The sequence below is a fragment of the Cyprinus carpio genome, chromosome B17 (genome assembly GCF_018340385.1).
Source record: "Cyprinus carpio isolate SPL01 chromosome B17, ASM1834038v1, whole genome shotgun sequence".
NCBI lineage: Eukaryota > Metazoa > Chordata > Actinopteri > Cypriniformes > Cyprinidae > Cyprinus > Cyprinus carpio.
The window spans coordinates 18,505,339-19,075,884 of record NC_056613.1 but is presented as its reverse complement, the minus strand read 5'-3'; the positions used below and the strand labels follow the sequence as shown (position 1 = coordinate 19,075,884).

Sequence of the window (570,546 nt, the reverse complement as noted above, 5' to 3'; positions counted from 1 at the left end):
TTAAGAAAGAAACCATTTTTATCTATCTGTAATTGATTGTGGTGTTTTATTGTCATAATGTGGCATAATGTGATACATTTACAAGTGAAAAATTGATTCAGTTCACACAAACTACTACTAAATGACTTGTGAACAAATTAAACCGATCTGAGCTGTGTTTTCTACAAAGCAATGGGTGGCAATGGTTTCTATTATCTAATTATTTTTATGATGCTTTTGGGAAAGCAAGCTTGGTTTCTCAATGGCCTGAATAATTTGTAAAGTTGAAAGCTCCGGTTCCTATTCAATGTAACTGAACAGTAATCAGCAACCAGTATATTTAAAAAAAGTAAAGGTCTGTGTCCCATGAAATAATGTTTTTTTTAAACAAATCCTTAAAAACCACTAGTACACTAGTCTGTATTAAGAATTACAGTAATGTTTGCTATAAAATATACATTGCCAATCAAAAGTATCGAATAATCAAGCTTTTTGTAAAAGACGTCTCTTATGCTCAACAATTTGACTAAAATAAAGTAATATTGTAATAAAAAAAAAAATGTTTCTACTTAAATATATTTAATTTATGTATGTGATGGCAAAGCTGAATTTTCAGCATCCATTACTTCAGTGTCACATGATCCTTCAGAAATCATTCTAATATGCACATTTGCTTCTCAAGAAACATTATGTATTATTTTCAATGTTGAACACACTTGTGCTGTTTGATATTTTTGTAAAATGTTAATATGATGAGTGATGAAGAGAAATACAAGATGAGAAAACAGCTGTTGAATATGTGGCGTGTTAATGGTCTCATCTGAAGAGCTCAGAGCTTTGACCATGTCTAACTCAATAAGGCGAAGAGACATCTTACCCTCTTTGAGGAGGTCAGTGATGTCAGCCTGGTACTTATTTCCCACTCTGATCTCTCCTTTATCAGCCAGCAAAGTCTTCTGCTGAGGGTCGTATACCAGAGAGTAGAAAAAGGCATCCTGCAAAACCAAGAGACACTTGATTAAGGCCAAAAACATTGCACTGCATTTATGTACACATTAATGCTAAGCTTAATTTTGTGCATCGTTGCATCAAAGACAAGAACATACACAAAGTACAGCACTCCTGTAATGCTGTGAACAAGCTTGTGCATAAAGTATGTTCCTGGCCTTTAATATAAACACAGACAAATGTACCGGCGAAGGCCAGTTTTTGAGATTTTAAAGGACCGGCTTGACTCTTTGTAGAGTCTCCAGTCTCCTCATTACTAAATATGAGGAGGAACATACTGGGTCAACACACTGAATTATTCATTTGGACTGGGACTCAAACTAGCTCTCATACATGCACACGCACACACGTCAGATAAACATTTCCCTCTTGTAGACATACTGAATGGAGACACAGAGAGCAAAAAGCAAATTCATGCAAACGAAAGCATTTGCACATGCGTAGAAACACCTCGGCATGCTGTGACACTCACCTCTCTGTCTAAATAGGACTTCAGGGCTTCTGTTTCATTCAGAAGTGTAACGCAGCATTTCCCCCTAAAAAAAACAACAACATAACATACAGTTTTAGTGGTGGGCTGAATCACATACGCCATTAAACAGATCTGAGTTGCTTCACAGTACTGACAGAATTTTGGCTGTGGTTAAGAAATGACCGTATTATAGTAAAGTGATCCAACTTACAGTCTGTCATTTGTTATTTCATTACATTTAAAAACGTAAAAGTTTTAGAATGTTAAAACTTGTTTCATGGACTCTCATTCAATATTTGAAGCCAAAAGTATCAGAAACAGACCATTCTTCCTAGCTGGTTGTAGTTAAATAGGTGTATTCATTCACAGCAGCTTGTTTAACTGTAACCAACAGTAAGTAATGATTATTTTGATTCTTTTTTTTTTTTTTAAGTTTTAAAGTATTTGAAATGTTTTAAATAACAGTGAAATATCATAGACAATGTTTTGTCTTCAATCAAAACAATGGTGTTTTCGTTTTTAAAAGTACACCTCTCAAAGGTCATAATATGTATAAAGTTTGAAAAAGTATTAAAAAAAAAAACTGGTCCCCATGATATTAATATATAAGAACCAATGCTTAGAATTTCTTAGAAGTCAATCATTTAAAATTTTATTTGTACTTTATTTGATTAAGTTTGCATGAATTAGTACAAAACAGACCTAGAAAACATCCAACCAACAAAGTAACACAGGACATTAAAGCTGGCATATATATGAAAATTGTACATCCTGGCCTCTTTCCAATATTTAAATTGTGGCAAAATGGCCAAAAATACCATTCTAAAAATGTTACACTACAAAAATAACTTTCTTATTCAATATATCTAAATATCCTTAAAACAAGATCAATTTACATCATCAGTAAAATGACAGAAGCTGTTAAGTCTTGTTCTAAGGGAAAGCAAAGACAATTTAGTTAAGTTTATAAATAAAACTTGTTTTTCCTTTTGAATTATTTTTTTTTTCTAACAGCCAGACCTAATATTGTCTGGTATTTATGTCAGTGTATATTGTTTTAAGTATAATTAGATATTTTCCTCAAAAACAAAACAAAATGCTGAATAAGAAATGTTTTTTGGCAGTGTACCCAAAGCCCTCACATGAGATTTGAGTAAATCCTGAACTTGAACTTATTTATTAATTCTGTTGTTGTGCTTAATGCCAGTAACATTTTAATAATATTTAAGGACTATTAGCTCTATTTTGAAATAAAGAGGCTTCCAAACATAATCCTTGTATGTGTTTTTGGGTCACTGCAAATGAGTGAAACAGAAGGAAAATTCGAATCACTTGATGAATCGCTTCAACCCGAGAGAGTCGATGCTGGCCGCCCACCTTCCATCACCAAACAACAGTGAAGAACCTGTTCATCCAGAAAGGTCAAGCTCACTCCACCCTTGAGTCCAACTTTCTCCACAAACTCAAAAGAAGATTTACATGAGTCAGACGTGACCTGGCCAGCACCTCGGGTTTGTAAGTAGGACACGAGCGGATGTGGTGGTTTAAAGGGCAGCTTTATGCTGAATGGCCGCTTTTTTGAGAACATCGATTTCATAGCAACTTCCAAAATAAAAGTGGGCATGATCCTCATTAAATGGTTCTATTCACATGTATAGATGACTTGACGAAAAATACAAGCCCTTGAGCAAAAACGAGATCGACTCAAACTTCAATTGCTCTCCGCTGAATTCGTAGCGATGAGAGAGCGGTGTGAATGAATGAGAGGTTGATACTCTCCTGTGCTGGGGATTCCATTAGGCCAGAACATGAAAGAGACTGAAGGGAGCCGGTATGTGCGTGAGATGTGTGACTCACGCAGACGCTAATGAGAGCGAGGCCAGTCGGCTGCTAGAGAGAACACCTCAGAATGAAGCGTATACTCAATATCGACAAAGCTTTTTGTAGGTTACCTGATGTGTGTCGCGGGCAGAGACTCCAGCTGTCTGGAGAGGAAGAGCTCTCTGTGTCTCAGCTGATGCTTCTGTTTCTCTGGGAGATCCACCATTTCGGGGTTCTCCATCTCCTCTTCCATTTCTCCTAAAAGTCAAAGGGAAAAGATAAACAACCTTCATTTGTCCACCCTTATTAATATTACATATGTGATGCTGCATGCTAATGCTAATTGCCAAAATGGTTTTTAGGCAAGGCAAGGCAAGGCAAGTTTATTTATATAGCACATTTCGTACACAATGGTAATTCAAAGTGCTTTACATAAAAGAAGGTTAAAATAATCATGAAGAAAAAATAAGAACAAAAATAAAACAAGCAATTTTAAAAACATAAAACAGAGCAATTTTAAAACATTGGAAATGATTTAAAAATTGACGTATTTAAAATGAATTTAAAACAGTTAAAAATAGAAAATGATTTTACATAGAATATAGTGAATATGTAAAAATACAGTGCAATCAATTCGGACATCGCACATTGCTCATTCAACAAATGCACAGCTAAACAGATGAGTTTTGAGTCTAGATTTAAATGTGACTAATGTTTTAGCACATCTGATCTCTTCTGGAAGCTGATTCCAGCTGCGGGCGGCATAGTAACTAAAGGCGGACTCCCCTTGTTTTGTGTGAACCCTTGGTATTTCTAACTGACTCGATCCTAATGATCTGAGTGGTCTGTTAGGTTTATATTCAGTGAACATATCTGCAATATATTTTGGTCCTAGGTCATTGAGTGATTTATAAACGAGTAAAAAGTACTTTAAAATCAATCCTAAATGTAACTGGAAGCCAGTGTAAGGACCTGAGGACTGGTGTGATATGCTCAGATTTTCTGGTTCTAGTCAGAATCCTGGCAGCAGCGTTCTGGATGAGCTGCAGCTGTCTAATGGTCTTTTTGGGAAGGCCGGTGAGGAGACCATTACAATAGTCCACCCTGCTGGTGATAAAGGCATGAACAAGTTTCTCTAAGTCTTGACTGGAAACAAAACATCTAATTCTTGCAATGTTTTTTAGATGATAGTATGCTGATTTAGTTACTGCTTTGACATGACTACTGAAACTAAGGTCTGTCTCCAGAATCACACCAAGATTCCTGACTTGATTTTTAGTTGTTTGTCCCCTTGAGTCAAGGTATGCATTCACCTTGAAAACTTCAACTTTGTTTCCAAATGCAATTACTTCAGTTATTTCCTTGTTTAACTGAAGAAAGTTCTGGCACATCCAACTATTAATTTCATCAATACATTGGCAGAGGGAGTCAATGGGGCTGTAGTCATTTGGCGATAAGGCTAGGTAAATCTGGGTATCATCAGCATAGCTGTGATAGGCAATTTGGTTCTTTCTCATTATCTGACTTAGTGGGAGCATATACAGGTTAAACAAGAGCGGTGCCAGAATTGAGCCTTGTGGGACTCCGCATGTCATGGACGTCCACTTAGACTTATGCTCTCCTAGACTCACATAATAACCTCTCCCTTCTAAGTATGACCTGAACCATTTGAGTACCATCCCAGAAAGCCCGACCCAGTTTTCCAGTCTCTCTAGTAGTATGTTATGATCGACAGTGTCAAACGCAGCACTGAGATCTAGCAATACCAGCACTGATATTTTGCCAGAGTCAGAATTTAAGCGAATATCATTTATTATCTTAATGAGCGCTGTCTCTGTGCTGTGATGCAGTCGAAAACCAGATTGAAAATTGTTCCAGGTATCCATTTGAGTTTAAGTATTTGTTCAGCTGATTAAAAACTACCTTTTCTATAATTTTGCCTATAAAAGGAAGATTAGATATTGGTCTATAATTGCTCAGAATGGTGTTATCAAGATTGCTCTTTTTCAGGAGGGGCTTTACAACTGCAGTTTTCAGGGAGTTTGGAAATGTCCCAGAAAGAAGTGAGGCGTTCACCACTTCTAAGAGATCTGCTTCTAAACAGTTAAGCACACTTTTGAAAAAAGATGTGGGAAGTGTGTCAAGATCGCAGGTTGACGATTTTAGGTGCTGCACTATTTCTTCCAAAATTTTTGCTATCAATTGCTTCAAAAATAGACATAGTATCTTTTTGATATTGCGTCCAGATCTGTCTGACCTCTGCATTACTTGAGGATGTGCTAATTGCCTTCCTGATATTAATGATCTTCTCAGAAAAGAAGGAAGCAAACTCATTGCATTTGGTAACTGAGAGCATTTTAGTACTAAAATAGTAAGCGTCTTTTATATTGGCCATTTATTGGTTATTGGCCATAACATGAAAATAATAAATGGTATTGAAGCCAGAGTTCTCTTGACTCCATTCTACTGGAACATTATTCAAACACGAGTTTTGAGCAGTGTAAAGTAGCACTTCTTGTTTGTTGGTTCTCCGATCACAAATGCAGACATGGTTTTATGTTTACGTGAATTATGTCCCCACTGGATGCAACAAATGGCCCGTTTGTAATGGGTTTTATTGTTTTTGTCTCGTCGGTGTTCTGACCGGGACATGCATCACAGTATGTTAAAGGGCGTAACATTTACGTCACACGCTTCAGGCATTTGGCCAATCACAACACACCGGATAGCTGGCCAATCAGAGCACACCTCGCTTTTCAGACAGATGTGCTCTGTTAAAATCGACACGTTTCAGAAAGGCGTGGCATAGAGGAGAAAAAACGTACAGTATATGGAAAATAATGTGTTTTTTGAGCCTTAAACCACATAAACCCATTTCATTACACCAAATACACAAAATAATGTTCTTTTTAGCAACATCATATGACCCTTTTAATATGATTTTAAATATATTCTGATTATTTAATTTCATATGTCTGGCTTCACAGGGTTATACCTACATCTTTTCCACAAGCACTACAAGACCCAAATCAGGAAATCACACCATCTTCACAGGACTGAAAAGTTCAAAGTGAGGTGCGGATAAGTTTGTGATGGCCATTCATCCAACCTAAAACAACAACTTCAAACAGAGACTAAATCAAACACTGTGTGCAAATGTGAAAATGACTGGAAACAACCAAAAGAGAGCATGATGACACATACGCCTTTTCTTAATTGGGTTTACGCAAACCCATTATCACCCTTCTCTTAAAAAGATTACTGGGGATGTAGAGGAAGAAGATGTCTCTCTTGACAAACCCCACATATATGTGCTGTATGGAGGCAGAGTGCGGCGGAGAATGATAAGTGGGAGAGAGTCGGGAGGGAGGGAGAGAAACCAGCGAGCGTGCTCCAATTCATTTGGAGTTTCATTAGCGAAAGAGAGAGAGACAGATGGAGAAACATGAAGATGGAAGGAAAGGCAGCAGAACAAAAAGAATCAAGGGATTTTCGAATGGAAAAAAAGAAAGACAATTGTGTGAAATCAATAAGTATTCCCTCCTCTTCCTCACCCGCTACTACATTCAGCACACATGTATGTCATTGCTTTCTACCTGTCACAAGCTATCCGGTTTTATCTCGCTATGAAGAAATCTGAAACTACGGTGGTCACTTTACAAGAGCTGCACATCAGTAACCGTTCTATTACAGCTGTGCGTGGAGTATCGACAACCCCTGCTGATAGATGAGGTAGAGATGGAGAGTGAATGGGATAAGATAACGTGAAAAATAGAGAACAAGCGAGAGAGGACTAGCCCTGTGGCTAAGAGCAGCCTGCCGCATTCTTGAGAGCCATCGAGAAGAGAGGAGCTGAACTCCATAAACTCCGCTTGTAGTTCTGAGAAAGAGAGAGAAAAAAGCCAATCATCTGGCCCTGCACCCTGCCTATACTCAACAAATTACCTCTCCATTTCACTGTCTTAACCAATTATCAATTATTGATGAATGAATCGCCTTACCAGGTGGAAGGGAAGAAAAGAAGAGGAGGTCGAGCTGAGAATCCATTTTTACTCACAAAGCTTATATTTTCAAAAGGCGTTTGGTTCAGTTAACGGTAACCGAATGTCTGCATTCAGCTGTTGATCGTAAAACTATGGAAGCTTAAATAAGACTAAATTTGTTGGGTTTGAAGTAGAGCTTAAAGAGCACTAAAAAACAGATTTACAAACTTTCTGTACAAAATGGTAATGCTTGTCCATGCAAAACTAGGGTGTTGTGGGTGGTTCTTGACGGTTGCTTTCTGGTCCAAGTCGAAGGAGTCCACCCTCATAGGTCTAAGATATTCTGGTCTCTAGATATGATTCTCTGTAAATCGATGAGATTTTTTTAATGGATTTATTATGTGCCAGATAATTTTTTTTTTTTTTAATTTTTGTATATCCAAAAAGTAATAGCACATCTCTCTTAAAATAAAGGTTTTTAAAAGGCTCTTCACAACGATGCCACAGAAGAACCATTTTTGGTTCTACAAAGAACCATTCAGCCAAAGGTTCTTTAAAGAACCATCTCTTTCTTACCTTTTTATAATCTGATGAACCTTTTGTGAAACAGAACAGTTCTGCAGATGTTAAAGGTTCTTTAGGAACCACTTAAACCAAAAATGTTTTTTCTATGGCATCATGAACAAACCAAACGATTCATACCCATAGCACAAACCGTGTGGGCAGGGAAAAAAACAAGCACAACAAAAACTGAGGTAGGGTTGGGAATATAGATATCCTGTTCTGCTTCATTTATAAAAATAATACTGGATTTTCTGGACACTGGATTCTGTTAATTGTTCTTCAACATTTGGATTCTTGCGCTAATGTAGACAGAACGCTGTACTAAACCACTCTGACAGTGTTTTCTGCACCACTACTCAGCGGTGGCACTGCAGCACTAAATCTACCACCATAGCAAAATAAATTTTAACAAGCGATGTGAAGATGCAGTCTGAAGTGAATCTGATGAAAGATGAAATGGAGGAAATTCTATTTTAAAGTTAAAGTTATCGCTGCTGGGGGCACAGAAACACAAAAATAAGTGAAAACTACTCTAAAAATATATATATTTTGGGTCAACAAAAAAAATTAATGCAACAGTTTGGATCAATCTTTTTGAGTTCACAACCTCTTGTTAAATTATGTTCAACCAAAAAACTACACCGAGTTAGAGAAACTTAATTTGTAGGATAAACACAAAATAAGTAGATTATCCAAAAGGTTGTTACTAATTTATAACATAACTGAGTTGTGGCTCTGGAAGCAATTAATCTTTTCTATTTGGATTGAAATGAGCAGTTAGCATAGCACATGGTCAATGTAACTTATTTAGTATGTAAATTTAATGAACAAGTAAAATGTTAGTTGTCACTGGCATTAGCGGTCATTGCTCATATGGTCAATGTAGTGAATACTCTCATGAAGCCACCCACAACCTAACCAAAAGTAGTTAAATATAACCGCTTAGAACATAAAATGCCTTTCCCTTTACTAAAAACACATAAGTAATATCTAATGTCAACATTTATTCTCACTATACGGTCCTATAAAAAGCATGTGAGAACTAGAAATTCACTGCCAAAGTTGTCAAAACCAAAACAAAACAGTTACTGCAACTTAGAAAGCAAAAATGTGAAGTTTCTTTTAAGTTCAACATTTCTTCCACAAGTGTATTTTATACAATGTATTGAGCTAATGTATTACATTAATGATCAACATTATTATGTCAACAGAGCATATCAAAATAATGTTCGTAATGTTTAATTAAACTAATATATTTGAACTTTTAACTTTATCCAGCATGAATACGTGTTCTCTGCGTGACAGTCAGTTCATGTGAATTGAATGCTTTAAACTTTAAACTCATGATTTCAAATTATGCCGCGCTTTATGCATTTGCCCACTGTCATATTCATGGCATGTAAAATTAATGTTACCCTGGCTTTATTTGAAAAATATGATTCCCAGTGCACACAAACTTCCCAGAATACTGAGTGCTTTGTTGGTTATAGTGTTTACTTCCTTTTAATTATATGTTTTATTAAATATTTATTTATTTGTGAAAAATACTTTGTCATCTAATGTATAAGTAAGTTTATTTTACACATTTATTTTTTAATATCGGTATCGGCTGTCAGAAAACCAATATCGGTCGACCACTTGGCTGTCAGAAAACCAATTTCTTTCGAAAACTATTATGTAGTGTGGAATCGATAGTTTTTTTCATTGCATCCTTAAAAAGTTTAAGCCCGTACAGAACTGTGTCATATCTGGAGGTCCAGAGGCTATTTTCATTCAACCCTCACATGCACACACACTAAATACAATAGGTACAGCCTCCATAACCACATTTTAAAGCAGGGGTGTCAAAGTCAATTCCTGGAGAACCCTACAGAGTTTAGATGCAGAACCCTACAGAGTTTAGATGCAACCCTAATTAAACACACCTGATCCAACTAATCATGTCCTTCAGGCTTATTTGAAAACTACATGGTATGTGTTGAAGCAGGGTTGGAACTAAACTCTGCAGGGCTCCAGCCCTCCAGGAATCGAGTTTGACACCCCTGCTCTAAAGCCTCCATCCAAAAAGCTGTGGACACATATACACACATATTCGCTTTGTATGTCACATAAACCCATACCACGTGCATTTCTGTTGATAAGGACATGAGAGGATACGAAGATGAATTCTGATGCCTTTTTCCGACTGCTGTTTGTTTATTTTGCCCTTCCAATTCAGAAAGAAATGTAAAACAAACAAACACAGCTCAATCTGACAGCCATGACTCAAAGCTGTTGCGCTCGGCACCGAGAGGTCAAGCAAAGAGCTCAAACAAGTGGAGCGGCTGAGGCCGACGAGTGAGGTGATTCCAGTCAGTAGTTCACAGCAGGGCCAGGTCTCTCTCTCTGCACACATGGCGCCTCGCTGCCTCATGCTCTCAGGGCCCAGCGAGGTGGAGCCAGCATCACAGAGAGCAAAATATTTCATCTGTGAGTCACAGCACCCGCAAGCTGCTGACTCCTTCAACGCTCAAGTCAAGTTTACACACCACAAGCTCTGCTGAGTTACATCAAGGGTCAGAGAGCACTAGAAAGTAGACTTATACTATTTTGGGAGAAAGTCAGAGTTATAGAGTTACAGAGTTACCCATGCAGAACTCAAAAAATAAATAAGAAATAAATAAGAAATAAGAAAATAAAATTAATTAAATGACAATAGAAAAGAAAAATAAAGAAAAAAGAAAATGCATTTTAATAAAAGAAAAATAAATAAAAAATAGAGAACAAATACAAATAAAATGAGAACTAAAATGAGAATTTTAGAATAAACTATTTGCCAAAAAATAAATAGATAAAAGAGAAATAAATTAATAAATGCATGGATAAAAGAAAGAAAAAAGGATGAATGAATGAATGAATGAATGAATGAATGAATGAATGAATGAATGAATGAATGAATGAATGAATGAATGAATGAATGAATGAATGAATGAATGAATGAATGAATGAATGAATGAATGAAAGAAAGAAAGAAAGAAAGAAAGAAAGAAAGAAAGAAAGAAAGAAAGAAAGAGAACAGAAGTAAAGAAAAATATCAGAAAAATAACTAGAAAAACTAGAAAAATAACTAGAAAAAGAGAACAAATAAATTACCAAAACATAAATACATACATAAGGGGAAAAAAAAATCAATGCATGAAGGTAGGAAGGAAGGAAGGAAGGATGAAAAAGTAAAAGAAAAGAATAAAGAGAATACATTACAAAAAAAATCATAAAAAATAAGGAAAGAAAAAGAATTAAAGAAAAGAATAATGAACAAATGTAATGAATGAACGAATGAGAAAAATTTAAATTGGTAAAAGAAAGAAAAAAGAACTTAAAAGAAAAGAGAATAATAATTTATTAAAGAAAAAAAAAAGAAATTAAAAAAATGAATGCATAAAATAATTAATTGAATTTCACCAGAGGGAAATAATACCAATTTTAATTTGGGTTTTACTATTCCTTTAATACACATAATTAGGCATTTGAACAAAACCCTAACCCTAAATATGTGCAACAGCAAAAGTGATGCTTGCAAGCAGCACTGATAATGCACAATGGGCCGACGCATGAAGGCACACGAGACCAGCTCCATCCGACACTGAACTCGTGTCCTCCCTCTTCTCATTGGTTAGGCTTCTCCCTCATCCTCCCTCCACTTGGTGACTTTTCTTTTTCCTTCCACTCTTCACTCATTCTTCATCTCCCTTTCCCATTTCCAAAGGCAGAGACAGGATGTAGCCCACACCCATGTGGTGAACAACCATTCCTGCCATGCATTTCTCACATATTGCAAATGTCTGAAGGTCCACGGAGAGGCTGCTGGCATTGAGGAGAGGTCCATAATACACACACACATAGAGGGAGTTCCTCTTGACTGCATCTGTGTGGTCCACATGAACAAATAGGCTTCACGGTCCCAGAATCAGACTTGTGTGTTGCGGACCAAAGCCGAAATCTCTTTTATATGCATAAGCACCGTGTCTTACCCCCCAACTAACAAACCTCTCAGATATCTGTAAATCTGTACAGCAGCCATTTTGGAGGAAGGTACTGCTCACAGCAGGAACAGATTCTCTTTTAAAAGACTCACAACTACAGTTCATTCAAGAGAGGAGGGTGCTTTAAGGGCTGTCACTCATCTGAACATGACATAATGGACAACACAAATATCTTTTTGCCTGAACCTCTAACAAGATTTAAAGGATTAATTCACTCCGGAATGGAAATTCTCTATCATTTACTCACCATAATGTCTTTCCAAACCCACTTCCTTCCATGGAACAAAAATGGAGGTATTCTGAAGAAGATCTATGCTGCTCTTTTCCATATAAAGAAAGTGTAGAGCTACCAAAAAGCGTTACACCAGGTTTGATTCCAATGACAAACAAAGAACAACATACAAGTGTAGAACGATATAAAGGTGAGCAAATGACAATTTAAATTTTTAGGTTCATTATTTCACGAAAGGGATAGTTCACCCAAAAATGAAAAACCTTTAAGACCTTTGTTCCATCTTCGGAACACAAATTAAGATATTTCTGATGAAACAGAAATAGAAATAGAGCTTTCTGACCCTGCATAAACAGCAACGAAATTGAAACATTCAAGTCCCAGAAAGGTAGTAAGGACATTGTTAAAATAGTCCATGTGATATGAGTGGTTCAACCGTAACGTTATGAAGCTACGAAAATAATTTTTATGCGCAAAGAAAACAAAAACAATGATTTTATTCAACGGTTCCTTCTCTTCCGTGTCAGTCGTAGAACCCAGATGTGCTGCGCCTTGTTTACAAGCAGAAGAAAAAGCATGCTGTACATAAAACAATCTTTGTAAACATGTCTGAAGATTTAGACCGAGAGGATGATTTGCAATGTTTTTGGCCAGCCTTCATTATTTGAGCCAGAATATACAGAAGATGAACTAAGAGAGATGGACATTCTACGTCAGAACGCCGGCTCCTGTGTTAACGGCATCACATGCATGTGTCACAGTACTCTTGTAAATGTGCATCAAACACTGACACAGAAGAAATTGTTGAATAAAGTTATTAATGCTTTCTTTGCGCACAAAAAGCATTTTCGTAGCTTCATAAAAATGAGGTTAAACCACTGATGTCACATGGACTATTTTAACAATGTCTTTACTGCTTTTCTGGGCCGTGACCGTGTCAGTTGCATTGCTGGAGGGTCAGAAAGATTTCGGATTTCATCAAAAATATCTTCATTTGTGTTCCATAGATGAAAGAAGGTCTTACAGGTTTGGAATGCCATGAGGGTGAGTTAACTAATGACAGAATTGTCATTTTTGGATGAACTATCCCTTTCAAACAAAGACACAGAGCCAAAAACAAAGGCATTAAAGGAAAAAAAAATCACTTTTATTAGTTCACTAGCTAGGACAACACCACAAACAAGCTATGAAACTGTTAGTTGAACAGGGAGTTGGGGAAGAGTAGAAAGAGGATAAAGGGGTCAAGAGAATGGGATGATTGTCAGGTTGATCAGGGCATCTAGAATTGATGGCTCAGAGAGACTCAGGGTGGGGGTACCATCTCTAGCAAATATTTAGGCCAGACAATTAGGACCCCTGATACAACCTGATAGAAAGATAATGTGGGATAAGGTTGGCTAAATGGATGAGAAAGGGAGGGAAGGGTGGGTTCGAGAGAATGAGACTAGCAGTATGGTATGAGGTGGCCCAATATATATGGAGGTTTCAGGAAGTCAGGTGATTGTTTGGGGCGTGGCCCTGCTCCTGAACATCTGTTAACCAATTAACTCCAGGCAGATCACAGAAAGCAGTATCTGCCGATACCGATCACCGATACCGATCTTTTTAAAGCCTTCTTTTTATCATTTATAACTATTTAAATGTCTAAAAATCCTGATTGTTAAGTATCACTTTATTCAGGGCCTGAATTTCATTTTGAAAATGGGGGAAATTCCCCTCTTAGGTGACTCTTGTGAGAGGGGAAGCAGCACGCATTGTGCTTTCACACAGGAGTCCGCTACTGATCCGTGGCTGTTTACCACAAACATAACATTTATCCATTATTTTGATTTCAAATCCAAACATTGTCACTAAAAATGCTTTTTCAGCATTGCAATTCTTTTTTTACACCATAAAGTGATACAATCTTTCACAGAAATGTTTAAACACAATAAATATAAGCAACACATTATTAAATACCTTTTACTTTTGCATTTACTTCTAGATTTATATATTAAGTTGCTCAAGCAAGTGGCAAAACATTTAAAAGTTCCCTTACGTTATCACAAACTTACCATTGACAGAAACAGTCAGCTCTACTGCCTTTCCTTTTGCATTGAAATCTTTTTTACAAGCAATCCTGCGGTTCATAGAGAACTTTGTTTTCCTACCTCCATGAGTGCCATCTATTATTGCCTTGTTTATCTATAAGTGCTCTTTCCCCTTAAATCTAGCCAAAAAGCTGTATGTGTTGACTGAAACACAGTAGACTTTAATTATATGCATTTATCGTGTATTTACTACATTTTCGTGTCAATCCATGTTCACATTTACTGCAAACAATGTGCTGTTACTTTAATTCAGCGCTTGCAGCACAGCAATAGACTTGGTGCGGAAACGATCACTGCACTGTAATACTTATAATACTACTATAATACTTTTTTGTATACATTTTAAGGCCAAACAGAAAAACTTATCGGCCGATGCAGATATTTTAAAAATGTCAAATATCGGCATTGGCGATATATCGGTCGACCACTACTGAGGACACTGGGGTTAAGTTTCATTTTCAAAGGTAATGTCCTGATTCTGAAAGAGGGATCAATACCAAGACTTTGTGCGTGAACATTAGCTCAAGAAAAAGTAAGCGCATTTTGTTTTCCAAAGCCTTTCTGAAAGAGATTCTTGGCACTCTGTAAGGCTAATGTTGCTAAAGCTACCATTGTCTCTGCCTGCTACCAGAATGATTGTAAATAGGAATTTGGTATTAAAAACTTGTAAATGAAAGCAATGTACAGATGACCGCATGAGAGTTTTTGAAATTTCAACGCGTGAGATTGTTTTGTTTTTGCCAGTATGCCGGAGCATGAACCCTTGAAGCTGTAAAGAGGGCCAACAGCACCAGCTCAATTGCATTTAAAGGGACAAACATAAAAGCGCATTTTGGCTCATATACAAAATGTGATCTGTGGAGTATTTTGAGCTAAAACTTCACATGCAAAATATGGTGGTGTATGTTCATAATCCCACATCTTGTAAAAAGGGGCATAATAGGTCACCTTTTAAGTTGTTCAACACAATGAATCTGAAATGTGAAAGTGATAAATGTGGTTAAAAATTATGACTATAAAGAGACTCGCTAGATTGAATCAAAGAAATGTGCACCATCAGCATATTAGTGGTGTTCTGATAATGAGCAAATGTAGAGAAGCAAACTTGAATGTCATTAAAATCAGCCTGCTATCAAAACAACTTAACACATAACCACATCCATACACACACAGGCTTCCCAAATTGTGCAGGATAATTTGCCTATAAAGACTTAAAATTAAGACAATATAAAGACTATTTTGTATGGTCACCTGGTTTATGTCATTGTGAAAACATGCTATTAATTAACAATATTTAAATTATTTAAAAAATTACATTCATTTTAAAGTCTTTAAAATAAAAGATAAAACTTTTCCTATTAAGTAAACATCACTGGTCTTATTCATCAGGTCAAATTCTAACCAAAAAAATAAAAACACTATTTTTAATCAAAATGAATTATTCTCATTTAAGCTGACATAAAGGATGTGTAGACGAGAAAAAAAAAAAAAAATTCAACAAATACTATTATAGCCTAATATGTTTTATCCAATAAAATCTAAATGGATCAAATTAAACCCCACCTTTTACTGTCCAATGAATATTTTGTTTCACTCAGAAATATGTACAGGTTATACAAAATTCCAATGTGTGTGAATGGTGATTTATGTTTTTAAAGAAGCAAATGTACGCTCCACTACAAGGTGCCTTAAACTTGAAAAGAGATGCATTCTAGAAAAAATTTTGAAATATAACTAAGATCACTTGAGATATACAGACTTTATCATTGCTCTGTATGATAACAGACACCAGGCGGATGTCTCCGGAAACAAATTTCAGGTTTGGTGAGCTGATTGTGGGTGGCATTGTGGCCTGCAAACAAACTGGAAGACAGCTGCCTAAGAACACAAAGGCTCCAAAAAGCAGCTGCCTAATAAGGTGCTAAAATACCTTGTTTTGTCCAAAATCACATTTGATGTTATGAGGTTTCAATTTCAGTTAGGATGCATCTGTAGAAGGTAGCGGTCTATGTAGGTAGTACACAAGGCACAAACATTTTTCATTTTTTAGTTAATTTTTTCAGTTTAAAAGTTAAATGTTCAAGCTGGCATGATATGAAAATTCATCCTATCTATTTTGTTAATGTACTTTATAGATCTTATTGTGAAGAATTCATCCATGAAAATGACAGATTTCTCTTTGGTGATGTATCCCAGAGTTCTTCCAGTCATTTAATCCACTTAACCCCCAAACCTCCACAATTGACTGCAAACTCACATTCAGTTTTGAAGCTCAGAATCAAACCAACAACCGATAAATCGAACCCACTCTAGGGCTGTCCGATATGGTCATCAGAATATTTTTTCCATATCATACAATATTAATATTTATCACAATATTCATTTCAATGATGGGGAAGAAAATGCTTACCATTTGGATGTTGCAGTAAACATAACTAGATTGTTCACAATTAAACTCCTCAAAGTGAGCTACTTTTTAACCGAGGGCCCCATGAAATCCATTTTCCCCTTACATTCTGTGTTTTCTATTAGGGCTGTGTTATATGAAAAAAAAAAAATTAAATAAATAAACTATCGCGACTTCTTTGATCAATTTTGCGATTTCGATTTTAATCACGATTTTGACACACACAGACATAAATGCATTCAGTATGAATTTGAAACATATTTCCAAAAGAAAACCAATTAGAGCTTTATCAAAAAGTTGTAACATGTCTCTAGAACAGACATAAGTCAAAATAATTACTAAGTAAAGGTGTTAACAAAATGTCTAGACATATGGCAAAAAAATTAAATAAAAAAAATAAATAAATGTTTTAAAATGTTTTTTTTTTTTTTTTTTTTTGCCATGCATTGGTCATAGAGCTCATTGTAGCGGTGCCTCAGGTGTTGAAATATATTTGTTATACATTATACAGGTTCACACATCACAGACAGTGTGTGAACCTGGAGTTAGGCATATGCCCAATCTGTTCTGTTCTCGCGCTCCATTTAGTCGCGCTGCATTCTGATTGGATTGGATAGCATACTGCGGGAGGTTGGGGCTGCAGAAAATCGTGCTATAAAGCGATTTAGAAATCATGCACGCTCAAATTGTGATTTTATGACAATTTCAATTAATCGCAAAGCCCTATTTTCTATTTTATTTTATTTTTTTCATTTTATTTCTGAATTCTGTTACGATTTAATACGATTTTATTTACATTTAGTCATTTAGCAGACGTTTTTATCCAAAGCGACTTACAAATGAGGACAATGGAAGCAATCAAAATCAACAAAAGAGCAATGATATACAAGTGCTATAACAAGTCTCAGTTAGCTTAACATAATACACGTAGCAAGTTTTTTTAATTATATAATAAATGAAAAGAAAACAGAATAGGTAAAGAACAGAATAAGCTAGTGTTAGAGGCCTTTTTTGCTTTGGTTAATTGTATAATTAATAAAAAGAAAACAAATAGATAGAATACAAAAAGTTTAGAAAAGCTAGTGTTAGTTTTTTTTAATACATATTGATAATCAAAAATTGAGTCTAACGAAATTAAAGTAATTTAAATCTTTTAAAATATAAATCAAATAAAAATAAATAATTTACAACAAAACATTGCTTTTTTCAAATAAGATGCTGCACAAAAGAACTGTATAAATTAAAACATGGATGAAAAAAATCTTGGTTGTATATTTCTTAGTAACAAAATAATATTATTATTACACTGAGAAGTATACTTTAGTATACAATGTTACAGGGTATATACAGGAATCATGGAGTTAAATTTAATACCTTTTAAGACCTTTTTTAAGACTCTTTTCATACATTTTAAGACCTCATCGCCACTCCAAGTTTTAACCGGTTACATTGGCGACACTTTGATTTGGGTTTAGTCAGAAGATGTATTTGTAACATCAGCTCTTATTACTCTCTGCAAACCATAGATATTTTGTGGAACACTTCTCATGACAAAATCTGACTGATCAGACAGTTTACCTGTGATTATGGAGTGCTTGATTTGATAGTGTCAGTACTGCACCTGATCAAGTCTGAATGATCATGGAAGGTAAAATAATAATCACAACTATTACATCCTTTTAATTGTGCATCCCAAGCCCATGTCAGTATAATAATAATAAAAAAAAAACCACCCCAAAGTAGCGCATTTACCATGTCCCAAATATAAAAATGTCATTTCCATCCCTAAAATACATATTTTACAGTCACTGTTATGCACATTTATCATAAACACAGCTCAAATGCTTCCTACTAGTGTGGCCCCGAACATTTAGCACAGTTTTATTACAGGTAGAATGCAAAATGTTTCAGTGCAAGCATTTCAACCAAATGTAATTAATGCAATCTTTCAAACCTTTAACCCACTGGGGAAAATCAACCCATTGCAACAGTTTAAAAGGCAGCCCAATTTCGTGAAAAAAAAAAAAAAAAAAAAAAAACCCTGCATACAACACGAGTTGCAGAAGTCAGATTGGCTGATCACAGGTCAAAAGTAAGGAGAAATGACTGACAAGATGTTGGAGGATTTGCTCCTCAACAGATAGCGAGTTCATTGACAAATATAGATGTACTCACTTTACACAGTGCGTGCGCGATCGCCAAATCGAAAGTGAACTTGCAGCGCTTATTTCAAAGGGATTTAAATACCCCACAGATTGATAGCGGCGCCCTGATCCTTGAAAATTAAATACAATGTTAGAATGTTTGCGGGAGCAGATTCAAAAATCGCGGGAGCGGATGGGAGTATGCGGTAATGATAGCGCGGGGCTTGTTGATCCCGCTCTCGCTGAATTTCTGACCACGCAGCAGCGCAGTCAGTTAGTGATGACGTCAAATCTTGCGGGAGTCCATAAATAAACTACACAGAACCCCACTATTCGGACAAATATACATAATGAAAAGATGATACAAAATGTAATACTTTGGTAAATGGCATTTAAGACTTTTTAATACTTTTTAAGGGCCTTAATTTTCTCTAAATTGATTTATCAACTTTTAATACTTTTTAAGACCCCGCGGACACCCTGTGTTAATATATTTCTGTCATAACTTTTTTATGTCAAATTGAACATTAATTTTGATCTTTCAGTCTCAGTAAGCTGATAAAAAGTATGATATTACTTAAAAATATTATTATTACTTTTAGGTTTTTATTTTTAGTGTTCTGGAGTTGTATTTTTTTTTTATTATTTTAGGTTAGACAATTTGTTTAATTGAAAGTTTTTAATAAAATGAATTTAAGCGTCACGTGTGTTTGAGTTCATGTTAGGCAACATGCACTGACTGGCTGTCATCACCTTTATTTCTGCTGTGTGATAGGCTGTCACGTTAATCCATATCGAGTAAACTATCCAGAGTTTATCACTGTTATCAACACAAATTTTATTCTGATCTCGATATGATATCTGCCCTATCTCGCCCTACATTTCAGCTCAAAGTCAGCTCAAGGCATTGTGGGTAAAGTAGTCTTTGACAGCTACTCACTTGCATGTTTATCAGCGAGGGCGATTAGCGTTGTAGCGATGTCTCTGCGTCGATAGAAACACACCACTTTGGCCTCCACATTCCCATTTGCCGTCTGCAAAAGGAAACAGAGTTGTCACAGCAACAGCTTCTAGACCAATCAGCTCCTGGGGAAGCCTCAGTATGCAAATTGAGGATCAAATCAAAACCATGACCTAAACACCTCTGCACTTCCTGGGTGATTTGAGAGGGTCTCATGATGGAGAGAAGATGAGGTGGGCAGACAGGGGGTGCAGTGTGATGTTATAGGTTGTTATAGGCTTACAAGTGTGAACACAGCACGAAAAAAGATAGAAAGCTGTAGCTTTGAGATTTCTAAGTCATTTAGATAGGGGTCTTTGCCAAGTGCTCGCTACTAAACTGAAGCTTGTCACACTTTGCATATTTAAAGGGATCGCTCATCCAAAAATGAAAAATTTGTCATTGTTTACTCACACTCATGACATTCCAAACCTGTATGACGTTCTTCCTTGGGACACGAGAGGTGACATTTTAAAAAACATTCTGGCCATTTTTTTTTAATAAAATAAAAGTGAATAAGGACTGAGGCTTGTCAAATGTCAAAAAAGACAAAAAGCACCATAAAAGAATGATAAAAATGAGTGAGTTGAACTAGCAAACTGAATCAGCTGAATTAGGGAACAAATCAATCAGACCAAGGGTTTAGAGTTAGGCCCATGATTTAGTCTGGTTTAAAAGGTCTGGGTTGTCAAAAGAATGTTCCTGCTACTTCTCTCACAAATAAACCAAGAGCAGCTACTTTTATTTATATACAATTACAGTATTTATAAGTAGCTTTTATTTTTACATAATCAGTTTTCAATTTAATTTAAGTTTGAGCAATTTTGAAATGTTTTGTCATTTTTATTTAAAATAATTATATTTAGCTTTTATTTCTTTTTTTTCCAGTATTTAAAATTTTATTTCTGTCAGTAGTCAAAGCAACATTTCCAAGTTTCGTTTACATTTTTAAAAAGTAAATTCAAGTTATATTTAAAATCATCTAATATTTAATTTTATTTCTCCGTTGTTTAAATTCATTTCTCCGTTGTTTAGTTTTAGTTAACGAAAGCACCAGTAATTGCTTCATAGGATTTAGAATATAGCACAAAAGCTGTATGGACCACTTCAATTTTTTTTACTCATTTGGAAGCCTGAAAGCCCCAGTCCTTGTTCTCTTTCATCACATTACAAAGATTTTTCCAATCTCTCGCAATTGCATTGCCATTTGCTCATATCCGCCAGTGTATACACAAAAATAAAAATGCTGTGACTTGGCTACAATCTGGGCTTTTTGTCACAGACTTAAAGCATTAAAGGGTGACCAGCTTCAGACTTGTAGTGTTCGATTGGCTTTTAGCAACACACACACTCATCTGTCACTCACCTTGTTGAGCTCCTCTATTCGCCTGATCAGCAGTGGGTTACTGGAGGAGTTTTCGAAATAAACATAATCTGTGAGGAGAGAAAGAAACAACCGTTAGTGTTCACACACCTACAGTCTGTCAGCGACAGGCAGCATCTCCTGTCACGCTCCCACACCTGCTGAGGCTTACCGGACTGTTTCAGAGACTAAACAAAGCATTCTCCGCCGGGATACATGACAGGAGCGCCGCCGCATTTTGGCAAGCTCCCCAACAACAACACTTAAAAACAAATGCGTTGACACTGTGAAAAGCTATGGTGTTTGTAACTCCACCTCAACGATAACCTTCAGCGGCCACTTTTGCCTGGCACCAAACGACGAGCCAGTATCAGGACTATCAGAGGGAAAACAGGCCATTAAACCCAAACAAGACAGAGTGATGCTCTCTTTTTTCATTAAGATCATTTAAAAATGTTTTTTTAAATAAATTAAGAATACATTTCAAATACACAATTTGAATAAATCTCTTCTATCATAAGCATGTACTTAGCTTTGGAATTAAATTCATTTTGCGTTTCAAAAAGAAAAACAAAGAATGTATTACGCCAAAAGTGTCAGGGTGATACAATCATTCTGATAATGTAATAATGAAAGAAACAAATGAAATTCTTGAAAAGAAAGCTGTACGTATTGTTTGAAAAACACGGTCTACCAAATCAAGGTCATGTGTTGCGACCAACAAGCAGAGAAACATAAAAAACAAAAAAACAAACCAGGAAATTGCCATTCAGACGACCCCTGCAGAACATCATGACTGTGTTTCAAGGTCAAAAAGCCTCTTAAAATGTCAGATAATTTGACTAATGACAAGACAAGGTTTGTTCCAGTTCTTTAACGTCATGTGGTGCAACAATATTTATTAAAGGGGTGGATGATTGCGATTTCACTTTTTTAAATGTTAGTTAGTGTGTAATGTTGCTGTTTGAGCATAAACAATATCTGCAAAGTTGCAGTGCTGGAAGTTCAATGCAAACTGAGAAATTGTCTTAAAATTCTGGCAGTTTAATGCCTACAAAAATGGCTGGTAAGGGACTATAACGAGCTTCATCCCGGGTCCATTACGTCACGAACCCAGATAAACCCCGCCTCCGGGACACGCAACAAGGGGGGCGAGGCCATTTTGTGCTGCTTTAGAGAAGAGGAAGAGAAAACTAGGGGTGCACGTAAAAATCTGTTCATATTGTCTTCTAATGATTCTAATGGATTCACAAGTTTCAAAACCAATGTTCTAAAGCAGCAGTTCTTTAAACTATTCCCCGCGTCACCCTGCTTTGCATATCCCTCTTCCTCTCATTCAGATCGTCAGATTAGCGCCAACAAACTGTTCCATTTATACACATATTTTCACATAGCAATGAGAAGCATTATACATGGACGCGCGTATGGTTGCTGTACTGTATAAAAGCTTTAATCAGAATAAAACCATATATTAAAAGCTAACAGAAGCAGTAGCATTTACAAACAACAGCATATCTAAAAGTATGAGACAACAACAAACAAACGTACCATTAAAATCAGTCAACCACCCCTTTAATCAATCATTTCAGACACACACACAAATATATATGTACACACTTTTAAAAAAAAACATTTCTAAAAACATGGCACATGGGTTTTAAACATGATTAAAAAAAAAAAGTTATCATAGCCCCACTTTTGCCATTGACCCTCCAACCAGTTCTCTCAGTTCCTTGTGTCTTGTGTCAACCCTCCTTTTCCCGATGTATTTGTGTGTGTTTGTCTTTTGTGCATGTGCTGTTGGCCTTGCTCCAGGGTGTGTGGGCTCTGTGCAGGCTTACGACTCTGTGGGACGTCCCCCGCAGGCCTCAGGCTTGGTGGGGTGCCTGGTCTTAACCCTGTGCGCGCCAGGACCTCTGGCAGATTACACCCCGCATACAGCAGACGGCATACACACATACACACACACAGTAATTCCATGGTTTGGTGGCGGGGGGCGGGGGGACAGAACATCAAGTCTGGCAAAAACACGTTTGCAAACTCAGTGTTTGGTAACACAGCCATGTGAGCCTACAGTTCCCATTTCAGAGAGAAGTCTGCTTACTAATACATCAAAATGGATGATTTTTCTGATAATCTAAAGGAAAAAAAAAACAAGTGGGACTAAATGTTTGGGACAGACAGCTGAGAATTATAAACATTGGTTTTGGTTTTGAAATACAGCACTATCCTACAACCCTTTTTTTATTTTTGAATTTTTGCCACTTTGAGAATAAAGAGATGGCATGAGAATGATGGCATGATACATGAGGCAAGTCAAATTGGACTTACAATGCCTATATCCACGACTTAATACATCAGGTCAAGCAAAACTGTTTAGTTACCAATATTTTTCAATATTCATCAGAAGAACGAAATGCATACAGGTTTGGAACAACATGAGGATGAGTAAATGATAACAGACCTGCCATTTTTGGGTGAACTATTCCATTCCCAAAATATAAATGTGATATGCTCCATATGAAAAGAGGTTAAAATACCACATTAAAACTGCAACATAATACGACTTCAAGGTAATATAATCAGTCAATTAAAACAATCTAGTTAGAATATATTTGACGTTTAATGCTGTAACGTTGAGCAGAATTTTCAGACCAATGATATTTCATGCTGGGTGGGCTGCCCAGCTCAATACCACACACAAAGAAACCAAACAATCGACCACTCCACGTAGCCACAGCTGATTAGGGCGAAATGTTGATTTACATGTAACAGATAGCTTTTATCACCTGTCACATTATACCATCAGGCCTAGAGCAGACACAGTGCTGGCCATGAACATGTCCTGCTCAGTCTATGGCTCCCAGGCTATAAAGGGATAGGAAGTGGCTTTGGTACGTTCTCTACACAGTCTCAGTGATCTAATGAGGTCTTAGAAAGTCTGGAAGGCAGTATGTTCTTGTTTGTTGTTTTTTCTTCTACCAAGAAGTGTATATTGGCTGTTCTGCAAACATGTGGTCTGTAGCACCTTGCGGAGACTTTCAGACAGATCTATTTAATGTCACAATACACAGTGAGTCTATTCTAATATACAATAAGTGAACACAAACACAGAAAACTAGAGATTTAAATGTGATATTTTCTATGCTTTTTTCCCCCGATGTTGAATGCATATTTTTCTATAATTTAGATTAGACTTACTAAACTACCATTGAAAGGGTTGAAAGAAACTAATTCTTTTATTCATCAATGTTGAATTGATATAAATTACATTTTTATTTAACAACTACAATCACAGTAGTATATTGAGTGATTTGTTGAACTTCCAACCTTGTAAGCATGTAATAATTATGACAACATAAAGCACAGACAAATAAGCCTGGCATAAACATTAATATACAAATCACACAAACTAAAGTAGATTGCAGAAATATAAAAACAAATCTGTTGCTTTACCACACTACTTTAGGTCATTCAAAGTCACTGTAATAAACATATTTAAACATGTGGACTGCACTTTTTAAACACTGTCTGTTAACGTTAGACCAGTGGTTTTCAAACTTTTTTGGTCGTACCAAATAATTTCACTAAACATTATGAAAAATTAATGTTTTTTTAATTTAAAAAAGCTACAGGGAAAAAACACCTGCATCACTGGAAACATTGAAAAATAGCATACTAACTGTTGTTATTCTCTCTGTTATTTATTTAATTATTGTGGGTTTCATGCTGTCTGCTAAGGCATAGGACACACACAGGCTTTCCTCCTCAACAATGACATTAAACACTGTGTCTAAACAGTACACACTACAACTGTAGCATCTGGTACAGACACAGTGAGTGAAGCCAAGAGCAAGATATGCCTCGTTATATTTTGCATTTAGCTCTTGAATGACCAGCATCTGCCTGGGTCTGTGCAACATCATCTATGGCTTTTCTCTTCCCTTTCACAAGCTGATCCATCTCCCATTCTAAGTCACGTCCTTTGGCTGTTTACTGTTTTATTTATTTTCTTTTTCTGCTGACGGCCCGCGTGCCCCACACTTTGCGAAACCACTGCTTTAGAAAGACTAACTAAATAAATAAGAATATATATTACCTTATTCTATATATTATTTCAAGGTCGAAGTCTTTAGTAATGAAATGCACCGTAACACTATTACTGCTTGAGTAATTTTAATGTGCCCTTTTGAAGTACGTTCATATTATATACGCTTTCAAACATTTCCATGTGTACTGTGCCAGGGTTGCCAGGATATCACAAAAAAATAAAAAATAAAAACACCCAACTGCTACTCAAAACTAGCCCAATCGCATTTCGAGGGGTTTCACCGGTATTCCAGGTGGTAAAATACACGTTTTATGGAGGGGTTCCCCAAACCGCGGACTTGGCAACACTATAGCGTGCCAACTTGATGCTTCCTCTGAAGACTGCTTGGATGTGTTCGACTTGAAGCAGCGCTGATTAGACAGATCGGTGCGTGTCATCAAAGTACTGTGAGAGCTATAAGAGAGCAGACATCTCCTTATGCTTTCTCTCGCCGTACTTTACTGTCATACACTGATCGATCTTCAAGTCCAAGCGAACACACCGCTTTACTCTCACGATTACTACCACTATTTTATTCGACTTTACAGATATAAAGAAATAAAGAAACAAACAAACATATTTGCTTTTTATTTAAGGTAGAGATATCTCAAAAGGAATCATCATATTTTGTGGTATCCGGCAATAGTTTAGTCTTACAAGAGTAAAAATGCATTGTTATTTTTGCAACAGTCATTTGCTGTCTGCAAGATCCAGTGTACAGCTTAATTTGGTGATGTAACTGGGGTGTTGAGATTTCAAGAACTTTGGGACATAAAAAAAAGTGGTCGACGACCACAAAAGTTTGGGAACCCCTGACATTCACAGTCCTGAATCTTCCACTCCATCTGAGATTCATTCAGCCATGTGTGCCTGACTATATCTATCGGTGTGTATGCGTAAGACTAGGACCACACCTCTTTGCTGCTTATTTAATGAGTACAAGTTCTACCAGAGGCCTCACGGTCCGGGGCAAAACCCGACATGGAGTCAGAACCACACACAGAACCTGGAAGAGAAGCTTGCAGAAGACTTGGAGGCATCACCACCGCTGTCTCTCACAGCTTCTGCCAACCCTCCTGCCATCTCTGGCTGCCTGTGCCCACAGCGATTGCTGTGCCCCATCCCCCCACCAATCAGCACGCGACACAGCCTGTGACATCACAGTGCAGTCAAATTTCCTGTGATCCAATCCGTGCATGTTGCCGAGCCTTACTCAGACTGAGGGTGAAAGAAAGACAAGACAGAAAGAGAATGAGAGAGAGAGTTAAGTGCTGGGAGTCTTACCAGGCCAGAGTAAGTTGAGTGAAGAGAGACAGACAAAGAGCGAGAGATACAACAAACAAGCCAAAAAATTCTTTGAATGGATGAACACTCTTAAAAAAAGTAATATATTTTCATTAAAAAAAAAATATTCACATAAACTTGTCGACCTCACTGAATCAAAGAAACCACGCTGGACTTCAGGAAGTGTGGGCAGCCCCGAGTTGGACTCAGAGGAAGAGGTCTCCGTGGCCCAGAGACCCCAGCCTGCACAAGTCCTCGGAGTGCACAGAGGCCATTCAATCCCTGTCTTAGGACAATCAGACCGGGACCCACGAGACATCCGTTACTATGGCAATACCAGTTAATTCAAGCTTATGCACCAAACACATACACAGAGCATTAGTGCAGCTCTTAGGTTATTCTTGCTCTCTGCCTCCGGCTCAGGGATTCGGGTTATACAACACCTTCTCCAACAATACAGAACCACTGCTTGTCTTTCCACCTAGAAAAAAACAGCGGTGGGCCAGGATGCACAGGACACCTAAACCTGCTGGTTTTTAACCATATGATTGGGGTGGGCGATATGGGAAAAAATATCATATCGTGTGATTTTATCATGATTCTTTGTCATGTTGGTTTTTCTATTTTGCAAGTTGTCTGAGCAACTAATTTCCCTATTATAAAGTCAAAGCCTTTCAAGGTAACAAAAATATATATATATAAAAAAATAAAGAGAATGGCAGATATTTAGGCCAAAGTGGGCGATGATAAAAAAAAATCTTTGTCATTATTTTATCTTTGTTATTTAAAAAAAAAAATAAGAACAAAGATACACATTGCAACTACACATAATATACAAACAAAACAAACAGTGCTTTCATTTCAGGTACAATATGTGTATTTAGCAATTAAATGAACAAATATAAAAATAAAACACTATATAGACTGATTCCTAAAGCAACTGTATTAAAGTTCTTCAGTCAAGAATAGTGAGTGATTTTTGTTGTGAGTGATTAACGTTAAAGGAATAGTTCACCCAAAAATAAAAATTCTGTCATCTGTCTGTCAATTCTGTCATAGTGTTTTATTTTTATTCCATCATTTACTCACTCAAAAGTTGTTTTAAACCTGAATGAGTTTCTTTCTTCTGCTAAACAAATGCTATTTTGAGGAACGTGGAAAACCAAAAAGTTGCTGATCCGTAGTATTTTTTTCCTAGTGTCAAATTTGATGTGGACAAGCAACTGTTTGGTTACCCACATTCTTCAAAATATCTTCTTTTGTGTTCAGCACAACAGAAAAAAATTAATACAGGTTTGGGACCCTCAACAGTTTACTTTCATTTTAGATATAACCAGCTGAGTCTATATGGTAAACCTTGTGTGTTTTGACAATACTAGTGCAAAAGATAACTTAGTTCAGAAATCAGGAGAAATCATGTTCATTCTGGTGGCATTTTTGCCCTAAGCCCCTGTTCATTTCTGACTCTCATATGCACTGATCTCTCTGCAATGTAGTCAACAGAAATCCACCATAGTGACAGAGAACTTTAATCCCTGCACTTTTGATTAATTTAATGTGTCCTTGCTAAATGATAGTATTCATTTATTTCCTTATTTATTTCCTATTTAAGTCTTACTAACCCCAAACATTTGAACAGTATATACATTTTACACATATTGCTTTTTATTTATAAATTCTAAGATTAAAGGATTCGTTCACTTTCAGACAGAAAATTCTGATAATTTACTCACCCCCATGTCATTCAAGATGTTCACATCTTTCTTTCTTCAGTGGTAAAGAAATTAAGGTTTTTGAGGAAAACATTCCATGATTTTTCTCCATATAGTGGACTTTAACGGGTTGAAGGTCCAAATTGCAGTCAGTTTCAATGCAGCTTCAAATGGCTCTACATGAACCCAGCCGAGGAATAAGGGTCTTATCTAGCAAAATTTACACTTTATATACATTAACCACAAATGGTCATCTTGCACTAACTCAACATCCCTGACTTCACGCATGACAGTCACATTTTAAAAGTCACGCATGGCACAGGTGGAAGTGACAAATTTCCTTTACAAAAACGGTAAAACAATGATGTCAGACAATTTTGAAATTGGAGGAGAAAATTCAATTGTGTTTTTTTTTTTGTCCTACCCTACCTTTGTACCGAAGTACACAGAGAACTAAACATGCTTGACCTTTCCAACGTTATTGCGTAATACATGAAGTCACAAGTCGCAGAGCTAGCACAAGATGAGCATTTGTCGTTAAAAAGAATATAAAATGTTTTTTTTTTTAATGAAAGACTGTTTCACTAAATAAAACCTCTATTCCTAAGCTGGGATTGCGCAGGGTGCAGTTTGGACCTTCTACCCATTGATCTCCATTGAAGTCCACTAAATGGAGAAAAATCCTGTAAGGTTTTCCACAAAAACCTTAATTTCTTTTTGGGCCCTATAAAGTAGATTTTATGGTCTTGGGTGACATGAGGGTAAGAAAATGATCAAGATTTTTTTTAATTCCGGAAGTGAATCCTTTAAATCATTTCAGCACTGAAGTTGCATGAAAGCAACATCCAGGCTTATGTGTAAAACATGGTGATCGTGTTGTCCAGCATCATTTGAGAATGTTCTAAGAAGCATCTTGTGAGCTACACTGGAAGCTAGGAAAGGACAGACCATATTTGGTCATTCTGGCCTGTTTTCTTGAGCTTCCCACCCCAAAAGAGGTGTTAAGATATTATGTAAAGTAAAAAATAGCCCAACCTTTACAAACATGTAGGCTATACTAGATTTTTGCTAGGATTTTTTTTTTTTTTTTTTTTTTGGACTGGTCTTTCAAGTAACCAAGCAACTTTTTGGAAAATAAATTTTTTTGAACAAATTTTGAGAAATGTTCAAATGTCCCCTGGTTGAGCACTGGCTCCTGGACTCCTGATTTCTGCAGTGATGTTTGTGTTTATACGTCTCTGTGGTTGTTTAGACCAGACCATTCTAAAGGAAAGAGAACAAGGCTTTGTGCATTAAATTGCAGGGTTTGTAATTGTCCCACCTACATATAATGTACACAAAGATCCCGACACAACGTCCACAATGTGAGAAGTATTCAGTAGCAACCCGTTTTCTGTCCACACTGAAAGCAAAAAAGCTGCATGAAGCGACAAAAATTACAGCATATTTGATGAGTAATGCCTACATCAAACGGCATTTACTACCATTCACTGTCATTTAAAAGGGATATTCAGAAATAAAATAGACTACTTGATTTTGATACCTTATTTTATTCATGGTAATTGATTGGATTGTAAAACCTGATCTTCCATTCCACAATGAAGCCATGAATAAGCATCAAATACAACCGGCATCAACTTTTGAGGAGGTTTTTTTTTTTTCCACTGGAACATGCTGAAGGTCAAGTTCACATGTGAGAGCACGTCAAGAATCCCAATGGTTCAGTATAGAGTCTAAAAGCTTATTTACTAAATTCATCATTTTGGCCAATACTGATATCATCTTATTATATTAGCAGAGATTAAATCACTGCATTAACGTTTGGCAGGATTTTAAACTGTACAACTGTAGAATAAAGCAATGCCAAAATAGCTAATTGGTTAACAATAACCAATATCCCAAAAACTGACGACAGCCAAGAAGGACAGTTATTTCAAAAGCAAAGCAATATTGTATTTCTTTGAAACAGCATGACCAGGATTGTGCAGTAGAAAACAAATGGGATCAATTTTGACTGGCAAGATTTGAACCAATTAGATTTCACCACTGGTGAAACATCCCAGTGCAACATGATAAAAATAGACACCTAAAATGTATCATTGGTCATCAGAGTCATTAGGACAGAAATGACGTGGTATTGAGCTTCGCAGGTTCATAAAGTAAGACACAGGTGCAAATGCTGTCAGGGCAAAAAACCATCATGAGCAATAAATGAAAACTCCAGAATTAGTTTGCTAAGAAGGCAGCAACTGCTTGCAGGCATTTTTAGTGCTAATAGATCGAGGGTCAAATCAATTTTGAAAAATCAATACGATTTAAACACTTTAAATAAAGCTACCGCAAAAGTAATGGATGTTTGCTTGTCTTTTGAAAATCATATTTCCCATGTTACAAAAACAGCATTCTTCCATCTTAGAAACACTGCCAAGCTACGAAACAGGTCAAGAAAATATGATCATATTACCCCAATTTTACAACCTATTAAGTTCCGTATCAGTTACAAAATACTATTACTTACTTATAAGGCCCTAAATGGTTTAGCTTCTGAGTACCTAACTAGTCTTCTACCTCGCTACAATCAATCACGCTCCCTAAGGTCACAAAACGCTGGACTTTTGGTAGTACCTAGAATAGCAAGTCCACTAAAGGAGGTAGAGCTTTTTCGCATTTGGCTCCCAAACTCTGGAAAAGCTTTCCTGATAATGTTCGGGTTCAGACACACTCTCTCTGTTTAAATCTAAATTAAAGACACATCTCTTTGGCCAAGCATTCAAATAATGCATCTCAAAATCTTGTACTGTAGTTATATCTGATCAAATGTGCATTATTATTCTTTAGCTTGGGTTCAACAAATATATTTTGCTTGGTTGGAACAGCAGCTACACTAATTATGTCTCTATTTGTTTCTGTTTTGAATCCAGAACACCTGAGAAGAGATGATGCCAACCCCTCAGAGGACCTCAGATGATGCCAACTCTGAAACAACACACAGAACTACCAAATTTTGCTCCAAGTTTGATTGCAACATATAATAATTGGTGTTGCATTGTCTGTTTGATTATGTCTTAAATTGATTTTTCCGCACATTTCTGCCGTATGTACATTAACTGACATCGTCACCACTGATAAGCTGCTACTAAATATACTGTAGAAACGTAATTTTCTGTAAAGCTGCTTTGCACCTATTTGTATCGTGAAAAGCGCTATACAAATAAACTTGAATTTAATTGATTTGCAGAAACTGGTTAGTTAGCTAATCCTCCGAGCATTTTCTCAAAAACAACACCATTCCACTCATCTCATTAAAAAGTCTCTGCCAGCTGAAGAACTATTGAATAAATGATAATGTTGCTGTTTTAACTGTCAATCACACAACTGTACTAGAGAGATAACTGCTCCTAGGGAGGTGCTTCAGGACTCTGCAGTGCTCAGTGCAGCCTGGACTGACGCTTTGCTCGGCAAAGACAACTTGCACTTTCTGTAATGACATCATTACCTGCATTTAAATACTACAGAACTAAAATTCCGGTTGTCCTGTTTTCACTCGGATCACTGAATGAACAGGCCCGGGAAGAACCTGGAAAATTTTTTCTGTATCTTGCGCCATGGCGAAATTCTGTAGAATTGATTATCAATACACATTCACAAATTAACAATTAGCACCAGTTATGAGTAGAACTTTTGGATGATGAGCACATATAATTTTACTAAAATCTTTCAAGCTTTATGGGTCAATGACACATATACGGCCACAATAAAGGAATAGTAAAATGTACCATATCTTATACTCTTTGAAATCATGTTGGTTTCATATATTTGATATATTACACAATTTTTCAAGAAAAGTTTATATAATAATAATTCTAAAAATGTACTAACACCTTGATGAATACATGTGAACAAACAATTTAATAAAAAGAAAAATAATAATAATTTTCAAAGTAAAAAAGTTTTTTTTTTTTTTTTTTTTTTTTTTTTTACAAATATCATCAATTAGAATTTCTTAACAATTAAAATAAAAATTCAGTACCATTTTGGGTAGTCAAATCACATCTTTTTCACACATTTTTCAAGTATTTTGAATGGATTCATAGAAAATGAGCATCATACCACTGACCCTTACTGAAAGTTCTGCAGGCAGATATTGCCGGCCAGTGATTTACAGAAGCTTCTAGATTCAAAGCAACCACATTTTCCCCAGGGTAGATGGGGAACAAATGCATTTTCAAACTACACCTCGTAATAGGCTTCGACTTCAGGAAAATCTGAAATTCACTCGCTTTGTGGCATCATACATCAAGTACTCCCATGACCAACCACAGGCGAACACCCGCATGGATCGGACACATATTAGAGATAGCGAACACCTGGCAAATCTTCCCAAATACCGTATATATCTGCTAACTGTGTCCTGCCCATTGGCTCACGTTTCTCATTCATGTTGCCCCTCTCAAACCTGGCCCATCCCAAGTTCAACGCTACCAAATTGCAATGTGATTCAGCCCATTTCCATAGTCTCTGTGGCTGTTCATGGTGGTCTGTTTTGAATTTTTTTCCCTCTGATTTTCTTGGCACATTTATTCTACGCTGGAGTCTAGGAGAAGCCTCCCTTCTGGGAGAAGAAAAGAGAGCCAGAGAAAAGCCGTTAGCTCAATGAGAGAGAATTCAGGCCGACTACCTTCTCCATCAAGTGTGAGAGAGGACAAAGGAGGAAAAGAACGCTAAGGCTTTGCTCTGCTTCCAAATTCAATACCCCAAAATCCACTCAAAGGAAAACGATGATTGTATTGGAGGTATCAGGAGAATTCTGAACGCTTCAACGCAGGAAGGTGTCTGGGCTGCTTTAACGAGATCCAAATGATAGTCATGGCGCATTTCAGCAATCAGCTATTAGTACGGCTGCGCTAAGTGTAGGGTGCACAGCAGAGGTCTGAACATGGAGGTGTAAAATAGTGCAAAACTGGCTTTGTTCCAATCCGAGGTTGGTCAATGTGCTTCTTTTGGTCCACGCTGGAGCAATGAGAGAAAAAGAGAAATGGAGAGAGCGCGCAGGAGATGTCGATATGTATCAGGTGATGCAGTAGCCAGAGGTATGGAGGCCCTTGGAGACTCTCTGCTGGATGGAGCGCCTGGGGCCATTTTCAGCCTCAGCAGCCAAAGATGTTGCAAACACAGGGAGGAGCATTTAACAGAGTAACAGATATTTACGCAATGATTTTAAAGTCCTGAACGAACATTCACAATCCCGTGATTCATCTCTGTAAAGGATATCCAGCCAGAACAGCGGCCTGTTTAGAATATAGTGCACTGCATACTGAGTAGTACAGGCCCAATACAGTATTATTTTTTTTGTATGCATTATTTAACGCTAACTATTTCAATCCATGGTATGATACACTGTTGTCACATTACCATGTTTAATTATGTCTAAATTAAAACCTGAAAAAGACAATAACATTCTAAAGGGTTAGGCCTAGTTAACCCGGAAAATTAATAATAAATAAATTAATAATCATTTACTCATTCTCATGTTATTCTAAATGAGGTTAGTTCTTGTGTTACAAGCAAAAATGACTGAGCTTTCATGTTTCGAAGAGTCGATGTAATGTGTGTATATGCACTGATAAATGTTTTTATATAAATCTTCAGAAGGATTTGATTAAACTTCTTAATTCATATGGATTACTTTTACAATGTTTTTATGAAACTATTTGACGCATTAAAATTTTGGTTGCATGGACTTTCAATGGATGGACAAAATTTATGAGAATCATCTTCATCTTCCACAAAATTCTTTGTGTGGAGCAACATGAGGATGAGCAGATAATGACAGAATTTTCATTTTAGGGTAAACTCCTTTAAAAGATGGTAAAAATGTTGGTAGATATTACTCAAGTTCATTTGTAACACTACAAATGAAAAGTTAAGTCAAGTGCATCGCATTGCGAGATGGATACTGCATACTGGTATACTGCACTTTCACAAATATAGTAAACATTCCCAATACTCCGTAAAGACAAAACATTTTAAAACTGTATACATTTCATAGGCTACAGGAGAAAAATGTTTAAAAACTTAAATATCTACAGAGAAAATAATCATTTAAGGACACCTGGGCTGCTGAGCAGATCTGTGAAGCAGAATTACTGTTAATTCACTCAAATCGCTCCTGATCAAAGATCAGCTTTTCTTCAGGTTAGACCAAGTTCATCAGCTCCCCTGCGTCAATAGTAAACTTCCGAAGCCAAATACTCTCATTATACCAATAATTACACATTGGACACTGTAAGCACACATTCATTCTCACTAAATCAGCATATCCGGGATCCTAATGGATAATTGATACCAACAGGGAATCAGTTCCTGAGCCAAATGCAATCACTGGAAGGGACAGATAACCCAAAAATGAAACTTCTGGCATCATTTACTCACCCTCGTAATGTTTCAAACCTGTTATGACTTACTTTCTTCTGCAGAACACAAAAGGAGGCAGAAAGACCACTTCAGTCACCATTCATTTTCACTGTATGGAAAAAGCAAGGGAAGTGAATGGTGACTGAGCCTGTCATTCTGCCTAAAATCTCCTTTTGTGTTCCGTGGAAGAAAGAAAGTCATACAGGTTTGAAACATCATGAGGGTGAGTAAATGGCACAACTTTGTTTTGTTTTTTGTTTTTTGGGTGAACTGTTCCTTTAAATAGCCTTGGTACCTTAGCTTCAGCAATAATAGATAATTCAGGTAATTACAGATAATTGTGAACCCCTTTTAAATGTGACCCATATTTATAATAACAGCAGTACATTACTGCATCTTCTTTCTTTATGAAAATAGACCAATTTGCGAATATACAATCTCAATTAAGTTCATTCTCTGCCACAACGCATTCTATATTTTTATTCTTTCATACACTGAAGCTTCTCCATGACCACTGGACTCAATCTACTGGCTTGACCTCTATGCCAAAACTTTCTCCCTCCATCCATTACATCCAATATCTATAAAAAGTAAACTGCAAGACAAAGACTTGACCCCGTACAGTCCTATCCAGTCCAAACAGAGTGTTTCCGAGCCGTCAGGGTGTCTTAACTGAGGCGTGCTGCCCAAACTTCAACTTTAAAAGCTCGAACGCGTCTCTTCTGTGCAGATTTCGGAGTTACCCGCTCGTTACTACGTTAACACAATGACACTCGCACGCGCTACATCATGCTAACGGCAATAATTGTTGCGCCAGTTAGTAGTAAAAACATTCTCGGGGTCCCGAAACGAGATTGTTAATCTTCATCTCGCTGTTCGCTATCACCATCATCATCCTCACTCTCTAGTCCTACAGTACTTTAAAAAATAAAAGAGGAAGGACAGACCTAAAACTGCTAAGCCTTATTGCGAAAAAGCATGAAAAAGAGCGACACACAAAAAAGGGTACGACATTTTTTTTTACCAAGCGTGATCTCTTACCTCCGACCCGGTACATGTTGGCTGCCATGACTGCCCCGGTCCTGCCTGGCGTCTCCAGGTAGGGCTTTCTCTCTCCGCCGCCGCCGCCGCTGAGTGCTGCGCGCTGGAAAATGGTGGATTGATCAATACGACGCGGACCAGTGGAGGGATCTTAAAGAGACAGTGCACATATTTTTCTGCAGCCGCGTTCTACGGGGCGGTGTGAGCGATCGCGTTTAGAACCACCCGCGTGTTTAGGAACACCTTCCCAACAAAGCGGGATCCAGAGACTCGGGCCACGGGGCTGGAGAGAGCGCCGGAGGGAGGGGAAGGGGTCTGCATGGGCAGCATCACTCGCGTTTCCCCGCCTACTTCAAATGACCGAACCATCGCATTGCTGTACTACTTTGGACCCACTAGAGGCGAAATGAAACAAATAAACAACTGTTGCTCTCGGACTGAGTTTGAAACAGAGATATATCCTAAACTATTATAACAGAACAAGGAAAGACATTTGTCTGGATATCTAGAAGAAAATGTGAAAAGTTGCAACTACAATGTTGCGTCACGAGCCCAAAGAGCCTGTGTCTAAGTACTATTCAGGTGCTGAGATTTGTTTTTTTGTTTAGATTATTTTGTTTTTGTGTTTGTGCTATGCTTTGCATTAATTTGCTTTGCTTTTTCAAATGAGTTCTTCCCTCCTCAGTGTACGATTCATGAAATAGAATTTGACCCTGAACCACAACACCATAAGGGTTTATACATCATCTGAAAGAAATCTGAATAAATAAGCTTTCCACGTTTGTGTATGGTTTGATAGGACAATATTTGGCAGATATATTTAAAAATCTGAAACCTGAGGGTGCAAAAAAATTTTAATAGTGAGAAAATTGCCTTTAAAGTTGTCCAAAAGAAGTCATTAGCAATGCATATTACTAATCAAAAATTAAGTTTTGATATATTCACGGTAGGAAATTTACAAAGTAACTCCATGGAACATGATATTTACTTAATATCCAAATCATTTTTGGCATAAAAAAGTAACTGGATGACCAATGCTTAGGTGGAGAAGTGCATATCTGATGGATTCTTTAGTATCCCTTGAGGCCAGAAATGTAGTATGGATTTCATTCATAGGCTTACATCCATGCATACATTTTTAACGGTCACGAAACAATACAGTACCTGTTCAGACAGTGATTTTATACACAGCTATAGGGATTGTGGCATAAATAATGGATTCATTGTTGAGAAAATCAGTTGGTTGCCGATTGGTTTTGAATGCTATTCTCCAGTAGGTCCCTTAACTATTTTGACTAGCGAGACTTCTTTGGTCAACCAGCTAGACTTACACCAAGCCAGGAACACCCAGAATAAACTAGCTTGGATGAGAGTGGAAATTTATGCTGGTCTTCTCATCAGTCTTATTCCACCTGAACAACTCACTTTACAAAGAATATTTATTATCTCACACCGTCATTAGGCTTTTCACTTTAAGCTTAACTGTGAGTTATATTTTATTAATCCTAGGTTGAGGCCACTTTAACCCTGGATAACATTTCATTAACATTTGTAGCAACCACTTTCAATGTGATACATACCTATAGGATTACATTAGCCAAGGCTTGAAGCGACTCTGGGTTCATTTGTTAATAAGTGTGAAAAGCCTAATGGAAAGGTCAAGGTTTTTAAAGACTACCTAAAGATTATACAAAAGCTGTCTTTCAGCCTGAAGTGTCTTCTGGTTCATAATAAAGAAATGTGGTAGTTTCTAAGTCTGTTTAAGTTCTGAGCAAGTAGTCTAAACACTGGTTGACAGTCACTAAGTCCAAATCCTGTTTTATTTATTTGTTCTCTAGCCTTGGAATACGCTCAAAGTTTCGAAAGCCAGTTTATAATTATACTTTCCCTGCATACACAACTACAAAGATTTAGCCTCTTCTAAGTTTGGTCTGAGGGAAATGTGAAACACTGCTTTTGAGAAGTCGTGGGTGGCACATTCCAGCATTTGTACGCATTGAATGAGTCAACATGTGAAAACGTGAGCAATATACACTTAAACCAGCAAGAGACACTAAAATTATGAGACCTCTATAGCACTACTGATGCAGAAAAAAGTATTGTATGAATAATAAACCAGGCTTTAATTAATCTTAAGCAAAATAGCAAAATGTATTCATAATTGGCCTCCATTCATTTTTATCATTCATCATCATTTTTGTAAATTCAGTGTGTGTGTGTGTGTTTAATTAAAAAAAATCAAAGGATTGATATTACATACATTACACATTCTGAAATAAAAAATATACATAAAAAGATAAATATCACTTTGTGCCTAATTGATTAATGCAGTTATGCTTTAAAAAAAGGAACAAATTGTAAAATAATTATTTAATCTAATAATTCAGATAATTATCTAAAAATCAAATAAGATTCCTATTCCTATCTTTCAATTTATTTAACCAAATGTTAATATATTCAGTCAGAAATAAATAGACGACTGTCATTTCAGATATTTAGGATTGGTTTCCGAAGTATCACTGAAATTCATTTTAATTATTGAATTTTTTTAAAACTTTAACACTGAAAACTACATCATTGACATAAATGTTTAGTAATACTAAAAAATGAATCTGTAATTTATTTAAAATGTCATTTGTCCATGTCTGATGTATCAAATAAATACATTTTGCTAACAAAATTTAACCAGATCTCAAATTATTCCGTTCAATTCTCTGTTCAAAAAATATGAACTCAAACTGGTATATATGTGACGTTCAAAAATAGGTCATGAATAAACAGGACCGTCTTTAGGGGACAACCGTGATATATCATATAACCCACTCATCAGGCCCAAAGGAGTGGGACCCATGAATATAAGCAAGTAAATATATACATGATTGTGAATTGATTAGCAACACATATGTGACTATAAATCCTCTCGAATATTTAGACGAGGCCTGACACGTGACAAGATGTTAATAATGTCATTTTGTTGGAGAAGATTTTGGGGAAGGTGAGTAGGATCTCGTGAGCGCTGGTTTTGGCACGGCATGGTAAGGCACCTCATCATGTTTGGTAGTTGTTGTTAGTGAAGGCTGAGTGGAATGCTGTGGTGAGCAGCTGATTTACACCATATGAAAACCTTACAAACTGAGCTCTGCCTCGGGCTGTAATCTGCAATCACGTGACCGGCCTCAGCCAATGGCAGGCTTCAACTTACCCTCAGTGGAGACTCACAACAAAGCAAGTCCGTACTGCTGAATTTGTGTGTGCGCCTACGTGTTTATTCATAAATATGTGTGTTTTTGGGGTCCTGACTTCAAACTGAAGCAATCAAATGAATCTCAGTTTGCTGAAGCTGTTATCATGTGAGGATGTGAAGTTGTAGCCTGTAATGTTAATTTGCTGCAGTCTATCTATACACAGGACTAGAAGCCTCTAACAAGCAGTAGAAGGTTTCGGGATTCTCTCGATCTTCCTCGCTCTCGGCAGGGACCCAGCTGGCCTTCTCCCAGGGCCCTAGCACAGCAGGCAACAGCTAGAGAAACAGAAGAAATCAATTAAGGCGTGTGGCCCGATCAAGCTCCGTCTTTTCTTGTGTTCTTTTTATTACAGAATTAATTGCAGCCAAACACGGTTCACGAATAATATAACCATTGTCCTCACTCCTCGGATGTTACTGTGAACCCGGGTCCATCTGCGCAGAGGGAGGGTCACTGATCAGTTTCGTGCAGTTTGCTGTATATAGACACACGCACTCAAGTACACAGTTGAAATCTCTGCATGGATCAGGTGTAATAGGACTTTCCATCAGAAATGCTGGTGAAAGAAACAGAAAGAGACCCAGAAACAGAAGTACTTGTGCAATGGACACCAAGATTTATTTGTACAGAACATCAAAGCAGACAAACACTTGTGCAAATGAGCAGACATCTGATCGTCTTATAAGTCACACAGCAAATAAAACAGGAAGTGACAATTAAATTATTGTCTATTCGGTTGCAAGCCATTTAAAGCAGAAGTAACATTCTCCGCTAATCTGTATGTGGCTGTACGACTGCTAATTTTTTACTTAATAAATATTAGTTTTGTTGTTCTTTAATCATTTGTTATCTTCATTTTTTTGATAATTCGATTTTCAATTAAATCTTAAAGACTGAATGATGTGTACTGAAATATTTTGTATTGATTAGTGTCTTTTCGAATGATTTTTGACAAACATAAAATCTGAAATAATTTTATTGTATTTTTTAGTAAAAGTAATGGTAACTGGTAGTAATGTTTTTACTGTAAAATAACTGTATTTAGGTAGAATAAACAGACCGTAGGATCATGGTGCATAAATAAAATGCTTATTACTGAAAAGGGCAATGTCAGAATTTAACTTTTGCTAAATTTGCTCATTAAAACTGATTATCATTTGATTGTGAGGGCATATGTTTTTATAATTATGCATTAAAATAAGTTATGCACTAATTAAATGTGCACTCATTTGCATATAAAATATAAAAACACATGATTTTGATTAATTTAAAAACTAATTTGACAGTGAACATATTTAGTGACTGACGGTAAATGTGAAATCTGTAGAGCCAACAAACCCATAGTAAAAAAAAATCATATATATATATATTTTGTATAATATGTTATTTGATTCATAAATTTATATTTTGTTTTATTTTTATTTTTTATGTATTTATTATATTATATTTTATTTTATTTTTTTTTTTTATATTTTTTTTATTTTTTATTATATTATATTATATTTTTTAGATGACATATAAAATGGTATTTATTGTAAAGGCATTTTCCCCAGATATTTCAATATATCTAAGCAATTTCTTTCATGTACAAAGATGCTCACAAAATGAATGATCTCATGTCATATCTGAAAAAAATATCAAAAACAATAAACATAAGCCTCAAATTAAAGAGATCTCACTGTGACTGTCGCCTGATGGCAACAGTATACTTTATATTTTGCATTAGAAAGCATATCTTCAGCTTTCTTATATCACAAAAAGGATCGTTTGCGACTTCTGCGCGTCTGCTGTATGTAGATGCACATTCTGCTGCTGATCAGCAGGGGGCGCGAGGAACCCATCTTTAATCACAGGTCTTTGTCCTCACGTGCTCGCTACAGAACAGTAGAAGTGTACAATGTGAGTCCTCACAACACAGCAGCGCTGACACCGCTGACAGAAGACATGACACTCAATTAATTGGCTCATCTCGCCTCTTTCACAACACATCAGGAGATTAGATTTGGGCCTGATGACAGATATTTTGTCACAGCAACCTGTGACCTCATCTCATGCATTGTGTCTTCTTCCTGTTCTCGGTGTTGTGGCGTGTTAGATTAGACGAGAAAATTGGGTGGTGATGTGATAAGTGTGCACGTGTTTGTGGCTTTCATGTGTGTCTGTGTGTACAATAATAGCGTGCTCTATAGAAACCATGGCCTAGTGCTCTGAAACTGAGTAGACCTGACATTTCTTGATCCTATTTCTCCACTGTTTCTTGCCGAAATCACTTGAAGTCCATATAAGTAGAATTAGATAAAGGCAAACAAAAGAGAGAAAGAAATACTGTATTTTGTTTTAGCTGTATGAATAGCATCATAAAAATAGATAAATGAAATTTGCGCTTTACTTTTTTTCACAAAACACATTTGTCATTGAAATTTTTCAGCAGTCCTGGGAATTCCTTTTTGGTGAAGGAAAAAATCGTCTTCTTATCTGAAAGTCATAAAAATTCCAAACACATTTCCATCACATCTCAAATGATCCCTGATGGAAATATCGGTATCAATATTTTTAGAAATAAACTGAACTTGCTCACTTGCCTTGCTAACATAGCTATTTAATACAATAGAATACAATCGAATCATATTTTCACACTTTTTGCATACTTTAACAAAGTTACAGCTTGATTAGAAATGACTCACAAATGGTATTTACTTTGATTTTCCCGTGTTATCTTCATATATTATATCTCTATATATATTTCAAGCATGTGAAAATGACACCAAAACTGTAGAACTGAATAAATGGAAATCAATTTTCACAAAATAAGGATTAAAATAATTGTATCCTTTGTTTACATTATTATGGTTTTATATAAGCAAATACTTTATATATTTATGATGAATTTTCATATTTTATGATTGAAAGTTGGATCTGGGACGAAGGTAAAATAATAAAATCTACACAGAAAATCTGTACAAGAAATTGATACTTTTATTCAGCAAGGATGCACTACATTTATCAAACATGACAGTAAAGACTTTCCATTTCAAATAAATGCTGTTCTTTTAAACTTTAAGAGAATCCTGAAAATATATATCATGGTTTCCACAAAAATTACCAATAATAAGAAATTGTTTTTGAGCAGAAAATCATCATATTAGAGTGATTTATGAATAAAAATCCCATCCCAGGAATAAATTGTATTTTAAAATATAATAAAATAAAAAAAAAATATTTAAAATTGCAATAACATTTTGAACAAATAAATGCAGCCTTGGTGAGCATAAAATACTTTTATGCACTGCATAAGGTTTCCATTACATTTTTATATAAATACATTTATTATTTACAGTCTTGGCCTACATTTATCATACAAATAAAATCACACATGAAAGCAAAATGCGAATACCATTTCATGTTGACTTTAAGTGCAGCACAGAATGAAGTTAAACCAGCTAAAAGCACAGGCCTTAAGAAGAATCTATACACAAAAAGAGAATGATATAAAGTGAGTGAAAGAAAGGGGGAAAAAAGATACTCTCCTCTAGCCAGAAGCGACAGGATTTTCAAACTCTCAGCTGCTGTGGATTGGCATGAACACCTCTCCATCTGCCCTGCCCTGCTGGAGAATTACACTAAAACCACAAAGCGCCAGGCATCAAGGGTTCGAGGCCCTACAAGAGGCCAGCTGTCCGTGTTTTAGCCTGCTATCTGTTCTACAAGCCATGGACAGTTGGCAAGAGAACAGTGGAGTCATCCGAATGCCAAAAATCATGGGGGGAAAGCAGCAGCTGACCCCAGAGACCGCAAGGCTGGGTCACTAGCTCCACACACATGGATGTGCTGCATTGCTTGCAAAAGTGTAACGTACATAATATTTTTTTTAACAAATGCACATGTCAGTGCATTTCCCCGCTTTGCATGATATACAGCAATATCTGAATAAAAGTAGGGCAGTAAAGGGCTATGAGTGATGCTTTTCCCTGGGCAAGACTGTCAGTTTAACAGGAATAGACCATTTTATGCATCATTTTTATATGGTACATGTGTGAACGCACATGTCGGCGCATATATATATGCATGTACAAATTGTTAATCTTGTCATTTACAATCACTGTGGTTGTGGTTTGTTATATTATGATGTAAATGACAGCCTACTTGTTCACATGACCTTTAAATCAATCACAGCTTCCTTCTTAAAACTGAATTCGTTCCTTGAATTCTGCAAAACCCTTCATTCTGCGCCAGGAAAAATTACAAGCGTGTAGATCGTAACCTTCATTTTTAGCACACAAATTATATTGCAGGGGAAATCACTTGCTTTATTTAGTTCACAAACATTTTACAGTTTGAAAGAAATTTTATATATATCCCAATGTGTACTACCTATGAAAGAGAATGTCCATGTCGAGAGTAAAACAAATAAATAAATAAAATAAAACTAACTTTATACCTCACATATTGCAATGAATAAAGTCTCACAATCATCTTTTTTATAATTTTATTTTTTATTTGGTGTATTTTTAGAGCATGAAACTGGTTTCACACAGAGCAAAAACTGTTGCTAAAACTGGTAATTTTTCCTTTTACAACTCTGTTTATACATTTTTTTCTTTACTGTACTGTGTTATATACTTCAAAGGCAACATTACAGATGTGAACTGCGATGTACTTTTTTGACCCAAACCCAAAGACTGTACACTAAGTGTTTGTCCTGTGCCAGGGAGACAAATGCGCCTCTGGTGGCAGTGTGTTTGAGGAATGGATCTGTTATAACTCTGTTTGGTTTGAATATGTCAAGTTTCAGGATTCTTGTGTGGGCGTTCACATGCTGTTTTGACAAAGTATGTCTCTGGACAGGTTCAGTTTGAATCATTGTGGAAGTGATCTCATACCTATGAGGGGGAAAAAAAAGAAAGAAAAGTTGTATCAACTGTAAAAAGCAATATTATTCTTAATTATCTCTGCAGGAAGCTTTTAGACAAAGTCTGACATGAAAAAAGGAAAAATGAGAACTAGTAGTTGCCAGAATGAGTTTCCCAAGATTATAATTTTGGGCATTTTATTTTGAAAGAATATGTATGGAGAAAACCCGTACAGTTTTCATACAGAGACACAATTTAATGCACTTGATCCAAGTATTTAGACATTTTAACCCTTCAAATTAAGTTAAAAGTCACTGCTAAAAAGAAATAAATAAAACGATAGCACAAGCATACTTTCTTGTTTTACAACAGTGGCCCCAATTTTATTTTATTTTATTTTATTTTAATTATTTTATTTTATTTTATTTTATTTTATTTTATTTTATTTTATTTTATTTTAAATACTTCATATTATGAAAGTGCAATGGTTTACAACAGCCTTTAAGCGCAGCACCAATTAGTGGCAGACCAATCAAAAAAAAAAATTAAAAAATGGTTTATTGTTTTATTTTATTTTATTATTTTATTTAAATTTTTTAAGAAATTTAATAAAAAATTAAATGCATTTAATTAAATAAAATACATTTTTTAAATTATTATTATTGTTGTTTTTTTATTTATTTATATATTTTTTTCCCACTGGGTGTTCCTACTCACTTCAAAAGGTTATTTATATATATACAGTATATATGGGTGTAAAAATAACTGCAGGAATAGGCACAGTACTATACACTGATGTATTGTTTACTATCCAAGATGTACTGCTAACTTAGCAACCCATTTAATGGAGAAATCACTAACCAAGTACTGTAGGTGAATTACAAACAGATGAAGAGGAACTGCCTATTTCCAGTAATATCCATAACACACATTCAAACCAAACCATTATAACCAAAACATCCTCCAAAAATGTCCTTCTTATGTAATCAGCAGATTAACAACTTTCAAGAAAGTACTTCAGATCATCAATATAAGCTTTAAATCCACATGATATTTCCCCTCACTCTTCTTCTGTGACTTCTTGTGATTACATCACCCGCTCAAGTGACAGAAAGCATTCATTTTCCACTTGAACTTAGACAAACAATGATTTGACAAAGACATGAACAATGTGTAAGCAAACCAGCTAAATAAAGTAGCTCTGATTAGATAAAACAAAGATACTCCAGAGAGGAGGAAAGTCCCAGAGGAGGACTGCTGGAAAGCTGAGTGCATCTTCCCATCACTACAGTGTCAGAGAGTGTGCTGTTCACTGTTATCTTAGGCGAAGAATCAAGACAAATACCAAGGGATGATTTTTGACATTCCTCAGCGTCCATTTTCCGAAACTTGAAGTATGACCAAGGACCTCTGCAGCAATGCCATTACCATGTTAAGGTCACTCTGAGTTCTTCTCCAGCTCCTGCTTCTGACCTGCAAATGTCTGATAGTAAAGTTTGCTTGAGTCGCTTAGAGACTAATTAGAGATAATATGGAGTCTGTGCCTTGTCTGCCTTATCGGTCACCACAGACACCTGCTGTTGTTTCCCAGACTGCCGTCTTTAACTGTAGACACCCTTAAGAGGTCTGATACCAACCGCTCTCCTTCAGTCTCTTCAGTTAATAATATCCAGAACCACTTTAATACAATAATAGACCAGTTCTGCTTCAGCACATCTGGATACTCATTCATATTTGCATATGCAATAATAGCTACACGACTGGGTGCACTTATGCGACTGGATTCCTGGCATTACCCTCAGAATATATTTATTTTCTGCTGTTTAAATATCATTCTTTTATTAGCGGTATTTGTGTGGTACCAAATTAAGGAGACTTACACCCTGCTGAACAAAATGATCTTAAACCAGCTTAGGTTGGCCTATTGGATTTTGGCCAATTTGCTGGCTGGTTTTAGTTGAGTTGGAGCACTTTTTTTAGCTTATGTTGCAGAAGAGGAGACCAGCTTAAACCATGTAAGACCAGAAAACAGCTTTTGTAGGTTTAATTGTGATTTTTAGCAGGTTATAAGGATGAAGAATACTTGATGGGCTTTTATCAGAATAGCTGCAATGTAACACCCTAAAACATTGAGAAAGTGTTTAGTATTATTTATAGTTTTTATTAATATTTAGAATAGTTTTCATTTTAAATTTATTTTAGTTTTCATTTTATTTTTTGTGATTTTGTAATGTACTTTTGTCGTTTTTATTAGTTTTGGAAAATGTTTTAATTTATTTCTATTTCAGTTAGTACTTAAACTTATCAAAATTAAACTTATTTCAGTTAGTTGCCAAGATAACATTTAAAAATATTTATAAACATTTTTCTTCAAGGCTAAAATTATGTGATCAAAAAACAGTAAAAACAGTGATACTGTAAAGTATAAATACAATTTAAAATATCTTTTTTATATATATTCTAATGTTTTTTAAATTTAAACTAGGTGATGGCTAAGTGAAAATGGCAAAGTGGCAAAATGAATTTTTAGCTGCCATTAATCCATTTTTCAGTGTCACATGATCCTTTAGAAATCATAATATGCTGCTTTGGTGCTCAAGAAACATTTCTGAATATTATCAATGTTGAAAACAGTTGTGCTGCTTATTATTTTTGTGGAAATGTCTAATTTGTTTTTAATATTTTAATATATTAATATTTAGGATAGTTTTTTAGGATTTCTCGGTTTTTATGATTTTGTAATGTACTTTTGTCATTGTTGTTAGTTTTGGAAAATACTTTAATTTATCATTTCTATTTCAGTACTGAAAATTATTATCAACTTATTTGTTTATATGTTTTTCATGTTATATTTATATTTTATTTTAATTCAGGTTTATTTTGATTAAAAATCAAATGTTTTATTTAACAGCAACCGCATTGCAAGTATTAACAACTGTAGTCTCATGTAGTATAATAATTCTAGGTTTTTTGTATTATTATTTTGAAAGGAAACCATACTAATCTCCTAATAAAGAGTCTAAATACTTCACCACACCTAGATTATGTCTTGAAAATCTGCTGCTATTATTTTTAACAAGCATTTAATAATGCAGATGTTCCCACATGAATCACGACAGCACGTGTGTGAAGAGTCGGGCTGGTTCTGGGTGTGTTTGAAAGGTGGTGTGGATATTTGGGTGGAGTATGAACTGAAGGCTACACACAGGCTTTGGGGAAACGTGCCTCTGAATCCATCCCATGGGAAATGGGTGTGAATGGAAGAATGGGTATTTATGGAGGCAAAGGGCCTTAGGCACCTGTTCACCACTTGTCCCGATGGATTTGCACAGGCTTGAGAGGAAAAGGAATCTGAAATGTATACACACTTTCAAAAATTTGGGGTCAATAATATTTTAAAATATTTTTCACCAAGGCTGCAACTGTGTGATCAAAAATGCAGTAAAAACAGCACTATTGTAAAGTATTAATACAATTTAAAATAATATTTTTATATATTCTAATATGTTTTTAAATTTACATTTATCTAATTGCAAAGCTGAATTTTCAGTAGCTTTAACTCAATTTTTCAGTGTCACATGATCCAATATGCTGATTTGGTCCAGCGATTTTTGTTTGTTTGTTTGGGGGTTTTTTAGATTTATTTTAGTTTTTTAGTTTTTTGTTTCTTTGTTTTTGCCTTCATTAGGACAGGACAGAAATTTTAGACAGGATGCAAAGTGGGAGAGAGAGGGGGTACGGGATCGGTAAAAGGTCCACGAGCCGGGACTCGAACTCGGGACACCCGAAGCGCAACGGCACATGAAGAAACATTTCTGATTACTATCAATGTTGAAAACAGTTGTGCTGCAAATTATTTTTGTGGAAACGTGACATTTATTTCAGGCTTATTTGACAAAATAGAATGTTTAACATTTACTTGAATAAAAATGTATTTGCATTCATTTGAAAAAGAAATTACAAACAGTGTGTAGGAGGAGGCCGGGGCTAGTTGTCACATTATTTACATTAGGGAATAATGTACAATAAGTAAAAAATTATGAAACAAATAAAAATCATGACAACAAAAATGTAAAGCAAACAAAAATATTAAACCATTATCTGGCCAACTAGTAATGAAATTCTTACATTTAAAATACATAAATAAAAATGTGACAAACGCTTTGACAACTAACCCCATTCTCATTTATATCATCAGGTCAATATTTGGACAATTATTCATTTTTAATATTTTAGCTGCTGACCAAAACATATTCAAGTTACAAGTGAATATGGGCTTAAAGTGCACTCTTTAATTTGCTTTCAGCTTTAATTTGAGGGTATTCACATCGAAATTGGAGGAAAGGTTAAGGAATACAAGCTCTTTAATTTGTGTAAGTAATTGGACAATTTAAAATAAGTAATTGGACAACTGACTCAAAAGCTGTTTCATGGACAGGCGTGGACTTTTCCTTCATTATTTCTACATCAATTAAGCAGGTAAAAGTTCTGGAGATGATTCTAAGTGTGCCTTTTGCATTTAGAAGCTGTTGTTATGAACCCACATCATGCATTTGTCACAAAGACAAAACAAATCCATCAGAGAGATAGCAGGAACATTAGGAGTGGCCAGATCAACAGTTTGGTACATTCTGAGAAAAACTCAGCAACATAAAAAGGCCTGGACGTCCACAGAGGACAACAGTGGTGGATGATTGGAGGATCCTCTTCATTTTAAAGAAAAACCCTTTCACAACATCCAGCCAAGAGATGAACACTCTCCAGGAGACGTGTCACTGTCAAAGTCTACAATCAAGAGAAGACTTCACCAGAGCAAATACAGAGGATTCACCACAAGGTGCAAACAAGGCCAGATTAGACTTTGCCAAAAAACATCTAAAAAAGCCAGACCACTTCTGGAAAAGCATTGTTTGGACGGCTGAAATTAAGTTCAACCTGTAACAGAATGACGAGAAGAAAAAATGGAGCAAAGTTAATTGGACGGCGTTTCATAGTACAAGTGGACAATGACCCAATACATAAAGTAAAAAACGACCCAGGAGTTTTTGAAGGTAATTAGTGGAATATTCTGATCTCAACCCGATTGAGCAAGCATTTCACTTGCTGAAGACAAAACTAAAGGCAGAAAGACCCACAAACAAACAACAACTGAAGTCAGCTGCAGCAAAGGCCTAGCAAAGCATCACCAAAGGAGCAAACCCAGTCTCTGGCGATGTCCATGAGGTCCAGACTTAAGACAGTCATTGCCTGCAAAGGATTCTTTGAGAGGTTTTGAGCAAAATTGCTCAAAAAATATCAAAAATTAATACTTTACATGAGTATACGAGTTTTAAAATGCTATAATTGTTGTAATTTCCCACCTTTTAGTAATTTAAAAACATTAAATAACAACAAGCATTAAGGTTTCGTCCTGCCAAGCCAACACAGCAAATCCCTGCGCTGCAGCTGTGCGAATGTGCTAATACAGCAAACTTACTGACGCTGTAACACTGACACACAAATGAACCTGAATAAACTTGATGCTGCAATATTCACATTCCTCTCACTAAAATCAACTATAGACAGAGCGAGAGTCAATATTCACTTAGGTATCAAGAGGCACTTTTTTACAACAGTACTAGTCAGGGTTCTGTGTGACTAGTCGACTAAGCAATTTGGAGATTTATGGGAGACAGCAGGACTTGGTTACGTGTAACTGTCAAAGGAGTGTAAAGTCAGGAAAAGGTGGACATTTGCTCTGCTGACTTATCAGTTTAAGAGAGAGAAATGACGTGGACACATGGTCAAGGCAAAAGCCTGTAAGAGCTGGCAAAGACCTGAGTCTAAAAAAAAGACATGGGTGACAGACATTTTTGGGTGTGTGGAACAGTGATGTAAGGGACAAACTAGTCAAAAACGTAACACTCCCATACAGTGACCTCAACCCCAAACAAAAAGAGAAGTGTTGTGAGCATGACTGGGACTTGCCAACATCTTTCTCCCTCTGATTTCCACTAGTAACGGTCTGGCAAGTGCTGAAGAATCCCTATTCATGAGAAGAGAAAGGAACCTTTGTTGGAAGCCTTTCACATTCCCGCTGGAGGATGGAAAAGGAAGAGCCAGTGGCAGACAGAAGCCCCTGCCCACTTGATGACTGACCGTTAGCCTGACCAATGAGAGAAGCGAAAAGCGCAGCGCTCAAACAGACCTGCGAGAGAGGGCGGGGCTATGCAAATGCAGAGCGGCGCTTTCAGTGGACGCGCTCCCGCTCTCAAGCCATTGGTCCACTTGCGCGCGTGGAAGACAAACCTGACGCTGAGTGAGAGGATCCAGTTTGAGAGACGATGGCTTCAAAGTGCCCTAAATGCGAAAAGACTGTTTATTTTGGTAAGTTTGTGTTTACTTCTCGGTTTAATTCTGAACCTCTATTAAAAATACATTCACCGTTATATTTTGATATGATACATGACTTCCATGATGTATAATCGTGGAAAGGGATGGTTTGTTTACACAGGTGTTTATAAAACGGATTTAAACATCTGAGAGTTTGCGATAGATTTTAAAATAAATTTATCTGCGGATACTCACTCATTTCACCGCTTTCAGAAATTCTCTTTTTTATTTATTTTCTAGTGCACTCACCTCTTTCAAAACTCCCAAAAAATATTTCTTTAACTTGCTCACGAAAAGATGGGGTGCATTCCCGGAACACGGGATTTTTTTTTTTTTTTTTACTTTATTAGACATGTTTATAAATGATTGTGTCACAAATTTAACTCTGTATGAAAAGTAACTAGTTGTAAACGAATCAAATGTTTATATTCCCCCCAAACTGGTCATTTTTGGCCCGTTCCTCTTAGGTCTTGATCTTCTGACTGTATCCAACAATTAAAATCATAAGTCTGATATCAGTCCGTTGTCTCAAAGCTATTTTTAATTATCATCTTATATTTTATTTGTTTTTATTTATTAATATTATAAATGCTGTTTTATATATTAAACTATTTTAAATATATTATCGATTAAATTTATTTATAAATTCTTTAATATATAAGTTCTGTAGATTTAATTTTGACATCTGTGTTTGATGTCAATTAAATTTTTTTGTGTGTAAAATGTGGCAAAATCTCACAAATCATGGTTAAACTATTTTTAGATGTATGTGATGATGCATATAAAATGTAGTCCATGACCATTTAAGAAAGAGAGGGGAAAGCCTTTTTTTGCCCTATTTTGTACTGTATTTATTTCCATATTTCCATAAACTTTGAATGCATACTTTTTACTTTCAGACTGCTGAGTGCAAAGACAGTCAGTTTATATTCAGACAATTTTATTGCCCACTTCTGTAACATAAATAATGAACAGTTGTATCTAAGTCCTGTCTACATCTTAAAATCACCTTTCTCTTCTTTTTTAACATGACCAGATGAGGGGCTATTTTTATAAACACTGAAACGAAAGCTTGAAAGTTGCTCTACTTTGCTTTTAGATGTTTTCTTAAATAATACAGCATGTGGCTATTGGTGTGGATGTTTTGGGAGCTGAAAGATCTTAGTGAATGAAGGACCTCTTCTTTTCATTTATATCCATTTTCAGGCCAACAGCATTGATGTCTGCTCAATATATACCTCTCAATCCATTAAACAGTTGAATAGCCTCTCTGCCACTTGACCTTATCATCCCTGCTCTCATATTTATAAGGTTATTCATCAGTGCATCAGAGCCTTTGTGGTGGAAACTGAGATGATTATTCAGCTCTTATTTATGTTGTATTAATCTGTGTGTCAACCCAACAGCCATAACACATGACCAATAAAGCTGTCAGGTGGTTTTAAATCGAAGTAGTGAGAGAGGTGCTGTTATATAAAGCAAGTGCAGCTCTTTTCATGGCTGTGTGTCTAGTGGGTGGGCAGAAAGTCCTCTAGCTTGACTGTTTTTCAGCTGATTATGCATCAGGATCCAGATTTCACATAGGACCACAAAATTTATTAATTTTTTCATTTAGTTCACAGGCTTAATAATATGCAAAATCATTCATATAACATTAAAAATAGCAATTTTGCTTTAAAACATACAGGTTTTGACGTCTAAATAAGACATGTTGGCTGGTTTTGATGGAGATCGACAAAATGGTTTGCTGCTTTCTTATTTTTTTTTTATTGGACGTTTCTGATTTCTGATGTCACAGACAGTCTTATGGTCCATGATGCCATAGGGCAGGAGAAAGGAAAATTCAAGGTTTCACCCAAGACCTCGGTTATGTCATGAGGGAGTCAGTTGAGATGGATGCGGGTGACTGTGCTTTTATTAGACTCACGTTGAAGCCAAGACGCATTCCATGCAGCTGTGGAAGAGCAGGGGTGCGGTTCTCCTCTTTTGGTCCTCAAAGTGTGTTTCCTCTGAATATGGAAATGTCACCAAGTGGAATATTTGAGGTTGACTGTGAATGCTGCATCTAGATCCACAGTCTAGACATGAAGGAGGAGAAACCAGCAATAAGGCTTTATTAAATAGTAAAATAAATATTCATTAATAATATTGATATTATTGTTTATTATTTCATTGTTATTTTTTTATTTATCTATTAATATTATTTTACATTCCTAGTTTATATTCACCATTAAATGTAACATATTCAATAAAAACAAACTGGTTTGGTTGTAAACCCAGCTGTTCCAGATGGTATTTCCAAATTGAGTTTGTGGGAGTTAGTGCATGTGTTCCTGTAAATTCCTTTCTGACTATATCCTGTTTCAAACCTAAGTGGTAAGCCACTGTATTGAGAGGAAACTTTTCAAACTTTCGGTTGAACCTTTTATTCATTTTATTGAACAGCTGTTAACAGATGCTGTTGCCTTCTTACACAAGAGCAAGTGTAAAAGCTTCATTTCACACATTCAGAGGTTACACATTGAATCAGTACTTTACCATTTTTCATACTTCAATTCAAAATGGGTGGGCTATCAAAATTTGAGAGTCTGTATACTCTGAGAAATATTATTGGCATTGTGTCCACTTTCACGTTTGAACACAACCTTTGGAAGCAATTCATGAATGCCTAAAAACAAAGGCAGCATTGTAAGTAAACAGATTTTAAAAATTGATGTGATAGAAAACCTGTCCCTATTAATGGCAGACAGAGCTCACATGCATCGTATCAAATCTCACTGACGAGAGAGAATCTGGCAAAACAAAGAATCTGCTTCTTTCACTTTCCTTCATCTTTTCTCTTTTTCACTGCTCTCCCTTCAAGGCCTATGCTACTTCTTGAATAGAAGTCAGGAATGCTTTCTTTCTTAGATGCCAGTCACATCGAAATGTGAGAGGGCATGTCTATTATGTCATCCTTTGGTTTCAGATACAGGCAGACAGACCATACCACCCCTCACTTATGCTTTTTTCTCTCTTTGTCCCCATCTCTCACTGTTTCAGATATACTTTTACTGCATATACCCATTAAAACCCTGTGTTTTCCACATGGCTGCCTCTCAAGCTGTTTTATTGTGCAGAATCGGTTATATAATGCCACTTCTTGTATTTTTGTCTACTGTTTAAGGATGTTGCGTAATCCTGGGAGTCAGAATTGGGGGTCGTTTGCCTTGTCTGTCAGGATTCCTGCCAGGCACAAACCTTGACCATAGTTACAGGATGTTTTTTTTTTTTTGAGCTTGTTGCAAGGTTAGCAAGAAAAAAGACCTGAGCCATCATGTAATTACTTGTGTTTTATGGGACTAGCCTTTAAACTGACATTATTCTAATTCGACCTACCCGAAGGCCTAGACATGCATAATTTGTCCTCATAAATTTGCTCTACCTGGAGACGCATCAAGGAAAATTTAATGCTGTGTGCATTTTTTTTCCTCTCTAGAGTGTATCAGAATCTATTTAAATAAAAATTCTGAATTTTAACTGGTTGAATTACACAAAATGTATAGTTTAAAAGTAAACTTACATAAATTATAGATTTATTATATATTTGACACAAATACTAGTTTTATGTTACAGTAATTAACATTTTAAGGCATTACTATAATTAGAATTGGAAAAGAAAATGTGCTTAAATGTCAGGAAATTGTTACAATGCAAAACATCTTACATTACAGCAGCAATTTCTTACTTTTGATTTTGTAATGCAATGTGATCCAGCCTGTTCATAATAGATTTCATGATATTCACCCAACCACTGAAATGTGAGGACCAGTACAGTTTCATATTGGCTGCAAGGAAGCTGATTGAGGCCGAGCTCCACGAGGCAGCATTGATTTGTACTGACAGCCATGGGCACTGCAGTAGCACACAGGCACATGCAGCTCTCATTCAAGCCAGACAACTGAAAATCACGAGGTTGCCTAATTTATATCAAGAGGAAACTGCGAAGAGACAGACATCTTGCCATGCCTTGCATCAGCAGGGCCACATCTGTGCAAGCGAGGGCCCAAACCATACCCAGCCTTTCTGCACTACTGTAAGGAAATTCACAAGCCGCTGCAAATTGGAAAACCAAGCTCGCAATCAGCTGCCTATTTGAGATTTGTTTGGAGAAGGAGCTGCCACTCAGGAGTTGATGGCTATGGGCAGGGTCTGAAAGAAAGGCACTGTTTGCCATCATAGAAGAGTAGGGTCCTTAAACAGAGCTACAGAACATGATTTGAGAACAAAGCATGTGTGCTATTTATAGCTGAAAAAGCTGAGGATCATGGGAACCAACCACAGCAATCATCTCCCTGCTTACTGGAGCCAGGAAGGGCATGTAATGATTTTGTGTACATTTGAGCTACAGTTTACCTCGTTTTATCTCTGTGTGTGATCGTACATGTTTGGCTAAGGCCTGAAGGCCCTCAGGTGCAAGGCTAGCGGGTCAGGCTGTAATCAGTGACTCGAAGCGAAGCACCATGTTGGACCCAGATGGTGTGCATGTTGCTTTTGCAGTTCAAGGGGACACAGTCAGGATAGAGTACAGTATAATAGTAGTGCTCTGAACAGATGGGTCCACATTAATGGCTGCTGAAGTGGAAGCAAATCTGTCCCTGCCTTTCAAATTGATTTCCATGTGTGCAACCACATTGAGTGGACAGATATATAACACATGTCATTTTGCCCATCTTTTGAGTCCTGATCTGTTAGGGACTTGGATGGATGGTTCTTCAAACCATGTACAGAGTTAATCTCAAGCCAGCACAAGTACTTGTTTGTTTATACTTTTTTAGAGTTTTAAGTTTTATAAAAATCCATTATAACACACTTAAAGTCTCTGCTGAGGATGATGAAGTAGGTTTAGAGTGCATTACTGCTGTGGAGCCTGTAGGGTGTTCAGCTGTGTAAATGTTGTTAAGGCCTAGCGCTGTTTATTTGTGATTACATCTCAGGCAGGGTCAGCATATAACAGACCTTCCTTCTCAATTTCTTTTTCTCGTTAGTGCAGGAGTAAGCATCAGATATACCATTTCATGAAAAATGGCCATATTTACTTTCTAAATACACATTCCTGGTCTTATGTATTATGCAAACAAAGGTTGGTCTACACAGTCTTTCATCTTGCATTTCCTCTGAAATTAAACCAAAATTCAGGAAATAATGTTAATCAATAGCCAGACGGCCATTTAGGCGTTGTTTAGGCTACTAGGTGATTTAGCCTTGCCGACAGTTGAAGGGTTGCAAATGTAGTTTCATGTCAACTTTTAGGGCCCGTACATTTGTAGGGCCTCTTTATCCACCTTATTTTTCAACGCTGTTGTAAGGTATTTTCTGTGAATGTGTGAGCCTTCTGATTCATTAGCCATTTTAGGTAAATAACTAAAAATAATTCAATGTACCGTAAACTGTAAAACTATTTGCACTAGAAACCAAAGTTTTTATGATTAAAGTAATAAAATAATATGACCGTAATATCAAGAAGCATAGCAAACTGTTTTTTGTACAGCTAAAATAACTGTTTGGGGTTGACACCAGAAGCCTTGTATATTTAAGTTTAAAATGGCCATGCACACCCTGTTGAAAAATCCAGCATATGCTGCTTAGGTATGTTTTGAAGCATGGCTGCTGGTTTGAGCTGGTCATGAGCTGGTTTAAAATGGTCATGACCAACTAAGGACCAGCTTAAACCAGCTCAAACCAGCAGCCATGCTTTTGAACTTGGATTTCCATGTTGTGCTGTTTTTTTCAGCAAGGCACTCTTACATTAAAAATAAAGTGGATAAATCTTCCACTTTTGAATACAGCCTTTGTACTGACCTTGCTTAAACCCACCTTATTGACCCTTTGCTAAGTCCCATCTTTAAAAAAACGTTATTTACTGAAGCCATAGCCTTATGGGCAGTGCTCCAACATATCACACAATAGCAATTTGGCCACTCTTGTTCAAGTCCCTGCATTCTTTTCCTGTTTCCGTTCCCCTCTGCTCTCCTATCACTTCCTGTGAACTTCCATATCAATAACAAAGGGCAAACTATAACTGTGGCCTAAAACACACACACACACACACACACGAAGCTGTGGGGAGCCCGGGGAGCAGTTGGGGTTTATGTGCCTTACTTTAACTTTTTAACTTTTTTTGAGTTCATTCATTCCCCACCTACATTTCCTGCCAGTATTGAGAACCAAACCCAGGACCTTCAGTTTACAAGTCCGACTTTCTAACCATTATGCCACAACTGCCCCTATAATAGTGACATAATGTAGCCAGAGAGGATAATATTATTACAGTTCATCTTACAGCTTTCTTGCAACAGGGATGTTCCATAAAGCTTGTCTGAATTTGCAATAGAAACCAAGAGAGTGAAGCTTCCCCCTTGGTTACAAGGAAGGGAAGGGTCAATTATACAATGGTATCAAAAATAAAAATCCTCGCTGTCTAAAGAAAAACACTTGAACAAATAGAAATACAGTATCCCCATGTTGCAGAGAGATAGATGCATCTGTTGTGCCTAGACAAACTTAATAAGAATGATTAAACGGAGATTGATGTTGTTGCATCTCTCTCACGGCTTGATTTTTTTTTTTTTTTTTTTTGGCAGAGTAACACTCTTTGAGAGCCTCTTCTATTCTGGAACAACCCCAGGATATTGAGCATGACATGTTTACAGAGATACTAATTTACATGATATCAGGTTGATAAATCTTGCTTGGTAATGTTGACTTCATTAAATCTCATACAACTCTTGTTTGGTTGAGAGAGTTGTTGTGACAGACTTGCTTTCGAAATGAGAGCTGACTGCACAGTGCAGCTCCATTAGCCCACATCCAAACCTGCATCTGTTCTGCTGAGATGGCATAAGCTCATTCGTGTGAAGGCGCTGAGGGTTTCGTTTACTCTCCCTTTGCACGCCAGCCAAAACACATTAAACAAACCACTGTGTTGTTCATGGATCAGTTGACCTGGTGTTTGAGGTGCTATCATCTGATTTAATTGTGGGGTAAACTGAGGGAAAACACAAGATCTAATGGCTGACGGGAGATGTTACCTCTACAGACAGTACCAGCAGGACTAAAGCGATTACCTCTGCAGCTCAAAACAAAGCACTAAGAAGCTTATCAGCGATCAGGTGTACATATTGCACTGTGTGTGCTCTTTAGAGCCGGACATTGGGAGGTGCTGCAACCTCTCGTATAGTCTTACACAGGCGTCCATTACGGCTGTCATGCATCTACGCCTCGCATCCAAGGTAACCTGACTCTTTAATGAAGCCCTCTCTGGTCTCCCGTGTCTTCCCTCGCCAGTCAAATGGATTCCCTTAGGGACAAACAAGATGACAGTGCTGTTAGGATATCGCTATAGTCGCACCGTTTCTATTGGAAAGCAGAAACAAGGCTTGCTTGTTTTGTCTGCGGACAAAGCTTCTTGTAAATATACCACCCAAGACACTGATTTCCTTTGGCCGTAGTAAAAGATTGTGTGTTAGAGTGTGACTGGAGGTCGTCCAGGGGTCTATTCAGCTTGATGAGCGATTAGCGATTTCCCCCGCCCACGCAAAACTACACCAATAACTGAAACGGCTCCCCAGCAACCTCTTGTACAACAACAGAAGCCCTTTTAATGACAACTCTGTTCATCTGCATTTCGTCAACCACCATGTACACACACTTACCGTTGTATAGAAGTCATTGGCATTGGCTTCTTCCCTGCAGTGATACTCTCTCTCTTTATACCCAGTTGGGCCATTGACTGTGAAATCTCACTTATCTTGGATTAGCCTCCTGCTGGAAAACCAGTGATTTATACTGTCTGGATCTCTCCGTCTCTCCAGTGTGAGCCTAGAATTCATTTGGATATGATGCCTTTGTTAGTAATTGGGTTACATTTATAGTACTGTACATAACTATTTCTCTTTTTTTATCTTTAAAGGGCAGGTCTTAAGCTATTTCATGCATTCTGACTTATTTAAACTGCTAAAGATTTGGATTCTCATGCTAAACATGACCAATGTTTAAAAAAAATTAGTTGTTTGTTGGAGTATTTCTGTGCCAAATACACTTCTTCAGGGTTCGTATAAAAGTTTTGGAAAGTTTTTTTTTTTCGAGTATGGTCCTTCATGACGTCATAAAGGTAGGAATTCCTTGTATGGATAATTCCTGATATAAGACGGAGTAAGAGCACGCCCATCAATGTACTTCATTTGGGTTATGACAGTTGTCTACAGTGCTGCACAGGACTTGCTCAAGAAGGATTTGTCATTTTGTTTTTAGACCACAAAATCAACAGTCACCAAAGAAGTGTGTTAACAAATTAAATCAAATTTAGTTCAATAAAGTTTTTGTTCCTGTTTATTTGTCGATGTCACAGCTTGCAGACGATCACTACGCAAATCTCTGCATGCTTGTGTTTCTTTAGCTTTGCCCACGACACACCTCCAAGAGCTTGTTTTCTAAGAGAAGCCTAAAGCTGTGTCTGTCTTTTATAAATCTGCTAAAACTAAAGACTCTTCAGTGATATGAAGAATGCAATACTACTCTATAGGTACTCAAGATTAACATAAGATTGGCAGAAACTGTGTGTATTATGTCCCCTTATCGTTTAATTGGTGTACTTCCATATGAAACTGTGATGCGGGTATTATCAATGTGCTATGCATAAATGATTCCTTAAATCCTGCATCTGGGCTGGGTTCAAGTTCGAGTCCTGGCTCGTGGACCTTTGCCAAATAAAATGCAATAACTTAATAATAAAAAAAATGTATCTGTTTAAGGAGAGTTGTGCACTTTTCTAGGCAAATTAAAGCTGTTTATCTGATGTTAAATAAGTTGTGAAAAAATCCCTCAGATTCAAGGAGGGACCTAAAATTTAGAGACCAGAACCTCAGAGTGGACTCTTTTGACTTGAGCCAGTAAACAACCATTTAGAACACCCCAGTAACCACTTTGCAATGCACTTAAAACTACACCGCCCTGCAATGCCTGGCAACCACTAAAAGCACCCTTGCAGTGTGGCGGCAAGTATTGCACAGACAAGTTTAATTCTCATTTTCTTTAGAAAATGTTAAGATACCAACTGTTTCAACATCTGTCCCAGAGATTATCATACTTTTTAAACATTCATGCCCACACATTTTAAATTGCTGCTACGCCTCCGTGTTTGAGTATACCTGTGTATCTCAGTGGAATAAGAGTCTTTGCTTCACTTTAGCAGTATAAAATCTCCTTCTCTGATGGGTGAAACTGATCTCTTCTGTACTGACCTAGACCCCTTGAGAGATGGACTAAGAGGGCTGCAAAACTGACAGAATGAAAACAATACTGTACTTCTCCAGGGGGGAAAGCTAGGAAGTCGGGGAGAGCAGGAGGAAACGGATCGTTCTCTCTAGCTGATTGTGCCCTGTTTTGATAAGCGAAGGTGTTTCCCCTGAAGTGAGAGAGCTGTCCCAGCAGTCCTGTCTTATGTATTGTCTTAAGAGTGAGATATATAAATGGAAAGAGTAATATTAGGTCTGGGGAAGTCTCCCAGGACCCTCTTGAAGAAACGGGACAGGAGGGGAAATGGAGCAGTGGATCTCTGTACTGTGAATATCGTCACTTAGCTGTTCAGTCCTAATTAGCCCCATCACTGCATTTCCTTGTGTTTCATGTCAACACATCTCAGCTATGGAATGAACCGCTGTGACCCCTCACAATGAGGCCAGTGCTTTTCATTGTTTTTATTTAATATGATGTCACATTGATTATCAGAATGAAAATGCCATGCCCAGACCAGCACACATCCTCAAAACATGAAGCTTGCTAGATCTGAAAATTATGCAAATCCACCATTATTAATAATGCTGTGTGGAGACTCTCCATATCTGTGGTTATGGGCAGGTCCACTATGGGAAGCAACACATTATTATCACAATATGACATTGAATTTGTCTAAAGTAGACCATTGAAAAAACGAGTCCTACTGTGTATAATATGAATGTGTGTAGTATGAATGCAGATATTTGTCATATGCTGTCATTGTTTTGTGACCTACCAGCGACTTTTTTTCACTGTCAATTCTCTTCTTTGCCCTCATGAGATAGTAAATTGTCCATTGGATTCTAACTTCAGAATGTCATCGAAAGTAGTAGGTCACTTGGGACCTTTTTCCTGCTGTTTTATGAATACTGGGAATACTGCTCTTTTCACATACTGTTTTTGCCTATTGTTATTGTTACTCAGAGATTTGAACAAGCATTCAACCCTAATTTTTAACCATTTGTGCTAAGGACATGAATTAAACCTCAAATTGTGAGGTGAAATATCCAGTAGTAATGCCTCAATACCCTAGTGGCCACCCATCAATGCTCTACAATTCTCAAGGACTTGGCAATCACTGACAATACCTTAGTATTGGGGCAGAAGGATTTTTCATGTAAAGACTTACATATTTGTAATGAAAAAGTGTAAAAATCAATCTTTCTCTCTCTCTTTCTCATCTCCCAGCTGAGAAAGTGTCATCACTGGGGAAGGATTGGCACAAGTTCTGTTTGAAGTGTGAGCGCTGCAGTAAGACCCTCACCGCGGGTGGCCACGCTGAGGTGAGTAAGTCAGAGATCACACACTACCTCTCTGCAGTCTAGCTGGGGAAACTCAAACTCCCACAGCTGAGTATTGACTTTGTGACACTGTGCGTTTCCATCAGATGACCAGTGGTCTATTTGAAGAGTCCAGAACCAGGACGGAAGCCTGTCACATGGCATTATGTGTGTGGGGAGCTAGCGTGACATAAACACAATTTAATAGGGTAAAAATTATGCAATCGTGAAAATTCCAAAGCAAAACTGAATGTCTCAAAACCTTCAGGATGTTGCAACAAGCATTTTCCCTCCTTATCTCTTTTGGATAGCTGTGTGTAATCATATCTCATGATGCTCCTCTTCAGTGATTTGTTGAAAGCTAGCTGGCCAGATTTGTACATCCCAAATGTTCCTGTGTGCATGACTGCAAGCCAAATGAAATTCTCCACGACCTTTCCAGCATCCTGTTACATCACACAGTGATGACTGCGTCTAGATCGGAATAGCAGTAGAGGGCAAAGGACAGGGCAGTATTGTTTTAGAGCCAAAGGAATCGTCATCATGTTGCCTTGGGCCTGTATTCCACAAGGGTAAAAGTAGGAAACACATGAGTGTTGCATTTACTCCGTGAAGAGAGTCACACATAGAAGGAATTCTCTCTGTAATCTCTTTGTAAGCATATTAACATCTTCACTGCTCACATCAGCCTAAATCTGGATGTAGGTCAGGTTGCTATGGGGGGATTTCTGTTGGGTCTTACATGGTACAGGAACGAGGATGGGGTAAAATGAAGATGGGTAATACATGTGTGTAAGTTTTTCTTCAAGACCATTGATTGAACAAGAACTCACCTTGTGGATAAGATGATAATCCCTTAGTGTGCTCCTTGGATTCTGGCAGGGTAAGGCGAGAGGGTTTATGGGAATAGCCATGTTAAGTAGAGGCAGAAAGGAGGGAGTTTGGATACAGTTACCAGAATAAGTGAGAGGCTCTGGGAAAAGTGTGGGCTGGTGTGCTGCTCTATATGACCAGTGAGACCTGTAATGGGAGCTGATGGACTGAGCTTTGTATCTGGCTTAGACATCACACCCACAGACTTTTCACCGTCTGTCTGATGCATATCACACAATATGTCAAGAGATTTATCAAAAAACAAGATCTGATTTTGATTGGCAATTTCCAGAAGTCAAGGGTATGCAACTGACAGCGATTTGCCACAAAAAAGTACACAGAAGTAGGTGAGCTGAAGTGACATGAACCTCCGAGACCACTGAAAACTACATGCCAATGCAGAGTGACTGGATGTGGTCACTGAGTGCAGAGAGTTAAGCTTGCGTGATCTGTTGCCCAATACAGTTGGATATTGCAGCTCATTTTGTTTTGGATGCACTGCTTATTCAGTCATCAAATCATGTCTCATAGCATCGCATCTTGTCACTGCATCCTGTTTTCAGTTCGTTTAGAAATATTTGGTCCATGTTGTGTTCATATTTTGGTTTGGAAGTGGACCAAGACCCATCTTTTTAGTGGTCTCGGTCCGTTTGTTTGGCGCTGAGTTCGTTTTAATCAAACCAAACATGACAAGTGAGAACACACCCTTAATCTTTGAGAAACTTTATAGCATAGTAATTAAATTTCCTTGACCACACATTTCAGATTCCTCTTTAGGATCTTGACTACCCTTACCAAAAAGTTGTATACTTCAAGTTCATTTTATTAAGTATACTCAAGTAAAGTTCAAGTATATTATTAAGTATACGATAAGAAATAACATTTTGAACAAAAAGCTGAAAAAAGACTTGGATTCAGAATGATAATCCAAAACATAGATGGAGTCGATCAACACCCCAAAGCTTGACTGTTATTATTACCTCTTCATCGGTCGACATTTTATTCCATAACGTTACAGTTTTGATGCTATTTCATGTCAGATGATCATGTTACATGTGTTAGTATCTGTTGTTTCTTTTTCTTCTTTACTTGTGTTTTTTTTTTTTTTGGAAATTCTGTACAGAAGATGTGTTCTAGTGCCCTCTACAGTATAACAATGAAAACACGGATTCTAGGAGCACAAGTATAGTTCAAATATATTTAGTCTTTTTGTAAGTAAAAGTCAAGTATACTTAAATGTCATTTTAAGTATATTTCTGAAGAGTACATAAAGCCCATTTCTGAGAAGTACATAAAAAGTAAACTAAAAGCATACTTTCAAATTTTTAGTTTAAAAGAAGTATACTAATAGCTCACTTGTATAAACTTCTTTTTCGTAAGAGTATAAAAAGCGGTAAAGTTGACCAGACTTCATGTCAACATCTTGATCTGTGAGACTTTATTTACATTTATACATCTGGCAGACGCTTTTATACAAAGCAACTTGCATTGCATTCAAGATACACATTTACATCTTATCAACTCCTTTTTCCTAAGAATCGAATCCATGACTTTGATGTTGCTAGCACCGTGCTCCACTGTTTGAACTACAGGAAACCTAAGGAGTGTTGATGAAGTCCTCTAATTCCCTGCCTAGTGGTCTAGTTGGGCTAACACTTAAGGATCCTGATTGAATTACACCAGAACCACTACACCTCTGTAGTCAACGAGTGTAGATTTTTTGCCTTTTTTAGAAGTATTGACATCTTACAACATCAAGTTTTCCGGTCATTACAATTGAGGCGGGAAGGTGTCTGCTAGCCTTTGTTGGAATTGTGGGGCTCATTACACAGTTTTTCCCCTCGCATACTTTTGTACTGGCATGAGGCCACTGTTCTCTGCCCCTTCCGTTCCTTTATCCTGTCCCGCGCAGCTGTAACGGTCACACAGCTGCCGCCTGACGGTTCCCATGGCAACCTTTTCCCGCCATGGCCCTGACCAAAGGGCTCTGGGAGCAACTGCCATTGAAATATGTTCCGTCTTCCATGGAGACACATTTAAGGCACACTTTGGGTGTCCTTTTCCATCAACATAGACTGTGTCCTGGAAACTGCTGCGAGTGTTATTAGGGTGTGGACGCCAAGATAACCACCATCTGTGGTATTTAGACATTTAGGATGGTCTACAAGCAGCAGATTAAATTGCAAACTTACACCAGCAAATGCACACTCATTCACTTGTAGAGACTTAATTGATGAAAAATAAGCCTGGAATGACCATGTTTTTTTCTTCTGTTTTACATCCTCACAGCATGATGGGAAACCATACTGCCACAAGCCATGCTATGCTGCCCTCTTTGGGCCAAAAGGTGAGATGAGATGAAACACTTATCATTTCAGATTGAAGTCATGTGACATGGAACGCTTCTAATCTCTGCCCATTTACCATATATACAACACACTGGGTTATGGAATGATTGATATGACTTAAGATATTTTGCACTCTTCTACATATAGCAATAGTAAATAGTTAAGTCACTGTTGTCATGAAATTAAATAGTGCCCTCTGCTGGGCATTAGTAATATTCTTGTTTGAGAAAGAGATCACTGACAAGGTTCAATGTTATTAATGTAGGCATTTTATTAATGTACATGGTTAAAATGTATTGGTATCTGCAGAGATTAACATGAAGTTTGATAGATAAATGTGGTGAAATTATTGCTAGTTCATGAAAGCAAATGCATTAACTAATTTTAATGAATGAACAAATCTAAATAGTCATATCCAACATTTCTTAATATGAATGTTGTATGATAGAGAGATTTTTTCATGAAACCTTTTTTATTATGTAGGTGTGAACATTGGGGGTGCAGGCTCATATGTGTATGAGGCTCCAGCCAACCCCTCCCCACCTGCATCCACCGTGGACTCTGCACCTAGTCCTCAGGAGAAATGGGTCCCGGCATCTTCAAGGCCACCATCTAAAGGTACAAACAGCAGCAACTGACTTCTTCTGATCTGAACAGGCTGAGTGTGCAATTAAGGCCACAATACAAAAGTTGTAGGTTGTGTGCATCTTCCTTTAGGTACAAATCATTGTATTCTAAATGTTTTGCAATAAGACATATGACAAATTGCACAGTGTTTATGTGGATCATGGAGTGCATGCATCTCTCATTTCAGCTGGAAGCATCACCACCTTCTCTGGGGAAGCCAACTTGTGTCCCAGATGCAACAAGAAGGTCTATTTTGGTATGCTTCTCCCTGTCCTAACAACATTTCATGATTGTGGCTTGGATTTTAATGGTAGTGGTAGCATAATGACATGTCCTGTTACTTACTTATGGCAGCTGAGAAGGTGACGTCACTAGGGAAGGACTGGCATCGTCCATGCCTGCGTTGTGAGAGATGTAGTAAGACCCTGGCAGCTGGCAGCCACGCAGAGGTGAGAGGAAAATGAAGTTGCTAATAGTAGAAGCACAAAGATGGCTACTATGATTCTTTCATTAATTCTGTCCATGTAAAAGAAGTTAATCAAGAATAACTGTTACATTAGAAATCCTGAATAAACCGCAGGGCATCTATGGGTCATTAAAAATTTTTAATAGGTAATAAATCAATTTGAAGGAAATTAAGTCTTAAATTATGATTCATGGGTTCCTTTGGGAGTAAGTACAGTTAATCAAAATAAAACTGAAATCTCAGTATGACTTAATGTGAGAATTAATTTGCAAAAAAAGAACATTACCACCATAGAAGCCAAAGAAATAACCTTTTACCATGGCACACTGTATATGTATGAATGCAGTATTTTTTTAGTTGATGTGCAGGTCTTAAAACATGAAAATGTATTAGAAAAATATTCATATGTTTTCAGTTGAAAGTGCTGATACATAAACATTTCTATTTCTAAATGCATGAATTTATCCTAAAATGTGTTTTTGTGTGTTGCAGCACGATGGTCAGCCCTACTGCCATAAACCATGTTATGCTGTCCTCTTCGGCCCAAAAGGTACTGTGAGAGTTTTTAACTCTAGATGGAGCCATTACTTAATTTTCAGAAAATAATCTAACATAATTAGCAGTTCTTCGTTTGCAGTGAAGACACTGAACTTTTCTAGCAATTTTAGATCTTTTATATATTCTTCTGCTTCCTTTAAATCATAATGAATACTGAAAACCTGATATGTCCAAGTTAAATCTGTTATTACCCCAGTCTGATCCACTCTCCTGGATTTCTAGGTGTAAACACTGGTGGCGTCGGCAGCTACATCTATGACAAGGAGCCCAACACGGAGGCCCAGCTTTGATTTTCAATCCTTGGGAAGCCCAACTTCACTATAATAACAGCCACTACCAGTACCTCACACACTTTCACATATGCCCCACCTTTTGCCTTATCACGGATAACCTGTGCCAGCTTGGACCTTTCTGCAGAAAAGTGACGCCACATACTACAATCATGCCTTGAGCTCCAGCTGCACCACTGACAGTCCCTTGGCCTCTTTATTTTGGTCTACCCCAATTCCAACTATCCCCAATAAGAGGAAAATTTAAACTGGTTAGTCATTTCTGATTAGTCCTATGATTCATTTAAAGGTATTTTATTTAATTGTATACAGTATCTTTGTTTGTATTATCATTAAAATGCTGTATTGTAGCTCCTCTACAAAGGAAAAACTAAGATCCCTACTTCCACAATACTGCATGTACAGTAGGATGTTTGTGTAATGTGTGTTCTAGTAGCAGATAAAACAACAGAAGTTCACTGAGGGAGTTTTGTTTTATGAAGAGGAGCCGGGCTGTTTGAAATGCCTGCTCACCTTAGAGGCTCCATGCAGGTGCGTTCGGGAGCACATCATCATAAATCTGAAAAAATATTCCCAACACAGAATTACTTTTTGGCCATATGGCAACATTCTTAAGTTTAAACATTTTTTTAGAGAAGATCTGCAGGATGTATGCAGACAGTAAAGTGAAACGGCCAAGCTCTTATTTTTAAGGGAAGGACAGATCCTGCTCCCAGAGGGCTACTGTCCTGGAGAGTTAAGCTCCAGTTCTAATTAAGTACACCTGAACCAGCTAATCAAGGTCTTCCAGATCACTAGAAACTTCCAGGCTGGTGTGTTGGGACAGGATGGAGCTCAAATCTGCAGGCCCTCCAGGAGCAGGTCTGGATACCCCTTGATTTATGGGGTAGCTAGTTGAAGTCCAAAGGGACAGATGGGAACAGGGGTGTATGTGATTGGTGCTTGGTGACCACGTAGCTGCAGCTAATATTTTTGATGCCAATCTAGTACCGTTACATGATGCATGAAAACGTATTAAGGAAAAGATATGGATAAGCTTTTGTATTGTTTGTGATCCGAATATTTTAAACCAACCCCAGTTTCTAAAAGTGTTGAAACTGAAGTATTATGTTTCCCATTAGTTCTTTAGTTTGTAGTGAATTCGACTACAGTCTTTCTGAATGTGCATTCGTGCACTATGACTGTTGTTGTTGTTCTAATATTTTTTTGCTGTATCAGGCCTTTGTTCTTTGGAGAACTTTCTTATGCTGAGTCTGCACGTCATGTCCTGCTGCTTCTGTATGTTTAATCCCATATTAAAGTTTACATAAAGCTTTTCCCTTGTCTTGGATTTTTATTTAATTGCAGCTGAATATGACTCCTGTACTGAAACATGCTATAACAAGATGGGAACAATAAGGGAGTTAAGGTAAATAGATACAGATTGCCTTGAATGCACTGCCATTGTTACTATTTTCCAGTAATAATTTGATTATGTCATGATCTTCATGTTATGCACTTATCCACAGCAACAGTCCTGAACATTCACTGGAATCATTTTTCTGACAGAGTCTATTTGTGTGCTTTGATCTCAAAACGCTTTTATGTAATAATTTGGTTTTCTCCGTTTTACAATTAAAGGTTGTCTTGGGAATATACTCCTGTGATGTGAGTTCGCAAAGCATTGGAGAAAACATCTCTTGATCTCCAGTTAAGGTTACATTCAGTCAGATTAGGTCTGCTTAGATTTGTCTGTGCTTTGAGCTCTTCACAAGATCAATAGAACAAGTTATTCATTGTTAATAATTCCTTTTTTAATCATACTTTTACCACTCAGTACAAAACAGAATAAAATATGACTAGACTATAGGTGCTAGAGTTCAAACAGCTTGCAAATGGTAGAACATAGCGCTGAGCAAAGATTAATCGTGATTAATCGCATCCAAAATAAAAGTTTTTGTTTACATAATATATGTGTGTGTACTGTGTATATTTATATACATGTATATATTTAAGAAAAATATGTTTATAGATTAAATATATATATATCTGCAATATAAATTATATGAATAAAAATATATACTGTATGTGTGAGTATATATACATTATAAATATACACACGCACATATATTATGCAAAAAAAAAATATATATATATATATATATATATATATATATATATATATATATGCCCAGCACTTACTTGCACACTTGAAATTTATTTTCAAAAACTGTTTGGTTGATTTTTTTTTTTTTGCTATTATTAGAGCTTCATTCATTTTATGTATCAATTTTTTGCTTTGTAAATATTTAAAATAAGTCAAAGTTTGTTCTTTGTGTTTACGGTGCAGTCAAATTAGCAAGATTTTGCAGGTCTATTGTCAATTGTGTAGCAATGTACGTATTCACTTTCTGTTAATAACTGTGTGTCCATTCAAAGTTGCGAATTTAACTTTGCATAATTCATCACATAAAACATTTGCAAATGATGCACCGTTTCCATCCAGCAAGACAAAGAGAACAAAATTGTCACTTCCTGATAAACTGGCGCCAAATATCACTTAAAGGTAATTTGCAGTAGGAGAAGCCACTGTGGGTTTTTTATTGTATATAATAAATTACTTGCACCTCAGAGCATGCAAATGAAACGCAATAAATGTAGCAATGTTTTATTTCGCTTTCAGAGACAGATCCTGGTGTTTGGGAGTGCAGTCGTGTTCAGTTCTGAGAGGTAATCATACTGAACCACTCTGACGACTGACTTTGGCTCAGGTATTTCAGAATGACCAAAACAACATTTCAGATTCTGTGCAGCGAGTTTGTTCCACTGGTTGGTCCAGTTACACTGTCCCTTCGCACAAAATCACACTTTTTTGATGCACATTGAGGAATTTATTCTGTAAATGAGTTTCCATCATACTTTATGGTTTTATGGCATGTTTTCTTATTGGCACAGTTTTAGAATTTATGCACATTTGTCACTTTTTTTATGCAATATCCCAAACTGCACATAAAAATGGGTGGATGGAAGCATAGCTAATGTGGTGAATTTGTGACAAAGTTGTGTGAACCTGTTGTTAAATCGGTCAGATCGAGAGGATTCCTACTGACACCTGAATGGTGATTGGTCAAGATGGCGTTCCAGTGGTTTTGAAATATATATCGGGGTGTCCAAACTTACTCCTGGAGGGGAGTTGTCCTGCAGAGTTTAGATCCATCCCTATTTAAATACACCTGAACTAGCTAATCTAGGTCGTCTAGGCCAAGGCTAGTTCAGTATGTATATGTATATATATATACATACATACATACATATATATATATATATATATATATATATATATATATTTATGTATATTTTTATATGATATTATATTAATATTAAAGAAAAATATACAAAGATTATATATATATATATATATATATATATATATATATATCAACAGCTCTAATGTGAAACACCTGCTGTGTATATAACTGCAGCAGTACATATGTTGCAGTGTTTCAGTATTGGCAGGTATTACCTGTATGAATTGTAGCATATGGTGTATTAAAACATCTTCAGAGAAGCCAGTTTTTCTAAAGTGTCCCCAAACACCCCAAACTATGACCTCACTCTCATACCATAGATCCAAACATTTCCCATCTGACGGGAAGAAGAGCTTTACTGGATTTTTCGTCAGATGCTTACAATAGAGCTAGCTCAAAACAGCTGGAAATGTATCCTGTGATGTGTTTGCAGTGGGACAGGGTGGGCTGTCTGCATTAGTTCAGCCTGACCAATGTGTGATAGGCACGACAGCAAAACTAAGGAGTGTATTTTAATGTTTTAAAATGACTCTCTTTGTAAATACAATTTAGTGCACATTTTCTTTTAAGCATTTTCGGAGACAAAAAGAGTGTGACTGTGCGAGCCCAATGCAAACAGACGAGCCTCTGCAAACAAATCAAAGATGTAGAATAGAAGATTTATGATCCCGTGATAACTCAACATTCGTATTCAACATGTTTATAGCTGTGACTGTCAAACTCGCACTCTTTTAAATCTTCTCACTGAACCCATGGCATGTTTATCTTACACCACCTTCATCATTCAACGCCATAGAATCACCTTTAAAGCTAATGACTTACCCTTCAAAGTGCAACATAATTCACGTAAACGCCTTTTATACAATATCACTGAATGCTGTCATCTAGTTGAAATATTGTAGGCGTGTTAAAATTTTGTTATGAAATACATATTCAAATATCAGGCAGTGACAAAAACGAATAAAAAGAAATTAAATATAATAATGAAAGTTCTGGTAACATTCTCTCAAACATGCATCTAGCCTACTAACAATATGACCATTTAAGTAATGGTTCAGAAAATTTAGTACTAAAAAAAAAAGGTTTAACAATTTGTTTGCAGATGCCACTTAATATTCTACCACTTTGCCAATTTTGTTATCAAATGCAATACAATTCATACATTTTAAGTGTGTCCAGATACTTTTTGGGGCCACTGTATAGAAAAACAGGAAGTGTAATAATTGCACACACATGGTCTCTGAATGAGAGTCAGTTGCTGTGAAGTTTCACCCTGACATCATTGTGAAACATAAATGGAGTAAAGCAGCCAATAGAGTTTTCTGCCTCCACCCTGAGAACAGGTAATGCCGCATTGCATCCATCATGTAAAGGTGGTAAAAACCACCCTAAGGCTGAGGTCCATCACCCACTGTGCTAATCAAAACACTGTTGTGAATTCCTTTAAAAAAAAAATGTACCATCGAAACTTCATTTGTACAATGCAAACGGTTGTCTCTTTCTACTGATTATGTAATACTGTTTAGCACATTCCTGTTTATTTCCTTCATCTTCCAAATTTGGTAATATCCTACTGCTAACTTCTAACTTGACTGGACAGTGGCTCCTGCCCTACACAAGGGAGCAATTTGGTTACTTGGATACACTTCCGGTCCATTCCCAAACGCTTTAAACTCACTCAACTCTATGGCTGGAAACAAACTCAAAAAACAGCCTCTGTGAAGTAAAAAATAAAAACAGCCAATGTGCCAACACAGTCTGGTTAGATAGAGCATGATTTAAACATATCTTTTAAAAGTACTACTCAGTAGAGTTAGAACTAAGTACTTTTAACTGTAGAAAATATAGTGCTGTCTTCAATTAACATTTAAATGAACTTTTGCTTAACTTTAAACCAAGAATGCTGCAGTTTCCTCCTAGTTTTGTGGAAAAAGTATAATTCATCCACCAGATGGCTAATGTCTGCTGCGCTTTTTATTTCTCCAATTGGAAAAATTTGGCTGTTGTCAGGTAGGTTTACATAGTTTATCATCACATTGCCCTGCAATAAATGCCAGACGCATGCATGGGCAGCACTGGGCATAAATGGGTGGAAACAAATTTATTGTATTTTTTTAAAAAGTGGAAAAAATTGCACACAATTCTCCTAATCTTAATATTGTCTTTCATCAAGCTCTGAAGGAGTGTTTGCTTAGTCCTATTTCTGTAACTGGGATTTTTCTATACAGAGAAAAGGCCATAGATTTATCCCCCAGATGACTTTTACCTAAATAAAGGGACAGTGGTATGTGGAGTCTGATTAGGTCACTAAATTACATCTAGGACCAAAATCGGTATCAAAAGTAGCCTACATTACATCATCTCAGGGTTGAGTGAGGTCGTCTCCATTGAATTGAATTATTTAACAGATTCCTGCTAAAGCATTTAGTGGAGTCACAGACTGAGTAGAATGATAAGATATGATTCCTACTATACAAGTTTTTTACTGTAATGCTCTGAAAGGCTTCATTCAGGTTCTTCTCAGAAAGATTTATTAACAATTTAGCTATTTGTAGCAGTAATATACAGAATAAACCTTCCAAGATGTAAAAACTGTCTTCTTGCCAAATTAGAGAAAAACTACAATACTCATAATCCTAAAGAGAAATGGACCAATCAGACAAGGTGCTTTTACCACAGAAACACGAATTGCTGTCAACCTTTGATCACCCACTCCCACAAAGCATTGCACATCAGAGCTGAATTTTATATTTTTATTTTTATTGTATATTTTCAAAGAAAATTTTTTTTATTTATACAGTACTTATAAATGATTAAAGTGAGTAGTTTTAGGCTTAATTATACTTTTATAGAAGTTTTATCATTTTTATACTTAAATGCAAACTAATAAAAATTTATGTAGAAACAATCTTCACTCAGAAATAGTGAAACAAATAACTAAAAATAACACACTGAATTAAACAAAAAGTTTACATAAGTAGAAAGAACATTTTAATAGAAATGTATATTTTTTATTACATTAATAAATATCATTAGTGTTTTTTGGAGGGTTGCACCACATGACATTTACAACTTGAACTGACCTTGACACAAAGTCATGAAGATCTGCACCACATTATTAGGATATTCTTCTTTTAATGGTTTTTATTTTATTTTATTTTTTTCTTCATTATGGTCTCACAAAAGTTTTATCACCTTGACATTTTTAATATCCTCCCAAAAAAATATCAAAATGAGTTTTAGCCTTTATGACAGTCCTGGAGTTTTTAAACCACATACAGCCAAACGGATGTTCCCTATCCTGAATGAAATCATCGTTTGGCTCCTGTAAATCTGCACATTAACTAACTGCATGTGTTTACCCCAGAAAATTAAATTGTTAAATGTCAAGACTAGCGTAGGTTGGATGCAATGCCTGCTTTTAATAAAACATGGCCGGCTCCCTATGAAGTAGCTGAGTTTCATTTAACACTTTACATGACAGAAAAACTCTCCAGCATCTGAACAAACTACTGAAATTCAATAAATATATCATTCACCGACTTTGACTGCAAAATCAATGCAGTGTCAATATCTCTATCCATCACTGTCAAACACTGCAAAGCCTTCAGCACTGACCTGCCTAAACAATCTTTTATTATATCCTACTAAAGAGTCCAAAGTCTCTTTCACTGCTCGATATTTTTCCTTTTCTTTCCTCCTGTAATGATACACAGATGTGCATCCACATAGGCCTGAAAACACTTCATCTTTATAAGTCCAATTTCTTTCTTAATCTGCAAGCGCAGCCTAGATGCCGCATGTGTTACTAGGATTTGAAAGCTTGGCGCATCATGGGAAATTCCCTTCTTTTTGTATTCGTCATTTCAGCCTGTAAGGAAAAACACATTACTGATGTTTAGCGCTGCAAGCCCTGATTTTCATAATGTCAGCTTGATGAAAGAAAACTGAATGCAAGTCAAACAGCCCTGATACCTTAAGAGCCTAGACAGCATTACCTAAACACTGAACCCCTATCTCACGTTTCCGCCGTCACCGTCTCACAATTGTGATCGAGCCGCACAGGTGAGCTGGCAGATGTTTCAGACTGGTGCATATAAAGGGGAGATCTGAGAAGGTAGGGCTCTGCCACAAGAAGGGCTAAAGGCCAGAGGGTTTGCGTGTTTGTGAGTTTGACGCATTGTTCTCTTTGTTCAGGGCTGTGTAAGAGTAACTGAATCACCACTTTGATCCACATCAGCGTCCTGATCATCTTTTCAGGGTTTCAGGATGGCAAAAATGACTAGCTAACTTATCCTTCCAACTGGGGGAGGGTGATATGACCAAAATCTTATATCACGATATGATTCATTCACATGTTGGCATCGATCGCCTCGTGGTTAGTGCGTTGAAATATGGCACAACTGCGCTCACACAGTGACCCGAGTTAGATTCCCGCCTTGATGTTCTTTGCTGATCCTGCTCCCCTCTCTACACCCAATACTTTTCTGTCATCTCTTCACTGTCCTCTCAAAATAAAAAGGCACAAAAGCCCATAAATATAGCTTAAAAAATATATATATCACAAATAGTTCTTTTTGCTTTAATTAAGGTCTTTATGATATAAAGGTTTATGGATACCATAGAAATTTCATAATTCTTGTCAACAGTGTCAGTATCACAAAAAAACAATAGGCCTATTACCCTAAATAAAAAAAACTCAAGCTCATTGAAGACAAGTAAACCGTCAGCGATTAAATCAGAATAAGAAACCAATTATAGGCAATAAGACAAAAAATAAAAACTACAGTAAAACAAATAAGAAATGCTACATTGTATAAAGTAATCAAATGAATAAAAACACTGCATGTTCTTCATTGTGTAAATTAAATATATATTTCTTCTTATTAAAGTTACAAAAGTGATTTAGTCAAGAGCAGTGGGCATTTCGCTCTTTTGTTGTTTTTTGATTATCATGAATGACAGCAGGAATATAAGACTGCTGTCACTTTAAGAGCTGCCCGGATTCAATATACTGTTGTACATGTGTGCTTTCTTTCTCAGCTGTTTGGTTTCACTTAAGTCACTTAATTACTGTGTTTACGAGGATACTTTCAAAGATGGACATTTTGACACATACAGTACAAGTGTGTGAAAGTCTCTCAGACAGCATGTGCATATAGGCCTAATGTAATTAGTACTCTTTTGCTGCTGACTGTGTTTCAATGGCTTAAAATTACTTTTTTTAACGCATGCAAAAGACCATTTTACAAAAAATACCTAAGCAAACAAGCAAATAAATAAACCACGAGTGAGCATGACCTAGGACTCTACTAAAACAGTTCACACTTCACCCGCCCATGTTGAAACCAAAACTACACCCTTGTGCACCGGGGACCTGATTATAGCACTTAAAACCCGTAAAAGGCTCTCTCTACCTCAGTTCACTCATACAAACCCCTTTTCACCAGCTACACTCAGTGAACAAGCAATGTCTTCTTGTAACTTCACAATGAGGCAAAACGTCATTGTCTAATACCTTTGCCTTCTCTGCTCCTCACTGGTGAAATGCCAACATCCGCCCAAACTGATGAGAACATCATATCTTTTAAGAAGCAGCTAACAGACACACCTCTTCCACAAGCACTTAACCAGCCCACACCTTTAAACCAATGCACTTACACATACACACAAAAAAAAGATTTATTCTCTGCATTTCTCCACTTCTTTAGCTTGGTTTGTAAGCTAGTTGTCTAATACACCTGTGATTCTTTGAAGAATTGCTTTTGTTTCCGTTTGTAAGTTGCTTTGGATGAAACTGTCTGCTAAATGTATAAATATAAATGAAATGTACATGTAAAATATTCCCAAGTAGGCTACTCCCTGAGGTACAAATATCCCTAGCTGGGAATTAATGATCTAATTGTATCGGTCTCACACTGAGACGGCCACACTCAGAGATCTGACAGTAATGCTGAACTGTTCTTTGCAGTAAAGCCAAACATAAGACTCCTCCATATGCTGATCTCTTTGTCTTTTCATTACTCAAGCTGGAACTGTTTGAGTATTGTCAAACTTAGGAAGTCAGATTTAAAAAAAACAATGGAAAAACTACATCCACAGAGGATAACAGGTGGAAAAAAGGAAACATGGGAACACACAATAATAATTTTTTGGTTTTGCTTTGTGTGGCATCAAGGCCATCTTCTTCTTCTTCTTCTTTTTTAAGAAATGAAAGGATGTGCTCAGACAATGTTGAAATGCAGGAGAAGGAATTTCCTTGCAATAAACATTAAATAAACATAATTAACTGTATAAAATAAAAAATAAAATAAAAAACTCCAACAAAAGGGTCAAATCGATGTTATTTCCTCACAATTTTAAGGAATGTTACTGCATCCTTTGGGAGGGCAGGAAATCTGTAAATTGGTTGCATGCAAAATATGGGACACCGCTAAATATTACAATTTTTGATGATTTAAATGAATTAATAATTAAAAATAACTTTGCTACAATTAATTTAATGTAAAAAATGTGTCAAAATAATGACGTGGTTGTAAGCTACCCAGACATGTATTGGAAATATCTAAGTTTCTGTAAAACTCAAAAAACGTATTTGTATGAAATAATGCAGTTTCCAGTTGAAATGAACACTAGAGTAGTAAAACTCAGACAATTTATTAATTTTCAAAATAAGTTTTGATAAAACATAGGTAGAGGCACATATTTCCATTGAGCCTGGGTAGTGTAATAAAGTATGAAATAAAGCATGTCACCCCAAGCACACATTTTCAGTGGGCCTGTGTAAGTTTTGATTGTTGGATATAATCAAGGTCGAGAAAGTCAAGACCTCTGGAGCTGGAGTGTTTTTATCACTATATATATATATATATATATATATATATATATATATATGTTTTTATATTAATATCTCTAATGCTTTAAAAGAAGCAATGGGACATCAAAGTGTATCATATTCATGGCATGTGTTGTGCAGAATCAATTATATTTCCTGCATTATGAAATAAAATGTTTTGAAGGAACACAAAGATGCTGACACTTTGATTGGCCTTCACGGCCCAATGAAACTTACTCAACAAAGCCTACATCAACTGAACTTTCTGACACCATCACATAACTTTGCAAGACTAGTAGTAGATGGTTGGACAAGCTAAAGACAAACAACACTGGGTGACATTCTGAAGTGTTGAAAAAAGCACACCAAAGACTATGAAGGCAACTTCATCCTTGTAAAAATAGACAGCTCTATCAGGATTTTTAATTAAAACAATCCAGGTGAAGACAACCAGCATATCGTAACATCCTCCTTTCACTGAAGAAACGAGGAAAAGCTGTTAAACTGATTGTGTGACAGTTCTGGCCCTTTCTCAGGTCTCCCTCAATCTTTCCTTTCTTTTGTCACTGAACTTCCTGTTATTTGTTTGCTTCCACATCCCAACATCTAAACTGGGCTGCATTCCCACCATTAATCCAACCCAGACTCTTTTCCATTCCTGCAGTCTTATAGTTTGATGTTCTTCATCTGTTCCTTTCAGTTACGCAATGAAATGGTCAACACACTGATTTAGACACACTAATAAAGTGACAAACGGGAGTTCATGGACATTTTTCTTTTAAGACATCTATATATTTTTTGTAGAATAACCTCAAAATCATGGGAAGACAATCTATGCCAAACCAGCACTCTTCATCAAGGCCAAAACCAGTAGGTGTACAGCAGCCAAAAAGGCAACACCCAGTTAGTACAACAACATACACCGCTTACCCTACAGTCCCACAGACCGCATCGCAGCACCCAAAAACACCCAAACACTCTTTGTATTCATGTTTATGTCATATGATTTTGATTTTGTGTAAATATATTGCATATGGCTAAATATCAAAAGGTTTTACATTTAAGCAAGTTTAATGACATTATATTTAAGCCGCACTCACAATCGGCAGAATTAAACACTCAGAGCAACACACAGTAGAGTTTTCTTTCTGAATGAATCAGTGTATCATTTGAGTAAATGATTCTATAACTCACTCATATACATGTTTTGTTCCTCAATGAATCGGTTGAATGATTCAAAAAGTCATTCATAACTTACATGTTTGTTCTCTGAATGAATCTGCGTTTTTTTAATGAATACATTTTTAAAAGTCACTTGTCGCCACCTACCGACACAACTATGGAATCAAACACTCTTTGTCATGTTTGTTTCATATGATTTTGATTTTGTGTAAAAAAAATAAATAAATAATAATGATTATAATAATTTGAAATAGCTAGAAAAAGTATTTAATATAAGTATCATTAAGTTTTGGGTGAGTCATACCATTTTACAACCTAAACTGACCTTGTCTTGCCATGGGTAATGTTAAGTAATATTAACTAATATCAGTCTTTAATTCATTTTTTTCTCTCTGTCCAGTTCAGTAGAAGCAATAAATAGGCTGAGGCTACACAAATTTCTTTCTTTTTTTTTTTTTTTTAATTAGTTGATGGCCAGACTGGAATGTCCTGCGATAGATAAAGCAGCTGCTCTGCTATTCTTTGACTTGGCTTAATTTTTCAGTGGTCTGAAAGAGTTCCCACATTAACCCACCAGAGGAACCCTTTAGTCCAACTCTTTCCTTTGGGAAAACATTTCTTTTCTTTTCAGGTCTGGAGAGCGAATCACCATTTGTTTGTGTTGAGCAACGGTTTCCATAGAGACCAAAGGTTCTCAGACATTCAACATTCCAGAATATTTCTTCAAAAAAAAAAATTTTCTTTGATGAAACAGGCATGTTAACTAAAATCCCCCTTAATTCATTTTGGAGAAAGATCAGGCTAATAATAACTAGGGGCCACTAAGAAAAGTGAGGTGTCTTTTAACATAGACTTTAATTTTAAAAGACAAATGGGACCTCAAAATGTTGACCTCAGAAAAGCTCTCCTGATCCGTTAGTACGCTAACATGTGATTAGCGCTTGATTAGCAACAAAAAACAGCAGCCAACAAAGAACCAGATCAGAAGATGCCCAAACATGTGGACCATAAATTGAGCCACACTTGATTGACTCAAGCCAAGCAGCGGGAACGGTGCCCAATCAGGGCTCAGTCAGTCCATTCAGCTCTACAATGAGTCAGAGATGCTGGTTGTAGAAAGTAATCCGCCCTGTGGTAACAGTGTTTTTCACCATGTCAAATGCCAGCTATATTTCAAAAAGTGCCTTTATCACATTTACAATGCTACATGCACAAACCATATTCATGACAAAACATTCGGAAACATCAAGATGTAGTTCAAAGCATTTCATCTACCATTGAAAAGTGCAACTGCATAAATATTTTGCAACTAGCTAAATACCAAAAGAGATACTATCAATACTTTTACTGTAAGCCAGGCACTTTGTTGTTTTATTTGGATATTACATTTTTGCATCCACACTTGCATGCTGATATTCAGATCAACAGCTAAAAGGCAAGTGTTACTGCTTCAATAAACTAAAAGTTAATACTTAGTAACTTACATTTGATTTTTTTACAGTTGCTCCTCCTGGGAAAATAGCTACAAAGCCACAGCAGAATTACGTTTTCTGTCTCAGAGTAACACAGTGGTGTTTCCTTCTTGAATTAATCAGTGTATTTAAGCCAATCGGTTGAGTAAACGATTCTATGACTCACTCATATATGGTTGATTCGAATGATTGAGTGAATGATTCAATAGGTCATTATAAGAAACGTGTTACTTCTCCGAATGAATCCACATTTCTGAATGAATCAATTCATTAAGACAGTCACTTGTCGCCACCTACTGGTATAACTATGTAACGTGTAGAAAAAGTCACTGAAAATGGCAAAAAACGCCAGTTTGTTTTAATAATCATAGACACTTCAGAGGACTTTAACAAAGCATAAGGACAGGGAAATGAGAGATTCACCGAGATTTTAAGAGTCCGAAATCTAATGTGTTTCTCATTCCTGTTCCCTCAGTCCTTTATTTCACGACGTAGATTTACAAGCCGTTTCCACAGTAATGCCATATTTAATGGGCCAGTTTTATAAGAGCAACAGTATTCACAAACAAGCGACCACAGGATCCCCAGCCTAATAATTTAATGATTACTTAACTACTATAATATTACGATCTGTGATACACATGCCACAATCTTTTAGCAGCCTTATCAGCATAAACATTTCCACTAGGCCCTCCAAATACAGACCATTCCATTTTATTTTACAGATGATTTGAACACAAAGAGGCTTTTAGAGAAGAAGAACATCAAACCTTCTCTAACATAATGACTTAAACATTTCCCTTCGCTTGCAGTGGATGCATCACAATGATGGAGCAGCGCCAGATACAGTAGAAGAGCATGATCGCTTCTCCAGGATTCCATCCACAGGACATTTTCCTGCTGTCCGACAGTCTGTGATTCCTAAATTGCACATTTTCCATATAAAACCACTCTCATTCATTCTAGTTTATACTGAGGCTGGCCAGAGTACTGGCTTGAAATAAAAGTTTCACTGTCCTTAACTCAACTGAAATCTGTATTTCTTTAGCTCTCTGACAATTTTCTCACTCTATTACTTACGGGTTTATTGTACAGGTAGGTGTTAAATCCTTAAAAGTTATGGTTTTGGGAATGGATACCGTATAACAGTGGCAGGTTACCCTGGTTACCGTACAGTCGTTTCCTGTCTGTCCTGCTTTCCTCAGCCTGCTACTCCATTATGACATAACCCGTCGTTTCCCAGCCAAACGCTCTCCATTGCAACCACAGTCATTTCCGTGCAGATAAACTGGTTTAATGAAGACTCCAGAGTACACAAATGGAAACTGCCTCCCTGAAATGTTGGAGATCTATTGCAAGTGCATGGTGAAGAAAATCCCCAAGTTCAAAGCTTCACCAAGACACCAATAAACCTGTATTCTTGGTAATTTGTGTTACTGATCCATGCCATGTGTGGCTTGGTGGCCTCATAATTGAAACCGTGTGGATATGTGGTCTGTCCAAATATTATGTCTGATTTTGTACCAATGGATTTATGGTAGTATATATGGCTAAGGAATAAATGTTAAGGCGGTGTCACAGTAGAGTGGATGGTTGTGGTCCTTTTGTGCCTGTAAACCAGCAGTAAATGCACTCTGAGGCTTATCAAACAGCCACTGAAATCCTGTAACGTAACATTTCTGTCTTTAGTAGACAGGGCTTTTCAACCAGTTGCTTGATACTTTAGTGCTCTCTGGCATATGAGAGTAATTTTCTCTGCTGTAGAGTACTACAGCCAAAGTAAAGTCGGTCAGATTACTTTTGATTTACCTAGACTATCAAGTGAGTAAAAACAGAAACTGGAAAAGTGTGCATGGAAACTTGGCACTTTAAGGAGCTGACGGTTTGTCTGATGATTGCACATCGCATTGAAATCTCGACTTTTATCAGCTATCTGACTATTTTCCACTTTCTGCTTGTTTGCAATAGTTGAAATACACAAATAGATGTTTCAAATGATTAATATAATTTTGTAGTCTTATCAAGTTTATTCAGAGTTCAAATTTCAGTCATAGCAAAACATAATAAAGTGATTTCAAAGGAGATTTTAAAGCGATAGTTCACCAAAACATGAAAATTATGTCATTCATTTCTTTCCCTCATGTTGTTCCAAACCCATAAGACCTTAGTTCATCTTCAGAACACAAAATAAGAGATTTTTGATTAAATCTGAGAGCTTTCTGACCCTGCATAGACAGCAAGGGAACTACCGAGTTTAAGGCCCAGAAACATATTAAGGACATTGTTAAAATAGCCCATGTGACATCAGTGGTTCAATCCTAACGTTATAAAGCTACGAGAATACTTTTTGTGTGCAAAGAAAACAAAAATAACGACTTGATTCAACAGTTTCTTCTCTTCTGTGTCAGCTGACAAGTGTTCTTGACAGTACCACAACGCCTGTGACAATATAGTCTAACACAGTACATGTATAGCATAGTGTATAGTCAAGTGTAGATGTGTTTTTTAGCCATTTATTGAAGATAGCTAAAGATTTAATTGAGTTGGGCAGGTCACCCACCACCAGGATGCACTTTTCAATTATATCATAGTAACAGGGTTGACATTTTTAAAACAGCCCCTAGTAACAAATGTACCAAAACAAAACATAACATTACAAAAAAAGAGAAGAATTTGTCTGTGAAGTTCTTTAATGAAATTATCTACTTCCTTAAAAAAGAAAAGACAGGGATGACATCACAATTGCAATTCATAACTGTTTTACATTTTATAGTGAATTGGTAAGAATTGGCTCGGCCTCAACTATGACTTTTTAATAGATTACCAAAGCTAAAATCTAAAAACAAATCATATAAAAAGAAAAACCTTTATTTCCATCTATTTTGTTAGTGCATATCTCTAACCACATCAAGGGGAAGTGAAAAAAATCAGAGTTAAAGACAGGCCAAAAACATCCTTATGATTAAAGATAAAAACATATCTAAATATAAAATAGAATTGTATTTTTGTGATTACTTTTAACAATGTTAACATTTGCATCAGCTATATACTGTTCATACTGTTCAAAGTCATTTTTCACACATAATATGTACATAAGGGACACAAAAGTCACCCGTTCTGTAGGAAGACCCAGTTACATTCACTCAAGCGCTGTGTGGAGCACTAATGCCTAATAACTCGCCTCTCGCCCAGCTGGTGTCTGTCTGCCAGTGATTATATCACACTTCTCAGCTTCATGTGACATGCTCTCTCAACATTTGCCCATTATACTGGAAAAATTCTAGCAACCTTCAGGGGAAAAAAAGCCAATTACACCACAGCGTGAAACACGGGCGTTTAATGCCAAACTGGTGCCAAATCATGAACAGCTCAGTGCCATAAACTTGTAGTGCTAGAAAATAGAAGGATAGGTGAAACTACTGCACAACTATGCACAGCAAAAGCATGCACTTACTCTGATAAGTTAGAGTATGTCTCACAATAACTACATAAGAAGTGAAAGGAAATGTGCAGTTCCTTCCTTTCTATTTTTTTCTATCAAAGGTGTCAGTTTTCTCTTGTTTCAGCATAAATATAATCATAATGGAGCATATGCTTGTCATTTAGTTAACGAATAACAGTCGGCTAAACAAATACACTGCACTGTCCAATTTGATACCAGGTATAAATATTTGTCTGGCAATAAAACAGAAGAGTTTAGCTTGTATTGTGGCTCAGCTGACATGGGATGATACAATTGCCTCGCCAGTGTGACGGTTTGCAACACTGTTAAAATCTTTCAAACACAAGCAAGCTCATCATATCCTGTTTTATTTCTTGTTACCATGGCACAGGAAGTAAACTATAACAAATAACAGCCGGTTGCTAAGGAAACCCCTTTTTTAAACTCTCCCTCTCCTTTTTGAGAAAATTGTTGCATTCTTTCCAGTATTGTGCCACACCAGAAATGAAGATTTCTGATGATCGTTTGAGATTATCGCACTTATGTCTGCATATTTGGAATATTTGTTTTATTCTAATTTAATCTTGCTTTATTTCCACAGTTTCTTAAATAAACACATACTTGAGGGTTGAAACACAAACATGTTACATTACAGAGGAATGCAATTTCACTTACAGTAAACGTGGGCTGACTGTGTGAACCATCTCTCAACTTTTGATACTTTTCCAAGATAAACATTTTTAACCGTATTGACATGTAGCTGATGAAAGTGTCGTACATGAGAAGGTGTTTTAGCTGGTACAGTAAGCCTGTAATGACTAGACAGGTGACGTAAAATGTAGTAACGTGTCCGTGATTCTATTTTTCAACATCAAGCTGCGGTAAACTTTTAAGGTGCGTTGAGTGACAGCATAATCATCATTCAGCTGTCGATCAGAAGGATACAAACTCGCCCACAACAGAGTAACCCTGGCAACATCTCCTCCCACCCAATGCTCAATGTCCTCCAGAGATGACTGACATCATCATTGTTATGTGTGCATGTGATGTAACTATAAGGGGCAATAAAAGGATCGCCCTCAAGGTCTGCAGACTCTGTGTGTGTGTGTGTGTGTGTGTGTGTTACTGTAACATTTTGTCTGTTCTCAGCTCACAAAAAGAAGACTTTGCTTCCCAGCCCTCCCTCTGTCTTCAGCAGTGATGAGTTCAGTCCAACAAACTGTTATTCCACAGACCCTGATTACCTAATCACAGACGTCTGTGTTTGTTTTCGCTACTCACTCCTTCTCCTTTTCACTTCTGTACACCCTGATCTATCACACTGACAATGGGCTCCCACAAATAGCCTACAAAACAATCTGTGATTACGACAAAATTATGATATGCTACTATACTTTTGTAAAGCATAACGACAGGAATCAAGTTATTTTTTAAGAGCGTCATTTTAAAGTAATGATCTGTTGAGCCACTCCAGTTTGCTAACGCCAAATATCTGTTACCAAACAAATTACAGTAGTGCTCCCGTGGAGAGGTATGAATGTTTTGTTCATAGACAGATGCAGTGTTGTGGAGCAACTGAATGAAAGAATAACTCAACAAACGTATCTACAGTTTTCAGTAGGCTGGCTGTAGCTCAGCGCTTTACAAAATAATGTAGCTCTGAGCAAACTGAGTCTATAATTAAGTGCATGTGAACTCAGTTCGTTCTCAAGCAGCTTTGGAAAGTCTGATTCATGTAAGTGAATCAGCTTGTTTGAACAGTTGTTATAGATGTCTATCAGCACACCACCAGGGAAAACTCAGTTATTAGTAAATAAAAAATAGTTAGTAAGTTATAAGAGATGGCAAAATAAATGGATGATTGCTCGCTTAATTTTTGTCCTTCGGATTTTGAACATTTTGATTAATTTCCAAACAAAGAATGGCACACACAACAGTATATGCATCTATTTGTCACGACTGTAATGCAAAGGTTCAAAAGAACATGGGGAGTCTTTTTTCTAAATATTCTCTCTGTTGTAGTGTGTCAGTCACGGTTGTCAGGAAAGCAAGTGAGTAAATGCATAAATATACAGTTTGGCCAATTTATATGTCATTAATATCAAATTTAGTACGGTTACGTTCACATCAGAAGCATACAGTACCGGAGTTCGCATGAACCGTACCCCTAGACAAAGCCTACAGTTCATGGATGCAAACCTGAGTTCAGAAAACAGAGTTCACATTTTCCAAATAACGAACTGAATTCCTATTTCAAATGAAGCCGGGTGTGCACCAAATTTGAGTGTTAGCATGAAATTTTCATGAAGTAGCCTGACTTTTTACCCAGTGTGCCTCACACTTCCTGAAAAGTGAAGCCAAATAATTTGATCGCCCCTTGGTGGCTGGTTGCAGTATAGGTCATAAACCCCACCCTCTCCATGTAAACAAGTGTGATGTAAACCAAAGTTTAAAAAAAATAACAAATAAAAAAATCTAATTACACTTCCCAAAGATGGGTCCCGTCATATTGGGAAGTTCTTAACATGCTTTCAACTGTTCGACTTTCTAGTAAGTTTGCTTTTAGTTATTTGATGCTATAAAATCGCAAGCATAATTGCTTACTTGTGATTGGGTCTGTGGAAGTTTGGGCGGGATTTTGATACTGCGGCTCCAGCTCATGATCACTATTACTGTGCAACATCAGGTTCTAAATGATGACATTGGCGCAAGATGACAGAAACATTTTGGCTTCACTTCTCTACATTAGAAGAAATTGGCGACAAGTCGTCAAACTTTTTTATAGTCTATGCTCTCTAACTGAATGAGTGGGGCCATGAATGCCACCATTGCCACTCAGAATCAAGTATTCCAGAGAGCCACATAAGAATAAATTATTTATAACCCATAGATGTTAAATACCTTTGTTTCGTTATTTGTGTTGGTTTTTACATTTGTATCCTGACAGCACACATAAATCGCGAAGACATCTATTTTATGTGCATGTTTTGATCTGGAGGCTCATCTGCCTCCAAGACTTTTCCTGTAAGATGTTAAAAAGACATTTACAAAATGTCTTTCAAATGTCTATGGTTATGTAAAACTGCTTTTTAAATATGTTTATCAGATGTTTGTACACAACAGATGTTTTCCAGATGAAGAACTCTTGGAGACATACAGTATGTCACTATCTCGGTAGCCCAGAAGAGTATTTTGACCATAGCTGAGCTATTTTAAAATATTAGTTTGTAGCTTGGCACGCTACAGGTTTAAAGCAGTTTCCCAACACTGAAACCAAGAATTATTAAGCCAGGCTTATGTTAGGCAATCTACAAACTTTAAAGGTTTATCCTTTCATGTTGTTTAAAAATAAACAGTTAGAGGAAGTGTGTACTGCGGGTGCTCAGATCAGATAATGTTTTTGGTGCTGGTAAGCAGGCAATGATAATAGAGCTGGAAGAGACGGGCAGGAAAAATTATCTCTCAGCGCGGATTGCTGGATCTACTGTCAACAGAGGGAGGAAATAAAGATCAGTGGAAAATCCTTGATGGTGAACCTCACAGTGTCTACATGGGGAAGAGCCCAGTGAACAGAACTGCAGTTACACTGCTCGAGATGAAACAGCGGGTGGGCTGTTTGCTGGCAGTTGGAGTCTGCTGAGATGAAACTGTGGCCTGGCATGACTGGGTAAACATGGGTGGCACGATAGCGTTAGGAGATTGCTGATGGATCAGCTGTGGGTAGAGCTGTCAAGATAAATCAAACACAGGACAGAGCGAAGGACGCAGCCATTTACAGAGCACATGTGGCACATTAATCCTTCATATTCATCATACATCAAATATATATTTATATTCAGTGTACAAACATATACACTGTACAGCAACACTCTGTGACACATTGTTTTTCATGTGCATGTTTGGAGTTCTATGTTAAATGTACACATCATGTTTTCATCACAATTATTATTTATTAAAAAAATGTATTCATTCATTTAATCATTAAAATGTTGATATACAACAGGGTTAAAGGTGCCTTTGATATAATTTTCCTCTAAACCACTAGATTTGTCCAAAACATCTGCTTTTCAAGATACATGTGCAAATTTGTCTGAACCTTGATGCGATCGCGGGTGCAAAAGTTGATTCTGTGCTTACTTGATCTAATATATATATTTTTTTTTTTAAAGTTGTAGATTGAAATAGCCAATAGATTGTTTTGAACAAGTATTAACTTAGACATTATTAAAAATAAAAACATTATTTTAGCTGAAGTATTTGTGTCAATGTTGTCTTTTGCCCCATGCTGGTGCCCCTTGCCACCTCATACTGTACATTTATAAGATTTTTAAACAAAATAAATGACTTTAATGATTTATTTTCACACAAATTCTGTTGCTCCATTAATGCTCAGTACAAATATTGTTTTGCATATAAGAAAAAATATTATAAAATATTATATTGCATCATATAAGAAAAAATAATCTAAATACAGAAACTGAGAACATATTGATAATAGAACAGGAGAGAAGTCATTTCATGTGTGTATGTGTGTGTCTGTGTGTGTGTGTGTGTGTGTGTGTGTGTGTGTGTGTGTGTGTGTGTGTAAATCAATGATTAAATCTGGACAAAGGTGTCATGTTATTGATTAAAAAATATAATGAATATAATTCATATATTTATTCTTAATTATAATTATTATTAGTTTTTTAGTATTATTAGGGTTTCATTTTCAGCTTGTACTTTATTTTATTAGTATTGATACATGTGTTTATCATTGCTTTCTGTTGCTATGTACACCCTTTTCTGTGTATAAAATTAATAATAAAAAAGTAAAAAAACATGGCACAAATCTCAGCAATAAAATAATAAAAAGTTGCAGCTAGAGAAAAAAAAAATTACCTGGCCATAAAATAACATCAATATCTGTGTGTGTGTACCTAGTATTCTCTATGTTATGATGACCAATTGTCCCCACAAGGATAGTAATACCAGTAAATTTTGACGTTGTGGGGACATTTTTTGGTCCCCATGAGGAAACAAGCTTAGAAATCATACAGAATGAAGTGTTTTGAAAATCTAAAATAGCAGAAAGTTTTCTGGGGATAAGGGTAAGGGGATAAAAAATACAATTTGGACAGTATAAAAACCATTACGTCTATGAATGTCCCCATAAAACAGTGTGTGTGCGTGCGCGTGGATCCACACACATCATTGATGCATTTCACTACACTTGAAAACATGTTGAGCAGTTGCCATGGTACATTTATCAATCCAAGGGTTGGGCTGAGACACACCTATACTCTCTGGAAATGTTTGATCTGTCAGATACTGATGCTGTTTACTAAACGTAAATACACAGAGACATTTACAACATCCGCCCACAAATAGTCACTCAAAGACCTACACAAAGTTCTCTAGGTGTGTGCAATGCGCCAGATTCATATTCATAATTGTGAAAGAGTGAATAGTAAGCCAGCTGGGTTCAGGTACACTGCTCTATGTCTGAAAACAAACTCTCATTTTAAAAACACAAAGCAGTGATGACCAGCGTGTTTGGCATATTACTGTTTGATGATGACATCAGATTCCACCTACATTCCACGTCATGTGGCTCTTTGATCTGTGAATGAGTTTGTACCGAGTACAGGATCATATTTCTATTCCTTTCAAACAAGCAGAACTCAACCTGCGTCCAGTGCAAAAGGTTATTTCCACAAACAATGAGCCTCCAGTGTTTGTAAACCTGTCTGCAAACTAATTAAAAAGCCAGAATACAAAGCGGAAAAACCGCAGAAAATCAGCTTACGTATGATGAAATAAGGCGCGTTCTCGTGTACGCGCTCACCCGCTCTCTCTCTCTTTCTCTCTCTCTCTCTCTCTTCCCATCACCGTGTGCAAACTATTTCCACAGTACTATAAATAAGGCTGCAGAGTGGATGAGCGCAAACCAAAGGCGTGGCTGTGTGCAGGTGGACCGTTGCTGCTCTCCATCTCAACTTTCTTCAAGCAGGACTTTCTCCTCCGAGGAACTAAATCACCGCAAACATGCCTAAATGCCCCAAGTGCGAGAAGGAAGTTTACTTTGGTAAGACTCGTGTGAAATATTTATATTTACATACATGCTACTTTTAATAAATAGCAAAAGAACGAAAAGAAAGTTAAAGTGCACTATTATGCTGTTATACAATTTAATAATATTCGATGTAAATAATGTAAACTGGTTTGAAAAAGCAACAGCACGAGGGAATAACCAGGAAGGTTGCTGTCAACTAATGCATGTGACCGTGTTTCCTGTTAGTACTTGTGCAAAACAGCTTTTACACATAACTTGTGCAGGCAAGCATTTGCAACAAGATAACAAAAAATATGATTAAAAAAAAGCGTTTGCATTAAGTTTTTTTAGACTTAATGGAGAATTGCATTGTTGGGCTTAGAGCAAAGCTTATGTTTGCTTAGAAAAAAACTAAAAAACATATCATACTATAAATGTGTACTTTATTAATAATATTTATAATAATACAGAAACAATAAGAACAGAAATAGCAGATAGTACAGCAGTGACTAATAATGCAAATGATAACGTCAGTGCTTTACATTGTAAAGTAACCTGTTTGCATTGTGTATTCAGCCAAACTATTTAAATATTTTCAGTACCATGAAGGCAACACGACAAGACGTGACTTAAAAGAACTTTACTGTTTGGCTCATATTCAAACAGAGAAACTGGTAAAATATATGTATGGAAAATAAAAACTAATGTGTACATTTCTTAAGTTTCTGAGCAGAGCCTTAATTCATTCATAAGCATCTCCTTTGAGACTTTCTCTTTACTGCAAATCTGGGCTTGGGTTTTGTCCTTTCAGTTAACTGACCATTCGTTCCACCGCTCTTTTTTTTTCTTCGCCGCTAATTTACTGTACTTTCTTTGCCAATATAAACATGCCGGGCAGTTTTTGGCAGGTTTCTATCATCAAGCAGTGGAGTTAGACTCTTTCAGACACTTTGAAACACAAAGTCTGTATAGCACATCATACCTTCTCAGTATGTAAAATTAATAATCAGCAGTTCACTGAAAGTTTATCTATTATTTACAGAACCTATAAGCACATATCCTCTGAATCAACAATAAAGATTCCATCATATGGTCCTCATTCGGCATCTCACATCATGACACATTCTGCTTTTGCAATTATAGTGCTTCTCTAAACCTGTATCTTTTCCATTATGCAAAATTGCCTCACGTGCCTGGTGCTTGTCTTATTTAATGTTCGAATGGAAGTAATCTAACAACCGCAGCCCCTCAGACATGGAAAGAGACAAAAAAAATCCACAATCAAGATATAAGATATAGATTAGATAATCAAAGGCATAATCAAAAGAACAATTTTATGGCTTTGCCATAACCACAAATAGAGAGTGGGTGTACTTATTTGTAATTCCTTTTAAGTTTAAACAGATGTAAAAGTACATTGTGTAATTTCTATCATCATTGGAATGATCTGCAAAAATAATAACCATTTCAAACATGTTTCCAAAGAACTTCTCCTATTGGTCAGTCAAACAGATAGTCCCGCCCCCAAACTTTCACCATTGGTTCAGTATTCAGTGTTGCTCTGTTGAGAGGCTCAAACCAACAAAGCAATGTTTTAAAATAAAATTTTACATAGTAATAATATTAATGTTAACATTTTATATATATATATATATATATATATATATATATATATATATATATATATATATTACTTACTCTTCACAATATTATGGGGAAAAACATGCTATGCAGAATAAATTAGCTTCAGATTACAAATCTATGTTGTATATGTTGTAGACACCCAGTCAAGGACACTTTATATTGATAAAGGCCATTAAGAGAGAGATTAGTGTGTCCTCTGTGTATTTGGCTGAGGGAAACTAAGTAATTACTGTCTTAGGTGTGGCTCAGATGACCAAACTCTTTCTTGGCAGTATTGCATGAGCCCAAACCCATTCTAGTGAATTCCTTTCTGCCTTGTTTGTCCTTTTAAAATGTTCTTTCTCACATGGACCATTGATTCTGCAATCCAACTCTCCCAGCATGTCTGGATCATATGTTCACAGTCTAGTACTAAACAAAAGAGCTTCATGTATCATCCACCGTAGTGTGACATGACTAACTGCCTGAGCTGGGATGAGTATGACTCTTTTTACAGCTGTTGTAAGCAATTATAGCAGCTCACAGTAGTCCATAACAATGGGAATAATGTAGTGTATGTGCTATCCTTCAACACTCTGCTTACTAGATAAAAGATGAAGCATTATTTGGTGTCTGGGGTCTTTGCTAACACCTCATCACATTTTTCAGATTTACGTCACAGATGGGAACTGTTAATCTGCCCTTTGTCCATCCTTTGGTTTCTGCATGCCAAAAAGCTCAAACGAATCTTCTCTCGGAGCCATAAATCTGACATCTTTTAGAGTGGTCATGCTTTCAGAAAATCTTTGGCGTCCATGAGATGTAGACGCTTGCCCAAAACTTCCCTCGTAAAAAGCACCTCCCCTACTGGAGACACCCGAGCACGCATGACTTTGTCTTCCCTTCCCACTTCTTTTACGATGTTCATCGTGAGGGTTGTTTGGAGAAATCTTTCTGCTGAGGGCTGTAGATAAAGACTTCTTTATGGCCATTTTATAAGGGAAGGGAGGGATGAATTCCTTTGGGAGTGTCCTGCATGTAGTGTCCACACCCACCCATGTTCTCGCTGTTATGACTTTATCTGCGTTGAGTGGAGAACACAATGATCTGACAAGATTTGCAGCATGCTGGACTGTGGAGGCAATCTGCCAGACTTAAGATTTCAGCTTAAGCTTTGTTGACATGAAAAGTTCATCATGGCTTTAATTAACTACATAATGGCTGCAAATAAGCTAATTTTCCCATGCATGATTGACTTTGTATTGCTCTGACTCCTTTATAAAAACAACTTAAAGGCTAATGAGTGATCCTGTAGGTTCCAAGTTGTCTATGAGGTTATAAACAGGCCCAGATGGAACTAAACGTTTCTTTTCCGCACTGATTTTTTTCCGCACTGATTCTGATCAGCTAAATGAATTTAAGCATAGTAAAATGCGTTAAATTAGGCTCCTTTTCTCACTACACAAGTTCTTAACCAAATATGTATTATTTGAGAACATTTATTTAAAACGTAAAGAGATTTGAATTTTAAGCTGGTCATTATTGAATCACCCTCATGTTATTCCAAACCTGCATGACTTTCTTTCTTCCTTCAAAATGCAAGAGAAGATATTTTGAAGAACTATTTTTGTCCATACAATGAAAGACAGTGGGGTCCAAAACAGCACTGCACTTTATTTTCTTTTTTATTAAATATAGTGAGGGGAAAAACAGAAAGCACTTTTTTGTGTTCAACTGAAAAAAGTTAGGTTCTGAACAACATGAGGGTAAGTAATTAAAATTAAAAATAATCATTTCAGGTGAACTGTCCCTTTAAATTTTTAATTTATATAGAAAATTGTGGCTAAGAATTGACAAAAATGCATAAAAAATTAATAAATAAATAGGGAATTTTGTGAATAGTGTGTCCTGCAATTCTGCATTAATCAATCCATGTTGGACTATTTATATGTGGTTTTCATATTTATTTGAATTAATGATAATTATCGTTAATGTTTCAGCTGAGAGAGTGTCGTCACTTGGCAAAGACTGGCATAGACCCTGTCTGAAGTGTGAGAAATGCAACAAGACCCTGTCGGCTGGCTCACATGCAGAGGTAAGTCACAGAAATACACACGACCTGCCAACCTCTTACTGGGACAGAGCATAGATTAATTCACCAGGCAGACTTAATGGAGTCCAGTTAACTTTGGCATATTTTTACCATACATAAACACTTCAGGGGGTTAGTCTGTCAGAGTAATATGTCTTGAGGAAGGTCTTGCATAACAGCCCTGTTCAAGTCCATTAATGTACTGCATACTGACTAATGTGTTTCACCCCACAGCATGAAGGGAAGCCCTATTGTAACAACCCATGCTACTCAGCACTCTTCGGACCCAAAGGTAAAGTTTCTCCAATGTGCCAACAGCTCTGTTTTACTGTGCTGTAGGGTTACTGTTCAACTATACCAACACATGGCATAGATTAGTGCTTCACCTCATAAACACATGGACTGACTGCTGTGGGACAGTACTTGACCACAATAAAATGGTTTCTCACTCATCCAGGGAATTTATTAAAATTTCTTAATTATCCAGTGGCACTTAATCTAAATATCTTACTGTCAGTTGTTAAATGATTGAATTTTGCATCAATGCTACATATATTCTGACAGCATCAAGATTTTTGTGTTTTCAGTCAGCATGCTAATCAGTTAGCCTGCTAAGCTAACAGATCCAGCTCAAATAATTATGTCAAAATATTAAATTTCATGCCATATGGTCAAATCGACATGGTAAAACTGTATTTTCTATTTAAAACCAACAATGACTGTCATATATAATTATAAGTAGGCCTAATTATCTTTCTTTTTTCCTCAGGTTTTGGACGTGGCGGCACTGAGAGCCACACATTCAAATAGGTCATTGCACAAGTGAGTTCAACATATAAAAATGATCAGTTTTACCTATACTTACAGTGGATGACATGTAACATGCACTAACTATATTTTTCTTTTCTATTTACAGGTTTACACACTCTATAAGCTTGTTTTAGTGGAGCTTATGTTTTGTTTATTTGCCACTATTTTTAGCCACATATTGTTAAACCAAAGACAAAATGACCAAACCATGCAATGTTTTAGAAAGTACTAATTTGTATAATCTGTTTTTAAAATGTTGTCTGCTATAGCAGCACACAATGATGTTTCATTAGGGGCACTAGTCAAAGACCCTTTTAAAATTAAATTGAACATTTCTTACATTAAATGTATGATTTAAACCTTCCTCTGCTTGTCCTTCACACTTCTTTCTCATATATGTACTAGCTATAAACAGATGTAAACTAAATTTTGTCTTATTTTTTAAATTCTTTTATCCCTTTTACAACATTTTATCCATTTTATCCCTATCAATGCATCTCTCATAGCATCATATTTTTGCATCATGATTTTGTAACCCTTGTTTTCATTTTAAAGTCTTAAGACCCATCCACACATTTATAGCGGATGCTGTTGCTCTAATGTTACTAGTGGACTAAAAATCTGGAAATATCTTTAGAAAATGCAATCACAAATGATATATATAGATGCTAAATCTAAGAAATCATTCTAATTTGACTAGGGATTTGTTTTCTTGTTGCTAAAGGAGAACCATTCTGTTGTTGGGGAGTGTTTTTATATAAACTACAGCAGTGCTAGTGCAATAAATCATTAACCAGATGAACAGTCTATTATGATACAATTTAAACTCACTTGTACTGCCAAAAAATTTCAAAATGTCAAACGAATCTGACAGCTTATTTCTTTTCTTGTGTGTAATAATGAACACTATACAGAGGATATTGCTTTAATATAAACTATAACAGTGCTTAACTGCTTACTGCATCATGTAATCAACAAGAACTATCAATGATTCAAACTCACTGTGACTGCCACCAGTTTAAATTCCATTTGGCATTTTGTATACAAATCATGCAGAATATTAAAATCTCTCCATAAATTCTCTGTCCTATTTTGCCTGCAATCAGGCAGAGGTAACACTTTGTTTTGATAGTCCAGTTTAACAAAGTAGGCTGTCTGCTTAATATCAAATACCTAATTAGAGTTAGTAAACATGCAGTTGCAAGTTATTGGTAGTTTGTTGACATGTAGGTGAAATGTTACTTACAGTTTGTCTAAAGTGGACTGTCGAAATAAAGTGTAACCGAGACGGATGACATGAGCTCCACTGATACAGTCTTTACTCCTATTGGTTGTCACTTCCAAAAGTCACTCTGCATTTGATTAAAGTTAAGCATTTTTCAACTCTGTTGTGTCGCTGGACACGTCCACATCCTGGCTGCATTCAAAATCACATACTTCCCTACTACACAGTGGGCGAAACCAGTATGTGACAAATAAAGTATATCCGAATTCACAGTATTCATAAAAGAGTAGGTAAAAAGTACACAGATGATTTACTACTTCCAGCAAGATTCGGAAGTGTGCATACGATGGACACTTTACTATCTCATAACGGCATGGGAGAGGATTTGTGAATGGCAGTAAAGTGATGCAACTTTTGCTGGCAGGTCACATGACATTGACAACATGGTGAATGTAGTATGTCCACATTACATTCATACTATACAGAACATACTTTTCAGCGGTCACAAAGTAATTACTTATTCAAAATAAGTACCTACTCAAGAGAGTATGTGATTTCGGACACACACCCCGTCTCCAATAAAATGTCACTTGTGTTGCTATTGCTATTGCTATTGGAAACTATTGATTCAAGCTAGTTTATTAAGAATACCCTTATATGGTAACATACCAGAATGAACACATGCTAAATCCCACATACATTTTGAGGTGACTGATATAAAAGGGAGTGTAACTTCCACTCTGTGTCTATTTGACATGAGTGCCTGCCTACACCCCTTTAACTCCTTCTCACCACCCAACACAGAATGGTTGCCGGCGGGTCAGAGGACAGCGGTTACTATCGTAACAGACATAAACAAGACCCAACAGTGACTTGGCCAACGCTCAGCCCAGCTCTGTCTCTAGCATTTGCCCCTGAACAAAGATCCTTTATCATGGTGCGATCTGGAATGAGAGAATGAGACAGACAGAAAGGGTTGTTCCCCGGTTTGCTATTTAAAATATTTTTCAAAGAAAGAAGCATTGAGCACACACATGATGAAATGCGACTATTTTTATAGCAATAAAATTGAGATCACGCAGCTGTACGGCTTCCATCCCCTCACACTTGCAACTTTCTCACACAGAAAGGATTTTTCTGACTGAATCAAGGCTGTTTGTCATTTTCAGATGCCATAATAACAGAACTGAAACTTCTGTGGATCTTGCACGAGGGATGAACCTGAGCAAACATACTCAAATACAGAAACTGCCAAGCAATCTATATTTGCATGGCCTCGTCCTCTTTTGTTAAAGTGGTAAAGGATATCAATTTCTCACTTTCTTTACTCGGCAGAGTTGCATCGCAGTACACTTTCCTTCAATGGTCTTATGACAGGATATTTGTCAAGCTACTACTGACATTAAATGGGCAAGTCATACAATGCTACGGACCAAAGGGGATTATTACATTTGCCCAAGAATAACACAGTAGTTTTATGTGTTTTAAAGAGAGTCAGAGTTACAGAATTCATATAAAGATTGTAGCCAACTACATGGTACAAGTAATGGTACATACCATTTCCAGCACATTCCAGTTTAAAATGACATTTTTACCACTGCACTATTTTCATTTAAGCTTCTCAAATGGACCTTTTCACAAAGTTTTTCTTCCTACAAATGTCTTTTCAGTTACAGTATTTTCCATGTAAGAAAATGAAACCTGCTTAGACAGTATAAAAAGATTTGTAGCACAACTTGAAGCATAAAACTTGCTGCAGAACATAGGCTATTTGTAATAAAGTGAGTTGGTCTGCTCTACACAGATTAATCTAATGGTTTGAGGCACCATGGTTGTGGTATAAAATGAAAATAACAAATAAAAAAGTGGATTTTGGATGGCTCTTATCACATGAAAACATGAAAAATATGTATTTAAGCAACTTAAACTAAACTACTGTAGTATTGCAGTGGTTTTCTTTATTTAATGGCATATACACAAACAGTTTCCCGGGGAATCCGTCCCTACAGCTATAAAATTTAAATCTAAACAGTCGAGATGAATACAGTTTAGAAGACAGATTTTGAAGTACATGAACATTAATTCAGTTTTTTTTTTCCCTTTAGTGTAGCTATAACACTTCCAACGCCATTTAATCTGTTGTCAAAGTTTATTATTTATAGCAATGATGTTAGCACAACTAATTAAAAAGTATAAGATATATGAAGAAAGTAAAAAAAAAAAAAAATATATATATATATATATATATATATATATATATGTAGGGATCATGAGAATGAGGTTATGCAGTTAAATCTGAATCACTGATAGTAATGATTCAAGGCCTGAATTATTACTGTGATTATTTTCATTGTGCAGAACTCCAAGAAGCTGTAACAAATACAACAGCACTTCATTAAACATAGAATGAATTTTCCAAAAAGTTCTCCCAATAAATCTTTCAAGTGCATAAATTTGTCCAGGAAAAGTGCAACAGAGTTCTATTCATAGTAAACAGCCCTGCCAGAATGTGACATGAGGGAGATGCTGTGGTTTGCCATTGAATCTGGTCCTCATCTCTTTTGGCAGTACATAATATTTGTCGAATTAAATTTTCTGTCCCGTTGGTCCCATCTCATTCTGTCCACCCTCACTCACTCACTGGTCTGTCCTCACAAATGGCAAAGTAATGCTGGAAGCAATCTGCTGTGATGAGCTGCACATTTCTCATCATGTTTAATGAGAAAGTCAGTGTGTGCTAATAAGAGTGGAGTGAGAGACAGGAAGAAGGCCGATCGGAGCTCTGCACCTGTGAGGTGTGAGCAGCTGCACATCTGTCTCTGTTATACTGTTGATTAGCGAACAGGGCAGCTTCCTGCTAAATCCCAGAGGCCGGATGTGATAATATCCATGCAGTGCTTGGCTATGTTTGAAATAGGATACCTCTAGAATACAGCACAGTATACACCATACACTGCTTTTTTAAACAAAATCGTAGCCGTGAAACAACTGTGTCATTTATTCAGAGTGCATTTTTACATTGGTCTAAATGAAAATCATGGTTTTCAGTTTAAACTTGTTTTGTTCAGTTTGAACAAAAATACGGTGGCTTTTTTTAGTACATAACAGGTTAGCTACTACATAACACAATTTTAAAGTGGTCTTTATTTATAGTTTGTAAACTAAATTAAACATTGACTAGCAAAATATTTTAGATAGCAGAGAAAGTCAGAACTGCTCCACCGCAGGCCGCCCATTGTTTTTTACACAGGCCGTCTATTAAGAAGGTGATAAAACAAGATGGTATCCGGTGCAAATTACTCTATAATTATGGGTCTACTTGTAAATATATATGGGATTTAACTGTAAGGCTTTGCCTCTGGTTCACTACCTTCTGAGATTTCCCTCCCAAGATGCAATGTGCCTGTTAAGGTAATACTGAGAGGTTACTCTGCGACCACAAAATGTGCACACACACACACACACACACGCACACACACACACACAACTGATTATCACTGTTTTTTTTTTGTTGTTTTGTGTGTGTGTGTGTGTGTGTGTGTGTGTGTGTGTGTGTGTGTGTGTGTGTGTGTGTGTGTGTGTGTGTGTGTGTGTGTGTGTGTGTGTGTCATTGCATACCTTCATTTTAATAACAATAGTGAACATGATATTTTCTGGTCATAGGTGGAAGAATCTCATAAACCTGTCAAAAATAAGACAATTTATTTTATTGACAGTAAACAAAGTTTATTTTTATGTAGGGACACTGAGTTCTTTCGTTTGTTTGTTCTTATATTGTGACATTATAAATCAAAGCATTTCTCCCCCAGTTTGCATTACAGCCATGCAAGAAAAAAGTATTTTTTTTTATACATATTATTATTATTTGAATTATTTATTTATTTTTATCACAGGCATCTTGATACATGTGAAAATGAAGAGTCTTATTATGTCCTTTATATAGAGTTTTTACTTTTGATTGATTTGGAAAGAGAACATTGTTATTATACTGTATTATTTATGCATTGTATTTATGCATTTTAAAGCATTGTGTATTCTTTAATATAGTCTGATTTCTATAATATATATATATATATATATATATATATATATATATATATATATATATATATATATATATTTCAAAAATCAAATAAAAACTTGTAAATCGATCAATCAGTCAATCAATCATAATGGTTTTAAAACAATTTGAATGTTTTTTCTTCTTGATTTTAGCCTGAAATGTGACCTGAACACATTTTTGTGAGGTTCATCCAGTCAAACATCTGTTAAGTGAATCTGTATCAGGTTCTTTATATAACGCTTACATTTCAAATGTGATTCCACAACTTTACAGTAAATCGCAGGGACACTAAATCTTAAACCTGTAGACATCTCTCCTGTATTGCTGCTCCCATCGCCCAGAGGAACATCAGGTCCAGCCGACGGGGCTCATGATTAGCTGGCTTTTCATTGATGAATGAACAAACCTATCACATCTGTTACAAACGGCCTGCTGGAATTTCCTCCGAACACACTTTACTGGAGTTTGCATTGCAGATTGTGCAAACTTAGTCCTTTGTGAGTCCTTCTAGAAGACAAAACAGATCCCCTCTGATCTCTGATTGGTTCCATATGTTGTCTAAGACTGTAAAAAAATACAATCTTCTCTCAACAGATTGTGTTGGCCATTTTATCTCAGCATCTCTTCCAAGTGGGAGGAAAAGGGAGTGAGAATGTGCACAAAACCACCTCGTCTGTTCTTGTCTGACTCTCACAAAATCCCCTGCTGCTTACTTTGAAATACAACAGTGAGTTCTGTACCTACAGCTCTGAATCCACAGCAACAGTCAACACACTTGATCAACAGACCACAGTATGTGGTAGATGTGTGACTGGTGGCTCTGGTCAGTAAATGAGTGGTGTGTAGGTGGCCTTTACATGCTCTCGACAATTCTTCGTCAAGACAAATCGTTTAGTTTTGGAGTCAAAGTTTGTTCTGACATTTGTAGTTTGCATATGCGTGCATAGCTAAATACAACTCTGAAACGCAGGCCTAGCCTTTCATTTGAATGCTTAAAATGACATATTGTTTGTGTTACTCTGAATTGTTTGCCCATATTTAGCTAGATGAATCTTTATTTGTTTATCTGAAAGACTGGACAAAATAACATAATTAGTTTCCATCTGCATGGACGCTAAAAACAGAAACATAACTGCATTGCAAGAGCTCATCATGGCGGATTATTTGGCAGATGTTAGCGCCTCCCCATGGCAGGCAAAAAATAAAAAATAAATGTGGACCGCTGTTTCGTTTTATTTGATTAAATGTATTAGAATATTGATCAAATATTGATTGTATACTTAAATGTAGTCCCCTCCTCTGCTTGTTATATTCATAAATTAGTTAAGCCTTTACAAAAATGAAGTCAAAAAGCAAGAAAATTGTTTCATTTTGTTGTATTATGCAATTTGTAACATCCTCCTTGTGTTTGTTTTATTTTTCTTTTATTAGTTTGTCCGCTTAATTTTATTAAATGTTTTTGTACTTATACATTTTTGATGCGTTGACCCTTGAATGTGAGTTTCTAGTTGTAAATTTACATATGTGCTGTTTTACATATCTTTCATTTAATACAAAAAAATAAAAATAAAAATGTTTGTTTAGACTCAGTTTAGCGCATCATTAAAGTCTGGTTATCATTTGATTTGTAAAACTAGTAAAAATAAAATCACTCTTGCTTAGTTCTGTTCAGAAATTAATTTAATGACCCAACGATTTATATTTTAATATATTTGTAAGATTTCTAACCTGCAGATTTTCATATTATCACTAGCTTTTCTAGTGTAAAAAAATACTTTAGACAACGATGCCACCGTGTGGACATTCCGTGTGCGCCATACAACTACAAGAAAAAAAATCTGATTAAAAATATTAGATTTTATTATTATTATTTTTATTGTTCCTCTAGCCATCATTTGACCAATTAAAACACTCATCCTCCCCAAATACTGTTACAAATATGGTCATGTTTATTGTGTTTTTTCTTATTTATTATTCTAAAACACATGATAAAAACACAACTGAAACACAATAAGTTAAACTGTAGTAAAAAGCACTTCAGAGTTCTTTCCACAGCCATCATTAGTGTACAAGCCCCTATGAAAATAGCATAGAAAGTGTGCATACAGTTTTAGAAGCCTTTTTCATATTTTATATTCCTCTACAGAAGAATTTCCCTTGGCTGAATGACAGAGATGAGAGGTGCACCCTTACGACATTCCCCAAATTAATTTCAATATTCATCTCAACAACGACAACAACAACAACAATGACGAGAATAACAAAAAGCTTGGCTAAATCATTGACAAATGCCCACATCTTCATATTAGAGCAAATAAGTCTTTTCACATATATGAACAAAAAGACATTAAATAGTCTAGGAAGCTTCTTTTTCTCACTTGGCTTTGAGTTTGAAACTGTTCTGAATATTGGTGCATCAACTACACACAACCACGCATGCACACCCATGCAAATAAACCCAAACACACATGCATTCGCACACACTCACTCACTCACACACACACGCTGCATAGAAGACTTCTGTGTTATTAGCAATAATTGGAGCCGTTACTGTTGGCTGTGAATCCCCTGTGTGCCTATCCTATAAAAGAAGACTCCTTGTTGCCATGGAGACAAAGCCAAGTGCTTAAGTGTTTGGCCAGTAGAGAGAAAGAAACCCAAGCTGCTCGCAACTGCCCTTAAACTCACCAACCATTACATCTCACATTTGTTCTTACACTAAACTCTAAGTTGATTATCTAATACTTTTGTTCAAAGATGCTAAAAAATGTGGAGTGGGAGGGAACTCCAAAGTCCTACTATTGCACTTACAGTGTGATATTATAATCATGCTTTCAGCAAATATATGCAATCTTCACTTAAACACAGGTAGCAAATGTCTAAAACTAAAAGTCAAACGAGAAAAAGAACTGCACCCCTTCCCTCCCCCCGAAAAAACATAATAGTATAATAAAACAACAGTACAAAGCTAATAGTAACAGTAATGATAATAACAATAAATGATATATCAAGCACAACCATTATAATCTGCAGAGTATAAAAAAAGAACCTTTGTAAAAGTGATTGTCATGTAAAGATAGAAAGTGTCAAAAACATTGAAGGCATCAGCGAGGTCACCGTTTTAATGAAAGCAAGAGTTCATTCAAAATAAAAAAAAAGCTGGCATCATTTACTCACACTCGTGTCTTTCCAAACCTGTATGACTTTCTATACGATGAACACCAAAAGGAGATGTTAAGTAGAATGTCCAAGCTGATCATTTTCACGAAATGAAAGTGTATAGTAGCAATAGGGCAGCTGTCAAGCTCAAAAGCACCATAAAATGTCCATACAACTCATGCACTGTATAGTCTTTTCATGTCATACGATAAATTTTTGTTTAAAAATTATTCACTAAAACTACCGCCATAGCTCTTATATCCCATGTGTGCATAACCATGTTTAAAGTTGGGACTCTGCAGTGTTATTTAAGCATAATTTATATACTTTTGTATATATTATAATACTATAGAAGTATTGTATTTATGAATGTTTTGAATTACTTCGATTAAAGTGCAATACTTTTGTTACATCGTTTTTGTAATTATTAGTTATATAATGATAAATATATAAATATAAATATATAGCTTAAATGTTTAATTTCTGGTTTAATTTTAGTAATTTTTGTACTTCATCTTAATTTCTTTTCAGTTTTTTTTCCAATTTATGCAATTGTAATGTTTTTTATCCTAATATGTATTTTATTTTAGCTTTTTATTAGGGCTTTCAAATCAATTAATCGCAATTAATCGCATCTAAAAAATACTTGTATGTGTGTGTATTTATATATGCATATAAATATACACCGTACACACACACCCATATATTATGTAAACACAAACTTTTATTACACTTGTGATTAATCGATTTGACAGCCCTACTTTATATCACTTAAAGAAAATAAACTTTTTTTAGTTTTTGTTTTAAATAACAACACTATGTCATGATGAGTCAAGCTTTCATTCTGTTTCTTTGACAAACCTATTGAAAGCCCTTAGACAAGATTTGTGAAAGAACAGCATGAACATTCTGCTAAACGTCTCATTTTGTGTTCTGAAGAAAAAAGAAAAAAAAAGGGCAGTTTGGAATGACATGAGGGTGAGAAAATGATAGAATTTTCCATTCCGGATGAACTTCACCTTTGAGATACTCAAAACAGAAAGCCCAAAATTACAGCACTGGAGATCAAGACCAGGCGTACAAGCACAGCTGTGCAAGCGTTGGCAGTCATGTGGAAGAGAAAGATACCATCGTTCTCATTTCGAAAAAAGGAGGAAAAGACTAAACACACATGCACACTTGTTTCTGTGTCCTTCTACTTCCACAGCACTGAATCCATAATGGTTCGTTTCACGGCTGAACAGTGAGTGAGTTCTTTGCACAGACACTGGATACATGTGCTGCGGTCAGATCAGTGTGTGTAGGATGAGTCCGAAAGTGCATATTATAGACACACACACACACACATTCACACTGAGATGGCATGGCTTACACTCCAAATAGCCCTATATCTGAACATTTAGCCCCTGAATGCTTCTACAGCATCGGTCTCCGTCTTTGTCCGTCTCATGTACACATAACACACATACGCACTCGCACGAACACTCTACGGGAGTAAACCAGTCCCTGAAACTGTTCTTTTGGGATGGGTCTTGTTGGCTGGTAAAATAAAAATAAATAGGTTTTTTCTCGGCCATACGAAAGAGATTGTTAGCTAGTGCCAGTCTTCATCATCTGCATCCTCCTCTTCCTCTGAGGAGTCGTCGCTGCTGGCTCTCCTCGTTCTGCTCTGATCCCCCATCGCTCCGTTCTGCTGGGCGGCCAACAAGGCGGCTGCCGCCCGCTCCTCGGCCTCCCTCTGCCGGAGCGCAGCTGCTTTTTTCTCCGCCTCGGCGTGACTCTTCATGTGGGCACTGCGGCTCTTCACTTTAAAAAAGATCCTAGAGAAAACACAGTGTTCAGATCTTTAGGTCAGTGATTTGAACTCAAGAATCAGATCAGATTTCGTGAACTAGATTAACTGAACCAGACCAGACCAGTGATTCTACCAATTTATTGCAAAGACCCAACTCAAAAGAACGAAGTGTCAGACATGAAGATCATTGAGTCAGTTGAACTCGAGAACCAGATCAGCTGGATTCATGAACAAATCATTTAATCTGAATCAACAGATTCAATGCAAAGATCCAATTTAAAAGAAAGATTCATTCAAGAATCAGACATGCAGATCACTGTTTCCATCCAATGATTCGAATTTAACCGAAATATCGCATAAGTCACATGAGTTTTTTAATGCACAGCACGGTGGAATTTATTCGGTTAATGTGTTTACATCATAGTTTATGCAAATTTTTTCTTACGGATATACAGTTTATCCTACTCAACTGTGCACATGAGTATTTTTATGCGCATTTTTAGAATTTATGCACATCTTGGAGTCAAAGGAATGAGTCTTTCCTGAATCAGACATGCTGATCATCATCAGAGTCAGTAAGCTATACCAAAGAACCGGTTTGTGAATGCATTATACAGACCGGTTTTGGAAAAACTGATTCATTGCAAAAATCCAAGTAAAAGGAATGATTTGTTCACAAATCAGACTTGCAGATCCGGATCCAAGAACCGGATCAGCCTTTTTTGTGAATGATTCACTCAAACTGGTTTTGTAAACTAGATCAACTGATTCATTGCAAAGATCTGACTAAAAAGAATTGCTTTGTTCATAAAATCAGCAAAGCAGATTATACATGAGAACCAAATCAGCCGGATCTGTGCACTGGATCAACCAAAAGAATCATTTGTACATGAATCAAACATGCTACTTTTCTCTTGAGACTGCCAAGGATAGTCATGGGCCGGTCAAAATTTTCAGTGAATAATGACCTAAATTTGGCTTGTCTCTTATGGAAAGCTATAATATGACTTCAATCAGATAACTTGTAATACAGTCACTTTTTTTTTTTTTTTTTGAGGTATAATACATTTGTCTTTGTGTTTAAGAAAAGAAAGTCATACAGGTTTGGAATGATATAAGTCATTTTTGGTGAACTTACACAACTACAAACAAAACATTTGTACATTAAATCTCCATAAACACTGGCTCCATGCAAATACATTGGTATCCTCATATAACATAGTACCATGTAAGTACTATTGAATATGAATATGGTGATAATCCAGATACTGCCACAGTACTTCTTAGTAAAAAATAAAAGAGCATGCGTGTGTATTCAAATCACACAGACGCTGATGTGTACGGATCAGGGAACGTGGCATTCAGCATCTCCATGGACTTGGTTGCCAAGAGACAGTTGATTTTAACAAGCCGACTGTTGCCATGGAAAAAATCTCCAATCAAAATCAGATGTTGCCTTTTTACTGCTTACTACTAGACTGATCCCTGACGCATGTAACACCTCAGAGCTGACAAGTTTTACTGACTCCTCGTAAGACCTCTGGTCTTTTTATGAGCAGCTATATATCAGCTGCGTGAAACGACCACACCGCATGTCGTCTAACTCACCAGTGTTGAGGAAGCTAGTTTATGAAACAGCACCATATATAACAATATATACAATTTATTTTATTTTAAAAAACAGTATGTTTGCACAAAGTGAAAATATCCTAATTTAAATCACTAAAAACTGACTGACAGCAGCATTTAGCCTAAGCACAAGGACTGAATCTCTGAATCAACAGGTTCATTTACTGGAACCACTGAAATGAATCTTTCCAATGCTACATAAAAGTGAAAAATGCCTTTGTAACTGATTATTACCTGAGTCTGCTTGACTGTGAAGCTGAATACACAATACAATGCAACACAGAAACTAAAATATTTTTTCAAGTTACATGCTACCAGTTGGAGAAACTAGCTTGTCACTGCTACACTGTTGTGAAAACACCTGAACTACTGTCACACTATTGAAAAATGTGGTGAAGTTAATAGTGTCGCAACTTTTAGTTGATTACTCCCCAACACTGTAGTTCACACATTGTGAGGTTTAGAGAACTAAACGTAATAGAATACATAAATAAACAAAATAATGATGGTATAAAAATAAGGTAAATTTATAATATAAATGAATACATAAATGTTCATTTAAATACAGAAACAAATACAAGGTAAATGTGAAATAAATAAATAAAATAATGGACAATTTTAAATAAAATAAGGTAACTTTAAATAAATGGTACATTTGAATAAATTAATGAATTAATAAATAAACATGCATTTTAAATTAAGGTAAATCGAAAATAAATAAAAGGTAAACTTAAGTAAATAAAATAAGGTAATTTTACACTATTGTCATTAGTAAATTGCATAAAGTGTGCATCCCAATAAACTGACCTGCCACACTTCTTGCAGGGGAATTCACCCTCTTGGTTCGTTTGTCCCTTTCCTGTATTGCCAGTGCTTTTCCGGCCTGTGGTGTCAGAGCGGGGTTTAGATGTTGGTTGTGGTGGTGGTGGAGGAGGAGGAGGATGATGACCGGCCCCCAACGTGGATGGATCTCTAGTGCTGTCCTCCTGACTTCTTAAGACCAAGATGGCAGCAGCCTAACAGGAAACGGATGATTATTAAAGCAACCACAGCTGAACTGCATGTTACTCAAGCAAGGATGGTCTCTAATATGTGGACAATATTAAGTGCACTATGCATTGGATAAAACATTTAAGCTTGTAATGAGGTATACCACTAGATGGCGCTATAAATACCCTACTGTGCTGAACTACACATGACTAAAGTCTATTGCAGACCTGGTTACTTTATTATTTCACGTAGACCAGAGCGGAGCATGAACATTGGAGAACTGCAGATATCATTTTCTGCAGGCACCATGCGTTTTTGCAACCTCATGCAAATCAAATTTCCCCAAACTCACATTTTCAGTGGCTTGTAGCGATTGTGTCACCCTGCCCGGGCTGTTTTCTTGTTTCCTGTCACATGACCGTTCCCACTTCCTGCTCTCCTCGTCTTCTTTCCGCGATTCGAATTTCTGTGAACTCTAAAGGAGAAGAAATATTCTGATGCTTCACTGGTTTGTAGGCCATTAAACCACCCAGGTACAAGTAGATACAAAGCCACAGGAACTCACTTTATTGTCCACTTCCTCCTCTGTCATGGGTTTAGTCTCTGGTGGCTCTGCTTCTCCGTATATGAGTGTTCCGTTCCTGCCGATCTTCACCTGCTTCTTATACGTGTAGTAGAACTCCACACACTGAGCCACGGTCTTGGAGCTCACTTCAAGTCAAACATCAACACAATTCATCATTACCAGAATTCACTAGAACAGGAACCCATAAGTGGTGGTTGCTAGGGTGATGCTATGCAGTTGCTAAGGTGTTCTGAGCGATTTTCTTTTTGTTTGAAAATTTTCTCACTGGTTGCTAGTGTTCTATTTGTTTGCTAGGATGAAAGGATGATTTATTTTGTAAGCATTTTTGTAAGATGCGTTTATTTTGATTGTTATTTTAAAAATGTTTCACATTTCATGATTTAATCAATTATTAACTTTGATTAAACTTCCCTGCAGTGATTTCCCTGCAGTTGCTTCACAGACCCCAGCTTGGGAAACCTTGATGTACTGTAATAATGCATTACAAGTTGTTTATAACAAAAACTGGAATTTATTTTCTTTCTCTTTGTATTTTTATAGCAATATGGTACAAAATTACCATTATTAAATCATTGAGATAAACTAGTTAGATCAAAAGTATTCCAAAAGTAATCAGAAAGTATGCAAATTATATTACCTAAAATGTGTAATCTAATGGATCATGTCACTAACTGCAATTTTTGTCAGGTAATTTGGAATCAGTAATAGATTTCAATTTGTAAGTAATCCACCCAGCATTTCAGGCTATTGCTAGAATGTTTTAGTGCATTGCTATGAGGCTTCTAGAGTGTTCTATTTTGTGCTCTTGCCAAGACATTTCTAACATATTTTAGTGCATACCATGCATCTGCCAGGGTTTTTCAGTTGGAAGTGTTAAGATGTTGCTAGGATGTTACAGGTGGATGTTAGGCTGATTCTACAATGTTTTAAGTGTTTTAGTGCATTGCTATGTGATTGCTAGGGTGTTGTAGTTTGTTGTTAAAGTGTTGCTACAATGTTAAACTGGGCCAAACTCTTTAAATATGACTTTTTCTCCCATTTTCATGCCACATAATTTGATTTGTGTGGGGGATTTACACTCATTGTGAGGTTTTTGTTCAAACCTGTACGTACCAGTTTCTGGACCATGAAAAAGTCCTTCTTGTAGGTGGTAATGCCTTTGTTGAAGAAACGTCGTTCCCCTGGCGTCCAACTGTCAGAGCCTGTGCGGGACAGACAAGCAGTGCACAGAATCAGATAGAGGCTGCTGTACGTTTAGCCATTTAGCTCTCTTATAGAGCACCCCCACCCGCTAACACAAACATATCCGCACACAAAGAATAGAGAGGGAGCAAACAGCCAGCACACACATGTCCAGACAAACAATGATGCCGCTGTCTTCTCCTAGGATTTAACAACATGCCACAGACACACTCCCCCTCCTCTCCCGCTGTACTCTACCCAGCAACCCACTCGGTCACCCAGCAATCTCTCAGTCAAACCCCTCCCCTCCACTCCTCAGCTGCTTTTGTTTATAACTGAGACACGGAGCGTGGTTTGGAATGCCAGCACAGGGGGAGACAGGCTACCGCATGCTGTACAGATTAACTCACATCACCTCAGCCAATAAAAAAAAAAAAAGGAAAGGGTGCAATGTTGGTGAAGGGGACTTACCAGAGTAGTGGTAGCCAGCCAGAGGGTGCGCTTTGGGAAAGATGGGGTTTTTTAACAACAGAAGGGTGAGGGCTCCCTGAAAAATAATGAAAAAGAAAGTGAAATTAGCATGGCTGAGGAAACAAAACCGGCTGCGGTGTGTGATGTGTTTTGGCCGAAGAGATGTAGTCCCAAGTTAGAGAAACGCACGTCAGGGCATGTTATGCATTAGAGTGGATATGAAGAGATTAATGAGGGCAGGAGAGATGCAATTCTGCAAGACCATCGCTATATCCTGAACAACATGTGTAAAAGGCTTTTGCTGAAGGCGTTTAACCCAGCTGTGCAAGTCGCTGGATAATCCCTCTTGTTCTCTCCGCCTTTCTCCACCATACACTCTCTCAGGGTACGACAAATCGAGGACACCATAGTCTTTTCTGTGTCATCGAGCTTGAATGTGAGTTTTTTTCTTATATATGGCCCTTTTTCAATTTTTAATGATCTGGACAACCAAAGTTCAACATATATTCAACATGTTCGACACAGCATCTGCACTTTATATTGACACCCCAAAAAGTGCCTGGACACTTAAGCCATATTTAAAAAATATATTAATGTCATTGCACTGTATCACTAAATTAAAAAAAAAAAAATACAAAAATCAAATATCATAAAAATAATAAACTGTAGAAAAAAAAAGTATATATATAGATATATATATATATATATATATATATATTTTTTTTTTTTATTTTTTTTATTTTTTTTTTTTTTTTTTTTTTTTTTTTTTTGCCTGAAATAAAGAGTTTTTGGTTAAATGCCTGAAATAAGGTCTGTGGTTAGATATTTTCTCATTTACCTATATCATATGACATAAAATACAAGAAATTTTTTTAAGCTTGTACATGTCCTGGAAAAAAAGGCCATTAAATGATGTTCACTTTCACAATAAAGATTTCTTTACAAGTAAAAAAAAAAACAAAAAAATTGATGTACTTTTAACCACAAATAGTCATCTTGCACTAGTTGTGCGACACGCGTCCATCACTTCACGCATTACGTGATCACTCAGGAAAAGTTACGTGTCGTTAGTTCTTCGTCTGTGTACTCCAGTTCAAAATAGTTGGGTAGGACAAAAAACTCCATCTCATTTTTTCCTCCAACTCCAAAATCGGCCGAAATAATTGTTTTAATTTTTTTTGTAAAGGGCAGTTGTCTTTCTTTGCACGTTCACTTTATAAACATTGGGTCAGTACGTCCCCCACATCACGCGTGAACTTTCCAACGTGACGAAAAATCCTGGAATGTTTTCTTCAGAAACCTTAATTTCTTTTCAACTGAAGAAAGAAATACATGAACATCTTGGATGACATGAGGGTGAGTAAATTATCAGGAAATGTATATTCTGGAAGTGAACTTATCCTTTAATAACATTTGGACTATAGACGTTGCCGGAGACATCACATGTCACGACACTGAGCAGGAAATGCATCTAGTCGGCTTTTACAGACTCGATGCGTTTATACTCATGCTGTTATTTCTCAAAACTCATGAAAGTTATTTCTGGAAAAAAAATGAATCATTGTTATAACTCAAAACACATAACATAACAGATCTCATCCCAGGGCCAATCTGTTTGGGATTTCATTTTGCTGCTTAACCCGTCTGACATAACTATTAATGTGTTAAAATATCTACATCAGGACCATGTTAGCTAGTGGTTAACAATTTACTCATTTGCATAAAACACAAAGCAACAAACAACTTGCAATTACAAAACATAAGATGCAACAAGATAAAACTATTAAAAGCAACAAAGTGAAACCAATTGTCAGTGCATCTCTCTTATCACTGACACTCAATAAACACCACAAACCTCACACAGACTTCACAGAGAGTCGAGCTGACTTTCAGGTTCTGCAGAAGTGCTTCACATGTGATACGAACCACAAAGCAACAAATAGCTTTTTTATTTTGCAGTGTAATTGGCTCAGAAGCACAACGCACATGATTTAGTCATTCTGGACATAAGCCTGTGATTGACAGGTGGTTGCTATGGCGGCGGAGTGACAGCTCAGCAGTAAGCGGCTGGCTGTTGGGTTGTTGCAGCTGCTGGCTCAGCTGAGCGAACGTTAAAAAGAATCATATCAAAACACATGCACCATTTGTGTTTTCATAAAACAGGGGTCATCAATTAGCAGGCCACACTGGTTTCACCTGGATTGCAATCAACTATCATAAATAAATAAAATAGGTCTGCCAACTGATGAAAAAACAGATTCAATTACATGATTTGTGCTTTAGAAAAATGACAATTATCAAGTGAATCAAAATAAATAGTATTTATCTATATTATAGGAAAAAAACTGCATTTTGTTAAGTATTTTATAGGGCCTTAAAAATTTTAAACTTACAATAAATTGCTGTTTAATTGTGCAAGTTTCATGATTTCAATTAATTAGGCATGTTTTTTGATTAATAAAACTTAATTTAACCAAAGAAAATTCATAGGGCCCTAAGCTTTTCATATGACCATTTCATTTACATACACACTTCCCATGTGCGTGTAATGCATTTGCACGCATCAGTCACATCAACACTTTGTGTTTTCAGGCTCTGTAATACATAATTCCACATAATTTCATTTTAAGTCAGAAAGATTATCCCTAAACTGATATTTCCTGTCACAAATGTCACCAGAAATCCTTAAATGACTCAAACTGCTTATACAGATATAATCTACTCGTATGACAAACCCTCCATCTATCGCTCTCAGTGATCAGCAGTTTAAGAAAAGGAGCAGTCGGGCGTAAACAGGTTTGATTGGTACACAATACAGCAGGAAGTGCACTTAAAATATGTCCGTGTGCTACTGCATGACACTCACCATGACGTCACCCTTGCATTCATAAAGGCAGTGCATGGCCAGTTCCTGATTGGTCCCTCCTCCATGCAACGCACTCGAGCACGCCAGGTGCATGAGGTCATCCACTGCAGGGACACACAGAAGGTCCAGGAAAGACACAGATTTAAACATATGGTCATGCAGATTTCATTTAAATAAGGCAAAATTGCAGAACAAATTCCTGCAATTTCCTTTCATTCGATTTAATGAATTAAAAAAAGAGAAGCTAATGTAGTATTGTGTAAGTTGTAAACCTCTTTGCTTTTGCTCAGTGTTGGCCTCCAGGTCAGGCAGTGGTGCCCACACCAGTTCAGCCTTGTGTAGGTCGTGCTGCACTGCCGAGCGCTCTCTCAGCTCCGGGACCTCCGCCTGATACCGCAATCCAATGTTTATCCGACTGCAAGACAGAGTGAACATAAACAGGCTGCTGAAGCAATCCTAACTAAATGAATAGTCCAAAAGCATCAGACCACTAGCGTAAAAGATTTTTTATATTCGGCATTTTTATCATTTTAAATACTTTTTATTATTTAAATTTATTATTATCAGTTTAATTTACTATATTATTAGCTTAAAGTGATTATTCATTTTTTCTTTTGGACTTCCGAAAGTAGATATATTGAAGAATGCTGGTAATCAAACCATTGACTTCCGTAATAGGGAAAGAAATACAATGGAAGTCAATGGGTCCCATCAACTGTTTGATTACCAGCATTCTTCAATATATCTTATGTTAAACATAAGAAACTCATACAAGTTTGGAACGATATGAGGGTGACAAAATGTTAATTTTTTTTGGTGAACAAACCCATAAGACCTTCGGAAAACAAATGAAGATATTTTTGATGAAATCTGATAGTTTCTGACCCTGCATAGACAGCAATGTAACTGACATGTTCAAGGCCCAGAAAGGTGGTAAGGACATTGTTAAAATAGTCCATGTGGCATCAATGGTTCAACCTTAAAATTCATGAAACTATGAGAATACTTTATGTGCACAAAGAAATGTAAAAAAAAAAAACTATGTTTGTTGTGGTACTCTCGTGAATGTGTGTCAAAGACTGACACCAATGAGAATAAATTGTTGCATTAAGTTATATTTTCTTTTTTGCACAAAAAGTATTCTCGTAGCTTCATAAAATTACAGTTGAATCACTGATGTCACATGGACTATTTTAACATTGTACTTACTACCTTTCTGGGCCTTATAGAACATTATAGAACTGTTGCTGTCTATGGAGGGTCAGAAAGCTCTTGGATTTCCTCAAAAACACCTTAATTTGTGTTCTGAAGATGAACGAACGTCTTACGGGTTTGGAACAACATGAGGGTGAGTAATTAATGACAGAATTTTTATTTTTAGGTGAACTATCCCTTTAACAATTTGAGAAAAAGACTAACATGAAGTTTGTGCAAAACCAATAAGCATTATTTGAGAAACATCTCCAAAAGCCTTTGTGGACAGGGGTCACAAGAACTGCTGGCTAAAGAAGAATATTTGTGGTTCAAAGTGTATTGGAAGCTAAACATGAGGCACAACTTAGCACTGCTACTGATGCCTATGTAATGAGAAATTCCACTTCAGGTCAGTCCACAGGTAGTTTGTGTCAATTCTAAAAGGTGTCTGGTTCACTAATCGGAACCATTTAAGGACTATTAAAGTTGTTTCAGACTGCCGTTTCAATTAATTTATTGCTCATTTCATTGTCAGCTCCTTTTTTTGAGAACTCCGGCATTCACAAGAGTCGATTTTGACCATGGGTATTTGCATAGAATTAACACCCCATGTTTCTCAAAGCCAAATGTTCCAGTATCTGACTGCCAAGGTCTGAGGATAAGGCAAGACAGATTGTGTTTTATTATTTTGTTCCAGGATGTGCTTTCGTGGTGCATTGGCCAACTCCAAAATGAAGGGATCTGCAGCCATTTACTGTGTATGTAAGAGAGAAAGAATTTCAACCAAACACTGTTCTGACCATTAGATAAACCAGCTGGTACCAGTCAAAGAAGATATCCCATAATTCCCTCTGTTCAGCCACCATCCCCCACCTACTCTGTTCCTGAAAACATAGCTCTGAAATACCCCATGTATGAACCTAGAAACCCACTGAGATGTAATTTCCCTTAAACACACAACCAGCTCCACTTGTGCATGACATAACAGCTCCCCAACCAGCTCCACTGTTAACATACAAGCTAAAACCATGAATTTTGCATCTGCAGTCTACAGTTTACAACATACAATCAAGTATTAGCAACATAACAGCACTGTAAGGCCTGTTTACACCACATGCATTAGCAGTGTAAACGAAGCAGCAGCATCTTCAACACAGGCTCACATTGTGCTTTCACACTAGGGCTGCACGATATTGGGAAAAAATGACATTGCGATATTTTATTTTTCTGCGATATATATTGCGATATGAAATCTAATCTAATTTTTTTATCTTACAAACAAAAATGGTGTGAGCACACTTACATTCTCATTTTAAATGATTTAAACAGTATTATTTAAATTAGAGTAAATTATTTGTTTGTAACTTTAGGATATGGTTTGAATTGTTAACATATTAACTAACATGAACTTACCATGAACAATACTTTTGTTACTATATTTATTAATCTTTGTTTATCTTAGTGTATAAAAAACACAGCTGTTCATTGTTTGGTAATGTTACTTCACAGTGCATTAACTATGTTAACAAATACTGTACAACTTTTGATTTCAACAATGAAGCCTATAGTTGAAATTATAATTATAACAGCAGTATAACGTTGAAATTAACAATGTTGTAGAAGTGCAGTTTAGTAATAGTGAATGTTAAATAATGTAGTTAAATAGTTTAATAAATAGAACATTATTGTAAAGTGTTGCAGAGTTTTTTTATACACCAATTCAGACGTCTCATGAGTTCAGTGTTGGACAGGTCGGTTGTTTAAACCATTCATTAAATTGAATCGGTTCAAAGGAATCATTAGTTCGCGAATCAGACTTGTACGGCACGCGTTGTGTAATTATCTCGGCAGTTTAGGATATCGCACAAGATTTGACAACACAGAAAACATTTCATCACTGGATAGTTTTTTTTGTTCGACACCATCGTGTCAATTGATTTTGATTAATATGCGCGAGGGAGAGAGAGCAAGACAGCGCTCGTGTTGTTTGAAGACGATGAAGGTGAGCACGCGCGCGCGGCCGGGGCTCTCTCGCTCTCTCTCTCTGCTCGTTCTTATATGCGCCCTGTTAAACTGACAGGACTTAAAAACACATGCAAATGATAAACTTTCACTCTATGATGGTTAAAACTGTGCAATTAATCCGCGAATCACATTCGTCAAGGGCCGGGGAGCAGCTGGCCCGTACAGTTAATGAATAACGGATCAACTACGACAGCCTACATCGCACATCCTGCGATGTGACTATCGTGGATTCGTACATCGCGATATCGATGCTTAAACGACACATCGTGCAGCCCTATTTCACACTGTCAACGTTTATGCGGTGTAAAGCTGCAGCTCTGTACAGAAAATAAAGTGATTTCTGGGCTGCTCCGTTGAGTGTTGTCTAATAAATGTGAGGAAACCGCTATTCTGACAACTGACTTTCAGCCAGCTTAATGAAATCTAGTAAGCTAGTAGCAAAATAAAAAAGGCAAGGTTAACCAAGTAAAGAAAGTGATTGTTTGGCCACAAGCGTAAGCTAATTAAAGAATCTTGTGAAGCGTAATATGTGGGGGTGTCATTTGAATAGTGTATGTACTTACGGCTCAATGCTGACAGGTGTAGCCTCACTCATAGCAGAGAGAACTGGAGGGGTTATATCACTGCTGTCTGGACATATACAAACAAAAAGACTGTACTTAGACGCAAAGTAAACAGGGTTTCTTATTATATGTCCTCCTATTCATGATATGCACATCAATTATGTCTAATTACATGTATCCTGGCTTGTAAGGACATATTTCTTAGGTATACTAAGTCTGTTCCAGACCATAATGAGGCACCTACTTTCAGCACTCTAAGCTGTTACAAACAGTAGGCAGCTCATTCTACTTAATTTTCCTCAATATTTTGGGTAGCAAATTCTAAGGCAGCATAGCATGTCTCCTTTGCTAATCAGGCAGCCCTAGCACGCATTAGGAGGAGCTTAGGAGACAAAACGAACTTAAGACAGTGTACAGATTTTCAGAGAATTTGTCCTTGAAAACTCAATCAAGTTGTTAGCTTAGCAACTTATGCTAACATCAAACTTCATTGGAATCAACTGTTCAACAAGTTAGATGTGGAGCGCTACTTGTGTGATGCACATGAGTTCCTTAAAGTTAGGACACTGTTTTATAAGGTAGCTGGCTAGGCAGCCTACCAGGATTTGGAACATTAGGCTACTTAAATTTAGGTTTTTGCTTGTCATTTTAAGTCACTCTATTCTAAACAATGAATCTAAACCAGAATTCTATTTAAGGTTGTATTTAACTCATTTTATTAATGCACTTTGTAGAGACAGTAAAAGGAACTCACTGGAGCGCAGGAGGCTACGGGTGGCAGATTTTGGAGTGGCAGGTGGGGGCAGCCCCTGATTATTCGCTGCGGCTGCAGCGGTGGCCGACAGGAAGGTGGAAAAGTAAAGACCCGAACCCTCTCGAACTGGGCTGAGGATGGGCGGGGGAGTGTAAGGCGGCATGTTGAGGGGGTTGTCGATCAATCGGACAGGTGAACGTAAGTGGCTCTGGTAAGGTGTGATACTGGAGTAGACTGGTGGGGCAATGAAAGTTCCAAGTTTGGGTGGGGGTATAAAGAGCGGTTCTGGACGAGGCCGTCGTTTGGCTTTGGCCGATTTACCGTCAGCTTCACTTCCGCTCTCTGCTCCACCGTTCTGTAAAAAAAAACTAGATGTTGGCAAGCCAGGTAGTGCAAAAAACCCTCTAAAATACATACACCATATGCAATCTGGACGATCTTGGCGAGTCTTGTCAGATCTCATAAATATGGTAGTGAAATGGGGTGGGGGAAGGTTGGATTAGGGTGCAGAGAATGGCCGGGGGGGGGGGGGGGATGGGGGATCATCAGAAATTTGTGGATTATTGGGAAATTTTAATCTAGGTTTTAACAGAGGGGGATGAAATAGATAAGTAGTCAAAGAGAGAGAGAGAGAGATCATGGGCATACAAAAGTATATTTAAAGGGGACATGAACTGAGAAACCAAAATTCCCTTGATCTTTTGGCATATAAGAGATCACCCTACTATTAAAACATCCTGTATGTTTCAGAACTCAGAACTTTCTCGTTAGTCTAAAAACAGGACCCTATAAAATGTTTTTCTTCATTTTACTGGTAATCTAATGAAGGGATAAAATATCAATTGTATTTATCCTAATCAATTGAAAATTAAATACTTATTTTTTGGCAAACAAAGTGTTGCAGAACAGAGGTTAACTGTTAGAATTAAAAAGAAAACAAATGTGATTATTCCTTTAAAAATAAAGTTTTATTAATAAATATTAGCAGTAGTAGTATTGTTCCTACATGGAGTCTTAAGTCTGTGCAATAGTAATGTATTTCTGTCACAGTTTCTTCAAGTTAAACCAAACTTTTATTTTTATGGGCTGCCGTGAAGAACTTGCAGCTGCTGTGTATGTGATATGACGATAGTCAATTTAAACGTTAAAATGCTAATGAAGTGACTCTCAGAGCAGCTGGAGATCATATTTGTGTGTTCACATCAGCAGTGGCAGAGGCTGAAAACATGTCCCCATGCAGTGCGTCTCCGCCATCCACCATTCATTCATTGCAGAAATCATGGCACCATATAAGTAATGTCAAATGCTTCTGCAGATTTGTAGTATTACTATAGCATTTCACCAGAGCATTGCTAATCACGCATATTGCTTCGTTCTTGTCATCAGTATCTCCGCCATGATAAGCACTGAATGAATGTAACATCGCGTTGTAACATCGCGTTGTAACATCGCGCTAGGTAAATAAGACGGAGACATCTAGTGGAGAAGACTAATGATAAGATTCATGTTAATCAGATCTTGTGTTAAATGTTTGCTGAAATAAATACCAGAAAAGATATTCGTGATTTCTGAGAATCGATATCGATTTGACATCATTATGTACACAGCCCTAATATGTACCAAGTATTTATTTATGTGTTTTAACCTAAATCACAGCAGTGTTCATCTGTGAAGGATGTAGACTGTCAAACATACACAAATGTTAGCCAATCATAGCAGAGGGTGTTTACTTCGGAGTTTACAATCCGCCACGCCTATTCAAATTAGAGGGGTCAAAACAGGACAGATAATGACCTATTTCTTCTAAATGATGTTTTTTGATGTAAAAATCTTGATAACATTATATAATTGGACCTCAGAGAACTAATAAAAGGCAGTTCATGACCCCTTTAATGTTTTGATAAGATTGGCCAGTTTGTGAACTCACCTGGCCCGTGCTCTCAGACAGAGAGTTCCTCAGTGAACGTCGTCGAGTAACAATCACAGAAGTCTTGTAATCGGAGCAGCTCATGTCATGGGTGCTTAAAGGCCGTGAAGGCCAACTAGCTGAGAGGGAGGCTTGCTCGTGATCCGGGGACAAGGATTCAGTCTGCTTCACTGGCACAGAGACTGGAATGACCAATGGCATGAGGCCGTCATCTCTGGGCCGCTTGGCACTCACCTGATCCACATCAGCTGCCCCTCGACCTGGACCTGTTGGGGCAACAGGGGGGCTCCAGGGCCTGTGTGGCTCTTGCTGACAACACACATGATTAACACAGTCAAATGAATGGTTCAACAAAAGTCATAAATCTCAGCAGAGTGCACCCTTCCTCCACTCTGTAGACATAATTGATATGCATGAAAGAAACAAGAGAGTGCTTAAGAGCTGATAAGATATATTAGTACAGGAAATGAGGTTAGCTCAAGACTATTTTCAAAAACATCTCAATGAATCAACTGCGACCTCATTTTTGCTCCAGGAAGAAACATCTTGCCCTGCAGACCAGCAGCAGACTGCATGAGGATGTATAGATATTTGTCACAAGGGCATAACATAATGGCATGCCAGCACAGGACAATACCTCCATATAACCAGACTCTCCTGTGGTTATGTTAATGATTAGAGAACGGGTTCCTTCTATGTTAGGTTTACTGAACTGCATTCACACTTCTCCAGGAACTTAAAAAAAAATAACTATACAAAAGTGTCACTACTAGCAATTTCACAATGCTTACAAATTTCGAAACCTCATTTAACACAAAAAAAAAAAACACAATGATCTTTGAGTCAGAAAAAAAGCATGTTGGGAGGAGCACCAAACCCATGTTTCCCTTATTGTGAGAGCGATTCCTGTTTCTCCTCATTGCTAACTCTAAGCAAAGCATGATGAGAGCAAAGAAAATAAAACTACTGAAACTTCATTGGCATGTTGTGGAAAAAATGCAATTTAATATGCGTCACTACTACCATGTGTCTAACTGGAAGTTGCATGAAAATCTAGAAATCCCTGAGGATGTGTCTTGTCTTATCTGAACTCCAGCCTTGCTGGCACCGCTAAGGTATTCAGCTTAGTACATGAGGCCCTTGCAGCTCACCATTGAGCAAGAGCTTTTTTTCCGTGGAGGTTTAGAGGCATAAAAAGACACCCAAGAGCAAAAAAAAAAAAAACCTCACGGACTTATGTACCTACTCCTTTAGGGGAGCTGGAATCAGCTGACCTGAGATTTGCTTTTTACTGGACCGTTCTCTCTGTTCTGTATGTTATCTAGCCCACAGATCAACAGTATATATGTACACACACCCTTGCTTTGTTATCATCCATTGGACGTCTTAAGGGAGTGCTGCTGTCCTTTTCTAAGGAAGTTTATATAACAAGGAAAAGCAGAGTGAACTAAATAGCTTGGCCCAGAAACACTTAGATCCCCTCGTTAAATTTGACTGCTAATTGCGCTAATTCTCTGTGCGCAGTAATAGGATGAACAAACCAAGCAATTAACACTAGTCCATATAAGCAACATCTACTGCAAGAGGATGAAATCTCTTAACAATCTCCCATTCTAAAAAAAGAAGTGACTCAGTAACACTGCAAAATCAAAATTAGTTATACACAGAGCTGTGCTTTTGGGCTTCGACAAAAGAAAATGCAGCTCTTTATGTACATCAATGTTTAGGCATCCTCAAGAGAGCCAGTGGGCTGAGGGTGGGGTGCACATGCTGGTATTTCTTTGAGGAGTCCATCAGGGAATAGTGGTATGGAAAAGCCCTTTTTTGGCTCGAGAGATCATGTGACAATGGCGACACTTAGTGCCTGTACTAACTTTACCCTATAAACTGAGAAACCTGCAGAACCTGTATGCATTTGAAACAAGTAGTGCATCCTCACTGCACAGCTTTAAGCAGATAATGACGTCAACTACCCTTGGGTAATTTGTCATCCTTAAGTCACAGTCCAACTTTTCATCATAACAATGGATAGGCAAAACCACAACATATTTTAATTTCTCCAACATGTTTGACTGAAAAACTGTCAGTTATCTTACCTTGATACTACGTGAGGGAAGAGATTCCCTTTCCGAAGCCTTCTGAGCCAAGGTTTCCAGGTTGACCTCTTGCGACACCCTCCTCTTACGTCGTGTGCTCTGGATTACACCTGTTGGAGCGGCCCGGATGTCTTGCACCGCACTTGTCTCAGAAGCACCATTCTGAGAGCCTTGAGTGTGGAGATCAGTCGGTATGACAAATGGGTTATCCGAGGCAGGGCCCCCACCCTCTTTTGAAAGTCGACGTGATCTCCGGGGCCCAGGCTGTTGGGTCTCGATGGATTGCTGGGGAACAGTTGAGGGAGGCTGAGGAACAGAGTCTTGAGTCTGTGTTGATGAGGGATCAGTTGTCTCTTGGGACTGTCCTGGTAATGAGGGCTGATGCTGATCAAGTGACGAAGCATGTGGCTGCTGGCCATCGGAGTAATTTTCCAATACATGCTGGTTCTGAAGAGGCTGCTCAGATTTTTGTTGCTGCTGAACCAAGTCTTGTTGCGGTTGAATCTGTTGCATATGTTGTTGTGGCGGTTGCAGTTTCTGAGTATGTTTTAACTGCTGTGCTTGTTGCTGCAACTGTGATTGTGATATCTGTTGTGGCTGTTTTTGACGCTGAAGTACCTGCTGCTGCTGCTGCACCTGCTGCTGCTGCTGCACCTGTTGTCGTATCTGCTGTTCCAGATGATGCCGCTGTTGAAACATTATTTGCCGCTGCAGTTTTTGCTGTTGCTCCTGTTGTTGTAGTTGCTGCTGTAGTTGGGAATTCGTCTGTGTACTGTAATTCAAATTCGGCAAGGTCCGATTGCCCTGAACTACTTGATAGTATCCCGCTACCAAGTTCTGCTTGGGCTGTCCGAAAGCTAACTGAAAGGGTTGCAGCACAGAATTCCCAGGGTTGGACTGTCCGTGCTGCTGCGGATTTAACATTCCAGGCTTTTGTGTTTGCTGAAAGGCCTGCTGCTGTTCCCAGTCCATGCCCCGGCCAGGTTTGGTTGTATCCCTAAAGGTCTCTCCACTTATGTTAGCCACTTGTTTTTCAGTTGCCCTAACAGTCGATGGCTCAGGTTGCTGCTGCTGTTGCTGTACTGACATGCCCTCATGCATCTGCTTTGCAAAAGCAGCCTGAGCCCCCACGTAAGGGCCAAAGTTCTGGGACCAAGCAGTCATACCCTGTGACCAATTGTTTGGTCGCTGTTGGGGCTGCAAAGGTGGGTCTTGGTGGGACCACTTCATGGGCATCATCTGTTGGTAGTGCCCACGGCTTTGATCACTCTTCTCTGGGCTGAAAATGACAGAATTGAGGTACGTATGTGGTGCTTCTGCATTCAAGCTTTCCACACCTCCACTGTCATTATGGCCTGGCCCTGAGGGAGGGACCCCAATGCCATAGTAGGGCTCTGTATGCTGAGAGGCCTCTTTCATCGCTACACCCTGGTCGCTAAAGAAAGTGATGCGCTTGCCCGTTCTTTTTGCGTTTGGTTTCTGTTGAGGTGGCAAACTCATGACTTTCATGAATTCTGGGGAGTGGTGGAGTGGGAGGTTAAGGAGACCAAGAGTTCAAATTCCCAAACCACACAAAGTTTTTATGAAGCGTCTTAAGAGTATCACACTTGACAAAGAACCCTTGATTAGTTTAATGACAGTTAATGGTCATCCAAACCTACTCAGCATGGTAGGAATGCAGGCAAGCTTTAAAAGAAAAAACTGCAGCATCTCCTGTTCAGAAATAGAAGTTTCAGTACGATGTAGCTCAAACATGTCCATTTGCTTTTTTCTTCACGGCCAACTATTCCGCTCCCGGGATGTCAAGCTGGGTTGAGAAGTCTTTAGGTTAACTTGTTGCTCATTCATTGAAGACAACCTAAGAAGAAATTGGTGACAAATATTATGGTTAGCCTTCAGAGTCAGTTGAAGTGGGGCTTAGTGGGGGTTCATTGAACCCATTGCCGTTTCAGCAATTTCATGAATAGAACCCTAGAGAAAAGAATTTGAAAGGGAAAGGTGGATTGTTAAGGGTTGGGGAAGCTGTGACATTAGCAGTTTAGTGCACATAATAAAACAATGTTGAACAATCTGCAGGTAATTTGTTCGGTATGCACAGAAAGTAAAAGACTAATCTTAGCAACCAACAAACCAAGATGACACACATGTGAGAATGCTACGTGTGAGTAGGGGGAAAATGTTCACGCTACCGCAAATAATGTTTATAAATTGTTAGCAGAGAGGGCAACAGGGAAAGTGAGTAAGATGAGGAGAGATGTACAGTTGCACACACAATCCCACAGAGAGTGTGAAAATGTACAAGCCTAGTTTCACAATGAGATTGTTTGAAGGTAATTCCCCTCATAGCTCGCATCAGCATCCAAATATTACCATCAAAATCAAAAGTCTTTCACTTATCAGCTATACCCTCCTCTCATAAATCATGGAGGGCTTGTATTTTGTTATGAGCATGTGCATATATAGCAATTAAATTAATAATGAATAATCTTAGATGTCTGCATTTCTCAAAACGGTTAACTCATGAGAGCACATTTATTAAAAGAAATATAAATCTTCCTGCAAGCAAATCATAAACTACACAAATAAGGTCAAAGCACTCTACCTGATGATTTAACATATTTCTTTTGTGATCTATATTCAATAATGGTTTATCGTCCTTTAATTATTTAACATACATTAGTGTTTCTGCTTTTACTAACACTGATTACCTGTGCTAAAATCACAGTACTGCACATCTCACATGGCTTTTTGCTTTATTACACCGACCAATACAAATGTTCTCTACGCTTAGTATAAAATAGCACTTAAATCTAAACTTTGTGCACCTGAATCCTTCAAATGAAGGTGTTTCTTATTACTTATAGCATATATAGCATATATGGAAATATATAGAACTTTAAGTTGGTTAATGTATATATATATATATATATATATATATATATATATATATATATAGATAGATAGATAGATAGATAGATAGATAGATAGAACTTTACGTTGGTTAATATATATTTCCATATATAATCATGCTTTACATATACACACACACACACACATATATATATATATATATATATATATGTGTGTGTGTGTGTGTGTGTGTGTGTGTGTGTGTGTGTGTGTGTGTGTGTGTGTATATATATATATATATATATATATATATATATATATATATATATATATATATATATACATATATATATACACACATATATCCATACACACATATACAAATTATATATATATATATATATATAAACTAAATAACTGAGCATTCTACATGTTTCAAAATTAACATTCATTCAATTTCATTACATTTGGCCAACTCACATCAACATACGGTAAAGTGTATACATGCCGCGTACTCAAAGCAGCCATTAAAGCTGCAGTATATTCAGGGTTGTCGCAACCCCTAACTGCTCGGAGATGTAAACAACAATTGCATCAACCAAACCAGCGTCCACTAAAAGTGTGAGGACCATACTGCAGGTCAAGTTTACCTAAGACATTTCGATGCATTAATTTTTTATTCGAGTATTCCAGCGCATGGCGTTCTGCTGAAACACAAATGTCATTACATTGGCAAAACAACATAAGACACAGCGACGCACGGTTATACAAGCCAAGGTTTTAACAGTTGACAAGAAAACGGGTTTAATAAGCTTTTAACGTCAAGTACGGTTACCTAATCGTACCTAGGTCTTAATTTAAACCACAAACGAATGCAGAAGAGACTCGAGTGCTGAGGCAAGAGCGAGAATTCCCCTCAGAGCGAGAGCTCGTGGCTCAAGACCTAGTCAGCTGCCTCACTAGACAGCCTTTTAGGGGGCGTAGACACGGAACAGGGTCTCTAGTTTATCTACTTTTAAAGGCATAGCTCACCCAGGAATTAAAATGCATTAATCGTTTACTCACTCTTATGCTGTTCCAAGCCTGTATGACTATTATTGTTCCGTGGAAAAGGAGATGTTATGCACAATGCCATTCACTTTCGTTTTGTGGAAAAAGACGCACGATAACTGAATAGTGACTGAGATTGACTAACATCTTGTTTTGTGTGCCATTAAAAAAAAAAAAAAGACTGTACGGGTTTGTAACAACATGCGTGTGAATAAATGACAGAGCTCTCATTTTGTGCTACTATCCCTTTAACTTCAACGCGCTGTTTTATTGACGCGACGCAGGTCGGCCGCGTTGCGTTCGAGCGATCGAAAAGCGCATTCAAGCCCCTCAAAAAGCTGTCTGGGAAAACAGCTCAATATATTTTGAAACACAGACAGAGTGTTTGAATACTGGGTGCCCTCCCTGGACCCCCCTTCCTAGAGAAGCCAGCTCAGCGCTATTTACCAGAAGTCCTTTGTTGCAGAAAAGGGATTATCCAGTCACTAATTCCGTGTCACACTGCAGTCTGCAACACAGTGAGACAACAATACACCCTATGAAGCATGCTTGAGCAGCAAAATAATAAACGTGCTTTATGACAAGCCACCCCCCCTCTTCCTAGTTGTCAACTCTGGTGAATGTAATTTGTGCGCAAGTTAGTTCATGCTTTCAGTATGGAGTAAGAGCCACACGTTGCGCACGCTCGAATTCGACTAATATTCTGCTGTAACTTAATAATGATATCCGCTACATGATTTCGATTTGCCAAACAGTCCTAAACATTTAATATCAGGCGTTTAAAAAGCATCCTTACCGTGCTTGTTGTTTTCTACGTTTGTTTTCAGGTCGACCTAAGAACAACTGCAGTGTCCAATGCAACAGTAGAGAAATGACTGCATGCTTATCCACGATTGAGTCATGCAATGCTGACCTCACTCCAGTAATATTCAAGTCAAGAGGTAGATCCTTGTGCAAACGAAACCACTGTGAAATGGAAATGGAGGGCTTCTCTGACAAAATGGCGTGGCGTTTTTCAAAACAATTGCACGCGATTTCGTTATTATTGCACGCGCATGCGAATCAAAGCGCCCAAAACAGTGTAGTTCACTCGTACATGAAGTATGGAACAACACATTCTCTTTCAGCTGAAGTCTTGTGATCCCCTACTGTCCCTCTGGCCACACCCACTTCCGCTACCATATAAGGCCTTTCCCCTTCCATGCGGGGCGCTGTAAATTACTGCAAATGCACAGGCCATGCGGGAAATTCCGTCACTGGGACACGTTCTTAAAAGCATGGCCTGTACCAAACATCCCCACCCATACCTGGATCGAGTGAATGAATTACAATATGTGTGGTCAGTGAACAAAAAGACGAGGCATGTGGCTCAAACTAGTAGAAAACTAGCAAATCAGAGATAGTTTTTATATGATGTTAATCATAACAACAACAACAACAACAAAGCTCAACTGTGTTGTTGTTTGGATTGGGAACCAGGGAGTGTTGTAACACTAACAGCTGAACCAATAAGAAATGAGCTACAGAGGTGAAATCACTATGACCACCACCCTCCTGATTTGACAATATAAATAATGTTAAAATACACAGGATATAGGACAAGTCATGTTCATTTTAATGAGTGATCATTATCGTCTGAATCAGCGGCTGAATTTGACATACAACATCTGCATAAGCTTTTCATCTACATGTTTAAGAACTAGAAATATTATGTCTGAGCAAGTGGGAGGGGTTGTAACACTATCCGGATTGTCCCATTTTGCACAATGTATAGGCCTACATTTGAGAGTGACTAACACAAACTTGCTGCAAGCAAGTTCAGACATAGTTTTTTAGATTTTTTAATAATGTAATGGTTCTAACATTATTAACGCTGCTGCGTGAGTGTTTCTACTACAAAGAGTGCAAAGGCAAATCTGACATCTTTGTCTCTCAGGCTCAGCTCCAGAATCAAATTACTGAGGGTGCTTCTTAAATTAGTGAGGGTGCCAATATTATAAATATATATATATGATTCATGTTGCTCTGGTGATTTGAGCGGTGAGTGGATTCAAACTTAAACACCTTTGATTGGCTGCTGTGTTCAAGAAATACCATTATTACATCTTTAACTGAGGGTGCTATTAACACCCTGTAGAACCGGGCATGTTTTCTGATCTGACCATCATCATCAATCTCCTGATATTTTTTCCTCTTTTGCAAAGTCATAGAAATGCAATCATGGATTTTTCTTTTCTGCTATTGAAACAAATGTGAATGAAAAATTATTTGTTCTAGTTTCTATTTACCACTACAAATGTTTACCCAACTACGGTAACTTCCACTTCTTAAAAAAAATGTGTAAAGGCTTCACTGGTTTGTTTCCAGTTTTACCAGTGGTTTTGAAATCGAATTTGAAATAAAATATTTAAAATGAACAGAAATTGAAGTGATTATGGTGTACAGCTCGATTACCTCAAAATTAAAAACATGCATAACACTTAAAAAGTCCTGGCCACTATAGGCTCACTAGTGAGGTGGGTTGTAGTTCAGAGACAAATTGTGCATAACTACTTTAACATGTAGCAGACAAATAAAAGAATATTATTTCACAATCTAAGAGACTTTGCTGAAAGAAAAAAAAAAGAGTGTTACAACAGTTAACACTACCCACTCGGAATGTAACGTTACACTAGAAAGTCTCTCTCACTCTCAGTCCATTCTCACTGATAGGATTGTTATCAATATTACAAGGGAACATTGTGAGCATGATTATGAAAAGGTGCGCAGTGTCTGTCTTAACTGCTGTAAGACAGACTCCCTTTTTAACAGTATTTGAGAAACTTCTGAACTCTGTGTAACACTAATCACGCCTAGAACTGGGAGCATTTGTGCATGCGTGCAGAGGCTCAGCAGCACGGACATGATCGAGCATGTGCTGTCGTGAATAAGAGACACCCATAGGCCTCATCGTGTCAGTGTTCCTGTACTCTCTGCTGTGTGTGCCTTAAAATAAAGTGCAAAGCCAACAGACATGCGGCCAGCCATTCACAGGGTATGGCATGTGCCGAGTGTACCAGCCTTCAGTAAACAACCTGATACCTCGACTGCTATTCGGGTGTGTAAAATATAATTCTCAGACATTACTGTGAGTAGGTGCATATTGCAGGCAGCCTTTTGGCATTCTTAATCACAGAATGCAGATGGGCGCGTAAATGCATGCCTGTTTAATAGTTACAATGCACGCATGATTCCCAACCAGAAATCAAACTGGAAGTACATAACCAATTTTGAGATGTAAAACCCCCTGCACTCGATGTGATGGCTTAGGGGAGATGCTGACACAAGTTTATATGACACAGTTGTTGCAACACCACCAAATGTTGCACAACAGTAACATGATCCATCATCATAATGCAGGTACAGAACTGACATAGGCGCTACTAACACGGTCACTGATTTAAAGGGAACGCTTGCATTTGATAACGAGAGAAGAAATCGTTAGACATTTGTTGCAACACAACTGTTCCTCTAATAAGCACTTTCTGTTGCTCACGTGTAGCTGCAGCGCTTGCTGCGTTCCTGCAAAAATGTGTTTACATGAAACAGTTCGCCACTGCAACACTGACAAAAGCGCATCTTATTGTTTCTGTCAAAAGTACGGAACCACCCAAACGAATTCATTCTCCAGAAGAACAAGGTCTTCTTTCGACGTCCTGCAGAAACTCATCATAAATGTATGTTTTACGAGTGGACTCATACTGGATCTAGTTGGAAAGGAGTTATTGCGCATTACATTACCTCTAAAACATCTGCGACGTAGCTCCAGCGATCCAGATCTTTTTCGCGTTGCTTTCAAGAAAAAAAGGGTGAAAAAAACTTTAAGCCCTTGCCTGTAGCGTCACTTCCTCGTTCGTGACAAGAGCGCCACCCGCTGCAAATTGCACAGAGATATCATTTTTCTCTCGCACCTTTAATACAGGAGACACCTTTAGTGAATTTTGTGGCAAATATATACAACTCCTCATCCTAATGTCATGTGTGCTAAAAGGCAGTTAACGTTACTATAAAAAGATATTTCTTAAACGATACGATATGAAATCACATGGTAAAGATTTGCACTAGTGTCCGAAGTAAACAGACACACTATGTCCGAATCATTCTTGTGAATCGTTTCTGAATCAGTCGAACCTTGTCACAGAACCTTCTGGATGATTCGTTTACGAATCGAACTGAATCAGTCCGAGAGGTTCTCGATCTCGAGTCAACAACTTCGACTCATTTCAATAAAACTAGCAAAAACGCTTCAATAAAACGATTAAAATGAATTCTACCATTGTTTAAACTAAATTCTAGTTATATTAAAGCAATAAGCCCCAAGAAGCCATGGTTTACAGTGACTTTATAACAGCTAACGGCGTTGTTAGGCACGACTCGAAGCGGAAACCCCTTAGCTGTTATAAATTCACTGTAAACCACGGCTTCACGGGGCTTACTGCTTTTATAAAACGGTTATTCCATATACGTAGTAAGGTTTCACAGAATAAAACAGAGCAAATAAAGTGTAATGATATAAATCAAAACAGTATTCTTCCACTAAACAATATAGTTCCTCAGAAACAGGTTGCGGTTCCAACAAAATGGTTGCCAAGCAACACACAAAAGTAAACAAAGGTGTATGTTTGTAGATTAATTTACAACAGTTTCGAACATGGCTCAACCAATCAGAATCAAGGACCAAAACAGCCCCTTTATTATTAGATTTTAAATGACTTTATAACTAATTTGGAACTAACGTGGAATTACAGTGAGTCTGCTTTTTATTGTTATGATGTTTTTAAATGTTAATGTGTATTTAGTACTAAAAAGATCCGGTTCTTCGAAATGAACTGTCCAAAGGAACCGATTCGCGAGTCGCAACACATGCGACCAGACATTTAAAGCTCATGCAGCCAATCAGACGAGCTCCTGCGAGTCATGTGATTATTTCAGGAAGAAATGCAGTCGCTGCAAGCAACATTTTGAGAGTTGCATTATAACTAACTTCAAGTTTTCTTTTATAAAAACATTAAGTAGTAAAAGAAGGGAAAATGTTAAATGTAAAAAGAGTTGTGTTGCGCTCTCGACCAGGTAAGCAATGTTGACATTTGCTAGTTTACAAATCATTAACATCTATACATGTATGTAGTCCAATAATCGTGTTTTTCCCCTATATATGATTAGGCAAAGATGGTCTTCCGGTTCCAGAGAATTTCCGTGTAGAAGAGATTATGAAATCACCCGAGCTGAAGGAAGGACAAGTGTTAGTCCGCACACTCTTCCTCTCAGTTGACCCTTACATGGTAAGATGACCTTACTTGTGATTGAGGTTTCATAAAGGAAATATAGTGTAGTTTCCTTCATGAAATCTCAACCTGTAATCAACTTATTCAGTCATGCATGAAACAATATTAACACCAAACTCAATGCAGCGCTGTCGCATGAACGATGATACTGGAGCTGACTACCTGTTGCCATGGAGATTAGGGGAGGTTGTGGATGGAGGTGGAGTTGGTGTAGTGGAGGCCAGCAAGAATCAGGCATTATCTGCGGGCATTACTGTCACCTCATTCAGCTGGCCTTGGCAGACCTACAATGTGATGGATGGCAGCCTTTTGCAAGAGGTATAGCGCTCATTTTGGGAAGGTTGATTCATATTCTTCAGGTTTATGGATGTGTGCTGTACTCGTTCTTGCAGGTTGACCCAGAGATGGTCGATGGTCACCTGTCACATGTTCTAGGGGCGGTGGGCATGCCTGGCCTCACTGCTCTTTTAGGTGTGAGAGAGAAGGGTCATGTGACTCCAGGAAGCCACCAGACGATGGTCATCAGTGGAGCAGCTGGAGCTTGTGGGTCGATTGCTGGACAGGTAATATGCAAGTGGAAATATGAAATCGGTCTATTCTCAATGGAATGATTTAGATTTGTCAACGTTTTACATGCATTTGTAAAGGGTTATTATAAATCAACTTTTAATATTCAGGCTTGCTATGGCAGATTTTTCATTTGATGCTCATTTTTTGTTTGGACTGTTAATTTATTGAAAAAAAAAAAGGTAAAAGTCATAGTTAATGGTTTGTTAATAGCATTTTTTGTTTATTATATTTGTGAAACAGTTGGCAGTTCAATTAAAGAAAAAAATTTTTTTTTTACATTAACTTGGATACACCTCTTCTATGATGAGGTTTTTTTTTTTTTTTTTTTTTTAATTTTGAGTGACATAAAGTCAGAATTATAATGGTAATAAAACTGATTCAATAATAAAGAACAGAGAGCTCATATAAATTCTTAAATATGAACTTAATTTAGTATAATCATTTATTATTTCTTAGAAAAAGCAATGACACAGTTTTGCAAACATATTTTGTATAGCAAATAAAAGTCATTTGGTGCTATCAACATGAAAAATAAAAAAAAAACTTAAAAAGGAAATTATATCATAGACAGGACTCCTGCATGACTGTATGTCAAGGTTAATAATCAATCAGATCATTTAAAATCAGACATCTTATGATAAGACCAATTAAAAAATGGTGTCTGGTGTGACTCCCAGAAACTTAATAAGATTTTTTTGTCTAAAATATATATAATATATACAATAAAAGATAAATAATAATACATATCATAATAAAAAAAAACAAATGTTTACATTGAAAAAAGAAACTTTAGTTATTTATTGCTTCATATTTTGAAATAATTAGGAATGACTAAAAGGATAAATGTGTCTAAAATAATCTGTACATAATTTGGTATTATACTGAGTACTTAAAGTAACATTATTTGCTTACTGTCTAAGGATGTACAGTATGCCATGCGTGATTTTAATTTTGTTTAAATCGGCAGACTGGATGGCTGTGAGAGAGTCGTGGGGATTTGCGGCTCTGAGCAGAAATGCCAGGCTTTGGTAACAGAGCTGGGTTTTACAGCAGGGATAAACTACAAAAAAGGAGATATCAGCTCAGCGCTGAGAGAGCACTGCCCCGCAGGCATTGATATATACTTTGACAACGTAGGGGGTCCCATCAGCGATGCTGTTATATCACAGGTACAGTATGTCCTGCCCTCAGTTTTTATGTCAGTTTCTGTGGGTCATCTGTGTTCACGTGCAACACTCTCCCTGTGCAGATGAATCCCGGTGGTCATGTGATCTTGTGCGGCCAAATATCACAGTACAATAAGGATGTGCCTTACCCACCTCCTCTTAGTGAGGATACCCAAAAAGCTCTGTGTCACAAAAACATCACAAGGTACATGAAAATAGCTAGTAAAACCTACTTTGTTGATGTATACACTGTATCATATTACCAACTTGGAGCAATACAATATGTTCACAGGGAGAGATTTGTTGTATTGAACTACATAGAGAAGCATGCAGAAGGTCTTGTGCAGCTCAGCCGCTGGGTAAAGACGGGCCAGATAAAGGTAAATCTACCACACCTGTTTCCTCACATGAAAGACGACATAAACCTTTTGTACATTTTATTTCTCTTCTTAATTTTACAGGTGTTGGAAACTGTTGTAAATGGTATAGAAAACATGGGAGGTGAGAGTTTATTATTTGTTATTATATTTTCATGTATTGAAGTGTACTTTGCATGCATATTGTATGAACTGTCTATGTTTATTTTAATGGATGTTATGCACTATGAATATTTCAGAGGCGTTCTGCTCCATGATGACTGGAGGCAATATCGGTAAACAAGTTGTCAAAATTACAGACTGAGTCAAACATCTGCATCTGGAGGCCTTGTGGAGGGGGTGCAGTCATTATAAATCTGGGCTGGTAACCGAAAGGTTTCTAAAAAGGACTCTCAGAAAGACATTTGAGGTTTCTCCAGTGGGACTGTCCCTTTAAGTGTGCTGTAAGTCATTTGAATAAAGGCATCAGCTAAGTTGACCTAATATGTTTAAAATAAAATTAAAGGGATTAGTTCACCCCCCCATTTTTTTTTTTTTTTTTTTTTTTTTGTGGTCATTGTTATGTCACCCTCATGTCGTTCCAAACCTGTATATGTTTCTTTCTTATGTTGAACATAAAAGAAAATATTTTGAAGAATGCTGGTAATCAAACAGTTGATGGTCCCCATTGACTTCCATAGTATTTCTTTCCCAACTCTGGAAGTCAATGGGGACCAACAGCTGTTTGGTTCTTCAACATTATTCAAAATATCTTCTTTTGTGTTCAACATATGAAAGAAACTGATACAGGTTTGGAACAACACAAGGGTAAATGATGACAAAATTGTTATTTTTGTGTGAACTAGTCCTACAGTTTAAATTAAAATAAATGTGATAATGTTTGCCTTGCTCTAAGTGTCAATTTTAAAATAAATTTAGTGTCAGTTTTTGGTAATATATAGATAGTTTCAAGCACTGTTTGAGGTTTAACACTGAAGATGCACATATATAGTTTGTTAACAAGTACTGGGGAAGTTCCTTATGTTCACCATGCAGCATTTATTTGATTTAAAAAAAAACATTTAAAATAACTGATCCCATTTTTATAAATATTTTAAAATGTATTTTTTTCCTGTGATGGCCAATCTTATTTTTCAGCAGTCATTACTCCAGTGTCAAAGGAAAAAAGGAAACAACAAAATATGTCACAATATGAAACCCCTTTACTTTGTTGTACATAAATACAGCCAGATAAATCAATTCCAATGCAATTTGATTCAGAGTTGCAGAAACATGACAGATATAAATTGAGGTAATTTCATGTGGGCAAACAACATTGTCAACATTGTAAAACAGAATAAAGAATCTATTTTTGGCCGTATTTTGTGGTGAAGCCAATTGTTAAAAGAGAATTCTGATTAAACTCCAAGTAAATATGTATTCATTGTTCACTGAAAAGAAACTATTTTGTGGCTTCCACAAAACAAATGTGAACGGCACTTTCCGACATGAGTGGAACTACAAAAGCCACGTGACCCAAAGAATGCCCATAAAACAGTGCAGAACAACTGGAAGGAATATACATTACAATATCAATGTGGATGAATACAATAACATAATTAAAAAAAGAAATACAGTACTTAAACCCAAATCACATATAAGCAGATATTTCATCATCAAACATTCAAAGTCCTATTGGTTCACCACAAATCTAGATTAACATACCGAGTAAATGTGGAATCTTCTAAAAAGGTTCGTTCTCACTATTATGCGCCTTAAAATGGCAACAAAACTCTTTTTTTAAAATAACATTCAGGGCAGTGAAAGACAAACTAGAGCAGCCTATTGTTCAAGTCTTTACTTTCCTGAGAGTCAACAGGAATGTCAGTGAATCCACCAGAAACTCTTGTCACAGCTCTTTCTGTCATCTGTCAAGTGGATTATGAGGGCAAAAAAGACAGACCTCAATGGCAACACAGAGTTGCTTTTCAAACTAACTGATGGGCATTGTGTTTGTGTGGCCTGCAACTGTGAAAAACCAACTATAAAAGAGCTGCTTCAAAACATTTCTCTAATAAACATGCAATAGAATGCACATTTGACTATTTCCATGTGTTCAGTGTCTTCTTTTATGTGTTACATTGGGATGTTCCCTTCAGCAGTCCAAAATGTCTGGCTTTAATCTTCAGCATGTGTTGAAGTGGCCATTATTAAGTGTATTAACTATGACTGTGCAACAAAAATGTTCTACATTCATTCCCATCTATACTAATATAGTGGTTTCATCCTTTGAAATATGTATTTGAATATGTATAATCAGTTAATTTTTGTTCAAAATTAAGTTTTTACACTGTAAGACAGTGGATAAAACTGTGTTCCACACCAAAACCTATTACACGGCTCTTCAAAATACTTAAAGGGTTAGTTCATCATCCTTATGTCATTCCAAAGCCATTCGTTCATCTTTGAAACACAAATAAAGATGTTTTAATTATTACTGAAAGATTTCTGTCCTTTCCTGCTTCGAAAAGTTTGGTTTGTTCTCATGCATCAAGAAAGTATGGTTGAGCTTCTCTTAAAGCATCTTCATTTGTGTTTTGATCAGTGATGAACGAAAGTCCTACAGATGTGGAATTGAGTAACTGATGTAATTTTTGGGTGAACTATCCCTTTAATTCCGACATATTCTTGTCAATGTTGGCCTTCTATGTCAACTATTTTTGTACAATGACTTCTAAACTATACAGTTGAATATTGTCCAATGCAATTTCTTGTCCTTTTATCATGATGCAGTTTGCAATAAAATAAAAAGATTGTTTTGTTAAGTAGCGGTGTAATAAGTGGGATAATGTACAGTCATCTAGTCATTATGGAGTCCTGATCGTCTAATCCAGGGGTGTCAAATTCAGTTCCTGGAGTGCCTCTGTCCTGCAGTGTTTAGGTCCAACCCTAATTTAACACACCTGAACCAAAGTAATGAGGGTCTTCAAACTCACTACAAACTTCCAGGCAAGTGTGTTGGAGCGAAATAGGGCTGTCACGATTCCTTGATTCAATTCGAGTACTCGGTTTTAAAAAAATCCTCTATTGTATTTTGCCCTTGTCGAGTAACCGGCAAAGTGACGCATTACACGGACCGTTATTAGACCATTTACCAAGGCTGCATGATATATAAAACCCATTTAAAAATCATAATAAAGCATAATGCTACTGTGCATTCACAAACGATATGATTCAATTAAATATATCCACTTTATTTACATGTGTGTAGGTTACATAAGTGCATGTCAGAGTGATTCAGTTTGCAGTAAATGCTGCTCCACACAAACTGTCATCATTTACATGCGTGGAGCATCTTAAACTGAGTTTGGGTTTATTATAACGTGTGCACCAGATTCAGATGGATCAGAATCAGATTTGTAAGGTAAATCATTTATAAACTTACGCAAACACTGGAGAATTCATCTTTCTCAATATGCTAACTGTCAATCACAATTTCAAAATAAAAGTTTAAACCCTTGCTCTGAGATTTGATGTACACATATTCAAAAAATTGTTGTAGCATTTCTGTCATAAAGAAATGGCCTAAAATTAAAGATTAAGTGGACTCTTGAATTAAATGTTGTGAGTGGTGCCCTCTGCAGGCATTTGTAACAATGCTTAATGTACGTTAGTTCGTTTGTAATACTTTATGCAATTTAACAGTTTTATTCAAGAAAACCATATGATTATTTGCTTTTGATACTTTGTTTGAACTAATTATTATTGCCTCATTGCTATTATACAGTAGTCAACATTTGAAGTGGATCAGAAAAGTTCAAAGTTGTCCTAAGACAAGAATGCATTTTGGTTTTAGGTTATAGGACAACTTTGATGAAAGGTTTTGATCCACTTCAAATGTTGACTAGTGTATATAAATTTGAAGTAATTTTAAAGGCTATTGTTCGCTTAGGTCTATTTTTTACTACAAAAAAATTAATTACATTAACCCGATTACTCGATTAATCGTCAAAATAATCGACCGATTACTTGATTACCAAAATAATCGTTAGTGACAGCCCTAGAGCGAAACTGATATTGGCCCTCCAAGAGATGGATTGGACACCCCCGATCTAATCTGATTGGCTGAGCAGCATTCCATACACAGTTTAACACACATCTGTGTGTTGCTTGGTGACATGCAAATCTTGATACTTTGGCTTCTTTTGGAACTACTTTCATTGATGGATAAAATAATTTATAGCCAATAATGACTGGCTTCATCCCTCAAATTATCCTTCACGTATTATACCTTGTCTACAGGTGTAATAAATGATATCATTCCCTCTTTACAGTGTAGTTTATATGCATTAAAACAATACGAGTATCCATATTGACTGATCGGTGGCAGTTTCATGCAGAAACAGAAAGAATATCAGGCAGTCTTATTCCTTTCTTGATTGCTCCTCACAAATAAAAACAAACATAATTGGACGAGTACTGTACATAATGCGCAGTTTATCAAATGAATAGGTATGCTTACCCACACACATCTGGACTTCAACACTGCTTAGGTTCACAAAAGCGGGAACTGGCTAGAAAAAACTACTAACGTGTCTTAGTGTCAAAGGAGGATCAGAACCAGGTTTGAAATAGCTCTGTCATCCATGTGTGATGCCATCATCGCTCCATATTAACTAAAGACTATTTTCTCTATCCTAATGTGTAATGGCAATGATTGGCAATCCGGTGACCGTGAAGACAGCGGTGAATGGAGGGAAGAGCTTGGCACAAAACATGATGCAGGTCAAGGCCTCTTTTCAACTGTCACCGTCATGATAGTCGGTTGGTCTTGCTGCCACCGGAGAAGTTAGGAGGTGTTCCCCACCATGCCCTGTACACCAACAGCAGACCCATGAGCAGGGCCCAGGTACGTACGGGAGAGAGGAAGAATGCCAGCAGCCCGTAGGTCTCCAGCAGGAAGTAGCAAGAATAGGCCTGCCAGATCATGAGGACCAGCATGCCTATGTGCATGGCCAGAGTCCTCCAGTGGCTGCCCGGCCGATAGAAATGCGAGCGGAAGCTGGTGCCGCGACACCTGTGGTGAAGACTCCAGCAGAGGTAATAAGTGAGAGGCATATTGAAGAAGAGCACCTGTGGATGACAGATGGCATAATACAACTCGGCTGTTACGATCAGTATGATCTGCACCTACTGTAGATCTTGAATTACCTGTATGACTCCCACGACATAGGTAAGACTGCCTTCAAGGAAATGGCCATCCACAAACACGCCAAAAGCAAAGCAGGCTCCAATGTGTCCATCAATGACTTCCCCAATAAACCATGGACCTGAAAAACCAGAAGATAAAATGCACTGTTCTTTCTTCACAGTAATTGCAAGGACATGTTGTGACTGAGTTCATCCTGACACATCTTCACTGCACGCTTGAGCAAACCAAGCAGGGCTACACAATGTGTTCAGAATTTCCCTTGATATTGTAATCATGATTATTCATTTCAGATTGTAACCTTGTGAGTATCACAACAAAAGTGACACCTTAAAAATTCTGTTTCTGTCAGTGTCAACATTTACAGACTTTAAATGACTTTCTTTATTTTGTGGAACACAAAGATTTTTGAAGAAAAACACCTTTATGTTTTTTTTTTGTCCATACAATGAAAGTCAATGGGACCCAATGAAAGTCTTTTTTTTTATTTTTTATTTAATCTATTTTTGTGTTCCACAGAACAATTAGTTATAATAAATATAAGTTTAGAATGTGACAACATGAGGATGAGTAAATTTTCAGCTAAATTTTCATTTGGGTGAACGATCTTTTGTGAATGACCCATACAGAGTTGAATGTAAATTCAGACTAGGCCTGGGCTGTCAGGATTCCTCGATTCAATTCAAGTAATCAATTTAAAAAAATTCCTTGACTGCATTTTGCTCCCGTCTTGACTAACCGGCAAAATACCGGAAGTGGTGCATTCCCCGGAGGTGAATCCATAAAATGAATTATTAGACCATTTTCCAAGACTTAAACCCATTTAAAAATCATAATAAAGCATAATGTTATTGTGAATTAACAAACACTGCGATTTAATTAAATATATGTGATGCAGGTTTAATATATGTGCTTTAATTATTTACACGTGTGTACTGTAGGTCACGCCCGTGCGTCTCGGAGCGGCTACGTTTGCAGTAAATGCTGCTCCACACAAACTGTTATCATTTACATGTGGGGAGCGTCTCAAACGCCATACTGCATATTGTTTTGAGTTTGGGTTTATTATAACGTTCATCTGGGAATGCAGTGTGTGCCATTTCCTCAGATTTATAAGGGAAATCATTTATAAACCTATGCAAACACAGGAGAATACATCACTATCTTTCTCAGTATCAATCTCTAAATGTCAATTGCGATTGCAAAATAAAGCATTTCTGCCTTAAAGAAATGGACAAATATTAAAGATTAAGTGGACACTTGAATGAAATATTGCTTAGTCAACATTAAACAAGGTTTAGATCACGCAGTAAAATGTAAAAACAATCGTCAGGCCGTTGGTGCCCTCTGTAGTCATTTTTTATATATTTTTTTAATCATAATCATTTAATCATAATCATTTAATCATAATAATTTAATCATTTTTTTTTAATATTATTAATTTTAATTATAAATTTATAATTTTTAGAATGCGTAATGTACGTTAGCTCTTTTGTTTATAATACATTATGTATTTTCACACTTTTGTTCAATAAAACCATATGATTACTAGCTTTTGATAATTTATTTGAACTAAATATTACGGTCTCATTGCTATTATATATGTATTTTAATTTTTTTTAAAAGCTTTTATTAACGTAGGTCTATTTTGATTACTACAAAAAAAAAATTACTCAATTAAACGTCAGAATAATTGACCGATTACTCAATTACCAAAATAATCATTATGTTCCATCAATTTGTGAAACTGCTCAAGTGGTGTCAGGGGGTGACTTACCTAATGCTGTACACAGGTTGAACAGCAGCAGAGAATAGAAGAACGTGTTGCTTTTACTGACAAGATGCAGAGATGTCCACGCCTGAGAAGACAATCCTGATGGATTATAAGAGTATATAGTGTTAAGTGTCAATTATGCTCATGAAGACCATTTATGTTCAGTTATAATGACAGGACAACAGAAATACCTCTTGTAGAAGATACAGGCATAAATCTGAAGAGCACAAGCCCAGCAAGGTTTAGGAAAACTATGCCCACAAAGGCAATCCGTGCCTGTGGGAAAACACACACAGTCATTGAGATGCATATAATATTCATTAACAGTAATCTATTAACTATAAACTTTTGATGTACTTTTATGATAAATGTGTTTTACAGTTGAATTCTTATCCCAGACACAGATTTCAATCTTATAAAAATCCACTATAATATATTAATAATGCTATGTTTAAAGATAAGATAATTTAAAGGGATAATTCACCCAAAAATTAAAATTTAGTCATTAATTAATCACAAAAATACCTTAATTTGTGTTCCGAAGATGAACAAAGGTATTACGGGTTTGGAACAACATGAGGGTTAGTAATTAATGACAGAATTTTCATTTTATCCCTTTATTTTACCCCCTATCTCTAGCAAAAGAGTGAAGTAAACAGCCATTTCAATATTTATTGTGAGATAAATTTTTCACCACCACACGATGACTTGGTTTCATTTTTGTACCAGTATGTAGTGGTCTGTGAGGAGGATGAAGGACTGCATGAAGCCGAAGCTGGGAGCGAGGCCTCCCTCCAGTGTGAATGGCTGCTCTCGCACTTTTGAGCGACCTGCAGAGTCCTGGGACCGGGAGCCAGAGAACAAGTGAGAAAAGCTGAACCATTTTCTTAAAGTAACAATACAACCATTTCTATATATTTAAATAAACAATTGCTATGCAGTTGCTAAGGTTTTCTGAGTGGTTGACATGGCATGTTGTTGTCCTGTGTTTTCTGGTTGGTTGCTGAAATCCATCTCTATAATATTCTGGTCTCCAGATATTACTCTTATAAAGTCTACAGGAGCAGGCAGAATTTGTTTGTCCAACGGTTTAGCAAAGCGACAGCACACCTCTTCTAAATAAGCTACATTTAAAGGGATAATCCACCCCAAAATGAAAATAATCATTTTTTACTTACCCCCCATGTCGTTCCAAACCCGTAAAAACATTCATTTTGGATGAAAACCGGGAGGCTTGAGACTGTCCCATAGACTGCCAAATAAATAACAGTGTCAAGGTCCATAAAAGGTATGAAAGTAGTCATCAGAATACTCCATCTGCCATCAGACGCGCAATCTGGGTTATATGAAGCGACGGGAACACTTTTTGTAAGTGAAGAACACAAAAATAACGACTTTATTCAACAATTCCTTTGTCAGCGGTCTCCTCTGTGTCTCTCCATATCACCGTATGCTGCGTATGCTCTTCTGTATTATCCACGGCACAAGGATGCGCTGTTTTATCTAATCAAAGCTAAATACACGTAGAAACAGCGCATCCTTGTGGCACGGATGACACAGAAGAGCATACACAGCATTCGGTGATATGGAGAGACACAGAGGAGACCGTTGACAAAGGAATTATTGAATAAAGCCGTTATTTTTGTTTTCTTCGCTTACAAAAAGTGTTCCCGTCTGATGGAAGATGGAGTATTCTGACGACGACTTTCACACCTTTTATGGACCTTGACACTGTTATTTACTTGGCAGTCTATGGGACAGTCAAAGGCCTCCTGGTTTTCATCCAAAATATGTTCTGAAGATGAACAGAGCTTTTACGGGTTTGGAACGACATGAGGGTAAGTGAATAATGACAATATTTCATTTTGGGGTGGAGTATCCCTTTAATACTAGAAATAGGGGTTTGTTCAAATCATTACCTACCTTCACTTTTACTCTGATCGTGTGCAGTCCAGTAGTGTATAGTGTTGGGTTCCATTGCAGCACGTATAAAGGACCCCCTGCCCTAAACGCTTTTCCCAGTGAAACTCCATCCACACTGACATGCACAGCTGTGATTGGAGATTCAGAGAAAGCCAGCAGCCTATAGAACCAAGACACGGCACACTGAGCAATTAGTGCAACCTCAAACTATGACATTCTTCGTAGGACAGAACAAGACAAGCATGCAGAGAGTAAACATAAACGTGAGGTTTGGATGAGAGACGATAATGTTACATAAGTCTGAGCGCTTGAAGTTTCAAGAGGACACACACAGAGACACCTGATGTGCGTGGAACTGCGGATACGACCCAGAGGCTCCACTCCTGGGTGCAGGTACTGGGCGTCTTTGGGATTGGTGATGAGCACAGCTGGCCAGTCCTCAAACGTCACGTCAGTGAAACTAAGCAGGTCATGGTCGAAAGCCAATATCCTGTACCTGAACCAAGGGAGAACTTTGTGTCACTTCATCTTTATAAGAGCTAAGGCACAACGCTATGTCTTCCTCATATATCAGCTGTTGTTCTTGTATTTGCTAACACAGTCAGCTATATTTACATCATGCAGCATTCCCTTGAGTGTGGGCCTCGTTCTTTGTGAACTTACCTGCGGTTGTCCATCCAGTCTCCTAGCTCTAACTCCAGCGTGCCTCCTTGATGTCGACTGTGCAGTACCGGCATGAAGCCTCCTAGTGTATGTAGGTGCCCACACAAATACGCCACGGCTGTACTGTAAAAAACAATAGATAAAATGTGAGATTCAGCAGAATGTGATGAATATTATAAGACGCAATCTAATGCCGCTTGTTAGCTCTTTAGCATTATTCCCTACAAGTGTTTAACAGCACTGAATATGACATTATTATTACAGCATTTCAGACCTGAATTCATGCTAGACAATCATGTTCTAGGGTTTAGATGTAGGACAGATGGCCAAATAGACATCGGATTTAGAATGACATTTGAAAAGTGGCCCAAATAGAGTTGCAGCCTCAGATGGCGCAGTCACAGGCCATCCAAAGGTCACTTACTGATTCTGATTCATATTGCACACAAAAACCTTTTCCTAATTTGCAACATAGAGGGAGTTTTTTTTTTAATCACAAAGAAACTAGTGGCTACAAGGTTTAAATAAACACTGAAAAGTTTAACAGGTTAATAAAATGAAATATTAGTAAAAGTTAGTAACAAATATATACATACATACATACACACACACACACACACACATATATACACATATATATACATAAATATTTTAAAAATGTTCTGTGATGTAAAAGCTGAATTTTCAGCATAATTTCTCCAGTCTTCAGTGTCACATGATCATTCAGAAATCATTGTAATATGCTGATTTGACACTCAAAAACATTTAAAACATTTCTTATTAAAAAACGGAAAACTGAAAAACTGATATATTCTATGAGATTTTTCAAAGAACAGCATTTTTTTGAGGTAGCAATCTTTTGAAACAATTTAAAAGTCTTTACAGTCACTGTTGATCAATTTAATGCATCCTTCATTAATGTATTAATTTCTTCTTCAAAAAAATAAAACTTTTGAACAGTGGTGTAATTAATATAATGAAATATTTTTACTTCCAGCATCAAGTCTCTACAAAAATATTGTAATGAAAACACAAGAAAAACAAAAAATAGACTTTGTTATATATAGACCATATATAGACATATAGACATATGTATTTTGATTGTCAAATCAGCATATTACAATGATTTCTGAATGATCATGTGACACTGAAGACTGGAGAAATTATGCTGAAAATTCAGCTTTTACATCACAGAACATTTTTAAAATATATTAGTATAACAGTTAAAAATCTTATCGACCCCAAACTTTTTAACAGTAGTCTTTTTTAAATACATTTTTAATACATAATTTATATTATCGCATTATAATTTTTATATGGACTAAACCTTACAAACTCTAAATACATTTTAAGTTGTTTTCTAATGTTTTCAGTATAGTCATATATAGAAATTTTTCACTGTTATTTAGTTATTTTTTTTTCATGCTGGTCCTTTATTGTAATGTAATCTAATTTCAGATAAAACAACCCTGAACAGAACAGTTGTTGGTCACTTTATATGCTGGTCACATGCTCTCTTCCTGTCTAAGTGGGCCATTATTGGCGGTCAGTGGGGAAAAATTTCAGATTGGTTGACAGTGTCACTGCAAGATTTTTCCAAACCTCATGAGCTCTCGGATCCCAGGGAAGGGGGAGATGACAGTAGATGTGGTATAATGTCCAAACCAGATGGACTTGTTACTGCTCAGACTCTCCTCTCTAAAGGTCGCCAACATGTCCATCTGAGTCTAGGGGGAACATCACATTTCAGCCAAAGGGAAAAGTTGTCATCACATTTACATAAGCAAAGCTAAAATAATCTCTAATACCTGATTGATAATTCCAAAGAAGTTATAGGGCCGTTTGGGTCCAGGGGTCAGAGTCGCATCCGCACAAATGAAAGAGTAGTTCCCAAAAGGAGTTCTGTGTATGTAGTGGAAGGATCCAACTTTCTGATTGGCAGAGTATTTCCTAAGTATTCAGGAATGGAGAAAAATAAGAAAAAAAATTCTTCACAATCAGACCATTAAATGCGCATTAAAAATGTTTTTTTTTAAATGTCGACTTTAATATCGGAACCTTCTTGTAACTTTATAGTCATTATGTTCTGCATTTGTAATATTTGTACAGACCTGTAATAATTGTTCACGCTCTCCAGTGAAATAATATTAAAGGCATCTGAGGAGACAAGAAGAAAATATAAGGCAAGATTTCCTGGAAATGGAAGAAGAGTGGGGAAAAAATAACTGATAATGGAGCTCTTATTACAGGTCTGGCAGCTTTCGTAATGTAACACCAGTTACAGGACCTGTGGGGAAATGGGATAATGGGAATAGAGGAAAAATGATATGCGAGCTATGTGAGCTCATTAGAGATGTTCATTAGCCACCACCAAAGTCGATGCATCCTTCACAGCAGGGCTCCAGACTAACTATTTTTACTAGGAGCACTGTAGCCCCTGACTGAAAATTTTTAAGAGCACAAGCAGAAAATTTAGGGGTACACCTTTAAATCAGTCTGAAACACAATAGATCACATATTTTCCACATTTTAACTGTACTGTACTTCATACACAAAAAAAGGTGAAAATTCTGACAAAATCTGATTTCTTGATGATTTGATATTTTATAATAGTTTATAATTGACTTTATCATTTCAGAATATAAAGGAAAAAGTAGAAATTAATGACTAATAAGCCAATAAGTGCCCATCTGCTGCCATCTACAGGTTATAATGGTGATTTGATGTATTTTTAAATTTTACATTAGTGTTTGTTCACTAGGGCTGCATGATATATTGAAATTATCAGAATATCAGACATTTAAATATCGTGATATGCATATCGCAACGGCGTGCGATATCTCAATCATTTTAATAATAGGCTACTTAAATCAAAACATTGCAAAAGGACAAAGTTACAGTTCGACGCATATATCAGAGAATTGCTTGACGTTAAAAAGAGTTCAGTGCAATAAGTTGCAGAAAACAACTCTGCGCCATCTCTTGCTGTCTGACTCACACCTGAAGCGCGCGCACAAGTCGCATCTGCCACAACGCTTCTTCAGTTCTTCAGTTCGCACACAAACACACGCACACACAGACGTGTTTCAGACAGCGCGCGAACACAGAGTTGATTCGTCTTTCGCATCTCCTCCTTGTGTTTAAGCAGACACATGTACACAGAATTGTCAACAATTCTCAACGATCAGTCAGTTATGTTTTAAATGAATGTAAACAGCTGTGAAAGAAATCGGATGTGTATCATTATACTGGATCCGTGCAGTCGGATTTAAAGGGACAGCAGCATATAAATACGTGCAGCTGAATATGTCACTAATGTTAATCAAACAACAAAACAGCTATAACAAAGATTAATCTAAATTTAATTCATACAGTAAACACAATGCAGTGTTATTTTACACTTAATTATTAAAATTTCTATACCTGAATACTACTGTTTATTTTATTTATGCTTGTAAATTGTGTATTTGTTCTCCCCCCACCCTTTTTCTGTCTTTTTTTTACTGACTGTTCACTTGCCTTTGCTCATGTTTGAACTTTCTCAGATTATAGTTTTTGCTGTGGTATATGAAGTACTTAAAGTGTATGGAAAGCAAAGTCACAATGATATAAAATTAGTGTCATTCATTTTTTTGCTCTTATGTTCACATTGATGTTAAAATTACATTTTCTGATTTGTGACATTGCTTTTTATGTAACACAGCTGCTGCACAGAGAGATTTATGTATATTTAATCTGTTCATAGTAAATCTCATTGGTCCAAATCCTTCTCCATTTAACTGTATATTAATCGTCAAATGTGTTTTGATTGGCTGTGATTCTGTTGCGCTACAATGCATTTTGTTTTAACGTGGATTTATCATTGGAAACTTAATGTGTCACAGCCCCGGCTCATATTTATTAGTGGTGTCCGTTGCTATGGCGCAAAGAGCGCGTCGTTCATAATCACTAAATGTTAAAAAAGCTGTCTTCAGAATCGGAATTCAGAATCTTATTTCATCACGATCTCACAAAGATTCGTTATTATCATTAAAGTTCTCTACGCTGCACAACAAATCTCTTATTTACATTACATCAACACTTTGTAATAATGAGACAGGGGCGTAGCCATCTTTCCAGAAGTGAGGGGGACAGAAATGTGTATATATATATATATATATATATATAACATTACAATATAACATATCTGTGTAATAGGGATGTAACGGTATGAAAATTTCTTATCACGATTATGGTGACCAACATTATCACGGTTATCAGTATTATATCACGGTATTGTTAAAATGTGCTGGAGATGTTTAAAAGTACAGACACATAAATCACTTAATCAAGTTTAATATTTAAAAATCAACAAATAAAATGACTTTTTGTTTGCATAATCAATAACATGTCTCTCTTGACTGACAACAGTTTAATGTTTAGATATCTAATGTAAATGTTCAAATAAAGCTTTGAAAAAGTTTAATAAAAAGGTTAACCTCACATTTCAGCCTTTTAATAAAGAAAATATATATAAGTCAAAATGATAATTGCTTAATAAATGATTATATGTATTTTATCTGCTTCATAAATAATCCTAGATAACTTAACTGAATTGTTTAAATGTGTAGGATCCACATAAACTAGTTTTTCATCAACTGGTCAAAATTCACAGCAGGGCATGCAAATTCGGTCCGTTTTAGGCCAGACAGAAGCTGCATAAATCCACTCTCTGACAGCAGGTAGCGCTTATGGAAAAGCTGAATTACAGCTGTTTCCCATAACCTCCGTGGACAAAACAGCATTGCTATTAAAAACACTTCCTTCAGGTCAGGGGTTCTCCATTCCAGTCCTCGTGCCCCCCAGCTCTGCATATTTTGCATGTCTCTCTTTGTTAACACACCGGATTCAGATAATCAGCTCGTTAGAAGTGAGCTCCGTGCATGAACTGTTTCCCATTGACATGGTCTCTACACAGTGTTCACTGCTCCCTACTCCCTGAGCAGGGGAAATCTGTTGAAGTTTACCTCACTTCGGAACATTCATTCATGGATTTGCGCTGCGCAACGTCTTCACACACGGACATTTAAATTCACGTCCGGCACACTTCAATGCACTTTGAATGGAACATATACAGTGCATTTTCTTCAAACTGGAATCATGGCGGAATATCCTGTGATGTCCACTTCACAGGGCACTCACGTTCGAATAGAACAGGGGTAGGTAACGTCGGTCCTGGAGTGCCGATGTCCTACTGCATCCGAAAACTGAAAAATGCTGCCTTCTAAGGACGCATTCCAAGGTATGAAGGCATCAAGGCACGTCCGAATTCAATGTTAGCTTCAGTTGCTGTCTCCTGAGATGCCTTCATCTGGCCGATTTTTGAAGGCAGCATAGATGTATCCTTCGCTGCCTTTGATATCCCACAATCCTGTGCGTTACATTCCGTGACAGTTAAGCCAAAAAATAAAGATGGCGTCTGAAAGTTGCGCTCGGTGGTCAGTTTGTGTGTAAATGTTGTAGCTAAACCCTGCAGGACATCGGCACTCCAGGACCGACGTTGCCTACCCCTGGAACAGAACAAATGTCTGAAGCCATAAGAGAAACATACAAAATGTGCAGAGCAGGGGGCCGCGAGGACTGGAATTGAGAACTGCTGGTTTAGGTAAGCTATTACATGGAGGAAAGATGAAAACAAAATGCCATCGAATCATTTCAAGACAGTCAGAACCTTCAGAGGTACAGTCATATAATTAATTCATTCATATATTCATTTGAATAATTCCCTTAGCACTCCTTTAAAACCTCCTAACTTTTCCACCCTGCTTTGACTCAAAACGAAACTACTCTGCGCACGTGAGACTGTTACTGAAAACTGTGCTTTATGCTGGACAGTATTTATTTATCACGAGTTGTTCAAATCACAGTAATCTAATATGGCTTTAATGATAATTAAAAGATGAAATGGTAATACTAACCATGAGGAATTTTATCATGATTTATCGTCAAACTGGTAATCGTTACATCCCTAATCTGTAATCTATATAACCCTCCACTCAACTGTTTTTGAACAGTAAGATTTTGAATGTTTTTTTTTTTTTTAAAGAAGTCTCTTCTGCTTATCAAGCCTGCATTTATTTGATCCAAAGTACAGCAAAAGCAGTAATGTTGTGAAATATTTTTACTATTTAAAATACTTTTAATATTTTAAAATGTAATTGATTGCTGTGATCAAAGTTGAATTTGCAGCATCATTCCTCCAGTCTTCAGTCACATGATCCTTCAGAAATCATTCTAATATGCTGATTTGCAGCTCAAGAAACCTTTTTTTAAATTATTATTATCAATATTTAAAACAGTTTAGTACATTTTTTTCAGGATTGTTTGATGAATAGAAAGATCCAAAAGATCAGCATTTATGTGAAATTAAAAGCTTTTGTAAGATTGTACACTATACCATTCAAAAGCTTAGAGTTAGTATAATTTTTATTTTTTGGAAAGGAAATTATAGAAATTAATACTTTTTATTTAGCAAGGATGCTTTAAATTGATCAAAAGTGATGATAAATGCTGTTCTTCTAAACTTTCTATTCATCAAAGAAACCTGAAAGAATCTACTCAGCTGTTTTCAACATAATAATAGTAATAATAATAATAATAATAATAATTGTTTTTTGAGCAGCAAATCAGAATATCAGAATTATTTCTTAAGGATTGTGTGACTGGAGTAATGATGTTAAAAATATAGCTTTGAAATCACAATAAATTATATTTTAAAATATATTCACATAGAAAACAGTTATTTTAAATAGCCTAGTAAAAATATTTCAGTTTTGCTGTACTTTGGATCAAATAAATGCAGGCTTGGTGAACAAAATAGACTTCTTTAAAAAACATTAACAAGCTTACTGTTCAAAAACTTTTGACTGGTAGTGTATAGGCAACTTTAATTTTTCTCTGATTTCTAGCTTTTAATTGGCTTAGAAATCTATAACTGTTGGACAAAAATAATGATTTGTTTATATACTACAAACACTTTTTTTTATCACATAATAAGGCAGGATAGTTTCTATACTGTAATAAATGCTATGTCAATTAGCATTGCACATATACTTTATTTATCACCTGCTGGAGATGACTTGAAAAACACAAATAAACCATATACTGTCGCAATCGTATGTTTAATGTCTTCATATTTCCAAAAGTTTTCATACAGCGATAGCTGGACGCTTTTGTCCATATTAGGAATTTCCTCGTATGACTTTCTGCACAAGAGCTACCTCCGGCTTTGAGTATGAATGAAACACACACTGCAGGAGTGTTGAGCGCTCCGTGATGTTATTCTCGCCATAACCATAACACACTGGATAACTTTGCCATAACTGCTTTAACTGAGGGTGCTTTTTAATTTGTTTGAGGGTGCTTAGCACCCGTAGAACCGGGCCTGACGTGTCACACCCAGCTGGTTGTAAAAAGAGGCTTAAAGGGATATATGTCAGTAGAGCTATGGTGAAATATAATTCTTACAGTATAATAACTTAAATTTCAGTCTATTTTTCACACAAAGCTATCAAATGGCCTCTGAAGACTTGGAATGTAGTGCATGTGTACGTTTATGGCACATATTTCAAGGTTTACAATCTGAATCAGCAAACAATTGTATGGAAAATAGCAGCATGAACAATTATCTAAATATCTCCTTTCGTGTTTGACAGACAAAAACATCATAGGTTTGGATGGAGTATAAATGAAAAAAAATGATTAATAATGGTTAATAAATTAATAATGGTTGCCACTGTAACTAAATGAACTTAAGTTGAAGTACTAAAATGACTAAAAAGATTAAATAATTTAAAGCTAAATAGAAATATAAAAAATGAATTATACTTGAGCTTAAATTAATTTAACAATAAAATGGAAACAGCTTATTCAAAATATGTATAAATACTATAACAGTATATATATAATACTAAAATAACACTGCAGAAATATCATTTTCGGGTAAACTATCGCTTTAAATCAAGATACGAAACTGGAGGAGTAATGATAAACAGCCTTGTGATTGCAAAGTTGTTATTAACCCACTAAAGTTTGTTCTGTGTCACAACAAGCCGGCAATATCCTGTTTAATAGAGCTAGGCTTCATTTCAAGTCATTAGTGTGACATAAGAGTGTCCAGCTGTCTTCACTCAATTTCCTTTAATTGTTTTACCGCCAACAATTATTTGTCCCTGACCAACGGTGACGTGCAAAGAGGAAGCTTATTTCTGGTCTTTATTTAGCTCTCCCACCCAAACCTTCAGACGCTTTCATAATGATTTCTGGATGCAACAGACATTAGAAAACAAAGATAAAGTGTATCATTTTTGTCATGTTAAAATATTTTTCTCCTATCCCACTTTAATATGCAACTATAAGTGAGCTCCGTTCATAAAGTGTATTAACACTTCATTTGAGCTTGACACAGCAATATTGGCTCAACCAATGGTGTGATTTTGGGGCGGGACTATCTGTTTCACTGACCTATGGCAGACAAGTGATCAACAATTTTATTTAAACTATTTTACGTTTTCGCGAATTGGTGGCTAATTCGTATGAATTCATACAAACTCATTTGTAAATTTTTGTACAATCTGCTTCTGCCCCAGTTTAAGTTTAAAGGTGGATTTTCATGCTTGCTTTTTTCTAAAAATCGTAAACTTTCATATTCTTCACATCATACAAATTCATAAAAAAAACAAATCACTACCTCTTTTATAGTTATGTTTTACCGCAAATTCAGGTTGGAGTGTTTGGGTAAACCTGTTTGACAACAATCAATATTTTCAAAACTCCAGGCCTTGAAAGTCACCATCTTAAATAATAATAATAATAATAATAATCACCATGGTTTCCTCGAATGTCAATCCATTTAGTTCGTTCCAGCACTCGTGATCTTTTAAGGACGTTGTGGTAGGCCTGCCACTCCACTTCATGCTGAAGAGAGCCCATTTTACTCTCAGTCTTCGCATCTGTTAAGTCCCCTGTTCAATAAAGTCAAAATGTGGGTTTATGTTGCATGCATGTATAAAATCTAATTTGACTTTGTATACAGTAAGTAATGCATGGCAGCTCACCTGTGGCCAGCACGAGGTCAGGTTTAATCACATCAATAGTGTCCCTACAGAACTTTTCGAAGTCTGGAATGCGCCTGGGATCGTGGAAACGACTGATATGGATGTCGGAAACCTGCACAGAGGAATCGGCATGTTTATAAATCAGCAAATAATGAGGTTTCACACATGCACGTTTGTAGTTAACAGAGAGTGTTAGAAATCTCACCCATAAAACTCGCCTGTTTATAGAACAAGTGTCCCTGGCATACAGTACTAGAGCAGGCATGTCTTAGGTGCGAGTCAGCTGAAGGTTTCATGTTTTATCATCCAAACTATGACAATGGGGCTTTATGCACACTGTACATACATATCTGATGTGAAAAGCTTTTTGTGTCCAGGATGTCGTACTGTACATAGTGTAGATAGAAAATACCAAATGGTCTCTATATATGTTAATAAAACTGTAATTTTAGTGTGCACAAACATTTATAAGCAGATCAATTAAAGAATGATGCTATATCATACATGTATCATTTTTATGACAAATAATTGGTGTGATAGTTAAAACATTTTTTTTTTTTTATGTTTTACAATGTTTTAAATCATAGTTTCTTGTACAGTATAGTGTTCGAAAGGGTTAAGCACACACACATTAATTATTATAAAAATAACTATTCCATGTGTCTTTACAGGTCAAATCGGACTCATATTTGAAGAACCAATTATTAGCTTTACCCTTTGGCCTTTTCACATGTTAGTCAGCTTTACAAAGGGTGTTTTATTTTTTATTTTTTTATTAAGTAACAAGTATTTGCCTCAAAAATAATTCAAACCCTCACACATGCTTTTTTTAATATAACAGTACAATTTTGCAAAAGGACTGGGAGGTTTATGTATGTGTGAAATATGCATGAACTAAAATTGTAGCTCTAAAATTCCCAGCAATCATTAACTAACAGCGGAATAATACATTTATTCTAAAATAAATTACATATTATAAACCATTATAAAATGCCAAAGTTGTGTCCCAGCATTATTTAAATTGTATTACTCAAATTGTGTTATTCTATCACAGATAGAAATACTGAATGTATAATAATATATGATATATTTTTTGGATCCTATTAAAAAAAAAAATCCATTAGTGGAAAGACCTCTTGTAGGTCTACCCAATATTTTGTATTAAGTATTAATATTAATATTTATCAATGAAATCAGTACACTGTCAGTGTACTACATGCTTTATTACAATAGACTAATCACTGGAAGTATGTGACGTGTCCTCAAGAAGAAAAAAAAGGTCATTTCAATTTTTGTAACACATATACACCGTATTACATTGATTTAATGTCTCGTCGTGACCATAAACAATTTATTGAGGGTTCATGGTTATATACACAATACAGCTGAACTATACAATGTCACATTAAAGGTTAGAATATTCCAGCCGTCTTTACTGCGCGACGAATAAATTATTATGGCAGAACGCAAAATAAAAGCCGTCCCCAATCAATCACATGCTCAGCCCACTGACAGACTAATGACAGTGACACGGTTTTATGTCCTCTCACACACCGCAGCTAAAGCTCTGCTCACCTGCACAAACCAGAACACACCGTCCGGCCGCCCGCCGGGGTACGGAGGGCCAGCCTCTCCGGACTGATGCACGCTGCGCTTCGGGTGCCAGGCGCTGTCATAGCTGTCAAACAGCCAGGAAGTGAAGCAGGCGAGCAGCAGCCCAACAATTATGAGCAGAGCCGCGAACAGCCGGAGCATCCTGCCGATATCACGCTGCCTTCACCGGGATCTCGTCAAGCGCTTCTCGTCTTCATGCTGGAGGACACTAATGAGGGATTCAGCTTCAGCGGACGCCAGACACAGCTGCAATGGACGAGCAAATCAGCGCGCTGTAATCGCCAACATCATCTATTAGAAACTTCCGGGTGGCAGGATCCTGTCCTTAGACATGAAACTGACGGAAGGGAAAGAAGGCCGAAGGGGGCGGAGCTATGCTCTTCGTCTTGACACGGATGTAATTTTTTTTTTTTTTCATTTACAATATTACAAATATTAGAAACAATTAGTGCTGTCAAAAAGTTAATCGCAATTAATCGCATCCAAAATAAAAGTTTTTGTTTACATGATATATGTGTGTGTGTGTGTGTGTGTGTACTGTGTATATTTATTATTTATCTATAAATACACACCGATACACACACATGCATGTATATATTTCAGAAAAAATGTGTTTGTATGTTAAATATGTTAATATATATAATATAAATTATATTAATATAAATATATACATGTAAATATTTTTGATATTAAGATAGTGTGTGTATTTATATATAGGCTACATAAATAGAGTATACACGCATTATGTAAACAAAAACTTTTATTTTGGATGTGATTAATCACGATTAATCATTTTCTTAAATACATAAAATGAATATTAATACATTAGATGTTAATAAATTAATAATGAAATTATTTAAACTATTTTAATGCTAGAACATTTTGAGGTTCTAACCAGGTTCGTTTGTAAATAATAATAATCTAAATTACTAAAAGAACTAAATTACAGGTGCAATTTAATTTCTTTCATAAATCAGTTTGCGCTTTTCTCTTGCCATTTGAACGTAAGCTAAATAGACAACTGGCACTTTTCTGATACACGCCATTGAAGGATGTAGGTAATAAAAAGATATTGTAATATTGTAATGATATTGTATACATGAAATAATGTTGTAGCTAAAACCATTTTTGTAATGTACAATTTCCTTAATAAAATCAATAATGTTGTTAACAAAAAACTGTAAAATACCATTTAAACTAAAACTAAAATGAAAAAATAAAAAGTATTTTAAAATATTAAGAAATACTATACTAGTATATAAATGATACGTAAATAAGACTGGTCCATAAATGTATTTATTTCAAATATCAGTGCGATAAGTGGAATAATGTAGTCAGCTGGTGATTGTCACAAAATAAACAAGTTGATTTCTTCATTTAATTAGCAAATTACACCGGATCAGGTGTACATTTCATTTATTTATTTGTTACTGAGCCAGCGAGCGCCCCCTGCTGGAGACCCTGATTTCTCTTTATAAGAAAAAGCTCATATCAATAACATTGACCTTTCCACTCAATTTAGTTTGATTGCACTCCAGCAGGTCTGTACAAAAGACAAGGACATATTATGCTACATTAATGATCTAAATGAAATGTCCTTATACCGTTTTCTGCTGTCCTATTCAAGTTACTATAAAGATGCTTTACAGCTATAGTTCATTTCAATTTAAACATGCATCCTGTTTTTAATCATTTTAATCAAGTTTGTCATTATAAAATGTAATGTATGTTTCATAGACATTTTTAGTACAGTAGCTAGTTAACAGATTATCACCCTGTTTGAAATTACCTAAACTGTCCCATCTGTAAAAACCACAGGGGATCAATAAAAACACCATAATCACAGAAGACTTGAGCATTTCATTTAATTCACCGAATAAATGAAATATGAACGTAGGCCATGTTCTATGTCCAGAGAGACAGATTTAGCAACAAAACTCACTGAAATTAAAAGTTATTTTACAGACAAGTGCTTTTGTACTATATCCTAGAAAGCATGAGGAAGAGCATTAGGTTTTGATTTTGACATCTGGGCTGTACTGGAATGCACCTGATGTCTCTGCCTGTACAGTCTGTACACAATCATTAGAAAACAATTTCACCTAAAGAGTTCATTAATATACAAAAACAACTCATAAACGAATTCATTTGATTCAGTAAATGGCTAACGCTTGGCCAAAGTCTACCTGAATATTAGTCATGCACATGGCATCTTACGGGAAAATTGATTTTTCATATTGTAATGTATTATGTCCATTTTAGGGAACAAAAAGGGCCCTTCACATTCTGTATTCTCGCTTTAAGTGCACAATCGCGATTGCTTGTTTTTCATGTAAATCTCTGAAACTTCAAAGAAGTAGTAATGGCACATGACGGCTAAAGTCACTTGTGAAATTTCTTGCTCGGATCCTTGGCGTGATCGAGCAGCAGCTGACAAGGCGTAAACTGGTTCCCAAAGACCTCCTCAAACTTTCTCATCTTCTCCACAAGTTTGTCTGCACCAAAGCTGTCCACAAACCTGAAGGGTCCTGCAATTAGATAATTAACATCATGTTGGGACTGAATGCACATTATCCATTACGATTTCTTGTACAGTTTAAGGATAAGTTCAAATCAAAGTAAATCTAGACTTTGGACTCTCACCTCCAAGGCAAGGTGGAAAGCCGAGACCGAACACGGCCCCAATGTCACCCTCCACTGGATTGGCAAGGATTCCCTCTTGCAAACACAGAACAGCCTCATTCACAAAACGGGACACCAACCTGTACTGGATATCAGAGTCTGAAGATCTGGGTGGAGAGACAGAAAGCCACAGTGATGACAAAAAATGTCCTTCTTGGATGAAAAATGCTGAATTACCCTACTACAGAACAATAACACTGCATCTGTCCTGATAAAATGTTACTTTATGAACTGAAACTAAAGAGTCTGAACAACTTACATAGCAGCGTTTGGGGTCAGCTTGTATGATTCCAAAATCTCCAGAGCTTCTGTGTTCACATCCCTGCGTTTAAGTCCAGGCTGGTAGATGTAGCAGCCCTTACCTGATTTACGGCCTAATTGCGAATTGAGAAGAAATATTTATGACAAATTATACCAAACATGTTAAGGTCACTAAAGGCCACTAAAGATTAAGCCTTAAAGGGATAGTTCACCCAAAAATGAAAACTGTCATTAATTACATGTGACATCAGTTGTTCAACCGTAACTTTACAAAGCTACGAGAACACTTTTTGTGTGCAAAGAAAATAAAAATAACAATTTTTATTCAACGATTCATCTCCGTAGCACCATTTTGGAGAGCATCCACTAAACGCAAACTGCGTATGCTGTTCTGTGTCAGCCACAACACACGGATGTGCTGTTTTCATTCAAATCAAAGCGTAATTTATTTATTTATTTTTTATATTTATTATTCGCTTTAATTTGAATGAAAATTGTGTATCCATGTGGTGCCGCTGACACAGAAGAGCGTACGCAATTTGCGTCAAAGACTATAGAATACCCAAGACATGTCACTCGTATAGTTTTGAATGGGGAAAAATGCAACGCTCAAAATATGGCCGCGCAATCGCAGGAAGCCCCGCCTTCTAAATGAAGGAGCCAATCGGTAATCGGTAAAGTCAGCGAATCTCTGCAGCTGCCGTTAGAAGCGTCCGGTTGATATGGAAAAAGTGTTATTTATGTGAAGTGCGCTCAGGACTGTGCATGCGCACTGGCAGATCTAGCCTGAAAAATAAGCTTTTTATAACGTTATTTGAGCAAAATTAACAACATTTATGACACAGTTGTTATCAGATTTCTTTGGTGATTTCAAATCTGGAATTAAATTGCAAGTCTAGTGAACAGTTTTGTAGAATTTGATGTTTCTCCGTTCAAAGAGATAGGAGTTGTACTTGGATGCCCAAGAGGTGTTTCAAAGATGGCCACTGAGTGGCATGACTTAACGTAACGCGGAGAAGATAAATTGTTGAATAAATCTTCTTTGCGCACAAAAAGTATTCTCGTAGCTTCGTAAAGTTATGGTTGAATCGCTGATGGCAGATGGACTATTTTGACGATGTCTCTCATACTTTTCTGGACCTTGACAGTGTAAGTTACTTGGCAGTCAATGGGACAGTCACAAGCCTCCCGGTTTTCATCCAAAATATCTTAAATTGTGTTCCGAAGACGAACAAAGCTTTTATAGGTTTGGAACGACATGGGGGTAAGAGATTAATGACAAAATTTTCTATTTGGGGTGGATTAACCCTTTAAGCTAAAGAACGTACCTTTAAATCCCTTGTCCACCATGCTCTTCAAAAACTCGATATTTCCCCCTCCAAATCTGGAGCCGAAGGCCTTGCCGAGGTCTTCAGCCACATGAGCTGCCACATCAATGCCCACCTCATCAGCCAGGGTTGCAGCCCCAACAGGGAAGCCAAAGCCTGTGGTCAGGGAATCCAGCTTCTTGGGGTCGACACCTTCCTGTATGTAGAAAATACAAAGATCTGCATATTAGGCATGTTACAATCAAGAGTGTCATCATTATGTATAACATTTTTACAGCAGAAGGAAATACACAAACCTGCAATACACGCACTGCCTCAGCCAACATGGGAGCTAAACATCTGGTGGTGTAGAAACCTGGTCCGTCCTGAAGACAAATATTGCAATTTGTTATTCAAAAACATTGGATAACAGACCATAAAATACACATTTTGAAAATCTATGTCTCACCCCAACGACGATAATGACTTTGCCTTGCTTCAGGCCGACCGCCACCGCTGAGGCTGTTGTGTCCTTGGAGGTTTTATCAGTGGTGATGATCTCCAGTAGCTGCATCTTATCGACTGGAGAAAAGTAGTGCATTCCAATCACCTGAAACAAAACAGTAACATGTTCCAGATCGTCTCTAAACGTCACATGATGGTCAAGAACTCAAGTTTCTTACCTTTTCAGGTCGCTTGCTGACAGCTGCAATATCTTTGATTGGTAAAGCAGATGTGTTGGTAGCAAATATACAGTGTGGAGGAATCACCTGGAATGAGAAAATATGGTATCGTCAAAGCTTTAGTATTTAGGAGAATTTGAAATCGCTGTCTTGTTAGATATTAACTTACTGCTTCAACTTCTTTTAGGACTTTGTGTTTGATGCTCAGGTCCTCAAAAACAGCTTCAATGACCATGTCAGCTTTATTAAAGCCATTGTAGTCAAGCTGTCCAGTTAGGTTGGAGAGAAAACTGTCCCTTTCAAATGTTGTTATACTCTTCTTTTTAGTCTTGTCATTTAGCCTGAAAATAAATGAAAATTAACGCAATTAAATACATCTAATTAAAAATATCAAATAAAACATGAAAACAGAATAAAATAAATAAAATGAAACATTTAATTTTATTAAGAATTAAGACGTGGAGTATCGTAGTCGTCTGTTTGCACGTATAGCATGACAAATAATTAACTGCACTTGAAGCTTTCTGTAAATTAAAAATTAAACATCCAAAACTGTTTATGGCATAATAACGAAGACAAACTATATGTTTATATGTGAAATTCTGGAGGGGACATCGGATGGTGTCGCGTGGGGATGTAATGATGTGTGCCATTAATGGTTTTATGTACTATAACATGTAAAACAGGAACATGAAAGGAATATTCTAAAAGCAACTCATGCAAACACCTTAATTATAATATGTCTTATTTCGAATATGGTAAATAATTAGATTACCGATGTCCGTGTAAACACAGTCAATGTCCTTACTACCTTTCTGGGCCTTGAATGTTTCAGTTACATTGCTGTCTATGGTGGGGCAGAAAGTTCTCAGATTTCATCAAAAATATCTTAATTTGAGTTCTGAAGATGAATGAAGGTCTTACGGGTTTGGAACGACATGAGGGTAATTTATTCAGCAATTACATAATTTATTCAGGTGTTATATTGATTTATTAATGAAAGCTTTATAGACTTGCTGTTCTCCACGACTGAGTCCCTCCAGTGTAGTGTCCTTAAGAATGGTGTGAATGCCTTTATCTACAGACACTTGAGCAATGCCAGCACCCATCAGTCCTGCTCCCAAAACAGCAAGTGCTCTACAAACAGAAAATCAAGAAAAATTCATTACTATTTTACAAGCAATAAAGATAAATCATTAAAGCCGCAGTCTGTAAGTTTTGCCTCTTTGTCGCCATCTCTGTTTGAAACCTGCAATTGCAGTTATTCGCAGAATTATTTTCTTTATGTGGGTTGTGTGTCGGCACGGCTCCAGCACGGATCCTGTTCTTCGGAATCACAGATTCTAGCCTACATCTTGGAATATATGACCCAAATAAGAATTTTCACTGGATATTGTCATCTACTAGCCTGTCCTACAAGCCAGGACTACTACTTTATGCTTACAGACGTGACGTAATGACGCAGCGCCATGCTCGAAATTTCCCACGAAAACCTACCAGTATCACTCCAATTAGAAAACATTATTATAAGCTTACTGTTGTGAATTGGGCTAAAGTAAGGAGATAGTTTTAAACACTGGCTGGTTATGTACCTACTCAAAAATTGATTTTGGATCATTTTTAACCAAAAACAGTTACAGACTGCGGCTTTAAGTAGCTGCATTATAAATTAAGTCATGCAGCAACTGTCAATCTACCTTATAAATTTACACATGATAATAGAGTAAGAATATACATACTTTACTTCCTTTTCAGGGGTTCCAAATCGATTCTTCTTGCATGTGACCTGACCGTGGTAAAGGCCAATAAGTGCTTTAGACTCAGGGGTCATGGCTAACTTGCCAAAATTCTGAAATGGAGATAAAGAGGGCATATTAAATGTTAATACTATACATTGTCTTTCATTTTAACCACAGCCTGCATTAACCCAAAATTATCATTAAATGAGACCTGACAGATAATTCAGCACGCTTTCAGTTGCAAAGTTCAAAATCCTCCTGAAAAATACACCTGGTCAGAAATGCGAGTGAGGTTTTAAGGGGAAAAAAGCAAGAGATGTGTACTCAAGTGCAATAATTCATGAGATATTGTTCATTAAATGAAGTGTCGCAAGATTGGGGTTTACTGTAGGGTAAATAGTTTAAACACTTTCACAGCACCTGTGACTCAGCCAGGTAACCTGCAGTCGGGCCCTGCTCTAGACCAGCCTTCACACACTGAAACAGAAAACAAGCAGAACATACATTTCTATTTCTACCATAATTTATGATAACACATCACCACTGAGCACAGAATAACAAATATCATACTTCAATTATTTTCAGTGGGGCAGGGTACAGTCCCTTGGTCTGTTTCATGACTTTCTTCTGAACTGTATTGTAGATCTGCTGTCTCACAAACGGGTAACTCATGACGTAGTCTTGAATTTCTGCAAAGAAATAATTAGATATATGAATTTCAGGGATAAAGCAAAATTATGGTGTATAAAGGCAATAGTCTTATAGGGTTACTCCACCCCAAAATAAACATTTTGTCATTAATCACTTATCCCCATGTCATTCCAAACCCGCTAAAGCTCCGTTCACCTTCAGAACACAATTTAAGATATTTTGGATGAAAACTGGGAGACCTGTGACTGTCCTATAGACTGCCAAATAAAATAACAGTGTCAAGGTCCATAAAAGGTATGAAAGTCGTTGTCAGAATACTCCATCTGCCATCAGACGTGCAATCTGTGTGCATACGCAGCATGCAGTGATATGAAGTGACACAGAGGAGACCGCTGACAAAGGAATTGTTGAATAAAGTCATTATTTTTGTTTTCTTCGATTACAAAAAGTGTTCCTGTCGCTTCATATAACCCAGATTGAGCGTCTGATGACAGATGGAGTATTCTGACAACAACTTTCATACCTTTTATGGACCTTGACACTGTAATTTATTTGGCAGTCTATGGGACAGTCTCAAGCCTCCTGGTTTTCATCCAAAATATCTTAAATTGTGTACCGAAAACGAACAGAGCTTTTACAGGTTTGGAACGACATGGGGGTAAGCGATTAATGACAACATTTTCATTTCAGAGTATCCCTTTAATCTTGCAAATGATTAACAGTTTTAATCTCAACTACGTAAACGCCTAATTAAATTGTAGTTTTGAAATTATTTTAGACATATAATTGACATTTAGTTTGACTATTGCAAACACTTACTCTGCATCAAGCCCTTTTCTTTGGTAAGTGGGATTTGCTTCTTAGCAAGTCCTCTGGCAGCCTCCACAGCTACTTCCTCCAAGTATTCAATGGTCCTCTCCTCTGGACTCTTCAATCCAGGTCCTGTTTGGTTTTTTTTTTTTTTTTTTTTTTTTATAAATTAATACTTTCATTCAGCAAGGATGTAATAAATAAATCAAAAGTTACAGGAAAGACTTTAATGCTTACACAAAAACATGTATGTCAAATAAATACTGTTCTTTTTGATCCTTCTATTTATAAAAAAAAAAATACAAAATTATATATATATATATATATATATATATATATATATATATATATATATATGTAAACATCAATATTTATCTTAATATATTAATATATAGCACTAAATAAGCATATTAGAATGATTTCTGAATGATCATGTGACACTGAAGAAAAAAATTAACTTTATTCAAACAGAAAAAGGTTCATTTAAATTATAATAATATTTCACAATATTACTGTTTAACATACACAACTGCATTGTTAATTACTATAATTACATTTTACATACACATATACAGAAATGGTTTTACCAAGAGTATCCACCAGCTGGTGAACCAGTCCCATTTTCTTGGCTTTATCTGGACGGATGCTCCTTCCTGTTAGCACCACATCAAAGGCACTGGGAAGACCAAGCTGTATAAAACAAATGTGCAAAAACAATCAGACTCGAGTTGTGAAGAATCAATCAAGAGAATCATTACTAAATGTGATGATGGCATATTACTGACCATTTTGGGCAGTCTCTGTGTTCCTCCAGCTCCAGGCAGAAGGCCGAGCATGACCTCAGGGCAGCCCAGAACCGTCTTCTTACTCTTGGTGGCTATTCTGTACTGACAGGCAATGGCAAACTACAAAGACAAAATACATAATATCAACACCGTATTTTTCCTGTAGAAGTAAATGCTAACTCAATTTTAGTGCTGAATTTAGGTTGTTTGCTTCTCAGTTATCTAATGTATTGTTTGTAAAACTAATAATCATCAATACATGATAAAACAATCTATAGAAAATTTCTAAAAATTAGGTCCAACTTCCATGTGGAAGAAGAAAATGACTACAAATACACACAAATCCAATAATACCTCAAATCCTCCACCAAGGCATGATCCATTAATGGCAGCGACGATAGGCTTAGGAGACTTCTCAATCTTCTCAAACATCTTCTGGCCCTCTTGAGAAAGCAAAGTGACCTCCTCTGCAGTTGTACAGGCCTGAATCATGCTAAATACATGGTACAGTTAAAAAAAACAAAACAGGCAAGATATCAGCATTTTTTGTCATATTTATTAAGAAAAGTGAGCTTATAAACATATTATGAATCCTGATACTAACTTAAGGTCTGCCCCTGCAATGAAGCTGCCGGGTTTGGATGAGATGAGAACAACGCTCTGGACTGCACTGTTTCCCCAAACCTCATCCATAACTTCTGTCATCTCCCTTTGCATTTGAACAGACAGCGTGTTGACCTAGACCCCACAAAAACACATAGTGACAGATTATAATATCATCTGAATGCATAAATGCATGGTTTTGAGGAGATAATTATTACCCGTGCACTGGGGTCATTCATACGGATCACAGCGACATCTCCCTTGATCTCATAGTTCACATGCGTACGAGCTGAGGAAACATCCAAAAGACATGATAATGAAAAAACAATGAATACATGAAATAACTGAGATTATAAAAAACACAAAATAAATGTTAAGTGTATACATATACATACACACACACACACACAAGTGTTCTGTTTGTTTGATCATTTCTGAGCAAAAATGACATCATACATTTTCATCATGATTGAAAGAAAAAATCTAATTTAGTGTAACTATAACCTGCATACAAAAAAATCTTGTCATGCATATTAAAGAACAAGAATTATTAAATGACACTGAAATACTCACAGTGCAGCCCTAAAATACTAATTAACTGTCAACTTAAATATTTATCAATCTTTACCACAATCCTTCAAACCACTAGGTATTTGTATTATATGTAAGTTCATATAATTTTATTACTGTGTTTAATTGAGTATGATTAAGTTTTTTGATTTATTTACTTTTATTAACTTTATATCTTACATTTTTAAACTTTATTTGAAACATTAAAGAGGTCAGATTAAGAATGTTTTGATGTGCTTTCTGTGTATATATGTATGATGCATGTATGATCTCATCTTTTATCCATATGTATGTATATATTATATTCACTTTCATTTTATTTTTTTATTTTTTTTTTTATATTGTATGATTTTATTTTTCATATAATAAGAGAAAGGTCCGTCTGGTGACACCTTTATTGGATGAAAAAAAAAAAGTTAATAGTGATGAATATGCGCAGGGAAAAATCACGGAAGGGTCTCAGAAGTCATAATACCAAATATAAACACCTCTAAGCAGTGAGGGTCAAGCCAGGAGAAGGTGAAAGTCAGTGATGATAAATAACACAGAAGAATGCAGACCGTCCTGTAGAGGACATTACTCCAGCAGTACAGTCACAGATGAACTTTAACCTAGTTTCCCTTTCACCTACACTACAATCACAATGATAATGTCATGCACTTCCCAATGATTATAATAACATTATGAACTGCTTGCAAAGTGTCTCTGTAAACAATTCTGACTTATTAGTCATAATTTAACAATGATTTTAATATTATGTATTAGAAACCAAGTAGCAGGTCTCTTCAAAACAACCCCGATTACACTAGTTTTCAATGGCAGAGGGAACGACTCCATATTAAACAAGTTATATACATGTATATGGATATTTATACATTTATATTTATTCGTTTTGTCATGCATTAACAGATAATGGCCAGTATTAGCAATATGAATGGAAACTGCACGCCAGTGCGCTAACTAAACTGTTAATAAAATAAAAACGGCATTTATAAACGCTAGCCTTTCGTCGCGCACACCGTTATTACAATGCAAACTGCACGAGCGCGAAACTTATACAGACACAAAACATTCATCACTAGACCTTGAGTTCATTAGCAGCTGAGCTAAGCTACTACAGTGGAGTGTGACTGAGAGACTTGACTCTTCGAAGTGGTTTATTTATGCAAGTGTCAAAGCGAAATACGATAGCGATGTAAAGAAATGTAAGACAAGATTGTGGGTGTGTGAAGTACCTGGAAACATGGTAAGGTTATATCTTCTGGTTGTGAGTCTGGAGAGGGAACCGAGGGCTCGTACGCCGGCCATGTTTGGAGGTCAATGTGTGTAATGACAGACAGCAGGCGGAAGACTGGAGGAGGAAACGCATTTGACTACAGACCTGCTGATCACTCTATACTTGTTATATATATATATATATATATATATATATATATATATATATATATATTTATATATATATATATATATATATATATATATATATATATATGTTGTGTATATGTTGTGTGTTTGTGTTGTGTTGTTTTTTCACTTAAATCTATATATATATATATATATATATAGCATTATATATATATATATATATATAGTGACATTTTAAGTAGTTCTTTTCACTGCTGGATAATATTAAAATTAATAAAATGAATATAAGAATGTATATGTTTGTGTACTGTGTATATTTATTATGTATATATAAATACATACACATGCAGTAAATATTTTGAAAATATTAACATGTATATACATTTATATATTTATATTCTTATATTTTATATTATATATAAATATATTTAATATATAAACATAACATATTTTTCTTAAATGTATACATGCATGTGTTTGTAATTATATATACATAATAAATATACACAGCATACACTCATATATTATGTAAACAAAAATTTTTATTTTGGATGTGATTAATCATGATTAATCATTTGACAGCACTCTATATATATATATATATATATATATATATATATATATATATATATATATATATATACACACACACACACACATACAATTTTCAAGGGTTAGGGAAATGGAGGTGTGGGTGGATATACTATATAATTTAAATTAAGTTAGGTTATACTAATTCAATTAGCTTCTCAAATCATATGGATAAAGCAAAACAGGGACATTTATAACTAATACATTTGAAATTCATTTGCATTTCACTTTAAACTTTTTACTCAATAAGTTATGCTGAAAATATAATATTGCATCACTTTAGGAAAAAATAAATCTGCAACAGAGGGACCCCCAGTTTATATATCTACATTCATATGACTTTGTGCATTTATGATCATTTAATGCATAGTTTCATTGAGACATTAGTTTTAATTAGTATTTTGAATGAATTTTCTGTTAAATATTTATGTTTTAATTTCTAATTTTATTTTTATTTCAGTTTTATTTTAGTTAGGTACATCAACAAAATGACAAGAAAAATCTTGACTTGGCAACTAGCTGTAATAAAATCATTTTAATTTTTGTTATATTTTATTTCAGATAACTTTTATTTATTTCAAGTTTTTTTTTTTTTAATGGATGTAGTTTGCTTTAGTCAACTAATTACCCTGATAACTAATAATATCCCCGCAATTACTTGAAAGCCTGCAATGTAATGTTCATCCACAAGATGGCAAACACGCAATAACATTATCTCTGTTAGACACAGTGCGTGGGTGGGCCATTAGTAATTACACTAACTTTATAATTTACTCCACCTATTGTTAGTACAGTCTGTATTTATTTCCCGCACTCGTCTTTATTGTGTCTTTGCTATATTTCTTATGTTGTAACTAATGCTTCTTAAAGTTATAGTTCACCCCAAATTAAAACTCATAATAATCTCCCCAACGACATCCTTTCTTCTGCAGTACACAAAAAAAGATTTTTAGTAAATATTTTGGCAATGTAGGTCTATACAATGCAAGTTATTAGTGACTAAAATTTGTAGTTTCAATGTTTCATGTAAAAGCACCATAAAATAATCCATATAAATCAGTTTTGGGTGAGATCACTTATTTATGTAGGCCTATTTAGGAATGAAGTCTTTGGTGATCGTGATTGCAAGGGATTACAACATTGCCAATAAATCAAAATTATCAAAATATTACTAATACTTGGGAACGATATTGTTGTGAGCTGTTAATGTGATAGTAATTTGCGCTTTTGCATTAATACCAACTAAGCCCCACTCACACCATGGACAATCACTACAAAGATAACTATAACTATATTAGCACTAACACAAGACAATATTCTGTTTATTATAAGCATGTGCTGCAGTTGTGTCCTCCTCAAGCTCTTTAAAGCAGGATGGATTATGATTGGCTGTCAACATTTGTATCCTTCATTTTGAAAGACATTTTAATAATAATATCGTTCCACTGTGCTGTGGTGTGGATTCAGCTATTGTTTTAGATTTACAAAGATTTCTTTATTGCTATTATTACGGTTAATGACCTTGCTGTGAATGAGCCTTTAGTAAGTAAAAGGAAAGTGAAATGACTAAAAAGTATGAATAAATCATGTAGCTGGTATGTCATGTGTTTACCGGAAAGTAATATCAATAATGAAGCACTATTGTACTAATCAGGCAAAAGGTTGTGTTCTTTATATTTTGTTCTTGCATGTTACAGTGGTCTCATTGTAAGGCTTGTACTTTCACAATGAGTTCCATCTAAACTCGGGACCATTCTCACATGATAAACTCGGTCATCCCCAGCCCCTTCCCCATACTCTCAGTTCAACAGTCAACAGGTTCAAGTGAACCTTTCCACATTTAACCTGCTTAAGAAGCAAAAAAATCTCCTTAGAGATTTACAGCAATGCAAACAGCACACTGATTGCTGCATAACTGTCAATAGCTGTCAATCAATTATTAATTGTTACAGTAGTAGACACACATCGGGTCTCTTATCCTAGAGGATTCATTTGAAGACTATGCAATGACTGAATAAGAACAATTCTCCATTGTTCTGAAACAGGGCCCTATACACTGCTTTACTGATTGCATCACACTGCCCTCATTAAGTGCTCCCCACCCTTATCCCAATACTGTTGTTTCATAACAAACATCCCCTGATCCTCCACATGGCCATGCAAGAGTAGAAATCTATTTAAAGAATTCAACTTATAGTCACTCAAGACTTATCTCAGTATTCATGTGCTTTCATATGAGTGCAGTTGGTTCCAAGGTCCATTAAAGACATGATCTGTTTGTACAGCTGTGCAAGGAGCAAGCTGTCTTTCTGTGTGAGAGGACACCACTTACTGCTGCATCTCATGTTTAAATCAGCTGGATGGCTCATACACCAAATAATAGAATATTAGGTTCCTTTTGCAGCGTGACTAAAAAGACGTGTTCTATAATAATCATGTATATTTTAAATAATAAACTGTAGCATATCTTAAAGGAATAGTTTGCCCAAACATAAAAAACTGAAAAATGACCAACCTTAGGTTATTAAAGGTTTTTTTTTTTTTTTTTTTATCAAAAAAAGATTTTTGGAGTGTGTAGTTTTACATCACTTGCTCACTAATGGATTAGTTGCAGAGAATGGGTGCCGTCAGAATGATAGAAAAACATCACAAAAATCCACACAACTCTAGTCCATAAATTAACATTTTGTGACATTAAAAGCTGTATGTTTGTAAGAAACAAATCCATCATTAAGGTGTTTAAATTGAAAAATCTTTGACCAAAATACCAGTTGATTATCCATAATACTTCCTCCGGTGAACATCCATCAATCCCCAGTTGTGTTCTCACATCAAAATGTACTGCATATTTGTTCAGAACTGTTTAGAACAGTTTGCTCTTGTAAACAGTACTTGATCTGTGCATATTTCTCTCCTGACATAGACGAGATGACTTTTTCACTGGAGAAAGCAGTGTGTTGGATAATTCAGCAGCTATTTTAACTCTCATTCTGACGGCACCCATTCATTTTTTAATATCATTCAAATTTGAATTTTTAGGCTTACTATCCCTTTAAAAAGAGAATCGAAGCAGAAAAATGAGAAATGCTTTTTTTTTTTTTAATAACTGTAATAAATGTTTTCAATAAATAAACATTATATATTTGAATATTATTTAATATATTTGAAATAAACCACAAAAATATTGAATTAAAAAATGCTTACAATGCCAAAATTTGATAAAATATTGTAGAATTTTTTTCTCATTGTTGGACATGTATGCCTGCATCTGTTTGCAAAAGTGTATGATAGTTTCATTAAAAAGAAAAAACCTAATACAACATGAATTTGCACATTCTTGAATCATAACTATATGCATCAATGTCTTTATTTTTAATATGTAAAGTGACCTTTAATATCTATATATATAGCGATCAATAAGAAACAACATACAAAATATGGATAAATTTGCATTCAGTTTTTATATAACAGGTTTACATATTGAACACAGCATTAAATCTAATGTTGTTGGGTTTAACAAACCCAACTCTCTCAAACATACTTCTGCAATAAGCAGATTCGAAAGAGTCATTTGTACTATACGTATAGTGACCTATAATTACCTATCTATCTAGATATCAATAAGAACCAATAAACATAATATGAATAAAGTTGTTTTCATTTTTTTATATATCAGGATTATATACAGAACACAGCATGAACTGATGAATGTTGTTGGGTTTAACAAACCCAGCTCTCTAAAAGACATACTTCTGCAATAAGCAGATTTGAAGTAGTCCAGACAATTGCCCTAATTTTTCCTGCAACAATCAGCTATGAGCAACTGGACATGTGCAACTCATGCAATATAATGTCCTTCTTGACCTAAACCGTTGATTCCATCTCCGTATGTACAGTATCCTCCACTTCTTTCCGATCAGCCCATCCTACAGTGTGCCTGCAGGACTCTTCTTCACTCTTAGTCAACTCCGACTCTGGCTTAGCCCTCTTAGTCGGATTACAACATAGCTTGGGTTTGCATTGACTTCGACAGGAAAGCTCACACTGAGAGTCACCAGATCCTTCAGAAATGGGAGAAAATTCTGGCTGAACGGTAGTAGCATGGATGCCTTCATCGTGGAAGATGTCTTTAATGCGTTTGGCAATGTCCATGTAAGAAGCTGGATCCGTGCATTTGATGTGAGCGGTTGCAATAATGCGAGACCCAGCCAGCTGCCAGATATGCAGGTCATGAACGGCCTTAACTCCATCCAAGCTCCTTAGCTTCCCATTCAGCTTGTGCATATCGATCTGTTTGGGGACTGTTTGTAGGAGAATCAGAGCCGACTCCTTTAGGAGAGGGAATGTTGTGTAGAGCAAAATACACACCATTATTAGACATAAAGTTGGGTCCAGGTAAAGCACCCAGCATGGTCCGGCCACAGACACAGTTCTGGGCATCCTGTCGGGTGTTTTGGATATGCTCAGGACTGTGGTATTAACATGTTGGTGTTCAGTCAAGTGGCTGCTACGGCAGGGGTTGAAACAGACTGTGTCGCTGTGGCATGGTGTCCACACAAAAGTGAAGATCAAAGCGTTGACTACCACAATGACAGAGCCTAACGCATCACCGAGCACGTGCAGGAACACCCCACGCATGTTCATCTGGGAGGCCGACTCAGAACTGTGATCCAAGTCCTCCAACGAGCCCTTAGCAGTGATTTTGATGTTTAGGCTGTCTGGAAAAGTCAGCAAAACGAGCAGAAAAATAAAGATGAAGAAAACATTGTTTTTAATTATACATGTTTTTCAATAGGTTGTTTTATGGCCAAGCTATTTCTTCAAACTTCTTCCAGGGTTTTAACACTTTTTGAAAAAAAAAAAATAAATCTTATTTTTTAAAAAATACTAATATTATAGAATTTTTGCACTAAAAGAGGTAATAAGCAGAAGAAATATTCATCACAGAAAACTGAGTTGACTGTTAAGACACCGTTCCACACTTTCTGAATTTCCATGTTTTTGACTGGATACCAATTTCTAGCTGAAGAAATGCTAACTGCAAAATAACATACTATGTACTCATGTCATGTACATACTATGTACTTATTATAGTAATTACAATACCTAGATACTAACCCCAAACCTAACCCTATTCCATGTAGTTACCTTGTATTACAGTACTTTCTTAAGTAAGTACACTGCAAGTACATGTACTGTAAAATACAGTGCAAAACGTATGCTGACTACAGACATTTCCATGATCGTTTTACGATTTTATTAATTCTGATGACTATTCCAGGCTTGGAAATCACACTTTTGAAATTCCCTTATATTCCATGACTTTTAAGACAGGGGTTTCTGAATTTCCATGTTATTCTCATTACTTTTCTGTTCGTGCGAAAACCAGAAATACCAATTTCTAGAAGAAATACAAACAACAAAAAATAGTTGACTATAGAAATTAAGAATTTTTTTTTTTTTTTAAGTTTTTTTGACATTCCCTGATATTCCAACGGTTTCCAGGACTGTGGGAACAGGACTTTTTTTAAAATATGATTTTAAGAATTTCCATTTTTTTTATTCCAAAGGTGTAAAAATAACAATTTTTAAAATCCCTAATATTTCCAGGTGTTCAAAGAATGTGACAATCTTGAATTTATATGCAAGTGTTAGATTATAAATAACATAATAATCAAAAAACAAACATTTAATATAATATTGTTTACAAATGAATAAAATTGTAATTGAAATCAAATACCTGATTTTAGTTCAGAAGTTTGGTCTCCTTGAGAACTGTTGCTGTTTATCATGAGATTGTATGCTTCTTCGTGTGCCTTCGGTTTTTCATACTCTCTGCGATTCGTCTTGTGAAGATGAGAGTGTCCAGTCTGAGAGTGACCCCCATGAGAGTGTCCGTGCCCACCAACCCCCGCGTGTCCGTGGAACAGGAAAAGACCAAGTACATTCACCAGGAGCCCAGCAACGCCGACCCAAATGACCACGCGCGGATTCTCGATCTCGTGAGGCAGCGTGTAGCGCTCCACGGCTTCTAACACAATAGTGAAGCAGAGGGCCGTCAAGAACACGGCGTTCACTAACGCTCCCATCACTTCTGCGCGGATCCATCCATACGTGTTTTTACTTGTGGCACGAGCTGTCTCCGCAAAACTCACCGCGATTAAAGCCACTACCAAAGCTATTACATCCGACATCATGTGAAAAGAGTCTGACAACATCGCGAGAGACGCAGTTATCCTGCTTACCACAACTTCAACAATGAAAAACACAAGCGTTAAAGACAGCATACACAGCAAACGCACCCGATTCTGTCCCAAACACATTTTTGTCTTTAACGGCAAAAAATAACTAATTAGATTATTTTAGTATTTATAATAATTTACATTTCGTGACAAAAACGGTTTAAGGTGTCTATGGCATTAACAGTATATTAATGTTGAAAATAAACGCATAAACGCTGTTGCTATTGGTAACTCACGATTTGACAGTTGCGCGACGCACTAGAAGATTCAGCACAGCGAAACATTCATTCATACTTCTAGACAGAAACACCGGCCGCTATAGACTGATGATGGAATAAAAGACGCTCATGAATCTCCAGCACAAGTTAAACGAAACTTGAGACTTTGCACCCGGTAAAGTTCTCCACACGGTCTGAGCGGGGACGCGCAGTCCCATTGGCCGACAATGACTGAACGCTGGAGTCACGTGGTCAGTGGACCGTTCAAACAATGTACATCATAGCAATCAGTGCAAATGGATGGAAATTACTCCAGGTGTGCACAGATTAGTTACATTGGTAATAAAGAAAGATTATCATTAGCCATAAACTTAATGACTGTAATTCTGAGTCACATTAGTATGATTACCAAGCCTGAAAGTTCAGTATTGTGCAGTAATATTACATTTACATTTACATTTAGTCATTTAGCAGACGCTTTTATCCAAAGCGACTTACAAATGAGGACAATGGAAGCAATCAAAAACAACAAAAGAGCAATGATATATAAGTGTTATAACAAGTCTCAGTTAGATTAAACACAGTCTACGTCGCAAGGGCTTTTAAATAATATAATAAAAAAAATAAAAACAGATGTAATAGAAAAAGAATAGAGCAAGCTAGTGATAGAGGTCTTTTTTATAATTGTATAATAAATGAAAATAAAAATAGATAGGATACAAAAAGATTAGAAAGGTAGTTAAATTTTTTTTTTTTTTAATAGAATTAGAATAGTGAGGGAAAAAGTTAGAGGGTCAAATAAAGATGGAAGAGATGTGTTTTAAGCCGATTCTTGAAGATGGCTAAGGACTCAGCTGCTCTAATATTAATCATGTTCTGTTCGAAATTACTATTTTTAATTTTTGGACCCAAAATTCTGAGAGACCCAAATGCAGATAGATAGATAGACAGACAGACAGACAGACCAGACAGACAGACAGACAGACAGACAGACAGACAGACAGACAGACCAGACAGACCGACAGACAGACCAGACAGACCAGACAGACAGACAGGACAGACAGACAGACAGACAGACAGACAGACAGACAGACAGACAGACAGACAGACAGACAGACAGACAGACAGACCAGACAGACAGACAGACCAGACCAGACAGACAGACAGACCAGACAGACAGACAGACAGACCAGACAGACAGACAGACAGACAGACAGACAGACAGACAGACAGACAGACAGACAGACCAGACAGACAGACCAGACAGACAGACAGACAGACAGACAGACAGACAGACAGACCAGACAGACAGACCAGACAGACAGACAGACAGACAGACAGATAGATAGATAGATAGATAGATAGATAGATAGATAGATAGATAGAATACAATGATGATGAAACAAGAATGATCATAAAGCATTGTTGTGACTGTATAATTTGCAGCCCCATATGTGTAATTAAATTATATATATATATGTTAATATTCCACCTCTTTTATATTCAGGACATGTGAAAATGTAATAGGTCAAATAGGGATATTAACATTAGGGTATCTCACCATTATAACATTATTATAATAATTTACAGATGGGGATGCAGTCACAAAAATCCCATATGATAGTATATATGTATGTTTCTTATCTATACATAGGCCTATATTATAGCATATACTATCAAATAATATATCAAATAGGCTAATATAGAACAACGTTACATTTCATTTAGCTATGAAAATGCTTGTTTCATCATCATTATGATTGTGTGTGCGTGCGTGTGTGTGTGTGTGTGTGTGTATGTATATATATATATATATATATATATATATATATATATATATATATATATATACTGTATATTATTATGTATACACACACACACACACACACACACACATACACATACATACATAATAAGCATATGTGTGTCTGTGAGGAACATGGTAAAATAATCAAAAAGAAAAACAATTAGTGACTATTTTATTTATATTTACCTGCCCAACTCAACCCGAGCAGCTGTCCTTCTTCAAGAATCGGCTAAAAACACACCTCTATCTTTATTTGACCCTCTAACTCTTGCACTCTCTATTCTAATTCTATTCATAAAAATGCCTTAAATCTTTTAGACTTGCACTCTATTTATTTACTAACAGCTTGTTTTCTTTAAAAAAGAAAAGAAAAAAGAAACTAACACTAGCTTCTATAATCTTTTTATATTCTACCTATTTGTTTTCTTTTTTATTTATTATACAGTTAACAAAAGAAACAAGGCTCTAACACTAGCTTGCTCTATTCTTTTCCTATATCTTTCTATTTTTTTCTTTTCATTTATTATATGATTTTAAAAACCTAGCTATGTGTACTGCATTAAACTAACTGAGACTTAATAGCACTTGCATATCATTGCTCTTTTGGTGATTTTTATTGTTTCCATTGTCCTCATTTGTAAGTCGCTTTGGATAAAAGCGTCTGCTAAATGACTACATGTATATATATTTGCTGTTGTTTTTTTCATTTAAACACATATATATACATACATATATATACACACACACACACATACATACACATATATATATATATATATATATATATATATATATATATATATATATATATATATATATATATATATATATATATATATATATATATATAGTAGTCTTTTAACATTTATTATCACCATCGTTATCGTTATATTTTTATGGTAACGTTTCCCCCTGCAAATTTAAGTGTATTAATTTATATAAACTAAATAAATTTTTGAGCTATTAAAGGATTTTGACTTCTCTCAAACCCTTAACAAACATGAAGGTTAAGTCACATAAGCCACTCCAATTTTTGACCATAATGAACTCTTTTAGCCATATATAATTTTTGTACTCTATTACTTATAATAACTTAATCACCGATAATCTCATCATTGAATGATTATAACCTGCATACCGAATGCGTCAGCACCTCACGCAGAGAGAAAACATGCTAGTCCACCTATCAGCAGCGCGCCCCGTCTATTGTCTGCGAGGATCAGGGCGTGTGCTGCCGGTGGAGCAAGAGATGCGCGGGGCTCGGTGCATGAAGCGGAGTATAACGATGGCGTTGGACCAAGATGCTCTGCACTCCTGTTTTCATAGGATGGACATACATTTACTGCATTCAAATGCGTATGTGTAGGCTGCTTGTGAATGTGCGTATTTCATTTAATCCTTCCTCGATAACAGCAGAATATTAAAGACGTAGCCTACAGGCTTTTTCATAGAAATGATGAAGCGAAATAGCCTACTGCGCCCGCGATCCATGTCGATTGGCAAGAAAGCAGAGGCGGTGAAGGTGGTGGTGCGTTGCCGCCCTTTAAACAAGAAGGAAGAGGCAACGAATCAAGAAAGAATTGTTGAAGTAGATGTCAGATTGGGACAGGTGAGCGTGCGTAAGCCCAAATCATCCGGAAGCTTCTTAAAATCATTCACGTTTGATGCCGTCTATGACGTGGGTTCGAAACAAAACGAGCTGTATGACTATGCATGCAAACCTCTTATTGACTCTGTTATGCACGGGTTCAACGGAACTATATTTGCTTATGGGCAAACTGGCACTGGCAAAACATATACAATGGAAGGTGTGCCCACAGACCCCGAGAGGAGGGGAGTCATCCCAAATTCATTTCAGCACATTTTCACTCACATATCCAGGTCTCAGAACCAACAGTATCTCGTGAGAGTGTCTTACATTGAAATATATCAAGAAGAGATACGAGACCTTCTCTGCAAGGACAACAATAAAAAACTGGAGCTCAAGGAAGATCCTGAGTTGGGTGTTTATGTCAAAGATCTCTCATCTGTGGTGACTAAGAACATAAAGGAGATTGAGCATGTCATGAACTTGGGGAACCAATCAAGATCTGTCGGATTTACCAAAATGAACGAGCGTAGCTCAAGATCTCATGCAATTTTTGTCATAACTATTGAATGCAGCGAAATGGGAATTGATGGTGAAGACCACATTCGTGTTGGAAAGTTAAACATGGTGGATCTGGCCGGGAGTGAGCGGCAAAGCAAAACAGGCGCGCAGGGACAGAGGTTTAAAGAGGCTGCGAAAATAAACTTGTCGCTTTCAGCTCTTGGAAATGTTATCTCAGCTTTGGTGGATGGGAAGAGTACCCACGTACCCTACCGGGATTCCAAACTCACCCGGCTGTTACAGGACTCCCTCGGAGGTAACTCAAAAACCGTTATGGTGGCCACCGTTGGACCAGCTTCGTGCCACTACGATGAGACGCTCACCACACTGAGGTATGCCAACAGAGCAAAGAACATCAGGAACAAGCCAAAGATCAACGAGGACCCCAAAGACGCCCTGCTCCGTGAGTTCCAAGAGGAAATAGCCCGGCTGAAGGCGCAGCTCGAGGAACGAGGGATGCTGGCGAAAGAAAGGAGGAGACGGAGGAGAAACAGTATGAGGATGAAGAGGAGCATGAGCAGCGGAGAGGTGGAAACTCCAAGGGATGGAGAGGTGGGGGTCGTCGAGACCGTTCAGGAGGAGAGTGTGGAGGACTATTGGTGGAAGCAGCAGATGGCCAATACCTCTGCCAATTACAAGCCTGATATTAGCAGGAAACTTGGCACCGTAGACGAGAAAGCTAAGACTGTGGTAGAGTTGCTGAAGGAGCAACAATCTATGGAAATTTTGATTGAAAAATACAAGGTTAGTTCTTTCCACACAGTTTTTTCTTCATGCAGATTATACACTAAACCACATCATATACTTTGTGCCATGTTTTTTTATAGGCTATGGAAAGTAAGCTTCTGGTTGGAGGGAAAAACATCATTGACCACACCAATGAACAGCAGAGAACACTGGAACTGAAGAGACAAGAGATTGCTGAGCAGGTGACCGTAGTACAAAAGTAGCCATATACATAGTAATTATAATACACAGCAACATAAAAACACTTGAAGAATCAGAATCTCATATGTGTGTGTGATAAATCCTTCTAGGAAAGAATGGAACGAGAGATGCAGCAGCTAATGTTTGAACAGGATGAAGAGACAATTGAACTGAAAGAGACGTTCACCACTCTACAGCAAGAGGTGGAATTTAAGACCAAGAAACTTAAAAAGGTACATAAGGTCGCTGACACACACACACACACACACACACACACACACACACACACACACACACACACACACACACACACACACACACTGCTCACTGTTTTGAAGCAGAATGAAATGTAAGTCTAGCACATTACGTGTAAGGAATACTCAATTCTGATTATCTTTGAAATATTTTTTTATATAAACGTGGTTCTCAACCAGGGGGCCGGGACCAACTAGGGAGTCTCCGAAAACGTCCAAGTCATTCTTTGATATATTGTCAAAGGAGGGCCTTGAGTCAAAAAGGTTGAGAGCAAAACTGTATAATTGATATCTCCAGCTACTTTTGATTTAAATCGATTTTATGGCCAGATTTTTTATTTATTTGGCATGTTTTCATAAATCTTATAATGTACAATAGGCACAATAAGCAAGGTCTTGATACCTGGTTTATTTTGTGATAATATCTGGCTCATTGTACATTATCCTTGTCAAAACTGGTTCATGGTTTACTGTAGGTACTGTATCATGGATCTTCATCAGGCATGGCATATTTAGACTGATATTTAGACCTTTAGACTGCCTGCTTAAAGAGATACTCCACCCCAAAATGAAAATTTTGTCATTATTCATTTACCCTCATGTCGTTCCAAACCCGTAAAAGCTTAGTTCGTCTTTGGAACACAATTTAAGATATTTTGGATGAAAACCGGGAGGCTTGTGACTGTCCCATAGACTGCCAAATAAATAACACTGTCAAGGTCCAGAAAAGTATGAAAAGCATCGTCAATCTGCCATCAGAGGTTCAACCGTAACGTTATGAAGCAACGAGAATACTTTTTGTACGCAAATAAAACAAACTTTATTCATATCGACTTATAGATATATATTTATAAACTTTATTCATCAATTTGTCTCCTCTGTGTCTCTCCAAATCAGCGAAGCGCCATTTTTGGAGAATATGAGCTGGTGAGCCCCGCCAAAAGGATAAGTTTTCTACGTGTATTTACGCTTTGATTGGAAAGAAAACAGTGCATCCTTGTGTCACGGAAGACACAGAAGAGCATAAGCTGCCTGCGTTCAGCTCATATTCTCCAAAATGGTGCTACAGTTATGTGGAAAGACACAGAGGAGACGAATTATTGAATAAAGTTGTTATTTTTGTATTATTTGCACACAAAAAGTATTCTTGTCGCTTCATAACGTTACGGTTGAACCACTGATGGCAGATGGACTATTCTGATGATGTCTTTCATACTATTCTGGACCTTGACAGTGATAATTACTTGACAGTCTATGGAACAGTCACAAGCCTCCCGGTTTTCATCCAAAATATCTTAAATTGTGTTCCAAAGACGAACAAAGCTTTTACGGGTTTGGAACAACATGGGGGTAAGTGATTAACGACAAAAGTTTTATTTTGGGGTGGAGTATCCCTTTAAATAGTTTAGCTTGTGTTTTTTTAATCAATTCAATTAATTTTAATCATCAAAATCAACCATTCAAGCAATTTTCAATCATGGTTTTAAGGTCACTGTTCTTTAATGTGTAGTTTTTTTATTCACTTCTTTAAATTATGTTCGTAATATGAGTATTTGATGCTCATAGGAAGCACAACTTACTAACCCTGTTTAATACAGCAGACATTAGCTATGTTAAGTGCTTATATTTTAGTCTTATTTTCACCCCAGTCAACACTGCATTGGTTGTTCATCTCAGTTTTACAGTAAGCTGCAGCTGGTGAGGTCTGAGATTGGAGATATCATCAATGAACATGTCACAATGAGGCAGGAACTGGAGCAGACAATGAATGAGCTGACAAGAGAGATGAAATTCAAGTATGTCCCACCTGTCCTCACAGTTTTATTCTGAAATAAGCTATACAAAGACAAAACTCCTGTACATGCTGTGATGGTTTTAGTTTTTTCACTTGTCCCTTTGTATTTTTTATTTTTTTTTACCAGAAACCTGATTATTGAGAACTTCATTCCTCCAGAGGAAAAGAATAAGATCATAAATCGTCTCCACTTCGACAGCGAGGAAGACCAGTGGAAAGTCTTACCTCTTCTGCCTTCCGAAAAGTATGTAAAATAATCTTTCTTCCTTTACATTACAGTAAAAAAAAGGATGATGTTCTTATCTGATGATATTGTATCTTCTCTAATTTTCCAGTAACTCCCCTCTTGTCCGACGAAGGCCAACTTCTGTAGTGGGACACAAGAGACCAATTAGTCAATATGCTCAAGCTGCTGTGTCAACCGGGTCTCCTTCTAGATACAGGGTTGGTATTGTACAGAGATAAAGTCATTTTGAAAAATTTCAGTCATTATGGAATAAAACAAATGACTGTTTTAAGGTAATAATAACATTTTAGTGAATTTAGCAACAAAAAAATACATTACCATTATCAAAAGTCTGAGGTTGGTAAGATTTTTTAAGGTTTTTGTTTAAATCTTATGCTCACCAAGGCTGCATTTTCAGTTGCAATCAAAATTATTCAACCCCCAGAGACTTATGAATGTTTTTATTTACAAATGCCATATTTTATTTTACTGGATTTTTTAAAGTGATAATGTCAGTATATAATGTAATATTTTTGATTTTATAGGACTTTTTTTTTTGGTAATACAGCTGTGTCATAATTATTCAACCCCTATTCAACATTGCTGTCACTTATTTATTTATTTTAAATCACTTATTTGTTAAGTCACTCATTTGTTATTTCAGCATCATTACTCCAGTCTTTAGTGTCACATGATTCTTCAAAAATCATTCTAATATGCTGATTTGGTGCTCAAGAAAAAATTCTTCTTATTATTATTATGTCAAGGCAATTAATGTTTGTGGAAGCCATGATAAAAATTTTTCAGGAGTCTTTGATGAATAGAAATTTCAAAATAACAGCATTTATTTGAAACACAAATCCTTTGTAACATTTGAGAAATGTGCTGAATAAAATTATGAATTTCTTATTAAATAGTAAATAATAATAATAATTAAAAATACTTGACCCCAATATTTTGAACTGTAGTGTATAATCTTGTAAAATCTTTTGTTGTCCCAGTCTGAGAACATTATGCTTCTGGAGCTGGACATTTCTCCACCCACCATGGTGCCCCTGGACCTTCAGAGGTCAGATATAAGGACCCAAGACTTGATACGTGACTTTGGCCATTATAGAAAGCGGACGACTGCATCCCGGGTCATGAAAGCCAGATCGTGGTGAGTACCCTGCACATCATCTATTATTCAGCTCCTCCCCAGAAAGCTGAAATGAATTGTCTGCATTTAAACCTCGTTCTTTTCTTCCTCCTCAAGGTACCAAGGTCCAAGTCAGTCTGCTTCTTCATCAGCCAGCTCTATGGCCCCTGGGCCCCAATGCCCAGCCTCAATGGGGGCTTGTGCAGCAGCCTACCAACCATGAGCCTGTACAGTGTGTTACGCCTGCAAGCATAGAAAGCACTTAATTATTCTTTGCACTGTTTTCATGAGCTTTAAACGATGCCATTTGTTTTTTTCATCATCTTGATTTTTTAGCATCAAGGCTTAGCCATTTTAAGCACAACTGTCTCCTGTATACTTGAAAATGCTAGTGTATCCTGTTTAAGCTTGTGATGTCATTCTTGAACAGCAATGTGAACAATAAATGGATCATAAACAAACAATCTCTCAATGTTTACCACATAACAAGAAATACAATCCTGAACTGTACAAATGTGAATATCAAACCATGACTTCATACAAACAGCATCTGCATTGAAGATCATGTACAAGATTAAAGAAAAAGCACAGAGGGAGTTTGAATAAGGAAGCCAGTATACTGTAGATCATATGACTCTTGGTTACATACCATTGTAGGCCACTTTAGCTTTAGTACTCTGGGAGGTTTATCACAAGCTCGGATTAGGCCAAGGGGCAACTTTTAACCATACACTTATATATTGTTTGGACGCTTAAGGTCAACACAAAATCATAATTGTCCTTATTTACTTCCTTGATGAATGTTCTTCTTTATTGATATCCTCAATCAGTTAATAACTTTATTTAATTGATGACACTTAGGCTGCTTAGGCTACTGGGTAATATTAACCCTCTGGAGTCTAAGGGTATTTTTGGGGCCTGGAGAAGTTTTGTCATGCCCTGACATTTGTGCTTTTTTCAGTTTCTTATAAATACCTAAATGGCTAAAGTCTAATCTCACTGTAATCAGCACAAACTGGGCTATAATAATATGTGAGCAGCATGTATGTACATGATTGTGTTTTTTGAGAAAAAAAAATGTTATGCGTGGTTAGTGAAAAACTAAAAATGTTAAATCACTTGAATAAGGCAATAAAACACATACAGACAATTGGTTCCCGGGACTTTTGAGAACTGGAGCTTGTAGCCTAGAATTTTTTTTTTCTAAATGATGTGAAAATCATCTTGTTTACTCACTTACAGAAAACAATATATTGATTTAAATTTTCTAAGACACTTTTTGTTGATAAAAGTCATATGCGAGTAGGCGTCAACTATCATGAATTCACACCTGACAAGACAAAGGCCTGCATAATGAGCTGCATAATGAGCCATTTAGTCAGCTGTGTCACTGAGAGGGATGAGTTACAAGAAAGAATGTGAGGACAAAATAAATGTATATAATTTTATGTTTGTAGTTTATTTAGAATATATTTAATTATCCCACAACATAATTTAAGTAAACAGGTTTTAGCAATCATATATATTCATCTGATACAGTATGTAACTTTTCACAATCAAAAGAATTCCTGGTGGATAAAATAAAGTCCCTTTATTTTGCTCACTGAATATCCTGTGGATACCCTTCATGCAGAAACATGTCACATTCCAAACAGCAATTTATGGAGACATTAACAACAGCTGTATGGAATTTTATGTATTTTGTGACTTGGAGCCCCCTATACTCATTTTATTAGTGATTGATTGATTGATTGAGCTTAAGGAACACAATTTGGAACATTCTGTAACAACTTTATTGCATTTACATTTAGTCATTTTGCAGACGCTTTTATCCAAAGCGACTTACAATTGGGGGCCACATAAAGCGATTCTTCTTAAAGAGGCAAACAGACACAGGAAGTGCTTGTAATACCAAGTTTTAGACATTGTTCAAATAAGTACAAGCTAGAAAGAGAAGGAATAATTAAAGAGAAAGATGAAGTCAAGTAGCTTCGGAAGAGATGAAAATTGTCAGGGATTCTGCATTCCGGATAGGGTTGGGAAGATCATTCCACCAGCCAGGAATGGTGAACGAGAATGTTCTGGAAAGTGATTTTGTGCCTCTCTGCGATGGTACCATGAGGCGTCACTCACGAGCGGCTCTCAGACTTCTGGAGAGGATGTAGATTCATAGTAGTGAGTGGAAGTAGGTGGGTGCTGAGCCTGTGGCTGTTCTATATGCAAGCATCAATGTCTTGATATTGATTCAAGCAGCAACCAGTAGCCAGTGCAAGGAGATAAAGAGAGGTGTAACATGGGCTCTTTTGGGCTCATTGAAAACCAGTCGTGCCGCTGCATTCTGAATCATTTGTAGAGGTTTGATTGTGCTTGATGGAAGTCCAGCCAGAAGAGCATTGCAGTCCAGCCTAGAAATGACAAGGGCCTGAACAAGAAGTTGTGTAGCATGCTCCGTAAGAAAGGGCCTGATCTTTCTGATGTTGTGCAATAAAAACCAGCAAGATCTAGCAGTCTTTGCAATGTGGTCTTTGAAGGTCAGCTGGTCATCAAAGATTACACCAAGATTTCTGACCGAAGTTGATGGGGTAATTGTAGAAGTACCTAGCTGGATGGAGAAATTATGCTGTAGAGTTGGATTGGCAGGGAAGACTCAGTCTTTGCCAGGTTGAGCAGTAGGTGATATTCTTTCATCCATGCCGAGATGTCCGCCAGGCAGCCTGAGATCTGTGCAGCTACCGTTGGGTCATCCGGTTGAAATAAGAGATAGAGCTGTGTGTCAGCCCAGCAGTGCTAGGAGAAACCATGTGCCTGTATGATGGGACCCAGTAATGTCGTGTATGTGAAGAAGAGGAGGGGTCTTAGAACTGATCCCTGAGGGACCCTAGTGACCAGTAAATGTGCTTTGGATACTTCCCCTCCCCGACCCACCCTGAAAGACCTACCAGTGAGATAGGATTCAAACCAGCGAAGTGGAATCCCTGTGATGCCCAGTGATGAGAGGGCAGACAGGAGGATCTGGTGATTGACAGTGTCAAAAGCAGCAGATAGATCTAGCAGAATAAGAACTGATTATTTGGAATCAGCTTTTGCAATCTGCAGGTCTCCGTGACTGACAGTAGCGCAGTCTGAGTTAATGGCCACTTCTGAAACCTGACTGGTTAGCGTCCAGTTTGTTGTTCTGTGAGAGAAACAATGATAACTGGTTGAAAACAACTCTTTTGAGGGTTTTGGCTATGAATGGAAGGAGAGAGACAGGTCTGCGGCTATCTGTGAGTGAAGTGTTTAATGTAGGTTTTTTGAGCAGTGGGGTTTCACGAGCTTGCTTGAATGCAGTGGGGAAGGTACCCGTGAGGAGAGATGTGTTGATGATGTGTGTGAGTGCTGGTAAGAGTGTAGGAGAGATTGCTTGGAGGGGATTGGGTCTAGAGGGCATGTTGTAGGGTGCATTATGTTCAAAATTTGAGTTTACTCAATTAATTTGTGTTAAAACTACATGAATCATTGACATAACTGGGCAGTGGATCTGTAGTTCCCAGTATGCTTTGCAAGGAGAGTAAATTTAGGATTAAGCATTTTTATTTATTTTTTAATAAAGTAAAAGCCATGTTAGTGTTTAATGTTTAGTTATGTTGAACATTTAGAGTAGTTTCTGTAATGTTTTTGAATTTTGTTAGTTGTCCATTATGCTGAAGAGTCTTGCATGATCTTAGGCTGTGGGCAGAAAATGTGATTTGAATTAAATTAATTAAATATTTTAAAAAATAATAATAATAATAATAAAATAAAAAATTATGTTTCTCCCACATAAGAAAAATTTTGTTTGATAAAAGAAGATTAATTTAAACACACTAGAGTAAATTAATTAGACTAAGCCACCTAAATCAAATTGTGTTTATTTTTGTTTGAGTGTAGGCTACAGCTCAGTAAGAGGAATTCACTGTAGTAAATATATCACTGTCATAATTACAGTGGATAGCTGTAGCCTATAAAATGTTGTAACTGTATTAAATAATTTTAAAATTATGTGGTGTTAACATGGCACCGGTCATGAGGGGGCGTCCTGCATTATGTAGAATATTTTTTAAAGACTAATATGAATATTCTTATGAGTCTTCAGATCTCCCAATATGTTTTATGACATAAATGCTAAACAACAGTGCTATTAATTTCATGTATAAATTGTTTTACCTTGCAAATAAGCACTTTTGAATGCTTGAGTGCATATTTCCCCTAGTAAGTGTGACTATACAGTTAATGTTGTTTTACAAGAATTCAGAACTCCAGAAACTAGTTTTGTGAAATGTTTACTTGAAACGTCTGCTTGCATTTTTCTATTAAAATATGCCACTTGGTTTGTATTGTTATTTAGTGCAATGGCATAAATCCATTGAAAAGTAAATATATAGCTTATATCCTTTTTATATATTATCCATCTATTGAGCACTGTAATCTAACTTGTGAAAATAAAGCTCTTGTTTTAAGTCCACGATTATAAATAGCATCTGTTACATGCATCGCTTATCATTTGCCTGGAATAAACACTTTAGATTGATACTATGAGTAAGCGTGTGTATCTGGTTTAGAGTTTGAAACGTTTATACAATGAAAACAATGGACAGAGACAGACGAGCCTTAGGTAGGTGGTTTCCCCTGAACTGTCATCGTACAGTAAGATGACGTTTCCCAGTGGGTCACATGATTAGTCTCTTACAGTAAAAACCCAATATGGCAGAGATGGCAGGTCTTGCACGGTAACTAAAGCAACATCAACACTTTCTACAGCACTCAGGTCGATTTTGCGCGACCGACCGCAGACATGAGGGAAAGACAGAAGAAGAAAAAGGGGAGGACATGGGCAGAGGCCGCCAAAACGGTAAAACCAGAGACTTCTTGAGCGTTTGTTTAGCTTGTTTTCGCCTTGTGCTCCCACTTGTACAACTGTGTTTATGAGTTCATGACCCGCTGGTGTAGGCGACGTATTGCGTGTGCATTTCGGGGCCTGTTCTCGGTCGGTGTTGTTAAAGTGCATTTAGATCCATACACTGCCTAACCGTGACATAATGCATGCATGAAACGGTTTTCTTCATAATTACGTACCATTTGGGAACTTTTGATCCGGGTGGTGATTGCATGAAGCGTCTGTAGCATGACGTTGGTGTCAGTTGCTAGCTCGCGCAAGGCAGCTTAGCGCGCTTATACAGACTAGTGACACTTCGCTGGTTAGCCAGTTAGCTTAGCACAACTAAACCCGCATAAACAACCCAGTACTGCCATTAACCTCTCGAGGACACAACAATATTACTGTAATTTTGAATTCGTCTGTGTTTTCTGCAGTAAAAGACCATAATCATTGCTCGCTCGAGTATGTTGTGTCGGTAACGTTAGACACCGAGAGCTTGCCAGACGCAGCTTGTTTACTTTTGTGCGCCCATGTTTTTGTAGGATATCTTAAATTAGCGCCATATGCGGCATACGAAGTTGATAGACTGTAACTGAACAGTGTATGTCTTCAAACTAACAAGTCCCACGTTTATTTACAGCTTCCGATTATGCACCTGTTTTGCGAAGTCCGACTTGTGAACCAATCTTCAGTCGGATCTTTTAATGAATCGGTTTACCAAGAATCTGACTTTTTAATATCCGTTTATTTACGAATTCTTCTGAATCAGACATTTTTTGGACGTGTTTAACTCTGAAAGTGATTAGCTCACCCACACATGCGTCTATTCGTAATTAAAGAACGTTTAAAGTAGGCTACGTTATAACAGATTTGCAGTATGTTGAACTTGGAAGATTACAATAAATGAGCTATTTTAATAAAACTTAAAGTCGAAATTGATCCATATCTGTTTTATAAATTCATTTTATATGTCTTATTGTGAACAGTTTATACGTGCATATGTTAAATTTGGACTTTGTGCAATCAAAATGTAATAATAACTCACTGTTCTTTATTTTTATTAATCAATTAACAAATAAATATACAATATAACAGCGTACCAACCAACAGTAGATTAAAAAACAACAACAACTCGATCTAGAAACAACCTTCTTCTCTTTGGTGACGTATGCAGGACGTCACGTGTCCAATCATTTACACAGCATTGTTTTCAACTAAAAATGGAAAAACATTTATGAACCGTTTTGGCTGTTCATTTACACAACAATGGCAGTTTGGGGGCTTCAAAAATCAAACAGATTTCAACTGCAGGTTTTTAAAAAGGATACTCTTATCATCTCAGTCTAAACTACAAAAATGCAAATTTATAAAAACGGTAACGTCATTCGCATGTGTATTGTGTGTTCAGGTTACAGGTATGTGTGTGTGCAGGTGTGTAGTGTTTTTTTACAATGTGCCATCGCCAACTGCTGGTCTGGCATACATAATATAGCATTTAGTTTCGCGGATCCATGTTGTCCATGTTGTCACCTGTACACAAAACATTTAAAAAGCACAAAGGAAATCTTTTCTGTTATTAGTATGTGGTGTAAGTCTCCACTTGGTTTTTCTATTTCAGTAATCCATTGCACTCAGATATATAAATCACAATACAGAACAACAGAGCCGTTGCTACTTCCTTTTCATCTTGACTTCAGTTGAAAAAAAAAAAAAAAAAGCATGAGCCTACAAAGGTTTTACAACATAAAGAACCTCTGAAACTGTTTTGTTTTTAGCAATTTTTTAAGGAACTGTTCGTAAGAACTCATTTGAGGGTATGAGTCAGATCTTCCATTATTAGTAAAAAATAAAGCACACAGACTAATAGCTGTCACTGGTGGGCATTTTTCCATTTCAAACTGATCTATGTACTATACAAAAGAGGCTTATGGGGAAAATACAGACGTGTAGGTGTACCATGGTAGCGTTTTGCCTTAATATCTGCTATTTCTTACGTATTATAATACACTTTACTATAATAAAACTCAATACAATGGCCACAAAAGATAAATGGAATCTTTCAATGGAACCCTAAAATGCATGTGTGTCTTTGCATTAAATAACACATATCAAACCCTATTAAAAAGCATTAATAAAATAATAATAATAAAAAAAAAAAACTTGTGTGAACTTGGAACTGGGTTCATACATCTACCTGCTATGCAAAAAAAGGTCTCAGAAATGAAAAGTTGTTTCTGAGAAACATTTAATTGCAGATGGTGAAATTCATAGATTTGTAAGAGTGACTGAAGAGTCCAATTATTGCTAACTATAACTAAAACCATAAAAAAAAATCATCATTTGAAATCAAATAAAACATTAAAAAAGTTAAACTTATTTTATTTAAACTGGTTGCCAAGCCAATATTTCTTATTTTTCATTTAATTTAAATTGAGGTACTAAAATAAAAAAAAAAAACTTAAATGACAAAACACAACAAAATGACTGAAACTGTATCTAATATTAAATTGAAAACAAAAAATAAAATAAAATCTATAGTAGTACATCAATAGTAATAAAATATCACAGGTTTACAGATACATTGTGATGCCTTTGAATGTGCCTTGTGTCTAAGAATCTGTAAGCAAATGCATGGATGAATAAATGTACTTTCCTGACCAAAGTTAAGGATGACTGAAATGTATTCAGGACGTGAGATCACATCATCAGTGTGACACAGCAGGGGTGAAGCAGCTCTTGGGCCTCCATCCAGCAGCTGACTTCATGTGTGGCTAAAAGCCACAGATCACTTGGAATGTCTGGAGTCCGTTTGCGTCTCCCAAACTCTCGAAGCACAACCACTTTTGAATGTAACTCTCTCATCCAAACTTACATGTTTCTCTGACCCATTCAGAAGTAGGTCAGTTTCAGAGAGGGTTGTCTGCTTCGGTGAGGTCAACTAATGATAGAATTCGAAGTCATTACTGTTTAACCAAACCTCCTTTTTTAACTGACCATCAGATGGAATTCATTCTTTCTGCGGCTGAGTCACTGCTGAATTGTTCACTTGTTTCCGTAATACTGTTCACAGGTGCTTGAGAAGTACCCCAACACACCGATGAGTCATAAAGAGATCCTGCAAGTGATTCAGAGAGAAAGGCTGAAGGAGATAAGGTGAGGTCATTTTTTCTTTTTATTAAAATAGCAATTTCTTTATCACACACACTTTACTACAGATTGTGCAGGTTGCCCCTGAACTGTACCACATCATATGTATTTTCGGTTTTATTTATTGTATTTTTTTTGTGGCCACATATCTAATTTAACTCTTTTACATCTTTTACATATCTCTTTTTTTGTTTTTATTTAATTTCTCTGTTGTCTTCCAGAAGGTAAGATTATACAGTAGTACATCCTCTCCTCCAACTAACGTAAATCCATTAGCCAAGCCCTATGCATGTTATTAACATGTCCCCAGTTGACACAGCATGCAGAGGGACTCCCAAGAGGACCTAATGACCGTGGCTTTGACCATAGTGCTTGTCCTCCGAAATGGCTAGTGGCTTGTTGTGCTTCTGCCAGATTTGCTCTGTTGAAGATGCTACATAATAGCTATACTAAATAAATGTAACCTCCTTAAAAAGCCTGTTTTATTATCACTGCGATTATTTTTTGAAATACTGTAGATTAAAACTAATCAGAAGTTTTCTTGAGAAGACAAATAGTACAAAATAAAATTTAGAAAATTTAAGTCACTTTTGTTCCTTGAAATAAAGTTGACATGAAATAAGATGAAAAACTGAAAATGAAAAATTGTTGTATAAAAACAACGAACTGAAATAAGTTCAAGCACTAAATCACTAACTGCAAGTAAATAAAAACTAAAACTGAACAGTCTAAACTAAATCAAAACTGAATATAAATAAAAACATATTTAACCTAAATAGTAAAAACAAAACTAGAAATATAAAAATAATAGCTAGTTAAAATATATATATATATATTTTAAATATTATTAAAACAACTATAATAGTATATAAATAATAATAATAATAAAAAGAGCTTCCTTTTACATACAAACTACAGTTTACTTAAGTTATTTATTTATTTTTGGCTTTAAATTTACTTTATATTTTCTTTGAAAGATTGTATTAAAGTACTGAATTTTAATGTCTGTGTATATTATGTGCCTTGACAATTTCTCCTCAGTCGGTAGCAAAGGATGTATATTAAAATATTATATAGAAATGTTTGTAGTATAGTATAATTCACGTGCATTTTGTTTATTTTGCATTGTGTTGCACAGTTAGAAATGGAAGACAAATTGCAAATAACACTTTTAATATGTTTATGCCAAGAAAAAAAGCCTTTTTGTCATTTTTTTTTAGCCATATTCAGTCATTCAGACATAATGTTGCATGTTTTCAGTATTTTTAAATAAAATAATTTTACTTTATATAAATTTATTTTGACACACAAATATCTGGAATACAACCACTGAACCGTGATCTTTGTTGCAGCTTTTCAGTTGTGTGAAGACAGTGATTGATTGAATCAGCTGTTTTGTTTTTTATTCCAGTGGAACGTCACCTCTTGCCTGTCTCAATGCCATGCTCCATACAAACTCACGTGGAGAGGAAGGGATCTTCTACAAGGTCCCCGGAAAAATGGGAGTCTATACACTGAAGGTAAACATACTTAACCATAACCAGAATCTCACAGCAACTCTCACAAAATAAATGTTTCTTACATGAACAGAATTCCTGTAGCTCAGCATGGTGTTAGATTCGATTGCAGAGAGATGAATTACACAGAGTGCAGCAGTTGGGTTCTGGAAGTACAGTAAAAACTCCATAAAACTCAATTTTCCCCTTAAGGAAAGTGATTTTTAACAGTAAATTGTAAACCTTTAAAGACAGAGCTGTTATGAGCTCCAAGGTTATTACTCTGTATGCTTTTGTTTAAGCCATCTATTCATATTATTTCAACTTGTGTTTAAAATAATCATGTTTAACGGCATAATTTGTTGTAAAAAAAAAAAAAAAAAAAAAAACTACATTACCCATAATGCCGTGCACAAAATTCATCCAATCAGAGTCACAGTGAGCAAATTATGCCAAAAAAAGATATGCATAAAAAAAAGTTACATTTGTGTATTAAATATATTTATATATAATATAAATTATATAAATATATACATATAAATACATATATTTTCAAAATATATACTGTACGAGTGTGTATTTATATATACATAATAAATATACACAGTATACCACACGTAAACAAAAACTTTTATTTTGGATATGATTAATTGCGATTAATCGTTTGACAGCACTAATATATATACATGAATATATGAATATATATATATAATCAAAACATAAAATATATTGTTTTCACCATTGTTTTTAATTTGATTGTCATTTTTTATATTTCTTGGGATTGTAGTTTTTTCCTTCACTAAAGATGTTAGGTACACAATTTTTTCTTTTTTTGGACTTTCAAATACTTTTTGGCTTCAAATAAAAGTTTGTAGTGCCGTGGTTCACCTCATAGCTGGTTTGCTTGTTTTATGGCTTATAATTTTTTAACAGAGCATTTTTAAAAATCCTAACTGGAAAAATGAGTGGAAAAAATGCTTCCAGAACCAATGGTGCTGAAAAAGTGAACACACATTAATAAACTATATACTGCTGCTAACATGTCTTCCTTGAATGAAAAGTAAATATAAATGTGGGGTTTCTATTGCTTTGATTTGTTCATACAGTTCTGCTGACTGATATGAATATTTACCATACCACTGTTATAATCAATGCTTGTTGTTCCCATAACAGGCCCCAATTCTCCCAATCATCTATTAAATGTATTAATTAACATGAACTGTTTGATCAGATTCAAATGAGCTGTTTTAATGGAAATTAGGGTTGTGCATGTGATGTGTATGGTTTGTGTTTGTATGTGAGCAGAAAGACATTGGAGACGTGGTGAAGGAACTGTCAGAAGATGCTTCAGAGGACAGCAGTGATAACATGTCTGATACCCGATGCACAGAAAATACCAGCACCACTACCTACAGCAAAGATGGACGCAGAGGAAGGTGGAAGAGGAGAGGTACCACATTTTATGAATTATGTATTGTATAGCCATAATTAGAGCTGGAGTGTGCAATGTTTTCATCCCTAGTGTCACCAAATAGAACTGAATTCATAATAATGTTCAAACAGGTTTCCTGAACACTCCACCTGAGCAATGAAATCACCAAAGTGCTACTGGGAGGAATTAACATACAGACAGCTTGTGTCTGTATATTAAACTGGGTTTTAACATTTAACAGATCATCTCTTACTTAAACGCATTATACTCTACCATTCAAATGTTTGGGGTTGGTAAGTTTTGAAATTATATTATTGATTTTTTTTTTTTGTATAATACACGATTATATAGATATTTTATAAGCAGTGGTGTGTTGTTAGTTAAATAACTCGCTTTTGCTCACCAAGGCTGCATTTTTTTTTTTTTTTGTGCAAATATACAGTAAAAAGGTAATGTTGTGAACATTTAACAATCTAAATGAATAGTTTTCTATTTTAATATGCTTTCAAATGTAACTTTTTTTTTTTTTTTTTTTTGTGATGGCAAATCTTTTCTCCAGTCTCTCATCTGTTGTGGGACGGAGTATGCAGATTACATTCTGAACCATAAATGTGTAACTCATACGCTGATATGTATAAATGTCATCACATTGAAGTTTAGGTTTGCCCAGTTCAAGTCAAAATATTCTTTGAATGCAAAACACCCTTTGAACAGGAAATTCAACTCTTTTTTTTTTTGATACCACTTCCTCATATATATGAGAAAGTAGTACGACGCTAACTGAACAAATGTAGGTTTTACCTCAATTCTTCTTGTAGAAACGAACTATTTGAGAATAATGCACTCTAACAGAGTGAATTCATGCAGAACCAAGTACTGTAAGTAAGACTTTCATCTAAATAAAGCCGTGGATTAAGAAAATGAAGATTACTGTGAGACCAAACCAGGAAATAATTATTGCTTTAGCAGCATGTTGTTTATGAAAGTTAGTTTTATTAAGTGTTTGTCTTTTTAAAAACACCCATCCTTTAAAAATGTGCTTGGCTGACTGTAGAGTTATATTACAGTGAAACACATTGTGTTTTCATTTTTACGGCTTAGGTTCTGATCTCAGTACATGGTTGTTTTTAGTTGTGTTGCCACTACATATTACATTCGCTAAATATATAAATATCTTGCAGACTCAAACATTTGTTGTGAATTCTGCAGATTTAAATATGTCAAAAAGGAAAGTTAAAAAAGCTTATTTATAAATTTATGATTATCACGGAACAACATAAAAGCAACATAATTTCCAAGTGCAATTTAAAAACTTTTTTTAATAATAAAAACACACTAAGAAAAAAATATATTTGAATGCTTTTTTTTAAATATTTTTAAAAATTTCAGAATATAGACTAATTATGCATATGCCGGTTCAATTGTGTGCGAGTATAACTGTGTTTGTGGTATTGATGTGCAAACATGCAACTAATGTATTGCTTTCCTATCATTCTCAGTGCCAGCAAAACTGCAATCTCAGCCATCCTCCCCACAGTCTCGCTGTTCATCTCCGTCAGTCTCCAACAGCAAACTCATATCCCCATCACAGAAACACAGCAAGAAGGCCCTCAAACAGGTACTGCCACCTACACTTATTATTTCTGCTTATTTATTAGGTTATAAATAATAAATACTGAATAACTTATTTAATATACCATGGTAGATATATCCATGTGGTATCAGTAATGCTTCAAGGTATAGTTCACCCAAAAATGAAAATTCTGTCATTAATTACTCAACCTCGTGTCGTTCCAAACCTGCAAGACCTTCGTTCATCTTCGGAACACAAATTAAGGAACTACCACGTTCATGGCCCAGAAAGATAGTAAAGGTAGTGCGTCGTGATCAAACGGCAACCTCACGCTCTCTCTCGTGAAGCTAATAAGACTCTCCATGTTAAAAAGCCCAACTTTACAGCAGAAAAAAAACCTGTTTACAGCCTGGTTCAAAAAATTATTTTGGTCTATATAGCTAATTTTGCCCTTCATGACAACTGTGAGGGGGGTGAATTTTTTTAGAACTCATCCGTTTAAATTATATTAAGCCTTAAAGTTCTGCATAATTAAGGGCGTGGCCACTTGAGTGACAGGTGGATTGCAGCTGCTGACACTGCCGTCGCTAGGTGGGCATGGTTTCAGCATCCAGCTCCCGCCTTTTTGCCCATTTTCGATGATCCAGGAGTGACACGCGGTGACGCGCAGCCAATATGGCGATGGCCCACTCTGCCCACTTTAAACTTCAAAAACGCTCTTCAGGAATCTACGGGTGACAACACGGACACTACGTCCATGTTTTTATACAGTCTATGGTTGTGATACTGTTGTGAATGTGTGTTGAAGAAAAAAATGTTGAATAAAGTCAATTTGTTTTGTTTTTTATTTGCGTACAAAAAGTATTTATTCTTGTAGCTTCATAAAATTCAGGTTTTCACATGGACTATTTTAACGATGTCCTTACCACCTTTCTGAGCTTTGAAATGTGTCTCAGTGTAGTTGCTATTTATGGAGGCTCAGAATGCTCTCAGATTTCATCAAAAATATCTTAATTTGTGTTTAATTTTTTGGTGAACCGTCCCTTGAAGCATTACTGATACCACATGGATATATCTACCATTACAATCTTTATTGAATTACACAGTTCTGCTGTTGCACAATATACACTGTCATACCGCCCTGACCTGCTGTGATATTAACCACTGTTTAAACCTTAAGCAATTGAGACCCCCGTGCTCTCTGTTTGCAACACAGCAGTAACCTATGTTACGTAAGCTGTGGGTTTATAGACATTCTCGTTTTTTGTCATATTTCATTCATAGGCACTGAAACAGCAGCAGCAGAGGAATCAACGGCGGCAATGTGGAATCTCCAACGCCTCCAGCCCACGACTGCTCCTCAAGACTGTCAAAGACATGACTCACGACTCCTCCAAATCCTGTACATACATGCAACATACATACTCCTTCAAATACTGTACATACATACAGTATGTCAGTTTGAATCAAATTAAAGCCTGCTCTTTAGTTGTGTCCAATGTAATTTTTGACTGCTCATATAAATGCAAAATACATATTAAACAGAATGTCTCTGTTTGCTCTAGCTTGGGAGCTGAAACAGACAGAGCGCTGCCCTGCCAGTCCACAGAACTCTACCTCCAGCTCGTCCTCCTCCATCAAAGCAGATGTGTGCCACACGACCGGGGCCCGGAAGGTGTCTCAGCGCACCGGTAGGCTCAGTGCCAGTGAGTATCTTCACAGATCACTGTAATTCGTGTCAGCACATGAGATGCCGTAACTGATCCACCAGCCTTGGATTTTCAGGACAACTGAGGCGTACCAAGTGTGAGATAGATGTCGAGACACCAGATTCCATCCTTGTCAACACCAACCTGCGAGCGCTCATCAACAAGCACACGTTCTCAATGCTGCCTACAGAGTGTCAACAGAAGCTTCTTAAGATGCTGCCAGAGGTTGACCAGCAGGTAGTGAAACACAAAAGGACCCTGCGGTGTTGAACATACCATATGATTTTGTGGATCATGAATCTCTGATTGTTATTGATAATTCTTTGCAGGCTAGTATGGATGGTGCACTGAAGGTGACCAGCTCTGCCTTGAACAATGAGTTCTTCACATCAGCAGCACAATCTTGGAAGGAGAGGTTGTCAGAGGGTCAGTTGTTGTCCTCAATGATTTAAAAGTAGCATTGCTGGCATTGCTCTTGAACAGCATTGGTTATTAAAATTTAGGTGAAAATATCAGTGTTGATGCAACATAACACAGAAGCAAATATACTGAAAAAGTATATAAAATAGACTGTATGTGGAGGTGTACTTGTCACCCAGTTTATTCTGCAATCGAAAGTGTCCAATAATACAGGGGCTACAGAAATAAAATTATCTCAGTGTAGACACCATGAGGAGGCAGTGTCCTGTAGAAAAATACTGATTTTTCTAAGCTTCCAATATTGCAAGAGTCATTTGAATTTACCTAATCTTAAAAAAAAATTCCAGAGGAACTATACATTTTTATATATATATATATATATATATATATATATATATATATATATATATATATATATATATATATATATATATATATATATATATATATATATAAGTAAGGTAAACATTTTGCAGCGGAAAAAAGTTCCTTAGTTGTGCTATAAATAAATTTATCTTCAATATTTGTGTGACATATGCAAGGCTGTATTCTCAGGTGAGTTCACACCAGAGCTGAGACTGAGAATGCGGCAAGAAATCGAGAAGGAAAAGAAAGTGGAGCTTTGGAAGGAGCATTTCTTTGAGAGCTACTATGGTGAACAGTAAGTCAGCCACCAAGCCTCATGGAAATACTGAAAAAGAAAATCAGAGAGTATGGTCTAGTTCAGGGGTGTCCTATTCTGGAGGGCCATTTTCTCTTTCTTTTTTTTTTGCAGAGTTTAGCTCCAACACATCTAAGTTTCTAGTGATCCTGAAGACATTGATTAGCTGGTTTAGGTTTGCTTAATTAGGGCTAAACTGTGACATAATGTGGCCCTCCAGGAGCAGGATTGCATCCCCTGAAGCCTGAAAATTGATGGAAAATTGGTTGGTGGTTCACTAGATTATTGTATCATAGGTGATGTTTTGTTTTTGAGGTCCTTTTTTCTAATATTCTGTCTCTTCTTGCTTGTAATTTCAGATCTGGACTGAGTATAGAGGAATCCAGAGAGCTGACAGAGGATAGGAGTGTTCCTGAACCAGCTAAAAGCACAGTCCTATCAGAAAAGCCAGATACTGTCAAAGAGTCTCAGAGGGTAAACCCCGTGACAGAGGTCATCCACATGGAGTTGAGATCCAGAGATGTGAAATCAACTGTAACACATGTCTCAACTGAAGAGCCGGTCAAACCTCCTGCTCCAGAGCAATTACATTTATCCTTAGACACGAGAAAGGATGCACAGGAAGAACTGATTCCGGAGTCCTCTGTTCAAAAAGGAGTGGAGCCCAAACCTGACAGTGAAAAAGCACTGGAAAATGAGATCACATGTAAGTCCCCAGCATCTCCTTTGGAAGCAGTGGTCACCTGTTTGAAAGGAAACGAGACACACACCCCTAAAGATGAAAGTCCCGTTGGTGAGGCTGGACAAACCGTAATGGAAAGGAATAAGGCTGGATCTCCAGTAACTGCTGCCACATCTGAGCCTCTAAAAAGAAAAGTCTCTGATGAACAGGATACAGAGCTCAGAACAGAGAAGAAGCCCCGTGTCACTTCATCAGAAGCGTCATCCACAGTGACAGCTAAAGAAAAAGTACAACAAAGAGTACCTCCTCTCAAAGTAAGTTTTAGGATTCTTTCATTTGAACAATACCCTAGCCTTAAATGGATAGTTCACACAAAAATCGAAATTCTGTTGTTTCAAACCTGTAAGACTTTTGTTCATCTTCAGAACACAAATTAAGGTATTAATTAGGAGAGCAACTACCAGGTTTAAGGCTCAGAAATTTATTAAGGACATTGTTAAAATAGTCCATGTGACATCAGTGGTTCAACCCTAATTTTATGAACGCACGAGAATACTTTTTGTGGGCAAAGAATGCAAAAATAACGACTTATTCAATAATTTCTTGTCTTCCGTGTCAGTCTTCACTGCGCATTCATAAGAGTACCACGACAAGTGTGTGGTGCTGCTGACACAGGAGCCAGTGTTCTGACGTAGAACGTCACATGGACTTTTTAAACATTGTCCTTACTACCTTTCTGGGCCTTGAACATGTCAGTAGCGTTGCTGTCTATGCAGGGTCAAAAAGCTCTCGGATTTCATCAGAAAAATCTTAATTTGTGTTCTGAAGATGAATGAAGGTCTTATGGGTTTGGGACGATATGAGGTTGAGTAATTAATGACAGAACTTTCATTTTTGAATGAACTATCGCTTTAAGTATTAAACAGTGTTCCACACCCAGTCTACGCCAGATGAGAGTAATGCGATTCATCAGAACCCATTAGAATCATTTGTGCTATTTCCGACATGAATGATAATCGGATTTGGAATGGTTGCTTTGATGTTTCCAATGTAGACACCTTTAACCTGTTGGCAATGGTCAAACCCAGTGTAGACATGATGTTGCGTGTCGTTTGTACTACAGTACCTATATGATTGATGTATGTGTGGCTGTTATATTGTGTGAGTTGTTGAGGAGAGGATTTGCTATCGCTTTTCTAAGCAATCAGACTTGTATACAACCAGAACACTCTAGCAATCACCTAGGCATGTTAAAAACACTCAGAATCCTTTAGCAACCACATAGCAATGCCCAGGCAACCACTCAAAGCACCCTAATATTGTAGTACACCATTGCCATAGAAGAACCTTTTTGTCTAAATGGTTCCATAAAGAACCTTTAACATCTGAAGAAACTTTCTGTTTCACAAAGTGTTCTTTGTGGGGAAAGAAGGTTCTTCAGATTATAAAAAGGTAAGAAAGAGATGGGTCTTTAAAGAAACTTTGACTGAATGGTTCTTTGTGGAACCAGACATGGTTATTCTATGTGAAGAACCTTTTAAGCACCTTTATTTTTAAGAGTGTAGGGAATTTTTCTGTACAAAGAACTGTAGAAAATCAAAAAGTTGTTTTTTTGCTGCACTATATTCATTTTTTGACATTAAATACTACGCTCAGTGGAATTTTCACTCTCATAGAAACTCTCAAACTCTTTCTTTGCAGATCCCAGTGTCAAGAATTGCCTCTGCCCCTGCATCTACTGAGCAGGTATCTCCAAGGACTCCGGTTCCCGTTCCGTTGACACCCCCTAGCATTCGACCCGGTCGCACCGGTGCTCGCACTCTAGCTGACATCAAGGCAAAAGCCCAGTTAGCACGTGCACAGCGTGCTGCAGCAGCAGCAGCCGGGTTGTCTTCCTCAGTGGGAACTGGCTCAGTCGGAGGTACCTCAACACCCTCTCCAGCTCGGTCCATGTTAGAAGATTTTTCACCAGCAAGCAGCAGAAGTCAATCTGTGTCGCCTATAAAGCTAAACTCTGGATCTCCAGCTCCTGAAGGCACAGTGACTCTCTCACAAACCTCTCCTTCCTCAGGTTCCACTGGACATCCAAGCCAGTCCTTCAGTGCAAGCCAGGGTTTTTTAAAAGATAATCGCTCTTCGATGGGGTTGCAAACCACTGGGTGTATGTTGAACCCAACGAGCAAGGATCAGCATAACCTCCTCAGTCCTGCGGGGTCTCTAGCACCTTCATGTCATTCAGGAAACGTGACTGTCTCGAACACAGTTGCACAAAACCAGAGACCACAGCAAACACCTTTTTCAGGAGCATCAGTCACCAAGCCTAGCTCTTCAATCCCAGCAAATAATCCTCTGGTCACCCAGCTTCTTCAAGGTAAAGAGGTTCCCTTAGAAAAGATCCTGCCAAAGCCACTAGCCAAGATGGAGGTTCAATCTGTGGCCATTTCTTCCAGAGATAAAGGGAATCTTGGAACCACCACTGCTGGGTTGAAAAAAGATAGCTCAAAAAACCAAGAAGATGCCAACAAACTTGAGAACCAAATTCCTTTTGGCATGCAAGTCAGAAGTGTGGACAAGTTGGTAAAAGTTGATACTCAGGACCAGATGCTCCATCCACTAGGGCACAAATGTGAGCAGAAGAACACCAGCTCCAACTCCCAATTCCAGTCCTGTCTGTTAGGTCACCTTGAGGATAACTATGACCAGAATATCCATCTAGGCATCTTTGGACGGAAAAGGGTATCCAAGCCAGCCATGACAGGACACTACCTCCTCAACGTGTCCACATATGGTAGGGGATCCGAGAGCAGCAAACGGCCCCACCTAAGTAGTAATACAGGCTCTGCCCTCCCTAACCTGAAGAAGGAGAAAATTGAAGCAGAGGAGAGTGTGAAAGAGAAGACGGATACACTTACCCTTCACCCGAATTTCCCAAGGGTCAAAGTGGAACAGCAGGGATGTGTCATAAATAAACCAGATGATGGTTTGCCCCCCCAATCCTGCTCTGATATAAAGTCTGAATCTCCATCCCTGAGTTGTTTGTCCAGCAAAGACGAAGGCAGCATTTCTATTAGAACCAAAGAAACATGCTCAAGAGCGCAGCTTGATATGTGCAGCAGTATACAGGGTAAAACGGAGCCATATCAGTTAGGGGACTATCACCAGCGCACGTTCTTGTCTCAGAAAGCCCATAATGGACCTCAGTATGGTGGCACTATCAGCATGTCTGTCCCTCACGCACTGAACCACAGCATGGCTGACACTCCAACTTCTCCCACTGTGTCCTGCAGCGGTGATGGTGAAACGGCTGCTGGAGGTATGATGTCTTTTTCCGTCACCGTCACTGCCATACCTGCCGGTCACCTACTGGATCAGAACAGTCAGGGTGAGACCTCACCTGAGCAAGCCTTCATAGAAACCTCTGGGATAGAGGACGTTCAATCAAAGTGCTACTGCCGGCTGAAGGCCATGATTATGTGCAAGGGATGTGGCGCATTCTGTCATGATGACTGCATTGGTCCATCCAAACTATGTGTCTCGTGTTTGGTGGTACGATAATGGTCAAGAGGATAAACTGCAACTTGTTCATTCAAAAAGAAGCAATCACTGCAGTGAGGGTAACAGAAATGTTACGACAGTACAGCAGTGTTCATGTATCCATTGTCATTTGAGAGGCAAGCAGTTGTGTTGTATGGGGGGAATTCACTAAGAATGAACTGCGCCCGCTAATAGTGCTGTTTATTTGCACGTACCTTCTGCTTTGTTTTAGCAGATGATATATACAGGAGTTATATGCAAATCAGGTAACATGACCAGCAAGTCAGTTCTGAGTACTTAGTTGTGGCGAATGCAGCAGACTACCTTTATCTGGCATGCTTTACTGGGCCTGTTCGGTTTGGCTGCACTAATGCAATCCAGACTTTGAGTCGGCTCTTTAAAATGCCGAAAGTGCTCGACTACACTGTATGTCTGGATATGTACCCATTCTTTTCTCAATCATTTGCGTTTCAGCCCTTTATGCGCCTGGTTAAACTGGATTGTGGATGCTAATGAAGACGCCGTAGGCTTTTGCGCGCAACTGTTTAGTGAATTCGCCCCTTTGTTTTTCTTTACAGCACAAACAAATAACACGCTAAAAGATGAGGTATGAAATGCCGAGTAATACTTCCTCTCATTCATTGAGCACCTTGTTTTAGACTCAAGACTCAATATTGAATAGTGGCAATATTTAAGCCTTGTTCTATTTCTGTTCTATTTTTTTAATATAATCTTAGAAATCGAAATGAATATACTACTATTTTTGTAGATGTTAAAAATCATGATTCCCCTCCTCCACCCTTCAAATTTCGGATCTTGTACGCATAATTCACACTAGTTTGCTGGATTAGAAACCGATAACATCAACATTTAGTCTTTGCATTTCCTGTAAAGCTATTTGTTGGTTAGTTTAAGCCTTTGTGACACAAGCAAAGAACCACACAACTGAAATACCAGTTACTGCAGAATTACTGTGAATATGTAAACCTAATACATTAACCTGCCTTGTTACTAGGTTTATATGGTACTGTTCAAAGTTATTTACGGGAAAGAAGGGAGTTTTGTCAAATATGTTAACAGGCTAGCACTTCTCTTAGATCATGGGTTTTAAATAAGAGAAGAATGTAAGAACAGGTTTATACTGATAATGGCAATAATTTGTATATTTACAATATTTATTAAATCAAGAGCATTAGTCCCTTACATCTCATTTTCTTCAGAAAAAAATGGATTTATTAGGGTTGCCCTTTTTTATGTTCAGAAAATGTCTTTGCTCTAAAAAAAAGATGATTTGTAAGAATTAAAGCACTTCTTAAACAATCTAATGTACCCTCTCAGGAGCAAAACCAGGTCTTAATCATTTCAATAGCCCGTGTCGAATCATTTAAGTTCTTTATGACACACCAGCGACATTGCCTCTAATTGGAATACTCTCTGTAACCTTTGTTTTTGGGGATAGGAAAATAATGCAGAGTATCAACAGCAAAACTATTATGAGCAATGAAGTTAAACACTCAGAAGGGAGATTTAAAGAAGATTTTTTGTTGTTGTTTTGTTTAGTATTGTAAATACTGACTTTCTTTTAGATGTACAAAAATTTCTACAAAGCATCTTGCCTAAACATATCCGATTGTCTCTGAGAACTAAAGGTTTTTAATTGTGAAATACTGTCCAGCACATCATCATTTTAATCATGTTTCAACATTAAATGTCGTGGCTCAGTTTCTGTCCTGCTAAACGGATACATTTTGATACCAATAGTTCTATGTATGTTAGAAAAAAACATGTTGCGTCTTTGAATTAGGCTTTTTTTTTAATCATCTGCCTTCCAGGCAATAGAAATGTAAAATAATTTTAGATAGGATTTGCTTGGTAATATACCAAAGTCGATTTATGGGGACTAGATAATCAGATTTTGTTTGTAATGTCTTGTCTAGTTAAGCAAAGTAATATATTTTAAGTAATATATTTTAATAAAAAGAAATCTATTTACAAAATGTTTAAGAAACAGGGTATTTACTATATCTTTATATTGGCTGTCTCATTTTGGTATACCTGTGTCTAAGGTGTACATAAACTTTTTACACAATTTTTATCGTACCAGGGCCCTTGTTGATGTTTTTGTGTGGCTAGTTTTGCCTGCGATGAATTGATGTGTCCTCACAGTGGATTTTTAATTGACTAATAATATCTGTGTGAAACTTGCAGCTCACTTTATTGATTACTGAAAGTCTAGCTTTTTACAGAAAAAAAAAATCCATCAGGTTATAGTGTTTGTGTTGTATGAATAAAATTATCTAGCGTGGTGGTTGGGTCGTGCTGAATGTCTTTGAGTGTGAGGTTGTTTCTATGTAACTGGCTTTCATTGACTTTTATCAAACTGTTGCTTTCATTTACATATATATACAGTACATATACATATGCAGCATTTAAACATACAAGAGACTCATAGAATATAACTGTGATACCTCCATTGTACTTTATATCAGGCCTTCGATCTGATTTGAATAAAAACAAAAACAAATGATGCTTGGGTTAACTTCCAGTTCTTGAAAATGTTTTAATTTGTCAGAGCTAAACAGCAGCGTTTGACTGTTGTTGGTTATTTACTGCTTTCATTTCCTTTGATAGAGCTGCAACGCATGACTTACCACTGCCTCTATCGCCAACCTTATACGCCTGTGACATTTTACAAAACACTTGGATTTTTAATTAACGAGGCAATGTTCCCCCTGCGGAACCCTGAAATGTTACGAGCTGTTGCTATTCCAGAACTTTAGAGTGGCTTCCACAGTGTGTGTTATTTTATGTTTTAAAAGTCAATTTTTTTAATGTAAAATAAAGGTGAATGTAATATAGTCATTGTAATCTGCACTTGTAAGCAAAGTGTATTTTATCAAGAAACAATATGAATAAAATACAGTAAAACGATTGCATTGATGCATTATTTTTTAATTTCTTGTTTTTAGTTATTTAAACATTAAGGAACAATACCAATGATGTATCGCTTTTACTACATATTAAAATCTCAAGAGCACAAATGTTCACTTAAAAGTTTTTATTTGTAACCAATTCATTTAATTCCAATGTGATTCAACAGATTTTTTCAATGCAAATTTGTTAAATTTTGACCGAGATATTTAAGTGGGTAAGACAAACAAACAAAACTATTTTTTCCCCTATTTAGAAAGTAGCTCTCTAAACTGAGACCTTAAAATAATGAGAAATTATAAAGCCAGGAAATCAGGCTATTTGATTTGTTTTATCAGTAGGCAATAATTTAGTTTTACCCCTACAGTGTAGGTATATTTAGCCTAACGTTTAAAAATCTATTTCTGGCTTTTGCTTTGTTTCTCTGCTGTAGTGTGTATTATTAATTAGTATATCTCAGACTATATGGACTTAATAGTTTTACTTATGCAAGCCTGTAGCCTTGTTCTGCTAATGCTGACATGCAAAATAAAAATAAACATCTTTATGTGTCTTTGACATATATAATAAGCATATACATACGCAGTGTAGTCACTCAGCATATTTGAGCAAGCATATTGCACTGCATTACATAAAACAAACAAACAGTCGGCTAATAGCTTAGTAATAATCGTGCACACGAAGAGCAATAGTGCTGCTCAGTGATGGGAAAGGCAGGAGTGCTCTGCTGTCCTCTGCTGTTGGCTGGTGCTCAGAGAAGCGCTCGTGCTGCAGTTCCTACAAGACCCACTCAAACGGAACGGTAACCACGGCACAAACAGGACGATGGGGGAGCGCAGCGCTAACAAACTGCGGATTATTGGCTCGGTATTTGTCAGCCTATATTAAAAACAAGTGAAACGAAAGAGAGGGGTGATGAAGGTGACGATGAAGATGACACGCCAGGAATCGAGCGCGAGACCGCTGATCGCTCTCATCAGATGCTGATGATGGTCGCGCGACCTGCGTGATTTCATCCCGCTGGTAAGATCATACACTAATGATGCTTTCACATTCAGATGCACATACAAACACACGCAACCAAACGTGTCCTCAGAATATCGGACCCAGCTGTATTTGTGCACCGTATAGCATCTTATTAATTTAACACGCCAGGTACACAGGGAGTTAAATAAAGATAACATGGCCGTATTCATTAAGCGTAGACGCTGTCATTTTCATTACGCGAGTGTTTGTACAGTGTGTATTTCCGTTGGTTAGTGACAAACCCTCACGTTGCGCGAGTCTTTATAAAGGTGCGGTGTGTTACTTCTACCTTTGTGGGCCTTAAATTCGCTTAGTAGTAGCCCTGCAACGTGTGATTAGATTATCAAATCGAACGGAACGATCTGAAGCCAGAAGTCATAACGTCAGCAGTGTCTTTAACGGTCAGGAATGACATAATGCTCTCTAGTGGTGTTCCGCTGATGAACGAACCGGTGCTTTTGAGTGAATCTTTTAAGTGAACGAATCTTGTTCACTTCCATGCACTGACTCGAATGTTTTGGTTCACTGAAGTGTCTCCCGCTGCCTTTCTGTCTTTAGGATCTAGTAGTAGCCTAAGACCAGGTCATTACTAAACAAATATAGGAATAGCCCTGAAAAACCTGCAGTTGTTACCTATCTATCTGATTTAACCCATTAAATGTAGGCTTAGTTTTGTTTGCATAAGTGTTGGTTCAGTGTGAAATAGGCCTAATAAAACCAGTCAAGTTAAATGTGCAACAGTTGGGTTACGGACGTAAAACTCATTACTCATTTTCTCAATTGGGAAATTGATTTGTAATGATAACTTGCAAATCTTTGTGAATGCCGACATTGATATGCATTTGTTGAAGCCATCTGTGCATTTTATTTCAGCTTATTTTTAAAATAAATGTTTAGCAGCGGAAATCATGGTGGAAAAACTACATTACCCAAGATGCTGTATGAAAATTACACCGATTAGAGAATCAAATTGTGCCAAAAGGTCTCTGCAGGGCACGCCCTATCCCATGAAACACCCTGAATTACACAGCAAAAAGAGATGTGTTAAAAATGACACATGTTGTGCAGAATTTTAACACATGTATGTAATCAAAACGGTTTCCCTGTGATTGTAAAATACTTAAAGGGATAGCTCACCCAAAAATGAAAACCACTCACCCTCATGTCGTTCCAAACCTGTAAGACCTTCGTTCATCTTCGGAACACAAATTAAGATATTTTTGATGAAATCCAAGAGCTCTCTGAACCTCCCATAGAGAGCAAGGATCCTCCTAACATGATCAAGACTCAGAAACGTAGCAAGGAGATTGTTACAAAAGTTTTGTCACAAAAGTATTCTCGGAGCTTTCTAAAATTATGGTTAAACCACTGATGTCACATGAATTATTCTAACGAGCTCCTTGCTACGTTTCTGAGCCTTGATCGTGTTAGGAGGATCCTTGCTGTCTACGGAGGGTCAGAGAGCTCTCGGATTTCATCAAAAATATCTTAATTTGTGTTTTGGGGATGAACAAAGGTCTTACGGGTTTGGAACGACATGAGGGTGAGTGATTTTCATTTTTGGGTGAACTATCCCTTTAAATATTTTATGTGTGCTTTGCAATAAGTTTAAATTATATTGTTTATATGGACATAATCATCAACTTTAAACAAATTCATTTTATATTTCACCATTGTTTTTAATTTGATTGTCTTTCGCAATGCTTTATGGGATTGTAGTTCTTTTCTTCACTAATGCCGCTGAGTCTTAAATACTTTTTTGCTTAAAGTAAAAATTTGTATGTTATGATTCACCTTGTAGCTAGTTGGCTTGGTTCATGGCTTATAATGCTTTAATGAAGACTTGTTTTTTAAATCCCTATAATAAAAATGTATAGAAAAAAAAGTGGACAGGCACTAATGCACTCTTTTCCAAATTCAGCTTCTGTTTTGAGTCTGTCACTGAATCAGTCACTTGATTTCAGTAATGCTCTGCAGTTTTGGGAAAATAGATGTGTGTTTTGTCATCTCTGTTTCTCTGTCTTTCTACAAATCTCTTTCTAGATTATATAGGCCTCTGTTCACTACTAAGGTCATGAACAGCTTGTTTATTAAAGGGGTAGTTCACTCAAATATTTGCTGAAAGTTTACTCACCCTCTGGCCATGCAAAGATGTAGATGAGTTTGTTTCTTTATTGGAACATAAAGTGAATGGGTGAGAGTTTAAACAGCTGATAAAAACATCACAATAATCCACAAGTAATCCACACGAAGTCGTCTCACCTGAATCAGCTGAGAAATATGCACAGATCAAGTACTGTTTCCAAGAGCAAACTGTTCTAAACAAATAGGTCAGTGGATTTTGATGTGAGGTGACAGCAGGGGATGGACTTTTTCACTAGAGGAAGCATAATTATGGATTATGCGATGGTTTATGATGGATTTGTATCTTACAAACACGCAGCTTTTCACTTCACAAGATGTTAATTGATGGACTGGAGTCGTGTGGATTGCTTGTGGATTATTCTGGTGTTTTTAACAGCTGTTCATTTTGACGGCACCCATTCACCGCAGAGTAATGCTAAATTTCTCCACATCTGTTCTGACAAGAAAGCAAACTCATCTAAATCTTGGATGGTCTAAGGGTGGGTGCATTTTTATTTTTGGGTGTGCCTTTTCTTAAATGAATCACTCCCACAATTTACTGCCTAACAGTCTACTGGCATAACAATGTAACCTGCAGAAAGGGTTACTGAATCAGTGAATGAATCAGAACAGATCATCTTGACGAAGTGAATCAAAGGATTCAAGTCATTGGGATTTCTAAAAATCCTTTCTTCTAATGGAAGCGGCAAGTAAATATGAGTTGACGGCTGATGTAACATTTTATGGTGAGGATGTAAGAACTACAACTACACAACAGTAATAATAACTCTATACACATTACTATAATATCCAGTATCATGTATATATTTTTACACTCATTACATTCAGAATTTGTTGTCTTCATGTGACTCCTTATCGGCTTGTTTCTCATCTCTCTGGTCTCTGCTCATTACTTTTACTCACAGCCACATGCATGGATCTTCTTTTCCCACAGTCATTATACTCACTGCCTCTATGATGTGTCCTCTTCTGTCACTATTAAGTGGCTCCTTAGCGGCTCTTGTTTCATTAGCTCACAGGATGCAGTTTGTGCAGACACTATTGTCATACATAATCAGCACTTGCACAGAGCAAGAGAACTCACATGCCCTTTTTGTGAACGGAGGATTTATTCCAGGGTTTATTTTTGTATGTTTGTGGGTTGGATCAGGGGGAGGGGTATTTCCCCAGATGTCAACATCAGAATGTTTTTCCTCACATAGGAGCTTCCTGGTTCCTTTGCATCACCTTATCTGAGTCCCAGCCAACCTGACAGGTCAGTAATAGAGTCTTAAGGAGCTTCCTGTGGACTGACGGTATGCACTATGAGTTTGCAAAAGATCGTATATGAGAGTCTTGAAAGTCTTTTGATTGAAGGAATGTGGAATAATATACACAACTAAAAAAAAGCATATAATTTTATTTAATTATAGTCATTATATTATTGTAAATGAAAATGGCTGTCGAAAATAAATTAAAATAGCTGTATTGTAATTGTTTTGTATTTGTATTTCAATTTCTTTACAAAATATTTTAAAATATTTGCTAACATATTCAAATGCTATTTCGTGATTTTTGCTCGTAAAGAGGCCGTGGTTAAGCTGTGGTATTAAATGGACCTTTTTGTGTTGTGTAGAATGATTGAAGAGGGAAGTAAAAGCAGCAAGTCCATGGTGGAGAAGAGACAGCTCTTCATGGAGATGAGTGAGTTGCTTTCAGATTTAACAACACTTTCTGCACAATGCACCACACACATACACAGAGGCCTATATTCACCTTTCACTGCCACAGGGCAATAGACTGGCACAAACTAGTGTCTCTGGTTGGAAGTGTTACGTTACTGATTTTGAGAAAACAGTAAAACTGGGTTGATGATGGTCCAAGTAAAACTGCAGTATAGAATGTCACAGTTGCTTTGTATGTTAAAATTATTTTTGTGCATGTCATAGATTACACATTTTTGAAAGCATAGGTCACTCGAAAATAGTCAGCCTCATGTCGTTCTGTCGACTTTTTTTCCCCCCATTTTTTCTTCTGTGGGACACACTTCTTGGGTTGGTAACAACAGAAAGCTGCTTGATTTGAAAGTGACGTCTATGTGAACTGTGCTTTATATATTGCTACACTATATTTACAATAGACAATGAATCTTTTTTTTTTGCCCATGAAAGTTTGCTAATGAGACTAGACTGTGCCTTTATGGTGGGGGAATTGTTGTCATTTTGCAGCTCGACAACAGGGATCCCTTTTACGAATAAAAGTTCGTTATTGGAATGTATGGTTCTGTCAAAGAACCTTTAATATCTGTGGAAACTTTTCATTGCGTGAAAGGTTCTTTATAGTACGAAAAGGTTCTTTAGATTATTAAAATGTTGTTTACACTAAGAAAAAATGGTTCTTTTAATAACTGTTCACTGAAGGGTTCTTCAGAGCACCCAAAATGATTCTTTTATGGCACTGCTGCAAAAAAAAAAAAAAAAAAAACGTTTTGGAAGCTTAATTTTTATTTGTGTATTCACTTTCTTCATGTGGACAAGAGCAGCAAGTACATTTTTCAACATTTCTTTGTTCCATTTACATAAGAAAGTCATACAGGTTTGGAACAACATGACGGTGAGTAAATAATAGGGGTGGGAGAAAATCATTGCGATGCTGGATTTAAGATATGCACTGTGAGAAACGTGCTTTGCTTGAAATTGTGCGGTTTCACTCACTGGTATTTCAGTTTTTCTGTTCCAAATGCTCTGCAAAGGCATAATTTTTGCCGTTTGGAATGCAATGTAAATTTGATACATGAAACTCTGCACTAGCATGTCAAAAATGCTTTTATAATGCAAAATTTATGTAAACACAATCAATTGTCTTAAAGGGATACTCCACCCCAAAATGAAAATTTGTCATTAATCACTTACCCCCATGTTGTTGTCCCATAGACTGCCAAGTAAATAACAATGTCAAGGTCCATAAAAGGTATGACAGTCTCTCCATATCACTGTATGCTGTGTATGCTCTTTTGTATCATCCTTGTGGCGCGGATGATGGACACAGAGGAGACTGTTGACAAAGGAATTGTTGAATAAAGTCGTTATTTTTGTTTTCTTTACTTACAAAAAGTGTTCCCGTCACTTCATATAACCCAGATTGCACGTCTGATGGCAGATGGACTATTCTGACGACGACTTTCATACCTTTTATGGACCTTGAATAAGGTTCCGTTTTTTAATTTTATTTGATGTTTAAAGTAATATGGGTTTTCATTGAAAAATTTATTAAATTGTTTTTCGAAAACGAATGGAGCTTTTACAGGTTTGGAACGACATGGGGGTAAGTGATTAATGACAAAATTTTTATTTTGGGGTGGAGTATCCCTTTAAGGACAGGACAAAACATCTTATATGTTAAAATAAATCTGTGCATTAGTGTGAATGCAAACTATTAAACGTGCCACTGTTTATGTCATTAGTAATATATAGTTTATATTTCCTTGAATGTTTTGAAGGTATATAATATTTAGTTGATTACAATTCTTGCCATGCAATAATTTTATTTATTATCATTCTGTAGTTATATTAAAAAGTACTAAGTAAAAGTGCACTTAAGAACTGTTTTGGAATCAGATTGGAATCAGATGCCTAAATATTCCCAACCCTAGTAAATAATGGCAAAATTTGAATTTTGGAGCAAACTATAAAATCGTTTAAGGGACTTTGCAATGTAAAAGTAACAAAACTGATGCATGTCTTTTCCACCAGGGGCACAAAACTTTGATGTTATTCGCCTCTCAACGTATAGGACGGCATGTAAGCTACGATTTGTTCAGAAACGATGCAACCGTAAGTCCTGTCTCCATGTCTCCATTTATTTTAAAATAGCATTTTGTGACGTACAAAGTCACTTTGCTTGTATATCATGTAATTTTTACTTGTATATGAAAAACAACAAAATATATCCATTCTGTATTTTTAATGATCTCACTGGTGTGCTTTTCCTGTCGTAGTTCATTTAGTGGACGTGTGGAACATGATCGAAGCTTTCCGTGACAATGGGTTGAGCACGTTAGACCACAACGCGGAGATTAATGTGTCACGTCTGGAGACCATTCTGTCCTCCATCTTCTACCAGCTCAACAAGCGGCTGCCCACCACCCACCAGATAAACGTGGACCAGTCCATAGGATTGCTGCTAAACTTCATGGTGGCCACTTATGACAGGTGTGTTGTTAGTGAGGGTGATTTGTTTTTCTCTCAGGGGGTCCCTTGTGGCAATATGTCCCTGCAAACCTGATTGACTGTGAGTCATATGCATCGTGACAAGAGTGAGTGTTTGGAAGGCATAGGCTCTGTTCCAGAACATAGTGAGTTGCCTACGGAGGCAGCATTATAAGACACTGAAAATATACTAATAAGGTTGAGGCTATAAGGTAGGCAACCTAATTATACTGCACAATTCTAAAAGTGCAGTCACATTTACCAATTCGCAAGCAAAATCCAGTCAGTTCAGTAGATAGCATCTCGATCTGGAATTTCAATTGAGGGTGAAAGATTTCCCAGTGCAGATTTTGAAACAGGTTGACGCTGGTCACATGACTTCAGCGCTCTGACCCACAGAGAAAGCTGCTCGGTTTGTGTCTTCTGTGTGAGCTGTGCCTCATACATGGCTACACTATTGACTAATAGACAATGCATGAAAGATTCAACAAAAAGTTTGCAAATATATATATATATATATATATATATATATATATATATATATATATATATATATATATATATATATATATATATATATGTATATATATATATATAGCTACACTATTGACTAATAGAAAATGCATGTAGGAGTCAACAAAAATTTTAGCAAATATATACCTATATATATGTGTGTGTGTATATATATATATATATATATATGTGTGTGTGTGTGTGTATGTATATATATATATACTGTATATAGCTACACTATTGGCTAATAAACAATGCATGTAAGATTTCACAAAAACTTTGCAAAAAATAAATAAATAAATAAATAAATATATATATGTGTATATATTTATATATATATATAAAAATATACACATTTAGTCATTTAAATTCTGTGACATGTCTCTGTAATATTTGCGTATGAGTCCCTCAGTAGTCCTCAGTGTGAAAAGAAATCATACAGTCATTGTTGGAAAGGGTTCAAATATGCAAATATGCTGGAAAACCAAATATTTTGTGGGACCTGAAAGATTTTTCTGACTGTAAAGTCAATGTCCCCACAACAAAAGGCTGGTGTAAAACCAATAAATCATTCATTAAAGAACGTCATGCATGTTTACTGCAACGTTTACTTCAACAATACAACAAAATTCTATTGCGTAAACTTCACATACTTTTGAAAATCCAGCAGGTGATCTTGATAAGCCATCATTGTCACAGATGGCACAAAGAAATCTCAATTATGGTTTGCTGCACAAATATTTTACTATTTCAAAGAAGATGGTACACATGGACTGAATGAATGAAGTGAATTGGTGAGTCAAATTTGAACTGGTTCATTTACATGAATTGTTCAAACGAACCAGTTCACTAAAATGAATCAGACTTTTCAACACTAAAAAATGAGCTCTAGGACATTTTAGTTTTCAATGCACAATGTGACAAAAAAGGGGATGTAGTTTTTTGTCATGCTACATTTGGGGGATCTTGTGCAACGCCCCTGGCCCTGTAACAGTATCAACATTATGTACAGTACATGTTCAGTTTACACATGCATTTCCAAAAGAGTACACAATTTGGTGTAGTCCAAACATTAAATGGTAATTTACACAATTTTTCTGGCTTGGGATTGCTATGACACAACGTCTTCTGATGATGTGTTGTTTGTGTTTCAGTGAAGGCCATGGGAAACTCACAGTGTTTGCTATGAAGGCAATGCTAGCTACGATGAGTGGCGGTAAAATACTGGACAAATTACGTTGTAAGTATCATGCCTATAATACAGCCATTCAGCAGTTATTTTACAAAGACACAATAGATATCTTCTGACATAAAGTGGAGTTCATATGATGTGTAAGGCTTAACTGTTGTTGATTAGCATTGGATCAATGGAAGTAGACATTTTGCTGTCTTCTTTTTGCTTAATAGTTACAATAGTTCTCTCTGCTAAACTGTAAGTTTTACTCAATTTTAAATACTGTAAGCTTTATAATATGAAATAAGTCTATTTAAGTCTATTTTATATACACAGGCTTTTATTTTAAAATAATATACAAAAAGGGCTTTTATGCCAAAAAGTTTCACTGAGAGTTTGGCTCCCCCTTCTGTACATAATGTGTACTGATCTCAAAATTACATATGTTCTCTGAATACTCAATTTAAAGTTATTAAAGGCATCTCAGAACTAATAATAATAATAATAATAATAATTATAATTATAGTAATGTGTTTTCATCCCACAAGGGTCTTTTAGCTGTATACGTAGACAGCTGTGTTCAGAATGCTTTGCATCGTTTGATGAAAATACACCAATCAAATGTCAATTCATCACATAAGTTTGGAATTATTTTGTGAAATAATAATGCATTTTACCCGGATATGTTACCATTTCATGGATTTTTATTTATTTTTATTTTTTTTGTCATTTATTTTATCGCTCCAAAACAATGAGCATCATTTTATCATTCTTATTTATAATGTTTAATGATATTTATTAGATATCCTAATGCATTATAAATAATATGTAAATTAAGCATTCATTCTTAATTGTTTGTTCTTAAATATTTATCTATGACATCCCAACTGAAAAATAAGTGTACTAAAATTAATACCCTGCAATTGTACTTTTGGTAAACTAAACTAGGTAAAAAAATTAGGTAGGTAAAAATTGGTAGCCTGAATGCACTGTAAGTCGCTTTGGATAAAAGCATCTGCTAAATGCATAAATTTAATTTTAAATTTAATTTAATTTAATTTAATTTAAATTTAAACTGGTATATTTAAGGTCTGCTAAACTGGAACAACTCATTTTGTACTTTAATTGTGTGGAAGTATTGCTGGAGTCCATCTAAAGATATGCTGAAGTACATTTGATTGTGCTAAAGTATTCTTCAGGTACACTTTAAATATCTTGTATTTAAAGACTGATATTATACAGAGATCATACAGTCCCTTATTAATAGTGATATTGATACACATTTCAGGCATAATATTAAGAAATGTGCATTGTGCACAAGTTTAATTATAATTGTTATATCAGTAAGTCTCAAGTGATATGTCAAAATATGTTAACAGATTTAAGAACTATACTTAGTATGAAATAAATGTATTTTTAATATATAACTTTTTTACTAGGTATGACATAATCACTTCTGCCTCTTTCAGATATATTTTCCCAGATAGCAGACTCAAATGGGGTGATGGTCTTTGCTAAATTTGACCAGTTCCTGAGGGAAGTGTTGAAGCTCCCCACGGCGGTGTTCGAGGGGCCGTCATTTGGCTACAACGAGCACTCTGTGAGAACATGCTTTCCTCAGCAGGTGAGTACACTAATCTGCTTCAAATAGCAGCGAGAGTCCCTTTAAAACGATCAGGATCTCATTCAACCTGTCTGGGAGTCTTAGAGGCTTTCACTAAGAGTGTCTTATCTGTGCTTTGCCAGGAAGATCTTGCTGAATACGTTTTTGGATGTGTTGATGGCAGATCCACCCCCGCAGTGTCTCGTATGGCTACCTCTCATGCACCGACTCGCTAATGTAGAGAATGGTATGTGCATTTTTTTATATCTTATTTCCCATCGCCCAATGCGTCTGGACACCTCGCTCACAAAATATGGCTCAGTTAAAACACGGTTTGTGACTGTCTGAGAGCCTTTGTGCTGCTGTCCCGCAGTCTTCCATCCAGTGGAATGTTCTTATTGCCGGAGTGAGAGCATGATGGGTTTCCGCTACCGCTGCCAGCAGTGCCATGGCTACCAGCTTTGTCAGAGCTGCTTCTGGCGTGGTCATGCCAGTGGTCCCCATAGCAACCAGCACCAGATGAAGGAGCACTCCTCGTGGGTATGTAGCGTTAGTTCACCCAAAAATGGAAATTCAGCCTTCATTTACTCACCCTCATTTCATTCCAAACCTGTATTCATTTCTCTCTTCCAAGAAACACAAAAGGAGAATATTCAAGCTGATCTTTAGCTTATAATGAAAGTCGATGGTGATTTAAAATGCCCTAAAATGACAAAAGAAAAAAAAACATAAAGGTACATGATTAGAATGCTTATATATTCATATTCATATACTATATTCAGTGTGTTCAGTGGCTTTGTTAAAAGCAATACACCAAAACTGAAGTCATTAATCGCAATAGATCTCAATTATGCAGTCTTAAGGTTTGACAGAAATTCTTGTCCGAAGAAATTTCTGGATATGCTTTTTAAATATGAAATAATATCATTATTAATTATACATTTTAATCATATTAAATATACTGTTTTAATGTAAAAATATAATAATACTATATATATATATATATATATATATATATATATATACATATATATATATATATATATATACACATACACAGAAAGAAACTGTAATTTTTTGAAATATTATTGCAATTTAAAATAAGAGTTTACTATTTTAATATATTTTAAAATATAATTTATTCCTGTGACACAATGCTGATTTTTCAGCATCATTACGCTAGTCTTCAGTGTCACATGATCCTTCAGAAATTATTCTAATATGCTGAATTTTGCTGATTTATAATCAATGTTGTGCTGCTTAATATTTTTTGAGACCTGTGATAATTATTTTCAGGATTCTTTGATAAATTAAAAGTTAGAAATATATATATATATATATATATATATATATATATATATATATAATATATATATATGATATAATATATATATATATATATATAAATAATTGTGGTACAATATAAACTACTATTTTTTTAAAGAAAATAATAGCTTTATTCAGCAAGCATGTGTTAAATGGATAAAAAGTAATAGTAATGACTTATATTTTTAGAAAATATTTTATTTTGACTAAATGCTGTTCTTTTAAATTTTTTATTCATCAAAACATTAAAGAAAAAAGTATCACAGGTTCCAAAAAAAATATTAAGCAGCACAACAGTTTCAACACTGATAATAAATCAGCATATTAGAATGATTTCTGAAGGATCATGTGACACTGAAGACTGGAGCAATGGCAGATGAAAATTCAGTGCTGCATCACAGAAATAAATTATATTTTAAAGTACATTAAAATAGGAAGCCAATATTAGAAATTGCAATAATATTTTAGAATATTACTGTTTTGTTTTTGTTTTTTTTCTCTTGTATTTTTGATCAAATAAATACAGCCTTAATGAGCATAAGAGACTCCATTAAAAAATCTTACTGATCCCAAACTTTTGAACGGCAAAAGAACAGCATTTATTTGAAAGAAAAATATTTTGTAACACTATAAATAACTTTACTGTTCCTTTTGATCAATTTAATGCATCCTTGCTAAATAAAAGTAATTATTTTTCTCCAAAAAAAAAAAGAAAAGAAAAGAAAAGCAATCATGAGGACCCCAGACTTTTGAACAGTAGTGTACGTGTTCAATAGCAAAATTGTTTGGCCATGAGTGAGGGATGGATGAGCAGCAAGTCTTTTGTTTGCTGTTAAACCCCATTCTTCTCTAATTCAGGATTTCAAGGTGTTCGTGTTTTTCAGCGAGTGAGTTATATTGATTACATTTTTAATACTCAAGTGTTGTTTCAAAGCTCAGTCTCACTGCTGGAAATCACAGCTCGGGAAACGATTTGCACCGCCTCCCAAATCCAATTATAAGAGCCCCCCCCCCTCATTCTTACCACCTCGATAAAGATTTTTTTTCTAACCAGAGAATAAAGATTTTGCTGAATCAAAGAAATTTTTTCATTAACTTTAAATGAAATGTATCACATATATCTCTCCATTAAATTATATAAAATGCTCTAGCTTCACATGGGAAGTATGCCTGCAGTTTTTATGTACAGAATAAATACACATGAATTCCCTTTTTATGAATCAAAACTGCATATATTTGAATTGCATTTGATTTTGTTAGTGAAGTACATGTAAGGTATTGTATTTATTATTTATTTTTAACCTGGCAGGATTTTTTTCACTCCTTTTACAGAAGTCTCCAGCTAAGAAGCTCAGCCATGCCATCAGTAAGTCTCTGGGCTGCATGCCGATCGGAGAGCCGCCTCACCCTGTGTTCCCAGAGGCAGCGGAAAGACCTCAGGACCACGCACACACCACGTAAGAGCTCCTATCCAATCAAATTTCTCTCTGCTATCTCAGCTCTGTACGACATATACATCCCAAACCATTCATTCACTGCATTTCTGAGTAACTTTGAAAAACAGCTCGCATTTGCTACAGCATAAGAATGCAAAGTTGATCCAGACAGCTTTACAGTGTTACTGTTTCTCGATACTGTTTCTTTACATTTATATAACAATCAGGTTGTAATTGTAATCACGTCCTCTTGTCTGAAATTCCACAGTATTTGTTTCTTATTTCTATAGTGAGAGCCAATATTGATCTGCAGATCTGTCATGGGAAAGAAATGTAATTAGGAAATGCCAAGAAGAAAGATATTGTGTGTAGAAATATATGGGTACAGTTTTCTCGTTTACTGAAATATAAATATCGGGGAGCTGAATCAATCTTGCCAGACCTTCGCTCTAAGGAACAGGCCCTGGTCTATAAGTACTTTCATTAACTGACACATGAACTTGGGGATTGATGAAGACCATAAAACTGCTGAACATATGTGCCCTCCTCTGGAGGGAAAGTGTAGCAGATTTACTGTGTTCATTTATTTTGCTGATAAAATACCAGCGTTATTTGACTATGAGCCATATAAAGTATTAACAGCTCGGATAACAATCGCTTGATTTTATAATATCAAGTACAAGAGTTTTTGAACTGTGAGTGAGGAAAATGGACAGCAGTAAAGCATGTAACCTCATGATAATTCATTTTAGTCGTAGTTTTTGTCTTTTAAAGGGGATGTGGTTTTAATTAAGTCAATATTTTGTTATATTTATCAATTTAAGTCAAGTTTATCATTACATATAATTTTAATCAATGAAAATGTGCTAAATACCTATACTAAAATGTATTTGAAATACATGAATTTTGTGCTAAGTATACTACAAATACATTTACATATTTACGTGCTTAATAAAAATACCATGCAATTGTACTTTTGGCATAAACTGGTATTCTTAAATTCTGCGAAATTGAAACAACTAGTATTTTTTACTAGGGTAATCAAAAATTAACAGTACATTTATAATGTATGTTTATAGAAAGAAATAATACTTTTATTCAATTATTTATTAATGATGCTTTAATTTGATCAAAAGTGACAGTAAAGACATTTATAATGTTACAGATTTGTGACCCTGGAGCACAAAACCAGTCGTAAGTCTCTGGGGTATATGTGTAGCAATAGCCAAAAATACATTGTATGGGTCAAAAATATAAATTATATATTTATTTTATGCCAAAAATCGTTAGGATATTAAGATCATGTTCCATGAAGATATTTTGTAAATTTCCTACCATAAATATATTAAAACTTAATTTTTGATTAGTAATATGCATTGCTAAGAACTTATTTCGACAACTTTAAAGGCAATTTTCTCAATATTTTGATTTTTTTTTTTTTTTTTTTTTTTTTTTGCACCCTCAGATTCCATATCTCAGTCAAAATATTGTTCTATCAAACCATACATCAATGGAAAGCTTATTTATTCAACTTACAGATGATGTATAAATCTCAGTTTCAAAAAAATGACCCTTATGACTGGTTTTATGGTCCAGGGTCACATTTGTGATTCAAATAATTGTTCTTCTTTTTAACTTTCTTTTCATCAAAGATTCCTGAAAAAAAAGTATCATGGTTTACACAAAAACATTAAGCAGCACAACTGCTTTCAACATTGATGATAATGAGAAATATGTCTTGAGCAGCAAATCAGCATATCAGGATGATTTCTGAAGGATCATGTGACACTGAAGACTGGAGTAATGAATGCTGACACAGGAATTAATTACTTTTTGAAATATATTAAAGTAGAAAACAGTTATTTTATTTTATTTACAAAACAACAGCAACAAAAAAACTAATAGTATTTTATTTTACATGCTAAAATCATCATTTCATAAATGTAATTCCTGGGCTTCAATATTGTGCATTGATGATCAGCATTAAAATCTGACCTTGAGGAAGACATGTCACCAACATCACAGCAGTCCAAACAAAGTGCATGGTGCTGTTTGTGAAGTGAAAAAACGTGAAGTAAAAAATAAGATTTACCGGTCCCATGATAGATCCCATGCAGGCAGACGGTATCCTGTGGGGACTAAAATAATAGCTAAAGTGCACAGTCATGCTCCAGTGGCATTTCTGAGTTGGCAGAGTATAGCTGCACTAAAACTGATGGATTTTTAAATTTAATGGAGGCCGCTGATAGTACCTGAGGTGCATCCCCTTGAGGATCCCGCTCTGCATCTGTATAGAGATATACAAGCTTTTTAAACCAAATGTTTCTCTCAGACATTCCCTGTGACCCTTTCTATCTAAGCTAAGGATGGTGGATGACTGCCAACAAGACAACTGAACATATTTTTGGACTTTTCTTTATTTTTGAGTCACCTTAATCAATACCAAAATTGATAACTCTTTTTTAATGCACATAACATTCCTGGTCTTATTGAACGAGGTTGCGCATTTAAATGTAATAATTTTTTCTCTGCCTCTGAAATTACTTTACTTTTTAACTGATGTCATGAATACATTTTACTCTTAACCTTTTCCCCCCAGCCGCCAATCACCGGTCTGGTAAAAAATGCATATTTTCACAATCCAATCAATTTCTGGTGGATAAAAATTTAAGTGTAGGGTGTAATTTTGTCGTGTTTCGCTTATTATGCCACATTACAAAAATAAATATGTTAAGAATGCTGCAAAACCTTGTCTATAGGGTCTACTGTAAACATTACAATTGCAATAATTAATTTCTGCTTCATAAACGATAAACTTGGACTTTATACTGACTCCTAGTGGCTTGGATGTAGAATCATGCAAGTTTCTTGATTTCTAGTTGCATTTACTTATTGAGGAAAACTAGTCTAGATTTTATTTTTACATTTTTTTATTTAGCTTTAATATTTTTATTGACAATGCCCTAAAGGGAATGAATTAAGAAATGCAGAAGATTTTAGGCATAGAAAAACTCTATAATGATGTGTTTATAAATTCATCCCCTTTAAGGGACATTTGCACTTACACAAAACTTATGAAGCAGCACTTGTGTAACATTCACTGGCTTCAGTTATAAATTTCAAGACAATTAATGCCAGTTTTTAAGTTGTCTGCTATTATTATTCCTATTATATGCAAAATCTGTCGCATTTAATTTTTTGTGTTGATGGTTTTGTATGAAAAGTTATAGATATTTAGCCTATATATTTTCTGAATATTTTAAAATTAGAAGGTTCTAAGGCTCCACACATTAAATATGTGCTTTTAAATATTGGTTTACGAATACATGCAGATCTTGTACTTCATATTCAACATCTAAACTCCAGTTGCTTTAAAATGTGCATCCTGTTTCATGCAAAATGTGAGCTCCCTTGAGGCATATTTAAGATCAAATATGTATTTAAATGTTTGCTTAGATCTGTTTTAAATTGAATTCTAAATGCAATTTTGCGTGTAAATCAATGATGAAATAATACGTCTTATGAAAGAGTGTTTAAATTTTACCGTCTTATTACCACCTAGAATAGATTCAGACTTAATGATGAAATTGCCTCTGAACTCACTGTGACCGAAGGGCACACTTGCCAGCTTGTGTTCAGCTGCCAGCGTCGTCTATTTTTAGTTCCCAAATACAGATTGCTAAGCAATTAAAACTGCTCTTGAAATATCCCTTTGTACCACTGGAATAGCATCAGCTTCAAATAGTCCTTGTGTGAAAGACTTGTAGAAATGTATTTTCAAATAACGCTTCATATTTAGGGATAAAGAGAGTAAGAGACTTTTGTAATGCTTGCTTTAATTGGCCACGCAACAATTAGAGATATGAAAGTGTTGAATTAGAATAGATGAATATCAGACCTTGATTACAATGCGGAGCACATTTTCACACATTTAAAGACATGAAATGGCATTCGCAACCCATTTAACTTCTGTAATGTGACATATTTCAGAATCAATCAGGATTTAAATGAGAAAATTATGTAAGCGACAAGGAAAATCATTTCAGAGGTTGAGCAAGTTAGCACATTTTGATTAAAGACTACAGACATACATTTTTTCCGCCTGTAATGTGCTCAGATAAATCATTTACAATAAGAGCATTAACATATTAAAAAATGTAAGATAGAGGTTCATTCTGACAGTAAACATGCACTCTGAATACTCGATTTCTCCCCTTCTGTCACATAATGTCCTCTCAACTTATCTAAACGTAGTATGAGGTGCCTGTGGGCCACACGATCTCTTCAGTGCTAAATCAATCTCAAGCCTTCAGTGTTTGCTGTTTACTACGGACTCTAACAAATATTATAGTCTGTTTCATTGAGCGTCTCCCTCAGCTCGGACAGAGATTTATGCATTCTTATGTTGAGTATTGAAGGAAGTGGTTCTGCTGTGATAAATCTCATTGGTCTTGTCATAATCTATTAATAGTTGAACTTGCTAATACATGTATTACTAACCTAGGCTCATTGGAAATACATGCATCTGCCTGCGTTTTTGCAGAAAATGTACCCCCACTAGTTTCTAGTTGAAATGAACAATAGATGCAGTAAAACACCAACAAATTTTATTCCAGTTTTTAAACAGTTCTTTGCAAAATACTGTTATGCCTTCAAAACACTTTTACCATAGTGCAGCATTTATGACCTAAATAATTTTGACATTTGCATCACATAACCAGCTCCATATGTATGGCTTTTCTGATGTAGTAAACATGCTCGGTAGCGCACCTGGTTTATTATTGCATTTGCTATGCAAAGTCACGAGTCTCTAAAAAAAGAGCTCAAAAAAGACTTGAAGCAAGATAAAAGGGCAGGTTTCTTCAGCAAATGCAAGCATTTTTTTACTCATGTTTGCTTATGTTTTTAATGTGGGGTGGTATGTTATTTTCAAATGCAACAGAGCATTAACCTTTTAGCGCTATCAAACTAAACTGCCTTGATGCATGCAGTACAACATCCAACATAATAAAACATTGTCAGATTTACATTCATCTGTTTCAGATAAATCTGAACAGGCTTTTAGCACCACTAACTCAACCGGATTTCATTTTGAAAGTGTTGCAAAATGCGCAAAAAGCAAATTATTAGAATTTTGCAGGGATGTTGCTAGAATCACAGATTTCAAATGAGGTTGCATATTACTATTGGTCACACTTTATGTATTTATTTATGACTCCAAACTCTGCATATTACACTTTGGCATATATCTCATCTTCCCTTCCTCCTACATTTAATTTTTTTATTTAAATTTCTCATGATTTCTATTATTTGATACTGCATTGAAGAGCTATATGTCATCAGTTGCATCAGTTCTGGTTAGGAGCAGAAAATAATACAAATCTGGATCCTCATTATTAGAGCTCTGCCAAGTCATGACCATCTCTTGCTCTTTGGGTATCTGGCAGATCAGCGTAAACATGTCTGACTGCCCGTTACTGCCCCTCACAGTTGGTCAGCATAGTGTTCCTGTTGGCTTTGACCTCAAGGTGACATCCATCAACATGATCCTCCACATCCCACTGTCACAAGCTGCAGGCTGCCTCGTTCTGATTGGTTGTGGCAGAGTCAGAGAAAAGGAAAATCATGTCTGCTCAGCCCCGTGAATCAGACAGAACCAGGAACTCTGTGGACAGCCTTGTTGTTGTTGTTTTAAGTGAGATGAATTTCTATGATGAACTGCTGGAGTGTTGTTTTTTCTGACAGCTGATGGCATATGAAGGCATGCCTTTCAGATCTTCTCCTGTCTGACAGATGGATTTCTTTAGGACATGCTGAACCATAGGCAGGGACAGATGTCTGTGACTAATTTGCAGTGGATATAAATGAAACAAAATGGCGCAAAGCATATAGTTTCTTGAACCACTGACAGAATGTTCGTAGGTTGTATGTGTGGTAAACAGGTCAATGATTGACGCTCACAGACCTATTAAATCATTCAAAAAAACAATTCATGAAAAAAAGACTCAATTACACCTCTTCTATGATGAAAATATTCAGAAAAAAAAGCAGGAAAAAATAAAAATGTAGAAACAATTTTAATTCAGATATGTCACAAACAAATGGAATTAAGCAAAAGTTTTTTTTTTTCAGTAGAAAAACTGAAAAAATATTTTCTTGTAAAACACTCCAATAATCATGTCTGAAATTTGATACTAAATTAAGATATTGAAGAAAATGATCATAATGAGGAAAAAATATTTCTTCTAAAAACTAGTATGGCATAGTCTTTATTTATTCTTTATTTTTATTGAAAATACATAATTCAAAATAAATATTTAAAAAAATACTTTTTAGTTTGGGGGAAGAAATGTTGTTCCTGTATCAACTATAGTGTAAAAATCTAAAAATATTTAATATATCAATATGTACTAAATCTTCTTTGTAGGAATGTACTGTAGAAAGTCAATAAGGTCGATTTGATTTCATGTTTATTTCATTAGAAACTTGTTAACCAAATGTGCATATGCCACTCCTTGTTCTTTTATTTGCTTAATCAGCATGAATTAATGTAAAGTAGCTGAAATAGACAGTGATATATAAACAGCCAAGGTCATATAACACTGATGTTCCACTGCAGATGTGCAGCTTGGGCTCAGAACCAGAGGCATAAACCGTCTGGAAGGCACCACATGTATTGATAACTTTCAGCTGAGACGGGATATTAGATGCTCCATATTTCTCCAGCTCGGGCTCTGTGAAAGTACTCACTTCACTGTAATTAACCAGAGGAGAAGAGCGCCTGTGAACGGCCCTTGATGTAATTCATTTGACCTCGTAAAAAAAGATGTGAGCGTGAATTTTGCCTTCCTCTCTGCTGAGGACAGAACATCAGGATGAATAAATCTACATTCGTAGCACGTCTGACATCTAAGACTTGTCAGTCTCTGGCTTTGAATCTAGAGGAGTTTGCTAATCAAAGTTTAGGAGACGGTTTCATCCTGGTTTGATCTGCTTGACGAATTTGAGTGGTTGGAGATTAGCTAAAATGTATCATTCGAGGTTCAAATTAGAGCTGAAGAATCTGTATCTAGTGACTAAGAGTGATGGGGTGGCACCTGTTAGCAGTGGGTTACATTTTTAGGATCATATTACACCATATGCACATTGATTAGAGATATATCTAATTAGAAAGGCATCAAAGTTTCCCATACTACCTCAACTTATGATTGGTGAGGTTGATTAGTTTAATTTTGTAGATTTGTTTTGTCTTTTTGAAGAAGCTTGCAGAGTGTTTTTAGTGTGCTGACAGTGTTAAAGGTTTTTTCTCCCATCTTTTTGATGCCATGGACCCCCAAAATATGATCGTCTCCCTGGATCCCTACAGTACAAACAGCTGCTTTTGCAACAAATTCACAAACTCCTCAATAAAAATGTCAAGACAGTCACTACCAGCCTTATTCACACATGAAACCCATTATATTTAGTCAACATGCCAGATGACCTTGTCCAGAAAATGTACTACTGTACATGTGCTATTCACACACACACAATGGTTTTCTGTTCTTTATCCACACTGCTTCCATTCACATATCAGCGCCAAAATGCTATATGCCAGGAATGACCTTTAAAGGGGTCATGGACTGCCTTTTTTATTGTTTTGTACTGTTCTCTGAGGTCCACTTACAATGTTATCAAGATTTTTACATAAAAAGACATCATAATTTAGAAGTAATAGTCTATTTTCTGTCCTGTTTTGACCCCCCTCATTTGAATAGGCGTGGCAGATTCTAGACTTGGAAGTAAACGCCCGCTGCATGTGATTGGCTAACAGTTGTGTATGTTTTACAGACTACATCCTTCATAGATGGAGGCTGCAGTGATTTAGTTTAAAAATGCAAAAACATTCAGTACAAATCAAACGATCTGTAATACCAGACAAAGCAATAGTGATCACGTAATAAAAACAGTTACTCACACTCATGTAGTGTGACATCGGATCCAGTATAGTTTTCACAGCATCGTCTTTTAGTATCAGTCTTTCTGAAGAAAATCCGGCGTCGAAATTTGTAAACAAATCCACAGTAAAATGGAGTGAACAAAGGACCAAGTTCTTACTGATGCGGTTTGGATCTTCATTAAAAATAAAGTTAATCCACTCTTTCTTAATGTTAGGATCAGAAGGAAGACAATGCAAAGGCGGGCTTCCACAACTTGGCACTGCATGGTGTCTTCTTGCCTTTCTTTATCGTTTGGTTTCTGCATAGACCTGTGTAATTTACATTATATGCATGAATGGGTGGGCGGAGCTAAACAGGCAGCGATTGCAGGCATTGATCTTCTTCTGCAGAGGTGGTGCTTTTCCACACTATTACATCAGAGTGGCACATTCCATTTCTTCCCACATAATCGCTTTTTTGACACACAGGTTTACAGCTAAACGGCATGGAGTAACTGCATCAGCTTTTTTAAAACTTTGTAATAGGCTTGAAAAACTTATGGAAATGGCTGTATGAAGCATGCATTAGGTGTCTAAACCAGTCTAATTATGCAGAGCTAGTTCAGACAAACTGCCAACTAGTCAATTTTGAAAATATGTAGATTTGCACTTAAAGTATTAGACTATTGTTTTTGTGTAGGCTGCATTGTGTTCGATAATTGTGTTGTAAATGAAGCTCTCTGCTGGAAAAGAGGGAATTGTTTGCTCTGGATTATGACTAATGTGGGCGGCTGGAAACAAAGATTGGAGAATTTTAAATGTTCTTAGGGAAGAATATAGCATCTCTGAAAGTACTGTACGTGCATCAAAACCAAGGAGCCAGGAGGCTGGAAGAGAGAGAGAGAGAGAGAGAGGGAAAAGGAGAGAGTAAGAGTGTGTCTAGATCGTCACCGTGTCACGTGACTGTCAGGTTTCCTTGGAGACAGCAGCAGTGTTGTGCATTGAGATGCTCCTTCAGTTGAGCACAGAGCAGGACAGGCAGCTGGACAGAGCGGTCACCGCTTACGTCTCACCGCTTGACAGACGGCCACTCTTTGCCTTGCGGGAGGTGAGTGAGTAATTGCATAGAACAGAAATGCTTTCCTAATTAACAAATGAGTCTTTTGTGTTTTTAACATGCAGTTATAGAAAATGTCTAGCATTGTTGTTGTGGATTTGCTTGCCATGTGTTGGATCACTTTGCTCGATGCTGGTAACTATTTCCTTCAAGGTCTCAGAAGGATGCCACAGCTCGGCTGCTCGGATTGCAATATGACGGCGTTTCACGAGTCGTGTGACATGATGCTAGCAGCCTCAGGGAACATTAACATTAGGACGTCTCAGTAATGCTAATGCGCCGAACCTCTGAGCGACTGAACCAAGGAACGACATTCTTTGGATGTTTCCTTTAATTTAAAGAGATTGTGTTTTCGATTGCAGTAGACAAACACCTCAGATATGAGCAAGGTTCATGGAAAACCTGGGAATATCAGGGAATTTTAAAATTATGATTTTCAGACTAGGAAGTCACTGAAAAGTTTTGGAAATTTCTGTAGGTAATGTAGCTTTTTCAGGCTGTGCTAAACTCTGATTTTAAAGGAGATTGTAAAAAAAAAATACCTATCCATTAATCATACATTTTTATAAAGTTTTCATAAAATTATGAAAAAATTTGTGAAAATGTATCAAACAAGGTGTAAAAAATAGGGAAAATAAACATGAAAGAATTAGACTAAAACAAATTGGTATAGAAACAGTTTTTACTCAGATATTGATAGCAAAATTTCACAATTAATTACAAAGAAACTAAATATCACATTGAATTAAACACCAACATTTGAAGTAGAAAGAATGAGATAGTATTTTTGTAAAATGTACTTCTGTTTTATTTACAATTTCACAAAAAATTACAGTATAATTTAATGAAATGGAAAGTTTTATTATTTTTAACAGATTATTAAAAAAATCAACTATCCATTAATCATAAATAACTGGAAAAAGTATGAAAAACATTTGTGAAAATGCATCAAACATACGGTTAAAAAAGGAAAAATAAACATGAAAGAACTAAATTTAAAAAATGTGGCATAGAAACCATTTTCACTCTGAGCCTGAGCAAATTTCATAATTAATTACAAAGAAATTTTAAGCAATACATTGAATTAAACATACAATTTTAAAGTAGAAATAATGAAATAGTATTTTCTTGCAAAATGTACTCTAATAATTTGTTTTATGTACAATTTCTCTGAAAAAAAAAAACACATTATAATATAAAGAAGGAACGTTTTTAAGTTGGTGATTTTGTTTGAATTTCTATGATGTGATTTGAACAGCAAAGTGCGAGTTCTAGAAATAAAGAATGAAGGTTAACCCCTAAACCTCACCATCAGTGGGTCTCAAGCAGATTGTAGGAAAATGTACAAATAAGATTTTGTGAATTAATAGGAATTAGCCACCAGTTTGCCAAAGCCAAAAATAGTGAGTCGACAAAAAGCGATTTATAACATCAACATTATGGAATTACCCTTATCACATGAGGGGAAGGGTCCTGTCATGTGTGTTCATGAGGACCAGATGGATCCCGTGGCACTGTTTACTCACACAAATTAACTTCTGCAATGTCACCCCCTCCTATTTCTCCCAGCCTTCTCGGATTTCTGCAGCTTTAATTAGAATTCCTCCAAACCCTTTTGTGGTCTTGTTAACTTAATTAAGTTTGGGCAAATGGCATTAAATTAAAATGTGTGCATCTGGAAGTCGATTATGATGAGGAAGTTTAATGTGCTCTCAAACGGTGTACTTCAAAAATAACATCACTTCTTAGAGCGGTTTGATGTCCCTCGCGCTTGGAAAGCTTAGAGCGTCATCCGTAGGTTTGTGTCTAGGCTTGACTCAAACTCTGTGATTTTGCAGTCAGCTGAGGCCAGTGGCCAACGACATGAACGATACCGTTCTCATTTCCTCCGGGGCGCCCACACCTTCAAAAAGGTAAGCGCTCCACACAGGCTTCTGTCTGCATGCTGATTGTGTGTTTGTGTGTGTGTGTGTGTGTGTGTGTGTTTTAAGCTCCTCCACTTAAGCCTGTTATGTAAAATGGCTTGTTTTGAAATTATGCTGCGTGTGGATGAGTAGAAGATTGTAGCATCTTTCTCTGAGCGGAATATTTTCAATCTTTATTGCATCGCTGCGGAATTAGGTTGATTGTTTGCCTTTCAAAGGCAGATGACTAAAAGCAGTGAATCGAGAAATTGGCCTGCTGTCTCCAAACCCTCTGCGCTTCCCGGGCTGGGCTTGCAGCCCAAGGTGATCCGGAAGATAAACTCTGATGGAATGAAAGCCTTATCTTGTAAATAGAGAGCTGGTCAGGTTGGCTTTTTCTGTTTTGTGCTGTTGACACGTGCCCAGGTTCCCAAGACAAATGCCTTTGCTTGTAGTCACTTGGTCTTTCAAGCATCGTGAAGTTTAGGGCTCAGATTAGCCAAGAATGAAATTCTGTCATCATTTATTCATCCTCATGTCGTTCTAAGTCTCTCAAGACTTGAGACTTTCATTCTTCTATAGAAAACAAAAAGAGATTTGAGGTAGAATGTTCTTGCTGCTCTTTTCCATTGAATAAAAGTCTATTAGGACAGATGATGTAAAGAAGTGATGTAAAAGTAGTCGATTTAACTTGAGAACTATATTTTGCATCTTCCGTTTTGAAATATTTATTTATTTATTTATCCAACCAAAACTGATTGTTTACCAGAATTCTTCAAAAATATCTTCTGCAGAAGAAAGAAAGTACAGTACATATAGTTTGGAATGAGATGAAGGTGAATACATGTGGACAGAATTTTCATTTTTGGTGGAAATGTCCTTTTGAAATTCAGTGACATTCATGATGACTTAATATATGTGACAATTTATGAAGAAAATAATGGTTAGATGTACGTGGTGAAAAAGTACAACAGTTATAAGAGTTTGTTTTACATTCTTGTGGCAAGTTCTCACGCAAAGGTTTTCAGCAGCTGAAAAATGATCATGCCATCACTACAGCAGTGTTTCATAATGTGGCATTTATATTGACTTCAAACTTTTTAGGTTACAGCAGAAGTTTCTGATGAGATTTTTCTTGCACAACCAAAATTGTCTTTAGCATTGGAAGCATCTTAATTTACTGAAGTATTTTTATTATTTACATTCAAGCATTTGGCATATGTTTTTTAAGCTACTTGCATTGCATTAAAGATTTATTATTATGCATTCGGTGGAAATTGAACTTATGACCTGCATTGGCAACTAGCTGGAATGGAAGAAGTTATTTCAGCTAAATGTTTTTTATGGTTTTAATTTTTGGTACCTAATAACCTTACCTTTTATTTTGACTTCTTTTATATTCAAAGCTTCATTAGTGGAATCAGACGCTCTATACTCCCTCATACTGTAATTCGCACCCTGGTTTGATGAATTTCTTTCGAAAAGAGACCTACAGAAACCCACGGTTTATTGCGTAACATTTTGTATTTTATTATACTGGTGAGCTCTGGTACAAACATTTCCATTAGCCGAAAATTCAGTCCCACTCTTTATAAGATCAACCATTCCCTGTTTATTTACTGCCGCTGCCAAAGCAGCCCATTCCTCGTAGGCTTTCTAGTGCCGCATGCCTTCATTTGAACACATATTGGAAAGTAAGCTGCTGCATTTGTTGTCATTGTGTCAGGCCACAGACAGTACTTAATATCGGGTGAATACTAAAACACATCAAGTCTCGGAGCGACGCGTGTCATGACGGCAAATCACTTAAATGCACCAGATGTGGCATGTTTTGCACAGAGAGGGATTGGTTTGTGTGTATTCTGCTCTAAATATAGCCCAGCATCAAGGCAGGACTATAGACGGGTAAACACTTCACCCTTCATGAAGTCCCTCAGCGTAATGATCAGAGTCAGTCTAAAAGGAGCTGACTTTACTCGACTCTTTAACCTCAGGCGATTAAATGAGGTCTGTGGTCGAGGGAGATTGTAGATGTTAGTTTCATCTCCGTTTCCATCAATAATGCACCACTGGTTATGAAATCAAAGACACAGACTGTCAGTCGCTCTGCTTGAACCTTTCACCCAACATCACAGTCTTACGTTAAACACATTGTTTGTATGAGTACGATGTCAAGTGCCGGTTATGCCTACGGCGCCAAGAATATATGCGGAATATACTGCACTTAATTCTGGTCTCGACTCCTGTTTACTGAAGTCTACCAAAATGGAGATGTTAGAGACACAAGAAGTGCTCCTTAGCATTCTTATGTAATTATGCTGGGTTCAACCCGCCACACTTGATTACATTTGTCAGAGTCGTGATGATTTTTAGCAGTCAATACCAATACTGGTGAAATTACGCAGATTACTAAAAGCATTCAGTCGAGAAATTAGCTGCTGTCTGTGAACCCTTGGTGCATCTCAGGCTGGGTTACAGCCCAAGGTGATCCGGTGACCGTTTATTTGCACGTGCCATCTGCATTGTTTTAGCACCTCATTTGCTAAAGGAATTATGCAAATCAGATAAAGCTGCAAGTGCATCAACAAAATCTGTAATGAATGCAATTCCCGATCTTTCAGGCCAGTTATAAATTCTTTATTATATGGAGGATGCAGCAGACTCCTGTGATCTGCTAAAGAACACTTTACTGGGACTCTAGAACTATTTCAGTCCATTAAGCAATGGGTTCAATTAGGTTGTGGGTGATTAGTGATCAAGATAAAATTTTATACTAACACAAGTAAAATTTCATGATTCTAGATACCTGTTTTGTTCCACAGTAAAGACTGATATTATGAAGAACACACTCGTTCATTAAGAACGTTTTATTAGTTTTATCCCAAATTTTTTCACAGATATGAAAATATCCAACTGTCATTAGTAACTCTTTGAAAGAATCAATAGAGTGTGTGAAAAAATGTGTGAAAAATTGTGTGTTATGGTCAGTTGCAATTGTGACTGGTGGGAAAAATTGTATATTGAATCAACATATTTCTTCAGTCATCAAAATTTTTATTTGTTTGTGATAAGTTTTTTTGGTGTGTTTTTGTTTAAATTGTATTGTTACTATTTTGCATCAAAAACTATATATCATAAAATATATAACATATATTATAAAATAGGGTTACACTTTATTTTAAGGTGACCTTGTTACAGTGTAATTATACATTTAAGTACTGAGTTATATTAATTAGCTACATATTACTATATGGTTTTTAATGTTAGGATTGGAGTTTGGCTTAGGGTTACTTGTATGTAATTATGCATAATTACATGTACAAGTACATGTAACGTGTAAAAAGGAAACCTTAAAATAAAGTGTTACCTAAAATGGTTATATTAGTGCTTCCAGTATTATAACATCAATATTGTAACTCATTTGTAACATTTGAAATTTTAATTTAGTGCAATATTCACTGTAACTTTTTCATTGCTACATTTTAGTGTACCCTTCACTAACAACTGCAATTGGATGTATGTGTATAGCTAAATGCACTGTATTATAATTGTTGCCATCAACATATTTACTCATTCTATGGTCATGTGACAATTTGCACTAACACTCAACATATTTAATTGAGAGCCTTTATTTTTCCATATTTGCAGGAAATGCATCAGTCAATAATATTTTTAGTGATTTATAAATTAAAACCTTCTTTACGGTCACTTTTGTGGCTGGTGGGATTAAATGGGTTAACAGCTGATATATATCAAAAGCTTGAAAAGCTTCAGATCTGTAAGATGTTTTAAAATGTTCTTGAAATAATTTTCGCATATTCACCAATGCTGCGTTTGTTTGATCAAAAATACATTAAAAATAGTAATATTGTAAGATATTATCACAACCTAAAAGATCTGCTCTCTATTTGATTATATTCAAAATTTTGATTATATTTATTTATTTTTGTGATGCAAAGCTGAATTTTCAGCATCATTGCTCCAGTCTTCAGTGTCACATGATCCTTCAGAAATCATTCTAATATGCTGATTTGCAGATTTTCTTTATTATTGTGCTGCTTAATATTTTTATGGAAACCTTGATACTTTTTTCAGGATTTTTTTTTTTTTTTTTTTTGATGAATATAAAGTTAAACAGCATTTATTTGCAATAGAAATCATTATCATTATAAATGTCTTTACTGTCACTTTTAATTAATTTAATGTGTCCTTGCTGAATAAAAGAAAAAATGTTACTGACCCCAAACTTTTGGTAGTTATAGACGACAAATCTATCAAATACAGCTGTGGAAAGCAGCTATCTGTCAGTGTGTGCCTGTGGAATTAAGTTTCAGTATTACCACAGTGCAGTAAAAGTTTGTTTTTTTTTTTACATTTTTTTTCTTTTAAATATATTATCTTAATACTGAAGTACCAGAACTTTTGACATTGCTGATGTCTGCCATGTTGTAATCCATGATGATTTTGTTTGGACAGTAATGCAGTGCATTACAGCTTAATGAAGATGACTTTCCAAAATGACATTGCTCAAGCAATTTATAAAACAGACAGCTTTATGTACACTGTTACAAAATCATCATCTTGTTCCACTTCAGTAGTGACACTAGGAAAACAAACCTGGGACGTGATCTGGGTGATGCACAAGTCGGTGTGTGTGTGTGTGTGTGTGTGTGTGTGTGTGTGTGTGTACTTGTTTATGCTACATGCATTGTAAGGACCAAATGTCCCCACAAGGATAGTAAAACCTGAAATTATTGTCATTTAACCGGCATGCGGTTAAAACGTGAAATTTTTGACTGTGATCCCCACAATGGTGATTTATGTTTAAGTGTAACAATGCAAACAGGTTTTCTGTTAGGGGTAGGTTTAGGGTTAGGGGATAAAAATATTTTTTGGTCAGTATAAAAGTAATAGAAGTCTATGGAAAGTCCCCACAATTCACAGAAACAAACATGAAGGTGTGTGTGTGTGTTTGTTTTGTGAAGGAAAATGTAAAAAAAAAATAAAAATAAATACAGCAGCCCTTGATTTCTCTAACTTCTCAAAACATCAGCAACAAGATTCTGTGTGAAACTTTTTGTGCCTTGAGCCTTCATAAGAAGTTTTTCTTTCTCTGTCTAAGTCATTTTGGGTGTGATTGCGTGGCCTTGTAGGAACATCAGAGCTGTAGGCGGGACAATGAGCACGAGCGAGTCTCTCTGCTGACGGTGCACCTCTCCAGCACGCGTTCATTTACCGGGTCTGCCTTCAAGGACAAGTGGCCTTGTGTAGAATTTATCGTCTGCTGGGTCATGGCCAGTCTTGCTGCCAGAACAGAAATATCATTTTCCATTTGCTCCGAATGAGTTTTTAATTTGAAGTTAAGTGAGTATTGACCACCTGTCACTGGATATGAAATCATAGACTCCAGCTCTATCATAGTCTCGCTGTACAGAGAGTGTTGATATGCTCTCCATGTCCTTTATCCACTTTTGGATTGGAAAGGGTCAGAGTGTACTTTTTATTTGACTTTTTTTTTACATGTAGAATGTAAAATGGTAGAATTAGATTTTCATGGCCATTTTTTATCCTCTCTTTGGTTCTTTCAATTTGTTCTTTTGACTTTTATTATTACTATATAATATTAAATATATTAATTAGTTTGTTAATTTTTTTGATAATTTTTATATTTTATGGCTGTTGTTTATAGTTTCAATTCTAGTTACCATATATACTTTTATTTTGGCAATAAAGTTGAGGTGATGTGATCTGTTTTGATAGTATTTTCCCTTTTTTGTTGGACTGTATAGAGGAAGCATGGAAACTATGTGAAACCCATTTTTAATTTTCCATAAGGGGCTGCACATTTGAACGTTTTATTTTTTTACTTGTACTCATTTTGTGGCTGGTGAATCACACACATGGGACTCTATTGCTATGGTCTGTCTATAAAATTTAGATTGTGTTATTGCTTTGTTTTGTTTAGATGCACTTTTATAAGCACAGGAAAATCACAAAATAATAATAATAATAATAATAATAATATATTTCTGTATTAATAATTATGTAATAATTGTAATTTATTGTAATGTTCAATGTTATATCCTTATAATAAAAATAATTAATAATAATATTATTTTGATTTTAGTCATTTTTAATATTTCAAATGCAGTTTTAATAATGATAAATGATCATCATAATCATTATATTATTTATTATTATTTTAATTTTAGTAATTTATTATATAGAATAACATTTACATATTTGAAATAAAATGTACATATTGGGAATAACATTTTAATAATTGCATATTACTGTTATGTTACATGTAATGTTGTGATAATAATAAATCGTAGTAATGAATTTTAGTAATTTTTAGTAAGTTTTAATATAATTGAATATTCTTGTAATGTGAAGTAATAATAGTAAAAATATTTTTAATATATTTTTTATATTTCAAATGCAAATTTAATGAATGAATGTTGTTATAATTTCATAATAAAATAATTTTATATTTATTATTGTTATTATTAGCAGCAGTAGTAGTATTGATGTTATTATTATATTATTTATAGTTATTTTATTTTAATAATGTTTAATACATCAAATACAGTTTAATATAATTGAATATTTTATAATGTTATATGTAATAATAACATTAACAATAATAACAGTATTATTATTGTTATTAAGTAATTATTATTAAGTTTGCAGCTGTATAGTTCCATTTAATGAATTTAAGAAAGGCCCATTTGTTGCTTTGCACTGGTATTTATCTTGAATAAGTGCACATCATTTTAAACACATTTGTCGAAAGTGCTCCTCATTTCTTTGCGTAAAGCTGTTTAATGAGAAAAAAATGACCTGGAGCACCTTTAAGTGTCACTATAAGGGCCTAACAGTCGCTGTCGGGGTGTCATATCAATAAGTGGATTCCAGTGGATCATTCTCAGCGAGACACTGATTATTATAAACAGCATGTCTGTCTGTGAGACTTCTGGCATGAAAACAACCCTCTTAATGAATCACTCCGCTGAGACTGTGAGAGTTCAGGCAGGTCACGGCGGCGGGGCCACAGAGACTGACACAGCAGTCCAGATCTGTGCAACTCATTTATTATTCTATTGTGTTTTCAGACTGATATAATATTTGTGTTACATTTGATTGATGATTGCAGCGTATGCATGTTGATAAATGTGTGTTTTTGTGTGGTGTCTAACTCGCAGAATATACACATCACACATATGTGCACGTGATTCACTCCTAATTGTAGAGCACTTAATGAGGAAGAAAAACATATGCTCCGTCATCTGCTCCAGCCATATGCCAAACCCTATAACATAAGAGCCAGCCACACTAGCAGAGCCTATGCATTCACTGCACACTTCTGCGCTCTCCATCTATTCAGACTCAAGGTACCTGCTCTGAGGATTATAGAATAAATGCTAATACTGATATATTACAAATAATCTTATGTAATTATAAAAAAAATCAATCTATATAAAATTGCTGATATTATATTAGAAATTAAAAACATGATTATAATGAAAAACATGAAAATATGATTATAATATTTTATATAGTTATATTAAATATATTTACTCAAAATTTGATGCAAAAATGTGGAAGAAAATATAATAGTCATATATCTATATAAATAAATAAATAATCTTCTTGACTTTGTCTACAATATAAAATTGCTGTAAGTAAATGAATTTATTTCAAAGAAAATATTTACTCAAAATTCACTTGAACAATTTTGAAATTATATATTATATATTATAACAATATTTACTCAAAAAAAATAAAAATAGAAAAAATATATATATTATATATCTTGAAAAGTAAGTAAGCAATAAAATTGCTGTAATTAAATGAACAATAAAAATATTTATTCAAAATAACAATATTGGAACATATTATAGTATATAATGTTATATTATATTATATTATATTATATTACAAATGTCTGTAAAATCGCAGAAATTAAACATTTACAAAATATTTACTCAAAATTCACTAAAAAAATTGGAATAAAAATATATTAGATGAGATGAGATTAGACTGATAAAATATAATATTATTTTAATATTAAAATGTATATCATAAACTGTAGATTATGAGTAGCTTATAGCTTTGGAAGCCATGATTTCAGAGTAGCTAATTATTATATTATATTATATTATATTATATTATATTATATTATATTATATTATATTATATTATATTATATTATATTATATTATATTATAATAGTATTAAAATAAATGAAATTATGTATGATGGCTGTACTTAAGCTGCTTTGAACTATGAGTATGAGTATAACTATCTTATTTCTTGAGCAGCCATGTTTCAGAGTATCTTCCCCAAACCTGTTTCCTGATGGTCATCTATCATCTCAGATGTTTCATTACTCATGTTGATTTCTGGAATTCACATCTGCCATCATTCGTCTCACGCTCCATCCCTCTCTTTGTCTCTGTTCTTCCTGCTGTATGTATTTCTTCTTATTCTCTCTCTCTGTCTGGACTGTAGCACCCTTGAGAGTCCCAGCAGACTTGATGAAGAGCATCGTCTTATCGCGCGGTATGCTGCTCGTCTGGCAGCAGAGGCCAGCAACTCCACTGTGAGACTAAGTTCACAAACACACTCAAATCACACTCCTATACTTTACAATGGAAAGTAAAAACACCTTGTTGGTGACGTTTTCAGAGGACACTTTTTTACTCTGTGGAATTTATTGAAAATCAACAGCATGTTTAATAATATTCATTTGTGTACATCTGGATTTTATGCTCCGTAACTAGGCAGCATATTTTTTATTGTGTTCATTTATTGGCATCTTTCGAATTAGTTTTGAGCATAATCAGTAATACTAATTATTTTGTCTTTTAGCAATGCCCTCCAGCTGATCTGAGTTTCAACTTTGATGCTAATAAGCAACAGAGGCAGCTCATCGCAGAACTAGAGAATAAAAACAGGTGGGGTTTTAAACAGTTAAAGGTTTCTTGCTTTGCGATGCAACTACATTTCTTCAAGCTAAATGAAAATAAGTCATTATGTATTCATATTTACTGTCCCGTAAAAGAATAATGATAATTGAAATGCTGTAATCATGTAATATATTTACTTATTCAACCGATAAAAACACTAATTATTTAAATTAAATATTTAAATATTATTAAGAGTTAATTATATTATACAGAAATAGCAGTAATAATAATAATAATATTAATAATAATTGTTATACATTCAATTATTCAAACAAAATTTATTTCAATATTATTTACAATTTACACTTATTAATTACAGTTAATTAAATCATATAATTATTATTATTATTATTGTAATATATTTGAATATTCAAACAATAAAATCAGTATTAATTACATTTAACCAAATTTTATAATGATGATGATGATAATAATAATAATATATTTAATTACTTAATCATTAAAAACATTACATATTTAAATTAAATATCAATTATTATCAATTAAATGATTTAACAACTATAGTAATAATGTCTATTATTATTATTATGTATAGTTATAAAGTATATTGTTAATTTAAACATTTAATGTTTTATTAATAATAATAATTATTATTATTATTATTAATATTATTTTTAAAGACTAGAGTGATTAATGAGACTGTGTTACATTACAATTGAGTGCTTTCAATAGGTGCCAGTGAAGTTCATGTTGGTTTCTGTGTTCGGTGCATATAGGGAGATACTGCAGGAAATCCAGCGTCTCCGTCTAGAACATGAACAGGCTTCTCAACCCACTCCAGAGAAAGCCCAGCAGAACCCCACTCTACTGGCAGAGCTACGACTGCTGCGGTACACAGACACATTCACGCACAGCCTTTATACACACATGCACAAAAAACAACAGAATAGATGTAGTATTAATCAGAGTTGTAAAGAGGAAGTGTTCAACGTTAAATTAGCCGTAATTTCAGTTAACCAGAGCGTTTCACACCGTTTGAGGTTGTTAGGAGCATAACAGGTTTTAAATGGACTGGGTGGGATTTCACTCCCTGTAGTCATTGTTCTAGTCATTTAGACGGAGTACCTTTTATAGGCACCAGAGGGCATGTAGGAGCCAAATCAGCTTTCTTAATGATACGTTGGTCTCATTAGATGAGCACATTTCCATTAAGTTCTGTTTTTGCACTCTTTGTTTTAGTTTCATGGAGATTTAGTCACATTATGTGCATTCTGAGCAGTACTGTGTATTTAATGAAAGATTTGAGTGGAAAGGGGTCATATTCTACACTTTTGTCATGATTTTTTAATGTTAATCAAGATTTCATAATTTAGTTTTACATTTTACCATTAGCCGTCATCATTTTAACCCCTAAAAGCTTTGTTTTTGGTACCGTATCTTTAAAAATGGTATATGCAAATATCCTGGTTCTGAAGTCAATTCCATTATAGCATGAGCCATTTTTCCCACTCAGTTTTTATAAATTGTATGAGTGGGTTGTTGAGGTAGCTTTGCATTATGAACATAGTACAAGGAGCTTTTTATTTCAAAAGAGCAAAGAAAATCCTGTTTTCCATCATATGTGCCCTTTGAGTCGCGTATATTTGGCAGTCATTGATTTTTATGATTCATATGTTTATTCATTTATTAATTTTGTTCAGGCACAGAAAAGACGAGTTGGAGAGGCGCATGTCGGCCCTGCAGGAGAGCAGGAGAGAACTGATGGTCCAGCTGGAAGGTCTCATGAGGCTGCTGAAGGTACGAAACTTGTTGGACAACAATTTGGCTTTATTTCCCTCGGCATGTATGAAAACTTCATTTGCTTGCTCACTTTTTGTCTCTCTTTTTTTCTTCACCCTTCTCTTTCCCACCGCTGTCTCTCTGACGTGTCTGCTTTCACTCACTGTCATCTCTCATCTTCTGGCTGACAGGATGAAGAGCAGAAACAGGGAGTAAGTGTTTCTTTAATACAGCTCTGCAATTCTAGAGTAAACATGCGGGGTCACAGCTGCAATAGTTTGAACTAACATATGTATTGTATATGGCAAAACAGCCATTTTCCAAAAAGTGACAGGTAAAAGATTAACGGGTTGCATAACGCTGAAAAATGGAGAGGATCGCTGACAAAAATAAAAACTTCTGTCATTATTTACTCACCTTAACTTTCTTTCTTCTGTGGAACATAAAATGAGATATTATAAAGAATGTTCAGGCTGCTCTTTTCCATGCAATGATAACGAATGGGATTTTTTTCCCACCAAGCTCTGGAAACAAGAAATTAGTTCATGACTCATTTGACTGCCATCATATAACATCTTTAAAAATATGAATAATTTAAGATCATTTTAATTTTGTGCATGATATATGTAGGCTATGTAAAATTGCTGAAATTAAATTGATACAAAATATTTACTCAGAATTCAATACAGATATTTGATTGTATTTGATCTTGTAATGTAATCTTTAGCAAATCTCAAAAAAAGTATATGCAGTTTTAAGTCTATGTACATTATAATACTGTAATGCCTACATTCACTATATTTGCTTTATTTATTTATTTAGACAAAATTGCTTTATTAGTCATTGGCTGTGACTTGAAAATAATGATCTGTATCTTAATGTATTTTAATAGTGGTGCATTCCTACTCTTTTGGTCATTTTTGCATCAGAGCATCAGTCCATTGTGTTCCACAAAAAAGTCATTTAGGCTTGAAATGATGTAATGATAAGTAAATGTTTACAGAATTGCTATGTTTTAAAAATGACTGATAAATGAAATTTGCTTAAAAGAATAAAGCATGAGTTCATCTCATGAGCTTATTGCAGACTGTCTCTCTGGGTGATCTCTGTCACGTCTGCTCCTCATAACGAGGACATGAAGCTCCCATTTCCAGTCAAGTCCCGCTGCTTTGTTCCTGTGACCCAGGGAGGGACCACGAGCCACATGTATCCCTGCCAAATATCAGAGACCTGCTCTCCTTTCATCAGGGCTAAGCACCTCACGTCTAATATGACTGCAGTCTGGCCAGCCATCTGCTGCCTGGCAGTGGGCCACAGGCCCTGGGCCCAGCATCAATCTGTGGGACAGTGCGGCTCTTTTCTACCATCATTTTGCTCCTCTTATAGCACTAGCATGCTGCTCAGTGAGCTCTCAGGCCGAAGATGTATTCACTACAACCTAAAGAAACAGATCAGATATGTATAGGCGTGTCTGCAGTAGTAGCTTTTTATCAGTGTTTTGTGGGGAGCGAGGGACCAATGGAGATTCAGGTTGTTATATATCTAATGTTATTTTTGCATTCTCCTTCCTCATCTTCCTCTTACAGGCTCAGACGGGGAGTTCACCCCACTCATCTCCCAGCCACAGTGCCAGCTGCACCATGCCTATGCCCATCCGCTCCACCTCAGCAGGCTCAACCCCCACACACACGCCACAGGACTGCCTGGCAGGGGTCGGAGATGACGTCCTGGATGCCTTCTCTCAGGGTGAGAAGTGTCAAGCTTTGCATTGACATTATCATCCACATGAGATGTTTAGAAGATGTTTGGAAGATGTTTAGAAGATGTTTAGAAGAAGATTAGAAAGTGTTTGGATGTTTAGTAGATGTTTAGAAGATGAATAAAAGATCGTTAGAACATGTTTTCAAATATGGTTAGAAGATGTATAGAAAATATTTAGAACATGTTTGGAAGATGATTAGAAAATGTTTACAATCTGATTAAAAGATGTTTAGAACATGTTAAGAAGATGTTTGGAAGATGTTTAGAAGATGTTTTTAATATGTTTAGAAGACGTTTGGAAGCTGATTAGAAGATGTTTAGAAAAAGATTAGAAAATGTTTAGAAGATGTTTAGTAGATGTTTAGAAGATGAATAAAAGATCGTTATAACATGTTTTTAAAGATGGTTAGAAGATGTATAGAAAATGTTTAGAACATGTTTGGAAGATGATTAGAAAATGCTTACAATATGATTAAAAGATGTTTAGAACATGTTTAGAAGACATTTGGAAGATGATTAGAAGATGTTTAGAAGAAGATTAGAAAGTGTTTAGAAGATGTTTAGAAGATGATAAGATGATGTTTAGTAGATGTGTAGAACATGTTTTGAATACCATTAGAAGATGTTTAGAACACGCTTAGAAGATGATTGATTATAAGATATTCATAACAAGTTTACAAGAGGATTAGAAGATGTTTGGGGGAATAATGTCCAAACCAATGTTTTCCATAAAAAAGACTGTGGCTTTTAGGACTACAAAATACCATAAATGTACTCTATACAACTGTTATTGACAGTATTCTAAGACAGGGGTGTCAAACTCATTTCCTGGAGGGCCGGAGCTTTGCAGAGTTTTGTTCCAACACTGCTCCAACACTAAACCATGTAGCTTTCAAATAAGCCTGAAGGACTTGATTAGTTGGATCAGGTGTGTTTCAGTTAGGGTTGAATCTAAACTCTGCAGGGCTCCGGCCCTCCAGGAACTGAGTTTGACACCCCGTTCTAAGACATCTAATACCATATGATAGCTCTGAGTGAGGATCAGACTGAAATTTAAGTCGCAAAATTAATTTTGGATTGATATATTATAGCTCTGGATATTGTGATCTGTAAATGCTCCTCTTTCATCCAGGTGTACCAAGAAATCTCCGTAATGATCTTTTAGTGGCTGCAGACTCCATCACAAACACTATGTCATCACTGGTGAAAGAACTTCACTCAGGTACTCTTGTACACTCACTTCTCTCCTCTAAGTACCCACTTCGTGATTTGAGTGGTAATTTTAATGTTTGTAAATTTTGCAGTGGATGACGGTTTGGAGGAAGAAGAGTGTAACATGCGAAATGGAAGAGAGAAGGGTGAGTACCACAGGCTTTTCTTGCCCTTTTACCCTTATTTCTTATTTCTGTTCTCTCAGAATGACAACTCATGTAATAATTAAAACAGTAAAGGCCCAAAGTCCATTTCCCTTTTATTAAGCATCCAAGCTTTTATATATAAGGATGCATGATATTGCATGGTACTGTATGAGTTATTGGCCAAAATTTGAATATATATTTATATAATTTGTTGTCATCTATGCTCATTTAAAGTCTTTTAAAACCAAAATCTTTAAAAACAATAACACACTGTTAATCTTCAGCAAAATGAATATCCATTTTCATACTGTACATTATAATGTGATGCCTAAATTCACTTTTAGCAGTTTATTTTTTTATTATTATTATTTATTTATATAGTAGTATAAGTAGTATAAATCTTAATTTATTGGTTCTTGGACATAGCATGACAATAATGATCAGATTATTGGAAATGTAATATCGGTGCATCCCTAATTATTTCAAGATATTAAACTTCCACAGTTACCAGCCTATAGAATGTAGTCATTAGTTGACCATAGTTTCTCAGTTTGATTGAGGCCTCTTTTCTTTCTTCTAGCTGAGTCAGAGTAAAAGAATATAGAATATTTCATGTAAGTATAAATGAGTACATTGTCTAGTCCTGCCCTTAAAGCCAAAGTTAATTATGCCGTTATGACCCCCTAACCTTAAATTTGTGTTTTGTCCAGTGTCATCGCTGAAGCATTCTGGGAAAAGGCACTCCACCCCTTCATTCTAAGCCCCAGGAAAGAACCAGCAACATCAAAAGCTCTCTGGCATTCGCACATTGACAAATGCATGCTCTTCCCCAACTGGGTTTCACTATGTGAAACAAACTCTTCATCACACCTTGCACAGAGCAAGTTGTACTTATTAGGAAGTATATAAATATATATACATATATATATATATATTATATATATAGATATATATATATATATATTATATATATATATATATATATATATATATATATATATATATATATATATATAAATATAGCTCTATGTCTATCTGTATAAACCCATTGTTACAGTATCATGTTACCCATGAGAATGGCTTGTTTGTGCTTTCTTAAAAAAACCTTTATGACTTTGTGATTACTACTCTCTGAAACGAACGCACTGTGCATCTTCATGACGTCACTCAAATCGATCTATGCTGTAGCTATTTTTCCAGATGTTCCCCACACAGGAAGCTTTTTTGTATAACTCGTGATGATTTTTTTGTGTTTTAATGCATGGAGTGGCTCTACTGGATAGATGGAGAGGGCTTGTATTTGCTCTGCATGTGACATTTATTCCGACCGACTCGAGTGATGCCTGCTCCGTCGCTCCTTGTAGTCTTCTGATCAACAAACTGCTGCTTCTGCATCACATGCATCCCAACCACCATATATCAGGGACGTCTCGTAGAGCTCGCCGTTTGTCTGGGATTTCCGCTACTGTGTTAAGTTAAGCCCGTCGTTGTGGCCGTTGTTTTAGCGCTTAGGTATTGCCTCTTAATTTAGAGTATCGCATATGTATCTCTCTGTATTTTTGGAGCGCTTAAAGGTACTTTAATGGAATACGGATGTATGTTCCGTATATCCATAAACCAGCTTAGCCAGCCATCTTTGAGTGCACACGTCTCTGTAAAAGTTACTTCAAAAGCTTTATTGAGTTCAGTTATTGTGTATACTCGTGTAAAATAAATGAAACCAGTGCTCAGGGACTGTTGAGAGAGGAACGCTTGTGAACAACGCTTGTGAACAAATGGGTGGAATTTACTTTGACACCACAAAGGTCAAATGTCAAAGATTAGCACAGGTCATAAAAACTTTATGGAACTTTATGGAGTGTGGAAAACAGGATCGTTGTATGGAAGCCCATCTCTGCCACATAAGAAAATTTTTTTTTGTAATTCGTAATTTATTACGATTATGTATTATGACATAACAATTTTTAATTATGACAAACAGTCAAAACTATGCCATAAATAGTCAAAATGATGAGATAACAGTCATAATTATGACAAAAAATATAAATTATGAGCTAAATTATAATTATGACAATTCAACATTGAGATAAAAAATCTTGTCATTCAATTATGCCATAAAAGCATGAAAAATAATACAAATAATTCTAACCTGAATAATATAACTGTAACATAAAAAGAGTTGAAAGTTTGAAAAAATTTGAAAGTATGACATAGTAAGTCTTAAATATAAGATAAAAAGACATAATTATGAAATTAAATTCATAACTATGACAAAATTTGAAATTATAAGATAAATTATAATTATGACAAGTCAAAACTGAGATTTAAAATCAAAATTGTCATGAAAGCATAAAAATAATAAAAGCACAAAAAAATTCAAACATAAAAAACATTATGACATAAAAAGTTGAAAGTTTGACTTACAATTTGAAATTGACATACTAAGTCATAAATATAAGATAAAAGTTGAAAGTATGAGATAAAAATCAACGTTATGTGACTTAAACTGACAAAAAGTCTAAATTGTGACATACTGTCATAATTATGAGATAACACGTTACAGTTATGACAGCCAAAATTATAGAAAAATATTAGAAAAAGTCATGACTGACAAAAGTTTGCCTTTTTATCTCAAAATTTCAGCTTTTTAAATGATTTTGAATAATCTCATAATTATGACTTAATTTATCATAATTTCGGTTTTTAATGTTATAATTATGATTCATAAAAGCAGAATTTTTCTTTCTTATGTGACATAAATGGCTTCCATAGTGTGTTAGGAAGAAGACATGTCTGACCTGTGCTTAGCGTCTGAAGCTTTATTGTCGTGAGGAAGAGAGTTTGACTTACTGTACTTGAATCAGAAGGAATTCAGGTTCAATAATTACATTTATCTAATTATTATAAGTATGTAATTGTGTTATACTTGTGATTTGTTCTTTATTAGTTTGGTTTCAAATAAGAAATAATAACCATTTTTTAAAAAACATTTTGTTTATGACTGCTAACATTTGAATGTTAAATTAGATAAATCCACTTAGCAACAGTTTAAAGTGAGTCTTGGTGTAGAATATTAAGATTCTTTGACATTTATGAGGGTCATTAGATGAAATGATTCATTCACGGTTTATTACTTTTCTAAAATGCTTGTAATTCTGCATAAGGAAGTCTTTTAAATGGCTAATATGAACAGTGAGGTCTCACTTACACTGGAAAAAGTGTTGCTTTTGTTATAGTGAGTGCAATCATATATATTTGCGTTTTCAAATCAGATTTTGCATATCATAATGCTTGTTCTGTGTTTCAAAGAAAGGAATATACAATGTAGTTGGGAATTTATTGTTATTGTTTAAGCTTGTATGACAACGTACGAAATACTCTCAGAGGGCAAGTTTGAAAGTTTGATTATGTTCCAGCATTTGCTACAAATATGAATGCAATCTTCTGATGTAGGTGTGTGCCTAGATGTACTGTATAAAGTGCTGTATAAAATAAAATATTCTGCACATGTGCAAGTCAGCCCTTAGATAGGAGTTTTATTATGTGACTTAGTCGGAATGCAGTCATTATTTATCTGTGATCTTTGGAAAAAAATATTGTTCTGCCTTTAAAAGTTGTGCCAAACTGTTTGCCGACCTGTAGTGCGTCCTTTAGGTATTTGTTCTGTGTATTTGTGCGTGTTAAACCACAATTTATTGATTATGAATTTACCGAAGCAGTCCACCGAGAGGGTAACTAATAACGGGGTGCCTTAAATGGTTGAAACACAATACAGTTTAAGCGGAAGGAACCCTGCTTGAAATCAATTGCAAGCATCATTGCGAATTTATATGTTACAGATGGGCCTCCAACGGAGGACCTCCTATGTTATCAAAGTTAGACGAAACAATATTTCAAAAACGAAATCCGCAACATCAGGTTTTCATTTCTTTGGCAACTCGTGATTTTATTGTTTTAAGATTCCAAACTGTCAGCTGAAGCTACAAACACTGTTTTATTATTTCATTTGGTGGTTTTGCTGCTGTATACAATCATTGATTGCAATGGTTTACGTCCATATTTGTGTTTACATCACCCCTATGTCTTTTTGTATACTATTAAAGTGTAAAATATCTGAAAAAACTTCAAAGGACATTGAGTGTTTGTGTGTGTGTGTCCACAGAATAATATATCATAGCGCCATAGGATTGAGTTCAGATCTGTCGTCAAGTGGATCCTGTGATGGCGGGGCCACCCATAAAATTTAAATGTGAATTTAAGCAGCGGCCCTGATTGAGTTACAGATTATTTACCGTTATGCCATGGACAACCCTGAAAATTGTACCTTTCCTAACTCCTTAATCTCATGTCATTCCAAGTCAATATGACTTGCTGTCTTTATAGTGCAGCACAGAAGTCAAATTTAGACAGAATCACTTGTATTGTGTGCAAAAAAGATGCAACTAAAGCAGTTTTTTTGAACCCAATATGAAAACATGACAAACATGAGACAGTTTAAAGGGACGGTTCCACACAAAAATTTAAATTCTGTCATCATTTACTCACTCTCAAGTTGTTCCAAACCTGAATGAGTTTCTTTCTTCTGTTGGACACAAAATATAATATTTTGAAGAATGTTTTAACAAAACAGTTGACAGCAGTCATTGACTTCCATGGCAATGACTACTTTTATCAAATTTTTGTTCAACAAAAGAAAGAAATTAACATAGGTTTGAAATAACTTGGGAGTGAGTAAATGATGACAGAACTTTCATTTTTGGGTGAACTATCCCTTAAACTGTCTCATGTTTGTCATGTTTTCATACTGGGTGAACTACAGGTGCATCTCAATAAATTAGAATGTCGTGGAAAAGTTAATTCATTTCAGTAATTCAACTCAAATTGTGAAACTCGTGTATTAAATAAATTCAATGCACACAGACCGAAGTAGTTTAAGTCTTTGGTTCTTTTAATTGTGATGATTTTGGCTCACATCTCAACAAATTAGAATACTTCATAAGACCAATAAAAAAAACATTTTTAGTGAATTGTTGGCCTTCTGGAAAGTATGTTCATTTACTGTACATGTACTCAATACTTGGTAGGGGCTCCTTTTGCTTTAATTTCTGCCTCAATTCGGCGTGGCATGGAGGTGATCAGTTTGTGGCACTGCTGAGGTGGTATGGAAGCCCAGGTTTCTTTGACAGTGGCCTTCGGCTCATCTGCATTTTTTGGTCTCTTGTTTCTCATTTTCCTCTTGACAATACCCCACAGATTCTCTCTGGGGTTCAGGTCTGGTGAGTTTGCTGGCAGTCAAGCACACCAACACCATGGTCATTTAACCAACTTTTGGTGCTTTTGGCAGTGTGGGCAGGTGCCAAATCCTGCTGGAAAATGAAATCAGCATTTTCAAAAAGCTGGTCAGCAGAAGGAAGCATGAAGTGCGCCAAAATTTCTTGGTAAACGGGTGCAGTGACTTTTGTTTTCAAAAAACACAATGGACCAACACCAGCAGATGACATTGCAAAAATCAAGCCAAAGTCATCACAATTAAAAGAACCAAAGACTTAAAACTACTTCAGTCTGTGTGCATTGAATTTATTTAATACACGAGTTTCACAATTTGAGTTAAATTACTGAAATAAATGAACTTTTCCACAACTTTATAATTTATTGAGATGCATCTGTATATCATCTAGTATGGTTGAGTTCACTCAGGTTTACTAAAAAAAAAATAAACGTCCTGAAATTTCAAGGGACTCTGTTTAATAACAGACCTTATAAATCACTTTTAAGGCAAGTCTATGCACTTAAAACTAATGCCCTGTAGCAGCTACAGTAGTTATGCAAGTACAGCTGCTACATCTATAAAAACATTTTTTTTTTTAAGCTCAAATCAAGCTAAACCATTTTTTTCAGGCATATTCCAGCTAATGTGTAAATGAGATGATATACGGGCCCCCACAATTTATTAATGAATTCCCTAGATTTAATAATTAGTTCCCTCATCTTTAAATTGTGGCCACATTGTACCAATTTGTTCCCCCAATTTATTAATATGTGCTCTTAGTTAAATGGACACAGTTTAACTAAATTAAAATGGGGAGGGGGGGCATAATGTCTTTTATTTATTTATTTTATTCTCACATGTTATTCCAGGGTTCCGAAGTGACGCCTTCAATTCGTCTCTAATAAAACTTTACTGTGTGGACATGTAAAAAACTCCGAACACATTCTGTTGATGTATGAACATACTGTTTATGACAGTAGCCTCCAAAAAGTCAAAGTCGCAATGAATTGGAATTAGTGACATAGACCACAGCTATAAATCCAAGTTTATTTAGTATTGCCGTATTGTAATTATGAGATACCAACTTGAAAAAAAGTGTTCACATCCTCATAGAACTCGTAATTACAACTTGTAAAATGGGAGCTTTCTAAAGACTACGGCTTGTACCACGTGACTGCTGCATCTCACTCGGAACCAGAGAAAAATTGTGGCGCTTACAGTAGTAATATTTAATTAAGCAGTTATTTTGTAATATTTATGTTTTAAAATTTGTGTAATTGCCAATGTAGATGTCTTCATACAAAAGTAATGTGAATATAAATGAAAGACATGCAGCACAAAGTTAGATATCTAGGCTATCCATGCAACAACAAAGACTGTAGAATACCGCAATTTCAGAATTACGGTAATTAATGCAAAGTTCACGCCATATCATAATTAGCGTAATTCCGAGATGACAACACTTGACGTTCACTTGAGAATGTTACAAAAGAAATATTATGAAATAACTGCTTAATTATATTTTACTACTGGAAGTGCCGCCATTTTTCTCTGGTTCCGTGTGAGGTGCAACGGTCAAGTGGTACAAGCCGTAGCTCTCAGAAAACTCCCAGTTCACAAGTTGTAATTACGAGTTCTACAAGGACGTGAACGCTTTTTTCAAGTTGGTATGTCGTATTTACAATAACTAGTATACGGCGTGAACGCAGTGAGTTCTACGAGTACGAGGATGTGAGTGTTTTTTACAAGTTGGAATCTCATAATTACGAATTACTGAACACCTTAACAAATTATTGAAAACAAAAAAAAAAATGGGGGCCGGACTTGATTGGATGTTGACATGTGGGCGTTGCTGTAAAAATTTTAGGCTGATTTGCAGGGGCGTGGTTTAAATAAGCGGACTATATGATTGGGGAAGTCCTGCCTACATCTCCAGAGAAGAGACAGACACTTTCACTGGAAGGTCCAATTCTGACATTTTGATAGAATTGAAAATAAATTAATCAGTAATCAAAACATACAAAGCTAAATCGTTCGCAATAAGATCTACAACATGCATTTAAAAAAACAGATGATGATTTCATGCCGATTTTAAGGAAGACTTGGATCATGAGGGTGTCTCTCTCTGTCAAGCAAACCCTGTCCCCGTAAGCGGCTGTCTCTAGGACCCGCGCGCGGAGCTGCTGTCGGAGCGGCCTCTGCAGTCAGTGAGAGCGGAGCATCTGGAAGAGAGCTGGCCGGCTGGGGAGGTGGTGGAGGACGGGGAGAGCGAAGCAGAAGGAGGATCCGGGAGTCAGCGAAAACAAAAAAGGGGTCAGGCCTGGAACTTGGCGAAGCGGGTAATTAACACTGCGATCCACTTGTCTAGAACCTAAAGCCGCCATCGAAATAAGTCTCCGCCGTGGGGCTGGCCGTTTTTCGGGGCGATACGGAGGGGGGCGGCTCGATGTGCCCAGAGGTTTTTCCTGCTCTTACAGATGTGCGACTTAATACACCGCGATATGCTCTTGAACTTGATGACCGTTGATTTATAGCTCCTCGCGAGCAAAGCTTCAGTCCACTCGAGTCGAGAAACAATGGCTGTGTTTCAAAACCTAACGAGCTGCCTACCTAGACAGCTTTTTGATAATCATTCTGTTCCACAAGAGCTTATGATGCTCAAAAATGCCAAAAGACACGCTGAGGGTGCCCAAAATTGCTGTCTATGTAGGCAGCTCACCTAGGTTTGAAAGGGTCAGGTTTAAGCTGCCTTGGCCTGTTGGAAATGACTGTCAGTTATAAAGGCCGAATAATCCGAGTAGGCGGATGATTAAAAGAGCTTTTATGCAGTTACAGACTATGATAGGCACGTGATCAATTAACACCTTGTGATTGGATACCTGTGACACATCTCACCGGTTATTGAATATTAATGACTCTGGCCATTACCCTTGTATTTATGTACTGTACCAGAGTTTACTAAAATACCATAGTTACAATTATTGTTAGAACTGTGAAATAACAATAAATTAATATGGGATGTCCAGTTTCAAGAGTTTTCCTCCGTTTTAATAAAAATAGCAATATCATGTTACCTTATTTTAGTCACTGTGGGCAGAAACTACTGTATGGTTGCTACTGTGATTTAAAAAAAAAAAAAGAAAAAAAAAATATATATTTATATATATATTGGTTATATATATTGGTTAAAGTTAGGGATAGTTCACCCAGAAATTAAACTCACCCTCTTATCTTTCACAGCTTATCATGCCAGTGGCACTATTTAAAGTCTTCTGAAGCCATATAAGTTTGAAGGAACAGACGATTGTATTTTGAAATCGCATACATAATTAAATTTTATGTGTCTTAATTGTTTACAAGAGGTATAAGGTCCAGTGATGTTTGACATAATATGTCATTTTTTAATAAATATGTTTACATGATTGAGATTTCAGAGTCAACAGTTTAAATTTTGGTTTGGTTCACAAAGAAAGTTACCATAATCTTGGATGTAGCGCACAAATCATTTAGATGACTTTTATGATGCTTCTTGTCATTTTTGGAGCTTTTACAGCCCCTGGTCACCATTTACTTTCATTGTCTGGAAAAGAGCAGCATGGACATTCTGCTAAACCTCTTCTTTTGTTTTCCACTGGAAGAAAGGAAATGGTGTGAGTTTGGAATGACATTACAGTAAGCAAAGAGTATTAATTTTTGGGTGAACTACTCCTTTAATGATAGACTCGCCTAATTTATTGACCTCCAAATCTAATTTCATGGGACTTTGGTGTCCTACTTGTAAAGAAAAAGCACACTGAAGCACACATACATGGGAGTGAAGAATAAAATGTACAGATCCCTTTAAAACTGCTCTGAGGAAGAAAATAGGAAATGCCATAAAGCGAAGAGTTCATATTTCACCCCAGAGAAGGATTTTCATGCAGCAGTTGTAGAATGCGTACATTTTGAGTCAACTCATCAATACCTTATTTTCTGGTGTATTAGACTGAAAAATCACATGTACTGTAATTAAAGTTGAGTTCTCATTCACAATCTGAATGTGACACCTAATATTTGCATACACACCAATGTTTTAATTACTTAACGGACATTAAGAAGTCCAGTTGCTAATATAAGTTTGTCACTTATTTAAAGGCAACTTATTATTATTAACAAATGATTGTATTATTCTAATCTTCTGGATGTGTCTTTTTATTCTCAATGTTGTGTTCGAGTGCTGCTTCTTCTGATTATGGTGTTCCTTTTCACAGGGGATCCTAAAGAAGGAGGGTCATCATTTTTACCCCCTTTTTCGTTCTTTTATTTTTGTTTTGATCTTTTTCGACTTTTGCATTGTGTTCAACAGTCACTCATTTGGCGATGCCGTCCAATACAGTCACCACCGCCGCCGCATTCAAGAGCGCCGACTTCAACTGTGACACGAACGGAAATCAAATGGTAAGAGGTTAATGAGTCCCTGGACATTTTTATGTTCGGTCTATTGTGTACTGCCTGAAATTAGCCTACGCATATAACTTTGTATATGCAGCGACTAGAACTTTATAAATGCTCTTTAGCTTTGAAAATAAAATGGCAATGTGTCTTTTAACTGAAACCTTTGCTATATTTTGCTATATTTATGCATAATACTGATGAAAATGGTCGTTGCAGTGATTTGAAAAGTGGTGGTGACATCTTATAAAGCTTCATGCGACATGGAATCCTTAAATTAATATGAATGATTTTGGCATTTTAATATTAACTAGCAAAAGGGTTTGTTCACGGCATGTTGGAATTACCATAATTATGAGTTTCTGGCTTGTAAAATGTCCTTTACATCCTCGTAGAACTCATAATTACAACTCTGAATTTTCTGAGATCATCCAACCTAAGAGCTGCAACATCATGTAGAAACACTCAAAATGTCTGTTTATTAATACTATGTAATATTCTATTTAATTATAATCCAATGGACAACCAAAACAAATCTCTTTAATTATTATAGTGCAAATAAAGAAACGGGGCAAAGTTACATTTTTTAAAGTTGAGGTGACTTCATTTATTAATGGTTTCGGCTCCTTTGCTGAAGAGGTCACATATAAAAACCCCATGGATTACATTTAAAAGTGTTTGTTTTCCAGAAGAACTCATATTCATTCATTTTCTTGCGTAATGTCTTTTTATGCATTTCCATTTTTCAGATACCTGACATGTTTCATGTCCCAATTAAAGGGATAGCTCACCAAAAAATGACAATTCTGTTATTTACTCACCCTCATGTCGTTCCAAACATGTAGCTATGACTTTATTCTTCTGCGGGACATTAAAAGAAAATATTTTTAAGAACCAAGCAGTTTTGCCGGCTTCCAAAATTTCTCGAAACATCTTCTTTCATGTTCCACGGAATAACATTTTTAGGTGAACTGTCCCTTTAACTCTCCCCTCAAATCCATCACTACAATATTTCATTCAGTATATAATTTTAATTTGACATGATTCATTTCCACGGCAGTGACTTGCGGGGCTATCGAGTGTCAGCGTAGAGAGAACATAATTAGTAAACATGAGTGAATTGTTATCAGAGATAGTGTCTGCTCTGTTTCGTACGAGCGTTTAGTGACGTGGGTGTTGGCTTGTGTGGGAGAGGTTGCCGTTTGCCTGATTTACAGGGGAATTCATTCTTCCCCACCCCTGCACCCATGGACCCGCGCTACGCTCGTAGTCCTGTTGCTTGGCAACAGTTCATGCCTTAAATAACCGGCTGCCGACAGAAATAGAGCAAAGACGTAGACGGTGTTACTGAGTTCACACAAGGCAACGTCGATTTCTGCGCACACCCTTTGTTTTTTGTTTGTTTAAAAACATTTTGTTTGTTTATTTGTATCATAATGAGAACATTGTGTGAGTGTTTATTTAGTCATACAATATGCGGAAAGACCGTCACAGGAAAAAACTCTCCAGAACTCTGATTTTAAATAAATAGATATATTTAAAAAATATAATAGTATATAAATATGCATCATATTTTAAATCTAAATATATTTTAATATATTTACATGGAAAAAAAACTTGATTTGAATTTAATTGTACATTTTTAGGTAACTTGAGATGCTATTTGTACTCTGCTTTACATCAGCGTCATTATGCATTACCAATAAGAAATTTCAGTGGTGTCACGCCATCTTTCGGCCATGCTGGACTTCTCAGTAGTCATGGCAGACGGGGACAGCATCCTTATTAGCATTCTGATTTAGAGCCGGTGGTTTGATTCATCCCAGCCCTGAAGCTGCTGCAGCAGCTACATTAGGATCATCTTTTCTCTCCTGGCCACCCTAGGGTGCTTGGCTGGACGAAGAGTGGCTATTGTTGAGGAGGGAAGACACAGTTGTGTTAAACAAAGAGAAAGTGAATGAGGGGAGAGAATGAACCACTGAATGTCTTTGTAAGTGTGTCAGGAGAGAGCCCAGAGAGTTCGGGATCTCTCCACGGCTGTATCACCCCACACTTAAGCTCGGCTAAAAAGACGATGCCATTCAAACACTGGCTTTTCTCATTAGCTAAATAACCTTGACGTGAAAGATAGAGTGATATTTAAAGTTCTCGCACTTGGTGTCTGTACTGGAATGTTTTAGTGTGTAAAGGTTGAGAATACACATTGTAAAAACTTTAAATTTTCTGTCGTATAATGATGATATGATGATTATTTTGTTGTTGTTGATGATTGATGATTAGTAGATATTATTATATTCTGTTTTTTTTTTTTGAATTAAAAATAAACAACTAATTTTATTGTTAAAATCAGTCATTTTAAGGGAATTGAGACATTACAACATTACAGAGATTTATTAGATTTTGGAATTCGCTAGATTACATTAACCAGTGTTATTAAATTATTAGTGTTTTCAAGGATTACACATAAGTCAGCATTAGATGATGGCAAATGCAATCTAAATGTAAAAACAGAGAAATGAGAAAGCACAAATACGCTACTGTTCAAACGTTTGGGATCAGATTTATATATATAAATGAATAATTTTATTCACCAAGGATGCACAAATTTCTGTTTTAAATAAATGCTACATAGCACTTTTATTGTTATTATTTTTTAATACAATTATATAATTTTATTTTATAATTTTTTATAGCACCAAATCATCTCATTAGAATGAATTCTGAATGATCATGTGACTCTGAAGCCTGGAGTAATGATGTTGAAAATTCAGCTTTGTATCACAGGAAAAAATTAGAAATAGAAAACATATATTTAAATTGTAATAATATTTCATAATAATTATACTTCTACTATATTTTTGATCAAATAAATGCAGCCTTGGTGAGCATAAAAGACTTAAAAGAGCCTAAAAATCATAAATTTGGTTAAGCAATAATGGTTAATTGATGTTCATATTCCTGTCTGTTTAGAATGAGAACTCTAGAACGGACACCGTGATTATTGACGAGATGCCTTCGCTCTGCACTCCTGTCCGCAAGGTTGGACGTCCTGGCCGCAAACGCAAGCAGCTCCCCGTGAGTATCCTAGAGACTGAGCTCTCAACACTCAACCAAACCACAAAACACCCAACTTCCCTTGGGATTCGGTTTATTTTCATTTATCCACCAGGCGCTAGTCTTGGCAGTGGTAGGGAACGGGTAAACAGGCAAACATGTGGTTGCTGGTAATGACATGGGGGCATTTTTTCAAACTGATCAAACTTGAGATTTGCACCCGGTGGACAACCAAACAGACATAGACTTGAAGGAGAGACCTGAGCATTATCTTGACTTGGGCCTAGCAAAATCCTAACAACCCCATAACAAAGAACTAAAAACCACTGGTGACCACCAAGAACACCTCAGCATGGTGTTGACAAGTTTGGTGTGGACAGCAATGTTGGCCACAATCTTACTGTCTGAGACAAATTTCTGGGATCATAAAGGGTTTCTATTGTCGTAGAGTTTTCTACGAATGTACAAACCCTGGCTGTTCAAAATAGACATAGTCCACTAAATTACATCATATTGTTTCACATGTTTTTGTTAATGTTTGTTATTGTTTATACTTAGTTTGGATTATTGTGTATTGTGTGTTTTTCAGTAATACGTTTGTCTTTTTGTGATATGAATAAAGTCTATGTTTGGTTGCACATTATTTTATAGTGTGTGTACGTACAATATACTTACCACTGGCTCTCAGGTACTGTTATATAAGGTAACTGCATGGGTTATGGTTAGGTGTAGTGGTACTGTAGGTTAAGGGTTAGTACCTAGTTATAACCCAGTTATTGAAATCATAAAGTTGATCCCGGCTTTGTCAACACGGAATTGTGGCTTTATGTCTTGGCTACAATTTATCGTACAATCTGGCATACAGTATTGTACACATCACACAGTCAGTCTTGTCTATCCATGAACTTGAGAACTTGAATACAATTTGACACATCCAGTGCTTTTCGTAAAGTGTGCGACCGGCTTTTTCAACGATGAATTGTGGCTACAATTTATCATAAAATTTGGTATGAAACACTACACACACATCATTTGCCTTGTCTATCTCTTTTAGATCACATTGTTTAATCCATCATACATTTAAAAAGTCGTACATTGCATACTTAGCTTCAGTGTTTATGTTCTTGCTTGTTTTGCACCTTCCTGACAAACCACTAAGGGCCGTTAGGTAGGGGGCCAATCGGGAAATGTTATCCCAGGTCATGGGACCCCACTGAAGTGCTCTATAGATTGGCCTACTCACTGGGCCCTAGAGAGAAGTCATAAAACCTTTGTCCTGGGCCCTGTAAATTTTAGGGAGTGATTGTTGGGAGTAAGTGAATTCTTCTCCATGTCCAGTCCCTGGTAAACGTCCCCTATCTCTGGAGCCAATATTCCTGTTTTTTAAAAATAATCTCCGCTCTCTCATAATTAATCCAGAGAGGGCATGTCAGGGCATGTGGATGTTCAGTTGCCCCACATCCTCTCCTGCCTTCCCCTGAGGACCTTTTTGATTATATTATCCTCCTTTCCCATTCCTTCAACAGGTAATTGTGGTCCTGCGAGGAGAGCGATGTCTTACTCTGTGAAATGTAAGCCACGTGAAGACAGATAGAATAATGTTTGAGTCATTCCTCCTTTCCCATTCCTTCAACAGGTAATTGTGGTTAGTGTTTCATAGAGGTGCTGAGGAAGACAACTGCTGATTTGTGGAGGAACTTTGTTAGCTCACTCTATGTTTGATCCTGCCCTCGCTGTACACATGGGGGAAATGGTCCATAAGGAAGGGAATTGTGAAGCCGTCTGAGCGGCTAATTTTGAGACGATTTTTGTTGGTGTGTCACCGCTAAACTACGCTCTAAGTGGCGAGAAGAGAGTTAAACCAATCAGAGCGTCCCTTTGTTGTTTGTGTGCAATTAACTAATTCCTGAGTTTTTAGTTTCTTCTCCTATTTGGGAGCAATGACTGATGCTCAGACATAGGCTGTGTGAGGGTGACAGAGGACGCGCTGTTTAATGGTGTTTGAATGTGCTCTGTTTTCCTTCATGCATAACTTGCATTTTCTACAGGTATATTCTGCAATCTGTTAAATGTTAAAAACCATGGATAATATTTCTAATTTTTGCTGTCAGAAGTGACATAAGCTTCTGCTTTTAGCGATTCTCCGCTAATCTCCACAGACTTCATTTTGCACGGCAATCAGGACAGAGCTCAATGAAATAGCGAGCGCAATTCTCATTACATTCTTGAAATATTTGTAGGTTGGACCATTAACTATACGTAGAATTTTAAAACCTATAAGTAAGTGTATTTGTATGATAGCAACTGTAAAGTGTAATGGGGGTAATCAAATAGCCTTTTTACACCACCTCAATTGGGTCTTTGCTTTAAATTTTTTGTTGTTGTTGTTTTTAGATTGCACTGTTACAGTGTAATGGATTTTAAGTGCACATAATAGCTATATGCCTACATGCTTACATTCACTTTATGTTTAATTAAAATATAAAATACCGAGATATATAGGCTACCGTTATACCGCAGATCAGCCAAAAAAATAAGAGATATGAATTTTTGCTGGTTTTACGCCAGCCCTATACAGAAGTGTACTGGAAGTTTTAATTAAAGTGTGCTGTAGTTTTTTCTCTTTTTTTTTTAATGGCATAAAAACCACTAAAATAGCAAAAAATAACTAAACAGTTAAGGTAAAACAGTAAAAAACAGTAAACTGTAAACACCACCCCCCCCCCCCCCACGCTGATGGTACTCAAAAAATTTTTTCCAGGTTGGCAGGTCATTGTTTAGATCACTGGACTGCAGCCAGCGCCATTGTTTCATGGTTTTCCGGGCATTTCTGTATTCGGTTGGACTTAAGGGCATGCATTTTCCATGCATAACGTGCCATTGTAAAGCTTGGGTGAGGTGGGAAGTTGTTTTGTGGTTGATAGGGTGTTGTTCTTAAAGGGATAATTCATCCAAAAATGGATATTCTGTCATCAATTACTCACCCTCGTGTTGTTCCAAACCTGGACTTCCTGTCTTTTGTGGAACATAAAAGAAGATACTTTGTAAAAAGATCATTGGGGGGTTTTTTGGTGTTGTTTTTTTTTTTTGGACTATATAGTGGAAGTCAATGGGCGCCAAAACTGTTTGCTTACCAATATTCTTAAAAATATCTGCTTTTATGTTCCACAGAAGAAAGGACATAATACAGGTTTGTGTAAATGACAGACTTCTCATTTTTGGGCAAACAATCCCTTTAATGCTTACCAAGGCCCCAGACGGAAATGAAATAAATAAAAAGATTTGTGTGTGCAACAAAAATGTCAAATCTGTTTTCCAGTAGTGACAGTTGAGAAAACATTGTGTGCATCCATATGCGGTTCATTAGACATCATCTCTGTAGAGAGAACAAAGCCATAATGGCAAATTTGTGAAAAAATGACTCTTATGAATCTTTTAAATGAGTCAGTCAAAAAGATTCATAAAACAGCAATTTTTCATATTTGAATTAAATGAACTGGAAACTGAACTGTGATGTATATTTAAAAAAATTTTGTGTATTAAAGATACATATTCATAGCATATTATTGCGGTGTTTAGGTAATAACAGTTTCTTAAAAAAATATGGTTGAATTATATGTGAATGAAACATTGTTTTGGTGATGTATTCAAATCATAGTTTTAATTATATATATATATATATTTTTATTTTTTTTGTGTGATGTGTGTGTATATATATACATATATATATATATATATATATATTATATATATATATATATATATATATATATATATATATATATATATATATATATATATATATATATATATATATATATATATATATATATATTTTATTTATTTATTTATTTATTTATTTTTTTTTTTTTTCAAACAGACAGGAATATTCTTACAAAACACAGTAATATTTATGGCCCAGTATTGGGATTACTAGAATGCAAATGAGAAGAAATGATGTCCTGTTCAGGAAGTAATCTTTCTTTCGCGTCAGATCTTCTCAATGAATCATTTTATCCAGTTCACACAACCGCTCTGAGATTTTCTCACAAATCAGACTGATTTGTTTCTCTACTGACTTTTTTTTCTGGAGCGCTGCTTTCTATCCCAAGAGCCCATCTGAATGATATTTTTTGGTCCCTTGAATGTCTTTGGAATTTCCCCCCATTTTAATGTCCATCAGATAAGTCCATAAATAAGTCCATAAATCACTACAAAATAATATTATACTTCTCCTCAACAAGTCAGAAGATTTAAGTATCGTATCATATCTGTGCGTGAATAGTTGTGTTTAATTCTCAGAATTAATGGTTTGTTCAAATCACTAATAGTAACTATAAGCAGCAGTAATAGTCGCACCAATGGACAGTAATACATTGTACTATATATACTGTTTAAAGAGACTTCAGGGGTTTTAAAAACATTTTTTCTCACAGCACCAACTGACTCTCTTCAGACAAATGGACAACATTCCTCCCATACCACCTCCCCTCTGTAATGTCGAATGAAAAATGAAGCAAACGGAAAGAATAAACACTAAGAATCCAGCATTTGTGGGCGGCACGACGCTGTAACCCTGTTTTTAGTCAAATTTTCCAGAGTCACCCAGAGTCTTGCTACGACAAGTTAGATCATCAAAGGTATGCCATTGAACAACTTGACTGTTTTAAATCTTCTGTCATCATCACGACACAATCCAGCAGCTGTTTGGGAGATTATGTCTTTCCTCTCACAAGAGTAGAGTAACGGTTGTGTTGTGTCAGATCACTGTTCGATCTCTCTTTCATGAGAATGGCTTTGACATCCCAAGGCAGCGAGGCGAAGCGGCAGCTGCTCCTCTAAAGAGAAATGCCACTGTCAGATTGGCGGTTTAGCTCTCTGCGGGCTCCCAGTCTGTTTGTCTCTGCATCGCCAGCCTCTGGTGTCAGTCTGGCTTCCCGTGCACATGTTAAGCCGGTGGTTGGATCCGATGAGCGATGTATATAGAGGTTGTGAATTAATGACTGTGCAGGATGTATAGACATAGTGTAGTCGAGGTGGCTGGATGGCATTTTTATTATTGTATACACTACCATTCAAAAAATTTTGTAAAAGTTTTATTTATTAAGGATGCATTAAATTGATCAGAAGAGACAGTAAAGACACATATAATATAAAAGATTTATATTTCAAACTTCACAGAATAATTTTTAATATTTTTTAAACCTGGTTTATATTTTTGTTTTCATTGATGATATTAAGAAATGTTTCTGAAGGATCATGTAGACTGGAGTAATGTATGCTGAAAATTCAGCTTTTACATCACAGGAATAAAATAGATGTTAAAGGGATACAGTCACAGGCCTCCCGGTTTTCATCCAAAATATCTTAAATTGTGTTCGGAAGACGAACTGAGCTTTTATGGGTTTGGAACGACATGGGGGTAGGTGATTAATGACAAAATTTTCATTTTGGGGTGGAGTATCCCTTTAAAATATATATATATAAAAAACAAACAGTTATTTTAATTGTAAAAAAAAATATATATATATTTTTCCCTTTTGAAATACAAGGAAGAAACAATTAAGAATGTGTTTTTTGTACTATTCCATGCAATTACATTAAATTGGAAATTAGGATTTTAAGCTCAAAAAAGGCACCATGAAAGTGGTCCACATGAATTGTGTGCTTTATTTCAAACATTTTGAACAAGTTTAAATTTAAGTCCTTAAAATGTGGCTCTTCAGTGAGCTTTATCTGTTGTTACCAGATCATTACGTGAAAAAAAATTTGTGAGCAGTTTATTAGTATTGTTGTTAATTACAAATAAAAGAGCAATAAAAATAGTTTTCCATTAATTGAAAATAAAAATGAAAAACAAAGCTGTGACAAGAAGAAAAATATAAGAAAAATACTTAAACTTTAAAAAAACCTTTGAAGTAAAAAACATATAAAAAATAATAAAATGGCCAAAGCACATTATTAAAACTTAAATAAAATAAAAACTTAAATAAAGTAATGAGAACTAATTCAAAATATTAATAAACAGTATATAAATAATACTAAAAAACACTGCAAAACACTGTAAACTGGATAATCTGATTTATAGAAAAAATCTGACCCAAAAGAATATATACATATATATATGTGTATATATATGTATGTATATATATATATATATATATATATATATATATATATATTTACGAATCTGACATAATTTCTTTTCATGAAGGCAGACAAAGCAAATACTTCAGACGACTTCAAAAAAGTGGCACTTTTATGATAATTGTGTAGTTTACATGCTTTAAAGCTCTACTCTCCATGCCCATACTGCAGTAGTGTTAGAAGTAGCTTGTTATTGTGCTATTTTTGTGTATCTTTGTAGACAGATGCATAGAAACATTGTACTCACATTACACTTAATGTGTAGGAAGAGCTTCCGTATCCTTTTTGTTTCAGATTAGATTAGATGGTTCAGAAAGGTAGTTTAGATGTCAACACAAGGACATAGGAAATGGCCTTATACTGAGCAGACGAAAGACTAGACTGCAAATGAAAGATTTGACTTTATGCTGCAAATTGGGTCTTCCTCTTTAATTTGTGCTCTGTGATTCATAACCATTTTGAAGTAAGTAAAGGTATATGGCTGTTATTTTCAGGAAGCCTTCTGGAAATGTAGTTTATATTAAAAGAGGGGGTGTTTTAATGACAGTTTTATTAAAATTCTCATCCTTTACCTTGTTAGAGCAAAATAAGATTTCAGAGTATGTTGCACTGTTTAGCACTGGCACTGAATCTACAGCTTCACAGAAAAACCCAGCACAACCTATGACGACAACAATTAGCTGCATGCAAAACACAAACATACAACACAAACAGAATGAATGAATGATGCTTTTAATGAATCAGTTAAAACACTCACAAGATTTGAATGAGTCATATTAATTACTCTTTACTTAAGACGTCAGGCCGGTTGTTGAATGACATCTGATTATTTGATTTAATTGGTACTTTATATAAAAAAAATTCAATATTACATTATGTATGTACTTAAGGGGAAAATAAATATTTGTTTCTGTATTTATTCGTAAATTTTTCCCTTCTGCTGCATATTTTTCAGTGAGTAAGTGAAGTGTATTTTTATTAAAAATATTGACTTCTGGTTTTTGGGCTCTTTGTTTTTGCATGTCAACATTGGTAGAGTATTGACGCTTATAATCATAAAAAGAGGCTTGTTATGGTAAATTTGGTTTATTGTGTGTTAGAGGGCAAATTTAATTAAAATATTGCATCTATTGTGCTGTCGGCAGTGCTATTGTTTATCAGAGCTTCTGATTAATAATGGGTTATAGATGCATGACCATCCAATCGGATTATGTATTTTTCTGCTGCAGGTGGAGTGTTACAGGCCAGTGGATCAGTTGGTGGGCGTGGCTAAGCAGCACAAAGGGGTGGAGCTCCAGTCATCTTTGCAGTCCCAGAATGGAGATGTTGAGAGGCATGAGAACAAATCGTGCGAAGGTCGCCACCCCACGCTGGACAAGAATGCTGTGGAAAACGGGCTCCCACGCCAATCAGGCTGTCGGGCCGAGTCGGCCTCTGATTCAAGCCTGAGCCCATCCCAGGACTCAGAGAAGTACGAAGAGGAGACACTGCCAACTCTGCCTCGCAAGAAACGAGGGAGACGGAAGCTGGAGCGGCCGACGAAATGTGAGTTATGCTCAACCTTCCTTAGCATCACGTTTCACAGCTGTCTGCTCACTGAGCCACTCGTGGGCCCGAGGCCAAGAACATGTCATCATGATGGTTAAAAAAATGCAGTATTTAGTCACTAAACAAGAGGATTGTAAAATGGTTTGAGAGGCTTTGCTGGTACTATTGACTTGAAGGACAAATCATTATTGTTAAATGAGTACATTAATATGTAAATCAGGGTAATTATGCTCCCAAAAAAAAAAAAAAAATCTAATTTGCAAACAAAGGACACCAGCCTCCCACACCGTGTACAGAGCGATTTGGCAAGATTCTCTCTCCAGCAGCGTTTCATACAGCGATTTTGTTTTCCAAATGTGGGCACCAAGCACCCCTGCCACATATCCATATTTGTTTGGGTTAAGTTTCACTGTGTATACAAATTTAAAGCTTTTTTAATTTAATTTTAATTTATTTAAACATAAGCTAGTACAGAACTTTACTCACCATGGGAACTTTCAGTATTTAAAAAAAAAGTACATAAGCATGCTTTAAAATAAATAAAAAATTAAAGGTTTCAATTATTAATAGTACCGCAAAAGTTAACAAATGCAATTAAATTAATAGATTTTGTGCAGTATTTATTTTTAATAATAATGTCAATTTGACATCATAACTGTTATATTATATTAAATGTAAAATTTAAATTTATATTATATTCTTTAGTATTTCTAAAAATTTAACAATACAGTACCTTCAAACATGATTGAAACCGATCAGAGCGGCATGCTGAACCTAGTAATTACACATGACTTATTATTTTTTTATTAACATAATATACCATTATTTTATATTTCCTTTAACATTGTTTTTATTTAAATAATGTTTTTATTTGAAAATTTTTTTTTTTGAAAGCATATCATTCATGTGTTAACTAGGAAAAGGTTATGAAATGAACTACTAATGTTTGGTATTGCTTTAAAAAAGTGAGTGAGAGTGAGTGAGAAAATCATTTGAATGATTCCTAAAAACAAATCAAGTCATTTGTTTGTGAATTGAACTGTTGCGCTGTATGTTTTGTTTGTGTTCTGCTACAAAAGACAATGCAATAGAAAGCTGTCTTGACTAGTAGTTGTCAGTAAATTATCTCACAGAATGTTTTTTTTTTCATTTCATCACTTATCACAAGCTCACAGCTCAGCTAAAATATATTTATTTTTTGCAGTGGCACTACAGGTTCATCAGTGTTTCTGAGATGCTCCTGAACAGAGCTCCAGTGTGATGCCAATTATCAGACCTCTCTCTCTCTCTCTTTCCATACTGTGGGGTCAGGTGTTGACCTTGATGAGAGCAGTAAGTGAAGGCCGTGTAGACAGTGCCGTGTCTCTCCTGGCAGCCTGCCTTGATTGGGTGCAGTGCACAGAGAGACAGCAGGTCTGTGTTGTGGCCACTCTCTCAGTGGGGGCTGTGCCAGGTGCATGGCACAATGCCCAGGGCACTTACACTCTGATCCTACATCAGTCTCCCTTAACCCAGTTTATGGTGAAAGACGCCAACTTGTAGACCTATGTAAAATGGTATAAGGTCTAGACAGTCCATTTATAATGCTTCGGAAATCCAGTAAAACATCATATACCAAATAGTCAAAGTATGTGCTGTTTGCTAGCACTACTAACAATGCTATTGTCACAGCGTGGGTCAGACAAAGACGAGGAGTGGTGGATCTCAGTGCAGTGGAATGTTTATTTACAAAAATAAGCTAAACATGCATTTAGAAAAAAGCTGACAATAATTAAATTAAAAAAAAGAAGAATTAAATACATAATACAATGAGGAGTACAACAAGGTACAGGTGGGAAGGTAATCAATGATCATGACAACCAGCTAGACACAGTGGTAACATAAAAAACAGGAACTAAACACAAAAACAACAGAACAAAACCATGTCAAAATAAGAGTCCTTTAATTATTTGAAAAAACTGTGATAGCTATAAAGGTGTATTTACACTGACTGATTCACTGGGGACATCATGTAAAAGGATGGTTCGCCCAAAAATTCTGTCATTAATTACTAACCCTCATGTCGCTCCAGACCTGTAAGACCTCTGTTCATCTTCTGAACACAAATTAAGATATTTTTGATGAAAGCCGAGAGCTTTCTGACCCTGCATAGACAGCAATGCAGCTGACACATTCAAGGCCCAGAAAGATAGTAAGGACACTCTTAAAATAGTCCATGTGACATCAGCGGTTCAACTGTTATGTAATGAAGCTACAATTGTTGAATAAAGTCATTATTTTGGTTTTCTTTGTGCACAAAAAGTATTCTTGTAGCTTCATATAATTCAGGTTGAACCACTGATTTAAATTTTGGGGGGAACTATCCCTTTAAAGGCTGTTTTGCCCACACATGTCCCAAATGACACTCTTGATGAGGGCTTGTGGGGTCAGGTACTGTCCCACAGGGTGTCACAGGTGTCATTTTAGGTTGCAGAAGTGTGTTCACAAGCTCCACCTTTGTGGCTGATACCTGTCCTGGATGCAGCCTTTTGTCGGGCTCTCACTAGTGTAAACTTCACAGCAGACAATTATCCAGCAGTCCATGTGGCAAAGTGTAGAAGCTGAGGTGTAATAGTTATTCGTAAAAAATGAATAAGTAAAATATACAAAAAGTGAACAAATAATATGAATTTAATACATTTAATGCAGAATATATATACAGTATATGTATGTATATATGTATGTGTACTATACATATACGCACAATTATATAAATAATACAATTAAAAATATATATTAATATTTATAAAAATGTATTTATATAAAAATAATATATAACATATATAGTTTTTAGTTATGTTGGTTAATAATTATCTTTAAAAATAATAATAATAATAATAATAATATTTATATCCAATTAAAAAATTTAAAATTTCTATTAACAGTTATTTATATTATAGTGAGAGTGAATTTACAGAGAATAAGTGACAGAGACAGTTTATGAGACATATAAGCAAGTTTAATTATAAGCAAAATAACCCAAGTTAATCTGAAATGTATCAGTCAGGAGCCTGTTAAAACAGAATTGTGAAATGTGCATTGACACCAAGCCCTATTGGATGCCTTAATATTATTGGTAGGCTGCATAACTGGCTACAGATTTAACCATAAATGAGATTTATTTGCACTAGTCACTACCACTGTTTGCCAGATTTATTAACCTGGCACTAATGCTAATCAATACTAATCGCTAAAAGCTAATCGCACCTAGAAGCTGTACGTCAATCATTAATTCAATCCCACCAAAGATTTTATTGAACCATGTACTCTGTATAGTGAGACAGAAAGAACCATCTTGCTTTGATTGACAGAGAATGGGCAAATCCGGTAGTACCTGTGTCTTTTTCATTCCTCTATCTAGAGGGCACAGGACGCATTTCATTCCAGTGAAGGGGAAATGAACGCTCTGAACACGCAGGCTGGCATGTGCTCAAACTGGCACGCCGGAGGCTCGATGGGCACAGCGTGCCAACCACGCTCACAAACCCAGTGACCTTGGCAGTCTCAGCGGAATGAACCCCTTCCTCACCGTACAGACAGGGTTGCTTATTCCCGTCGAGCGGCTGAGAAAAGAGGAAGAGACAGAAAGATGTGTTGAGAGAGGATTTGCACTTGCTATAAATGTGAAGAGGACTCGCGGGTCAAGGCCTTTTGTTTTGGTACTTCACTGGCAGGCTTTTGATGGCTCTTGTGAAGAAAACAAGCTCTTAGGTTTTGCCCACGGCCTCTCGACGCTCAAGTGTTGTGATGTGGCTGGGTGATGGAGCTTTGATAGACTTCAAACGGACTTTCCTTAGGCTAGTGGGTTATTAAAATGGGTGCTGTCTACTTCCTTTGGCTTCATGTCAATATAGAGACGTCATGAATATGAAGTGACAGATTGCCTGTAAGCCTGGTCTTAATCCCACAGATCTATTTATATGAAGTTGTCCTGCTCATCATTCATACTTAATGATTATCAAAATCAAGTATTTAGGATTCTTTCATGCATCAATTTATTGTTTCATGCCTTTGTGCTGTATATATCAGAAAAGAGCTCTCAAAATGCATTTTAATAAATAAGTAGTAATTTTAAAGGCATTTTATATATTTTTAATTCTTTTATTTTAATTGTTATGTATTTATTTATTTTATTGCATTTGCAGACTTCATTCAAATTAAAATGTTTATCACACCGATCTCAATATTCATCTCAGGTTTTAATAATTTTTTTTTTTTACTAAAAATTAATAAATGTATTCTATAATTTATTTATTAATTTATTTAGCAGCATGCATATATATATATATATATATATATATATACAGTATATATACAGTATATATATATATATATATATATATATATATATATATATATATATATATATATATATACACAGCGGGTAAAATACGTATTTATAAGTATCACCATTTTTCTCAGTAAATATATTTCTAAAGGTGCTGTTGACATGAAATTTTCTCCAGATGTCGGTAACAACCCATGTAACCATACATACAAATAAAACAAAACAAATAAGTTCAGAAATTAAGTTCTGTGTAATAAAATGGAATGACCCAGGGATGAAGTATTGAACGCATGAAGAAAGGGAGGTGCAAAAAGGCATGGAAAGCAAAGACACAAGCTGAAATCTATCAGTAATTAGAAAGCAATCCTGCCCCTACTCAGTGGAAATTAATATTAGCTGGTTAAGTCCCATCTAATGGCCTATAAACAGGTGTCTCATTACCAACGTGTCACACAAGAAACTTTTAATGATGGGTAAAAGCAAAGACCTAAACCGACCACAACCAGGTGCTCCTCGCAAGCTTTCTGACAGAGCAGTGAAAATAATTAGAGTTGTCTAAGAGCCAAGGACCACGTGAGAGGGCTTCAGAAAGACCTGGAATTATCATGAATGAATGTTTCAAAGAAAACAATAAGTAATGCACTCAACCGCCGTGGCCTGTATGCACGCTCACCATGCAAGACTCTATTGCTGAAGAAAAAGCATGTTGAAGCTTGTTTAAAGTTTGCTTCACAGTGTTTAGACAAGCCTGTGAAATACTGGGAGAATATAGTCTGGTCAGATGAGACCAAAATTCAGTTCTTTGGATGCCATATTACACACCGTGTGTGGAGGTCAAATGGCACTGCACATCACATCACCCCAAAACATCATGGTGTGGCACTGGCAAAATTCATATTGAAGGAAGGATGAATGGAAAAATGAGACATACCGAGAGATTCTTGATAAATATCTGCTGCCATCTACCAGGATGATGAAGATGAAACAAGAGTGGACATTTCAGCAAGACAACAATCCCAAACAAACAGCCAAGGAAACTCTCAATTGGTTTCAGAGAAAGAAAGTAAAGCTGCTGGAATGGCCAGCCAATCACCTGACTTGAATCCAGTAGAAAATCTATGGAAGGAACTACAGATCAGAGTTTATAGAAGAGGCCCACATAAGCTTCAAGATTTGTTTGTGTGCAAGAATGGGCCAAAATCACACCTGAGCAATGCATGCCACTAGTTTCTCCATACAGGAGGTGTCATTATCAACAAAGGCTTTGCAGTGTTGAATCATTTCCATTCCATTTTATTCATTCATTCCATTCTTTTTATTTTATTACACAGAACTTGATTTCTGAACTTTATTTGTTTTGTTTTCTATATGTATGAATTACTTGGGTTTTTACCGACATCTGGTGAAAATTTCATGTCAACAGAACCTTTAAAAATATATTTACTGGATAAAAAAATGGTGACATGTTCAATACTAATTCTACCCGCTATATATATATACTGTAAAATCAAGTTAGAAAATAAATATATAAATATATTTTGGAACAATGAAATAGAACAGGCTATTTTTAACTTGACACACCATCCAAAAACACTTATTTTATTTTATCTTGCTTTATTTTAAACATTTAACTTTTATGCTGAATTGTACTTAAAGTGTTAGTAATGTACATTTATGCATTTGGTAGTAGGGCTGTGTATTAAGTCGCTTTTGAGAATGCTGAGAATGCTTGTTTTGCAGCGGACCATTTTTGCAGCCTACAGTCAGTAGATGCACTGAGGAGGAAGTTGTCATTTTTGAAACATCAATTTTTCATGATACGAATAACTACTGGAATTGCAGTGACAGTTTGGGAACTGACATTTAGCAAACGAACATAAAAAGATGTCTCTTTAAATTCTTATATTTCTAACTTGCAGAGTTCAAGCTAATCTTTTTTTTTGTACCTCTGAGATCTCTGCGCTAGTGCTTGCACTTTGATGTGGGAAAGTTTGTAATGGTGAATGTGACTTTTGATCTGAATATCATGCTAATGTTGGGCTTCAAGCAAAAAGGAAAGGTTTTAGGAAATAAACTATTCTATCAGATGCTCTGTACAGTACTAAAGTAAATTAGCGAATCTGTAGCTGGTTTTTCACTTGAACGGGAATGAATCTTCCAAAGGCTTTTGAGGGGCCACGTTTTATTGATGCGGTAGTGGAATTGTGGGTGTGCTTTTAGAAAGCTTTGTTGAGCTCTCAGTTATATTGTCTTCCTCAACCCCAAGTTAGAAGGGAGTCTCAGTACTCCTGAATCATGAATCATCATGATAGCCCTGCTAATGTTTCAGGTCACTGGTAATCGTAGCCTCTGGCTAACCTCGACCTAACCTGCTGAACCCAGCCAAGACAAAGCTGTTTAGCCATGAACTACATCCTTTTGTATGTGGAGACGTTTTCAAGAATTTCGGGAGGATTCATTGTGGCGCTGTGTAATGTGTGCAAGATGAATGGAGTTAGATGAGTACAGAGAAAGTGTAAGTGTTGGGGAAGTTATTCCAAAATAGTAGTAAGTTACTGATTTTTTTTATACAGCAGATTGCAATGGTATTACTTTACTTTTCAGACTGACTAGTTAGTTAACACATTAACCATTATTAGTCATAGATTGAATCTGCTGCCAATTTGTTTTATATTTTCTTTGTGTTTTTTTGATGAAAATGGGGTACTATTCTTACATCAGTCGATTCAGCCCCTGACTGAACATGTTTCTTAGGGGTGTTCACATTTTTGGATTCAAAAAGAGCTAAATGCAGCACAATGGAATAGAGCAGGCTATTTTTATTTCTTCCTGTACCATTGAAAAAGGTGTGAGACAAAAAAAAAAACGGCCAAAGGCGATGGGGCTTCCCCGCTGCAAAGTCACTGAATGTCAGAGATGTCAAATCCGCTATGATTATGAGTCAAAGTGGTTGTTTCAGTGTTGCTAGTATTCATGATGGCCTGCATTTCTGTGTTCTTATTGGAGCCTGCAGAGAATGGTTTAGTTTGTGTGTAGCGCAGAGGATCATCTTTGATTTCATGCTTTTGGAATTACTGCTATTCTTTGAGGTAATTAATCTTAAAAGCAGTGGTTGACTGATATTGGATCTTCAATGGCTGATTTCGAAACTAATTTCTAGAGCCGGGTCGGCCGATATAATTTTATATGAATGAGCACTTGTTTTATACAATATTATAATATTTGAAAAAAATGTGCATGAACTGATACTTGGTGATTTTTTTCTTCTTTCTTTTAACATTGTGAAACAACACTTACACTAAGGCTATACTGTAGCTAGTCATACAGAAAGTAAAAAAATATATAATCTGTTATGCTAAGTTTGTAACCAAAATAGCTTCAAAATAATATGATTCGCAAAACTCAAACCCAACTTCTTATTAAAAGATATGACACATGAAAAGCACAATTCATAAAAAGACATGGTGTGTTTACAACATTTTTGTATGTATGTGTTGATTGTTGCATTCACACTTTTGTTACCATTTAGATTATTTAAACTGTATCCTGCATTATTTAAACTGTATCCTCGTTATTAAGCCAAACATCTGTTACGCTTTCAATCCAGCCAGTTATAGTACACATAGAACATCTGGCTCTAGATATATCATGTTGGCCAGAAATATTTTTTTAAATGGTAATATTTTGGTGCCACACACAAAGACACATTCATGTTGTGTGTAAGTAAATATTGCCCTGTGGCAATTTTCACAGTTCATATTTAGCAACCCAGCAAGTCTTTTGGTAGTGACTGACTGACATTAATACTCTGTTTCTAAAGTTCTCCAAGACTTTAATTTAGTAACACGAAGCCCTCAAGCTAAAATGGTCTGTCTTCCTGCTGCTTTTGGCTTCTCAGCTCTTTATTTAAAGTCTTTTACAAGTAAAAAAAATTTTTGCAAACAAATGAGAATAGTTTATTTTGGCTTAAAGCTATGTTATGCTTACTCTTCCACATAAAAGCCTTGTGAAATTTTCTGTTGATGCAAAAATATCATTGAGGCCTTACACTGGAGATTGATGAAGACCATTACGACAAATCCGGACTGTCAGAAACATTTCAGGTAATCGCTTGTTCTTGTGGCTGTTTCCCTCTAGACGTGGAGCACAAGGAGGACGAGGGTGGGGACTCTGCAAAGAATGAGGTAAAACTGTCTTCCTGTTGTGCGCCTGTCTGTGATATATATGTGTGCACGTTTGTGTATTTCCGTCTGTGAAAGCTCAACCTTACCGTTAACTGCTCAAGACCTCCGAAGAAAATTCCTAGGAAGATGACATGGAACCTGTTTTTCCAGCCACTTGATTATGAAAGAAATGGTACCCTAATGGTGAAATATCAAATACACTTGGTCCTCTGCTTAAAAACAAGGATCCCTGTTCTCCACCAGCTGTCGGGCCGCTCGAACCCTTTCCGGACTGAGGAGTACCCTTAGTTTGAGAGTCCCCCACTAGCCCATTCGCGAAACGCCCTGAAATCATTCGCAGACAATCCACCTACTTCCTTCATTTAGGATCGCATAGATAGATAAGCACACTAAAACAGAGAGAGAGAAAGACGTTAATTTTATTTTCTTTTCCTTTGTTTTTTTTTTTTTTTTTTTTTGCTTTTGTCCATTTAAACAGGGAGCTCGAGGGAGGCTCCGTGGGGGAGTGGGCTGGGAAGTCAGCCTCCGTCAAAGACCCATGCCCAGAGTAACCTTCCAGGCCGGTGACCCTTATTACATTAGCAAGAGGACCAGGGAGGAGTTGCTGGCAAAGTGGAAGTTGGAGGTGAGTACCACTGCTCACCACTGTCCCAAAGGAAGAGCGATAGGGAGCCTGTCAGCATTTCTATTATAGCAGGAACGTTTGCCAGGACGACGGCATCCCGAATAGACTTTGCGAAAGCCAAGTGTATTTGATTAGTCATTTGATCTCGCATGAAGGTACCATTTATTTCATGAGATGTCTTGCTGGCTTCTTCTCACACTGAAAATCTAGTGGTTTACTCATTATTACCATGCACAGACATGTCTGTTATGAATGCAGTGGCAAATCAGAGGTGTTAAAATCGGTAATGGTAGTTTGTAGCAGTCTGATCCATAGATACTTTGTTTGTTTCTGATTGGTTATTGGCCAATATTAGAGATTTTAAAGTTTATCAGTAATAAATATTGGATATTTAATTGTACAAGCCTATTTACTCTATTTTGCATTAGTTTTTAATGTTTAATTAAATGTTTTAAATATTTATATACAATATATTTGAAATGTTTAGCAGTTATCGGTATCAGTATATCGGTATATATTGGTTGATATATACATCAATTATCGGTATTGTGTATACCTAGTTGTGATTGCCAGAGCATTTTTGTGTGTACAAAAAACAACATGACTGGACACTTGTTGCTCCTGGTTAGGATCAGGGTCATCCCTAGCATGGGACGGGGCCAAGTCCAAGTAGAAGATGCAGGGCCCCCTTAAAGGATGGGGTCTGGTGCAGTTGGCCCAGTTGCACCACCCTAAGAACAGCCACAGTTGGCCTTTGGTCTGTTTAATTGTAAATTATTAATCTATTTCACTAATACTGGAGACATTGCAAATAATCCAAGATCAAGAATGTGACATTTACGAAGAAAATCAAAGGTTATATAATCATTTCATTTTTTTTTTGTCTAATAGTCTGAGTCATGTTGAATTTTTATACACGTTACGTGAATGTGCAGAGCTGAAATTGTTGTGATATGTCTTGACTTGAATGTGAAGTGTGATTTCTGCTCCACTAGTGGCACCTAAAAAGGCTTTCAGAACACTCCTCTCTGTCATTTGCCAAGCATACAGAAAGTCCCACCCAGGGTTGTTTTTAAAGAAAATCCAGTATAATATAATTTATGGAACAGGTTGGTTCACAACAAGAAAGATAACTATACAGTAGTTCACACTAACAGACCGGTAACACTTCAGTATCAATTCTTACTATTCTCACTATCTAATTGCTTATTAGCATGCCTGTTCATAACATATTGGCTGTTTATTAGTACTTATAAAGCACATATTCTGCATGACCATATTCCACATCCCTAATCCCAATACCTAAACTTAACAACTACCTTACTAACTATTAATAAGCAGCAAATTAGTAGTTTATTGAGGCAAAAGCCATAGTTAATGGTTTGTTAATTGCGAGAACTGGACCTTAAAGTAAAGTGTGATCAACAGACGATAACATTCAATGTATTATAATAATGCACTGCAGTTTTGTCATCTGATGGTTAAAATGCTCAAGCTCTTTAAGGTCAGGTGTATTCTGATTATCACGATATGTTTTTATCGTTCAACTGCTGAAAAAAAATCTGAAAGTCATTCCAATGATAATGTTTTTATGTGTTGCTATCGGTACTGTTGGGGAGTGGACTCCACTTTTCTTATAGAATTAGAAAAATTATTATAACTTTATAGTTATAGTTATCGTTATTGTCCCTGGTGTGAATGAGCCTTTACTGATCGGTTTGACAGGGTACAAAAAAGGCTGGGAAACACTGATTTAGATAATTAATTTAGCTCTCTTAAAGGAATAGTACACCCAAAGATAAAAATTCTTTTTCATTTAATCACTTACCCCCATGTCGTTCCAAACCTGTAAAAGCTTCGTTCATCTTTTGAACACAATTTAAGATATTTTGGATGAAAACTGGGAGGCTTTTGACTGTCCCATTGACTGCCAAGTAAATTACACTGTCAAGGTCCAGAAAAGTATGAAAGACATCATCAGAATAGTCCATCTGGCATCAGTGGTTCAACCGTAACATTATGAAGCAACGAGAATACTTTCTGTATGTGATTAAAACAAAAATAACGACTTTATTCAACAATTCGTCTCCTCTGTGTCTCTCCAAATCACCGTAGCGCCGTTTTGGAGAACATCCACTGGACGCAAGCAGCGTACGCTCTTCTATGTCAGCTGGCTGCACGGATGTGCTGTTTTCATTCAAAACAAAGCGTAAATACACATAGAAAATGTATCCTTGTGTTGCAGCAACACAGAATAGCGTAAACAGTTTGTGTTCAGAGGATATGCTCCAAAATGGTGCTACAGTGATGTGGAGAGACACAGAGGAGACATATAGTTGAATAAAGTCGTTATTTTTGTTTTATTCACATACAAAAAGTATTCTCGTTGCTTCATAACGTTACAGTTGAACCTCTGATGGCAGATGGACTATTCTGATGATGTCTTTCATATTTTTCTGGACCTTGACAGTGTAATTTACTTGGCAGTCAATGGGACAGGCACAAGCCTCCCGGTTTTCATCCAAAATATCTTAAATTGTGTTCCGAAGATAAACAAAGCTTTTACGGGTTTGGAACGACATGGGGGTAAGTGATTAATGACAAAATTTTCATTTTGGGGTGGAGTAACCCTTTAACTTCATGTTGTTCCAAACCCTTAAGACCTTAATTAATCTTCGGAACACAAACTGACATATTTTTGAAGAAGTCCGAGAGCTGTTATAGATGTTTTGTACTCTTGTGAACGCATGTCGAAGACTAACTCAGAAGAGAAGAAATTGTTGAATAATGTTAGTTTTGTTTTCTTTACGCACAAAATGTATTCTCATAGCTTCATAAAATTACGGCTGAACCACTGGTGTCACATGGTCTATTTTAACGATCCTAATACCTAATGTCCTTAACGTCCTTAATACTTTTCTTGGCATTAAACGTGGTAGTTCTGTTGCTGTCTATGCAGGGTCAGAAAACTCTCAGATTTCATCGAAAACATCTTAATTTATGTTCCAAAGATGACCGAAGGTCGGGTTTGTAATTAATAACGGTATTTTCATTTTTGGGTGAACTATCCCTTTAACACCCATTGCTATAGTGAATCTCTAATGATCATTGCAGGTACAGGTGCTTGACAGTTTTCCTACTGTGTTGCATGGTGAGAACTGCTCTGTTACATAACGTTCTTTTTCCTCGGTAACCAAAGGGAGCCAACCAATCGACATCAAGCTCCCCCCGCCCCCATATTTTTTTTCTCCAGCCCTTGCCTCACTGTGTTTGAGGATAAGCCATAAAAGTGTCAGAGATCCCAGAAATATGGCCAAATTAGCCGGACACACAGTTGTCTCGTGAGTGGACGTCGTAAAATTCCAGAGAAATGGGCGTTTCGCATTCTTCACGCAGAGAGCAGGAATCCTCCATCGGGAGCCTGGGAATTTTTTTTTTCTCTGAATAGGCACATTGTGGAAGAGTAACATGTCATTTCTCTGTTTGCTCTCCGAAGGTCTGTGCAGTCATGTTTTCTTGAAGCAGCTCCACACCGGACACAACAATGCAGCAGAAAACTCTACTGAAAGGGGCCTTGACATGTTTCCTTCCTCTGGCTACGAGGCCTGAGCCGCATACAGTCAGCAGAGCTTTGTTAGCATTGAAGGGGTGGCCCTAAGGGGGGGAATAAAACCCAGCCTGCTTTCACTTTCTGTGAGGGAAGGGGATCATGTCTCTTTTTTTTTTTAATAAGTGCCCAACGCTACAGTAGATTCCTCTTTCCCACCCCCATCCCGTTCACTTCACTCCTCCCCTCTCTCCTCACTACTCTCTCTGCAGTGGAAATGAACTCCGTACTATGGATATAAGGGTGAAGATGAGGTTTACAGCGAATTTCCAGTGCTGCTTGCAAGACAGCCTCCTGGACAGCTGCCAACATTCTGCAAGTCCTCTCTAGCCAACCAGAATTCCTTTTGGGAACCACCTGACCCTGAATTCCCAGACAAAGAAATGTTCATGCTTTCTGTTTTTTTTTTTTTTTTTTCCTTTTTTTTTTCTTTTTTTTTTTTTTTTTTGAAGGGGTCTCCACTGAGCCAAGAGTGGGGCAAGAAAAAAAGCGACTCACACGTTGGATTTAAAGTGCCGAGTGCAGGCGTGTATGGGTAGGTCGGCTGGCTTGTTTGTTGTTGATAGCGCAGGGGACAGTGTGCATGTCTGAGTAGACTTGCTGGAGGAGGAATATGCTGACTTCAGGTATTTCCAGGAGACTTGTTACGGACCATCTGCCCTGGGTAGCTTAAAGGAAACCCATCTCTTTAAAACCAGAGTGCCGGACCGGGCTTAAAAACATTGCAAGTACAAGACAAAATGCTTTGCTTAAAAGGGTTTTTTTTTCTAGCCTGTATGTTATCACAGGGGGATAGCAGAGAGCTGAATGTATTTCCTGTTTTACTGTCTCTGCAGGATGTTGTGCATAGGGCATATCTTTGGCTTTGTTCACGTTTGAAAGTTTACACTTGGTTTTTAAGTGTGCCACGAGCTGACAGTGTGCTTTTTGTGGTTATGTATACATTAGGGTTGTAGAGACAAAGCATGTTTTAGCTCAAACTAATGCTTTTAGACATTTTAAAAGGAAAGTTTTGCTTTTGAGCTTGAAAACAAAGATAATATGCTTTTTTCAGTCTGTCATATTTGGGTCGGTACCGCAAACACGTAAAACTGGCAGCGGTTGTCGCTTGTGTTTTAACGGAAATGCGGTGTGTGTCTTTTTAAGGATATGCAAATATGAATGAACCGAGTGAACCCGGGAAGCACGTGTGATTAGTGCGCTGCCAGTGCTTGCTCGTACTCTGAGTCAAGGCTGCACAGACTGAAGCAGGCAGACTTTTGCACTTCAGCTTTTGAAGATTCATTCGCAATTTAAGGAAATAACAGATTTTAAACGAAAATAATTTTCAACTAAAGAGAATGTTTTATAAAACTTCACATTGAGGCACTTAGACTAAGACTCATTTAGCATGCCTGATCTCTGCTGCACTAGTAATTACCGAATCTTTAATGGACCCAGTACAATCGCAAACTAAATGCATCCTCTATTCTCTGGACTTGGGAGGCTAAAAAGTGAACAGCCTTTGTTCGGTCTCTCACAAAGACACATCAAAATAAATGCGATTGTCACACAGTGGTGATAGCCATTCATCCCCTGCCTGTTGGAATTTCAGTGTGCACTGCTGTGCTGCCGGCATTTGAATTAAATCACACTGTTTCCTCATATTGTTCAAAAAAGTTTAAGGGAACAGTATTTCTTAAACATTGTTTGTTTGGAAACCATTCATAATGTTTCTATGCACTGCAGACTTACTGTGTGTCGGCTGTGTTCAACAAGTTTGGTTTTTTACAGTTAAAATAAATAAATGAATAGAAATATTTCATTTTATTAAATGAAAAATAATATTAATATTATTATATTAATAACTTTATATTATTGCTATGGTATAATAGTTCACCCAAAAATGTAAATTTGCTGAAAATGTACTCACCCTCAGGCCATCCGAGATGTAGATGAGTTTGTTTCTTCATGGGAACAGATTTGGAGAAATTTAGCATTACATCACTTGCTCACCAATGGAGCCTCTGCGGTAAATGGGTGCCGTCAGAATGAGAGTCCAAACAGCTGATAAAAAAAAAAAACCTTTTCAAAACATGTTAACATCTTATGAAGTGAAAAGCTACATGTTTGTAGTAAACAATTCCATCATAAAGGCTTGTTTTACTCCAAAACATTGCTTCTGGCTAAAACACGAGTCTGTAATCCATAATAATGCATCCTTCAGTGAATTCTTTTTTTTCTTTTTCTGAATCAGGATACAAACATGCACAGAGAAAACAGTTCAAAACAGTTATGTAAACAAATATGTGGGTGGATTTTGATGTGAAAGGACATCAGGGGATGGACTTTTTGACTGGAGGAAGCATTATTGTGGATTATGGACTGCAAATTAAACTTCCATTAGCTGGCCTGAAAGTCTCTTACATTAGCCTCAGGCCGTCCTTATGATCATAAATCATAAAAGTATATTGTTTTTTTTAGTAATGCTGTCTTTTCATTCATATGTCATATGAACAGCAACACATTCAAAGATCTAACATGCAAAATAATAGGCCTACAGGCATCCATGTGCAGTAGCTGATCATGGAATTGAATAGAATCTTCATGGTATATAAAAAATTACAATAAGGTTGGAAAAAATAATTTGCCAGAGGAGCTTTCTTGGAAAAGAGGCTTGGTTGATCATTGTAATGTGGAGAGCAGCTTAAAGCCATGGGAGTTTCCTTTCAGATATAGGTAGAGCTCCTAAAGGCTGTGCTGTCCTATAATACAGCACACCATCTTTAACATAGAGCTTAAAGAACACTCTCACAAGGTTACCCTTCTTACCTTTCAGTATTGGATTTATGCGTACTGTGTATAAGAGCTTTAACTGAAGAGGTTGGTTTATCACTTAGTTCTGTAAGCTTCTGTATTATTCAATGTGGCAATTTTGGCTTAAGTGAAAGTACTGCATTATAGATACCATTACAGTACATCCACATTTTTATTCCCATAGTGGCTTAAAAGTAAGTTTTCTTAGTGCTGATGCTGAGATTTACATCTCATTACTTCAGTGGCTGGAGGATATTATTGTTAGTTAGAAATGTAAGACTAGTACTAGTTTCAGAAATATTTTCTCTAAATACATCTCAGGATCTGTGTTCTTAGTCTTTTAAATTAGCCCTTTATCTTTTGGACAGCCATGTAGCAACTTTCAACTTTTCATGTTTTTTAAAAATCTTTATCTTTATCAATGCATTTAATCAGTAAATATTTATTAAGCATTTATTCAAAGTGATTCCAACATTACAGCTTGCTGTGATTGTTGCTGTTTGTTTTTGTATTTTTTTTCTTAGGACTATTATAAATACACTGGTTATCTGGTTATTTTAAGCTCTCTGTTGTGGGTGACATACTGCTTATATATCTTGTTATTCCTGAGCTGGGCCTTGTGTTTGTGGCTGACAAAGACTGTAAAGTACTGTACTCCTGAAACCCTCCCCCTTTCCTTCCTTCTCGTCTCCCCCTCCCTCAATTTCAAGAACCAGACTCGCTACAGTGAGGCCCCTGAAGAGGGGCATTTACAGCTGGGGGGAATGAAAACACGTCCAGAAGCAAATCTCCACTTATAGCCACAGTGCTTTCCTCTCCTCCCCCAGTTTTTGGGGAGATTTCAGTTTTCTATTGATCTCTTCATTTTTTTATGTAGAAATAACCCTTTCCTTCTTCCTGAGTCGACATTCTTCTCTCCCTGTCACTGTACAATTTGATACACAATAGTTGCCTGCAGTATTGGCTGTCATTATTTATGATCGGTTTTGACAATCTTTTAGTATCTATGAAAGCTTTGACAATTTAAGGGTGGTTTTCAAGCTAGTCAGAAGTTATGTGTGGGTTTTATATCAAAAGCAGGCATTTTTACTCTTCATCAATCACATAGGGTGAGTTCGGCTTGTTGTGTGGAATGTAAATTGTGTACATTTAGAGCGAACAGAGCCGCAAGTATGTGAGTTGAAATCAGTCTTGGATAGCTCAAGATAATATTTTCTTTAGATAAGGGTTTCAGATTTCAATTATATTCTGATTTAATCCAGTTTATATGCTTGGCTTGAAATGATTAGACTAAGATTACATTAATGATAACTCAAGCCACTGGTGTATGGCTGAAAATCTTATATATGGTATAAGTAATTGTACATCATGGTGACAACGGACATTATAATGTAGTTATTTTTTATAGAAATTCAACAAAAAATGCTTTATATATTGAATAACAATGATGTGACGTCTAGTATTAAATGTAGTGATTTAAATACTTTTGAAGTGAAAAGTATTGTATTAATTTGAAAAAATCATAAAGAGTGAATGAAAATAGTGTAAAACTATCTGATATGGTATAAACAGCATATCAGTGTCTCAGTGTTACTACCACTGCATTGTATATAACAGTGGGTCTCAACTTTTGTGACCCCCATTGTCAAAGTCAATATTCAAAGGAGTCTGTGCGCAGGCTGTAATAATTCCTCTTGTAAATCAGCTGAAATGAAGACAAAATACATGCAAATAATTAATAGTACTTAATGATTTTAAACTTTAGAACATTGTTTCTTTAAATGAAACAAAAAAAAAAAAATATTTTACGAAGGAAAAAAATTGGATGCTAATTTTTTTTGTAACTCAGACAAAAAAGCTGTTGCCACTCCGGTTGCTACTACTTTGTTGTGAATATTAGAAACTTTAAAATCTAACGAATATCTAGTTAAGTACAATATGGAGTCCCCCAAGGCTCTGTATTATGTCCTCTGTAGTTTTCCTGGTCCCAGAATGGTTTAGATGTCTTCCTATTTAGCACACTAATAAGCTGATGAGTTAAATCAGGTGTTTTAATTAAGAAAAATAAAACATTCTAGTGGAAACACCAGGAAACTTGGATTTAGCTTTCATTGTTATGTTAAAGATGCAGCTTTATATTTCCTCTATTCCACATACCCCAGTTTTCCAAGTTGAACTAAGGACAATGAAGAGGGGGAACAGTGGACAGCAATTTCCTACTGTTAAATTCTGACAAACAGCTTATATTAATTGAAATATTGCTGCTCAAATGCAGTTTGTGCCTGGATAAATCAATTGTTGTATCATCTTGTACACTTAAGGACCTGAGTGTTACACTTGATTGCAATTTGTCCTTTAAAAAAAACGCATTTCCAGTTTTCTTCAACCTGAGAAATATTGCTAAGTTACGAAACATGCTTTGCTTGTTGGTTTCGAAATGACATGGATAACAAAAAATGCTATTCATATTTAAAATTTAATATTTAGACATTATTCAGCTCCCTTGGAAGTTTATTCAGGCTCAGTTGAGAACTATTGGTATATACCATAACACAACCCAGTACTGCAGAGATAAATACATGCACATATGCACAAAACTGCTTGCATACACTTAAATACTCTTTCCACAGTCAACCGCTGTCAAAGACAAACAGCCTGGCACATATGGCCCGGCTCATCGAAGCAGCCAGTAAAGCTATACAGATATTTATAAACTACAGTGGTGCTTCTTGATTTGTGGCCACATGTTTCTACTCCACACTCATCCTGTCTATTCATGCACACTCATGAGCTCTCTCCCCCTTTGTGGGCTTATATAAATGTATAGCCATCATAATGGAGGGAGTGAGCTAAAGAGAGACATAGGGAGAGCTTTCTGGGGACGGATCCAACCATTTTCTCCGTACACAGACACACACACACACACAGGCGACTCTGCCAGGTTCACGTGTGTGTGAGTGAAATTGGAGATCGAGTTGGACACCAGCAGCAGAGAAAGTACAGCTGTGAAAGAGATTCACGTGCGAGTGAGAGAGAACGAGAGGACGAGAGAGGTGCAGCTGTTAGGGATTTGCTGTGAGCTGCTTAAGTCATGGCTTGGCTCGTGTCCTCTGATTTGACCTAATAGCTTAGAGTCAGGTTGGACAAACTCGCTGAACTCTCTAGCGCGCATCCATCTCAGCCACGGGGGGAGCTCTCATTGTTAAGAAGCGATCGCACACAGCTTTCACCGCAATGAAAAGGGGACTGTTTTCACAGGTTTCTGCCACATATCACACTCAAAGGGGCGGCACTTCTGCTTTATCAAAAGGATGGGGATATTTGTGTTGGCACGTGGGATTAAAATACTATAAACAAACTGAGTAGTCACTATTACTTGAGCACTGAACTGTGCTATTCTCAGGAAAGCCATTGCTGTTCCATGTGCTTTACCTCCTCCTCTTCCTGTCCCGCTGTTCCCTACGTTGCAGGCAGAGAAGAAGGCAAAACTGGTGTCTGTGATGAACACAATGGAGGACCATGGCGAGGTAGAGTCGGAGCCTCAAAAAGACAGCTCCATAGTCACCGTCCCACTACTCTTTCCTCCACCGACGCCGCCAACACAGCAGCAACCGCCACAGCCTCAAGCTCAACCTCAGACCAACCTCAAACCCCAGCCTTCTCCCCAGCAGCAACCTCCACCATTCCAACAGCAACAGCAGCAGCAGCCTACGGACCCAGCCTCTCCAACTGTTGCCACCACCCCAGAACCCGTGTCTATAGGGGACGGAGACAAGACTTCACCCAAGTCCACTGACACAGAGTCAGAGTACGAGGTACGAGTAACTTCCTCATGATCTTGGTTGCTTGGGGTTGATATTTTCGAAATATTTTGTAGACATTCTATAGTTTGGGTGGTTGCTTCTGCAGTTTTGGCTTATTTGGGTAGTTGGATAAGTTTTGGGATGAATGTGGGATATTCCTTTTTCAAATTTGCTTTTGTTATCAAAACAAAATTTTCAACATTTGACACCTTCTTGCTGATAGGATAATTATTCTCAGAGAAATCCCAGGATTATGCAATGTTATCCTGTAAATTCTCTGGCTAACCAGATTTGAAATCTAGGTTTAAACAGTGGGGCCTGTCTTCTGCTGGAGGGTTTGTTTCATATGAAATTTGAAACTTTACTAAAACTAATGTCGTACAGCTCTTTGCCTTAAAGGGTTAGTTCACCCAAAAATGAAAATTCTCTCATTAATTACTCACCCATGTTTCAAACCTGTAAGACCTTCGTTCATCTTCGGAACACAAATTAAGATATTTTTGATGACATCCGAGAGCTTTCTGACCCTGCATAGACAGCAAGGGAACTGACATATTCAAGACCCAAAAAGGTGATAAGGACATCTTTAAAGTCATCCATGTGACATCAGTGGTTCAACCGTAATGTTATGAAATGTGACTTATTAGAGAGCAAGGGAGGTGATATGTTTGTTTTTACCGTAATGTTATGAATAACAACTTTATTCAACAATTTCATCTCTTCCGTGTCAGACTTTGACGCACGTTCATGAGAGTACCTGGTTGCATACATGTTGATTCATATGATTGTTCTACATTCTACAGGATTCTACAATGCGGCTCTTGTGTCAGCAACACCACATGCATGCGTCGTGGTACTCTTGTGAACATGCGTCAGAGATTGACAGGGACAAGAAGAAATTGTTGAGAAAAAGCTGTCGTTTTTGTATTCTCCACACACAAAAAAATGATTCTCGTAGCTTCATAAAATTAAGGGTGAACCACTGATGTCACATGGGCTATTTTAACAATGTCCTTAATACCTTTCAGGGCCTTGAACATGACAGTTCCCTTGCTGTCTATGCAGGGCCAGAAAGCTCTCGGATTTCATCAAAAATATCTTAATTTGTGTTTTGAAGATGAATGAAGGTCTTATGGGTTTGGAACAACATGAGGGTGAGTAATTAATAACAGAATTTAAATTTTAGGGTGAACTATACCTTTAAGGTGTGGTCATTAGTGAAGCTTCCATAAAATTATGTCAGTAGTATAGGGATGAAGCACAGCTCACATAGAAGACACTTTCAAACCAAGTAGCTTGCTGTTGGTCATCTCGGCGAATCTATGTGATTTACTCAAAACCACTGCAAAATTTGTGTAGGAAAACCTTCCATTTATAGCAATCGCCACAGAGTTACCATACAGGCTGAAAGTCAAGACAGTAAAAAGAATTAAAGATAATAAAAAAAAAAAAACACAGGTTGTTTTTTGTATTTATGTAAAGTGATAGAAATCAAAAGTTGATCTGTCCTGTGTTTGTATATTGCAGGATGGCCGAGGTTTCGGCATTGGTGAGCTTGTGTGGGGAAAGTTACGAGGATTCTCCTGGTGGCCCGGCCGAATTGTGTCCTGGTTAATGACTGGACGCAGCCGGGCAGCTGAGGGCACTAGATGGGTCATGTGGTTTGGTGATGGCAAGTTTTCTGTGGTGAGTTTGTATTCACTCTTACAGCACACTGTGTAAAACAAGTTAAATCTTTAATGAATGACTTTAATTTTCAGGAAACAATGCAATTTAAAGGGATAGTTCATTAATGAATGACTTTAATTTTCAGGAAACAATGCAATTTCCTTCATGTACAGTACATACATACAGAGAATATGATTGTTTACTCTCAGTCTCCGTGCATACAGATAACATTAACATTAAAGCCTAAAAAAATAAGTAGATCAAATATAAAATGTAGATACAATTATACAATAAGGGATTTAAAAAAAAATATAAAAGACATATAATAAAAATACAAGTTAAAAAATAAAGTTAAATAAAGCAGCGCAAGGTAAATGACAGATATAGTGCAAATCAATGAAGTGGAACAACAGTGCAGTTAAAAAGATTTTTAGTGGCGAAAAAAATCACTTATTAAAAAATATCTTAAGTCTGATTAAAGTGACAAGTGACAGGTGACCAAGAGCAGTTATTTAACTGACTGATGAGGTAGTTCCATGCCGAATGAGGTTGAGCGGTGAGTGACCAGACCAATGCTGCACAAGTGACTCGTGCATGTCATCATATAATTAGTGTGTGTGTGTGTGTGTGTGGGGGGGGGGGGTTCATAGTTTTCAGTGGTGCCTGGGGAAGAAGAGGGGAGGGGGGGCAGGTTCGGGAGGGAGTTCAGCTTCCTGACAGCCTGGTGGATGAAGCTGTCCTTCAGTCTGCTGGTCCTGGCCTGGAGACTCCGCAGTCTCCTCCCTGATGGTAGCAGGCTGAAGAAGCTGTGTGATGGGTGAGTGGGATCACCTGTGATGCAGAGGGCTTTTGCGGGTGAGACGTGTTCCATAAATGTCCTGGAGGGAGGGTAGAGAGACACCAATGATCTTTCTCAGCTGCTCTCACTATGCGTTGTAGAGTCTTTCGGCAGGACGCGTTGCAGGCGCCATACCACACAGTGATGCAGCTCGTCAGGATGCTCTCGATGGTGCCTCTGTAGAATGTGTACATGATGGGGGGTGGGGCTCTGGCTCTCCTCAGTTTGCGGAGGAAGTAGAGACGCTGCTGTGATTTCTTGGCCAGTGCTGCAGTGTTGTCGGTCCAGGAGAGGTCCTCTGTGATGTGCACACCCAGGAACTTGGTGCTGCTCACTCTCTCCACAGTCGCACCGTTGATGGTCAGAGGAACGTGCTGAGTGTGTGCTCTCCTGAAGTCTACAACAATCTCCTTCGTCTTCTCCACGTTCAGAGAGAGATTGTTGTCACTGCACCACCCGGCCAGGCGGCTCACCTCGCTCCTGTAGTTTGTCTCATCTCTTTTGCTAATGAGACCCACCACAGTCGTGTCATCCGCAAACTTAATGAAGAGGTTGGAGCTGTGTGACGGTGTGCAGTCATGGGTCAGCAGAGTGAAGAGGAGGGGGCTCAGCACACATCCTTGGGGGGCCCCAGTGTTCAGTGTGATGGTGCTGGATGTGTTGCTGCCGACCCGTACTGCCTGAGGTCTTCCAGTCAGAAAGTCCAACAGCCAGTTGCACAGCGAAGTGTTGAGCCCCAGCTCGACCAGTTTGTGAATGAGCTGTTGAGGGATGATTGTGTTGAATGCTGAACTGAAGTCTATGAACAGCATTCTGACATAAGAGTCCTTTTTTTCCAGATGGGTGAGTGCTGAGTGGACGGCAGTGGAGATGGCATCATCGGTCGACCGGTTGGACCGATATGCAAACTGGAATGGGTCCAGGGACGGGGGGGGGAGGGCAGACTTGATGTGGTGCATGACTAGCCGTTCAAAGCACTTCATGAGGATGGGGGTAAGTGCAACAGGACGGTAGTCATTGAAGCAGGATGGAGATGGCTTCTTCGGGACTGGGATGATAGTGGTAGTTTTAAAGCATGTGGGAATAACAGCCTGACTCAGTGAGATGTTAAAAATGTCTGTGAAGACATCAGTGAGTTCTGCTGCACAGTCTTTCAGTACACGCCCAGGGATGTTGTCAGGACCCGGAGCTTTGCGGGCATTGATCCTGCTGAAGGATCTCCTCACACTGTCAGGGGGTCAGAGTCATCACCTGGTCGCCGGGAGGAGGTGGAGTCTTCTGTGCAGTGGTGCTGTTTTTGTTGCTCAAAGCGAGCGAAGAAGGTGTTCAGCTCGTTCAGCAGAGAGATGTTGTTGTCACAGGTCCGTGGTGGGGGCTTGTAGTCCGTAATGGTCTGTATTCCCTGCCACAGGCTCCTAGTGTCTCTGCTGTCGCTGAATTGGTGAGCTATCCTCCTGGAGTGCTGTCTCTTAGCCTCTCTGATGCCGCGGGACAGGTTGGCCCTAGCTGTTCTCAGGCCCACCTCATCTCCAGCTCTGAAGGCAGCATTCCGTGTCTTCAGGAGTCTGTAGACCTCCCCCGTCATCCATGGCTTCTGGTTGGCCCGGACAGTGATAGTTTTTGTGATCGTTACATCATCAATACACTTATTGATGTAGGCAGTAACAGTCTCTGAGTACTCCTGGAGGTCAGTGGTGTTATTGCATGTGGCAGCCTGTTTTAAACATGTCCCAGTCAGTTGTGTTGAAGCAGTCCTGAAGAATCTCTGATGATCCTTCTGGCCACACTTTAATCTGTTTGTAAACTGGTTTGGCGACTTTAATGAGTGGTCTGTATGCAGGCATTAGCATAACAGTGATGTGATCTGAGGCTCCGAGGTGGGGGAGGGGGAGGGCTTTGTAAGCTCCTCTCTGTGTGGTGTAAACAAAGTCCAAAATGTTATTACCTCGTGTTGGAAAGTTGATGTGCTGGTGTATTTTTGGAAACACACTCTTAAGGTCAGCATGGTTGAAAATCCCCAGCTATGATGAGAAAAGCATCCGGGTGTGCTGTCTGCTGCTCACTGATGTGTTGGTACAGTTCATTAAGTGCGTCGTTCCTGTTGCTGGTGATGTTGAATGGGGGAATGTACACTGAAATGAGCAGTATAGCAGTATATTCCCTCGGCAGATAGAACGGCCGGCACTTAATAATCATAAACTCCACCAGGGTTGAGCAGTGTGTTTGCTGATCACAACAGTATCGCGCGGCACCCACGCGTCATTGATGTAAACACAAAGCCCGCCGCCGCGGGTTTTTCCTCGCCGCGACGAGAGCTCTGTCCGCTCGATAGCACGTCAGCTGGTCGAGCTGAATAGCGCCATCTGGAACGCTGTTGCTGAGCCATGTTTCCGTGAAACACAAAAACACAACAGTCTCTTACAGTCCTCTGAGTTGAGCGTAGTAAACGAATGTAGTCCAGTTTATTGTCCAACGAGCGTACGTTAGCCAGTACGATGGTGGGGACAGATGGCTTGTGTGGGTTAGCCGTTAGCCTAGCCCGGATACCTCCGCGCTTCCCCCTCTTCTGCTTCCTCTCACGCCGCTTGTGGCGCCTCCGCTGCGGGCGAGATGCAGTAGTGGGGGTCGATGATGGTGAAGGCCTCCGTAGCAGATCAGAGATCCCGCAGCTGTTCCGCTTGCGCGGAGTTTAACTGTAAAAAAATGCGGTTCTGCCGACATCGAGCAGAAACTCGCGACTGTATTTTGCGCTTACAGACAGGTAGACGTGACGACAACGTGCAAAAACACTGCGACTCACAAGACAAAAAAAACACGAAAACACCGTTCTGTCGGGACAGAGAGAAGCCGCTGCGTGTGGCCGCGCCGCCATCAGCTGCACAGTAGTTCAACCAAACATGAAAATTCTGTCATCATTTACTTACCTTCAGGTTGTTTCAAACCTGTATGAGTTTCCTTCTTCTGTTCAACACAAAGGAAGATATTTTAAAGAATATTGGTATCCAAAAAGTTGCTGGTAGCCATTAAATTCCATAGTAGGAAAAAAATACTTTGGAAGTCAATGGCTACAAGCAGCTGTTTGATAGAAAATGTCTTCTTTTGTATTCAGCAGAAGAAAGAAATTCATACAAGTTTGGAACATCGTAATAACATGACAAAATGTAATTTTTTTTGGCGAACTGTCCTTTAAGCTTTTGTGACAGAATTTGTTGACAGTAAGGGACAAGTCATAATTTTCTCTGGTACTCAACATCATGCTGCCATTGTCATCAATAGAGGTTGTATTGTAACCCGGAAAATCCCTCTAAGTATTTAGTTTAATTTTTTTCCCGGTAGGTCTGTGTTGAGAAACTGTTGCCTTTAAGTTCCTTCCACAACGCCTTTCACCAGCCAACATACAATAAACAACCAATGTACAAGAAAGCCATCTTTGAAGTGCTACAGGTAGGAATTTGTTTGTGGTACAAATCAAGGATTGAACAAATCAGATCTTCTCTAGTTTCTTGTTATATTCCAAGCAAAAATCTCTCTAAAGACAATGTTTGAATGGTGTGCTTTGCAGGTAGCCAGCACTAGAGCAGGCAAAACCTTCCTCACATGCCCAGAGAGTGACGACACTGACACTTCTAAGTCAGTAGACATGCAAAACAAACAGATGATTGAATGGGCCATGACAGGATTTCAACCCACAGGACCTAAAGGTCTAGAGCCGCCTGAAGGTAAGACTGCTGTTGTTTCATATTGATATCTTCTTGCTTGGCTAAGGAAAATGTCAAGCTTGTTGGAAGGCATAGTTCACCCAGAAATTAAATTCTGTCATTTACTCAATTTCATGTGCTGCTACTTTTTTAGTTGAACACAAACAGAGACTTTTGTTTCTTTTTCAGTGGAACGCAAACTTACGTGGTTAGAATGATTTTAATTTGTTAAAGGGTTAGTTCACCCAGAAATGAAAATTCTGTCATTAAAGGGTTACTCCATCCCAAAATGAAAATTGTGTCATTAATCACTTACCCCCATGTCGTTCCAAACCCGCAAAAGCTTCGTAAAAGCTTGACACTGTTATTTATTTGGCAGTCTATGGGACAGTCTCAAGCCTCCCTGTTTTTATCCAAAATATCTTCAGTTGTGTTCCGAAGACGAAGCTTTTACGGGTTTGGAACGACATGGGGGTAAGTGAATAATGACAAAATTTTCATTTTGGGATGGAGTATCCTTTTAATTACTCTTTCATTAATACTCTTTCTTAATACCTCTCTGGGCCTTGAAGGTAGTATTACAGTTGCTAACTATGGAGGGTCAGAAAGCTCTCGGATTTCATAAAAATATCTTAATTTGTGTTCCTGAGATGAACAAAGGGCGTACGGGTTTGGAACAACAAGAGGGTGAGTAATTAAGGACAGAATATGACATTTTTGGGTGAACTATTTCTTTAAGCTCCAAAAATCACAAACAAAAAACAAAAACAAACAAACAAACAAACACAAAAAGCACCATAAAAGTGGTCCATATGATGCATGTGATGTATCCTCATTATACAGATTTGTGTGAGAATCAGAATAAAATTGAAGCATTATAATGTCCCCTATAGTGAGCTGTTAACCTAAAAGCCACTGTGACCGAATCACTGATTCAGGTGAGTTGAACGTTAGAACTGGATCAGTGAATGATTTGTTAATTTTAGTTCAAGTTCTCCTCCATGAACCAAGTGATAGGGTTCACAAACTGAGCTGATTTGTTAACATCTCCACAATCTCCACAATTCTTGTGTCGACAGCTCATTGGAGGGCAAGGTTTCAGTGATTAATGAATTCAATTTCTGTCTGGTTTTCCCACAAAGCCCATGTGGCTCAAGACGATTTGGAATATAGCGAACACGTCATAAGGACCATGTTAATTATCCTTTTCTTTTAATGAACTGTCATTGTATGGAAAAGATATGCATGCAGATTCTTCAAAATTTCGCGTTTCATTTTTTATGTAATTTCTTTCAATTATTTCCATGTTTCTCCATGCTAGTGAGTGCATGCTAACTTTAAGAGAAACTTTCAAATTCAGTTTTTTGTTGTTGTTAACCAGAAATGTGCAAACCGCTGAAATTTCGGATGGACAGTTCCTCGGTTCAGAGATTTTAGAGAATTTTTGTCTTTTAAGATCTCTTGTAAATGCTTACTAGATATTTATCTATTAAGCTTGTACACATGCCAGCCTGCCAGGAATTAAGCTCTGTTACTGGTTAAATCAGAATGATCCTGGCCGCCGGACGTTTACGTAGACACACCACATTATCCATTAACCAATAGCTATACGTACCATTGTGCCTTTTTTAGAGGAGCGTAACCCCTACAAGGAAGGGTATCCAGAGATGTGGGTGGAGCCAGAGGCGGCGGCCTACACGCCCCCACCAGCAAAAAAGCCCCGCAAGAGCACAGCCACAGAGAAACCCAAGGTCAAAGACATCATTGACGAGCGGACTCGAGGTGAGCGGATACTCTCACTGAACCAGGTCAGCGAGTTCAAAGACTTCCTCGCTCGTAAACACACACCCGCACATGCTAAATCTGGATTAGTGCTCTCATCTACTCAGCCGGCAGAGTAAACACAAGAGGTTGTGTCTGGAACTATGACAAGGGTCTCGTCTAATCCTACAAGTTAAAAAAAACTTGTTTTGTATTGAATTGTGGCACATGTTCAAACATACAGTAGCTTTAAAATGGCACTTTCACCTACATGTTTTTCAGTTGTTGTTTTTTTTTATAATACATGCTAAAGATTTCAAAATTACTTCCCATGTTTTAGGGCAGGAAAACATTACAGTAGTAATAAAGAGACGAGCTGTTAAATCAGCAGGGAGCTTTATTAAACACTCAAACAGAGGAAAACTGGAGCAGTCTTGCACCATCTCCTTTGTGGGTTACATGTAGAGCCAAGAGTTTCACTTCACTTGCAACAGTTTTGGCTTTATATTTCACCGTAGTTATAATAACACCTGCTTAATATTTAATAAAAACAATTAAAAAGTGGTGCAATAAAAATCTCATTAAAAATATTTAAATTAGAGTATACATAATATAACATACACTACCATTCAAAAGTTTGTACTGTTCAAAAAGAGTAATATTGTTACGATTTAAATGAGCTGTTTTCTTTTTAAATATATTTAATAATTAATTTATTTCTGTGATTGTAAAGCTGAATTTTCAGAAGCCATTTAGAAATCATTCTAATATGCTCAAGAAACATCAGTTGTGCTGCTTAATGTTTTTGTGGAAACCGTTATAATTTTTTTCCAGGATTCTTTGATAAATAGAAAGAATTTTTTTTTGTAAGATTATAAATGACTTTTAAAAGTATTAATTTCTTTAAAAAATCGAAATCTGTAAATGGTAGTGTATTCTTTTTTTTTCTTTACTACAGCACTGTTGCTGCTTTGGTACAATGTGTATTTTTGTAAAAGGCATTATGCAAATTGAAATTGAAAATTTAGATCAATTTATTTTAATTTAATGTTTCACTATACCACTGCAAAACAAAGAAGCAAATCTAATAACTGCTTTGGTGACACTTTTGAACTAATGTCAACTAGTATGATGAACTAGTATGTCTTTAGATTAACAAATGTCAATGTGGCAACTGGAATAATTGACTCCAAACCTTGCATTAATTTTTAATCCAGCTCAGCACTGAAGATTTTCAATTATTCAGCTGTCCATCATCAATTATTTCTGATATGTAATATATTTAATATGTAGTACCACTACAATTAGCAGCCTTATATCAGGTAATAAAAAATATGGCATGCTCTGCTATGGCAGTGTTTTGACTATTAAATAATTTAATTATCGAGGTGATGTAAATGCAAACCAATGAAATTTCCATTCAACAAGATGTCAAGTTGTATTAGGCCAAATGTGTGAAACACTGGGAGGTTTTCCAGTTTTGAAATGTTTATTTTTCTGTTGTTTTTCAGAGAGGCTTGTATACGAAGTTCGTCAGAAATGTAGAAACATTGAAGGTATGTATTACACATACAGATCGAGATGTGTTTCATAACTGGCTGTCTGTCAGTTTTAGAGCCTCTGCTAAAATCTCTCTCTCACGTTGAACACTTCCAGACATCTGCATCTCCTGTGGCAGCCTTAATGTTTCCCTGGAGCACCCACTCTTCATTGGAGGAATGTGCCAAAGCTGTAAGGTAAAAGCCAGGAAATTCCTACTTCCTTGAGGGCTGCTTTGTTTGCCTGATTGTAATTTTATCATGTACATTCACATTACTTTGCAGATTTTTTTGTCTGTGATTTATAAAACAAATGTTACATACTGTAAGCTGGACATGATCAATTGCATTGCAAAACATTCATTTAAAAAAAGTCAATCAAAAAGATGTTGGCTGTAAGTGACATGATCAATTGCATTGCAAAACATTCATTTAAAAAAAGTCAATCAAAAAGATGTTGGCTGTAAGTTATGCTAAAGTTAGCCTCAGCCTAAAGTTAGCTAGTATAACGAGAGAGTCCCGCTGCATACGTCTTTTTTTTTATGCTCAGCCACTTAGGGTTTGTGGGCCCTATCACAACAACCCTAGAGCCATAGCCGAGGCAGAGGAGATGTTGGTTTTGGGTTTTGGTTATGTTAGAGTTTGAGTATTTATAATTCTAATGTTTATATTTATATATATATTCTACATATCTTGCTGTCAAAGTTAAAAAGTTTTTTGGTGTTAGTTATGTTGCATTAAGTAGGGATGCTAAGTATATTGGAAGAATATCATTAGTGATGCTAAGTATATTGGAAGAATATCAAGTGATATTTTTAATTATTTTTACAATAATTCCATCGCTAACATTAGCACGTTTTATTGTATATTGTATGCTTAAAAACAATAATTGTGGACTTAAATTTTTTATTTATTTTTATTTCTCATATTGTACATTATAATGTTGTGATTACTTAAGCTGCTTTTCCACTGAAATTACCTGGAACAATTTGTCCCAGGAACTTTTTTTTCCCCCAGACCTGTTGCTGTCTGCGTTTCCATCCCGGTCTAATGCACCAAGAAGATTAGGCAAATAGTCTGGTGACGTAGGTCTGCGCGCGTTTCTCAATACCAAGTACGCAAATTTCGGACTTGCATCGTAGGTAGTTCAGACTTCGGAAATTGGGGGACGATGCAAGTCCGGTAATTCTGCAAACAGCTGCGTACTTGATAACGTCAGTCAGCTCACCTTGGCTACTGCAATTTTCCTCACTGTATTTACAAAAAGGCGAAATATCAAACACCACTGCCTCTTTTCGTTTTCATTTTAACATATTAATAGATTAATAGAATAAAGACCAAAGATTACCTGTTAGATTTACCCAAAACAAATTATATCTTATGTTTAACCACTACAGAGACATCAGAGCCAGCAGCAAATGTCAGAAGGACTAGCCGAGTTGAGGCTGCTCTCGTCGGGAAACATGAGCACTGAGCGCCCGGTGATCACATGGGGCTCATGTCTCCGAATAGGGCGAAGCACATTTTTAAATAGGTGCTGTTTTCATAAATAGACCGCAGATTTGAGTTTTAAACAACTACATTTTCACCTGAAATACTTTTTAATCTACATTTCATTACACAGTAATAGTAATATTTTAAAAAAATATGGTGGTTGAAATCACAATGCTGCGGGAACTCAACCAGTCAGCATGTTTAGCGCCCAAGTCCCGCCCCCGAATACCGAAAAGTATTACCTCGCCAGCAGGGACTTTCTGAGGGGCACATTTTTACCTGGAACTTTGTTTATATCCTGGTTCCTGCGGTGGAAACACAATGAGTACTGGCCCAAAGTTCCTTGGAAAAAGTTCCTGCGGTGAAAACGGTTTAATTAAATTGACGTGATGAAACAGTTTATTTGTTTTATTTATTCAGTGAATAGTTTTTAATATCAACCATTTAACGTTCATCATTTTAATACAGGACAGAATTGTTATATTGCTCCATCCATAGCATTTAATTTTGAAATTAATAGTGCTGTCAAACGATTAATCGAGATTAATCGCATCCAAAATAAACGTTTTTGTTTACACAATGTATGTGTGCATATTGTGTATACTTATTATGCATATATAAATACACACACATCAAGCATATATTTTGCAAATATTTACATGTATATATTTATATTCATATAATTTATATCATATAAAAATATATTTAATATATAAACGTAACATATTTTTCTTAAATTTATACATGCATGTGTGTGTATTTATATATACATAATAAATATTACACAATACACATGCATATATCATGTAAAAAAAAAAAAAAACTTTTATTCTGGATGCGATTAATCGCGATTAATCGTTTGATTAAATTAGATTAAAAATTTTAATGGATTGGCATTACCCTGCTTGCTAATATACTGTATATATGTTTAAAAAAATGAAACACAATCAAATATAAATACTAAACTACCACCAAACTTGCTCCTCTATTCTTGAACGGTTTTGTAATGGCAAGTGTTTTTCATTTGTCAACCACATATGCCCAGTATTCCTTGATACGAATGAATTCATATTTGAAGTGTTTGTCCTTTTATAGAACTGCTTCCTAGAATGTGCGTATCAATACGATGATGATGGCTACCAGTCCTATTGTACTATCTGCTGTGGAGGGAGAGAAGTGCTCATGTGCGGAAACAATAACTGTTGCAGGTGAGACAGACTCTTGGCAGTGAGCTATGATATTACTTCCATTTTCTACCTCAATCCTGCATTGATTCCTCCATTATATCTTTGTTCTCCTGCAGGTGTTTCTGTGTGGAGTGTGTGGATCTGTTAGTGGGGCCCGGCGCGGCACAGGCAGCAATTAAAGAAGATCCGTGGAACTGTTATATGTGTGGGCCGAAGGCTCAGTACGGCCTGCTGGAGCGCCGAGCGGATTGGCCTTGCAGACTGCAGCACTTCTTTGCCAACAATCACGACCAGGACTTTGTGAGTAGCAACAAAACCCAACCTTAAAATTATCACTGACCAGTCCTACCTTAGCAACTGTTACTCTCCATCATATTATCAGACAAGCTCTCCGGTTCACTGTGTTAAGCATTAGCCTTGAATCGACATCATTTTAATCACATAATGTGCAACTGAATGATTCTTGAAAGACTAAAAAAGTAATTTTCCAATGTCACACTTGATTGAGTATGAATAATATACATAAGCATTAAAAAGTTTTGGGTTAATAAAATGTATTGTGTGTTTTTAATAGAAGTCTCTTGCGCTCACCAAAGCTGTGTTTACTTAAAAAGACATGAAAAACTGTAATATTGTAAAATGGGATTACATTTTAAAATAACTGTTTTCTATCTTAATGTATGTTGAAATGTGATTTATTCCTCTAAAGGCAAAGCTGGATTTTTAGCATCATTACTCCAGTCATCAGAAATCATTCTAAAATGTTGATTTGGTGTCTAGAAATCTTTTATAACATAATAGATGTCTTCAATGTCACTTTTGATTAATTTAATGCATTATTGCTGAATAGACGTATTAGTTTCCTAAAAACAAAAACAAATGTACAGACCCAAATTTTCGAACCGTACTGTACAATAGATTTTGACAGCTTCATAAGCACTTTAGTCTAAAATACACTGTTGAAATCTTCACTTCCTTCCTGTGGGACATTCTGAAGCCAGTCTGAGTGAACAACAGTCAGAATTATCACGGAGAGTCTGGCAATATCAGGAAATGTTCAATTTCCTGGGAAAGTCATGGAAATATGAAGTAAATATAGATTTTGTCTGTTCATATTCAGCTCTAGAAATGACAGTGGCAATAAATTACTCTTTTTGAGTGCAACTTTAAAAAAAGTTATATCCAGTAATCAGGATTGACTGAAATGGAAAGTAATGGGAAAAAAATCATGAAAATGTGTTGATTAAAAGTTTTGGAATCCATAGGGTTAATTAGAAATCATTTTGGAATCACATTGTGAAACCATTTGAAGCGCCGCGATATGTCTAAAGATTACCAACCCGAATAAACATGTATTTTGTTTTCTTATTTCCATTTCAAAGTCATAAATACTGCATTGTTTGAGCAGCTGTGAGCATTTTAATCAAAACTGGTGTGGTTTACAGTATAAATGTGAATGGTTTGAGAGTTTTATTATGTAATTATATAACTCCTGAAACATTTGCTTTCCAGACCATGTGAAAGAGCAGCTTGGCTAACAGCCATTGTGTTGAAGAGCAGCCAGAGAGTGTTACAGTCACAGTGCTTTGTGCACTGAGTACACATCTTAACATCATAGAGTTTTAGCTTACAAACTCCCCTCTTTAAATGGATTACAGTACAGGTTAGCGAGCGTCTGCTGTTGTTAGCGTTATTGAATACTTAGAAGTTTAACAAAGACCACAGATAAGCAGCCACACTTAATCACAAGAAAATGGTTAATGAAACTGGCCGGTGACAGTGCGTTTATTGTACAGGCGCTCAACAATAACCCCTTGTTACTTGACTGGTTTAACGTAAAGGCCTCTTTGTTAGTTACAGACAGTATGTACAGACAGGTGCTCTTTCATTACCAGAGCACTGTGCTTTAAAGGCCTCTCTCTCTCTGTTCGGCTTGTCTGTCTCTCGTCCACCCTCCTTTTTTACTCCTCCTTTCTTCTCTTTCAGGAACCACCAAGGCTCTACCCTCCGGTTTTGGCGGAGAACAGAAAACCCATTCGTGTCCTGTCACTTTTTGATGGGATCGCAACAGGTTAGTGAAGAATGTCCGCCCTTCCTTTCATCCTCTCAGCAGAAAATAGTGCTGATCACGTTACACTCATCCTGGCTTTTAAAGTGCACTTAGCTTAACTGTTATACTGGCCGCTCGTCGACACTGCTGTAAAATGTGTGATTTTACAGTTTTGACCCTCTAGACGGTCCGTGTTCATCATTAATGCCTGATTATTATGTGACATATGCATATTTGGTGGACAAGTCGATGCTTTATCTGGTCACTAAATACTATGTTACTATGTTAAATACTATGTTAATATGTTATAGTGAAAATTTCACTATAATATCCCTTTAAATCCATCAAGAAACTGGCTGCTAAGTTGCAGTCACATATGAAATCCAGTCGTTTCAATAGGAATGTACACAATCAGGATTTTTTCTTTCTTCAGTCGAAAAGAAATTAAGGTTTTTGAGGAAAACATTCCAGGATTTTTCTGTATATAGTGGGATTCAATGGGCATTAAGGGGTTGAAGGTCCAAAATGCAGTTTCAAAGGTCTCAACATGATCCCAGCCAAGGAATGAAGGTCTTATCTAGCGAAACAATTGGTCATTTTCTAAAAAAAAAATAAAAATGATATACTTTTTAACCACAGATGCTTATCTCGCACTAGCTCTGCTTCTCGCATTTCATAATCACGTTGGAAAGGTCACGCGTGTCGTAGGCTGAAGTACCGACCCAGTGTTTACAAAGAGAACGTGCAAAGAAAGTCAGATGCCCTTTACAAAAAAAGGTAAAAAATAGATGTCGGATGATTTTTTCGCCCTACCCTACCCTTAGTACACAGACGAAGAACTAATGACACATGACTTTTCCAACTCGATTACGTCATGTGTAAAGTTGTAGACGCACATCGCAGAGCTAGTGCAAGTATAAAAAAAAGTATATCAATTTGTATTTCTTTTTAGAAAATGACCAATCATTTTGCTATATAAGACCCTTATTCCTTGGCTAGGATTGTGTAGAGCCCTTTGAAGCTGCATTAAAACTGCAATGTGGACCTTCAACCCACTGTCCACTATATGAAGAAAATCCTGGAATGTTTTCCTTAAAAACTTTAATTTCTTTTCAAATGAAGAAAGAAAGACATGAACATCTTCGATGACATGGAGGTGAGTAAATTCTCAGGAAATCTTGATTCAGGAGTTAACTAATCCTTAGCGAGCTTCTGATTTCAACAGGATTTTTGGGCATCATTGGTGTGTTGGAAACAAGGACATCTATTATAATTGAAGAAAAGTATCTGTTAGCGTTCCCGTTTTTTTTTTTTTTTTTTTGGCTTGCATACGACCACCTCGAAGAATGTGATTTGAAATCCGCCATCGTTGTTAATGGTGCACTGCTCAGTTCTACAGCGGGTTGTTTTGAGCCAAGGCTGTAAATGCCATGTGACCGATCTCTAATACTTGCGTACTTCAATAAAACAGTGCAATAATTATCAAAAATAAAACAAACAACTTGGTTGTAGATTGTTACGGTGTTTGTGATTATGCCAGGGCTGCTGGTTCTGAAGGAGCTGGGTATCCAGGTGGAGCGTTACGTGGCCTCAGAAGTGTGCGAGGACTCCATCACTGTGGGCATCGTTCGGCACCAGGGACGCATCATGTACGTGGGTGATGTGAGAAACGTCACCCGTAAAAACGTGAGTATCCTCCTTCACCTCAGTTTACCGTTGAAGTCTGCATATTTGGTGGCCATCTTGGTAACTTGGCAAGTACAGCTCTTATATAACTGCCCGAAAACTAAAATCTTAATAACTTTTGACCTTTAACAATAACTTTTGAGAGTAGTGGTAATAGGGCTCTTCAGGTTAAAACTGTCAGCCTAACAATTCTCTCATTTGTTTTTCAATGAATGGTATTTTTGGTACCATATACGTAGGTTCCTACTTGATTACGTCCACAATATTTCATATTGATCAATCTTTCTATTGTTGTTTTTTTTCCTTTGTCAAATCTGTTCTTCTGTATCATCCACAGATTCAGGAATGGGGTCCTTTTGATCTTGTCATCGGTGGAAGTCCGTGCAATGACTTGTCCATAGTGAATCCTGCAAGAAAAGGTCTCTACGGTAGGAGTTTATTCAGCTGTGTGTTCTAGCCTTAGTCTTTAGTATTAGTGTTTACACTTTCGAATGCCATTTAAAAGTTTTGGGTCCATAAGGCTACAAAATATTAATAATTCAAAAATTACTCATCAACGAATCCTGAAAAATGGATCGTGGTTTCCACAAAAATATTAAGCATCACAACTGTTTTCAACATTGATAACAATAAGATTAAGAAATGTTTCTTGAGCACCAAACCAGCGTATTAGAATGTGAAACTGAAGTAATGTCTGCTGAAAATTCAGTTTTGCCATTACAGGAATAAATGACATTTTAACCTATATTAAAATAGAAAACAGCTCCTTTAAATTATAATAGTAATACTTTAGGTAATTATATTTTACAGTATTATCAAATAAATGCATCCTTTTTTCAAAATATTACCGCCCCCAAACTTTTGAATGGTAGTGTACTGTATATCTCAATTGTATTTATAACACAGCTCGTATATTTGTACATTTCTACGATAATTGTCATATTGAGTGTTCGTAATGTTTTCCAATCTTGCTTTTTGTCTTTCAGAGGGCACGGGTCGACTCTTCTTCGAGTTTTACCGGCTCTTACATGAGGCCCGACCTAAAGAGGGAGATAACAGGCCGTTCTTCTGGCTCTTTGAGAATGTGGTGGCCATGGGTGTCAGCGACAAGAGGGACATCTCTCGCTTTTTAGAGGTGTTTGAACATGATGATCAAGCTGTGCTGAATTTGTCTTATACTGTCAGTGGGGCTTTAATATAAACCAGTAGGTTTTGCTGCCACCTAGTGGTTAAATGACCTGCTGTGTAGAAACGAATGAACCCGTTATATGCTTGCTAGAGTCAATATTACAAAGGTTTAGGATATATTTTATTATCTATTTATTATCAGTGCTGTCAAACGATTCATCGCGATTAATCGCATCTAAAGTAAAAGTTTTTGTTTACATAATATATATGTGTGTGTGTACTGTGTATATTTATTATGTATATATAAATACACACACAAGCATGTATATATTTAAGAAAAATATGTTTTATTTGTATGTTAAATATATTTATTTATAATATAAATTTATACATACATATTTTCAAAACATATACTGTTATTTATATATACATGATAAATATACACAGTACACACACATATATATTATGTAAACAAAAACTTAATTTTGATTAATCGCGATTAATCGTTTGTCAGCACTAATTTATTTATTTATTTGTTTATATATCGTAGTGCAACCCAGTGATGATCGATGCCAAGGAGGTGTCTGCTGCCCACAGAGCGCGCTACTTTTGGGGTAACCTGCCTGGCATGAACAGGTTAGTTGGACATGGACTCTTCATTCATTTCATTATTTAATCTCTCACTTTATCATTTTACCTTTCTATTTCCTTTTCCTCTCAGACCGCTGACCGCCATGTGCACTGATAAACTGGACCTTCAAGACTGTTTGGAGCATGGCAGGACAGCTAAGGTACTTCTACTAGACCAGCCCCTGACTGATTTCTGGATTAAGCAGTTTAAATCAGTTTCTTTTCGCATATTTTATAGTTTGATAAAGTGCGGACCATCACCACTCGGTCAAATTCCATAAAGCAGGGCAAAGACCAGCACTTCCCTGTCTTCATGAATGACAAAGAGGACATCCTGTGGTGCACTGAGATGGAGAGGTACTGAGAAGAAATGCCTTTAAAATGTTCTAAGCTGTAAGTCCAAATGTAAATGTAAAATGTCACACTGACATTTATTCAACAGAGAGATCTCGAGGGCCCGCTTCAGTGAACAGTGAGTTTTATCTTATATTGATTGAATCATCCGTCATCTACTGGCTCACTGAAACCATATCTTACTCAGCAGAACAGAATATGACTACATATCAATACAATGAGACATGTCTTATGTAATCCATTGATATACATTGATGTAAACATTTATATACACCATGAAATTGCTTGACAAACACAATTTTCTTCCTGTTTTGGTATATTTTAACCTGGCTTGATTTAAAATCCTCTTTGGAGATTCAAACACAAGTGGTCAGTTAAGACAGAAAAGAAAGTCAATGCATTGTTGCTTCATTTAGTTGAACTTAATGTACTAGACTTGTACTAAAATGTATTCACACTTGCTCTTTTCACTTCTTATCAGGGTGTTCGGCTTCCCTGTGCATTACACAGACGTGTCAAACATGAGTCGTCTGGCCAGGCAGAGGCTGCTGGGAAGGTCGTGGAGCGTCCCGGTCATCCGTCACTTGTTTGCACCACTAAAAGAATACTTCGCCTGCATCTGAACTCAAATCCAGTACAGATGAGAAAAATCGAAACCGATGTAATACCAAGAGCATCGAAAGCGAGCTCTCGTATGTTATTTGGAAGTTCGACATCAGAAAAAAAAAAAAAAGAAGGTATTTCATGTTTTGTTTTGGTTTTTTTCTTCTGGTTTGGAATAATTGACTCTTTTTTTTAATTCTATTTAATTTTTTTTTATCATTCATTTGACTTTTTAGCAGTGTTATCCAGTATTTGATTTATGTGTGCAAGCTATACTTGAGACATGGCCTCCTTTTCGGGCACTGAGAGACGATGCAACAAGAAACGAGAAATTCGTTGAGACGGAAATCGCATTTAGTTCGCCCAAACATTTCGCCTCCTGAGTTTTTCGACTGTCGGGTCGCGGATCGATCTAATTCCCGCGGGGCGTGTCTCTTTCCTCTCCTCCAGCGTCTGAGCCTTGGTAAGAGCGGGAAAAAAAAGTTTTCTCTTAGTGTCAGGGGAGCTCTGTCTTAATCAATCCAAAACACCAGATCACAAATACCTCTTTGTTTACAGTTTCTATACACAACTGAAGGTAATAAAGGTACTACTGTAATAGGTGACAATATGGTGCTTCAAGGTGGTGAAAAACATTGCAACTCATGTGGTGCTACTACTCGGAACAAGATCATGGGGTCACGTTTTGTACCATCGCCAGGTTAAACGAACGACTGAAACGTTGAAAAAAACAAACGATGAAAAAAAATGACAGGTCAAGCCAGGTCTGCCACATCTCATTTTATATCTTTTACAGCCTTTTTGTACAATATTCTCTGGTGCTCTTTTCAAAAAAAGACAAAAACACGCCTCAGCCTTTCAGTCTTTGAGGTCTGCTTCCTTCAGTATGCCTGCAATCCGAACGCATGAAACCAGCCACATGGGCGGTGATGTTTTTGTCATCCATACCTTGAAATCAAAGGCTGTGGTGAGCTACTTTTTTTCTAGTGTCACACAGGCCAGAATCATTACTGTACAACTCTTAGCGCGCGTGGCGGCCGCAGGAAGAATGGCGTCGGTCGGTCGGTCGGTCGGTTGTTTTGTCGGCCAGGTGAATCAGCCTTCAACTGCGGCGTCCGCAGGCTATTCTCAGTCAGGTGCAAAACTTTAAAGGTGCGGCTTCACAATGTTCTTCTACCTTTTAATAGCTATTTTTTGTGCTGTGTTACCAACAATATCGAGCACTTTTGTATATGTATACTTCTTTATTTCTTTGATATTTTTTTTTAAATCTTTCTCCTTGATTCTTGTGAATTGTTCTTTTTTTTTTCGGTTATGTTTAATGATGTGAAACTCTTGCCGTTATATAAGGTAATACTTTGTTGTGTACAGTAGGGCTGTGCCAATAGATGTGAACGAATGAGCTAGGATAGAATAAATCCGTCTGTCGTGCCGGTGGTGAAGGGGCCGAATTCGAATAGCACCCCTCTCATGTTTCCATGTGCTACAGAGTCGCTTTATCATATATACAGTATAGTGTCTGCTCACGGTTCTTACCGCTTTATATAATCCCAAAGTGAGTGTGTTTGTTAAGTATCCCTGTAGGAAAAGTAGTCGGATGGGGTTAACTACGTCTGGTCCCTAGCGTAGATCTGAAAACATTATTATGTTTGCCAATGGTGGATGTTGACCATGTCAATAATGTAGTTATCACGCAAGCTATATAGGCTAAATTTGTGAATCTGGTTAGAAACGGGCTCTGATGAAATCCTCGTTAGGCTCTTTTTTAATTTAAGGCATTGCACTGCTTACATACCTTAACATTCGTCACGTTCAAGCAAAGTTGCTTTTATTATTTTCCCAATTTTATCGACGCCCAGATTTGTTTCTTTTTGTACATTTTGTACATAGAAATTGTCTGTTGCTTTTTTTAATGACCTATGAGATGTACAAATATAATTCTTTGCTAATATATATCATAGAATCAAAACAGCACTCAAATCGCAAGAGGGGGGTAATTGACAAAATGGCAACAGGCTAATTGACATAAGCTATAAAGCAGCAGGGTGTCTTTTGTAATTCATATTTATGTGTGTCAAACGGAGGATCAAACTAAAGAATGAGTTCGCTAAGTGATTTTAACAGTCCCATCTTTACTGCACAGCCCTACATACAAAAGTGTGTTTCGATTTGCTTTTTAATTCTTGTTTTAAGTACTAAGAGAGGGATTGTAGGTGTTTCCTAAGGTGCTAAACATTTTATCTAATTGAGAAAAAAATATATTATTTGGAAAATAAATAAACTTGTCTTTTTTCGATTGTTTCTTGTAGTATTGGAGAAGCACTATTATTTTACTCTCCCGTATAAAGATATTAACAAAGGCATTTTAACTTTGTACTTGAAAAAAAATTATTATAAATGATGAAAGATTCTTATATTGTTTTAGAATAGACATTGCTGTAGTTGGTGCTTATCTGTGGGAAATCATGTACTCATAATGGGAAATAAAAAAAATAAAAAAAATGTAATAAATTTTGCTGTTAACATGTACTTGCTTAATATCCAGGCAGAATTGCTTCTAAGTCCTACATTCCATGCCATATATCCAGCCCTCCATCTTCTTTTGTTTAATTTTTTTTTTTTTAGATTTCTTTTCTGTTTTGTTAAATTTCATTTGCTTTATTTGGGTATATATATATATAGATATATATAAATATTTGGCTGTAACAGCCTCTTGTTTGCTCTCCTAACAGGTTCTCTGTATATCTCAGTGACACTGTTGATATTTGTGACCTCTGTTGTGTCATATAATCTTTTTTCAAGTCTTCTCTTCTTTTGCAATCAGCTCATACAGCAAATGTAGCAATCATTCGCCACCTCTCCCCCTTTCTTTCGTTATGTGCCCAGAACGAAGAAAAAAGGCTCCTTATGTACTTGTGCTGGAGAACACTTGAATAAATGTATTGTTTTTTGTGAAAAAGTTGTGTTTTCTTTGCAAGTATTTACCATAAAATGATACGTGATTATTAAGTAAATTATTAATGTATATAATTATTAGTTAAATAACATTTAACTTCTAAAAATGTATTATTTGTATTGAATGTTTCAATATAATATTCTAGAAAGGATGTGTAATATTAATATTTAAAAATTATATATATATATATATATATATATATATATATATATATATATATATATATATATATATATATATATATATACAGGTCCTTCTAAAAAAAATTAGCATATTGTGATAAAAGTTCATTATTTTCCATAATGTAATGATAAAAATTAAACTTTCATATATTTTAGATTCATTGCACACCAACTGAAATATTTCATGTCTTTTATTGTTTTAATACTGATGATTTTGACATACAGCTCATGAAAACCCAAAATTCCTATCTAAAAAAATTAGCATATCATGAAAAGGTTCTCTAAACGAGCTATTAACCTTATCATCTGAATCAACTAATTAACTCTAAACACCTGCAAAAGATTCCTGAGGCTTTTAAAAACTCCCAGCCTGGTTCATTACTCAAAACCGCAATCATGGGTAAGACTGCCGACCTGACTGCTGTCCAGAAAGGCCATCATTGACACCCTCAAGCGAGAGGGTAAGACACAGAAAGAAATTTCTGAACGAATAGGCTGTTCCCAGAGTGCTGTATCAAGGCACCTCAGTGGGAAGTCTGTGGGAAGGAAAAAGTGTGGCAAAAAAACGCTGCACAACGAGAAGAGGTGACCGGACCCTGAGGAAGATTGTGGAGAAGGACCGATTCCAGACCTTGGGGGACCTGCGGAAGCAGTGGACTGAGTCTGGAGTAGAAACATCCAGAGCCACCGTGCACAGGCGTGTGCTTTTGAACCAGAAACAGCGGCAGAAGCGCCTGACCTGGGCTACAGAGAAGCAGCAGTACTGGACTGTTGCTCAGTGGTCCAAAGTACTTTTTTTCGGATGGAAGCAAATTTTGCATTTCATTCGGAAATCAAGGTGCCAGAGTCTGGAGGAAGACTGGGGAGAAGGAAATGCCAAAATGCCTGAAGTCCAGTGTCAAGTACCCAGAGTCAGTGATGGTCTGGGGTGCCATGTCAGCTGCTGGTGTTGGTCCACTGTGTTTTATCAAGGGCAGGGTCAATGCAGCTAGCTATCAGGAGATTTTGGAGCACTTCATGCTTCCATCTGCTGAAAAGCTTTATGGAGATGAAGATTTCGTTTTTCAGCACGACCTGGCACCTGCTCACAGTGCCAAAACCACTGGTAAATGGTTTACTGACCATGGTATTACTATGCTCAATTGGCCTGCCAACTCTCCTGACCTGAACCCCATAGAGAATCTGTGGGATATTGTGAAGAGAAAGTTGAGAGACGCAAAACCCAACACTCTGGATGAGCTTAAGGCCGCTATCGAAGCATCCTGGGCCTCCATAACACCTCAGCAGTGCCACAGGCTGATTGCCTCCATGCCACGCCGCATTGAAGCAGTCATTTCTGCAAAAGGATTCCCGACCAAGTATTGAGTGCATAACTGAACATAATTATTTGAAGGTTGACTTTTTTTTGTATTAAAAACACTTTTCTTTTATTGGTCGGATGAAATATGCTAATTTTCTGAGATAGGAATTTTGGGTTTTCATGAGCTGTATGCCAAAATCATCAGTATTAAAACAATAAAAGACCTGAAATATTTCTTGTTTAATTTTTATCATTACATTATGGAAAATAATGAACTTTTATCACAATATGCTAATTTTTTGAGAAGGACCTGTATATATATATATATATATATATATATATATATATATATATATATATATATATTTAATTATTATATATTTACATACGGGTGTAACTCAAAAAATTTTAATATTGTGAAAAAGTTTTTTTTTCGTAACTTATTTCAAAAAGTGAAAATTTGATACATTCTAGATTAATTACATGTAAAGTTAAACATTTCAAAAGTTTTTTTGTATTAATTTTGATGATTAGAGCTTATACAGCTCATGAAAGTCAAAAATCTAGTATCTCAAAAAATTATAATAATATACATTTGAGCTTCATTAAATGACAGTCCCTACAGTATAAATTCCGGGTCTTTCTTGCTCTTTGAAACCACAATAATAGGAAAGACTGCTGACTTGGCAATAGTCCATAAGATGATCACTGACACCCTCCACAAAGAGGGGAAGTCACAGAAGGTCATTACTGAAAAAGGTGGCTGTTCACAGAGTGCTGTATCAAAGCATATTAAATGCAAAGTTGACTGGAAGGAAGAAAATGGGAAGGAAAAGGTGCACAAGCAACAGGGATGACCACAGCCTTGGGAATACTGCCAAGCAAAGCTGATTCAAATACTTGGGAGTGCTTCACAAGGAGTGGACTGAAGCTGGAGTCAGTGCATCAGGAGTCACCACGCTCAGATGTCTTCAGGAAAAGGGCTACCAAGCCACTTCTGAAACAGAAACAATGTCAGAAGCATCTTACCTGGACTAAGAAGTAAAAGAACTGGACTGTTGCTCAGTGGTCCAAAGTCCTCTTTTCAGATGAAAGTAAATTTTGCATTTCATTTGGAAATCAAGGTCTGGAGTCTGGAGGAAGACTGGAGAGGCACAGAATCCAAGCTGCTTGAAGTCCAGTGTGAAGTTTCTGAATTCAGTGATGATTCGGGTGCCGTGACTTCTGCTGGTGTTGGTCCACTGTGTTTAAGTCCAAAGTCAATGCAGCCATCTACCAGGAGATTTAGGAGCACTTTATGCTTCCATCTGCTGACAAGCTTAATGGAGATACTGATTTAGTTTTCCAGCAGGACTTTAGCACCTGCCCACAGTGCCAAAACTACTTCCAAGTGGTTTGCTGACCATGATATTACTGTGCTTGATTGGCCAGCCAAAATACCTGTCCTGAACCCCATATGAATCTATGGGATATTTTCAAGTGAAAGATGAGAAACAGTCGATACAACAATACAGACAAGCTAAAGGCTCAATAGTGCCTCAGCAGTGCTGCAGGCTGAACGCTTCCATGCCACACCTCACTGATGCTGGAGTTTGTGCTGAAGGGGCCCCGACCAAGTATTGAGATCATAAATGAACATACTTGAGCTTTTCTGTTTTATTTATTGATCTTAGTAAATATTCTAATATTTTGAGATACTTGATTTTTTACTTTTATAAGCTGTAAGCTCTAATCATCAAAATAAAAAATAAAAAAATTGAAATGCTTTACATGTAATGAATCTAGAAAATGTTACAGAAAAATATATTTTTTAAAGATATTATATTTTTTTGAGATGTGTGTGTGTGTTTGAATATGAGTATTGGTATATTGTATTCTAGGGTATATTGCATAGAGTATATTATATTCTAGGGTGTGTATATATATATATATATATATATATATATATATATATATATATATATATATATATATATATATATATATATATATATATATATATATATATATGAACATATAATAAATGTATTTGAATAATGTTGATTTTTTATAATTTGGTATTTTGCATAATATGTAATACTTTGTGTATCTGTATTATATATAATGGTTACATTCTGGAAACGTCTAAAAAATTTTTTTAAATAATAATATTTATTATAACCATAAGTATATGAACACAACTATATATACACTTTTAAATTATTGTATTAGTTTATTCATGTATATATTTAGCAATAATAAAAATAAATATATTTATTAATGATTATATTTTTTACAATATCTATGGTATTTTGGTTAAATATTTGTACATTTTATATTAATATACATAAAAAAAATAGTACTTCATCGTCTAGTATGCACGGTTGCCACATTGGCATAATGATCCAGTTCCATCCCCTATAAATCTGTAGAAATGGTACGTACCACTGACGACAGAACACGCCCATACTGCAATGCCATTGGCCGCTGCTGAGGCCATCGCTGTGTATCTCTCCTGTGATTGGTCAGCGCCGGCTCTCACTGTCTGGATGCTGCTGCAAGCGTAAGGTTTACCAACCGAAGCATCTGCCCGTGTCTGCCTGCCGTCTAACAGGCTTTATTGTTCACCAGTGCTGAAAGTGAAGGAAAAGCGCTTTTTAAGGATATAACAAAGAAGTAAGTGCACTATGCCTCGCTATTTTGCATTCATTTGTAAGCTATATTTAGAAACTCCTCAGTGACTAGCACAGAGATATATTGCTTGGCTCGGAATCGTGTAATTTTGTGGTATGGAAAGAATCTCTCAGTCTTGCGTCTCGTGTTTCCCGTATATCTTTCCTAATGTGGGGTGGTAATTTTGAACTATCGATTGAATGATATTTAATAATCTAGCCGATAAATGTGGATGTCGTAAGTTATGTCCATAAACAGCTCGAGCCCACCAGCAATAAACACGATTAAACCAGAGCTCACGCCCGACATCTGATATTTCCGTTATGAAGCCGTTGTGATATCTTTATAAATGTTGAAAAACCAAAGCATGTTGGCATTTCTTGATGCCTTGAGACAGATTGAATGTGTTGTGTAGAGTAAGGGCTTGGTCGCCCCTTTGTGTGACACCCTCGATGTGGTCCAAATGGGATGAGTCTACATCATCACCATCATCAGCCTCTAAATGAAGCCTCGTCCATGCAATCTACATATCAGAAGACATTACTCATGCACTGCATTGCACAAAATGTGCATGTGTACATGCTCATAAAATACATCTTTAAGTCATGTTTACACTTCACGTGACTGCATGCATGCTTTGCAAACTAAAAGTATTCTAGCATGAACATTTTGAAATTTTATATATATATATATATATATATATATATATATATATATATATATATATATATATATATATATATATATATATATATGTGCTATATAAATATATATTATTCTAAAATAATATATATGTATGTATAGATAGATAATTTGTCTTTTCATTCCTTTAATTTTACTACTGAACATTTCAGCATAAAAATGTAAATAATATAATATAGTACAATAAATATAATAAATACATTTTAAAATATTTTAAATTATATAAATTGTGGAATACAGTATATAATTAAAAATATTTTTATGCAATTTAAAATAATATTTGAAATGATGTATATTACATATATTGCACCAATTCTTCCTGTTTTTCCATTCCATTTATTTTCTCTATTAGGACAATTAATATTTTATTTAATATAATGTAAATATTATTTTTGTACATATATTTATTGTCTTAAACAATATATAATTTTAAATATTATTTATTTAATTTAAAATTAAATAAGTATATTTTAAATTAAAATTAAATGTAGAATTATTATAATTATTTAATTAATTATAATTTAATTATTATATAATTAAATTTAGAATATATATATATATTCAGTTAATTGGACTTATTCTTTCTGCTCAAATAGTTCAAATTGCACTGAATATCCCGTCCTGTTTTACTGAATGGAAGCTGTTTCCACAAGAAAGATCAGAAGTTTTCATGTGCTTCATGCTACCCAGAAGATTGCCATCTGGATCTTATGGAATATGGCACGGTTCAAAAGTGGGTCATTCCTGAGGAAGGCCTACATGAGTCATGGCGAGGAACAAATGCTCCAATAATTTTTCTTCAGGCTGTGTTGTGAGGACAGGACAGATGTAGCTCATGCACCATACTGTTTCTTTTTATAGTAGGATGTCTGAGGACACACCCTTATTCTCCAGCTCCATAGTAGCCCCTCCTTGCACACATACACACACGCCATTCACCATCAGGGGCTCAGAACAGAGGGGTGGGGGGAACCCTGGCCAGCGCCGTACTGTGAATATGCCGCACCCACCTGCCCCCGACTCACTTTGCAGCATAGACTCGCATGCACACTTTCACTTGGGATTAGATCATAAGGAAGTGCGGTGCTGCAGGGAATGTACAGCAACAGCTGCTAGCCTACATATATTTCCTGCTAACGATCCCACATCCCTGCACATGCAGCACTGGGAAATCTGGGTCAGAATTGCTCTGATCATTTTTGAGCATTTAATATGATTTCCACACCCTGTTTCTGTAGTGTGTTGGATGTTGAGGTTTTGTTGAATCAACATTACTGGAACGTTTGTTGCAGTGCTGAAATTGCTTTAATGTGTCATGAATAATTAACATGTTCACATGTAATTACCATGTTAAAGGCTGGAGTCGATAATGTGACTAATCATGCCAAGCTGACGATAATCACACATGTTGGTGTCAGTTTACCCACTAAAGTGAGATTCTAGAATGCCGTAATGCTTTGCAACCTCTTTAAACTAATGTTGTGGAACAATTGGGCTGTGATATGAATGATTGATCCTGTTTGGACGTCAAGTAAGGACATAATTGGTTTTTCATAGCCCAAATGTGGAAAAATGGATTGCTGCAAGCTCTCTGTTGAGACATGTGATGTCATTCCAAAAGAATGGGGTGTATATTATTATATAAACAGGGTTCCCACTTCCCACGGTCATGGAAAACCTGGAAGTATCAGTATATTCTCAATATAGTGGAACATTTCTGGAAATTAAAATTTAAATGATTTAATAGGCTTCATATTTTTGCTACAACATGAGATTAATCAATGCATGCTGATGAATAGTTTTTTTCTGTAATCATAGTTAATAGTTATGGTAACAAATGTGGGATTAACATTCAACCCGTTCTTTTTCATCAGTATTATTTATGATTCGAATTTTGTGAAAAATTCACTTTCATTTTCAAATTCGCGATCTAAATGTCACGTTTTACAAGTAAAGATAGTTTTCTGTTGTGCTTATATCTTTACACCTTTCACTTTTTAAGACTAAAACAAATGCTTAAAAAGATGGATTCATTGTTATTCTTAATGAAGAGCACAACAAACAATAAAACAGTACAATGACAAACTAGCATATATAATGTTTATATTAACAAAAATAAGACGATGCATGGCTCACACCACATATGCCGTATAATATATCGACTAATAAATTACAGAAAGTTTAGAAAACACAGTGGAATCAAATAAACGAAAGCCTCCATAACGTAACGTGAGCTAAACAATAAAGATAACAGCCTTTTCAAAATCAAAACAAAAAGTTTATTTAAACTAAATTGGCTGTCGATGACAGTGCTTGCATTTTTTTCCCAAGAAAACCAACATGTTCACCTTCTCTGGTTTAAGAAGTGGTCTTTTACTTTACTTTTATATTTTATGTGAAAACCAAATCCTCCATCCATCATTGTTTTCGAGTAATTTTTGCCGTACGCACCTTTGTGCTTGTGCTGATGTAGCGATACACCCGAAGCGTTCGTACAGAAAGCACCTCTATCAGTGTCTTCACGTGATCTGTGAAATCTGACTCCTGATACACTGTGCTGCGGCTCTGCAGCACGCGCTGTATGGAGCAGAGCAGACCAAGGACTCGCACAAATCCGACCACGTTATATTTTAACTCGCACATTCTCAAAAAATGGTTGCATATGCAATTGTGCTGCTTAATATTTTTGTGGAAAACATAATATGTTTTTTTCAGGAATCATTGCTGAATAGAACATTTATTTGAAATAGAAATCTTTTGTAATAATGAAAAAAAAAAAAAAAAAACATTTACTGTCATTTTTAATCAATTTAATGCTTCCTTAATCATTAGTATTATTTCTTTCAAAAAATGACTGAATGGGTTATAAAGACCCTGTAGTGTTGTATAATACACATCAATACTGTCTTTGGATTCTCGTAGGTTGAACCATGTCTTCCAGCTCAGCAACGGTGCGCATTCTTATAAAGGGAGGTAAAGTGGTGAACGATGACTTCACACAAGAAGCGGATGTGTACATCGAGAATGGCATTATCCAGCAAGTGGGCAAGGAGCTGATGATCCCAGGTGGGGCCAAGGTTATAGATGCCACAGGAAAGCTGGTGCTTCCGGGTGGCATAGACACCAGTGTTCACCTGAACGAGAGCTTTATGAACGCCAGCACCGCGGATGACTTCTACAGCGGCACCAAGGTATGAAAGTCAGAATTTACTCACAATTGATTTAAATTCATAATATGTTATTGGTCATACTAGGAATTATTGATCAGTCCATGTTATTCTAAAGAAAATCTTGCTCCACCTCTGAACAACATTTTAATTTGGCTGACATCATCAAGGCCTCATATTTCAGTCCCTCCTCTCTCAATTCATTCAGTTCCCAAAGGTTAAAATCAAGTCCCACCCAACGTTTTATGTCCTGTTTCACTTTGGAATTATGTCACATTACAGAAGTAAAATACTGATTTACGTTGACTGATAATCATATATGTTGCTGTGGTTATGAATATTTTGATTCCAGTTGGGGCATATAGAGAAAAAGTAGAAGCAAACAATTGATTTTTTGACTTGGGACCCCCCACACCTTGGGTGGCTCCCACCATCTGCCTGTGGCCTATTATCTCACGACATCTCAATAAGTTCTTCTCCTCAGAAGTAACTAGTATTGTAGTACTGCATAGAGTATTGTACTCTAAATCATTTAAAAAAAATGTAGACCTATTTTGATTTTCCTTGCATTGTATTTTATGCAATATGAGTTTTTTCAGATAAGCGTTTTCATACAGTGGAAGATCTGAACTAAAATGATGTGCGATGTAACATCCATTTAATGTCATATTCATTTGTTCCTGTTTTATAAATACTTCAAAAGCAGTGATGCACTCGCTTCAGCAGCCCTGCCTAAATAAATCCCATGGGTCACTTAGCAGACACTGAGATGCAAGAGTGAGCATTACACACTCACAGTCTGCCTCCATCATCCGCAGGGCTCGATTCTCCCTCACAAATACATACACGCTCTTATTCCCAGAGTGCTGGGGGCTTTGAGATGACAAATAAAGAGTTGTTATCGGCGCTGTTATTGTTAGCCTTGGCAACACAAGTGGCATTCTCTTCCCCCCTCCTCCCCGCTACAGCCATGAGACTCGCCGGGCGCAGAGACAAATGGAGATCAGATTCTGTTTCCATAGATACAGGAGCACTGCTGCAAAGACTGCTGCAAAAGCCACTCGTGCCATTGTGCTGGAAGACAATGGTGCACAAATACACGCCCCTTCAGTAGATGTAGCTGCCCGGATTGTGTCAGCTGAGAGATGCTTTTAAAGAGGACCGTTTTTGTGGTTGAATTACTGTTAATCATTGTTTCCTCATACTGAAAAAAAGTGTTCTACTAATTATGTGTTTGTCTGTAAGAACATTATGCTCAGACAGATAGTGTGGGATATTAATTAGTAGTGTTGGCTAAAGCATTATGAGCAATGCATATTATTATTGTATAACATTTTGGTGGATTTTTCACACTGACTTAAAACAGGTGCAAATAAAACAAAAAAACAAACAAATAAACCCAAAATAAGAAGAAACGTGCATGTGTGACACGCGAGAACAAGTGAGGTCTGTTCTAGTGTCACACACATTTGAGCTTCTGTGTTCAGTGTTTTTTATTCACGTATTTGTAACGATCTCTCATCCATTTATCGTTTACTTTTGTCTGCCATCAGACAATCTGAAGGGTCATAATGCACTGCTATGGGTTGCGTCTTCGCAAGATGTTTTCAGATTGTGATCTTCAGATTATGTTTCAGATTGTCTTGACGGCTGACATTCTAACACTGCAAGATGCATGCTTTCTAACCATATGTTGCAATTATTGTTCTTATTGTACATATAAAATACAAAAAAGTTTATATCAGCAATGCAATATTCATTATTGTGCACACCCTAGCAACTACTGGATCACTCCAGCAATGTCAGAAGTTCTTAGCAATGCCTTAATAATGAAAAGAACATCATATAAGTCGCTTTGGATAAAGGCGTCTGCTGAATGAATAAAAAATGTAAATGTAATCGCATATAAATCCCTATAAACAACTACCAAGAACACCATGAAACAATGGCTTAGCAACTCTTCCGGATACATTTTGAATACACTTCTCAAATACAGGTCGAAGTTAACCTTGATTAATGTTTTCTGAGTGCTGTTTTGCAATTAATTATTTCATGCAAAGCTTTTGTGAGCATGCAGGTATTATGTTATGTTGTTGTTGGCCCATTAAACCGACTGATTGGTATTGATGCTGTATAGATCAGTCTGTTGTTTGTTTAATTCTAGGCTGCTCTGGCTGGAGGCACCACTATGGTGATTGGTCATGTGCTGCCAGAGAAGAACGAATCATTGCTGGACGCTTATGAAAAGTGCCGCTCTCACGCTGATGCCAAGACCTGCTGTGATTACGCTCTTCATGTGGGAGTGACCTGGTGGGGAACAAAGGTACAAAAATTGTGTGATTGCTGAGTAGGCAAACTCTGTCTCCATAGTTGAGTTTCCGTAACTGATTCAGTGCTTTTCCTGTTTATTACTGTGGAGCTGCTTTGACACAATATGTTTTATATAAAGTGGTTTAGAAATAAAGGTGACTTGACTTGTCTTGTCATCACAGGTTAGGGCTCAAATGGAGACGCTGGTGCGGGACAAAGGGGTGAACTCCTTCCAGATGTTCATGGCATATAAGGACATGTACATGCTGAGGGACAGCGAGCTGTTTCAGGCCCTGCAGAACTGTAAGGATATCGGTGCTGTGGCCCGCGTCCATGCCGAGAATGGAGAGCTGGTTGCGGAGGTATAAATCAGAAAACCGGTGCGAAACCATAATGTAGAAACAAGTTCTGCTTCAAAACCTAGTGAGCTGTAGAACAGTAGTGTATAAGATGCTGCCTTTATTTTGGATAATGTTGGCATCTTTCTTCCTGCATAGTCCTTATTTATCATGTTATTGCATGTCTTTTTTATTCACACTAGGGTGCCAGAGAAGCACTGGATCTGGGTATTAGTGGACCGGAGGGCATTGAGATAAGCAGACCTGAGGAGGTAGAGTAACCATTCAAATCCTGTGACCATGAAATTGTTTTCCTTTAAGATGTTAGCCACACTGCCACTCTCTCTCCAGATCCTAGTCTTCCCGTCTACATATTTCATTTCCATGGATTATTAATACTCCTAGGTGTCTGTTCATCATTAGGTCTCACTGGTGACTTTTGTGTTTTTTCACTTACCTTGGGAATTTTCCATGTGCAGCTGGAAGCAGAGGCCGTCCACCGAGCTATTACCATCGCTAACAGAGTGAGTATGATGTACAGGAGTGTTGATGTATTTTGTTCATTGTTTACAGCTCCAGGGACAACCCAAACTGATGTTACTGGTTCAGAAGTGATGCTTTTTGAAATACTAACATGGACTTGGGTGATTACAATTGGGCCTTTTCTAAGCAAGATGCTGTATCAGTAGTTCTACACATGAGCGTTTTAGTGTTAACCCTCTGGAGTCGATTAGCGCGTATACGCGTTTTGGGGTATTTTCTCCTGATAACCCCGAAAAGAACTTAAATTACACTTTCAGTTTTGATCGTACAGATAAGAGCAATACATCAGTCGAATCTGTAAAGGGTCTACTTTTTTTGTATACAGACATAATAACCAACAAAACTTTGTGCACTTATAAAATAAAGATAACAAACAAGGTGTGCTGTCTGCAGCCTTTGTCTGCGCTGATCTTCAGTTACAAATGCGTCATTAAAATGAACTGTAACTCAGTGAATACTCAACGAAGAGACATGAGAGAGATATCTATAGAAAGCCTGACATGTCTACTTTTAAACTAAACAAGTGCTGCTGAAAACAAATATTCTGTGATAAAGTTATCCATATGAAAACAACGCGATGTCCGTTTTTCACGTCTCCCTTCATTATCTTCTAATGCGACCACGCCCCCGCGCCGAGCGCGCTTTTGAGATTCAAATGTTTCACTGAAGCGCAATATATATAACAAATAAAGATTCTGTATTTTAGAATTAAAACACATGGGTAATGCATACACTCAAAACCTATTGCAGATCTGCTCTAATTCAGTAATCAGTTTTTCTACAGCTCTATAAATGTTGTAAACAGCAAAAAAAAAGGCTGAAATAATGGCAATTCGTGTGTAATATTTTAAGTTGTAATATTTCAGAATATTACTGTTTTTATTATATTTTTGAACAAATAAATATAGCCTTAACATAAGATACATCTTTTAAAATCTTTAAATCTTATTATTATTTATGCCGAAAACAGTTGTGCTTCTTAAGATTATTGTGGAAAGCATGCAATTTTTTTTTCTAGGATTTTTAAGTGAATAGAAAGAACAACATTTGTTTGAAATATAAATATTTTGCAACATCATAAGTGTCTTACTGTTTATCAGTTTAACACTTTTGCTGAACAAAAGTATTCATTAAAAAAAAAACCTTCCTTTACTGTTATTTCACAGCTGAAGCATAATATACATAATGTATATTTCATATGTAGTGTAAACAGAATGTCAAGATAGCAACATGTTTGACATGTTGACCCAGCGTTACTATGCGACGAATGAAAGTTTTGAAATATACACATATACACAATAGACACAGCATTGTTTCTGTTTGTTTGTCTCTTAGGCCCACTGTCCCATATATCTTGTGAATGTGTCCAGCATGTCAGCAGGGGATGTTTTAGCATCCGCTAAAATGCAGGGTAAGTCACTCAAGGCCAATTCACAGTCACTTTAATATATGACACCCGAATCTTCACCAGTAAATGACATAATGTGACTCTGAATACTGAAACATGATTGGTCGACAGGGAAAGTGGTGCATGGAGAGACGACCACTGCTCATGCTGTCTTAAACGGGCTGCAGTACTACCACCAGGACTGGGCCCATGCAGCTGCTTTCGTCACTGTGCCACCACTCAGACTCGACCCCAACACGCCCAATTACCTGCTCAGCCTTCTGGGAAAGTGAGTGGATTGACTGTGTACTAAGGGGTTTTATTTAGTGACTATTGATCTGCATGAATAGTTTCATTCAGTCATATATGTACAGTCACATAAAAGCCTTTTCACTGTGATGCAGTGACACTCTGAACGTCGTGACATCGGACCACCGACCCTTCACCACTAAACAGAAGGCGATGGGCAAAGACGACTTCACTAAAATCCCTCACGGTGTTTCTGGGGTGCAGGACCGCATGAGTGTTATCTGGGAGCGGGGAGTGGTATGTTTCAATTAACATAGCCAAAGGTTGATGATTATTTATACCAGTTTTGATGCTGCAACTAAAATACCTGTAGGAACTCAATAAACACTTCTGCTTGTTTGCATAAATATAAACAAATTAACACCAACCAGGTGTGAATATTAATGAATATCATGAATATTTATTTGTTACCTGACTTTCACCTACAGTACTTAGTCTGCTGTAATGATTCATTTTAAATACATTTTGATGAAAATTTGATTAGTGAAAAACTAATAATTAATTGAATTATTACTTAATGTACGATGCAGCTGTTTCTAACAGAATTATTGTAAACCCCTTCCTTCATGGTTGTGGGCAATGTTAGGCTAAAATTCATGCATGAATCAATATTTTGAAAATGGTACACCATCAAGACCACTATGATGTACCATTTTTTAAATACTTAAATGCTTTCTATAATACAAATTTTTGTGATACTTTAAAACACTTATGGGAAAGTATGGATTATATGCAAATTATGATACAAGCTAGAACTTAAGGCCCTGTCATACACCTAGTGCAATGCACTGCCAGGCACGACGCAAGTGTTTTTCACTAGTTTCAGCCCGATGCAGTTATCATTTTCACGTCCTGCGCCAAGTTGTTTAAATAGAAAATGCATTTGTGCGCTCATGAGCGTGCTGGTGTGTTCAGGTGCATTGTTGGCGCGTTGCTATTTTGAGGCAACTGAAATAGACTGCACCATTGACCAACTAAAACCTGGTCTAAAGTCAATGGCGCAGTATTTTTTGTTATTTAAAGATCGCGTTAGTAATATGTGCCTATAGGTGGGTCCACAACGCCCGTACATTCTGTTTATTACACACGCAGGGACACGCAGCAGCACACAAACCAAATATTACAATTTAAAGGATTACAATGTTAAAGATGATTATTGTGTAGGCTACATAAATATAAATATGCCTACATGTCATAATGGATAGTCATTAAATGTATCAGAATTAGGCTTCCTATTTGCTCACGCACGAGCAGCTTCGTTTCCTCTCTGGAGATGCGTTTGCAAATTCTGCCATGTAAATAGCGAACCCACAATGGCGCGAGTGCAACTGGCTCTTAAAGGGAATGGGAGATGAGGTTCTGATTGGTTTATTGCACGTTATGCCCAAAACACACCCATTACTCATTAAGAGAATAGGGACAAACCTTTTAGACTGTTTTCCTGTCGTTAAACTAGCAAAAGTGGATTTGGACACGCCCTAATTGCACCTGCGCCTTGTGCTCCAGACCATGCGCTTAGATCGTTAAAATAGGGCCCTTAGTCTTAAATTTGGCAGATTTAATGGATGAAAGTCATGTAATACATTTAATATTCACATGATAATCATTAATACTTGCAGTTAGTGTGCTGGAAGTGTAGCTCATGAATAGTAGTTACATTATGTGACTTGTATGGATCCAAAAAGGTTATGCGACAATGTGAGGGTGCCAATAAGTATCAATATTACAGCACTGTTCAAACATTTGAAGATTTGTTAATGTTAAATAAAACAAGTCTCTTATACTCACCAATTATTTTATATTAAAAAAAATATATATTATTTTGATGCCTTTATGTAATAAAAATACAGTACAAACAGTAATATTGTGAAATATTATTATAATTTAAAATGACTTTTATATGTTAATATTTTTTAAGTTAGTATATTTTTTTAAACCTAATTTTTAAAATCTAATTGATTCCTGAGTCTTTAGTGTCAAACCTAAAACAGTTGCTTTTTTTGAAACCGTGCTGCATTTTTTCAGGATTCTTTGACGAATATTAGGTTCAAAAGAACAGCATTTATTTGAATAATTATTTTATAACAATCTTTAAAAATCTTTCTGACCCCAAACCTTTGAATGGTTGTGTATATAAATAATATATAACAAAAGTAATGAATTACATAACTATATTATAATATAACATAAAGTATATATAATATATTATAGACAATAAACTTGCTGCACAAACCACAATAAAGACTAAAATCATGGCGAGGTCAGGAAAAAACTTTTTTAGCTCATTCAATCCATCTTTCTTAATAGGTTGGAGGCAAAATGGATGAGAATCGTTTTGTTGCTGTTACAAGCTCCAATGCTGCAAAGATCTACAACCTTTACCCCAGGAAGGGCAGGATCATCCCTGGAGCCGATGCTGATGTGGTCGTCTGGGATCCAGAATCAACAAGGTCTCCAAAATAATGAATTCAGTTCAAATCAGCTGAGAAAAATCAGCTTAAAAAACATTTCATATACTAAGTATTGTGAAATGAAAGGAACTATGTTTACATGGTTCTGTGTGTCTGTAGGACCATCTCTGTGACCACTCAATGGCAGGGTGGAGATGTAAATCTGTACGAGAACCTACGCTGTCACGGCGTCCCGCTGGTAACCATCAGCCGCGGTCGTGTGGTCTATGAAAACGGCATCTTCACCTGTGCCGAGGGCTCAGGAAAGTTCTACCCTCTCCGAACCTTCTCAGACTACCTCTACAAGAAAATGGTGCAGAGGGAGAAGGTACTCAAAGCACAACTCTCACTCCAGTAGATCATGTTGTATCGCAGTGCGTCGACTGTTTGTTTGTGACCCTCTTCTCTCAGTGTCAAGCACTCAAGGGGGTGGAGCGTGCGCCCTACACTGGAGATGTAGCTGCAGTGCAGAATTCAGGGAAGAAGGATGTGGGCCCTTCAGACGGGGACATGAACCCACGACCCTGCACGCGCCACGGAGGAATGAGAGACCTACATGAGTCCAGCTTTAGTTTGTCTGGTACAGTAGTCTGCATTAAATCTTAACTTAAACAGTACTACACTTGACACTAAAACACACACATACACAGCTCAACAGTCTTTATTTTTTTGCTAGGAGCCCAAATTGATGACAGTGTTCCAAAGAGAGCTTCCGCGAGGATTCTGGCTCCACCTGGTGGTCGTTCTAGTGGAATCTGGTAACATTTCGGATCAACGATTGCGCAAGTCTGCAACTGAACACCTACATTTTTGACAACCTCACATCTGATGAAAATTATTTAATTTGAATCACTTGCAACTAAATTCCTGTGTGTTTTTATATATGTGTGTGTGTATACAAGGGAAAAAATATATTTGTGTGGAAATTGGAAAACAAGGTATACATTGGAAATTATTGTAAGAGATTTGGTAATGTTACAGGGTGTTTTGTTCTTCATATTCAGTCAAATGAAATAGTGAAGGTTGTGTTCAAATGCAACACTGTTGTAGTGCTAAATAAATGACAGATCCTTTTACTAATTGTTTTTGTTACCACATTAAAACGTAAGCTGCCGTTTAACCCGTTTTAAAGATAACAACTGCAAAGTTATTTAAGAATGGGAATGTTATTAGTTTGTGTATTTGGTCATGGCTTGAAAATGTGAACCATTGTAAAGTTATTTAATATTTGAACTGTTTTAATGTGTTGGCAGATGACTATACATTTACCTCAGTGTTTATCTCTGGAGTTACACTTGTGTACATTAACACTCTGCCTCTCTACACTTACAACTCCACCGTTTGACAACACTTTCTGACAGCAGGAACAAACCAATTTTTGCTTTGTGTCGAGGTGTTAATATTTGTTCTTATTTCCGACACTCAAACTTCAAAGGCAGTACAAGATATTTGATTGTTTCTCTGTTATAGTTCTAGTTTTAGTTCATGACACAGGTCACTTGTATTGCTTATACATTCAAAAAAGTCATTTATAAGAAGCATTTTTAATTTTCCTAATGTCATTTATAAGCACACGTACCTGACCTTCTAAAATGTGAATTACGAATAACATTGTTTACAATGTTACATATCAAATTTAACTCATCTAAACATGAATCGATCTTTCATTTTTCACTGACCAGATTTTCTTTTTATCCACTAAGTCTACATTCCCTGTTAGTGTTACAGGCACTTACAGTACAAGTTATTCTTCATAACAATAGCATAATTTTTGCAGTGTAGCGTTATGTCTGTTCTAGAATGAACTGTTAGCCGAACACTGAACTGTAAAGACAGTTGTTCACTGAACTTTAACACTGTGCATTAGTGACTATTGATCTGCATGTTCCAAAACAAGTCAGACACTTCTGATCAACACTAACCAACCCTGTTAAAAGACACCAGACTGAGGCATGTGTTCTTTTTCTACATGTATGTCTAACTAAGCACTTGAAGAGCTTCTGTAGAGACCGTTCGAAACACAGTAACTTTAGCTGTACAATGTTCCAGTCACACAAGCAGTAGAATGGCAAGAACATTTCTGTTGGTGCTGAATATTCATGTGTTTTTTTATTCTGGATTTTCTGTATGCTTTTCAATTTTTTAATATGAGCTGTGTATGCACTACAGTTGGACGTATTAACGTATTATGTTTATCTCATGAAAAAGTGCAAATAAACTCCCTTCAACCTCATGACTGCATGTATCATTGAATAAAATGCAACATATAATATTTATATACATGCTTATAATACACTTTATAATTACGTTATTAAATAACTGCAATTCATTAGTAATAAGTAAGTAATTTCAATCATTTTAATATATTTCTTTATTTACAATTTTTTACTCTATATATATATATATATATATATATATATATATATATATATATATATATATATATATATATATATCAATCACTTTAAACTTGTTTCTTTGAATAATTTTAAAGAAAATAAAAATTGTATTTATAGGTTAATATGTTAATGTGTTTTTTATTGTGACTTTATTTCTAAAATGTTTAAAGCTTAGATTTGCCTAGAAATGTGTTTATTTTGAGCTTTTCTCCTACCTATTATGTGTCGGATTTGTCAATCCTGGTGTCGTTATCATAGCAGCGTATTTTTTGGACAAATACAGAAATAATATTAGTACAGCTACAGTGTTTTCCGTTTATTATTTAAAAACAGAAACACACGGGATACAAACTGAAAACTGCTGTTATGCAGGTCTTCACAAAGAAATGCGTCTATACTGAGGGGCCGTGCGCATGCGCAGAGAAGGCCAGTTTGTTGCAGGAGCGCGTGGCGCTATTGACCGTAACTAGGCAGCAGCGCATATCTGGCAACCCACAGTACAGCTGAGAGCAGCGAGTGCACTCTGCCAGTGTAATATCAACATTGGAAAGGACGCAGTCCAAATACAGTGAGTAGAGTATTGCTAAAATATTATAATTCTTTGGTATTCTTAATAATGTATTTGAATAGTGAATAGTGAATAGGCGCTGTGGCCTGTATTATATGTGTTTATGGCTCGAGCGTGTCTGGTGTTGCTCGTGTAAGTTACGGCGGCGGGGCCTGCAGAACTGTCACAATAATGGGCCGTTTGTTCAGCGGACTCACGTGCATTACATATCACTGCAGACTCCAGTGTGCTGGTTTATAGAGCAAAACGCAAAATGTATGTGCACATTATGGCGTAAAGACCATATCAGTGGTAAACAGAGCGCGTTAAAGGGCCTGTGTGACTCCCATCATGTAAGATACTGTAATATAGTTTAAGACGTCGTTTGCAGAAAACGATAAACAGACATGAAACTAAGGCATATGTTTGTAATAACGAATATTATTGACATGACATAGTAAAACGCGCATAAGTTATCCAACTGATGGTAAAACAAGCAGGTGACCTGTCAATCTCTGCTTCGGTTCTTCACACCCAGCATGATACAATAAACCTATATATTTTTATATTATTATGAAAAATACCATTTGTAGAGTGCCAATAATCTTTAAGTCTTAAGTTTATTCATCTTCAATCATATAATATTAAGTTATAGTCAGAGAACAGGTGGTTTTATAATTTTTATAATATAATCGATTATTTAAATCGAAATTTAAGATTAAAGTACTGTATGTAACATAAATGTACAGTAGCCTATATTTAAAAGAAACATTATTATTATTATTATTATAAGAAGGGGTTAATAAAAATGCATCCTTTATAAATACGTTTTCAAAGTTTTACCCCAAAGTCAGCACATTAAGATATTTCTGAAAACATTTATAATCAGCTAATATCATATTAATATCATATGATATTTTATGTATCACTCCATTAAATACCATATGATATTATAAACCATGATGTCATACACAAATTTGTATTTCTAAAATACACAAACAAAAATGTTATTCTAAAAAAATTTACTTTTTAAATAATGTACTAATAGCTTGTAAAAGCTGAAACCATTTTTTGTAGTTTTTTTTTTTTTGTTTTTTGTTTTTGTCCCAGACCTCAAGAATCTTACAGACTTCATGGAGTAAGATACACATATATTGTGTCTCTGCAGAAGATGTGTGTGTGTTTTACAGATGTGATTTCCATCACGGGGTCTGCTGGGTGCACCAGATGTGCATGGTTAACAACGTCTCAGAAACACTTTAATCTGGACGGATTATCTTTGAAGGACTGAAATTTAGAGTGTGATTTCAATTTTACTGAGTGATGCAGTGATAACTGAAGAACAGAACTGAATAACACTTCTGATTAACCAAACAGAAACACATTAAGTCCAGACACAGTGACATATTCAAAGAATGCATTCGATACCATCTATACCTGCTATCCTGTTGTCAACATGAAATTATAAATAATATATATATATATATATATATATATATATATATATATATATATATATATATATATATATATATATATATGAACTCACAGATGGCGTAAGATTTCAGAGTATTACAATGAAGTGCATTATGTACACTGTGACTTTGTTCTTCTTTGCTCTTTGTAGGAGATGGCAGTGAATGTATACTCCACATCAGTAACAATTGAGAACCTGAGCCGACATGACATGTTGGCATGGGTGAACGACTCCCTTCAGCTCACCTACACCAAAATAGAACAATTATGTTCAGGTGGGTCATACTGCCTTATTTCTCAAAGTGTTTCTGTCATGAATGGCACTAGCATAGTCTTATTTCTGCTCCACTATAGATTATATAACACTACTGTTAATTTCACAATAAAAAGGCTTTTACTTTGCCAATGTTCATATATGCTAAGTGTTTGTATCTTTTGCAGTGTAATCAGTCAAATTGAAGCATTTACTTTGCACTCAACACTAGTAAGGTTAACCAATCACATGCATGCACGTTGATCAAAGACGTTTTTCTTTATTGTTCCCCATCATGCAATGAATGAGCTTTATTGACCCGTGTTCTCTTTTGCTCTTTGTCCTCAGGGGCGGCTTATTGTCAGTTCATGGACATGTTGTTCCCAGGGTGTATTCTTTTAAAGAAAGTGAAATTTCAAGCAAAGCTGGAACATGAGTTTATACATAACTTCAAAGTACTCCAAGCAGCTTTCAAGAGGATGAACGTTGATAAAGTTAGTTGGTCCTTTGGTGTATTTGCTTCTTTGTCCATCTCACGGTTTTATTTTAAATTTGTCTTTAACTTGTATTTTTTTGTTTACTTTAAATTTTCACCTTTTACTCTTTAATCATTAAGAAAGTGTAAACGAAAGCTTTCAGCTCATTTGTTAAAAAGTATCATCTACAATGACAGTTGATTGATTGAAGGCATGTTTATTAATATACTGTAGCATGTTTCATACACAATGGTAATTCAAAATGCTTTACAGAAATGTGATTACTAATCACAAATTCAATGAAAAGTAAAAAAAAAAAAGAAAAAAAAAGAAACAAGAAATAATTTATTTAAAAGGTACTACCAAGAAAAGAACAATACTGAATACTGAATGCATAACAATACAGAAATAAAATGATACTGTCACACAATGTTGTAGAGACAATGACAATGAAGAACGTAAAAGTTTCAAAATAAGACTTAATAATATCAACAGTTTGATCCAAACATAAACAGGCAAGTAACACAACCATAACACGGAATACAGCAGACAAGCATCTGAACTAAACAGGGAGTATAAATAAGAAGGAACTAATGAGGACACAGAAAAAAGATAATGATAATCAAACAGAAAGAGAAACTAGGTCAACTAAGGGGACTGAACCAAAACACAACAAAGCAAAACTGTCACATATACAGTGCAATCAGTAAGGTCGAAGAAAAAACTTACTGCATTTTTGCTTGTAATTTTAAAATATAACTTATGCTTTGAACAAAAAAAGCAACCAGTAGGAATGAAAGTTAATGTATAATATGTCATTAATAATTAGGTTTTAACAGTGTTTTTTCAACATTAATTTTTTATGAACCATCCATTTACCGCAGTATGAAGCTAATTAGTATTCAATATAACAGACATCTCTAATAAAAAATTAGAAGGAACTTTTATCAATATAAAAACATCAGGCCTAGGTATTGCTTAACAGATCATTGGTTAAATAGTTATGAATGTAAATTAGTTATTAAAGTTTGGCTTATATATGGTTGTAGTATGCATTATACAGTATTTTTGTTTATCAAATAATCAGTCATGGTGCTGGTTTGTCAGGTTATCTGAAAATATTACTTGAGACAAGGTGTCTAATGTTCTTTGTCATATATGCGTTTGTATTCTGTAAATTTCCTAGGATATGAGAAATGATTTTAGCATAAAAATTACACCTCTAGATTACAACTTAGTGTTATATTGATCTAATGATTTGATTTTTCTTTTGTTATCCAGATAATTCCTGTGGAAAAATTAGTGAAAGGAAAATTCCAGGACAACTTTGAATTTGTCCAGTGGTTTAAAAAATTCTTTGATGCCAATTATGACGGGAAAGAGTATGATCCCATTCAAGCTAGACAGGGCCAAGATGTGGCGCCTCCACCAAATCCAGGTGAACACTTTTCCCACAAACCCAAGAGAACTGGTCCCTCAGGTAACCTCGAGATTCTGCCGCCCCTTTGCTGCATTGGTTGCTGAGCTTCTACTGATTGACAGTGTGCTCTGCAAAGCAGCAGGTTGTGCACGGGCCTCAGAATGATTTACTCCATGCCCAAGCTTTCATTAATGAGAAAACAATGAATTCAGCATTAAAACAGCTCTGTGTTGCTCTGTTAGTGCAGTACTAACAAACAGTTTTCCAAAATCAGTTCTGCAGTGTTCTCTCATGTGCTGTCCTGAAGGGTCATTTTGCTTGCTTAGTGTCACTTCGGTCAGTCCTATTCATCCCGCAGTTCTCCAAATTCTTTATTGGTCATTTTAAAGTTATCGTTACCTGAAGTAAGTTACAAAAAAACATGCCTTTTATTTTAACCCTCTATTGCATGCCTTATAAAAGTAATTTTCAACAGTCAGTTTGCTTGCATAAAAATGGAGCTCATGCTAAAATCAAAAACAAAACAAAATGAAATCGATGGCAGCGCTACTGTATGTGGTGACAGAAAGAAATAAGTTCATAAAAATAAAACAAAAAGTAGAAAAAATAAAGCAAACTTATATTACAGGAACTATTAGAACTGGCTTCTAAGTTTTCACTGTATTTAAATTTCTGTATTTAAACATTGTAATGTAAATTAAAAAAAAAAAGTTATTTAAAAAAATTACTTTTAATAAAGCAAAAAAGACAGTAGCCACAACAGGAATAATTTACATTTTAAAATATATGAAAATTGAAAACAGTTATTTTAAAGCCTTGGGTGGGAACTTTTGATCAGTAGTGTACAAGTTATCTATGAACTCTTTTCAAATGAGTTTTATTCAATAATAAATGTAAATCATATTTTTTATAGGTGAAAAAAGGCTTTTTGTGGCAGAGCATAATATTGAGCATAATGTAGTGATACCAAAAAACTACTTTTTTTTTTTAAGTCGTCCCTTCATTAACAACCCTTTATTGACATCTTTTGTGCATGAAAAGTGATAGAGAAGGGTTACCCCGAGGCAAAGTTGCGCAATAGAGGGTTAACAGTCAAGTACTGGAAACAGAGACCCCAGAGAGGTACAAAAGTGGTGTCCAAATTTGCTGACAATTGACTGCTTTTGTGATTGTTGGGGTGGATTGGGAATGTGACCTCCATTTAGTTTGTAGTCACACTTCCCTGACTTTGGTTAAACCTGCCAGATATAAAGTGGATGATAGGCTTTTGGAACATTTATTGTTTGATCACACACACACACACACACACACACACACACACACACACACACACACACACACACACACACACACACACACACAAACACAGGCTTAACCAAAGTAATGGGGTAACAAGCAGCCCATGCTGTAGCTTGTTAAAGGCTGATCTTACTGAACCTCTTCTGAAGCTCATTTTAGTGAATCATTAGCTCTGTTTAAAAACCTAGTGAGCTGCCACCTTAGACTGCATTTAAAGGAATAGTTCACCCAAACGTGAAAGTTTGCTGAAAACATGCTTTTCCTTAGGCCTTGTAAGATAAGTTTGTTTCTTCAACAGAATTTTAGCATTACTTTAAATTTAGAAATGTAGTATTCCATCACTTGCTCACCAATGGGTCCTCTACAGTGAATGGGTACCGTCAGAATGAGGATCCAAACAGCAGATATCAAGTTGTGCATCAAAGCACAACTTTATTCCAAAAATTAATATCTTGTGAAATGTTTGTAGTAAACAAATTTATAATAAAGATGTTTTTAAGTTCAACCCATTTCTTTCAGCTAGGTCCTCTATCCATAATATTGCTTTCTCCAATGAATCAGAAGAGAAATATGCACAAGCTTAGTTTACAAGCAAAAACATTCCAAAACAGTTTTATACAAATACTGTATGTCAGTGGATTTTAATGTGAGAGGACAACAGGGGAAGAAGGAAGCATTATTAAATTTTTCCAAATCTGTTCCAACAAAGAATCAAACTCTTCTACATTATGTATTGCATGAGGGAGAACAGATTTTCAACAAGTTTTCATTTTTGGGTGAACTATTTTTTAAAGGCATCATAGGCTCACTCTTGAGGGCTGTCAAAAGATTGGGCAGCAAAATTATCTTATGCAATTCTGGCCAAAACTAGGTATTGTATGTTTATATTCTGTATATGTGAAGGCAATTTCAAAATACAATTTAATAAGCTTCCTAGAAAAAAATAAAATAAAAATTTAAATAACTGTTCGCAGACAGAATTCAGAATTCACTGTTATTTGAGGTCTTATTCAGAGTTCTGTTTGTGGGACGTTTCAGATTGGTCACTTATGAGGGTCCTTTTTGGCCCACTATGGTATGGAACAGAGCTTAATGTGTTTAAAGAAGACAAAAACCTAAAATTGCATGGATTAGTTTGTACATTTATTGAACAGATCCCATTTATTGTAACTAAATGCAAAACATCTCCAATTTCAGGGCCTCAGAGAACATCGCCAACAGTACCTAAAAACATGCCCACACCACAGAGGGTGACCACCACCATAAGAAAGAACCCCACACATGCCCGAAATGGGGGAAGTGATGCTGAAATCATGGAGCTTAATCAACAGGTAGAGTCCCCGGGAGGGTAAGGAAGACTTACTCTACCTTGGAATACTTTCGATTGGAGATTGTAGAAATTGAATATAAAGAAAGGGTTGGACAGATTTAGCATTTTTCATTTTTATCTTTCTTTTCTCCCATTTTCCTCAGATCATTCCTTATCTTCTATCCCACCTATTCAGATAATTGCATTTTATTTGATATTCTTCTATGTCAGGATATAGATTGTCTTATCATAATAAGCATATTGACTTTTTCCCAGTAAGGAATGGTCGTGTTCTGATAAATAGTATCTTACACTGTTTTCTTTGTCTTTTGCTTTGTTTTTTTGGTTGATGGAGCTGAAGTTAACCGTAGATGGTCTGGAGAAGGAGAGAGATTTCTATTTCAGCAAACTTCGAGACATTGAACTGATCTGTCAAGAAAATGAGACTGAAAATAACCCCATTATCAATAGGATAATTGATATTCTGTATGCTACAGAGGTACTGGGAATTACTTTTTATATCTTTTTTGATAATTATTTGACTGATATAACTGTCAGGTTGATTCATAATTGCAATATCAATTTGTATCCACTGTTGGCCGTGTTCAAGTGACCATTGTTCTGTGAATTTTTGCATACGAAATCTAAGTGGGTCATGCAGATTTGCCACGTTAACCAATAGAAATTTACTTGCTTTTAAAGTGATTTCTGTGTGAGTTGTCTTCATATGTCGCAACACTAATGACAATAGATAATTGATTCTTTTTTTGTCTGTGAAATTTTCCACATTTGACCGAAGATGGAAATACTGGAGTTAAAATTTCCCATTTTAGATCTCAGTGTGTGCCAGATGGCGCCATGACTCAACAAGAGTACATCTTCTAAGAGTTCTAATGCCAGTTATGGTAAAAAAAAAAAACAGCTGTCAATTATTACATTATAAACGTAATTTTCTATTATGCTCATTAGTCATCGCCATCTTGGAAGTCAAATTTTGAGCACCATTCAAGTTCTAAGCTGTCTGTATTGCAGCAAAATCTACTGATAACTCTATATGTATATATGAAAAATGCCAAGCTCAGGCCTACAGAGGTCCCAAAATCAAAAAATTTTGATTTTCCTGACTTACATGTGTGCATTTTAAGATTTTTTACGGCTCATAAATTGGATAATAATATATGGTGTGTACGGCCCTGCATGCTCTTCAGGAACCATAATGGACAAATACAAAAGTGCATTATGATCATTCGAATATACAAAATGTTACTTAATTTTATACAGTGCAGTGTTGAATGCAGTATTTAAATTCCATGATCATCCTAAAAATGCTAATTTTTCATACAGGATGGCTTTGCACCACCAGAAGATGATGAAATAGATGAGCAGGCCCACTTGGACCAGGACGAATACTGAGCATCCTCCTCTTCCACATCGTCGTGACCCTTCACCATTTCCTCTCCCCACCACTTTGAATGACTCCCCTCTAATCGCACGTTAATATCCTCTCAGTTTCCTACAAATGTATGGGCTCACCATATATACTCTATCTCTTTGTCCTCCGACACTGGTTTATACACTACATAGGTATCAACAAACACTCGCCGTCCTCACCCCCATCCAGACAATAGCACCAACAACAACACATCCTAGCCGTCACAGCATGACATAGAGAACGAACAAAAGAGAAGGCATCATAGATCGTGGGTAGCACAACGGACTGAAAAATGTAAATATTGTGATGGGAAAGATGTTTTTGAAGAAAAAGAAAATGAAGAAAAATGTAGCTTGGAATGCAGTTATTCATTGTGAGATTTTCATACACATTTTCTTTGAGGTCCGTCTCGGCTCCATTCAGTATGAAATGATCAGTTTCACGCCATCCATCTGTGTCTCCAGCTTCAGTCTGCCTCTCTCACTGACTGTACACTTTTAAAGGGATAGTTCACGCAGAAATGTCTATTCTGTTATCAATTTCTCACCCACGCATTGTGCCAAACCTGTATGACTTTCCTTCATGGAACAAACGAAGAAGGTTGCTCATTTCCATATGACTGCAGAAAATAGGGACTGAAGCTTTCAAGCTTGAAAAAGGACACAAATGAAGCATAAAAGTGGTCCATACGATTCATACGCTATATTCCAAGTCTTAGAGCTTCTTACAAACTTCAAGAAAACACCAACAAGAGCAAGAGAAGATGTTACGATTTTAAGTGAATAATGGAACGGCATGAAGGTGAGTAAATAATGACAGAATTTCATTTTTAGATGAACTATCCCATTAAATGACTAAAAACAGCAGACACTATCAGGAAGAATGCCAGTAATATCTTATGAATCTTTTATATCTGCAAAGACACTGATGGAAATAAATGCTCAGCTATAGAGAGGACTTTTATACTTTTGAATGTGGATGAGCCAGTGACAGGGTAAATAAAAAAAAAAAAAAAATAAAAATGACATGAAAATATGTCAGCGAGGCTTTAAAATGTGTGAGACAACAGTAACTTATGGCACAGGTTGTTTTGCGTATACCCAGGGAGCATGTGAATGTTATACATTGACAATTTATGAGTGATTGTTTGAAAATTATATTTTTCTGTTGTGCTTGATTGTGACATTATTCTTACACCTCAAAATAGAAACTCACCAAATGGATGGAAAGTGGTATTACCGTTATATTCAACTAGTGTTCACGACACTATTGAGCATGTGGGACAGTACTCATTGATACTGTGTACATTTTATTTTGGTGGCAACCAAATGTGATACTACTGATCAGATGATGTCATGTCGAATTTAACTGACGTTTGCTGCTAGTGTTGCTGCATTTATGTGTTTTGATTTGTATTTATTTCGCTCAGCTATTGAATGTGCATTCTTAATTGTAAATCATATCCGATTTGTATAAGGCCCTGATCAAATTAAACAGAGATGTTAGATGTCATTGGTTTGAATCGACTTCTCTCTGTGTTGAGAACCTGAGTCATCTTGTATTGTCTCAGTATGGCCATAATTGTGTTTGCATAAATTGATTTGAGTAAATAAACATTTGTGAAAATAGATTTTGTCCATGCATTTCATAAAACTGCATATTAAAGGGTTAGTAAAATGTTATGGCATACAAAAATGTTCAGAATTTAATTCAAATAATGTGTCATTGTAATCAATCTTAATGAAAAAATTTAGTTTTTATTTATTTATTTATTTTTTACTTTTATGACCTGGGGCCAGCTGTTCAAAAACTTTATAAAAAGTTAGGGATTTGGAAATCCCATGTTTTGCTATACAGATACACACTTTTTCAGATTTACAATCAGTGATTAAAAAGTTTAAATTAAATATTTTTGTTTGATATTGACAGCTGTTTGGGGATGTATAACATGTTTTTTTTTTTTTTTTACAAAACGTGTAAATAGACACTGCGTATGTTTTATTCCATATAAATGCAATTTATACAATACTTACATACATACATACTTTAAGACCATCTCCGAACTTTCTACCAGGACTCTGCTGTTCTTTAGCTGGCTCTTTCTGTATACAATGATTGACAGATGTCTCGTCCTATCCGCAGTGAGTAATCCCAAACCAATGGTGCTTTCTCAAACTATACCTACCTCTTCCGGTTTGTCTGATTTGTTGTTGTGTTTTCTGACTTGTTATAATGTTTTCTGAATTGTTATTTTGTTTTCTGAATTGTTATTTTGTTTTTTAGATTTGCATTTGCGTTTGTAATTTGTTATTTTGTTTTTATAATTGTAATCTGTTTTGCACTTCTCGGCCACCGTACGAATCCGTGTTTCGAGCTTCCAGGTTTTAAACGAATCATTAAAGTTTAGAAATGATTCTCGTGAGCTTCATGGCTTCACTGAATAGTAGCCTTCCAGTGTGGGCTAAATTTAGTATAAATGTAAATACTGAGGAAAAAGACGACTGTTTTTGGTTTCTATAAACAAAATTAAGTTTGAAAAGAAAAAGCTATGAAATGTGTTAATTTAATAGGCCTATTTGTAGAAAAAAAGAATGTTTTTCTTTATTCGTCTTATTATTACTATCTTCTGATTTTGTTTATTTTCTAAAAACGTTTAATGGTTAAACTGTAGTCCCTTAACATATTTGTATAAAGAAAATAAAGGATGCTTATTTTCGCCGAAAAAAAAAAGATTCAAAATGAATCAAGTAAATGATTCAATGAATCTCTCATAACCTTGCCGTAAAGCTCCGATTCACTGAATCAAAATTCCCTCCGCTACAAAGCACCTGTCAACTATTAGAGCCGCTGATGGATACGTTTACGTTACGTAAATCTTGAGATGTTTTTTTAGTTGTCGGTCAGAAGGCTAACTCTAAAATGGTGAGTGGTAGAAAACTAACTAAAACTTATTAGTTACTGTTTGCCAGTTGGCGTTGTCTGGCGAATGATTGAAGCCACAGAGCCAAAAACGAAAATGTTACGTTGTTTTATGAAAGTTAGCTACATATTTACTCTAGCCATTGTGAATTGTGCCATTTCTGTTTTGGACAAGGTTCGTTCATTCGGCCAAGATCGAAAAAACATTTCGAAAATCAAACCGCTGAAGAGAAACGCCGCCGGACTCCAGCTGCTCGGAACAAGAACGATACTGACGTGCGTGTTTTCGGAACGAGTTTAAAATAACAAACATGACAAATTCTTAAAATAATTCCATATGTGGTTATTTTCAGTGACCAATCTGACCCGGAGGTCAAAACTGAGAGTAAAGATGAACCTTACACGCGATGTTTTGAACAGCCATTCAAACGCTTCAGCTACGCTCTGCAGTCCACCTGGAGGAGTGACGCAAGGTTTGACATCACTAAAAATGGTCAAGGTAATGAAATGCATTGTTTGGCTAATGGAGATAAAGTAACTATTGACTCTTTGTCTATTTAGGAAACATCTTACCAACAATCCTTCTGTAGGTAAGGCCGTCTTATGTATTCTAATAGGCAAGTCATTGTTTATAATTGCAATTAAGCTCACCAAAATCTACATTGAGACATTTTTAGTGCACAAGATATCAGTTTCAGGACAAGAAGTAATGTTAAAATGAAATATTAATCTCTCATACAAAAAATATTTAATTTTGTTTTAAATGACAAAAGCATTTCAATTAAGATATACGTCATTTAATGCAAAATGTCAACCAAACACACACACATAAAAACACTAAAATCAAGCAACAAGGCATTCAGTTTGATCAGTTATACAGGCACATCTCAAAAAATTAGAATATCATGGAAAAGTTCTTTATTTTTCATAATTTAATTAAAAATTAATTTAAAAAAAGCAACTTATAACTTTCTTATATTCTAGATTCATTGCACACAAACTGAAATATTTCAAGAGTTTTTTGTTTTAATTCTTATGGTTAAGACTTACATCTTATGAAAATTTAAAATTCAGTATCTCAAAATTTTTTAATATTTTCTCAAAGATCAATCAAAAAAAGATTTACAAAACAGAAATTTTCAAGATCTCCAAAGTAGGTTTAATTATGCACTCAATATTTGGTTGGGGCTCCTTTTGCATGAATTACTGCTTCAATGCGGCGTGGCATAAAGGTGATCAGCCTGTGGCACTGCTGAGGTGTTATTGAAGCCCAGGTTGCTTTGATAGCGGCCTTCGGCTCCTCTGTATTGTTTGTCAGATGTTACTTATCTTCCTCTTCACAATACCCCATAGATTCTCTGTGAGGTTCAGGTCAGGTGAGTTGGCTGACCAATCAAGCACAGTCATATCATGGTCAGCAAACTACTTGGAAGTAGTTTTGACACTGTGGGTAGGTGCTAAAGTCCTGCTGCAAAATGAAAGCAGCATCTCTATAAAGCTTGTCAGCAGAAGTAAGCATAAAGAGCTCCTAAATCTCCTGATAGATGGCTGCATTGACTTTGGACTTGATAAAACACAATGAACCAACACCAGCAGACGTCACGGCACCCCAAATCATCACTGACTTCAGAAACTTCACAATGGACTTCGAGCAGCTTGGATTCTGTGCCTCTCCAGTCTTCCTCCAGACCTTGATTTCCAAATGAAATGCAAAATTTACTTTCATCTGAAAAGAGGACTGTGGACCACTGAGCAACAGTCCAGCTCTTTTTCTCCTTACCCCAGGTGAGACACTTCTGACGTTTTTTTTCTGGTTCAGGAGTGGCTTGGTTCTAGGAATGTGACAGCTGTAGCTCTTTTCCTGAAGACGTCTGAGCGTGGTGACTCTTGATGCGCTGACTCTGGCTTCAGTCCACTCCTTGTGAAGCTCTCCCAAGTTCTTGAATCGGCTTTTCCTGACAATTTTCTCAAGGCTGTGGTCATCCCTGTTGCTTGTACACCTTTTCCTACCACCTTTGTCAACTTTCTATGAATATATTTCGATACAGCACTCTGTGAACATCCAGCCCTTTCAGCAATGACCTTCTGTGGCTTACCCTCCTTGTGGAGGCTGTTGATGATCGTTTTGTGGACAACTGTAAAGTCGGTAATCTTCCCCATAATTATGGTTGCATGTTCTAAACTAGCCCAGGAGGTACCCAGTACTCAAAATTAATCAAACTAATCAAGCTCAAAATGGAATATTCTAATTTTCTGAGATACTGAATTTGTAATTTTCCTAAGCTGCAAGTCGGAACCATCAGAATTAAAACAAAAAACTCTTGAAATATTTTAGTTTGCGTGCAATGAATCTAGAATATAAGAGAGGTGCTTTTTTTGAATTAAATTACAACAAATAAAGAACTTTTCCATGATATTCTAATTTTTGAGATGTACCTGTATATTCATAGTGAAGTCTCATTTAAGCACATTGCAACATCTAGACTTGTCCACGTTCAGCTAAGTAACATATTAAAAAATCTAATAACAAAACAATCCAATAAAACATTTCATTCATGGGGATGAACACAGAAACTAGCCTCATTATGAAGCCTCTTACTAAATGGATGTCAGCTTATCTATAGTCTCTTAAGGCTGGAATACACTACATGATTTTTGCCCAGATTTTCCACTGACTTACAGTTGGTAGAAGTTGATGCCAGTTGGCAATGGTCAGAGATGGTCACGTAGTGTATGAGGCTCAAAGACTCATTTTTTCGCTTCAGAAAAGGTTTGATATTTTCAGACGATTTGAGAACACACATTTCATTTGTCCCGTGTCTCCTAGCAACAATGAACACATTTCTGCTTGAGTTTGTTTTGATCAGAATTAATTTAAAGTCCGCTAGTGTGTGACCCTCAGTCGTTTAGTGTATGGTGCCCAGTTTTCCTTTGTGACTATTTACAAAGTCGGCAAGTGTAATTTTAAAAGTCATGTAGTTTATTCTAGCCTTTAGTTGCTTTTTTCCTGGACAGATACCACAGGTTTCTGATGGCTCCATTTTTGTACAAATGGCATGCCTCTTTCATCTTTGGGCATAAACTATAGTTACACCTAGATTTTGTTATCTTAAAGCTGTGAGAATAAGTTAAGGATTTTATGAAGATTAACTTAAACTGACGAGCATCAGTTAATGTTTAAAGTCTGTTTAAGAAGTATTTCTATAGATGTTCAGTGTGAAAGTGCTTAAAGAGAGCACAGTGAGCTTAATTGAAGCAAAAATTTGTAATTTAATGTAATATTTATTAAAATGACAATCTCAGTGTGCAATAATCTGATTGACTTGAAATTACAAGGGGTATATAGTAACAACCACATCAATTGGTTAAGACATCAAGTAGGATAATACATAATTTTTTTTCTCTTTATAATCTGAGCTCAAAAATGGAAGTGTGCTTGGTGGGTACATTTACTCTAGCTGTTTGTTTTGGTAATTCAAACTGTATCATATCTGACATCCACACAGATATGTTGTCAAGTAATGAGGAAAAGGAAACCAGAAATGAGCTGGACACCCAATATGAAGATCTTTTTTCATTTGCTGACACAGGTAACTTGCATAAAGTTATTTTAAAAAGCATTAGCAAGTAAAAAGCCTTTTAGTAATTACAAATATATCCTCCTTCAGGTTGTTCTTTTTTTTTCTTTTTTCTTTTTTAAGAAAGCTCATCAAGCAAATGTAAAGACATTATTGGGAGACATTGGCAATTATGATATACATGCATTTTATGTAAATATTCTGCTATGCTGTTATAAAATCAAATTAATTTACATTACAAGCTATCATGGCCACATAAATATCAACAGCTGCACCACATTTTATTTTCGAGTGTGAGCTCCCTATTCTGACTATATCATACTATACTGTGTGAGCCATAATAATTAAAAATATGTATGTGTGTGTTTATTTATTTATATATATATATATATATATATATATATATATATATATATAAAAATAACCATTTGTTTTCTCATTGTCTGTAACAGATTTATTTGTGGGTCAGAAGAAAACCACATTTAAGAACTGTGAAGACACATCTCCGAAAAAACAGCTTCTGCGAAAATATCGAATGAGAGATGAGGTAAAAATAAAAAAGTAAATAAAAATGTACTCATAATATTGGATTCAGTTTAAAACAGATGCACTTTTTTTTTCTAATACAGTTTGGTAACATCATGCGTCGTGTCAGAGTGAAAAATCCAATTGCCAAAAAGGTCATATTGCCAAAAAGCCCAAAGAGACATGTTGCACAGAGGCTAAACAGTCTTACGCTCAACATCAGATGTTTTAAAGTTGGAATGTTGACCAAGAACTTCAGAAGATCTGATGCTCTGACCAACCAGTGCACCGTAAATATTAATTACAGGTTTACTGAATTCATAATGCATTATTCAACACCTGATATACTCGGATATACTGTCTGTTTTTCATTTACAGTTTACAGTGGATTACATTGAGATTGCAAATCAAGGTAAAGCATGTGCACGTTTCCAAACAGCAGGCTTTCAAACACTCACAACTGATTCCTCAAGATTTACCATTTGGATGGTTTAAAGGAATAGTTCACCCAAAAACTAAAATTTTTGAAAAACTAATCCACTATGTAGATGAGATAAAAATCACTTCTGGGCAAAGTCCATCCCCTGCTGTCCTCTTGCATTAAAATCCACCAGCATATTTAGAACTGTTTTAGACTGTTTTCACTTGTAATCAGTGCTTGATCTGTGCATATTTCTCTCCTTGTGTTTTTTATTTATTTATTTTTAACCCTAAAAAGACTGGATAGATGATTTGTATTTTAGCCAAAAGCAAGGGTTTGATGTTAAAAATATCTTAATGGATGGTACAAACGCAAAGCTTTTCAATTAACATTTATTAATGTACTGGAGCCAAATTAATGATAACTTATGGATTATTGTGATGTTTTTATCAGCTGTTTTAATTCTCATTATGACGGCACGTCAGCGAGTGATGTAATGCTAATTTCTTCAAATCTTTTCCGATGAAGAAACAAACTCATCCACATTTTTGGGTGAACTTTTCCTTTAAGTTTTCAACATATGCTAAAAGTCATAAAAACCCATTTTAGTAACTGCAATCATTCTGAACACGCGATGAACATAATGTTAAAAAATACAATATTTTCTCTTCCTTTTTACTATCAGAACGAATCGAAGCATCAGATTTGATGGGTTGTGAATGGTGCACCGAGCAGAAGCTGCCAGCCCTGTTTCTACAGACCACACCTGAGACGTGTCTCCATCTGCAGGTCCAGCTTGACATGTCTGAAGATGATTCCGAAATGTGGTGTGACTGCCGGAGCAGGAGTGAGTCACAAATACAAACTTTACAGAAGTCGATATGTGATGAAGTGTGACTTTGAGAGTTAACTCATGTAAAATGGTTTCTGTCGTGTCCTTAGATGAAAACGAGAAATATGTTGTCCTTATCTTTGAGAATGAGATCACACTCTCAGAGCAAATCATACTTGAGGAAATATTCACAGAGATGGGCAAGCGTCATAATATTAGCTGCTTTCCAGCTAAGCTGTCATTTGAAGAAGCCAGTAACAGACGGCTGAAGGCACATCAGTGTGCCCAAAAACAGGAGGTGGGTCAAGGCATGCACTTGTTATGTTTGTCACCTTTATGATGTTCCAAACATGTAATGAAGATGAGTCTTGTTGTTTCGAATGCCCTTGCATTAGCCAATCATAGATCAAATAAACATAATTGACTATTTATTATGGGGATTAAAGGTGCACTAGTAATTTAATTAAAATTTTCTGTTTAAAACTAAGTGACTTTGTGTATTAAGACTTGCACTTAAAAATGACAAGTGCTCCTCAGTCATCTTTGTATTTTTCATTTTTCCTGTTATGTTCATTTTAATTTGCTGTTCGGTTTGCTGTGCTTCAGCTTGAAGAGGATGAACTTCCTGTCATGAGTCAGGTTTTTCAAACTATTCCTTTCCTTTCCCGTTTTCCTTTTTTCTGTTCTTTTCCTTTTTCTTCCTTTTCCCTTCCTTTTTATTTCTTTTGCTTTCTTTTGACTTCCCATTTCTTTTGTTTCTTAGTTCATTTCCCTTTCCTTTTTATATTTAATCTCCTTTTACTTTCATGTCCTTTTACTTCCATTTTCTCTTTTCTTTTATTTCCATTTTTTCCTTTCCTTTTCCCTTTTTACTTTTTGTTCTTTTCTTTTTCATTTCCTTTTTATTTAATTTCCTTCTGCTTCCCCTTCCTTTGTCCCTTTACTTTCTTTTCATTTTCTCTTTCCTTTACTTCCCCTTTCCATTTTTCCTTCCCTTTTATTTTTTTTATTCCTTTTCCTTTTCCTTTTTCCTTTTAATTTACTTTTATGATGACCCTTTTCTTCTTGCATCCTTATTCTTTTCCTTTCCTTGTCCTTTTATTTCTACTTTCTTTTTTCTCTTACCTTTCCTTTTCCACAGAATCAATCAAATCTAAATCTTTGAGAACAAATTATTTAATAGAGCAAAATAAATCTGCCTTTAACATGTTTTTTAGCTGTTTAGCTCTTTCTCTCAATGTTTAGCATGGCTTGGTGCCATTTTTGGCCTCTCCTGATCCACATCGATGGGAAATCGCAGCCCTCAGTGTCTCAGACGGTGAGGAGGATGATTTGATAGAGCTCCCTTCATCACCCAAACAGGATATCAAAAAGTCAGTTGGCTGACCTAAAGTGAGCTGGTCAGTTATTGTGATTTTATCTAGAAGAGCTCTTCTCACCATCTCTTTGCAGACTGGTTGTGTACCCACCCCCTCCAGCCAAAGGGGGAATAACCATTACAGAGGACGACCTCAACTGTCTTGAGGAAGGAGAATTCCTAAACGATGTGATAATAGACTTCTATCTAAGGTTAAAGTTATTATGATTATAGAAGTGGCTATCTACTTCAGTCCATTGGTGCTGTAATGACATACATCTTGTTCTTTGGCCAGGTATTTGGTCTGTGAGCAGCAGGAAAAGGAGGATGCCTCCAAGTACCATGTGTTCAGCTCTTTCTTCTTCAAGCACCTCACTCAGAAAGATCATAGAAGGCTTCCAGGAACTACAGATTTATCGTATGTGTAGAATATGGTCTTACACAAAAGTACATAAACATAATGGTGATTAACAGTGCACTGCATTGCAGCATTCAAGAGCACCGGCACAGTCGGGTGAAAACGTGGACCAGGGGCGTCAACCTTTTTGAGAAGGACTTTATATTTGTCCCGATTAATCAAATGTGAGTCTCTCAGCAAAGCTGCACGTCCTGCATATTTGGTGATCATTTCAAAACGTTCTTGCAGACTTTCAGGTTGTGTTGGTTAGGTCAAATAAAGAGCATGTCTTAATAAGAGCCCCTCCTGTGCAATGTCTCCTCAGGTCTCACTGGTACCTAGCTGTCATCTGTTTTCCTGGCAAGATTTCACAGACCAGTGGTTTGGATCTTCACCTCGATGGGCGAAGGTATTCAGTGGAGTATCTTTGCAATCAATCTCCACCCAATCCCATGTCTCTCTTCTACTCTCCAGAATCCTCAAAGCAGCTCTCCAGATGGAGTCAATCCATAGGTAATTTAGAAAACCGATGTGGTGCCAGAGCAAAATAAAGGACAAAATCTGTTAGATTATTTTGCTTCTGCTCTTTTTGAGTGAGAGAACAAGCAAATCCAAACTGCTCCATGATAAAGCACTACAGAGTTTTCTAATTTTTATTTTTTGATAAAGTTCAATCCATATTCGGTTCTTTTTGGTCACTGATTTTTGTAACGGATTACAACACATTCAAGTTAATCAAATACTGTTGATTTTGACTTAGTTCATAAAAACTAGGGATGATGGAAGTCTATGGGTCAAGGCCAGAATAACCACTATATGTTTTGAAAGTATAGCCACAAATACTTAATACAAGTTAGTGTTTTGAGAGCATTTGAGGCTTACTTTTTAACATGTTTTATTAGATTAAAAAAATGCAGTAAAAGCAGTAATATTGTGAAATGTTATAACGGTTAAGAATGACTGTTTTCTATTTGAAAACATTTTTAAAAAGTAATTTCTGTGGTGGCAAAGCTGGATTTTCAGTATGCTGAAGAAACATTTCTTATTGTCAATGTTCAAAACAGTTGTGCTGCTTAATACTTTAGTGGGAACCATGATACTTTTTAAAGAATTCCTTAAAAAAAAGTTATAACAGCACTTATTTGAAATCTTTTGTAACATTATAAATGTCTTCACTGTCAGTTTTGATCAGTTTGATGCAAAAAAAAAAAAGCACTTTCATTCTTCCTTTTTTTTTTTCTTTTGAGTGGGGGATGAGTATAAATAATTTTCTGTGTTAAGTATGCCTTACGTATGTTTTTCTCCCATAGACAAATTAGACCAGAGCTTCTGCTTCCTTTCAGATGATGAGGCTGAAGATGATGATCAGGTGATGTGAGCTCATCACTTTCTAATTCAGTAACAAATCAGTAGAGTAAACTAACCTCTTCTTTTTTTAATTTCTGTATTACAGACGGTCAAGAACAGATCTGTCCTCAACAGTGACAGTAATGTCTCTAAACAGTGAGTTGTCCATGTTTTCCTTTTACATGTCACTAGATGGCAGTAACAAGTCGATGAAATGCTCCATTGTACCCAGTCATTTGATGGACTGTCTGTGTTTGCAGGCCGTGCATACTCATCATGGACTCCCTCCCCTGCAGTGGAAGAGCATCAGTGGTGCAGATACTCCAAGAGTAATCATCTTCTTTTGTTTCAAGCGTTTGATTATTTTTGCACCTGTGCATTAATAGCAAGCACACATTTTCTCTTGTGCTTCTGTATCCTGCATTAGGCAGCAAATGTCGCCAATTAATGACTGTTTCCTAAGAGACAAAATGCTGTCTTCCTCAAGGGGGAGTTTGGCAGCTCAGAAAGCCGAGTCCTTCACTGGACCACATTCAAATCTCAGTGGAGACGATTGTATGCTAGAAAGAATAATTTGTTTAAATCAATTCCAAGGACTCGTTGCTGACACACAAATGGAAATCTACTCCCAAACCGAGCAAACCTCATGCATGTTAGCTGGCTAGTTATATTTACCTCGGTGGCATATAAAAACAATGTGATTACACCAAACAGTGTAATACTTCACCAAAAATAAATAAAATATGATCAATGACTGCAAGACAACATTACCATTCTAGCCACCTATTTTCTGTAAATCCAAGGTACTTACAAGAGGAATGGAAGGTCAAAATGGGCTCTGAACAGAGTTTTGGAAATGGAGTGATGGATGGATGGAGTCCCATCGTCCCGAAGCAGGATAACTATACAGACTGTGGCATCTTCCTTCTGCAGTACGTGGAGAGCTTCCTCAAGGTATTTTGATGAGCATCGGTTTCATTCTAAAGTTTATAGTTTTTTCTGTATTTAAAAGATCTGTTTTTAATCGTTGTTTTAGGACCCACCCCAAACTTTCCATCACAACATGGACTTGAACGGCTGGTTTTCACAGAGGACAGTGAAGAGGAAAAGGAGGCAAATCAAACGGCTCATTCTCAGACTTCACAGACAGAAACAAGTTTAATTTTTTCAGCTCATATGCTTCATACAGATCATTTATTGTTACCACAAAAACTATTACAACCCTTCCTTGAGGATTTTTTAATGGAAGGAAATTAAATTAGCAAAAAATGGATGCTGCTTTAAATTAATAATATTAAAATTAATATGTTGTTTGTTTTGGAAATGGATGATTTGTTCTTAAAATTCAATAAAATAATAGTTGTATATCGAATCTATAAAAATTGAATGGCCAGATGCTGAATCCAAGTATGAGTTTTTTTTTTTTTTTTTTTTTTTTTTTAATTGTATTAGTTGTATTGAAAACTCCTAAATGGAAGTGCAATAATAACTGTTTTCCAGCAGGTTTCCCTAAATGGTTAGTCTCGTCCCAAACCCATAACATTGGTGAGCCAATATCGCTTTACTGTGCTGGTTGAGATGCTCAAATAAACAGCAGTTCTGTGAATTCTTCAAGGAAATTAGTTTATATATGGCTTATATGTAGCTGTAGTATTATGACTGAAAGTCACATCTGTGCCATAGCAAAAAGACAAAGAGCCCTTGCTGTTTCCTCAAACAATCCGAACATAAAGATTTCATTCCTGTGGTTGAAGGCCCAAATTTAAGTACACATAAAATAAATAAACAAATCCCTTCCCCAAGAACATGGCTTATGCATATTCTAAACTCATTTATTCTCCCAGACTTGCTTCTGTCTCTACTTGAGGGCAGAATTTTTGCCTGTTCATGCAGATGATCAGATTGGCATCCTGCACGATCAAGACAGATGACCGTCTGCCTCCCAAATACTCAAATTGAAATGCTTGATGTATTCTGTTTCAACTTGGGCTAGAATGTTTGGACTGTAATGAACCACCTGATCCCTGTGAAGTATAATCTACAAGACTGGGGAAATCAAAAATAAGAATCACTTGTTTAAATTATATCAGCATGACCAAACCAAATATTAGTGTTTAATTACATATAGTCCTTCTTTAAAGGGTTAATGTGCAAACTGTGGCAAGGATGAGAATTACAAGTATATGAACTACTCTACTGTTTTTTTCTGCTCACCAAGCCCGCATTTATTTGCTGCAAAGTACTGCAAAAACAGTAAAACTTTTAAATATTTTTACTATTTAAAATAACTTCAGAAAATCATTCTAATATTCTGATTTGCTGCTCAAAAAAACATTTATTATTAATATTATTTTGAAAACAGCTAAATATTTTTTTTTCAGGTTTCTTTGATATTCTTTGATTCAGAAGAACAGTATTTATCTGAAATAGAAATCTTTTGTAACATTATAATTGTCTTTATCATCACTTTTGATCAATTTAAAGCATCCTTGCTAAATAAAAGTATTAATCTCTATAATTTTTTTCCCTCCCAAAAAAAAATAAATAAAATAAAATACTTACTCCAAGCTTTTGAGTGGTATAGTGGATTTCAGGTAAATGCAGATCTTTGGATCTTTCTATTCATTAAAGTATCCTGAAAAAAATTTACTCAACTGTTTTAAATATTGATAATAATAATAATAATAATTATAATAATAATATTAATAATAATAATAATAATAATGTTTATTGAACAGCAAAAAAAATCAGCATATTAGAATGATTTCTAAAGGATCATGTGACACTGAAGTAATGAAGCTGAAAATTCAGCTTTTTTGATCACGGGAATAAATTACATTTTAAAATCTATTCAAATAGAAAGCAGTTATTTTAAAAAGTAAAAACATTTCATAATATTATTGCCTTTGCTGTATTTTGGATCAAATAAATGCAGGTTTGGTGAGCAGGTGAGCAGAAGAGACTTCTTTAAAAAACATTAAAAATCTTACTGTTCAAAAACTTTTGCGTGGTAGTGTAGATTTGTAAGACCGGAAAGTTCATTAAATTCTTAGTTTAAAAGAAACGTCTCGTAGCCTGTATCATTTGATCAGCTATGAAACCTTGAAAACGACCACCTGTGACGGCCTCACCTCCTTCCCCTCTCTCGAGATTGCATCCCTGCTGTGTTCTCCACATGAGAAACTTCCTTTATCTCTCCTAATTCTGAAGTGTTAGAGCTAATGAGACTCTTTGAGTGGACCATGCACTCATCGCTCAGTTATTACTTCGGTGCTTTGTGGAATTACCCATCTGCCAGCAGCATATGGAATGAGTTGTAATTTAAGCTGAAATGTTTCAGAGGGATTGGTTACCACTGAGGGAATAATGAGGGCAAACCCAAATACTGAATTTGCTGTTTGATTTGTTTATGATTTATACACAAACACACATACAGTACTGTATTTATTCACAGTACTGAGCTTTATTCGTTTATTCTCAAAAACGAAATCTATTTTAGTGCACTATGAAATTTGTGTATGACTTCTGTTTAATTAGTCAGCTTTTTTTGTGCATGTTTACCGTATAATTTAACAGTACCACATCCAGAAATGGGCTGAAATTGTATATTTAGACTCACGTTATACTTTCATGTAACTGTGGGAAACAACCAGAATATCTCCCAGCTAGTATAACAACTCCTCCTCACTTCAGGCTTCTTCATCAGACTCAGTAATTTTACTCAACATTCAAAGGTAACAATATCATTAAGATGAGTCACAGCGTCTGTTCTTCTGCTCTGTGTTCGCTTGTGTTGTGTTATGTGCTCTGGAGCACACTGAACGATTGTTTTTATCTCGGTCTGCAATGCTCCTGGGAAATACAAAAGTCAGCATGGCATTCAATCTAATAAACAGTGTTTCTCCAGGCTCAACCAGTGACATAAATGTAAAACTCCTGTTTTGAAACTGTTTAGATGTTTCTGAAGCAACTGATATTTAATATTAGCGCAGTATGTGATCAAATAAAACGTAAAATCCTATCAGTTATTACAATGCTTCATGACTATGTGAGACTACAACCTTAACCCTAGCTAAACGCCCTGAGCAACATTTCAAAATGGAAAAATATAGTCTAAACTAAAAATTAACTAAAACCAAACTAAAAACAGTTTTTCCTCAAAGCTGTTTTGCTCAGAAATTTGATGCAGTGCCACGTAGTGAGATATCACGTGTCCTAATTAGATTTACAAACACAAAGTCTGCTTTCAATGGTGTATTCGATTTCAACTTAGGAATACTTCTATAAGTTTTGAATTACACGCCAATAAAATATTAACGAGTCTTCAGTTTGTATCAGTTGCGTGGCTTTTAGTAACCATGACGACCCAGTAGGCTGCTCTTGACTTTCTCCTCAAACGACGCTTTTCATCTTTAACACAACTTTATCGACAATAAAGTAGGATTTCTTCTTAGAATATAATTTTTTTTAGTGTGTAGCTATATTTATAAAGAGAAAAATTTGCCTTTTGTTCTCAGTCCCACAATGTAACGATTTAGTTAAAAGTTTTTTTTTTTTTAAATAGAAGCAACGCGATTTGTGTGAAGAGAACTGATCAAATGAAAGTGATTAAACTCATTTATTTAGACTAACTTATATGTATTTTACTCGTTTACATCCCAAACAACCATTAAAATAGTCTTAATAGTATTTCATTAGTATACTTTTACACTAAACAAACGGTGTTGGCTGTGTGTTAAGTCATTAGATGGACGGATGTGGTTGCGACTCAAAACCCTAGTGAGCTCCCTACTTAGGCAGCATTTTGGGCCGTCGTGTAATATGTAAAGTTGCATCTGCGCGAGCCTATGAGGTGCAAAGAAACTGCGCGTTTCTGAAAAGACCAAGACACTGGACTCACCTTCTGTGTGACGCGCACTACAGCTGTACAGATAGTCAGCTCTCTGTGTTTTGAGACACGGCCTGTGTCTGTGTCTGTCACAGCTACAGTGTCACCGCTGAGGTCGCTGTTATTCCTGTGGACTTCAGTTTGAAGCCGGACTCACTCAGAGGAAGGACAGCGGCTTTGAAAAAGGGAATATTTGACATCGAGGGAATCTGTCACCGCTAACTGGGACAGTCTGTCGCTTCTCTGTCCACAAAGACAGCTGCTCTCACCGGACTCACAGATAATGTGAGTGACTTATTAACTTACTTTATCTGTTGCGTGGCTTCTAATTAGAGCAGCTGACGTTAGAGGTTTGTTTGGTGTTAAGTTGTGTTTAATTGCTTTTACAGTGGCGAGCTAGCATGCTGCTAATGAATGAGTCTGTTTTAGTAACAGTCGCCAGGTGAATTTCGCATATCGTTTTTTTTAGTAACAATCCAAATTCTGTTTAAATACAAGATTTAAAGTGTGACACTTGTATGGTATTTGCAAATATTGCACTTCATGTAACTTCTCGTCTGTCCGAAATAGTTGTTTACTCATAGTTTTGCATTTGGTTGGCTTTAGTTACATTATTTTGTTTTTCAGTGAGACGTTTGCTTTTGTTTTGTGACAGGTTAAGTGTGTGACCACAGTTTTCCAGAAAATGAGTAAAGGCTGTATGTCATGGAAACTCGATTGGTTTTATGTATTGTTAAAGAGTTTAACTTTTGTGATCCGAAGGGCCGGGTTAACATTATTTATTTGTGTTTCATTCATATGAATGATGGATGCTTTGAACACTGTATTAGGTGACTGTAAACTCTAGTGTCTGCGCATGCGCGACTGCTCTGGTTCCCCCTTTATAATCCCTCTTGGGTCATTCTACGAAAAGCATGTAAACCTTTTACTGTGTGCTATTATAGATTGTTTTTAAACACTACAACATTTTCCCCCTAATATACAATGTAATAACATTATTATTTATTATATAAATTATATAAATATATAACTTATGTATTTTATAAAAATGGCATCATATCTGACTCCTATTTGAACTCATATTAAAATTTACAGATATAGTAAACTCAGAACGTTGCACTTTTGAACTTCCACGTTTATTATTATTATTAATAACAAAAAAATATTATTAAATATTAAGTATATTTAGTCAGAGTGCAAGTATTTATATATATGTTATAGCACTTATATATCATTGCTCTTTTGTTGTTTTTGATTGCTTCCATTGTCCTCATTTGTAAGTCGCTTTGGATAAAAGCGCCTGCTAAATGACTAAATGTAAATGTAAATGTAAGTATTTGTGCCTGTATAAATCTGTATTTTTAGCAGAATTATGAATATTTTTATTCTGGTGTCACCATTGCACTGTGCAAGTGTTTTTGTTAACTGTGTACCGTGTAGAGATAATTAGCCTATATAATAGAAAAACTATTTTACCATATTAACTTACCATATTATTTTGGCTTTTTTTAAAGTATCATATTATGGGGGGTGGGTGGGGGGGGGGGGGCTTTTCCATATTTATTTTTAATGGTGTTTTACAGTACATGTACTTAGAATTTTGTACTTTTAGGGTTAACAGAAATGTCCATTAAATTGCTGGATAATATCCTGGCAAAAAAATACCAGTACATATTGGTTTTATTTTCCTTTTATAAATTTATTTTGCTTATTTTTCTACTTCATTGTTATTATTTTTTTAATTTGTATATAAATTCTAGCAATAAAAGCTAGATTTTTAATGATTTCAATTATTTAAACCTTTTAAAATGGAAAAGGAATCTGTTTCATGGAATGACCCTGATAGGAAAAAACACTGTCACAGCTGGCCTGTATTTCTATAAATGATATCCATGCTTTTGTTGTACAAAGAAGAAATGTCCTCCCATCCCTGCCGAGGACACACAATTACACAAAATGTATTTAAACTATGAGGATTTTGATATTTGAAAAGCATAATAGTTTTAATTATAATCTAGATACCTTCATACCAACTAACATTTGGCCACTTTTTTTCTTTTTTTTTTAGTTTTTGCATATTAAAACACTCATTTGAATATTTATAGAACCCAGCAAAAGTGCAGGAGAATGTTGGCTTTGGAAGTCTCTTCTACACTGGCCTCTTTGCATCCTGTTTTCCATATCCTCTGGCTATAAAGAGAGCAGCAGCAGAGGAAAAAGGGGGAGGGATACAGTATGTGTGCTACAGGAAACTCACACAGTCCTTTTGACCCCAAACCATTGCCTATGACAACGTCTGTACTGCTGCCATCAGCATGTACATAAATGCTGCAATTACTCATCTCTTTATGACCATCTCACTGTAAACATGTAGCTTCAGATAGATGGATGTTTATTTGATGAAGGAGCAATGAGCCAAAAAATGTGGGAAAAGAAATCTGTTGTTGACTATCACAGTAAAGTGGTTCTCACAGTTTTGTTGTTATTTTGGATCTGTTGATTCTTGTGGAAAAGTTTGTATCTCAGCCAGGCTTGCATTGCCAAGTATGCTTTGAAAGGACTTGTGTGTTCATTAGTGGATATATTTTATTTTATTTTCTTTGCACCAATATTTACATGTTGCTATGCAACTTTGCTTTAAAGGTCCTAACTTTGTTTCTCTTTCATCGCCATATCACTTGTTTCAATGTCTCTCAGGCAATGTCTATGTCTATATTCCATCTGCACAGAATATAGCCATAAAACATTTTTATTGTGTGTCTAATGCAGTGTGGCATAATTATAAAGCTTTTATCAAAATGAAATGTTGTGTAAGCATATTATGATTAAGTTAATGTTATAACAGATATAAGATAAGATGGTGATGATTAATCTTGAAAGTAACTCTGATCAGTTGAAAGATCTGTAACATTTACAGGATGAGCCTGCAGGTTACCCACAGTTCATCTTGATAAATATTACACCTTTTTTCTTTTTTTTTTTTATAAAGATGGCACTTCCTTTTCTGGAACAGGTGGAGCCATTGAATGTACATTATTATCTGGTAGCTAGAATGATTAACCTTGGGAACAATAATACTGTATATAGCTGCTGGCTCTTATTATATCTTATTTAAAAATCTAAGTGAAGGGCATTGTGCCACATGAACTTTGGACTCATTTTGTCTTGGAGTACTTTTACATTACACTGCAGTGGATGGCTCATATTAGTGCCACATCTGATACATAGCATGTTACTGTATTAAAGTTTGGATGTGTTATAGCGTGCATCAACGAGGAATCAGCCAGATCTAGCTTAAAAATATATATATAAAAAAAAAACTTACGTCTAAAGAAGGAGTGAAGTCACTCAAACAGCTCTCAACTTGGAGTTCACAAATAGTGAAAATAGTTATAAAAGGTTTTGTAAAGATGATTATTTTAAATAGTTATATTTTATAAATTATTTTTATTTCATTATTATTAATATTTCTGTTCTTTAATTGTGATTTCTAGACTTGAATATGATCTTTTGATTTCTAGAAATTAATCTGATCTTAAACGATCATGACGAAAAACAATATCTACATAGTTAGGCTCACCCCGAAAGCATAATTGGCTTTAAAACACTCTTTGTGTGTCCAGCCTACATAAAAAGTATTTTTTTATGCTTATCTATTACTCATGGAAAATTCAAGGAAATTAATTGGACAAAAGGTTTAGTGCTGCTCCACAGTTAAACATGTTTATATTATGAGTATATTATGTTAAAAAGATACTACAAAAATGCATCTCATCAAACATCTCATTTTTCCAAGACTGATCCAGCACAGAATTAAGCATTATGTGAGAAGTAACGTGCCAGATAGTTTTCTGATGAGCAGTGCTTCAGAACAGAAGCATATACCCATGCCAAGTCTTTGTTCCTTTCAAAAGATTCATGTGAGACTCGACTGATAGGCACACATACGCTTCTGAGCATATAATGAGGTTAGTTAGCATGCTTGACAATTGATAATTGCACCGTGGGGAACTCTTGGGACCGGGCCATCATCAAAGAGTGACAGAGAATGGGAAATGTTGCCCTGGACCAAACCTGGAGAGGTTATCACGTCCTACCTCACTCACACAGCAGACGTCTTTGACGTAAAGTCAGTGCTGTACACTTGTCATCAGGTATAATAATGCTCTTGTGATTAGCCATTATTGCTTTTGTAGACTTTGACAGCAGTTCAGTTACTGGTCATGCAGTCTGTGGCTTTCAGTGGATATCAAGGATCTAAATGGATGTCATCCAGTGTTTCAGATAAATCACCTGATCTTAATAGTGAATTATATTGAACACTGTAAGAACTCTATGGTTTATTGTAAGATCAGTGAGATCAGATAGGGCCACCAACTGTTCTCTCAAGAGGAGAGTCTGTGCAGATAAAGATGGCTCAGAGAGCAGAAGCGTCAGTCTGCTATGTAAGGGATAATGTAAAGCGGAGGGGTCTTGTATCAGCCTGAAGGGGTTTTATTCTGAGATAACAACAGGCTGGATGTACATTATCCCGCTTATTACACGGCTACTTGCCACATAAGTAAATAATTAGACGCAAAATATTGATTTGAGTTGAAATATTTGAACGCAAAGCTTCCGTGAAGACAGCAGTTGCGAGCAAGCGGCAAATTCAAACTAGACTGACATTTAAGGGAAACGGTGCAGTAGAACAGCTTATTACACAACATTTCACCACAAAAATAATTAAGGCAATAAAAGAATTAAGATGAAAATCTTTTAAAACCTTACCAGTTTGTTAGTTCTCTTATAATCCATTACAGCGTACAAAACAATCGTAGCAAAATGGCAGCATCTGGGTTTGTAGGAAACGAGAGTGAGTCCGGGATGATACCAGGATGACATAATTAAATAATTGCACACCATTTTGAATCGAGTTTTAATATTTTATTAGCTAAACAAACGCAAAGCTTCCACCAAGAAAAAATAGTTCAAGCAAGAGTACATCGCCGACTGCTGTTACCTGGATGAGCCTGTGTTAGTAGCTTTTACCGGTTGTTATCGAGGGATAACATACCTTGGAATGTCGTGACTGACCAATCAGAATCAAGTATTCCACAGAGCCATGTGATAATATAGGATAAGCCCATACCTGAGGGGAATAACAAGATGATCAAAAAAACACATGGAGCAACAAGCCAGGAGACTAAAATACCTCAACAGAACTGTTGTTGAAATGACAAGTCCTTGGACCATAGTCACAGTAGATGGCACATTTGTCTGACAATGGCCTAAGTTTCCAAAACATCGTTAAATGGCAAAAAAGAACACATTTTTACCTTTCGTAATATGAGACCAATCAGACCATAGTGGTGTTAGCTGAGGCAGGCATCACAGTTAATATTGTTCATGCTTAGAATATGGAATTCAAACACACTGCATGATTTTCAACTTGCAGAAAAAAAATATTCCCATACACTTTGTGTAAGGGCTTGCTTTGTTAATTGTGGGGATCCTAGAGTTCTGTATGCCACCTTAATTCACTTTTTTTAAAGAGTAAAGTTAACATATTTGGCCTAAATAACCAGATGCCTTTCCAATTGCTTGAACTGGGTCATCAGTATGTATTAAATCACCTCTTGAGTTTAAAGTTTGAGTGATCAGATTGATATTTTCTTGCATGCATCTTGGAGGGTGTTTACACTTGGTATTTTCATGATTCAGTAGGCATCCGATCAGTAAAAATGCATGACGTGATGAAATCTAAGTACTTCTATGAGACTTAAGCATTGATTTAGGTCAGCACACACATACCTGAAAAGGCCTAGCAACCCCACAGAACACCCTAGCAATTCCAACCACTAAAGCTGTGTTTTTCATCTCCAACAAATGACAGAACAGAAGTTATTCATTTCCAATGAGGATTACCACAGGAGCTTTGTTATGTTTCGACCAAATGCTTATGCAGAATTTTTGAATTCTAGTGAAGCTTTGGATGCATTGAAATATTTCAAGTTTTGCAGCTACGACTGTATGTGACCACCTGACATGATGTGATGTATTCTGATCAAAACTGCAAGTGTGAGGTGAGAATTACCAATGCTTTTGCACTAAAATATGAATTTTCAAACACTATTTCTGTAGCCTTCCTGTAGCTGCAACAGTAGAGAATGGCACTAGCAATGGTCATAGGTTTGGCATAACGTGTCAAATGCATGTGTATCTAAATTTAGTGATTATGGATAAATATGTCAGATATAATTATTTATGTTGTTTATCCATGGTAAACTTGCTATGCTTTTCTTTCAGACATAATGGTGGTCATTTATTTTCTGTGGACGTGCACTATTTATTTATTATACCATGGTGAATAAGTGGAGGGGTGGGTGATATGACCAAAATCTTATATCACCATATGAGTAATTTTATATCACGATATAGTTATTTTTGCATTCAGTAAGGTTTTTATGATATCAAAGTTTTTGATACCATAGAATTTTCTAAATTCTTGTCCCCAATGTCAATATCACTAAAAACTAAGCCTTAGGCCTACAAGCCTAAAAAAAGAGGAAAAACTCAAGCTCACTGAAGATAAGTAACTAATTACAAGCAACATGACAAAACTACAATAAATAAATGCTACATACATTGTATAAATTAATCAAAAACACTGCATAGTTTTCACTGTGTAAATTAAATTTCTTATTAAAGTTACAAAAGTGATTTAGTCAAGAGCAGTGAGAGATTTTCTCTCAACTCTTGTTTGATTAAAGGGGTCATATGATGCAATTTCAAGTTTTCCTTTCTCTTTGGAGTGGTACAAGCTGTTCGTGCATAAATAAGATCTCTAAAGTTGCAAAGACTAAAGTCTTAAACCCAAAAAGATATTAAAGTTATAACTCGACCACGGCCTCCTAAAACACCTCTTTTAAACACACCCCAACATGTCTATGTCACTGTGTGGGAAGATTTGCATTACACCACCCAAATGTTCACGCAACGAAAGAAGGCCTAACTTTGATTCTTGCTGTAGTATTGTTGCCGCCACCATGTTGTGGAGACTAAAACTACTTTGTTTGGCCATCCAAAAGAGGACACACCTAGAAATCAGTGGTTAAGTTGTATTTACAACACTGTTCCAGAACAGTTCAACCCAAATATTCGAGTGTATACAGCACATTTTACGGAGGACTGTTTCCTGATCCTGGGAGAGTAGCCTACAATGATTGATGTCTGTGCACAAAGTCTGTTTCTATAAAGTGGGGCAATTCCAACTTTGCAAGGACAGTCTGGTGATTCTACGAAGTAGCGTACCCTGGTCTTGCAGCGACCACATGTGACGACCACATGTGACGACCCCAGGCTGGACGTCGCTTCATCCACGGTGAAAGCCGATTCAGCGATCCACAGTGCAAATATGATGTATTTCCTCAGTGACCAGCACGGATCAGCCCCAGGCATGACGAAGTGGATATCGTCCTCTTTTGGAAAGCCAAACAAAGTAGTTTTTCCTTTTCACAGTGAAACACACAGCATCTATATGACCTTGCGGCCATGGCGGCGGCAACAACAATACTACAACGAGAATAAAAGGTACGCCTTCTTTCTTTGCATGAACATCTGGGAGGCATTATGCAAATCTTCCCACATACTGACGTAGATATGTAGATACGTGTTAGAACGAGCCGTTCCAGGGGGGCGTGGACCAGTCTCAACTTTTATAAAGAATATCTCTTTGAATTTGAGGCTTTAGTCTTTGCAACTTCACAGGTCTCCTTTATTCACCAAGAGCTTGTAACACTCCAAAGAGAAAGGAAAATTTGAAATCGCATCATATGACCCCTTTAAAATTACTCGTTTTTAAGCCGCAATGCTTAAAAATATTTGCAAACAAAACATTTTTGTGACCACTGCACACCGCAACATGTTTTGGGTACATAACTGCGATAAAGATGATCGTACAAAATCTCTACCGGTTGACAAATTTCTACTTTTTAATCGTGTCTACTGGTATATCGGCCACCCCTAGAGTAACACTTGCTACATGGCCAATATGAAAGTTCTACACAATCTGTCACTAGGGGGCAAATTTCGAAAATCGTATACAAATGTCAGAGATAGTAGAAAGAGGGCTCAACAATGTCATTGCAAACACAGCACCCTGTGAATGACCTAGCAATCTCCCAGAACATGCTAACAATTCTCTAGCAACCACTGTAACATTGAGGCAGTGAGATTTGCATGAGAAAGCTCCACTCATATTGTCTCCAGAGATCTAATTTCAGTGTGCATTTGTACATTATGCATATCAAGACTTTGAAGTGGCAAATGCAACAAGTTGTTTTGTTATTTTCATTACCATCATCTGTACTTGAGATGACCTTGTCAGCCTCCACTTGCAGCATTCTGAAAGATATTTTGTTTACAGTCACATGGTTTGTGTTAAACAAAACAATTACTTTTCTGTTGGACAAGATTTGCATACTGCCAACCAAGTCAGTGTTTAAACTTGTGTGTGTGTGTCTTCCAGAGCTGCGGTGTAGTTGCAGGGTACAATGGAGGATGGGAAGCCTGTGTGGGCGCCCCACCCAACCGATGGGTTCCAGCTGGGCATGATAGTGGACATCGGTACGGATGCACTCACCATAGAACCTCTCAATCAGAGAGGAAAGGTAAGATGACAGCTTTACTGCGCTTGTAAGGCATCCTGTTAGCATTTAACCAGTGACCAAGCAGGTGGCGGCCATTGATTTTATACCATATTGTCATGCCTCATGTGTTCATACGAGGGAAAAAATAGCTTAGTTGCTAAGCACCTTTGATGCCCTATCTATCCACTGAGACCAGAGTTCCTCAGGCGATCATGTAATCAGCGTTTCTGCTGCAAGCTGAGTTTTCCCAACACACGCGTGATTAACTTCATGATGTGTATAAAAGGCCTCCAGGTATCTGAGCAATAGGTAAAATGTGAGAACATGTGTATGCGGAATAGTGCTGTGCCATGTAAGGGTGTCACTTGCAGGGACTTTGAATAAGTAATGAGCTCTACCTGTGGCAGGTGTGCGGGTCACGTTACACTCAGGATAGGTTCATTAGACAAAAAAAAAAACTCCACCTGTGTCTCGGCTGCTTACACACTCACTTAGAGACTGTAGCACTGTGGGATATTTCTGAAATTGAAAAAGCTGACAAAATCACCTTGCGAGGACATTCTCACAATAACTAAATAATGTAATATCTCTTGTCTAAAAGTGGTGCAAGGTGTATTTTAGGGTTAGGGTTCATCTTTAGGAACTATAATTCATGATGTGGCATCCATTTTTTATGGATCTATTCATTTATTCTGAGATGTGTTAAAAATGCAATTCATACTGTACATGCAATGACTTAAAATATGCTTTTGTTATGATTAGAATGTTTTTCATTTCTGAATCAAGGGGTTCCTGAAATAAGATCTTAAAATAAAGTTAATATTAGTTCTGTATAATTTTTTTTTATTATTTAATAATAATAGTAATAATAAATGAACAAACTTGCTTATTAAAGTTAAGGCATGAAGCAAAATTTGCGATTGTCTAAGTGAATCAACTTCTTGAAAAAGAACAAATGTAGGGAGGGACTTGATTTAGTCCATGAGGAATCGATTAGATTGTTGTCATTTGTTAATCGCTGTGATCTCATGTGAGTGACAGATTGCTGGAGGGGATTGGTTATTGTCCCGTCCCTCATGCTGGAGCACATGTCCTCAGAGAAGAGATGTCAGTGCAAAGGGGGTGGCAAGTCATTTTGATTAAAGATTACAAGGGCACATGAATTAAAAAAGTAAAATATGCATGGATAAATCATTTAGCCTATAATAAACACTGCAATCTTCCATAAAAATAAGAAAAGTCCATTTTGATTTTGTGGTGATGTTAATATTTGAAATTAAGTCATGTGGTGCAGCCAACATGCAGACACATGCACACAAAAGAACAGAAAAGGAAATTATATCATAAATAGGATGCCTGCAAATCCTTATAACGATGTGTCATGGTCAGAGAAAATATCTTTTTTTTTTTTATATATATTCCTATGACAAAGTCAGTAGTAAAATGTCATGTGGTGCAACTCCTAAAAAAAAGTTTGAAAATATAATTCTTAAAATAAATTACAGTATTTATAAAACATTTTTACCTATAAAGAAATTGTAAAAATGTTCTTAAGAATTTTTCAAAACCATATGAAACCAACATGAATACATATTCTAATCATAGATTTTATTTTCTTTCTCATTAACTCTCTTTTGTCATTGGCACACTAGCTTTTATTAAACAAAAGTAAACAATGCATGAGACGCTCCCACTTGAATATATCAAGGTTGTGTGTTTTATAAGGTCAAAGAGGTAGATGATATCCATGACACTGAGGCAGATAATAACTTTCCTAATGTAAATGGCTTATATAAAAGTGAGGGAGTGGAATAATGTAAAGCAGGAAAGTCAGCAGGGATGAGATGGGTTTTCTGGGAAAGGTCAGCCTGTCTCATCTCGCTCTGAATAACGCACCGGTGTGATGGGCAGCTTTGGGTGTCTTATAATGTGTCATGTAATGGATTTCGCAGCTTATGTTTTCACCTTTCACATTAACATGACTTTACTGTTTCTTCTCTGCATTATGGCCGCCATTAGACACAATCAATCATGGCTGACCTAGCGCCGCTCTTCTGTGTCATTTACGCAGTCGTAATGTATGAAGACCTTGAGTGTTTATAGCTTTACACCTCGCTGAAAGTAACCAGACAGAGTCAGAAATGAGAGAACAAACGGCTGCCATCATCTACTTGTTTTTTGTCCCATTAATCTTCTGTGTGGTCGTAAAGTCTGTGCGCTTTTAATAATATGGATAAATAGTGAAATAGGTCATTGTAGGCAGTTTTGTTAGGCCAGGTTTTTCATTTGGCCACAGGTCACAAAGTTGACAGTACATTTTGACTTTGCAGACGTTCCTGGCTCCCATCAGTCAAGTCTTTCCTGCTGAGGACGATGTGAACAAACATGTTGAAGACAACTGTAAGTATATAACTTAGTTGGGGTGCATCATCCATTAGCATCATGTAAAATACTGTAGTTCAGCTTATGATGTTCAATGATATTGTCTAATTTACTTGGGATATATTTATTTACATGTTTACATGTTTACTTCCAGGTTCTCTTATGTATTTAAATGAGGCCACTCTTCTGAACAACATCCGTGTCCGCTACAGCAAAGACTTGATCTATGTAAGTCAAGTTCCTGTTCTGAATTCTTGTTTTCCAAATACACAAATACTTGACCAACTTATTAGGAATGCACGATAAATATCGGCACGATATTAATGCGCATCTCGTCAGTAAAGCTGGTTCTGTAATCAGCGGTAAATCTCTACACGTGCGTGCTTTCACATGGAGCAGCATTTACTACACAGAGCTATTGTTTACTGACAAGCTGCGCAAAATGACAATCATATTTTGTGCATGTTTTGCGCAGCTTGTCAGTAAACAACGGCTCTGTGTAGTAAATGCTGCTCCATGTGAAAGCACGCACGTGTAGAAATTTACCGCTGATTACAGAACCGGCTTTACCTATTATCTATTGTCAATAGGGAGTGATGCATAAAGATCTGCACACACAGAAGTCTTTCAAACCAAGCAGTTTTCTGTTGGTCAATGTGGCAGATTAGCTGCGAATTTGACCAACTACATGACAGGAACAAGATCTGCGTATATGAAACTTTTTTCGGCCTCATGTGAAACTCCAGTTGCACAGATTCCTTTTCAAATTATAGTATTTACCATAGAATTTGGGGGTGAAAAGGGGGTTGATAGTTAGCTTGCAGTGTTTGTGCCAGACTGGATGTGTTATTATTATCTGAATAAACATTTCTTTAAGCTTTGCTTGACAAAATTAAAAACTACAGTGTACAGGAAGTAAAAATGTAATTGACTTTCACCATATGAAAATTGATTTTTAACCTTTACTTATAAACCCTTGAAAACAGACTTACTATAAACTCCAAGGTTGTTATTCGATGGTATATGCTTTTGTTGAAGCCATCAGCCTTCCTATTTTTGCAACCTATTTTTCAAAGAGTCATTTAACAGCAGAATTCTTGATTGCAACATCATCCGTGATGAGCTAATCGCGCCAAAAGATCTCTTCAGTGAATGCCCACTGCTATAAAGCACCGCAAATGATGTAATTGAATCTCTATGCTCTAAAATGACTTAGATATTTGCAAATAATGCATACTTAGCCATAAACCAAATATACACCGCCCGTCCAAAAAAAAGTCACCACCTGGATTTAACTAAGCAAATAGTTAAGATCCTCCCATTGGATAATTACTGCATGGATGATTATGTTGTGCCCAAAGAATAAGGTCAGCTGACTATCTGAATATACTGAATGACCAGGTTATTCCATCAATTAATTTTTTCTTTCCTGATGGCACGGGCATATTCCAAGATGACAATGCCAGGATTCATTGTGCTCAAATTGTGAAAGAGTGGTTCATTGTGCATGCAACATCATTTTCACACATGAATTGGCCACCAAAGAGTCCAGAGTCAGACCTTTACCCCAATGAGAATCTTTGCGATGTGCTGGAGAAGACTTTGTGCAGCGGTGTGACTCTCCCATCATCAATACAAGATCCTGGTTAAAAAATTAATGCAACTCTGGACGGGAATAAATGTTGTGAGATTGCAGAAGCTTATCGAAATGATGCCATGGTGAATGCGTGCCATAATCAAAGCTAAAGGCACTCCAACAAAATAAATATACACAATACACACATATTTTATATTATGTAAACATAAACTTTTATTTTTTATAAAACTTTTATTGTGAATGTGATTGACAGCACTAAATATAAAATACATTTGTTTATTAAATTGGTATATGTTTATGATGTTGTGATGATGATGTGATTTACCTAATAGCTGGCTGATTTGTGTTATGGTTTATAACTCTTATGTGAATACTTTTTAGGGGAAAAAATTGGTGGAAAAATATTTTCTTCACAGAATAATTTCACAGAAAAGGTGAAAATTTAAATTGCTGTCCTCCTATCCTCGATTGGATCCTAAGTTCATACCGTTGGGCAGGTCGGGATGCTCAAATGAACAGATTGTTTTTACATTTTTAAGGCACCACAGAACCTTGCTGCATGTTGAGCTAAGTGTTTAAATTACACCCATAACCTGAATATGTATAACAAATTGATTTTGTAATTAATTAAAGCTTCTTCTAATGAAACTACACAGATTTGGGGCATTAAATCTTATAAAACTGCATGATGCGTTTAAATATTTTGCTTAAAGGGATAGTTCACCCAAAAATCAAAAATATGTCATTAATGACTCACCCTCATGTCGTTCCAAACCCGTGAGACCTCCGTTCATCTTCGGAACACAGTATAAGATATTTTAGATTTAGTCCGAGAGCTTTCTGTCCCTCCATTGAGAATGTATGTACGGTATACTGTCCACGTCCAGAAAGGTAATAAAAACATCTTCAAAGTAGTCCATGTGACATCAGAGGGTCCGTTAGAATTTTTTGAAGCATCGAAAATACATTTTGGTCCAAAAATATCAAAAACTACGACTTTATTCAGCATTCTTCTCTCCCGGGTCTGTTATGAGCGCGTTCACAGCACATCCGGTTCGCGAACGAATCACTCGATGTAACCGGATCTTCTTGAACCAGTTCACCAAATCGAACTGAATCGTTTGAAACGGTTCGCGTCAACAATAAGCATTAATCCACAAATGACTTAAGCTGTTAACTTTTTTAACATGGCTGACACTCCCTCTGAGTTCAAATAAATCAATATCCCGAAGTTATTCATTTACTCAAACAGTACACTGACTGAACTGATGACCGAGCCAGATAACGAACGAAACATTGACTCGTTCTCGAGTCAAGAAACCGGTTTGCATCGGTTTTCGGATCACCGGTAGTGATGGGAAGTTCTGTTCTTCTCCGCGAGCCGGTTCTTTCGGACAGTTTGATTCAATAAACCGGTTGCCGAAAACGGTTCACCAGTTCTTTTGCGCTCGACGTAATGACTTCATTGGCGATGATTGCCCTTGATTCAAGCCTTCGGTTTACCCGCGCTCATAACATGAGCACAGAATCAGTTCAGAATCAATCACCAAAAGAACCAGTTCAGTTCAGACGCGCTGTGTGTCAGTCTGAATCACGCATGCGCAGCTCCTCGGTTCTCGAATCGGACGCGTCCGACAGAAACGGTTCTTGACTCGAGAACGAGTCAATGTTTCGTTCGTTATCTGGCTCGGTTCAGTCAGTGTACTGTTTGAGTAAATGAATTACTTCGGGATATTGGTTTATTTGAACTCAGAGGGAGTGTCAGCCATGTTAAAAAAGTTAACAGCTTAAGTCATTTGTGGATTAATGCTTATTGTTGACGCGAACCGTTTCAAACGATTCAGTTCGATTTGGTGAACTGGTTCAAGAAGATCCAGTTACATCGAGTGATTCTTTCGCGAACCGGATGTGCTGTGAACGCGCTCATAACAGACCCGGGAGAGACATCAATGCTGAATAAAGTCGTAGTTTTTGATATTTTTGGACCAAAATGTATTTTCGATGCTTTATACTGTGTTCCGAAGATGAACGGAGGTCTCACGGGTTTGGAACGACATGAGGGTGAGTCATTAATGACATAATTTTGATTTTTGGGTGAACTATCCCTTTAACAATCACCTCAGGGCAGTGTAGGGCTTCCAGATTCACGCAAAACCCTATAGATCTCATTGGCAGGCATGCCTGCAGGTACGGGGCTGATGGGCATGTTATTGTCGTGCTTCAATAGCCCTTATTAGCCTCTCATCTGAGAGACGGCGGTCCCACTGTCAGCGTCCGCTCATCAGCACAGCGCCCGAGCCTGTCAGGAGACAGCCCAGGCCCTGCCCTAGTGTGACTGCACGTCTCAGATGACCCAGCTGATCCTGCCCAGACGCTATCAAGTTGCCCAATGCACTTAATTAGGTCCTGTGAGGTAGCGACGCTCCACACAGCGCAGCTAACCTGAAAGAATGAAGCTTTTAATGACAGCGGTTAAAAAATCAACCATTGTTTGTACTTCAACCACTTGTTTGTCCAAAATATGGAAGGCTGCAGATACAAAATCATACACATAAGAACAAACATTTTAAATCTCCTCTGATCATGTGTGCGTTTTATTTCAGACGTCTGTGGCTAACATCCTGATTGCTGTGAACCCATATTTCGACATCCCTAAACTCTACTCCCCAGAGACCATTAAGAGCTATCAGGGACGCTCTTTGGGGACACTTCCCCCTCATGTCTATGCTATTGGTGAGTGGGCACATGAATGTCTGTCTAATAGGACACTTGAGGATTCCGTTCGAAGTCTTTCTTTTGTAGTTATTTTTTGTTGACAGCGATTTTAACAAACTTCTGTCTCTCTCTCTCTGTCTCTGTCTCAGCGGACAAAGCCTATAGAGACATGAGAGTTCTGAAGATGAGTCAGTCCATCGTTGTTTCTGGTGAATCAGGTGCTGGAAAAACAGAAAACACAAAGTTTGTTCTCAGGTATGATAACTGTCTATTCATGGAATGACACTTCAATTAATATTTCTCACATGTATACAGGATCCAAATTTAGTCGTTTTTGCCATACCTAGCTGTGGTGGTGAAATTAAGATGATATTTCTTTTTAGACATAATATTTAATATGATATAGATATAGACGTTATAATTATAATTATAAAAATAAATATTGTGGTGCCTACAAAAACCAAAAAACCCAATGTGGTTTTCATTTTTGTGACTTGATATGAGGATCATTCCATATGTGTTTCACTAAATCTTGAAAAATCAGCAACAGTCAGACATAATTTTTTATTTTAATCATGTATCTGTTTAATTTCAGGTATTTAACCACATCTTATGGAACATGTCAAGATATAGATGAGAGGATTGTTGAGGGTAGGTTTGCCAAAGACACTTTTAACTGGTTGTGACTAGTACATTAGTGTTTGATTTTTGCATACTGTACAATGCAAAATCTGTTTTTAAATAATATGTCTGTTCCGTGCAGCCAACCCCTTGCTTGAAGCTTTTGGAAATGCAAAGACGGTCAGGAACAACAACAGCAGCCGCTTTGGAAAGTTTGTGGAAATTCACTTTAATGAGAAGGTAAACTTTTCTCTTGCTCTGAAGACTAGAATGTGATCTTGTAAGACTCAGTTACTAAGTGTGTTCATCGTGTCTTCAGAATGCAGTTGTGGGGGGATTTGTCTCGCACTATCTGCTGGAGAAGTCTCGGATTTGCATGCAGAGTGCAGAAGAGCGAAACTATCATATATTTTACAGACTGTGCGCAGGGGCATCGGAGGACATCAGGAACATGCTTCATCTCAACTCTCCTGAAAACTTCCGGGTCAGTTTCCTGTGTATTGTGTGTCAGGAAACTGGAAAGCCATTTACAGATCTTAGACACTCTTTTTAGCAGGAAACATTGAGACTGTGTATTATAATTGGTGTGACCACAGCAAACAGACTGTATCAAAGCACACAACTGCAGGAAGTGCCAACTGAAGTTCAAAACAAACCCAATAATACTTTAGTTTAGGTTATATGATTTCCGGCCTTTGTATACAGTGAAGCATTGATGTACCACTAGATGGCACTAGATTTGCTTTACAATACTTATAAATGTATTTCTGCAGCTTTTGGTCTCCTATATTAACTACCGTCATTATGTGTTTGTGTTTCACTCAGTATTTGAATCGCGGCTGCACCCGATACTTTGCAAACAAGGACTCAGATAAACAGATCATGCAAAACAGGAAGAGTCCAGAGGTATGTATAATCATCTGTGTTTGGGAATCTCTGGGTCAGTGACGTGATGAGTTTCCTCCTTCCTGCATTCTGATACTCATATGTGGCAAATTTGAAGTAATAAACAGCCCTTAGCTGAGCTGTAGTAAAGCTATCAGAGTCGTTTTTGACGTATGATCAAATCCTTGCCGTTTTCTTTGTTTGTGTAGTGAAATTAAGACTAGAGGACATGCTGAATGAACAGCCCTTGAGCGCAGCCAGAATCTCTGAAGTTGCAGGTTCACCGTTTTGCTTTGAATAGAATTAGTTACCCTCAGAAATTAGTTCACGTCTTTGATGAATTATGTAAAGTGTAATAAATTCCAGCATTGTTGTGTTGTGTTTGCACACAGCCCTCTCTTGAGACCGAGCCCATCAATTGATGTTATTGTTATCAAGGGCCATTATTATAAATCATAGTTGAATGTTGAATACCCCTGGAGGTGATGAGATATTCATTAGCTGCTGTTTCTGTTGGTGCAGTAGTTCATTTGCTAGCTCAACACCGTCTGTTTCACTACATTTATTTTAGATGAAGATCTGAGATTAGGTTGATACCCCAAATTCGCAGGTGGTACTTTTGTTGTTGTTGTTTTTATCCTTTTTTATCATCCTTGAACACTTCAATATCTTAACGAGTTTGGGTCGATATTAGTATATTAATGCAATCCGTTTTAAATTCAGAATCAACTGAGATTTGTCTTCGCTTAGGCTCTGGTCCAAAACCTAGTGAGCTGTCATAGTGCCTATATACATCCTAACCAAGGAACCTTATAAGTGACTGATTTGGTGCTCCCTACAAAGACAGGAAGTCTGCGCCACACAAATAGAATTCAAATCGACTCGGCTGACAGTTTTTAATCTACGCAGTTCCAAATCTAATTCCAATCTTGTTAAGTCGTGACATCCAATTCTCTATTCATTTCATTCGCCATCGTTTAATGATTCATAAAATGTGAATCACTGTATGGCCATCTGAGATTTCAGTAGTTTTACAGCACACCGTGAATGTATTTTATCACCATTTATTCTTTGCTTTGCCCTCTGATAGAGTGTTTAGACCTGGAAATGGTCACATTTCTTAACAACTTAACAAGCGGATAGAGTTAGATTAGCATGCTGCTATGTTAACAGCATCATATTCTAATAAGGATAAAAATACAAAGCACACACACATACTGAGTAAAATAGTACATTTTTAGTGATACTTGTCAGAATTGAATAAGATTTCAGTGAATTTATGGTTTTTGTTCAACTTATTAGCAATTGAACTCTACATTCTGAAAAAAAAAAATATGTATGAAAGGCTACCATAGAATTTGGCCAAAACTATGTTTTTAAAGTGCCCAGTGGTTATCAACCTTTTTGACTTCAAAGCCTCCTCTTTTCAAAGCCAATATTAAAAGGCCCCCCAAGATATTTTTATACCTACTGTATGCCATAATTACAAAGAAAAAAAGTAGAACTATATTGAAGTAATTCAATTATTATAAGTAATTTAAACAATTAAATTCCAGGATATTTTCTGATTTTTTTTTTTCTAGATTTCTCAGCATTGTCTTCCCAGTAGGAGATTTTATGTATATTATATATCTTGGTTTGTTTTTTAAATGATGAAATGAAATGATAAAATATATAGATTTAGTGTAGTAATGTTTTAGCTTATTTTAAGACTTGTTTTGTTATTAAAATGCCACCTGTGTAGGCTTTGAAACACTCAGAGCACTACTTTTGTAGCCACTTTGTTTATATTAGTAGTTTTCTAACTGAATATTATGTGTCTTTGCTCTCCCTGATCTTTTTAAAATTCAGGATCATAAGGTGATGTTTTACCAGTTGGCCTTTCTAAATGCTTTTCATGCTTTACATTCTTCAGCTTTCTGGGTTTCTGTGCATGAAATTGGACATTAGTATGTGCGTGGGTCTGCAAGCTAATATGCATGAGGCTTTCTGCGTGAAAAAAATAAAAATAAAAGTTTTTTTTTTTTAAGGGGTGCTTGTAGTTATGGTTATCAAACAGCGTTTATGCTTTGTTGTGGTCAGAGTGGTGTGTTCTGCTTTGTCATCAGACTGCAGATGATCAGTTTGTCAGTAATTTAAAGGCATAGTTTGCTCAAAATAAAAATTCTGTCATCATTTACTCACCCTTGTATCCTTTAAACACGAAAAGAGAAATTTTGAAAAATGTTAATGTTGCTCTTTTCAACAGAAAATCATTCAAGTTTAGAAAGAAAAGGTGATTAATTGATGACAGTATTATATATTTGGAATATGACTGTAAAAGAGAGTCAAAAAGGAAGTGCTGGCACACTTTGACCCTCAGGTGTGGTTTGTTTTCTTTTCCTCCTCCCTTCAGTCAGAGATCTAGATCTGTATACAGCCCTCCAGTATACATTTCTGATCTCTGATTATAGCTGCAGTGCCGCTGCATTTTTTTCTCAGGTACTTGCAGTGCATGTGACCTATGGATAGTGTTGTGTGTCTTGATGGTCCTTTGTTTCTGTAGCATGGGAAAGCAGGTGCCCTGAAGGACCCTTTGCTGGATGACCTGGGAGATTTCAACAGGATGGTGGTGGCCATGAAGAAAATCGGCCTGGATGACACAGAGAAGCTCAATCTCTTCAGAGTGGTGGCTGGCGTCCTTCATCTTGGCAATATCGACTTTGAAGAGACAGGAAGCACCTCTGGTAGCCATTCATATTGCACCTATAGAAAAAATACCGTCGTCAAAAATCATCAAAGATTTAATGTCCTAACCCAGCATGATGTGACAAGTTTCAAGCATAAAGTAATTTTGTATCCTGTATAAAGTGACAAAATCACAACCAGTCAGAACATATTTGATGTTTAATATGCAACCAGTGAGATGTCACTCTATATCTATTGGAATAAAGCAGAACTAGAAACCAAACGGACGATAAGATGTCTTGAGTCGGTTGCAATTATGCTGGTTACGACAAAAAAAGAGATGGGATTTATCGCTTGTTGCTTTGTCAAGTCATGCTTGGTTTAGAAATATTCGGTTTCTTTCAGGATAAGAGACTTCAAAATACAACCAATTCTGCTTTTATACAGAATTTTCACCAACTGTGTCAGTCAGGGAAGACATTTTCACTGATGTCTGAAATGTAATTTTATTATTTTCCGAGCTCATGCACATGTGCTGATGTTCACCTCATTAAACTCCCTCACACACACACACACACACACCACACCCAACCCTCTTCCAACTCAGAAGACCTCATTAGAGAGCTGCTGTGGGGGTAACGGGGCTCTTTCTAGTGGTGCCAGACATGCATCCAGTATTTGTTTTCCTCTTCTGATGAAGGTACAACACCTTTTATCGCTCTGGCCTGCTCCATTTCTCTGCTCACAATGGAGCAGCTGTCCTGAGATACTTTCAGCTGGAAAACACAGAGTGTAATGCTACAGAGGTCTTACAGGAGACCTGAAGACTATTATGTATGAAAACATATTTTTGAAAAGGGCTGAGATGATAGGAGATTGTGCTTTTAATAGATTTATATTTTCCACACTTTTAGCTCTTAGATAGCACTGATGAGTCAAATGCACAACCTCTTTTTTTGTATCTATTAATTTGAATCTTCTATTAGGAACATGTTTTTAAATATATAAATTAAAATAATAAAAAATTTTTTGAAGGCATATATTTAAAAAAAATGGCATGGTGGTGCAGCTGTCCTCATATGAAGGAAAAAAAAGCGTCATTCAAAGAATTAAATTCTTGTAAAGGAAACCTTTTTTTTTTAAGTAGTTTGGCTAAATCTTTTATTATGTGGAGAAGAATATTTTATTTAGGGAGGAAAAACTGAAACGGTTTGATATAAAATATTATAAGTATTTAAAAAAACTGGAAGCCATGTTATGAGACAAAACTGCAGAAACATGCAGCTAAAATAAAATAAAGCAAAATAAACAATGAAATGAAACAAAATAAAAAAAACTACCAACAACATAATATCATAGAGGACTTTTGTGGACTGTCATGTCTGTGTCAGAATCAGTTCTTAAATTATCAGGTATTTTGACCTTTTAGGACATGACAAGGTTCAGCTTTTAAAATGTCATGTGGTTCAAATTATAAAAAATAAATAATTTATCATTTTGTACCATGACATTTTGAAAGCTGAACCTGGTCTTGACAGGATAAAAAAAAAAAAAAAAAAAAAAAAAAAAATATATATATATATATATATATATATATATATATATATATATATATATATATATATATATATGACAGGATATATATATCAAAATATGTCTGTCAATTATACAATGTCTAAGGATTACATTTTATTAAATCTAGGATTTAGAAAAAGGAAATGTAAAAAATGATTAAATCTGAATGATTTAATTTTGTTGCTGCATTTATGTTGATTTCATTTGGTTAAAAAAAAAAGTGAATACCATTTTAAACCTTATATATATATCCTTAATTTATATTTAAAACCTTTTTGGAAAATAGCAATTAAGATGTGTACTCTAATGTATTCAGAGTATCGTCGATATAAATGACACATGACATTTAAATGTAAACTTTTGTTTTTAACCAAATGAAAACAACTTAAATGCAGCAACAAAATTAAATACTTTGTCTTAGACAGTGTATAATTGATGCTGACATATTATATAACAGAGGAGTAGGTCATTAACTGCTTCGAAATCATCAGTACATTGAAACATTTCGAAAGCTCTGCTGTCTAGACGCTGCATAAGAAACATGATGAGCCACAGTTTAAAGATGACCATTAAAAATGTGCATCTGGTCTCAGGTGGCTGCATTCTGAAGAACCAGACCAGTCAGACTCTGGAATACTGTGCCGAGCTCCTGGGCCTGGACCAGGATGACCTGAGAGTCAGCCTCACCACCAGGGTCATGCTCACCACTGCAGGGGGCGCCAAAGGCACAGTCATCAAGTGAGTGACCCCACATGTTTACCTTAACATCTGCTCAGCCACTGACCCTCTGGTTTTGTTTTATTTCTCTATTTGCATCCAAATGATGATCAAAAAGTAACCGCAGATCTCTGCTTGGTATTTTTCACGCTCTCCTCACATCTCAATCTTCCCCACGATGTGAAATGTCTTCTGGTATTGCATTTCATCATTGCACCCCATTCGCATAACTGTTAAATGAATCCTCCAGTCGCACGCTCACAGACGAGAGGAGAGTTGAAAACAGCTAATCGCAGCTTTTCCATTAGAGATATGGTCAGTATAATCAAATGTGGCATAGACTAAATTGGCTGAGGGGCCATAATAGTCTAGTTGCTATCCAAAGTCTTCTGCATTTAAACGGATGTATTTCTTTTTATTGATTATGTAAGAGAGAAGGCAGCTTTTTCCAGACTGCTCCATCCACTACTGGTTAAAGAGAAGACTCGGGTTTGCAATTTTGTGAAACAAAAGCCCAGTTCTTCTCAGCTTTCGTCCATGCAAAACCCACAGTCCAATTACTGCACACGCCAGTTGTCGAAGGAGGGAGCAATTGGAAAAACTCGATTGAATCGTACGCTCCGTTCTACTTCGCCCAGGTGGGGTTTTATATTCTGCGCCATCTGAATGATAGGCCAGCGGATTTATATTTAACCGAGCACAGATGCTGGACTGGGAGTGTTTGCACAGCATGAATAATGGATGTTTGTCTGAGGGAGTGGCCTGGGGTCTTTTAGGTGTGATGAGAATCAAAGTCGCAAGAGGTTTCACTGCCCTCCTCATTTGACTGCGAACAGATGCACAACCACGTACATATGCAATATGCGTTTTATGGAAAATTATGGAGACTGTATTCAAACAAGGCTACATTGACCCATGCATTTCACACCGCTAGACACCGGAGAGGGCAGCAGCTTGTGCCTGACAGAGCTTCATTTCAGAGGCGTATTGCGATTTTTTAAAAATCTGTAAAACGCAACAAAGCAGGTGACATTGAGAAGAAAGAGCACAGCAGCAGCCTCTCGACACACATGCTTCAGAGGGAATACACTAATAGCATAAAAGCGAGTTAATGAAAAGCAATCTCGCAGACTCGAGATCGTAGAGATTATTGTGAGCCAGGTCCAGCTTTTATTAACTGTGCAGGCAATAAGAGTCACACAGCAGGTATTCCCACAGCGGGACGGCGCCGTCGAGAGAGCTAGAAGGTTTTATCATCCAGTTCTGGAGTTTCAGTTCACCGGTATCCGTACGCCTCCTGAGGATAGTGGTGAAGCCGTTGTGTCTTGTGATTATGAGCTGCTTTGCTTTAACAGGCGTGTGTTATAGAGATTTATTGTGTTTTCATGTAATATCACCAGCCTGCTGCATTTCTAGCCCTTTAAGCTTCACCGGGATTTCAAGTGCTGTTTGTTTTGTGTATATACATTTATCAAAGTTCCTGTTGCAAAATAAGTATGAATGGAACCTTTTCCCTGTGATGTTTTCAGTTTAATTATGTAATTAATCTGGAGGAGGACCATTAAGTTGGTTTTTATACACCTGATGAACAACAGCGCAGAAAAGGACGATGTTGGAATGAAAGCTTTTGCATTAAAAGTATTCTAGGCATTAAAGGAACCAATTATTTGCATACTATAAACAAATGTGACCCTGGACCACAAAACCAGTCATAAAGGTCAACTTCATGAAATTGAGACTTATACATCATCTGAAAGCTGAATAAATATGCTTTCCATAGATGTATGGTTTGTTAGGACAACATTTGGCCGAGATACAACTATTTGAAAATCTGGAATCTGAGGGTGCAAAAAATCTAAATATTGAGAAAATCACCTTTAAAGTTGTCCAAATGAAGATCTTAGCAATGTTAGCGTATTACTAATCAAAAATTAAGTTTTGATATATTTGAGGTAGGAAATTTACAAAATATATTCATGTAACATGATCTTTACTTTATATTCTAATGATTTTTGGCATAAAAGGAAAATCGATAACTTGACCCATACAGTGTATTTTTGGATATTGCTACAAATAGGGTAGCAATTAGGGTTACATATTTTCTCGCATAGTTTTAGGAATCGTAGTCTTTAGGGAACTCATGGCAACTCAACTTTAAGGAAATTGTCATTTAAAAAAAACAACAACAACTTACTTTCAGCAGAAAACTGTCCCAATTTACCTTTGTCCTAATAAATACAAGTTTGTCGTTACCAAAATATCACCGATGCTTAAAGTGCATATTCCAGGTTAGAGACCAGTGAGTCAATGTATAGAAAAATAATGTAGGAACTAGATTTTCTTTAAACTATACTTAAAAATATGCTATTAAGGCTTCTGGAGTCATTTTTGTGAATGAATTTTACTTCCGCATCTGAAAAACCGCCAAAACCGGAAGTGACGTAACGAGAGGGAGTGCGCTCCATAGGAAAACAATGCATTGACAGTTCGGACGCTGAGGAAAATTTAAGTGTTTATTAACACTTATGACGGACCACAGATACAATTATGAGCCTGCTATGCGTCCAAGAGAGCAGGGACAGGCCAGGATTAGACAGAACAGCGGTCAGAGGAGATGAATTGATTTGTGTGAGGAGAACAAGGCAGGTGTCTTGGTAAGAGACCAGTGTTAGCTTACAAATATACAAACGTTAACTAACGATATGTAAGCAGGCAATAGCAAAGCTAGTATTGGTCGTCTATGATTATTGATACTTACCAGTAACAGAAACTAATAAGCGTTGATCAGGCGTGTCACACTCGTTAATATCCGACTCTAACGTTACGTGATATAGCGGTTTCTCATCACTGCAGGAGAGAGAGAGAGATAAACACGTTTTTGTTTCATTATGTGTGGGAGTTAGAAGTCAGTGCTGCAGGAAGTTAGATGCATACTGGGTCTTAGTGTAGAATGTGACCCCCACACTTGCTGTGCAGCGTCTGACTCTGCACCCGTATGTGCTACAGACAGCCTCTGTATGCACTTCAGACAGGAGCATGGACCTCTCCAGGTCAGCAGACACATTTATGTGTAGGGCAGAGATAATGTATTATTCTGAGCTAAATAATTGTATGTATAAATACATAGTAAATTAAAGATTTGAATATTAAAAACATCTGATTATTATTATTATTATTTTTTTCAATTACAAGCTGCCTATATTTAGGTCACAACTACCTGTAAGGAACACTTTTTGATGCCATTGGTATAAGACATTTTGACAGCATACAGGCAAGTTGTCTGCTGGGCCTATGGCATTCTGAGCAGGCATGTGTTGTGTCAGCCATTATTAGACAGTTTCCAGAGGAAGGAGGACTTTATAAAGGTTTTGTATGGCCCCATTTTGGTAACAATCAATAAAAAATAATCACAATCACAAAAAGTCTTACTGCATAAAAACTTGTTTATGAAGTTTACATCAGATAAATATCAAGAAGATCTACATTTATGGTTAATTCAGTTCAGTTTTATTCATACAGCACTAAATCAACAAATATTATTTCCTAGCACAGTTAATACCTAACTCAAAACACAACATTGCAACTGTTAATATATATGTTAATATATGTTTATATATATATATATATATATATATATATATATATATTATATATATATATATATATATATATATATATATATATATATATATATACTACCGAAAGAAAAATATACCATCTGACCAATTTAAAAACATTTACCAATCTTTCAGTCTGGGTATCACACTAATGTGTTAACATGTGTTAAATCATGAATGCTGTGCTAGATACACAACAACAGCCTCATCTTGTTGATCCTCTGGAGTATTCTCGTGAAGCCTGTGGTGACCTGCAGTATTCCTCTCTGAGACTCCATGAGGCCTGATGCATATGCTGGGAGAAGCAAGCAAAAGTTTAGATCACAATCACTGCTGACCCTGCTTTTCCACATGGCCTCCATCACATCTGCATCTCCATTAGGAGCAGAAGCTACAGTCCAGTAGAGGTGGTTAATAACAGCTGGCCTTCACTGCTTCAGATCTTCACACTCTCTTAATACTTGCAGTGTCTCCCAAAGCCTTATAAACACACCACATGACAAAAAAATACCAATTAGATGTGCAAACAATGTCACTAAGCTGTAACGAGACTTGATGGTTATAATATTAGCAAACTGAGGTTAACCTACCAGCTATGCCTTCTCATATGGTAATGTTTTTACACGGTATATAACGTTCTTGCTAATGCTTACAAGCTAGCTGCGGTGCTTTACAACAACCAAAGCAGAGCGCAGCACTCCCTCTCGTGACGTAATATGACGCGATGTTAGAAAAAAAGCATTTTTTGAGAGCGGTCAAGGAAACCGTGACTTTTTCTTCTAAATTTGTGCTCTTACGTCTTGTAAAACATTTTCAAATCCTGCATTAACGGTTCATATGGTATTTTCATACAAGGTAATATATTCATTTGAAATTTTTTTTTAACCTGCAATATGCACTTTAAATTCATGGCTGTAACAGCCGGGATTATATTGGTATGTCCTCTGTATAACTGAAGAAACACAATATTGTCAGGTCAAAGGAGATATTTCTGCAGCCTTGAGCGTTTGCAATCATAATGGAATTAAAAGGAAAATAAATTAAATTTTGAATCCAAATTATTTCTCGTTGGCGTTCTGCTTTCCCCTAAAGTGTTTTTACACATTTTGCTTAGAAGTGGTAAAACAGCAACTGTCTTAAGAGTGCAAAGTTGGATGGAGTAAAACAGAAGGGACATGTATTGATGAGGCGGCTTTAGCAGAAGCCCTGGCCCAGATTTTGACTCCTCCTGTCCCACTTTGCTCCTCTCCAGGGTGCCTCTGAAGGTGGAACAGGCCAACAATGCCCGTGATGCCCTCGCCAAAGCCATTTACAGCCGGCTCTTTGATCATGTGGTCAAACGGGTCAACCAGTGCTTCCCCTTTGATACGTCCTCCAACTTCATCGGCGTGCTGGACATTGCTGGCTTCGGTGAGCCTGAGTGATAGCCACAATGAACAGGTCACGTTGGCATAACTGAATGTCCTCATTTACTTTTTTTTTGTGGCTCTTACATTTTCAGACCAATTGTCAACCAGATGCATATGAGAAATAAGACAACCTAGTCTATTTTTCTAATACACGTTTTATGACTATCATCAGCTTAACAAATTGAAAGATTCTCTAAATTATTATGGATTTTACAATTTTTTGGTATTTGAATTTATTTGATTAGACACATTGAAGTCATGCAGAATCTTAAATATTTCATTAATGTTTTAATGATTATTAGTTCTAATTACAACTTTTTAAAAATGATTTTCTCAGAGTTTTGGACCCCACTGTATGTAACTATAGCTCTTTCTGAGCTATTTTGACTTGCATGAACCTCTTAAAGGTATATTGTGGATTAAATATGACTCAAATGTCAAAATTATTTGTAAAAAAATATTTAAAATAAATGCATTTACTTTCTAAATATAAAAATGATAATAATAATAATTAGTGACATCAAACGATTAATCACATCTAAAATAAAAGTTCTTGTTTACATAATATATGTGTGTACTGCGTGAACACAAAATGTCAGTTACCATTGTGACTGACAGCAACAGATGCTGTCTGTTGATAGAGATTAACTTGTATGTAACTTGGAATATTCCTTTGTTAAAATAAGCATAGTTTGGGATATGACTCGTTGAATAAATAGAAGATGAAATGATTCAATAGCTATTAGCTTGTCTTATGCAGAAATAAGGTTGAGAATATGCTGTAGGATTAACGATAATTGGCTCTCACTAACAGTGTCTCTGTAATACTGTGACTGTTAATTGCATTTAGAGATCTACCTAGCACATGAATCATAAAATGTTTTTTTTTTATATTCCTGTTCAGAGTATTTTGAGCACAACAGCTTCGAGCAGTTCTGCATCAACTATTGCAACGAAAAGCTGCAGCAGTTTTTTAATGAACGCATACTGAAAGAGGTGAGTCATCAGTGTTATTGGGATTTTTAGTATCGATCTGTGACTCATAACTATGCCCTTCTTAAAACTGACGCATGAAGCTATTTCATCTTTCATTGCAAGCGCACAACTGTTCCGATTTAACGATTCCAGTTTAACTTCTTTTGAGACGTTCTTGTTCCAGCAGATTAAGTTAAGCGTTTTCCCACTTTGAGCAAAAACGATGCTCTTATCTTGTGTTGTTTGTTATTTTTTCTCTCCAGGAGCAAGAGCTGTATCAGAAAGAAGACCTGGGAGTGAATGAAGTTCATTATGTTGATAATCAGGACTGCATAGGTCAGTGTCCCTTTGGCTGTGAATAACAATGACCTTCCTTCATTCCATTCATTACCGGATGCACTATGGCCCATAGACGCCAACTTAAATATAATGAAGTCCTCCACACGTGGAAATGCTAAGGTCTCTAAACCCAATGTGCTACAGCGCAAATGTAATTTCTTTTCAAATTATGACCTTCAGAAATCAAATAACTGTTCCCAGGCGACAACATCGTTACCTGTATACATCGCCATGTCTGTTACTCTCTGGACAAAACATGCCGAAGATGAATATTCCAGCAGAAATCCATGCTGGGTGCCTGAGATAACACAGGAATGAATCCTGGGAGGAACCTGTCTCACACTCGAACTCTCTTGAGAGGGTTTAAGAGATAAGATGAAGAGCTCGCACTGTTTTAGTTTTTTGATGCCGGCTTGAGCAGTGCGGTCTGACCCAAATCACCCTGTCAGAACAGAAAGTCAGTTCAATCTCAGGACACACGGTGAAATCTTCACCCGGTTCACTGAATGCAAATACCATCACCAGACTGAACTGTGCTGTCTGGAGGTATCAGAACCAATGCCTTTCATCTTTTTAGTCGGTTTGTGTTTTAACCCCTAACGACTTATCAGAGATCTTCCTCGTATGCATTGCAAAAGAAACCACCTCTTTTTTTTTTTTTTGCCCAAGCTGTCAAATCTTAACAGCTTGTGTGAGTTTGCACAGTATGCAGCTGACTTAACATAACATCTCGCCTCTGATGCGGCGCAAAAAGTAGGCACACAACACCTGCATCGTAGATGTCTCTGCTTTACCGAAGTGGAAGACTCGCTTTGCTTTTCCTAATTCTCTTGATAGTGATGCAACACATGTCCTTGTGACTTCCAAATGGATGCGTAGGTCCTTTCCCTGTATGTCTCCTCATCAATCACTTCACATTTATACTCGGTTGTCTGCTCATGCAAATACATGACTGCGCTTGCATCCGCACCTCTCTCACCTGCGCACGTCTGAATGAATTATGCATATGACGGATGCCTTCGCACTGATTATCAAAAAGGTCTATGTGTGCCTACAGACTTTGCATTCGTCCATTAAACTTGCTGAGTTCTACTTCACTTTGGATAATACCTTCTGCGGGGGGATTGAATATATTAATTTACTATTCAAAACAAATTCATTCGCATGAAAAGTTTCTGTCGTCAGCCCCAAACTTCTCTCTGTGACTTTATTGCTTTGCAGATCTGGTTGAGGCAAAGCTGGTGGGTATCTTGGATATTCTGGATGAGGAGAACCGTCTTCCTCAGACCAGTGATCAGCACTTTGCAGAGGCGGTTCACAGCAAGCACAAAGATCACTTCCGTCTCACTGTAAGATATGGTTTGGTTCTTTCCAGCAGCTTGAACCTTACAGCCTGCAGGAGTAGTTAATAGTACTTTTTTCACTTTCTGCATTTTCATCTGACCTTCAGTGTCATCATGTAGGTAACTTAAGGGATTGTTAAATAGTAGCCTGATATTTAGTGGAAGATGTAATAAGATGCCCCTAAATTTAATTTTCCTCTTGACTTTAGATGTCACTAAATCTAATCTCAAGACATTTATTAATGCTCTTATTCATCTTGAACATCAATATTTGAAATATATTGTATCTGAAGAATTTTGAGTGGCAATGTAATTCATTTAGATCTGTATTGTTAAAGGGTGTGTGTGTGTGTGTGTGTGTGTGTGTGTGTGTGTGTGTGTGTGTGTGTGTGTGTGTGTGTGTATATATATATATATATATATATATATATATATATATATATATATATATATATATATATATATATATATATATATATATATATATATATACATATATATACATATATATTCATATATATATAATATACTGTATGTGTGTTTTGATTTGAAGTGAAAAGTTAAAGTTAGATCTCTGGAGTATTAGTTATTTTTTAATAATTTTTGAAGTACATCATCATTATTTATCATGACCTGTAGGCTAATTGAAAATATTGCTCTGTATTCATAAAATGATACAGTGTAATTCATATATATCTTTTTGTCTGGGATTCATTTGATTTGTCATTATGTAATATTCAAATAAATTGTCAAAATGCATACATTTACTTAGAATGTTTGATTTAGTATTTCACTGTACTGACACTTTAAAAAAAGGAAATCATAAAAATTATATGTATTTAACATATTATGCAAAAATCAGTTTACAAATTTAGTAAGTTTACATAAGGGGGTCGTTTTGCCCTAGATAGGGAGTCATCTTACCCCAGCAGTGGGGAAAGATGGCCCCTTTTCATGATTTTCAATTTAGTGTTATAAGAATTAAATTAGCAATTATTTCCATTAATTTCCCTCAATAATATATTTGATGAAGCATCATTATCCTGTATGCTAATGCATTTGTAAATATGTTACAATTTAGCATTAAATTCACAATGTTCTTCAGGGAAGCATCTTTCCTCATCTTTATGAATATTTCCACATTGATTATTAGTGCTGTAATTGAATAGTACATTAAACGAACTATAAACTACAAATATGCATATACTTTTTGGCATTATATAAGGCTACTGAAACCTAGGAGGAATTAATGTACTTATGTTTAATGAAAATACAATGTTGCAATGCATAATTAGGCTACATTTTCTTTATATGAAATGTTATTTGTTACTTTATTTCTTTTGATTTATGGGGTTAAATATGACCTGGTCATTCCTTGACAGTTTTTTAAATGTGATATACTCTGACATTCCATCAATGAAGGAAGCCATAAAAATACAGCTGCAAAGATGGATTTTGCTGAAAGTTTAATTCTGTGTGGGCTGGTTTTTCAGGTGCCCAGGAAGTCAAAGCTTACAATCCACCGGAATTTGAGAGATGATGAAGGTTTCATCATAAGACATTTTGCTGGCGCCGTGTGCTATGAGACTGTAAGGTCCCAATTCACTCTGAATCCCTTTTTGTTTGGAAACCATCTAATTGTTTTGGTTCTGTAACGTGACAATGTTTAACATAAGTTAATTAATTTATGCCACACTGTAAAAACAATTGGGGCCTTGGGGGAATCCCTTTGGTAAAGTTGTTGGTTTTTTTGTGAGGTTGACTTTGTGTTTATTTCTATGCCCTGTGGGTTTTGTGTGTGTGTGTCTGAGCAGACCCAGTTTGTGGAGAAGAATAATGATGCCCTCCACATGTCTTTGGAGAGCCTGGTGTGCGAGTCGAAGGACAAGTTTGTCCGGGATCTCTTTGAGAACAACTCCAATTCCAAGGACTCAAAGCAGAAGGCTGGCAAACTCAGCTTTATCAGTGTGGGAAACAAATTCAAGGTGAAGCTGGCCTTATGATTTGAACTTTGTATTCTCCTGATAGCCAGGAAACACATTTTGTCAAAGGTGTTAACAGGCCTGAAAGAAAAACTGCAAAACTGCAGATTTTCCAAAGATTAGGAGTTCCTCAAGGCTTTGTCTTTAGACTGCTGTAGATTTTGTTTGTGGGTCTAGATATTCATTAAATTGTTTTCTTTTTGTTCCTCTTGATAGATGTAGGTTTTAAAAGCTTTTGTAAGTGACATTTTACCTCTTACCTGGCGATCTAATTCCTTTCCTTCTAACTTTTGCACTTTCTTCATCCTCCTCTCTTAGACCTTCTCCTGTTTCTTCAGCCTTTCCCTGTGAAAAGTTCTGGGGCTGATATAAATATGTAAAGAGAAACGAGGAAAAAGTGAAAAAACTGAAGCTTTTGTAGGCTAAGCCTGGCTGAAATATTCAGTGCCGGCACCACAGGGTAACCTGCAACCTCATAAACAAATGCAGATCTTAGTTTTCTCCCACCCTTCTCCACCAGCCTCTTTCACCTACTTGGTCCATTGCCATGTCTTTGTGTCGAATGTGGCTGCAACATTTTTGTTCTCTGTTATAGTTTATCACGAAATCATACACAAGAAATTTATACTTTAAGAGATCCTTCACTGTAAACACATCACCATGTCATTTATGTCACCATTATTGAATTTGTAGAAAAGATCTTCATAGTTAGACCAATCACTGGCATAATGCATGTCCGTTACTTCCTGTATGTGTCAAAATGTTTGATACCATTTGCATGGCAGCACAACTCTACAACTGTGTGTGTAAACACATATTTTACGAAAAGATACTCTTAATTAAAATGTACAGGACTCACTCTCACATTTCATTTCTGATTAACTTTCATAGACCCAACTGAACCTTCTACTGGAAAAGCTACGCAGTACGGTGAGTAATGTGTTTTTTATTCATTTTAAAAACGTTGGCCACTTGTTTTGGTTATTACCGAGTGTGTCTAATGCATGCCGCAAACCAGGCGGCACAACAAATGATGCAACGTGGCAGTTGCTGATTTATGGCACTAGTAAATGGCACATAAAATGAGAAAAAAATGTGCTTGTTTGCTTTACATGTCAAACTTTTTATATTTTATGTTAAATTATTGAATGCATATTTTGAACATTTTGTTATATTATACTAGCGTTAAATAACAAAAAACAACTAGGCAGTGCTGCTGCAATTATTTTATATATACTGTATAATTTTTTATATATATATATATATATATTTTTTTTTTTTTTTTATTCAGCAAGGATGCATTTGCTTATTTTAAAGTGGATATAAATACAAAAAGAAACATTTATTGTGCACCAAATCAGCATATTGAATGATTTCTGAAGAATCATGTGACATTCTAATAATATTTGATTTCACAATATTACTGTTTTACTGCATTTTTGATTAAATAAATGCAGCATTGGTGAGCATAAGAGACTCATAAACATAAAAAACGTATGTCTGAATGACAGTGTACCTCCTAAAAAAGTTTACTATGTGTTTCAATCCCACATACAATATATAAAAAGAGTCAAATGTAAATACTATGCAATTTAGTCAAAGGTCTTGTTATGCTGACTATAAATATTGTTTGTTCTCTGTTAAACTGTAACAACTTCTCATGTGCATGTGTTGAAGGGCTCTAGTTTTATCCGTTGTGTGAAGCCTAATCTGAAGATGGTGAGCCACCAGTTTGAAGGAGCTCAGATTCTGTCTCAGCTTCAATGCTCAGGTATGTATATGATTATATAGGTGTATTTTTTTTAGTTCCCAATTCATCTCACAGCACTTGTGGTAATGCTTCAAATATTTAAATTTAAGAAAACCCATCACAATACACAGCTCTCATCAGTCTCAAGCTCCCTTTTAAAACAAATCCCAATATTGCATATGGAGCAGCCATATTAAATGTGAGCTCCACTGATTTTTCATTATCTTTTGGAAGTGGTGTTAACACAAGTTTTAGAAATAAACTTTTAGACAAGAGATATAAGAAAAGTATTTCCTAGGAGCTCCACTGGTTTGTTTGATTTGCCAATTAGTTTGATACTTTAGACCTTTGTTGACTAGTCATGCACCATATAAGATAAATGTAGACTTATCAACTACAGTACTTGCCTACTAGCAAGTAAGTACTACTTAGTAAGTATTCCGTGTACTAGTTTATACTCCTATAAGCTCATTCTGTGAGTTTTGTTGATGAAGGCAAGTGTTCAAGTGCAGGTTGAGTGCACATGTTGAATCTTCCTTTAAACTTGCTTCATGCTTCAGCTCAAGTCTTTAATGCAGCAAATCCTGTATCTTCACTGGCTTTATGATCTGTACTTCTCTTCTCCTCTCAGGCATGGTATCAGTGCTGGACCTGATGCAGGGTGGTTTCCCCTCCCGAGCTCCGTTTCACGAGCTTTACAACATGTACAAGCAGTACATGCCCAACAAGCTCACAAGGCTTGATCCTCGACTTTTTTGCAAAGTAAACCTCTATTATTTATTTTTATCTTGATCGTTGCATCTAAAATTAATAATAGCTCATTCTATTCTTATTGTAATTCACCTAAAGTTCTTGTGTACATAATAAGGATTAGTATGATAGATGGTGGCTAGGTGGATTATTTTTAGAAAAAACTACATGACCTTTCCATATCCATGTGTCAAAGCACGCACATGTTAATCCCTCATCGATTTCCATGATAAATGATAGTGGTTTATCATTGGTAGTTATAGATAATTAATGATTGATTGCAATTATTGAAAATTACTTCTTTATTCTGATGATCATGTTTGTAATGCAGTGTCTAGACTCTAGAATCAAGGTTTAAAAATCAAGGGTTTTTTCCCTGCTGTCTCTCTCAGGCATTGATTTTTGGTTTTTACTGAAGCATATTTTTAGGAGCATTTTTTAAATGTCTGTTCTTTAAATGTTGTTTTTCCCCAAAAACTATTTCCAACAATTTATGTTTTTCATTTGGTATAACAGCTGGAAATTTTACCACTATAATGTAACTTTTTGACAGCTACAACACTTTAGCTGGGTTACAGTGTGTTCATGGTGTTGTTTGCATCTATTTGGTGTTTTCAAAAAGTTGTCAGTGACAAATCTTAATTATGTCTTGGATCAATGAAAAGGAAAAAAATTTTAAAAGTCTAGTTTAAAATTCTTTGAGATGTTACTTAAAGAAAAATCAGGCCTTTAGTTTGGATTTTAAGCATATTTGTTTTATGAATGTCATGTTTTCATGAAAATTCATTTAATTTTTTTTTCCCCCCAAAAAACCTGTTTACAACAATTTATGTTTTTCATTTGCAATTCCAGCTGGAAATTTGGCAGGAAACATTACTGACTTGTTTATTGTTTTCAAATCATTCTAACTGATTCTAATTCACTCTGGCAATACTGTTCAAAACATCACAGAAAACCAAATGTTTAAGTTTCCAAGGCATAAAAACATCAAATGTAACATCATTGAAATGAAAGAGCTTAAGCACAGGCTCGACGCCGTCATGCCATTCTCGTTGATATCTGATAGACATTTAATAAAGTACAAATTGCACTGTCTGATTATATTGTCTCCTGCAGGCTCTGTTTAAAGCACTTGGCCTCAACAAGAACGATTACAAGTTTGGCTTGACCAGGGTTTTCTTCCGCCCTGGGAAGGTGATAATTTCTTTGATATTTCTCATGAGGACTGGGATATATAATATAATTATATATATATATATATATATATAATATGGGATATATATATATATATATATAATTCCTAACGTGTGTCTGTGTTTGCCTCAGTTTGCAGAATTTGACCAGATCATGAAGTCTGATCCGGAGCACCTGGCCGAGCTTGTAAAACGGGTCAATAAGTGGCTGGTGTGCAGCCGCTGGAAAAAGGTCCAGTGGTGCACACTGTCAGTTATTAAGTGTACGTCACGCTTCGTAACCTCTGTAAACTGCCTTTCATATAAGCAATTAAAAGCATCCCACACCCTTCCCATTCACCTGTGCAGTGTTACAGTTTGATGCTGTTGATGATTAAGCATCTTTTTCCTCTTTCTTTTACTTGGCACAGTGAAGAACAAAATGAGCTTCAGGGCCAGTGCCTGCATCAAGATTCAGAAGACTGTTCGCATGTGGCTATGCAAAAGAAGACACAAGCCTCGGTATGTACACACACCAGCACGCCTCTATTAGTGACCGTAATTGCTCATGCATTGCAAACTCAGTGTGAGGATCTGTTTTCCAACACTTATGTCAGTGTGGTGTCACTGTGTTTGCATCTGTTTGGTGTTTTTGAAAAGCTGCTAGTGGCAGATCTGAATTATGTATTGGATCGATGAAAAATCTTTTAAAAAGGTCTAGTTTAAAATTCTTAGAAATGTTATTCTTTCATGTTTGTTTCATATGGTTTTGAGAAGCTTTTATACTTTTTTCCAAGAAAGGTCTACTATATTTTTATTACCTTGAAAAGATCTTAAAGGCACAGTTTGCCTAAAAATAAACATTTGCTAAAGGCCATCCAAAATGTAGATGAGTTTCTGATTCTTTGTTGATTTTGAGAAATTTAGCATTACATCACTTGCTCACCCGTTGATCCACTGTAGTGAAAGGGTGCCGTCAAAATGAGAGTCCAAACGGCTAATAAAAGCATTACAATAATAATGTCTTATGAAGTGAAAAGCTGTGTATTTATAAGTAACAAATACTGTTTACTTCGTTTAGACGTTTTTATCTTCATACCATTGATTCTGTATTAATACGAGTCCATAATACATAATATTGCTTTCTCCAGTGAAAAAAATCATCCTGTCTGAATCTGGAGAAAAATATGCACAGATCAAGCACTGTTTACAAGTGAAAACAGTCCAAAATAATGCAAATAAGTTGATGGGTTTTGATGTGAGAAGACACAGGTGATGGACTTTTTCACGACAGAAAGTGGTATTATGGATTATGGACTTGTTATAAAGCCTCAATGAATTTGTTTATTTTAAACACAGCTTTACACTTCACAAGATGTACATTTATGAACTGGCATCATGTGGATTACTTGTGGTTTATTATGATGTTTTTATCACCTTTTTGGACTCTCATTCTGACGGCACCCATTCACTGCAGTGGATCTATTGGTGAGCAACTGATATAATGCTGAATTTGGTGTACAAAGTATGTATTTTTGAATAAACTGATAGACTAGACATAAAAGTGAACACCATTGCCTCTGTTCTCTTGGCAGCATTGATGGCATGGTAAAGGTGAAAAATTTGAGGAACAGGATGGAGAAATTCAATGAAGCTGTAAATGGACTCAAAGAGGAAAAACAGGAAATGAGCAAACAGGTCGAGGAACTGGCCACTTCCACCGACGCCCTCATGGCCAAGATCAAGGTGAGCTTTTCCACTGGAAAACTGCCCAAGATTGACAAACCCCCTTTCACCTCCTTCAGCTTACAAAGCACAATGATGTTGCGCGGTGTAGCTCTTTTCTTAGTCTGCTATCGTATATCAGTTTCCATGCATAATTCAACAGGTGTGTGTTTTTCCATGTCCTGATGAAGGCGGTCTAAAGATGTGGCTAGAATTGTGTGCCAGCTTCAAGTGTCTCTCTTTTTAGGACCCCAAAAAAAAGAGCACAAGCTTTTCATCTCATTCAGCAGAAAATCTAGCACTCAACAACAGAGTAAATAAATACAAAGTATGCAAATCAACAGTCGACAATGAGATTTCTGTCTGCAGATCATCATTGACATTCGCACCACACGCTGTCAAGTCGATTTTCAAGGCTTTGCCGCATTATGCCATTTCTAGTGTTGATTTCTTGCCTTCCTCCGAACTTTCAGCTGCGGCTGATTGAATGCAGTATATGCATTGTTGTATTCTCTACGTGGAGCCCAACCTCATCTGTCAGACTCAGAGTGCATTATTGACAGGGAGCTCGAGAGACATTGTACCCTCTCCTTGATAGATAGCTGGCACCAGAGCTGAAACTTTTCTATCTGAACACTCCGTTCCTCCCTCTAAATGAGATGCGCTCTGCACTTCTGCACCCGTGATAGCCCTCTTTGTTATTAGTATAGCACGTTTTGATTAGCATCTGGTTTTTGATTGGCAATGCCTCCTATTACCTTACCATCTGGGTTGGAGATTACTGTGGCCTCCCTTGATAATAACGTAGATTGTGTCAATGGCTGTCATTCAACACACTAGTGCTAACTCATCTAGCGTTAGGGGGTGAGACGGACCTTGTCATTGAGTCCCCATCCCTCTGCGGTACAATGATCATTCACAATGCTTGCACCCCTCCACGCACCTCTGGTGCTCTGCCAGATGGCACCAAATCCACATCCAGGTTTAATGAATATCTGCAGGATATTAATACAACTTCTGTCCATGTGGCCCAGCGTCACCGCTGTCGCCAAACTGATGAGTAACCACTCAGTTGCTGACACTTTTTTTTGCGAAACCTTGTTCAATTTTGTTTAACGAAGCACAGGAGGAAAAGCTTTTCAAAGGAGCCGCTGAGTGGCCTGTCCTGTCATCATTTGTCTTCATTTACTCACTCTTCCAACCTCTTATTATTATTTAGATATAGTATCCAAGCTTCTGTGTTCCATGCAATGAAAGTGGATAGTGATTTATACTGTCAAGCTTTGAAAAGTACTTAAAAGTGTCATATATATACAAATGACAAATACTATATTTTAAGTTGTTATTTACTGAAAATCCTACAGTACCCTCAGTTTGAAAATCCCATTTTCAGTCATGTTAAATACACATGGAAATCAGTGGTGTCTGCCAAACCTGCTCTGACATGTACAAAGGCAGTATTTATTTATTTATTTATTTATTTGAAAATAAGCTCAAATGACATTTGTGAGAATACGTTTGGTCAATAACGTGATACATTTTGGTTCCTTGCACAAAACTATTCTATTGTTAGGGAACACAGTTTTACAAGAAGAGACCTATTGAAGCACTTCTAAAGGCTGTTGAAAATGAGTAAGAGGATACAGCCTTTAGAATACAAAAACTAGTACTTATAGTGATATGGATAAAGTAAGAATGAGAACAAAACCTCAAACTCTAAAACTCTTAATTCATTTGATTGCATGATGATCAAGTTAATTAAATACAAATAAGTGCATATTTTATTTTCTGGAATCCGGACTAAATGAATAAACACTGTTATTGCATTCCTGCAATATAAATTCACTTTTATTGTACTGTACAGAAGCTCTAAATTTGTGTTTCACAGAAGAAAAGAAAGTCACACAGGTTTGTCTCTCTATTGAGTTCAACATACAGCACAATCAAGTGAGCTACTTCTTTTCAGTGACCAGTATTGCCTGATTCCTAAAGCAAATGACTCTTATGAACCAGTTCTTTCAATAAACAGCTCAAAAAGCCAGATTTAATCATGAGTCTGAAACACTGAGAAATTTCTTTTACAAGAAATATAAAGTTGACATTATTACTAAAATATATCCCAATAAGTCAAATCAAATCAAATGTAACTCTTTCTTTTCATCTCTACTGTCAGTCTACGGTGATGAGCCGCAAGGAGATTGAGCAGGAGTATGAGGGCCTGGTGAAACGCTCAGAGCAGCTCCTCTCCTCAATGCAGAAGAAGAAGCAGGAGCAGGAGGAGACGGAGCGGCTCAAGCACATCCAGGAGGAGATGGAGAGAGAACGGAAGAGACGAGAAGAAGAGGAGCAGTTACGCAAACAGGAGGAAGAAGACCGCCGCATGTGAGTCACGTCGCAAGTTTCGAATAGGATGAACCATACATTAGGTCAGAGTCCCAGTGCATTTGAAAGAAGAACAAGAGCTGAAAAAAAGGGTGTGGGAGGGGATTGGCAGAGAGATTAATACATCACTGGAGGGTTCGGTTTGACCTGCTCTCTCTTATGCATTCTCCAGAGTCTGCTGTCATGGACAGCATCTGTCATCGTTTCACGAATCAGGCCATGATGATATTTCTATGTTTATAGTCTTGTCAAAGAATATTCAGTTCCACACTAGTATACACAACAACAGCAACTTTTATGCTGCTTGCTTTATGTTTGGTGCAGCCCTTCCGAACCTGAAACCTATATGGGTTACTAAATTATGTGGATTTAATCATTTATGAATATACACATTTATTTAAAGCTCATCGCACAGTTGCCATTTAAGCAACAGGTCAGAAATTTCAAACCTTCTCAGGAGGTTTTATGTAATGTAAATGCGATTAGATCACCGCTTTATAAGCAGTTGCTGCTCCATTTATACAAAAAGCGCCATGCAAGATTTGAATTCTAATGTCATTAACAATGATATTAAATTATATAATAATTATATATAGTATAGTAAATAATATATTAATAATACATTTATATATATATATATATATATATATATATATATATATATATATAATATATATATATACACAGTATAGTACAGAATATAGTATATAATAAGAACACCCTGAATGTGGTCAAGATGAGATGGAGAAGATCTTTTAGCATGGCCCAATTTTACTCCTTGGGAGATACTGCTTTTACTACTCTTTTACCTCATAGATTTATTGGAGAGAGCCAACATTAGCTGTATAACTCCAGTCGCTGTAAAATTAACAACATTACTCTTAAGTTATTTGCACTCTCTCTATATAGAACTTTTTAAGAATGCTGTCTGCCGTGTCATTATAGATTGAACCTGCCCCTTTTAAAATATTGTAATGGTCTTTGTTTCCTGTATTGCCAGATAGCAATACAAGGTTTTAAAGCTAACTTTTATACAGCATTACACAAACATACCAGGTACAATTATTTGTTAAGTTTATTTATATACATTACCAATTGTGACATTTTGCAAATAATTTTGTTAAAATAGCATGTTCATTCTTTTGATGGCTTTCACTAAATATCAAGGGTTTGATATACAGTGGGGTCCAAAACTTTGAAACATTGAAAATCAGGTATTTAATATCCAATTTAGACCTAGAAATTTAGGATTTTGATGTAGGATTTTTAGGATTATGATGGACTGTAAAATTTGTTTTAAAATAGTCATACTGCCATTCAAAGGAATAATTTACATTTTGAACTATATATTAACATAGAAACATAAACTATAACATGACCTTTTGGTTTTGTTCATGTCAGCTCAAGTACCACTGTCATTAAATCATAAGAGGGACATTCAAAAGAGGGAAAACTTTTCTCAGACAGTTATGTTAATAATATAATATGTAATTATAAATGTACATTTAAATTAAAAAAGAAAAATAAATTCTCATGTACTCTGAGACTCTTGGACCCACTGTAATGCAAATCACACTCCTTCATTGTGAGCAGCAAACATTCATCTGAAATTGTAACTTTACTGTACCCCTCCATCACCCTCATGTTTATTTCGTAAAAATCTCCCTATTTTCAAGGTTGAAGATTTGGCAAGGATGCATATAGCATATCAATACCCAGATCCACGATCAACAAAGTACAAAGAAAGATGCAGCAGATTTAGTTTGCTGTTTGTTAGCTGTATATAAATGCATAGGGGTTTTGATATGAAAATGCTAACAACAATGCTCACAGCACACTATTCAATTTCAGCTGCTATTGAAGGGACTCACTTGCACTAAAAAGGCTAGATGCAGTCCACGTTTCTTTGTGTGACAGTTGTGAATCCACCTGTGGGTGTTTTCACGTCCCTTCCTGTGGGTCATTGATCAGGAGGAATAATTCCCCGCAGGCTGGTGTAGCTCATTAACGGTCCACCCTCGATCTCTCTCCCATCAGGAAAGCCGAGATGGAGCAGAAGAGGAAACAGGAGGAAGAGGAGAGAAAGAAAAGAGAAGAGGAAGAGCGAGTCATGCAGGTGTGTATGTATATACGTGCTCCCTCTGTGTATTGATTCCTCTCCTCCGCTGACTCCTTTAGCAAACCAAATGCCCACTCCGTCTCACGCTGGCATGTTCAGAGCTGGCCAGGACCGGCTGTTCTGCAGGCATAATCATGACTGTATTGAGCTGCCACAGCGGCCTGTGGGTTTATTCATCAGCCCCTGCCTACCTCCTGGGGCTGGATTATGCTGCGTCTGCGGAGTGAAAGTCCTATGTCCCCTCTCTCCTGATGGTGATGCTGTGTTTGGGGGCTTGGCTGACTTCCCTTGCGCTGCTCCCTAGATATATCACCCTGCAGAGACGCTTTGTGCCCATGCTGCCCGAAAACTGTTGCACACTCTTCAAAGGCTTCTGTGCTGCTTTCTATTCTATTCAATTCTATTCTATTCTATTCTAGGGATAAATCTGGTTCAATTAATTTTCGATCTTTCAGTTTCTATTAAAACATAAATAAATCTCTATTCTGATTTTTATCTGTTCTGAGGGTCATTACAAATTCTGTTTTTCTTGTGTGACATTTTCACTGTTCTGTTTTTTAAACACTATTATTTATTAAAGCATTCTATTCTATTCTGTTCTATTCTATTCTATTCTATTCTATTCTATTCTAGGGATAAATCCAATTCAGTCCATTTCAATCCACCATTTTATATTGAAACATTCTGTCGTTTTATTAAAATTCACTATTTTATTCTGATGTTCTAAGGGTCCTTACCAATTCTATTTTTCTTCTGTATTCTATTCTATTCTATTGTAGGGATAAATCCAGTTCAATCCATTTTCAATCTACTGTTTTATATTAAAACATTGTGTTGTTTTATTAAAATTCACTATTTTATTCTGATTCTGTTGTTCTGAGGGTCCTTACCAATTCTATTTTTCTTCTGTGCCAGTTCTATTTTTTCAACGCTCTATTATTTATTAAAGCACTCTTTATATTCTGTATTCTATTAAGAGAATTATGTAATTCCTTCTGTGCCATTTTGATAGCACTTTACAATAAGGTTCCATCAGTTAACTACATTTGTTGAGATGAGCTAACAATGAACAAAACTTATGTAGTATTTCATTATATTAGTTAATGTTTCAACATGTTTTAAAATCAGAAGTTGTGTCTGTCAACATATTTAACAATAACAGTAATGCATTCTGAACTCACATGAACTCAATTATATTTTATCAACTACAATTAATGAAAAATATTGATTGTTAGTTGATGTTGGATAAAACATTAACTAATGTTAACAAATGTGTCCTTAAGTCTTTTAAGCCTATTTCCATTAAATGATTTTATTCTATTTTATATTGTGCCAAGTCTTTCTCTCTTTCTTCCTCTATCATTCTTTCCCATTATATAGAAAATGATCAATGTTTATTCTATAACATTGCCTTGAAAATACAATTGTTTCTGTTAACTTCAAAAATATCTTGGGAGTCCTTGAATGAACTGAAGACCTTTGCAAAAGAAAACATTTGCAATTCACTCAAAGACTGTTGTCACACTGTTTATAAAATCTTTATCACTGTTATTTTCAGCCATAATACATCACTCTGTTTTCCACCAAGTCTCTCCTGCTTTTAGCAGTTTGATTCATATCTCAGATTTATCATGACCAGTGTGTGCTGTAACCCTCTCTCTCTATATATGTCTTTGTATATATGGGTATTCAACCTCAGCTGCCTTGCTTTTTCCTCCTGTCAGGATAGCGCCTGCACCATTCTTCTTTCTGTTTCCTCTGTGAAAATGTTCCATCTAAGCTTTCCTCTTCAATCACTCCTTTGCTCTGTTTTGACCTATGCGTTTGGACCACGCTGCTGGACTCTGTCCCAGACTGTCCTCACACATCTAAAACCATGCTGTTCATTTCATTTGTTTTTATTCTTTTTCCTTTTTTCATTTTGCACAGTCTAGACGTAGAATCCCAAGCCGGCTGGCTGCAGTAAAACCTCGATTATTCACCTAATCAGACTTTAGCACACCGCAGGAGCGTAATGGCTTAATATCCTTTCAGTGGGCAGTGCTATAGATGGGTTACGGTGCAACTGGGGCAGGCCCCCCCACTAATCTCTCTTCCCTCAGATGTACCAGGGGCCAGCGGATGGGGAGATTGAGGGAATTCTGTAGCCTGCCTTAAACAGCATCATGGTGATTGCGCAGAGAAATGTTACGACCAAAAAGCTGCTGCAACCTTCCTTTAAGTCAGCAAATCAGGTGTTAGCAGGTATAAGCTTTTAAATTGAACTTTATTTTTTAGGAAAACCGATAAAAATATTTTTCATCTGGCACTCAACTGGGCATATCAACATTTTCGTCCAATCAAATGCTCTCCAGATTGAGAACGTCCGCTGACTAGCAAGTACCACATTATATTTCAAGGCTGTGATGTTAACTAAAAGCTCCTGGATATTTTAAGGAAAGGAACAAGTCCTGCCCTGAGTTCCTGTTTAAACAAGAAATGCATCAACACCTTTCCCAGCTAATGCCAGTGTGACGTACCCTGACAGTTCATTTAGGCCAGAGGAGAACTGGTCCCCTGACAGAGCCTGGTTTCTCAAAGTTTTTTTCTCCTTAATTTCTCTCACCTGATGGAGTTTGGGTTCTTTTGTCTCTGTCAGATTTTGTTTGCTTAGTTGGGTCTAAAAAACACTTACTATTCAGTAATGCCATCGATTTGAAAGCACTGATACTATCAGATGAGAGCAAAACTTGAACGGAATTGAGCTGAATAATGACACTACTGTCTCCTGTATAATTTCTTTTAGCGAAATCAAATTTATTCATAATTCATGAATTGTTCAACACTGATGCTGTTACTGAACTAAAATGAATGAACATTGAACTGACTTAAAGGGATAGTTCACCCAAATATATCTTTCTTATGTTGAACATAAAAGAAGATATTTTTAAGAATGCTGGTAGTCAAAATATCAGTTGATGGTCCCCTTTGACTTCCATAGTATTTCTTTCCCTACTATGGGACTCAGTGGGGACCAACAACTTTCTGGTTATTCAAAATTCTTTAAAACATCTTCTTTTGTGTTCAACACAAGAAAGAATCTTATACAGGTTTGGAACAACATGAGGGTGAATGAAACCGAATAACAACACTATTGTCTTCAGTTCACGTGCTTCTCGCTAATTGAATTTTTTAAATAATTAATTTACCAAGTTTTTGAGCTGAAGTGATCCAACATTGAACTGACTGGAGCTGAATAATTGTCTTGCTACAGTTACAGAATTTTATTTTGGATTTGACTCATTTTTCATTTTTGAATCATTTTTTTTGTTTGTTTCTTTTATTTTGTTGCTTTTTTGTTTTGTAGTGTGTGGATACTTTAGAGCATTAAATGTTGTGAAGGCTGGGTTTTACTTGTTAGTTCTAGACTGGTGCTGATCTAGCTAGCTGCTCACCAACAAAATTCAGCAAATCAACTAGCATCTATGTTGTGAAAATGGTCCACAAAGGAGGTTTTGCTTGAGGACACCAGCAAACAAGCATCCAAAAGTCTTTTCTTTTTTTTACAGGGATGGTGTCAAACTCATTGGAATTCTTCTGCGGCCCACCGCAGTTCAGTGCTCTGAGCTCAAATATGTGGTCATTACTGTCGGCACCCCTGCCGGCACCCATTTGTATGCTTGTGTCTCTGTGTTGCCATCCAGTTGGAACTGAAAGAAGGCACAGGTGTGGCAAACGCCGAAGGTGTTGAGATTGTGTGTGTGTATTATTGATTTGTGGGAATGTATGTTTGTTCCAGGCTGAAGTTGAGATGCAGCTGGCATTGGAGCGGGAGGAAGAGACTCAGAGACAGACTGTGTTGGAGCAGGAGAAGAGGGACAGAGAGTTGGCCATGAGGATCGCTCAGAGCGAGGCTGAACTCATCCAGGATGAAGCTCAGATGGACCCCAGCTTGCGCAGGTACGCACAAACACACACACACACCATAATAAAATAATAAAGTTGGCGCTTCATACAGCGTCACCGGGTGAAATCAAACAAAGAAAGACTCCACGCCGGGTTGTGCCCTGGTTACCATTCATAAAACGCACATAAACCGCAGATATTTTTATATGGAGATTTCTATCTGAAAACCAACTATATGGTCTCAAGCGGCGACAGAACAACAAACAAAGAACAAGGTTCTACCAGACAGCGTTACATAAATGCCATGAATCATTTTTATTGCGGCCAACTCGTGTGTCTACAAAAGCAGGTAAACAGAAACACGAGACGCCTGCGGTGCAGCACGGAGAGTCATATTTCATTTAGTTAATGGAAGTGGACAAAGAAGTGTCGCCTGTTCCTACTTTATGTATAATAAAATAAAAGGCTGCTCTGCTGTTATTACACATGCTAACTGGGTGCTGAGAAGACAGTGTTGTCATCCAAACCTCTTTTTTTGTGCTTCCTCTCCCCTCCAGTGATGGTACCACAGGTGTTTGTTTCTTCACAGAGATGTAAGAGCTAGAACAGGCCTCCCCCCCAATTTTCCAGTTAATTCGGTCTAACCACACTCTCCCACAATCACGTCCTGTCTTCCTAATCTCACCACAACCTAGATAGAGGATTACTCATAGAAAGTCGTAGTAAAGAATGGGCTAATTCTTAGTTTTGATATTAACCTAAATACTTCATAAAGTACTTCATTAAATTCTTTTCTTGAAGTTCTTGGATTGAATAGAGACTTAGCATGTGATTATATTTGTAGATTTGTGTTTTCCAACAGAAATGGAGCATGAACCAATGAAATCAAGGACAAAGTCTTTTTTTTCTTCTACAGGTGTTGACCAATTACATTTCTATTAAAATCTTTCTTACTATTGTTCATACTTTGAACAAACCCCCAACACTAGATCTTAGGGCTGTCAAATTAATTAATTGTGATTAATCACATCCAAAAAAAAGTTTGTGTTTACATATTATATGTGTGTGTACTGTGTATATTTATATTTATCTATAAATACGCATACATGTGTATATATTTTTTAGAAATATGTGTAATATATATTTATATATAATATAAATCATATATAAATATGTATGTATGTATGTATGTATAGATACAGTATTTATATTAGGGCTGTCAAAATTAACACGTTAATAACGCAAACTCATTTTAACGGCGCTATATCTACAATATATATACACACAGTGGGGAAAATATTTATTTGATCTCCAGGCAAAACATGACTTAGTACTTGGTGCAGAAACCCTTTTTGGCAAGCACAGAGGTAAACGTTTTTTATAGTTTGTCACCAGGTTTGCACACATCTCAGGAGGGATTTTGATCCACTCCTCTTTACAGATTCTCTCTAAATCCTTAAGGTTTCTTGGCTATCGTTTGGCAAATCGAAATTTCAGCTCCCTCCACAGATTTTTCTATAGGATTGAGGTCTGGACACTGGCTAGGCCACTCAGTGACCTTAATGTTCTTCTTCTTGAGCCACTCCTTTGTTGCCTTGGTGGTATGTTTCGGCCCATCGGCCCATGACCCATCTTCATTGTTCTGGCTGAGGGAAGGAGGTTCTCGTCCAAGATTTTACAGTACATTGCCCCATCCTTTTGCCCCTCAATGTGGTGAAGTCGTCCTGTACCCTTAGCAGAAAAACATCCCCAAAGCATGATGTTTCCGCCTCCGTGCTTGACTGTAGGGATGGTGTTCTTGGGGTCATAGTCAGCATTTCTCTCCCTCCAAACACAGCGAGTCGAGTTAATGCCAAAGAGCTCAATTTTGGTCTCATCTGACCACAGCACTTTCTCTCCAGCCTTCTCTGAATCATTTAGATGTTCTTTGGCAAACTTTAAACCGTCCTGTACATGTGCCATCTTGAGCAGTGGGACCTTGCTGGTGCTGCAGGATTTCAGTCCATTGCGGCGTAGTGTGTTACCAATGTTTTGCTTGGAGACTGTGGTCCCAACTCCCTTAAGATCATTAACAAGCTCCTCCAGTCTAGTCTGGGGCTGATCCCTTACCTTTGTCATGATCATCCTTACCCCATGAGTCAAGAATTTGCACGGAGCTCCAGACCGAGGCCGATAGATGGTTGTTTTGTATTTCTTCCATTTCCGAATAATCGCACCAACATTTGTTTCCTTCTCACCAAGCTTCTTGCTGATGGTCTTGTAGCCCATTCCAGCCTTGTGCAGATCTACAATCTTAACGTTTGATCTACTCACCTAAAGAGCTGTCATTAGGAGTAACTTCTTAAAGTGACAGGACTAATCTGTTTCACATGGGCACATAACCAGTCTGTGGGAGCCAGAATTCTTGCTGGTTGGTAGGGGATCAAATACTCACTGAAATGCAAATAAATTTCTAAACTTAATGTAATGTGTTTGTTCTGGATTTTTTGGTTGGTATTCAGTCTCTATCCATTAAAATGAACCTACCATAAAAATTTCAGACCCTTGATTTCTATTTAATTGGGCAAACTTACAAAATCAGCAGGGGATCAAATAAATATTTCCCCCACTGTGTGTGTATTTGTGTGTGTATATATATGTATATATATATGTATGTGTGTGTGTGTGTGTGTGTGTGTGTATGTATATATGTATGTATATATGTATGTATATATATATATATATATATATATATATATATGCACAGTACACACACATATTATATAAACATTTATTTTGGATGCAATTAATCATGATTAATCGTTTTGACAGCACTACTAAATATTGATCTTTGTCATTTAATAATAATAATATTATTATTTATTATTATTATTATTTTTTTTTTTGCTTGAGAAATGATAAAAGAGGCACAAGAATCCCATAAACTTGCCCTAAATGAAGGATCCAAGTCCTATCTACAGATCAGATTATCATAGAGACTTGAGAATGAGGCTCTTCAACACAATATAGAATGTATAGGAATGCTCCGGCAACCACTCTATTGTTATGGTTGCAATTTATTTTACAATCAAGTACTACTCATGTTTTCCTCGGAAAATGTTAAAATTTAGTCTTGGGTTAGTAAAAAAAAATCATTGAGCTTTTACGAGTCTCTTATAGGTGTTGATCCATTTCGGTCTTATTTCCTTTTTCCCTTTATGTTAGGAGCTCAACAACCCTATTTCCATTTACTTATGTTGTCTCAAAATATATGTTGGATTTATACATGTCTCAAGTTCTCACCATGAAATTTTCATCTCTGGATGAAGGTACTAAAGACAATTGGCTTTGCATTTTAATGTTTAAGGGTTGCTTTAAAAGGAACGAGAGTTTTGTTGCAGTGTGTTTATGATCCTCCTTCTTGTGCTGTCATCTGGAGTCATCAGTTTCAATTAGCTTATAGCAGAGGGAAATCTGTCACAATAAAATATGAGCCTGTTTGGTCTTCTCTGCACATCACTTAGGAAATGCCCCATATGGCAGTTTACCAGTGCTGTGGAGTCATTAACCAGAAGCAGTGGTGCTTCTTACTCTACCTGTATTTTTACAGTAATAATTCTAGAGGTTTGGTTTGTACAGCTCTTTTGCAGAATTTTATATTTCAGTATTTTTTATTTCATATTGTATTTTCTACTGAATACTGTAGTCACTGAATGCTTTAAGCAATGCTTAAAATCATTGCTTTGCATAAAATATCAAATCAAATGCCATCTGCAAACAAATGATGGTAAAATGCAGTATGAGACACTTTTGTTTACTCATCAGTCTTGAAAATGGTGGCAGTTTTTAATATTTTTGTAGAAACCGCATTTATATGAAATAAGAAATCTTTTGTAACATTAATAATATAATATAATATACAGTCATTTTAATATTTAATAAAATTACTTAAAAAAGTATATTTTTAAATCTTGGAAAAGATCTTTTACAATATCTTTACAATTAATGCCACTTGGTTTGATATATAGAATGCAAATAACACTGATACATTTTTAATATGTAGATATTTTTGGGGTCGCTGTATATTTTTAAAGGTATTTCCCCCCTTAAAAAGCTTTAATGGAGTTCAGTACTTTTTTGTTATAAGTTTGTAATGTAGTAATTACTTTTTTAAATGCTTGCTCGACTGTAGTTTAACTGCTTTGAATTATGAGTAGCTTCCCCAGCACTAGTGTTGACATTTCATTTCTGGTCCTCTGTGTGTTTGTGTTAGCACTCCGCTTACACCTGTATGAGTGGGTTAATCAGCAGGGTTGCTGGTTCAGTGACTTCTCTCGCAGGGTCTCCGTTAAGCAGCTTTGCTCTTCACAGCTGTCAGAGTCGACAGAGTGTCCCTATATCCAGTGTCACCATGTTCAGCCATGCAAGAGCTCCTCCCAGACACACACTCACCGCTCACACTGACAACCCTCCGTCTCTTCTGGGACTCCTGTCACTGCTTTTATATGAGAAAGTCTGCTTTAAGGCTGTAGGGTGACATCATCACTTTATGACTTTAAATCTTGGCCTCGGGTTCTAGAATAATTGTCTTCTGTGGAAATGATTTCGCTCAGGAGATTGCAGGTCTTTCTTAAGTAGGATGGGAATTATGAGCATATTATTGAAGTCACCTAATCAAACAACAATCTCTCATAAGGTTATCAGAGTTCATCATTAGCAGTGCTTTTCATAGCATCGTTATTATTCCTCATACCATTATACTTGGGGTTAGAGGTGTAGGACAAATTCAGATCAGGCTGTGAAAAAAAAATCGTATAGGTTTACATTAAGGAAGGGATGCTACAGCAATTACCCAGAACACCTCAGTATCAAACACCCAGAACACACAGCAACTGCCAACATGTAGTAAGACCCTAGAAACATGGTAACAAACATTCAGTACCTAGCGGTGTCTTGAAAAGTCTTCCCGGAATTCCTTAGCAAACACATATTTCCCTGGAAACCCACAACCATTTTTGCACAGGCAAGCACTACTGACATTTTCATAAAATAAATGTAGTTTGTATCCATTAAAATGGTTGTTTGAACCAGTTCAGCTTCAGTGAAACTACACATCTAAAATGTTTTCTCATTATATTGGATTTACGTTGAATTGCTATTTTCAGTTGCCTACTTTCAAAACAGCTAAATTTGTATTTGTTTGGTCAGTTTAAATTACAAACCCTATAACTCTACTAAAAGACTAATTGGTCCCTAAAAGTTTATATTAAATGGCCTTAACTACTATGTACTTACATCAGAAATAAGTACTATGTGTTCATATTGTATTGCAAAACACTTTTGTTGCTTTCGAGGTAGGATATGAATAAGTTAAGGGACAGGTTTGTTGGTATGGGTAGGTTTAAGGGTTGGTTAAGGTGTAAGGAATGGGTCAACAGTGTAATTACAAATGTAATTACAGAAATTAATAACAGATGTAATTACATGCCATGTATTTAAAAAAAATAAAAGTACAATGTAAAAAGATGTATACAATAAGTGCATTGTACCAAATGATTAATTTAAATTAAGTATATAGTTGTTAATATAAAGTGGGACTGACTAATTAGACTCATTGGCATTGGTTATCACCAGATGTAGATTGCAGTTTGCTTTATTTCTTCAGCCACCCAGGACCACCTGAAACCATATCAAAAACCCACATGCTAAAAGTTGTGAACATAAACTGAAATTGTTGTTTTTAATTGTGCAAATATGATAAGAATCAGGGTGGTGATGGTTTTGGCATCGCCCCACAGACTCCTCACAGACCTTCTGCATCTTTAGTAAAAGAAGGCAATCCTTGTGCTGATTGGCTTAGAGATCTCTGCACCGTGGGAGTCAAGATTGCAAAAACCCTTGCAGAGCTCACGTGTGGCCTCTCCCTCGCTTACCATTAACCATCGTTAACCGCCATTAACCACCCTCACTGTTGCCAGGGCTGCATCTAATTTGCTCAGTGAGGTGTTAATTTGGCATGATCCGTGCTATTTCCATGTCATTACAAGTTTCAGAGAGAATGTATCTGCACGTAAGCAGAAGGCCAATTAATCATCTGATTGTGCTGTGGCCTAGGGAACATTTAGCAGCTGGTAACAGGAGCTTAGGAGATAGATCAGAACCTTTGCCTATAGAGAAATATGAAGCTAAGGAAAACTCAAAATTGCTCCTCCTCTGTGCAATTTCAGGGGTGTGCAGGTGCAGGCCAACAAGGTGGCAGCTGGGGTGAAGAAGTACGACCTGAGCAAGTGGAAGTACGCTGAGCTGCGAGACGCCATCAACACCTCCTGTGGTAAGAGCAATCAGTCCCCTCGATCTGATCACAGAACTAACTGCTCACCTGAAGCTGTTCATGTCAAAAAGCATGCCATTTTGGAGATTGGAGACTGACATGTAATATTTTTGGAGATGGAGGGACTAGCATTTAATAATTTGAAGATGGAAAACTAGCATGATGGAAATTGCGACAGTGCAGCTTTTTCGGAGTGACTGATTTTTGTAGCTTGCTCTTAATCCATAATTTATTTATTTTGAAAGTTAATGCATTATATATGCTGTCTTTTTATTTGCAGATTTGTTTATTTGTCTTTTATGGTAGTTGAACCATTAATCACAAAAACTTTTGTGCTTCAAAGACATTTTGTTCTGGCATGTTGGTTTAATTTTCAGTTGTCTCTTGACTCAAAGGAAAAGTTCACTCTAAAATGAAAATTATGTCATAATTAACTGACAGGAACATGTTTGGACACCCCTGAGCTAAAAGACATTCTGATAAACATCCTACAGTATTTTGAATTCCATTCAAGAAAGAAAGTCATACATATGTAGAAAATTTAGGTTTAGCATATTGGTAACCATTTAAGCTAGGAAACTTACGGTCTTCATTTAATTGAACGTAGACACACTTTCTAACAGTTGTTCCATGTTCATGTTCAGCATGAGCATGAACACTTAAAATGAAAGGTCATGTGAAACTCGTTATACATGACAGTGCAGTATTGACTATGTAATCTCTCAACCTTGTAGATATAGAGTTGCTGGCAGCATGCCGAGAAGAATTCCATCGTCGTCTGAAGGTGTACCATGCCTGGAAATCAAAGAACAAGAAGCAAAATACAGACCCAGAGATGAGGGCTCCCAAATCAGTCACTGACTATGGTAAGATATGACCTGTTTCCCCAAGAGAATAGCCTGCACAGTGGTGGAACAACAGAATACAAATAGTCACAAGTCGTGTGTAGCTGATGATTTCATTTGTAATGGCAAAAGGTGATTCAGCATATTTATTCTGGAAAGATACTCATCTGAAGTTCTTTTTTATGCAAATGTGTGTGTCGCAGCAGTTTCTCAAGGTGGAACGTGCACTTTTTGTTTGTTGTTCTTTTCAAGAACATTGCGGCACATTTTGTGATTAGCGTTAGCATTGTCATGCACATAATGCAGACAGCTAAAAGCACATCTAAAGGCACCCGCTGCCGTTTCAAGGAAATCAAACCTCTCACTGATTTTCCCACTTGAAAAGCACGTCACAGTGTTTGGTTGCTGGAAGACTTTAGTGCTTTTTAAGTGTTTGCTCGTGCAGAACAAACAGGAGACTCAGACTTCCGTGACCTGCAGGTTCTCTTCAAACTCTCCGGCTCTCTTGTTGTGAAATCCTCAGATGTGTCTTACCTTCAAACAGTAGAGTGTTTGTATCAGGTGCATGGGGCTTACGCTGCTTCTCTCTGAGAGATGAGATCAGGCTTCTGGCTTTGCAAAGTCAATATTGAAGTGCTGAGAACTTCTTTGAGAACTTTCTTGACATTATGCCGACCTCAGAAGCTGTTTGATCTTTAAGGATGACGGATTTAAAATGTGTACTTTTATGATTTCATTCTTTTGTGAGCATAAAGTATAAATAGATGGTTTTATGTAAAGAATTTGATTTGAACAAATGCTACTTTGGTGTTTTAACTCATACCATTTGGGGAACAGACATGAAAGATACCTCAAATCATAAAGTGTGTTGAGGAGAAATGTGAAGAGACCAATCTTAAAGTGCCCCTATTTGAAAGGTTCATAATTTGGTTTTGGGAGTTCCTTACAACATGTTTACATGCATGCAAGGTCAAAAACACTTTTTTTTTCTTATAATATACATTTAAATTTACCTTATTTCTCAATGACTCTCAAACTATTAGTTTGAAGATTCATCTCTCCAAACCCCTCCTTTGCGTGAGGCTACTCCGCTCTGATTGGTCTGATGACCCAGTCTGGTGTGATTGGTCTACTGCGCACAGCGCATGATGGAAACGGAATGTAGTAAAAACCTAAACAATAATGATATATGCGTTAGCCAAACAGACATGAAGTACTAATAAATCACTGCACTTTGTAAACCAACGTGTTGCTCCATCCTTTATCATGACTCCAAGTAATAAGAACGACAGACATTCTATACACAACACACAAAACTATACATTTGGCACACTCCAAAGAAAATGAAAGGAACAGTTATTAATTATGCTTACAGTTTGTGATTTGGAGGAACAAACTGGGCACTGACCCACTTTTCAAAGAAAACCAGTTTACGAATATCGCACGGGAATACAGCAAAAGTTTGGGATTATACTGCTTTGGTATCGTAGTAAAGATTAATTTAACCACTGATTCTTCACAGCCTCATCCTTTGAAAGTGAAAATAAACCGGGGTTCAAGTTTTCGCAGGATGTCCACGTAGAATTTAGGCGGGCATTATACAAATGTGGTAACGTTTGAACTTCATGAAAATGGGATTTGAATTTTAAATGACACGTTTAAGCGATTGAGAGTCAACTCTTTCTTTTGAGAGACAATAGCTTTATTTATGATGCACTTTCAGCTGTACAACTTTGCAGGCTCTTGACATTCACATACTGTACAGCTACGTTGAACACGAAAATCCATAATAGGGACACATTAAATAAGAAGCACCTCAAATGGAATGACATGAGTTATAGGGACTGCAATATGATATGCAACCTGGCCTTCAATGGAGAACTTGAAAGGAAAATCATCTACTTGGAGATATGGTGCTGATATACTGGATTTCAGGTACATTTGGATGATGTACCAAAGCCATGTAACCGGTTATGTTGCACTGAACGACCATTTTTCGGAACAGTTCATGACAGACTCCCAGATTGGTCTGACCAAGCTTTGGCACAAGAACCAAAACTTTGTGGTGGGCAAGGGGTAATAAAAACTTGGGGGTGAGCATTTGAGTTGGATCTAGAGGTCTGCACTCTGTATTACTGAGCGCGGCAAGGTGCAAATTTTAAATTGAAAAGTATGGGAGGGAAATGAGTGTGTGTGTGGGAGGACATAATAGGAAAAAATAAACTATGGCACCGTAGCGGAACAGAATCTTACAGGAAAGGGACTGAAAATTCAAGTAGGCCTCTACCTGCTGGTTTTTGTGAGTGGGACAAAATGTGAAAGTCACGGGTGGGACTCCTGGAGTGAGTGGAAAAGAGATCCCGTGCAGAACTCTAGGTGGACCTCCCAGAACAACCACAAAAAAATGTATTAAGAACACTTTAGCAATTATGTCATGGCAGCAATTACAAATTTGTTTTAAAAAGTTTTGATACTGTTGTAATTTTCTCTTATATTTCTTCAGCCCAACAGAACCCCGCTCCACCCGTCCCAGCCCAGCAGCAAGAGATTGCAGTGAACCGACAGCAACGTTACTTCCGCATTCCCTTCATACGACCCGCGGACCAGTACAAAGACCCCCAGAACAAGAAAAAAGGCTGGTGGTACGCTCACTTTGATGGGCCCTGGATCGCCAGACAGATGGAGCTTCACCCAGACAAGCAGCCGATCCTCTTGGTAGCAGGTACCAAAGAGCTTCTAAAGTACTACCTAATGTTTTGATAAGATAAAACAATAATCTCCACCTACTGTGAACAATGAATTCTTCAGAACAGAACCAGGATTTGAAAGATGAAGCAGTTGAAACCGATGCTGGAAAATACGAGTCTTATCTGCGGATGTGAGGTGTGCACTCGCGCATAGCGTGATGCCTTTTATCCTTTGCTGTACCCAGGTAAGGACGACATGGAGATGTGTGAGCTGAGTCTGGAGGAGACCGGGCTCACACGAAAACGAGGAGCGGAGATCCTCCCGCGCCAGTTTGAGGAGATCTGGGAGCGCTGTGGCGGAATCCAGTACCTGAGGAACGCCATTGAAAGCAAGCAGGCCCGACCCACCTACGCCACCGCCATGCTCCAGAACCTTCTCAAGTGAACATCCACTGTTCCTCTTCTTGGTTTACATTATCTATGCACGTGTAGATGTAGTCGGTAAAGTGGGGTAGCTAAAACAAAGGGCTGTACAACTCTAGTGGATGCAATTGCTGTCTTATTTACTTTTTGTTTGTAGTTTGTTCTTCATTTTGCTGTGAACTTAGAAACCAGTCTTCATACAAATCTGAGCCTTGCTTGAACCTGTTGCTCAGAAATGCCTTAAGATTTTCAGACCTAATTCATATTTCAAAGGGATGTTATTGAAATATCAGACTCGCGTCAACCTACTCATGAATCTAAAATACACTAGGAGTAATCTTTCTAGAATTACATATTTCAGTAAAACTCTTACAGTCACATTACTGGTAAAGGTAAGGTGTGTTATTTGTTGCGTGTTAAAACACAATAGCGCAAATCATTCTCCTAAAAATGGTGTTTAAAATTCTCAATGTTCATTTGAGCATCCTGACCAGCCCAAGCATCATTTGGGTTAGCCAGTGGCATGGGTTTGGGCTGGGACTATTTGTTTATTTGGCAAAAAATGTCCCTTTTTTTGCAGTTCCGTCAGCTAGAGGTGCAGAAATTACACACTCTTATAAGACTTAAATGGTCATTATTGTGGAGAAACATTTAATATTTGAATACATTGAATAACTAGTCAAAGTATCCTTAATCTAATCAGACGATGATGGTAAAGGCTATTGAGGATCATGCACTGGAAAACATTAGCTTGTAATATTTTGTCTCACCGTTGTAAATGTGGTAATAACGGCAGTGTGGTTTCCAAGAAATGCACCATCTGAAATTGCCTTTACGTATATTTGATAATAAATTTTATAGATGCACTTAAAAGCAGCTTTAGTTCATACAAAAAGGATAGTCACTGCTGTCGTGCATGGTTTTGCTCAGCAATTTTGTACTTAAATCATGGGGATATGCCAAAGGGCATATTCATTTCTGTTCAGTGATAATGGCACCTTTGTTAATGATTTGCTGTGAATTCTGTCGGCGTGTGTGGTAGATTTCTCTCATTTTTACATTTATTTATGTACCAACTCAAGAAAATATTATGTATAAATGAGCTTGTGCTTTGGAGTGTCTCGTTATGTTCTTCTCTGGCCCTTTCTTATATCATTTGGTTATAATAACTGCCTGAAGAACAGAAGTAATGGAAACAGCAATGACATTCTTAACATTCTGCAAACTTGGCACAGACCAAATTACTGCATTTGATCAATTTCCTGTCATTATCCAGACTTTGTTTATTCATATGCTAATGTTTTTCTCCATTGAGCCCTTTCCAAATGAAATGGTGTCATCTTAAACTATCAGTTTATGCTTAGTATAATTTAATTATTTGTTTCTTGTCTGTCAGTTTATCTTTGATGTGTCTGGGTTAAATATACTCTGATTTTCTTATTTTTGACTGGCCACTGTTGCTCTAATCACTTTGCTAGACCAAAATAAACACATTCCTTATGAAATCTGGGTTATGTTTAGATCTTTGCCTTTGTAAAGAGTCATAAAGAGTTTTAGCTTTACTCAGGGACCCTGACTATTATCGTGAACGATTCATCATTGCACATGAAAATTTAAACCGACATGACTATAAGGATTTACTTTATCTGCAGCTGAAAGACACATTCAGAAATAACTTTTCTGTTTAATGTACAAACAAAGAAACCATGACCACATGTCTGTATTTTTGTCTTTTTTGTTACCTTTAGGAGTTAGAGAAATACTTTACATTCATTTTCTTTGTTTGGGACACTGTGGATAGACTAGAAGAGACGACTGGAATCTATTTAAGATACAACCCAATGTATCAATTTGTAAATAAATACCTCATTGTGAGGGAGGAAACAAACCTTTGAGAAGGGTTCAAAGCATCCAACATGTAACATGTCTCATATACAGTTTACAATTTTTCGCAGGTACAATTTAAAATAAGTTCAGGACGGATCTAAATCATAAGTCCTCGTTCCTGGAGGTATTCCTTCAGTTGTCCAAGGGTTTTTCTGATCCTTGAGTATAGCGGTTGTTTTATACACTCACCAAATGTCTACAAGAAACCAGCAGAGTTGAGTTGCTCGAATAGCACTGAAGAGTTTTGGTGCCACGCTTAGCTTAAAAATAACTGTCTGGGCATCATAAAACAGTCACTTCAAAGCTGTCACTATCAGGACTCCTCAAAAAACAGCAAGAGGATCTGCTGGACCTCCGACACGTCTGTAGAAAAACAACAACAACATGGTCGTTTAAGAAAATTAAATACAATATGCAATAAAATAAATATACAATATGAAATACGTTACTGATTACAAATTACATAGAAATTTTAGTAATGTAAACCATTGCATTTCACATTTTAGGTAATGTAATCTGACTAGGCTTGTCAGAACTTGTTCATCACATTGATTTAAATAGTTAAATCTTGTACCTGGTTGATATAAAAATACAAAAAGAAAGAACATACATTTCATACAAGTGCATTAAACATTACATTACATCAAGGGTTAAAAGCGAATAATTAATTAAATCAGAAAATGTCAGTTAAAATAATCCATTTTAAAATAACTTAATCAATTAGAACACTAACTAAAAAATGAAACATTTAATTTGTTTACTTCAATGTCATGTGTAAATTATTTTTGAAAGGAATTAGAGAGAATCAATAAATTATGAATAATTATTTGAATATGTACTCATGTAATAAATAAAAGGCTGGCTATGATAGCATTTGTTTGGTTTAATTTAAAGTCTGAAGAATGAACAGGAGTATCAGATTAGGCCTATTCGATATTTTACAGAAAATTAACAAGTAGAACAAATAAAATAACAAAATAAACATTTGTATTTGCGATTTCGTAAGCAAAACTATTAAAAACATATATAAATAACATAGTATTACAATAGCTATAAGGCCTAAATAACATTTTGCAAATCGGCTGTATCTTTAATACTCGTTTATGTTTCACAAACTTAAAGTAGGCCTACAAAAAAGTTTTTGGTGGTAGTTATTGAGTAGTATGGTAGTAATTTATTTGTTTAGTAGTATGTTTTGTTTATTTAGTAAATAATATTATGTGGATGATTCAATTCAAAGTGGAATTTCATTAACCTTTCAAAGAACGTATTAATAGAACAGACCAGTCTAAATTTAATTACACGCGCTGTGTTTGCTCTTGCGTTCATTCCATGGCCACAACTCGGTAGGAAGAAGTGTCTTCTTGCCATTATTTTGTGGTACACGTTATAATTTAATAATGCTTTCGAATTAAACTCTGCAGGAGAGCCCTCAGCGTACAGCATGTGCTCTCATAGGTTCAGCTTCAACAGAAAACAAGCGAGACGCGAGCATCAAGGATGCGTTAAATATGAACATGGAATTGCTTGGTACAGGAAAATATCAATATGAAATGCATAATTTAAACATGCATTTGTTACTTTTATTCTGAATATACAATCGATAACTTAGCTCATCAAACATACTAATGTCAGAATCCTCTGTGAACTTCATTATTGGACTGGAAACACATTACTCAGGTCACTAGTGAGCCATTGATTTTGAAACCCAGCCATTGCCTTCAGATTTTAGCTGTCAAGCTCATACCTTGATTAATATTCTACTGTTTACACATCCTTCATACTTTGCTAATTTACAAATTCCACTGGAGGACCAACATAAAAAAGGATTACTTTCAGGAATAATCAATGTATTATATTAAGTCACACTTCAATGAATAAACATCTCCAGTCAACTCTCATCCTTCCTGCCTATAAACAATGCCAAATATTTAAGCCTACTAGACCAAATAATGCTGCTTCTGATTTTGCATTACATGCCAAGATATTTGTATAATTACTACCTATTTTTTAATACATAAACATTTATCTGCATTTTGATATTGTGAATTGTGTAATTTTCAGATTTTAAGTAGGGATGGGAAGGATGCAACATTCCCAAAACATTATTTCCTCTTATATATGATGGTTGACATTTTGATGGGAAAGATTTATCATCTTGACATGATAAATCAGCCTGTCGTGATTATTTAAAGTCACTGTTAACGTCAAATTGGTTGTTTTCACACCAGCTTACCTCGTCATGTGGTATACACTGATGGAAGTCAACCATTTCTGGCATTAACTTTTCTGATCTTCTGGTGTAGAGTTGTCTGGGGATCTGGGAAAGTAATGACAGACCACCATCAATCCTCAACAGTTTTAAGTGGAGACAAGGTCTTGCCAAGCAAAGAAGCAAGGTACATTTTTGGCACTCTATGATAATCCAGACTGTCAATATTTTGAAGAGCAAAACATCTGTTGCTGGAATAAAATGACTGATTATTATTCATAATATCATTAGATTAGACAACTACAGATGCACTAGTCTAAATGAGATGCAAAACCCATGCATGCTGTCAGTTGTTTCTAGTATCCTCTTAGGAAAATCATTTCTTAATGTCGCATCCTTGAAGGTTTCAGAATAATGGTTGGCATTATTTTGGTTGTTTGTTTGAATACATTGTGTCTGTAGAAGAAAATGCATTTTTGTTTTGAATCTATTTTATAATGACTATGTTATATTGTGTTAAAACCGGTGAGGATACTGATGCATGGATTTTGCTGATGTGTTCTCTTTAGTCTTTAGTTTCTTCTAGACAAAGAAACACTCAAGAAACAGCTGATTCACAAAAAGCAACATAGTTTAATTGTGTTTTTTTTGTTTTTGTTTTTTTTTGCTGAAGTTACTGGCTATTCTGTACAGTACTGCCCTTTGCATTAATATAGTCTATTGTGAAAGTTAGTTTGGAGTGCATCGTTTTCCTATTCTTTGAGGTAATCTAGTGCAATGTCTAAAGTATGATTTTGAGGTAATTTGATTTTATTTATTCATTATTTTTTTAGATTGCACATAATATATTCTGCAATACATTCTCATTATGCAGCGAATAAGAATCCTAGAATGAATATGCTTAAAAGAATATGCATGAACATCAATCTATATCACTGTAATCTCTCCACAACCTTTTGCTGCACACTTTGGGTAAATGTCCCTTTAACTGGTTATTAATGAGATTATTATTAGTTATTCAGAACAAAATATGTTGCTTCATACATTTTTAATAAAAAGGTATATTAATACTAATGTTCAAAAGTTTGGGTTCAGAACATTTTTGAAAGAAATTAATACTTTTTATTCAACAAGGGTGTGTTAAATTGATCAAAAGTGACATTTAGAATGTCTAAAAAGATTTCTAATTCAAGTAAAAGCTGTTCTTTTGAACATTTATATTCATCATAAAATTTTAATAAGAAAATTTCCAACATTTTTACAATAATCATTTTTTGTTTAGACATTACAGGAATAAATTATGGTTTAAAATATGTAGAAAACAGTTTTTTATTTTATTAAAATATTAATATTTCACAATATTATTATTTTTATGCAGCCTTGGTTAGCATTAGAAACGTCTTTCAAAAACATTTAAAAAATCTTAACAACCCCAAACGTTTGAACTTATTTGTGATGATGGTGATATGTCAGCAGTTCAGCATATTGTAGACTTTGTTCACACTGCACACATTTGGTTTTGTTTTCAAATTCTAAAAAATTCACTTAGGGCCATTCAAAAGCAGCTGTGTTCTGACTAAATCAAAATTCCATTGATTTAGTGAAATAGGATCGTTAACAGGTAACTTTTTCTAGGCATTACTGTACATTAGACCTTCTAGAACCCAGACAGGAAACCAAATGCAAAAAAAATCTGATTTTCACCAGATTTCAAATCATAAATGTAATTTCATGTGTTTTTGTTGTTCTGGCAACAAAAAAAGCTAAATTGATTATAGTCAGATATGCAGTCTGAACAAAGCCTACTGTAAATGTGACTGTTGTCAATGCAAAGTTACTCATATTATAGGAAAAGTTAGTCCATCCTCTCCACAAAATCTCTAACATGTATATGGCATGTATATGATTTAATGAGAAATGGGTTGATTATGGATGTTAGTAGCGGTAATGACATTGATTTAAATAGATCATGAAGAATACCATCTCGGCAGTACACTTTACCTCAGTACTAAGCTGTAAACTTTCAAGTGATCGAAATGTGCCTTGGCCTGTGTGTTGTGAGGAGGCTGAGGCAGAGCTCATGGGACAGAGCATGCTTGACACATGTGTTAAGACCCCATCGTCATTCTCAAAAACTGGATTTACTCTCATAGTATTACCAAATGGGAATGCAGGTTGTGAACGCCTACAATACAAAGGAGATCAGGTCTTAAAGGGTTTTTGTGGGTGGAAATTGAAATTTTGTCATTAATCACTTACCCCCATGTCGTTCCAAACCCGTAAAAGCTCCGTTCGTCTTCAGAACACAATTTAAGATATTTTGGATGAAAACCGGGAGGCTTGAGACTTTCCCATAGACTGCCAAGTAAATAACAGTGTCAAGGGTCATAAAAGGTATGAAAGTCATCGTCAGAATACTCCATCTGCCATTAGACGTGCAATCTGGGTTATATGAAGTTACGGGAAAAATTTTTGTAAGTGAAGAAAACAAAAATAACGACTTTATTCAACAATTCCTTTGTTAACAGTCTCCACTGTGTCTCTCCATATCACCGTATGCTGCGTATGGTCTTCTGTGTCATCCGTGCCACAAGGATGCGCTGTTTTCATTCAAATCAAAGCTAAAAACACGTGCATACAGTTGTTATTTTTGTTTTCTTCACTTACAAAAAGTGTTCCCGTTGCTTCACATAACCCAGATTGCATGTCTGATGGCAGATGGAGTAATCTGATGATGACTTTCATACCTTTTATGGACCTTGACACTGTTATTTACTTGGCAGTCTATGGGAAAGTCACAGGCCTCCTGGTTTTCATCCAAAATATCTTAAATTGTGTTCTGAAGACGAACGGAGCTTTTACGGGTTTGGAACGACATGAGGGTAAGTGATCAATGACAAAATTTTCATTATGGGGTGGAGTATCCCTTTAACACCAGAATGATTAATAAGGGTCACCACTGCCAATCCAAATCTGTGAAGAAAAAACAAATGTGTAAATGAACAGAAAAGGGGAAAAAGAAAACTCTGCTTACACAAGTCTCATGGTCTTTCTGCTCCGTATACATTTCTTGTTAATGAAAATCAAGATGCCTATCACAGCACAAACCACAGAGAGGCTTCCCACCAGGCAGGCTACTAAAAGGAGAGGGTCAACTTGCACAGACACCAATTCGTTGCAGCGTTCTCCATGGTAGTGCCAGAATTTACCTACAGGACATCTAAAAGTGGAGAAAAAACATGTTAGAAAAAAATGTGGAATGGAGAGAAATGTGTAAGATTCCAATCCATATGACTCGCCTGTCTAGAATTTGTGTTCTTCACTTTTTGAAGGTTTTGCTGCTTAGTGTGGTTTGCCCCGCAGGTCAACACAATTTTCAATTAATAGTAGCCACTTATAATTTGCTAAACATTTGAAAAAAAATATATATATATATATATATATATATATATATATATATATATATATATATATATATTTTTTAATCAAACATTGATGTAAATTCATATATATATATATATATATATATATATAAACACACACACACACACACACACGCTTGTAAATTTGTAAACTTGTAAACATTGCTTATTTAAATTCCACTTTTTAACAGTGGCAAAAAAAAAAGGTTAGGAATTTTTATTAATACTCATTTTGTTTAACTTTTTACACACTTGTTGTTAGACCTTGCACTTATTATTATATAAATAAATAAATAAATATGAATGTCATAAATAGTGAAGGGGACAAGGTATTCCTGGAGCTTGACAAATATAAACAATAAAATAATGTGCAAAACATTACAGAGTAAAACCATATCAAAACTGAATAATCTGTTGAACTTGAGTTTCTTGACTATTTTAAAACTTTTTAATGACTGAAACATCAAGCTACACGTTTATTGTCATATTTTGAGAGTGACCCATTTGTGGGCAACATATACAGTATGTTTGCAAATATTTCATTATATTATAAAAAAGCATGAAATTTAGTTTTAGTTTTTTACATAACCGCTCATACATAACCCCCCCCCCAACCCCCCCCAGCAAAAATAGTACATGTGCCTCCGTGAAGTACCTCATTTTATCTCATATTACCACCTTAAGGATACATACACATTTCAGGGTTTAATAAGGTAAAAAATTTACCTTTTATGGGTACTTCTCCAATAACAAGCTGTCGTACCCCTAAAGGTACAGTTTTTACACACTTGTTTCTGACAGTTCAGATGAAGCACCTGTGGTTGTATGCTCAGGTGATTTCAGTTTTCCTTAAATCCTTGTTATCTCCATTGAAATTGATGGATTTGAAGTCTAAACTATATTGCAATTTATTTTTCATGTTAACACACCTGCAGGCCGCTCCGTGTCCCTGTATGATTTCACACTGTCCTCCGTTCAGGCAGTATTCAGGCTGTAGGTCACAGATGCTGGTGCATGGATTGCCGTCCACCGTGCTGTAGCCCGGGTCGCACAGACACTCAGGCTCTGAGGTTAACGTGTTCACCACGCAGCGGGAGAACTCGTTACACGCCATAAACTTACATGGATCGGTGTGATCAGCTGGAGTGAACAATGAGAACTAATTGGCTTTGAATACTTGTGGCCAGACACACAAAGATGCTTAAAGACTTAATACAGGTGTGGTTATCCCTTTAGGTTAATGTGGATGCTTTTGTTTAGTGTTCTGCCCCGTTCACACATTGACAGCGTTTATAATGCTGGAAGTCCCTGGTAGGGCTTTCTGCTTCTGGATGTTATTGGTGGACTTTTTAATAACATTCGAAAAATCTCATTACAGATGAGTGAGAGATTAGTTTGACAAGGAGTCAGTCTTGTTGCTGATAATTAACATGTGGGCAGATGAAATTGCCAAGTCGCATTGAAATCTAATGACTCCTCATCGCTTTTTCACTGTAAATTACAGTCAACATGAACAGAACTTTCTTAACCTTCATAACGCATTCAAGTCTGTTTTGGCCTAAAAGAGATGCATACAATTTTCTAATAACTGCACAGGTTTCAGTAAGGGAACAAAACTTTAAGATACACATCTTTTTTTTTCTCAGATTTCTTTGCTCTAAATTACTTTTTAAGAGATATAACCATTAAAATAAATAAATAAATAAATGTAACATTGCGTGTTTAGGTCATTTTGGGCCCATGTATGTACAGGTACTGTATGTATTACCATTTGGTGTCAAAAATGCTTTTTGTTACATTTTCTAGAAAGTTATATTAGTGTCAAAAAAAACTTTTGTTGAGTTTATTTCATATGTTCTCAAACAAGTTCTGGGATTTATTTGATGATAAACATGAATATGTACACCTATTTAGAATCATTGTAGCATGAATAATTGTTGACCTTTTCATCTGAAAGTTAAAGTTTATGCAGTTTATTTTATTATTTTGTTTCTTTTAATATTTATGTTGTTTTGTTAGAAATACATATGTAGGTTTCATAAATTTGGACTGTTCTTTTGAGCAGTCATGAGTAATAAAGTCAAAGAATGTAATTAAATTCTATTCATTCCATTGGGGTTTAATACAGATAATTATCAGATTATGCATTTTTATAAAATTCATACAATGATATATTCAAATAAGATTTCTTATCAGTATTGAAATATATATATTTCTATACTATATATAATATTGCATCATAGCTTTTTGGGGTGGTTTATGTGCAATTTTAAATTTTAAAGAGAGGTTGCTGATCATATAAAATATGGTTTTAGTAAAAAAAAAAATGAAGTTGTGACTTATATAAAACACCAATTCTTTGAGTCCAAATGGACCCTGAATGTGAAAAAAATAAATGTATACAGATTTTGAATGCATTATGAAGGTTAACGGGATACTTCACTCAAATATGAAAATTCTGTTATCATTTACTCACCCTCACGTCCTTCTAAACCTGTATTTTCAGTTTTATTTTTCAGTCTCAATATTTTTAAGAACATTTGGACCCCATTGACTTGTATGAATGAGATTTTTCTTTTTATTATTTATTTTTTTAATATCTTCATTGCGATCCACAGAAGAAAGAAAATCATGCAGGTTTGGAACATGATGGTATGTGACTAATGACAGAAGTTTATTTTTGGGCAAACATTTCTTTTAACAAGGAACTATCTGATTCTCTTTTCGACAGGTGCTTACCTGCTTCCACATCTACTGATTGAGAGTCGATTTCCAAGTCCAGTCTCTTAGATGCTGCATTGCAGAAGTCCTCGAGCACACACTGCACAGTCTCGGTAACATTGTTTGGAACCGGTTTGTCTAATTTCATCTTGCTGTTTACCACCACACTGCCGTTCTTGAAGTTCAGAATCTCCAGCTCCTTAAATCCAGTCAGGTTGGACTGTAGAAATGGCAGAAGCTGTGGGAAAGCAGAGATAAAAGTGAAATGAGAGAGTTGCGACTGCTCTTTCATCATTGCTGACTAGTGCAGACTGGTTAATTGTGCATGAATGTAACGCAGCTCAGATGTGAAACTTTTGGGATTGTCAATTCTGAAGCAATTCTCCTCAGTTGCTAGAAACTGAATGATTTTGGCCAGTGTCTGTCTCTGATACTATTACAATATGCAAAACCTTCTCAGTGCTCATTTCATTCTGCATGAGGAGGGCCAGTTAGAGATAAAGACGGTTGTTCAGGAGAAATAGTGCGTAGCAGCTCAGTCATTCATCCCGGCTCAAGATTTCAAGAGCTTGATTGCACTAGTCACACAAAAGATGGAAGACTTGAGCATATGATATATTCGCACAAGAGTCACAGAGATTATTAGCGTCTCGAAAATCTCTCAAATTAGATTTGCATATTATTTATTAATTCACCTTACAATTTTTGTATAATGTAATGCATTAAAATGAAAATATCTGGAATCATTTAATAATAAATAGAAAATTTACATTTGAAATCTGAAAGTCAAAAAATAATATTTTTTAATTTTTTAATTAAAATGAAGATGTATTCAAAATACATTTAATATAAAATAATATTTTTATTGTTAATATATATTTTTTAAATAATTAAATTGTTTATATATATATATATATATATATATATATATATATATATATAATTTTTAAATGTTATTAATCATTTAATAGTGAATGAAGAGTGAACAAAAGGAGTAAAGACCATGTCTGTATAACAGGAGGTAACTAACAATTTTAAATGTTTAAATAAAAATGTATTATTCAAAATATAATTCATATTTTAAATTATTTTAATGAATATTTTTAAATATAATGGATTAATACATTAAACACAATTGATATTTTTTGTTTAATTTAATTAAAATGAAATGTTTATTTTAAAATATTAAATATTTTTAATCATTTAATAGTGCATGGAGAGTGAGAAGGAGCACTAAAGGAGTGAAGGCCATGTCTGTATAATAGGAGGTGACAGTTTTAAATATTTAAATAAAAATGAATTATTCAAAATATAATTCATATTTTAAATTATTTTAATTAATATTTTTAAATATAATGGATGGATATATTAAGAATACTTAATATTTTAAATGTTAGCATTAAAATTGTACAATTTTGTTTAATTTATTTAAAATTAAAAGTTTGTTTAAAAATATTAAATATTACTAATTGTTAAACTGTGAATGTAGAGCGAACATGAAGCGTGAGTAGGAGCACAAAGGCCTGGCCTGGGATGCTGTTGTATTAAGTAAGCGCACGTCTGTATAACAGGAGGTAATCTGTATTTGGAGGTAGACCTGATCTGCCAGTCATGATCAACCTCTCACCTCTCGGCTAAGTGCCAGGGCAGAGCAGGTGTTACTCTTTCCCACAGGGCACGCTGTGACTCAGAGCTCAGCCTCAATCAGTGTTACTGTCTAGCTCATGCCAGTGTCATGACCTTTGATTGCCGTCACAGGACAGAAGGAATCGTCTAGTATATACAGTAGCACTCATTTCCAAATAGGTTAATGAATGAATTATCACAGACAGCAGGATTGTAGCATATCCCTCTTCTTGAATACTGATTCCCACACACTCATTCTAGCATGGTGCTTACACTTGTATCTACTGGTTCATAGGGATCTCTTTCAGTGCTTTTTTAAAATGTTATCGTATTTTAATGAAAAAATTTAATACTTTTTGTTCTCCACGTCCAATCGAGATGGTTGCCACACAAACCAGTAGAGACAGGCGTAAAAGAGCATCCTACAAGGTTGAAAGGCTGAAATCAATGCAAACCTCGTATAGGAGTAAAATATTACAGCCGTCTCTACAAAAGCTACCAAAACGTTGAATTATAAATGGGCAAAATGTATGTGTACGGTGGAAAAATCAATGGTTCTTTTGCAGAATTTGCAAGAACATAAATATCTTGAGGTTATCAGATTATCCTTTAAAAGCCCATTTATGAATCAATGAACTAATTTTATGGCCATTTTACCTAGATACTCACCAGAGTAGCTTCTGAGCAGATTTTTAGTAGTTCATGTCATAATCCAAAAGGTCTCATAGCACTGGTGTTAGTCTGGTGACTTGGGACTACAACAAAATACTAGTTTGGGCAACCACTTTATTGGAAATGGAGTTTTTGTGTCTTGGGATTTAAAAAAAAAAAGGAAAATAATATCTTAAGGAACAGAACATATAGATGTAAACTGCACAAGAGCCCCTATACCCCATATAAGAGCAGTTCAAGTAAATTATGAAGAATTATGAAGAAAAAGAAAACTGTGTGCAAGAACAGTTAGGAATGGATAGTATTGTTGTCTTTAACACACATGAAAACCAGTCTGGACCAGTCTAGATTGACTATTATTTTATGTATATTAAAAGAGTTTGATTTCCCCCTGACTCATTCACAAATAAGCCACAAAATCAGCTACAATATCTCTTTGAATTGCTTTTATTACAAAGAATTAATTGAGCTGTTAATTTCAAAATCAACAAAAGTGCTTTCTCGTTGTAACACTCTAATAAACAACATTTGGAGACTGATTACATTCAAGGACATGGTCTCACCGAAAAACAATTTAAAATCATTAGGCTGCCTAACAAACTAAAAGCAGATTTAGAGAAACTAAACTAGACAGCAAGTCCCTGAGTTTTTTTTTTTTTTTTTTTTTGGCATGCTCTTGTTTTTGGTCGTGTTTTTCAACAAGATTGTGAAATTGGTTCCTCTGTGTTTTACACAAATAAGAAAAACAAGATTATTTACATTACAGATATACAGTTTTAGCATTTGATATGAGCACACATTAATGTAAGTATGCACTGAGATCCTGAGAAACCAAAACTTGCTCAGAACTATAAGGCAACATTCACACTATCAAGAATAAAACAACTAAGGAAAAAATGTTGCAGGTTGTAAGCATTCAACTTTGGTTAATGCTGGTTAGAGAGCTCATTGATAAGCAGTTATTAAAGACAGATTTTAATCAGTAAGATCCGAAGTGGGAAGTTGTTAGACAAAAGTGCAGAATTTAGTGCCAAAAAGTGATTAATTATTTTCCAAGTTTGGATATAGATGTACCGGTATTGAGGCTAATGTCTTCTGTTCTCTCTCAGTCACTTGACTAGAAGCCTCTGGGTTTGGCGAGTCACTTGGTTCAGAGAATTGCCTCTAGTTGAAAAATGATATGATAAATTACAAAATATAATCTGAATAAAAACAACAACACTTAGTTGTGAAACTGTTATATGATTGGCCAAGAGGCAGTCTGAAAGTTTCATGTTTGTAGCACTTTTGTACACGTTGTATATGAGTGGTGCAGAGTGGAAGTGGAGCGTTTTTTTCTTAGATGAGTACTGGGTTTTTTGAAAGCTGAAGCATATGTGTTTTCTCTTGTACTAGGATTGTTCGGGGCAGGTTCTCTCTCCAGTGAGCACGGAGTGACCGGAGAGCAGAAAATGGGAGTCAAGCTGGAACACAGTGATTATGCATCACTTTGAACAGGGAGTTAAAATTGCTCCACTCATATGCAGTTCAAGTTTATGTTGCATGGTGACATGCAAAGCTTGATGGTTTGGTTGATTCTGGAGCAATTTTTGCTGGCAGCGAAAAAAAATATAACAAACTGGTGAAATTTTGTCTAAAAAATGAAGGTACTCAATTTTTTACTTCTTGTATATTGAACTGTTTTGATCATAGTTGTGATTCCATGTGGCCTTATGTGTATGGTTGAACTATAGCCCAGCCTATATTCAGCGCTCTTGCTTGAGATTGCTTAATTGTTTTGAAATGGCCATACAGGGTTTCATTCTGTGTACTTCTGTCTAAATTTAAATGTGAGGTAAACAAAGTTCGGCGGAAAACATTTGAAGTGACAAAATAAGTATCCTTGTGCAAAATGTACAGAAATGTAAATCACTTTTCTGTCATTCACCCAAACCCTTTAAACAAAGGCTTTATAGAAAAATGTATATTACATTTCGAACAACACTGTTCTCAGATGCCATCTGTCAAATCCCTGTAGACAAATGACACACTTTATCTATTAAGTTTTACCAGCATGCACTGCGATACAATTGAAAAAAAAAAGGAAAGCTAGCAACAAATGAAGGATAGAAAGGCATGCAGCAAGATAAAGTCAATGACAAAAGTGTGTTTACCTACCAGTTCAAGAAATGTGTTCTCCAGTGATTTGTACTCGGGGGAACTCTTGTTGAAAAGATCCTCCGAAAACATCATATTAGTCACACGTAAACTAAAAAACACCACTAACTCTTTGGCCTGGTTAGAAGCCATCATTGAAGGAGTGGTAATGTAACCTAGAGGACGAGCTGAGGATTGTGGCTTCTCATCGACCTCTGAAGGGAATCCATTCCCAGAGTCCAGAGTATTGTCCTCCTCATCATCCTGTTCAACATCTCTGTCAATATCTGTACTACCTTCAAGTGGGGGAGGTGAAACTGTCCTGAGAGTCTGTCCCTCTTCATCCAGGAAATTGTCCGGGGTCAGGTGTGAAATGAGGTCTTCTGTGGGCGTTAGCTCAGAGGGAATTGCTGCAGGGAGAATTGGTTCTGGAGTTGTAAGTCCAAGTGGGGGCACCTTTTGATGGAGTGTGTCTATGGTGGCACCGACAGTTGGAGACTCTACATGGTCACTAAGGTCAATTGAAGTGGGCGACTCAACTGGACCTTTAGGGTATGAAGGGAGACCTTCGGTAGAGGTCTCTAAAGGTTCAGATTGGCCAATTGTGTCATCTTCAAGAAATATAGCATCTTGTACTCGTTCTGTAGGGGTTAGGGTTGTCAAGATTGATGATGTTGCCTCAGCAGAAGTGGCCGCTGGTGTTATATCAAAATTAATTTCAGGTTTAGTTGAAGAAGATGCTTTTGCTACTTCAAAAGACTCCAAGTCCAGTGGTGCAGCTGTGGCAACAATTTCATTTCTCGCATCCTCTTTGACTTCCGACCACTTTGATAGGTAATCCACTGTAGTCATTCTTGGCAAACCGAAAATAAAGAACCGGTTTCAGAGAGTGTCTTTGCAAATGCATCTAATGCAAAATTACAATGAATTCTTTCATTCTTTAGGCTGCCTGACTTAAGTGTCTTAGTTTGGAAGCAAGTGCTCTTTTACACTACTCCCTACAAATATGAAAGATTTACCTTCAGTTGTTGAAGTGCCTTCAGTGGTTAGACTTGTTGTCTTTGAACCCTCGAGATAGGAGTTGTTAATCAGCTCAGTGGCTACTTGTTGCGTGGGAACATGGGATGATATCTTAGGAAAATTCTGTATATCAATTCTTTCTGTCCTATTAGGGTCCAGATCTCCAAAAGAGATGCCCATACTCCCAGAAGGTGCTATAATGTCCTCCGAGTCCACTTTTGTTGACTGTGTACTCATTTTCCCAGGTAAAAACCTTGATTCTTTGCTGATTTCAGTACTGGATCTTATGTTGTCCTCGCCTGCTGTTAAAGAGGGCGAATCAGGTAAGGTTAAATATTTGCAGTCTGTCTAGGGCTCTTATATTGATTGTATTGATTTTGTGTACCTGGTTCGAAAATAAGGGAAAGCACGTCCACAGGAAGTGATGTGTCCTCACGTAGTGCCTTCACCACCATGCCCTTTAGGACTCCCTCTATGCCATATTCATCAGTGGAGTCTGTGTCACCTATGGCCTGTGTCCCATCAGTCTCAAACACTACAGCATAGCTTGCTGCAGCACCTTCAGGACTGACCGATGTTATGAAGAGAATTGGTTTGCATGACGTTTGCTTGGACTTTTATTAACCTGATTGTCTGTCTTAGCCCTCATGTTCTCTTTGGGGCTCTAGGACCCCAAGGCAGTTTTAATACATCAAAATCATACTTATCTTTGGCCTGTCAGGTTAATACTTAATGACTTTTTCAAATCTTATGAGAATTAATTGGTGTACATATTGTAGATATTCACTTTTGGCAGCTATCTAGAAGCTAAATAATTTTCACATGCACATGATTTGTGATTTTTGGGAATGTAAAGTCATTCTTAAAAGTACATGAGGGTTAATTATTAAAGTTTTCCCAAAAGCTACTATCATGAGATATTAAGGTAGTAAACAAGCATGTTGTGTTACACAGTCTACAGTACAACAAAGCATACAGTAATTGAAACACAGTTGTTCTGAATGCAATTTGCCAAGTTTTTCTTCAAATACTTACCCCAAGTTGCCCCTGTGAGAGAATTACCCATCCAAAAATACAATTTTCAAGTTCAATGGACTGTAATATCTTGGTGAATCCCACAGTTCCAGCATCAACTTACCGAAATCCCAGCACCCAAATTTCTTTAAACCCTGGAAGTTTGTCAAACACATGCAGCATCTGCAAAAGTGTAAATGAAAATATTTTAGACATATTTGTAATAACTTTATTTCAATAACTACATAATTAAATCAATCATGCACAGTTGGTTACATAACCTCATATTTTGGATTGTCCAACATGCTGACAAGCTGTAAAATCATGTGCCACGGCTCTGGTCTTATTTTAACTAATCTTATGCCGGCTTTTGTAGTTACCCAATTCTTGTTTGGCTTTCCTGTTTTTGATCTTTTACTGAAAGCTACTTTCAAACCTACTGTATTAATTTGTGTTTTTTTCTACTTTGAGATGTTCTCTAGAATGTTCTTAACACAAATTCATTAAATTTCTTTTATTACAGTTATCACTCACTACCCCTTAAAAATGTATTTCTTTTGTCAGGTTTCATAACCATATTCCTTCCTATATTGTATATTGTCAATGTTCCTGCTTCAATATGGCACCTTCTGTGAGCTCAACATCATCACACAGGCTCAGGTGAGATGTAATTTGTCTGTTAGTAGCTTGAAACCGCTTGACCTGTGTAAAATGGCATATGTTTAATAGTGGATTTCACCTAACCTTCTCATGAAGATTGCGAGTGAAGTCTTCATATTGGGGGCTGCCTGGATCCTTCAATAGTGCGGGGTCTACTATAGTCACACTGAACTCCACAATGTGGTCTACCAGCCTCTGAGGGACAACATCTGGTGCCCCAGTTTCCTATCAGATTAGAGAATAGTCAATTTGTTTGTTTCTAATTTCATTAGTATGTTAAGTGCATATTCTAAAAAGCACGAGTTAGTGGCCGTACGCTGTCAGATTCCATGATGAAAAGCTCCGCAGGACTCTTTGAACCTAAAGCATAAAAAGTCATCAATCAGTCATGTTTTTATAAGATCAACCAGTATTTCTTTCTCATTCGGATGGTGAGGACTTACATTTCTCGCCTGGTGCAGGTGTGAGAGCCCTAAAAATAATTGAAAACATGTCGAGAAGGGACGAATCAATCCGAGAATGATAAATGCAATAAAATTCATTGTCCCCGATAAAGGGGTTGACTGCATATAAGCCCGGGTATGTTTGTGTGGCTCTAACACCCAAGCGTAATATGTCTGGGCACAGATCCCTCTTATTAAAGTGGATCAGGTCAGAGAGCAGTGTTTAGCTAGGCCACCAAATATGAACAAACTTTGTTTTTTAAAGGACAGGCTGAGATTTTCTCATCTCCCACTAGTCAGTTGACCTCATTCTAGATATTCTGAAAGGTTCGAGCCCAAAATGAAGACTTGAAGTAACTCGCCATACCATGAATACTGAAACCAAGATGCCCTTGAATTCAAGATCATCTTCGGGATTCTTACCTCTTCTGTTCATCTTGAGCTTTCACTCTCTGTAAATGATATAAACCTCTTTGAGAATTTACCAAAAAGCCTTTTTCAATTGAATAATATTTGAACATTTAGGCTGTATTGGCAAGACGAATGGACTAAATTGGCAACGGACACAAGCAGCTACTCACACTGGCTACCATGTCAAGATGCTCCTGGGTGCTACTAAAATTTCGGGCCAGATCCTCCATGCAAAGCGAGTCTCTCTGACAGGCATACACCCACTGCTGGTACTCCAAGGTGTCAGGAACTCTGTCAAGAAAGATCCGGAAGGCCTCCCACACAGCTTCTTGACAAACTGTTAAATATCATTGGAATTATTTAGAAAAGGCCGTTAGAGAATTGAGAGATGACTAACAGCAAAGACCTGATAAAACATGCCGGGACACTTAAAATTAATTATCCGCACCACTGACAGAGGTGTAACATACTTAATAGTGTTTAGCATGCAGTCATTTGCTGCCATTATCTCATTTTGCCAACACGGTTATTATGGACATTTAATTAAGAGTATCTCTTAACTGCAGCTGACAGCTAAATATGCTTCACCTTTAGCTTGTTTGTACCAGTAATTTAAAATCATGCTATCTGCTTCAGTGTAAAAATGTTTTGTCAAGTGACACCAAAAAAAGTGCCTCATGTGGAATTATATAAATGAATCGGTTTTATTCAAGCCAAAAATGTTACTTAATATGACAGAATCAACCTGACTGCATTAGGATACAACAATAAAAGCCATTTTTAAGGGTCAGATCAGGGAGAATAGGTCTTTAAAGGGACACTTCATCCCAAAATTACAATGTTGTCATCATTTACTCTCTCTCACGTCATTCCAAACCCATTTGACTTAATGTGGACTAATTTTATGATCCTTTTTGAAGTTTTGAGAGTTTCTGTCTGCATTCATTGTACCTGCATGGCAAAAGTGACTAGCAAATTATTTATAATTTCAAGTTTTGTGTTCTACACAAGTTAGACAGCAAATCTGACTTGTGAGTAAATGATGACTGGATTTTATGGGTTTTCCCACTTTGTTTAGCTGCATTCACTTTTATATTCAGGTCATTTTATACTACCATTCAAAAGTTTGGGGTCATTAATATTTTTACTATAAGACTCAAAGAAGGTAAGCAGGAAAAAAGTACACTACTTTTATCTATACTTGGCTCTATACTTCTTTTTTTGGCTTGGCATGATCCTTCATCTCTCAGAAGGTTTCGAATGATTGGGAAGTTAATTATGATTTATGAGGATCTGAGGTGTTGTTGCCAAATTAGGCACTGATGCTCAAGGCTCCGTCCCTTGTGGTGTTTAGGGTAGATGTTGTCCTACCTCTTAGTTTGTAGTAGGCTTTATGGCTGGTGATGACCTCAGCTATGTTCTCCTGAGGACAGACTTTCACACCAGTATTAAACAGCGCTGATCTCTTTGCTCGATGCACATCTAGAGAAAGTGAATCTCTGCCATCTGTCAACTGTTTCATTGGCTGTGGAGTCTCCAGGAAGTGCCTGTACTTCACATTTCTGATCCTGAGAATCAAGTCGTCAGCAGTGAGTTCTGCAAATGTCACAACAACAGCATGTGTTCATTGTTTCACAAGAGCAGGATCGACTTTACCTGAGAACAGTAAGCCGATGGATCATATAATTACACTTCATGTAATTACTCTCGCTCAGAGACCATTTGAAACCCTTTAAGTCTATGATTAGTATGCTGAATGAACATTAATTGGATTAGGCCTAAGTCAAGCAGTCGGTTATGCCGGCAGATGTTAAGCGCATTCACTAGATAAGAGTTAAAAAGGCCTCTGCTCTCCAGTTGTAGTAATCTTAATTGTGTTTGATTGAAATCACAGAATTTTTACATAAAGACCAAGCTGAAAAAGTCTTCAAGATTATTAAAATGAAAAAGTTCTGCTTATAAATGTAGTCATTATATTGTTGTTTTCCATTTATTCAATGTGTCATTCAGTATTTTTATTTTCAGAGTTTAACTCGATTTTATGTCAGCAATTAAGAAAGTTCAGCTGTTTTTTGTCCATATAATGACAATCAATGGGGTCAAAAAAACAATAACAAAAAAAAAACATTGAGACATTTTTCAAAACATCTCCTTTTGTGATCCACAGAAGAAATAAATTCATACATTTTTGGAACCACGTGAAGGTCAGTAAATTATCATCAAATGTTTGTTTTTGCATGAACTAGACCTTTAAATGATCAATTTTAGAGGTTAAATTTCCCAAAGTTCTTACTTGCCAGAGACCCTAACCCATTCTGACATCTAATAGTATTTATACTCAAGGTGACCCACCTTCTGATCTTTTACATAATCGGTTGTGGCCAGAGATAGTTGTTAGAGTTAACCAGCACCTGCAGTCATTGGCGTAATATACTTAGACCTGGTGTTTTACTGGTATTTACAGACTAGAGAAGTTCAGGATGAATTGTTCAGATATTAGAATGAAAGCAAATTTCACTTCATTAACTTCAGTTCATGTCATTGTCATAGTGAACATATGTACTGCAAAATAACCAATGCATTTAATTACCTACTTCAGTAATGAAGCATCAAACAATTATACAGTTAATAGCTTATATCAAAGTACATCTGGAGGTTTTTACGTCAAATGACAACAGTTCTGACTAGTTTAATAGCTTGGCTCTTCAGCTGTTATGGTGTAATCTTTATAAGTTCCTCTAAGTTGCAGCACTCACAGATCCATTAAGAACAGACAAATTGTGTGTCCCCTCAATGTAAGATCTCAGCCACTTCAAGACCTCTTGAGAAATTGAAAGATCATATTAGGTCTCTTTCAAATCAACCATCAAAAGTAGGCTACAGGGCCTCCATTAAAATGGGCTAAATGCTTTCAAAATGGAGTATTGTGTGACCAGCTGGTAAACTTCAGAGAGCTTCTTAAAACATTAAGCCTGGCTCAGCAAGGGGGTCCCTCAGACTTCACCAGACCTCTGTTCACCACTTGCAGATTAGCTTAAGCTTAGTTAGTAGACAAGTAGTAGCGTTAGCGATATAAGTGCAGCTACAGTGGAGGTTAAACACATACCTTTGTTTTTAATGTCCTACTGGTAACTTTTAAAGCCACATGAGTAATCCTGCTTAACAGAATCTCATAAAACATGCAATCAGACCACATTAAGACAGGATTTCCTGTGTACATGCAGATTTCTCTGCATAGCATAGTTAGTAAGATGTTATATTGTGTTTTGGATGCTGATGTCCTTTGCTGACCAGGCTTATCCTCTGGTTAATTGCATAACCAGTAGCTACACCAGCACTTAAATGGCATAAAATAGCCTGGGCTAAAACAAATTTAGACACCAACAAAACAATTGCATTCAGTAGCTAACAATCTCAACTGAGACTCAGTGGAAAAAAAAAAACATGCCAGTGGCTACATTTCTTCAAAAAGATAATTACATGTTTCCTTCACAGTGAAATTTCTAGTAATTGCCTGTGCATTCAGTTTAAAAAAAAATAAAAAAAATTTATGTGATGCAACCATAAAAATGTAGTAGTTTGCAAATCACGAACTATGGTAAAAAGTGTTTTGTACTCATAGCCTAGTATTTTGCTAGGAACTGCGCGGAAATAAGTCTTGCAATCATAATTTGTGTGAAAAAGGGATAAAAGTGTGAGTTTTACTGTTAATTTCAATTGCAAGCTGCATTTATAGTTTTTTTTTTAAAAAAATGCTTTTCTAATGAGACTCTTAAGAAAATTCTACCAGTACCTGCATTATAATGGTAATGGACTCTGTTTTAATACACTGTGGTCAGTCATTTACTATAGATTGATGCAGATTACTACAGTATACGGCTATCAGTGTTGAATCTGTAACAATTACACCATTGTTGTAATTCTTCTCAAACCCTGGTGTCAAATCAGATTGGACCTTCAGTCTAATTATTTTGACCACATACAAAAGACACCCTGTTCTAGTGCCACATGTGGCCCTATTTAGAGATGTTTGCAGTGGAAAGCGGTGAGCAGATCGCTCAGAGATACAGGGGTCCCAACAATGTGTTTCTAGGTCACAAAACATCTGACCACATCTGTTAATTAACAAATGAGCAGATGTAGAGCCAGTGGTGCAATTTCTCAAAGATAAACCAGGATTACTGATTTGATCATGTGTCCCGCTGCTGTCTATGAGCCTGCTGAGCACATGTGCAGACATGAGGGGCGGCGATGCTAATTGAGCTGTACTTCTGAAGCAATGAGCGAGGCCCTACAGCAAAGCTACAAGCCAGAAAAGATTAGCATTCCACACGGCCACAAACAGAATGCCTTTTGTTTCTCTCTGCTAATGAATGGAGCTTCTGAACACTGTAGCCAGACTAGAGGCATTCAGAACTCGCATGAAATGTTAGCAAAACGTGCTTTTCCAGCATATTGTACCAAAAAGGAAGCGCTAATGGTGGGCTTGTCACAAAAATGTTATCAAATGATTTGTCATCAGGCTTTGTTTTGCATAAGAAAAATCTTTGGGTTTCTTTTATGTCCTCGCAAATTGGCTCCTAAAATATTTAAAAGCTCATTCGATCACCGAGGGCGGAAAGATGCTATTGTGTGAGGAATCGCACAGGCTGTAGTCGCTCTGAGGCGTTGTACGTTACCAGAAGTCCTGTTTTTGCTGAATTATAAGACTTGGGTTAAATAAAACAGCATTAGAATGGCATTCAAATGCTGGCTTACCTTTGATTCTAGTGGCTTGGAGGGTAAACAAGAACAGAATGAGGAATAATCCTGTTTTCAATGGCATGTTGCAGTAGATTATGTCCTTTTGGATGTAAAGTCGCTCATTTGGAAAGAAAAGACAGTCCGTATTGACTTAACTCACTTCTGAGTGTGAAAGAGTTAATTTCCATCGACTATGTGTCCAGGCATCCATGGACGGGGCTGTTTGTGGGCACTACTGTAGGTTGGGTGGTATTCCTGACAGATGGTGCAGATTCTTGGGCTCACACTTGGTCTGAAGTGTGCGAGTGGGTGGAAGATGCTCTGCAGGGTGTAAGGGGAATGATGAGGTTAAAAATGCTGCCTCTTTTTCTGGCTTAATCTGTTTACCTCTCTCTGACTCCTAATCCCCGTGGGCCCACGTGGTGGACTATCCTCATCCTGTTAGTAGCCTTCTGGACCAGCAGCTGCTAGCCTCCTTGCTTCGGTCACAAGCCACTCGACTTGCCTACTTGCTCTGTTTCCAGTCCGCCTGATGCCCGTCTCTGTCAGTCTGGCCCACTCAACACAAGTTTCTCAGCCCTCTGCCAGCTTTTGTGACTGCCAAGCTGAAACGCTGTATACTACCCCCCCTGTTTAGGACAGCAAGCTCTGCCCTTTCTCTGATCATGGGGCCAGATCCATGTGCTGAGCGTGTGTTGTCGTACCCTTGTGGTGCATGTTAGTCCCCAGGCCTACTGCTTGAGCTGGGAAGAGGATTACACACACCCTGCTTATTAAATTTCACAGCCATAAATAAGTCTCTGCAGCTCAAAATCCATTCAAGACCTTCCACGATGCTGGACCATGCATGTTGAACTTCCAACTTTCATGAGATAATGAGAACAGGCTGGTGGCCGTTTGTAACCAGCAGAAACCCCTCTGGAAATTAGAATTTTAATTATTATTTTTTTTACCTAGTTAAGGCTCTGAATTAAATTGCTCATTTCGCTTATGGCCTAAAAAAAAAAAAAAAAAAAAAAAAAACTCTCTTCTGCTCTGCAGCTTGAAGTGTGGCTTTATATTTATACAGGGACATAAAATTCTACAATTTCCAAAAAATCTAGTAAAACTTTTACTAATTTTATATATGTATATGTTATATTTAAAAAAAGTATCAAATGAAACTACAAACTGGATATTTTTAATATAAGCTGTATTTGTAATATCTAGGTTGCAAAATATTAAAATTTACCATGATAAACAGGTCTCGTAGTTACGCCAGATCATTGTTACTACTTTAAAGTCATCAAAAATTATTGTTATATCCTGAACAGAATTTTTTTTCTTTGTTTGTTTTGGCTGTTTTATTTAGACAAAATTGATGTTAAAGGATTGGTGCTCAGCTGTATGTGCAAAAACATAAGTTAATATGAACTCTACAAGCAATGTTTCTGGATTTTTTTTTTTCATGTGTACTGGCTAAGACTAAGTTAACAGTTTTATTTTAGTAAGATTAACTGTAGTAACTACACTCTAAGAAAAGATGCTAAAAACACTAAAAGTGGTTCATTAGCTCGTAATCATTGAGGAACCACTTTAAGTGCTATACAGCACCTGCTATGTAGAACCATTTTAGATATTGTCACTCCACTCTCATATGCTTGCTATGAATGGGAATTTAATACAATGGCAAAAGCGGTTTTGAATCACTTTTATGCTTTTCTGAGGTCAAAAAGTTTCATATCTGTCTAGGGGACCTGTAATAGGGGCCTTGGGGGCAAAACGGTTGAAAATCACGTTATCTTTTAGGAAATGCAATGTAATTTAATGTTGTTTTTTTGATCCTTCCACTATGAACTCCAAGTTAAATTGTAAAACCTGATGTTCCAAAATTATTTGAAAATGATCTAAAGAACATATTGGTCTTCAGTGGAAGTGGAACAATAAATCAATGTCACAAAACGACCTACTTATTTGATAAGTAACCTATGAATAGTGCAGAATCTTATATATTCATTTTTACGTCATATTTCTTTCTTCAACATTTTTAAAAACTTTTCAGCTTATTTCCTGGTTTAAATCAGGGTTTGAATCCATTTAATTTTCAAATTAGACTCCAGATTTTCAGTATGATCTGTGACTTATTAGACAGTTGGACCCCATTGAACATTCAGACCACCCCTACCAGCTGCTTTCATTTTCTGCTTTTAAAACAGAATCAGAGGAAAATCCTATTCTGACTAATAACCTCAGCTCAATGACAGATCTCTGCAATGCAGCCTCGAATTCACCTATCCGATAGTGAAGTTAATTCATCTGTCTTGATGGCAGGAAAAGTCCAGGGATAGAGTACTGGCAATACTTATGCGGTAATGCAAGAAAGTCAGGAAAATCAGTCGACCGACCTTTCTACGTTTAATTGTCTTCTGGAGCCTGATTCTATTAAGAGCTGTAAAAATGAGCTCAAATGCAAAGCAGGCTGACCTTCTCACCTATGCTAATGAGTTCCATCACTGACCAATCAAAAGGGTGAACTTCAATTAACCTGGAGTGAGTGACTGTCTGGAGTCAGCACATCTCTCCTGCGACAGAACACTCTCCTCCATGTGTCCTCTGACAGAGCTTTATATTGATGGATGACAGTGACTGACTGAACTGTCACTGTCATAATCCCTCATTATTTTGCCCCATGCTGCGTGACACACATATATCTGTTCATCTTTGCATATGAGATCTTCCGAAGTTGTTCTACACTTATCCCTTATATGAGATAAACGGTTTTTTTTTTTTGGTCTTCTTAAAATTTTAAAGTTTTATTCGTAGTTTTAAACTTGATATTTGCTATCAACATACAAAACCATTTCTAGATAGTTAGAAGCATTTGTGCTCTCCATTATATATTTAAAAACTTATATATATTATACTATTTTATTTTATTTTTTATTTTATACCAATTTAGATTTTGACTCCAACCCTTGCCTCAGTCTACTTTGTATTAGGGTAAATATGATTAACATAAATGCAGCCCATTTATGCACCCCATAAACTCAACCAAGCCTAGAAAAAAAAAAAAAACAGTGAACCACCCCTTTAATAGTTTTGCAACCTCCTTTTGCCAAGATAACAGCACTGAGTCTTCACCTGCAATGCCTGATGAGTTTGGAGAACACCTGACAAGAGATCAGAGACCATTCTTTCCAGATCCTTCAGATTCACAGTTCCATGTTGGTGTTTTTCTGTTTAGTTCACTTCACTCATTTTCTGCAGGGTCAGGGAACCGGGACGTCCATGGCAGAAGCTTTATTTTGTGCTCAGTGACATATGTTTTGATGTTTGTTTTGGATCATTGTCCTGTTGGAAGATCCAGCCGTGCCTATTATGAGATTTCTAGCATGGACAGTCAGTTTTTAATATTTTTTTTTTTTATCTTTTGAATCCATGATGCCATGTGTCTGAAGAAGATGCCCAGGATCTCTGGCAAAAACATAGCCCCACAACTTTACAGATCCAGCAGTATATTAAATTGTACACATGGGGTACTTTTTTGGTGTGCACCAAACCCATCTTGAGTATTAGCTGATAAAAAGATAATTTCATCTGACAACATGTGTTGATGGTGTAGGTGAAGGTGTTGAAGGTGCTGTTTGATAAATTAGTTTGAGGCTTTCTGACCCTAAAACTCCACTATTTTCTGCAGTTCTCCAGCTGTGATCTCTGGAGAGTCTTTTGCCACTTAAACTCTCCTCCACATATTGCATTAAAACAATAAATACACATTCTCTTCCTGGCAGATTTGTAACATTTTTTGTTGATTGGAACTTCTTTCTTTTTTTATTACAGTCACTTTCTATTTTGTGAAGCACAACATTCTTTTGCTGCACATCAGAAATATATTATTTGATTTTACTCATTGTGATGAATCATTAAAGGAATTTGGCTTTTGTGTTCCCTCTTTATATTTCTGTGAAACAAGAAGCCAAGGCTGGTTAATTTCATGTTCAGTAGTCACCCTGGTGTGCTAAAAAATGCAAATATGAATGGGAATATACTTCAGAGATATTTTAATCATAAGAATTTCTTGGGGTTCCAATAATTGTGGCCATTGTGTATGAGAAAAACATTTATTTGTTAATGTGAATTTCCCCCACATTATTAGTTTTTTATTTCACTTAAATTTCACTTTTTTTCACTTTTATTTTATATAAATTTAATTAAAAAAAAATGAATGACAGATCATATGGTTAAACAGTGCAGACTTTTTGTCACAGCCTTCTTTGATCACATTTACCAAGAATATGAATAATTTTAAGCACAACTGTGTGTGTGTGTGTGTGAGTGTGTATGTTTATATACATACTGTACAGTATGTGACCCTGGAGCACAAAACTAGTTTTAAGTCGCTGGGGTATAGTTGTAGCAATAGCCACCAATATTGTATGGGTCAATATTGTAGATTTCTCTTTTATGCCAAAAATCATTATGATATTAAGTAAAGATCATGTTCCATGAAGATATTTTGAAAATTTTGTACCGTAAATATATCAAAACGTAATTTTTCATTAGTTATATGCATTAGTTATATATATACACACACACACACACAAACCCAATTCCAAAAAAGTTGGGACACTGTACAAATTGTGAATAAAAACAGAATGCAATGATGTGGAAGTTTCAAATTTCAATATTTTATTCAGAATACAACATAGATGACATATAAAATGTTTATTTTTAGATATTGTATAATTTTTAGTTTTAAGTGAGATGTTTTTTGATTTTAATTTTATTGGCATATATCAAAAAAGTTGGGAAAAGCCCATGTTTACCACTGTGTGGCATCCCCTCTTCTTTTTATAACAGTCTGCAAACATCTGGGGACTGATGAGACAAGTTGCTCAAGTTTAGGAATAGGAATGTTGTCCCATTCTTGTCTAATACAGGCTTCTAGTTGCTCAACTGTCTTAGGTCTTCTATGTCGCATCTTCCTCTTTATGATGCGCCAAATGTTTTCTATGGGTGAAAGATCTGGAGTGCAGGCTGGCCATTTCAGTACCCGGATCCTTCTTCTACTCAGCCATGATGTTGTAATTGATGCAGTATGTGGTCTGGCATTGTCATGTTGGAAAATGCAAGGTCTTCCCTGAAAGAGACGACGTCTGGATGGGAGCATATGTTGTTCTAGAACTTTGTATATACCTTTCAGCATTGATGGTGCCTTTCCAGATGTGTAAGCTGCCCATGCCACACGCACTCATGCAACTCCATACCATCAGAGATGCAGGCTTCTGAACTGAGCACTGATAACAACTTGGGTTGTCCTTGTCCTCTTTAGTCCGGATGACATGGCATCCCAGTTCTCCAAAAAGAACTTAAAATTTTGATTCGTCTGACCACAGAACAGTTTTCCACTTTGCCACAGTCCATTTTAAATGAGCCTTGGCCCAGAGAAAACGCCTGCGCTTCGGGATCATGTTTAGATATGGCTTCTTTTTTGACCTATAGAGTTTTAACTGGCAACGGCGAATGGCACGGTGGATTGTGTTCACCGACAATGTTTTCTGGAAGTATTCCTGAGCCCATGTTGTGATTTCCATTACAGTAGCATTCCTGTATGTGATGCAGTGCCGACTAAGGGCCCGAAGATCACGGGCATCCAGTATGGTTTTCCGTCCTTGACCCTTACGCACAGAGATTGTTCCAGATTCTCTGAATCTTTGGATTATATTATGCACTGTAGACTGTAACTCTTTGCAATTTTTCTCTGAGAAACTCCTTTCTGATATTGCTCCAATATTTTTCGACGCAGCATTGGGGGAATTGGCGATCCTCTGCCCATCTTGACTTCTGAGAGACACTGTCACTCTGAGAGGCTCTTTTTATACCCAATCATGTTGCCAATTGACCTAACAAGTTGCAAAATGGTCCTCCAGCTGTTCCTTATATGTACATTTAACTTTTCCGGCCTCTTATTGCTACCTGTCCCAACTTTTTTGGTATGTGTAGCTCTCATTAAATCCAAAATGAGCCAATATTTGGCATGACATTTCAAAATGTCTCACTTTCAACATTTGATATGTTATCTATATTCTGTTGTGAATAAAATATAAGTTTATGAGATTTGTAAATTATTCCATTTCGTTCTTACTCACAATTTGTACAGTGTCCCAACTTTTTTGGAATCTGGTTTGTATATATATATATATATATATATATAGATAGATATATAGATATAGATATAGATATATAGATATAGATAGATAGATAGATAGTGCTTATATTTCTCATAGTTTACATTTCTTATTTGCATTTAGTTTAACTTGATACCAAAATACCTGAAGCTAAAGCTGAGATAAAAACAGAATATATTATAAATATTATTAATTAAAAACTATAATAGTACATAAATTATACAATATATTATTTTATAATATATACAATAACACTCTTTCACATTTGACTTCTTTTTTGTGTAGATGATTTTTGCATTTGATAAAAAAAAACTTTTATTTTATTTTGACTTTGCCTCAGTCTCTCTCTCTCCCTCTTTTTTTGTACATTTTGTTTTATTTTTAAGTCCATACAAGATCTTCATCTGCTGCTTAGGATTTATGGTAATGTGTGCATTACTATGGTAATTATGATCTCCAGCTGTACCATGAGAAAAGCTCTTACCAGGCTTATTTTAGGAAAAATGATTACATTATAATTGTGTTATATGGTGTGATGGGCAGCTTCTCTTGACAGATGTGGCCGATTCTTAAACAGCATCTGGCAGATTCTGTCATACCTTGAGCTTTTGCAGCTCCAGGCTTCTCCTATGGGTGATCGTGGGTATTGCTTTGGCTGGAGATCGAGCTCTTGTTACGATTGAGTTTTCAAACTCAACCTACTTATTTTGCAATGCGCATTCACCCAGTGTTTTCAGATACTCTGTGATTGATTGAGCCCTTCTTGTCTGCAAAAGTGGGTGAGGCGAAGAAAATCTATCATGTTATTGAGCTCAATATTTCATACATGCAATGAAAAGACCACACAGACTGAACACAAGATTGTGAGATTTGGATAGATCTGGTTTCATAATAATCGGGTGTACTTTAAAACCACCAGGGGGCAAACTTTAATTAAATTAAACCTTTCGTGTATGTGTATGTGTATGTGTATGTGTATGTGTATGTGTATGTGTATGTGTATGTGTATGTGTATGCATATAACAGAAAAAACAAATCCTTCAGCGTACATTCTTGCCATAAAGTATACATTCATTCTCCAACCAGGTTGATTTATGGTAGAAATATTATTTCTGTTCAGTTTACATAAACACATCACATATACATTCATATATGCAGCTCTGTATAAGCATACAGTGAGTACAGTGCATATGTAATATATTATGTTCAATCTCATGTCATATCTGAGGAAAGAAGCCATTGAAATGCACTTTCACTCGAGCCATTAGTGAATAGCAACTCTGATTGCTTAGATAAATGGCCGGCTGTCTAGAGTACATGCAAGGTGAATTGTAAACAGTGGAAATTGCCCTGAATATGGCCATCTGTTCTGAAAATGAGAAGCATAATAGATGCTGTTACAGTGACCATAGGCTGACATCGCCATGACTCAAAACGTAGGCACTGAAATCACCGAAATCCCCTGTTTTCAAACAAGCCATCACACGGCCTTGCGAAATGCTTTTTCCAGCAGTATATTTATGACTGTGCCCAGTGAAGCCACTCTAAATCTATATGTGCTATGAAGAGCCGAGATGTGCTGCCCCCAGGAAACTTCAGCAGACCAGAGTAATGGCTCTGTGCTATGGAGAGAAGAATTTCAAATTTGACTCTCACTCCTAGCAGACCGAATTCAGCGTCCTTGAAGATTTGATGTCATGTTGAAATGAAAGCATTTTCAGAACTAATGCAGAGCCATTGACCGAATGACATTTCCACATGCTGGTGTGACATAATGATAGTAGAGCATTTACCGAAGCCAATCATATTTAATTTATTTTAATGCCATCGTTCCGGTTGCTTAGCCATTGCGGGGTTTTTTTTTTATAAGCAGAAAGTCAGACGGAACTGATATCGTTTTTCCAAAAAGTAAATGGGAAACTAAAAGTCTAAGTATCTAGCCAAAACATTCTTGAGTAAAAGTTTTGTATGTATGTATTTAAAAGAAAAAAGCCGTTTGAAGCTGAATGGTGAAATTAAGAGACAGTAAAGATTTTCACATTAAAGTAACTTTGATGCACTAAAAGGAACCTGTTCAATCACAGTTTTCTCACTCTTCTGTTTAAAGCTCAAGGGCAAACCTCCTGTCAGGTGAACATTAAAATCAACTCTAAAGTCTGACTGTTTCATATAGTAGTTTAATACAGTAGTGGTGAGATATACATCTATTTAAAATGCAAATTATCATTGTATTTTTTTTTTTTGCATTTGTTTTCAGCATTTTTTTTTTTTTTCAGATTACATATAATGATATATATAGGCCTACTACCATTCAAATTCAATTTAGTTTTTTTAAGAAAATCTCTTATGCTAACCATGGCTGCATTTATTTAATCAAAAAGTAAAACTATGCAATACACACACACACATACATGATACACACACACACACACACACACACACACACACACACACCACACACACACACATATATATATATATATATATATATATATATATATATATATATATATATATATATATATATATATATATATATATATACACACGATATATACAGTGTAATGTGTATGATGAAGGATTTTTTTTTAAGTATAAATTCCCTGAAAACCTACAGGATTATTATTCTAATAGCGCTTGTTTGTATTTGTCCAGAAAGCACTTCTTATCTAGCTAATAGCATTCCAAATTGTTTGCTTGCCATCTGTTGATCACAATGGTCTCATATGTGATGCTGAAGCACTTTTGCAAGTCATTCTGCATAAGAGCGTCTGCTGAATGCCTTAATGTAAAAGTATATAAATGAAGGGCAATTACTCAAGTACTTTACACCCCTGCATAAGAGTCAGCTCTCTCAGAATAGCAGTGCTAGTTTGCTGGTTATGTTGCAGCACTGAAACTACTACACATCAGAAGTTTAATGGAGGAATATATTTCCCCTGATACTGCATGCTTACTAAGGTAAGCCTAGCTAAACCTAGCTTTCCATAAATGAGCATGTTTCAAATCTGCGAGACATTATATGTGGTTGTCACATCTATGAAATGTCACATCATTTGTTCTGATAAGAGAAAACACAATATCCCTATGGACTTGATTTGTAGAAGTGCTTACAATTATTGAGATGCATTAGGGGACTTTTTCCTGCCATACAATGCAAGTATAGACATTTCTATTTCATAGATTTATGTAACAAATAATGCTGCTGAAGAATTTTTTTTTTTTTTTTTTTTAAGATAAGTTGCAAAATGGACCTAATCTACTTTGATGACATCCAACATGTGCCAAATGTCATCCCATTTGTCATAACTTGATGTAATTATTGCAGAATACATTGTGGGATTCAAATGTAATAATTTAAAGGGATAGTTCACCCCAAAATGTATATAATTCTAAACCTGTATGACTTGCTTTCTTTTTTTGAGCGCAAAAGAAGATACTTTGTAACCAAACAATTTTTTTTCCCATGGAAGTCAGTGGTTACCAGCAACTGTGTGGCAACCAACATTCTTCAAAATATCTTCTTTTGTGTAAAACAGAAGAAAGATATTCGTACAGGTTTGGAACATCTTGAGGATGACTAAATTAAAGGGGTCATATGATGCTGCTAAAAAGAACATTATTTTTTGTATTTGGTGTAATGAAATGTGTTTATGTGGTTTAAAGTTAAAAAGCACATTATTTTCCACATACTGTACATTATTGTTTCTCCTCTATGCCCCGCCTTCTGAAAGACGTCGATTTTAAAAAGGCTTATCTCTCTGAAAAGCGAGGTGTGCTGTGATTGGCCAGCTATCCCGTGTGTTGTGATTGGCTGAATGCCTCAAGCGTGAGACGGAAATGTTACGCCTCTTGACATATTGTGAAGCCTTGTCAAAAACATAAAACCCATTATAAACGTGATATAAACATGATTTCTAGTTGTGTTTTCTTTTGGAAGGCAAAAACAAAGTAGTTTCGCTTTCTCAACGAAACAACGTCACACACCGCGGCCTTGAGTGAGCAGAGGCCGGAGGCCTAGAGTGATCCACGCTCTTGAGTGAGCCGTGGCCGGCTTGCGTGAGCAGAGGCGGGCGGCTTGAGAACGGTGCAGCAGGCGGATTCTACAAAGGAGCGTACCCTGGTCTTGCAGCAACCACGTGACGACCCCAGGCTGGACGCCGCTTCGTCCACGGTGATAGCTGATTCTGCGATCCACAGTGCGAAGTTGATGTATTTCCTCAGCGACCAGCACAGATTAGCTCCAGGCATGACAAAGCAGATATCGTCCTCTTTTGGAAGGCCAAACATAGTAGTTTCGCTTTCATCTATACGACAAGGTGGCGGCAGCAACAACAATACTACAATGAGAATAAAAGGTACGCCTTCTTTCTTTATGTGAACATATGGGCGGCGTTATGCAAATCTTCCCACATACTGACGTAGATATGTGGGGGCGTGTTAGAACGAGCTGTTTCAGGGGGGTGTGGACGAGTCTCAACTTTTATAAAGCATTTCTCTTTAAATTTAAACTTTAGTCTTTGCAACATCACAGATCTCCTTTATACACCAAGAGCTTGAAACACTCCAAAGAGAAAAGAACATTTGAAATCTCATAATATGACCCCTTTAAATTATATTAATTTTTGGTGAACTATCCTTTTCAAAATCTAATTTTGTTCAAAATCTAATCTGAATACCGACTATGGTTTTTACAGCTTTTAGTAAAGCCATTTCACATTTGATCCATTCAGTTATGCTAAAACGCTAACAAACTGCCGATGTGAAGGGATTATCATGTGATTATAAAGATGACCTCTACATTCATATGTAAATGTTTGTAAATTAAGAGCAGATATTAATTTACACATCATGTTGACTTTCTATGTGAGCATTTTCCCCAGCAGATTTGATCTCTTATGTGCTTTTTCTGTATTGTGTCTTCAACTGTTAATTAATGGCATCACATACGAAAGAGCTAATCCGTTAATAGAGCTGAAACGACTTTAAAATCTCTTTAAACAGTGAGATGGCAGACAGGCAAGCTAGACTCTCGCAAATTATATAACATATTATTTGCGAAGTCTCTGCTCCTTTGAGACAAGATTGTGCCATTTCAAATGTCAAAATATCCTCGAGAAAGATAAGATGCATGCTATACTGAATGCTTAAAAGTGGAATTGTCATTAAAAGCGCTTGAATAACGTGGCATTCACGACGTGTCGCTTCAAAGATGCCGACGCTACGGAGCAGACTTCCTCGCTTAAGCGTATGAATGTCAGACGTCAAGATGAAGACCTCTGTCAGAGAGGTCTGTTTCCTCTGAATCTGAGTGAGTGTTTGGATCAAAATTAATGACTTTTTGTCTTGACATTTACTGAACTGATGATTGCTGTCTGTTATGGACCATGTAGAAATATAATGGATTAATGGTCTATGCTAAACTCATTATCTGGATAGCCTTCGTAAGACCAACATACTGAATATATTTCCATACTTCCTCTTGTGAAATTAATAATCCTGAGGTGAATAATGCAGAGGCGCAGCAAAGATATAAAGCGATAAAATAGCATAAGGCTGATAATAAGCCACTCCGACAAGTAAACATAGGTATCTGTCAATCTCAAGCGATGGCATTTAAAGAAAAAAAAGAGGCATTTTTGCATTAATATTACCTCAGAGAGCAGAAAATGAGCTGTACAGCCCAGTATTTTGCAAAGGCTCATCTTCAAAACTGATTTTATACATAAATACAGTGTGCTGGTGCCTGCTGGTGCATTGTTCTGTTCAGATGGTATAACCTTTTCAACTACACTTGTGAACTATATCTGGATGTCACACTTTATGAACCATAAGTGTATACTCTGCGTATGCAGATATGTTCAAGAGAAAAAACTACAACAACAAAAACAAAACAAAAAAAACTGATGGGCATGATACATGAAGGACGTACAGACGTGATCTATAGCTGTGCATGAGCAGATAGCATGACATATGGAGAGTGATATGTGTTCTTAAAGAGATAGTTCACCCCAAAATGACAATTTTGTTTTCATTTACTCTTGTCAGTGTAACACCTCTATTCAAACTAAACATGATAGCTTTGTGTGAGGAACCAACCTACATTTAAGGTTTGGCGTCATTCGAACTGGGAACTGGTGTCTTGATACCACTTGTGAATGTAAGTGAATGTGAATGAGGTTTTAAGAGATTTTTAGCAAAATATTTAGGTCAGTTCATCATACAAAGCTATTGCAGGGCTTCAGATAACTTGGAATATAGTGCACAAGTCGTATGGACATCTTTAACTGTCAATTTTTTGGTTGTTTTGGGAAGTTGATTATCCATATCTATTATAATTGTAAGAAAAAGAGCAGACAGGACATGCTGATAAACTTCTCCTTTAGTGTTCCATTAAAGAAAGATATTTCTACACATTCTAATGTCAGTTTGTAACTGCAGATTGGTAGCTATTACATTTCTTATCTTATTTGTAGGATTACATTTCTGTATAAATCACATCATACAGATTAATATGAAACTGCATCGTTGTCAAATATTTACATTTTCTCATGAGATTGGGTTGAAGAGCCATACAGGATTGGAATGGCATGGGTGAGCAAATAATCCTTTTAACTATCCTCTAAACTATCCTTTTAACTGTGCATTATAGTGACATAATCAGATTAGAATAATTTGAACAATAAGATGTGATATGAAAACATGTTAAAATCATTACATAGATAAATGGGGTCCGTTGACCACAATTAATGTAAAGCGTAATTGCAAAGCAGATTGATGTGTTTTCAATTGTGAAGGAACAGTATCTCCCATAAATGAAACATTTAGAAATGTGAATATGATGGTTAAATATCCAGCAAATCTGAAGACATTCGAAGATTAGTTCAAAGATTAATGACTGCTTGCAGTAATACCGCATGTTTTTTTTTTTTTTTAAGACTGCACGTTCAGGCGTACTGTATCTGCAGGCCATGTGTGTAATATATGCCTGAGTGATTTGTATGTTGATTATATGAAGGTCATATGTTATCAAAGACAAGACGGTAATCATATGCCTGCAAATGAGTGCTTCACTGTTTGCTCATGATTAATGTTCCATCCATAGAGGACATTAAGGATAAGGAGGGAAAAAAAGAACTTTATTTAAGATGATTCATGTGCTATAACCAAATAATTCAATTTGAATTATATTAAATCAAAAAACAATAAAAGAAAAACATTTAATAACAACAACGGCTTATGAGAGAAATGCAAGATTTATTTTGCATGGTATTAAATCTACTACTTTTAATGGGTTCAGAAGAAAAGATAAATGGCAGAGACATGAGATTAAATTCAAATTAATTAAACCAACAAACAAATAATTAACAGCTCCTCCAAGCCTGTCCAAATCATTTTATACTAAAACTACTCATGATAAAAGACGTTAATCAGCATACTCCAAAAAGACTAATATGGTTAGAAAAAAATACATTTATGCCACCATGTTGCTTGCTTTTCCACCACTGTTGCTTTCTAAGAGCTAATTTGTGATTCACTGTTAAGCGGTTCTGACAGGACAGCTTACACTTATTGCGGGTGCTTGCATGGTGTTAAGCATTCAAGCTGTAATGGTATAAAATTAGGTCTTTAAAACTCACTTCACATCAAATTTGTAGGCATTAAATGTGTCTGCACTCCAAAAACCAGTGAAAATATCAGCGTGATTTTCATTTTCATGATGATTTTCATGTCAGTTTCTAGTCCATTGGTCCCCTGCTTAAAAATGTCCCCAATTTCACTGGCTGCTGTAGGAGGTTTTGCAGCATGATAACTAAATCAATATCCACCATGACTACACATAGAAAGACAGGGTTGAAGGAAACACAGGCTCATTGTGGTAAAGCAGAATTGTGGGAAATATCAAATGTGCCTTTTGGCAAAATGCTGCGGCTTTGCAGTGTTCTTTCCCTGTCACCTCCATATGGGCTTGACAGGTCGATATCTCCCCCTCAGCCCTTTTCTGGTGCGTATTTGACATATTACTCACCTCCTGCAGTAGACGTGTCACTCTCAGTTACTCCGTGATCTCTCATACTGCTGAGTGACAGATAATATGACTTACTGTATGAGTGTATAGAGCAGAATGGGTTAGAAGTTGGTCTCAATTCACATCTAAATCTTGAGGACGTCTGGTCGGTCAGTTTAACTCTATCTGCGGCACTTGAACTCTTGCTGTACTGCTGATGCTTCTATACTGAGTACTTGACCTCAGTATAAATTCCCATAGCATACAAGGACTTCTCACCAAAACACCCACATTTTGAAAGCTTGGACAAGGAGAGCCACACCAATAATAGATTTCAGTACAATACTTTATCATCAGTAGGCCTGTTTTCATTATTTAAGTATAAGGTAAGCATGCACTGCTGTAAAAAAACACATATTCACACCGTTTAATCAACTGTAACACAAGACGAAAGACGTATTGGATGTGAGCACAAGCAAATGGATTACCCAACTTATTTATTAAGTTTAGGATCAGTCAGCAGCCATAGGCAGTGATCACATAAGAGCAATTGAATTGCACATTTTATAAAGACAATGAAGCTTTTTACGCAATTTTGTGTTATTAATTAGCGCCTGGTTGACCACAAGCACTATTATGAATTCCAAAGTCATTGTAGTACATTCTGCTCAGTTTTGAAAGAGAAGCCTTAGTATACTATGTCAACCGAGGTCCATATAACAACATTTTTTACATAGCTGTCTGGGAGTTTTGATTCTGATTTTTCAGTCTGATTGACCACTCGAACCCTGTTTCCTGTGCATCTGTGCTCATGTTTGGTCTTTGTTGTATCTACAGGTAAACTAATAGAATATCAGCTCAGTAATCATTTCATGTTCTTTTACTTGTTTATTTATGTATTCAATCATTCACTTCTTTTTAAAGTATTGATATAATATGCAGTCAGACAGTCATTATCAGTACTTAGGATCAAGATGGCAATTTCCTATGAATTCGTATGATGTGAATCCTAGGAAAAAGTACGATTTTTAAGGAAACCAGTATTACCAACCCGTCCCTGGTAAAGTAACCGTTAAATAAGTTGAATAATATGCAGTCACATGTCAGTTTTTCACAATATAGGCTACGCCACGACGTGATCTGAAGTTAATCATTTAGCTTACACAATGGCTACCATGTTAGTTTTTAATGCGTTTACCTCAGACTCTTTCAAACACTCTTTTTTCCTTGCCTTATTAATTCGAAAGTGTCACTTTTTGAACTAGTAACCAAGGTTTGGGCTGTTTCTAAGCAGTTTTTGGAGTAACCAAGGTTGTGTTTGTGACAGAGAAAGCTAGACGGAGGGAGCGCGCGTGTGATAACCTGCGTCTGCTGCGGCTCTCTGCAGTGTTCATAGACAGCAGCAACATAATTACAAACAGCGAGGCTATTAGATTAATTAGTTTAGACAAAATCGAAATAATTTGTCATTTTTATCCTGCTGTCTGTCTTTTTTTTTTTTTTTTTTTGGCCGTGTATTTGTCTGCTTTTATTTTTTAATTAACAAAAAAAAAGAAAAAAAATATTAAATAATGATATGGGACTGTAATGAACTGGAACGCTTCAAATCACTACAGATGCAGAACAACAATCAACACCTTATAATGTCTGTCAACCAATCAGAATCAAGCATTCAACAGCGCAGAGATGTCACTTGCGATAATGACCGACTGACTGACATTATTATACTTATTTATCTATTTTACGGTCGTCTGCAACATCTAAAGCTTATGAGTTTGTGAAAAGCTTTTTTAAAGTCATCATTCGACATGGTGTATATTATTGGATTGATCAGTGAGTTGACATAGCCAAGCCAATTGAAAAAGTCAAAGAGTTCTGCGTAAAAGCAGGATGGACAGAGGGGAACCAGCAGTGTGTAAATGAAAAACGGCAACCAGCACACAATATAGGCTCCTAAAATAACGCCCAGGGTTTTGGTGGCTTTCCTCTCGCGCGCGGCCGAGATTCTCTTTTTCTCCAGAAGTGAATCGGACACAGTTACTCTAATTTGATTGTCACTGCCCAGAGACCCGCTGTCCGAGCACAGCTCTTGCCTTCCACAATGCAAAGGAGAAGTCGAAGCCACCGAAGCGGGAGAATTAGTGCTCAGATGTGCCGAAGTGAGTCTTTTCCCCGCTTTTTTGGGCGACTGCTTCAAAATGCGCTTTCTCGCCTCCACGTAAATCCGCCCGTACAGGGCGATGAGCAGCAGCGTAGGGATGTAGAAAGCCCCAAAAGTGGAGTAGATGGTGTAGAAGATGTGGTCCGTGTTGACCGAGCAGGTGGTGAGCTCCCCTGCCTTCACCTGCCGCCAGAAGAAAGGCGGCAGGGAGATGGAGATGGCGATGATCCAGGCGGTCGCCACCATGGCCGCGGCGCGCGCTTGGGTGCGTTTCTTGGCATACTCGACCGCGTCCGTTATAGCCCAGTATCGATCCAAGGCGATTACGCAGAGGTGAAGAATGGACGCAGTGCAACAGGTGATATCTGAGGACAGCCAGATGTCGCAGATAACCTGCCCGAGCGACCACACGTGCGTAACCGTGTAAAGCACGCAAATGGGCATCACGAGCACCGACACCAGAAGGTCCGTGACGGCCAGGGACGCGATCAAGAAGTTCGCCGGTGTCTGGAGCTTTCTGGACTGGGAGATGGTGGCGATGACAAACGCATTGCTTAATATAGTCGCAAGAGTGATGAGACCGAGAACTGACGCTAAGGTGACTTGGAACGCGAAACTTTCTCGTTTTTCGTCCGTTTTAAACGTTAAAGTCACATTGGTGCCGGTCGAGGCGTTCAAAACCTCGAAATGGCCAGGTGTTGGTTTGAAATGACCGCTGCGCTCCATCCCAGCAGACATATGTTTTCATATTTTGAAAATAAAGCAGTATTTTCTGCGCTTCATGATTCCCGTCAGCTCCAGCATCAGGTGCAGACAAACGCTCATGGATGTTTTCGTTCTGTGACATGCAAATATATCTTTCTGCTTCATTCTAATTCTCAAACTTCGGTCTCTAAGAAAAATAAAAATCAGCCGCGGGCATGCCAGTTGCACAATTGCACAATATAATAAAGCATCCCAGAAGTTGTGTAAGAACATCCCTGCATCCTTCTCCAGTGCTCCTCTTGCTTCACGTCCACAAACGAGTCACCTTTAAAAGGTAGATACTTTGCCCGCAAGCAGCGGCAATTTTTCATACGTTTCACTGATAGGCGGTCGCAGGGTTCTTGCTTTTTATAGGGCTGTGATGCAAAAGTTGCTGCTTTGATAACCATGCTCTTCTAGTTTGAGAGAGGATGCTGTCCTCTGGGTCTTAGTGCCTCCTTATCTTTTAACACCCTTTTAATTCATCAAAAAATAAACGCACCCTCACGTTGTTCCATATCATTAAACTGTTATCTTTTATTTTATTTTTTAAAATTCTATTTCTTAATGCTTTACAAAATATGATAAGTTTCAAATAAGACAACATAAATGTACAATATAGTCAGTAGCTACCCCTCTTGTGCTATTTGCAGCCCTATGCTATTATGAGTCAATTGTATTAATGGAAGTAAATGGAACTAAAGATATTTTGTGAAATGTCTCAGTTTTTTGTCCATATAGTCACCAAAACTGTTTAGTTACTAACATTCTTCAAAATATCTTGTTCAACAGAAGAAAAATAAAGTCATACAGGTTTGGAATGACGTGGGCGAGTAAGTGATGACAGACTTTACATTTTTTTTTATTAGGCTACTTTAAGATTTAGTTTAGTGAAGAATAAATTTAGACTCTGTTTAGTGAATCAAAATGAATGACTAATCAGATGTGTTCAGTTATTTTAGTGACTTAAACATATATCCTACTTAAATGTGAGAGAATAAATCAGTGTAATTACTGAATAGATGTTCATATGACAGTGTGTAGTTAAAGATGCACTTTTTTGGGGTTTATTCAGTAAAGCCTTTATGTCAACTCTAAAAGACTATGAAAGTGAATAACACACTTTTAAATATACATTTTGTTTTAATCGATTTATTATTGAAAATATACCATGATTTGTCATTGAAATTCTATTTCTTTTTTTTACACAAATATTTATTCCCAAGGCCTTAAATAATTACTAATCAACTGTTCAGGAACTGGATTTGTTAAAACAGATCATATTCAATTCAATTCAAGTTTATTTGTATAGCGCTTTTTACGATACAAATTGTTGCAAAGCAACTTTACAGAAAATTAAGTTTCTACAATATTTAGTAGCAGCTTATCAGTGGTGCCTGTCAGTTTATGTACATATGGCAGAAATGTACGGAAAAATCAATTAAAGACATAATCAAACAGACGATGAACACTATTAACAGTAATTATTATATGATGCAATCAACTTTTGGCACCCAAAATTTGGTAGTTCTGTGTGTTGTTTCAGGGTTGGCATCATCCGAGGTCCTCTGAGGGGTGGGCATCATCTCTTCTCAGGTGTTCTGGATTCAGACTGGAGCTTGTGTAAATCCTGTGGCAGAAACAGAGAAACAAACAGAGACATAATTAGTGTAGCAGCTATTCCAACCAAGTAAAATTGATTTGTTTAACCCAAGCTAAAGAATAACAATGTGCATTTTATCAGATATAACTGCAGTCCAAGATTATGAGATGCATTATTTGAATGCTTGGCCAAAGAGATGTGTCTTTAATCTAGATTTAAACAGAGAGAGTGTGTATGAACCCAGAACGTTATCAGGAAGGCTATTCCAGAGACTGGAGGCCAAATGCAAAAAATGTCCTTTAGTGGACTTTGCTATACTAGGTACTACCAAAAGTCCAGTGTTTTGTGACCTTAGGGAGCGTGATGGATTGTAGTGTGGTAGAACACAGGAGCTAAACCATTAAGGGCCTTGTAGATAAGTAATAATATTTTGTAACTGATACGGAACTTAATAGGTAGCCAGTGCAGAGACTGTAAAATTGGGGTAATATGTTATCAATCAACATTATAATAATATTTTCTTGACCTGGTAAGGACTCTAACCGCTGCATTTTGGACTACCTGTAGCTTGTTTATTGAGGTTGCAGGACAACAACCTAGCAGTGCATAACAATAGTCCAGTCTAGAGGTCACGAATGCATGAACTAGCTTTTCTGCATCAGAAACAGGTAACATGTTTCGTAGCTTGGCCATGTTTCTAAGATGGAAGAATGCTGTTTTTATAACATGGGAAATATGATTTTCAAAAGACGAGTTGCTGTCTAATATAACACCCAGATTTTTGACTGTAGAGGAAGTAACAGTACATCTGTCTAGTTGCAAATTATAATCCAAGAGATTCTGGGTACTGTTTTTTGGTCCGATAAGTGATATCTCGGTCTTATCCGAATTTAATAGGAGAAAATTACTGGTCATCCAATCTTTTTAACACACTCTGTTAGTTAGATAATTTAGAAGTTTCATCTGGTCTCGTTGAGATATATACATTTACATTTTACATTACATTTACATTTAATCATTTAGCAGATGCTTTTATCCAAAGCGACTTACAAATGAGAACAATAGAAACAATCAGATCAACGAGAGAACAACAATGGTATACAAGTGCTATGACAAGTCTCAGTTAGTCTAGTACAGAACACGTAGCCAATTTTTTTTTTTTTTTTTTTAATATGATAGACAAGAAAAAGAAAAAGGTAAGTACTATTATTAGTTGGTTAAGTGCAGGCGAAAAAGATGAGTCTTTAGATGTTTTTTGAAAATGAGTAAAGACTCAGCTGTTCGAATTGAGATCGGGAGGTCATTCCACCATCTGGGAGCAGTCCAGGAAAAAGTCAGTGAGAGTGATTTTGAACCTCTTTGGGATGGCACCACAAGGCGTCGTTCACTTGCAGAGCGCAAACTTCTGGAGGGTGCATACGATTGAACTAGTGAGTTTAGGTAAGTTGGCGCCGTGCCAGTGGTCGTTTTGTAGGCAAGCATCAGTACCTTGAATTTGATATAGTTGAGTATTATCAGCATAACAGTGGAAACTAGTCCCGTATTTTTTAATAATATTACCAGGGGGCAACATGTATATTTAAAATAGCAGAAGGACCTAGGGCAGATCCTTGTGGCACTCCATATTTTACTGGTGATAATTGAGATGACTCCCCATTTAAATAAACAAAGTGATAGCGATCGGACAGGTAGGATCTAAACCATCTTAAAGCCTGCCCTTGAATACCTGTATAGTTTTGTAATCGATCTATGAGTATGTCGTGATCTATTGTGTCGAATGCAGCACTAAGATCAAGAAAAACTAGCAATGAGATGCAGCCTTGGTCTGACGCAAGAAGCAAGCATTTGTAATCTTAACAAGTGCAGTTTCTGTGCTATGGTGGGGCCTGAAACCTGACTAAAATTTTTCATAGAGATCTTTTTTTTTTTTTTTTTGCAGGTAGGAGCACAATTGAGCAGACAACATTTTCTAAAATTTTAGACATAAATGGTAGATTTGAAATAGGTCTGTAATTTGCCAGTTCACTAGGATCTAGTTGTGGTTTCTTAAAAAGAGGCTTAATAACCGCCAGCTTGAATGGTTTTGGGACATGACCTAAAGATAACGACGAGTTAATAAAATTGAGAAGCGGTTCTTCTGCTACAGGTAACAACTCTTTCAGTAATTTAGTGGGTACAGGATCTAACAGGTGTGTTGGTTTAGATGCAGTGATAAGTTTATTTAGCTCTTCCTGTCCTAAAGTTGTAAAGCACTGCAGTCTATCTTTGGGTGCGATGAATGAAGCTGAAGTATTGTATTGTTGTTGCCGCCGCCGCCATGTCGTAGGCCACTATCCTGCAGAGTTTAGCTTCAGCCCTCATAAAAAACTCACCTGCCTGTATCTATCTAGTAATCCCGAAAACACTGATTGCCTTGTTCAGGTGTGTTTAATTAGGGTTGGAGCTAAACTCTGCGGGACAGTGGCCCTCCAGGACCAGAGTTGCCTATCCCTGTACTAGACGCTGTAGAATCTACATTTGTTATTGTATTTCTGATGTTATATATTTTATCAGTAAAGAAATTCATATAGTCATTACTATTAAACTGTGAGGGAATATTTAGATCAGGTGGCGTCTGGTTATTTCTTAATAATCTAGCATATGGGCTAGAATATACAGCGCACATGTCATATGGACCACTTCTATGCATTTACAGTTGTTTTTTTGTGTATTTTTTAGAGCTTGACAGATGTCTCAAGTTCAAGTCTTGTATGAAAAAAGAGCAGTGTGAAGATTCTTCAAAAATATCAGCAATCAGGTTTGGGACGGTAAGGGTGAGTTAAACGCTGACAGATTTGGTTCCACCAGAACTATAACTGTGTATGCATTTTTAAGCACAGAAATATGGCTTTCTTGATGTGAGAAAGTGTTTAGTCCTGGCCACTTGAGTGAATGTCTTTAATTTCCTAGATCACTTTATTGATTTCCAAGTAGTTATGTACACCTACGCACATCTTGAGTAAATTATCTTTGACAGAGCATGTATTAAGCGTGAGGCGAAGCGCTAATCAATTTGTTTTTAAACTACAGTTAATGCGTTTGACTACTCTGATAATGACTGATAATAAAATCAGCTAAGTAAGGTATAACTATAAACTATCAAACTAGTCACTCATCATGTGAGCAACAACTGTCTGTCATTAGAAGTGAACTTTACAGTAGAAGTGAACCCAAACAATTAAGTGACCTTAATTATGTAATCACTGAGTGAGCAGGAGTGTACTGGAGTGAATTATAATGTATTGAACACTATTGTCAATACAGTTTCTCCTTCATTCCCCCCCGACGCTATTGTGTTGTACTAATTTCCCTTCATTTTGTGATTTAATCATGTGATGCACACTTTATTCCCATATGAAAAGACTTTCAGGAGACACAATTATGACTTTTATATACACATATAGCTCCTTGTGTTCTTTTCATTGCTTTCCACAATGCCCTGTTGAGGACAGTAGCGGTTCATCAAAAAATTCATTTTGGTTTCCCTAGCACAAAACCTAATGCACCCAATTATCCACATTTGTCGCAACTCAAGTGATTTCAGCACTCCATATTGGAATGTGTGCTTATATGTGGGCGCAAGTTAAGTATACTATAAAACTGAGGCAAAGGTTATCTGGTTATATAACTTCTGCATGTAGTGAAAAGAGGATGGCAATCTAAATATATGCTTACCAAGCCAACTAAATATGTGCTTACCAAACTATTGGTGTCTTACTCAGCAGCAATACACTGTAGGCTTAAAAACACATTTGAAATTGTAGTACCATTAAAGTGTCATATTAAAATGACTAAAAGCCAATAGTAATTGTTATGCTATAACCAAAAACCGTTAAATGGCTAATATTACATTTCTACACTATTTTGTCTAAATAAATGAAAAATAAAATACTAGAAACTAAACCAGTCGTTTTAAATAAATTCATATTAATGTGAATTTAGGCACCACAACATTATAATGTACAAATGTGAAGTTGTCATTTGATTGTGCTATTTAATTATGAGTGTTTTTAAAGATTAACTGAGGATTAAAGAGGTAGTCCACCCAAAAATTAACTTTCCATCTTTATTTACTTAGACTTGTGTCATTCTACACCTGAATGCATTTCTTTGTTCTACTGAACACAAAATAAGATATTTAGAAAATGTTGGTAACTAAACAGTTTCATTCCTGTTGAATTAAACTGTATTTTTTTTCTGGAAGTCAATGAGAACCAAAAGTGTTTAGTTACCAATGTTATTCAAAATATCTTCTTTTGTGTTAAGCAGAATTCAAAATTTCTTTTTTTGAGTGACTATTCCTTTAAAATATGGCAATAAGGCAATCTAAATTTTAATTATGGACAAATATTGGCCAATATACTGTAAATTAAATAATTTAATAAATTTATATTATGTTTTTGTATGATTTAATATGGCTTATTTTTATTTAATATTGTATTTTATAATTTATTTTAATATAATATAATATATAAAATGATATACATTTTCTGAATTTATCACATTAGGCCACATGTACGCAGTATATTATGGAAAGTCCCAGGTGTAATTTAAAAGCTTTATGACTCCCTTCACAAAAAGAGCTTGTTCCCATTTCTAAGGATTTGCCTTCACAGTCACCCCATTACGCACCTCCCCATCGGAAGATCATTTCCTTTTTTTCACGGTCTTTAAATGTTGAACACTGAGACAGTAATTCAGTGAGATTTTTGAAGATGGTGGATGTTTTATACGAATCCTAAAGTGCAAGTCACAGCTAAAAGCGGCACTCTTTTAAATAAAAATGCAGTGTAACTGAAGAGAATCTTATTTCTGAAAGGCTTCGGCTGACATTTAATATGTTGCCTTGCTATAGTCGTGATAAAAATTTCCACTACTCATTCCCCACCTCTGGTTAACATGATTGCATCTTCACATGTCCGTAACTGAATTATCATGAAAGAAATAAATATGAAATATGATTATCAGTCATCAAAGACAGCATTCTACCCTATGGCCTATTGAAACTATGCTCCTAAAGGTCAAGTATTACATACCGTAGTTAAAACTAAGGCAATCACGTATGTATTTATGGGACCGTTGGAGTGGGTTGAAGGCTAGGCTCAGAGCTGAAACATTATCAGTTTATTGTCCCAGATTCCAGCTGCAGCAACACTGTGAATTTGAACAGTGCATCTGTGTTCTTCCCTTGACAGTCTTACGGACAAAATTGAATAAAAAGTTTCAGTATCTGTGTAAATATGTGTTTTTCCCAAACATCTATTTGACTTAACATCTTCACACTCCCCTCGCCCTTTTTTCTACTGTTCTTTCATTTCTCATAATTTGTCTGCAGCCTGCTTGAGACGTAATAGTAGGCTTGAAGGATTGAAATTGCCATGTGATGTTCAATCATGAAAACACCTTTGAAGATCTGTAAAATGCATAAACATCTTGAAAGTGGAAAACAGAATAAGTGCCTTGTGCATCTCAGACTTATAGTTTTCCCAAGGTCACGGAAGTACATAAAGTCCAAGTTGAAAATCAATTTGTTGATGCGCACCTTCAACAATCATTTGGTTCAGCAGAAATAAACTCTTCCATGTCAATGATTTTCTGATTTTCTAAAACCTTTGTCCTCTGTAGTCAAATATCAAGTAGTCTGCAGTGAAACTTGTATATCCTATTGATTTATACTCGTCTAGACGCTGCATCAGTACACATGATCTAACTTTAGATTTGTTATACCTATAAGTTGTCTGTTTTCATACCACCAAATTTACATGTTATGTCTCCCAGAACAAGGGTTTTCAAACTTTTTCAGGACAAAGACACTCAAATGTACAAGGGACAGCTTGGGGTCGGTAAGACTTTTTTAAAGGCATAGTTCACCCAAAAATGAAAATTCTGTCATTAATTACTCACCTTCATGTTGATCCAAACCCGTAACACCTTCATTCATCTTCGGAACACAAACTGAACTTGAATAAAGTCGTTATTTTTGTTTTCTTTGCACACAATAAAGTATTCTCATATAGCTTCATAAAATTCAGGTTGATCCACTGATGTCACATGGATTATTTTAACGATATCCTTACCACCTTTCTTGACCTTGAACGTGGTAGTTTCATTGTTGTCTATGCAGGGTCAGGAAGCTTTCGAATTTCATTGAAAATATCTTAATTTGTGTTATCTCATTAAGGTTTTTGAAGAAGGCTTACCATGCTGCATTTATTTGATTAAAAATACATTAAAATGACAATATTGTTATTTATTTATTTTACAATTTAACCATTTTAATATATTTCAAAATGTAAGTTATTCCTGTGATGGCAAAACTGAATTAAAAAATAAATAAATAAAAAAAAATTAATAACATGGACCTCAAACCCTTGAATGTGAATAGTGTGTATGTCTATATATTTAGATAAATTTAAAGTAAATCATTTTCTCTATTGTGACTCCCTGTGTGTCCCTGGACCCTAGTTTGAAAGCTCCTAGCTAGAAAGTACATAGAAAATTAGTCTTTTTTGTCCAATAGCAGCAGAAATGTGTCTAGGAGGTCCAATTTTACTGGTCTCCCATCAGTAGTTTACACCATAAAATGACTTGAGCTGTGAGATTCATAAATCATCAGGCAGTGGTAATTCTTTGGACATTAATGGGCTCTGATGAATTATGAAAATAGCCTCTGTTTAGTTTACTGTCAACACAGGCAATTAAGTCTGCTCGATATGTCTTGATTGATGCATTTTTGTGAGCACAACTGTAATGACACTCTCAGAATCTTGGCTCAAAGGGGTGAAAGAACGCCATCTGAACACTAGTTTTCAATGACTTCTACTTCATTCTGAAGATGCCAATAAGGTATTATGTGACTAGACAATGTGGGCCAATTTCCCAGACACAGATTAAGCCTTGGTCCTGGACTGCTGAAAACCATGAATATAGAATCACTATTGTCAGTGAAACTTAACCTAGGACATTGGCTAATTTGCATCTGGGAAAACAGCCATGAAAGTTTCCCAAACACAGACTATATCTGGCTTGCATTAGGGAAATCATCCCAAAGTCATCTTTAGCAAAGATCGGTGGCCATACTTTGCATTTAAATATATAAAGTTTATCAAAATTCAAGAGATCATCCAGACACCTCGAAGACCATTTTAAAGCGCCTATAGCTATCTGACCCAAGCACTTTCATCACATGCCCATTCCCATTTGGACTTAATCAAAGCGAGCAAGAAGCTGGTGTCAGGACATTTATATATGAATGCGATTTTCATTCACATGCTTGGGAATGTTATCACGTGTAAGCACAGATCTGCTTTTCCTAACACCTTTGCAAGTTGTCATATTGTTTTCCGCAGGTGTTTCACTATTTATATATTCAGGGAAAAGTATGTGACACTTTATTGGTAGTTCTCAGAACATTTTCTTCAGTATAGGGAAACACTAAAATGCAAGGTTCAGTGAGAGTCACTGGAGGTACAGCAAATTTAAATGGACAGATAACATGGTAATATGGAAGCTGTGTAACCTAGACTCACTGGAGAGGCAGAAAAGAGGATGTTAAAATTAGGATCCATTATAAACTATTCCAGACATCCTGTGCTTGGAGCTTCTTTAACTGCCACATTATTCCACCATAGTGGTGTAAGAATGATGCCATCAGACAATGCAGTCTCCGTTCTCACCTCCTCATCCTCCTCTTGCCATTTCCACCTTCAGGCTGTTTCCTCAGTCAGAACTAACAACATTGCACTCATACATGTTTTTTTTTTTTTTTTTTGGCAGACATGTACTTCACACCTGTCCATCTGTCTGCTATATGTAATGTAGAGATATCGACCCGAGGCAGGATGTGTCTCCATATTTATATATTCCCATAAGAAATGTGTAGCCACATTTTTTAAGTATATTTACTTTGTTAAATTAATAATTCTGCAAAACAATCAAACTTCTGTAATTATTTACTCATGCTCATGTTCCATGACTTTTCGTTCATGGAAAATAAATGTAAAAAAAAAAAAAAGAAATTATTTCCCATACAATAACAGCTAATATTGATCATGTCAGTAAAAAATAAATAAAATACATATACTGTATATGAAAATTGTCTAGACAACATTATTCATTGTTCATCTTTCCCTTAAATGCCCTAGAGAACCTTAAATTTAGATATATTCCTCACAAAATGCTATTGTTTTGCTTCAGAGGATTTGGAATATAGTACATGAGTCAATTTTGCTACTGTTATGATATTATGCATGTAATGATATTATGATATTATGATATTATGTTTTTTTTTTGCAGTAACCGGCAGGGTCATTTTATAGCAGGAATTCTCCAAATTCTTGGTCAACCAAACAGTTTTGGCATAAAATATTTAATTGAAGTACCCCCTGTGATTTTATGTTAATATTTCAATAATTTAACAACACATTTGTATGTTTGCGTCTCTTTGATGTTCTTTAATGGTCAGATAGCACACAGGTAAACAAATACAATTCCCTCACCAACCCCAGTGTGTGAAACCCCGTTGTACTAGGGAAAAAAAATATTTTTGTGTTCCTCAGAAAAAAAAAGACATAGAAATGACCCGAGGGTGAATAAATAATGACAGAATTTTCATTTTTGCATATAATATTGCTTTATCCAATCATGACAGCTCAGAGCCAGAAACCCTCTGGGTGACCTCAGGCTACTCCGTTTTCAAAGCAGTTTATTTTCCAGAAGTTTATGTGTGAATACATGTGGTGCTTATTAAAACACAACAAAATCCATATGGCATAATGCGAGTACTGAGCAACAAGTGTCTTTGCCAATTGCAATATTTAGACGGCTGAACAGCTTGTTGTGACAGTTTGTTTCTTTAATAACTCATAGTGTGGATTAGACTCTAAACATATCGTGGTTTGGAGAGAAAGAGTATTCACATCTGATGATGTAGGTCTGATTTTGTTTATATTTTATTACTTTAGGAAACTGCTAAAATATATAAAAAAAATCATATTTAAAAAACATTTGATTCATCACCATCCGGTTCAAAGTCAAACCTAATGTCTTGGAAAGCTGCCTGTTGTTAGAAAACGGTTGTCTTGGAATATTGAACATTCAAAATATGACATCTTTGTTTGAAAAACAGCAAAGCTGAGTTATAATTTAGATGCACATACAGTAATTTAGTTTAGTTCTGTGTTTGGAAAATAGGCTATCAGCACCTGTCTGATCCATCATGTCAAAGCACTCTCAGATGGATGCATTAGCAGGAGAATGCGCTCCACAGACTAAGTAAAGCTCCATAGGATGGAGAGACTTAAATGAATTATGCGTTAACTGATCAGATGGAATTCTGATCTGTTCCTGGCTTTAACATTGTTCGGAGAGTGGAATTCAATTTGGATGTATTAGTTAACCCATCGAGGAGTGGGAGCGAGGCTCTTCCGCCGGCCTTTGGCTTCAACAGATTCTCCACAAATTTGATAAAGCTGTTTTGTGAAAAACTACATTGAATCGTTTTAATGTGTTGGATACGAATGACGGTTTGCGAGCCATTGGCACTGCCCGCATTCTCCACCATGCGACATGAAAGATTTCACTCCCGCTTGTGTTTGTGAGTCAGTCCTAGATCTGTTAGATTGTAGATTCGATGCCTACACCAAGCTCAGAGCGTTGCCAGCCTTCTGGAGTGGATAATATTCCACCACCAACCAACCAGCCTCAAGCTAAGGAGAGAAATCCCAAGCTCCCACAAGCCATTGAACAGATTCCAGTGTTCACCCCCCTCCGTCTCTGTCTCTTTCCATTGAGAGCTTGCAAAAGAAGGGCCAGAGGATCCATATTATCTGGCTTCGGTTTGCACATTGCACTGGAAAATCTTAAAGCCTCATGAAGCGCAATGGCAAAAATGTCAATTGTTTCGATTTTCTCAATCATACACTTGCAAACTTCTTTAGTAGCACCACATTGTTTCATCTGCTGATAGACTTATGTGTTCACTTGCAAAGCAGGATATAGGGAAATGCGGATCTCAGTTGGAAGTGGTTACGTAACCAAAGTTTTTAAAGTGATGTACTTTCGGCTGACCCTCGTGATACTGTATGTATTCCACCAAGTTGTAAAAGCCATCCTCAGGGTGGTGACCTATATAACTGCGAAGAGTTCTGCATCACTGCCCCCTCCCTGCCGATCCATTACTATATGTTTTCTCCGTCAAAGAAGTGATGTCTAACTAGACTGCATCTGAGATATTTTTCTCTATTTCTGGGTTGAAGCATGTGCCCACATTTAGAATGTTGGTGCGAAGTAACCTGGCAACCGTAATCTGCAATATGTGCCGCTCCGTGAGAGGAATGATCTCTCGCAGTTGGAGCGGTGATGCACGACGCTGGAAAGATTCATGTTAATAGAGCGCTGGTCGCTGCTTTGACACGTGAGTGAAGGAAAGACATGGAGGACAGCTGATACTGGGTCAGTCACTCATATCCAATCCTCTTGCTAAAATTGTTACCTCTGGAGGGGAGATTACAGATACAGAGCCAATGATAGGGTTTAGGGTTGGGATAGCACTCCACTGGATGCCAGATGATGATCTAGTTAAACCCCTTCCAGGTGAAATAGAGTAGGTAGTTTTTATTTACACTGTGCTCCCATTTTGATGTTTTAATTATATTTATTCACCTCTGTGGCACTTAGGGTTCCTATAGGTCTGTTTTCCTGGTACATGTCAGCAGTGATTGATGGCGGCTGGTCTGGTTATTTTCTGACTGAGATGTCACACTGCTGATTTAATGGCCATTTGAGTTGGGAAATGGACATTTGCCTGTTAGAATATTTCTGAATAGCTGTGAGTCATACAATGAGGTGCTTTCAGTGGAACTGCAATTTTAATTGGCTGTTACAACAGTAGATGGGAGGAAAAATTATGTTTCAGTGCTTTTAGGTTTGCATTATATTTGTATAGGATTTAAATTTTGCATTTCCCATGTGTTGCTTTCTCCCAAGAAACTTTGTACTCTCAGAAAAGCATTGCATTGCACAGGAAACTTGGTGTTTTCCTGAGAAAGTTTGCATTCACTAGAGAAAGCTACAGTGGCCCAGTAGTGCACAACATAATGAAATTACCATAACGCATAGGACTAATTTCATTGGGTTATGCTAATTTCACTGTGTTGTGCTAATTTAATTTTGCTGTGGCTTGTTTCCATTGTGTTGTGATCATTTTGTTGTGTTGTAGCTTGTTTCTGTTATTTTGCGACTTGTTTCCTTTGTGTTGTGGCTTATTTCCGTTTTGTTGTGTTGAGGCTATTTTCCGTTGTGTTGTGTTTTGTTTTGTTTAGGTTGTTTTTTGTTTTGTTTTTTTGATTATTTTTTGCATTGTGTTGTGCTGTGTGAAATGCTCTTCTCTAACAAGAAACTTCACACGTTTTGTAAGCGAATACAAGAGAACACAAAACCATTTAAATATAAATTTTTCCTCCCGTTTAATTTTTTTCATCACCATTTTCATTCATTTAGGTCCATTGTACAGACACAAGATATAAAAACAAATATGTTAACATAATTTTAGTGTGGAAAGAAAACAAGGATTGCTAACCTTTTCTGTGTAGTTCTATCCAATTTATGACTTTGTTGCCAGGACAACACAATTCCTATAACACTAAAATGGTCATGGAACCAGCTTTACAGCTTGAATAATACACAAGTTTTAACAGATAAATTAATGTTAGTGCTTTTTCAAAATGATATGCTTCGCATTTCTGCTGTTAAATTATCCATAAATTGGCCCCATTTACTTCCACTGTAAGTGCCTCATCGTGACCTTGTGTTACGAGGGAACATTTTGCTGCAAATGCTGCTGATTGAGCACAACTCATATTGAACCCAGAATCTGAAAGTCATCTTTTCCATATGTTCATCGTCCCTGCTGTTCACCCTTTTTCTTTTTCTGTCCCTCTCCCTCGTTCTTTCTCAATTCTTTATTTATATGATGACTCATCAAGGCACAGCTTCACCTGAAGGTTTTTGCAGAAATGATATATCAAACGCATGGTCCCCCAGATCTGTCGCGGCTCACCAGCAGCTAATATCCTGGCTCCAGATTTAGGTATTGTGTCTACACTGCAAAGTAATTTTGTGTTGAGTCATCAGATGTAAGATAAGCGCTAAGGTCTCTATGAAAAGTTTACAATGCAACAATAAAACACCATTATCATGTCAGAGGGAAATAAACTTAGAGCTGATGAGCAATTCCTCAAGGCATCAAAATTCACCGTATGCTGTTTTCATGAACGAGAGGGCATGCCTCTGAGGTAACACTTTCAGATGAAAGAGTCCTTTCCGTTCCTTCAAATAAATGGATGTTTCTGTGTGAGCATGTAATGGCTCGTGGTTCACATTGTGGCTGGTGTGAGGTTGCAGGACTCTGACTTCATTGATATTCTGATGATTTTTCCGCTGCGTCTGAGTAATATGAAAATGCAGTCAGTGAGTAATCATGTTTTATATCAAGACCAAATACAGCGCTTTCAGTGCACACACACACACACACACACACACACACACACACACACACACACACACACACACACACCACAGTGACCACACACACACTTACACATGTCTTAAAGTGTTTCAGGTGCCAGTGCACATCATAGCGATGCATCTAAATAAGAGAAAGAACTGAAGATAAAAAGCACATATTTATAGGTAGTTTTATTGGTAGTTGATGAGATGATGTGGATTTGTGTATGTATGTTTCTATAGTACAGTTGAAATAGTACATGGAATATTTAAAATTTTTGATAATACATTTGTCATACTGCAAAATCATTTATTATTGATTACTAAAGGCAAAAGGGGTTATTAAAATATAATCATAATAAAAAACAAAGGACAGCTTTAACAGCTATTATGGTGGATAAGTGTGTCATATCTTTGACTTTTATTATATAAATTTTATGAATTTAATAATATAATCTTATGTACAAACACACGCTATATTTTCATAATTATTAGTATTTATAAATATTTTACCCTAATTGAACCACAGACGTATTATGAAATAACTAGTCCAATGTAAAAATTAATCTACTTTAGTTTGTCACATCTGGGGCAATATGATCTCATGTATTAATATCTATAAGTGTTATTGTCTTATTGCTCTTGCTTATTGCTTGCTTATTGTCTTTCATAATGGCTTTTGTTTCTCTCTTGTGCTTGAAATAGCCCTCATAGCAAATATTATACACGTCTGACTGTGAACACAAGGCATATTGTGATGAAGAGCCCTGCGTAATGTGGAGGTGTAGGAAAGAGAAACATGTAGATGAGCCAAAAAACTTGATACTCATATCTAGGTGTTTTTAATCATGTTTTATTAATGGTTTAATTCTTTGTGCAACATTCTATCATGCATATGTATTTGCATATAAGCTACATGTTAAGTCTTTTGTCTGTATTAAAAAGTAAACAAAATATGTTGATGAATAATAACTTATATAAGGCATAAGAAAAATATTTCCATCCTACTTCTATCAATACAGGGCTTCTAAAAGCATGACGTCCAGGTCACTGGGATTTATTTCAACCATCCCTTGATTAAGAAGTAGAAGTTGGCACTCTTGCACGCCGTGATTTATTCACTCATCTTTCAAAAAAATAAGAGCCTTTAATGAGCTGAGATGGTTGAATGGGTGTTACGTCCGACGGCTGCCTGCCAACCTCCTGATCCTGACACAGCGCAAAGTGCCATCCTTCTGAAGGTGCCCTTAAGTCAGACAGGCCTCCATGGCTGTCATGCTCCGGTGGTCAAGGCTTCGTCCTCTCCGGGCTCTGATCCACAGAGGGCTTTTAGCCTTAGTGGAGCAGAATGCAGGAGCGAAACTTTTTAAATTCAGATTTTATCCTCGTCCTCTCCGGTTCAGAGACAGGACAATGTCAGACAAAACAGAGGGGGTTAAGCTATTGTTGAAGGAAAATAAAAAGGTTAACCATTTTTATTCCATTTACTCCTTTTTCAGGATTTAGAGATATAACAGTACATTTCTTTTTTTTTCTTTCTTTCCATTTTCATGTTCACATGTGCATTATACACATATTATAGGTGAGAATTCTCTAAATTTCACAGTCCAATGAAACTGATTATTTCGATCCACTTTTTAAATAATAATAATAATAATAATAATAATTATTATTATTATTGTAATAATTAGTATTATTTGGTGTTTTGTCACTTCCATTCACAAATTTGGGGTCAATTATTATTATTATTATTTTTTTTTAATTAATGAATACCTTTAAGTTACAGTAAAGACTTCTAATGTTGCAAAAGATTTTATTTTAAATAATTTAGTTTTTAATAATTCTATTTGAGTTTATTTGAACTTTCTATTCATCAAAGAATCCTGAAAATAAATAAATAAATAAATGTATCACTGTTTCCCCCAAAATACTAAGCAGCACCACTATTATCAACATTGATCATAATAAGAAATGTTTCTTGTGTATCAAATCAGTATATTAGAGTGATTTAATCACATGACACTGAAGACTGGAGAAATTATGCTAAAAATTAATCTTTGTCATCATAGGAATAAATGACATTTTACAATATATGTTAAAATACAGAAATTTAGCCTTGGTGAGCATAAAGAGACCTTTTTCAAAAACATAAAAAAATCTTACAGACCCAGCATTTTTTTTAATGGTAGTGTATATGCAGTTTATTTAGTCGCTATGGGATATTTTTGTAATTTAAGTGCAGAGTGTACTACATGTGGCCCCATACATACAGAAATAAGATCATTGTCTTGGGCATGCCGTGCCACTGCTGAAGAGCTGTGAGTCAGACTGAGAACTGTGCTGCAGCACAATTTCAAGGAATTGATATTTTTCTCATCCCGTTATCATGTTAGTTTTTGTTACCAAGGGAAGGATATTCCTTAGCAACACACAAGAAGAGCCCCAGAGCTCTGGAGATGAATGACACCTTATGGGTTTTATTAAGCTTGTTTATTACTGTGAATATAAATAGCAGTGCGTGTAGATCTGATCCTCATTGTCAGTTACTGGCATGTGACTCATTTGTAAGTAGTACAATGCAATTATAGGAAATGAATTGGTTTCTAGAGCAACACAGAAAAACATTTCATAATTCAGGTCGTTTCATTTAAATCCAAACTACTTAACTAAAAAAAAAATTAATTGCAGTTGCAAACAAATAAAAACTAAATAATTACAACACTAAGAAATGAAAACATTAGAAATATAATATAATAATATAATATATATAATATAATATAATATAATATAATATAATATAATATAATATAATATAATATAATATAATATAATATTTTGATAATGGCTTCATTATTATATAAAACAGCTTTAAATTTTTTTTTTTTGCTCATTACACAGAAAAAAGTATAATTTTTCTGGATTTTTCCAGATGAAATTCTGGCAAATATTTACTGCCACCCTGTGCACCGACGCACAAACTGCAGCATTTCTGTTCCCAAGTTTTTCTCATCCTGGTTTACCTCAAAATTAAATGAGTTTGTATGTAACGTCCATGTTCTCTGCTCATTTATATTGCAGTACATTACAGTATGTGAAGATAAAATTATTTAAAATTTGCTTTAGCATCTAAAACCTATAGAAAAATAATATATATTAATTTTCCTTTCTACCTCAGCTCTTCAATACTATCTTAACTAAAACTTGTGAATGTTGGGAATGCTTTTGATGTGTAATAGTGAAGGATGTGTTAAGAGTTGTGCTGTCACTGACCCTGATGTTTCCCATGGAGTTATCAGAGAGAAGTGTTGCAGAGCCGCTCTTATCTTTGTGTTTACATGTACTTGCTCACTCTCAGGCCTGGCTCTTGCAGGGTGTGTGAGATGAAAATTTTCAGAGAGAAAACCACCATTAACTCACTTGGATCCATATACAGGCCGAGTCTGCTGCATATAGTGGACTTTGAAATTCAACACAAGGTAAGTCCATTTCACAGCAATACTGTTTCCGGCAGGTGGCACAGACAACAACGAGACGACTCAAATGTTACCTTTAAAGTCGGTGGTTACAGGAGACATCACAGTGGGAATGTTTACTCTCTAGTATTGACTTTGAAATGAAAGTGGACGGTGAGATTGTTTGGGAGAAAGATGGATACAAACTACTGTGTGCTTTTGTGTATTTGCTTTGCAAATGGTGTTGACTATGATTGCTTGTGCTTGTACATCACAAGACCAGTTGACTGTGGAGACGTTTTTGTCACTGAATTCCCTAATATGATTTTTGTTGCATTATATGAACACTGAAGTCTTTGCGAATCCAATAACAGCTGCTACTATGCTTTCCGTTCAACATTGCATTGAAATATGTTGGTATTTGATTGTAGATGAACATAAATATTGTGGTGTGTTTCCAGTATGGGTGGAGAAAAGCTGGTGGCTTGCATGTTGGTCACTGTGTTAAGTCTGACACTAATAAGGTCAGTTTATGGTCAGCACATGCCAGAAGAAGCGTGCTTGGTCCAGATCCTCGTCCCTGGACTCAAAGGTACTGCAAATAAACTACACAACATTATGTCATACACACTAATGACACTCACTTAAATGTTAGGCTCACCAAGGCTGAGTTTATTTTATTAACTATATTATTATGAAATTATTTTAAAATAAATATTTATTCCTGTGATGCAAAGCTGAATTTTCAGTATCATTACTCCAGTCTTCAGTGTCACATGATTCTTCAAAAATCATTCTGATATGCTGATTTGCTGCTAAAGAAACATTTATTTTTATTGTCAGTACTGAAAATAATAGTGTTGCACAATGTTTGTTTGGAAACCGTGATACAGTGTTGCCAAGTCTGCGGTTTTCCTGCCGAGTTGGGCTACTTTAACACTATTGCCGCAGGTTGTTTTTTTTGTTGTTGGTTTGTTGAGGCGATAATAATATTATGTTGTTGTAATTTTGAGCTAGTTTTGAGTAGCAATTGTGTGGGTTTTGTTGTGAAAACCTGGCAACCCTGCTGTGATACCTTTTTTTCATTAATAGAAATTTCATTAAAACAAAATTTATTAGAAATATATTTTTGTAACATTATAAATGTATTTACTGTCACTTTTAATAAATTTCATGCATCCTTGTTAAACATAATTTAAAAATTCTTACTGACCACCTTTGAATGGTATACTGTGTGTATATATTGTAATGTTATATATAAAGCTTTTTTTAAATTTTAAAATACTATAGAAAAAATCCTATAAACAGAAAATATGCACAATATACGCATACTGCAGCAATAGTAAATACATGTTATTCTGAATAGCTTTGTCTGTGCAAGTCTATGACTTTGTTTGTGTATTCCTATAGGTGAACCAGGAGAGAAAGGAGAGAAAGGAGCACCTGGGAGACCTGGGAGAATAGGGCCACCTGGAGAGCCAGGTAACACTAAACCGTTTTTTGAGAGCTTAATCGAATTCCATCAGTGCTTTTTAATTACTATCCACTTACATGGTGAAACATGACTCAAGTTCTTTATGAACCTGTAAAGAAGTTTTAGGTGTTAAAAGAACTACGAAACTTTCAAACCAAGTGACCAAACAGGGAGCTGCCAAATGTGTACATTTAAAAGGGCCCCTAAAACTTCCCTTATCTTGCTTTTAGATAGCTGAGTTCATCTGAGCCAGTGTTGACCAATCATTGTGTTTATAAGTGCCTCAACATACTGATAAACAAGGAAATTAAACCCCATTCTGGGAATTACTGCATTATTTGGCTTATATCCGTGCTTATTACATATTAAGTTTATACATTATTTTCCAGGTCCCCCCGGAGACAAAGGCCAAAAAGGTAGCACTGGACATTATGGGAAGATGGGTCCCGCTGGACTCAAAGGTAAGCTTGAGAAAGAAATTGCAGTTCTGAAAGTAATCAGGCTTGTTTTGTCTAACTGCTTAATAATGCAATAGCCTTCTTTTTTTCTAGGTATAAAAGGTGATATGGGAGATCCAGGACCCAAGGGCCCAAATGGAGAGCCAGGTATAGGCCTTTCCAAAATAGAATTCAGTTCATATTAGTTGATAATTGGTTTGAACTCATTAGGAACCAGTTTAATGCTTGGACTGCTCATGTGAATGGTCTCGTATTTAATTTGTCTCCTCAGGCGTCCCCTGTGAGTGTGCACCCTTACGGAAAATGATTGGTGAAATGGATATTCAAGTGGCGCAATTAACCAATGAGCTGAAGTTCATTAAAAATGGTATGTCCAAAAGAAAGAATGAATCAGTCTACCAATGTTTATGAGATTACAATAATGTGATGTTGTCAAGTTGATTCATACAGTTGTTCATTTTGATATGCAGGGTGATTGCACACAGACAAAAGTATTTACCCATAAGCCAGAAGCTCTTTTGTTTGACTGTCAGAATGCACTTGTGTGAACGCTGGCTGCTGCCGTGTGATTATAGAAATTCAGATCCTCATTTTTCAGCCCTGCCCTCCCCCGCAGCTGTCGCTGGCATCAAAGAGACAGACAGCAAGGTCTATCTGCTGGTGAAGGAGGAAAAACGCTACAGGGACGCAGAGGTGTTTTGTAAGGGGCGAGGTGGACACTTGGCTATGCCCAAAGACGCAGCGGCTAACAGAGCCATCGCTGGCTACATCACTGAAGCTGGCCTCAGTAGAGTGTATATCGGCATTAATGACCTGGAGCGAGAAGGGCATTTTGTGTATGTGGAGCGCTCACCCATGACCACTTTCAGCAAGTGGAGGGAGGGCGAGCCAAACAACGCTTACGATGATGAGGATTGCGTCGAGATGGTGTCTTCAGGCGAGTGGATTGATGTGGCTTGTCACCTCACCATGTACTTCGTGTGTGAGTTTGACAAGGACAAAGTATGAGCTTCACTGCCAATCTATAGAGGGAAAAGTCATGTTTAAAATACTCTGGTATTAAAGAAGGCTGTAATTTCAATAACAAGGTGATGTACTTCTACATTTTGTCATCTTTGGCAGCGGTGACAGCAGTGTGACATACTTGGCGTCATGTAAAACTGTTTAAAACCACATTTAACTATTATTATTATAATACACTGCAGTTCAAACTTTTAGGGTCAGTAAGATTTTGAATGTTTTAAGCGCTTACCAATGCTGCTTTTATTTGATCAGTAAAAACAGAAATATACTGAAATATTATTACAATTAAAATAACTGTTTTGTAGTCAAATTATTTGAAAATGTAATTAATTTCTGTGATGGCCAAGCTGATTTTTTTTATCAGCTATTGCTCCACTCTTCAGTGTCACATGATCCTTCAGAAATCATTCTTATAGGCTGAATTGCTGCTTAGGAAACATTTATTTTTATTATTAGTGTATCAGTGTTTAAAAGTACATCATTTTAGGAATTTTATTATTAATGTCTTTACTATCTGGTTGTTTAAAACTTTATATCAATTGAGAGACTGTATGGAATATATGTAATTTAATTTTTTTTATCGCACTGCAGGAATATACGTTATACAGATCAGTTAACATATGTAGACCAATCATAATTTTTCAGGTGTTGTTGCAGACTGAGACACCTTTACTGTGAAAAGTCTTTACTAGTTTACTAAACTACATTTACTTGCAATCAGTTAAATAAATGAACAATAATACTTTCCTATTATCTTGTTATATTTACAATTTCAGATTCCACTGATTTGACCTTTTTCTTATTGCTTTTCTCTTTTACTACCTTTCTTCCCATTCAAATTTGAATTACATGGTTTATTGTTAATATACTGAATAGTTCAGCATACTCATAGAACTAGCTAACAAGAGCAGATTTACATAACACAGTCTTCTAGAGGTTAGAATTTGTATTTTTAATGGTCAAACTATTTATTCTCCCCAGTAAAATGACTGAAATGGCTGTTCCAGTTTACCAGTAGTAAATCATCTCATTTATTTAATACATTATTGGCAGAATGGAACAGAGTCAAGGTCACATAAGGATCAATAGATGGTATATATTGTATACTACCCATCATATTAAGTTATTTTATAACCTTAGCATGTTTTGAGGTTATAAATGCCCTATGAAATGCTTTTTTTGCCATCCCATCCCATAGTAGTTGATTTTTATCAATAGATGACTGTACACATACATAGAATACAGTATGTAGGGAATGTACTTTTTTTTGTTCCTACTAATTGTTCCTACTAATTCTGTGTAATGGTAGTAAATATGGTAAATTATTTCTTAAACATGACTGATATTCGAAGGATTCATTATACTACATGTACTTTATGTGACCTTGGTATTTTCAGTAATCAGTCAATAAATCAATCAATAAATGTGTATATCATGATCAACAGGCTTTGTCTTAAAACATTCATTGTCTGTTTTTAGTATTTCTATGTATCTTTTTCTGAAGCACTAATAAAATGCCATCACTCTTTGCAAGGTTTCTCAGTGAGTAGGCTTATGTTAAAGTAGTGATCTGGTTCTCTCTAGTGGTCACGTGTGGCTCTACACACTTTGATTATTTTCACTTACTGTATTGGCTGACAAGGTCAAGCCGTCCTGGAATTAACTATGCATGAAAATATTACAGCAGGCAGGAAATCAGATTAATTTGGGGCAAAGTGGCAATCTGTACACCTCTGTTGCACGTACTGTATAACAGTGTTTTTCTGATAAATCTTTAAAGATGGAGGGTGCTTGAATTTCAAAATGGGTCTTTAGAATGAACTTTACAAACATAATAAGGCGACCTGCTTGTGTAAACTGATCTGTTATTCTACACTGGCCATCACACCAAACAGACAATGGCATATGGAACCTATCCTGCCATAAACTATATACTGAGACAATAAATCTGCTAGAATCAGTAATAAATTATTCTGACCAGTGGCAAATTGTCTTTATTAAAGTATGGTAATAAACATTTTCATTTGACTTTTCAGGTAATGAAAAGATTTCTATAAAATCAATAATAAAAAATATTTATAAATAAATTGTATTTTTATAAATGTTATATAACAAACTTAAATAAATAGGCCTACAAAATGTGTCACTCTGTGCTGTAAAAAGTGGTAACCTGTGTTACCTTGAAGAGCTATTTCTACATGACTTAATTCAAGTTTTGTTAATAGAAATGAATGTATTAAGGTTGATTCAGTGATGTTAATATGTTTGACTTGAAGAAAACCAGTTAATTTATGTTTTTGTCATGAATATGTCGTTTATGAGGTTACTATTTTTAGGTTGCTATCTTTTCAGTGCATAGCCTAATGTTTCATTAAATGATACATAATGATTCAGCTTTATTTTTAATTGTTTGGTTTTATTTTTAATAATAATAATAATAATAATAATAATAATAATTTTTATGAATATAATTTGCCCTATAACATTTGTCTTATTTACCCCTTTTTAGTTTATGTATTTCTATTTATTTTTTTCCTTCCATTCACATGCATTTGTCCCTTTATTTCAAGTCAAATTCCAAGTCTTGCTTTTCAAGTCACTTTTGATAATACTACCAAGTTTCTGTTCAAAGGTGCTTGATTTCCCAACGCAAAAAACAAAAACAAACAAAAAAACAAACAAACAAAAAACAACAACAACAACAACAACCTTTAGTTAGTGTAGGCTGTAGTGGTTAAGTTTTTTCGTCGCTCATTTCCACTGATGTAACATTGTATAATGTTCATGTAAAAAAAAAAAAGACAGAAAAGTGCTACTTATTATGCTGCCAAGTAAATACGAGTTTGAAGGCAGCATTAACGAATTCAAATAAAATAATATTAAAGAAATAAAGTAAAACACACACACACACACACACACACACACACACACACACACACACAACTTTTCATTACAAAGACTATTAACCTCTTAAACTGGAAAAATCACGTTGACACCTATTGATGAATTTGATATTTTTGAAAAGCTGACCCACAAAACACCGTCTCCGCCGACAGGAGTAAGCAATACACTGATTAAAATTTAATCTATTGTTTGGTGGTAAGATAGGCTAATTGGATGACTGGCCGCGGTCGCTAAATCTCCATTTACCTCAGAGCACAGACTAAATTAGAACAAAACACTCTTTTTTTTTTAACTCAAGCTGTCAAAATAAAAATAAATCGATACAACCGATTTTGTTTGTTTAAAGAGAGTTGTAGCATTCTTGCCATTTCTCGCTATTTTCTTAGCATTTCACTCCGTTACTATGGAAACTCGTCCAAACAACATCTGGCTGCCTCCCAGACAACGATTCAAACAACTTTGAACAACTTTCGGTTGTGGTTGCTAACGTTGCGTTTTATTTATATATTTAATTTGGGCTTGTCAGCACCTCCCCGTGGATTACCGCAGAGCTGTTTTAGTTCATAATGTCTGCGCATCCTCCGCCAACCAAAACGGTTATTGTGTTCAGGAACGGAGATGCTTTTTATCCCGGCCGAAAGTTTGTCATCAATCAACGGCAGTCATACACTTTTGACAGCTTTCTGAACACGGTCACTCGAGGCATCACAGCTCACTTTGGGGCAGTGCGAAATATTTACACCCCTAACAGGGGTCACAGGGTGGCTAATCTGGAGCAGCTGGTGCATGGAGAGATATATGTGGCAGCCGGAGCAGAGAGACTCAAAAAAACGGAGTAAGTTTATTCATCCACATAATGATAAGTGTGGTTATTTACAAGAGAGTAGCTAAATTCCTGTGGTATTATGTTGATTTTTAGAAAACTCTAAAAAATTACTGAAATCTTAGGCTAACATTAATGTGTACAGAAAGTTTACATTCAAACTGAATTAATTTTTTTATATTGAAGTGCAAAACCATCAAAATATATTTCTGTTATATTATATTGACTTTATACTTTCTCTCTTCTTTTTTCTTTGATAGCTATCGTCATATAACAACACAGAAACCTCCGAAAAAGAAAAGTGAACTGGTAAGAGTAACAGTAACTACATTCTTGATAGAATTATAAAACATCATAAAACCATTTCTCATTCTATCAAGACATGAAAGATAAAAAATGGGGATAACTTTATTCTATATGTGTGGATATATATGAGAATGTTTTGTTCATCAGTAAGGTCAAGAGGAAAAAATGTCCATGGTAAATCATAACAATTTTTTCAGTATGATTATTACTGGTGTTCTTCATCCTACATTTTTCTGTCATTGACTGATACATCTCTCCGGTAAAATATCACTGTAAGGTTTACCCAGACTGTAGCAGATGAATGATTTTATGCCCCTTGTTGCTGAAAAACATGAAGTGCACATGTGTATTGATTTCACTATAAAATCTCCATTCGAGTCAGCATTTTCTCTTCATTTCAAACTATCAGGCAGCCTATGTGTAGGACAGTCTCTGAATACTAGGGGAGTTTTCTGACTACTCATAAAATTATTTTAGGTTTAATCAGCTTTCAATGCAGGTATTGCACAAATGCTTTGTCTTAGAGACTCTTGCCTCTAATTTCTGTTCATTTTTAGTGTATACAGTTAAATGGCAAATTTCAAAACTTCCCTCCTTCCATTACTCACAAGAACTTTATTTGCCTGTATATTATCTTAGTTATCACAAAAGCTGAAAAAGATTTGATGTAGACCGTTAAATCGTTATGCTGCCTCAGAAGCCCGTCTGAAATCAGTTTTGTCTTTGTGCAAAAATGCTGCTTGCATAGTCATTGCATCATAGGGCAACATGGCGATGTCACTTTCAGATGCAGCCATATTGTTATTTTCACTCGTATACCCAGTTGTTCCAAATGCAGTGACCATTTATATCATGTATTAAAATATGAACAATAAAAAAATAATAAATAAATAAAAAAAACTGCTGGTCATAGCTTTTTCATTGTTTACAATCAATGTTGTTATGCCACAGTTTAACACAAGGGTGCTCAGCCCTGCTCTGGAGTTCTGTCTTCCCTCAGAGTCAGTTCCACTCCTGCTCAGTGCTCACACACCTGTCTGTAATTTTCACGCAAACCCCAATTATCTGCTTCGGGTGTTTTTCATTAAAGTTGGAGCTAAACTCTGCAGGAATGTGAACTACAGTCAACTGTAGCACAATATAAGCACCACAATACCAAAATACTATACTATTTAATATCTAAAAATAGAATAAAACCAATAATACTGTGAAATATTATTGCATTTTAAAATAACTGTTTTGTTTTTGAATGTATTTTTAAAAAAAAATTCCCCTGTGATTTTCGACAGCTGTTACATTATTCTTCAGTGTCACATGATCTGTTTTGCATAGGATTCAAACGAGGAGTCAAAAGATTCGAGCTTTGTACTATTCCAAGTTTGGACTATTTGAAGTGACGTGTATTAAGCTAATAGTTTTTACAACCTTCCTCAGAGACCAACATGCAATGAAACATAATAGAGCCATAATCATAAAAATGCCCACTTAGAGCGACTTTGCTTGAGGTTATGGCAGTATATGTCACTGTCTGTCAGCCTTTTAGCTCCTTGTTTCCATCTGAACAGCAACCAATGTAGCATTTAAGACGGCTGATTGAGGAAAACCAGATGTGTAAGTGCCCTAAATGAACAGTGGAACAGTTATTGTCAGTGATGCTCAGCGGGGTCCTGTTCATTTGTCTCCACTGCAGATCCAACCTGTAGTTCACAGCAGAATAATTGTCCCAGCTCGATGGAAGAGAATCAGTAATGAGTCGTGCATCATCAAGTGAGCCCTGCTTTTAATGTGTCCCTATTGGAAGTCTTCAATGGCAAAGCCTCAGGCTACGGCAAAGTCTAATTCTTTAAAACTGTAATACTGTCTAATGGTATAAAATCAGGCCGATGTCCTTTGCTTTATTTAAATTATTTATTTCTAATGGTATCTAATTTCCTCATGTTGTTAATTATCAGTGTATATTGGCTTTGTTTCTGATAACAAAACACATTTGGAAGCATAAATCTGTGGATTGAGGCCCTAAGTGCTAAATTTGATTATATCTTGTAGTGTTTTTACCAATGGAGATATCTTGGTTCCTCCAGCACGGGTGCTGATTCCCAAACACACGCTTGCTAGCTGGGAAAACGTATTGGCCATGGTGACCGAGAGAGTTCACCTTCGCACTGGAGCTGTGCACAGGTAAGAGCTACATCAATAAAATGTACATGTGTTAAATGTACGTATATTCAATGTTGTGATCTCACTCCTTTCAGATTGTGCATGCTGAATGGGAGGCCTGTATGTGGATCGTATGAGCTACAGAACAACCACTATTATGTTGCTGTAGGGACAGAGAGGTTCCGGTCTTTGCCATATCATCTGGCCCCAAGCAAGGGAGTCATCCACAATATCACCGATGTGTGAGAAAGATTATAAGACATGATAATTGCAATGACAGTAATTAACAGATGTATAATGCCCTTTTGTTGAAATTTCTTATAGTTTAATTGCCATCATTAACTAATTTTTTGTCATTCAAAACCTGTATGACTTTCTTTCTTCCATGGAGAACAAAAGGTGATGGACAGTAAAGCACTATAGAAATAGTCCTCATTTGAAGTCATATGATTGATTCTATGCAGGTATACAGAAATTTGAAAAAGTTACATTACTGTTTAAAAGTTTAAATATATTTGAAATAAGTCACAAATACAATAAAACAGTAATACTATCAATTATTATTAAAATTATTTGAAAATATTTAAAATATAGTGTAATATATTTTAAAATGTCATTTATTCCTGTTATGGCAAAGCTGAATTTTCAGCATCGTAACTCCAGTCTTTAGTGTCACATGATCCTTCAGAAATTATTCTAATAATCTGGTTTGCTGCTTAAGAAACATTTCTTATTATTATCAATGTTGAAAACAGTTGAGCTGCTTAATATTTTTGTTAAAACTGTGATGCATTTTTCAGGATTCTTTAATCAATAGAAAGTTCAAAGGAACAGCATTTGAAATAGAAATCTTTTTTTGTAAAATCATGTACTCATCTATACATCTTTTCTGTCACTTTTTATTTACTTCATTCAAAAATAAAATAAAATAAATACATAAATAAAAATACTGCCCCTTAACTGATTGATTGGTATGGTATATTAAATATAAAATAACCAGACACTACATTTAGTAAAATTCATATTTTTGTAAATTATAGAATGAATGATAAAATGCCAGAACGGTCATATTTTTGGTTTCAAAACATGATACTGTTCTTCACAGAATAAAGAAAGCAGGCAGGTTTAAAACAAGCAGAGTACAAGTACATGATAGCATTTTTTTTTAATTTCATTTTTTAATTTAATTATTTCTTTGTCTTCCTCTTTTTCTTAGGGTCAACAATGGCATTCATCCAGTTCTAAAAAAAGAAAAACAAGACAGAACTTTGGTAAGGATAATGAAATAATTTCTTTAAACTATTTAACAGATACAAAATTTATATTATAGATGGCATCAGTGGGATTACATCAAGTAAATATTTAATGAAAATGCTGGTATTGATTTTGCATAGTCAAAGACTAATAGGCTAATTCTTCAGAAGGCAGGCATGAACACAAGCAACTGAGCCTTTTTTGGTGGTGTGGAATGCCATATTAGTCTTATTTGCTCTGTTCTTGAACTGTAATATGGAGATTAAACATAGCACAGAGCTAATGTCCTGAACTAGTTTACAAGACACCGATCTTGATCAGCACCCATCCCTTTCCCCTCAGACCGAAACCAGTTAGCGAGAAAATTTCAATTTGGGCCAGATATAAATTGGCTACTGTTCATTAGTGTTGAAGATCAGATAGTTGAGAAAAATGTTACCGTCACAGGATCTCAATGTCTCCAATCAGTCTGATATGTGGCAGTGCGAGTTGGGAGTGGGTACATTCACCTCATCAATCACTGTCTGGAGGAGGTATTGAGTTCTTCTCACCTCTCCTTTTTCAAACGGTCCCAACGCTCAGAGTTTGTGTTACTTGATCAAGTGAGAGCCGAATCCCTCACCAGGGGAAGGTGCTGAAACCCTCCCCTGTACCCACAGAATGAGGATAAATTGTTTTGTGATAGTGCGTGTTCACTTGATAATTTGGGATGGTCCAGCAGACTACAATGAGAGCTAGACCTGGCAAATAAGTGATGGAGAAAAAATACACACTTTGTGGACTGGGACCCGGAGCTCTCCAAAGTAAAGTTTGAGACATCTGGTTATTGTGAATAAGAAAAATCACGGCAAACCATTTGCCTGTTGATGTTAGAAAGGAAAGCTCCTGTGGTTGTTCCTTGTCTGTCGTTCTCTAATTGATCTCTCATGCTTCATCAGCTTCATTGAGTGGAGGAAATAATTTGAAGAAAGTGGCCAATTATCTTTGATACAATGAAGATGGAATAGCAATCAAAGTCTCATCAAAGTGTCATTAAATTCCAAGGTGCAGTTCCATAATCTGTTTACATTTACCTGTAATCTGTATTTGTTGAGAGGAGAACAAACACTTTTAAACAATCACGTATTTGTTTTCCCTGCAGAGAATCTGTAATAGTAATTCAAAGCTTTACAATACCAGAAAAATGTTTTGACAAATTTTAAGATTGTTTCTCACAATCTTGCTTGAGATTCTTGATTTAGGTCTGAAGGCTTATGTTTATGTTTTTTAAATTAATTTTATTTTATATTATAAATTCGAACTTCTTTACAAACCAGTATTTAATAAATATTTGTTTATGTTTATGTTTTTTAAATTAATTTTATTAAACATATATATAATTATATTTTATATATATATATATATATATATATATATATATATATATATGTGTGTGTGTGTGTGTGTGTGTGTGTGTGTGTGTTCTTGTTTATGCTACATTGTGGGGACCAAATATTTGAAATTGTGGAGTTCTGTAAGGGGTAGGTTTAGATTTAGGGTTGGGTTAGGGGATAAAATATTGTTTGGTCAGTATAAAAGTAATAGAAGTCTATGGAAAGTCCCCACAATTCACAAAAACAAACGTGTGTGTGTGTGTGTGTAAAATGTAATTAATACATTTATACATTAATACATTTAACATCTGTACACACAGTACATTATTATTATTATTATATTAAATATTATTAATCTTAAAAATATTAAATTACAGATAGTCATAGTTATTTATTCATTATATTATAATGAATTTAATTACACTTCTGTTCATAAATTTGAAAAAAAAAAAAAATAAGAAATTTATATTTTTATTCTGCAATAATTAAATGAACATTGACATTGCTACTTCTAAATTGTTAAAAAAAGATTTCTTTTTCAAATATATGTTTTTTTCTTTTCTTTTGATCATTCTATTCACTGAAGAGTTTGGGAAAGAAAGTGTATTGTGGCTTGAACAAATGTTTTCAGTTTTGATAATCACAAGCTCTGTACCTACTTGAGCTCCAAATCAGAATGAATGATTTCTGAAAGGAACATGTTACACTGAAGACTGGAGTAATGACTAGCAAAAACTTTTATATTAAAATATATTAGAAACGGTTAGTTTTAATTTGTAATCAGTCAAATAAATCCAACCTTGGATAACATTGGAGACTTCTTTTAAAAACATTAACATCTTTAAAAAACATCAAAAGCATTAAAATTTTACCAAAAACATAAAAAAAAAATAGAAAAAAAACACAATTAAAAACCAAAGCTTTGATTGGTGGTGTATATAATTAATTATAAATGAATAATTTAAAATAATTTTAAACATAAAAAGGTTTTTGTAAAAAACAAACATTACATAGCATGTTATGTATGCTTTCTTTTAATTCATGGCAGGATATTTTCATCTCATAGCATTATTCCTTCAGATCTGGTATTTACCACATGAGGGAGACAAAGACTCAGCTATGGCCTCCACCAAGCTCCTCTACCAAAACACCTTCCTTTTCTCTGGCTCGCTGGTTACATTATCCAATGATGTCATTCCATTGTAAACATTTTGATAATGAAATTGCATTACAGATTTTTTTTTTCATCTTCCCCTAGAAATCAATACAGTGTACTTAAACCTATATATTTTTATTGTCATGTAAACTGCTTGGAGGGGCCTGTGTATTATTAGAAATCTTTTTTTTTTCCTCAAGTGACAGAGCTGGCACTGCACCGACAGATGAAAGCAGTAGCACAGCATTTGGTGTTTATTCTCCTCCTGGTCTAACAGATGTTGAGCGAGGTGTCAGCAAAGTTGACACGGGTGGAAAAGTGCAGCAGGGACAGAGATGATCACACCCTCTTGTACTAAAGGCCACACATCCATGACTGTGACATGCAGAGGCAGTAAAGCTGTTCAGACACTCTCTGTGGCACTGTACGGTGTAACTGTCCCTTTATATCTCACATGACTTGCTCATGTCAGACCTGCTGCCATCCCCACAGTGGCTTCCTGTTTTGGAGAAGCATTGGTTTCTCTAGGGGATTGGTAGAGACAGCTATCCAGCTGTTCTCTGTCAGGCCTGTCCTGTGTAGGCAGGGGGAGTGGTTCACTAATACAGCAGGGGGTCTTCCACGCCTGGCTTCAGAATCATTATCACATTGCTCTGGATTGAAGCTACCATCCTCCAGCTTTCAATGTTCTTCCATGCTTGAGTTAGTGTAAAGGACACTACAACCTGTTCTTAGGCCCAGTGTAGATCTGGAATTAAGATAGGTGATTCCATCAGAAGTGGTCAGATAAGACACATTGATTTTTATAGCAACTAACATGCAAAATGCTTTGTACTCCATTTATACCTGTATTTGGTGTCGTCCTAAAACGATCCACCAAAACTGATGTTAATAACAGGAGTAATAGGAAACTGGAAAAATCAGAAGATAATTTTAGACAAGCTCAAACCATTTAAGACCCTGTTTACACCTGTATTTATAGTCATCCACTTGTGATTAACTTGATGAAACAAATGTTAATACCAAAAATGTAAACAGGTTATTTGATACCTGAGTTTCTGATTTCAACAGGCTGTAAATTTTAAGGTGGAAGAGAGAACTATTGCTGTAGTTTTATTACAGTTACAGTTATACTGTATACCGTTACAACAGTTACATTGATTTATTTTGCTGTTGCGGTCATTTATATTTACATATGTGTGTATAACTATTTGATGCATATTGTATGTATTTTCTGTTGTGCAAACAGTATTTATTTGACCGAAATTCCTAGATAGTGCAGTGAATGTATACACTAGTGTGGTTAATATTTATATGGTTATCAACAAATGCGACAACATTTTATTCAATATCCATTTGATATTGACTTTCCATTTTGGCTTTAATAAGATTTCCCCTAGAAATAGGCAAGAATGAACCTGGTGTCCTCCATAATTCAGATTCTTTCTGACAACAGGGCACTTGAACCCGACAGACTTGTAATTACAGCTTAAGAAGTGGAATATAGAAAATTTTAGCAAATGAAGGCAGCATTATTCTGGTCAAGATGCCCACTTAGATGGGAAGAGAATCATCAGACTGACATTTAAAAATAAAAAAAAAACATCCAGAGTTTGTTAATTTTACATGCCGTTCAGGGGTGGTTTTATTTAAAATAGATAAATAGATAACACAATAATTGATTGGTGTAGAAAAACTGAATGTTTTAAGTGACTGGATAGCATTAACCTTGCATTACATCCAGCCAAATGCAGTGATTTGTTCTTACTCATTGTATTAACTTGTGAACCTCTACAGACTAGTGAAATTGCATAGCCACCCAGTCAGATTGGAAATGGCAATTTTCAAGCTGTGTTGCCAGTTTTGTGCAACATTAGTCAAATGGTCAGTGAATGGATTGTGAGTGGTCCACCGGGAAGCTGTCTGCAGCTTGGACTAAATTAAAAGCGATCTTGAACTACTCAGACACTCACTTACTCTAATATTAATATTGTAATACATTAACAACTTCTTGAGTTTATGAATTTCCAGCATTTTTTCACCAAGTTTTCAGATTGTGAATTCGGCACGTTCACCCTGAAAGTGTCATTTATGAACTTGAATTCTGAATGAATTCGAACTATATGAATTGAATATTCCAGCAGAACTTTTGGCCATTCTGTTGTTTTGTTTCTCTGTTGCCCACCAACGTCTGTTCAAATTCAAAGACATGTCAGGCAGAGTTTGCTTTAAAAAAGCAAGTGAGTAGAACAAATATTCAGCTATTCCCCAGGCCCCATGTTAGTGGGCTTGCAAACACCATTGCCCGAAGTGTGTACCAGTGGAAGACGGAGATCAGTGAAGTACCTCCAAGCTGCCTCTCTATGGAGCCAACTAACAGTGGCAACAGCTGGAGAAAAATGTATTAAGCCTTCTATTTCCCTCACTGTGCCAGAAATGGCTCACCTTGCTCCCAGTGGTAGATCCGGTATGCACTGACTGCTGGAAAAAAATTACCTTTTGTGGGAGTATTAATTCAGACATGCATCCTGCTGTCAAAGCATCACTCTAAACTCCTCTTCCCACTGCACTGTCTCTCTCTGTGTCTCCAGTGCCCCAGTCTTCTTTTTTCATCATCAATAACTGTCTGCTGTCTGCTGAAGAATAAGTTATTCCCTCCAAGTCTCTTTTTTTAAAGCTTGTTTGGATCCTCATTGTTTGATCTGGCTTGATAAATAAGACTATTGCAGTTAGAAATTCATGGCTGCCCTGTTTCATCAATAAATGATTAGTTTTCTGTGCTCTCTGGTGATTGATAGGTTGTGCATGGGATGTATTGGAACCAGATGAATTCAATACCATGCCGGTCACTGGGGAGCTACAAAGCATATCAACTCATGAAAAATTGAGGTCAATGGAAAATGTGAAAAAGAGAGTAAAAGAGGAAGAACGAGCTGTGCTCGAAACACAGTTGTTTCTTGTTATCAAAGGATTGTAGACACACTTTAAGCATCAGATCGAATCAAAGCCATGTATGGTCTTTATTTGAAGATTGCTTTTTCTACTCTCTTAGTTCGCAAAACCAGGAGTGGACAGCGCTGGCTCTGTTTTTTACGCCAAACAGCCCAGGCAGGGTTTGAAAATCCCAGATCTCTTTGCTACGGCAGGTGAGTGTGGCAAGTTGTGATATGATTTTCCTTCTGTCTCCCTAGAGCTCCGTTTCCCGCCTTCCTTCGGCAGATACAGGCATTTTACATAATTGCTGATAGGCACTGTGGCTGTTGTTTTTGTAGAAGTCTTATTTTCTCCTCTCTTGCGCTCCGTCTTTCTCTTATACCATCTCTGCTGTGTGATTGTGATGCATTTATGATTAAGGGAGTGAAAGAGAGTGGCAAAAAAGAGGGATCTTGTACTCTTGCATGTGTGCGGTGCAATACAGTGAGCGCGGGTGCGTGTGCGCCACAAATTGCTTTGAATTGACAGGCTGTTCTCTAAAGCCCACCTACATTAGGGAAATACACTCTCATTCTTGGATAGAATGCTGTCCTGTGAGAGGAATATTAAAGCTCAGCATGGATTCAAATGCTGCAGAGGGCTTTAAATCATAGATAAATTCAATCAGGCCATTTTGTGTAAAATGTATGCAAGTGCCTTGTTAGCTATGCCAGGGAAAACAAAATGTTTCCATTTTTTTCTGATAGGTAATCAAAATGTTCATAAGTTATTCATGAGAAATCTCTCTTTCTCATTCTCTCAGATTTTTCTTTATTGGTTCTCTATATTGGTTTCTGTTCTTTTGCTTTCATTCACCAAGTTTCTCTCACTCTGTTGCGTATAAAGACTTACATCATAACTACTGTTTTCGATAATAGTATTGCGTAATATGTTATACATGGTCGTTATGCACCAGTGTTTTTGAATGGGCATGCAAGTTCATATCCTAACTGTATAATATAATAGTAATGCTGTTCTTAGGTTGGTAAAAAGGAGGCGGGAACCGGCGAACATTCAAATAAAAACTTTAATATTAAAATAAACACAAAAGAGCGCGACAATCGCGGACGACCGCCACGCACAAACAGAACCAAAACACAAAATAAAACCCAGGCCTGGTCCTCTCTCGTCCTTCACTGTCGTTACTCCTCCTCTTATCCTTCCGGAGCTCCTCAGAGGGACTCGAGACCGGTGAGTGGTACAGGTGTCGCTCATTTTCAATTACTCCACTGGTCTTGCTCCGCTCCCACGTCTCTCGGCCCCGCCCCCCATCCCTCATCATACAATATAATATAATATAATATAATATATACTAATATTAATATAATATAATATAATATAATATAATATAATATAATATAATATAATATATACAACAGTTCTTTCTGGTCCTCGAATCTGATTGGCTGAGGAGTGTGATATTCTAGTAAAATCGGAACTCCAACCGTTTCGTTTTTTGTTTGTATCAGTTTGTTTTTTTTATCACAGCAAGTGTCATGGCGGATGCCCAAATCCAATAATTTTCCAATAATATTTTAATAATCCAATCATTTTATAAATAATACTGTTTTTTTCACAAAATGCAGTTTTAAGTTTTAAGGCATGTACTGTTTTCGACTTCAAAATTGCAGTTAGTAAATAAAGATAACTTCTATTTGAAAATTTGCTTTGACGTTTTTAGGAGATATGAGCTCCAGATTAAAGAATAGTGTGACAAAGATATTGCTTTCCTCAGTGGATTTTCAAACTAATGTTTAATTGTGAATATGAGATTGAGCTGAAGAAAGAATGCTGTATCAGATGCAGGTAATCACACTCTCTCAGTCCATCTCATAATACTCGACATGATAAAGTGAGCTTTTAATACACGCATACAAGAAGCTTTCAATGAACCAACTTGACGTTCTTTCATTACTAGTGATGTTTTCGAATTAGTAACAGAGGCTTGGGCTCAGCTATCGATTAGAGATTTGAATCCATGGTGGAAGGAAGTAGTTCTGCACAAAATGCAATATTGCACTCATAGCTGTGCAGTATGGCTGTATATTGGCACACTGTGATTACCTATGGCACTTGGCCCGAATCACAGCTGTGCTTATATACAGCCATAATGCACTGCTACTCGTGTGATATTGCTCATATAATATAATATTTTGGGGTCAGCAAGATTTTTTAAAATAAATTATTACTTGGATGCATGAAATTGATCAAAGGTGACAGTAAAAAAATGTATAATGTTGCAAAACATTTATGTTTTAAATAAATGTGGTTCTTTTAACCAATCTGTCGATTAATTTAATGCAGTTTTGGTGAGCATAACTGGCCACACACTTGAAGATTTTAAGGACGATTTTAAGCCAGATTTGCACCCCCAAACAAGCGATTTGATGATTTTCTGTCCAAAAAATTCTCTATTATGTGGTGTCATTACAGGTATTTAACTGCTCCTGTTTGTGATGGAGCATGGCCAAACTCAAATTTTTGATATTTATGACTTGATCAGGCTGCCTCTGATGTGATACAGTCAATGAGAGTGAGCAAACATCACCAACCGAATGTTGTGTGCCTCTATAGCTGAAATTTGGTAGAAAGATAAAAATCTTTTGAATGATATTCTAATATATTAATATACAATAATATTTAAATAATTCATTTTATATTATATATTTTAAATAATTCATTTATTATTTATTTAAAAAATTTGTGCAACTTTGTATTTTTTTCTTATTTGTTGTTTATATGTGTATATATTTTGTTATATTCAAAATCCATTTTGCTCACAAATCTGAGGGGGCACACGTGAATGAGATTGACACTTTTTGTGCACTGGATTAACTGAACAAGACTTTGACTGAGCAAGTGCATTGTGTCTTTTACATGCCATGAGGTCATTCAGTGAGTAATTGCAGGCGCTCCGGAGCTGCCATCACTTTGCTCATAACAGCCGAGCCAGCAGTCCTAGTGATGGAGTTGAGTTTCCCTCACTCATGCAGATCTTGCATTAGCCTCGGACGGTATGTCTGCAACCATGCTTATAAAAGCCCCTCGATGAAGGCTCATACCTACTCTGGACACTTGATCATGTCCCATGGGGCAGAAGATCCACATAATGCCATTCCTAATGGCAGAAACCGAAAAAAATAAAACAAGAAACCTCCTTTTAACTACATCAATCGCTGCAGAGGGGTAATCAAACATGCCATGACTGCAAGAGCCATTCCCATCACCTACTGGAGCAGGAGTGCATCTGCTGTCAGCCTATCATTAGCCAAGATTGTCTTACCTTTGAATGTCAAAGACACCGTTGAATGCAGTTTGCATCTCAGGATCAAGAAAGCCCATTAAATGCTTTGTGAAGTGCTGAGCTTGGACGTACTTGATTTGATGTGAGGTGAAGTGTTCTGGGTAATGCTGAAGGTGTTTATCACTTTAACCCTCATGTCTTGTTTGCTGAAACAAGACGTTTCATCTCCAGATAGGTTTTTTTTTTTTTTGTCTGTGTCAATGGCCTGTGTTTTGAGAGAAGATATTGAGCGTTTTGGAACAAACATTAATTCATTTGTAGTTAGTCGCAACAGAGGCTTTCTATTTACAGTGTCATTTTGTTCACTGCGAACTTCGAAGCTCAGTAGTGGAAACAGGGTCTCAAGGTTCTTACTAATGGACTTATGGACTTAATGCTCTGAATTTAAATGTTTTCTATCATATGGGCCTGTGAAACGCTAGAAAAACATGCACCTCCCATCTGTTTACAGTAAAATCCTTAAAGGGTTAGTTCACCCCAAAATGAAAATTATCCCATAAATTACTCACCCTCAAGTCATCCTAGGTGTATATGACTTTCTTCTTTCAGATGAATCCAGTCTTAGTTATATTAAAAATAGTCTTTGATCTTTCAAGCTGTTTAATGCAACTCAGTGGGTGTTGCATGCATCCGTCCAAAATAATGTGCCAATCCATTAAAACAAAAGTGTCTCACACGGCTCCGGGGGGTGAACAAAGGCCTTCTGTAGCAAATCGATGCATTTTTGTAAGAAAAATATCCATATTCAAAACATAATAATCACTTTAATGTAGCTTGCGCTCACTGTTGTGGACTGGAAGCAGTTCTGGGGGAATGATGTATGAGGTGTGCATGCACCGCTCCGAAGTGCAGGAATGAGATAAAAAAAAAAATAACAGTCATAATTTAGAAGTACAAAATTAGGATTTGTAAAGAAGAATGTTGGAGGATTTCGGTATAAGCCAAGAGGAGACTGGTCTCCTTTGCTAAAGTAAGGAAATTTTGCTTCCTTTGCTTCTGTTAACAAATGTTGGTTTTCACGAGACTCACTGGTGCACGCGCAAAGCTGACCTTGTGCGTCATGCTCCCGGAACTGCTTCCAGTGTACAACAGTGAGTGCAAGCTACATTAAAGTGATTATTATGTTTTGAATATGGACATTTTTCTTACAAAAACACATCGATTCGATACAGAAGGCCTTTGTTTACCCCCCGGAGCCGTGTGAGACACTTTTTTTTAATGGATGGGCACATTTTATTTAACTGCTTTTGGACGGATGCATGCAACACCTGCTGAGTTGCACTTAACAGCTTGAAAGATCAAAGACTATTTTTAATATAACTCAGACTGGATTCGTCTGAAAGAAGAAAGTCATATACACCTAGGATGACTTGAGGGTGAGTAACTTACGGGATATTTTACTTTTAAAAATGAAGAGAATTTTGTGTACTAATGGATGCATCCAACATATGATCAGCATGTAATTACGATTTATCGCCCTCTCCAGAAAAAAGTGTCTTCAGAGCCACCAAAAAAGGGAAGGAGGCAGTAGTAGCATCTGAAGTACTGGAAGATGAAAATATGAAGGTGGATCTTCCTATTGAACAGGTAAAAATGACGAGCAATATACATGATGTCACATTTCAGTCATGAAGATTATTGAATACCAAAATTAGTATGCAGCGATGAAAAAGCTGAATGCTTTCTTCTCCCACAGATGGAAGTAAAAGAAGTTGAGGAGGAACAAAACTCCTACAAAGACTTCAAAAACCATCAAAATGCAGCTTTTTCAACAAGGTCATCCCCTTCCAGAACCAATAAGGTAAACAAAACTTTTGTTTACACCCTAGTAATGCCTTCACAGCATAGAAGCTGAATATTAAAAAAAAAACGTTACTTTGTGTCTTCTTTACTGTGCTTTGATTCTCTTAGATTGCAATGTAGTAAATTTAAACACAATGCCTTTCAACAGATCTCAGAATATACCTCAAGTATGAAAGAGTCAAGAGACCTCCAACCCAACAGCCATGGAGAGAGCAGGGACCAGTCATTAGATCAACAAGAACCAAAAGTACGAAGCTCACAACTCATGGAAAAATGCAACTGAACATACGAAACATAAAATATCTTTGATTTGTACTCTTTTAAGATGCTTAAACTTTTGTCTGCTAAGACAGGTGTTTACAGTAAATTGTTTTTTTTTTGTTTGTTGTTGATTTTAATCTGTTGACTAAAATTTAAGCGTACAAAATAACCGTTAGTATTGGTTGTCTCAAAACAATGTTGTTGTTTTGAGACTTATTTTTTGACAATCAAACAGAAACAGAAACTGCCATTTTTTCCTTATGCATAATGTGAAGGCCTTTCTCACCTAACAAAATTATGTTCCAAGAACGTTTAGCTAATGTTACCATTAGAGTTAACATTATTTCTAAATGTTCTCTTACCATTCAAAATTTTTATTTTTTCCTGGTTCTTCTTGGCTGTTTATTTATTTAATCATTTTACAATCCTTATGGTTTTATATTTTCAATATAGTTGTGGGTATTAATTCTCAATCAAGTAATCACTAGTAATGTTTTAAAAATTTTAAGTGAAAAATTCAACAACGTATTTTTAGGAGATGCATCAAAAAGTATTTTGTGCATAACAATTTTTAGAGAATGTTATTAAAAACCAGATAACTTTAATGTTCTTTAATATCCCCCATTGACCTTGCATGGAAAGCACCACATGTCTGTCATATTCCCTCTCCATTCTGTTCACAAAGTAGATGAGGTCATGAGGAGAGAGGCAGCGATTTGCTTTTTTTTTTTTGTCTGTGATCTAACCCCATAAAATTAGCCCATTTAGATAAAGCAGTTATTGTGGCCAATAGTCCTTGACTCGTTATAGTGTGAATCTCATAACATTGATGAACAGACACAACAATGCATTGGAATATTACAATGCCATGCAATTTCACAGTGCTTTGAAACAGGAAGATATCGAGTCTTATTTAAACAATCAATAACATGCAGCATTCCATTTAATGAAAACTATAATTTCAGACAAAGGCAATTACACCAGTGGGTATTGTTTTGGTGCTGTGACTTTCTGCTGTAGTCGGCATTTTCATAATAAAGATATTCTTATCGGAATAATTATTGACTGGGGAGCGCGGTTATTACCTTGTTAAGGACCTCATCAATAGTATAATTCATTTCTTATCACATTTAGTCCTGTATGGAGATTGCCAAATCGAGGGTTGGCTATAGATCTCGGGAATGGACCATGTGTAATAGTGAGTAGTAATTCTCACCAGTCCAGCCTCAACTAATTGGCAGAATCATCATCACCGCTCAAAACATGATTTGATTTACAAGAGCGGATGAGGGCTCCTTTTTATGACCGTTCACTGTGTCGGCACTAAAGACATGTAAGTGCTAATCTTGCAGGACTTGCTCAGAAGGACTGCGTAATGTTAACCATTAACCATGTTCCCCAGCACTCAACAATGTCCAATAAATATTGGCACGCTGAAGGCTTGTATTGTATTTGCAATTGTAGCTGATTGCTGTTTTTTTTTTTTTCCGGCCGTGTTTATTATCCAGCATCGTAACGCTTGATTATGACCCTCGAACGGATCTATTTCATAAGATTCTGACAGTAACGTGTACATTATGGCCTAGATATTTTGTGATAATGAGTTATTATGAAGCTGCTGTGCATTTCATATCGAGGTGACGGTTTTAATCTATGATATATTTTACAATGACAGCCTTATTGTGTTCGCATGAGAACAAAGCATAACAAATATGTTGTTGCAACAGAACCTGAGCTAAGTAGGCAAGCAATCATAATGTAAAAATGCTGCTTTGGTGAGAAAGTGCTCATATCCATAGACCCTCTGATGTTTAAAAGCATGTAATTTAATAAGGCTTCTTAAAAGCTTGATGTATTTGAAAGCTTCTTAAAACATTTCATTCACTATATATGAGTCATGCTTCAAAATAAATATTACCTCATCGTTGACGCGCCTTTGAATTATATCGCCTGCTACTGTTACTAGAGTTGCGCTTTTTATTGATGAACAGATTCAATTATATGATAGTGTTTTAGTTAGAACAGCCTCCTTAACAGAAATGATGCCATTTTTGATTTGCATTAACACACACTGAACCCCAGCACATAGATAAAAGAAAAGCTGAGCTGTCATAAAGACATCAAGATTGTTTACAGTTACCGTTTACAGTAAAGTGTATGCAATGATTTGGTATTTATATACAATTTACTTGCAGATAAATCACAAATAAATTTGCTGAAGTATGTTTTGTTACTGGGAGAAGGGAAAAGAGAAAAAAAACTGTCCCTGTTATGAAATTAATAATTATATTAATTTTCTAATTTTAATGTGAACAGTTATTTTAGCATTATACTACTGTGGTATTTATTAATATTTTTATTTAGCTTTTGTTTTTATATTTCTAGTTTTAAGTTTCTAGTTTAAGTTTGAGTAATTTTATGTGCTTTTGTCATTTATATTAGCTTTATTTTTATTATTTATATTTATTTGTTTCAGTTTTAGTATTAGTAAATTAATTTTAGCACTTCAACTTGAACTTGTTTATTTCATTTAGTTTTATTTAGTATTTCATTGAGGCAACATTTCTAATTTGCATATTTAGTTTAGTTTTTTTCATCTAATATTTATATTTCATATTATTTCAGTTTATTTCAATTAGCGAAATAAAGTTTCAACACTGGGTGTGCACTGTATATTTGTGCTTTCAAATGCTATTTAGAATAACTTAATGTTCATAATCAAATGTTTTAGTTTTTTTAGGAACAAATAACAATAAAATACTTTAACTTGACTTAATCACAATAATTTATAACCATAATATTTAATTATTCTAACTTCTATTAACTCTTATCATAATAACCATGCCTAAGGACTCATTTAGCATGTTAAGACAATTACTGTAGTACAAAGCTTACAGTAAATCCATCCTGAGAAAGAATTAGGCTGTACATCTGAATGCAGAAATCGTTTGTTTTGATTTGAACAATATTGACTGATTTAGCAATCAGTCACCAAAGCAGTTTTTCTTAATTAATATTGTTAGATATGTCGATGTGTCCTGGCACGTTTGATCAATCGTCTTCCTCCTCCACAGAGTTTTGTGATAAAAATCAAATAGATATTGATCACATTATTGATCTCCTTTTGCAGTGTCAATACAGTATCTGTTCATTTATCTTCTGCTTTGCTCCCTGGCTACAGTTCTCCAGCTTAGACTCACTGTTTCAAAGTGCGCTTCACACAAGGTCAACCATAATCAACCCCAGACGATAGCACAGGCTGCAAGCGGCTCTCCTAGGCTTTCAAGGCCTCTGCAGTAGACCATTCAATTACTGTTTATAGACAGTGGATAGTCATTAATCAGATGGAGATGCACAGGTTTTGTCCAGTGGGCCACTGGACCACTTAAGAAAACATCTCGAGTCCCTGTCACAAAAATATTTAAATGTTGCCATGTTTTTTCACAAGTTTCTCTTGGTTCTTTCATTGTTTATTCACCCTCATGTCTTTTGAAACTAGCTTCTTTCTTGCATAAAACACAAAAGAAGATGTTTTGAAGAATGTCCAAGCTGCTCCTTTTTTTTCACATCGAAAGTGAATGCTGATCACAGCTGTCAATCTAAATTTTCAGTTAAAGGTATAGTTCACCTAAAAGTGAATTCCTGACCCTCATGTAGTTCCAAACCCGTTAGACCTTTATCTTCAGAATACAAATTAAGATATTTTTCATGAAATTCGGGAGCTTTCTGACCCTAGACAGCAACGCAACTATTACGTTTTAGAACCAGAAAGGTAGTAAGGACATTGTTAAAATAGTCCATGCAACATCAGTGGTTCAACCATAATGTTATGAAGCCATGAGAATACTTTTTCTGTGTAAAAAAAACACGTGTTACTCTCATAAATGTGCAGTATACTGAGACGGAAGAGAAGAAATTGGGCAATAAAGTCGTTATTTTTGTTTTCTTTGTGCACAATAAGTATAGCTTCATAAAATCCTCTGGTGAGCAAGTGATGTTAGATTTCTCCAAATCTGTTTTGATGAACAAACAAACTCATCAACTCATCATGGCCTGAGTGTGAGTAAATTTTCAGCAGATTTTCATTTTTGGGTGATCAATTCTTTTAATCGTGTAATTTTAGTTACAAGCATAAAATCTATGCTTAGATCTACACTTAGTCTCTAAAGATATTTTCTTAATGCATTTATAAAATGCAATCCAAATAGAAGAAACACAAACCACTTCAGGCATCCTAATTGAGCTGATTATCATCTATGTAGTACTCATGTGATAGTGCATGAGTAAAAGTCATATTTCTTTCTTTTCACTTCAAAAGAGGCATTAGCCTGACTTTAATATATCATTTTAAGGTGTTACTTGACAGCTTCACTAAATTTTATTATGGTATTGTTGTGTTTTGATGTGTTTTTATATAAGGGTGTGATTTTGTTTTTTGTTTTTTGGGGACAAAGGGGGAGGAGATGTCCTCAAAGAAGTGTGGAATACGATCGCATATGTCTAAGTTTTTAAAGGGTAAGTTCCTAAATGCCTGGTAAAACAACAGCCAAAATTCCTGGGGTGCAAGTGTACATGATACGCTTATAAAGAGACCACTAATACACTAATTGTACAGTATATCACCATGTTCTTGATTACAAAATAACAGTTTAGACACACCATCCAGGTACTGATACCATATGAGATCATCACAGTGAATATTAAATGAATATTTAACATTCAGAATGTACCCAACACCAATGTCATTGTGACGTTTATCAAACTAAAATCATGAAAAATCTAGTTTTTTTTTTTTTTTTCTTTTTTTTTTTTTTATATACTTCAAATGAAATAAACCTTAACTGAAATAAAATAAAAACTTATTTGAAGTCAGTTATGGATGAAACATTTCTCATTTTAATTTTGTTTAACTTGATGTGCTAAAATAAAATTAAAAACAATAAAAATATAGACATATCTAAGATAAATATACAATTTTTAAAGTTGCTACAGTTAAAATGAGAAAATAAAAAACTAATTTAAACTTTTTTTTTCTTTTTTTACACATATTTTTGCATACTGAATTGTGATTGATCATCTTCCTTGAATATATTTAATAATTTACAACTACCTTTACATTGTATGTGTACTTCCATATTATACCTTATGCAACAAGCACTACCTCAATTTAGTAGATGTTCAAAAACTCAGCGATATTTAGATGACACACTGCATCTGCTGGAAGGCAAATATAGACACTTTGCTATCCCATAAGTCCATGGGAGCTGAGGAGCTGTCAAACTTGACCAGTTCCATACCAGAACTTTATAGGTTGAAGCCATAAGCTTAACAAATGCAGGCATGACCCCCTGGGTGAACATAACCGCACCATTATCCTGCATATGATGGACATCTCAGCATGCTTCTTTTATTCTCTATGTAAATTTAGCCTTTAAAGCTTCCATTTGTTTCCCATTCTCTTAATAGCTTTACCTCTCATGCAGTAACTGGAAGAGATAAAGTCATTTAGATGTTTTCATGGCAAGTTCTGCACTAGATATGGACGCGTAAACATATGAATGACACTCTAGATGCAAGATATTTTGTTTGTGCTTGGCATTTCACAGCTGTGATTTCTTGTATTTTACATACTGTAGTCTTTTTAAGTTCTTTCTTTTTGGTTCTAAACTAAAATCTAGTATTCTACTCAAGAGGAAGACTTCTGAAACCTTCCTGTTTAATATCAAAATGTCTAATCCGTACCAAACCTCAAAATAGATGGCAGCCCTCCAGTGTCCATTGGAAACAGGAAACTCTTCACAGATGTAAAAGTACATACATGTTTTCTTTGGATTGTGATTGGGGCTAGGGCTTAGTGCTCAGCGCTCATTTCGTGTAGTATTACATGATCTGCAATGTGTACCTCACCACTTTGTATCTTGTTTTATACAACAGGAATAATGAACATCAATCATGTAATATGCAGTAGTCATGTAATGTGTGGGAGTATCATATGTTATGGTGTCACTTTCAGTGTCCTATCAAACAGTTTCCCAAAATGATTTTTGAACCATTTAACCTACTTTCTTTATTCCCATTTTAGGCAAGACACTAGGCAAAACATTGTTTTTTTTCATATACTAGTCAGATTTGAGATTTTGGGATATTTGGATTTACATAACATGATGTTTCAGACTAGTGGAAAGAAAACATCCAAAATACAAGAGCTTATTTTATTGCACTTATTCTTTGCATTCAATCCACATCTTTAAAGGAGCATGTTTTTTCTTCTGCACTGAGCCATAAATTTCCATTTCAGTAGCACTTAACAGTTTTATTCTCATCTATATTTTGAAGGTTTTTTACTGAGGGGTTTGTCCATATAGCATACTGTATGCCAGATTTTAGATTTTAATCCTAAAAACATGTTAACAATACTGTTAACAGTATTTTACGATTTATGGAGGGAATACAAACCTTTAATATGTCAACAAAATAAAGAATTTTGAACCTTGCTTTATCCAATGTTCAGATTTCTGTTCTGGAAATTGATGCAGATTAGTACATATTTAATTAGATAGATTCGCATATTTAAACATAACATTTTAGAAAACAGTTAACTGGAGAAGTATGGTAATATTTTTAAATTCTTTACTCTATTCACCTGGGGTGTCTTGCCTAAAAAAGTTTCACACTTCTATGAATGAATAATATTTTTTTAAATACATAATAAATAATGCACTTTTAGTTATATCAGTAGCCTGTCGAGTGGGTTGCCATGTCAAGCTCACTCTGAACTTGTCGCTCTGAATTAATAATATTGTATTTTCTAATTCATGTCACTTTTTTTTTTTTTTTTACATTTATTCAGAAAAGAAAAAAGTAACCTTGAACTGCGGACCTAATGGCGTTTAAGTATCAGGTATGTACTAAATGAAAACTCGTTGAGCAATTAGAAGTATATTCAGTTCATTATATTTAATGTGAATTTAGATGTGAACATAAAATATTATCAAAGAGTTATGTGGTGTCCTTACAAATAAGAAATCCAAGATGAAGATTTGAACAAGAAGAGTTATTCTGAAGCTTTCTGTTTATTCATATATATGAAGATTTCTGGTCGATGAGGATGTTCACTCGCATGCCACAAGCAAGACATTAAAGAGTTTCAAAGCATCCCGCCATAGCTTCTAACATGGAACAAAATAATGTTCGGAAGACCTTGTATGAGGAGACGGTTCTGTCTCTGTGTGATCTCAGCTGCTGTTCTGATGATGGGATTTGTGAAGTGCACAACTGCCCGGTTACACATTAGTTTGATTGCCAGTTTGCTCTGTTCGAAGCAAGCTTTGAAGCATATCTCGAGATGAAAGCCAAACTTCTCCAGCGAGTCCATTGTAGATGGGGTTCCATATTTGCTTCAGGCACCATGAAGACCTTCAATAATCTTCCAATACTGGCATGAACATAATATATAATTTATCACACAATGCACTGCGTTCTACAGCCTAATTCAGGGGTGCTATTTGTTCCCTTGTTGACAGACTCTGTGGTTCATCCATATTTTTTTCTTTGAGGTAAGCCTTTGATGCATTCTGTGCACTTTGATAGCAAGACTGCCTGTTGTGTTGGAATACTTTCCTAATGTTCGTGTGTCTTAAACTTGATAGAAATAATATGGGAGGTCACTAAAACCCCTGCAGTTGTGGCTCTTTTATCTACCAAAACCCTCTTGGAGATGAAACAATCTTATAAAGCAAATAAAAATGTCTTTATCTTGACAAGCCCACTGTGGATATATAGCTTCTTATGTCTGGAATGTATTACATAATTATGCATCGCTATTAATATTGCATGGGCCCTCACACTCAGTACATAGTAAGTTGCCTAATTGTGGGAATTAATAATTAAGAAACAAAGGTCTTGAGTGGGAACCATCGTGGCGCTTTTGATAAATTATTTTACTCGATTAGTTTTTAATCGCATGAACTTTTTGTGGAGGGTGGGAGGTTATAAGTCTATGAAACCAGTATTTTAATAACGGGGTTATTGCTTGAGGTTTTAATCCCTTGGATGGACTGCCGCTATGCCATGAATTAACAAATTAAACATGCGGCTTGCAAAGTATCAGACAAGTATAGAACAGGGACTAATGATTGACCTGCAGGTCATGGTTTATGTCTTTGTTCACAATGGGGAATGCAAAATAATTTCTCGGGCTGCCTCGGCTCTCTGCTTTGTAATTGTATACTAAGTAAATGTGGCACTTTTAGAAGAACAATGCCTGGCCTTTCAACCGAATGCTCTTATTAAAAGCACTTTACTGAAATGTAGGAACACACATCCTTCCTAAATCCTTGGGTTCACCCCTGTGTTAATGGACTAGAAGCTGAGGTTTAATTCGCTTTGTTCATTTGTGAAATGGTGGTATAGATAATTTACTCTGTGATTGATAAAATCTACCGACACATCATTGTCAGAGTGGCTGATGACATCATACGAGCTCTGCATTGGCATTGCAAGGACAACATAGCTTTTTTTATGTCACATGCTTTAGTCTGCCCTCTGCTCTAAGATCAATGGTTATTGAGTATGATATCATAATGCACAAAGACATCTTTAATTTAAATTGACATGCATGTCTTGGTTGGGTCTTTAAAACATTAAAATAGCTTTGCATCAAGTTATTGGTCTGATGCTTTTAGTATTTTGAATATCAGCTGCACTAAGATCAGATGGATCATACTATGATGCTCTCAGATAATGTAGTATTTTAAGATGAAATGTGTAGGGATGGGAATCGTAAAGAGATTTAATGATTATTTCTGGTTCTGAGTCTGATTACTCTTTAATAATTCTAGTTCCTTAGTGGTTCAATTAATTATTTTAGTACTTTTAAGTAATAAATATTAAAAATGTCATTTTATTACCAATTGAAAAAATTCAATAAGTAGTCAGTTTAAATGTATTTTTGCAAACTATGCTTACACAAACTTTTAAATGACTTTTTAGTTTTTATAAAACAGATTTTCATAAAATACACCTCATGCAGTTCTGTATTTGGTAAATATTATATTTAAATTATGTATTCTTTACACTACCATTGTGCTCAGTAGGTTTTTATTTATTTATTTATTTAAGATTTTTAATTTCAGCAAAGATTCATTAAATTGTTCAGAAGTTTTACATTGTTACAAAGATTTCTATTTCAAATAAATTATGTTCTTTTGAATTTTCTATGCATTAAAGAATCCTACAAATGATCTGTTTTCACAAAAATAATTATGTTTGGCTTTTTTGTTTTTTGATTTTATTATGAAAATGTAATGTGTATTGGTACTATTTTTACTGTATTATTAATCAATGTTGCTTTGGTGAGCATATGACAAAAAAACAAAAACAAATGTGTGTGTGTGTGTGTATATTGGTCAGACAACAGATCCTAAACTCCCAATCCAAATTTGGCCAAATCAAAAATCTGACATGTTCGCATGGCCTTGTTAGCCCTTGATGGTAAATGTCATAATTACACCATCTGGCAGCAAAAAACATTTTTCTCCATTGATGGCCATTCATAAGTAGCCATAGTATTTGACTAAAAATGTTGTCAGTAATGAAATAATAAAATACCTGACATTTCAAAATTCTAACTTCACAAGTTTGCCTAAAAGTTTTATTATGATGACTGCCAGATGGTACAGGATCATGTCACACACCTTTGGGATATATTCGCCACTTATTAGCAGGAGTTCAGACAACCTGTCTCAGAGCATTGTGTAGCTGTCATCTTAAACCTTCTTTACAGCTTCACTTTCAGTTAATTAAATGCCCAACCAAAAGTATCAAAACCCAGTTTATGTTCCTTCACCTTGAGCAGAGTCTTTGAAACCATTAATGCAGACATTTTAGAGTTATGCAAGTCCTTAAATTGATCCCAGCTGAACTGAAAGCACCCTGTTCCTTTGGTTAACAGAATCTCCTTTCTTGATTGAAACACCATGAGTCTCGGAACTGTTGGAAATGTACAAGCCTCTCTCTCTTAAAATGCTTTTTAGCACTGACATCATGCAGAACCACTAGAATGGCTTTGTTTTTTTCCCCCAGACTGCCATCCGCTTATTTCTTGTTAATGACTGGAAGACAGGATTAAAGCCCCAAGTGTATGATAAGATGCCAGGCAGGGAGACATTGGTGTTGCTGGGGTTTGTGCACTGATTAGATGCTCTGAGGAAATATTCTAAAAATAAAAGAGAACAGATTGGTCTATGGTGATATCATTCTTAGATTGGTCTGGTAAGGTTTACTGCATCATTCTCAAGAAGACATTTGGTATGGAGCATGTTAACACTGTTAAAAAATGAATTTATGTAAATTATATCAATCGTTTTAATTATATTTATATAAATATTTGGATCATTTTAGAAATTTATGTTTTATTTTACTTTACTGATTTTTGCCCTGTTTGAGAAATTATGGGATAAAGGGGGGAAATGGGTAGATGGATTCTAACCCACCATCCTTATTAAAGGAATACCCAAAAACAATTATATTGTGATTATTTATTCAACCTTAAATTGTTCCAAACTTGAGAAAAACTGCGTGAATAGGCTACAAATGGTGCTTGGTATCTTTCTTTGATGATTCCAGTCCATGAGTTAAACTTGACTAGATCAGTAAACAAGTCATTATTTTGGGCCAACCGAGAGTCAGTTTGATTTGTTAAGCCTAACAAAGCCATCTTATGGCTTCTGAAGACTTAACATAAAGTGCACAAGTCATATGGACCACTAGTTTATGTGTCATTTTTAACTCTTGGCATATGGAAAACAGTTGCGTCAAGATTCTGCAGCTTTCAATTATAAAATTGAATATATATAATAGAAAATTGTATTTGATATCTCAAAAGGATATGTGCTCAAACACAGGACTGCAATGCAAAATTTTCATAAAATGTAATAACTTGACATTTCGGTTTGTTTCTCACCACAGTATACCTTCAGAATGCTTGGAATATAAATCCCATGAGATGCATAGGATTATTTTACGACAGATATGAATCCGCTTAAAAAAACAAACAAAAACAAACATTTTTGTGTGTGTTTTGGAAAAAAAGTAATAAGCCTTTAGAACATCTTTAAGGTGAACAGTTACTCTAGTTCACACAGTTCCAATAAATTGTGATGGGTTAAATAAACTTAATAAGCAGACATGCGACTACAGTCAAACGCAGACCAGTATTGAAGAGCACAGGAAATAAGCAGCAGTCATAATTAAATCAGTCTAAATATGCAGTTTAAATTATTATTGAGCACTGATAGATGTTCACTTGGTTTTTTTAGTATGTAATTTGTATTAATAATTAGATCTGTTATATTATGATGTTTATTTTTTTTTTTGTAGCGTTACGTTCAAAATAACTACAAAATGTCATGGTTTTGAAAAATAAAGAGAACAACAGAGTGCATTTCTTTGTCTCCTTGAGCATCTTTCTGGTGCATGCCACAAACATGAACCAATGCTTGTATTTTTTTTTTGGATTGATTTAGATTATTTGATGTTAAATGCATCATAAAAGTCACTTTGGGAAAAAATCACAGTATATATCATGCTAAAAAAAGCGACTTTACAGTCTGTAAAATACGGTAGGCTATAGCAAATTATTTCATGGACCCTCTATCTCTTTAAGAACCGCTGGTTTACACAGAAGAAAGCCCCGTCTAGACTCTGCCCCGGTATGAGTTGTGTCGATTTCATTAGTCTGTTTGTTTGATGAAAAAAAGATTAAATATAGTTGCAATAAATGCATTAAGAATCTGTACAACTGTAGCAGCGGAGGACTATTATTCTGCTGTGTGAAAACTGTGGAAGAACTGATGACAGCACGGTTTGATCTTTGGCTGTCCAATCAGCAGAAAGGGGCATTTAATTACTGCCCAATTGTAGAAATCGAATATGTCGAATATTTATTTTGAATTTTTTGGAACCCGGTTCAAGTTTGATTTTGAACTGAACTATACCATTAAGTCCTAGCTTTGATTGTTAATTGTTATTAGTGAAGAGTATTTAGCACAGTAGAGGGAGCCAGTGGTATTTAAACTCACTCTCCTGTTTTGTTTTCTCATCCTCCCGACATGCCCCGGACCTACATGTATACAAACCTGTATCCTCAGGAAGATGGATGCGTGTGTTCCCAGGGCAGATGGCCATGATGCTTTGCTATGCATATGGCTCACAGATTACCACTCCAGCAGGGTGTCAGAACTGATGAGGCAGCACTGGAGCAGAGTGTTGTGCCATTTGCATTTGAGCTTTACTGCTTAGCTGCATGGATGGCCACGCTGCTTTTCATGCTTTATGTCAGAGGGTGAATCCTGAACACAAACATGTCGGAGTGCAAGCCTCAGGACTGCTTTTAATACAGTTTTTCTGTAGGAACAAGCATTTTGATGCATTCCACTAATTTGAATGTTAATGCCTTTGAAATTTAAATTATTAAGTTTTTAAGTGTTATTACAAATGTTAGTATATAATTTTAGTAGAATACAGTGCAGTGTTTATACTAACTCGTTGCTTGAAAATTCTCTTTAAATAGTTGAATTAGCTTTGGAATCATTTTCATTTATCATTTAGATAAAGTGGAATGCCACTGTCATACTGTTATTGATAATCATCTAATCCTGTCATTGTAAATATTGAGACTTTTTTTTAAAAAAAATTCTATTTTTGTTTTGTTTTATTGTTGCATTTGATTTGTTTTATTGTTTGTTTTTAGGTTTGTTTTATTGTTGTAATTGTTTTGTTTTTGTCCCCATTTTCTTTTGTATTTGTTTTGTTTGTTTTGATTCATTTTTTTTGTTTTGTTGTTGTATTTATTTATTTTTTCAGTTTATTGTATGGTTGTAATTGTGTTTGTTTTGTTATAATTGTTTCTGTTTTTAGTTGGGTTTTATTGTTATTTTTTGTCTGTATTTTGTTTTGTATTTGTATTGTTTTATTTGTTTTGATTATTTTTTGTTTTGCTTTATTTTTGTAATTAATTTATTGTATTTCTTTTGGTTTGTTTTATTGCTGTAATTGTATATATGTCATCATTTTTTTAGGTTTTTTTTTTTTTTTTTTTTTTTTTTTTTTTTGTTGTGTTTTTTTTGTTTTTTTTTTTTTTTTTTTTTTTTTTTTTGTTTTTGTTTTGTATTGTTTTTTTGTTGTTTTTTTGTTGTTATAGCTTCATAACAAAATTGTGGAGCTGATCAAGATGCTTATACAAACAGAGAATTAATAGTGCTACTAACTACAAAGCCTAGAAAAGGACATACTTTACCTTTAGTACATTAAGTATAGAAATTGATGTCTCTACATGCCCATATCCTGCCCTTCCTCTGAACATCCTACCAGAGTGAAATCTGTTTTGCATATAACGTTGACCCATGTTATGAAAGATTTATGCCATTTCATTGCAGTAATATAATGTTTTATGAAGGCCATCATTTACCTGCCATGCATATTGCCCTGTTTCCGAGATCTGTCAGAATCAAGCAAATCGCAGACTAATAAATCTCATCAGACAGCAGTAATGTCAGTAATTGCAGCATGTTCTTTACTTATGCATTTTTAAATCTACTCAGGGTATGTTTTGGTCTGTAAAATCACAGTCTTAGTCGCCCTGCAACATCACCCAATGCCTCAACCTAATCTTGACAAGGGGAAGGACATTGTCTTTTATCTGTTCCTATCACATTTAATGAATGTACTGCCCCAAGGGACGAACATTGTATCTGATGTAAGAGAGTACAATGTTTTGCTCCCAGGTTCATGGGTGTCGGGAAACATCAAAGTCCTCTACAGCTACCCAATTTCTGTCTACGTAATGAGGAGAGTTAGCGAGTGCTCTCAGGTCACTTCAAAGACGGGCTAATAATGGAATAAGTGTAAATCAAAGATGTATTTTAGTCACAGCCTTGCAATACACGGTCACCTGCCATTTTATGAAGAGGTGTATTATCATCAGATGAAAAACCTCTCTTTTTGCAATGCATTATGAGGTAAATGAGGGCAGGGGTTATTTTACCCTATTTGCATCAGATTACTTATTTTGTGGTGACTCACTTAAAATTTGTCCATCTTTATCAAAATGTTCTTGATGCTATGATTGGGATCATATAATATGGTAAATAATAGCCCATGATAAAGTACAAAGTAGCTTTTATTAAACATAATATAAGAAGTACCATTTATCTAATTTTCGGAAGACTATATGCCTATTTCCATACTATGGGTGAATAACAGTACTTGAGCTGAGTAATATGTCCGAATTCGTAAAAAAAAAAAAAAAAATAGAACAGTAGGCGAAAAGTACCTGGGAAGTACCTACTACGTTCAGCGACAATCTGAAGTGTGAATCTAGTGGAAACTTTACTATCCCATGAGGCCACTAGGTCACATGACAGTGACAACATGGTGGATGTAGTACATCTAAATTTAATTCATAATACACACATTCATACAGTATAAAATATTTTTTAAAGCAAATATAGTACCTACTGGAAATTATGTTATTTTAATCTAATAGCTGTACCATGGTACCTTCTTAGTGAATGTGAAAGTGAAAGTGACGTGGCATACAGTCAAGTATGGTGACCCATACTCGGAATTCATGCTCTGCTTTTAACCCATCCAAAGTTCACACACACAGCAGTGAACACACACACACCGTGAACACACACCCGGAGCAGTGGGCAGCCATTTATGCTGCGGTGCCCGGGGAGCAGTTGGGGGTTCGGTGCCTTGCTCAAGGGCACCTAAGTCGTGGTATTGAAGGTGGAGAGAGCACTGTACATTCACTCCCCCCACCTACAATTCCTGCCGGCCCGAGACTCGAACTCACAACCCTTGGATTGCGAGTCTGACTCTCTAACCATTAGGCCACGACTTCCCCCACAGTACTTTTTAGTACTTTTTATGACAAAACGGAAAAAGCATTTAAAGGGATAGTTCATTCAAAAATGAAAATTACCCCATGATTGACGAATACAATCGGAGTTATAATAAAAAAATTCCTGGCTCTTCCAAGCTTTATAATCGCATTTTGATTTTGAAGCCCAAAAAAGTGCATCTACTTGAATTGCTTCGCTTCTGGATGCCTTTATTAAACCCTGGAGCCATGTGGAGCACTGTTTATGATGGATGGATGCATTTTTTTTGGCTTCAAAATCTTGACCTCCATATTGTTAATATAAAAGTTTTTAATATAACTCCAATTGTTTTCATCTGATAGAAGAAAGTCATATACACCTTGGATGGCTTGAGGGTGAGTGGGGTAATTTTTTTTTTTGGGTAAACTAGCTTGAGGCTAAATCTTTGTTGTTTTGCCCAAAATCAAACATGACTCCTAGATTTACAATAAATATAGTCTACATAAACATTTAAGCCTTTCTACAAATAATACAGCATAGCAAGACAAAATGACATGATGTAGGTGAACTTGAACTTTTTTTTTTTTTTTTTAGATTTTAACGTTAGCCCAGCGTTAGTATTCAGTACAATTCTTTCAAAATACTGGAGGGTTTGAGTGATGATTACCATGTGTTGCTGTTTTATGCCTGATTTTGTGGCCTGAAGGCCCATACTTGCACAAAACACACTGGCATATCCTATTACTGCTGCTTAGGACGTTTATTTGAATGACCTAAGTGGGTCATTCTTGGTTGTGGGGCAGATAACAGAGGAGACCCTGCTGTCATCCTTTTGCCCAGAGAGAGAAACTCATTTGCTGCAGGCTCAGAGGTGGCACTCATTACACCTGAGCTCTCCATGTTTAATTGGCCTCATTAAGTGATTAACTTCACAAATTTACCTTTCCCCTCAAGGGCGCAATGCTGAACACTCTATCACTGGGCTTCCTGGAGTCACTCCATGAAAATAAGCCCCTGTCATCATCGAACCCCTTCCGGACCTGTTATAGGAGTTCAAGGGATAGGTGCAGAGTGATTCTTTCTAGCAATTGTAATGAGGAAAGATTCGTTTGCACTGAGGGAAATGCTTCCTCTGGTGCCTGGCTGAAATCAAAGGATGTTATTATTTCCATGGATGCGATCATTGACTCATCATATTCTGCTACGGTCTCTCTGACAGCCCAATAAAATTGGAGGTAAAGTGGCAATTCAAGTAGTTAACTTGTTAGACAACTCTACAGGCCGCTTCCTCTTCTAAAGACTGTTCGCGTAGCCTTGCACTGAGGCTGCAGGGAGGGAGCAGAGATGCGGACAAATTGGACCCATCATTTTTCATGCACGCAGTGACATCCCCGTCAGCCAATTTCACTCCAATAGCCTCTCTCAGGGATCATTGATATCTGCATTAGAGACCTTTGTTAAAGGTCTCATCTAAATGCATTGAAAAATGTCTCGCTCTCCTGTGTACTTCCAGCTGAAAAGGCAAGGGGGGTCTGGCTGTGTGTACTCACTGAGATTTGCCGACTTGGCTCTGTCTACATTAAGGTTTGTTTGCGGCCAGACAATGTAGTGTCCCTGAACTCTGGAGAAAACAACGGGAGAAAAACAACTACCGCAGAAGCAAATGGCAGGGCTTCTGGAGGGGCATTTGCACAGTGAGTTCTTATTGGAACATATGACAAGTCCTCCCTTATGTCTATGGCACTGGTCCATCAATCTCAGTTTCACTTGAATGTTCACTATTTCGTTGTTAGAAAAAAAAACAAAAAAACGGGAAAGTAAATCTCAAGTTCACTGCAATAAAGTCTAGTAAACTAGGCAATTGGATGGGGAGTAGAATTTTTGCCCTTCAGCTAAGTCTTAAAAGACACATTTTGAGTTTTGGTCTCCGTTTTCCATCCCACAACAACCCACCACAGGGGATCAGACAGAAAACAGTGGCTTTCTTTATGTAATTCTTACATGTTTGGGAAGTTGAATTACAAGGTTTGATTGAAAGAGGAACAAAGATCCTTATAAAGTAAGAATCTTTCATGGTTTTCAAATGCTTTTAAATGAACCTTGACTCTTTCTTTAACGTTAAATCAGTTGTTTGCAATTCTCATCACTCGTAAACTTGCAGTAGAACAAAATGTAATAGATGTAGTTGTCACCTGTGCTCTGGACTTATCATCGCCCACAGCTTCAATTTCCATGTTAATCAAAGGTCTCATGTTGAGTATCTTTCAACTTTTTGGCTCTAAGACACCCCAGTGTCCACAATAAAAGCTGAAGGACCCATAACTTTTTCATTTGCATTAAATTTACTGGATAATGATTAAAGAATTTATACATTGGCCATGGAGGTATTTTATAAATTTTCATGACTTTCCCTTGACTATTATTATTAAGTAAAAATGTTTTCTAAATCACCCTGTGAAATGTCTCAACCTTTGCCGGACGACAACTGCCAGGCCCTACTGCCATGCACAGACCCATAACTTTAATATGACACCAAACTCTGGAATCACTCTGAATGAAAAATCAGCCCAAGGGGGTCAGTGACGGAAAGAAATAGGGTTTCAGACCGGGTCAAGCAAAGCATACAACACTCCATACAGAAGTACGGGCAAGGCTTTCGTCTATTTTCAACCCATCGTTATTCCTCATAAATTCCAAACTAGCCTCTGACAGCATGACTGATGAGCCTGCCATTGTGAATGTCAAGAGAAATGGTCTCTCAACCTATACCTCGCCGTTTCTCATTGTGTATGAGACTTAAGGTTTATGGAGGAATACGGCCATTCTGATGAGCATTACTCACTGGGTACCAAGGGCACGCTGATCTACTGTCAGATGAGACAAGCGCCAAAGTACAATTCTTCTACCCTTGTTTTATTCTTATCCACAACAGATTAAAATTTCCAATAATATCATTATATTTGATGCACCAGTTTACAGTAAAAACTTAATTTATATTGAGGGTCAGGTTTATTACTTTTATGTGTAGAATAAAATTATTAGTAGGGTGTTGTGCATACATATTGAAATATCCATTAATATTAATATTGTTGCAATTCACAACATGAAAAATGCTGTACTTGATTCTGTATGCAATGTTCTGTTGACAAATGGCCCACAAAATTATGGCACTGAAGTTGTGTTTCACTGGGTAGCTGTATTGATTTGAATGAAGCAAGATCAATGTTCATTGGACAACAGACTCTAAACACATCATTTTGGTTCCCACCCAGATGTAAGAGTGCTGTAAGAGCATAATAAGTGGTATTTGCATTGAAAAACAGCATCTAATTATTCATTGGACAGCTTGCTATCAATCACTGGTTGGTCTGCCTTCTTTATATGATGATAGGGTGAGCTTGCAAATGGGTGGAGCTTTGTTACTGTTCAGTGCTCAGAGAGAGACAAACAGGTAAAGTCTGTAGCAACCTTTAATTTAGCATTTAGTTTGTTGTTTCTAATCTTGTTTCATAAATATTGCCATTTGTTGTAAATGTAATTATTTTTGTTAGAAATTTAGGCTGGAATACACTACACTATGCAGTTTAGAGAAGTCAACATTAGTTGCCAAAAGTCAGAGTCACACTGCAGATTTTGGGCAGTCAGAGTTGAGATTTCATGTGTATGATGGTCACATACTCAGATTTTTTAGTTTCAGACTATGATTTTGTCCAATTGGAGGATATCAAACGTGTTTTCATTAGCCATGCATCTCCCAGCAACAAGGCACATGTTTTGTTGGGTTTGGAAGACTTAAAAGTCTGTTGCCCAGTTTTTCTCTGTAACCATTTACTATGTCAGCAAATGTATGATGCCTAGTGTTTTCAAATCTTTTGAGATTTTAAGTCATGTAGTGTGTTCTAGTCTGAAGTAACACTGTAGATCTTAATTTTACTACATACTTAGCCCTAATTAGTGATTTGATTTCTGGGCTTCCCCAGTCTTAAAGGTGCAGTAGGAGATCTTGGAAAATGCTAACTTTAGCCTGATAGCACTGAAAGCGTATGTCCCTTCCTGCAAATCGCCACGCTTCCTGAATGCATGAAAATGCACAGACCAGACGACTATAGACAACATAACTACAATACATCGTGTGTCATTCACCGGTGAAAAAAACGTTATAGTACAGTTAACGTTAGTAACAGTACTACAATACCAGGAGGAAGGTCAGGTTCTTAATGTTTGCCTGCCATTCTCGCTCTGTCTGCATAGCGTACGTGACTGCGCTGATGACGTATCCTGTCTGTGAATATTGTATTTATTTGCATGCAAATACATATGTTCACTAGAGCTGCATGATTAATCGACTGCAACTGTCATGCGTATCTTGTCAGTAAAGCCGGTTCTCTGATTATTAGTAAATCTCCATCACGTGCTTTCAGATGGAGCAGCATTTACTACACAGAGCCATAGTTCACTGATAAGCTACGCAAAATTGCGTTCATAATAGCAGACAATTTAATCTTGCGATTATGAAATCGAAGAAATCGTTCTGCGATTATGAAAGCTGTTTGTGTAGCTTGTCAGTGAATTATGGCTCTGTGTAGTAAATGCAGCTCCATCTGAAAGCACGTGATGGAGATTTACTACTAATCACAGAACCGGCTTAACTGTTAAAATACGCATGACAATTGCATTTGATTAATCATGCAGCCCTAGTGAACATATGTATTTGCATGCAGACAGAGCGAGAATGGCAGGCAAACATTAACAACCTGACCTTCCTTCCTGGTATTGTATTACTGTTACTAACGTTAACTGTATTATAGCGTTTTTTTCACCGGTGAATGACACACAATGTATTGTAGTTATGTTGTCAATAGTCTTCTGGTCTGTGCGCTTTCATGCATAAAAATACCACATTTAATAAAATGTTTTTTATTTGTGTTTTTTTTATTGTTTTTGTTGAGTGCTCACTATAAATTCTTCTGTGAGATGATGTGGCTTCTTACACAGAATAAGGCACGCAACATATTTCATAACATTTCATAACAGTGATTAAGGCTATGTCAATTAGCATTGCATTATTATATACTTTATTATAATAAAAATTATAATAAGATGAACTCAGATAAACCATATGTTGTCATAGTCGTGTGTTTATTAGTCACATTGAATCAATGAAAGCAGTTAAATCTTCTGTAACTATAGGGATTTCCTGGGTTTCTTCTACGAGGCATATTTGGAGTTTCAGCACAAGAGTGCCCTCTGGCCTTCAGATGGAGATTTACTGCTGATCACGGAACCGTGCTTCACTGAAAGATACGCATGACAATCGCAGCTTCTACCTAATCGCGATTTATCACCTTTGCGATTTTATTTCAATGAATCATACAGCCTTAATGTTGACAGGAAGGTAGGAGAGTCAATCAAAATGCTCGAAATGAGCATAACAAAAAAGTTTCTGAGGACAATCACCTATTGCACCTTTAAAAAAGCACTAGTTGCAATGATTGTAATATTTTACAATATCTCAAGGTTTACCTAGTTAGCAGCATTGCCTAGTAAAACCCTGCTGGTAGAAATAGTAACTACATCTGAACCCAACCCTACAGTTGTTGTCATTTATACAGTATAATAATCATTATTGCTGTAGAATGTTGCAACTGACCAATCAGAATCAAGCATTTCATGGACCCGTGTAATAAAATATGGTTAAATTGTGACTGCCTTTTGGGTAACTTAATACTGAACTCATTTTTATATATTAAAAGTGCAATTCTTGCATTGTTTCACCATAACTGGCACAGTTTCTTGAAAATACGTCTCCTCTTGCTATGACTTGGGTACCAGATCAAAAGGATTTTGTTAAGGGGAGCTGAATTCAGCAGGGGCAAATGCAAAACATATCCCCCTGTACCTTACACCACAGAGGCTCCCAACGGGCTCCCAGTGGATACGGGCTGAGGCAGGTTTTAGCAATAGCTATTAGCCCACCGATTGCATATTTATGAAAGCTTTATGAAGCATTTAAGCCTCAATTCCACTAGAGCGTTATGTGCGCAGACTTGACAGCTTTCCTTAGAGATTAGTTTTCAGCTTCACAGCTAGATTGCAGTCTGCACAGGTTGCTTTTTTTTCGCCGCCTGCACTCAAAGTCTCAGGCATTAATGGCTGGGTTCCGTACATGATGCGTACATGGATATCAGGCTAGTTGTTCTTGTTTGCTATGCGCTGTGGGAGGAAGGAGGAACGCAGCAGCAGGCGCTGTAGTAAATGTCATGGTTGATGAGGTCAGTAGGCCTGGCATCACTCTCACCATTACGCCAGCCTTTGCAAAGCGTTGTCTCATGCTCCCCGCTGCAGTACACGCTACATCAGCAATTCAGTTTTTTTTTGGGGTTCTTGATGTTTTTGGGGTATTTTATTCATTTCCTTAGAAATCTTCTGGGATATGCATGTTTATCCCCTAACATCAGAATAGCAAAAAGGAGTAAGTCTGCAGTATATATAACGACTCTTATTTGAAGTAAATAATGCTGAAAAACTAGGCATAATTGATTTTATTTTGTTTACTTTTTACTAATGTAAAGTTCAGCTTTGAGGAGCTCATAATGCATCTTGATGCAGCAAATGTGTATTGATTATACTCAAATTTTTTATTTTTTTTTGGCATCAAACCAACAAGCTTAGAAAGTGAGTTAGATTCATGCAATTTTATGATAGGCCTACACAAGCTTTATGTTTTACCATGATGATACAATGATTTTGAAAATATGAATTACATGAATCATAAAATGTTGATAATTAAGGACATAAACAAAGGCAATCTGCTGATTTTAAAATTACAAATTTTGACACATAAGATATTTCATCTACAGAAAATACTCTTGTTCTGTTAACAAGTTTTTTAAAATCTGTACATTATGCGCACTAAGGTTGCATTTATTTGATCAAAAATAAGTAAAAAGGGCAAACATTTCTGACTTTTGATAGCAGCATGTTTGCTTTATGAAATATTTGAATCTGTGTACAAATGAAGAGAAAGATTACCACAAATACTGGGCACTTATTTGACTTCTAAACCAATTTCAAGGCCACCATTTTTTTGCTTAATGAGATTTTAGAGGTGATTTTCACACATTGATTGTGTGACTTGCCTCAAGCATGCATAAAGATGACCTGGAAATGTTTCTTTCAGATATGTTAATGGGTTTCAGTCCCAAACAGGTTGAAAACACTTTCAAAGAGTTGCAATCATGCACATTTATATGCTAAAATGGATTAATTGGACGTCTTCAGAGACCAAAGCCAGAGAAGTCATCGGTGAGTCCGCATGCTCCATCTAAACCCAGGAGAAAGTGAATGCGAGAGGAGCAGCCTGTCAATCAATGTGCATTTCACTCGCATCGGCCCTTAATTTAATCACTGTTTAATTAGGGCCTTTCCCAGGGGGCCTGCTCTGGGAGGCTCGGTTACAGAGCTTTTTCCTTCCTCTACGTGTGCAAATATAGCCGACGGACAACTGCAGGCCACTGTCTTCACTATCTCAGCACTATTTAGCTACCTCAGGGCCTCATAAATCTGCTGATAATGTCAAGGGCAAACATATGCATAGAAGTGATGAAAAGTGTCTGCAGGAGGGCAGTTACAACCTCATCTCAAGCGCTGAGGAAAACTTACCTCCCTCGGCCCGTCCCAACTGTCATCTGGCACATGGATGAACAAAACACTTGAGAGCTTGGGGATTCTTTGAGGGAGACTAAGGTTTATTGCGTGACAAACACATTGCGCATCTTGTAGTTGGATTACCAGATCACTTCAGACCATATATTGTGACTGTGTCTAGGGAATAACTTGAATTTAGCTCTTAAGCTACAGCAATCAATATAAATTTAGCATGGTAATAATCAGGCTCTCTGGGTATAGTTCTGCAGGCCCCCTGAGCCCCTGATACAAGCTGCTGCAGGCAGCCAGTGAAGGAGAACAACTACTGCTACTCAGCTCTCTCTTTCTCTCTCTCTAATTTTCTCATTCACGCTCTCGCTCTCTTATGTACTCAATCCCATCCCATACTGCCACACTTTAAGTCTCACAAAACAAGAAAAACACACTGAGGACATGTTTAGCATTAGCATTTAGCATTTCTGTGTGAGAGAGTCAGGCCTTGGGAGGAATGTAAGTCAGACATGCTCAATCTATTGATACATTTAACAAACTGAATCATTGTGATGGCCACTACAAATAATGCATTCGTTGAGTGTGATTTTAAAAGATTTGGTTTGAAAAACTATGAAATAGTGACCAGAACAGAACAAAATTGATTATTTTGTGTTCTGCAGAAATCATATGCCACACAGATTTGGAATGATGTTGAAATACTGTATGTATTCTTAAAATAAATTCTTTTTTTTTTCTTTTTTTTTAACGAACTGTTCCTTTAATGTCAACTACTGCATAAAAGTATAATCTTAATGGTAGCCAACAGCTTTGTTAAAATAAAAATATTATTATTATTACTTTTTTGATGAAATATGCTCCTTCCTTTATGTTTCATGAGATTAAGATTATCCAAAGTAGTAACTACTAAAAGTAGTAAAATTATTCTATTTTCATATTGTGATATTTGTATTAGACCAGAGATGCCCACAGGCAAAATCTGGACCTTGATGACTTTACATTTCAATTTTGTTTTAAAAAAAAACAAACAAATAAATAAATAAATAATAATAATTTTGACCCATACAATATATTTTTGGCTATTGCTACAAATATACCCATGCTACTTATTATGAATAATCATTTATGAATAATATTTTAAACACTGTACTAATAATACAGTATTTTAAAAAACTGGAATACATTTTAGGAACCCCTCATATTGCCCTCATAATAGTTTTTCTGATTTCCTGGGTTCAGTTCAGGTCAGTCGTAGGTGTTCAGCTCCACTGAGATCTAAATATAGTAAGAAGTTTGCAGTAAAAGCAAATCAGTTAATGGCAAAATATGTCACGATTGCTTAATTTGTGTGTGTTTGTCAAAGCTCAGTGTGAAGACATTGTTTGTGTCATGCACAATGCCTAGCACAAGAACAGAGCCCTAATGCAATTGACAACCCGCTGTTCCTGACATTAATAAAGATGGAACATGTACAGGAAATTAAACTCTCACTTTCCCATCGTAATAAGATAGTATCCATCACCCAACTGTTTTCCTCACAATCAGATAAAATGATCAAATTGGAGCTGGGTCAGCCCACACACGTTGCCAGCGTCAGTATCCAGCTACATTAGTTTTAAAAATGGATGAGAAACAGAATGAAATTTAATTCAAAACTATAGCTGGGATTCATCACAGCTTTAAGCATGGCTTGATGTTTTAGATGAAGTTTCAGTCCCTTCCTGCTTGAGTACACACTCTCTTTATATCCCCAGAAAATGGCCTGACATGTATTCAGGACATTGATGAGAAGATTTAGACAAAGATTTAGTGAGACAAGGATAGAACAATCCCTAGAGGGCATTCATACTCGATGCCTTGATGTATCCAAAGAGTAAATGATTGACAACATCTTAAATTTGGGAATTGCTACAGTACATATAATGCACAAGCAGCCACTAGAGGGGGTTGGCTGCACATTTCACTGGCACTATCTAGTAACAAGTTACCACAGACAAGAAAAAAAGCACTAGGAAAATGTCATTTTCTTGATCATCTGGTTCTTCTGTGAGAGACTAATTATGACTCAATCAGATTAGAGAAATTAAAAAGACATGTTACATATGCTGCAGGCATTGACCGTCATAAGCAACAAGGACCCTGATCAAAGGTTTCCTTCATGTGGCTATAGCCAGGTCGCACTCAAAACAAGTGCTCTGTAGCCTTGTTGAATAAATGACCAGACAGGCTCATCAGAATTCAGCTGAAATAGGAAGTTAGCTGAGAGTAATTCAAGGCAGATTTAAGCATATCCGTCTGGATCCCTGTGCTTCCACTCCACTGTAATTGATGGGGAAATGTTAATTATGTTCCCATATAATAGCAAGACCTTGAAAATGAAGTCGTCTTAAAATCTCACATGAGCTATATTCTCTCCGGGAGTATCAGAAGGGCTTATACCTCATATTTCCCTCTAGTTTAGTGGTTTCTTGGGAGAACGTGGCCACACAAAACTCACAGCACGTCCGTGAACTTTATTGGCTGTCGGGCTGTAGACTTCATGTTGTGGCTATCCTCTGAACACTTCTTATGAATTCCCAGGCTTCAGCATGGTGACGGGAGCGCACAGACGCTCTCTAATCAAGAAGCAATGACAAACAGCCAGATGGATAAAGCTAAAGATTCATGGAATGACTGAACACTGTGGGCTTGTGAGCGTGAGTGTTGTTTTAAATGAGTCCCTTACGAGTTAATCACATAATCTCACTGGCTTTTTATGTTTGGATAGGAACATATCCATAAATGTTTGTGTCAGTAAATTAATATGTATTTTTTTAAACATGAATTTACACTCTACTGAGTAAGACTTTTTGGGTAAGAGATACTTTTTCTCTGCAAGCTCACTCCAAAATGATGAAAAAACATAAGTGCTCTGTATTGAAATATTATTATATAAGTACAGAATATGGAAACCATATGATTTTGCTGTAAGGAACCATATGAGTTTGCTGTAAGGAACAGAACAAAATTCAATGATGACAAAAATGTCATTTTTGACTGAACTATTCATCTTTATGGCCTTGCAGTGTGAAAAATGCATTTTTTTAAAACTACAAATATTTCATGTCTCTCAATTAAAATGAGGTCATGCATCATAATTACAAAAGAATAAGTTTCATATGTAGTACAGCATGCCACACCACATGATGTGTCAGCTTTCCAAAAACATTTCACATCAACTACCCATTTATCAAGATCCAGCTATAATTTTAAGATTCCTAATAGTAAGAATCTCCAAATGTCTCCAATTTAACACATAGAGCTCTTTCTGTACATCAAAAGAAAGCAGTTGACCACTAAGACATTCTCTTTTTCCTTTTCAAGATATCATTTATACCACTTCAGCTTTGAGTTTAAGCTTGGGTGACTTTCAAAGCTTCTAGTTGAAAACTAGCTTGAAACTTCAGGTTCAGATCTATTTCAAAAAAACATTACCCTGCCAAACAGCTCACTAACAGCTCTCTGTTTCATAGCCATATTGTGTTTGTCCACATGTCAGTCGTGGAAAAGCTGTCATTGCATCAGCCAGTCAATTGAAAGTAAGATTACCGTTGCAGACCACAGCGATGGGTGACATGATGATTATTAGCCCCTGAAGCCTGCAAGGTATGGTTTGTCCCCTTTTTTAAAATGATATCCCTATTGCAATCTGAGTGCACACTGCTTTGATATGCTCGGCTGGTCTGAGAATTTAGTGTGGCTTTTTCTTTTTTTTTTTCTCGTTCTCTTAATATCCCACTGAGGAGAGACAGGTGTCTGGTTTCTATTCCCTCCACACACGTTCAACGAAATGCAGATTGCCAGTGGAGATCACAGTCTGACTGAAATGATAGTGGTTTTGGAAATGCCTGTATGAGCTTTAGAGATACATTTAAAGCAAAATGGATACAACAGACAGGAATGATTGCTGTAATGATAGTCCCCTACCCAGGCATTTTTCATAACTGGAAACTTGGAAGTGGGCCTGATTTGAAAGGAGGGTGAACGGCAGTCTATTGGCCGAGCGCATTCAAAGTCCTGTACAATTTGCGAAAATGTTTCGCTCTAAATCACTCCTTGTGTTCTTTAGTGGTTTAAGGTAATCGAGTTCGCCATGAGAGCCGGCCGCTGAATGATAACGTTTGGCATGAATTTGCAACGTTGCGATTGGGAGATTTCAAATGCTGTTTTCACAACACTCACATTTAGTAAATAGCTAACATATGCAATTTCATGACAGTTAAAATTAGCATCCATGAAGCAGGTATTGCATTACGGCAAGTGGCGATTAAACATAAATGCTTTGATTTATTTTTATTGTATCTCATACAATGCAGGGTGACCTGTATAATTCAGAGCGACTTGTTACCCTTTGATATATTTTTAAAGCTAGACAGGAGGTTATAGCCGTTCTTCATTATGACTACATGCGAGTGTATTTATGAGCTGAGATTTACACAAATAGCACATTTCTTTAGGAAGTAGCCATATCATTTCTTTAATGAGAATGGCACAAAGGAATCTGTCTTGTAAAATGGCATGCTTTTAACAGCGAAGTGAAGCTGCGGATGCTGAAAAACATGCGAGAGAGATAATTATGGAGCCCTATATGTTAAATCACATCGTCAACCCCAACCCACATACTCTTTTTAACTTAATGTAGAATTGATCATAAAACACTCCAATTAACTGAGGAGGTAAAGCTTCAAAGCAACAGCTCTAAATCAACCTTCAAGGAAACCACTGGATGACTTACAATTATTTAAATGAATAACAAGCATTAATATTAATAAAATAATAGTTAATAAAATAAAACGACTTAAAATACATAAAATCAAGAAATTTAATGAAATCATGATATATATGATATTAAAATATTAAAATCTTTAATAGTACTTTATTTTTTCTTGGTAACACAAAAGAAGATATTCTGAATAATGTTTTAGCCGTTGTTGTCCATACAATGAAAGTCAGTAAGGATGAAAACAATTTTCCATTGACTTTAATTGTATAGAAAAAAAAAAAACACATTTCTTTTGTGTTCTGCAGAAGTAAGCCACACAGGTTTGGAACGACAATACTGTGAGTAAATGATTTATTTTTTAGTGAACCCTATGAAAGTGAGAGAATTGTTCTGGTCTTTCAGTACCATCAAAACACATATCAAGCTCCTTAAAACAAACTTCCAAAAACCACCATAATTAAACACAAGCACTGCTGAACTTAAAACCAGCCAGACAGCTCAATTTCCAGGGCTGCTTTAGACCTTCAGGTCAGTTGGTATTTAATTGGGTGCTTAAAATATTCACAGGGATACTGCATAGATAAATGAAGTCCTAAGCACAGTGTAAAATTTACAATAGGTCAGGTGTCATGTAATGCCACGGAATAATTTACTACGCAATCTTAATGTAACGCTAATGCCAATTAATACATCAAGCACATTAAAGAATCATAATGGCATTCACCAGTTACAGATTTGTGAAATTCTTTGGAATGAGAACGATAAGACCTCATGTCAAGATCTGGAAATGCGTTATGTGCTTTTATTTGAACTGCAATTACCTTTAATGGATGAGATCCATTTAAAAAAGGGCTAGAAGATCCTATCATTTTCTTCCCGAGAACCGCATTAGCTCTTGATCCAGTTAACACCACAACATGGAGTAATATCTATCTCCACTTATCTATACACCATTGTTTCCTATCAAACCTAGGATCCTTACCCTTCCCTTTCATCACTCTTTCTAATGGCTTATTTGATGATAATTAACCCTGAATCCTACAGAGATGGGCCGTGGGCAGATTGATGGCCTAGCCGGGGTGGAACACCTGTTTGGCAGAGGAGCTCACGGCACAGTGCATGCTGAATGTGACCGCCACAAGATGAAGGCGGCGGTGCCAGAGACAAGCACATATGTGCTCTAGAATGGTTTTGTGGACCTTGAGCACAGGAATGACACAGTGCATGACCTTGGTCAAACAGGTTTTGAACCTGTCTCAGGTAACTCGGTAGGTGGAGAGAATCAGTTATAGAGCCATAAATGTCCATGTCACTGAGGCCTGTTTGAGACTAGTCACTAGGAGAACACATTACAAGAAACTGCCACAGCCATGATGATTGTATAGGTTTAAATACTTTTATATTGTACATGTAAGAAAAAATGTGGTAACACTTAAGTATAGGGACCAATTCTCACTATTAACTAGTTGCTTATTAGCATGCCTATTTTTAACATATTGGCTGTTTATTAATAGGCCTAGTTATAAAGCACATATTCTGTGTGACCATATTCTACATCTTAATCCTACCAAATACATAAACTTAACAACTACCTTACTAACTATTTATTTTAATTATTAATTAGGAGTTCATTGAGTAAAAAGTTGCAGTTAATAGTTAGTTAATAATGAGAACCGGACCTTAAAATAAAGTGTGACCAAACATATATTATGATGTCATGTCAAAATTTTGTATGAAAACCAAATAAATAAAAATAAAAAAGCAATGTTTATTGAAGAATAAATACAATTTTAACTGTTCATCATCACAATACTAAATGTTTTGTGTTCCCCTGTGAAACTTTGTGATCACTTGAAAAATATGTGTTCCCCTGAGAAACTTTGTTTTCTCATAAGAGGGTTATTATTGTTAACTTACACTAAGACCATAACAAACATTTTATTACTTAAAATAAAATAAAATAAATGTTAATTGAAATAAAATAAAATATAAAATAAACATTATTAGTTTCAGCTGTTTGACAAGGCAACATTTCTCATTTTCATTTAGTTTATATTAAAGTGATAAAATGGAAATAAAAAAGAATAAAAACTATATATATATAAAAAATTATAAAAGCTAATAAAATGACAAAACAGCAAAATAACTAAACTTTAACTAAAACAATGAAAACAGAAAATCTAAAAATATAATCTAATTATAAATATTGACAAAAACTATAATAGTATCTCGATGATGCCAAAATAACACTGGCTCGCACAACTTTTGAATTCTTTTCAAGTGAACACAAAGTTTCTCAGGGGAATGTAAAATCATAGAACTATATTTTTTGCTCCACTGGCCCTTTGTGGGCTCTGTACAAAACTGAATTATGGCTTTCGACAACTTGAAACATAATGTTATATGAATGTCTTTTATGATACTTTTACAGTGCTTTTGCATGTTCTTTTTTTTTTTCAAGCTTTGATCCAGATTTATTGTAATTGTAAGAACAAGAGTGACTAGAGTATTTAAATTTCTCTGGTTGTGTTCCACAGAAGAATGCAGTCATCTGGATTTGTGCATGATTTTGCATTATATTCAGGTAAGCTGAACACACAAATGTCCTGTTTACCAATATAAAGCTGCTTAATTTGGAATTGACCCATGGTGCTTCATGCAGTGCTACATAATTTAGAATAGACTTGATTGACTAATGTTACTGCACCTTTAAAATGTTTGCTAATAGTAAGCGATGTTCAGTTTTTTTGTGAACATCTTTCATTAATTTCTTGGACTCATAAGACATCATATACTAGTATAACATCAAAAGATTGCTTAAATTATCAATGCTGACAGCATTAACAACCTGATATACATTAAGGGTGTTTGTGCATATCAAGCAGCCCATGCGCAGCCCGTTCATTATCAGTTATCACTCGTCACAGGGTAAACACTTGTGGATAAACACATCTTTCTATGCCACTCAGCATATTCACTTTAAGTCCCAGACAGCCCTGGATTTCAAAAATACAACAGCGCAATTAGTTTGCAGCATCTTGCCCCGTCTTTATTGAATGATTATGTACTACGTCTGATTAGCCCTGAGGAAATAAAGTAACGTCTTAGCAGAAAGACATTCTCACATGTGCTTTCCATTCAGCCCAGCTGTTACCTGTCATGTCTTTTTCCTGTGTTCAAGGGAATTATGTTTATTTTTTTCACTAAAAATATCAAAACATCCTTAAACAAGATGAGTTTACATTAAAATCAATGTTGCATAAGATATTCAGATTTATGTATTTATTTATTTTTAGAATAAATCAAAATTTAGAGAATCAGGATAATAGATATATAATATATGGATTTTTTTTTTATGTAAAACAACAAAAATAATGATTAAGCAACGTATTGGTCATCAGTCTTTGGAATTTATGCAAACACAAATGCTCGAAAAAGAAGGCAATGCATCCATTAATGAAGTGTCTTCATACATTGCTACACGAGATGAGACGGCTTTCGTTCTGGCAGACCATATGCATCTATGAATATGCATGAAAATCTGTCAGCTGGTTAACAAGAAGGACATATATGCAAGACAGGAAGCCATAGGTCAGTAAATTGAGGTATGGAAATTGCTAACCTCTGTCTGTATGAGGACGTATATTCCCTGAGACTGTGGACTGATTCCTAGCAGGGAACCTGTCGATATTTTTAGACTGATTTAGCTGTAATAGGCCACATATGTTTTAAATTACCATGTAAAATCACAGATTGTCGAAGCTGATGTTTAATGTGAGACAAAATATTATTTTCTTAATGAATGAAATATCCTTTACTAAACCGCATACGTCACATTGAATGTGTTGAAGAACGGCCATAATCAAAATGATAATCTAACATTCTTGAAATGTTTAACATCTAGCATTCATTTTTAATATTCGGGGACATGACATCTGTTTCTGATAATGTGTTCCAGCAAATGTATCAACTTCATCCTTCCTTTTTTTCTGAGAAGTTCAAATTGTAAGTTTTAAAATTGCACACAAAGCTTTGTAAACATACGTATTGTATCTCTTGAAAAAATAAATAATTCATTTGGAAGTACCAGCCGTAACGGCACACTACACTGATTTAGTCCATGCTTGTAATTTAACATGAATTCATCTTATCTCCAAACTGCATTTTCAAGTGTGAGATGCCTCTCAGAAGCATCAGAGTGCAAACAACCCTAGTTTCTTAACTATTTATCACCAGCTACATCAGTCTGACGTTGCACCCTGTGAAAACATGTGTCCCCAGGCATTCACGAGTCACCGCCAGGGCGCCGGTCCCTCTGGTATAAATTAACCTCTTAAATTTTCATGATCTTAACATGCCAGGCCTCTGAATTCCATCATAGAATAGTTCTCAAAGCTAATGACTGCAACTGCCCTGACAGTGCCATCAAAAAGCCATTTTTCTGAACACAAACACACACAAACACTTTTGCTATTAAGAACTCTGTAATAGTGCATTGGTTTTAAGTATAATCAATTACAGTTTAATCATTTCCCTTTCCTCGCTGCCCTCCTTTATCTCCCTCTCTTCACGAACATTATGTGAAACACTTAATTATTCATTGGTAATGCCTGTCGTGGTGAAATATTGGCTATTGCCAATCTGAATGCATCAAACTACCTCCCCTTTCCTCTCCGAGGTTAATAGAGGAGCCCATACTTTCATTAGCTTCACAAAAGCTGGCACAACCCATACGTCAAAGTTCTCTAAGTGAGAGGAAAAGCTAGTTGTAAGTCTTAGCAGCCCTGTGAAACACATCTTAAAGGCCATCCAGTGTTTGAAGCTTATTTTGTTTCATGGCATGCATTGAGCCTGGAGCTAAATTGATACACACTCGATAATGTGTGTGTATGAGTTGGATAGTGATGACTGAATAGAGAAGTTAAGAGAGAGAGTCTGTTAAAAAATGCATGCGCTTAAAGAAGCATTCAAACATCAGACTCAAGATTAAATAAGTTGAATCACTAGTCAACACACCATCTCAATTTTGTACAGACTGCAGACTATACAGTGATTTTGGCCATGGTTTTTTTCTGTTTCCAAAAAGCCAAATCCCACCCTTCCTGCAAATCACTCTCCAAAGCCATGCCTCCTCCAAAACACATGAAAACACACAGGCAGACCATAGGCTAAACACTATGGAAGGCCATTGGGGTCAAAACGAGTGAAACCAACACGTTAACGTGTACATTACTTGCTAGGGACATGATTAAATGAACATTTCATGGGCCTACGCCTTCCACAGACAATATAAATATATATAAATAATAGGGCTGTAACTATATCAAAATCTTATGATATGATAATATCTATGTGATGGCCCATGGTGTGGCCACACATCAGTGAGCGGTAATCTGGATACACACACACACACAAACACACGTCTCTTTTTATGGTTTGGATTTAATATATATTGATTTAATGTAGTTTGTATCTCAATAAGACAGACTTGGTAAATTTTCCACTTTAAAATACTTTATTGAATTGAACAGTACATTGTAACTAGTTGGAGTGCACACAATTTAGTTCGCTGTGCTGTATATTTTTGTTAATTCTGTTTTCTTTGAGTTAAGGTTACCATGTGGTGGGCTCTGTGGAGATTTGCGGAAGCAAAGTAGTGAAATTTTACAGTTGTACTCTAAAAATAAAATTGTTATTTTTCTTAAATAGTGAATTTCTGTCATCAAACTTTTAATTAAGATTAGGCTTAAAGTAATGCCAATTGTTTTTTTTTTTCTCAAACAATTTGGTGGGTCGTGAAATAGATTATACTTATCTATGTGGGTTGTGGAATGGAAAAGTTTGTGAACCCCTGATCTAAATGACCATTGTGCTGCCTACACAGTTCTTTACTTCTGCTTGCCGGCACCAGCAGACAGATAAATGGCCGGGAGAGCGGAGATGGTTTAACTTAGGATGCATTTTGTTTAATGTTTTATCTCTTTAATAGTATTTTGTTAGGATTCATTTAAGATTTGTATTTAATCCATGTTTCAAGCATTGAAGTTTGAAATGTATTTGGTGAATGTTTATGTGTTTGGGTGTTGTACTTTGTGTGTTTTTATTTTTCCTTTTTTTGTGTAATGTGGACTAGTCCAATTGTATAAATGTGGTTCTGTTGTGTCATTTGGAGTTAGTTTTTAGTTTGGTTGGCACTTGTCTTAGTTATTTGATTTTAGTTTTGTTTTGTTAATTTTTTTGTTATAGGCCTGGTTATGTTGATTTTGTCAAGTGTGAACCTCCTTTTTTTTTTTTTTTTGGAAACTCGTTTTCCATGCCTCTTATTATTTTACTGCTCGGTCCCTCACACTCGATATGAAGTCCACAATACAACAAAAAGACAAATGAAGACATGTAAATGTACTTTAATGTACCTTGAAAAGATGCACTTTGAGAGTTGAAAATTAAGAGCTCCAACCCATGTTCCTAAGAAAACTTAAGTCAGAAAAGTGAATTTTAAAAGGGGACTCAACTCTTTAGTTGTTGTATACTGTCTCAGTCTAAATTACATGCACACTGGTGTTTTAGAAGCCAAACTAATTAGAATTTAGGTTAATAATAATAATAATAACAATTTTATATTGTTGTTTTTCCTATGACAGTAATAGCCATATATTGTAAAATAAATGAAAATAAATATTTCATAGGTATATTATTTTTGGTTTACACTACAGTAGGGAAATTACAATGCTTTTTTTCTAATTTCTACACTTGAAAGAGATATTTTGAATTTGGACTGCAGTAACGTTACCAATTTAAACTGTAAGCTGTCAGCAATTCATACTGCACTTTTATTTTAGACCGCTTTTATTTTGAAGGAACACTCTAGCTTCAGTGAAAACAGGCTTACAAAAACCCGTCTCACTACAAATCTAGTTTAAGTTTAAATACAGAGTTCTGCCATGAAACTCTAGATGGTGCAGTCTGATAGGTCTAACTCAATCTGACCTAATGACATCATCATATGGCACAGCTTATTCTCTACTGTATCGGTAGCCAATGAGCTCGTTGTTCAACATTCAAATATATGACTAGTGTTTGCTGTAGCAATAGCAGCATTCTTCAGAAACCCTCCACCTTCCCCAGCTCCACCTGTATAGATCTGCTACAAGGTGATCCATGTATGCTATAAGGGGTTATTCCATATATGTTATATTTGCAGCAACAGTATTTCTTAAATGCTCACAGCAGCATGTTGTGACTGTATTGGCAGTAGCATGTCTTGGTACTAACTCTGCCACAGCAGCAGCAGTGTAGCAAATCTGTCCAACTAGAGCCGATCCTCCCTATACGCAAAAAACGCAATCTGTGTAGGGCCCTGAAGCACCAGGAGGCCCCCTTGCTCTCAAAGATGATTTAATTTTAGTTTTGTTTTTGAAGTTGGCCAGCAGTTATGAAAATATGAATGATCATTTATTTTAATGCAGTGTGCTGCCGCCCTTTCCACGTAAAAATCAGTCAAATCATGTAATATGAATGTCGTACAGTCTTGCTCGAGACAAAAAAAATGAGTTGAAAGCGTACCGAGCTGCAGAAGAGACACTGTTTCTCAAGTGCTTTCCGCGAGCATGATTCGAGACTGAGTGAAACACGGACAAATGCATTTCATTCATTCGTTCATAACCACTCATACCCCACCATACGTGCCCCATGGTTGGCCGAGGCTGGAACTGTGCATCTTTCAAAAACGCAAGAAGGCTGATCTGGATGTGGGATGTTGTTGATAGTGTTGGTTGAATTTGTGATTACTGATAAGAAAAGAAAGAGAATCTCCGTATAGCGAAGTTTTGTAAATATTGTGAAATCTGTTTTGGTCTTATCTTTTCTATTCACCTTACCCACCCAGTGTTTAGACCTTCATTTAGTCCACTTAACATAGTGATTGTTATTGTGATGTGAAGACACTTTCAGTTCAGTTCAATTCAAGTTTATTTGTATAGCACTTTTGACAATACCAATCATTGCAAAGCAGCTTTACAGAAAATATTAAGTTTCTACATTACATTTAGGAGTAGGTTATTAGTGTTGACTATAGCAGAAATGTACGGTAAGAGTCATGCAGTTAGTTACGAATTACACATAATCAAACAGATGGTGAACACTATTAATATGTTGCGATTAAACTTTTTTTTTTTTTTCTTCTCCAAGGCAAAGCATTGCTAATATTAGTGAAAGGGCTTGATTGACTTTGTATGGTAAACATTTCAATTTTGAGTGCAAATTGGATGTCAGAACATAACACGATTGCTTCTTCCAGCCTCTTTTTCAGCTGTCTTATCTAAAACCAAGCAGTTTGATATAAAAGATTGCTGAAGTCACACACTCTTGGGTTTTACATACGTTTTTTTTTATGGGTTCACTCAACCAACAGTTGCTGTGACAAGTATCATTCAGCACCGATAGGAAGATGTATTGGAAGCTTTCGGTTGAAACACTGCGCCAAGCAATATTTGCCTTGCTAATATGCACACTTAACAAAAATGATAGTTCTGTCCACTTAGCAAATTGCATGTTGATTATATCTCACTGAAATTGCACTGTGAGGTTACTGGTTAACAGGGGATTACATATAATGCGAGACTCTTTCCGAATCAAAAATGCATGTCAATATAAGAAAATGCTGATGCTTGTTTAAACATTTTACCAGCAATGCAACTTTTTCCCTGTGACAAATAAAGAAAATTAATTTTTCTTGATGAAAGGTCAGTGTGGGTTAAACATGAGTGTTTGAGCAGGGGAAAATCCAAGATGAATTCTCGTCTTGAATCCAATATAGGTCAATGGTTCATTGCATTTCCATCCCGTGGTATAAATGGTATGACCTCACATCGACAGTGTACACACAGTCACTACAGACCAGTCGCCAAACTGGAAGGATCAGCCTGGAAAAGCAAATATTATGTCCCACCATAAAATAAAACAGGATAATACAAGTTCTTTATTCTCACAGGTAACATGTTTGCTTTATATAGTTAAACATTTACTTACTCAAGGTGAATCCAGACCTGAACTAGTCTATCTGAATGTTTGCCATGTGAACATAAGCCAAAAAAATAGCACATTTCTTCAATACAGCTCACTGCATGTTATTGTACCAGGTCTTAGTCTCACTTCCATGTTTTCATGCTCATTAAAAATAGGATGAAGAAAGGGAAACCCTGCCTAAAGGCCAACAAAAATTCCACTTCCCCCATAAATCATTTGTTTGTTATTAGTTAATGATTCTTGAAGTCCAACAGCACAATCTGGTGAGATTTTTGACCTTCACAACACAGCTGATTTTACCCACTGTAGTGCTCATTAGTGGCCATCTAATCTCATTAGGGAATGCTGGGATACCATGGCTCGGTGACAAAATCACAGCTTCTGAGCAGAGAAGCAGGTGGGATTGTGGGTACTATGGCCAAAGCATGTCTTCTCTTTCATCTTAATAGAAAATGACTCAGAGTTCCCCTGATCTGACCTCTTATTCCTTTGGCAATGCATTATGGGAAATCCATTACGCTTAATACATTTTTAATTGTTGAGAAAAACAGCACTTTTCAGAATTGAATGCAACATTAAGACTGTGTTAGGCACAGGCAAAGACATCGAGTTTTATAATGCAGTGCGATTAGCATCTTTTTTAATGTACAACACATTCCCCGTTAGCTTTCTCATCTGTATATATTGCGGATATGTTCTCATATTAAACAGCAGGATGAAGTTGTTTAATTTCTTTCACCGAGCAAATGCATTCACCTTTGGGCGTCTCTTGGCATCATAATTTACAGTTCCCCTGTATTCAATTTCTCTGGCAGCCATATTGTAAATTAGCTTTCTTATGTAACCTCATAACTACTTTAATGGGTGCATCTCCCTAATTCTGCATTGATATTATTCATGCTCTCTCTCATTTGCTCCCATTGTGACTTCTAATCTAGCAATTCATCTCAACTGGCTAAGCCCCATTTTCTATGCACATATATGCATTTACTGTCACTCATTATTTAAATAATCACTTGCATGTCAGAACACATTATGGTTCTCTGTCAAAAAAAAAAAAAAAAAAAAAAGAAACCTTTGTCGTGCCTATTGGATGGCAAATATTAAACCATAGATCAATGTTTAACAATTTATATTATACCAAATGAGAATGTCAGCAGTTGTATTATTGACCTTTGGCAAAATCATAATTATTTAACATCTCAAAATCAGAAGAAAGTCATTATCATTATTGTTTTGTGAAAAATAGGCCAAGAAACCCCTCTCAGGAGAATATTGTACTGGTAATGTACAGTATTGCAAATTGTCCTTGTCAGTCCGGTCTCCCCTGACTCTTAAAGGTGAAGCGTGTGATTTATGTGCTCTAGCAGCAGCAAACCAAAGTTACAAAATATTGGTTGAATTCGGAATAGCACACTCCTATTCTTACTTTTTCAGCCATAGTAAGATATGACAGAAATAGTATGCAATGTTGATTTCAGCCATTGACTTCCAAACTATTTATTAAAACACGACCTGTCTTCAATTTGCCGGGAGTTTGACTGACAGGTGATCTGACCAACCATAACGCTGAATCTGCCATTTTTGTCCGGCAAACAAACCAGACAAACAAACCAGTAGTCCCACCCCCAAACTCACGCCATTAGTTGGCAAGCCAGCCAGTGAATGTGTTTTAGTTTTTTAATTTTTAATTTTCCTTTTTATATTTATTTATATTTAATCACAAATCTCTCCAAGATAGCATCGTCCATATCTCAGATATTTTAAGTTCATTTATTTCTTGTGCATTTTGCAAACACTAACTTTCATTAATTACAATATATATTTCTGGAAAGTAAAAAAAAAAAAAAAAAAAAAAAAAATATATATATATATATATATATATATATATATATATATATATATATATATATATATATATATATATATATATATATATATATAGCAGTAAGCATTTTAAAATAGAAAATAGATTTCTAAAATATATTTCCTTTTCATTATCTTGGACACTCTTAATTCATATTAATGTATGTGTCACATATGTTACAACAACAGTTTGGTAAGGCCTGTTAACTACCATGAACTGGATTCCACCATTGGGTTTCATTCTTCATCAGTAACCCATACTACTTCCTTTCAGTTGTGGTAGACAACAGTATGTATGTTAGACAGCATATCTAATGTTTTTTCCCCCTGGGTCGTTCATGAGCAAGAGAGCAGAACAACAGCTCTTCTCGCTGCGTCCCACAAGCTTTACTCAGCCTGCAAGACTATCTTGAGGAGGGTCCTTGGCCTCTGGTATTTACCTGAGGGATCGAAACCTTATCGGGTGTTGCTGAGTTAGCGCTCTCAGCCGCTGGGGAGAGCACACAGGTGAGTCTGATTAGCTCTCAGTGGAGGAGAGGTCAAGGTAAGGCAGATCACGTTACCTTTAGGAGGGAATAAAGAACAAAAGAGTTTGCTCTGTGGCAAATGAGAGTCACTGTCAGTTAATGAGGTCGTATTAGTCAGATGCCAAGAGCAGTCCAAATTTTTTTTGGAAAAGAACCAGCATGATTCCTGCCCTTGTTCTAATTGGTCAAGGTGTTTCACAGTAATCCAGTCAGAGCTGTAGACCAGCAGTGAGTCCTAAGATTCATTGGGCGCTAAAGGACCCACAAAAGAGGCTATAAAGCGGGATTCAACCCACGGCTGTAATCCAGTTAGAGCACTTTCTCAAGACCGAAAACAGAGGTCCACTCTTTCTAAATGTAAAACTTACTTTGTGACAGAAAAGGCTTCTTGTGATAAGCAAGCCTGAGAGAGCAACTTTTAAAGGAGCTATATAAAATAAAGTTATTATTATCATCATTAGGCCAACTATTATAAGGTTTACTGTGTACTTCATTACATTTTAAAGAGAAAATCAGCAAATTCTCCGGACCCTTTCTTTACATTTGTGACTGCAACGATTAATTTAAAAAACCACAAATCTGAATCTAAAGCTCAAGAAGCACATCAGGAACTACCATGATTCAAACGTGATATGCTGATATTTAATCATTACCCATTTTTGTTTCTACAGATTACATCGTTACACCAGTAGATGGTGGCAAGTGGCTGTCTCTATGAGTGATTTATTGATTCATGCATTCATCCAATTAATTCAAAACACTTATCCACTCAGGAATGATCAGTGTCAATATTCAGGAGTTTTTATCAGTGAGTCATTGAATTGTTCAATCAACCAAAGCTATCAAAACTCATTCCAATATCAAAACGTCACTACTGTGTGTTTCTCAGAGACATTCAAGCTATATTCATTGTGAAAATAAAATAGACAAAGCCAACTGGTAATGTTGTTTAAAATATATAAAAAAATAATATTTTATCAAACTTTTGTATAAAGGTGTCAGCACCTGTCCATATTGCGTAATTAGTCGAAATCATGATTTAACACAAGATTATATGCACAGTAAACCATATAATTTATATATAAAAGCATTTTTAGATTTATGGTCAAATGCCAGCTTGTTTGGAAACAGAGTCCTGGACTCAGTTCAGCTTCATTCACCCTCAGAGCACGAGAAGGTGATCAAACAATGAAATTTAATCAGATCAGCTCTCCAGCCAAGCGCACATAAAAGCATTTCACCAATATTTCAGTAAAAGTTCAGTTCTATGAATATTAAAACAGCATATGATCCTTTTAATATTTAATATAAATCCACCTTAATAATGCAGAATGAATATTAGGCTTTTTTGTGTGCCTTATGGATCTTCTCTTTTTGTGTTCTGCACAGCTCTGAATTACTTGTAAGCATAAGATGAAGCATCATTCTCTAAAGGGTTTTATTCTGACAGCCCTCCTTACAGCTGCAAACAATGATTATTTCATGGCATGTAAAGTAGGCAAGACTTTTTCTTTCTTTCTTTCTTTTGGCTGTTCAGTATTGTAATTGCACACTATCAATATATCAAATGTTGTCATTAATGAGAGCTTTTAATGTTGAATGTCGCAATTACATTTTTACAACACAAAGGTTGTAATTATCTGCGTTTCATCACTTCAAAGATGAATATTTTGTTTTTCCATTGTCATACTGATATGACGCCAATTAAATCTAGTGTTTTGCAATTATTTTTTCTTTTTCCTTTGTAAATTCTAGTTAAGATGGCTCGTCTGTTTTCAAGATAAAGCCTGTTATAACAGAGAAAACAAGCATAAGAACAGTGAAACTAATTCTAAGGAAATGGCTTAGTCGCACAAACTTCCACAAATTCAAATTAACACCTTGCAGATGAGCAATGATGTCATTGGAGAGAAAATAATGAGGTCATTTTCATGTTCCTCAGAGCTGTTTCTGCTGAGTGCCAAACATACTGTCAACTTATTACATGGTGGAAGAAAATGGGATGCTTTGACACACCAGAACATGTGCGGACAATAAAAGTGTGTCTTTCATTCTCAGGGATTGCCTGCGAGGGTAAGAGGTTTGAAGTGCTCTTTTTGATGTGGAGAAAAATCATCTAAGAATCATGATTTACACCTGTCCATAAAATGTTGTTTTTCGTGTACATGCTCTGGTCGGACAGCTCTGGTACATTAAGAAACTTGTGATGCTGGCATTACAAATATTAGTTTAATATTCACACAGTATTTTATACCCTGATTTAATTCATTTCAGGCCTAATTACAGGGTGATATACACCTGGCACTTGCAGGCACTACCATATTCCAGTATTTTTAATGCTTTGGCTCAAACATCAAAGCTGCTGGTTTTTGATGGTATTTGGCATCAGGAGATCTTGGCTGCTGCATAAATAAGATTAGAATGTGGCATGTTAAAAAGTACTGCTCTTGATCTCAGTACAACGGGATATTCGCGCTAATTTTTTTTGTCAAGCCAGCATAAAACATGAGGAGTTTCAGTGCACACCTGCCCCCTTTCTCACAAATAATCTATAAAAAACATTAGTTTTCCTTAAGATGTACTGAAATGTGTGAATAATGAGAATATCATGCTGTTCTGTCTGAATGATTCTTCGAATCCAAGTCTGTGAATGATCAATAGTATTACGAGCTTAAAGTAACTGTGATAGCCATAATAACAGTAAACACTGACACTTTTCACGCCAACTTGAGGAAAGTCCAACTTGAGGTTCAGGTTCGACTCTTGCTGCCAAAAGACCAGATGCTGAATGCAATGAAACTCTTTCATTATGTGTGATTGCTGAAATAAAGCAGACATGTGAATGAGAGATCAGCCAACAAAAACTCTGAATGGAGAAGTAAAGCACAAGATCCATATGTGCTAGTTAGATCCTGTATGTTGGTCTTTGTTATAGAGAAATATTTAGTTAAACTGCTGTCCATTGCTATGTTTTAAAATTGGTCATATAAATTAAGGCATATTCCAGTTTTTAGAAGTCTATTTATGGTTAGCCTATTATGTTTAATTTGTCTGTTCAAGTTTAATGTGGACACAACTGTAAATTCCAAACCACATTGTTTTTGTACAGAACAATGTTAAACGATATAATCAAATAGCATATTCAGTAGCTTTAATCGAATTGAACCAATTTAATTTTTTTAAATGTAATTTATTCCTAAGATGTTAAATGGAACTTTCATCTGTCATTACTTAAGCCTGTGTTATACTTTCCGTGTTGGCGAGTCCGCTAGTGTTTACTATGGTGCGCGAGATGTAAAAATCGTCATCGGAGAGTGTGCCATCTTTTTGTGACCGTGCGGACATGTACATTAGGCTTCAAAAGCACAAATTGCACATGTGCAGGCTGTGTAAGGAAGCACATTGCTACTCAAACCTGTACAATCCGTCGATAAAACAATATAAAGACAGCCAGATGTGCAATAATTCTGGGCAATTGTTGTTCATATGTTTGTTGTGGAGCGGACCATCAGCGACGCTTTCAGTAGTATAAATGCAAGTAGTCCACGTCCGCGCTGTCCGTGTATGCATCCGGATTGCTCATGCCGAAAGTATAACACAGGCTTAAGTCTCAGCCTCAGATGTCATGCCCACGGACCGTTGATGCATATGGGAAACAAAAGTGGAAACACTCCAGGAGTGTTGAAGTCGTCATGGGATTGGTTGAATTCTACAGGATTTCTGCAAGACGTTTATGTCGCATTTTTTAACGTTCTGCCTGGAAACAAAGATACCGTGGAGCCAAAACCCCTCACAAAAGAAGAAAGCTGTCGTGTTTACAACTGTGACGACAAGCACTTATCAGGATGAACTAAATACTGGATTTTCAAAAGAATGTGAAATATTTAAAGTTCGCGGCATAGAATCTTTAAAATATGTCCGAGAGTTTTACACACCAGTCTGTTGTTGTGGCGACATTTCCACACCTTGAAACTTGATGGTGAATGAAACGAACTGTGATTGGTTGTTTGACTTGTTGGTCAAACGGCCTCATGGGCGGGCCTTGGCCAATGAAAGCTACCATGAATTCCAGACCTTCAGTCTGAAGGTTTGGCTACGCGAGACTAGCCATTACTCCAGTCTTCAGTGTCACATTATCCTTCAGAAATCTTTCTAAAATGCTCAAGAGGCATTTCTTATTATTTTCAGTGTTGAAAACAGTTGTTCTGCCAAATACAGTATGTTTTTAAAAACTGTACATTGAATATCAATTTATGTCATTCTAATATTGATGTATGACATTATAAATATATTAATCTAATTCTACTGAAGTCAACACAAACTGTTGTTTTGTGATTTTTACAGAATTGGATTCTCAGATTAATTTAATATGTTTGTGGAAACTGTAATGCTTCTTTCAGGAGTCTTTGATGAATAGAAAATTGTATATTACATAAAATAAAATTAAATTAAATCTGAGATTGCACAATGACAAACTGATGGCAGAGAGAAAACCTTTGAAACAGTAACAGGGGACAGTCTTAAAGTTGAACACATATATTGGCAAGACATGTATGTGCCCAAGTCTTCAGATCTTGCCAAATTCAGTTCAGCTTATGGATTCACTCTCACTGGGACTTGCAGCAGCGGCTTTAAGAGAGGCATCATTTTCTTTATCTTCCATTGGAATAAATGGCTTAAGTTTCTACATTGTGAAGCATCCTAAACAGAATTCAACTTCACACAAGATATGTGATTGTAGCCTGAGTATGTGCTGACAGATTGCCTGTGATACTAGTGAAAGATCATCTGAATTCCAATCAAACCACATCAGTGGAAAGATGTGACGACTAACTCTGGTTAGTCCACTTTATACAGTGCCAAACTCACAGCACAAGCCTTAGCTGGAGCCGCTGACATCTGTCAGGCTTTGGTGTTGGACATCGAGGATCAAATTACACTGGCTGCCATGAGACACATTGATAACTCCAATGTCAGTAAAAATTCAATCCAAATCTAAATTGTTCCCTTCTAAAACGGCCCTGTGTTGATTAGTTCTGCAATGAAATCCATTTCCTGGCCCCATGCCTATTTCAAGATGTTTATTTCCCAAGTGGTATTTGGCTGTTCAGGACTCTTTCTGGACTCCATTTAAGGAGCTCTAATACTCCGCCTGCATCATTTTCAAGACAACTGATTTCAAAGGTGTTTATGGGTTCTTTTCTCATCGTTAGCAAAGACGTCTGCACTTCAATAAATTCAACTTTCTAATGCAGTTGCTCTGATGGCAGACCAAGAGCAAGTCATATTTTATAAAGCATAAAATTAATTTTATTGATCTTTAAGTCAAATTAATCTAGGAATCTACAGCTGTGAAGTGTAAAAAATCACACAGCATCTAACGGTTTGTTTACTTAGAGTAACTATTATAATTACAATTAATATATTAATAATATATAATACATACATATTAAAATAATAATTGAAATATCATGAGTGAGTGTGTGTGTGTGTGTGGTTTACAAAAATATCTTCAATATTGTTAATAATAAGAAATGTTTGTTTATTTACTTATTTATAATCAGCATATTAGAATGATTTCTAAAGGATCATGTGACACTGAAAACTGGAGTAATGGATATTGAAAATCCCATTACTCCATTAATTGAAATGTACTGTATTTTCAATCAATTAAATGCAGCCTTGGTGAGCATAAGAGGCTTCTTTCAAAAACATAAAAATACAAAACTACAGATTTAAACGCAAAGCTTTTTATAATAGTCTCAAAAGTCATTGTCATTCTTTTCAGCTCCAACATGCCTCCATTCTTTGTCAGTTAGGCTCATTATATAGTTTGCATTAAAAATTTGCTCTGTTGCCTACTACATATTTGTGTACATTTTTATTGATCATATAGCAGTAATTCATCAAATAATGAAGAAGAGCATAATGACCAGACTTACAATTCAAATACAATCCCTGGTTGAGCACACTTTAAGCATTTAAAGTGCCATTCGGGTGTTTGGAATCAAAATATGGTGATTCTCTGGCCTTAGTGAACTATACCAGATCATGCTCATCATGAGTGCTCAGAAGTGATCAGCAAGATTGGAAACTGCACAAATTATGTTTAGCACAACATATTGGGGTGATTTGCATTGGGGTCAATTCCTTTAGTGGATTTGGTGCAAATAAATGTTGCTATCAGTCGTCACAATCCATTCTTAGTGAATTACCCATCGTATTCAGACTTTGTGTTCATCCATTTGTTTGTAGCCACCATCAGCTAAATCTGGTCAATCAGTAAGTGACACTTAGACACTCACAGCAGATCAGGGTGTGTAAGTGTAGCCTGCTAGGACAGCTAACATTAATTGCCTGCTGTAAAGATGAAGTTGTTAAAGACAACACAACCCTCTTTGTGCATTACTGAACAAAATTACCTCATTTACTGTATTGATAGTTGTAAGAGATCAATAAACCAAAGCCAGGGTTTATTCTTGACTCCAATGAGGTTGACTGAAGAATTACCTCTATTAGAAGTTTCCTCAGAAGAAAAGTCAGATATTATTTAGTCCTGGAAACCTTCAAAGGCACACAAACACACATGGACTTGCTCTGTATCACCTGTGATGTGGTTTTTATAGACAAAAGAAAAACACTGATCTCAAAGTAGATCGAGTGCTTCAGGAGAAATGGTCAGAACGCAGTGTTTCATCAAGAGGGAAGCTTTGCTTTTTTTTTTTTGCCTTCTTCATCTGGTCATCTTTTCTCTTCAGTAAACCCACTACTTTCTCTTAAAATTGTAAGTTCATAAGATGGCAAAAGTCCTGGTGGCTGGATGCTATTACGTAAATGCTTAAAAAGACGAAGGTAAAGCAACAATAAGTAAAAAGTCAAACCAGTTAAAAACAAACCCTGCCTTACATCCGATTCTAAAGATCTCATCGGTCATTTCAAGTGTTGATTGCTTACACAATGCTGAAACTACTACTAACCCATAATCAGAGCTGGGTAGTTAAGGTAATATTAATGTCCTTAGAGATATTTCAAGTAAATATTTCATGTGAAAGGGGTTTGGCTGATATATGATTTGGGAATCCCTGTTTCATATATGGTCTAATTGCTTTCATTCATGGTTCAGAAGCACAGATTGCTAAATAATTTTTATGGCATTTACATGAACATTCAGTCTTGTGAATATGGTCATCCTGATAAATGTTAAATGATAAATGATAAACATCCTGATAGTTAGAAATACCATGATTAGATTCATCCAAAATTTTTCTTAACTGTATGATTAAGTTAATTAAACATGTTCAGCATGAAAAACTACACACAATTACTTTGTTGTTTTGAGAGCTGTCCTACAACAAAGACCGAAAGAAATGAAAATGATGCTTTGCAGATCTGCTATTTTCTGTAAACAAAGCAAGCGGCTATTGCACGATGGTTGCAGGTATTGTGGTGACGCTGTCTGTCACACATCTGTCTGTCTATTCTGTGTTCCATCAGGTGAGATTTCATTCTGCCTTCAAGTTGCACATTGTTATTACATCAAAGTGCCTGCATGGAGTGTTGCAATAATCCACGCGGAGGCAAGCCAAGCGTCAGGTATTGAGGAGATGAGGGCTGTGGAAGTGGGGTCAAGACCTTCCACTGCTGCCTTGATCATGAAAGAAAGGTTTGTGCCCAGAATAAAAGACAGGGAATTTCTGGTTGCCACATCTGAACAGCTTGAAACAAAGAGAGAAATGCACTTCTGTGACATGGGTGTTATCAGATAGATTTATTTGAAGGCACACAGGGTTTCCGGTCATGCTACATGAAATTATGTATATACATAAAACATTGTTAGACTTTGAGTTATCGTGTGTTCTTTTGACTCTGTGAATATGTGTTTTGGAATCATTCTCTTGTATCATTTTTCTCCTTGGAAACAGGAGGATTTTTTGGAAAGTTGGAAATTGGATGTTACCCTACTTTTCCATCTTCCCCGAGGGTTTTGGAACCACTTCTATTTACAACAGGAGTTCTGCTTCAAAACTGTGCCATCTATCATTCCTGTAATCCCAGGCTTTCCTATTAATTAGTGAAGCTAGAAAATGTGCAGAATGAGGTGCAGGCGGGCCATGCTGCCTGTGTTATATCTCCAAGCTAACAAAACTGCACAGTGGATGTAGAGTAGGGAAGGGAAACGAAAATGTTGCCAAAAGCAATATCAGGCTGTTATTGTGCTGAATACAAGATAAAAATAACAATAATAAAAAACGGAGGACTTCCCCTCATGTTTACACGTGTAGTTATTTTCTGCATACCATAGACAGCATTTGTAAAGAAAGTTTTTATTTTGAGGGGAATTATTTGTTCTACATACAACAAACTGCATGTCCTTTGTAGGGTCTCAGGATTATCTGTTCTTTCTTTTTCAATAAAATACAATTTTATGATTCTTAAAAACTATAAATCAACTACACCATTATAAGTAGGGCGACCACACATCCTCTATTTCCTGGACATATCCTGGCATATTCTAAAATATCCAGGTTTAGGCTTTGTTTTCCTATTGATGCACTGTCTATAGTCATCATACATTAAATGTATGTGTAATTGCATTGCTTTGACTGTTTGACATGTACAATGCCTTTATGCTATTTTCTGTCATTACATTTAGCAAGGATGAAAACAAGAGAAAAACAAAGCTAAGCTGTGGTCATTTTAGGCAATTTAGAAATCTCGGCCAGGACATGTCTGGGAACAAGAGAAAAATTAACTCAAGAGTATATAAATTTATCTGTTGGCCGTCAAGATGTTTAATGTCATTTAGCCACTTGTTTCCACCTTTTTCCAAACTTTAAAAGTGGGGTATTACTGATATATTTTCTTTTGTAGAATAAAACATGAAAATATATTGAGCTTGTGTAAACCAAAGACATTATTTGAGGCATTTAACAAAAAAACCCATTAAAAAAAGCCTTTTGGACCATTGAAATAGAGTTCAAAAAATCGAACTCGTTCCCAGGTTTTAAGACTCATGAGCAAATAGTTTAAAGTTGCACTTGTGAACATATACTGACTCCTCATGGTTCGGATGCAGATGCAAAAGCAAACATTTTCAGTTACAGATGTTGTGTAGAAATGTACCATTCACCGTCAGCCATAATGAATTTATTCAGTGAATGAAAGTGTTTAATAATTGGATATGGAGATAAAGCAATAACTATTCAACTGGTCATGTGATCTACTGATCTGACTGGAGTCTGCTGATATGACTGGATTCTTCACCTCACGTGAGTGTACATTTAAACATATTTTTTATCTTTTATGAGACCACCCATATGATGAAATACTGTGAGAGGAAAAAGAAATTGGACTGTAGATCACCTAAGAGGGGGGGTGGATAGACTACTTGTTGTTGCCTCCCTTTGACTGTGTTGCATTTGTGGTCAGGCTAACAGCAATACCTCTGATGACCTCCAGCTTGAATGTATTGATCTGTAAGTAAAGGCTCAGCTGAGTGATTGCACGTCCAAAGCCAAGATGCCTTTTCTGTGCCTTGTGCTGTCGCCCAAACCAAAACATCCATCTCACTCAAGCTAGCTCCTTCTGATTGCCTCTATCAGCACAAATAGTCATACAACATTCACCCATTTACTTGAACTAGAAAGATAAAGGGGATTTAAAAGTTTCATTTAAAAGTTTGGGCCACCAACTGCATTTTGAATGATCTTGATGGGTTGGTGAAAAGTTTATTTACCAAAGCATGACGTACAAAAGCACCCACATTCTCACTCCATTTTCAGTGCAATATTTCTATATATTCTATAATATTTTTATGGAACACAGAATAGATTTTAAGATGATAAAGGTCATTGCACACTGAGTCTGAAATTTCCATCTGAAATTTTCGTACATTAAAAAATAAATACGACCTCACGTTGTCAATCACGTTTACACACTACCTCCGAAACTTTCATACGTTAGAAAAAATTCATATCAGTTTAGATTTTCTGCATTTTCACATCTGTAGCAAGCATTTTGATAAGAAAAGATGATGAATATACAAAAAAATGCATATGAAAATTTTGGACTGTGCAAGTGTGTTCTTGTAGGAAAGAAAAAAAAAATCAGATAAATCCAAATTAAAGGGTTAGTTCACCCCAAAATGAAAATTCTGTAATTAATTCCTCATCCTCATGTCGTTCCAAACCCATAAGACCTTTGTTCATCTTCGGAACACAATTTAAGATATTTTTGATGGAATCTGAGAGCTCTCTGGCCCTCCTACAGCAATGCAACTGGAATTTTCCCAGGTCCAGTAACGTAGCAAGACATTGGTAAAACAGTTCATGTGACATCAGTGGCTCATCTTCAGTTTTGTGAAGCTACGAGAATACTTTTTGTGCGAAAAGAAAACAAAAATAACATAATTTATTTAACAATTCTTCTCCCCTGAGTTATGTCTTCCACCATTTTGAGAGTACCCAAGAGCGTAATTAACATTTTCAGCTTTGTTTACATTCAGGGTAAAGCGAGCGTATGCAATGTGATACTCTCCAAAAAGGTGGAAGACAGTAACTTGGGGGAGAAGAATTGTTGAATAAAGTCATTATTTTTGTTTTCTTTGCACACAAAATTCGCAAAATTGAACTTGAGCCACTGATGTCACATGGACAATGTTTTACCGATGTCCTTACTACATTTCTGGACTTGGGAACATTTCAGTTGCGTTGCTGTCTATGCAGGATCAGAGAGCTCTCAGATTCCATCAGAAATATCCTAATTTGTGTTCCGAAGATGAACGAAGGTCTTACAAGTTTGGAACAACATGAGGGTGAATAATTAATGACAGAATTGTCATTTTAAGGTGAACTAACCCTTTATGTGAATACCATTAAATGTTGTCTACATTAATATTATACAGTACCTCTGTTATTTATTTATTAATTTATGGATTTACTGTTTATTGATTTACTTGTTTTAATGCTCTCTAATTGTGACAAAATGTTGCATTCAAGTTCCTGTACTGCTCTTTTTGTTCAATTAGGTGTTGATGTAATTCAGATGCACTACAAATCAGTCTGAATCTGATCCAGATGAACTTTTATAAACAATAATGAGTGGAATGTTCAAAGCGGCATGCTTTGTTTAAAAGTTCTATACCAAGGTAAACATGCATTCCCCTTACAAATCCTGTCTCTTGATTCCAGTAATTGCCTAGCAACAGACGCTCATTCAAGGAGCGCATGACCGTGTTCCTTGTTGTGATACTCCATGCCGAGTGACACCATGCATGAGTAAATCAAATGATGTTTCCCAGTAAGGGTTCTCGCAACCACAACCAAATGATATCATCTGCATATTTCAGCTATGCCTCATGCCACATCCATAATGTTATGACTAAACTTTTGATGTCATCCCAGTGGAATTAGCTGCAGGAAATGCCAAAAAAGTGACTCTTTCATCAGATTTCTAAAGACATACCCCTCACTTGTTTCCCTTAAACTCAGTAGGTTTGCCAGTGCTTGTTACGGAAAATCATGATCTCCTGCTGTTTTAAAACTGATGAAAGCTGCCATGTCTTGTAGCTGATTTACAAAAGCATTGAGAGTTTAAATTGATATCTGCATTTTTACACATTCTTTGAATGCTTACGATACATTCCTGTTGTCCCATAGTACTCCGTTAAGTTCTGCATGGTATTTGACCAGATTTACCTACCAGCCATTGTCCACCAAGTATTATATGATCTTTATTTTATTAAATTCCCCAGGAGTGGTTATTAGGCAGATTTACACAAATTTATAGCACATCAGATGTATCAAGACTCAGTTTATAAATTAACCTAATCATAAATATTTTCACTTTTAAATATATATAACATATTAAATATTTCTTTTTTTTGTGTATTTTTTTTATTTATTTTTTTTTATGTAGACTGGATCATGATGATGATGAGATCAGATGTCTGTGTGGAGCACTGGCTGCTGTCAGACTCCTTGTGCAAACAAATATCTCACCGGATTATTACAAGTAATGGCAAAATGAATGTTTGGAAATGTAAACTGATATTTCCTACTGACACACTACAGCTAAAGATAGAAATAACTGACTTAAAACCATTTTTTAGCTGGTGAAAATACTAGTGTTCTAATAAATTAGGCCACCACTGTAAATCATTAAAAACACTAAATGTACTTCTGTATTATATTGTACTATATATAAAATATATACAATCAGAATACAATAATTTATTATATACAGTCAATTTATTACATACTATAATATATAGGGCATTTCAAACAAGCAGTGAACACTGAATCAGAACAAAGCTTCAGTCTCCAATAATTTCCATTTATCTACGCAAGACACGGATCACAAAATAATTTCTCCTGTAGTCTATAATGCTAAAAAATGTGTTGCATTGTGGGGGTTTATATGGGCTCTGAAAATGTTTTCATTTTTTCGCCAGTTTCCAATTGATGTACGAATTATAGCAGTGCATGTCACTAGACAATATCATAGCTCAATATTCCCATAAGAGTCAGCCATAGGATCCAAAATGCATTAGGTTTTCATTATGAGCAGAGCAGTGTGGCTCATGCTGAAGGTGCACTCTCTCTGCACCCCATTCATTCAGAATGAAGGGATGGCGGCTTCAGTTCAATGACCTCTTATCTGATGCTGTGCCTCTGTCATTGAAGCCATCAGAGTGGAAGGATTAGGCTCAGTTTATATCGATATTTTGGAGAACACACACACATGCACACATTTTGAGAGTGAGCGAGAGAAAATAAAAGACAGACGCAGAAACCCACCATGAATATGATCAGGGAGATCTGGGGTCATAACAGTGTGTTTTGTGTGATATGATTTCATCATGCCAACAGACAAAGAAAAGCGGAAATGTCAATATTGTGAGATCTACTGTAAGTTATTTAACTTAGCTTTAGCTTTTAGTGTGTCCCATCATTAATAGTTCTGCATTACAGTATGTTAGATTAGCTACTGCACATATACACTGTCTCACTGGCTCTCACGCAAATATTATGTTAGTTTATACACAGTGTAACATTGTGTTACATAAATGATGTATATGTATATTTTATGATAAAGGCCTGAGATTGTCATTACATGTGTGTTTGTTTTTGTGCTCTGGTGTCAGCAGTTTGAAAGAGCTTTTTAATGTTTTAGTTACTGTTAAGGGTCACATATATAGAAGAGAATTAATCCTCTATTCACACAAACCTTTCTCCCTTGGAACACATTACCATAGATATATGCATAATGCATTATTATGTCTACACTTATCTATCTCAATGTCAAAAATCGAGTGGTCTGCACTGGTTATATGTTGAGTGTTTCTCATCATATATCAGTACTGATTATCAGATCTATCTGTTTCCCAGAGTTTTCTACAAGGGACCCTGGTTTTAAATGTGATACACAACAGAATCCCACAACACACCTTAAATACAAGGAGAATTAAAACTGCAAGCAGTGATGACGGCCCCTCGCACCCGGGATCACCGCCACCTGGTGGTTTTAGGAAAACAGCAAACGCTGGGCAACATGCATTTAAAGTGGAAAATATAGGAGGAATATGTAAAAATGTATATGTGACAAAGTACCTGCTGCCGGCTGGTGCCGCTATGTTTATAACTGAATGTTGGCATGTAGATGTCTTCAGGCCAGGACCTTTATCAAACATGTGAAGTCTGGTGAAGATTGAACATGGTATGTCTGAGTTAGTGTAAAGCATAGCATATCCTGTTGCCAACAGGTGGCACTATGATTATAACTGAATATTCGACTTAAGATGTGTTCAGGCCAGAACTCTTATCAAACGTGAAGTTTAAGGCAGAACAGACATCGCATGTTTAACCCGTTGAGCGGTACGGCCCCACATGTGGGATTTTTATTTCCGTGCCCCTGGGAGTACAGTCCCACATATGGGATTTAGGACATTTGGGGCAGATTGGGCACTGCATGCCTGAGTTACAGCAACTTCCTGTTTCACTGCATTAATAGCATGCTTTAGCACTTAGCTAAGTGTTGCTAGCATGTTTTAGTATGTTTCTAGCATGTTGCCAGCCTATTTAACACTTGCTGATGCTTTTTAATATGTTGCTAGGAGTCCATAACAGTGTTAAACATGTCACTTCCTGTTGCCAGCAGGTGGCGCTATGACAATAACCGAATTCAGGCATGTAAAAGTGTTCAGTACAGGACTCTTATCAAACTTGTTAAATTTGGGGGCAGACTGGACACTGCGTGCCTGAGTTACAGCAACTTTCCAGTTTCACTGCATTAATAGCATGCTTTATCACTTAGCTAAGTGCTGCTAGCATGTTTTAGTATGTTTCCAGCATGTTGCCAGCACTTGTTGACGCTTTTAACAGTGTTAACCATGACACTTTCTGTTGCCAAGAGGTGGCGCTATGACTATAACTTAATATGGGCATGGATATGTGTTCAGAACAGAACACCTATCAAACGTGTGAAGTTTGGGGCAGATCGGACATTGCTTGCCTGAGTTACATCAACTTCCTGTTTCATGGTGAAACATCAAACTTTGTCAGGCCGCCAGGGACACGCCCTTTGATGAAAACTTTGTTTGTACCACTAATTTACAATTCATTTTATAATTTCATTATAACTAACTAGATAATGGACTCTTTGCGGATTTCCCCCGAAGTGGAAGTCTTCATAGTTAAACGTCTATAGTGGTAAACACTGTGAGTTTAAATTGCATTGGTCAAAAGAAAGGAAGATGTCAAATTTGCAATCACTCACTCAAACCGAATTCAAATTAACATTGTAAATCTAACAAAGTTTTTTTGTTGTTTATATATATATATATATATATATATGTATATATATAAACAACAAAAAAACTTTGTTAGATTTACAATGTTAATTTTTGTGGAAATGTGCATTAACGTACGTCCATAGTGACCAAATTCTGCAAAGTAGTTCTTTCTTCATAATGAAATAAACAACAGACAGAAAAAGAGGACTTGACACTGCATATATAGTCAAATGTAGCGTATTGCTGAGCTACCCATGATGCACTCTGCCTTGCAGTTTTTCAGATGCTAATGAGCTGTGGGGCTGAGTGCTCTAAATTAGTCTGTGTGATTGAGACTGGCCTATTTGGAGAAGGCCTGGCTGGTCTTTGGGAATGGAGTGAGTGGAGAGGCCCTCCGCCTCTTTTGTGTGGGCTGTATAGGCACAGATGTTCCCCTCGCCCCACACAGGGCCCCAAGCTCCCTAATCGCCACCTTGTATGCGTGTGGATTGCACCTGCCTGCCTGCAATCTATCCCCTTGTTTTTCCATGCTTTCTCATTCCCCCTCGTTCAGTCTCTTTCTTTCATTCTTTCATTGGCGCTTTCAGTCTCTATGAGAGCCTTACAAGCCGTATGACCTCCAAATCTTTTCTACCTTCCAGGATGGACGATTTCTTAAGCTCTGAATAGTATGTGGAGTGGAGGCAGGGAGTGGTGTGGGATATTTTTAATGTTATTTAGGGGGAACCAAGGGAGGTAGATGAGTTGGTTTCCCTTCTCCAGCTGGATAGAATTTGGAACTTAATACCCAAAGCGAATAAGCCAAAACCTAAAAAACCTCGGTGCTCAGGCTGCACTGGGTCTGCTGCATATAGGTGAGGGGGAGGAAAGAGAGCCGTGGTGCCTTATTTTATGCATCTCCCACAGTGAAGTGAGATTTTCTTCAATCAAGTGATTACGCTGTCAAACTGTGTAAGAAAATGAAGTTTGCTCTTGAAATCCCAGGGTGTTGTCTGGTGGCAGAAAAGGCCACTGATGTGTTGTTGACAGGTCATCGTAAACATGCATACTTTATTCCTAAAGCACTGAAGACGTGCTGCACACAGCGTGAGTTTCCATTTACAATGTTCCCATAATTTTCAAAGTGTCTTTATCTTTTTATATAAACATCATTGTAGTATTTGCTGTAATGCCAGTTTATGCAGCTTTAATCAAATCAAATATAATATGAAAATAATTGTATTAGAGTAAATTAAATCTAATGAGAATAACCATTAAGAATGATGGGAATCATACAAATAATTAAAAACATATATTGCAATTAGTTTTTTTTTTTTTTTTAATCCTGATGTGTTTGGAGTGTTTTACTGCAATTAAACCCTCACAATTCTTAGAATATGTACAATAAGAAGAATTAATGGGAACATGAATATGCAAGGAACTTATTCCACCCCAAATTTAAAAGAACAAAATAAGAAATCATGTTAATATTTATCATGCTAATTGTCATGCAAATAAAAAAAAAAAAAAAAAAAACCACTAAAAATAGGTCCTAAAAATAGTCTCTGTTTATGCAATTATAATTATGCATATATCTTTTTTCTTTTGATTTTGGGGTTAAATGTGACCTGGGCATATTTTCATGAGATTCACTCTAATGCATTCATGTCAGAATTTAATTGGGTTCTGAAGGATGTAGCTGTATCATAGAGTAACAGATTCTATGTATATATTGTAGAATCTTCACAAAATTGACCAGTTCGCAACAACAGGTTATGAATAAGTCAAACTTTAACATATAAACTTGACGGAATATCAACTCAAATGTTGCATTTTAGATCTTCATTGTGTTGCTTAGAGTTTAACCCTGTGATATGTTGAGAGGGACTTTTTACAGTTAATGTGTAAAAACAAATGCTAACTAATGCATTTAAGATATAATAAATTCTTCTATTTCCAGACAAAACAAATTCATGAACTCATTGTTCTGTCACCAGCAAGGAACTTGTTTGTGACAGACTGCATTGAACTCAGCATGCAGCACATTTTGCCCCTCAGTCATGGAGTGCATTTGCATTTACTAGAATGATAAAACTACTAAAAAGACGCTAAGTTAATTGAATGAGCAACAGTTAATCTTTCAGTTACTGAATTATTAACAGCCGAGCAAAGCCAATGAGGCGAAGAGATTAGTTGCTTGACAGGCAGGTGTTTGATAGTTGTGCTCCTGAAGGGCAGATCTTTACCTTCTATTTTTAATGGCGTGACTGTATGCTCGCATTCAAGAACCAATCGCTCCTCGATTGCTTCACTCCGTCTATCTGACTGATGCAAAATGATGCTGGGGTGGAGTGATTATCCAAGTCCCTGATGTACTGCAGTCAGAGCAGTCATGGTTACCTGTTTCTCTCTCCACAAAAAGCAAGTGTCGGTCTGACACGCATTCAGATGAGGCTGTTGGTGATTATCTTCATAAACACCATCTGTTGCTTCTCCTCACCTCACCTGCCCAAATACATCACAAAAAGAACAAACAAACAGTTAATCCGCAGAGCATGGAATTATGAATTTTGGTGTATGATTTATCCTAAAATAAATCTGTAAACAAGAATATCATGAATCTTTGAACAAACTAGAAAAAGATTCAAACCTTTATGTATTTAATATTTTTATTTAGAAGGTAATTTACATGTGGTTTTATTTTACTTTATTTTATTTTTAAATAAAATTAATACTTTTATTTAGGATGGGCACATTAGATTGACCCATTCTAAAAATCCTTAAAAAAATGTTAAAAGTAAAAAAGTATCAACAATTATAATAATAAGAAGAAATGTTTCTTTGAGCACCAATTCAGCATATTATATTGATTTCTGAAGGATTATGTGACACTGAAAATTGGATTAACGGTTGCTGGAAAAATTCAGCTTTGCTATCACAGGGATAAATTACATTTGAAATAAATAAAACAGAAATCAAATTTCTTTAAATTGAAATAATATTTCACAATATTACTGTTTTGCTGTATTTTTGGTCAACTAATTACAGCTTTGGTGAGCATTAGACATTTCACATCCATTAAAAGTCAAACTTTTAAACAATAGTATATGTCATGATAAGCTTTTTAGTTTTATATTTTACTTCTAGTCTCCTTTAAAATGTAAATTTCTCAAGCAACTTTTTCTTTAATCCAACAAACATCTGTGAGAGCAGCGAAATTGGATCATATTGACTGGGCCATCTGGATTTGCTGTTATGCTAAATAAAAACTGAGTGCTCCATCTCATCCTCCAATTAATAGATGTTAGTAATTATCCAACCAATACCTTTCTATCAGCTTGTCCCATATCCATCACTAAGTTAAAAATAAATTGAAATCAATATCCCAGCAGTGGCTAGGGACAGTGTCATTGCTTTCAATGGTAGAACTCTGGACTGAATAACCATTATTGATCTTCTCCAGGAATATTCTCTTTTTTTATCTCATCTAGCCCACAAGATAAGTATTCCTCTCATCTCCTCCAATGGAAACCATGTCAGGTGGCGACAAACTGCTCTGTGTTTGTTCTTATCTGCTTTGCTTTGATAATAAATGCAGAGATTGCAGAGTGATGGAGCAGGGGAGGACAAAAGAGGAGTTGAGGTGCTGATAACACCTAACAAAGTTGAGATTTATGCTTCCCACCCCCTAAAATACACACACACACACACACACACACACACACACACACACACACACACACACACACACACACACACACACACACACACACACACACACACACACACACACACCACACACACACACACACACACACACACACACACACACACACACAAACAAAAAACCTATTGTCAACCAACAACAAACTGCTTAAAAGGAGATTAAAGTAGTTTGAGAAAGAAAGTGTGTGGTTCTGGTGGTGAGCGGGGGGCTCAGAGTTGAGTCAGTTCTCTGTCAAACCCTAGTGAACTGACTACCTGGACAGGATTGTAAGACATCATAAGCCATCTTTACATAGTCAAGTTAAAGCTGCTCTGTGCCTACTCAAAATTCAGTGTAGGGATGCAATGCTGCATTTAAAAGCTGATTTAATTAGGCCTGCTCTGGGCCACTTCATCCCTGGTATCAGAGTTTACAGTTACAACTGCTGTGTAAATGCATTCATGCCACCTCTGAGCAGCATTAAACAATCTGTATAAATGCACCTAAATTCCACTTCAAAAGCACTTCTGTGCCACCTTTGTGGTCAAATCTGGCTCCAGATTTGAAAGCTGTTCCAAGTTCTAGACAGCAACGTATTGACAAATTTACACTGCAATGAAGGTGCTCCTGAAGTGGCATTTAGGTGTCTTTAGACAGACTGTTTAATGCAGCTCAGAGGTGGCGTTTATGCATTTACACCAAAATTACTACTGTATACATTAATACTAGGGACTGAGGGGGGTCAGAGCAGGCATAATTAAGTCTGTCTTTATTCTGCATGATATCTTTACTCATAAATTTGAGTAGGCACAGATCAGCCTTAACTTAGGCAGGTAAAGTGACATTATGCTGCCTTTAAAGGTCCTATAATAACCAAATTCTGAAGCAAAAGTACATGTATTAAATGTATTGAAACATGAACGCATAAAGAAATCATATTCTGAATATAGTTATATACTTTTAAATATATATATATATATATATATATATATATATATATACTTTTAAAAACTATTGTTATCCAATTTCTTTCTGATGGAGTCAACTGTCAGCCAAGTCTTCTGTGCAGTTTACATGAGAAACACTTTTTATGCTTTAATTTTGTGATAAAATGCAACAGATTGTCCCCAACTTGTAGTATGTGCTTGACATCAACATTTTGAGACAGATTTCTGATCTGAAATCTGGACGATTTATCATCAGTTGTGTCATTGTCAATGAGAATATGTCTTAGATGCGCTTGGTCTTAAAAACGCGATGAAATTAAAATAGTGACAGAACTTTTCTTTCATATTGTGCTTTGCATCTGATTATAACGGATTATTGAAATAGAAAAAAAAAAAAAGTTGGGATTTGGATGTTGAACTTAAAAATGGAGGCAGATAAAAGTAAGCTTATGAAGTCACCACAGAAGACTGCAAGGTCCAATTATGACATTTTTTTTTTTTTTTTTTTAAAGAACCAGGGATGAATTGTTCACAACAAGACCTACTGTATTATATGCAATTAGAATATAAATAAAAATAGATGGGGTGTATTTTTATTTCATGCTGACTTCAAAAAGGCTACAGTATAAATTATTGACTCTGTGTAAGGTATAATATGCAAGGACTAATCTATAACTAGAAAAAGACAAACTGTACGTGAGTGAAAAGTACTGTAAGTGAAAGAGAAAGGGAAAGTGTTGAATGCATTCACAAATTTTCCTATGCCAGGCAATCAATGCTTTGTTTATGTTCAGAGCCCTATACAGTATCACGGTGAGTCCAGCACAGCAGTGGAGGACATTTTGGCCTTCTGTTTTCACGGGCAACAGATCCATCAACGCCCACTCTGGGCATGTGAGACAAAGCATAGCACAAACTTTGTGACCTGCCTTTGGAAATGAAGCCCCGTTTGCCTTAATGACTCTAATGACAATTTGCTTATCCTCATTGGAGGCCCTGCCATCAGTCCCTGGAGAGCTGGAACATCTGGTGGGGCTTTTGCCAGAGCTATAGTACCCTCACTGAGGGGCACTCACAGCTGGGAGGGAGGGATAGATGGTGTCATGTTCAAGAACGACCATGGCTTTAGTGCTTCACTTCTAGCCACTGGAGTAAAAAGCCCACAGATGGAGATCAATGTCAATGAAGAAAACTTCTGACAAACCCGTAATTGTCAGTTCTCCTTTTTTACAATCTGAATGGGCCTGAATTTCCAATCTGCAGGGTTTATATTGGTTTACCTGAGGATGCATTTGAAGTATGCATATCAGTTGTCCTTGGTGTACTTTTTGTTAGCCTCTACTTCTGGCATTCTTTTTTTGAACTGAAAATCCACACTTATTTTTCCACCAGCTAAATAAAATTTTAGTCCCAGTAAATAGAATCAAGTCCCACCAATTATTTTTCTTTGAATGTAAAATCTTATGCCAGATTATGCAGGCTCCATATTAACTGAGAAAAGAAAAAACAAAACAAAACAAAAAACAAAAAACAACAACAAAAACAAAAACAAAAACAAAAACAAAAAACAATGATAATATATATAGTTATACTGTTCAAAAGTCTGGGGTTGTAAGATTATTTATTTATTTATTTATTTATTTATTTTTAAGTCTGTTATGGTTACCAATGCTGCATTTATTTAGTCAAAAATACAGTAAAAACAGCAATACTGTGACATTATTATAATATAAAATAACTGTTTTTTTTGTTTGTTTTTTAATGCCATTTATTCCCATTCAGTCTTCACTGTCACATGATACTTCAGGAATCGTTAGGCTTTAGTGGTCAATAATATTTCTTCTTATTATCAATGTAACAAAAAAAAAAAAAAAAAAGATCTTGATATTTTTGTGAACCCTGTTATATTTTCCCCCAGGGATCTGTAATGAATAGAAAGTTCTAAAGAACATTTGTTTAAAAATGTTTATAACATTATACTGTAGGTGCCTAACTGTCAAATTTGATCAGTCGAATGCATTCCTACTCAATAAGCAAACAAAGTATACTCAACATAAAAAAATAAATAAAAATAAAATAACAAAAAAAACAAACAAACAAAAAACTGTACATTCTGAACACTGAATATGCAGTTTTTTAGTTGTTAGCTTATATGTTGTTATTCATACATGGGTGGTGGATAATGATAATAGCCTTCACAAAAACATAAGATCTAAAGAAGTGTCACTGGATTTTTTATTATTTTTTAAAGTCCCCTAATGTGATTGATTATGGTGTTTTTCCTAAGCATATGCTGTTAAACCTCTGAACCAATAGATGTCAGTGTTCTTGAGTCTTGAGAAGCTTGATGTATGTAATGGAGGAATGTTTTGCAACCCATTCTGAGGCCTGTTGTTCATCTCATTTTGGTTTCTTACAAGATTATAGTGCACCTGAGAGCATCAACCTGTCAGGATTCCCAAATGCTCCTCAGGATAACACAAGAAACAAAAGGCAAGTGTTATCAGATCATTGTTTCTGCTGGATGTAAACTTAAGGGGATGTTTTGCTGGATGTAGACTTCAATCTCTCAACTTCAGGGTTGTATATACAGTATTTGGCTTTAAATTGGAGGTTTATTTACTATGCTTCCTCTCAGGGATGTATCAAGTGTATCATGTGGCATGCAATGAAAAAAACATCATATCCACAGCCATCAATCCGAGCAAGGGTTGTGTTTCTCACAACATATGCATCTGCCACGTTTTAATTAGTGAGGAAACCACTTGTGATATGTAGACTTGCCTAAACAGCTCTGAAAACATTACAGTTATTAAACGTTACATTACGACATTATAGGGTACAACGGGGCTGAAGGCGCCTTTGATATTATTTTCATCTAAACCATTAGATGAAACAAAAATGCGCGTGGCACTTTCCAAAACATCCACTTTTCAAGATGCACGTGTATATCGGTCTGATCCTTGACGTGATCGCTTGACGTTACAGTTGATTCTGTGCTTACTTGATCTTATATTTTATGTGCTTTAAAATGTTGTAGATTTAAGTAGCAAGTGAGAATCGCTAAAATTAATGCATATATTTTGAGACAAAGGTCTTCTTTATGATTTTCAGTTTTCTTTAAGATAATTACAGCAACAGTTTTTAAATGAGGAGCGAATATGTAAAAGTTTGGTCTTTGTGGTAAAAAGCGTCCCTGCTGTAACAGGCACAGTAATGAATATGATAATTAATAGATGGCTGACTTTTTCAATTGTTGACATGACTTGGTTAGATTCAGATGGCAAATATCATATATTATGTTGGGTGTCCATATTAGAGATAATCACCATGTTTAGAATGCAACCATTATATTTAAAAACATGATATTAATCATATCATATAATAAAATATAATTTGTTGTTACTACTGTAAATATATATTCAGTATTATTGGATCCCCTTCAATACTTTCAGAATCTTTACTTATTAAAACGATATTGTTTCTGTATTTTGAAATATATTTTTTATATTAACATTTTAATGACAGTATATTTATTGAAAAAAATGTATTATTTTATTTTTCAAAATAAGCAGAAAATAGTAAAAAATTTGCTAAAGTGATTGTTTTGAACAAGTATTAACTTAGATATTATTTTAAAAAACAAACAAAAAACAACAAAAAAATAACAACATTATTTTAGCTGAAGTATTTGTATCAATACCGTGTGCCTTTTACCCCATGCTGGTGAGCCTTTTGCCCCATATGTGGGGTAAAAGGCGCCCTTGTCACCTCATACATTTATACGATTTTTAAACAAAAAATAAAACAACTTGAATGATTCATTTTCACGCCAAATTTGTTGCTCCCTTAATGTTCAATACAACGTACCTGTATATATTTTTTCTGCAATTAACATTTTAGGCGCAGTGAATGGCACATTTTTTCTTAAGGTGGGCCTTTAGTCCCATTGTTCCCTATACTAATTCTGTTGAAAATAGACATTTTAAGAAGGCCTATAGACCAGGGGTTGGCCTATGTAGACATGCAGAAAAGTAAATCATAAATTGGCACTGAAAACAAGTGAAAACTGAGAAAGAGGAGTGTACTGTACTGTGATTGTAAATTTATGTAGTCTATAGATTATTATAGTGTAGAAACTGTGATGTCCGGGTGGAAAATTAATACCACCATATGAAATGCAGGTCTTGGCTAGAAAATATATAATAAATATGCTGTATGTATGGTGTATCTACATCTATGGTGTATCAAAAACAGAGTAAAATGGTAATGAAATTAATAAATAAAATGAATATGTTTTCAAATGTAATTTATTCCTGGGATGGCAAATCTGAATTTTCAGCAGTCATTAGAAAACATTTTTATTTTCTTATTTAATTTCTTATTTATTTATTTTACGAAATATTTGTTATTGTCAGTTTTGATAACAATTGTACAGCACCACATATTATATTATATATATATATATATATGATTATATATATATTTTTTTATTTATTTATTTTTTTGTGAAAACTGTAATACATTATTATCAGGATTCTAAAAGAGTATACTTTTGAGGTCTGTGCTGACGCGGCTGTGTGAGAGATGGAAAGGAACGCTGAATGTGAAGTGTACCCGGGCCTTAAGTTCGGCCATCCTACACACACGTGACTGACCGCCCGCTCGCACCAACAGGAGGAGGGGGGGTTAGTTTTGGTCTTTATACTGAACTCAGCCTGAGGGATTCCTACTCTTTCAGTCTTTGAGGAGACCTGGAAAACAGCGCATACCGCAGGAACGGTATAATGGAAAATATTATTGGTTTTGAAACCGTCAAATTTTCAAATCGCGGTATACCTTGAAACCGGTTATCGGCCTATGCCTAGTTACCATTAATCAATGTAATTTATCCTTGCTGAATGAAAATATTAATACCTTAAAACACTTACCCCATTTTGAATTGTGTATTTCTGTACATATTTATCTGTATGTGAAAAATGATGCCCGACTCATGATTCTTCTGTGTTTGCACGTACATTTTGCCCCACACTCCCAAGTAATGGTGCTCATAAGTACTTGAGAGCGGAGGCTTTCTGTGTCTCGAGCTCATAAGACATTTAAAAGGCAGGCAGAAGGTGGAGACCTCTTCAGATCCAGGCTGCTATTAGAGGGCTTGTGATCTCCTCGTGTTTACCCACACTTACAAGACCCACATTGGCGTACGCGGCACCGCACTCAGCCAGGGCCTCTTTGAAGTGATGTTGATCCTTCAGAGCAGCCTTAGTAAATTGTGCTCTCTCAGTGTCTGTGTGCCTTGGAGATAGAGGGACGCATATGTAGAGCTTACACTGTGATCTATAGACTCTCCACATATCTCTCTGATCTGAAACAAATAATGAACGAAAGGCAAGAGCTGGACCGGCTCCTGCCAGAGCAATTTCACCCGCATTCAGTGCCTATCAGTGCCTTCAGAATGAGCAAAAAAGGAGAGGAACTCATTATAAAACCCCACAGTGAATGTGTGCACTTGGTGTACAAGAGGCTTTCAAAATACTTCAAGCTAAGTACCCTGTGTTCCTGAGCATTTTTTTCCTTACGTCAGAGAAATGACATTCGCTTCTCTGATCCAGGAGTAGTGCTCTTTACCCAAGTTGGCTTAAATAATGATATGTTTTCAGCATTGTGCACTAACACCTTCGTATTAGCATAATTGAATGGTTGAAATGCTACAAAACAGCAGGCTGAGCAGTAAACTGGGCCGTATGCAGTTGAATCCTCTGTAATGGCACTAGGCGACTTTTTATGTCGCAGAGAGGTATTAAGGCATGTCGTCGCATATGCTACACACATTAAGTTGGTATAATTGAAGAGCCGCTTTAAATTTAAGAATGCAAACTTCGATAATCTCATTCTGTCTTTCCTTGCTTTGCAGAGGATATGGCAACCTTGAAATTTTATTGTTTAGAAGAGGCTCTTGTAGGAGATCTTTACAGAGCGCTGAGTTCTTGTTTATTTAATGATGTAATGCTGTTGTTTTTTTATGTAAAATTTCTAGAAAAAAAAGGATGCAAAAATATCATGGATAGAGTAGCTTGCATATTTTGGGTTTTGAAAAATTCTAAGATATATTTGAGCTCATATTAAAAACTCTTCATTTTAACTGAAGCTTAAAGTGTGAGGCCCGGTTTCACAGACAGGGCTTAGACTAAGCCAGGATTAGGCCATATTTAAATTAGGACATTTAAGTCATTTAATATATAAACGTGCTTAGGAAAAAACATTACTGGTATGCATCTTAAGACAAAACAAAGGCACTGATATATTTTAAGATCAGTCATTGCAAGTTTCTTTCAGTTTAAACAGCTCAGACTTACATTTTAGTCTAGGACTAGGCTTAAAGGGTTAGTTCACCCAAAAAATTAAAATTAGCCTGTGTTTTACTCACCCTTGAAGCATCCTATCATTGCAGTCAGTGGGTGTTGAATAGTCCACAAGTCATCATATAAAGCGTGCGCATCCATAATAAAATGTGCCTCACATGGCTTCTGGGGGTGAATAAAGGCCTCCTGTAGTGAATGCATGCGTTTTTGTAAGAAAAATATCCATATTTCAAACGTAATAAACACTTTTCTCTCACTTCCAGTGTTTGTCATACGCGGAAGCCGTTCTGGCGGATGATGCAGGATGTATGTGCAGCGCGCGCACCTCTGAGATATGCTAGTCTCGCGAGTTTGTTTATAGAAGCAAAGGAAGCAAAGTTTCCTTACTTTAGCAAAGGAAAACTCTCCACTTGGTGTATATCAAAATCCTCTGTCATTTCTCTTTACAAATCCTCGGTTTGTATTTCTAATTCGTGACCGGCGTTTTGTTTTAGTTCTCTCTCCGCATTCGTCACTAATCATGCAACATTGACGTACTATGTCATCCGCCGGAATGTATGACGGATAACGGAAGTGAAAGAGCATTTAGTACACAGAGCTGTTGTTCACTGACAAGCTGTGCAAAATATGATCGTAGTTTTGCGCAGCTTGTCAGTGAACAACATCTCTGTGTAGTAAATGCTGCTCCATGTGAAAGCACGCATGTGTAGATTTTTACCGCTGATTACAGAACTGATTTTACTGATGAGATGCGCATTAAATATCGTCCAATATTTATCGTGCATCCCTATAATATGTACCTTTGATGTACCAATTCATACTCTTTAAGGGTAAAAAAAAAGGTACATTTTGAAAAGGTACTGCCCGAGTGACAGCTTTTGTAAATTTTTTGTGCAAGTGTACCCAGAAGTTACATTCCCAGTTGGCCAGAAACAATGCAGAAGTTATATAAATGTATTGGGATGTGGGTGCTGATTTCATTTTCTTCCCACTTTCTATCCAGTTGTACTGTATGGGCACTGGTCTGAATCCAAGCAAATGACAGTACAAGAGATTTTGTCTGCAATGTCTAGTCTTTCTCAATGTTTGTATTGAGTGATTTGATACAAATGCTCTTGCACCGAAACAAAGGCACACCGGAGAGAGACTGTAGGTTCAGGCTGAGAGGAGAGCAGGTTAATGGAGGGAAAGGTTTGGCTCCGTCATTTTATTTGGTCATGGCTTTCATCCACCTCACACAGACCGTCAGAGAACTGACAGGCCATGCAGATGTGGCCATCAGTGGATTCAGAAATACAGAACATGGCCCAAGTTGCATTTAAAAACACTTATGAATAATGTAGTCATCATCATTATTATTATTATTTCTCGTTTCATTTTGTTGTAGCATAAGCATTATTTTAATGTCTTTTTTTATGGCTTAATGATGCTGTTTTTCATCATTGTAAGTAATTATTTGAAAATATGGGCCCTGAATATACTTATTAAATGTGAAGTGTGTCGTTTTTAAATTTTAAAATTAGGCCTGGTGCCTATAGGGGGATCGTTTCATTTTCTGATGGGAGAAAATGTACCACAGACCCACTTAGCTGTATTATTTTACATTTGGCAAAGTTACAATGCCTACTTTAGTGCACTATGGCAGATATATATTTTATTTGTACATAAAACAACAGTAAGAGATGCAGAGTAGAGGTTTCTCTGAATTAAAATTCCACAGAATGTATTCTCTCGAGTCATTTGACCATTTCTTTGATGGGTCTTTTTCAAACGTTTTCAAGTTTTATCAAGTGGGACTTCCTTGAGTGACTCATACATACTTTGCTGGTCAGAAAAGATCCACTTTAAGGTGGAGAAGGAATTTCTGCACATTTCTGTCGAGGCTTCTATAGTGTCAACACATGCTTAAAAGCTGCCAAAAGAGTTTTTTTTTCCCCCCCAGAGCCTATAGGTCATTTCCAACTTTGTTATCCACTTCAAGGATGTTAACATTAGCTATGCTAGTTGATGATTCTATATTATTACCATGTCTACTTCGAGGATTGGTGATGGGATAAGAAAGCTAACGTAATTCTGATTTGATTATGTTTTTGACTTATCAGTCGAGTACCTGAGTAGACTTATATAAAATGCTCATTCTTAATCAGTTTTTTTTTCTGTATCTTTGAACCTTAAAGCATTTTTTTTTTTTAGTTTAGACATTCTTCTTGAATTGAGTTTTGTTCATTCTTAAATAATGAAATATCATAGTATCTCCGCTGCTCCATAGAATCTTGTTCTGTCAGTTTGAAAACTTCTGTCTTAAAGTACATCAGGTTGCCCCCACTGCAATTAAAACTGCGCTAATTCCAGCGAAAAGTGAGTTGTTTCATGTCTGTTTGCAGTGTTTTGGTGTTGCCTGCTTGGCTGGCCAGATGTTAGGAGGAGAGGTATGGAAGGTCAGGGCTTCCGAGTTCACCACTCTTTGTTGTGGAGCCTCACACTCAGTGAACCAAACCACTGGCCATGGAGGTCAACCACAGCATTGACTCCTGCTGCCTGTCAATGTGTCAGAGTGCATGTGAGCGTGTGTTTTAGAGGAAAAAAGACCAAAGTAGAAAGACATGAAAGGCCTGTTTTGTTTTGAAGATTTGCAACGGGCCTCCAAGAGTCTCTGCATAAAGAAAGTATTGGAAAACAGCAAAAATAAAGTGAAGAAAGACAAGCGTAGATGGTCCAGTGGAGGTCGTCTCTCTGGATAGTGTTGTCATGTAACATCTTTCTCTTTATTGATAACTTCCAAAAATCATTCTTATGGATTAAATCAATCAGTTAACCACTGATTTAAATATACATCAAAATAATAATAAGTTTAGGAAAAATGAATGTTGATCTTGTTGTAGATTGCTGTGTTGAAATTCTCAAGCAACGCCCCATGTTTTAGCAGCCGGTTGCATTTCTAGCAGATGATGACCTCTGATGTGAGCCAGATGTGCTTGTGTGCTCTTTAAATCACATGCAAGTTGAGTTTAATAAGGATTATTGCCAGATTTAGGGCGTCAAAGCAATTAACGCCTACATCATCATAAGCTTTTGGAGATGCTAATGTGCTGTTTGGTCTACAGCTTTGGCAACATGCTGTATCAAGCTTGCTCACTGTAGGAGACACAGCTGGGTGATTCATGCTCTTTTAGTCTCAGTAGTTTGGATTGACTCATGAAACATAGTCAAAATACCAATTTACTGTATTTAAAAGTCACATTATTCATGAGAATCCAATTTTATTGCTGCCAAACTGTCTGCGGACTTTGTTTGCACTTTGTTTTTACTTAGAACTTTGCTAGCAGTGTTTTAAAGGAGTCATATGATGTTGCTAAAAAGAACATTGTTTTGTGTATTTGGTGTAATCAAATGTGTTTATAAGGTTTAAGGTTCAAAAAACACATTATTAAAAAAATATATTATTAATTATTAATAATAAAATTATTAATTATTAAAAATAAAATGATCCCAAAAGTAACTGTGGCACTTGTGGCTGTGCTGCGCAGTCAGTGAACCGCTTTCAAAGGCGAAGCTGCAAACTGTTGCTCACATCAAACATTTTTATGCGAGTAATTTGACCAGTACTTAATTTGATCCTGTTCTGGAAAATGTTCGATTTTTAATTTTTGTGTTCCGGTAGACTATTTGTTTTAAAAAATCCGGCATTTACAGTGCATTAGATCGTAACAGTGCATGCGTGCGTACGAGGACGGAGCGAGCGCGGGTTTGGCTAGATGTATTTGGAGGTTATTGCTCACGCCTCGTTCTGCACATATCCAAACGTTTCCATATTCGCAATGTATCTGAATCTTAAACTATAATACTTTTTTTTTTTTTTTTTTTTTTTTATGTAAACTAGGCTTGTACTTTACACGCATTCGCGTATAGGCGGAAAAGATCACCCTCTTCACATGAGCAAAAACGTCCTTGGCATAACAGCAGAGTGAACCGGTATAAGGTCTATTTAAACTGACCAGTGTAACCTTTTATGTTTGGTTGACTGTACTTTATTTTAATAATGAACAGACTGTGATGTAAGTTTGAAATTAGAATGCACTTTAGATGTTTTGTGTCATTCATACCAAACACAAATGTTGCTGGTTGCTATTGTGTTTGCAGCACTACTATTATTTATTTTTTTATATATTTTATTTTTTATATTTTTCAGTTTAATTGATTTTTATTTATAAAATTGTATTTATTTAAATGTATATTTAAGTTTACATTTATGTTCCAACAAACTTTAAAAATTCTGCTTGATAAATGCTCTAAAACTTTTTTATTTGTTTGGTTAACTTTTTAATACCATGCAGTGCACAAAATTAAGATTCGAGAGATTCAATTCAGTTCAATTCACTTTCCAGAAGGTCAATTATTTTCAAGTTTATTTGTATAGCGCTTTTTACAATACAAATCATTGCAAAGCAACTTTACAGAAAATTAAGTTTCTACAATATTTAGTATTAGCTTATCAGTTGTGACTGTCAGTTTATGTGCATATGGCAGAAATGTTCAGAAAAATCAATAAAAGACGTAAACAAACAGACGATTAACACTATTAACAGCAATTATGCGATCTTATAGCAACTTATAGCAAAACGTTGTAGTTCTGTATGTTGTCTCTGGGTTAGCATCATCTGAGGTCCTCTGAGGGGTTGGCATCATCTCTTCTCAGGTATTCTGGATCCAGACTGGAGCTTGTGTAAATCGCATGGCAAAACAGAGAAACAAATACAGACATAATTAGCATAGCTGCTGTTCCAGCCAAGTAATATTTATTAGTTTAGCCCAAGCTAAAGAATAATAATGCGCATTTGATCAGATATAACTGCAGTCCAAAATTATGAGATGCATTATTTGAATGCTTGGCCAAAGAGGTGTGTTTTTAATCTAGATTTAAACAGTGGAAGTGTGTCTGAACCCCGAACATTATCAGGAATGCTATTCCAGAGTTTGGGAGCCAAATGCGAAAAAGCTCTACCTCCTTTAGTGGACTTTGCTATCCTAGGTACTATCAAAAGTCCAGTGTTTTGTGACCTTAGGGAGCTTGATGGGTTGTAGCGTGGTAGAAGACTAGTTAGGTACGCAGGAGCTAAACCATTAAGGGCCTTATAAGTAAGTAATAATATTTTGTAACTGATACAGAACTTAATAGGTAGCTAGTGCAGAGACTGTAAAATTGGGGTAATATGATCATATTTTCTTGACCTGGTAAGGACACTAGCTGCTGCATTTTGGACTATCTGTAGCTTGTTTATTGAGGTTGCAGGACAACCACCTAGCAGTGCATTACAATAGTCCAGTCTAGAGGTCATGAATGCACAAACTAGCTTTTCTGCATCAGAAACAGGTAACATGATTCGTAGCTTGGCAATGTTTCTAAGATGGAAGAATGCTGTTTTTGTAACATGGGAAATATGATTTTCAAAAGACAAGTTACTGTCCAATATAACACCCAGATTTTTGACCATAGAGGAAGTAACAGTACATCCGTCTAATTGCAAATTGCAATCTACGAGATTCTGTGTAATGTTTTTTGGTCCAATAAGTAATATCCCTGTCTTATCTGAATTTAATAGGAGAAAATTATTGGTCATCCAATCTTTTACATTTTCAACACACTCTGTTAGCTTAGATAATTTAGAAGTTTCATCTGGTCTCGTTGAGATATATAGTTGATTATTATCAGCATAACAGTGGAAACTAATCCCATATTTTCTCATGATATTACCAAGGGGCAACATGTATATTGAAAATAGCAGAGGACCTAGGACAGATCCTTGTGGCACTCCATATTTTACTGGTGATAAATGAGATAATGCCCCATTTAAATAAACAAAGTGGTAGCAATCGGACAGGTAGGATCTAAACCATCTTAAAGCCTGCCCTTGAATACCTGTATAGTTTTGTAATCTATCCATGAGTATGTCGTGATCTAAGGTGTCGAATGCAGCACTAAGATCAAGTAAAACTAGCAATGAGATGCAGCCTTGGTCTGACGCAAGAAGCTAGTCATTTGTAATTTAACAAGTGCAGTTTCTGTGCTTTGATGAGGCCTGAAACCCGACTGAAATTCTTCATAGAGATCTTTTTTTTTTTTGCAGGAAGGAGCACAATTGAGCAGACACAATTTTTTTCTAAAATTTTAGACATAAATGGAAGATTTGAAATGGGTCTGTAATATGCCAGTTCACTAGGATCTAGTTGTGGTTTCTTAATAAGAGGCTTTATATCCGCCAGCTTGAATGGTTTTGGGATGTGACCTAAAGATAATGACGAGTTAATAATATTGAGAAGCAGTTTTTCTGCTACAGGTAATAACTCTTTCAGTAATTTAGTGGGTACAAGATCTAATAAACATGTTGTTGGTTTAGATGCAGTGATAAGTTTATTTAGCTCTTCCTGTTCTATAGTTGTAAAGCACTGCAGTTTATCTTTGGGTGCGATGGATAAAACTAAAGTATTAGACGCTGTAGAATCTACATTTGTTATTGTATTTCTGATGTTATCTATTTTATCAGTGAAGAAATTCATAAAGTCATTACTATTTAACTGTGAGGGAATATTTAGATCAGGTGGCGTCTGGTTATTTGTTAATCTAGCCACTGTGCTAAATAAAAACCTTGGATTGTTTTGGTTGTTTGCTATGAGTTTGTGGATATGCTCGGCCCTGGCAGTTTTTAGAGCCTTTCTAAAGCTAGACATACTGTTTTTTTTTTCCACATTTGCGCTCAAGACTACGAGTTTCTTTCTTGAGAGAGTGGGTATTACTGTTGTACCATGGCACAGTTCGTTTTTCTCTAACCTTTTTCAATTTGATGGGGGCAACAGCTTCTAATTTATTAGAGAAGATAGTGCCCATGTTGCCAGTCATTTCGTCTAGATCATGTGTATTTATGGGTACACAGACAAGTTGAGATAAATCAGGCAGGTTATTTGCGAATCTGTCTTTGGTGGCTGGAACAATAGTTCTGCCCGGATGATAACGCGAAGCCATATAGTTATTATCATTAATATGCAGAATGCACGATACAAGGAAATGGTCAGTAACATCATTACTTTGAGGTACGATATCTATATCAGTAAGATCGATTCCATGCGATATAATTAAATCTAGTGTTTGATTAAAATGGTGAGTGGGCCCGGTGACATTTTGCTTGACTCCAAAACAGTTTAATTAGTCAGTAAACGCAAGTCCTAATGCATCATTTGTATTATCAACGTGAATGTTAAAATCTCAGAAAATTAGCGCTTTATCAGCAGTAACCAACAGATCTGAGAGGAAATCTCCAAATTCTTTTAGGAATTCTGTATATGGCCCTGGTGGTCTATACACAGTAGCCAGAGCAAGAGATACGATAGATTTCTTTTGCATATCTGACAGTGTAACATTAAGCAGAAGTATTTTGAATGATTTAAACCTGTATCCTGTTTTCTGGGTAACATTGAGAATATCACTATATATTGTTGCAACACCTCCCCCACGACCAGTCTGAAGGGGCTCATGTTTATAACAGTTTGGTGGAGTAGACTCATTTAGACCAATATAATAATTTGGTTTTAGCCAGGTTTTAGTCAAGCAGAGTACATCAAAACTATTATCTGTGATCATTTCATTAACAATAACTGCTTTTGGTGTGAGTGATCTAATGTTTATGAGCCCAAACTTTAGAAATAGTTTTTGTTCATTTAATTTTAAGTTTTTCTGGTTTAATCAAGATAAGATTTTTTCTAGATCCTAAATTAAATTTATATTTTGACCTCACTGTTCGGGGAACAGACACAGTCTTAATAGATTGGACAGCGCAAGTACTTCTAACATTTAAGCGGGTAGAACAAAAGTCATCACAGCAGTTATTTGAGAATTGGCTTTCTAGTCAGATGGAGTGTAAACTCCTGGAGATGTTGTCCGACAGGAGTTCCGCTCTGACTCTGCTGGGGTGCAGGCCATCAGCGCGAAAAAGCCTAGGATGCTCCCAGAAAAGATTCCAATTATTAACAAAGAGCAGTTTCTGTTCTTTACACCATGACAATAACCATTCATTTAGAGCAAAAAGTCTACTGAACCTTTCGTGTCCTCATCGATATGTGGGCAGTGGTCCTGACACGATGATCGTTGCTGCGGGCAACGTAGCACGGACGTGTCGGACTATGGAGTCTCCGACGATCACAGCATCGCGTTCCGTCTCGCGGAGGGGAGCAAAGCGGTTCCGTGTGGAGATCTCGAAGGCCGGAGGGGGAAGAGTCATCGCCCGGGGCCTGGCTCGTGTCCTCCGCTGCGGATGCACCCAGGGTCCGTGGTGTCCCGGCGCCGGAGTGAAGGACATCTGGGCAGATCGCGTCCTGGGTGCACTGGGCCTGTGCAGAGAAACACACGGGGTAGAGATGGTGGGACTATTAGTAGCGCACTACATACTTACCCTGGACTTGTGCACTCAAAGGTAGACATACATCCGCCATTAAGCAAGTAACAGTGAGTAAAGCAATTGTAATGTGTGTGAATAGAGAATTAGCAATGCAAGCGGGTTTAGCGACAACCAAGCTGGTGATGCTAATGGGCTATAAGCTACTAGCGGACTCGGGAAATCAAAATAAAACTAGTGATAAGGCACTCTGATTGTTTTTGTTGTAGAATACAATAGAGGATATATTCACACGTTATAGAAACGAAAATGATGGTGTATAAAATAGATTTCAATAATAAAAAATAGATAATAAAGAAATAACGTGACAGAGCTCAAGTCAATGTTCAATAATTGATGATGTTAAGTTTAGAAATGTTGTGCATCCACTTATTATTAGTGTGACATTTTAGCATGCAAATGAAGGGGAAAACTTCAAGATATCGGTCCTAAAAATCGGCAGCACATACTGGCCATCGGCTGACCCTGACCTCTAAACATCGGCATCGGTTATAGAAAAACCCATATCGGTCGATCTCTAGTGCAAACCAGTAAAGTAAACAAACAGTGCAGATAAAATGACTAGTGCAAAAGAGCTTATTCAGTCTGATTAAAGTGTCAAAAAGACTACAAAAAAAAACTGTTGTCAACAGTGAGAATCAAAGTCAAGTCAAGTCACCTTTATTTATATAGCGCTTTATACAACAACAGATTGTGTCAAAGCACCTGAACAACATTAATTAGGAAAACAGTGTGTCAGTAATGCAAAATGACAATTAACGGCAGTTCATCATTGAATTCAGTGATGTCATCATCCAGCTCAGTTCAGTTTAACAGTAGGCTATCTGTGCAATCAAGTCAACGATATCGCTGGATATTAACTGTCCCCAACTAAGCAAGCCTGATGCGACAGCATCAAGGAACCAAAACTCCATCGGTGACAGAATGGAGAAAAAACCTTGGGAGAAATCAGGCTCAGTCAGGGGGCCAGTTCTCCTCTGGCTAGATGAAACCAGCAGTTCAGTTCCAGGCTGCAGCAAAGTCAGATTGTACAGAAGAATCATCTGTTTCCTGTGGTCTTGTCCCGGTGGTTGTCTGAGACAAGGTCTATACAGGTTATCTGGGGCTCATCTAGTTGTCCTGGTCTTTCAGGGCATCTAGACTGTCTTTCAGGGCTGTAGAGGTCCCTTCTAGGTGCTGATCCACCATCTGGGCTGGATACGTACTGGATCCGGGTGACTGCAGTGACCGTCTGATCTGGATACAGACTGGATCTGGTGGCTACGGGGACCTCGGAATAAGAAAAAAAACAGACTAATATTAGCGTAGATGCCATTCTTCTAACGATGTAGCAAGTACATCGGGTGTTATGGGAAGTGTTCCCGGTTCCGGTTTACCTAATTAATGCAGCCTAAAAATCCTTTAACGGATTTTGATATTAGAAGCGTATTGGTGTGTTATGTGTAAGCCAGGTTAAAGAGATAGGTCTTTAATCTAGATTTAAACTGCAAGAGTGTGTCTGTAAGCGTGCAGAACAACCACCCAATAAAGCATTACAACAATCTAACACTGAGGTCATAAACGCATCGATTGACATTTCTGCATTTGATATTGAGAGCATAGGTTGTAATTTAGATATATTTTTGAGATGGAAAAATGCAGTTTTACAAATGCTATAAACGTGGCTTTCTAAGGAAAGATTGTTGTCAAATAGCACACCTAGGTTCCTAACTGATGACGAAGAATTGACAGGGCAGCCATCAAGTCTTAGACAGTGTTCTAGGTTATTACATGCAGAGTTTTTAGGTCCTATAATTAACACCTTTGATTTTTTTCAGAATTTAGTAGTAGGAAATTATTCGTCATCCAGTTTTTTATATCGACTATGCATTCCGTTAGTTTTTCAAATTGGTATGTTTTGCCGGGCTGCGAAGAAATATAGATCTGAGTATCATCAGCATAACAGTGAAAGCTAACACCATGTTTCCTGATGATATCTCCTAAGGGTAATGGCCCTAGTACTGAGCCTTGAGGTACTCCAAACTGCACTTGTGATCGATATGTTACCTCTTCATTCACTGCTACAAATTGATGGCGGTCATATAGGTACGATTTAAACCATGCTAATTAGGGCTGTGCGATATGGACAAAAAAAACCTATCACGATTTTTTGATCAATTTTGCGATTTCGATTTTAATCACGATTTTGACACACACAGACATGCTTTACAGTCATAAATGCATTCAGTATAAATTTGAAACATATTTCCAAAAGAAAACCAATGAGAGCTTTATCAAAAAGTTGTAACATGCCTCTAGAACAGACATAAGTCAAAATAATCACTAAGTAAAGATGTCAAACAAAATGTCTAGACATATGGCAAAAAATGATTACAAATAAAATAAAATAAAACCCGTGTCCAGGGCTTTTTTTTTGGTTGTTGTTTTTTTTTTTTTGCCATGCATTGGTCATAGAACTCATTGTAGAGGTGCCTCAGGTGCTGAAATATATTTATTGCCCAAGGTTCACACGTACTCCGTTTGCAGTGCGTATACAGTATGTGTATGCGGTGCAGAAGCAGCAGCGAGAGCGCTTTATTTATCGGGACCGATTTAGAAATCGCCCGCGCTCAAAACGTGATTTTATTACGATTTCGATTAATCGCACAGCCCTAATGCTAATGCACTTCCATTAATACCAACAAAGTTTTTTAGTCTATGCAAAAGAATGTTGTGGTCAATAGTGTCGAACGCAGCTCTAAGATCCAATAGCACTAATAGAGAGATATAACCACGATCAGATGATAAGAGCAGGTCATTTGTAACTCTAAGGAGAGCAGTCTCAGTACTATGATACGGTCTAAATCCTGACTGGAAATCCTCACAGATGCCATTTTTTTCTAAGAAGGAATATAATTGTGTGGATACTACCTTTTCTAGTACCTTGGACAGAAAAAGGAGATTTGAGATCGGTCTGTAATTAACTAGTTCTTTGGGGTCAAGTTGTGTTTCTTTGATGAGTGGCTTAGTAACAGCCAGTTTGAAGGTTTTGGGGACATATCCTAATGACAATGAGGAATTAATAATAGTTAGAAGAGGATCTATGACTTATGGAAGCACCTTTTTTAGGAGCTTAGATGGAATAGGGTCTAACATACATGTTGTTAGTTTAGATGATTGAACAAGTTTATACAATTCTTCCTCTCCTATAGTAGAGAATGAGTGGAACTGTTCCTCAGGGGATCTATAGTGCACTGTCTGATGCGATACTGTAGCTGACGGCTGCATGGTTACAATTTTATCTCTAATAGTATCAATCTTAGAAGTAAAGTAGTTCATAAAGTCATAACTGCTGTGCTGTTGGGAAATGTCAACACTTGTTGATATTTTTTTCGTTAATTTAGCCACTGTATTGAAGTAATACTTGGGGTTATGTTTGTTTTCTTCTAAAAGAGACAAAAAGTAATCAGATTTAGCAGTTTTTAATGCTTTTCTGTAGGACAGGTTACTTTCCCGCCAAGCAATACAAAAAAACTCTAGTTTTGTTTTCCTCCAGCTGCGCTCCATTTTCCGGGCTGCTCTCTTTAGTGTGCGAGTGTGCTCATTATACCACTGTGTCAGATGGTTTTCCTTAATCTTCTTTAAGCATAAAGGAGCAACTGCATTTCAAATGCTAGAAAAGAGAGAGTCCATAGTTTCTGTTACATCATCAAGTTGTTCTGAGGTTTTGGATATGCTAAGGAATTGGGATACATCAGGAAGTTTGCTTACAAAGCAGTCTTCTGTGGTAGAAGTGATGGTTCTACCATACTTGTAACAAGTAGAATTTACAGTTTTAGCTATATGAAGTTTGCACAAAACTAAATAATGATCTGAGATATCATCGCTTGGCTGCATAATTTCAACACCATCAACATCAATTCCATGGGACAGTATTAAATCTAGAGTATGATTTCGACAATGAGTAGGTCCTGAGACGTGTTGTCTAACCCCAATAGAGTTCAGAATGTCTATAAATGCTGACCCCAATGCATCTTTTTCATTATCAGCATGGATATTAAAATCACCAACAATTAAAACTTTATCTGCAGCCAGCACTAACTCGGATATAATATCAGCAAACTCTTTAATAAAGTCTGCATGGTGCCCTGGTGGCCGGTATACAGTAGCCAGTACAAACATCACAGGGGATTTATCATTAACACTTGTTTCTCTGGATAATGTTATATGAAGCACCATTTCTTCAAACAAGTTATACTTGAAGCTACCCCTCTGAGAAATACTGAAAACATTGTTATAAATTGAAGCAACACCTCCCCCTTTACCTTTTGGACGCGGCTCATGTTTATAACAGTAATCTTTGGGGGGGGGGGGGGGGGATGGGGTAGACAAAGTTATGCCTTCTTTCTTTGCGTGAACATTTGGGCGGCATTATGCAAATCTTCCCACATCGTGATGTAGACATGTGGGGGCGTAATAGAACGAGCCGTTATAGGGGGTTGTGGTTGACTCTTTACTTTTATAAAGAATATCTCTTTGGGTTTGAGACTTTATTCTTTGCAACTTTTACAGATCTTCTTTATCCACCAAGAGCTTGTAACACTCCAAATAGAAAGGAAAACATGAAATCGCATCATAAATCGCACCTTTGAGTTTGGGAAAACCAGCAGTGTTCGAAATACATACATACATACATACATACATACATATATATATATATATATATATATATATATATATATATATATATATATATATATATATATATATATATATATATATATAGTAGGCAGTATAGAGTATATACAGTACTGTGCAGTATCCAGAACATATTAAGCTAGTATTCCGTTGCAAACATAGCCTCTATTTAATTTGAATAAATTTGTTCAGAGCGTTTGTTTCAATGCACTATTTTAAAATGATTCACTGATTTATTTGGGATGTGAATCAGTATGCAGACTTGAACAAATTTAACCATACAGTATTTTAAACTATATATAACCAAAAGTTATGAAAATGAATGATTATGAAAGATTAGTAATGTTCATGTAAATACTGTTATTTATCGCTGTAGTATTATTTTAATTCATCCCAAACATCAATTGGTTTATAAATTCTTTGTGAATCAGTTCAAACTAATTTAAAAGAGATGATTCAAAAGATTTGTTCATAAATTGAGCATAACTAAATGAGAAATCTGAAGTGCAAACTATGCAGTCCCAGATGACCAATCAAAACAATATCCTACAATGCAATGCATCTGACTTGACATTCCATTGTTTTGAAGATCTGATTTGAAAGATATTTGTTTGTCAATTGAATGTCACTAAAAGTGAGAAATCTGATGAAATGCACACTTCTGATGCTCTTCTAAGCTTATTATACATCTGCCCCTTTAAAAAGCATGAACCAGACTAATCAGAATAACCTCTTCTCCATGCCATCGTTTGTCTTAATAAAACTATTGACTTTATAATAGCTTATTCTTGCCGTGTGCCATTAGCCCGGATAGCCAGGACTTTAAATATTAAGCAGGCTTTACAAGATTTGATGATATGTTTAGCAAACAGTGCACAGCCCACATTTCTCGATCTCCTGCTGTAAATGAAAAATAGCCTATCTTTCAATTGGAAAAAACGCTGTTTCAAGCAATATCGCAAATCTTGCTTTGGACTCAATTGTAAATGATTTAACATGGCATATAGATTTAATCTGGTTAAGGTTAGTGTCTGTATGCATGCATGCATGCATGCATGGTGTCGGGGGGGTTTGTGTTCTGCTTATATTGGCTATCATAAATGGCGTGTAATCCAAAGAAGTGATTTATGATCTATATGTTGTAAGCATGTCAATGGCCACACTGCAGTAATACTCATATGCTATTCCCGTATTTTTAGAGTATGGCCACCACTCACACTTACTCCCTTATGTGTGAACAAGACCTGTCCAGCTGGTAAAAATTGAAAATGTTTTCTTCTCCAAGGACTTAAAGGGTCAAGAGAACCCACAATAATCCTCTCTCATGTATCTTTTTTTTTGAGTTTGTAACAAACCACACCTTTGTTAGAACGGGGCCCCAGTAGAAGTATGGCTGCAGGGACAGCCGTCCATGAGTTCTGACTTTCAAGGCCCTGTCAGACTTTAAATAGCTTCTGCTTTATTTCACCCTTTGACCCTTGGCTCCCAGACACGGCCATGCAGGAAAAACACAGAGATATGTGATACATCAAGGCTCTGGTGAAACTCCAGAGCTGTGAGAGGGAGGCCTGAAATGCCGAGTTTGCAGGAATGAAGGAGGGTTTTGTTTGGGGCCAAACACCATTAATGTGATGAAGAAGCTTGTTCAGAATGAATGTGCTCTGGTATGTTTCTGAGTCTCTGTTGTGAAGGCACTTCTCAGTGCGCTCTTCATTTTGAAAATGCTGAAACAATGAAAGACCCCAGGTCTATATTTCTTTGTTTCAGGACACAATATAACACTGTGGGGTCTCTTTTGGTTGACTAATTAAGAATCCCAATGTATTGTTTCATTAATAATGAGTGAGGACACGTAAAACAAAATCTTGCCAATGCTGTGAAAAGAGTTATGTCTGGCCTAATGTATTCTAGACTGTAAGATCGTTGAGAATTTTTATTTGAACCTACATTCAACCTTGGCTAAACCATTTGTAGTGTTTTATTTTCCCACCTTATTTATTGTGTTTAGTCTGTTGCCAAGATTCAGATGTGAGGTCCCTTCATTCAGCTGTTCTGTGGCTTAATGAATTCATTCAAAAATGGAGTACATGCATACCATGACTTGAATAAACCTCTTTAATGATAAGCATGTTTTTAATTTCAGAATTAAAATTGATTTTGATATTTTTGTGGGGCGTAATGTCAGGGCAATACAGCTGTTCTGGTATGACATTGAAGAAAAAAAATCATACCTATAACGTACACCTTATTAAGTAGTTTGGCATAATTTTTATTAATATTATTATTTCTTAGACAAAATATATTTAACAAAACTGCTTGTTAGTGCTCGAAACCTCATGTGTGCCAAGGCATGTGATGCGATCAACAAAATCAATAAATCCCTTAATTTTAGATATGTGATATTTCAAATGTATTTGTCTGTGAAGGGTTGGTTGGTTTTGTTTGTTGTCTTTCATGGAGAGCGACCTCCTCCTCATAAATGTTGTGATGTTTTTTATGGTTGTAAAACATGAAATTTTTATTGTGTAATTATTTTTTTTTTTTTATGTTTTTCAAAGTTTATGAAACATGAAAAACATGCAAAACATGTTTTTCTAAAAACTAACATGTTTTAAACTAATTTAAAAAATGTTTTCCTTTTCTTTATTGTGGACATTCAGTGACATTGTCCCATTTGGCAGTTTTATTCAGAGAGACATTGTTCTGCAGGTTTTTTTTTTTTTTTAAAACCTGTTGATACTGAAGTTGGACCGTATATTTTTATTTTATATTTATAGATTTATATTTTATCTTTTCATAGAAAATGTGCGCAATTTAGTTTGCTTCATTTTTTGCCTAGATGCAATAGTGAAATATCAGTGGGGCCCAAGGTTTCAGTTACTAATAGATTTCCGTGTTTTTTTCCCATTGTGTGACGCTCATTGATTAACTTGAAGATGCGCTGTATAGCCAGTCAGTGCAGCAGGCCTTGCTGAACTGTGTCCATGGAGACATTGAATAGAAGGGGCCCTTCCGCATTATTTGGGGTCCAGGTCATTCAGTCCTTGACCTTGAAAACTTGTCCCCTGCATATACCCTGGACTGAAACAGGGGTCCGAATGCTCAATATTCAAGTTTGAGGCTTTCAGGTTAAGGGGTCATGAGGTCGGCACTAATGCACAGTTGTATTAATGATTGACCTTCAGAAAATGGGGCAAAAGAAAAGGCTTGGGGGTGGAGAGGGTAGAAGGGGCAGAAAAAGGAAGAGAATGAAGTCAGGGACCTGTTCCAGAGCGATAACAGAGATGGCCATGAAAATGCATCCATCACCCAGCGGCTAAGCCCATCTACTCTTTGTGCATCAGCGTGGTCGCATTGACTGAGAGTAGCTGGGAAGGCAATCTTTTGGGGGTGGGGAGCGGAGGAGAGTGCGGGTGAGGGTTGCCCTGGGCTGGCCAGAAGGACGCTGCATTGCTTATTCAACAGGGGAAGATCTTTCAGAAGATAGAGGCCCACCAATCTCCTCAATGAGGCTCAGTCGAGCAGCAGACTTGCTCAGGAGATATCTAATTTAGTGAGCAGAGCACGCGGTTACAGGGCTGGATGACATATGGCTTAGTTGAGCCATGTGTGCGGAGGGAGGGATGTATTGGAAGGGGGAAGTGCTGCACTTATACATGATCAAAGGGGTGAGGGGTTGTTGCATATGGCGCAGGTTTGCTGAATAAAAATGGAAGGAGAGAGATGACTGTTGTGAAGTTATCGTTGTTATTTACAGTATCTTCGCTTTTTTGGAGGTCATAAAAGAAAACATCAGCATATTACCTTACAGGTAATATATACTGTGGCTTTTAGGAAATCTAGGTCACATACAGTGTCCTCCATAAGTATTGGAACAGTAAAGACAAAATTGTTCTGTTTGCTGTGGAGTCAAGAAATCTGTAAATATGATTATAAGATGAACATGAGACAAAACTACAGAATGTCACATTTTATTATTGGGTGATTTAACACAAAGATGTTTTACCAGCTAAGAAGATCAGCACTTTTAGAGTTTCATCTCCCTATCTGATGTGAGCATAAGTATTGCAACAGTTGCCTCACAGGTCTTTCTAAGTGTTCAGCTGTGTTCCGTTGAATTAATTCTTCAGATATTAAAAGAAAGGAAATGAGTCTTATCAGTTATATCCATTGCTTCTGCATTCTAAGTCTTGCATTTGACGATGACACACACAAACCAGGATGAAGACGAGGAAGCCGACTCTGAAAGAAAAGCAAGCAATTTGGATGCTAAAAGAAAAGAAGTCAATTAGAACTATAGGAAAAACAAAGGGCATGGAGAAATTAAGAGTTTGGAAACTACCGGCGACATCAGCAACCAACGACGACCTGATCGGCTGAGAAAAACAACAGTAGTTGATGATAGACAAATCATAAAAGCTGTTAAAATGAACCCTAAAATACATGTCTGTAAAATCACCAACAACCTCCAGAAAGCTGGGGTGATGCTCTGTCAATCTACAGTCCACAGGAGAATTTGACACAGAATTACAGAAGCTACACAGCAAGATGCAAACCTCTGATCAGCACCAAAAATAGAAAGGCAAGATTCTTCACAAATGTGGGCCAGTAGAGTTTTGGAGTTGATGGACCGATGAGACAAAGATTAACATTTATCTAAGTGATTGGAAAGCAAAAGTGTGGAGAAAAAGGGAACTGCAAATGATCCTAAGCATACAACCTCATCTGTAAACCTTGGTGGAGGTGGTGTCATGGCATGGGCAAGCATGGCTGTCTCTAGAACAGGACCTCTTATTTCTAATGATGACTTAATGTATGATGGCAGTAGCAGGATGAATTTGGAAGGGTACAAAATCATTTTGACTACCAGTATTCAAGAAAATGCCACCAAACTCATAAGAAAGCACTTCATATTGGATCAGGACAATGACCCAAAACACCCTGCCAGTTCAGTCAAGGACTTTATCAGGGCAAAGAAATGTAAAGTCTTAGATTGCCCAAATCAATCTCCAGATTTAAATCCGATTGAACATTAGTTTCACAAGCTGAAGAGGAGACTAAAGACAGAAACTCCACAAAACAAGCAACAGTTGGAATTGGCTGCATTAAAGGCTGGGGAAAAGCTTTTCAAAGCATAATACCAAGAGTCTGGTGATGTCTGTTGGGTTGCGGACTCACTGCTCTGATTGCATGCAAGGGATCTGCAACTAAATATTAGCTTTTAATCTTTTACATCTGCTTTAAATTCAACTGTTCCAATACTTATGCTCACATCAAATAGTGGGATGAACTTTAAAAGTGCTGTCCTTTTTATTTGGTAAAACATGTATGTGTCAAAAGACGTAATAATAAATTCCACAGCAGAGAAAGCAATTTTGTCTTTACTGTTACAATACTTATGGAGGGCACTGTATTGTCATTAGGTTGAATATATTACATAAGCAATTTTCTAGTATACTTTCTCTACTCTAAAGTGCATTATTTAATATCATATTTCTGGATAAAGAACACCATCTTCTTGCAGAGTTACATAATCGGTCACTTCATTTTGAAGGGCCAAGGGTCATTCCAAACCTGTATGCTGTTATGTATTCATTTATATATATTTCAAACTCCAAATGTTACAAAAAGTTACTAGAAACAAGTTTATTTTAGCAATGTAATGGTATTAAAATTCTGGCTGATAGCAATATGCCAATAATTATTTTCTTGTTTTGTCTGATATGGCTGGTATTCTTATACTGTTGTAAACAAACCTTCAAGCAAAAACATGTTCCTTACATAATTCATATTTGTGAGTGTATAAACATTTTTTTAACAGTAGTTTTTATTTTTTATTTAATATTAATTAACAACATTATGCTTTTGGTGACATTTTACAACCTGAACTAACCTTGTCATTAAAATTGTAAAATTATTGATTTATTGACTCATGTCACACAGTCTTGTGAGTCTTTGGGGTTCTTTGTTATTAAATAATATCACCACAGGACTTTGTTGGTCGCAACACCTGACTTTATTTTTGTATACATAGTTATTTTTTTCCAGATATTAATAATATAAATAGAGATTGAAGCTCAAAATATTGTTGACATTGACAGCATCATGCCGTAACATCATGGTTTATTAATAATTTTCATATGAATGTTTTCATAACAATACTAGAGCTGTTGTATTTTCTAGAGTTAGAATGTAAGCTTCCCCACAAATATTAGCTATAGCTGCTGTCTTTTTCAGCAAACATCACCGTGCATTATTTAACACAAGCTTGCAGTGTCAACACTTTTATTTCTATCATGCACCGGGGCCTCAAATCCGCTTGTCCTTTCTGACAAATGATTTCCTCTTTGGCATTTACACCGAGGCAGTTAATTTTTAGCGTTAAAATTTACATGCAATATCCGCAACAGAATGGCCAAGACCCATCATGTCACATATGGCTTTTGTTCGCAAGTGTCAACCAAACAAGCGAAATGTTACCGAAGGCATCCCACTCCGCTCCAGCTAATCAAAGCCACTCAAAAGTTGTACGGCACCAGATCTGTCTATGAAACCTGACATTTCTTGGTGAAGAGGCACATTTAATACCGCCCTGTCTTCTGTGCGTGCCGTGTAGAGTTTAATGAGCACCTTTTGTGGCAGGACATGAATAATGTATACATTACCCCACTTTAAAGCATACATGCCGCTTGTGTCTCGAGAAAGGACAGGAGGTGCAGTGATGGACTGGTGAAATTAAAAGCCTGAGGGGGGAGGAGAAAAGTTAAAGGCTCCACATTATGGTCGATTGTGTCACCACGTCGCTTCCAATATAAGTGGGAAGATGGAAAAGATGCCCACCCACCCCCCTCCAGCCAAGTCAATCCTCACCAAAGATGTTCGTTTATGGGCAAAATGAATGCACTGAAGGGTGAAGCCACAGCAGAGATATAGAGTTTCCCAAGGCATGAAATACTTCTAAAGGCTTCTGTCTGGGCAGAATTTACCAATATGAACCGATTAACTCTTAAAGGAATGGTCCATTTAAAACTTTAACTCAGACCATGTCCAAACGAATGTGTTTTTTGTAGGAATATACTAATGTTTGAAAAACCTTCACCATGCACTTTAAAACACTTTATACACATAAATTGGATTGAAACATTTACTGCTTTACATTGAATATATTCAAACCTTTTAAAACTATTCAATGTGTGTCCAAAGTCACGATACAAAAAAGTATGTTCTATAGTTTATATTTTTTGCTTGCTATGTAGGGAAGTAGGCATTCAGACGCAGAGCAAGTCTATTTCTCTGTTTTTAGTACTCAGGTGCATTAGAGAGGCATAAATTCACAACTATTAGATGTGTCGTTCTTGATGTTGGTCCTTTTTTCCATGAAAAATTCAAATTTGTCAAAACTTTTCACATATGCTTTTTTCCGTACTTTAAGTTCAATAGGTCCACAATGAGCACAGGCTGTGTGCTCCAAACTTCTTCAGAGTCATTAAAGGTAAATATTTCTTAAAAATGGTTGTTCCAAACCATATGCAACCAACTTGAACACAAACTGTACATTTAATCTTTTAAAATATATATTTTTTTTATTGTTGTTACTATTAATGCTTTTACACCCTTGTTTGTCTTTGACCCCATGCATTATTTTTTAATCATGGGCACTTTTTTTTTTTGTCCTTGACACTTATGTATAAGTCATATATCAGCCTTAACCCTGTGTATTATGGGAAACAGGCTCTCATCATATGTTATATTTATGAAAGACTCAACATATTAATCACAAAAAAAGTCTATAAATCTCAGTACAAAATGGCCCTGGATCGAAGAATGTGTAGTCTTTTGATACTCAGACCAGCTGTTTGAGAACTGCCCTGTGGGTAAATCATACATGTTTTCTTTTCTGAGGAGTGATTCATATATTAATAATGCATCATTTAACCCCTCCTGCACAGGGATATGAAAGGTTTGGCTGGCAGGTAAAGCAGAGAAGAACCAACAGAGGTCGAGAGGACTGGAAAACACACTAACACACGCTAGAGGAAGTAATCTGTCATTACTGAGAGCGTTCTGCTCAGCCCCCTCTACCCAGAGATCCCTTCCTACTCATAAATACATCATTACAAGAGCACCGATGAGTTCGTGTTTCATCAGCTGTCAGAAGTGACCTGGATTCTGCATCGCTGTTTGACCCAAATCCAGCTGTCACATATGCTAAGCAGTACTTACATAATCACTGTCCTTATTGCTATCATGGCATAATGCTGAAAATAGTATCAAGCTACCAGTATTGAAGGAAGACGAGTTAAAAAAAAGATCCCTTTTGCATCTTGATATTAAGTTTGAGACTGCATAGGCAACAGCATATCTACGTTTTGATATTTGACATGCTACAAAAAAAAGTGGCTGCAGGTGTGAACTCAGTCTGTTTTTGTGTCATATATATATATATATATATATATATATATATATATATATATATATATATATATATATATATATATAGTATATATATATATATATTAAAAGCCTGATTTCTTCCACTTTTTTCAGTGCTTTCACTTTTATTCTTCTGCACACTTTTCTGCTATTTAATTTATGCATGCAGAACCTGATTTTACCAAGTGCGACATGTTCCTGGATCAACATCTTTGTTGACCCTGGAACAACATTGTGATTTAACCAATCAGATTTGAAGAACCAGTTTATAGTTTTTGTCAAGTTTACACTTACAATCAGTGTTTGGTGCTACATCAGTGTCATTCATCTTTCATTTCCTCTGATTTTAGGGACTACTCATGGTTAAGGTTAGGTTTAGGTGTATTTTTTACAAGATTGTGTATTTTTGGCCCATGCAGACAGATGCAACCACAAGGACTGACTGTCCAGAGCAGAACATATGTAAGGCTGTCTTACTGTGGTTAGCCATACTGCCCATGTCAATTTAGAACAACATGAACACTGAGAAAGAGTTAACAAGACTCTTAGCTAATTAATGTGCATAATTGGTAATCTCTTTCCTTCATGGGCTCTGAGAAGAGAAGATATATAGTGTCATCAAAATGCAAAACTGGTTAAGCCTTCACATAATTTGCCAGGTAATTTTGCATGCAAGAACCAAATTTAGTTGTTGTAGCAGTTGACCAGTAATGCTGATTCCAATAACTGTGAAAAGAGTGGCTATATACAGTATGTAAGAAAGGGACAAAAAAATAAAAAAAATAATAATAATGTTAAAACTTTAGTATTAACTTGTTACTTATTAGCATGTCTATTATAAACATATTGGCTGTTTATTAGTATTTATAAGCACATATTCTGCATGACCATATTCTACATCCTTAATCCTACCCAATAACTAAACTTAACAGCTACTTTACTTACTATTAATAAACAGCAAATTAGGAGTTTATTGAAGCAAAGGTCATAGTTAAAAGTTTGTTAATAGCGAGAAATGGACCTTAAAATGAAGTGTGACCAAAATACACTTGATTTTAATTTGACTTAGTGTCAATAAATAGGAAATGTGATAGGAAAATAACCACACTATATCATTATAAGTTTAGGTTCAGTTTGTTTATTCAGCAAACATGCATTCAATGCTGTAAGCAGCACAAGTATTTTCATTATTGATAATAACAAATGTTTCTTTAGCACCAGATCAGCATATTATATTGATTTCTGAAAGATTATCTGACATTCAACACTGAAGTAATGGCTGCTGAAAATTCAGTTTTGACATCACAGCAATAAATTACATTTTAAAATATATTTAAACAGAAGTAAATATTTAAAAATTGGAATAATAATTCATAGTATTTATGTTTTTTCTGCAGCCTTGCATGGTTAGCATATAAAACTTCTAAAAACATAAAAATTGTACGGAACCCAAATTTTGAATGGAAGTGTGCACAAATGCTATGGCATTGGATGGTAGTTTATAGTATGAAGTTAAATAATAGTAAAAAGTTTTTAGTAGTGTAAATAGTCTCAAAAGTGTTTATTCCATAACCTGTGTAAACATTGAATTAAATTGAGACAAGAATTTACATTGAAGTAAATTTAAATGTACAGAGGGGAAGCTAAGTTAACATTAAACAATTTTTAACACATTTCCTCACTTAATATACTAAAATCCATTTAATATTTGTGCATTATTGTGCATTCTGTTGGCAAGCCCTAAGAAGAGCTGTTATCGGCTGCTCTGTTATCATCTTGTTTATCATCTATGTAACTAGTTAAGCACTCGATTTACATCCTTATTTCCAACATTGCCCAATAATAATCTGTTATCTCTTATCTGCCATTATTTAAATGAATCTCCACAGCTTATGTTCCAATCACGTGGTTCAAACTTGTATGACTTGCAGTACTCTTTGTTTTACAGAAGCAAAATGCTGACCAGGCCCGAAAGTGCTGAAGGAAGAGAAATAACAGCAATGTGCTCAGGAGTGAGGATGTGTTAGATAGCATTATCTAATTAGCTGCAACTAATTATAACAAATATAAGCCAGACACAGTCCCTAGGCAAAGTACCCTTAAGTGTGAATTCACTCTCTCACATACTATCTGCTTTTCTCGCCTCATAATGTTGGATTCTTCTCTTGCCTCCTCCTCCTCCTCCTCCTCTCATCTCAGTGCATAAACAGTGCCTGCAGTCAGAATATTCTCTGATCAAAGGGACAAATCTATCCAGGAGCAATCAGGTTGCTGAGCTAGCCGGGGCTGCTGACAACTCTCTAGCTCTTTGATCAGAAATACATCATCTTCAGTGGGTTGGCTGGCTTTGTCTGGGGCCAGGAAATAGGGGAAGTGATAGCTCCCACTTGGTTCTCTCCTTTTCTTGCTGCTCCCCTTGTCAGCCAAGATGAAAGCTACCCCAATTACAAGTGAAAATACCCCCCTTCCCACCCATTGTAAAAGCTGCTTTTTTAGCTTCTCGGGAGGCAGCTATATTGCTGCGTTATCACTGATATCACCATAAAGTGGCAATTTAAAATGCAGAGATGAAAATCACCCAGTGTTTTTGCGTTCTCACACCAAATTCCACTGTATTCCCAAGCAATATTGTTTGCTAAAGCAATTGCAGGGAAGATAAACCTAGTTTACTAGTTTTGGTAAGGGAGGAGAACCTCTTCCCAAAATATTTCTGTTGTGTTATTCTGACAGCCTTCCGACACAATCAGTTTTTCTTTAATCAGCAGAGTTAGAGAGCGTGCCGTGTATGTTTAATCGCATGTTTCACTGAATGTCGCTGTTCTGATCTGTCACTCAGAACACACATCTGGGACGGCGCGCCATGACCTGAATCCCAAATCGCACACCTGATGAGATGAAAACGCAGAGTTGTGCTTTGCACGCAGCGAGAGCACCAAATTCACTTAGCTTGTTCACCTGGTGTGACCTCAAAGGGAAATCTCTAATTCTTTTGGCACGCAACGGTACAAATCCCAAACCAAAATACTTTGAACAGTTCGAAAGCCTTACATGTAGTTCCCTAGGATATTAGATTGTTTTTCTTATTCATTAGGATTTGTATCTTTGCAGAAAACATAAATATGTAATGGTTTTTAATTTATAATTGTATACAATTATTTGAACTATACTGTTCAAAAGTGTGTTGTTAAGAAGCATTTATTTAATGGAAAATATATTTAAAATAATAACAATGCAATTTGACATAACTGTAAACACACACACATACATATTTAGACACACATATATATTTTTTATTCCTCTTCTGTGATCCACATTCAAAGATCATTCTAATATTATGTTGATTTGTTGTTTAAAGAGCAGGTCATATGGTATTTTAAAGCGTCCTAATATTGTGTTGTAGTCCCCTACAACAGGTTTAAATGCATCTAAGGTCAGAAAACATTGTAATTTTTTTAGAATATACATTTTATATTAGAGTCATTTGCCAATGATTTCGAAACGATTCATTCCAAGCAAGTTCGGAGCAAACCCCTTCCTTCCATAAGCCTACTCTGCTCTGATTGGTTAGCTGGCCAAGCCTATTGTGATTGGCACAGAGGAGTCCTTGAGCCAGTTAGCCAGCGCTACCATTGACAAAGCACCTTTACATAAAACAATAATATAGTGCTCCAATCCGTTCTTATAATAAGCACATAAAACACAAAAACACTTATGCAAGCAAATAGTGCCCACAGCTAAAGTTTAGCTGCTTAACTGTGAACACTTAAAACAATAATGGTGGATATATTAGCCAAGTGCTAACGTGACTAACTGATGAAACAATACAGATTGTACACCAAAATATATGTCTACAGTAGGGTTTGAAGAACGACAGACACCTGCATTAACCCTATAACTGCCGGTGCAGCAAAATAAACAGCAATTACACTATGATTATAAAGCCCGTGCGCTACACTACATTCTTTATTATTAAACAAAGTAATTAGAACAATGCAGTCTACAATAATCAACACATTCTTAGGTTCACAGGGAATTAACAGAATTACTTCAGTAAGACAGCAATATAGTGCTGCGTTCTTACAGGTTGTGGTACTGAGACGCTTGTTAGTCCAAATTAAGAAAGCAGATTAGAAGTCAGCGAAGATAAATGCCAAGATTAGAGAATCAGTCCTCGGTAAAATGACATGCACACAACAAAAGTTTTGAACTGTATTTCTGTAGATTCCTTGAACACGGCGTCTTCTCAACATGATGTAAACACACTAACTAGCGGAAGCATTTGTGGGAAGGTCAGAGTGTTTGTATTTCGCAGGTAGGGATTATGCAAATGTGTTACCCAGTGACGTAACAGGCAAAAGATTCAAAAATATAACGACTCGTTAAGGCGATTCAGAACCGACTCTCTCTTTTGAGGGACAATATCTTTATTTATCATGCAGTTTTTTGATTAACAACTTTGCAGATTGTTTTCATTTAAGAATAGCTACATTATAAACTCAAAAGAGATATTTTTCAAAAACCCATACGACCTGCTCTTTAAGAAACATTTATTATTTTCAGTGTTGATAACAGTTGTGCTGGCTAATATTTTTGTGGAAACTGAGGTACATTTTTGCAGGATGAATTAAAACGTTAAAAAAACACAATTTATTTGAAATATATATCTTTTGGTCAATTTAATGCATCTTTGCTGAATAAAAATATTAATTTCTTAAAAATAATTGTATTGTATAAATTAAATATCTTCTAATTTGTACATCTTGAGTGCTGTACATTCTTTAATTAATATTGCTGTATTATTGTGTTTCTTATTTTCATGCAAATGGCCATGACTTGCTGACATAATTAATTGCTGATGAAAAATAATAAAAATAAAAATATATAATAAGAATTTTTTTTTTTTATGCAGATTTTTAGGTAATGAGTCTTTGACTTTTTAGATAACTGAATTGCCTCCAAACCCTTTTCTGAAATGATTCCATAAGCCGTGTGATGCTAGATGCACATTTTCTTAACAAGTTGAGCCTTGGTGCTCATTCAGGTAATGCAGGTTTAAGCCCTGCCTGCAACAAAACTCTTCCCTGTTTCTCTCACCCACCATATTTCTAATAAATCAAAAGTGCAAACCTTAAAAAAAGAAAAGATTCCAGAAATGGAGCTAGATAGCATTGTATGCCTTTAACAATCTGTCTTTCAATAGGGAAATAAATGTCCCACAAAAAACAGAGCCACACAGTGTCACTAAAGTATTGCCTTTGGTATCTCAAGCATATTTTATTGCCTCTGTGAAGTAGTCCACCTTGTCAGTCAGCAACACAACTGCAGCAATTACGTTCTCGTCAAGTGTCACCTGTCTGTACCCCTGTGGGCAGAGTTCTGTGGAGCAGTCAGCCATTTAGATGCTCCAAATGGTTGTTTAGTGCGTAGAGAGCTTACAGCATGGAAGAGTGAGCAAGAAAAGACTTAAGTGCGACTAGAAGCTCTGCCAGTTTCTATGTGTGTCTGTTTGTATGTGTGTGTGTGTGTGTATGTGCTTGAGAAATGGGATTTGTTTTTTCAAATTCAGATTGGCAGGCTAGTAATTCTGCCCAAACAAAGTAGGTATTAACCAAGACGGAGATCCAGAAATGCTGTGTGTGTGTTCAGATGTATTTGTTAAATGAAAACATTTGGTCTTCTTGTTCTGGGTGGTTGCTAGGACATTTCTAAATGGTTGCTAAGTGGTTACTTACTGGACCCATTCACAAGAAAACAGTCTCTGACATTTTGATCTCTCAGATAGGGCTCAGATCCCACCTTCAGTGTAATTTGCAGTATTTTTCACACAATTTACTGTCTCCCAGGTGAAAATTGTAAGTCTGATTACTTAGAAAAATTTAATAGGATTAGGTTGTTGAAATCCCTAACCCATAAAAGCTGTGAGCAATGGTAATAGTGATGCTTGGCTGAGCAACCACCACTAATACGACAGTCTTGCAAATGTAATTTAAAGCAGGTCAGATTGATTTTGTTTTTCTTTTTCTTTTGCCTGACAGTCACTGCTTATAATTATTCATTTCAGTTTCATTTTCAAATCTTTTGTTGATTTAACAAATTGTGTATACATTGAATTTACACCTGATACATACTCTTTATTGCACTGCAGTGACCTCTCACCTCACATTACCCCAAGGTTTTCAAACTGTTTCATAGCAAACACTCCCAAATGTTACATGTTGTTTCAAAAATTAAATAATTGTATTTTATGTTGTCATTGTTAAAGCAAATGATTCAAATATTGTCAGGAAAGTACTTATTTTTCAACTGTCATTAACACTTACTGTACAGTAATCGTATATATTTTTTATCAAAACTAATGCACATTTATTTATTAAAACCTAGTGCTATGAATAAAATAAATATGTAAAATGAATAATCTCTCAATAGAACAATTAATCTCATGTTTTAGAGAGCAAAATGAAATGGAAATGGTAATATTATTAGCCAATATAACTTATAGTATAAAATTATATTATATTATATTATATTATATTATATTATATTGTATTGTATTGTATTGTATTGTATTGTATTGTGTTGTGTTGTATTGTATTGTATTGTATTGTATTATATTATATTATGTTATATTGTATTATATTATATTATGCTATATTATGTTATATTATATTATAAATAAAATATTGAAAATATTTTTCATGCTAAAGTGTTTTACATTATTAATTCTTAAATGTATTATTTTATAGTTCTTTGAGGAATTTCCCCACATGACATTTTACAAAATGCCTTTTGCAATAATTACCTTGTTATTTCAAGAGATTTTTTTTCTCAAAACAGAGTCATTTGGGTCTGCAGGTGTCCTGTCTGTGATATCATTTTTTTTTTTTTCATTTTGGTTGCACCAAATGACTTTGATTTGACAAAAATGTTTTTTTTTTCCTTCCTCCTATGAAATACAATAATGATTATAAAAAAAGTCAAACTGCTTTAGAGAGCAGAAAGCATTTTCACATTAACTTTGAAAACCCCACAAATACATTTATTTTTATTTTAATGGGCTCACTAGTTTGAAAATCCCTGCCTCAGAATATACTGGAATAGGTGAGGTACTGTAAAAATACACAGCCACAGTAAGCTAGTCATGTGCCTACGATGGATTGACATGCGTTGCACGTATCAGACGTATTACTCAAGAGAATGGATGTGAAATTCCATTTGATTCCACCACAGAGCAGTTTACGTTTGAAGAAACATGTAAAGAACTTCCCCCAACAATGTCCTTTTAAAACATTCCCTGTGATGCTTTTTGATAAAATTCGCCATTTGGATTCTGTGCAACCAATTGTTACGTCTGGTCATGCTGTCCTTGTAATGCTCAGGCTTTAATATTGCATCACAGGTGTTGCTCGGTGTTAAAAGCATCAGAGTAAAGATTGAATCTGGGTCACTTTCCACCACTTGCACAACGCTCTTCTAGGTCTCTGGAACGTCAGGAACATTGTCAAGTATTAATGAAGGGAACGTCCCTGAAGGGCTGGTGTTTGTCAGACGAAATTACATACATTCAGACGGAACGGTGGGATTGAATCTTTCAGATACCTTCTGGACATATAGGAAGCAACATACAGGAGCCGTCTGAAAATATCTTCACGATGGGAAGCAGACCTAGCTGAGCAGACAAACAGAGACGATTTCATCTATATGCATGTTGCAGTAGAATGGTGTTCATTGATTAGTTACATTGTGTGAGAGTGGGGAAAAAAAAATGAAACGTTTAAAATGGCAAGTGTGAAGATGCATAGGGTCTTTTTGAAAAGCCTCATGAAATGATTTATTCTATTGTGTGGATCATAGTCACCAGAGAAAATGCTTTTCAATGACCTGATAACACATTCTGTTGTGCTGTTGTCACCAGATGCACTGCAACCAAACATCAGTAATGCCAGTGTGAAAACCCGTCCTCTAAGCCTTTGATTTATTAAAGCAACTCGACGTCTCTTTTGGCCTTTGTCTTTAAGATGCATATTTTGTGTATATTTATGCTTTGAAATTTCTTTGGCTCCAGCTTCTCATCCCAGTGCTGACGTTTTGTTTAAATGCTGTGGAAAAATAATTCTCAGTCAATTAAAAGACATTGATAATACAGAAGCGATGTGTGTGCCAGGGCACAGCGTGCACCAGCTGATCAGAGGGAGGGATTTGTGCTACCATGGGAGAACACTGGAAGTGGATCTGTTTTTTCCCGCCTTGTGTCTTATTG

General features: G+C 36.3%; 20 protein-coding genes and 1 long non-coding RNA gene across 50 annotated transcripts in view; 14 read left to right on the top strand and 7 right to left on the bottom strand.

Moving 5' to 3' along the window:
* Positions 1 to 35,942, bottom strand: part of LOC109107098 (metastasis-associated protein MTA1-like) — a 49,884-nt gene extending 13,942 nt beyond the window's left edge. The window contains exons 1-6 of the mRNA XM_042742668.1: positions 35,627 to 35,942; positions 21,089 to 21,156; positions 19,663 to 19,756; positions 3,412 to 3,538; positions 1,460 to 1,523; positions 857 to 974 (exon numbers count right to left, since the gene is read on the bottom strand). Of these exons, the coding sequence (XP_042598602.1) occupies positions 857 to 974; positions 1,460 to 1,523; positions 3,412 to 3,538; positions 19,663 to 19,756; positions 21,089 to 21,156; positions 35,627 to 35,654 (499 nt within the window). The 5' untranslated portion in view covers positions 35,655 to 35,942. The remainder of the gene's footprint in view (positions 1 to 856; positions 975 to 1,459; positions 1,524 to 3,411; positions 3,539 to 19,662; positions 19,757 to 21,088; positions 21,157 to 35,626) is intronic.
* Positions 35,943 to 49,929: 13,987 nt separating this feature from the next.
* crip2 (cysteine-rich protein 2) lies at positions 49,930 to 67,166 on the top strand. Its single transcript, XM_019095610.2, has 8 exons — positions 49,930 to 50,087; positions 60,597 to 60,691; positions 63,851 to 63,908; positions 64,393 to 64,527; positions 64,724 to 64,792; positions 64,891 to 64,985; positions 65,495 to 65,552; positions 65,783 to 67,166. The coding sequence occupies exons 1-8, from the start codon at positions 50,045 to 50,047 to the stop codon at positions 65,848 to 65,850; spliced, it is 621 nt and encodes a 206-aa protein (XP_018951155.1). The 5' UTR covers positions 49,930 to 50,044; the 3' UTR covers positions 65,851 to 67,166.
* Positions 67,167 to 87,910: 20,744 nt separating this feature from the next.
* crip1 (cysteine-rich protein 1) lies at positions 87,911 to 92,991 on the top strand. Its single transcript, XM_019095611.2, has 5 exons — positions 87,911 to 88,135; positions 91,726 to 91,820; positions 92,052 to 92,109; positions 92,587 to 92,639; positions 92,734 to 92,991. Exons 1-4 carry the CDS (start codon positions 88,096 to 88,098, stop codon positions 92,625 to 92,627), a joined length of 234 nt encoding a protein of 77 aa, XP_018951156.1. The 5' UTR covers positions 87,911 to 88,095; the 3' UTR covers positions 92,628 to 92,639; positions 92,734 to 92,991.
* An 8,769-nt stretch (positions 92,992 to 101,760) lies between these two features.
* Positions 101,761 to 127,074, bottom strand: LOC109080565 (mitotic deacetylase-associated SANT domain protein-like). 4 transcript variants are annotated; one of them, XM_042742666.1, is made up of 14 exons: positions 123,849 to 124,233; positions 123,500 to 123,560; positions 119,153 to 121,010; positions 117,057 to 117,365; positions 115,130 to 115,484; positions 114,376 to 114,442; positions 110,866 to 111,008; positions 110,594 to 110,697; positions 107,728 to 107,803; positions 107,188 to 107,276; positions 106,054 to 106,200; positions 105,841 to 105,963; positions 105,306 to 105,514; positions 101,761 to 102,894 (listed from the first exon to the last, which is right to left on the bottom strand). In XM_042742666.1, exons 3-14 carry the CDS (start codon positions 120,659 to 120,661, stop codon positions 102,669 to 102,671), a joined length of 3,357 nt encoding a protein of 1,118 aa, XP_042598600.1. In that variant the 5' UTR covers positions 120,662 to 121,010; positions 123,500 to 123,560; positions 123,849 to 124,233; the 3' UTR covers positions 101,761 to 102,668. The 4 variants fall into 4 exon arrangements, with proteins under 4 accessions (XP_042598600.1, XP_042598599.1, XP_042598598.1 ...); XM_042742665.1 differs by lacking the exons at positions 123,500 to 123,560; positions 123,849 to 124,233 and adding an exon at positions 126,833 to 127,074; XM_042742664.1 differs by lacking the exon at positions 123,500 to 123,560 and having other exon boundaries at positions 123,849 to 124,232.
* A 914-nt stretch (positions 127,075 to 127,988) lies between these two features.
* ptgr2 (prostaglandin reductase 2) lies at positions 127,989 to 132,575 on the top strand. Its single transcript, XM_042742663.1, has 9 exons — positions 127,989 to 128,161; positions 128,255 to 128,373; positions 128,503 to 128,694; positions 128,769 to 128,939; positions 129,906 to 130,115; positions 130,196 to 130,317; positions 130,405 to 130,492; positions 130,574 to 130,613; positions 130,729 to 132,575. The coding sequence occupies exons 1-9, from the start codon at positions 128,122 to 128,124 to the stop codon at positions 130,791 to 130,793; spliced, it is 1,047 nt and encodes a 348-aa protein (XP_042598597.1). The 5' UTR covers positions 127,989 to 128,121; the 3' UTR covers positions 130,794 to 132,575.
* Positions 131,674 to 151,127, bottom strand: LOC109080576 (transmembrane protein 62-like). The gene is made up of 14 exons (XM_042742662.1): positions 150,708 to 151,127; positions 149,133 to 149,244; positions 148,902 to 149,039; positions 142,149 to 142,194; positions 141,846 to 141,987; positions 141,640 to 141,764; positions 140,038 to 140,160; positions 139,715 to 139,870; positions 139,375 to 139,534; positions 138,178 to 138,291; positions 137,643 to 137,727; positions 137,455 to 137,550; positions 135,680 to 135,798; positions 131,674 to 135,601 (listed from the first exon to the last, which is right to left on the bottom strand). The coding sequence occupies exons 1-14, from the start codon at positions 150,885 to 150,887 to the stop codon at positions 135,281 to 135,283; spliced, it is 1,917 nt and encodes a 638-aa protein (XP_042598596.1). The 5' UTR covers positions 150,888 to 151,127; the 3' UTR covers positions 131,674 to 135,280.
* A 1,459-nt stretch (positions 151,128 to 152,586) lies between these two features.
* Positions 152,587 to 162,161, bottom strand: LOC109080567 (trifunctional enzyme subunit alpha, mitochondrial-like). 2 transcript variants are annotated; one of them, XM_042742661.1, is made up of 19 exons: positions 162,055 to 162,161; positions 160,486 to 160,577; positions 160,269 to 160,402; positions 160,019 to 160,157; positions 159,665 to 159,784; positions 159,467 to 159,569; positions 158,889 to 159,011; positions 157,989 to 158,107; positions 157,839 to 157,895; positions 157,419 to 157,528; positions 156,683 to 156,816; positions 155,849 to 156,021; positions 155,680 to 155,766; positions 155,466 to 155,606; positions 155,314 to 155,382; positions 155,018 to 155,213; positions 153,688 to 153,802; positions 153,390 to 153,535; positions 152,587 to 153,274 (listed from the first exon to the last, which is right to left on the bottom strand). In XM_042742661.1, the coding sequence occupies exons 1-19, from the start codon at positions 162,143 to 162,145 to the stop codon at positions 153,129 to 153,131; spliced, it is 2,295 nt and encodes a 764-aa protein (XP_042598595.1). In that variant the 5' UTR covers positions 162,146 to 162,161; the 3' UTR covers positions 152,587 to 153,128. The 2 variants fall into 2 exon arrangements, with proteins under 2 accessions (XP_042598595.1, XP_042598594.1); XM_042742660.1 differs by lacking the exon at positions 162,055 to 162,161 and having other exon boundaries at positions 160,486 to 160,630.
* A 4,068-nt stretch (positions 162,162 to 166,229) lies between these two features.
* slc30a1b (solute carrier family 30 member 1b) lies at positions 166,230 to 169,721 on the bottom strand. Its single transcript, XM_042742659.1, has 2 exons — positions 168,534 to 169,721; positions 166,230 to 167,511 (listed from the first exon to the last, which is right to left on the bottom strand). The coding sequence occupies exons 1-2, from the start codon at positions 169,114 to 169,116 to the stop codon at positions 166,658 to 166,660; spliced, it is 1,437 nt and encodes a 478-aa protein (XP_042598593.1). The 5' UTR covers positions 169,117 to 169,721; the 3' UTR covers positions 166,230 to 166,657.
* A 2,268-nt stretch (positions 169,722 to 171,989) lies between these two features.
* kif3cb (kinesin family member 3Cb) lies at positions 171,990 to 178,013 on the top strand. The gene is made up of 8 exons (XM_042742658.1): positions 171,990 to 173,953; positions 174,037 to 174,138; positions 174,247 to 174,369; positions 176,068 to 176,186; positions 176,313 to 176,429; positions 176,521 to 176,629; positions 177,413 to 177,570; positions 177,667 to 178,013. Exons 1-8 carry the CDS (start codon positions 172,514 to 172,516, stop codon positions 177,770 to 177,772), a joined length of 2,274 nt encoding a protein of 757 aa, XP_042598592.1. The 5' UTR covers positions 171,990 to 172,513; the 3' UTR covers positions 177,773 to 178,013.
* Positions 178,014 to 182,236: 4,223 nt separating this feature from the next.
* LOC109080569 (ASXL transcriptional regulator 2) lies at positions 182,237 to 200,031 on the top strand. Of its 4 annotated transcripts, XM_042742654.1 has the most exons (13): positions 182,238 to 182,419; positions 185,517 to 185,599; positions 185,815 to 185,817; positions 187,005 to 187,113; positions 188,395 to 188,539; positions 190,021 to 190,139; positions 191,379 to 191,496; positions 191,660 to 191,800; positions 191,880 to 192,040; positions 192,133 to 192,229; positions 192,779 to 192,884; positions 193,244 to 193,880; positions 195,268 to 200,031. In XM_042742654.1, exons 1-13 carry the CDS (start codon positions 182,363 to 182,365, stop codon positions 197,119 to 197,121), a joined length of 3,630 nt encoding a protein of 1,209 aa, XP_042598588.1. In that variant the 5' UTR covers positions 182,238 to 182,362; the 3' UTR covers positions 197,122 to 200,031. The 4 variants fall into 4 exon arrangements, with proteins under 4 accessions (XP_042598591.1, XP_042598588.1, XP_042598589.1 ...); XM_042742655.1 differs by lacking the exon at positions 185,815 to 185,817; XM_042742657.1 differs by lacking the exons at positions 192,779 to 192,884; positions 195,268 to 200,031 and having other exon boundaries at positions 182,237 to 182,419; positions 193,244 to 193,385.
* Positions 200,032 to 200,728: 697 nt separating this feature from the next.
* Positions 200,729 to 242,333, top strand: LOC109061157 (dystrobrevin beta-like). 4 transcript variants are annotated; one of them, XM_042742651.1, is made up of 21 exons: positions 200,730 to 201,054; positions 204,405 to 204,457; positions 204,818 to 204,885; positions 206,934 to 207,014; positions 207,179 to 207,392; positions 209,057 to 209,142; positions 210,546 to 210,700; positions 210,821 to 210,926; positions 211,053 to 211,219; positions 213,338 to 213,462; positions 224,315 to 224,389; positions 232,895 to 232,985; positions 233,255 to 233,340; positions 234,090 to 234,203; positions 235,014 to 235,110; positions 235,284 to 235,304; positions 236,679 to 236,838; positions 237,986 to 238,075; positions 238,158 to 238,211; positions 238,792 to 238,825; positions 238,922 to 242,333. In XM_042742651.1, the coding sequence occupies exons 3-20, from the start codon at positions 204,819 to 204,821 to the stop codon at positions 238,803 to 238,805; spliced, it is 1,803 nt and encodes a 600-aa protein (XP_042598585.1). In that variant the 5' UTR covers positions 200,730 to 201,054; positions 204,405 to 204,457; position 204,818; the 3' UTR covers positions 238,806 to 238,825; positions 238,922 to 242,333. The 4 variants fall into 4 exon arrangements, with proteins under 4 accessions (XP_042598584.1, XP_042598583.1, XP_042598585.1 ...); XM_042742650.1 differs by lacking the exon at positions 238,792 to 238,825 and having other exon boundaries at positions 200,729 to 201,054; positions 210,824 to 210,926; XM_042742649.1 differs by lacking the exon at positions 238,792 to 238,825 and having other exon boundaries at positions 200,729 to 201,054.
* A 3,071-nt stretch (positions 242,334 to 245,404) lies between these two features.
* dnmt3ab (DNA (cytosine-5-)-methyltransferase 3 alpha b) lies at positions 245,405 to 299,596 on the top strand. Of its 9 annotated transcripts, none has more exons than XM_042742641.1 (24): positions 245,405 to 245,819; positions 247,731 to 247,917; positions 250,882 to 250,986; positions 258,342 to 258,657; positions 267,125 to 267,171; positions 267,650 to 267,796; positions 277,655 to 278,014; positions 279,530 to 279,688; positions 283,845 to 283,952; positions 284,071 to 284,227; positions 285,839 to 285,988; positions 287,479 to 287,523; positions 287,624 to 287,703; positions 290,095 to 290,207; positions 290,303 to 290,486; positions 292,173 to 292,257; positions 293,777 to 293,922; positions 294,260 to 294,341; positions 294,909 to 295,057; positions 295,601 to 295,686; positions 295,772 to 295,841; positions 295,919 to 296,037; positions 296,123 to 296,152; positions 296,516 to 299,596. In XM_042742641.1, exons 2-24 carry the CDS (start codon positions 247,840 to 247,842, stop codon positions 296,655 to 296,657), a joined length of 2,958 nt encoding a protein of 985 aa, XP_042598575.1. In that variant the 5' UTR covers positions 245,405 to 245,819; positions 247,731 to 247,839; the 3' UTR covers positions 296,658 to 299,596. The 9 variants fall into 9 exon arrangements, with proteins under 9 accessions (XP_042598575.1, XP_042598574.1, XP_042598576.1 ...); XM_042742640.1 differs by having other exon boundaries at positions 245,406 to 245,819; positions 247,826 to 247,917; positions 294,260 to 294,350; XM_042742642.1 differs by having other exon boundaries at positions 245,406 to 245,819; positions 277,670 to 278,014; positions 294,260 to 294,350.
* A 3,982-nt stretch (positions 299,597 to 303,578) lies between these two features.
* On the top strand, positions 303,579 to 317,166 carry dpysl5a (dihydropyrimidinase like 5a). The gene is made up of 13 exons (XM_042742637.1): positions 303,579 to 303,730; positions 307,352 to 307,620; positions 309,761 to 309,919; positions 310,089 to 310,268; positions 310,448 to 310,516; positions 310,724 to 310,768; positions 312,123 to 312,198; positions 312,307 to 312,463; positions 312,579 to 312,720; positions 314,791 to 314,933; positions 315,054 to 315,261; positions 315,345 to 315,513; positions 315,610 to 317,166. The coding sequence occupies exons 2-13, from the start codon at positions 307,360 to 307,362 to the stop codon at positions 315,693 to 315,695; spliced, it is 1,695 nt and encodes a 564-aa protein (XP_042598571.1). The 5' UTR covers positions 303,579 to 303,730; positions 307,352 to 307,359; the 3' UTR covers positions 315,696 to 317,166.
* A 584-nt stretch (positions 317,167 to 317,750) lies between these two features.
* mapre3a (microtubule-associated protein, RP/EB family, member 3a) lies at positions 317,751 to 327,172 on the top strand. Of its 3 annotated transcripts, none has more exons than XM_019078290.2 (7): positions 317,751 to 317,900; positions 319,507 to 319,630; positions 319,957 to 320,102; positions 321,366 to 321,522; positions 324,001 to 324,134; positions 324,459 to 324,611; positions 325,457 to 327,172. In XM_019078290.2, the coding sequence occupies exons 2-7, from the start codon at positions 319,510 to 319,512 to the stop codon at positions 325,523 to 325,525; spliced, it is 780 nt and encodes a 259-aa protein (XP_018933835.1). In that variant the 5' UTR covers positions 317,751 to 317,900; positions 319,507 to 319,509; the 3' UTR covers positions 325,526 to 327,172. The 3 variants fall into 3 exon arrangements, with proteins under 3 accessions (XP_018933835.1, XP_018933833.1, XP_018933837.1); XM_019078288.2 differs by having other exon boundaries at positions 321,366 to 321,564; XM_019078292.2 differs by lacking the exon at positions 317,751 to 317,900 and adding an exon at positions 319,797 to 319,839 and having other exon boundaries at positions 321,366 to 321,564.
* A 1,140-nt stretch (positions 327,173 to 328,312) lies between these two features.
* senp6b (SUMO specific peptidase 6b) lies at positions 328,313 to 338,282 on the top strand. 6 transcript variants are annotated; one of them, XM_042742636.1, is made up of 21 exons: positions 328,313 to 328,466; positions 328,639 to 328,739; positions 328,817 to 328,936; positions 329,025 to 329,053; positions 331,970 to 332,053; positions 332,494 to 332,588; positions 332,671 to 332,856; positions 332,945 to 332,978; positions 333,673 to 333,834; positions 333,930 to 334,117; positions 334,426 to 334,458; positions 335,065 to 335,192; positions 335,272 to 335,388; positions 335,472 to 335,594; positions 335,666 to 335,758; positions 335,899 to 336,086; positions 336,884 to 336,942; positions 337,027 to 337,076; positions 337,181 to 337,249; positions 337,724 to 337,874; positions 337,957 to 338,280. In XM_042742636.1, the coding sequence occupies exons 1-21, from the start codon at positions 328,464 to 328,466 to the stop codon at positions 338,080 to 338,082; spliced, it is 2,139 nt and encodes a 712-aa protein (XP_042598570.1). In that variant the 5' UTR covers positions 328,313 to 328,463; the 3' UTR covers positions 338,083 to 338,280. The 6 variants fall into 6 exon arrangements, 5 of the variants coding, with proteins under 5 accessions (XP_042598570.1, XP_042598566.1, XP_042598567.1 ...); XM_042742632.1 differs by lacking the exon at positions 328,313 to 328,466 and having other exon boundaries at positions 328,476 to 328,739; positions 337,957 to 338,281; XR_006156868.1 differs by lacking the exons at positions 328,313 to 328,466; positions 337,724 to 337,874; positions 337,957 to 338,280 and having other exon boundaries at positions 328,476 to 328,739; positions 335,899 to 335,982; positions 336,048 to 336,086.
* A 3,333-nt stretch (positions 338,283 to 341,615) lies between these two features.
* LOC109061155 (unconventional myosin-VI) lies at positions 341,616 to 398,819 on the top strand. 3 transcript variants are annotated; one of them, XM_042742627.1, is made up of 33 exons: positions 341,646 to 342,093; positions 350,318 to 350,459; positions 352,769 to 352,838; positions 352,975 to 353,048; positions 357,021 to 357,150; positions 357,282 to 357,387; positions 357,728 to 357,783; positions 357,896 to 357,993; positions 358,073 to 358,237; positions 358,579 to 358,659; positions 360,490 to 360,498; positions 361,184 to 361,364; positions 363,474 to 363,618; positions 368,467 to 368,624; positions 369,528 to 369,619; positions 369,862 to 369,934; positions 371,159 to 371,286; positions 372,774 to 372,869; positions 373,095 to 373,265; positions 374,154 to 374,192; positions 374,940 to 375,033; positions 375,644 to 375,774; positions 376,879 to 376,956; positions 377,089 to 377,218; positions 377,366 to 377,456; positions 378,530 to 378,680; positions 380,833 to 381,041; positions 383,079 to 383,157; positions 386,939 to 387,099; positions 393,252 to 393,355; positions 394,090 to 394,221; positions 396,704 to 396,922; positions 397,133 to 398,819. In XM_042742627.1, exons 2-33 carry the CDS (start codon positions 350,343 to 350,345, stop codon positions 397,330 to 397,332), a joined length of 3,768 nt encoding a protein of 1,255 aa, XP_042598561.1. In that variant the 5' UTR covers positions 341,646 to 342,093; positions 350,318 to 350,342; the 3' UTR covers positions 397,333 to 398,819. The 3 variants fall into 3 exon arrangements, with proteins under 3 accessions (XP_042598563.1, XP_042598561.1, XP_042598562.1); XM_042742628.1 differs by lacking the exon at positions 360,490 to 360,498 and having other exon boundaries at positions 341,651 to 342,093; XM_042742629.1 differs by lacking the exons at positions 374,154 to 374,192; positions 374,940 to 375,033; positions 375,644 to 375,774; ... (9 more) ...; positions 396,704 to 396,922; positions 397,133 to 398,819 and adding an exon at positions 373,581 to 373,722 and having other exon boundaries at positions 341,616 to 342,093.
* Positions 398,820 to 399,012: 193 nt separating this feature from the next.
* impg1b (interphotoreceptor matrix proteoglycan 1b) lies at positions 399,013 to 420,920 on the bottom strand. Its single transcript, XM_042742630.1, is given in 18 exon segments — positions 399,013 to 399,560; positions 401,434 to 401,517; positions 403,411 to 403,594; positions 404,444 to 404,629; positions 405,761 to 405,971; positions 407,571 to 407,790; positions 410,925 to 411,014; positions 412,008 to 412,879; positions 413,024 to 413,308; positions 413,392 to 413,573; positions 414,145 to 414,203; positions 414,765 to 414,905; positions 414,997 to 415,040; positions 415,124 to 415,152; positions 415,547 to 415,575; positions 415,705 to 415,871; positions 416,906 to 417,130; positions 420,293 to 420,920. Coding segments are annotated over 18 exon segments (3,156 nt in total). The 5' UTR covers positions 420,360 to 420,920; the 3' UTR covers positions 399,013 to 399,479.
* Positions 420,921 to 433,582: 12,662 nt separating this feature from the next.
* On the bottom strand, positions 433,583 to 437,861 carry LOC109087029 (5-hydroxytryptamine receptor 1B-like). The gene has a single exon (XM_042742626.1). The coding sequence runs from the start codon at positions 437,349 to 437,351 to the stop codon at positions 436,194 to 436,196; it is 1,158 nt and encodes a 385-aa protein (XP_042598560.1). The 5' UTR covers positions 437,352 to 437,861; the 3' UTR covers positions 433,583 to 436,193.
* Positions 437,862 to 454,503: 16,642 nt separating this feature from the next.
* colec11 (collectin sub-family member 11) lies at positions 454,504 to 458,155 on the top strand. Of its 3 annotated transcripts, none has more exons than XM_019120978.2 (7): positions 454,504 to 454,979; positions 455,417 to 455,547; positions 456,366 to 456,437; positions 456,819 to 456,890; positions 456,981 to 457,034; positions 457,159 to 457,254; positions 457,471 to 458,155. In XM_019120978.2, exons 2-7 carry the CDS (start codon positions 455,418 to 455,420, stop codon positions 457,893 to 457,895), a joined length of 849 nt encoding a protein of 282 aa, XP_018976523.1. In that variant the 5' UTR covers positions 454,504 to 454,979; position 455,417; the 3' UTR covers positions 457,896 to 458,155. The 3 variants fall into 3 exon arrangements, with proteins under 3 accessions (XP_018976523.1, XP_018976524.1, XP_018976525.1); XM_019120979.2 differs by having other exon boundaries at positions 454,508 to 454,979; positions 457,486 to 458,155; XM_019120980.2 differs by having other exon boundaries at positions 454,511 to 454,979; positions 457,504 to 458,155.
* Positions 458,156 to 461,201: 3,046 nt separating this feature from the next.
* On the top strand, positions 461,202 to 476,523 carry LOC109107086 (doublecortin domain-containing protein 2C). The gene is made up of 10 exons (XM_042742624.1): positions 461,202 to 461,649; positions 461,898 to 461,946; positions 463,634 to 463,710; positions 463,990 to 464,121; positions 464,196 to 464,342; positions 465,317 to 465,371; positions 470,936 to 471,029; positions 475,647 to 475,747; positions 475,857 to 475,961; positions 476,112 to 476,523. The coding sequence occupies exons 1-10, from the start codon at positions 461,381 to 461,383 to the stop codon at positions 476,244 to 476,246; spliced, it is 1,164 nt and encodes a 387-aa protein (XP_042598558.1). The 5' UTR covers positions 461,202 to 461,380; the 3' UTR covers positions 476,247 to 476,523.
* Positions 476,524 to 480,672: 4,149 nt separating this feature from the next.
* LOC122140234 lies at positions 480,673 to 488,899 on the top strand. Its single transcript, XR_006156923.1, has 3 exons — positions 480,673 to 480,739; positions 483,075 to 483,125; positions 488,374 to 488,899. It is a non-coding gene; the product is annotated as an uncharacterized LOC122140234 (long non-coding RNA).
* Positions 488,900 to 570,546: the final 81,647 nt, after the last annotated feature.

Bases quoted from the DNA above. Each gene is read 5' to 3' on its own strand.
- crip2 (XM_019095610.2), top strand. From the start codon at position 50,045: ATGGCTTCAAAGTGCCCTAAATGCGAAAAGACTGTTTATTTTG. The intron at 64,528-64,723 runs GTACAAACAGCA...CTCTCATTTCAG, and splicing joins TTCAAGGCCACCATCTAAAG to CTGGAAGCATCACCACCTTC. The intron at 64,986-65,494 runs GTGAGAGGAAAA...TGTGTGTTGCAG, and splicing joins CAGCTGGCAGCCACGCAGAG to CACGATGGTCAGCCCTACTG.
- crip1 (XM_019095611.2), top strand. From the start codon at position 88,096: ATGCCTAAATGCCCCAAGTGCGAGAAGGAAGTTTACTTTG. The intron at 91,821-92,051 runs GTAAGTCACAGA...TTCACCCCACAG, and splicing joins CGGCTGGCTCACATGCAGAG to CATGAAGGGAAGCCCTATTG. The intron at 92,110-92,586 runs GTAAAGTTTCTC...TTTTTTCCTCAG, and splicing joins AGCACTCTTCGGACCCAAAG to GTTTTGGACGTGGCGGCACT.
- LOC109080565 (XM_042742665.1), bottom strand. From the start codon at position 120,661: ATGAAAGTCATGAGTTTGCCACCTCAACAGAAACCAAACGCAAAAAGA. The intron at 107,804-110,593 runs GTGAGTGTCATG...ATTATTTTTCAG, and splicing joins AATGCAAGGGTGACGTCATG to GGAGCCCTCACCCTTCTGTT. The intron at 105,515-105,840 runs GTGAGTTTGGGG...GTTTCCTGTTAG, and splicing joins CGCTACAAGCCACTGAAAAT to GCTGCTGCCATCTTGGTCTT.
- ptgr2 (XM_042742663.1), top strand. From the start codon at position 128,122: ATGTTAAATGTAAAAAGAGTTGTGTTGCGCTCTCGACCAG. The intron at 128,374-128,502 runs GTAAGATGACCT...AACTCAATGCAG, and splicing joins TCTCAGTTGACCCTTACATG to CGCTGTCGCATGAACGATGA. The intron at 130,116-130,195 runs GTACAGTATGTC...CTCCCTGTGCAG, and splicing joins GCGATGCTGTTATATCACAG to ATGAATCCCGGTGGTCATGT.
- LOC109080576 (XM_042742662.1), bottom strand. From the start codon at position 150,887: ATGCTCCGGCTGTTCGCGGCTCTGCTCATAATTGTTGGGCTGCTGCTC. The intron at 141,765-141,845 runs GTATTAGAGATT...TGTTCCCCCTAG, and splicing joins TCTTTGGAATTATCAATCAG to ACTCAGATGGACATGTTGGC. The intron at 139,871-140,037 runs GTAAGTTCACAA...CCCTTGGTTCAG, and splicing joins GACTGGATGGACAACCGCAG to GTACAGGATATTGGCTTTCG.
- LOC109080567 (XM_042742661.1), bottom strand. From the start codon at position 162,145: ATGGCCGGCGTACGAGCCCTCGGTTCCCTCTCCAGACTCACAACCAGA. The intron at 157,896-157,988 runs GTATGATATTTG...TTTCTGTTTCAG, and splicing joins CCCCACTGAAAATAATTGAA to TGTGTGAAGGCTGGTCTAGA. The intron at 153,803-155,017 runs GTACGTTCTTTA...ATTCGCAATTAG, and splicing joins GGTGGACAAGGGATTTAAAG to GCCGTAAATCAGGTAAGGGC.
- slc30a1b (XM_042742659.1), bottom strand. From the start codon at position 169,116: ATGTGTTTGGGACAGAATCGGGTGCGTTTGCTGTGTATGCTGTCTTTA. The intron at 167,512-168,533 runs GTATTTGATTTC...TGACTTTTCCAG, and splicing joins AACTTCTGAACTAAAATCAG to ACAGCCTAAACATCAAAATC.
- kif3cb (XM_042742658.1), top strand. From the start codon at position 172,514: ATGATGAAGCGAAATAGCCTACTGCGCCCGCGATCCATGTCGATTGGC. The intron at 174,139-174,246 runs GTGACCGTAGTA...AAATCCTTCTAG, and splicing joins GACAAGAGATTGCTGAGCAG to GAAAGAATGGAACGAGAGAT. The intron at 177,571-177,666 runs GTGAGTACCCTG...TTCCTCCTCAAG, and splicing joins GTCATGAAAGCCAGATCGTG to GTACCAAGGTCCAAGTCAGT.
- LOC109080569 (XM_042742654.1), top strand. From the start codon at position 182,363: ATGAGGGAAAGACAGAAGAAGAAAAAGGGGAGGACATGGGCAGAGGCC. The intron at 182,420-185,516 runs GTAAAACCAGAG...TACTGTTCACAG, and splicing joins GGGCAGAGGCCGCCAAAACG to GTGCTTGAGAAGTACCCCAA. The intron at 193,881-195,267 runs GTAAGTTTTAGG...CTTTCTTTGCAG, and splicing joins AAAGAGTACCTCCTCTCAAA to ATCCCAGTGTCAAGAATTGC.
- LOC109061157 (XM_042742649.1), top strand. From the start codon at position 204,819: ATGATTGAAGAGGGAAGTAAAAGCAGCAAGTCCATGGTGGAGAAGAGA. The intron at 204,886-206,933 runs GTGAGTTGCTTT...CTTTTCCACCAG, and splicing joins ACAGCTCTTCATGGAGATGA to GGGCACAAAACTTTGATGTT. The intron at 207,393-209,056 runs GTGTGTTGTTAG...TTTGTGTTTCAG, and splicing joins ATGGTGGCCACTTATGACAG to TGAAGGCCATGGGAAACTCA.
- dnmt3ab (XM_042742640.1), top strand. From the start codon at position 247,840: ATGCCGTCCAATACAGTCACCACCGCCGCCGCATTCAAGAGCGCCGAC. The intron at 294,351-294,908 runs GTAGGAGTTTAT...TTTGTCTTTCAG, and splicing joins TGCAAGAAAAGGTCTCTACG to AGGGCACGGGTCGACTCTTC. The intron at 295,687-295,771 runs GTTAGTTGGACA...TTTTCCTCTCAG, and splicing joins AACCTGCCTGGCATGAACAG to ACCGCTGACCGCCATGTGCA.
- dpysl5a (XM_042742637.1), top strand. From the start codon at position 307,360: ATGTCTTCCAGCTCAGCAACGGTGCGCATTCTTATAAAGGGAGGTAAA. The intron at 307,621-309,760 runs GTATGAAAGTCA...GTTTAATTCTAG, and splicing joins ACTTCTACAGCGGCACCAAG to GCTGCTCTGGCTGGAGGCAC. The intron at 314,934-315,053 runs GTCTCCAAAATA...GTGTGTCTGTAG, and splicing joins TGGGATCCAGAATCAACAAG to GACCATCTCTGTGACCACTC.
- mapre3a (XM_019078288.2), top strand. From the start codon at position 319,510: ATGGCAGTGAATGTATACTCCACATCAGTAACAATTGAGAACCTGAGC. The intron at 324,135-324,458 runs GTAGAGTCCCCG...TTGTTTTTTTGG, and splicing joins TCATGGAGCTTAATCAACAG to TTGATGGAGCTGAAGTTAAC. The intron at 324,612-325,456 runs GTACTGGGAATT...TTTTTCATACAG, and splicing joins ATATTCTGTATGCTACAGAG to GATGGCTTTGCACCACCAGA.
- senp6b (XM_042742632.1), top strand. From the start codon at position 328,531: ATGATTGAAGCCACAGAGCCAAAAACGAAAATGTTACGTTGTTTTATG. The intron at 335,595-335,665 runs GTATGTGTAGAA...ACTGCATTGCAG, and splicing joins CCAGGAACTACAGATTTATC to CATTCAAGAGCACCGGCACA. The intron at 337,250-337,723 runs GTAATCATCTTC...TGTAAATCCAAG, and splicing joins GTGGTGCAGATACTCCAAGA to GTACTTACAAGAGGAATGGA.
- LOC109061155 (XM_042742627.1), top strand. From the start codon at position 350,343: ATGGAGGATGGGAAGCCTGTGTGGGCGCCCCACCCAACCGATGGGTTC. The intron at 363,619-368,466 runs GTGAGTGACCCC...GCTCCTCTCCAG, and splicing joins GCCAAAGGCACAGTCATCAA to GGTGCCTCTGAAGGTGGAAC. The intron at 381,042-383,078 runs GTGAGTCACGTC...CTCTCCCATCAG, and splicing joins GAGGAAGAAGACCGCCGCAT to GAAAGCCGAGATGGAGCAGA.
- LOC109087029 (XM_042742626.1), bottom strand. From the start codon at position 437,351: ATGTCTGCTGGGATGGAGCGCAGCGGTCATTTCAAACCAACACCTGGC.
- colec11 (XM_019120978.2), top strand. From the start codon at position 455,418: ATGGGTGGAGAAAAGCTGGTGGCTTGCATGTTGGTCACTGTGTTAAGT. The intron at 455,548-456,365 runs GTACTGCAAATA...GTATTCCTATAG, and splicing joins CCTCGTCCCTGGACTCAAAG to GTGAACCAGGAGAGAAAGGA. The intron at 456,438-456,818 runs GTAACACTAAAC...ATTATTTTCCAG, and splicing joins AGGGCCACCTGGAGAGCCAG to GTCCCCCCGGAGACAAAGGC.
- LOC109107086 (XM_042742624.1), top strand. From the start codon at position 461,381: ATGTCTGCGCATCCTCCGCCAACCAAAACGGTTATTGTGTTCAGGAAC. The intron at 471,030-475,646 runs GTGAGTGTGGCA...CGCCCTCTCCAG, and splicing joins AGATCTCTTTGCTACGGCAG to AAAAAAGTGTCTTCAGAGCC. The intron at 475,748-475,856 runs GTAAAAATGACG...CTTCTCCCACAG, and splicing joins TGGATCTTCCTATTGAACAG to ATGGAAGTAAAAGAAGTTGA.